Here is a 523,020-nt window from a genome sequence, read left to right on the forward strand (position 1 = left end):
AAACAACACCAGATTGAAATAGTTTTCAAAATATTTTTATTTTTATTTTTATTTTTATTTTTTTCAAAATATTTTTAAATGTTTGATATAGTTATATTTGTGCTTCTTCATTGGCACTTCAGAGTAAAATAACAATTATAATATTTTTTAGGTTCTCGTGAGCATTAACAATATTTTGAGATATCTGTAACCACAGGAAAGTGCTAGGAATATGGCTGTGATTTCCAATGTCAACATAGCCACAGGTATGGCTAGTATGACGGGTCTGTTTGCTATGCAGTATTCATAATTGAAAGGAATGCTAAATTTCAGTTATTGTTTAGTGAAAACAAAAATTTTTCTCATCTAATATTTGTCAGTTGAGTGGACAGTGGATTTTAAGGAGACAAGATTAAGAATAGTGAGACTAGCTAGGGACAATAATCCAGATGTGAGATAGATGACAGGGTCTGGACAAAAACGGTGGCAGTGGACAAGGTGAAAAGTGGTCAGATAACAAAAATATATAGGAAATAAAATCAACATATCTTGTAGATAGATTGAAGTGGAAACTGAAAAAAGGAGCTAACAAGGAAAAAAATACCATATTTCTGGCTTGGATACAATGAACCATGGAGATTGAAAACACTGTCAAGAGAGATTGTGAACCCTTGTGGAGAGAATTTTGATGTGGCTGCACAATGTTGAAATGGTGATGTTGAGAAAGCAGTTGAATTTACTAGTTTGGAATTCATGGAGAGCCCTAGATTGCAGTTACAAATTTGTGAGTCTGCCATAGGTGTTTAGAGCAAGGAGTGTGGTTTAGGCTGCCTAGAGTTAATTTAGTGCTATAGTGTCCAGTATGGTAGCCACTAGCCATATGTGGTTATTGAGCAGTTGAAATGTTGCAAGTCTGAACTAAGAACATACTATAAGTATAAAATACCTATTGGATTTCAAAGACCTAATTTTTAAAACTGTAAATTGCTATAATTTTACCTTTATTACATGTTGAAATTGTAACATTTTTGCATATTGGATTAAATAAAATATTTGGTTAAAATTAATTTCACTGGTTTATTTTTTCTACTTTAAATGTGGCTACTGGAAAGCTTAAAGTGCCATATGTAGCCAGTATTTGTGTGACTTGCGATATATTTCATTATAATGTGGCTTGCATTTAATTTCAAAATATTTTGAAATTAGAAACGTATGCTCTGCTAAAGACACTGGTAAGAGAATGAAAAGTCTGCCTTTCATTTCATATTGCAATATTTGCAAATCATGTATGTATAAAGGATTGTATCTAGAATATATTTTAAGAAATGCTTGAAACTCAACTGTAAGAAAATAAGCCCAATGAAAGAATAGGCAATAGAGGGACACCTGAGTGGCTTAGCAGTTGAGCGTCTCTCCCTGCATGGAGCCTGCTTCCCCTCTGCCTATGTCTCTGCCTCTCTCTCTCTCTCTCTCTCTCTCATGAATAAATAAATAAAATCTTAAAAAGAAAAGAATAGGCAAAAGATATGGACAGACATCTCACCAAAAAGATATACAGATGGCTCATAAGTATATCAAAAGATCCTGAACATAACTGTTATTAGGAAAATGCAAATTAAAACAATAAGCTATTAGACACCTGTCAGAATGGGTAAAATCTAAAACATGACATTACCAAATGTTGACAAGGGTATGGAACAAGGAGAATTCTCAATCATTGCTAGTGAGGATGCTAAATGACACGGCCACTTTGGAAGACAGTTTAGCAGTTCCTTATAAAGGGACACATACAACCCAGCAATTGTGCTCTTGGTGATATTTACCCAACTGTTTGAAAAGTTATGTCAACAAAACCTGCACACAAATACTTACAACAACTTTACTCACAATGGATAAAAAGTGGAAGCAACCAAGATCCCTTGAAATAGGTAAATGAATAGACAAACTGTGGTATAGCCATACAAAAGAGTTACTTAGTGATAAAAAAGAACAAGATATCAATTCACATAACAAAAATGGATAAATCTTAAATACACGCTGCTAAGGGAAAGAACCAGCCTGAAAAACAATACTTTTCAACTCCAGAAGTTGATAAAGATGTGGGACCTGTGCTGTTTCATGAGGTTTTATCAGGGCAGCTGGGACCCCTGACTGAAGATGATGCCTCCTTCCTATACAATTTGGCACAGATGTACCATCTATTAGCTCCTTCAAGGACTCCCAGCTAAGGCATCCAGAGGTTCTGCAGGGGCTGTCTCACTATGTATAGAAGCATGTGACCCTTTTTTCCCATGAATTTTTACTATACATATTCAATCAAATGGTATTAAAGTTTGCTTTTATTTTAATTTTTTTGTAAAGAAGATGTATATATATTAAGTCTTTTTAAAAAGGGAAGAATAAAAATAAAAGTTAACAGTCAAATTGAGGATTCCAGCTCACTACAGGTTTCTGGGAAGTAGTAATAATTTGATCCCTTCTTTTTTGTTAATTTCCTTCGCCTTTTTCACTGATTTTTTAAAATGCTTGTAGGCTCAGAAGAGTCTACATGATTATGACAGATTAGGTCTTGTACCCCCAGTCTTCTGACTTGCATACTGGGCATCCTATTTTGATAAATACTGTATTACCAGTATCTACAATTTGGAACATCTCGGTATTCGAGTCCAGTAATTCAGGGCACAAACTCAATTTTAACGATCCAATCACAAAACAAGAAACAAGTAACTCTATTATAACCTGTAAGAAATTATGAAAAAAAGTTAATTCTGTTACTGTTACTTGTTTGCCAATTGATGCTTTAGCCAGATTATTGGGTTCTAGTGTGAATTATAGTTGACACAGCAAGATCTCCACACACTCTGTGAACCTGTTCTCAACAAATAGCACAGATTAGAAACTGGAATAAATGTTTAGATGAAATCAGACCAAGAAAATCTGGGCCTTGGGCCTCAAATAGTAGCTTATGGGCAGTTAGCCTGACCTACAGGAATTTTTTTCACACACCACAGCCAATGTAAAGAGGAAGCAAAACAGCTCCAACTAATGCTCCCACCCTAGACTGTCCTAAGGGCTGTAAAGTCTTTCCACAGCTCTAGGCTCCTTTCGCTGTCATCTGATACAAAGTACTTATATAGTATAAGGTTTTCTGGAGAAAGGCAAGCCATATGCCTCATGGCCTTCATAGCCCTTGGAAGGACCTCCCGGAGGACACATTTGAACTTGTTCAAATAACTCCCTTCTCTGAATTGCTTCACCTAGATCTCAAGTCCCACTGAAAATGCTGTAGATGCATAAACAAAGCAGTAAGGTATTAAGAACTAAAAGATAGTCATGCAAGCACTGAGACCTTATTTCTCAAACATAGTAGATGGTGTGAGCAAAATAAACCTTGCAATCAGAAGAAATCTCTTTGCTTGTCGGACCAACAGTTTCTAGGTCATTAGACCTACGCACATATATTACAACTAAGAGCCTACAGTCTTTTGGAAAATGTGGGTGGCTCTTAAAAGAACCTTTGGGTTATAACGCTTGTCTGGTAACTTGACTCGTCTTATTTGGAGCTGGTGTACTTGGTGACGGCCTTGGTGCCCTCGGACACGGCGTGCTTGGCCAGCTCCCCGGGCAGCAGCAGGCGCACGGCCGTCTGGATCTCCCTGGACGTGATGGTCGAGCGCTTGTTGTAATGCGCCAGGCGCGACGCCTCGCCCGCGATGCGCTCGAAGATGTCGTTGACGAACGAGTTCATGATGCCCATGGCCTTGGACGAGATGCCCGTGTCGGGGTGCACCTGCTTCAGCACCTTATAGATGTAGATAGAATAGCTCTCTTTCCGGCATCTCCTGCGCTTCTTTCCCTCTTTCTTCTGGGTTTTGGCTACAGCTCTCTTGAAGCCTTTCTTGGAGATGGTAGTGCCCTTCGAAGTCAGCTCCGGCATCACTGATTAAACTCCAGTGAGCCTAACAACTGGCACTCCAGGACGCCAAAGGTGGTATTTATAGGCACAGCGCTCAATGACGTATGGGGCAGCCAACGTCTGATTGGGCTATGGGTAGGGGTGTGCTTGCAAATAAGGTGATTCCAGGAACATTCTGATTGGTAGACTATCCGCCGAATCAAATAGCAACGCACAACCTACCGTCAGACTATAAATAGGCCAGGTACAGCCCTAACGGATTTTTTTTCCCGTTATAATGTATCAGTTCTTAGGCTGGGTTGGGTCGCGGGAAGCACGGCGGCAAGGCTCGCGCCAAGGCCAAGACGCGCTCGTCGCGGGCCGGGCTCCAGTTCCCGGTGGGCCGCGTCCACCGCCTGCTCCGCAAGGGCAACTACGCGGAGCGGGTCGGGGCGGGCGCGCCGGTGTACCTGGCGGCCGTGCTGGAGTACCTGACGGCCGAGATCCTGGAGCTGGCGGGCAACGCGGCCCGCGACAACAAGAAGACGCGCATCATCCCGCGCCACCTGCAGCTGGCCATCCGCAACGACGAGGAGCTCAACAAGCTGCTGGGCCGCGTGACCATCGCGCAGGGCGGCGTCCTGCCCAACATCCAGGCCGTGCTGCTGCCCAAGAAGACCGAGAGCCACCACAAGGCCAAGGGCAAGTAACACCTCACAAGCACTAAAGCCTAGCGGGTGACCCCAGCCTCTGGAGTGGAGGGGAAACAAACCCACACTGAACCACAGGCTCTTTTCTGAGCCACTCACAATTTCTGAGAAAAAAAACTTAGCTTTACCAAAAACTTAGAACAATAACGGATTCAACCCCAACACTTAAGGATCTAATCGACCACAACTCTTTCAAAAGGACTGAAAATTCTCTAGTTACTGGTGACAGAGGCCTCTGAAGTAATTCACTGTAATGTGCAGTACTTTTTACAACAGAACTCGTGATGGAATCTTTTTAGGCCTTCGGAGTAGACCACAGCCATCTAGCAGATCCTGGGGTGAAGTGCCATTCTTCTTGGGAGAAGAGCAAACTTCGTTTAGGGCTGTAGGGACAGCACAATCCCCATGAAAAAGTAAAGATGTAGTCTTATTTTAGGGTTTGCATTTTCATGAGGGTAGAGTTATACTACATGAACAGATTAGAAGCAAAGGAAGGAGATCTGTAAACTCAACTCTTGGATTTGTAGAGCATGCCTACAGGAGGTCAGCCAAGTAGCAAATTAGCATGCATATTTTTTCAAGTGCCTGTATAAGGAAGGATCTCCTTCCAAGAGTTCTAGGATTCTTCCATCTCCTGAAATCTGTAACCATGACTTGTTAATTAGCCAAAAGATAAAAGGCACAAATATCTCACACCTACTATTTATGTGAAAAACAGTAAAAATGGGTATGGGGTATATTTCTTAGTGGGTTAGTTGTATCTCAGAAACGCCCAATGCCATTAAAAAAATATATTTATTTTAGAGAGTAGGTGGGAGGAGCAGAAGGACAAAAACAATCCTGAGGCAGACTCTCTGCTGATGGCAGAGCCTGGCGATGGGCTGAATTCCAGGACCCTGAGATCATGACCTGAGCAGAAACCAAGAGTGGGCCCCTCAACAGACTGAGCCACTCAAGTGCCCCCTAATACTATTTTGATGGTAAAATACTAGTAGCAATATTAGAGTCAGTAATGTGATAAGACAGTTTTCTATCAATTATTCAAGAATACTAGAAACTGATTTCTTCAAAAGGTTTAACCACTGAAAATGAAGCAAATATTTTCTTGATCCTTTAGTACTACGTATGAGTAATAACCCACAGAAACAACTGAAAAACAGGAAAGCAGCCAAATGCAAGTCTTATACAAAAGTGAAATCATTAAAACTCCAAACACAATGCAAAGCATAAAATCTGCACATTTATAACAAACTGCAAAAATTCCTTAAACATTCACAAAGTTAAAAATTATTTTTATTTTTATTTTTTATTTGAGAGAGAGGAAATCTCAAGCAGGCTCCATGCTCAGTGCCAAGCCCAACATGGGGCTTGATCTCACCACCCTGAGATCATGACCAGAGCCAAAACCAAGAGTTGGACACTCAATTGAGCCACCTAGGTGCCCCTATTTTAACAATACTTTTGTCCAAGCCTATAGAACTGAATTGTGTTAGGACACATTTTCATGTTTACTTATTTAAAACTACCGATGATATGTAAAAATTTCTGAAAAAAATCTAAATTGCTAAGTTGAACCTATAAGTGAGAACCAAGATAAGTGGTGAAAATTTGAGGCCTTTGATGAGCTACCAACCTCAAAAATTAGGTTTCCAAGTGTGTATCCTCTTAGACATTTAAGGAAAAGACAAGTCAATAGCTAATGAAATGATTCCAGATTCTGAAAAAGTCTCATGTTTTGAAGAAATATGATAAAATCTAATAAAGAAAGCATGTTCTAGTATATTGCAATGTGTCAATTAATTAATACATCTTCCGTTAAATGTAAACAACTAGCTCTGGCAGCCCTTAAAAAATTACCAAATAATGACAAATTGGGATCTACCTAAGAATGTAAGGTTATTGGAAGGTTGAATAAAATAAAACTTAATTCTATGAAGTTAAAGGAAAAAGGAAATCTTTCATTAAACTCAGGAGATGCTTAAAAGTTATTTGCCAGTATGTTTAGTAGGCTAGTTTTTGTTTCTTAGTGGAACATTATTAGTTACTGTTAGAGGATTTATTCTTCCTACTATTATTTAATATTATTCTGGAGTACTAGACAAATCTTTTTTAAAAGGATATTAAAAGGATTCTACTATACCAGAAGAAGGAAAATAACATGAGGTACAAGTTAACACCTGTAGGGTGATGCCTCACAATTAAAGTGGTAAATAATGATACTGGAAACCAACAATTCTCTTCACAGCCACTGACACTTTCAGAGAAGGAGCGTGGCCAAGTTTCAAAAAACAGTATTTCAGTAATATTCAATTATAGCTACTCAAAGCCTTGGTGTTGATGTCCTTAACTCCAGTTCACACAAACTGTGTTATATGAGAAACTGTAAAAGTAAAATAAATAGGACTTTTTTGGTTAATATTTGCTGTTTTTCATTTACAAAGTCAGAAAACTAGAGCAAACAGTCAAACGTAATATTCCACTGGAATTGGACCATGGAAAATGGGGACCATGGGGGACTAAAGACAAATAATACTTGCAAAGAACTAGGTCAAACAAAACTTGATGATGAAGCCCAGACTTGGAGATTGAAGGGACACATTTGTAGGGATCCAGGGCCATTTGAAGACTTTAGAAAATTAATCCAGAAGTGCCAACGACTGAGTCTTTAGCTCTTAGAGAAAATTAAGAAAATGAAGGTGACATCAGAAAACAGAAATTTCTGCTGTTGAAAGAGAGAGGGAATGCCTGTGTTTCTGAGATTCCATTCTCTGAGAACTCAGACCCTTATTTCTCTTTTAAGGGTTACTACAGCAGAAGATTTTTAATGGCTTCCTCCCTTTGTACTTAATCCATTTCAGCCATGTTTTTCTTTTACTTGCAAGCACATTTTTGTCTGCCTAATTCAAGTGGTCCAACAAAAATCCTACCTCCAGCACCATGGTCAATTAAATGCATTTGGTCTTTAATCCTGGCTCCCCCATCACAGTACTCTTTACAGTGAAATGAAATAGCCTTGTTTTTAGTCATGGCATATCACTGAGAGATCACTGGAGAATAAGGGAGAGAGATGCAGAGAAGCACCATGAAATTTAGCTAAAGAATGGAATTTTTCTTCTTCTTATAAGGCAACTAAAAGACAAACTTAGCACCAAACAAGGAGTATGGCTGGCCCTTTGAGACCCTGGAACAACTGTGACTCTATTCCATGGGGTCAATCCAATCCCATGCTCTGCTGCTAGAATCCATAACGGAGCAGTGAGATAGGCTGATCTGTCACTTAAGGTTTCTTCTCTTGCCCCATGAGTCCTCTGAAATCCTGAAATTTATCAAAACTAGACCACATTTAACTTTCTACCTAGTAGAAATAAAACTGACGTCTGAGTATCTTCCCGTCTTAAAAAATATTTCTTGCACAGCCCAACTAAACTCACCAGTATCTTATCAATAATAAGTGACCATCACGTAAGAATGGCACCCAAATAACACAATGCTGGAAGTAAGACCTAAACCTCTTGCACTCACTGGAATATAATATTATTAGATCACGGACAGTTTCCTCTTTAAATTCTGGCAGCAACATTTGGAATTCCCCCAATGAATCTTCTCTCCCTTTGTTATCATGGAGAAATTAAATTCTATGTGATATAAATAATTTCATTTCTAATACTTTTATTTTGATTCTCCTTAATCCTAGCCATTCAGATTCTGATTAGATTCTAGGTTGCTATCTGTGTTCTTTCTGGGCAATTTAGGATCTTGTATCATCTTAAGCGGCCTGGGTAAGGCCTAAATCCAATAACAAGTGTCCTTATAAGAGACCAAAGAGAAGACACAGAGGAGGGAAGATCATGTGAAAGATGAAAGCAGAGGTGGAAATTATATGACTACAAACCAAAAAACACTGAAGATTCTTGGAAGCTACCAGAAACCAGGAGGGAAGCATGGGACAAATTCTCTCTCAGAGCATCCAGAAAGAACCAGTTGCACTAACACTTGATTTTGACTTCTTCCCATCTGAACTATATAAGAAGGAATTTCTGTGGTTTTAAACCACCAAGTTTGTGATAATTTGTTATGACAGCCATAACAAACTAATACAATCTCTTTTAAGAGGATGAAAAGACAAGCTATAGACTCAAAGAAAATAGCTACAAAGCACATATCTTACAAAGGACTAATATCTATGATATATAAAGAACTCCCAAAACTCAGCAGTAAAACACTGCTCAATAATCCATTTAGAAAGTGGATGAAAAGCATAAATGGTATTTCACTGAAAAGGATATACAGATGGTAAATAAACACATGAAAAGGAGTTCAATATCATATGTCATTAAGTAATTTCGAATTAAAACCTTGACAATGAGGTATCACTACACACCTACTGGAATGACCAAAATCCAAAACACTGACACCACCAAATGCTGGCTAGGAGCTACAGTAACAGAAACTATTGTTCATTGCTGGTTGTAGTGAAAAATGACACACTTTGAAAGACACAGTTGCTTACAAAAGTAAACATTAGCCTACTATTTGATCCAGCAATTGTGAGATACATATATATAAACCTCCGAAATATTTATAGTAGTTTTATTCACATTTCAGTTCAGTAGATGACTGGATGAGTAAACTATGGTACATCCATATAAGGAAGTATTATTCAGTGATAAAAAGAAATGAGATATCAAGCCATGAAAAGGCAGTAGGAATCTTAAAAACATACTGCTAAATGAAAGAATCAAGTCTGAAAAGACAACATACTGCATGAGTCAAATAGCATCCTGAAAAAGACAAAACTATAAAAACAGTTAAAAAAATCAGTGGTTGTCAGACTTTGGTGGTAGGAGGAAGAGAGATGAGGAGATGGAGCACAGATGATTTTTAGGACAAAGCAAATTTTTAGGAAACCATTCTCTATAATACTATACGGTGAGTATCTGACATTATATATTTGCCAAAACCCATAGAACTAACTGCACAACACAGAGTGAACCCTAATGTAAATTATGGACTTTAGTTAATAACAATATACCAATAGTGGTTCATTAATTGTAACAAATGTACCATACTAATGTAGAGACAGAGGAGGCATATGAAGTATATGCACTTTCTGCTCAATTTTTCTGTCAACCTGAAACTACTTTTAAAAATAAACTCCAGGGGTGCCTGGGTGGCTCAGCGGTTGAGCGTCTGTCTTTGGCTCAGGGTGCAATCCCGGGGTTCCAGGATCAAGGCCCACATCAGGCTCTCTGTGAGGAACCTGCTTCTCCTTCTACCTATGTCTATGTCTCTGCCTCTCTCTCTGTCTCTCAGGGATAAATAAATAAAATCTTAAAAAATAAATAAATAAATAAATGTTGGGACACCTGGGTGGCTCAGTGATTGAGCATCTGCCTTTGGCTCAGAGTGTGGTCCCGGGATCCAGGATTGAGTCCCATGTTGGGCTCCTTGCATGGAGCCTGCTTCTCCCTCTGCCTGTGTCTCTGCCTCTCTCTTCTCTCTCTCTCTCTCTCTCTCTGTCTCTTATGAATAAATAAAATATTTTAAAAAATAAAAATAAAGTCTATTTTTTAAGAAACAATCCCCAAAAGATTACCTATTACATAATTCAACTTACATAACATTCTTGAGATGACATAAAGAAACAGAAACTATATTAGTGGCCCTAGAGTCAAAAGGGAGTGTGGGTGGCAGAGAAGTGTCTGTGCTATAAAAAAGGAAATAAGAGGGATCCTTGCAGTGATGGAACTATTCTATACTGATTATAACAATGTCAACATCCTGGTAGTGATATTGTACTTAGTTTTGCAAGATGTACCTTTTGGGGAAACAAAGTTAAACACTACATGGTATCTATAATATTTTCTTACAACTGTATGTGAATCTACAGTTATCTAAAAAAATTGAGTTAAAAAGCATTGTAGGATGCAGTTAAAGTCATGCTGAGAGTGGAATGCAGCAGTAAATACTCATCTCAAAAAAGGAGAAAGTTCTCAAATCATTACTATAAACTTCCACATTAAGATATAGAAGAACAAAATAAGTTCAATGCAAGAAGAAAGAAAGATAAGAAAATAAATTGAGGCAACTGGGTGGCACAATCAGTTAAGTATCTAACCCCTGGTTTTGAGTCAGGTTGTGATCTCAGAGTCATGAGATTCAGCCCTGTGTCAGCCTCCACAGTCGGCACCCAGTCTGCTTGAGTTTGTCTCTCCCTCTCCCTCTGCCCCTCCTGCTTGTGCACTCTCTCTCTCTCTCTCTCTCAAATCAGTAAAAAGATATGAGAACTCAATGAAATTAAAAACAGAAAAACAATAGAAAAACCATGGAAATAAGATATTTCTTATTTTTAAAAAATCAATACAATTGAGAATCTCTATGAAGACTAATAATAAAAGAGAAAAACTACCAATCTCAGAAATAAAATGGGATATAACAGACCATTAAAATGATAATAAGGAAATACTGCAAGCAACCAACTAAAAGAATTCATTTGAGATAAATTAGAAAAATGCAATATTCTTATAACTTTTAAAGAAATGAAAATAGTAACTAAAAACATTCACCAAATAAAAGCTGTAGACCCAGATGGTTTCACTAAAGAATTCTATCAAATGTTTAAAGAAGAAATAGTACTGATTTTACACAATCTCTTCCAGAAAGTGAAAGAAAAAATACTTACCAACTCAATTTATGATTCCAAAATCAGCCCAATACTAAATTCAGATAAAAACAGTACAAAATAAAACTCCAGACCAATAACCCTTATGAACATAGAAAAGAAACAATAGCAAATCAAGTCCAACAATGTATAAAGATCAAGGAATGCAAGACAGGTTCTATATTCAAAATCCATCAATGTGGTCTACCATATTAACAGTATAAAGAAGAAAACTATGATCATAGTAATGAATGCTGAGAAAATGACAAAATTAACTATCTTTTCCTAATTAAAAACTATTAACAGTAGGAATAGAAGAGAACTTCTTGCATCTGATAAAGGATATCTATAAATATCCTACAGATAACATCATACTAATGAAAAGAGTCAATGCTTCCCCATAAGATCAGGAACAAGGCCAAGATATTCATTATCCCCATTACATTCAACTTCTGAAGTCTTTCATATTACAATAAAACAAAAAGAAATGAAAGACATATGGATTTGAACTCCTTCTATTTGAAGATGATGGGATTATCCATGAGAAAAATCACAGGGACTCTACAAAAAAACAAAACAAAACTCCTAAAACTAAGAAATGAAATGTAAAGGAACTAGAATATCAAACAATTTTAAAAAGAAAGAATAAGGTGGGAGAAACCACTCTCCCCAGTTTCAAGACTTACTCTATAACACAGTGTTCAAGACTGTGTAGTAATAGGAAAGGGATAGATAAATAGATCAATGGACCAAAACGGAGAACTCACAAATAGTCCTACACAGGTAGGACCAACTAATTTTTGACACTGGTGAAAAAGAAATTTGAGGGAGGAAGAATAATCTTTTCAACAAATGATGCTAGACCAATAGGCAAAAATAGGAAACTCAACCTAAGCCTCACACCTTTTACAAAAATGTTCTCAAAACTGATGGTAGCTTCATTTATTTATTAAGGATTTTATTTATTTATTCATGAGAGACACAGAGAGAGAGAGAGAGAGAGAGGCAGAGGGAGAAGCAGGCTCCATCTAGGGAGCCCGATGTGGGACTCGATCCCAGGTCTCCAGGATCACACCCTGGGCTGAAGGCAGGCACTAATCCACTGAGCCACCCGGGCTGTCCTGATGGAAAATGTAAAATGTAAAACCACAAACATTTTAGAAAGAAAGAGAAAAATCTTTGGGATCCAGAGCTATGCAAAAAGTTCTTACAAAAAAAAAAAAAAGTTCTTACACACTAAACAAAACTATCCACGAGAGAAAAAAATTGGTAAATCTAACCAAAAGTAAAAACCACCTGTTTTGCAAAAGTCTCATAAAAAAATTAAAAAGACAAGCTATAGACATACAGAAAATATTTGCAAACTATAAATATAACAAAAAATTGTATTTAGAAAATATACTTTTCAAAGCTCAATAGTAAACAAACACACCAAACTATCCCATTAAAAAAGGGGCAAAAGTCACAAAGAGACATTCATGGAAAGTAATAAACATTAACATTAATAACCATTAGGGAAATGCAAATTAAGACTATGACGAGATATCAATATATACCTATTAGGCCACTAAAATAAAAAATAGTGACAACATTGAAAGCAGGCATAAATGTGGGGAAATTCCATGTCTCATACATTGCTGATGAGGAAGTAAAATGGTATAGTCACTTTAGAGTATTTGTTGGCAGTTTCTTAAAAAGCAAAAAAATAAGTTTACCATATAATCCCATACTCCTTCTACTGAGCAATCATCCCAGTGAAATGACATCTAAGGTTTACACTACCAAGACCTCTATGTTCACAGCAGGGTTTTGTTTGTTTATTTTTGTTTTGTTTATTCTATAAGAGTCAAACTTGGAAAAAACTAAAATGCCCTTCAGAAGATGAATGTTAAACTAGCTGTTAATTATCCCTACCATGGAATACTACTGAGTAATAAAAAGGAAAAGCTATGGATACATGCAACCACCTGGATTCACCTCTGCAGAATTATGCAGAATGAAAATAAAACCAATCTTAAAAGTTTACATATGGCATGATTCATTTATATGACATTTCAAAATAAAATTATAGAGTGTATATTAGTGTTCATTTCCAGCTGGTGTCCTTGGTGGTCAGCACACAGGAAGGAAACCACCCACTTGAAAGAATTTCGAGGTCTGAAGAAAGCCTTCGCTTCCAGTGAGATTGCCCAATAATGACCCCAGGACAGCAGAAGCAGCACTGCCTCTGGCAACTGCCCGTGTCCCCAGAGGGACCCACGGCCACGGCTGAACTTTAGGGCAAAGTTGCTCTAGGATCTCACCCAACAAATAAAACTCCTCTTGTAACGTCACTATTTGTGGTCTTCGTATTTCTTTCTAATTGCCTTCGCTGGAGACTCACGAAAACCTCTTGGAGAATCAAAGACGGGAACACAGGATGCCTTCCAAGACTGAGGACTTTCAAGGATTTATGGAAGAGGTTCTCATTAATAGCCTGGGGTATTCAAATAATTTTCTTTTCTTTTCTTTCTTTTCTTTCCTTTCTTTCTTTTCTTTTCTTTCTTTCTTTCTTTCTTTCTTTCTTTCTTTCTTTCTTTCTTTCTTTTTCTTTCTTTCTTTCCTTTCTTCTTTCTTTCTTTCTTCTCTCTCTCTTTCTTTCTTTTTTTGATTTTACTTATTTGACAGAGAGAGAGAGAGAGAGAGAGAGAGCACACAAGTAGGGGAAGCAGCAGGCAGAGGGAGAAGCAAACTCCCCCCTGAGCTCCATCCCAGGACCCTGAGATCATAACCTGAGCTAAAGGCAAACGCTTAACCGACTTAGTCACCCAGGTGCCCCTAATAAAATGTTTTCTTGATAACCTTCCCATAAATTACTCTGTGAGAAGGGGTTTTACCTGAAACTTTGTCATTAGATTTTAATTGTTCTAACCTTTCTCATTAAAAAAAAAAAAAAATAATAATAATAATAATTTTTAAAAAAGCTCTAGGTGCCCACTAAATGGATTTCGGGTGGAGCAGAACACTGTGACTTGAAAAACGTTGGGACAATGGGTGCCAAAACAGAAGTGCCCATTCCTCTAGTGCCTCAGCCTTGCAGTCAGTAGAATTGCTCTCCTGGGACACATTATCCGCCTCCCTGCCCCCCGCCCCCCAAAAGGTGGGAAAAGAGCCTGAGCTGAGCCAATGAAAGAAGTTTCAGAGATTTTTAGCTCTGCCCCTTGAGTACACGTTTTCTTTCTTTTATGAGGGATGTGAATAAGACTTTGGAGCTGCTGAAGAAGGGTCTCTGACCCTTTAAAAATATTGAAAAGTGAAATGAAAGGGAACAAGAAAAATGATTTTTGGACGTTCGGGGTGGGGAAGAGAGGGAGCAGCATTTAAACCCAATCTCAGCCACTGTACTTGTTCCAAAGGCCCTTAACTTTTGAGCTTAAGTGCCCAGTCTACAGAGCACTAAATTTCGCCCCCACTTTTGGCCCATCTTTAAAAATACTATTTCGGTTTGACTTCTGTCACTTGCAAGAGACTGTCTGACAAATCAAAGCCACAACTAACTCTGCCCACGGAAAGTTCCACCTACCATGTGCTAGCATAACAGAAAATTAATGCATTCTGCCCTTAATTTTTGCCCCTCCTTTTTTGTAGCAACAATACTGATGTCTTAGCTCTTAATCCTTGTGTTTCATTCAAAGAGAGATGAAAATCACAGTTGAAGACACAGGAATCCGAGGCATTGAATCCATTCAAAAGCATTAAGTAAATAGGTGAAACAGAAGCACTCATGCAGATTCTGAAGCTATGCCCGATATTCCTAAAAAGAGTATTGAGTACGAAGGAAAAAAGAAAGTACTCTTGCTTTTGTCTCCAAATTAGAATGCTGAGGTGGTTGAACGAAGAGGAAGGAAAATACAGAAAATTTAAGAGAAACACTTATTTTTTAGTACGTGGCGTTATGTCTAAAAAACCCCATGAATGTACCTTAATTAAAAAATACCTTATTTCTAAAAAAAAAAAAATCTAAGCATCACCTGAGCTTCCAGCGAATTGTAATCCCTGGTCACAGATCACCAAAATGAAAGTAATGATAAAGAGGGATCCCTGGGTGGCGCAGCGGTTTGGCGCCTGCCTTTGGCCCAGGGCGCGATCCTGGAGACCCAGGATCAAATCCCACGTCAGGCTCCTGGTGCATGGAGTCTGCTTCTCCCTCTGCCTGTGTCTCTGCCTCTCTCTCTCTCTCTCTCTCTCTCTGTGACTATCATCAATAAATAAAAAAAAAATTAAAAAAAAAAAAAAAGAAAGTAATGATAAAGAAAATGTTTGAAATATTGCAAAAATTACCAAAATGTGACACAGAGACACAAAAAGACAAAAATGGTGCAATAGGCTTGCTCCACAAAGAACCGGTTGCCACAATTCTTCAATTTATAAAAGACATAGTATTTGTGAAGTGCAACAAAGTGAAGCACATTAAAATAATGTGTATGTGCATGTGAAACCTAACTGAAAAAAAAAAACCTTTAAACACTCCTAAAAGACTCAAAAGTAGACTTGAATAAGTAAGATGGAGAGAATGACATAACATCCTAAAGAAGCCAAATTCAGTTTATTCTTATTTAACTAGATGAAAAGAAAGTTTACAGAGGAAACACAAGGCAGATGGCCCTTAAATGGGAAAAAAAAGTTCATTTATAATCAAAATAAAGGGCAAATTAAAACTATACAGGAATATCCATTTTTGTCTATTAGGTGAAAAATCCTACGACTCACCCAGTTGACAATGCTGAGGAGAAATGGGCACACTAACACATTGCTGATGAGTGTAAAACAATTTAATATATGTGGTAATATATTGTGGTATCTCTCTCTCTCTCTGTCTCTCATGAATAAATAAATAAAATCTTTTTTTTTTTTTTAAGATTTATTTATTTATTCAGAGAGAGCGAAAGAGAGGCAGAGACACAGGCAGAGAGAGAAGCAGGCTCCATGCAGGGAGCCCGACGTGGGACTCGATCCTGGGTCTCCAGGATCACATCCTGGACTGCAGGTGGCGCTAAACCGCTGAGCCACCGGGGCTGCCCAATAAATAAAATCTTAAAAAAAATAAAAGTCACAGGATATAGAACTCTGTCCCTGTATTCTAGATATGACATCACCACCACAATCTGCCGAGAATGTTTCCCACTTCCGGGTCCCCAAAGCACAAGGATCAGGCCCCTCTGTTCTTATTCTGAAGCAGAATGACCACCTCAATACGATCACACCAAAACCAGAATGGAAGACACCATAAGGGACAAGATGATCAAGAAAGGAAATATTTCACCTGGCTTAATCCCTAATGAATCAAGACATTGGTCCAAGACTCTGACACCCTTACCCTGAATTTTCACCCTTTACACCTCTCAGCTTGTAAGCCATCAGGCAGTTCACAGCTTTTGAGTGTGAACTCCCTGCTCTCCTGGGTGGCACTACACCAATCAATAAATAGCTTGTCTTCCTTCACTGCAAAAGCTTCATGTCAGTTTTTATTGGCTTGCTGCATACCAGGTGGATGAATTCTCATCTGGTTGGAATACAGTCTTCTTGTGCTGGTAGAGAAAGAGCTCCATGATATATTGTGAAGTGAAGAAAGAAAGAAAGAAAAATTGTGTATCGAGTGCTACTTTTGTTTAAAAAAGAGGGAAATGTGAACCATGTTAATGTTTCACAGGGTAAAATAAAATCTAAAGGAAAATAAGCAAATTCTGAAATGGAAAACAAAATGAAATGAGTAAGACTAATTGTCAATTGTGTAACACAGTCAACAGAGTAGATTATTTCTAATGACTTTTGAATACAGTTCTCTGATGATACATTTTTGATCAGATGCCTTCTATTTCTGTTGGAAACTTTTTTTTAAATCCCAGGTTTTGGATACCGATTGAAAAATATAGTAACCTCTGTGGAGTTCTGTGAGCTAGTATTACTCTAATTAAAATTTGACAAAAGTAGCACAGGAAAACTTGAAATCAATCGCAATTACTAGAGTTCACGCAGAAGTCCTGAACAGAATAATATAAAAATGAACCAAGTGCTACTTTTAAGGAAAAATAAACTGTGGAAGTATACGAGTTAGCCTTGGAGTGCCAATATACTTAAGGACTTAAAATGCCATCCATCCATTCATTAATTGAGGCTTACTGAGCATGCCCATGTGCTAGATACTGCTCCTGGCCCTGAGAAATTTGTGGCAGACTAGACAATCTTTTAGGGAGCTTTATGGATAGGAAAGTGAATAAATGAACCTGATAATTTCAGGAAATCATAAGAGCTTAAAGAAAGCTGTTGCTATAGCAGATTATATATATATAAATGTTTGAGAACTACCAAGTTGAGTTGAGAGCCTGTTCCGACTAGAGGCAGGGAGGGTGAGAAGAGTTCTCCAAGGACAAGACTATTTGAGCCAGGCCTGGATGAGGGAGCCACTAAATGCCCCTGTAAAGAAAAGGGTGAGATCCAGTGAGGGAGACAGAAGAGCATCATCAAAGGCATTGAGGTGTCCTAATCCCTATAAGTTGTCACCACAACACTGGTTGTGCCAGAGCTGGCTCCAGTGAGTGCAAACCTGCTTATAAGGCCCAATCATTACATTTCAGGAAATTTGCAGGTTGGTTTATCCAATGACACCATTATTAAAAAGTTAAATTACATAAAATTGCAATTAAAGAAATTTATAATGGGTGAAAATACTCACCACTTCCCAGTTATTTGCCAACATTTACTATTATCTCTGCTTCTAAAGCTATTTTCACCAATTCTATCTGAATGATAGAGTGCCATTTAATGGCATGCTGTTGCATATCTCTTTCCAACTCTGATTCCAGTAGCTAGTAGCTAGAAATCAGCCTTGTAGCATTTTTTACACCATGGGAATCAATGAATGCTATAAATCAGGACTTTACTTACTGTTTTGTTGACTATCCAACTACAAGATTTTGTTGATTATCTAGAACATCTTGGAGACAGCATGGATTAAACCTAAGAGTGGGATGTATCATAGCTATTATACTATATATAGCTCAAAATATTTTAAAAATATTCTTCCGGGGGGGCCTGGGTGGCTCAGTGTTTGGCATCTGCCTTTGGCTTAGGGCGAGGGCCTGGAGTACTGGGATCAAGTCCCACATTGGGCTCCCCTCGAGGCGCCTGCTTCTCCCTCTGCCTATGTCTCTGCCTCTCTCTGTGTGTCTCTCATGAACAAATAAATTAAATATTAAGAAAAAAAATTCTTCCAGTATTCAAAAACTATCTGACTCAGGAAGCTCATGTCATTGACATCTGAGTAATATTCTGACATACATTTTTCTGATTTGGTGAAATTTTTAAAAAAGAAATAAAAGAAAATATCCAACATTTATGTCAGCACTAAGCTCATTGATCAGTGGTGTGAGTGACTTCTGTGATGAAGTGGATAGTAGTCAAGCAATTATTTGTATTTTGATTTTGTGACACTCTTGTTAGCAATAAAATTATAAAAATGGATAGTAGACTTTGCAAGAAATAGCAACTCATTTGAAGTTATATATCTAACCTGAAAATCAAGGAAGCATTTTAGCTTAAAATTTATTTTTAAAACTATGTAAAGAAGTATTTAATAGACATTTTTTCATCAACCTTCAAGCAGTATCATGAATTTTATTAACACACATATATATATGTGTGGGGCACTTATTTTTCTCGTAAAGCCAGTCATTAAATATTTACCAGCACATCCCTGTCTAAAATATGAAAGGAAACCTCATTTAAAAATGGAGTCTGGAAGCCAGAAGGAGGAACTCTCATGTCTAGCTTTTCTGCTCTGTTGCATTCCCAAAACGAAGAAGCATATTTTACTACACCAGCAGGAGAAAGGAAGACTTTCTCTTCGCCCAGCAACAAGCTCAGCCAATAAGAAAAGACCACAACTCAGCGAATGAAAAACTATCACCACCCTGAACTCTCACTTTCCTCCAATGGGCTTTCCTTTAAAGCAGCCCCTTTCAGCCTCCTCCTTTTCTCTACCCAGTAATGTTCCTCTCCTTTGATCTCTGGACTTGCCTATGGTTTGCCACAGTTTGTGTGTCCCAAACTACAATTCCTCTCTATTCCCAAATTAACCCATTTTTTCTGGTAAAACAGGTGGCTGTTTTACTATTAAAATTGACAAAACCATACATTTGAGAGTGGCCCCTAAATGAAATGCACAGTGACAGAACAAGGAGAGGCAAAAGAATACTTTTAACACTCACTTGTTCTTTGGCTTCAAATCGTAATTTGTTTCCTGAGAGGAGGGAAGAACTCCTTCTCCCTGCACTAAAGAAAATAGATTGGAAATAAAGTCTGCTCATTATTCCCATTATAGACTTTTCTAAATTGAAGGCTTTTCCCAGGCTCCAAATCCTTGTATCTCAGACCTATGGAATAACAATAATTTAAGTAGTGAAAACAGATGATATGGCCCCTTTCCAAAAAGGACTGACTCAGTGCTCACAATACTCTGGTCTTACAGTAGAAAAATCTTAAAGACCGAAATGCATGGGCACCATTGATGTAGGAATGATTTTGGGGCAGATGGGGCTAGGCAGGGAAAGATAAGGGAAAGGCCCAGAGTCAGGCTCCTACCCATCCCAAGAAAACAGAGATTAAGACCTTAAAAACAGAAAAAAATAAACCTAGCTCCCTAGCTCCAAAATGTTAGGGAGTATCCCCTTTTAATGGCTACTAAGTCATCACAAAAATCCCAGATGTAGAGAAATGTTATAGAGGAGATATTAACCTGAGAGAATGGAAAACCTTGTTTATGCTCATGATATTTGCAGAAACATCTTGTTTATTATGATAGTTAAAAGTCCTCCATGTTTGTTCTAAATATCCACCCTGATATTGATAAGAAATTTGCCAAGTTCCCTGGTCAGTTTCCAATAAAAGACAGACCATAAAAGCCCTCAGTGGCAACCCTGCTGGGGATCCCTCTCACTTCTGAGAGCTTTCTCTATATTTCTGCTTAATAAGCTTCTAGCATTTTACTCACTCTCGGTTGTCCACGAGATTCATTCTTTGACTCTGTGAGACAAGGACCAAGCTCTCCTGCATCACCATGGGAGCATTTATAGGTTTTTCTCCTTAGAGCTCCTCCTTTGTTTGAGAAACTGTCTCTCCCATATCCATTCCAGTTAACAAATCCTTAGAGTCTTTCTAGAAACAGTGCCATTGCACAAGGTTGCTTCAGAAGAGCTGAAAGACATGCCTGGAAATAAATTCACATGTTTGACTAAAAGACAGAGGGGAGTACTCATGAGCATATTTTGCAATCCTAAAAATAAGTAGAATTAATTGTAATCAACCTGGTGAATTCGAGTGTTTATCACATCTGTAAATAATAAATTCAACAAGAAGATGCATCAGATCTTATCAAAGGAACTGTGTGATTCAGAGGCATTATAAACAAAGAAGACATAGTTAATCACAGCTTGTATTTTGCAAACTTAGATCTTTTGACAACACTTTAGTTTCTGATGATGTTTAAGTAGTTTATCTGCAGCTAGAGGCCTTGAGGACTGCCTCACATGATTCCGGTTCTGCCCCAGAACACAAAGATGATTCAATACTGGTACATCCATAAAAGTGATTGACCAAATTAGTAAGTCAATATTGCTACAGCACTATATTCATAACAATGGTTACTAAAAACACATCTGAAAATGCTCACTATAGGTACTTTAAACACTCTTAATAAACTGAGGATAATGGGATAAATATTAAAAATTATTACTGAATGGATTAAAAAAGTCTAACATCATATGTTCAATAGTGAAATAATAGTTTTATTGTCATTAATGTCAAGAACCTGTGAAAAACAGTTCTTGTCACCACCTTATGTCTTTGTTGTGGAATATTAGACAAAAATGATTAAGTATGGCATTTAACCATGGCCAACGCTAAGACAATCATACTCTCCCATGATTTAACTGTATACCTAGTGTGGTAGTCAGCTTCTGAGATGGCAACGCTCCTTTGGCAATCAGGTTATAATAGATAATGCAGCTTCTTTTAGTCAGAAAGCATCAGAACATAGCAAATGTCTGATTCTCAGCAGCACTGCCAATATAAAGAGATACTTTCATTTATCACAACTTTTATTTTATATACTCACAGTACTCTAAAAACAATCCTTGATTTGAATGACAAAGGCATCCCAAAGTAGTCCACTGAGAATTATCACCAACAGAGGAACTCCTGATGCCCATGGTTGCAGAGGATGAGAGTAGGAAGTGACCTACCTTGGCACCTCTGGCAGGTAGGGAGAACAGCCCACCCAATGGGGTCTTGAACAGCACTGGCCATGTTTTTTGGTTAGGGCATTTGTGGAGCTATCCTAGGGTAAGAGAGCAAAATACAGTTGTTTTTGGCATCATGATAACAACACAGTGTTTGAGAAAGAAAAATAAATATGTAGCCAATAGTGGCTGGGTGGGGAAACCTTATTTTAGGGCTTTTCTTTCAATGATGTAAGGACCTGGGCTTACATGGTGATGGGATTAGCAAGCAATGGAAGGAAGCATGTAAACTTTTAGTCTTAGCTCAATTGCCTCATGGCAGAGTACCCCACAAGGTGGTACAGGGAAGCCTGTTGCTGGGAATTAGACAGTTGCTATGTTCTGATGCTTTCTGACTAAAAGAAACTGTATTATCTATTACAACCTGATCACCAAAGGAGCATCACTGTCTTAGAAGCTGATTACCACACTAGGTGAGGTAGTACATGACCAGTACTGCCTTACCTCCAAGGCTGTATCATTTCTCCAAGTATATTCTAGTCAGGAGTAACCTTTCAAGGAATTTAGTATATATTAACATGGGGAAATATATAATAGGGGACTTATAATGCCTAACCATAATACTTCCTTTCAATTCATCACCAATAGTATTGAGAACCTAGAGCTGGTCCTTATTCCCATTTTATTCATTATTCTTCACCATAAAAATTAATTTTGCTCTGGCCTATGGCTCTTGAGATAGCAGTCAAGAGAATTATAGGACTGTTTTGTTCTGGGTAAATATTAGAACGTAACGTTATCTTGTAATTTTGATATATTGGTCATCAAGTCTGAGAGAGAATCTTATATTTAAATGGTCTCAGATTTATGTAAATAAAATGTACTTTCTTCCTATTGGAAAAAAAAGTAAAAGATAAGTGATTTGAAGAGAAGCCAAAGCAGAGAAAAAGCAAAACCCTACAAGTGGTTAAGAGGTATAATGAAATCACAGGTGACTAGTGTGATTACAGTTTACTACACTTGGTCCTACGGCTACAGTGAATATAAAATCACATAATATATGCCAAATTTCTGATATTTTTCCTTAATGAGATTTTATTTTTTGCTCTTTCAAAAAGAATCAATTTCATTAAAAATTTAAAATTTTTACTTAAAATACAGTTACATGACAATAGTTTCTCTGACATAATCTCATTTGAGAGGGCAGTGACTAGGGAGCAGAATGGTCGGGGCAAGAGTGATATCTAAGACCAGCAGGTACAAAACTTCTCAATTCTTTCAGAACTAACATTTGGGAAACCTCCATACTGTTTTCCAGAGTGGCTGCACCAGTCGCATTTCCACCAACAGTGTCAGAGTTAAAAACAGAACTACCCCACCATCCAGAAATTGCACTACTAGGTATTTACCCAAAGAAAGTAAAATACTAATTTGAAGAGATACATGCACCCTGAGGCCTATAGCAACATTATTGACAATAGCCAAATTATGTAAAGAGCCCAAATGTCCATTGACTGATGAATGGATAAAGAAGATGTGATAGATATAGATAATGGAATATTACTCAGCCATCAAAAAGAATGAAATCTTTCCGTTTGCAACAACATGTATGGAAGCTAGAGAGTATAATGCTAAGCAAAATAAGTTAGAGAAAGACAAATACCGTGTGATTTCACTCACATGTGGAATTTTAGAAACAAAACAAATGAGCATAGAGAAAAAAAAGAGAGGGCAAATGAAGAAACAGACTCTTAACTCTAGAGAACAAACTAATGGTTACCAGAGGGGAAGTGGGAGGGGGATGGGTGAGATAGGTGATGGGGATAAAGGAGTAAGTGCACCAGCTGTTATATGGAAGTGTTTAATCACTATATTGCATGTAGGTTAACTAACTGGAATTTCAATAAAAACTTGAAAAAAGTTTCTATATTTGGTAGAAGAATATTCATAAATTTTGGAGTTGTTTTACTTTAACATTGTTTCTGAAAGTGTTTGCTCATTGTTTTTCACATGAATGCTACAGTCCCTCAGAATACCCTACTTATCTTCACAAGTCATTTTATATCTTGAGTTGCACACAAATAAATCACTTATTTCATTGCCTTCCAAAACAATGTCATGAAGTCTGCTGTTCAATGAAGGGGGGCTATATTTTTGGATATGACTTTAATATTGACTTGATAAATTAGTCTATTTTTTTCCAGAAAACAAATTGTATATATATGTATAATGTATGAAATTTACATGGAGATTTCAAGTAGTAAACCAAAAAATTATATTTAACCTAAAAATTCATGATCAAATATCTCCTTCCCAGTCCTCTTATTCACTTTTTATATGTTATTTTATTAACTATTTATTGTTAAATTTTAAAAACATAAATTAAAAAACCATAGATTTTAACAGGGCTTTTGCTTTCAAATCAAATGTAACATTTGTAAAAAAAAAAACAACAACCAAAAAACCAAGACCCAAAAAGTGTTAAATTCAAAATTTGCTCAAAGGGCATCTGTGCCTAGTTATTACTTATTTCACTGAAAAAAGCACTTAGTAAAACAAGACTAGTAGTATTCATAACATATGGGCCAAATATATCTCAACCTGAAGTCCAATATGATGTTTGATGACAAAATATCATACTGTTTCCAGGAGAGATGGGCTGCAACACTAAATCTTTATATCACCATCACTATTTGATGACATTTTGTGATTTATTTAGAAACATTAATCAAGGAATTCTCTAGGTAATTTACTTATTGCACAGTATATAAACATCTAAAAACAAAACAAAACAAAAATGACCATTTTAGCAAAGCAGTCAAAGACATTTCTATGAGAAAACAAACACAAAATACTCTTTTTTAACTATGAGGCTATGAGATAAAACAATGGAATCCACATACCCAACAAATTATCACATTTACCCAAAAGTTATGGAGATTTGGGGCACATATAACAAAAATGTGTAGTAATGGGAAAAGTCTACAGCTTCTTAAGAAGATTAACCTAAGATTAGAAGAAATGACATCATTTGATAGCTAAGAATGATCACTTATGAAAGTCACTTGTTCTTTGAAGTAGGTGTTCTCTCTCCCTTTCTGTGTGTATGTGTATGTATTTCTGTGTGTATGTATCTCTGTGTGTGTGTGTGTGTGTGTGTTAGCTGTGGGGGTTTTTCCCTTCAAAAAAAAGGTAGAAAAATTATGGAAAATATGAAAAGAAAATGGAATCACAGATGAATTACACAAAAACATATTTCATTTTTATTTATGTAGAAAACATAATAGTATAGTCAACTTAATGAGGAACATGCTCAAAATTGGTCAATGCTGATCAATGTATTTCCTGCCTTAAAGATTAGATATCCACTCTGGGACTCTGGGATAACAGGAAATAATGAGCAAACTATGATCCAAATGGTTCAATATTCAATAATACAAAAAAAGACAAGTCTACAGCTATATCAGTCCATCCAGTCAGGAGAGAGAAACCACAAAGTAAACTGAATGAGCAAAGTTTAATATGAAGAATTATTAACTCAACAGCCTGGAGAAAGGAGAAGATGGCTAGTGAGAAAGAAGAGAACTCTAAGTCACAGAGCTTCGAGGAGCAGAGGAAAAGGCCCACTGCCACCCTTCAGGCTGAAAGGAAGTACTAGGGATGGAGATCCAGACCTCACCAGTGATGGGGCATGTGGAGCTCAGTGGACTGCAAAGAAGCTTCTGGAGCATTGTACCTGCAGGACTGGCTGGAAATCCAGGCTCTGGGGTGTGAGGGAATGCTCCTCACTGGGAAGGGTCTGCTCGTGGCCTGCAGGCAGCTGTGCCCTGAGGGAGCCAGTTCAGAAGACAGGCAGCTACAGAGGTTCCACACCTCTCTGCAGAAGCCCAAGGTGGTCCTGGAGCTTGGGGAGCGGGTGTGGGCAGCCACACCCACTAAGCAAATGCTTCTCCTCCATAATGTCTCTCCAGTGTCCTTGTCTGATGCGGCTTCTGTGCCAGCTGACAAAGGTCTAACATTTAAGAAGGGCCAAGTCCATTCCCCAGAGCAGGCCAATGGTAACTGCAGCTGAAAGCAATAGAATCAATGACTGGTAGGGCTGGCTGGCCTCTCTGAGGAAAAATGTGAAGCTTCAGAGAGTTCCCGACAGCATCCCCAGGGGTCCCTATCTCCAATTCTTGCCACTGTGGTTCAGAAGGACCTGAGGAGGTGAGACAGGCAGTTCTACCCCAAGGCTTCTTTGTTGTTATTGTCCTGTCATCTTCCTGAGGTTGCACAGAGCTGAATATTAATTCAGTAGCTCAACGAAGCCAGAGGGAAATAGGCTTTTTCTATTTTTCTATTCTACTCCTGTGTAGAATACATGATGGTTCACAGATACTTAGCGGCCTTCCTTGGAGGAAGGATTGTACTTCTCTGCCATATGCTGTCCACCTGGATCATGTGACTTGCCTTGATCAATGTAATTTGAGCAGAAATAACAGGTTTAATTTCCAGCTGTACATTTTTCCACGTACTCTCTTTCTTCTGCCACCAGACTGGCAATATTTCAGATGGAGGCTGCCCATCAGCCTGGCCTCAGCATGAAGATAATGTGGAACAGAGATGCTGCCAGTCTGTGCTACACATGTAACATGGAGAATGAAATAAGACATCATGGACGAAGGTTCCACTTGTTAGCACAGCATAACTGCACCTCTCTTAACCAACACAGAATTTAGTGCAGAGCGTAGCCTAGGATGATTGAAAACAAAAACACACATAACCAGTTTTTGGCATTGGCTTCAGGGATGGGATGGGGAAAAAGAAACTGTTATTAAGGTTTAATAGGACAGTTGTCCCTAATTTGCACTCGTGAAACATTTAGAAATTTTCTCTTATGATAATTTACAGGCAATTTCCCTATCAAGCCTATTATTTCTGGTGAAGTTTTTGGCAAAACAAATGCAAACTATGTGATTTGCTCCTGACTACGTTTGACAGAATTACAAAGAGGACAATCTGAAAAGCCATCAGCCAGTTTGCAAATGGGAATGAAAGAAACTGAGGGAGAAACTAAAAATTCTCAACTGCAACACTGAAAAGGTAAAATAGAGAAATTATTTAGGTAAGAAAGTCCTTTTTAAGCTTGGCCTTCTGCAACTACCAAATCAAGGTGTGACCATTTCAAAAAAATCCCTCAGTGGACCAAGATAATGTCCTGTAAATAACTTTAGTTGGCAAAATGGCCCAAGAAAATGAAACTAAGGTGATGGCTTTCCTATTGAAGTGTAATAGTGTAATATCCAAAATCGGGAGGTAGGAGGAGAAGAGAGGGTTAAAAGAAGGGGGGAGGGAAGGAGAGATTACATTGAGAATCACATGTCAAGAGGAGTTATGGGTATGGCTGTTGGCATGTGTAACTGATAAGTTTTGGAATACAGGTGAGGTTTGGGGGGATGAAGTCTGGGGCCAACAAGCAAGGAAGAATTCTTGAGACATCATAAAACCAATGGTGGTTTTATGAAAGCACAGGGACAGGACCTGCAGGCAGGAAGAGCTGCTGCCCCAAGTTTGTGAGGGGTGGCTGATTATATACCTTGGAGTTGGGGGAGGAAGAGAGGTTTTCTTTATTTTATTTTATTTTTATTTAAATTCGATTTGTCAACATATAGTATAACACCCAGTGCTCATCCCATCAAGTGCCCTCCTCAGTGCCCGTCACTCAGTTACCCCAACACCCCCCACCCTCACCCCCACCTCCCCTTCCACAGCCCTTTGTTTGTTTCCCAGAGTTAGGAGTCTCTCATGGTTTGTCTCCCTCTCTAATTTTTCCCACTCAGTTCCCCTCCGAAAAGAGAGGTTTTCAAGAGGCTCTTTTGTATGCTTAAGAGGACCTACAAGATACTGGGGTCCTTGTCATTGTCAAATTAAGGTTGTTTTTCCCTCTAGTAAAGCATTAACATTAAGATAGTTGGGAGTTTCCTTTTGGAAGTTAGGTTATTGATAAGAATGCTTTTTTTCTTGTAAATCACTAAAACATTTTGTAAACTGAGGGAGACTCATGTCTATAGGACTATAAACTCGATAAATTACCAATTTGTTCTTCCTTTCCCTTAGCTTTAGGGCAGCCAGGAGTGCCTGAGGAATTTCACACACATCCCACCTAGGTGGGGTGGGTCGTTTATGGGGTGTAAGCTTCTGCTTTGTCCTCATCTAGCCTTCTGTTCCCTCATCAGAACTAAATATACAAGAAAACTGATTAACATTCTGAGTGATAGAATATCAAAGAGCTACCAACCTGGATAAAAAAGGCTTTAAAGGGGCTGTGAGTGATCATAGGTTAAAGTGTCACTTGAGAATCACTCATTTTTTTATTGTCAGAGGTGGGCCAAGAAATCTGCTCAGTCTATAAGGACTCTTCAAATATGGCCAAAGAGGATGACAGAAAAGGATGAACCAACCAGAGGGTAAAGCCAAGAGCCATGAAGAAAGATGTTTTGGGAGTACTGCTGTACCTCCCAGGTACAGAAGGATCATTAGGGACTATGTGCCATCTCTTGAAATAGCTACCTATGTGATTTCAGATTTCTTTGAACTAGCTACTACTGTGTGTTCACTCTGTTTGCAGTTGCCTTACCCATGTTCTAGCTTAGACAGTGGGTAGGTGTAGAGCAGAAGGCATCTCGTTAATCTATGGGTTTCTGGAACAAGAAGCCACATTCTGATGGATGAGATAATATCAGAAGAATCTTGAACATCGGGGCAGCCCGGGTGGCTCAGTGGTTTAGCACCGCCTTCGGCCCAGGTTGTGATCCTGGGGACCTGGAATCAAGTCTCATGTCGGGCACCCTGCGTAGAGCCTGCTTCTCCCTCTGCCTGTGTCTCTGCCTCTCTCTCTGTGTGTCTCTCATGAATAAATAAATGAAATTAAAAAAAAAAAAAGAATCTTGAGCATCAGGCCTGGCTGTCTGGTTAAATGAGACTTTTGAGTAGGCTGTCTTAGGAAGGAAGAAAGTATATTTTGTGTGCAGAAAGGAGAGTTCACTGAACACAGTTTAACAGAAGCCTGGACTGTGATAGGCTGTATTAGTTTTCAAAAATATTCCCTGGCCTTCCTTTGGAAAGGATTATATTTCTCTACCTTGGTTCTCCTGGGCTTGGCCACATGACTTGCTTTGTCCCATGAAATGTGAGTAGAACTGACATCCAGGCAAAACCTGTAAAACTTTTTTTAAGCCAGCACCCAGTTCATCATGATTTATTTTTAGTTCTGCCAGAGACAAGCCATGTTCCAGATAAAACCTCGTTCATAAAACTGAGTCCTAGAGTCAGGAAAACATGATGCACAGCTACAGCCAGCATACAATGGACATGAATCACCAACATCACATAAACTTTTGTTGTTATAAGTAACTGAGATTTTGGGGCCATTTCTTACCTCATCCCAATCCTGACTGATAAAATCTATCAGTTTATTGGCTTTATCCATATTCTTGCTATCTTATGGTCTTCCCACAGTGCTACACTTTCAGACCTTACACCTACAGTCAAGACAGAGAAAAAGGAAAAAAAGACAAGGCATAGGCCTACTTTTTTTAATTGGTCAACAGCCAGAAATGTGTAATTCCAAGGAAAGCACAAAAATGAGGTTTTTGTTTTTATAGCCATTAATGGTAGAGAAATCTAGGACATAGAAATTTAGAAACTTTACCTATGGTTTGTAATTTTTATAGTTTATTACAAGTAAAATAACGTAAGTAAAATTCTTTGCTCAAATCTGGTCTTCTTCTCTAACCTGTCTGCTACTATTCACTTTTCAGTGTTCTCAACTAACTGTTCCATGCATCCATCCTACCCAGGTTACAAATTTGCATTCATGTTTTTTGAACCTATTTCTTTAGATTTTTGTTTGGAGTTGCATTCTTCAACCTTTTTTCCCCCTCTTAATAATCTTCTGGGATTACTATCCAAACATCATATTAGAGGTTTCTTGGAAAAAATATTTTCAAGTGTTTTACTTTTTATTTTTATTTATTTATTTTTAAGATTTTTATTTATTTATTCATGAGAGACACAGAAAGAGAGAGGCAGAGACACAGACAGAAGGAGGAGAAGCAGGCCCCATGCAGGGAACTCAACTTGATCCTGGGACTCCAGGGCCAAAGGCAGGAGCTAAACTGCTGAGCCACCTGGGCTGCCCCATGTTTTACTTTTTAAATAACATCATGAGACATTTGAAATCAACTTGGGGATTTGGGCATTTTGGTAGAACTGTAAGTGTAAAGGCCCCAAGGCAGGAACGACTTTCAGGGGGAGGCAAAGGGAGAGTGGATGGAGTAGAGTCAGCAGGGAGCAGGGCCAAGTTGTGAAGTCTGGAAGCACCTTAAAGAGATGAAATTTGGTCCTATTTTGTCCATTTTGTCCTAATTTCACTGAGAAGGCTTTGGAAGACTTTAAACCAGTAAGTAGTGGATTTACATATTTATGTAAATTATAATATATGTATTTACATTTTCAACATTCTACTGTGGGGAGATGAGCTGAAAGAGAGAGGACAAACAGTGGAGCCGGTAAGAGTCTACTTTATTTACCCCAGGGGCAGGTGATTGCATTAGGAATGGAGGAAATGAAAAGCAATGGGACTTGGGAAAAGGTCTGAAGGCAGAGCTGATAGAACATGCTGGTGGATTCAACACTCACTGAGGGAAAGACTAATTAGCAGACTAATTAATGAAGACTCCAAGGTTTGGGGCAATATTAACTGGTGAAATGGTGATGCCATCAGCCAAGATGGGGAGCCTGGGACAAGGGTAGTAATGGAGGGGGTTTAGGAGTCCTTCATGTGAAGACTGAGATGACCCCTGGATACTCAAGGAAAGATGAGGGTGGCTGAAAGGCTGAAGAGCTGAAGTTCTGGCTCAGGAAGAAGTCAGAGGAAGAGCAGGTAAAGAAAAGAGACTGTAGGCTCACCTTGGGAGTGAGTCTGAATAAGGAAGAAATTCAAGGCCACAGTCCTGGGCATACCAACATGAGAAGTTACAGAAAACATGAGGACCTGCTAAAGGGATTCAGAAGGAGGACCCAATAAGGCATGAGGAAAATCAGGCCTGAATCATGGGTGACTATCAAGTGAAACAATCCAGGGAAGGAATGAGTGACAGAAAGCTGTCAGCCTTACCAGATAAAGCCTTGGAACTGGCCACCGGATTTACCAGAATGGGAGTCATTGATGGCTTTGCCAAGGGCCTTCTTGTCTCAAGTAGGCTCAAGAAAGAACTGGAGCCAAGGGGATGGAACACAAGTATATGTGAGTCTTCTGAAATGTTCTGTTACGGAAGGGAGCAGAATCACAGGTTGTGAATTTTCCCAGAAAGCTCAATGGTCTTTGTCCAATAGCTATCATCAGAAAACCACAAAAGTCATTTGAGTCAACCAAAATGGATATTAAGTCTTTGCCCTGTGAAGAACCTACTTCTACTAAATGGTCCTGGTGGAGACAGGACTCAAAGGGGACATGACATACCCTACCCTAATGAGGAACATAGTGAACAGCATTGCAAACAGGGGATATGGGGTATCCGGATCCTACAAGCAGGAACACTGATTCTAGTGGGGAGATTAGGCAAGATGAAAAGTGACCTCAGTTGGCCATGGAACCTGAGGAAGGTCTAATGAGCTTGGTCTACCAGTCAATTAATAAAAGTTACAAATTAAACCACTCACCCAAAACAATCTTCCCATTAAGTAACATAAAGGCTAAAGGTTTTGAGGTAATCATTTACCTCCTGGAGCAATACAGGGCAATGCAGAAAATTCTGAAAAGCTTAAGGGAATCTACTGGAAAGGAATAAGGACCTCGCACTCTAACTCCCTCAGATTAGCTTTCAATCTTTCCCCTTAATATTCTGCTTTTGAGATGATGGAAATTGGTCTTTCTCTCATTTGCTCTCTTGGGATGGAGGTTGTGGGGTAGGGAAAAGAATTCTTCTTTCCTAAGATAATTCTGAAAAGTAAAGGAGGATATCACCTTATTCTAAAAGAAACAAAAGCCCCAGAACTCCAGAGAATAAAACTTCGGGGAATAAATTCATCCAAAAGAACAGTTTCAGAGCCGGAGTCCGAATTATCTGAAGCATGTGGAGGTGAACCAGCAATTTTAAACTATGCTTTTAAGGGTTAACATCACCCAAATATTGGGACCAGACTAGATACCTTTAGTTTAAGATTCTTTATTGGGCTTATTTTTGTGGGATGTAATAATAATAATAATAATAATAATAATAATAAAGCACTGACCACATCTGTGGTGAGACAATGAATACAAAAGCTGAATTCTGGGGCAAAGGAAGATTTTTATCAGGGCTAAAAGATCAAATTAACCAAAACAGATGAGACCTCTCCAGTGAATTTATGCATGGGGAAAAGCAAAACAAAATGCAATCCTGTGACTTTGGGAAGTAGTTACTGGGTGAAGAGTTTGGGGCAAAGGATTTTGATTTTGGAGTTATGAATATGAGCCGCCAGCTGCTTCCTATATGGAGGAAATGTTCAGTGCTGAGACCAGATATAAAAACATGGGAGCTACTAATAGCTCAGCAAGGGAACCTTATAGAAGAGTCTCACTCCAGGGTGAACTAGTGAAGAGCAGAAGAGCAAGACAAGGGTTAATGCAAAGGGAATAAACACAGAATCAGTCTTGGCCAGGGAGTAGGACAGTAAATTGATAGAATGACTCATTCAATATCCTTGCAGGTTTGTTCCTCATTTACTTAGTCTGTAAGTAAATAGATAAAAATGAGGACTTTCAAATTTATATTTCTACCTGAGCCCCCTTGTCTCAAGCTACAGATTCATAGACACAATGCTTACCCGACCATCTTCCCTTCTGGGTCTAACAGTCATCTCAACACCAACTGCAGAATGAAACTCCCAGTTTTCTTCTGGAAACCTGCTTCCCTCCCACTTGCTTTCCCATCTCTGTGGAGTATAACACCATTTAGTCATTTGTACAAGCCATAAATCTAGAAGTCTCCAATAATCTCTCCCATTCTCTCATCCCCTACCCACCTCATTAGCAATTCTTATTGGCTTTCACTCCAAAACAGATCCTCAGTCTGGTCTGCATTCCCTTCTATATATTTGACCAGCATTACCAGATTAATGTATCTTAATCTTAAAACCAGAACTTGGGACAATGTAGATGAGAGCTGTCATTGTCTCAATGTGATTTTTTTTCTTTTCATAATTTTCCATTCACTTATAAATACATAAATTACATAAGGTAATGTTATGCAGATGTATGTTTTACTTATTTATTACCTTGGTACTTACTGTTCTACAACTTGCTTTTTTCTCTTTGTTAGATTTTTATTTTAATTCCAATTAGTTAACACACAGGGTTGTGTTAGTTTCAGGTGTACATTATAGTGATTCATCACTTTTATACAACACCCATTTTCATCACAAGTGCCCTCCTTAAGGCCCATCCCCTACCCATATCCCCTCTGGTGAATATCCTGTGTTCTCTAGAGTTAAAAGTCTGTTTCTTTCTCTCTCTCTGTTTTCCCTTTGTTTGCTTGTTTTGCTTCTTAAATTCCACATACAAATGAAATCATATGGTATTTCTCTTTCTCTGACTTATTTTACTTAACATTATATTCTCTAGCTCTATCCATGTTGTTACAAATGCAGGATTTCATTCTTTTTTATGGCTGAGTAATATTTCATTGATGGACAGGGGGCTGCTTCCATATCTTGGCTCTTGTAAATAATGCTGCTATAAACATAGAGGTGCATGCATCCCTTTGAATTTACAACTTGCTTTTTTCACTTAATATGTCCTTTAAATCTTCAATACGTAGAAAGATTTTATTAGTTCTTTTTGATGACTATATAATATTCCAAAAATATATGTACTTTACTTTATTTAACTACTCAAACATTAATGGCTGCTAGTTAGCTGCTAATTTTTCACTTTTACAAATATTGCTACAAGGATTATCTTGGGACAAGCGTTTGTGTGCCTGTGCATGTTATTCCCTGGCAGATGCCATGAAGCAGCAGTACCAAGTGGAAAGATGCCCTGACTCCCCAAACAATAGCTTATTTCCCCCACATTTTTGTCTAACCTCGGGATAAGTCTTTTAAATATTTATGGAAGCATACTGGTAAGAAATAATAAGATCTTGTTCTTCTAATATCCATGTCTTTGATAGTAAGGCAGGGTGCATTTTGCCATGTCTATTCTTCATCTGTGTTTCTGTATTGTATTGTACTGATAGTTCCTACTCTTCACCTACTTTCTTATACTGTCTTTAAAAAAAAAAAAAAAAAAAAAAAAAAAAAAAAATTATTATTGGGATCCCTGGATGGCGCAGCGGTTTGGCGCCTGCCTTTGGCCCAGGGCACGATCCTGGAGACCCGGGATCGAATCCCACGTCGGGCTCCCGGTGCATGGGGCCTGCTTCTCCCTCTGCCTGTGTCTCTGCCTCTCTCTCTCTCTGTGACTATCATAAATAAATAAATAAATACCTAAAAAAAAAAATTTAAAAAAATTATTATTATCTTGAAGGTTAAAAAAACACTGCTTTCTTATCTGATATCATAATGTATTTACTTTCTATCCCTCCACCCCCGCCAAGTGACCTTTTATGGTATCTATCGTTACAGATAAGTTTCATGTATTTTGTATCCCGGAGGACCCTTATGATATGTCTAGGTATAGCTTTAACTTAATTTCTCTGGCTTCAGACTCACTGTGATTCCTGACTCTGAGAAATACTGTTTCACTTATTCTGGAAAAGTCCTTTTATTTCTTAAAGCATTAGCTCTCCTTGTTTCTATTCATTTTCTTTTCCCAAAAGTCATATTCAACATATACCAGACATTTTCACTCTATTTTCCAAGTCCCCTAACTTTGCTACCATAAGTCATTATCACTCTGAGCTTTACTCTGTATAATTTACTTAGTCTGTAAAACTTATTCTGTATAAATTACTTTATTCTGTGTAATTCTGTTGCAGCTTCTATTGTAATTATTCAGTCATTAGCTAGTTGTCTAATGACTAATGACTTAGTTTCTAATTTCAATGCCTAAATTTGCCTTTTGTATTTCAAGTAGTGACTTTTTTAAAGATTTTATTTATTTATTTATTCATGAAAGACACACAGAGAGAGAGGCAGAGACACAGGCAGAGGGAGAAGCAGGCTCCATGCAGGGAGCCCGATGTGGGATTCGATCCCTGGACTCCAGGATCACGCCCTTGGCCAAAAGCAGGTGCTAAACCACAGAGCTACCCAGGGATTCCCACAAGTAGTGTCTTTCTTAAATTTGCTTGTTCTTTTGGGTATCTTCTTACATTTTAGAGTCTAGCCTTTATTTCTTCTATTATTTTAAGCATGCTTATATAAGGCATTTATCAGTTTATCCTACTCTTGGAAGTTCTCAGAAAGTTGATCCTGCTACGTGTTGAGTCTGAGGACTTGCCTTGGATGGTTGCTTCTGTGAGTGTTTATAATTTTGGATCTGGAAGTCATATGAAGTGGAGCTTCATCTTCAGTAATTTTATGTGATCTGTGTTAAGGAAATTGGCTTGGGCCCAGTTCTTAGTTCAGTTTTTCACCTGAGAGAGAGTTCTCAGACAATGAAAATAGTGTGAACTGCCACCCCCAGGAGAGGCTCTTTCTTTGCAAATCAGAGCTCAGGATGATGTAAACTATCACTGTTTCCCAGTTGCAATGGACAGAGGAAACTCAGTTTTGAACCACTTTGAAGGTTCTGGCTCATAATAAGATCTCCATTATAATTGCCTTCTTAGCAGAGGTCTAAGACTTCATCTCTCATTCCCAGAGACCTAGATCTTAAGACCATGCATCACTGAAACTGATGTCTACTTCCCACCCCAGTCTCAAAGTCAACTGAAGTTTGTTCATACTGCAAAATTTTCATTACATCCATGGGGATAACTCTTACTATCTTTGAAGCTATATATTTAAAAAGATGTTTGCCATATTTTATGTGGTATATCTAGATGTTTTATAATACAGTTTTTCAGGTAATTTAAGAAATTGAAATCTTCCAGATGAAATTTCAAAGGAGATTGTCAAGTTTTAACATCCATCCAGTTGATACACGTATCTGTTGAGAGACATAGGAACACGGAACTGGAAAGGATACTACAGTCCATGAAGGCAATCTAGACCAGACCCTTCATTTCAGAGAAGCAGAGACTAAGACTCAGGGTAACTGTGAGTTACTTCCCCGGGCCACACAACTGGCTAGTGATAGAATCTGCACAACAAATGAGGTCTCCTGAACCCTAATTTAGCACTTTCCCCTTCAAATATTTCCCCCTAATTCTTAGAATTGGGGCAGTGTCATGTGTGATAAAGGACACTTGTCACCCTGTATTTGCTTTGGCATTCTTTTATTTCAGTAGGTGAATAGCAGTCTCTGGGAGAAGAGAACCAAAATGCTTATTAGAGCAGACGCCAAGGCAGTGGGAGATACTTCCAGTGATGGTAATCTAAACGTGGCTCAAGCGCGAATCTCTAGGAAAGGTAAAATCATGTACTGGTTACTTTCCTTTCGGTGATATATAGCATGATACTGCCACCTATTGCCAAGAATTCTATATAGCTATAAAGCATTGTTTTATGGAGAATTATTTCACTTCTTGCAGGAAACCTTGAAGGTATAAAGGACAAGTAGATATCAAGACATTATTTATAGATGAATGAAAAAATTCAGAGCAGATGCTAAGTAGAAAATATGGAAACCAGTCTTGGTTTTTCTGATTCTAAGTCTAGGAGCATCCAATTAGATCTCTCTGCTCATAAAGATCCAGACCTGCCTCAAAGAGGATAGGCTTTTCCTTTCTTTTCCATCATAAAAGTCATTTTTCCTCCTCCATGTTGTCTATATTACAACTTAGTGTTTTTCTATAATATATCATAAGAAAACCCGTTGAACACCTTATTTTCCTCTAAACTCTTAATGGTTCATAATTATGTGATTCATTAATTCTCTTACGGATACAGACTTTTCATAAGATAACACCTTTGAAAAGCAGAGCACTGACCAAGGTGGGTCAACACCTTGGTCAACCGCCTATTAAGAAGAGATCATTTTGGGATGCCTTGGTGGCTCAGTGGTTGAAGGTCTGCATTTGGCTTTGGTCATGATCCCAGGGTCCTGGGATTGAGTCCCGCATCGAGCTCTCCACAGGGAGCCTACTTCTCCCTCTGCCTGTCTCTGCCTCTTTCTGTGTCTCTCATGAATGAATAAATAAAATCTTAAAAAAAAGATCATTTCAAGAATGTAAACACAGTCAAATATTATTCATAAGAATTATAATGAGCCTACATAAACATACTCAATAATCACCACAGCATCTTGAGATGGCTCTATTATTAACCCCATTTTACAGGTGGAAAACTGAGGCTTCAGAGACTCAGTAATTTGCCCAAGAACACACAGCTGTATGTAGAGCAGATCCAGGTGTCTGACTCTATGATTCAAATACATTTCATAAAGCTCATGCATTTATCTCAAAATAATAAGAAACAGGACAGGATAGCTTCATACAATAAAAATGCAAGTCCCACCAACAAACATAAGTCCCAGCAGCACACTTAGTGGTGTGATGCAAGAAACCTGCTCAATGAATTCAGATATGGCAGGAGTGCCTGCTCCCATGGCTCTTATTTAACTGGTTATAGACTGCTAGTGAATAAATTCCCCAAGAGGATGAAATGTTACAAATGACAAGAATAATCATATATTGTTTTCCATTATTAGTACTTAACACCTGTATGTGGGTTTGGTTTTTTGGTCTAAACTCAAAGAAAGGAAATATGAAAATAATAGAGAAAGGACTCAGTTATAGAAACAATACAAAGTCTCTTAAGAAACTTGTGTGGACTCTAACTGAAGAGAACTAACTGTAAAATTCCAGCTTGGGCCAGAGAAAAAGACATGAATCCATAGGCAGCCCCGTATTCTTGGTTGAGAGAAGTCAACACTGTACACGTGGCAATTGCTCGCAATGTCATTTGCCGTATCTATAGGATATTGATCAAAACTCCAACGTAAATTCATGTGGATGGGGGAGGGGATAGTCTCAAGTGAATGCTGCCAGAGTTAAACCAAAGGTGAGGGTCTGTCATAACAACAGGAGACAGTGCTGGCCATTTTATCTGCATGTGCTTCCTTGTAGGAGCCAGGAAACGGGACAACCACATGCCTTGAGGACAGGATCACATATTTTACCGCTAGAATTTCTCTAGAGGGACAGTTGATGGATCCTTCTACCTGCTACCAAACTAATGTACCTGGACTGAGTCCAGGGCTAACCCCAGGCCCCTCATGGATCACGCAAATTTCGTGCGAGCCCAGATTACAGTATTGAGATGAAGTTGAAATGCTTCTGAAGTCTGATCTAGCCTACCTTTCAAGTCTTGTCTCCTCCCAGCCTGCTAATCTGCCGAGTTCCTGGGTAATAGACTGGGGCCCTTTGGAGTCATTTCTAACAACTCCTCTCTCTTATTATCCATTCCCATCAACCACCAGCTCCAGCCATTTCTCTGTCCAATTTTACTTTTTTTTCCACTCCCACTGTCATGAGCTCATCCCAGAGCCCTGCCTGGAAAACTTTCCTAGTACTTGCTCTGGCCAGTTCCACACCTTCTTCAAGTCTTCACTTAAGTAATGATTCTGAGGAAGTTACTGACCCCCTCACCTCCTAGGGGGACAGGTGTCCACTAGATATTTGCAAAGCAACATCTGCTGTCTCTCTATTTCTGCTCCACAGATTGCAGTCTTCTCCCTCTTCCAGACTTAGGAAAGGTGGGAGAAAAGCACCCCAGTTATGAGACTTCCTGTGCCCCTTTATCTCAGGCTTTTGTCTGGTCCGACATGGGCTGGCCCTCATTGTGCATCTCTGCAATTTTTTGATTCTCTCACAACAAATGAATCTGAGCATTGCCATGCCAGCTACGGTGAACAACACAACCCTGCTTGGCCCACTCAATGCCTCCATGGAAAGGCCTTCCACAGACTCCCAGGACAGCTGGAATGAAACTCTATAGGAATTCAAGGGAGTGGTAAGTTTATTTATTTATTTCATTTTTTAAAGATTTTATTTATTCATGAGAGAAACAGAGAGAGAGAGAGAGAGGCAGAGACACAGGCAGAAGCAGAAGCAGGCTCCATGCAGGGAGCCCGACGTGGGACTCGATCCCGGGTCTCCAGGATCAAGGTCCTGGGCTGAAGGTGGCGCTAAACCGCTGAGCCACCCAGGCTGCCCAGCGCTAGAGGCCATTAAGCGTATTTATTTATTTATTTATTTATTTATTTATTTATTTATTTATTTATTCATAGAGACACAGAGAGAGAGAGAGAGAGGCAGAGGCACAGGCAGAGGCAGAAGCAGGCTCCATGCAGGGAGCCCGACGTGGGACTCGATCCCCGGTCTCCAGGATCAGGTCCTGGGCTAAAGGCGGCACTAAACCGCTGAGCTACCTGGGCTGCCCAGCAGTGGTAAGTTTAATGAGACTCCAGACCCCTTCTCTGACTCAGATGGTTTGATCTAAAGGGTTATTAAGAGTCAACTATGTTCAATGAACTATCCTACATGAGATCATTATATGTAGCTAAGATTCTATCTCTATTTAGTGTCTACGAGTATAACCAGGACTAAGTTAGCATGCAAGACACCATTTTAATCTTTAGTGGACATACATTCTTGCCCTACAAGTATGAAAATCACAAAATAAGTTTCACGGTGTTTACTTTTACTGTCTTCCTTCACATATTTTTTTTGAAGTTACCTTGCCTATAATGCTTTCTTCTTTATAGCCCTTCTTTCTTTATGGGATCGTACCTCTTCATTCGTCAGTTAATTGTAGAACCAGGGAAACTGCACAAAAGGAAAGAGTGTGTTGGGCATATGCTGGGGGTTTTTAATGAAATTGGTAGCCTGGAGGAACTGGACAGGAGTAGAAGGAAAGAGAACTTGCCTCTCTAGGTTACATAATAAAAACTGTTAACTCTCTGGCCAAAGATAAACAGTGAGATTCTCTGTCATCCAGGCTCCTACATGTGACTGGAGTCCTGAAGTCCAAGGGATCATTCTCAGCTCCATCAACTATGTCTCAATCTTGGCTCAAATTCCTACTGGGTATATAGCTGGAATTTTTGAAGCTAAGTATTTGGTTGGTGTTGGCCTGCTTCTTTCCTCCATCTTGACCTTCTTCATTCCACTGGCAGCTGATGCAGGAGTGGCCTTGCTCATGGTCCTTCAGATAGTTCAAGGAATAGCTCAGGTACTAAAATGCTTTCTGAGTATGACTTCCAAATGACCTCAGATAACTAAGAATGGAACTCTTTTTTTTTTTTTTCTTTTTTTCCAGGTTATGGTATTGACAAGCCAGTATTAAATTTGGGTCAAATGGGCTCCCCCTACTAGAAAAGAATCAACTCATCCGCATTGCTGTATCAGGTAATTGAAACTAAATTGTTAGCTCATATGTACTGTCCAAGAGTACTCTGCAATGGCCTATCAACAGAAGCAAGAACTTACACTCCTTACCCTGTCTCTTTGCTCTAAAGCACTACCCTGACTCACCCAAAACATCCTTTCTTCTGTTTACGGGATGTGTTGGGATCCTTCAATACTTGGCTTGGCGGCGGTTTCCTCTGCCAGACCAAAGGGTGACCTTCTATCTTCTATATCTCTGGTGAGTTTGGGCTTCTCAAATCTTAGGATTTTATGACAGAAAATGCTGGGTATGATTTTTGTGATGCAGGTCATCTATGGTTAACCAAATCCTACAGATATGAATATTTACATAAAGTTGTTAATGTTCAGAGCTAATCATGTTGTAGATCTTGCAAAATGACATTTAAATCTCAGCAGCCTGAAAGTGTAGCTAGAATAACCTAATAGCTTTAAAGGCATCATAACATGCTGTCCTGCTTCTAAATTGGACACACAATGAGCCCCATAGGGATTTCTTTCTTTCTTAAGATGTTGAAAACACTCATTCAGAGAGGGTGACAAAACATGAGAGACTCCTAACTCTGGAAAATGAACAAGGGGTAATGGAAGGGGAGGTGGGTGGGGGGAATAGGGTGACTGGGTGACAGGCACTGAGGGGGGCACTTGATAGGATGAGCACTGGGTGTTATACTATATGTTGGCAAATCTAACTCCAATAAAAAATACTAAAAAAAATAAAACAAAATCAAATATCCAAGGATGGATATATATTTTTAAAAAGATGTTGAAAACAGTATCTTGGTGGGATGATATTTTTAGTTAGGCTTATTTACTTCATTTTTTAAAATTCTCCTATTATTATTGCAACCAGAAAATTGTGAGACTGTGACCTAATCATAAAATGCTGATCGACGCAGAGGGAATCAACTAGAAGAACCTGCAAGACAGGGCAGATGGTGTGAGGCTCAAGAAGGCCAGAATGCACTGAGAAATGCTGTGGAAGGTCCCAAAGACACATAGAGTGTTCCAGAAGCAATATTCTACTACTTCACAATTTTGCCTTTATCCAGCCCTTGTTGGGATCTGCCCAGTTGCTTGCAGCTAATGTTTATATTAGAAGTTTTTTTTTTAAGATTTTTGTTTGTTTGTTTGTTTGTTTGTTTATCCATGAGAGACACACAGAGAGAGGCAGAGACATATGCAGAGGGGGAAGCAGGCTTCCTCAGGGAAGCCTGATGCAGGACCAAATCCCAAGACCCTGGGATCATGACCTAAGCCCAAGGCAGACGCTCAACCACTTAGCTACCCAGGTGCCCCAGGTATTTGAGTTTTAAAACATTCTCTGAAATCCCATTTGCAAACCATGTGATTTCAGTAGGATCAGGGAGCACCACTGGTGCTTCCATTAGAGGATAATATTCTTGTATCAAGGGTTCCTGTAATATCAGGTCAATATATTTACTAGGAAAAAAAACGTGTGAAGACTGATTGCTTTAGCATGGCAACCTGCGAAGGCTTTGTCAAGGAACCTTCGAAGGGCAGGTTACAAAAGTTATTCAAGCAATGAGAGAGGCTTACTCTGCTCATGGTTTTCAGAAATATAAGCAGTATCTACAAAGAAGGAACTCAGTAAAGTATTTATTGACATACTTTACCCTTGATGTACAACAGTGGTAATTTTCATATTTATTCCTCCCTACTTGATTTTAATTTCCTTGAGGGCAAAATTGTATCTTTGTATTCTTAATGCTCTTAAAATCTATCAAGTTGCCTGGTACACGGTAGTTCTATACTCTATGGTAGCTCTTCACTCTGTTTTTGCGAAGGAATGTATAAAGGACAAGCTAGCAAGTATAAAGAGCTTTTAAGGTTTTCTTAAGATTCTAAAAAAAGACAATTTTAAGATGAATTTTTTTTTTAAGATGAATTTTATTTCTGCTCAATACTGATAACATTGGGTTGTCCAATATAAGTGGCTGGGAAGCACCCCCTGCCAATGATAGGGCCGCAGTATGGATACAGGTAGGAGTGGAATATTAGGGTCAGTCATTCTATCAACCACAGGAATCACCTCAGTGCAGTCAACTAAAACAACTCCTATCAAGGGCTAACTGGATCCTCTTCCTAGGTGGAATTGGCTGTGCCTGTTTTGTTCTCTGGTTTCCTCTTGTTTATAATGACCCCATAGATCATCTATCTATCAGTACCGGTGAGAAGGAATATATCATGTATTCACTGGATCAACAGGTACATTTGATGAACTTATCTGCCATTTCCCTCGTCTGCCCAGGTGTCTCAGGGGTGAAGAGGGCATTAGAGCAAAGCTCTTGTCTTCCTGATGGAGGGATATTGATATCTGCTTTCTTCCAGGACTGTTCACAGGCGGTCTCTTCCCGTAAAGGCTATGATCAAATCCCTACCACTTTGGGGCATTTTAGTCTTTTATTTCAGTGAATATTGGATTTTTTATTTTTTCATAGCATATATGCCAACATACATTAGCTCTGTACTTTAAGCTAACCTCAGAGATGTAAGTATAGAGAAAGTCTATCCTGTCTTTCTGTTTAGATGCTTCATTATATAATCCTCTGTCTCACTTTGGGCCACAAAATCAGGGGATTAGGTCCAGGATCTTCATGCAGGAAATGCAAATTGGTTGCATGAATTCTGATTCATCTCACTGTGACCCACAGCTTATTGGGGAAGACTGGTGTGGTTCTAGGTAAGTGTGACATTCACAGAATGTCCTATTTTTTAAGAGACCTACACAAACTTTTATGTTCAATCCAATCAACATTTGTAAACAAGATATTCTGCTGGCAGCATAAACAATACAGCATTAACAAAACAAGTTCTGCCTTCGAGAGAAGAGAAGCACAAACAACAAGCTGAAAACGAGATGATTAGTAGACATCAAGTCCCAAATAGGACTGCTACCAAAATCTTGCAGATAATGTTCTTCTACATTTTTTTAAAATTCAGGTATGACACATACAGAGAAAAGTGCATGTATGTGTACAGCTCTCTGATTTTTCACAAAATGAACATATGCTCTGACTGGCAGAAAGGACAATGCCCACAAGATGGAGGTCTTAAAAATGGCAACGAGCTTATCAGATTTTGTAGCCTATTAGTAGCAGCTTCCAAGGTTATTGAATTGCTGTTTACATTCTTGTGTTTTGTATTCAAAAAGCAGTGTTATCGTGTTAACTGGGCTCCTCTGGTTGAAAACATGCTAACTGGCCAACAGAGAGCTGACTTTCTGAGCTGAAGTCCCGGTGCATGCATGCAAGCAGGCTGGAGGTACAGAGATCAGAAAGCCCACGGGCTGAGTGGCTAAGGGTCTTCACAAAAGGAGATCCAGAAGCAGGCAATGAAACCAGAAACTCCGGTGAAGCCATCAGGGTACATGAGGCCCAGACGTGCCCGAGGCCAGCTGTTGGGAATGACTGGAAAGATCAGTTGAGACCAGACAGTAGGCTTTCCCAGCCTGGGAAGTCAGACTCCCATTGCTCTCAGGATGGTTTCTCCCTAAGTCACAGAACCTTTTTTTGGTTTATGCATCCATAATATAAACAGTTGGGACAAGGCGACAGTTAAGCCTTTCCGTTTGGGGGTTATACACAATAAAGGACAGCATTCTTTTCCTCACCTTTTCTGTAATAGTACCATAATACAGAAGGTGAAGGGATCAAAACAGGGCTCAATATTTTAAAAAGTATATAGAGAGGTAGGAGTGAAAACATCTTATTCCCATTCCTGTCCTCAGTCTGCTCTGTTCTCTCAGCCCCTCCCAGCCACAGATAACTCTTTCTTATTCATTCCTTATATATTCTTCCACTGTTTCTTTATGAGGATGCAAGCATACATGAATGTATCTTGTTATTTTCTCACTTTTTTTTTTACACAAAACATTATTGTTATTTTCTCACTTGTTTTTTTTTTTTTTTTTTACACAAAACATTATGTGCTGTATATGCTGCTATTCTTTGTATACTACACCATGGTGATCTTTCCAGTCAGCACATGGGAACCTTACTGAGAGACATTTGGGTTGTTTCCCATCTTTGAGTGATGCTGCAGTGAAAACCGTGCTCATTTGCCATACATCTGTGCAACTGTTTCTATATATCTGAGATAAGGGTTAAATGCAGTATAAACTTCTAGATCTATTATCAAATTGCTCTCCACAGGGCACTGATAGTATCTACAAGTACCCAGTTTCTCATAGCATCCCTGCAGATCAGGTCAAAAATCTGTGGGATTTTTGCCAGTTGGAGCCATGAAAAAGTAGGCTTTTTTACTATGAGGTTGGATACCTTTTATATATTCAGGAACCACTTATTTTCCTTTTTTTGTAAATTGTCCATATCTTTTGCCTATTTTTCTACTGAATTTGATCTTTTAAAAATCTATTTCCAGATGATCTTTACATATAAAGAGAACATTAGTCTTTTTTTTTTTTTTGGCAAATTGAACTATATATTGAAAAACTATAGTTTTTCTCAGACACTAAAATTGTGTTGGCTCATTCCAGTAATATGAAATTTGTATTAAAGGAGATAGGTATATAAAGAAAAACTATACACATAGATAAGCCACCCAAGGATCAATCTATGTCGTGATGTGGGCAGTGAGGTATGCACCTTACTAATCTCTGGTCCTCAGAGTAGAATCCTGTCAGCCCTGCTGATAAGTATTGCCTTCATCAGCACTATCCTTGGAGGTCTACTGGCAGATTTTCTTCTCTCCAGAAAAATTCTCAGACTCATGACCATCAGGAAGTTCTCCACTGCCATAGGTAAGCACTGAGGTGTATCCTAGGATGGATGTGGGAAGTTCAGGGAGGTTTTTATTCACTCTGTGTTTGCCCTCCTGCTCTAGGGGTTGTCGTCCCATCTGTGGTTCTCGTGTCCCTGCATTGGGTCAGATCCAACCTCAGCACCAGTATGGTCTCCTTGGCCCTATCTTCTACCACCACTTTCTGCTATGCAGGAGCCCTCATTAACTTCTTGGATATTGTTCCTCGGTAGGATCCCCTTTGCTTCATCCTCACAGAAGCTCAGCTCAAGTCTAACAGCCCTAAACTTGCTCTGATGCACCAGTTACATGTAAAGGATACGTGCCAGGGGTTACAGGACATATCAGCACCAGTCCTATATCCAAATAATTCCTGGAAGGAGCCCAAAACTAGTCTACTACTGTGAACTGAGTTTTTTAGGTGAAAACGAGGATATAGTGGCTATGCTCATAGCTTAACCAGGGACAGGAGACAGCTCACACCAATATCTCTATTGGAGGATGCAGCAGTCACATGGGGCTAGGTCACTGAAAGATCCATAATACCCCATGGTGCCAGCACACAGAAGGCTTTAATAAAGGGAAAGCTTTACTAACAGGATAGCAAGAGAAACGCTGACCTTTGGCAGAGGTAGTATCAAAGATGCCTGGGACTTCCAAACACAGCTCACAGGATCCTTTCAGTCAGTAGAACACATTCTATCTTCAGATAACCAACCACAGTGACCCATGGAAGATGTCTTGGCCTCAGGGGAGCCAACATCTCATCCAGTGAGGAGTCTTGTTTTTGCCCAAAGAAAAGGTTGCAAGAGCAGGTTCCATAGCAGAAACTAAGAGAACATAACCTAGATGCAAACCATCAATTTGTATATTTTGTATAAATGATGTTGACTAGTACAGGTTACCTTTGGGAGTCTCAGACCATCCCACAGGACTATACTAATCACTAGTCAGCACGTTTCACTCAGGCTTAACCAAGGGTCAGCTCCAGGCATTCCTAGAGACAAGCAGAGAGTTGCCACAAGTAAGCTGAGAAGAACAGTTTGCTTCCACTGTAATAATCTTTTGTCTCAGGTACACCGGCTTTCTCAGGGGCATGTCACAAGACTTTGGTCACCTATCGGGAGCCATTTCTTCTGCTGTTGCTGGATTTTTAATTAATCAGGTGAGGTCAAATGCTCTGATAAAAATATTTGTAAGAGAAACCTATAGGGGTCATTCAGGAGAAGTTAGTCTGAAGATGTTTTTTTTTTTTTCCCTCATCAATGTGGCTCAACTTGAAATTCGAGAGTCCTGAGCATCCTTAAGATATCACCCTCAGCTCAGCTCCTGTAGGACAATTACCACATTTAGGGTATGGAACGACGATGAGCACTCAGTTTTATGAGTTTAGGCTTGAAGAGTTTTTATTTTTTATTTTTAAAAATTTTTAAAGATTTTATTTACTTATTCATGAGAGACGCAGAGAGAGGCAGAGGGAGAAGCAGGCTCCATACAGGGAGCCCGACATGGGACTTGATCCTGGGACTCCAGGATCACAGCCTGGATTGAAGCTTGCCCTAAAATGAGTCACCCGGGCTGCCCCATTGAAGAGTTTTTAGAAGAGAAGTTTTTCCTGCTAATCATCAACATTTCTAGCAATATTCATGTCATTTCTTGCGAAGTAAGAGAGGCCAAACATTCTGGTTTGCCGGTGATTGAGGGGTTTCCCTTCCAGCCGCTGACTAGCACACTGTCAGAAAATGGCTTTTAATATCGATATTCTCAAACTGAATTTGTTTCCCTTGTCATTCCTTCCTTCATCCATTCATTAATTCAACATTAGATTGTGCCAGGCACTGTTGAAGTGCATAAAACAAACAGGAGTCCCTGCCCTGGTGAAGTTTATATTGTAGGAAAGAAACTGATGGAAAACTAATGAAATCAGTGAAATATGCAGTAAATGGAATGGTGGCATAGTGCTAAGAAAAGAATAAAGCAGGAAAGAAGAGGGTACATAAGAGGGAGTGGGAGTTCAATTTTAAATAGGGTGGTCCCGGAAGGTCTCAATGGAAACATAACATTTGAGTATGGACTGGAAGCCAACACGGGAGTGAGACAAATGGTTATCAGGCGGAGGACTATTCCAGCAAAAGGAAAGGCCAGGGCACAGGAAATGACCTGCATATTCCAGGGACAACCAGGAAGCGCACAGAGGCTGAGCAGAACAGGGCTGGGGGCAGGACAAACGCCAGGACCTTTCCGAACAGAAGGGCAAGAGCCAGGAGGTCACTAACAATTTGTAATTTCCGGCTTCCAGGATTCAGAGTCAGGCTGGAGGAATGTCTTCTTGACTTCAGCTTCTATTTACGTGTTGGGCCTGGTCTTCTACATCATCTTCGGCAGAGCAGAGGTCCAGGACTGGGCTACAGGGCAGACACTCAGTTCTGAGCAAACCCGATGCCTTCCATTCTCATGCTCAGCCATGCACCGTTTGCCCTCATGGACATTCCCTCTTGGTACCTGCTTCACTGGATAGCCATTTAATTTGAAGACGCTTTGTTTCTAATATCTTCTGAGAGAGCTTGGCTGCATAATCCTGAAGGTTCTGCCTGCAGATTTTGCAATGGTGGGTGGCAGCTGGGGAAGCCTAGTTACTCAACTGAGGGCTCCTGAAAGCACAAGTGTGTCTGAATTTTTATGTGTTCCCCACTCTGCCCACTATTATTGTGACTTCATAAGAAACACATATTTGGTCTCTGCCCCCACTTTCTGGCACAGAGCTCCAGAATTTAAGATAAGTGAAATTTCAGATTTCTTGAGTGAGAGATGATAGGAGCACCTTTTGTCATAATATTTGGACTTGGTCCCTGGTTCCCGACACAAGCGCTTCTAAGACCCTTGGAATTTCTGGAGTGACGAGAGTGCCTTCTGTAGTATTCTATCGGGATGACTGGTGGCTGGGGACCCACCCACAACTTTAGGAGGGGTGCTGGTCAGCAGAAACACCAAGGCATGATTAGAAAGTTGGAACTTCTAGCTCCACCATCCCACCTACAGGGAGGAATGAGGGCTAGAGATTGAGTCATTCATCAATTGCCACTTAACTAAATCATGCCTATGCAATAAAGCCTCTATAAAACTTTAAATGATATGGTTCCAAGAGCTTCTGACTTGATGAGCATCAGGAGGTGCTGGGACAGTGGTGACCTGGAGAGGACAGGGAAGCTCTGTGTTCCTCCCAATATTCCTTGCCCTAGGCATATTTTCCCTTTGCTTATGATGTAGTAACAGTAAGCAAACTGTTTTCTTGAGTTCTGTGAATCATTCTAGCAAATTACCAAATGTGAGGGGGGTGGGGTCATGGGAACCCACAACTTTGAAACTAAGTCAAACAGAAGTAGGGGTACCTCAGGCACCCATGACTTTAATTGGTGTCTGAAGGGGCATCTGGGTGGCTCATTCAGTTGGTCGTCTACCTTCAGCTCAGATCCTGATCTCAGAAGTCCTGGGATTGAGCCCTGTATCGAGCTCACTGCTCAGTGGGGAGTCTGCTTCTCCCTCTCCCTCTGCCCACATGTGCTCTCTTCCTCTCTCTATCTCTCAGAAATAAATAAAATCTTTAAAAAAATAATAATTGGTTTTCTGAATTTGGGGGCAGCCTTGTAGACTGACTCCTCAACCTGTGGGAGCTGCACTAATTCCAGGTAGTTAGTGTCAGAATTGATTTCTATTATAGGTCACACAGCTGGTGCCCACAGAGAATGAGAAAACTGCTTAGTGTGGAAAATCTACACATTTGCCATCAGAAGTGTTGAGTACAGAAAGCATTTTCTTTCAGTTATCCTGGTAAAAGCATCAGGGACCAGAGGACAATTTCTTACCAAAGCAAAAAAAGGAAGCTGGAACCAGAGAATCACAAGAGGAATTGTGTCCAAACATCCAGAAGATGAACCCTGAGAGCTATCTTCAAAAGAAAGCCCCCCAAAATGGAAGTCGTAGTGTATACACAATCCAGTGACCCAGGCCAGGATGTCAGAGCAAGTCAAGGTGCTCTCACATCAAGTGATGCGGGAAAATGAGACCATTCTGAGGTGTGGCAAAAGTAAGATGCCCCAGGGTAAAATACCAAGGAGGAAAAGACAATTAAGACTGAATCCATCATGTGTAGAGAAATGCACAGGCTTGCAGCTAATGCCAGTGGGGTAGGAAACTTCGACCATTTCAGGTAACTTGCTTTCTGTAGATGCTGGCATTGGAACCAGAGCTGCCTCTATCACTGCCTCTATCATGTAGCGCTCGGGCATCCCTGAGACTCCACTTTTCACAACTCCTTCTCTCTGGCCATCTTGACTCTGCCCCGCATCTGGTTTGTGAATCCATTTAGATCCCTTGCACTTTACTGAACAGACATTGTCCAGCATTCTTTCTATGCCCTTGAACATCTGTCCAAGCTGCCACACCTCCCCCGGAAGCCCTTTCTCTGCTTTGACCACTGCAACCCTGCCTGCCTTCAGCAAGGCTCTCTCAGCAGTCACCTCACAAACTTGACTTTGCTTCCTAAAATGTGTGTTGAAGACCTACACTGGCTTGACCCCATTCCAAAGTCTGGAGAGTGTGTACGATGTGTCCGCTTTCCTTAATCCCCCAAATGGGCAGTATTGGCACCACAACAAAAAAGCAAAAGCATTGAGCTCTGAGTATTAATGAACATATAACACAAGGCATGGCAGAAACCAAAGTCAGATACAGCTTCAGGAAGGACAACATCTCAGGAAGGTAGATGACACAAATGTACATGGATGACCACTGTGGGAAATAAAATAAAAAAGGGAGACACCGGTTACAAGCATGGATGTTAAGAGCACCAGCTCCGGTGGGAGAGGGAGAGAGAGCCACCATGCCCACAGGTTCAACTGAGCTGAGACTTGAAGGACCGATGTTAACAGATGCAGGAGGCAGACGGGGAAGAGCACTGCAGGAAGAGGACACAGCACCAGCGAAGGTTTGGTGACAGGAAGAGCAACCCAGTATGGCCAGAGCACAAAGAATGTGCGCTGTGTGGTTGGTGAGGAGGCTGTGAGAGTGGGAGGAGTGAGAACACATGATGGGCCAGGAAGTGTCTTGGTCTTTCATCCCATCCTGAAATCAAGAAGACAAATGTTAGTGGAGGGGTCATAATCAGGGTCCTAGTGTTCCAAGGTTTTTGCACGAAGGAATAAGATGAAGTAGGAGTCCACTATGTAGTCCAGGAGCAAGCACTGGCCCCTGGAGGAGTGGGGGGGGGGAATGTGGTGAGGGGTAAACGGATCACTTGCCGTAGGAGACGCACCTGACAAAACTGGCATACTGAATGGGGAGCAGGTGTCCCGGGGGACTCCTAGGTTTTGGTTTGATACTAGATGGGTGGAGATGCCACTGAGGCAGAGATCACACCCCAGTGAAGATGACAAGAAGGAAAGTAGATGCACGGGAAATCCTGGCTTCACATATAAATCTAGGAAGCGTCTAGATACACCTGGTGATTGAAATGCTTACCATGGTGGATGCTGCCCTGAGTGACAGGAGGGCATAAGGAGGGAAAGCCTGTGAATGAGCCTCACAGAACTCCAACACTGAATGGCCAGACTGGCGGATAATTGTCGTTTTAAGAAAAATTTAAAAAGAAAAAATTAGAAGGAGAGAAGGAAAACCAAGAGAATATGGTGCTAAGAGAGGGAAGAAAAGAGCATGTGTTTCAGAAAGGAGTGGAGTTACCCGTGCCCTCTGCAGGGATCAGGCAAGAGGCGGGGGCAGGTGGTGGCAAGGAGCCAGCTGCTGCTATGTCTGGCTGCCAAGAGTTGGGGAGAGACCAGGGGACAGCCGGAGGAGGATATGGCATCAAGAAAGGATCTCAAGGCAAGCGTGTTTCAAACCTGGGGGAAGAATCTAGTTAGAAAAAAAAAAAAAAATGGACTCTGCTAAAGAACACACCCAAATGCAGGTTCCTGAGTAGGCTGAGGGTAAGGGAGGGACTTGGACCTGAAGCACAGTTGGGTAGATGGTGAGAGATGTGTGAGGGCCACTCCTGTCCTTTTGCAGCTGGCTGAAGACTGTGTCCTGCCCTCGGGGCACCTCCAACACCTCCCCTGGTTCCTCCCCCCATCCCAATTCATTCATGACACTCCCCTCCACCCCCTTTGACTGTAGGCTCCCGAAGTGCAGGAACCATGACACATATTACTTTGTAAGATCTTTAACACACTGAACCTCATCTTGGCCAGTGTCAAGATATTTGTGTGTGTGTGTGTGTGTGTGTGTGTGTATGTGTTCGTTCAATCACTATGTGGCTCAACAAATAGAACAGTCTGTGGTGGTGTGGGGAAGAAATGGGTGCGAAGGTAAGGGATCCAATTTTTCTTTCATTTCCTTTGTTTTCCAGGACACAGAATTATCTAAACCTATGAATTCCCTTCCTCATCCCATCCAGTGTTGAGATCCAGAGACCGAGTCTGTTCTTTCCACTTCTCCAGGAATCACACCGCTAACTCCAGGCTCTCAGCAGCGAAGATCACATCAGGGCACAAAGTCTCTGATTTGTTTCTGAGCCACCCGTGTGGATGTGTATTCCTCTCCTCCTCTCCTTTCCTTCTGTGGACCCTTCTGTTTTTTCCTCATCTGTCACTTCTAATTGCTTCTGAAAATAAGTCTGATTTCTCCCTGGGACTGACTAGTACAGTTTTCCCCAGAATGGGCTTCCTTAAAGTACAGAAATCTCAGATTTTCCATTGAAGCCACACATCTATAACACAGAAGAGTGAAGGCTGAAAGTTGTGGGACAGGTCTTTCGTGAAATCTTAGAATAAGATTTACTTTCTTATGCTTGTTTATTGGTTAACTTTGCAACCATTTATAAAGCCACTGATGAAGAGTGGAAGAGGAATAAACCCACATTTAAAATTCAGAACTGCTACTTGTATGAACAATACATGGTACAAAGGAAATGCGCCCAGGGTGTGTGACAGGATGAGGCTCTGAGGAAGGCACATACCATCTTCTTCCTCGGGACGCTGACTGCCTCTCAGTCTCAGGTACCAGGCTGGCCCCTCTTCCCTTCAATAAGGAGGTCAGTCCCAGGCTCTCTTAGTGTTCTGTTTTACACTAAGTTTTGTAGAAAAAGAAAAAAGTGCATGCAAATGTCACTGATGAGTCCTTATACCAGGCAGATAGAGGAAAGCTTTAACACAGTTCAAAGGAATAGTCTGGCCAAGTTGATTTTTCTCCATCTGTCTTCCTTGTCTTGGTGACAAGGATAAGCATCCTAGGCATCTGCTACACTTCTTTCCTCCCGACATAAAAATAAATATGACTGTCTGGTGAACAATTCCAACACCGTGCTAGGTCCAGGCACACAATATAAAACCATTCATCATTTGCCCTGTGTCTATGCAGTATCCTCCAACATTGCACATCCTGGGGTTTAGAGCACAAGCTGTTTACCACAGCTGCCCTCTCTAATAAGAAGACATTTTATCTACAACAATAACAAGGCACACTTTTTGTACTTCAGCAAATACCTATTTTTTGTAACTAATTTGTTACTAAGAAAGTGAAGCGAAGACTGATCTGTGCTCCTCCCTCCCCCACACTCTGGTCCTGCTGATAACATCCCGGATCCTTTCAAAGAGCACATTGGTGGAACCTATGCTAACTGGCACAGTGCTCTCTGGCAAACCAGACTGAAACCCAGCCTCACCTGGTTATAAAATCCAGAAAGAGTAAATGCCGAGACACATTTTTCCTTTGCCTAACAGATAGCCTAGAGCTGCAGAGCAGGGCAGGGTGAGGAGTGTCAGAGGCCACGCGAGGTAAGGACAGTTGGTACCCAACATCCTGGCATCACATGCTTAAGTCTGACCAGGGTACAGACGGCATCTGTGCTGGGTGACAGCCCAGCTGGGTGAGGCAGGTGAGGAAGGCCAATGTCCATAAGTACAAGTTAACAAATCCAGGGGAGTTTCACATGGGCCAACCTTCCTGCTTTTTGTAATTCGTCACCTTTTTGACTCTACTAAGCTCTCACTTATCCCCCGTCCCTATTCCCTTGTCCTCCCTTTAAAATGTCCCTCACCTCTGATGAATAAAAATTTGAGTTAGGATCCCTCTAGACTCATTTCCCTATTGCAACAGTACATTACTCATTAAAATCTGTCCTTACCACTTTAAATAGCGTCTAGCTTTGTTTATCTTGGATCTTAGTGTAAGATGTCAGCACCCAAGAGAAATGAGGAGGGTTTCCATGATCTAGGAGGGGTGTCTCAGAGTAGGGTGTTGGAGCATGGGTAAGAAAGCAGGGAAAAATATACCATGAGGAAAAAATGGTCACTTCAATAAGTGGTGCTGAGAAAACTGGATAGTTCCAGGCAAAACAATGAAACTGCACCACTTTCTCGTATCATACACAAAATAAATTTAAAATAGATTAAAGACTTAAATATAAGATCCGAAACCATAAAACTCCTAGAAAAAAGAAAAATAGGCAATAAGCTCTCTGATATTGGTCTTAGCAGTATTTTTTTGGATCCATCTCCCCAGGCAAGGGAAACAAAAGCAAAAATAAATAGGATGACATCAAACTAAAAATCTTTTGCACAGTAAAGGAAACCACTGACATAACAAAAAGGCAACCTACTGAATAGGAGAAGATATTCACAAATGACATATCTGATAAGAAGTTAACACCCAAAATACATGATGAACTCCTGCAACTCAACTCAGTAGTTTTTTTTTTTTTTTAAACTACCATTCAGTTAAAAAACAGAGGATTGGAATAGACATTTTTCCAAAGAACACATCCAGATGGCCAACAGACATGTGAAAAGATGCTTAATATCACCATGAAAATACAAATCAAAACTACAGTGAGGTATTACCTCATAACTGTCAAAATGGCTATGATCAAAAAGATAAGGAACAAGTGTTGACAAGAATGTGGATGGGAAAAAACCTTCATGCACTGTTCGTGGGATTGCAGATTGGTGCCACTACTATGGAAAACAGTACAGAAGTTCTTCAGAAAGAACTATCAAATTATGTAAAAAATTTACATGAAAATAAACTACCAACCAACTTATTAGAGTAAAAGTAGAGTGTATGCATTTAAAGCCATAAAGAATAAAGGAATACTAGTGTTATAATGGGTTAACCATTATGTAAGCTTGTTCTGGAAATTCTAAGGGCCATGAGTCAAGAGGGGAAAGAAAGAGATAAGATATCAAAAGAGAGGAAAGAAAATTATTATTATTATTATTTGCAAGTGATACGATTATTTACCTAGAAACCAGAGAATCAATTCCCAAACCACCTTAACAAGATAGGTTGGCCACAGTTACATTTTTCAGTGAAAAAATAAATATATTCAAACAATACCTCCCCTGTATCCCAGCCCAAATGTGTAAGAAAAATACAATAAATGAAAATAATATTCAGGATATATAAGTTAAATTTTATAAGAAATGTATACTAAACACATGAAGCAAATTGGAGCACTGGACTCAAGAAAAACTGAATCCACGTTCAGCATGCAGGGATGGGGTCTTACTATGTTCTCTTAAGGGAGATTGTACTAGTACAGGGATCTTAGTTTCTCCCAAATAGATTTAGTGCAATCTAACGTGATTAAATTACAATGTGGTGCAGTTTAATACTGCAGTTAAATCTTTATTAAAATAGTCCAATGAGGGGTGCCTGGGAGCCTTACTCAGTTTAGCATCTGCTGTTGGCTCAGTTCATGATCTCAGGGTCTTGGGATAGAGCCCTGCCAGGCTTCCCGCTCAGTGGAGAGCCTGCTTCCCCCCTCCCTCTGCCTCTTCCCCCACTTTTGCTCTATCTCTATCTCAAGTAAATAAATAAAATATTTTTTAAAATAGCCAAAAGATTATAAACTTTCCTGGGATAATAAACAGCTGATATTACACACTATCATCTTCAAAAATAAAGATGATAAAGATTGTCTGATTAGCCTGATACATACGTTAAAAATGTAGACCAATCAATATAGTACATAACAGGTCCCAGCAACAATAGATATTAAACTCTATATTAAGCCCAGGAACATAAATATATTGGCGTTTGTTTTACCAAATGGTATTTTATTTGTTTTAAAGATTTTATTTACTTGAGATAGTGAAAGAGCACACACAAGCAGGGGAGTTGCAAAGGGAGAGAGAGGAGCAGACTCCCCACTGAGCAGGGTGCCCTATAGGGAGCTTGATCCCAGGACCCTGAGATCATGACCTGAGCAGAAGGCAGAAGCTTAACCCACTGAGCCACTCAAGTGCCCTGGAAGGTTGGTATTTTAAATCAGAGGAACAAATGTGAAGTATTCAAAAAAAGATGATGTTGGGGCACCTGGGTGGCTGAGTTGTTGAGCATCTGCCTTTGGCTCAGGTGGCGATCCCAGGGTCCTGGGATCTAGCCGCACATCAGGCTCCCCATAGGGAGCCTGTTTCTCCTTCTGCCTCTTTCTCTGTGTCTCTCATGAATGAATGAATGAATGAATGAATGAATGAATGAATAAATAAATAAAATCTTAAAAAAATATGATGTTGGTAAAACTCATTCACTTGGAAAACAAATCCAAATTCCTACTAAGCTGTTCATTAACCATCTGTAAGTGATGTAAAGACAATAAAGATACCATGAATTTTCATGAACTCCTCTCTCTCCTTTTCTGACCCTGTGGGCTCACAGCTTCTTGATGGTGGCAAGACAAAGGACTGCCCTATTTAATTGGCTGACACAGCCTATTTATAAATCTTGCGGGAGTAAGCAAGTAATACATGCAAGTGTGGAATCACTGTATTGTACACCTGAAACTTCTATAACCTCTGTGTTCACGATACTAGAATTAAAATTTAAAAAAATATAAATAAATGTTAAAAATAAAATAACAAGCTTGAAGGAGATTAAACTCTGCCAACAGTCCTTGGTAACCTCCTGGCTAATTGGCCAGGTAGCTGTGATAATTTCAGAGGGAGAAGCCACAGGACCCAGTCCACACCTGGGTGCGATGACCCAGTCCACTCTAGGGTGCGCTGGGGAGGAGAACCTTTTCTGTCACTCCCGTGGTTTCCTTCTGTCTCCAGCTTCAGAGAGAGCTGCAGAACTGGACAGTCTATTTCTCTTTACAGGCCCAAACGCATTCACCTAAATCTATCGGTTCAATAAAATCATTTATATCAACAAAATATAACATGCAAAATTTTTAAAGATTGGAGGCCCACGTAACCATACCTTTTCACTTAAAAACCCTCTATTCAAGTTTTGTATTGTTATGTAAACTACTGGACAGCCTTACTGACTGGTTTACCCACAGTAAAGAGATTACTAGAGGAAGCCCTATAGGAAAAATCTTACGGTAGGAATTCCCCACCCCACACCCACCTCTAAAATAGGCAACTGATCAGATGCAGAAAAGCAGGAAAACGAGGGAACTACCTCACACCAGTACATCCAAGGGCTGTTTGCTAAATTCCAGACAAGGAGGATCCAGAGAAAAGGTGACACTGGGGTCAACTCACAACCTCCTCCGGAGCTCCGCTCCTTCCTGTGGGGAAGCAGGAGGGGCCTGCCGCAGGCGGGGGGCTGCAAGGCGTTGCCAGGCACCTCGGGACCCCACAGTTCCTGGCTCTTCGCAATTATGGGGGCCCAAGCCCTTTAGCTTACCTTGGCTCTGGGCCGGAGGAGAGACATGTGACTATGACTCAGCCCTTTCCAATTCCCACCCTCCACCCCAGCTTCTGCAATCAAGATGCAAAGTTGAGATTGACCCATTTTGCAGCAACAACGTGTCAGTCTGTGCCCGGGAAACGCCGCTGATTGTGCAAACTGGGCGCTGCCTACTGGCCCCAGCTCTGAAGATGCAGGCTGTGGAAGAGGCCTCCCATTCTCTTCTCTACCACGGGAGACAGCTCCAGAGAGGCCCCGACACCTGTGCCAGGTCCCCACACCGGCTGTCGCCTGCGCCGAGGTGCGCACGGCGGGTTTCAAGCTCCCAGCCCTACAGAGCCAATCTGATGGAGGATGTAAGGGCGACCACAGTAAACAGGAGGCAAATTGCATCCGTTCGGTGTATGGGCAGTTAGAAGCTCAGGCAGGCTCCCTCCCAGCAGAAGTTACTAGAAAAGTCCAGTGCATGAGATATTTTGGAAGGGAAAAGAAGGCAGCAAAATATTGCATACTAGGGATGCCTGGGTGGCTCCGTGGTTGAACAGGTGGCTCAGTGGTTGGAACGGCTGCCTTTGCCTCAGGTCGTGATCCCCCGGGATCCTGGGATGGAGTCCCACATCCGGCTCCCCGCAGAGAGCCTGCTTCTCCCTCTGCCTGTGTCTCTGCCTCTCTCTGTGTGTCTCTCATGAATAAATACATAAATAAATAAATAAATCTTTAAAAAAATATTGCATGCTCCTGAAAAGTGGACACATTTTCAAAGAAGATTTAATCGGAACGTAGAAGCATAACCAGCTTTAAAATACACCACAAGCCAGAATTAACTAGTGGGGGGCAAGGGGGCAGAAGCAAGAGGGCCACAAAATAGGGAAGATACTGTTTGAAGGGGATATAAAATCAAATGACAGAAAATGAAGTCAGAAGACAGAAATTGTAAGGGTAACAAATACCGTTGGATTAAACTCCTCTCTACAAAGGAGGCAGGTCTCAGAGTGGGTGAAATATTGGTAAGAAACACATATAAAGTGAAATGACTCAGAAAGGTAGAATTTAAAGGTGATGGAACTCTGTTCCAGAATCAGGAGCACATGCACACACACAGAACTAGGAATCATAAAATGGAAAAGGCCAATTTTGCAAAATAAAAATTAGATTTCCAGTTAAGATATATATATCCAAATCTTTTTGATATTGTATAAGATAACCTCAGGGTGTTTAATAGTAACTGCTTGGTGTAAACAGAAATTAATAGAAATTATAATGGAAAACTTAAGTCTAATTTTTAGATTTTAGAAGGTCAATATATAATCCAAATAAGATTTATAAGGTCCAAATAAAGTAATATGATCACTACCATAGTTCTGCCCAACTCTGAACCTTGGCTATAGAGGCCAAATCTTTGCTAATTCTTGTGGAATATTTCCTAGTGCTGTTAGGTGCTTATTCATAAGGACAACCTCATTAATCTCTACGTTAAAATATTTGTATGCCCTCCCATATTTTTCAGCTGCTGGTTATATTTCATTCACTTACACAAAATTTAGTAACTAAGACACATTTAATTCCAGATCCAGAATTTTGTCATTTCTAATCAGCAATCTTGGGTAAATGCATTTTGATGAATTTTTGTGATGCCCCATTATGGAAATTCCTACTCCTGGCAATACAGAGTCAATTTAATTTTTGATTGATATGATCAGATTTCCCTCCATCCATCACTTGGGTCATTCCTTTCAATAAATTTTCCTAACTAGGTATTATTGTTTAACGTGAAAAAGTTTTTTTTCTGGTGTCAGGAATGGTTGGTCAGGCAACTTACTGCATGTGTTTACTGTATGAGACTTTCCATTCAACCCACTTTGGTTTTCTAGGTAAGTGATCATGTCATTCACCCATAATGCTAATTTTACACTTTTCCAGAGTTGATTTTTTGCTTTTTCTCTCTCTACTCCGTCTTCTTTAGTGAAAATTCCACTGCATCTTGCATGGATAAAATACCAACCCATGCACTGACCCAGCGCATTCACCCATAAATCCCACCTTCTCTTGACTCCAATGAATAAATTCTAGGTTATATTCTAGGTCAACCTCTGCTCTGGGCTTGGGTTTCATCCCCTCTGGATGACTCCAATACCTTCATTCAGCACCCGTGCTATCTCTCCTGCATCAGGAAATTAGTGAATTATACCATCAGCTTACACACTATTGCACCTAATTCTAACACAGGCAACAAACAATCCACATTCCCCTATAGATCCTGTGCCATTTATCTGATCTCTTATTCTTGCCGTCTCCCATCTCCTCAGCTCACACTCCCTCCGTCCCTCCTTCCCTTTGTTCCTTCCTTTCTCCTTCCCTAGAAAACAGAGAGAAAACTGCCCAAAACAAACATGTAACTCAGTGAATTGCTCTTTTAATCACTGCCATGGGCATGAAAAGTAGAATATTTTTAGAACCTCAGAAGTTTTCCATGTGGTCTACCCTAATCATGACATCTTCCAATCTTTGAAAGTAACCACTACTTGGACATTGAGAACCATGTCTTCTCTGCATGGCTCTACAGATTTATCAACCACATATGTGTCCCCCTCCCCCTTCCTGGTGTAGTTTTGCCAGTTTTAAAAAAATTTAGTGTTTTTAAGTCTCTTTTTAATCTAGAGGCTCCTGTTCTGTCCTTTTTCTCCTGCTTAATAACTTACTTGTTGAAAAATTTAGGTCCTTTGACCTGTAAAATTCCCACAGTTTAGATTTGCTGATGACATCCTTAGGATTTAGTTCAGTTCAACGTGTTCTGCATTCTGTAGTCTCTGCATTTCTCACAAAACAGTAGCTATCTCTAAAGGCTTGATTGTACTCAGTTGGTGTGTGTAGCAAGACCTGGGTGGTGGTGTGTTTGTGTTCTTTCATCGGGATGTATAAAATGTGTCTGTATCTCTCTGTGTGATGTTAATAGCTATTGATGCATAAAACCTGGATCCTTTCATTCCCTAGAACTTGCAAACTGAGGATATTCTACGTATATCAATTCTTATTTATGTATTAGCTGAAATATTCTATAAGAGACAGGTCTATTTATTTACTCCTGACAGAGTCTAGAGAAGAAAGGCACAATATCAGATTCTCTTCTGAACTTTAACGGAACTTTTGTCTCAGTCATTCATTCTAGTCAGGGTAAAATCCATTGGTAAATTCTCAGACCTTGTGCACTTTAATCCCTTGGTAGCATTTGCCAGGGGTGCTTGGGCCCACCTTTTTCACTTCTCTTCTGAGATGCCACATGCTTTGGCTGTTCTTCCTGCTCCATCGAGGGCCCTTCCCATCCCCTCGAAAGCTTTCCTGTGTCTTTCCAAAAATCTCTATCCCGGCCCCACTCTCTCCCCAGAATCTCAGAGCAGCACCTCCTCTGGGACGCACCCACCTCCCTGTCAGGATCCCAGAGAGTTTCAGACATTCCGTGGCCCCCTTCATCCCCCAAACACAAACTCCTTAACAGCACCGTGGTTTGCTCAGGGGTCACCCTCAACCCTACCCTCTCTAGCACCCCCAGTTGCAAAATCTGACCTCAGGCTGATCACTTCTTACCTTCAGAGGCGTGTGTGCTCTTGATTGCCTTTAGCCCAGTCCTGAATATCTGCTTTTCCAAATACGAGACAGAAAAGTAGGCATAACACGTCAATGACTGCCATCAGGATGAAAATTTTAAACCAGGCAGATTCCGGATCCTGAGGGATTATAGCGCAAAGTGATTGTAAATTAGCAGTCTTGAGGTACTTTGCAACACTTCCAATATAATATTCAAACTAGTCTAGGCTCACTTAACAGACATGGAAAAATATACTCATAAGGAGAAAAAAAATTGTAATTTCACTCTTCAAGGATAATTACTATTTATCTCTCTACTTTTTAAAAGATTTTATTTATTTATTTATTTATTTATTTATTTATTTATTTATTTATTTATGAGAGAGTGAGCAGGGGAGGAGCAGAGGGAGAGGGACAAGCAGAAGCCCAAGCTGGGATTCAATCTGACCACCCATAGATCATGACCTGAGCCAAAACCAAGTCAGACCTTTAACCGACTGAGTTACCCGGGTGCTCCCTATCTTTCTACTTCTTGATTTATGTCTATGTACATATAACTTTTCTTGTAGAAAAATGATGTAAAACTATGTACTATATACATAGTGCTTAAGCCAAGAATGTATATGCTTTTTATTGAGAAATTTATTATAAACATGTTTGCATATCAAGAAATATTCAACTGGGGATCCCTGGGTGGCGCAGCAGTTTGGCGCCTGCCTTTGGCCCAGGGCACGATCCTGGAGACCCAGGATCGAATCCCACATCGGGCTCCCGGTGCATGGAGTCTGCTTCTCCCTCTGCCTATGTCTCTGCCTCTCTCTCTCTCTCTCTCTCTGTGACTATCATAAATAAATAAAAAATTAAAAAAAAAAAAGAAATATTCAACTGTATCATAACCTTTACTGAGTGATTAGTAATCCAGAGTTTAGATTTATAAAATTTATAAAACATCCCTTATTTCTTTATATTTGTTTTTCACTTTTTGCTGCTATAAATCTGAGTATCTCGGTAATTCATTACATACCCATCAATGCTTTTGTTTGTTTGTTTTCATCATTGCTTTTGAATAAAATTTATCAAATACCTTTTCCTTAATTATAACATTTTTTCTTTAAGCCTATTAATCTGATCAGTTTCATTAATAGATTTTATAATATTGAGCCACTTTTACTTTCATAGAAAATGGCTTAGTTCATTATGGTGTCATAGGCATATATTTTAATATGCTGGTGGATTCTATGTACAGGTAATTTATTTCATTTTTGCATCTATATTCAAAGATGACATTGAATTTTAATTATGTTTGAGATTTGTTTTACTATTTTGCCTTTTACCTTTTTTATCAGCCGAGATTAAATTTTGTATAGTTAAATGTATAATGCATTATGATGGGATTTAGGTGTCTGGTGCCAAGCTTTTGAAGGATGCCCAACCCAAAGTTTATATAATTATTAAGTCCTATTTTACTTTAGTATTTTCATAGTTTCCTTTCTTCATTTACATTTTTAATCATCTAGAATTAATTTTGTTGTCAGATATAAGAACAGACTATAATTGTATTTTTCTATAAGCTGGCTTCCCACTATGTTTTTTTAAAAAAAATAAAGCCATTGTCTTTGGTTTGAAATGAAACTTTATCATTTAGAATGTATTTTTTTCAGGACTTGACCAAATCATTATCAGTCTTATTTAAAATATAATTAAGAGTAGGGTTGCTGGGTGGCTCAGTCAGTTAAGCATCTGACTCTTGATTTCTGCTCAGGTCATGATCTCAGCCTCCCGAATGGCTCTGTGCTGGGTGTGGAGCCTGCCCAAGATTCTCTCTCTCCCTCTCCCTCTGCCCCTTCCCACTCTAACTTGCATGCTCTCTCTCTCTCTTTCACTCAAAAAAAATTTAAATTAAAGTCAGCAAAATAAAATATAATTAAGAGTAGACATTTACAAAAAAAAAACTATTTGTTTCCTTCAGATGAGACATTGAACATATGTAATTATAGTGATTTCTCTAATTAAAGCATGCCAAGCTTGACAGGTCATTGGCAAACAGAAAGTCAGGAAAAGGACCGAGATGTGCCCAGAAATTTAATGATAGATAATAAAGTTTCAATAATTTTCAGTTAATAGAATTCACTGTGATTTGGACCTGAAGTCCAAAATGTGATATGACTCCCTCTTCATGTAGTTTCACTGATTTTGCTTTCATAGGTGTGTGGTTTTCTTCATTTGGTTTTTGCATGATTTTCAGTGTTTTTTTCCCATAGGTACTTTGTAATATTGGTTGATACTGGGCTTTAGGGCAGCCCCGGTGGTGCAGTGGTTTAGCGCCGCCTGCAGCCCAGGGTGTGATCCTGGAGACCCGGTATCGAGTCCCACATTGGGCTCCCTGCATGGGAGCCTGTGTCTTCTCCCTCTGCCTGTGTCTCTGCCTCTCTCTCTCTCTGAATAAATAAATAAAACCTTTAAAAAAAATAGAGTTTCAAAAAAAAAAAAGATACTGGGCTTTAGACTTTTATACAATATAATATCTAACTTTGAATTCTACCCTCTTCCAGGACAGTCTTTTCTTTGCATATAATGTTATTTTGTTCTTCTGCATTTACATCATATATACCTGTGACTTGCTTTTCTTGACCAATTGCATTTGCTAGCATTTCAGAATGCTGCATAATAAGATAGCATTTAGAAGGGTATGCACATAATGTTATAAATAGCTGTTATGGTTGAATACGTGAACATCTGGTACTTGCATGCAGATCTGATTTGGTAAGCCCTCATAAGGTTTTGGTGTCATTTGGCCATTTATAGCTGGATACACCAAGACTTAGAGTAAGAAGTGTTTCCAAGGGGGGAGGAGCAAGATGGCGGAAGAGTAGGGTCCCCAAATCACCTGTCTCCACCAAACTACCTAGAAAACCTTCAAATTATCCTGAAAATCTATGAATTCGGCCTGAGATTTAAAGAGAGACCAGCTGGAATGCTGCAGTGAGAAGAGTTCGCGCTTCTATCAAGGTAGGAAGACGGGGAAAAAGAAGTAAAGAAACAACGGCCTCCAAGGGGGAGGGGCCCCGCGAGGAGCCGGGCTGAGGCCGGGGCGAGTGTCCCCAGGACAGGAGAGCCCCGTCCCGGAGGAGCAGGAGCTGCACCGACCTTCCCGGGCGGAAAGGGGCTCGCGGGGAGTTGGAGCAGGACCCAGAAGGGAGGGGATGCCCTCGGGCTCCCGGGGACAGTAACAGCAACTGCGCGCCCAGGAGAGTGCGCCGAGCTCCCTAAGGGCTGCAGCGCGCACGGCGGGACCCGGCGGGACCCGGAGCAGCTGAAGGGGCTCGGGCGGCGGCTCCGCGGAGGGGGCTGCGGGGCGGGAGCAGCTCGGAGGGGCTCGGGCGGAGGAAGAGGCTCCGTGCGGAGGGGGCTGCGCGGTTCCAGGAGCAGCTCGGAGGGGTTCGGGCGGCGGCTCCGCGGTTGGGGTTGCGCGGCCCGGGAGCGCGAATCCACCAGCGCAGGCTCCGGAGCACAGGGCGCCGGGACACAGCCCAGGATCCCGCCTCCCCCGGGACAGGCAGAGGCCGGGAGGGCCCAGGACAGCGAGGACGCTCCTGCCCCAGCTGAGCAGATCAGCGGCCCCGCCCCGGAGCCTCCAGGCCCTGCAGACGGAGTTCCTGCCGGAGCTGAATCCAGGTTTCCAGAGCTGCCCCGCCACTGGGGTTGTTCCTCCTGCGGCCTCACGGGGTAAACAACCCCCACTGAGCCCTGCACCAGGCAGGGGCACAGCAGCTCCCCCAACTGCTAACACCTGAAAATCAGCACAGCAGGCCCCTCCCCCAGAACACCAGCTAGACGGACAACTTCCAGGAGAAGCCAAGGGACTTAAAGTACACAGAATCAGAAGATACTCCCCGGTGGTTCTTTTTTTGTTTGTTTGTTTTTGTTTTTGTTTTTGTTTCTGTTTTGTTTTGCTTTTTGATTTGTTTCCTTCCCCCACCCCCTTTTTTTTCTCCTTTCTTTTTCTTTCTCTTTTTCTTTTTTTTTTTTTTTTCGTTTTTTTTTTTTTTTCTTTTTCTTCCCCTTTTTTTTTCTCTTTCTCTTTTCTTTCCTTCTTTCTCTCCTCTCTTTTTCTCTTTTTCCCAATACAACTTGCTTTTGGCCACTCTGCACTGAGCAAAATGACTAGAAGGAAAACCTCACCTCAAAAGAAAGAATCAGAAACAGTCCTCTCTCCCACAGAGTTACAAAATCTGGATTACAATTCAATGTCAGAAAGCCAATTCAGAAGCACTATTATACAGCTACTGGTGGCTCTAGAAAAAAGTATAAAGGACTCAAGAGACTTCATGACTGCAGAATTTAGATCTAATCAGGCAGAAATTAAAAATCAATTGAATGAGATGCAATCCAAACTAGAAGTCCTAACGACGAGGGTTAACGAGGTGGAAGAACGAGTGAGTGACCTAGAAGACAAGTTGATAGCAAAGAGGGAAACTGAGGAAAAAAGAGACAAACAATTAAAAGACCATGAAGATAGATTAAGGGAAATAAACGACAGCCTGAGGAAGAAAAACCTACGTTTAATTGGGGTTCCCGAGGGCGCCGAAAGGGACAGAGGGCCAGAATATGTATTTGAACAAATTCTAGCTGAAAACTTTCCTAATCTGGGAAGGGAAACAGGCATTCAGATCCAGGAAATAGAGAGATCCCCCCCTAAAATCAATAAAAACCGTTCAACACCTCGACATTTAATTGTGAAGCTTGCAAATTCCAAAGATAAGGAGAAGATCCTTAAAGCAGCAAGAGACAAGAAATCCCTGACTTTTATGGGGAGGAGTATTAGGGTAACAGCAGACCTCTCCACAGAGACCTGGCAGGCCAGAAAGGGCTGGCAGGATATATTCAGGGTCCTAAATGAGAAGAACATGCAACCAAGAATACTTTATCCAGCAAGGCTCTCATTCAAAATGGAAGGAGAGATAAAGAGCTTCCAAGACAGGCAGCAACTAAAAGAATATGTGACCTCCAAACCAGCTCTGCAAGAAATTTTAAGGGGGCCTCTTAAAATTCCCCTTTAAGAAGAAGTTCAGTGGAACAGTCCACAAAAACAAAGACTGAATAGATATCATGATGACACTAAACTCATATCTGTCAATAGTAACTCTGAATGTGAACAGGCTTAATGACCCCATCAAAAGGCGCAGGGTTTCAGACTGGATAAAAAAGCAGGACCCATCTATTTGCTGTCTACAAGAGACTCATTTTAGACAGAAGGACACCTACAGTCTGAAAATAAAAGGTTGGAGAACCATTTACCATTCGAATGGTCCTCAAAAGAAAGCAGGGGTAGCCATCCTTATATCAGATAAACTAAAATTTACCCCAAAGACTGTAGTGAGAGATGAAGAGGGACACTATATCATACTTAAAGGATCTATTCAACAAGAGGACTTAACAATCCTCAATATATATGCTCCGAATGTGGGAGCTGCCAAATATATAAATCAATTATTAACCAAAGTGAAGAAATACTTAGATAATAATACACTTATACTTGGTGACTTCAATCTAGCTCTTTCTATACTCGATAGGTCTTCTAAGCAAAACATCTCCAAAGAAACGAGAGCTTTAAATGATACACTGGACCAGATGGATTTCACAGATATCTACAGAACTTTACATCCAAACTCAACTGAATACACATTCTTCTCAAGCGCACACGGAACTTTCTCCAGAATAGACCACATATTGGGTCACAAATCGGGTCTGAACCGATACCAAAAGATTGGGATTGTCCCCTGCATATTCTCGGACCATAATGCCTTGAAATTAGAACTAAATCACAACAAGAAGTTTGGAAGGACCTCAAACACATGGAGGTTAAGGACCATCCTGCTAAAAGATAAAAGGGTCAACCAGGAAATTAAGGAAGAATTAAAAAGATTCATGGAAACTAATGAGAATGAAGATACAACCGTTCAAAATCTTTGGGATGCAGCAAAAGCAGTCCTAAGGGGGAAATACATCGCAATACAAGCATCCATTCAAAAACTGGAAAGAACTCAAATACAAAAGCTAACCTTACACATAAAGGAGCTAGAGAAAAAACAGCAAATAGATCCTACACCCAAGAGAAGAAGGGAGTTAATAAAGATTCGAGCAGAACTCAACGAAATCGAGACCAGAAGAACTGTGGAACAGATCAACAGAACCAGGAGTTGGTTCTTTGAAAGAATTAATAAGATAGATAAACCATTAGCCAGCCTTATTAAAAAGAAGAGAGAGAAGACTCAAATTAATAAAATCATGAATGAGAAAGGAGAGATCACTACCAACACCAAGGAAATACAAACGATTTTAAAAACATATTATGAACAGCTATACGCCAATAAATTAGGCAATCTAGAAGAAATGGACGCATTCCTGGAAAGCCACAAACTACCAAAACTGGAACAGGAAGAAATAGAAAACCTGAACAGGCCAATAACCAGGGAGGAAATTGAAGCAGTCATCAAAAACCTCCCAAGACACAAGAGTCCAGGGCCAGATGGCTTCCCAGGGGAATTTTATCAAACGTTTAAAGAAGAAATCATACCTATTCTCCTAAAGCTGTTTGGAAAGATAGAAAGAGATGGAGTACTTCCAAATTCGTTCTATGAAGCCAGCATCACCTTAATTCCAAAGCCAGACAAAGACCCCGCCAAAAAGGAGAATTACAGACCAATATCCCTGATGAACATGGATGCAAAAATTCTCAACAAGATACTGGCCAATAGGATCCAACAGTACATTAAGAAAATTATTCACCATGACCAAGTAGGATTTATCCCTGGGACACAAGGCTGGTTCAACACCCGTAAAACAATCAATGTGATTCATCATATCAGCAAGAGAAAAACCAAGAACCATATGATCCTCTCATTGGATGCAGAGAAAGCATTTGACAAAATACAGCATCCATTCCTGATTAAAACTCTTCAGAGTGTAGGGATAGAGGGAACATTCCTCGACATCTTAAAAGCCATCTACGAAAAGCCCACAGCAAATATCATTCTCAATGGGGAAGCACTGGGAGCCTTTCCCCTAAGATCAGGAACAAGACAGGGATGTCCACTCTCACCACTGCTATTCAACATAGTACTGGAAGTCCTAGCCTCAGCAATCAGACAACAAAAAGACATTAAAGGCATTCAAATTGGCAAAGAAGAAGTCAAACTCTCTCTCTTCGCCGATGACATGATACTCTACATAGAAAACCCAAAAGTCTCCACCCCAAGATTGCTAGAACTCATACAGCAATTCGGTAGCGTGGCAGGATACAAAATCAATGCCCAGAAGTCAGTGGCATTTCTATACACTAACAATGAGACTGAAGAAAGAGAAATTAAGGAGTCAATCCCATTTACAATTGCACCCAAAAGCATAAGATACCTAGGAATAAACCTCACCAAAGATGTAAAGGATCTATACCCTCAAAACTATAGAACACTTCTGAAAGAAATTGAGGAAGACACAAAGAGATGGAAAAATATTCCATGCTCATGGATTGGCAGAATTAATATTGTGAAAATGTCAGTGTTACCCAGGGCAATATACACGTTTAATGCAATCCCTATCAAAATACCATGGACTTTCTTCAGAGAGTTAGAACAAATTATTTTAAGATTTGTGTGGAATCAGAAAAGACCCCGAATAGCCAGGGGAATTTTAAAAAAGAAAACCATATCTGGGGGCATCACAATGCCAGATTTCAGGTTGTACTACAAAGCTGTGGTCATCAAGACAGTGTGGTACTGGCACAAAAACAGACACATAGATCAGTGGAACAGAATAGAGAATCCAGAAGTGGACCCTGAACTTTATGGGCAACTAATATTCGATAAAGGAGGAAAGACTATCCATTGGAAGAAAGACAGTCTCTTCAATAAATGGTGCTGGGAAAATTGGACATCCACATGCAGAAGAATGAAACTAGACCACTCTCTTTCACCATACACAAAGATAAACTCAAAATGGATGAAAGATCTAAATGTGAGACAAGATTCCATCAAAATCCTAGAGAAGAACACAGGCAACACCCTTTTTGAACTCGGCCATAGTAACTTCTTGCAAGATACATCCACGAAGGCAAAAGAAACAAAAGCAAAAATGAACTATTGGGACTTCATCAAGATAAGAAGCTTTTGCACAGCAAAGGATACAGTCAACAAAACTCAAAGACAACCTACAGAATGGGAGAATATATTTGCAAATGACATATCAGATAAAGGGCTAGTTTCCAAGATCTATAAAGAACTTATTAAACTCAACACCAAAGAAACAAACAATCCAATCATGAAATGGGCAAAAGACATGAACAGAAATCTCACAGAGGAAGACATAGACATGGCCAACATGCATATGAGAAAATGCTCTGCATCACTTGCCATCAGGGAAATACAAATCAAAACTACAATGAGATACCACCTCACACCAGTGAGAATGGGGAAAATTAACAAGGCAGGAAACAACAAATGTTGGAGAGGATGCGGAGAAAAGGGAACCCTCTTACACTGTTGGTGGGAATGTGAACTGGTGCAGCCACTCTGGAAAACTGTGTGGAGGTTCCTCAAACAGTTAAAAATATACCTGCCCTACAACCCAGCAATTGCACTGTTGGGGATTTACCCCAAAGATACAAATGCAATGAAACGCCGGGACACCTGCACCCCGATGTTTCTAGCAGCAATGGCCACTATAGCCAAACTGTGGAAGGAGCCTCGGTGTCCAACGAAAGATGAATGGATAAAGAAGATGTGGTTTATGTATACAATGGAATATTACTCAGCTATTAGAAATGACAAATACCCACCATTTGCTTCAACGTGGATGGAACTGGAGGGTATTATGCTGAGTGAAGTAAGTCAGTCAGAAAAGGACAAACATTATATGTTCTCATTCATTTGGGGAATATAAATAATAGTGAAAGGGAAAATAAGGGAAGGGAGAAGAAATGTGTGGGAAATATCAGAAAGGGAGACAGAACGTAAAGACTGCTAACTCTGGGAAACGAACTAGGGGTGGTAGAAGGGGAGGAGGGCGGGGGGTGGAAGTGAATGGGTGACGGGCACTGGGTATTCTGTATGTTAGTAAATTGAACACCAATAAATAAAAAAAAAAAAAAAAAAAAAAAAAAAAAAAGAAGTGTTTCCAAGTGGCATAGCTTTTAAGTAGCTGAGTTGAGATTTGAATACTCACTGTAGATTTTTTTTTTCACTGTAGATATTTTTAGGAATATGAATATCTTTGTTTATCCAGTTTTCTCAAACTTTTAGCATAGAGTTGTTCTTAATATTCTTAGCTTTTAATCTATAGTGTCTCTCCAAAAATTTCTCCTTTCTTATTTGGTATTTCCAACATTTGAATCTGTCTCTTGTATCCCACTCCAGAAAGATTGTCTATCTAATTAATCTTTTCAAATTACCAATTTTTTAAAATGTTTTTTTAAATTTTTACTTATTTATGATAGTCACACAGAGAGAGAGAGAGAGAGAGAGAGAAAGAGAGAGGGGCAGAGACATAGGCAGAGGGAGAAGCAGGCCCCATGCACCGGGAGCCTGACGCGGAATTCGATCCTGGGTCTCCAGGATGGCGCCCTGGGCCAAAGGCAGGCGCTAAACTGCTGCGCCACCCAGGGATCCCCAAATTACCAATTTTAAGTTTTGTGTTTCTTCTCTACTGTTTTATTAACTGTAGAATTTATTTCTTTTACCCTTATTGCTTTAATCTTTTTTATTATTTGGGTTTGCCCTGTTTTTCCCCCTGAGCTCTAGAGTTGAATGCTTAGCTTATTTATTTTTGATTGGCTTTCTTGTGTTTTCTTTTAGAAATATATCAAGTTATAAATTACCCTAAATGTCCAATATATTTCCACATGTAACAATTTCACTGTCCTTTACTTCTAAGTGTTACTGAATTCTCTTTTTGATGTTCTTTTAAAACTAAAAATTACTTACTGTCATGTTGTTCAGTTTATAAACATATGTGATCTTTTTAGAAATCCTATTGGTAGTAGTTTCTAATGTTATTGCACTTTGGTTTTCTATAGAATATTTAACCTTTGAAGTCTGATTTGCCATCTATTCTCAGTGGAAGAACTGAGCCAAATCACTGAGTTTGACAATACAGGCAACTGACAGTCTAAAATGTTATTTCTTACTTTCAAAATATGAGTGGATTTTTCTATTTATCTATTCTATCTTTGATTTCCATCATAATTTAATTGTGATTGGAGGACATATTTTGTCTAATTACAGCCCTGTTACAATTTCTAGGATTTACATAATGGCACAGTATATAGTCAATTTTTGTAAATGTTCAAGGACATTTATATACCTTGAAAGGACTGAGGATTCTGTAGTTGTTCAGTGTGGCATTCCATATATGTCAGTTAGGCCAAGTATGTTAATTGTGTTGTTCAACTCTTTTATATTTTTACAGATTCTTTTTCTCCTTGCTGCAATAATTACTATAAGTGGTATATTAAAATTTCTCACTGTAGCTATCTTTGTATCTTTTAAAGGCAGAGATTTGGTTTTTTGGTTACACTATGGTGCACAGCAGGTTGGCTAGGAGCTATGCTTTACATCTCTTCATCCCCAGATCCAGGATGGTAGAGATACAGCCACCACTCTGATTGTTACCAGTCACTGTGTCAGAGAGAGAGAATGGCCTTCTGATTCTTAACACTTCTTTTCAGAATTAACATACATAACTTCTTCTCATACATCATTGGCCAAAATAACTTGCACAAATACATTTAACTTCATGGAAGTGGGAAAATGCCAAGAGAAGAACCAGAAAAAAAAATTATTGTTGCAATAATTAGCTCCTAGTCTACTCTTTTCATCACCAAATATTTGATTCACTCACTTTACTCCACACAGAACACACTAATCAGAGCAGACCACTCCAAAAGCCTACCAGTCCCTACATTCACTTCAGGACCTGATCAAAGAACACTCAAGCGCACACCGAGAGGTTGCTCTCAAAATGTCCACCTAGCAGAGTGCCAGCGTTACTGTAAACCAGTAGCTACTGTTTGTCTCCTAATCTTATTTTTATGAAAGGAAGTATTTATGACGGCTGATGGATGGTTGTGCTGCACTTTGCACCCGATGCCACAACTAGGTGGGACTCTGGGTTTATCTTGCCTCCTTTCCGGAGAAAGTGAAATTTTTACACTTGTGCAAAGGAGAATGAACTGAATGTTTTGGTGACTGGAAGAGTGAACCCATGTGACATTTTTGGTCCTCCTTCCTGGTACACGATACAACTGTACTTCACAGCCCCCCTGAAGTCAAAGTTAGTCGGGTTTGATTTGGACAATGATGTAAAGCATGTGCTTGGTTATCCTTTGTTGTGTGCAGGAGATTGCACTTGAAGAAAACTATTTCTGGTGATGGTTGGGTGGGTGAGGCCTCTCCTCCCAAGTGGTATTTTTGCTTCCAGATTCATCTGCGACTCTAGCAAATCATAACCCCCTTAAGTAAAGTTGGATATTTTCTGGTCTGCCCAGATGACTCAAAGCAGCCTGTAAGGACTGCTTTATTTCTGTTCACCTTTACTCCTTCCATGCAACACTTGGAAGGTCTCAGACTCAAATAAGAATTAGTTTATCAGGGTCCTCATCCTTGGTACTCAAAAGTAACCAAAAAATCTGTTTTCCTCATCCCAGTACAAAATACCCTGTAGTCCTTGGCTTAATTCTTTCAGTTCCTGACTTCTTCCAGATGTTGCCTGTTAAAGTTTTCCATGTCCCGGGTTCTCTGAGGCTCTTCTCTGAAGACTTTATATTTTCCCAACCTTTTAAATTGCCAGGGGTGGCTCAGCGGTTTGGTGCCTGCCTTGGGCCCAGGGCATGATCCTGGAGTCCCGGGATCGGGTCCTGCATCGGGCTCCTTGCATGTAGCCTGCTTCTCCCTCTGCCTGTGCCTCTGCCTCTCATGAATAAATAAATAAAATCTTTAAAAAAATAAAAATAAATTGCCTTTACTAAGAGAATCAACCCAAATTACTTACTGTCTTTAATGGAATCAGAAATCTCACTAATTAGCTATATTTCATCTGAAATTTTTTATTTCAGTTTTTATATTTTTAATTGCCAGGGGTTAGATTTAGTTCTTTGTCAAATCTTGTGCTTATTTATATTTTCAATGCTCTCTTTTGCTTCTTTATACATATGCATTGATTTCCAGTGTCTCTGAGGGCCTGATTCCAAGGTTATTTTTTATCCTTCTTTCACAAGACACCTTATTTCTTTACATGTTTGGTGATTTTTGATTGATTATAAAATCATTTTCAATAAACCCTAACACATGAGAAAATCATGGAGTATGAATTGAGTGCATTTCTCCAAAAAAATTTTACTTGCTTCCACCAGGCATCTGGGGACTACTTGAAATTCAATGCTTGGCTTATGGCATTTGAAACAGAGTTTGAATTTGGGCCTCAAACCCTTGTGAAAATTAGTTTATTGTTCCAGATGTCCAGAGGAGTCTTTATTCAGTTTTTCCGTTCCCTTTGAAGCTGAGCCTGAGAAACAAGTTTCCTTACTGGACAGAGACATCTGGGCAGACACAACTTTGAACTGTTAAGAAGCCATTGTTTCCTCCCACCTTTTGGAAGTCAGCAGAGAAGTTAAGTTAGCTCACCTAACAACTTTTGGAGGTCCACTCAGCATATCCAAGTGAGTTAAATGGAAGAACAGGCTGAGTGGGCTCTATACTCAGGGAGAAAACAGCTTGGTTTCCTGGAATTCTGTTTTTCTATTGAGACCACTTTTCTGACCAAGGAGTTTCCATAGTGCTATTTCCTGCCTTTCTGATACCATAAGTACATAGATCATGATGGTAGAGAGTTCTTCTTTTTGGGAAATTTGACTATGGTGAATGCAAACCATCTCTCCTTGGTCCATGTCATGGGATAACATGACACCTTAGGATTCTACTACTTCTCACCTTAGGATTTTCCTCCAAATAAACCAAGCTTGTATATAAGCCATATGGTACTAGTAATGTGAAGGTATAGTTCTTTGTGATTATAGATTTATGCCAGTGCTTCCAGTCTGACTTTTTTTTAAAGAATGGTTTTGGGATAGTCTCTCTTATTCTTGGTTCGTTCATCATAGCTGAAGCTACAGATCAACCATCAAGGGTTCCTGAACCAAGGCAACCCAAAGCTTCAGTGGGCATTGACCTCTCTGGGATCAAGTTCTTCCTTCGTTTTTCTTTTTTTTTTTTTAAAGATTTTATTTATTTATTCATGAGACACACACACACACACACACACACAGAGAGAGAGAGAGAGAGAGAGAGGCAGAGACACAGGCAGAAGGAGAAGCAGGCTCCATGCAGGGAGCCTAATGTGGGACTCAATTCTGGGTCTCCAGGATCATGCCCTGGGCTGAAGGCAGCACTGAACTGCTGAGCCAACTGGGTTGCCCCCTTCATTTTTCATCTCTGAAATTTTTTCTCTTACATCTTTTTTTCAAGATCAGGTATGCATTGAAAATGATTATTTAAATTTCATAGAGCATTTTAGCATTCTTAAGAAGATTTCAGGTAACCTTGTCCCCCACACTTATAGAAACACAAGTTGGCCTTTATAGAGGGAATTCTTTTGATCTCTAATTCTATTTGCTCCTGATTTTTCATTCCTTTTCTAACAAAACTGAATCTTGTTATTTATATTGCCATTCACCCAGCCAAATTCCTGTTTGGATACAGCCACACATTCATTGTTAAAAATCACACAGGTCTATTTCTGTTCCCATGACCAATGACTAAGATGTTCCCAGCACAACTAATTGACATCCAATGAGAAAGAAATCATATTATATATAGATTCAGAGGGATGCCTGATCTGACCAAGTTTAATGTGAGAGAAATGTCATTACTCACCTCCTACTGATGTCACTTCCACAATTGTTTGCGTATATATTACCTTCTTTCTCTGTATAAGATATGAGAAAAGTAACCACCCATATCTGGATGCTCCTTACCTGATTAAGGATCACTCCACACAGAGTAGAAGAAATTAGTCTTCCTATCATCCCAATTACAGCTGTAACTCCTTTAAGGAATCCGTAAAAACTATGTAAAAAAGACAGATGTAAAGTCATACAAATGCTACAGGAGAATTTAACCTAATGAAATGAGAAGTAAGAGAGATATATTTTGATTTCCTGAATTTTTCATTCCTGTTTTTCAAATTTCATTAAAATATCAAAAAAACTATGTGGATATAACTAACTTTCTGGTTGCAGTACAAAGTCAGGAAGGTTGGCTTTCACAGTAAAAACTATTAAGAGATTGAGAAAGTGAGCAAGATTAGAAAATCTCTAAATACAATTGAGAAATTCCGAAAGTGATGCTTATTGGTGATGGGAACTGATTTAAGGTTAACACAAAATCAAAGGACTCTGTTCACCTGGTCTATGCCCACGGTCCCAGAGCTACTGGCCCCAGCGATTGCTCCCAATGTTCAGATGAGGAAGCTAGAAGCTTGGTTTCCAAGCAACTGTGCTTGGCTAGTCCTGGGTACCCAAACCCAGTTAAGCAGAAAGTGAACTACAAAAGCAGGGAAGTCACAGAGAATGATTGATAGAGTAGGGGTCAAATCCATCAGTCATCAAGAACGAGGAAGTGCCTTTTGGAGAGCAGAATCAGTTGGTCTTACTAAGAAAGTAGTTCTCTCCAGGGTGGGGAATATTTGCCTTTCCTGTTCAATAAATTTCACCATTAAAAGTTCTATGTTTTCTTTTATTCTGTTTTGTGAGAGTGAGGGTTTTCTGGTTGTTTTGTTCTGTGCATTTTATTTCCTAGGTCTATTTTATTCCTATTCTGCTATTGAACATGGGAGGGAATATACAGTTTATCTATTAGTTTCTCTGTCCCTTAATCAGAGGGGCATGACACATGGGATGAGAGTCCTTGCATGTTGGGCTGTATGCAGTCACTGGATGGAAATTGGATTTGCTTTTTACGGGGAGCTGAAGAGTGTGTTCTAATGTATAAAGAAAAACATTTAAGGTTATGAGCAATCATAGGTGCAGATTGGGATCGAAACCACCAATTGTCCCCAGAATTTAGTTACCTGATTAATTTTAGCAATAGGATCCCTAGGATTTTTGTGGGAATAGGGCCACTTATGCCTTTTCTAAGCCTTTGTCACATTTATCTTCATGACCCCCTCTCCCTATAAAAATATTAAAAATTATATTTTATAACTCTGTGTGTGTGTATGTGTGTGTTGAGGAACTTTTCAGTTTCTTTTTAAAAAATAAATTTATTTTTTATTGGTGTTCAATTTACCAACATACAGAATAACACCCAGTGCTCATCCCGTCAAGTGCCCCCCTCAGTGCCCGTCAGTTTCACCTAAATTGTCAGATTTACTGGCATGAAGTTGTTCATAATATTCTGTTATTTCTTTTTTATATGCTAAGACTTACCATAATGCATGCTTTGTCATTATGGGTATTGATAATTTTTCTCTATTTTTCTTAATCAGTCTTCATTATTTCATTAATTTCATTAATTTCCAAAGACCCAACTTTTGACATTGTTGATTTTACTTGTCCTAATCTTCATAATTTGAGGGGTGGGGTTAATTTGCTGCTTTTTTTTCTGGCTACTTGAGATAAGAAACATAATTATTGACTTTAAGACTTAAATGTTTTTCAATATATATTTCAAAGCTATATATTTCTCTCTAGGCATGATTTTAAAAGCATCCCACATGCTTTGAAATGTCCTATTTCATTGTACTTTATTTTCTAATTCTAATTGTGATTTCTTCTTTAACTTAAACATTACTTTCAAAGCAATGGGGTTATGTATCTTCTGCTTTCAATGGCAACCTTAATTCACTGTGATCAAAGAATATATTCTGAATAATTTCAAGCATTTTAAATCAACTGCAGCTTGCTTTATGACCCAGCATATCATTAATTTCAGTAACTGTCCCATAAGCAACTGAAAATAACTTGAATCCTCTCCTTGTTGATTGTAGCATAGTGTTCCACAGATGTCAATTAAGTCAACTCTGTTAATTTTGTTCTTTATTCCATTATCCTTACTAGCTTTCTGTCTACCTCTATTTTTGCACAAGCCATTGAAAGAGCTTATGAAAGTTTCTTCCTTCATTGTACATTTGTCTAGTTCTTTGAGTTCTCTCAATTCATAATGAATATAATTATATTCATTATGATCTATAATGATCTTATATGATCTATAATCTATAGTATTGGGTTCAAACAGAGACATTCTTTATTTCTAATAGTGTTCTATTTTTTTCTGATACTTCCATAGTTATTTCAGGTTTCTTTTGGTTAATATTTGTTTGGAATACTTCTTTCTATCCTTTAATTGCATCCTTATTGTGTCCTCATGTTTAATGTGTCTCTTATTTGCAGCATAGAGCTGTATTTCCTTTATTATTGAGTTTAACAATCTTGATACTTACTTGAAGTATTTCATATATACTAACATAATTACTAATATACTTGTGATCATCCTTATCTGTTCACTATTTATTTTCTTTTTGACCTCCTCTTTTATATTCCACTTTTTCTTCTAGATTTATCCATTTCATTTTATTTTTCCTTCCATGATATTATTTCACCATTCTTCTCAAGCATTGAAGATATTATGACATGTACTCTTTACTTAAGTTTATTACAAATTACAGTTTTACTATTTTTTGTATGCCAGAGCTTAGAACATGTTTAAGATTTTAGTATTTTGACATTTCTGTTTTATCTCCCTGCTGCTCTTTGCATTATTTCATCCTGTATTTTAACTCCTTAATGTAATTTGTTTCGATACGCATTTCAACTCACAGGTTATTCTCTATTGGTTTTATGGATCAATAGCCTCTGATTACACACATATTTACCCTGCCTAATTGCTCTTCAGTCCTTCTAACATATTCAGATTTCAATAGAAATAATTTCTTTATAGTATATCTTTTAGTGAAGATCCACTGGTGACAATTTCTCTGTCTGAAAACATTTTTATTTTGCTTTGATTTTCGAAGAATATTTTCAGTAGGGATAAAATTTGAGATTGACATTTATTTATTTTTTAGCACTTTATAGAGCTCATATCATTATCTTCTGGTTTTCATGGTTTCTGTTGAAAAGTTAGATGTCAAGGTTATTACTACTACTTGAAAGTGGCATGCCTTCTTGCTCTAGTTCTTTTAAGATCTTTTTCTTAGTCTTTAGTTTTCAGCATTCTTACTATATATAAGTTACAATTTACATTTCATCATGGTTGAAATTCACAGAGCTGTATGTATGTGTGATTTGCTGTCTTTCATTATTGGATTATTTGGGGCTGTTTTCTCTTAAAATATTGCTTATGTCATGTTTTATCTGTCCTTTCCTTCTGAGACTCAAGTACAGATTTGTTAGCCTTTGCATTTTGTTCCACATTTCCATTATGTTTCTTATGATATGTCTTCCTATTTATCAATCCTAATTTGTTGTCAAACCTGTCTATTAAGATCTTAATTTCAGACATTTTATTTTTCAGTTCTAGAACTTTCATTTTTTAAATAGATTCCAGTGTTGATCAAATTCTTTATCTTCTCTTCAGCTTTTCCCCTGGTTTCTTGGGTATATTAATCATAGATATTTCAAAGTTCTTCTTACCTGGTAATTTCAATACCTGTATTGATTGTAGGACAATTTCTAATCCATTTTATGGTTATTTATCACATGGCCCTATCCTTTGTTATGCCTAGTAATTTTTACTAAATTCTGGACATTGTGAGTAAGAACTGTAGGGACTCCAAGAATATGTTATACTTTGCAAGAAAAGATTCACCCTTTTCTCTAATAGATAGATTTGGAAGGGAGGGTGTGATCACTTTAATCTAATTATTGAATGAACTAAGATGAGGTTAGGTTGCAATTGTAATAAGACTCAGTTTACCTGTAGTATCCTACAGTTCCTTAAGTAATACCCTCCATACTATTAAATGGAGAGCTCAGTATATCCAGCCAGGTCCCTCCAGGGCTCGTTAGATCTTGTCTCCTTAGTATAGACAGTATAGGAAATTCTGCCATGCTTCTTTTATGGTTTTGGTTTAGATTTTTGCCACTTGCCCCAATGAACTTCAGAATTCAACAAATATCTCTAGGAAAAGCTGACTTTATGTGTAAATTTCCTTAACTTTCAATATTGTCACTCCAGCCCTTTGCAACCCAAACACTGGACTAACTTCTCTATCCAGAGCAGCAGGCTTGTCCTAGGGCCAAATCTGAATTACCAGCCTTTTGCTAATTGGCAAATAACCTCAAGGAAAAAGTGATGGGAGTTGTCAGCTGACCTTGGAAGTGCTATCCTCTTGTATCTTTGGTCCTATTGGCCTCTGCTGCTGTCTGATGCCTTGGGTATTTTATTTTATTTTTAAAGATATTTAAAAAAATAGTCTCTATACCCAATGTGGGGCTCAAATGGTGATTTTGAACAACCCCGAGACCAAGAGTCACATGCTCCACCAACTGAGCCAGCCAGGTGCCCTTACTTTTGGTATTTAGCGTTTCCAAATTTCCCTCACCTGGAATGTCAATCATCCACAGCTTGCCCAATCCTATGTTAAAGTTGAACAGTTTTCTCAAATTTTGCTTTACAGTTGTAAAATGTTAGGTGCATAGAAATTTAGTGTATTATATCTTCTAGTGAATTAAAGTAATTATTAAAAAATTCTTTATTTCTAGTAATGCATTTTGCCTTAAAGTCTACATTGGCTGATCTGTTTTCCTTTATTTTTCTTTTAATCTGTTACATTTTGTTACTACTTTTATTCCCATCCAGATTAACTCAAAATTTGGAAGATATAGTCCTTTTATATTTTATGTTTTTCTGCTGCATTTAATTTAATATGATCGTTATTCTGTTTTTTCCACCTATTTTATGTTCCTTTTGAAACTTCATTTCTTGGATCCTTTTTCATTGTGTTTTTAAAATATCATCTCCTTTACACTTTTACTATCCTTCAATAGTTACCCTAGAGATTAAAACATATATTTTTGACTGAGTTTGGTTTGATATAAATGAATATTTTTACAAATTCTCATTAATGAAAGCACCTTAGAACAATATTCATTTATACCCTCTCATCTTTTGTCTTTTTTATTGTCTTACATATTAGTCTACATATTTTTTTACTTTATATGGTATTGTTTTCTTTTGTAAATTCAGTAATTATTAGATTTACTCTATTTTTTTTCCTCTCCCTCTTTATTTGTTCCTGTATTTCTATACTTCATCTGTGATTATTTTGCTTCTGCCCAAAGAATTCCCATTTAAAAAGTTTTAATTGGAGGTCTTTGCTGATGAATTCTCACAATTTGCCTGAAAATATTTTTATATTACCTTAATTCTTTGAAGGAACTTTTTGTTGGATATAGACCTCTAATTAATGATGATTTTCTTTTTTTCCATATTAAAGATTGGGTTCTAGCTTCTAGCTTTCATTGTTTCCGTTGAGAAGGGAGTTCCCAGTCTTATTATTTCTTCTTTGAAAGCAATGTGCCTGGGCACCTGGGTGGCTTAGTGGTTGAATGTCTGCCTTTGGCTTGTGTCATGATCCGGGGGTCCTGGGATTGAGTCCCGCATCAGGGTCTCTGCAGAGAGTCTACCTATGTCTCTGCCTCTCTCTGTGTGACTCTCATAAATAAATAAATAAATAAATAAATAAATAAATAAATAAATAAATATTTTTAAAAAAAAGAAAGTAATGTGGCTTTTGCTATGGCTGTGTTTAAGAGATCTCTTTTTCTCTCTCTCTGCCTTTCTAGTCTTAGCAATTTTACTACGACAAGTCTAGGAGTGGTTTTCTTTATATTTATCCTATTATATATCGGTAACTATGACATCTTTTTTTTTTTAGAGACTTTATTTATTCATGAGAGACACACAGAGAGAGGCAGAGACATAGGCATAGAGAGAAGCAGGCTCCATGCAGGGAGCCGGATGTGGGACTTGATCCCAGATCTCCAAGATCACACCCCAGGCTGCAGGCGGCACTAAACCGCTGCACCACCGGAGCTGCCCCCAACTATGACATCTTTAATGACTGTATTCTCCTCCCAGATTCAGAAGTCTTTAGCATGCTATGGCTGTAGGAAAGGACTTGATCTATTTTTACTTAAAAGAGATGCTTTCATTCTGTAGTCAGAGAAACAAACAGAATCCTCAATGCCAAGAATCCAGAGTATTTTGACAATTCCTCTGAAAACCATTACACATCCATAGGATGGAGCAGTTCTTTTGACCTTAGAGTAGGTGACAATGTTTTATGGTCTTATCCTCATGCCACTCAGTCCTCAAACAGTAAGTATGTGATATGGGGGATGCAAACAAAGGTTGTTCTAATGCAGGGTAATTTTCTGGACAACAATCAGCTCTAAATTTGCTCATCCTTCAGCTGCAACAGCCCATGGTAAAGGGCATTTGGAAGTTTAATAGTCATTAAAGTAGACTTTCAATTTTATTAATTTTATATTTTGGCATACTATGATTTAGTAGAGCCTGAATAGGATTCTGATGTCTGAACTATAGTTCAGACCCACATGGAGGGAAATTCAAGGGTGTACAATCCATCCAATCAGTCAAAAATAATTAAAAGCTATAGAAGTCTTTTTGGAGCCTCCATTTAAGAATGTCAAGGCAATGACAATTTCTTCTTAATGCATTACAGAACATCTCTAGAGTTCTCTGTGCTTTTCTATTCTTGCACCAAAGTGATGGAAACTATTACATTCTTAGGTCTTCCCTCTTTCAATCTTATTTCCCAAATGATATTCTCAACAAAATCACATTTGCTTGTTTCTTTTACCTTCCAGACCTTTTTTCCTGCACCTTTGTTTTGCTCCAAACTATATAATCCCTGACTTAGAACTCTTTAGTTCTAACAAAGACTAAATTTCCCTAAAAAGACAAATTAGAACTTTATTCTCTAAGGGAACTCTCTTTAATAGGTGAGGAAGGTATATGATTAGGAACATTCTTGCTTAAGTAAGTTTGGTCTTCATCTAATTAATGAAAGATAGTTTAAGCAATACAAATTGATATGGTTGAGCTGTAACACACATATGCCCCCAAAATTGAGGATGAACTAAGAATTTTTTCCACTTTGTAGATTAGTATATTTATTCTCTCTGGCCCTACAAAATTACCTGGCTTACATGGAATTTGGGTCCATTGGAATGATGCAACTTAGACCAAGTCCTATGTTACTCAAGCCATTGCTGGTTGAGATTATTCCGCATCCTCCTGACCAGATGCTAGCAAATAGCCCTATTGAGGGAGTGACTACAGCTAGTCAGTTGGAAGCAGACATATGTAGGTATGAGCCCTCAGTGCTTATTATGGTGTGACTTTACATAAATTCTTTTTACTGGTCTTTTGTTTCCTCAGCCATACTATAATGGACAGTTTCTTGTCCATGCTGGGTCATAACAGGCACATAAAAAATGCTCAATAAATCCTAGCTATTGGGGATCCCTGGGTGGCTCAGTGGTTTAGCGCCTGCCTTCAGCCCAGGGCATGATCCTGGAGTCCCGAGATCGTGTCCCATGTCAGGCTCCCAGCATGGAGCCTGCTTCTCCCTCTGCCTGTGTCTCTGCCTCTCTCTTTCTCTCTGTGTCTCATGAGTAAATAAAAAAAAAAATCCTAGCTATTTATAATTTCTTCTATTTCTGTATATATTCTCTCTCTCTCTCTTTTTTAAAAAAGATTTATCTACTTATTTAGAGAGAAAGAGAATTAGCAGGAGGGGCAGAAAGAGAGGGAAAGACAATTTCAAGTAGACTCTTCACTGATCATGGAGTTCCATGTAGGGCTCAATCCCAGTACCTTAAGATCATGACCTGAGCTAAAACCAAGAGTCAGGTACTTAACCGACTGAACCACCCAGGTGCCCCTATTTCTATATACATTCTTTTTTTAAAGACACATTCATTTAGTGTCATGATCAGACTCTTACATTTAGCAATCCACAGCATGGGTGGAAAAGAAAATCTACACTAAAAGCCTTTGTTGGAATGCTTTACATTTTCCACAGAACAGAAACTAAAATAACCTGTCATACAATTGGTCACAAATACAGTCCTCGAGTTTTCTGCCCATACACATGAGTATTGTCTAAAACATGTCTTCTTTGTAGCAGCTAGGCCCTGCCACCACTGTGCTTGGCTGAGTTCACAAATCTGTTGTAACTTGTAGCTTCCCTGTCACTTCTCTGGCTCTCTTCTCCTGCTAAGCTTTGTTTCCTGGAAGTAATTGAAACCTTCTGCCACTGGAACTAGCTGCTGCTGCTGGAACTACCATAGCCACCTTAGTTTCATGGTTTGGCAAAGTATTGACCTCCACCACCACAGGGGCAGAGCTTCTGCCTCCAAATTTCCCTCCTTCTATGGGTCCAAAATTTGAGGACGGAGTGTTCTAATTGCCCAAATCATGACAGCTTCCGCCACCTCCAAAGTTGCTTCCATCATGACCAAATCCATTATAGCCATCCCTACCACCACCCTATCCACCACCACCTCGACTACCACCAAAACCACCTAACCCACTGAAGTTTCCTCCACAACCACAGTTGTCATTCCTACTAAAACCACCCTCCACAGTGACCACCAAAGTTTCCAGAACCACTTTGACCTCTTAGGCTGGATGAAGCACTACCCATCTCTTGCTTCAATAAGGCTTTACTTACTTCACAGTTGTGACTTCACAGTGTGGGATTTTTGAATGACAATCTTGTCTACAGAGTCATGGTCATCAAATGTTACAAAAGCAAAACCTTTCTTTCTGCCACTGCCTTGGTCAGTCATGATCTTAATCTCTTCAACTTTCCCATATTGTTCAAAATATCTCTTGGTGGTGTTCTTTAATGCCACCAACAAAAATCTTTCTCACAGTTAAGTGGGCACCAGGGCTTTGAGAATCTTCTCTTGATTCAACCCTCTTTGGTTACACAACTCTTCCATCCACCTTGTGTGTCCTTGCATTTGTGGAGGCATCCCCCTCCTCCACAGCGACATATGTGACAAACCCAAAGCCTCTGGAGCCCTTAGCATTTGGATCTCTCATTACCACACAGTCCATTAGCATTCCCTGTTGCTCAAAATGGCTCCTCAGACTTTCATTGGTCATTTCAAAGCTCAAACCTTCCATGAAGAGCTTCTGCAGCTGTTCAGGCTCTTTGGGAAACGCTGGCTTAGACATGACAGTGGTCGGTGGGGAGACTTTAACAGTGCTTCCTTGGTGGCATCCATGGGCAGAAAGAACCGTATATATTCTTGATTTCAACATGCCTGCGGCTCAGTTGACATTGTGCTTTCTATATCAAATAATCCTTACATGTTTTATATAATTCCAAGTAATCAGAACTCCTGCGAGCATTTTTAAGAAAGGCCTTGGAACTGAATAAAACAAATGGATACCTGTCCTCATTACTCCGGCACTCACATTGTATGGATATCATGGGCAAGATTCATTATAAGAATTGAGACAGAATATGGATTATTCTTTTTCTTGATTCTGCCTCTCTACCCTACAGCCAATATTTTGCTAAATTTCAGAGAATTCTGTTCCTGATGGATGCATGTTCCCCAGGGACTACTAGCCCTATAAAGTACAAGGTAAACAGTGCCCCCCTGGAACTATGCAAATGGCAGGGCTGCTTCCATCAGCCATACTTATGTATCTTTTAAAAAGGTATAACAGTAAAAGCAAAAGATTTTACCAGACAGATCTAGATTAAAATCCTAGATAAGATCCCAAACCAGTGGTGAGATCTTAGGCCGACAAGTATCTGACCCTCAGTTTCCTTAGTTATAAAATAAGTATTACTATCTGTTGGGTTGTCATGAGGATTCATAATATATAAACATGCATACAATAACAATAGCCATGAGGAACAGGTAACCTTTATACAGTGTTCGCTATGTGCCATGGACTATTCTATATACTTGACCTGAATTAACTTATTTAATCCTCTAATGACCCTCTGTGGTAAGTATTCCCTTATTACTCCTATTTTATTTTATTTTATTTTATTGTATTTTATTTTATTTTATTTTTATTTTATTTTATAGGTGTGAAACAGACTCAGAGAAGGTAAATGATTTGCTTGAGGAGAGTGGTCATGCTGCTATTAAAACCTGACCTGGGGAATCCCTGAAGGGCTCAGTGGATTAGCGCCTGCCTTTGGCCCAGGGCGTGATCCTAGAGTCCCAGGATCGAGTCCCACATCGGACTCCCTGCATGGAGCCTGCTTCTCCCTCTGCCTGTGTCTCTGCCTCTCTCTCTCCTCTGTGTCTTTCATGAATAAATAAATGAAATCTTAAAAAATAAAAAAAAATAAAACCTAACCTGACTTGAGAATCTGTGTTCTGAATCACTAGGCTATACTTCATATGTATTTATGAGTTGCAAACATTAATATATCATTAGGCACATAATGATTACACTCATTATATATCTGAACTATATTGATGCTTCTTCAGGAAGCATTTTGGACTGTTGGCCATGAACTCCAAAATAGTTGAAATCTTAAAACACCCTGGAGAGTTTGAATACAAGAAAGAGATTTTTAAAACTCTACCTGGGAGCGATATCCAAGCCATTTATAAGTACTCCACCCATACAAAAGCTTCCTGTTGAACTGGCAAGTATCAGAAAAATGGTCATGCTATAAATGCTGGAACTCAGGTAGAGCAGACACAAACTGAAGAAGGCAGGCAGGAGAAGTCCTGGGGAGAGATTCAGACATGCGGTTAGGTTAGGCGAAGGGCCTCAAGGTGCTTGAATGTCCTGGCTGTTCTTACCTAGAGTGTTGAAGAGTTTCCGGATGGTAATTAAGCGGAGAATATTCCTGGACAGGAAGAAGTCTGTCAGGTGACCTACTAGGATGCCAAAGCTCCAGGCAAACAAATAAGGGAGAGCTGACAGCAGCCCATTCTGGAAAATAAATGTTATTGTGAGGGTGAGTATGATAGAGTCATCCCTAAACTAAAATTCAGTATCTAAAATTTGTACCGCCATACAAGAAACCATCAACATGCAACTTCAGAATTCATACTTGGGGCCACACCACCCAAAAGAAAGAGGAAAATAGTTTGGGGGTCAGAAAGAGTTGTCAGAGCCTGTCTAGTTTTCTGTTCTTAGAGTCACAGGACCTGAAAGTCCTGGAGAATAGAAATTGGAAGACTACATTTGGGAGTGGGGAATGCCTGCCCTGGGGGAAATGGCAGAACTAGCAATAGCAGCAATTACAGACATTCGTACAGTCCTTATGCTGAACCGCTGCTGTTAATCCTTTCAACCTCTCTGTGGTCTCAAGAAGGATAACACTGAATCAGAGAGTGCTTAAGGGACCTCACTGTTTAGGTTGGCCCCCGGGGTGAGTTACTGGAGGTTGATCGATGAATGGCACTTTGGGCATTCTATTCCTATAGGAGTCTTTTCTAGCTATTATGGCATTGAATGTAAGGTTCAGGGAATATTGATTCTCCAAGTCAGACAAGCAATGAGAATGTCCATCCTTTCAAAGCAAGACCTGAGTCATGGGTTCTCCACCCAGGACTCATTACCTTATCCCAAGAGACAGGTTGGGAGTGAGCTGAGCAGGGTGACAGGGAAGGATCCTAGTCTCCGTAGGAAATGGTGGTGCTGAGCCATAAGTACTACTATTTAGGGTGATTGTGCATTGAATGGGAGGTAGGGAACCTGTGGGAACATGAGTGAGTGTGTTCTATTGTGGGAGTGCCAGAAACTGCTTACACCTTTTTTTCCTGGGAAATGTTAACATAAGACTTAGAAACAGTGAATCTCCAGGTACAGAACATCAGCTAAACAGTGTAGGGGCAGTCAAGAGCTAGGATTAGAGTCATAAGAAACAAAGAAATGAGTAGAGTCCTTCATAAAGTTGGAGAACACAGGTAGACTTACCTCTTTTATGTTCACGTGAAGCTTGGCCTTGATAAACGTTGGAGTGTACAAAACCATAATGGTATTTGTCCAGTGAAAAGCAAAAGAACCGAAAGCAATGGCCCAGAATGGAAGAGACTTAATCATAGCTTTGATTGGCAGAGACTGTGTGCTTGAGCTGACCTGGAGAGAAAAAAAATTAACTATTAGCACAGTAGGACAAGCTGGAATACACTTTCATTTGGCACAGAATCTGGGAGATACCACAGTGGAGCATCTGTGTTCTACCTGCTGGTTGAGGCAGGACAAGATGTATTCCTTCTCACTGATGCTTATACATGGGTGGTCCTTTGGGTCATCATAAAAGAGAACGAACCAGAGAAGACTTAGGGCACAGCCACAAGCACCTATCAAAGTAGGACAGGTTAAAATCGAAATGGTTTCTGTCTATAGTAAAGGCTCTTTCCCAAATTGACATTTGTCATTATTACTCACAGAACCTGGACCTCCTTGTTCTTTAGAACATTGCAACAAGGCTTACATTTTTGATGTCCTCTCTGTATCTGTAGCTACTTCTGCCTACAGAATGAATTTTGCAGGAAGGACGGTAAGCCCTTTGGTCTCTCCTGATCCAAACTCTGTATCCCTCTGCTCATGGTAGTGGGACTCCCTGTTCTTAGGCCCTTATCTCTACAAATTGCCAGTGTGTTCCACCGTGAGACTATAGCACAACTAAGCTTTTACAGGGCTTAGCAATCACCTAGCTTTGAGAGCCAGGTCTTGGCTATGCTCCTAAAATATAGCCCAGGCCAGAGGGATTATACATGTCTTCTGTGAGGAATCTTCTGTTAAGACAGGGAGTATGTAGTATTCATCAGTCTTCCAGAATGCATTCATTCATTTGACAAATATTGATTATATGCCCATTATGTACCATTCACTATTCTAAGTACTGGGGATGTAGCAATGAATAAAATACAAAAATGTCTATCATCATAGAGTTTACTGTCTAGTGGATGAAAGAGATGAAGTAAAGTAAATAACTAAAAGGTATTAGATATCAGTGACAAGAGCTATGGAGAGTTGTTACAGGAGGAGGAAGTGAGGAGTGTCATGCTCAGTGAAGGCTGGGGCATTGATGTGGGGCAGAGGGAGCAGAGAGTGCCGAAGGCCGAGGTCATGAGGCCAGTGTGACTGGAGGGGAGGCAGGGGGGTGGGTGGGAAAAGATAAGGACAAGAGTTGATGGGATCAGACCATGTGGAAATTTGGAGCCACTGTAAGATCTGAGACTTTTACAACACTCTTTAAAAAGCATTAAAAGGGTATTTCTACAATATACCATTTCCATATCATTCTATGACCTGAGAACCCAATCCCAAGGTGAAATGTAAGTGGATAGAAGTGAATGCCTAATAAATACATGTGCAATGTGTACCTTCCTATGTATTATTTTTGTCAACTCAGAAACTCATGTGGTGCTATTAGCTCTTTTTCAAAATGAGAACACTGATGTTCAGAAGGGTCCACATCCTTTCCCAGGGACATATGGTTAATAAGTGGTAATTGATACTTAGCATGAATTATATTTTTAGGGTGGGGATACAGTCCTAGAGGAGTAGCCTGGGGCAGAGTTTTGAAGACAAGAGTTAATAACAAATGGAAGAGGATAAGTCTGCAAAAGACTAAAACAGAATGACCAGAAGAACAAAATCCAATGCACAGAGTCAGGCAAAGGCACCATTGATGGTGGTGGATGTGATTAAGAGGTCAGGTCAAATGTGGACTGAAGAACTTCTGCTTCATTTATGGGCATGGAGGTTTGGGCAACTCTAACGTTTGTGAGGCCTGGAAACTCACATGAACATTTAAAAGTTATAAATCAAGTTATGGATTTGTTAAGAAACTTAAATAAAATATGTCTTCTCATACTATGTTGAGAAATGTAACTTCAAAATGACCTGGATAGAGACTTCTGGTTTCTGATTCAGCATGTAAGGAACTTGAAAGTCATTCCTCCCATCCTCGTGACAAGAAAATTAAATAAAGTAAAAATCCGACAACTCCTATTTTATCCATCAGAAAATTGAGGACATAGGGCAAGCTATTTTCCCCCAAATTGGACAAACAGATGAGTGGATACAGAGAATTACAACTTCCTGAAACAGAAGCCCAGAAGCAGAAAACTGCACGGGAACCAGTACCAGGGTAGGAAAACCTGGCAATTGGTTAATTGCAGTAGGCTGTGTGGACAAGTTTGAGAGGTAAAAAATCTGGAGTTGGAGGGAGTCCTGGAGGGACCCTCATACTTTTGTGAGTTTTACCTCCCGGAGACCTAACCAGGTTCTCACAGTGAAGATCAGAGAGGGGAAAGGAAAAGTAGCTGTTTTGAATTATGTCCAGAGCATTCTGTTCTTAACAAAGCCTGCTGTCAAGGGAAACCTTTACCAGAGCCTAACCAGCTTAAGGGAAGGGAAATACCACCTGCATCCCCCGCTGGCCTTCCTATCTTACTTTAATGGGGGGAACACTGGGAAGGACTTTTGAAAGTGAAGCCCAGAGGCACAGGCTCCCAGAAAGACTAAGACTAATCATATGACTATAGAATACTATTTCCCCCCCCAACACACACCTTACCACCACATCAGTAGGTTCCCTGTATATAAATGGGAATACAAATAAAAAAAGTCGCATGTGTCAAACTTTATTTAAGAAGTCTGTAAAAACACAAAAACAGAAACTGTAGTCTCTGAAACTTAGTGCTATAGCAAATAGTAAGCAATGCCTAACCCCTAGCCAAGCCAGATAAACATAAAACCTCACATTGAAAGACTATTTCAGTTCCTATTACCTACTACATCTTGGTGAGCTTTCAACAACAACAAAATCATAAGGCATACTAAAAGACAAAATCATAAGGCATACTAAAAGACAAAAAATATAGTTTGAAGACAGCAAGCATTGGCACCAATTCAAAGATATTGGAATTATCAAATCAAGAATTTAAAACAACTGTGACTAATATTACTAAGAGCTCTTAATGGAAAAAAGTGGACGACATACAAAAATATATTATTCATGTAAGGAGACAGAAAACTCTAATATTAAAGAAAATCAAAAGGGAATGCCAGAAATCAAAAACACTAATCTAGAAGTGAAGAATGCCTTTAATGGGCTAATCAATAGACTAGGCATGGCCAAGGAAGGATCATTGAGCCTGAAGAAATGTCTATAAAAATTTCCAAAACTGAATCGCCAATAGAGATAAAGGATAAAAAAAGACAGTATCCAAGAATTGTGGGACAATTACAAAAGGTGTAATATATACATTATGACACTATCAGAAAGAGAAGAATGAGAAAGGAACAGGAGCAGTATTTGAAGTAATAATTAGAGTCTTCCAAAATGAATGATAGATGCCAAACCAGATATAGGAAGCTCAAGAGAACACCAACAGGGTAAACAAAAAAATTTACACCAAGGTACATTATATTCAAACTACAGAAAATATAAGACAAAGAAAATTTTTGAAAGAAACCAGAGAAAGAATGAGATTTAAAGTTAGAATTCTTAGATTCCACTGGTCACAAATCCCTGGTCTCTGTGGTCAGAGGCTTAATCTCTTGTTCCTACCCAGATCCATTCCCATATCACTAGATGTTTTAATTGGATGTGTATAGAAATTTGTACCTTCCCTATCATGTTCCATTTGCATCTTCTGCAAGCAGTTTTGCCTGCCCCTCCTCAACCAAGTCTAAATTCAATAGATGTGCAGAAGAATCCTGCTAGATTTGAAAAGCCTTGTTTTGAGCAACTAATTCTGGGAGTGATGACTAGGAATATGACCATGGGCTCTGATGAGCATATAATCTCAAACCCACAGACTCTGCTGCATGAAGAGGGTCTGGCTGGAGAGGCGCCAGAATGGGCTCAGTGCGGATGTAGGGCAACTCTGATGGAAGCTGTAAATGATCAAGGGTTGTCTCAATGGCAGAATGGGTCAGACACGAGTCAGATAGAAGTTGCATAGAAATCCGGGAGGTGGGGATCCCTGGGTGGCGCAGCGGTTTGGCGCCTGCCTTTGGCCCAGGGTGCGATCCTAGAGACCCAGGATCGAGTCCCACGTCGGGCTCCCGATGCATGGAGCCTGCTTCTCCCTCTGCCTCTCACTCTCTCTCTCTGTGTGCGACTATCGTAAATAAATAAATTTATAAAAAAAAGAAAGAAATCTGGGAGGTTGAAGCAGTGGGTACAGACAGATTGAGCAATAAATTCTCAAAAGGAGGTAGGTGTTCAAAGGGAGGTGACATGAGAGAAGGCAGAGAAGAAAGGGAGCCATTTCAGAGATTTGAGGAGACTTGAGAAGTTTTGAGTGAAAAGAAACATAGCAGGATGGATGGCTGTTTTAAGCACAAATGTGAGTTTGTAAGCCATTTGCTCTTTTGGGATATTTTCTCCAGCGATTAGAAGCTGCTCAAAGGCAGATGTTATTTTGTTCTTTAAAGCAGTGTGGATCCAGATTTATTTAACTATATCAAGAAAAATATTCAAATGGAACAAAACCTCTTGGTTTTAGTCTTGCCTCTGTCACCAGCAGGGGCAGGCCATCCAGCATCTGGTGGGCACTATGTGACGCCTCAAGGTAAAGATTTGTGGAGGCAGCCACCTGAATCCCTACCCTGCTACTCTCTAAGCCTTTCCCCCCATTCCAGGTGCCTCCATATGAGGCAATTCATGGGAAAGCTGCTATCCTAGTACAATGCATAGTGCTTTTCTCTGAGGCTCCTGGAGCCACCTATGCTAATTGCAAATGACATATGTTGCTGTACACATGCATATGACGTTGGAATAGGAATACAATGTGAATGTCAGAGGTCATCCAACCTTTGATCAGGACTGGTAGGCAGCATTAATTATTGAGCGTGTCATTCCTGGAGCACAAACCTCACCTCCCTGTAATTTCTGCTAATTAGTTTTCATTTTGTAATATAGAGCAGGGGTGCATTTCTCTTCTATGCATGTTCTCTCAAGTTTTCTTTTTGCCAGACTAGACGGTCCCAGTGTTATCAGCCTGTTTCATGGTATAGGGTTTGGATATTGTCACTACTCATTACCTACTACTGATGACTAACTAATTTAGTGATGAAGATCAGTGGCATTTGGAAGACAGAAGGCATGTTTTCACATTATGACTTTGCCATTTGCTCACAGTATGCATTAGTTGTCTTCTGTTTGTCCCTCTAGGCCCTTCATTCTTTACCCTTCTGTATCCTGCCTTGCTCACAGATAGCTGGCTTGAATGAACATCAACAGGCCCCTGTGTCATCTATTTTCTCGATAGACTAGGCAAGCAGCCTGAGAAGAAGGTAAGAAAGAGAAAGTGAGTGGGATTGGGGTGTCTTCCCCTACGTATCTCCTTCCTAGCATTGCTTCAGTTAGTATACTCCTTTTTATGAACAATAATGGGTCATCTCTTTCCCCCAGGGTTTCATATAAGGGGTATGGATCTCCAGTACCTACATTATAGAATTGTGGAGGTTATATACAATGACATATGTATAGTTCTGCTTGTAATGTGGACTTAATGTTGACTTCTCCCTTTCCTTCAATGAAATTCATGATTTTTGATGTCATGTCATTTTTGATGTTAGCTTTATGTAAATTAAATTATTTATAAAACTGACATTATAGTCAGTTTTTATTTTTATTTTTTTTCAATTCTGAATAATGACTGGGATGTTATAGAAGGAGACTTACCAAAAATATAGAAGACCATGGGCCAGCCCAGGGACTGGCAGATGAATCCAGTCACAAGCAGAACAATGAAGGACCCCAGCAGATTTCCTAATCAGAAGACACAAAGAAAACCCCTAAAGAACACAGACACCTGAGAATAGAGATAATGTAGCCTCACAGTAGCAATCAGCAATTTTCAGTGAAATACATTTGTAAAGCATAACACTGAGCAGAAGAAAATAATAAAATATTTGCTTTCCTCTCTTTTTTTTCCTTGCTGTTTGAGATGAAAAAGCCTTTTCTTCATTCTAGACAGTTACTGCATCTTTAAAACAAAGATGCTGGAACAGTTGGTTTCCAAAGCCCTGGACACCTCAAAACACACATCTTTTATAGCTCTAGGAAGAACATGATACAATGAAATGACAATGGGATTCAAACATTCTAGGCCTTAAGTCATTACCTGATAGACTCAAGGTAGTAAGTCGGCCTCGTTCCAAGGGAGGAGCCCACTTGACCCATATCATGTGCTGAGATATTAATGCCGACCCCTGCAATTAGAAGGATTGGGACAGCTGATTTCTGATACTTCCTGTGAATTTAAACCCTATTCAGTTTTTGTGTTATCTTAATACCTGGGCTACTCCCTGGGCTACTCGGCATGCCAGGAGGAAAGCTGCACCACCTTCAGCTGCCATTGGCATTAACAGACTAAGTAGAGAGCTGAGGAATAATGAAAAGCCAATCATTTTCTTGATGGAGTATTTTTCAGACAAGTATCCAACAGGAATTTGGGTGATGAGTACACCATAGAAGATGGAACTGAAGATGATGCCTTGGATTTTAGGACTCCAGTTATACACGGGGTTCTGAAAGAAATAAGGAGACACATGGAACCACTCTGCATCCTAGTGAGTTACTGTAATATTCAGGGATGCAAGGTAACTGGTTTGCCAGCCCACTAAGTTTAAAGGAGCTCCCCCTCTGCCCCTTTCTCTATCATTTCTTTCTCTGGTCAAACTTCTCTAGGGCCCCTAATTCTTGGTTTTCTTCTTCTTCATATAGAAAGATTCACATAACAAAGCCCTTCACAAATATTAAGGCATGCTGTAATCATGGAACATGTTTAAACAGTTAGGTTACTAGCAAAATAGATGAAGATCTGAATTTCTTTTTCTAATAATTACTGTCACATCAATTATGATAACATTCAATCTCTACACAAATTAATTAGCAAGATAAGATTTTAAACTTATGACTATGGATAGTATTTTTCATATACCTTTATGTTATCCAGGTGCTCCTCTGTGGAGGTATTAGGCAAACTGTGTGGACCTGTGCTGTTCACCATGATTACCATTGTGAGGTTCAGACACATGTTCTGTGCCATTAATGCAACGTTACAGAGATGCAAGAGGAGAGATAATCCATAGCGGAAGGAACAAAAACTTCGAACTAAGAAGTAAAACAAAGTGTCCATTGTTAACACAGCTGAGATAAAACCATACAGCAACTTCAGGAAGGGCACTCAGAAATTTGGAACCATATATATATATATATAGGAAGCAGAAATTGGGAAATATATATATTCAAGTATAACTGACATACAATAGTATATATATATATATATATATATATATATATATATATATATATACAAGTGTAGCTGACATACAGTAGTATGTTATGGAACCCTACATATTAATTTAAAATTTCATTGTACTTAATGGCCTTTAAGAAATTATGATATAATAAGAAGCAGTCCCATGCCTCCCTAAAATATAATCCCAACAAGAATGTCCCAGAAAATTAAACCAGTCCTTCAGATAGTTTGGTTCATGCCTATTTTAAAGGAACTACTTACAAATACTCTGGGTTAGTCTTGAAAGCAAGCTCCCTTAATAACAGCAAAGATTTTCTTTCAAGGAAACTGTTTCATTCTCTAATTTGTAGTAGTGGTCTATGAATTGTCATATAAGCACATTGCACAGAAAAATTGCAATAAAAATATAATGTACTTCTTAAGGTAGGGTGAAGCTAGAATAATCAGTGTAATGTTGGTGTAAAGTCAAACAAATTCATCAATGGAAGAGTGTAGGCAGTCCAGAAACAGATGCACAGACATGGCCAAATGCTTTTGTTTTTGTTTGTTTTTTAAAGATTTTATTTATTTATTCATGACAGACACAGAGAGAGAGAGAGAGAGGCAGAAACACAGGCAGAGGGAGAAGCAGGCTCCATGCAGGGAGCCAGGCGTGGGACCTCATCCCTGGTCTCCAGGATCCTGCCCTAGGCTGAAGGTGGCGCTAAACCGCTGAGCCACCAGGGCTGGCCGGTCAAATGCTTTTGAATAAATGCACAAGATGCAATATAGAGGAGGAAAATAAACTCTTTTTCAACAAATGGCATTATCCCAAGAGAAATAACAACATAAGTTTGCAAAAAAACTTCTACCAAAATGCTTATAGCAGCTTTATTCAAAATAGCTGAATGTTTGGAATGGATTAACATACTTTATTTTAATACAATGGACATTACTCAAAAATAAAAAGGAAGGAAATACACACTCAACAATCTGGATGAATGTCAGCAAAAATATACAGCTTAAGAAGCTAGACACCAAAAAGTGCATACTAGAGAGATCTATTTTTATGATTTTAAAAACAGGCAAAATTAATGTGTGTGGTTAGATATCATAATAACAATTCTTTCTGGGTGAAGAGAACCAGAAAGGACCTGATGGGATTTTTAAAGTAATGTAGTGTTCTAAGAGTCTTGTTCACGAGTCTATGCATTTGTCAGAATTCATCTAAAATGCACTTAAGATCTGTGATTTTATTGTGTGTAATTATATTTTGATAAATCTTAAAAACCTATTGAGAAATTATGATCACATATCAGATTGGCATAGATCAACATGCACATTTGTTGGCCAGCCCCAAAGGGAAGAGATAACCTACATCACAACCCAATGGAGGATACTTTGGTGTCTCTTTAGTTACATTTTTTTAATTGCCTGTGGTTGATGTAAAGAACCGAATTAGACTTATATTAAAGATAGCTACTATATCCAGCCAGCTAGCCAAAAGTTACAGTTGTTTCTAAAAATCTGTTTGCTAATTTGGGGAGGTTTTCTATGTAGGGAATACGCTAACAGTAGTGATTTTATATCTTCTTTTGCTAACCTCAGACCTTTAATTTCATATTCTCATTGGGTCAGAACCACCAGTATATTGTGGAGAGCACCACATATCCATGACTTTTATACCATTGTTCCTGATTTACATGGAGTGGTTCTAACATTTCTACATTTCAGATAATGCTTTGTTGAAGGTTCTGTTGTAGATAGGTTTTACAAAGTGTGTTCATTTTCTATTGTGTAAAAAAATTTCCGCAAATGTAATGGCTTAAAACAACATCCCTTTACTAACTCACAAAGTTAATAGTGAGCATAGAGTTTAGCATAGTGTGGTTGGGTTTTCTGGTCATGGTCTCATAGGCTAAAATCAAGGGATCAGCCCAGAGGAGTTCTCAGTGGAAGGTTCTAAGCAAGGAGCAAGTTCCAACCTCATTCAGGTTATTGGAAGAATTCAGTTTTTTTCTATGAATGTAGTAGTGAGGTTGCTGTCTCCCTGCTGGCTATCATCTGGGAGCTGCTTACAGTTCCAAGATGCTGTTCACATGGCCTCCTCCAGTTCCCAAACCAGCCAGAAAGAATCTTTTATCTTGAACCCTCTCACACTTTGAGTATCTCTAACTGCTTGGTCTCTGATCTCTACTCCAGATTTAAGGGCTGGGTAATTGCCTGGATAATTGCCCTATTTTAAGACCAGCTGATTTAGGACCATATTTAAAACTGCTAAAAAAAAAAATAAATAAAATAAAACTGCTAAATCCCTTCAGGCAGCACTTAGCTTAGGGTTTGCTTAAATAACTGGCAGAAGGTGCGTGTACACCAGGGGCCAGAATCTTGGGGGTTATCTTAGGATTCTGACTACCATATCCCCTTTTCCCCCTTCTGGTCCTTAAAGATCCATGTTCATCCCACATACAAAACACACTCATCCTCTTCCAGGGTTCTTTGAAAGTCTCATCTTATAATATCAGCTCAACTCCATTGCCTCCTCAAAATCTCATTAGCTCAAAGTCACAAATCTCTTCATCTAAGTGATCTAAAACTGATGTGAAGGGCGTTCCTAGAAACAATCCATGCTGGGGCACAATATTTCTCTATCTATGGACTTGTGAAAGGAGAGGCAAGCTCTATGGCCCCAGTACTCCTGGTAGTACAGTGGTGGAGCAGGCATTGGGCAATTGCTGTAGACGTTCCAGAAGGGGGAGCAGGAGGGTAAAAGGGCATTGCTGACTCCTAGAGTTTTAAAGTTCAGCTAGACAAATTTTGGATTTACTGCTAAGTGAGGGAAAAAAAGCACTAATACCTGGAAAACTAGTTTTCTGGACTAATTTCCCTTTGTAAATAGATAGAAACATTAGATGAAATATATTTAAAATACATTTCAGGGCATCTGGTTGGTTAAGCATCTGATTCTTGATTTTGTCGTGATCTCAGTGTCATGAAATTGAGCTCTGTGTTGGCTCCATTCTGTGCGTGGAGGCTGCTTGAGATTCTCTCTCCCTCTCCCATAAAAATCAATCAATCAGTCAATCAAATAAAATATTTCTTTTTTTTTTTTCTTTTTTTCTTTTTTTTTTTTCAAATAAAATATTTCATTGAAAGTATGGATGATCTGTCAGAAAGAATGAAATATTCAGGCTAAGGGTATAGTGCAGATAGGCTTTCAAGGCATGAACTGATCATTGAAGGCAGATTTTTTTCTGAAGACATTTGATCTCAGAGATTTTTACTTGTTTTTCTTTTGTTCTGCCTCCCAGGGCGCAGGGACAATAGGAGTCAAGTGCCAAGGCCCGGCAATGGGAGAGTCTATTAAGAGAATCTCTTCCCAGACATTTAGATGCCAAAGACCTACTGGCTTGTTGAGGGCTGAACACATTGACCCCCACTTTGCCGGGGGACCATGGAAACTTGCCCATGGTGAATGAACCGTGGAGCTAGGCAGAGGGGAAAAAAAAAATTCAGTCATCAGCCAGTTCTTCCTTTGGCTTGCAGCCTAAAACTCACTGTTCTTGGGCCATCAGAAAAAAACTTCTCCAACTACACATGTAGGCATATACACTGAGGATGGCTTGTTTCAAAGCTTTCTAAACCTAATCTTTAAAATTAAAAGGAAGGTGAATGGACCTGGAAAACTAACAGAAATGCTTGCAGGGGTGAGGGAATCCTTGGAGGTGAGGGGGAAAAAAAACCCTCTATAGAGCAAAGGGGAAACAGTCCTCACCATGTGCAGAGGAGGCAGACTTGATGTTATGGTTAGGGCACCCTTTCGAGTTTATCCACTTGTCTCCTCCACATTGCTCCAGGAAGAACATGAATTACTTCTAAATAAGCCTTGAGTTAAAAAGTAAACTACAAGGGAAATTCCAAAGGGCTTGGGATGAGCAAAAGTAAATACTGTGTGTCCAACTCATGGATTCTCAAAGCCAAAGATAAAATCCTGAGGATATTTGTCAAAAAAGAAGAGAGAATTTGAAGACCAAAAACTAATAAAGGTACTGAAAGAAATGTTAGCCAAAGAACTGAAAAGAAATGTTAAGCAAAAGGGCAGAAATAAATTTATGTATATGTAAATTGATTATATATAAATTATATATAGATATAAATTGATATATATCAGTTAATATGTTTTATATGCTTGTATGTAAGTTTGACTATAGATTAAACAGAAATAGAAAACTATCAAAATCAATAAATATCAAAAATAATACAAGAAGAAAATTTAAAGATAATAGACCACTCATCTTTAGATAAATCGAAAAAGAATATAATTCATTGCCCACCCCCACCTCTGGGAGGGGTGAGACACATACATAGCTCTAAGACAATAATAATTGCTTATTGTCCTTCCCCTGCCTTGGTCAAAATAAACAGTCTGCCTAAAAAAAGTTTTCAGGATATGCAAGTATTGATGCCCAAGGATAGAATGACTCAAGAACATTCATCCTGCCTAGGCTCTATCCAAGGGTCTGTCTCTTTCTCCTTGAGCTGGAACAAAAATAGAGCACTTCTGTCTCATGTTCTCCACCAAATGATTAAACTAAGTATACAAGAATCACAGTGACTTAAAGTATATGAATTTTTTTATTTGAGGTTTTTCTAATGGGAAACTATAGCAGAATTAATTTTTTCACTTTCTTTCCTAACATTTCTAAGATTCTTTATAAGGTTTTTAAAAAAGATTGTATTTATTTATTTGAGAGAGAGAGCAAGAGTGAGGGAAAGGGCAGAGGGAGAGGGAGAGAAAGAAGCTCAAGCAGACTCTGTGCTGGGCATGGAGCCTTGATATGGGGCTTGATGCCATGACCCTTAGATCATGACTTGAGCAGAAATCAAGAGCTGGATACTCAACTGACTGAGCCACCCAGGCACCCCAACCCTTTATATGTTTTTATGAAAAAAATCTTCTCACCTAGAATCTATGATGTCTCTCTCTCTCTCTCTTTAAGAGAGGGAGTTCACATGCATGTGGGGGGAAGGGGCAGAGGGAGAAAGAGAATGCTAAGCAGGCTCCACGCCCAGTGAAGAACCCTATGTGGGGCTCAATCCCATGACCCTGAGACCATGACCTGAGCTGAAATCAAGAGTCAGAGGGCTTAACCGACTGACCACCCAGGTGCCCCTATGATGTCATATTTAAGACAGAGAAAGCCTATGTAGTGGGATAGCGAATAATTTCTACCTTTCTTGGGAGTGATCTGGTTGTCCATTTGCATAATGGATTCCAGTTTCTCCTCTTCTGACTGAAGGGTTTGGTCTCCACTGTAAGTATAAAACACTTTGGTGTCAGCATAACCCACGGAAGAACTGACCAAAAACCACCCAGTACTCCTTTTAAATCAGAAAGATTTAAAACATGCATCAAAGGGAGGCCTCCTCCGTTCACCAGTACCCATTTAACTCAACCATCTGCTTCCCTTAACATTGCACTTTTATGCTTTTTTAGTTGATTAAAAATATACATGGGCCCCTGAAAATTATTTAAAAAGAAAAAAACTCTGCCCGCCCATAATTCCATGTCCAGTGAAAACATCTCTCAAAAGTGAAATGAACAAAAACTGAGGGAATTCACCGATGGTAAACTTGCCCTGCAAGGAATGCCAAACATGTTTTTAGGCAAGAAGAGATGGCTCAAGGTCAGAAATTTGAATGTACAAAAAGAACATTGGAAAAGGAATAAGTAAAGGTAAAATAAATTAGCTGTCTTATATCTTAATAAGGCTGAAGGTTAACTGTCTACCTATTAATTTTGCCTTCTCAAGGAGAGCCAGGTCATTCCTCACGCACTCTCCCTCTTGGGCACAACCACCACTGCCAACAGGCACTGATCATGTGCTCATCAACACCTTGAGCTTTGGCCACATCAGTTTGTGTGAGCGGATTCTCAAAGGTTGGATTTGCAAAATATTTTTGAATGAGTAGCTGATCAACCACCATTATCACATGCTGAAGCATCTTTTGGGCTGCTGTTTATTTCAAAATACACACACACGAAAACACCCGTACCCACACACCACACACATAATACACATATGTCCTGTACACACATACAAACACAGCTCAACACAACACATATATATATAAACTACACACTCCACACTGCACACATCGCAAACATACTTATGCATATCTTTCACCATGCACACCAGACACCCCACATCACTCACAGATACACAAGCATCATACAACACGCACCACATGCCTCTCTTTCTTTGTCTGCCTCACACTAATCCCTAGAAATATGTTCTTTTTAATTTTCCTTGGGAACAAAAATCTGTGGAAATAGATTCCCCCCCCCCCAATTTCCCCAGCTTGCTAAACATATTTGATAAGATCTTTAACATAGAAGGCTCCCTTATCACTCTGTGGAATTGTTCGTTTCATGTCATGAGTAGCAACTGAAGAGTAAGACTGACCTGATTGAGGAGAAGCAATCCTGTCTTCCCTTGGGAAGCCTTCAAACTTTAAAATGTACTGAATTTCTGGAATTTCCAGTTTTAGTCCATTAATCCTTCACCAAATCCTTTGACTTCACTCTATCAAAAGCTTAATTTTTAACTTCACTTTCATCTTTCCTTGAATCTTCTGGGGAGGAGTGTGGGTCTTACCACCTCCCAATGGACTAGAAACCTCCTAGAAATAGGCAGTCAAACATATAACCATAGTAAACAGACATCACTCATTTCCTCCTGCCAGGAGGGAGAACCAGCCTGTTGTGTCAGTGCTCCCAGAGCAAATGTTTTCTCTTAAGCATGGCTCTGGGTATACAGTACTCTCTGACAGGCATGCCAAGGCTGTTTAAATGCCCCTAAATGCCCTATTAACATTTTGCTTTCCTGCCTGCCTTCTTCTTCCCCTTCCCTTCCATTCCATTCCTTCTCTTCCCTACCTTCCCTCTCTTTCCCTTTTGCAAAGGCTGCATCTGTCTGACATTCAAACTACTCAGAGAGAGGTACATTTTATTAAGGCATATCCTCCAAAGGCAGTGACTTCCCCGGAGGCTTCTGCGGTGACTAAGTTCTCCTGGTTCCTGCCACCTGTCATAGCAATACCCGGGGGTGCTTTTACCCTGTAATTCTTTGAAGGCAATCTACTGATCAAATAGGAACATAGCCCTTAAAGCATAATAATAAATGTTTGGCACATAGCAGATACTCTATTAATTGAACCAGTTATTTTCTCTCTAGAGAAATCTTGAAAACCTTTAGCCTATTTGACCAAAGGACTTTGATGTCTTATATAGTCAGCTGGATTGTTTTGTCAGAAATCCAGGCTCTGGCTATTACAGCATGTTTGTACAGATTGATGCCAAGGCTGACAGTTTCTGGCATTCTCAGGCCTTTTAGTGATTGAGGGCCCCAGATCAGCAGTTGCTCAATGTTCGTATTTTAAATAAACAACATTCCCATCTGATGTCAATGTCTCAGGTCCTAGTTACTAATTACTCAGAGGGAACTGTCTTCCTCTGTTTGGCTCCAAAGCTTTATGTTGCTCTGTGATATACTTTAAAGGCACTTCTGGATTCTACATCTGGATTCATATTAAGTTTTTTTTTCACTTTTTTGTTTGATTTTTTTAAAAATTCAATTAATTAACATATAATGTATTCTTAGTTTCAGAGGTATAGTTCAGTGATTCATCAGTCTTATATAACACACAGTGCTCATCACATCATGTGCTCTCCTTCATGCCCATCGTCCAGTTACCCCATCCCCCATCCCCCCTGCTCTAGCAACCCTCAGTTTGTTTCCTATAATTAAGAGTCTCTTATGGTTCATCTCCTTCTGATTTCATCTTGTTTTTTATTTTTCCCTCTGCTCCCCTATGCTCCTCTGTTTTGTTTCTTAAATTCTACGTATGAGTGAGATCATATGTTAATTGTCTTTCTCCGATTTATTTATTTCTACTAGCATAATACCTTCTAGTTCTATTCACGTTATTGCAAATGGCAAGAGTTCATTTTTTTGATGCCTGAGTAGTATTCCATTGTGTGTGTGTGTATATACCACATCTTCTTTATCCATTCATTTGTTCATGGACATCTGGGCTCTTTCCATAATTTGGCTACTGTGGACATTGCTGCCATAAACATTAGGGTGCAGGTACCCCACTTTTCTAACTAGGTGTTTTTTTTTAAAGATTTTATTTATTTATTCATGACAGAGAGAGAGAGACAGGCAGAGGGAGAAGGAGGCTCTGTGCAGGGAGCCTGACGTGGGGCTCGATCCTGGGTCTCCAGGATCATACCCCGGGCTGAAGGCAGCGCTAAACCACTGGGCCACCAGGGCTGCCCCTAATTAAGTTTTTAAATTTAACATTGTATAGAAATTTTCAAACTTATGAGAAAGACAGAACACTCTAATATAACCATATACCCATTAACCAGCTTCAACGATTATCAATATTTGGCCAATGATAACTTGATTTATATATATATATATATGTGTGTGTATATATCTCCAGGGGTTTTTATGTAGTATTTTATTTTATTTTCAAATAAAATAAATAAGATAATTTTATTTTTAAATAAAATAAATAAGATAAATAAAATAAACAAAAATAAGATTTTATTTAGTTATTTGAGAGAGAATGAGAGCATGAGTAGGTGAGTGTCAGAGGCAGAGAGAGAGGGCAAAGTAAGCTCCCCAGTGAACAGGGGCCCTACGCTAGGCTCGATCCCAGGACCCTGAGATCAGCCAGACACTTAACCAACTGAGCCCCCGAGGTGCCATTTCTGTAGTATTTTAAAGTACATCTCAGATATTATGTTATTTATCCCATAAAAAGTACAGCATGGATATATGACTCATTAGTGCTTAAAAAAACATAACTAGCGTACCATCAGTGCATCTACTAAGCAATAATCTCTTAATATCATCTAATAGCTAATTATTATGAAGGTTTCCAATTGCATCAAAGTTATCTTTTTATACTTTAATACTTGACTTATTTATTTGTTTTAAAGATTTTATTTATTTATTCTTGAGAGACACAGAGAGAGAGCAGAGACACAGACAGAGGGAGAAGCAGGCTCCATGCGGGGAACCTGATGTGGGACTCCATCGGGGTCTCCAGGGTCACACCCTGGGCTGAAGGCAGCGCTCAACCGCTGAGCCAGTGAAACGCCGGGACACCTGCACCCCGATGTTTCTAGCAGCAATGTCCACAATAGCCAAACTGTGGAAGGAGCCTCGGTGTCCATCGAAAGATGAATGGATAAAGAAGATGTGGTTTATGTATACAATGGAATATTACTCAGCCATTAGAAATGACAAATACCCACCATTTGCTTCAATGTGGATGGAACTGGAGGGTATTATGCTGAGTGAAGTAAGTCAATCGGAGAAGGTCAAACATTATATGTTCTCATTCATTTGGGGAATATAAATAATAGTGAAAGGGAATATAAGGGAAGGGAGAAGAAATGTGTGGGAAATATCAGAAACGGAGACAGAACATAAAGACTCCTAACTCTGGGAAGTGAACTAGGGGTGGTGGAAGGGGAGGTGGGCGGGGGTGGGGGTGACTGGATGACAGGTACTGAGGGGGGCACTTGGGATGAGCACTGGGCGTTATGCTATATGTTGGCAAATTGAACTCCAATAAAAAAAATAATAATAAACCGCTGAGCCACCTGGGCTGCCCAATACTTATTTAAATAAGGATCCAAACAAGATCCACATGTGGCGTGTAGTGTTATTATGGCTTTCACCTCTCTTTAACTTTGCAACCATTCCTTCCTTCAGTTTATATTTGCTGTTACTTAGTAACAACAACAACCAAAGGAATAAAATGAGATCATTTGCAGAGTGACTCTCATGGCTGATTTGGCTAATTGCTTCCTTGAGCCTCATTTGATGAATTTTTTATCCCTATGCCCTAGAAACTGCTGGTAAATGGAGTGGCTTGCTTAGATCCAGGATAAGAATACTTTGTGCAGGTGCTGGATACTTCCACAGGGGCAGCTCATCTCACTTAGTAAGATAGGATTGCTTAGTGGGTTCAGATATTCTCAGCTTGATTTGTCCACTAATGAGGTTCTCATTTAGCCTTCACCTATGGCCTTCAATGGTTGTTAGTAAATGCTGCCTAGATCCATTAATTTATTAGAAGTTTTATTAGAAGTTTCTAATTCTATCCTGCCTTCTTCATGTAGGAACTGGAATTTTCTGCAAAATAGGAAATTTGCCTAATTGAATATTTGGTTAGTCTGAAATATAGATTTAATAGGAAAGCCAGGGGTGCCTGGGTGGCTCTGTTGATTAAATATCTGGGTTTGGCTCAGGTCATGATCTCAGGGTCCTGGGACTGAGTCCCACATCATGCTCCCTATTCAGTGGGGAACCTGCTTCTCTCTCTCCCCCTGCTTGTGCTCTCTCTCAAATAAATAATAGTCTTTTTTTAAAAAAATAGGAAAGCCAGGATACTTTATGAAGTTGTAGAATAATAATTTAGTGTCTTAACAAAAATTACCAAGGAAAATTATGATCTCATGGGTTTTACTCGATGTATTTCAGTATGTCAAGTCCCTATTTTTTATGCTTAAATTGTCCCTTCTTTGGCCAGTAGGAAGCTATTCAAGCTCTTTTTAAAAGACACAGAAAGAGAGGCAGAGACCCAGGCAGAGGGAGAAGCAGGCTCCCCGGGGGAGCCTGATACCAGACTGATTCCAGGACCTCAGGATCACGACCTGAGCCAAAGGCAGATGCTCAACCACAGGAGCCCCAAGCCCGTTTCTATTGGCCTTAAGACCTGACCCTAATTGTCTGGGATAGCTTCCGTGTTTTCTAACACACACACACACACACACACACACACGCGCCACATGCATGCATGCACATTCCCTATTCCAGGCTCCTCTAGTGTATTTTCTGTTCTTAGACCTGGGCTTTCTTACAGACTGCTGTTTTCTTTTAGCAAATAACACTCTAGACATAGAGATGGTCCTTGCTCCTAGGTCTCATTGCTTCTAGGCCCTTTCAGTGGAAGAACTTAAAAGAAGTATTTTTTTCAGAAAAAAATTAAGAATTCTGTCTGATATCTCCAATTCAAATTGAATGTTAGAGTGATTTTTAAAACTTCTTGACTTTATGCTTCTGAATTTTTCTCATATGTTAAACATCTGGATTCCTAATAAATAGAATTATCTTTATATGATAATGTACCTATATTAATGCTCACAAGATACTTATTAAGTGTCTACACTGAAGACTCAAAAATGTATGGCACTGCCTCAGAGCCTCAGAGACTTCAGCATATTGGTCAAATCCATTTAGTACTCTCAGCACAACATTAGGAACCTGTCATTAGCGGGGCACCTGGGTGGCTCAGTCAATTGAGTGTCAAACTCTTGATTTTCACTCAGATCATGAACTCAGTGTCATGAGATCCAGCCCTGGGTCAGACTCTGTACTGAGCACAGAGCCTGCTTAAGACTCTCTCTCTCTCTCTCTCTCTCTCTCTCTCCTCCCTCTCCCCTCACATGTACACACTTATTCTCTCTCAAATTAATAAAATCTTTAAACAAACAAACAAACATGGGACATCCTTATAAGAAGGGGAAATTTTGACAAAGAGACAGATATGTGCAGAGGGAAGATGATATGAAGACACAGGGGGAAAGATATCTATAAGCTAAGGAATTCCTGAGGCTTCCAAAAGAGAGGCATAGGACCTATTCTCCTTCAACACTCAGAAGGAACCAACTCTGATGACATGTTCAAACTTCTATAATTGTGAGACAATAAATTACTGCTTTTAAGCCATCTAATTTGTAGCGCTTTGTTATGGCCATCCCAGGAAACTAATACATATGCATACATTTGATTATCTCATTATTAGCATTAACATAACATGGCCCCAAGTCAACTCATTATCTTCCTTTAAAAAGAACTCTTTTCCTGCATTCTCCAGCTTAGGTGTTCAGACACTCTCTGTGTAGTGTCTCAGGTTAGAGATCCAGACTCCCTAACTCCTTTCTTCTCCAGCATCCATCTAGCCAAATGCCAAGACCTTTCAACTTTCCCTCCTAAGCATTATTCATGTGTCTCTTCTCTCCATGCCACTATTACTTGTAGGGTACTCTTCAAGCTCCTTAATGTGGCAAACACAACCTTTGTGCACTGGTCGTACCCACCTCCCTAACCTCATCTTCTGTTCTTTCCTAACTGACCATGCAGGCAGGTAATTCCTTTCAGAACCTATCCTGTTTCTTGCTTTTGTACGCGTTGGGCTCCAGTGCAGGCAATCTTACCATAAAACTGCCCATTTAGCTCAAGAGTTCCTTGTGGAATGAGATCTCCCCACCCTCACCCATGCTCTTCCACTTGGGATCAGAATTGCTTGTGTCATCTCCCCTAATGGCCTGTATGTCCGCTGCTATTGTGCTTAAGACAGTGCTGTGGCAGGCATTCTGTCTGTCCTCCACATTGGACTGGGGAATAGTGACTATGTCTAGCTTGCTTTTGTGTCCCAGTAGCCTAGTTTCTAGACAAGAACAAGACCTCAGTAATTGGTTTTTGCTTTATTCAGATTTGGCCTGTGTCTGCTTGCCCTGGTTTTCCACTCAGAACTGTGCCCATCACATCACCTCTACATGAAATGGCGTGATATCTCTACTGTCTATGTGGTAAGGATCACCAAGAGAACCAATTAAGAAAATAGCCCTGCCTCCCTGCATGTGCTCTGACCTAATGAAACCCATACATTACCATTTGACAAAAATACCAATCCTTTTTATGTTTTGAGCTTTATATATGATTAAACGACTGAAGTAGTTGGATCCCAGAAGGAAAGTATGGCAGATTCACAGTAGGTATTTTGAAGACAGTGTTAAAAGAGACAATTTACACAGGACTGGGAATGTGGCAAAGACAAAAAAAAAAAAAAAAAAAAAAAAGGCCTGAAGGCACAAGTAAAGAGAGAAGTGACCAGAATGTGTGGAGGGATTGGTAACTGTGAATTGTAGGGGAAGAATCAACCACCTACAGATCCCACAGGGAATGACCTTAGAGATAGATATTCCCTGTCCTCACTCTTTGGCCTTCATTGAAAATCCAGCAGAGGCCACTGGACAAAGCAGTGTGGAGGCAAACCATGCAAGTCAGCCTGCTGGGGCCTAAGCAGGATGAAGAGTGGAACACAGAAAGGGAGGGGCATATGGACAATATCCATCCAACAAATAGAAATTAATATTCACTTTTAAAATAGGAAACATGATCATCGTAGTGAGGTTACTGCCCTGGATTAAGAGCTTCCCAAACATTGTTTCCTGTTTTGAGATCTGGAAACTGTGAGTCTGGCCTTTTTTTTTTTTTAATTATTTTATTTTATTATTATTTTTTTTATTTTATTTATGATAGTCACAGAGAGAGAGAGAGAGAGAGAGAGAGTGAGGGGCAGAGACACAGGCAGAGGGAGAAGCAGGCTCCATGCACCGGGAGCCTGACATGGGATTCGATCCCAGGTCTCCAGGATCGCGCCCTGGGCCAAAGGCAGGCGCCAAACCGCTGCGCCACCCAGGGATCCCGAGTCTGGCCTATTGACTCTGATATAGCCATTCCTCCAATTCCACTGGTGATTCTATGAAGATGACAATTTTGTTCTTGGCTATCACTTTATTTGAATTTTCATTTGTCTTATATTTTCCTCAAAAATAAATCTTAGTAACATAAAGAACTGATCTCAGATTTGAAAAGAACTGCAGCAAATGAAATTCTTTGGGTGTGTTCATCACCATAGGCTTCTCATTTGTGAAGAAAGATGTCCGGTGACTTTCCATCATATCAAGATGGAGTAACTAAGGAAGAAAAGTGATGTGGAATTAAAAATTTCAATAGTGCTTCCCTTGTTAAATCCATAGATGAAATCACTATCCTTTACCTTCATAAACGAGTAAGTTTCCTCCCTTTTGCCCAGTCTTGGACAACTGCATCTCCACATATAAGGTAGAAGATCAGTCCTGAGAGGTTAATGGCAAACAACAACAAGAAGACATTTCGCCACCCAAATTCAGAGTCCTGAGGACACAAAACCTCAAGTAAATATTACCTCTTTCATCATCATTTTCTCTATGACATCATATTAATAGTTTAGAAGACCATGTTTGCTAGTGGGTTTCCATGCCCAAATTGACAAAATAATAATTTCAAAGTGCATTTAGAGTATTCTTAATAAATATTCTTAATAAATTTCTAAGTGCATTTAGAATATTCTTAATAAATGGGACCACTACAATTAACCTATAGAACTGCATTGGTCACTGTTTACCGGAGTGTCATACATTTCCTCTTTTGTGCAAATCATCATGACACAAAATATGCTATGAGTGCTTTCTTCTTGCATTGCAACAGCATGGTGGCAACATTGCAGGCTTTGGAGAGAGGACTAAAAAGGAAGAATTCTGATTCTACATCCTCTTAGTGGAGAGACTTATTCTATCAGATTTTCAGTTTAATCATCAGGAAGTCAGGGTAATAATATACCATTCTCATAAGTGGTGTGAGAATCAGTAATTAAATGAGATCACTGCATACAATATACTTATACTCATGCCTGTATATGTCACATACTTCAGCACATCTGCTTTTATTATCTCTTTGCTTTGGGATGGTTGTGCAAATGAAAATTTCAAAATGTTGCAGAAGACGTGACAAGTTGCATCTATGCATGGAATCATCATCTCATGACATCTGTATGGCTGTATGACTTCTGTTTCAAAGACTGAATATTACCAGTAGAGCATTGGGTCCCTGGCTTCAAAATGAGTCAAGACTGAGGTCATGAAAGAAATTGTTCTACATTTTTCTTTGCTAGGCCAATCTTCATGACAAAGTTAACCCACAATTTAATCGTATTTTCTAAGATGCAAATACAATCTTTAGGTACTACCTTTATAAATGGATTTGGCAGAGCATTTTAAGAGTCCGTGACAAGAAAATTCTACCTGATTGAGGAGAAACCCACTGACAGTGGGTGCCAGGAGAGCTGCTATGTTTGCTAATCCCCTTGTGGTTCCCATGAGAAAACTGGAATATCTGTGGGTGACAGGAATGTTCCAGGCTAGATCCAGAGATGCTTCACAGTATTCTTCAGCCTTGCTCTTCTAATTACATCAAAAAGGATTTGCACTGTGTATGTTTAATAAGAGGCACTAAGACAAATCCATAATACCCCTCCCCTCATATACCTGAAAAAATGGCCACAGGACCATCTATGGTTTATTATTTCCCAAAGTTTGTGGCTCCCAGAAAACTTCAGGCTAAACCTTTTTCAGGTGTATATAAGAGTGGAAATTACCATCCTACCTTGGAGCAAGATCTAAGGCATTGATATAGATCCCTGACTGACATAAGGGGCTTAGTCCACAGGAGAGTGTTAGGAAGGTCATTGTCGTGATGTAGCTAGGGGGAAGGTAAGGCAGAGCCACAAGCAGCGCCGAAGATGGGAAATTTCCTAGGGAATGAGGAACAGACAAATTCAACCATGAGATACATCTTTGGCTGTTGTATGCTTTGTGAATCATCCGATCTTCAAGCCCTGTTCTTACCTAGAAATGTGGCAATTTTCCTCACAGTAACGAGCCTAACATTCTTGGTCAGGAGGAAATCTGCCAGGTAGCCTCCCAGGATACCAATGACCCAGGCAATGATAAAAGGAAGGGCAGACAGGAGCCCATTCTGAGGGGAAAAAAATTGAGTAAACCATTATAATAGGGGCAATGAGCCCATACCTCTTGTTGTTAAACCACTGATCATCATACTGAAAACCCTGAAATCTTACTCTTTTAAGAAAGTCAGTAGCCTCTTCAGTCATATCCTTAGAAAAAGTTACTGGCATTAGTGTTAAATATTCGATTGTTTTGTGGTAAGTGTAAAGGATAAACTTTTCTGAATGGAATGGTTCATGAAGACAAAGTGATTGGTGGGTGGTGCATACTGGAGAATGGCACAGAAGGAAAGGCACTCACATCTCTGATGTTAACACTGAACACAGAGCTGATATAAGTTGGTGTGTATGTAATCAGTATGGCAACTAGCCACTGATGGCCGAAAGAGCAGACACAGATGGACCAAAGGGGTAGAGACTTGAGCATGGCCTTGATGGGAAGAGGCTGCTTTTGAGAGCTGACCTGAAAACAAATGTACTGATTAGAACAGTAAGATCCGAAACATGCTCATGTTCATGTGACCCCGAGAAATCCCGAGGCTGCCACAAGATCTCTGGAGATGGTTGGAGTCCTTACATGTATCTGTTGGGCCAAGGAGGATATGATATATTCTTTTTCTGTGACGTTTATCCATGGATGAGAGACGGGGTCATCATAAATCAGAATAAACCAGAAAGGGCAGTAGACACAGCCGATGCCTCCTGCAAGCAGAGGATAAAATTGGTAACTGAGCTGGTTTCTGCTTTTCTTTTGTGTTGGGACATTTTTGAGTACAGGTCCTGGGCAAAGCCCATGCTCATAACATCCTCTTCCCACCCGCCACCCCCCCAAATTAGCAGGAACATAACAGTTTTCTAGAACCCTCTTTTTTTTTTGACATTTCTTAATTATTTGTGTTTATGGAAAGCACAGACCCTAGTGATGGCAGAAAACTTTGTATTTCAATCTTTTTAATATTATCAAAGGAAAACTACTTTTCAACACTGTTCATACCAAATATGTGGGTTTTTCACACTAAGAAATTCTCCAATTCTCTGTGGACACCAGCTCGGCTCAATTTTTTTTTTAAAGATTTATTTATTTATGATAAACATAGAGAGAGGCAGAGACACAGGAGGACGGAGAAACAGGCTCCATGCCAGGAGCCCGATGTGGGACTCAATTCCCGGGACTGCAGGATCGCGCCCTGGGCCAAAGGCAGGCACTAAACCGCTGAGCCACCCAGGGATCCCCCAGCTCGGCTCAATTTTGACACTAACTACTGGTAATTAGTACAGACCTCATAAGGTAAGGACTTATCTTACAAGACTGTTCCACACTTCAGGTGTTAGTCATAAGCATTGGGTCCCCAGATTACCCACACTCTGACTTGACTACCAAGTTGGAGGTTCCTACAGTCCACTCAGTTTTGATAATTTCTTGGAACAGCTCACAAAAGTCAGGGAAACATTTACTTATGTTTACCAGTTTGTTATAAAGGCTATTATACAGGAGAGAGATGAATAGCCAGATGAAGAGAGATACACAGAGCATGGTCTGAAAGGGTTCTGAGCAAAAGAGGGAGGGTCATTCCCTATGGAGTTGGGATGAGTCACCCTCCCAGCACATGGATATGTTCACCAATCTGAAAGGTCTCAGAACCCTAAAGTTTAAGGATCTTTATAGAGGCTACAAAAGGTAGGCATAATCGAGTATTAACTCATTCTGCAGCCTCCTTCCTTCCTGGAGGATGGAGGATGGGCCTAGAGGTTAGGTTCCAAGCGTCCAAGCAAGATTTATTTTTTCTGGTGACCAGCCCTCATCTTGAAGCTCTCTAGGGGGCACCAAGTGTTGCCTCATTAGGACAGAAGATGCTTGTATCACTCAGGAAATTGCAAGGGTTTTAGAAGCTCTGTGTCAGAAACTGGGGGCAGAGACCACATATACATTTCTTATTGCGTCCCACTTAGCCATTGTGAAGAGGTATACAGAGGTATCTTTTTGTTTTCACTTGCATTTCCCTAAGGACTAAGGACGTTGAGCACTTTTCCCTGTGTTTATTTTCCCTCTCTAGATCTTCTTTGGTAAAATTTCTTTGTCGTTTTTTAAATCATTTTTTGTTGTTTTCTTATGATTAAGCTTTGAAATTATTTACTCATTCAGGATAAAAGTCCTAATTGTATATGTATTTTGCAAGTGTTTTCACCCTGTCTTTATTATCCTAATAATGGCTCATAAAGGCAAAGTTTTCACTTCGATGAAATCCAGCCTATCAGTCCATAATTCATGGATCAAGCCTTTGGTGTCCTATCTAAGAAATCTTTGCCTAACTTACAAAGATTTACTCAGGTTTTCTTCTAGAAGGATACCAACTTTCGATTTTAGAATTAGGTACAGGATTTATTTTGAGTTTTTTTTTCCTTTATTTATTTTTAAGATTTATTGAGTTGGGCACCTGGGTGGCTCAGTGGTTGAGCGTCTTTCTTCGGCTCAGGTCGTGATCCCAGGATCCTGGAGTTGAGTCCCATCCGGGACTCTGCTACTCCCTCTGCATGTGTCTCTGCCCCTCTCTCTGAGTCTCTCATGAATAAATAAATAAAATCTTTAAAAATATATAACGATTTATGGATTTATTTGAGAGAGAGCATGTGAGCAGACCTGCACATGTGCACATGTCAGTGAGGGGAGGGGCAGAGGAAGAGAGAGCCAGACAGAAATTCACTGAAGTGGACTTCCTGCTGAGGCCGGAGTCCGAGCCTGCTGATCTCATGACTCTCAAATCACCAATTGAGCAGAAACCAAGAGTCTCTCACCTAACGCTGTGACACCCAGGTGCCCCTGAGTTCATTTTTGTATAGGATACAAGAAAATGGACCAAAGGTCATTTTGTGTGGGGTTTATTTTGGGGGTGGGGGACATATGAATATTTAATTTTTGAGCACCATCTGTTAAAAAATTTATCTTTTCTCCATTAAATTTCCATTGCATCTGTATGGAAAATTAGTCCACCTTCCCTGAGTGAGTCTATTTAGGACTGTATTCTGCTGCAGTGATCTACTTCCTATCTCTATGCCAATACTACCCTGTCTTGGTGACATATCATATATCTTGGCTTCAGGCACTGTTAGTCAGTCCTCCAACTCTGTAAGTCATTTGCAAAATAGTTTGGCTATTCTAGAATTTTTTTTTTTTCATGAGAATTAGGTTTCAGTGTATAGGTCTTTCACATCTTTTGTCCTATTTATCCCTATGTTACATAGTTATTGATGCTACTGAAAATGGAACTACTATCTTTAATTTACATGTCTGATTCTGGGGTGCCTAGATGGCTCAGTCCATGAAGTGTCTGCTTTTGGCTCACATCATCATCTTAGGGTTCTGGGATCAGGCCAGGTGTAGGGCTCCCTGCTCAGGAGGGAATCTGCTTCTCCCTTTTGTGCTGCCCCTCCCCCTTTCCCTGGCTTGTGATCTCTCTCTCTCTCTCTCTCTCAAACAAATAAAAAATAAAATCTTTTAAAAACAAATAAATATGTCTGATTCTTTCAACTTTGGTATGTCTAAAAATGTCTTTATTTTGCCTCTGTCTTTGAATTTTTTTTTGGTCTGGCTCCAGAGTTCTATGTTGACAGATCCCTCTTTTTTTTTCCCCCCTTTCAGGACTTGAAAGATGTTCCACTGCCTTCCTACTTGCGTTGCTTCCTAGGAGAAGGATGCACTCCTTTATTGCCTCTGTTCTCTGTGTGTCATGTAGTTTTTAGCTCTGGATGCTTTTAATATGTTCTCTTTAGCACTGGTTTTGAGCCATCTGATTACCATGTAACTTGGTGTCATTTTCTTCATGTTTCCCGTGCTTGAGGCCAAGAGACCTTCTTGGGTCTGTGAGTTTATAGTTTTCCTCTTTCCCCATGATTTCCTCAAAGACTTTTTCTGTTCCCCCATACCACTCCTCTTCTCTGAGCACACTGCTCCGTCCTGTTTCTTATCCACTATTATTGTTTTTTCCAAGGGTGATCCATTCTGGCTGATTTATGCTGCTCTTTTTAGGTTCCTAATCTTTTCTCATGGTGTGTCTAATCTGTCTTTAACTCCATCCATATATTGCAGTTCTCATCTCTAAAAGTTTGATTTAGGTCTTTTAAAAAAGATTTTCCATGTCTCCACTTATCTTCCAAACAAATTGACTTATGCTATAACACAGTTAGAATAACTGTCTATTTTAATGCCCTTGTCTGCTATTCTAACATTTGTGTTAATTCCAGGTTGGTTTTCATTGATTATTTCTTCTGATTCTGATTCTGATTCTGATTCTGATTCTGATTTGATTTTGATTCTGAGTCTGATTCTGTTTGCCTGTTTCCCTGCCTTCCCCCATGCCTGGTAATCTATGATTGGAACAATCTTGTGAATTATATTTAGTTGGGTGCTGAATATTTTTGTCTTCCTATACATATTTTCAAGCTTTTATCTGGGCTCCAGTTAAATTACATAGAAACAGTTTTATCTTTTAGGTCTTGTGCCCTCATGTTGTCAGAGGGACCAGAGCTTCCTCTGGAGCTAATTATCTCTCACTACCAAGGAAAGTTGATGGTAGTGAACTATAAGTGTTTTCAGTTGTCTTGTGGCAACAGGTACTATCTCTGATTCTCTGTAAGTACTGGATACTGTTCTTTAATCTATACCCGTGATATTTTCCCCCCTCTGGGCTCAGATGATGCCCTGATAAGTGTGCTGTTGCAGATCAAGGAGGGACCCTGTGGAGAACTGAGTTTCCTCTGCACAGTAGTCTCCCATGGGTGCTCTTTCCTGTCTCATGCTCTCTGGGCTTTGAACTTTGTCTCCTCTATTCTTTTTCTGCAGAGTTCCCTTTTCCTGTGCCCTGCCTTAGACCTTACCTCTCACAGGTCATTGTTCCTCACGGTCTTCATCCAGTTGGTGTTTAGTGTTTTCTCTCCTTAGGAAGCTGGCATCTGACCCGGGACCCCAGCATGGATGCACTTACCCTGAGACACAGCCCACAGCAGCGGCTGCGTGTCTCTCTTTCTCAGGACCCACCACTCTGCAAGCCTGTCACCTGCAGCCTGCAGGGGAGGCAGAGCACGCCCAACCACATTGTGCTAATAATGCTTATGATGGGTTAATAGCATCAGAGACTGACACTGGGAAGAAACCCCTGGGATGAGGAGATAGTTGCTTACCAAAGATATAGAAAGCAAAAGGCCACCCAAGGGTTTGACTGATGAGGCCACCCACGAGGGTGATGGTGAAGGTTCCCAGCAGCATTCCTGCAGACAGAGAGTAAGCTGTAGGGCTCTGAACCACCACTGGAGACACCGACAGAATGACAGATGACATGCAGCATCAGCAGCCACAATGAGACAGGCATATTGGAACACGTGAACTTCAGATGTATCACTTCACATGTTCTCCTGAGAATCCATTTTTCTGGCAGTTCCCTAATAACATTGCAGATGACAGCCATGCTTCTTCCTTTCATGCTACTTTAATTTTTAACCACACAAGTCATGTGATGTATGCTTATTATAAGAGTAAATTGCCACAAAGAACCAAAGTTCCCTTCATTTGTCCCCCAAACCATTTCCACTGTCTCTAATGTTAACCATTCCACATTGGCACAGAGTTGCATGCCTTTCCTCTCATTTATAATACACATCTACATGCACACTTACCTCTTTGTAAAGGCATTATGCAACAGGCAGACAGCTAGATTTGTCTGTGAGGGTGCTAATAACACTGTTTTAATTTCTCTGGCTTCACAGAGTATTCTCATACATAGTAGGGCACACTTCCTTTTTACAACTTTTTCAAAATGGGGCTGTTGTTATTTCTGAACATAGATTTAATCATCATTTCTGAACATAAGCATAATTTATTTTGGTATAATAGAATATCAGCAGTGGATATGCTAGATCAAACACTATGTGCATTTTTAATTTTGATAGATACTGTTGAAGTATCTTGCTAAAAGGCTATACCAAACCAAATTGCCAAAAATAATTGTTTTTTTTCTTCTGATCTCCTTGAGACCCTTTGATATCCTCAGAGTTTCTAAAATGTCTTCCAAATATGCATGCAAACAGTTATCTTATTATTTTCTATTTAGGATGAAGTCGAGTGTCTTTTCCTATGTTTATAATTGTTATTTGTTCTGTGAACAAAGAAAGGCAGCATTTGAAAACAGGCTGCCTGACTTTGGAGCACAGTAGATAAAGATGGAAATCAGTACCTTTTCCACCACGAAGTCCACCAAACCTTCATATTCCCCCTGAACTCTCTGCCTTTAATCCTGTTACAGTAGGGGACAGGTTCCTGCATCCTTCCAAGACCATGTCTCCTCCAGTCTGGCCCAGGCCCAGGCCACTGTGAGGATGTGCCCTCACATCTATATCTTCACTAAATTCCTCAGCAACTTGATCAGCACCCATCCATGCACAAACTTTTCTTCGTACAGCCTGGGCTCAAAACAAAATAAAACTTTCCACCTCTTCAGAGCTCCCTCCATATACTTTGACATTTTTTTCTGTTCCTTTTCAGTGTAGAAGAAAACTTCTCCAAACTTTATGCTTACTGCCTCCATTTCCTGCCCTTACATTCTTGTCAGGCCTTTAAAGAACTCCCACTTGCCAGATCCACAGTAATTTTCTCCAGGCCAGCAGCAGGTGGCTCTGTTGAGCCATCACCTCAGATTTTGTCCAAGCACTCCCTGGGAGGCTTCCCAGTCCCTTCTGCCTCTCCTTCTCTGTCTGAGGCCCAGATATTGGAGGGTCATGGAGCTCTTTCCTTGGGTTTCTTTTCTGAGTGGTCACACTCAACCAAGGGCTTCGAATACAATCTGTATCCCGAGAAATTTTGGTATGTCTTGTTACTGTCTTATTTCTACTGAATTGCAGACTATTCCACTCATAGTTCATAGCTAATGGTTCATTTATACATATTGTAAATTAATGCTCAAATATGTCACTGCAATTGTTCTCTTTGTCAATGCAAGTTGTACCATGTATGTAAGTGTATACCTAAAGTCTGTGTTTTTACTTTCTGACCTTTATTAAAGTGATATCATCCTGTATGTTCTCTTCAGGACATTGCAATGTGTATCTTAAATGTGTTAATTTACCCCATTTTCCATCTTACATCTCTGTGTTTTAAAGTATTTTAATTGTACAATGAGAGTACCTAATTTAGCCTGTGAGCCTATCTGTTCCATGACCACTGTGATAGCTTGCCAGGTAGTGTACTTGGGGCTAACATTGCATCAAGGTGATTCTCCACCATGACAGAAGTATTTTGTTCATTCAACATTTGTGTTTCTAACACTTAGCCATGTTGCTGTATGTAATTTCAGGTGGTTTTTTTTTTGTTTTCATTTTCACTTGTGTATGTTGTTGCATCATCTTCAGACTGTGTGCGTGTGTGTGTGTTTCTATCACCTCAATTATGAGCTGCCAGTTCTGTTTTATCTGCTTAGTTTGCTTGCCTTAAGTGGCTACAAAGTTTCTTGCCTATAGACGTGCCTTTGTGGTACCCCCGAGAGGAAGATTTAATATGTTTTGTCCCAGAGGCTGGCAGTACCTGGGCACTTCCACTGTTAAATGTCCTTCTAAGAAGTCTTCCTTCCATCTCATGGGCTGAATGAGTCATCCTGTTCACCAGTGTAGCCTGCTGAGTGAGAATCCCCGGGTCCCTAGAAGTGGCCATTTCTATAAGAACTATGGAGGCAGGTGGGTAGCCTTAGCTGACTCCACCTGCCAGTGGCTTCCTCTTGGCCCCTCAGACAGCCATTGGCTTTGTGTTCTCTGAACCAGAAAAGGTTTCTAGAGGCCAGTAGAGACTACCTGCTTGGGGACACTAAGATATTCCCCTAACACCAAAAACAAGGAAGCCTCTGGAATTTGCAGACTTGTAGATTCCTAATGTCTCCTCGATAGTCAGTTGACCTATTCCAGTAGCTCTATGCCTATTTAACAGGAAATGAGAGGGAAGGGAGTTGCCACTTCTATAAAGTCACTATCTTTCTTCCAAGATTTTTAAACTTGCTTTCCATCTCCTGATTCTTATATTGTATTCTGGGATAATCTCTCAACTTATTTGTCTACCTTGCTAATTTGATAGTCATTTCCCTTCATTTAGGTGTTCAGACCATTCATTGCAGTTAACTATATTAGCAATTGTATTTTTTGGCAACTATATTTATAGCAATCTGTTTTCTAAATTACTTTTTTTACATCTTTAATTGAAGTATAGTTGACATATATTAGTTTCAGGTGTGCACATTGCAAAATACTGCAGTAAATATAGTAGCCATCTATCATCATACAAAATTATTACAATATATTTTGATATATTCCCTACGCTGTTCTTTTCATCCCCATGATTATTTATTTTATAACTGAAGTTTGTATGTCTTAATCTCCTTCACCTGTTTGACCTGTCCTTCCCACCCTCTCACTCCACCTCTGGCAATCACTAGTTTGTTCTCTGTATTTATGAGTCTGTCGCTCTTTCCTGTTGTTATTGTTATTTGGTTGTTTGGTTGGTTGGTTTCTTAGATTCCACATGTAAATGAAATCATAGGTAATTGTCTTTCTCTGTCTGACATATTTCACTTAGCATAATACACTCTAGGTCCATCCATGTTGTTGCAATTGGCAAGATTTCATTCTTTTTTATGACCAAACAATATTTCATGATGTATACACCACATCTTTTGCCATCCATCTATCGATGGACACTTGGGTTGCTTCCATATCTTTTGCTATTGTAAAGATCGCTACAGCAAATATATGAATGCAAATATTTTTTGTATGAGTGTTTTTGTTTTCCTCAGATAAATACCCAGAAAGGGAATTATTGGACTATATGGCACTTCTATTTTTATTTTTTTTTGAGGAAACTCAAAAATGAGTTTATGAAGATAATGAGGAGTGAGGATGCATGGTTGCTACACCAATTTACATTCCCCATAATGGGGCACAAGGATTCTCTTTCCATCCTCACCAACACTTATTATTTCTTGTCTTTTTGAAACTAGCCATTCTGACAGCTTTTTCTTTTTAAATAAATGTTATTATACATATTCCCTTGGATCTCTCCCATGTTATTTGTTAATCATGTAAACTTTTCTTTTAATTTCTTCTTCATTTGGATTCATTCTTGTAGTTTTTAGTTTGGTCTCTCTCTTTCGTACTCTTGCTTTCTTTCAAATGTTTGAGGATTTGAGAGGGGATATTAGTCCTTATTTATACTTAGAAGCTCCATTAGTCAACTGTGATAAGTGATACGAGTTTCTTTTATTCAAATTGGTAGACTAGTCCCCTATCAGTGAATATAAACTCTGATGACAGAAAATAATCCTCCAGGGTTGGAAAGGGCTCTACAGGGGTATGAGGTCAGTCAGGGTGTGTGTGTGTGTGTGTGTGTGTATGTGTGTGTGTGCATGCATTCATTCATGCCTTGTTTTCTGGGCTTGAAGAGTCTCGGGCTCTCTTGGTATCCATAAATTAGCTGAAGAGTTACACTTTTCTTACCCAGTACCTACTTCATCAGTTTTGAGTTTATTAGCCCTATTCTTTCTGTTTTTCATTCTTCCCCAATATAATGTAGACTTCTTTCTTCAGAATGTTCATTCCAGATACACTGTCTAGGGAAATCATGATCAAAAATCAGTTCTCAGAACAACTGAAAACAATTCCGAAAAAGATTAAGTTGGATCCATACCTTATACATAGAATACTAAAATAGAACTCCAATATATCAGAAATTTAACTATAAAAATGAAATTATTCAAGTTCCAGAAAAAAACATAGGTGGCTGCCTTTATAACCTTTCCAAATGTGATTCAAAATCTAGAAGCCAAAAAAGAAAAGGATGATCAATTTAACTACACAAAAAATATATTTTTAAGAATAGGAAAAATCATTATAAGCAAAGTCATATTACAACTGACACTGGGGAGAAACAACTGAAAATAATGCGGCAAAGGATCCATTTCCCTAATTTATAAATACTTAGTCAACACTAAAGAGAAGACAAAGAAGCATTCAACAGAAAAACTGTCAAATAATCCAGGGTGAGAGTGTTGCATTGCAGCGTACTCATTTCAGTTATGTGTTTTTACCTGATAAAGCAATGGTGCAGAGTCGGCTTCGTTCATGTGGAGGACCCCATCTCTCCCAAAGCGCATTCTGACCCCCAAATATTGACCCCTGAAATCAAAATAGTTAGAGCTCTTGATGTGTGTGTGTGGTGCCATTTAGAAATTCCTATCCAGCTCATATTTATAAAATATCTGGATACCTGGACTAGCCCCTGGACCATTCGAGTTGCTATGAGGGAAATTAGTCCAAGCTCAGCTGCCAGAGGACTGAAGATAATGAGGAGTGAGGATGCAAACAAAGAAACACCAACCACTCGCTTTGTTCCTACTCTTCCAGCCAGGTATCCACTAAGAGCCATTGTCAGAGTCATGCCATAGGCAGCAGAAGCAAAGATGATGCCCTGGATTTGAGGACTCCAGTCATACGTAGGAGCCTTGAGGAAACAGAGAATGCTGCAGTAAGCCATTTGCAAGAAGGTGTTCACATAACTGAAAACACATCTTTAAATCTTTCACTTGCTTTCAATCACTATTTTCCCAAATGAAACTTTTTAACACATAAGTTATAAAAAAATAAACATTCAGACAAACAAACAGCAAAAACAAGAGCACAGCTTAAATCTTGCATTGCTACCTCTGCAGGAAGACTGTCTGGGGCATTATTTGGGCCACCAGGCAGCTGCTCAGTGGAGCCATTAAACTGGAACTGATGGTCTGTGGTGTTGACCATGGCTACCATGGTGATGTTTATGACAGTACTCTGTGCCGCTGCTATGAAGTTGCAGACATGTATGATGAGGGCTATCCCATAGCGAGTGGAACATAAGCTCAGACCTGGAAATATAACATGACATTAGTTCTCTCTTTATTAAGCCATTGTTTATTTCTCACAAGTTTTAACATATTTTTTTTTAATTTTTATTTATTTATGATAGTCACAGAGAGAGAGAGAGAGAGAGGCAGAGACACAGGCAGAGGGAGAAGCAGGCTCCATGCACCGGGAGCCCGACGTGGGATTCGATCCCGGGTCTCCAGGATCGCGCCCTGGGCCAAAGGCAGGCGCCAAACCGCTGCGCCACCCAGGGATCCCCCTCACAAGTTTTAATATGGAAGGGTACCATAGACCATCACCTGATGGTTTAAATGGCACTCTACTGGCTTTAGGAAAGGAAGATACAAAAGGAGGAAATCACTGAGTTGAACCAAAGGTGTTTTTATACCACAGCTAGACAGACACTGACTTGCTCTGAGGCATCTGTCTTTCCTATAATTCTGTCTCTCCCATTCCTTATTGTATTCTGTAGTTGATGAAATTATTCAGAGGTAAATATATATACAGTAGAAGTTACATTTTATATACATATAGATAAAATATGTATATGTGCATATTTAAATTATGGAGCTTAATTTATTTATGTAATTTATTTGTACTATGTTATAAATTATATACATAAAATGTGATTTTTTAAACTCTGAAGGAATTTTTCCTTAACGTAAATGATTATTCTTCTCTCATGTCTTAAGGCATTGAGGACAAGCTTTCATTTAAAGTTTAAAATTAAGGGTGCTTGGGTGGCTCAGTCAGTTAACTGTCCAACTCTTGATCTTGGCTCAGGTCATGATCTCAGGGTTGTAGGCTTGAGCCCCATGTTGGGCTCTGCACTCAGTGGGGAATCTGCTTGAAATTCTCTCTGCCTCTCCCTTTGCCCTTCCCTTCCCTGTGCTCTCTCTCTCTTTCAATAAATAAGTAAATCTTTATTTTTTTAAGATTTTATTTATTTATTCATGAGAAACACAGAGAGGAGAGAGAGAGAGGCAGAGACACAGGCAGAGGGAGAAGCAGGCTCCATGCAGGGAGCCTGATGTGGGACTCCATCCCAGGTTTCCAGGATCACTCCCTGGGCTGAAGGCGGTGCTAAGCTGCTGAGCCACCTGGGGTTCCCATAAATAAATCTTTAAAAAGAAAAATTCTCTCTCTCCTCTGTCCATCCCACCCCACTCATGTGCTCTTTCTCTTTCAAAAAAAAATAAAATAAAGTTTGAAATTAAACCCTTAGGAAGAGTTTCTCAGAGAAACTGACAACCACAAACTATGAAAAAATATAGCAAAAAGAGTGGGAAAAGAAATGAGCATAGCATTCAAATCTAGTTTTGTATTTCTAGAAAAGCTGGCTACTGCTGGAAAGAAGCTACTGCAATAATGCAGAAGACAAGTGAGGAATATTGGTTGGGGGTGGTAGCAGTAGAAGAGTGAAAATGTAATCAGATCCCAGATGAATCCCACACTAAATCAAGGTTTCAGTTTTATAGACCAGTGGGGGAAGGGCCTTGTTCTAAGAACTAGAAGAGTGGTTCACTGAGGGAGTTCTGTGGCAAAAGCAGATTTGGGGGAAGTAGGGATGATCAAGATTATTGGTCCCACAGAGATACCTTTTAGGCACCCAAGGGAAGGTGTTGAGAACATTGTTGGATACACAACTCTAGAGTTTAGAACAGATGTAGAGGTTGAGGTATAAGACTGGGAATTAGTAAGCTACATGTGATACTTGAAGCCACGATATTTGGGAAAAGAGAACACAGAGGGGGAAGAACCAAAGACTGACTCTGACTCTCTAATGTTTAGAGAGGCCAAATAAGTGGGGAGAAAGAAAGAAACTGAAAAGGAATTGTCGGTGGGTTTGGAAGAAAACCAGGAGACTGTGGTATCCTGGAAGCCAAGGGGAAAGGGGCTTCAGGGAGGAGGCAGTCAGCAGGTGTGTCAGCTGGTCCTGTTAGCTCATGTAACATAATGACTGAGAATTAATTCACTTAATTCACTTAATTCTCACACCAATTCTTTGAGGAAGCTACTACTACTATCCTCCTTTTTATAGGTGAGAAGAACATAGGTACAGAGAGACCAGCTAACAGTGTAGATCAGGTATCTATGCTCTTGCTCTTGACCATTGTACTGAAAGTATATGACAGCTTTTATTTTGTCCTAGATGACTCCATGAGAATACCTTTGCTGTAACCCAAGTACACCCATCTGTGGGGTTTATATGGCTATATGATGTGGGATTGGAGGTCAACACCCTGTGTCTTCAGGAAGTCCTCAAAGGCACCTTTAAGGAAAGAGGTGCCTTGAGATAACAAAGGCCATACTGTTTTTTCTTTAAATGGAACACAAGCCTTTGTAGTAATGGAATAGGGGGAGCAGAATTTGGAAGAAACTATAAAACATGCTGAAATTAGAGTGAGAAGCTCAAATACAATATTTTGTAAAGGCTTTCCCTCTTGATTCAGGGCTGAGTGGTGACTTCCTTTCTCAATCAAATCAACTAATAATGTATGAATTCTCGTGGTCTCTGATTTCTCCAAGTTGCCCTGGGGGACTAGAGACCAAAGTCTAGTGAAAAGTAGTATAAACAAACCAGGAGCCTAAAGGCTCACAAACAAGAGAGTTGAATATCTGTCTTATTAGATTCCTGAAAGATTAACTAGAGGATGTATTTAAAAGGCTTAGCCTGATGCTCACTGGGTATTAAGTATTCCTTGCTACTACATGTGTCCTTAAAGATTATTTCCATCTTGTGTCAGTTTTGAATGAATAGTTCCAGACATGTCCACCTAATAGATTGGTGCCAGTCTCATGCTGGCTGTAAAATATTTTCAAGGAATACCCTTAGCTACATGAGAATGTGTGAGTTTGTATGTGTGAGAATGTGTGCAAATTAATAAATATCTTGGAGGCATAGTTTTAACCACTGTAAGAGAGCATTGACACCATGAAATCATGGACTTTTGAAACTGGAAGGTTATATCAAATAATTCAACACTACTCTAATCAATCAGAGTCCAGGAGACTTGTTTTTTAATTTGATGTGACAAATAGATGTTAAGGTGACTCCAATGATGCCCACCTCACGGTGTTCACATACTTGTGTAATCCCCTCTACTTGAATGGGGGCAAGACCTATGAGTCTATAACATAAATATCCAACCACAAGAAGATTTTTCAGGTAAACAATGCTTTATCTATTGGATATATTAGAACAATACTATGCATTTTTTGGAAGAATGATTGAGTATTATAAAGCAAATGGAAAAGTATGTGTGTTCAAATTAAAATTTTCTTACTTTACCTAATTGAAAAATACAATTACATTTAAAATATTACATGCAATGACAAGTGGAATACACAATACTAGGTATGTACAAATTTGGTAGCAATTGTGAAAAAAATGTAAATGCATATGGATAAAAGATAATTATCAAAAATAAAAGACATGTTTTTAAGAACAATGGTATTTATTTCCTTCATATATTTGAAAAACACACATTAAGATTACCTGATTTTTAAGAAGAATTAAACAACTTATAAGATGTAAATTCATTTCTTATATTATGATACTGCACATAAAGAACCCACCATAAAAAGCTAAAACCAAGCAGTCACAGTTGAGTTTACCTTTCTTGGGAACAAGCTTCTCATCCACTTGAATATCTTGGGAGTAGTTACTCTCCCCTGCGGTGGGACTCAACTCTGCCATTGTGTTCTTTCCCACTGGTGTTTTCCACCTATCAGGGCAATATGCAATCCACAGGTGTCAGCCAAGGGAAAGAGATTCCTTTAAAACATGTAAACAGTGGGCAACAAGCAAACCAAAGCCAGGCCATTCCATCTGGGTGGGGTATAATGAGGATCATTACTCCCTCTTGGCCTACTACAACAGGTGCACCACCCCTAAGGTATGGAACTGTGTATTATTAGGATCTATAATGGTCACTATGTACCAATTTAAGAGCACTGGATTTGGAGCTAGGCATTGCCAAGTTCAAATCCAGGTTCATGATTTACCTGATGTGGCACGTGCCACCAGGTACAAATTTGTGTGTTTCAGTTTCTTATCTGTTATTAATAATAACCAGTACCACAACAGCAGCAGAACCCACATCAAGGATAACCAAAGTTCAATAGACTGCATGTGCCTGGCACTCAACAAGTGGTTGGCACACGGTTTACTGTCATTGTTGTTGGAGCCACCAGAGATGTGGGTCACCTCAGAGCTATGCTCCTCTGGAATCCTCTACTGCACCTGAGAACCTGGCTTCTAGTGGCCCTGATTCCTATACTGTGTCCCGTTTTGACCCACTGTAAGTGTTGCTGTATGTATGTCACTAATACTTGGGGATCATATTTATAGAATATGATGATACCATTTTAATCTCATATATTTTCTGGCCACAGATGATGAAGTGTCTACAAAGTTTTGGAAAAAACTAACATGGAGATCTTGACTCAGTAGTTGTTTGGGGTCCCTACATGTTGGACCCAAAACTGCCTCAAATGAATAGTGTTTCTGTCCCAAACAGGATCTGTTTGGTTTAAAGTTATAAATATCCTCTAGTTTAATTAACAGGTAGTTGGGGGGCACCTGGGTGGCTTGGTCAGTTAAGCGTCTGCCTTTGGCTCAGTTCATGATCCCAGGGTTCTGGGATTGAGCCCCAGATTGGGCTCCCTGCTCAGTGGGGAGTCTGCTTCTCCCTCTCCTTCTGCCTTTTCCCCCTGCTTGTGCTCTCTCTTGCTCACTCTCTCAAATAAATAAATAAATAAATAAATAAATAAATAAATCTTTAAAAGAGGGGGAAAAGGTAGTTGGGATTGTGAAGTTGGTTTTAACTGACCTGTAGCATAAAAAAGTGAAACCATATATATAATCTGGCAGGGAAAAATGGAGACAAAACTGGATGATCAAAATGTCATTCCTTAGCAATTGGGACTGAAAGCAAAAATAACACCCACATGTTTGAATATATACCATTTTAGCTGCCACAAATGGAGGCTTAAGACTCTGAGTTCTCTTGGTTTTTGATGTTGGATCATGTTCTTAGTTTTCCCTTTCTTTGACTCTGATGAGGGCCATGTGGCATCTGATAATTTCTTACCAAGAAATTCAATAATTTCTGAATGGGAGGGTGGTTGGCTTTTTGTAGAAGCACCTTATATGGAGGTCCTAAAAAGAAAAATATGGCAACCAAATAGGCATCCTCAGGAATGTTAATTTATATAGGGAAAATTTGTGTAAATAGACTAAGGCAGGGGAGAACCTGAATTGAGGTAAGAAAACAAGAGAACCCAAGATGGCTCCCTCAGAGAGGAGAGTAAAGCATAGGGCAGTGGGGTACTGGAGTTAGATCACATGGGCCTGTAAAAGCAGACTTAGATTTTTAGGAATTTTGCAAGCTTGTTTGGAAACAGCCACAGCCATTATTGGCAATTAAATTAAATACATTCAGAATTAAATAAATAATACTTTTAAAAGGTAAGAAATGTTTATAGCTCATGACTCCATAATTATTTCACTACATTTTCTTCTCAGGTATACTCTTGGGATCAGTCATATCTCTTGCATCTATATAGTATAAATACTATAAAAAACATGCAGCTGCATATTTCTTCCTAGTTCTGAATTAAGTGATGTCATGTTGGTAGCTTGAAATTGGCCACAATTGGAGATTTCACACTAAAAAAAATTTTTTTTTAAAGGCAAAAGCTACAGATTTGGGCTTGATTTGTTGATTTCCTGGACTTAAGAAATTTATTAAACAATATTATGTTACAACTAGACTCACTATTGATGATGTGAATGATGTTTTTGTTTATTTAATTATTAATAAAAAATTTACTTGCTGATATTGTGGCCCTATGGTTGATGATAGAATTGCAAAAATCCAGATTGAATTCTGCAAGAAATAGAAAATCATACTGAAGTTTTATTTTTTTTTAAGATTTTATTTATTTATTCATGACAGAGAGAGAGAGAGAGAGAGAGAGACAGGCAGAGGGAGAAGCAGGCTCCAGGCAGGGAGCCCGGCGTGGTACTCGATCCCGAGTCTCCAGGATCCCACCCTGGGCTGAAGGCGGCACTAAACCACTGGGCCACCGGGGCTGCCCCATACAGAAGTTTTAGATGTGACTAGAAAACAATGTAAATATTTTAGCTTAAAACATGTTATTTTAAAAATGACATATTAAGATACTAGTATCAAAAATTTTATGTTAACCTTCAAGTGGCATTGTGAATTTTATTAACATGAAGTTAATTTGAATAATTTATGCATTTTGTAGGTAGTAATGTAGAATCAACCCTGCAACTTTATAAAAAGGTAAAAAATAATTTTAAATTTTTGGACTATTGTAATTCAGAGTGCTGATATTGATAATGGTTTCAGGTTGATAAATATAGTTTGTATGAAAGAGAAATAATTCAACAGTAGATCATCTATGACATTTAATGACAACAAATATATTGGGAAGAATTGGCAGATGAAGATTCAATTTAATTTGTCAAATTGTGGTTGAATTTCAACCATAGGCTGCCTACAGACACAGAGTGTAGCAAAAGTACATGAAAGTTTTACATCTTAAATATGTAAAATGTCTATTTGCTAATTATAGCTCAATAGACCTGGAAAAAAGCACAATATCCTATGAGAATCAATTGACTATATAGGATTTATAATAACAGTATTGTATATCTTATTATTATTCATAAACTGGGTGCCTTAGATTCTATGTATCAGTAAAATTTATAATATACCTGTATGTGTTTGTGCATGCTCTCCCCCGCCCCCGAAAGCCAGTTGTAAAATATTCACCAGCATACTATCAGGGTAAGGAAACACATCGCACATCTTCCCCTTGGGCCTCTGTATTGGTGCAGTCATTTATTGATGAACCCACATTTTTTATTTGGCCACCAGCATTTAAACATCTTCCTAGAGGGTTTTCTATCACTTGACACTCGTGTTTCAGATATTCCAGAGACACAATTAATAGGGAAGTGTCCCTCCCACTCCCTGACCCACCCTAGGAAGCAAAGGCCAGTTTCTCTACAGAAAGAATAGATATGAAATCGGGTGCCTAGGCTCCATGTTCATTTCTATTTTGTATTCTAGCATAAGATACTCAGACCAAACTCCTTTACAAAGATGAGTATATTGGGAGATTCATTAGGTCCTCCAACTTCCCACAGAGGTGGTGGTTCTCACTGACAAGAACAATAAGGAGGGATTCCATCCTACACAAGTACCATAATTAAATTCCAAGTGTTATTCAATTCCACTGACCCATGGCTCCTAGACCAATTCTAGGAAACAAAGATCCTTCCCGGTACCTGTAGCTTGTTGGCATTTCCAGGGCTGATGCTATCTGATCTGTGTAGTTTACTGCCCATCCTTTTGGTTTATGAGCAATCAGGGCATTACCTGCCTGGACAGGGTTCTTCAAACTACCTAGATTTAATGTCCTGCAATCTTCTCTATGTGGCTTCTTTCAACTGTACTCTGCACTGTTTCCTGGGACATCATAAGAATTGTGTCCTTGAGTCTCACGAACTGAAGTCTGTCATAACATCATATCTAGCCAAACTTTGCACATGATGCTGTAATTATTTCACAGACAAGCAAAAGCGTAGAGTAATTCCGGAGTAATCTAGGACCACCTAATAGTAGGCCTTAAGATGGAGATCAATTTCTTATCAGCTGGGTTTGATGCTAAGTTCCACTGAATGAAAATACTATGGGATGCCATATTCCTGGTTTACCACAACTTTGCCTATTCTTGAAGGTATGCCTCTGGGACCTTTCTATCATGGCAGGACTGAGTTCTCAAACTCTCCATCTGAGTCCATTTATCCAAGATGGCAGCCCCAGTGAACCCTCTCTATTCCATAGAAGTCCATTTTCAAGTTACTTTCAACACTTATAAACATGAAATAGAATCTCAGTATTTATTAACAATGTGATCAAAATATCAGCTTTCATAGAAGTAAAAACTTAATAACTTGGATAAAGTAATCCCAGGTACTTTTAGCCTTCTACTATCTCTATTCTAGACAACCAGGACATGCCCTGTCCTAGAAACCTGAAAGTCCAATCCCAGCAGATGTGATCATATCTATGACCATTCTCCCAGGAGATTTTATAAGCATTTACTCACATAGCTAAGCAGATGGTTGTGCAGAGGCAGTGAATAGGAATTCATATAAGGGAAAGTTCTGAGAGCATTTGGCTGCCCATGAAGCATGTGAACTCCAGGAAGGCTTGGTGACCTCAAAAAGATTTTGTGGCTGGATGCCCCAGCTGTGGGGTTGCAATGGTAACACAGTTGGACCCTGGCTAACCTCTAAGGCCTAGGGCTGTACAAAAGAAGCAACTTACAGGTGTCACATATATATCAACGTGTCATATATGTGTGTTGTATGTAAATGTTTTATATATGTACATGTGTATATATCAGTATACACATATACACACATATAGATGTATATATGCAATTTTTAAAAAGGTTTTATTTGAGAGAGAGGAGAACATGCAATGAGAAGGGGGAGGGGAGAAGCAGAGGGAGGAGCAGATTCCATGCTGAGCCCTACTTGAGGATCCATCCAGGACCCTGAGATCATGACCTGAGCTGAAGGCAGACACTTAATCCACTGAGTCACCCAGGCACCCCTATATGCAATTCTTTTTAACATTAAGCTGCCTTGATTTTTCACTACTACTCAGAAGATTTCTGGTTTCCTGGGTCAGAGACTATATACGGCATCCTGAGATGTTTTTGCTTTGAAGCAGTGTTCATAGGGAATCACACTGAAGGTCAGCTTCCTGCAGACCATTAGGTTTAAAGGCTATGGGTTTCCTGCTGACAAAATCCTACTTATACCCTCTGTAAGGTCACAAGTACCATCAGAAGGTTCCAACTTCTATATTCCTGCCTTACGAACTCTCCCTGATTGTCTCCTTTCAGTTACCTTCAGCTCATCCTCCATCTTCTGTTGATCTTAGTGACCTTCATTACCTCATCTCTACATTTCCCGTTCTACCCCCTGCCATCTTGGTTTGGTTAGCTTTCCCTCATTTCCTTGCTTCATGACTCAGCATTCCTCCAGATGCCATTTTGGACCGGAACCACCCCCAGCCCTATCTGTGTCAAAGCCCTGGAACCTACTTGATGTGGGAGGAAAATCAAGAGGACAGACTTGATTACAAAAGGTCAGAGTCCTTTGGGACACCAGGAGTTGTCTGTTGCCACAGTAAGTCTCTCAGATGAAAGGCCCAGTACAGACCTCTTGGTGACAGCGAATCTTCACGTAAGGGATGGAGATGTGGTTTCCCGTTTTTTCTTATCTGAAATATATCTTTGCACATCCTACAGCTCTTCCAGTGTGTCCCACTGGCTATTGGTATAACAAGTTATGCTAGCTGCTGTTGCTAATTACTGTACCTAACAGTTCACATCCACCCTAAATGGAGATTTTGACCTCCTTATCCAGGTCAGCCAGTTGATAAATAGAAGGTCTGATACTTGTTTCCAAGCCCCTGAATGTAATCCCCTAAATTCAGCTTTTATTTATTTATTTTATTTTATTTATTTATTCATGAGAGACACACAGAGAGAATCAGAGACACAGGTAGAGGGAGAAATAAGTTCTTCACTGGGAACCTTATGCAGAATCAATCCCAGAACCCCAGGATCATGACCTGAGCCAAAGGCAGACACTCAACCACTGAGCCATCCAAGTGCCCCTAAATTAACCCTTATACACCTCACTAGAGTGCCTGTTTCTTGGAAGTGTCTTGCACAGTTAACATTTTAAGCATGTTTACAGATGATCAGACACAGAACTTTAGCTCCCAGTTTATACCTCTCTTTTGCCTTGTTAAGGAAATAGGGGTTGTTACATCTTCACTCACCTTTTCAAAAATCAATATGAGAAAGCCTGGGAATCTGGGAGTTTATAAAATTGTTAGTTTGTTACACAGAAAGGACCTTTAGAGAGTTTTCATATCAACACCAGGGCAAGTGACTTACCGACTTAGTATCTGCTGGATGACTTCAACTTAGTACCCGCTCCTTCTTCGCCCTCTGGCCCTTCCTCGCTGGCAGACCCGCTGAGGACTCCTTGTTACCCTGGGGCTGGGACTGCTAATCATTAACAAATTTATCAAATTAGAAGTTGAAGGAAAAGTGGTTCCATGTCAAGCAGCCTCTGAGGAAGTTTTCAGAAATGTGCCTGGAGAAGTTGGAATCTGAAGCCCTTATGCGGCTCTGCCTACTTCTCTGCTGGTGTGAGCATCTTGTGTCTCCTCAAAACCTGAGACATGCAGTTTTTGCTTTGCTTTATGGTATCTTTAATGACTATAGTTCTGTTCTGAAAAGCAGAGAGAGAGAGAGAAAAAGAAGAAAGAAAGAAAGAAAGAAAGAAAGAAAGAAAGAAAGAAAGAAAGAAAGAAAGAAAGAGAAAGAAAGAAAGAGAGAGAGAAAGAAAGAAAAAGAAAGAAAGAAAGTAAAAGAAAGAAAGATTATAATTAAATACAAAAGTTTAGGGATGCATGGGTGGCTCAGTGGTTGAGCATCTGCCTCTGGCTCAGGTCGTGACCCCGGAGCCTGCTTCTCCCTCTGTCTATGTCTCTGCTTCTTTCTCTCTGTGTGTCTCTCATGGATAAATAAATGAATAAAATCTTAAAAAAAATAAATACAAAAGTCTAATACTTTTTTTTCTATTTTGCATATGTTTTTTTCCCTTTGAAATTCTGTTGATTTTTTTCTTTGAAATACAAGAGTTATAATATCACAGATAAACTTGGATTTCATTCTTGCTTTCTTTGGTCCTCTTTTGTGCTCATGGACGTGTGCATGCGCCCACAGACACAATAAAAACATTTCACAAAAATTTGGTGAGATTTCTCCATACTCTTTGATTTTTACTACCTATAGGTGTGTTCCTAAACTATATAAAAGAATGCTTTGTCTTGTTTCTCAATTTGTATACTTGTCATGCGGTATGGATTTTTCTATAACTCACTTTGGACAATAAGCAACATGAATTCGGAACACCCACATGGGCAGAGTGGAAGCCAAGCCCTCTCAATTTCTTTTGCTTGGCTCGTTTTCATCTATACTCCCATGTGGTTGAAAACATCCTCACTGCTTTTCACACTTGTTGGTAGTTTTGCTTATCCTCATCTCAGGGATGAGGCAATTCTTTCAGATTCCCAGCTTTATGTATATAGTTCATTTCCTGCTCCCTGTGAGCTCAGTGCCTGCACACCTTTCTCTGTGAGAACACTCGAGTCCATCTCTAGCCATGGAAAATTAAACCCAGTTCTGCGCTTCTGGGAGCCTGCCTTACTTCAGATCCTGTTCATCACCTTGATTTTAAGTTCCTTCTTAGATCTCCCAGAGGAGATCTCCTTCTGATTTTATACCTTTTGAAGTGTATTGTGGGGAAGTAAACCATCTCCCAGTACCCTGGCGGGGGGGGGGGGGGGGGGGGGGGGGGGGGGGGGAGGGGTGGTGTGTGAGCCTGGCAGAGTCCATCACTGAGCTCAGGAATTCAGAGGGAGGAACCCCAGGTCTTGGGGATTTACAGCTACTGTTTTCCAAGCATTCATTCATTATATGTCATCCTCATACTTCCTTCAGATAAGTTTTTTAATAGTCTTTATAAGATAAGAAGAGAAAGGAAAAATGGATTTGTCCCTTGCACTTTGGGAATTTTAGCACAGAGGTCTAAGTTCATTATGCCAGGGGAGGGGATGTCACTTTCACCTTCCTGTATAAAAGATTTTTCCCTGAGTCATTTTTGAGGGACTCTGGACCCTGCAATAAATGAGTAACAACTTCTGAATTCAAATATCATGTGAAATATTGCAACTCTGAATCAGTATCCAAGTCAGAAAATGTGACTTTGGTTTTGTGATTTAATTTTTAACTTCATTTTAAAATGTCTGTGGGTTGGTTGTTCTTCCATTCTACAAATCGGACTGGGTAGAAGTAGACTCGTGTTGTTGTTGCATGGGAAAAATCCAACTTTGCTAACGCCTATAATTAATTTTTAAAAATTGGAATATAGGTTGAAATATTTCAAGTTATAGATTGTAATATCCACCTCTTTCAAATTTATGTTTTGCTTTTGAAAAAGATTGGTTTTTAAATTACTTTGTTTTAGTCATGCGAATTATTAGAGAAGATAAAGTGCATGTTTCTCCTTTGATATGAATTCACATTATCCTCAGGGTTGTTTTCATAAGACGTAGACAACTATCATTAATAATTAGCAGCATGACAATGCACCATGATATTGGCTCTGATTCTGGATAATATTTCATTAGGACTCCAGTGCACCATCCTTTCATGATCATAAAAAGCCTGTTGTTTCTAGTCTAGAAAGCCGGGAGGGGCCTCAGCAGAGGAAATAACCTCTCCTGTGCACACTCTACCCCAAACCTCTTAATGTCCAGCAGTGACCCTACACCCAGGCGGTGTAGCAGCAGCTGTCAAGCAAACACATCAGATGAGCTTAAATCCTGAAGCAAAAGACTTTACTAAAAATAATAATGGTTATTCCCTGGGGCTTGGCTGCTTTTGCAAATGCGCTTTGAGTTTTTTAAAGATTTTATTTATTTATTTGAGAGAGGGAGCTAGAGAGCACACATGAGCAGGGGGAGGGGCACAGGGAGAAGGAGAAGCAGACTTCCTGCTGAGCAGGGAGCCCCACCTGGGGACCCTGAGGTCATGACCTGAGCTGAAGGCAGATGCTTAACTGACTGAGCCACCCAGGTGCCTCTGAAGCACACTTTAAACCATGAACCCACATGCTTATCGTTATGTCTGCTTAGAACCTTAAGTCCTCATCATGGTTCTGGCAAGTCCTTTTCTCTCCAAGTCAAACTCCTGTTTGGGGTAAATGTGGTCATCAAATGCACAGTGAGACTTCATCTCTATTACTTTGTCTTTTATCAGCTGAGCAGCATGGTGGGTCTGTCAGCTATACAACGAATTCAGTTATGTGCTGGATTGCTACATGGCAAATACTCCTTGCCTTTCCTTAGACATGGCTTTCTTCCAGTCTACTTTCCAGCTTCAATGGCTCCTATGTTAGCAACTCCAGTACCAGGAGTACCTAGCTGAAAGTGCAAAATCATATACTATGAAGGATAGCATCCATAGGAAAAAAAAATACAATTATGACAAATATAATTTTCAAGAGAAGATATGGAAGAAAATTAAGAATGCTAATGGAATGACATGTTATGCGCTTCCAGATAGGAAAGCAAACAAAATAAAATGGCTATTTGTATTGTATTATAACTATCACATTTTCTGACCAGCATGGGTTATAAATTTTTATATATCACACTAAGTTTTTATCTAGGCATCTTTACTTATTGCCTGGGACTTGGAACAAATGTATTTTACCTGTTGACACTCATTTACTTGGAGATTATTGAAAGAAACAAGGATAAATCATACAACTAGGCAAAACCACACAGTGTACCTTACATGTAATAGAAAACCAATAAGGAAAAGTCAATTGCCATCATTGTTATTATCATTATCATTGTTATTATCATTATCATTATTATTAACAACACCTCTGAACTGTCATGTAATGCTACTCATAACTGAAAGGTATTAAAAATCTAACTTATCCAAAAGAATAAAAAATGATTAAATTAAAAAGTTAGAGGTAGTAATCTATGACAAGGAAATATTTCAACAAGATTACTGTGTGCAATTCACCAAAAGGAAAAGGAAAAGCATTCCCTGGAAACTAAGAATAAAACTAAATTCAGATTAAAGAGTATAAAACCTAGAACAAACATTCCACTCAAAGGTGAACCCACTGTTAAAATTAGGTACATAAAAGAGGTGCTCACTACTACATCTATTCACCACCGTGTTGGAAAGCACAACCAATACAATCACACAAGAAAGATATGTGAAATGATTGGAAAAGAAGTAAAACTATAATTATTGATAGATATGATTGTCCACATGGGAAACTAAAATCCTATTCATAAATTATTATAATTCATAAGCATTTAGCAAATTTGACAGATATCAACGTGACATTTATATTGCATTTTTAGTTACCAGCACCCCAAAAAAAGATCTTATAAAAAGTGCTATAATTCACAACTACAATAAAAGTACATAAGGAAAAGCAACAAAAGGAAATAAGGCCTAGGAATAAATCTAACAAAAATATGGCACATCTTTATGTAGAAAATTGTAAAACTTTATTGCAAGCTGTTAAAGTAGAACTAAATACTAAGTATAGAGACATGACATTTCCATGGACAGTAACTTTCAAAAATGTAAAAATCTCAGGTCTCCTCATATAATCCAAAGGTTTAACGCAATTCTGATCACTATTCCAACATGATTTTCCTTAATACTTGCTAGCTAAATGTATTTTCAAATAAAGAGTGGTTGTCTCTTACTTTCCAATTTTTATTTTTCTCCACCCCTCACACCTTTTTCAGTGATTCCTTTAGATGGATTCACTTATTTAATACTAAATATGTACTGGACACTGTTCTGAACACTTTACACATGAGAGCATTTTTCTTGCTCACTCACAACAAATCTCTATGGAAGGTACTGTTACTATGCCCATTTTACAGAGAGGTTAAGTAACTTGCTAGATATAGAATTGGGAATCCAATCCAATCCAATATATATATATTATATATATATAATATATATATATATTTGTATATATATATACAAATATATCTGGGTATATTTGTCATTTCTAAGAAAACTTTGTTTTTCCTACATCCAATTCTTGGTGTAAGAATATTACAACATTCTGGGGGGAATGGGTGAAATAGGTGATGGGGATTAAAGAGTACACACTTCTCATGACGAGCACTGAATAATGTATAGAATTGTTAAATATTGTTGAATATTGTGTACCTGAAACTAATATAACACTGCATATTAACTATACTGGAATTTTTTAAAAAATTAATAAAAGAATATTATTCACCAAATATTTCTGTTGTTACTAATTTATGTAATTTAAATATTTATACTAATACTCATCTATTTGGAGGCGACACTAGTTTTTCCATTAACTTTGTTGCTCTATCTTTAAGGACGTCAAATTGTACTTGCTTAATGATTTCTGTTGATGGTGTTGTTTCCAAATGGAAGAATATATTTCCACAACCTAAGTGTGAATTACTACTTATGTGTGGGTTAATAGGCTTCCTGATTCCTAGAGCCTGTCTTGGGAGAGAAGGGCAGAGATTGGATGTGTCACTCGGCCTGGTGTGTGTGTGAGACACTGGCATTTTAAATATTATCTGAAACATTTTTGTTTATTATCCCTCAGTGACCGTGTTGGTCATTTAATGTGTAGCTAGATTTCAAATCTTGGAGAAAAGTGTGAAGGGTAGTTTCTATCTTCTTTTTGTTGTTGTTACTTTGTCCTCTGCTATCTTTATGAAGATGAGGAGTTTGCTTCAGGCTTGACTTGGCTTCTTTTAGGTTCCAAAGCTTCAGGCTTGACTTGGCTTCTTTTAGGTTCCAAAGCTTTTGAAGCAGTTCAATCCCCCCCTTTTTAAAGGATTTTATTTATTTATTCATGAGAGACACAGAGAGAGGCAAAGACATAGGCAGAAGGAGAAGCAGGCTACCACAGGGAGCCCAATGTGGGGCGTGATCCCAGGACCCCAGGATCACAACCTGAGCCAAAGGCAGATGCTCAGCCACTGAGCCACCCAGGTGCCCCTGGTTCAATCCCTTTTGATCTTTCCCTTTCCCGCTCAGATTCTCACTTCTTTTTCAGTGCTGAGCCAGGATGAGGACCAAGATCATTGACCTTCATTGTTTCTACAAAGGAGGATTAGGGACCAAACTCATTTATTGACCATTGCACTGCAAACTTGAGTTTTGATTGTACTCAATTAGTTGTGGCTTTGGGGCACCTGGGTGGCTCAATTGGCTAAGTGTCTGCCTTCAGCTAACATCGTGCATGATCTTGGGTCCTGGGATCAAGCCCTGCATCCCTGCTGAGCAGGGAGCCTATGTCTCCCTCTCTTTCTGCCCCTCCCCCAACCTCATGCTCTCTCTCACCTGCATGCTCGCTCACTCTCTCAAATAAATAAATAAAATCTTTTAAAAGTTTTTTTTTTAAATTAAAAATGTTATTAAAAAAGTTAGTTGTAGCTTCTAGATGTCAGATACTTGTGCTTCGAAGTGACTGGAATCCAACTAAAATGGTTTTGGAAGAAAGGAAAAAGAGAAGGTGAAGACTGTGACAGGAGGCACAGTAGTAACAAGCACAGTGCTGGATACCACTGACAGTATCTAAATCTCTCCCAACCAAACAAAATGAAACAAAACACGTCAAACTCATTTTTTCTGTCTTCTTCCACTTCCTTTTCCTAATCTTCTCCAAGAGTCAACAGACATTTCTGCAGACAATTCTGGAGTCTCATTCTTCATAACCATAAAAAGAAAGAAAAAGCAGCATGGTTAAGCTGCAGGTCTGAAATCCCAGAAAGAGTGGGATTTGCTAAGCACAAGATACTGTGCCACCATTTCAACCAAAGCATCGAGTACTCTGATTGGCTGTTCCCAACATCCCAAGATTTTTCAAATTACAGGTCACTACTCTGGTAAAATCAATTTAATGCTTCATAAGCAGCATATGTGGGTGTTGTTTTTTTTTTAATAACAAAATAGACTATGATAAAATAGAATGGAATGACTGACAATGCATCCTACTTAATAAGAGTTAAGATTGTTTCATGAAATTTTGGTTCTGAAACACATACACATATCTACATAATGAACCTGTATGTTAGTACTGCATCACAGTGTAAAAACGTATACTATTTACTGTAGGTCAAAAGGGTTGAAATTTTCTTTCTAGTACACATATTTTATAAGCTTTTTAAAATTATAATGCCTCTGCTTTATTAAATCTCTCAGATTCAATGTTTTTCTCTGGCATTTCAAAAAGATTAGCCTGGAATAGATCTTGCAAGTTCTCATCACAAGAAAAATATTTTTTTGTAACTTTGCATGAGGACAAATGGTAACTAGACTTATTGTGATGGTCACTTCACAATATATACAAATATTGAATCATTGTGTTATATACCTTACACCAGTATAATGTTACATGTCAAGTGTACTTAAAAAAAAAAAAAAAAAAAAAAACCCCGTGGGGCACCCCGGGTGGCTCAGCGGTTTGGCGCCGCCTTCAGCCCAGGATCCTGGAGACCGGGGATCGAGTTCCGCATCGGGCTCCCTGCATGGAGCCTGCTTCTCCCTCTACCTGTGTCTTGGCCTCTTTCTGTGTCTCTCATAAATAAATAAAATCTTTAAAATAAAATAAAAAAACCCTGTGAATTCATTAAAATTCAATTTATTCATGTAAAAAATAATAAAACAAAGTTTTAGAAAAGGAAAAGAAAGAAAGAAAGAAAGAAAGAAAGAAAGAAAGAAAGAAAGAAAGAAAGAAAGAAAGAAGAAAGAAAGAAAAAGAATCCTCCAAAAACATTATTGCTTAACAGGGGCACGTGTGTGGCACAGTCACTTAAGCGTTGGACTCATGATTTCAGCTTGGGTCATGATCTCAGGGTGGTGAGATAGAGCCCAGCATCAGGCTCTGCACTGGGCATGGAGACTGCTTACGATTCTCTCTCTCCCTCTGTCTCTCCCCACTCACACTCACTCTCTCAAAAATAAAGAAATAAAAATAATTGCTTAACCATATACATACTTCATTTTATTGTACTTCACTTTATGCACTTCACAGATATTGCATTTCTTACAAATGGAAGGTTTGTGGCAACCCTGCATAGAGCAAATCTGTCACTGCTATTTTTCCAACAGCGTTTGCTCACTTGGTATTTTTGTCATATTTTGATAATTTTTGCAATACTTCAAATTTTTTCATTATATATATATTTGTTATGATGATCTGTGATCAGTGATTATTGCTCACTGAAAGCTCAGATGATGGTTAGCATTATTTACCAATATAGTATTTTTTAAATGAGGTATGTACTTTGTATTTTTAGACATAATGCAATTGTATACCTCATAGACTCTGGTATAGTATAAAAATAGCTTTTTTATGCTCTGGGAAAACAAAAATTAATTTGACTCCTTTTGTTGCAAGTATTCACTTTATTATGGTGGTTTGGAGCAGAACTCACAATATCTCCAAAGTGTGCTTGTAATTGCATTTCAATACTCTGAGGATTAATGGTAAGATATACCCATTTCTCCACTGGACTCCAGTTTTGCATTCCTCACGACAGATCAGGATGTTGAAGCATATACACTAGCATTCTGTCCAAGGCCATGTGCATTATCAATTCCTTTTGCAATGGGTCTTTGAGCGGATGGCTGCTGCCCCTCTCACCTGGCACATCACCACAGGTGACTGCCATTACCTCCAGACCATTCAAAAGACCGTCTGCTTCCTATTGCCTGGAGAATTTGCCAAGCAGGCAGTGTTCAAGGAGATCAATGCCATCAACAAGTATACTGACTACAAATCAGTTGCTTTGACCAGAACTTGAATATCATGAACCAAAGATGTTTTTTAGAGCCATCTTAGTTTTTAAAATTAAAGTTCTAGTTAATGCGTTTTTTGCTAATAATTCATTGGTTTTCATTTACCCAGTCAACTAGTAAATTAACATAAATTTCTCTCAACTTTAATACCTTTTCTTATGAGTAAATAGGTTTTTTGCAGTTTTTTGTTTCCAAGATTGTATTATAAGTACTATGAGCATGTGCTCTAAGGTATCACTTATGAAATGGTAATCTCTATCCTTTACTTTTTATTTACTAATTAATTAATTTATTATCCTTTACTTTTTTTTTTTATGAGAGAGAGAGAGAGAGAGAGTGCTCTCAAAGTGCTCTTGGTAGAGGTCACACTCAGCTGTTTGTGTGTAACTTTCTGGTTGCCTTTTGCTTTCTGGGTTGTGCCTAACAAGTATTAACATAGTAAATTGAACACCAATAAAAAATAAAAAATTAAAAAAAAATTAAAAAAAAAACACTATCCAATCAGAGTGAATTTCAAACAGCTCATTTACATGTTGTCATTCTTGCTTTTCATCCAGAGACTGGGTTGCACCAATACTCATTTGAATACAGCAACTAAATAGATCTCATTTGATATCAAATGTCATCATTCTCTTAAAGTAGTGGTATGAGGCTGGATTTATGATGCCTAGGTCTTTATTTCAGGATTTTAGTATTTCAATAAATGACTCCAAGAGAAATTTTTTGCCATCTCTGAAAAGAAAACTTTCACCAAAACTCAGAAGATTTGCAGGAGAGATATTCTAGAGACAAGTAGATGTCTGTCTAGTTTAGTAACATCTTGAAACGGGTATACCCCACCATGGGCATTTCATCCAATGTTGTGTGTATTGAGAACTATTTTGTAAGAGAAATCTTCGAGTGCACAGTAGCGTATGCTTCCCACTTGGCTCATTGTAACAGGTGCTGGACCAATTTGTCTATGCATCTGCTCTGACCTGAGGAATTCACTAACCAGGCTATATCTGAAGACCTTAAGGCCATTACCAATACTCCAGCTCTATACAAATGAACTGCTGTTAAGAGGACTTGAACAACCTAAGACAAAGGTTCTTTTCAGAGCCATCAACATTTTCAGTTCATAGTTACCAATGTGCTTGTATTTCTAATACAAATATCTCTTGGTATTACCTGTTTGTGGACTGTCCAGGGTCCTGTAAAGTTGAAATAGTTAATAAAACTTTTCTTTTCTACTATTTTAAAGAAAGATTTTTACTTATTTATTCATTTATTTTTAAAGTAATCTCTACACCTAGTGTGAGGCTCAAACTCACAAACCCTGACATCAAGAGTCAGATGCTCTACTGACTGAGCCAGTATTTATATATTTATATTTATATAATATATTTAAATATATTTTAATATATTTTGTCAGAAGGAAGACAATAGCCCAAATGGATGTAAACACCTTATTGCTTATACAGATACCAGAAGCAAGATCAATATGGTGTCACCTTCTTGTTTTCCTAGTTTCACAGGATGAGAGGGACCTGGAACGGGCATATGATAAATGACACAAGTACTGGGTTGGTCTGTCATTGAAAAGCCAACTAAACTATGGCCAAGCAAATTTATAGCCTGTATTTGTGCCCAAAGGGTAGAGATAGAAAGTCCTATGCCTCCCTGGAACCAGAGAGGCAGATAAGAAGAAATTGCCTTATAGAGGCTTCCCTCAACATGTAGCTGGGGAGGCTGATGAGAAAGGACCTGAGACAGTTCCTGGTGAATGCCTCTTCACATGCTCTAAGGAGGACTACAGGGTAGTCTGCCAAGATGGATCACAGTGCAGTTGAGTCCTGCCAAAGCCCTACCTGGTGGCCCACGTGGGGATGTGCGGAGTCACAGGGTGCCAATAGCAGAACCACTCTTGTATACAAACTACAGGATTATTTTGCCTTACTGCTTGCAGTAGTTAAATTTCTTCTCAAAATGTATTGTCTAATAGTTGGACACAATGATTAAAAAAATAATAGTGGATTTGAGTTTCTCAAGGATAATATACAGACTTATTTGACATATGTTACTAACAGATATTAATGAAAATTAAATATAAAATATTAGTAACTATCCACTTAACAACTTCTAAATGACACATAGTTATTTTCTTCTTTAATTAATATCATGAAATACATTTATGATTTTTAGCATTAACAACAATAGGAGCCAAACCAATGGAATAACATCATGAAATTGCTTTTGAAAAAGGCAAAAACACTTTGTTTTCAAAAAAGGCAAAACCCTTCTCAATCTAGAATTCCATATATATCTACACTATAATTTTAGAGGGCAGGTGAGATAAAGACATTTCTAGACAAGGCTGTAATTTTTGATGACTTACAAAAGGATGTTTAACTTAATGTATAGTAAGAGAAAACAGCAAGGCTATTTTTAATGTTCAGATTTCAGAAATCTAAGAGTCGGATAACACACTTCTGGTAAAAATGTAGAGAAATAAGAAGGGCCTTGGAAGTAGTAGTCATGATCAATTTTAGAAAAAGAGTAGGAAAATGAGAAAGACTTGAGGAGCAAATTACCTGTTTCATACCCTTAGATGGACTCAGAGCCACAGAGGCAAATATTAGAGAGCTGTGCCCATAAAAATGAAATTTGGAATGCTCTGATTGTGTCTCCAAGCTCTTTAAGGAGACTGGTCCTGTTTAATCATAAACTTTTATTTTTTTTTATGTTACTTTGACAAAGAGCAAAAATTCATCCTTTCACTGGATTTTAAGCTTCTTCTCTATCTCTCCCTTACTTTCTGTGTATCCTCCAGCAACTGAGTGAGATTAAGAGCAAAATTAATCTCATCATGAGGAGGAGGATCAGGATTGCAGGTTAAGACCACTTCACTGGCTCTTGTGTTAGGGGTGGTTTTCATGGTGTCAAGTGAAAGGTTGGGGCTCACATGTTAGACTTATATGGATCACCATGCAGAAGGCCATGTGAGACCAGCTTCAGGACAGAAAACAGCTAGGGTGGAAGAGCAGACGGAATGGAAAGGACAATGGATGAACTAGCACAGCTTTGCAGACCACATGCCTGGAAGTCAGGATTTGTGCCCCATTGGCACCCATTTCTTTTCACTTCTCTCTGCCTCTCTCTGACCCTCTCTCACTTTCTATCGTTTCCCTCTTTCCTCTACCTCCCCAACCTCTCTTCTTCCCTCACAACCCCAGGCTCTCATTTCTACTGTCTTCTTACATATCACTTTCCTTCTTTTAGTCTTCAAGTGGGAAAAATCCTTTGCCTGGCAGTCTGGAATATTACCCTTACATCTTCACCATAAGACAAGAAAAAGTGTCCTGTCCAGGCTCTAGATCAGAGAGTCTCATGAAGGACTCTTACTGGCCCAGTTCCGGGTGCATGCCCAACTCTTGGACCTAATACCAGGGCTGAGGCATTAGGTAGAGCTCTCTCATTAGCTGAGACTATCTTATATGTGCCTTTGGTCACCTGGAGGGTTCTGGGTAGCTGTTACCATAGATCCAGAGTATTGCAAAGCACAAATCTTGATATACCAGTGAAATCAATTTGCACGGCTATGAAGAACCTTCTTGATAAATGAACTATAATAGGAAAGACCAAGGCTTTATTCAAAAGAATTGAAAATCTCAGAGTATATCTCATGTAATAAAGGTAATTATTTTATAAATATTTTTGTTTCAGGGCATCTGGGTGGCTTAGTTGGTTAAGCATCTGACTTTTGATTTCTGCTCAGGCCATGTTCTCAGGGTGGTAAGATCGAGCCCAATATGGCGCTCAGTGTGGAGTCTGCCTAAGATTCTCTCAATTTCCCTCTGCTCCTCCCTTCCCCCACCCTGCTCATTCACTCTCTCTCTCTCTCTCTCTCTCTCAAAAATAAATAAATAAATACTTAAAAATAAATATTTTTGTTATGGTTACATTTGTGTTTATGAATATTCTTGATAGAAATAAGATACTATGTATTATACTATGCAATATTATCAGAAAAGTTTTTAAAAAATCATCTGCTGCACAGTTTTTATATTTCAGTTATATTAATAGTTTCCCACAATTAATGCACTTTAATGTATTCTTCACAGTAAATGGTGCCATTTCTTAGTCTTTCAAAAAGGTTGTGTTATCGAATGATTGCTCAGTCACATAACATCTTTACTGTTATTGCATACATTGGTGTAGTGAATACATATACTAGTTTCTCCATCTATTTTTAAAATCTAAACTTTGTTTTCATTTTGTTCCTTATGAAATTCACTTGTTTATGTGCCCATTTCTACATTCTATCTCTTTATTCTATCACCCACCTCAATTTCTTTTGCAGTTAAAGTAATATACCTTTCTCATCAATGGACTCATACTTGTTCTCTGAGAAATTCAGCTTCGAGAACTTTAGTTTGACATGACTGCAAGTATAGACAGCCCAAATCACATAAATGTTTCAAAATTGGTCTTTTATTTATTTGTCTTCTTGGAATATGTATAAACAAGCATGTTTCTTTCCTATATTGCTGTTTTTAGGAAATTCTGGGTGTACTAACAAGCTGCATTAAAAGAATATTTAATTGATTCTTAGTCACACATTGAATCGTTTTTTATTACTTCTGAAAACCATGGGCAACTTAAAATTGATAGTGTTTTCGAACTTCCCTTGGCTGTTAGTAGACCTGAAATAGTAACATTATCTATATTTTTCCCTCTTTGAGATATAATTGACATGCAACATTGTGTAAGTTTAAGGTGCACAACAGGACAATTTGATATACAAATATATTGTGAACTTATTACCACAATAAGATTAGTTAACATATTCATCACCTCACATAATTACCATTTTGTGGGTGTGTGGTAAGAACATTTAAGATCTACTCTCTTAGAGACTTCAAGTATATGCAACAGTGTTGTTAACTATAGTCTGTGCATTAGATCTCCAGAACTTATTCATCTTGTAACTGGGAGTTTTTAACCCTCTAACCAATGTCTCCTTTCTTTTTTTAAAAAAATATTTTATTTATTTATTCATGAGAGACACAGGGAGAGACAGAGACATAAGCAGAGGGAGAAGCAGGCTCCCTGCGAGAAGCCTGATGTGAGACTTGATCCCAGACCCTGGGATCATGTCCTGAGCCAAAGGCAGACAGACGTTCAACCACTGAGCCACTCAGGTGTCCCCTAATGTCTCCTTTCCCCCACATTTCCAGCCTCTGGCAACCACCAATCTACTCTCTTTCTATGAATTTGTTTTTTTAAGATTCCATGTATAAGTGAGAATTGCCTTTGCCTTTTGGGATAAATCTCAATTGTAATGATGGATATCCTATAATTGCCACCTCTATGAGGCTTGCAGATATGTGTAATTTTCTGGATATTAAATAATACTTCAACAAAAATTATTTTATTTTTTTTTTTTTTTTTTTTTTTTTTTTTTTTTTTTTTTTTGTTTTTTTTTTTTTTTAAAAATTATTTTAAATGAGATAATTGCTACTGTCTTTCCTCTAAGTACTTGCCAGCTCTAAAATTCAGAATTCTTCAGTACTGACTATTACATATTTTGAAACAAAAGCTCCATTGTAAATACAATTTATTATTTTGCACATGTAACACATTCACAGGGTTTGGAATTCAAATCTACAGAAAAGATAATAAAAAACAAGCAACCAAAATAAAACCAAACAAATTCTGCTTAGCCATCTTCTCTAGTTCTTTAGTTCCTTCTTGAAAAAAACAGAGTCATGCCTCCTTATAACTTTCAGAGACAATTAGAAGTATTTTTTTCTTTCTAAGAGAATGGATGGCATGCTCTTCTTCAGTAAATTAATACACATATATTTTTTCTTTTGTTATTTAAAAAAATTGGAAACAAAAAATACCCAATATTCATCATCCTAACCTACCAAAAACTGTCAACTATATATATTTTTCTTTTTTCTTTTTTTTTTTTATATATATATTTTTCTTGTTGGCTTTTTTACCCTGCTTGTCTTTTTACTTGTTTGGACATCAGTACAGAAAAATTTTAAGGCAAGTACTTTAAGACGTTTCCTTTTCTCTTTTATTACAAAACTTTAAGAGCGCCAGGGATTCTTGAAATAATAATAATTAGCTATCATTCAACACATTGTTATCTCACATCTATTTGGTGTCAGGCTATTTGTTAAGAACCCAGAAGAAAAAAAAAAAAAAAAAAAGAACCCAGAAGAAAAGCATGGCTACCACCTTCTAGGAGATTGCCTTCAGACAGAACAGAGAAAGGTGCAGAACTTTAAAATAAGGTATGACAAGATTATCTAGGCTCACTGATTTGCTTGGAATCCTAGGAGAGGGATTGTTTGCTAAGAGTTTTCCAGGTGGGAAAGCACATGCAATGGGAAATAAATATGAAAGATTGGCTAGCTTGGGAATCAGGGAGTATTTACTGTGATTAGCGGAGAGTCCTGGGGTTTGATGCCTACAAAGGACTAAGGTTTGCAGATGCTTCTACACACATGAGATGATGGTAAGCAAGGAAGTTACAAGCCTAGGGAAAGGAGGATAGTTGGAAGCCAGTAAGAAATGGGGAGAGGGAAAGAGAGCCACAGGATCTCAGGGCATAGATGGCAATGCTGAAATCAGAGTATAAATAAAGAGGACAGCGGCAGATGCTATGAAATCCTTCCATGGAGCAATGGGACGATGACCCTGGAATTGCTGAACCAGCACCAGCGACATATTCAGTGCCAAATTATATAATGGAAAACAAATCAAATGTTGCTGGAGAAAAACCCAGGGAAGAGAGTTTTCAGTAGTAAAGTAGAGAAGAGAACCCACTCAGCTTACTAGGGTGCCAAAGGTGTCTTCCAGATTCCAGGAACTTGGGAGAGAGAGTTGGCCAGGTTGGATCCAGGCATAGAGCCTGTTCACCTCACAGTATAATCAGCAATAGGCAAGTGAGAGCAGGTCCTTACAAATGCGGCAGTATTTAGTTAGAGTTCTTGATAAACTGATATGCTGGGGACTTATTGATTTTAGGATAGAAATGGAGCAATATGCAAGGTAAGTGGGGGTGAACCTCAGGCTGCCTCCCAGTATTCCTCTTGTGCATACCTGGAGAGCATGCCGGTTCTGGTTATATGGTTCCTTGTTGTGTTTTGGAAGCTTTTACTTCATCAGTCTTATTAGCCTTCATTTGAAGTCAAATGCCAGATAATAACCTTCTGTCTTGTAAGTGGAATCATTTTAACTAAAGCATGATTTAGCCTTGGATCAAATTTCTCCTTGCTGTTTGCTATTCTTTTATAAGTTCCCTTAAAACACACGGTAGAAAGGCTCTCAACACCCTGCATGAAAAGCTAGTAACTTCCATAATCGTGTTCATTTATGTGTGCCTCAAAATCATGACTCTTCAATTTCTGAAAAGAACCATATCACATCTTGCAAGATTTCCTGATCATTGAGATCCAGCCAATCTCTCTGTATGCTAAATCTTACTACATATCTTTTCTGTCTCTGTTGCCTCATTTTAAAATGAGGGCAATAATGCTCCCTCACCACTGGGTTGGTTGTCATAAGGATAACTGGCCTATAATAAGCAGGGCACAAATGTTGGTTATGTTATATTATTATCTCTATTATTCACCTTCTTTTTATACATGCTGGTTCTTTTGCCTAGAACACACTCACTGTTTTTCTTTATGTAGTAATTCCTGTTAACTTTCAGAGCTAGGCTCAAGCCAATGTCACTTTCTTGATGGGGTCTTCCATGGCCACCTAGTTCCCTCAAATCTCTCCTGTCGTTTGACATTGTCTTCCATTAGTGCTCATTCTAATTGTAATATGGGATTGATGATGGAGTTTACCACTTAACATCTCAATTGTAATATGGGATTGATGATGGAGTTTACCACTTAACATTTGCTGCTCCCGTAAAACCCATTCCTCCATTTCACTTCCCCTCTTTAGGACTTTACTCAAATGTCTCCTTTCAGTGAGTCTTCCTTTCCTGTTTAATTTTTCTCCTTAACACTTCTTACCATCACTCAACATGTGGTTTGTTTACTGACTGCCTTGCTTCCTTCCATATGGACATGGATGATATCTTTTTGCTCAGTACTCTAGTCTGAGTTCCACAGCAGGCATGGGATATTATATCCTCAGAATGTGGATATGTGGAATGTGGAATGTGTTTCCATTTAGGATGTGGGCTTCCACGGTGAGGAGAATATTGACATCATTTGTCATTGTGCCTCTAGCACCTCACCCAGAGACACAGAGAAATTGCTCAAAGCTTACATAAATGAAGAACAAAAAAGATAAGCTCATCCAGAGGCCAGGCTACAAGATAGCCGATCTTTTTCTGAAAGGACATGGAGAGCCTCAACCTTAAGACCAGAGGCTACTCTTGAGAAGGAACTATTAAATTACTGTTGAAAACTCATAAAGATTGATAATAATTGACTTTGAAGAAATATATGGGGGCACGTCAGGGCTCAGTTAGTTAAGCATCTGCCTTCGGCTCATGATCCCGGGGTCCTGGGATCGAGCCCCACGTGGGCTCAGTGGGGAGCCTGCTTCTCCTTCTGCCCCTGCTCATGCTCTCTCTCTCTCTCTCTCTCACTCACTCTTAAAAAGGATATATATGAATAGTGATGATATCTGCATGGGAAGAAGAGCCTCTCACTTCATTGTATCTTACTTATAATTTTCTAGGCCACTAATCTGAACCTGTTTAACACATTTTAGTTCTTCCCTATATATGTGTGTGAAGCCAAAGACCCATGTACATCCACCCTTGGAGTGACAGCATCTACATGTACCATACAATGGAACAGCTAAAAAATCATTCCTCAGAATTATGTCCAAGAACCCTAGCAAAATTTATAGCTCCAAATGCCAAATTGGCCTTTTCAAGCACCTGGGTGATAACAGATTTGTAAGTAAGGATATTGTGCACCAATTTCAATGATGCTCAGCCTCTCTGCTTCACTGAGACTTCTATGTCTGTGGCACCCAATTTCTATGCTGGGTCCCCTAGAGACCAAGGGTAGAGGTGGATTTGGATCCATAGTGTTAGACCATTGAGGATAATTCACCCTTAAAACTAGGGGGCACTTTCTGGATCTGAAGAGTCACATGTCAACAGGGAGAGGGTACTCCCTTGGTTTAAGAAAAGTAATTAGACATGACCACTCAGAACATGGTTTCAACACAAACCAAAAGCCATTACATTCTGGTTGGTGATGTCCATGCACTCAGCACCCTCTGCATACTTATTAATTTGAAATAATCATTGCATAAACTGATATCACTTGGAGCAAAGCTCAGGTCCTAAGCATTGTAGTGGCACCCAGAGTAGCAAGGGGTGGTTCCAAAGGAGAAACCATCCTCACTTTATTTTGGCAAGCAGCTGGCTCAGATAGAACTCGTTCTATTCTGCAATAATTAAAAAGGAAACAAAATAGATTTCATATAAACTTATTCTCAAGATTCCGTACCCCTTCTTTCTAGTGTTACAATTTTATTTTGAGGAATTGTCTTTCGCATTGTATGAGAACATATTGTGGTGATGAGTCTTGGTGTTCCGATCTCCCTCTGAGCTGAAGGGGTCACTTGAGACTTTGGCCATCAGATCTTCAGGCTCTGTTAAAGCCAAAGATTGAGCATTTCACCTAACTTCCACCAATTAAATTCTCTCCTGAGACCTTAAATATTGAGAAGAGGGATGGGAGAATGGGGAATATAGAAGTTGAAACCATTTATTTCAGCAATGGAGCAAGCTGCTATAGCTACGAGACATTCTGAAGCTACCTTTCTTTGGGTTTCACTTTGATATTTGGAGCAGCCCCACTTCAGTTTCTTTGACTAAATCCATGATGGCATAAATGATCCATTCTGTGTCTATAGCTACAATCCAAAACTCCTTTTAACACAAACTTTTAAAAAAAAATTCTCAATATGAAAAAAAAGGAAATTAATACCATGGACTATAGAGAATGAACACGTTTTTCTTGAGATTTTTCTCAAGGGAATAAGAGTAAAATCCTAAAACTTTGTAAAAGGACTCAAAACAAATAAACATCCTATGAAGCAAGTTATAAAAATCAGAATATAACGTTACACTAAGAAGAAAAGGGGGCAATACTCTTGTCAATAACGTTATCGAATACAAGATACGTTAATACGTTGTTAATAGTGTTATGGAGATTTTTGGAGTGGGATGTCTGGATGGCTCAGCAGTTGAGTGTCTGCCTTCGACCCAGGGTGTGATCTTAGAGTCACGGGATCGAGTCCCACATGGGGCTCCCTGCATAGAGCCTGTTTTTCTCTCGGCCTATGTCTCTGCCTTTCCCTCTGTGTCTCTCACGAATAAATAAGTAAAATATTTTTTTTTAAAAAAGGGAAATTTTTAAAGAAAACCAGAAATGGTAAGCATTAGAATGGATACTGCTTAAAAATAGACCATTTATGGAGAGAAGCAGTCTTCAAGTTTTTTTGATTGTGTACTGCATAAAAGAATTTTGAAAACTTTAGCTACTCCCCTGAACATTTTTAATTTGACATCTAAAACTTTTCATCAAAAATATAAATGAGTTGCTTAATAAATAAAACATTAATCATTTTATATGACAAAGAGGATAAATTATTAAAATTAGAATAAACACTTCATGACAAGTCTGATTTTAATAGAGGTTTGAACCACCTTACTGTAAAATTCATACCAAATCTAGAAGTAATCACATAACTTTCTCATCTGAGGTTTTTGCCAAATATATCTTGAAACTTATTCCAGCTTTAATTCAAATAACTGGTTCTCTAATGTGCTCTCTTGTTCTGAACTCAGAACATTCCAACTCTGGTCAATCTTCACTTATAATAAAAAAACACAAAAAAGGCAACGAAAGGTAAGAAAGCCAAGAGCTAGGTGAATATATTAATCATTAACAGGTAATCCCCAATCTGATACTTGGAATCATCCCTTTGTTGACAACCAAGAGGTGTTTACACTCTAGGCATCGGCTCACAATAAGTTGTGGATGCCTTTCTTTTTTTTTAATGTGAAGAGGAATAGTGTGGACTTAGGCATATTTTCAGGCAATTTAAGAAATAATTTGTAACTTATAGAAGTTGGAGAAGAGCTTGGGAAATGTGTCAGTGTGCTTCCAGCAGGGAGAAATCCAGGGAGAAAGCAAAGTGAAGATCTAAGGATGAAGTCAGCAGAAACTGGGAGATAGATAACAAGGTTCCAGTGTACAGATAAGTAGATGAGGGATTCTTAACAAATAGAGAAGAATCATTAACTTTTTTTTAAATTGAAGGAAATTCCAAGACTACTAGCTGGAAAGCAAATTACTCATGACATGTAAGGCAATGTCAAATTTAAAGTGATTCACAGCTTGGATGACATCTTGGTGAAAGTATAGAGTTTTAGGGAAAAGGGAAAAGAGAGCACCTTTTTGTGGAGAGTAGGTAGGTAAAGAACACCTACCTACACACACCTGTCCTACAAAACTTAGTTGGCTGATCAGACTTCTTTCTTGCATTAGACACCAGAGACTCACAGGAAGTCAATAGGACTTGGAAATTTTTGTGAAACAAAACTTTTCCCAGCTAACTTAATATTTTAATGTATTAAGGCTCCATAATGTTAGTATGGCATATTAAGAAAGGAGTTATCTGCTATTCTGGAGCTCAGAGGTTTTTTTTTTTTTTTAAAAAAAAAGATTTATTTATTCATGAGAGACATAGACATAGACAGAGGGAGAAGCAGGCTGCTCACAAGGAGCCGGATGCAGGACCTGATCCCCAGACCTGGGATCACATCCTGAGCCAAAGGCAGACCCTCAACTGCTAAACCACCCAGGTGTCCCTGGAACTCAGAGGATTATCCAAGTACTTTCCCAAAATAATCTCCATTGAAATATTTTGAGGAGAAGAAGAGAAAGGAGGGTGGTAATAATTATAATTTTAAAAAGTCAGTGGCCAGAACCAGACTAAAGTAAGTGAGAGGTGCCCAGGATGTGACAATGAAGAGGTGCTCACTCTCATGTGCCAATTCTGTGCTTACATGAGCCTGACAAAGAATGTCTTCTTAAATGTTGCTCCTTGGACACCTGGCCTGTCTCACCCTAGGGCCTTTGAATTACATCCAAATCACAGTAACAGGGAGGCCTGGGTGGCTCAGGGGTTGAGTATCTGCCTTTGGCTCAGGTCGTGATCCCAGGGTCCTGGGATTGAGTTCCACATTGGGCTTCCCACAGGGAGCCTGCTTCTCCCTCTGCCTATGTCTCTGCCTCTCTCTCTATGTCTCTCATGAATAAATAAATAAAATCTTTAAGGAAAAAAAACCCCATGGGCAGCCCAGGTGGCTCAGTGGTTTAGCGCCACCTTTAGCCCAGGGCTTGATCCTGGAGACCTGGGATCAAGTCCCACGTCAGGCTCCCTGCATGGAGCCTGCTTCTCCCTCTGCCTGTGTCTCTGCCTATCTCTCTTTCTCCCTGTGTTTCTCATGAATAAATAAATAAAATCTTAAAAAAAGAAAACCCAAAACCCAAATCATAGTAACAAGTAAATGATTCTTAACAGAATGTAATTCTGGTATGGAAAGGAATTAATGAAACAGTATACATTAATTATACATTAATAATTGCAACAAGTCAGAGCACAATTTCAGAGAACATAATGAAATCAGGGGGATTGTACATGAGTGAGATGCCCAGATGTCTCAGGTAGAACTCAACAGATGCTTATTTTACTCCATGAGTTATTGACTTAAATAAAGCAGTAAGAAAATAATGAATCTGGGGGCTCAACACAGCAAAATGTAATCTTCCTACAGAAGATTAGGACTTAGGGCAGAAGTCTTCAGAGTCTCAAATTCTCTCCATAATTAAATAAAAGTGAAAATAAATGAACTAACTATATAAAACAAAATTTATAAGAAGTAAAACTAAAGGAATTGGGAGGTAAGACTGATGAAAGATAAGCTAATAGATTCTAAAATAAAAAGACAACTATCTTGGGGGCACCTGAGTGGCTCAGTCAGTTAAGCATTCTGGTTTTTGGTTCAGGTCATGATCTCAGGGTCATGAGATTGAGCCCTATGTCAGTCTCTGCACTCGCCAGGGGGGCTTGCTTGAGATTCTCTCTCTCTTTCTCTCCCTCTGTCCTTCCCTCACTAAATAATAAATAGATAAATGTTTTTTAATAAAGACAACTATCTTTAAAATAAATAAATCACTAAATGGTCTGATGAAGAAGCAGAAAGAAAGCCCACATCCCTCATGTCCAAGTCCCAAAGATGCTCATAGCTCAGATATAGGAAAAAAATGAAAATATTATTAAAAAGATAAGGTGATAAAATATTTCAATATCTTGCAAAATGTTTTAAATTAGGAATAAAATGAATGATTCTCCAAGATAAAATAAATTGTTAAAATTTATGGAAGAAAATATAGAAAACCCTTTCACTGGCTCATAACCATGAAGGTAATAGAGGGAGTTATTCAGAGTCTCCTCACAATGATTTTTAACCTACATAGTTTTATAAGCAATGCTTTTAAGCCCTCAGATAATAAAATCAATAATACAATTTCCATTCTAATTTTTCTCATTCTTTTCTTGAACTCTGAGTAAGCTTCATATCCAGATTGTGGTTGTGACACTAGCAGTTATTGCTGGAATCGTTGTGCTGGTTATTTCCAGAAAGAACAGAATGGCAAAGTATGAGAAGGCTGAGATAAAAGGAGATGGGTGAGATGCATAGGGAACTCAATGCATAATGATTATAATTTGAGGAGTAACTACAAGAAGGAAAATTAGATTACAAATGTATGAGCATGGGGACAAAGAGATCTTTGAGGACTATTATTTTGTTTGTTAACATCTTCTCTTTGTAGTAGTGAAACCTGTACACTGTATATGAGCAGCTTCAAATTGACTTTACCAATCTTAAAATTTGACCACAGTGTCCTATTTTGCAGATCTGATATAAAAACCAGAACCTGGCATAGTTAAAATTATTTATGAGGTGTGTGCCTTAAGTAGGCTTCCACAGTAGAGTTTGAATGACTCCTGTCTCATCCATTTGTGATTGAGAGCTGCCTTTCTATTTACTTTGAGTCTTGTACATATAAACATTTTTTACAACCTGTGAAATAAAACATTTTAAAACTGAAAAAAAAAATATGTGCATTCAGAACCAATGTCATATATCAATAGGGCAGTCAAAGGCCTAAATAAACTATTAGTGGATGAAATCTGATGGTATATCATAAGAATACTCAAGGTACAGTTTTCTCAGCATTAAGAAATGTATTCATATACTTCATAATATTTAAGTCAAAAGAGAAAAAGCAGATTATATAATTGTTAGATATCAATAAACAATTTGAGAAAAGTGAATTAATTCACATGACTTAATGTTAGAAAAAGCTCTTTAGAGAAGAGGGGATGACTAGAGATGCTTCCGATCAGCTCACAATTGTGCCTATTCTGATGCCCCTGGGAAACATAAATGGTAACCCTTCTTCAAACCACGAAATGGGGAACAGTACAAAGTCCCCGACACAGAGATATTGTCTGCCAGGAATCAATCACAGCAACTGCTCCAAAAGTCCTGGGCATGTACAGCCGTTGTTCTTACCTCCGAGGCACTGGACGCTTCCAGGAAAAAGTCTGATCTCATTTATGTTGCTGTTTGCAAACTTACACTTTGATCCAAAAGCTGACAGCACTGATCATCTGGTTGCCTTCCCTTCTGCTCTGACGCTGGAGGGTCCCATGGAGAAGAATGAGGAGGAAGGCCAGGAAGAACATGAAAGTGGTTCCTTCCTGCCCACTCCATTTATCAAACCTAAGGAGAAGAGAGAAGAGAGGCTTTGAGATGAAGGAAACATTGAAGTTGTTTTAAGTAAATGTTTTACTTTTTATCTACATACATGTACACTTTCCAAAAGGAAAAACACCATGTGATTAGCACCCAAGTAATAGGAGATACCAGCACCCAGGAGCCTCCTTTATGTCCACCCTACCCGAGGGGAAGCCTTAACTTGATTTTTTAAAAAGATTTTATTTATTTATTCATGAGAAATACAGACAGAGAGGCAGAGACACAGGCAGAGGGAGAAGCAGGCTCCATGCAGGGAGCCTGACGTGGGACTCGATCCTGGGACTCCAGGATCAGGCCCTGGACTAAAGGCAGCGCTAAACTGCTGAGCCACCAGGGCTGCCCCTCCTAACTTGATTTTTAAGAGGATAAACTAGTTTTGTCTGTTTTTAAAACCTTGATGCAAGCACTTGAAAGAAGGTATTTTTCAACTTCTTTCACTTAATACTGAATCCATGTGATCCATCCATGGTGTTGTATACTGAGGTCCTTACTCTCCTTGCTGTGGGAATAGGCCATTATGTATTTTCTTGTTCTTCTCTAGGTAGACAATTGAGTTGTTTACTGTTGGGCTACTCCCAACATTGTTGCACTTCTTGTTCTGAATGTGTAGGGACATTTCTAAGTGTCTGCCACTGAAATGTCTATGTCTGGCTTTAGGGGAGGTTGCCAAACAGCTTCCAGAGGTTCTAATTTGCATTCACACACAAGGGGCAAGAGTTTCTGTGGCTCTGCACCCTTGCCAATCTTTGTTTCCCTCTTCTCTCACTTTCTCTGTCCATCCTGTTGAAGTGTGTGGTGCTATCTTGCTGTGGTTTTGATTTTCATTTCTCTATTGCCTAGTGAAGTTGACCACCTTTTATATCTTTAGGCCACTTAGAATTTCTCTCCCATGAAGTCTCTGCTGGAGACATTGGGCCATGTTTCTGTTGGGTTGTCTTCCATTTTTTAAATTATTTTTTCCTGTATTTGATTTATCCATCCATTATATGACTCTTCTCTTTTCCTCTTCTTTTTGTTCTCTGCAAAGTCCCTTCCTCTTTATATTTTAAATACCAGGGAACAGAGCCAGAGTGTTCTCATCTTAGCATCATCCTTAGAGCCTGGCCAGCTGTTTTCTCTGAAACACCTGCTCAAAAATACCTGTTGATTTGCATTAGGAGATTGTCTTCATCCACTAGGTTATCCCAAGGTTAGGTCCCTGTGGTTCTGTGGGGCTTTTAAAGATGGTGGGAATTTCTCTTCTAGAACAGTTGCAGCAAAATTGGCATCAGATCTGTGTATGAGTCAGCTCTCACAGCCTAGAGGATGTGTTTTGAGAGGTAGGAACCACAATTAATTCCTGTTGGAGACAATGATGACTATTTGAGTCCTGGGAAAAGAGGAAGGAGGTCAAATGATTTTTCTCAATCCCAAAAAAGTAACTTCTCTGGTATGGGAGATCAGTCTATGCTTTCATCCATCTTGTTATACTTTCAGTATTCTCCTTATAAATCATCATTTCATTTGAAAGCACCTCTGTTGTCTCCCTTCAGTTTTTATTATATGGTCCAAACTATCTCCTTGTATCTTCTGGAAGTCCCCATCCTGCCCCCCAACCTCCTTGAGCTTTTCAATTCTGCCTTTTCTAGCCTTTGATTTCTAGTTAACCTCATTCATTTAATCTCTGTCTGGTCATTTCCCAGTCTTTAATCCCATGGAAACTAAGGATAAGTAGATATCTGTTTCACCTGATGGAAATAATCCTAATCTAAATAATTTGAAAATTATATATTTAATTTTAGCATGTGAATTTTAATAAGGTTTAACCACATAAATAAACATCCATATTTCACACAATGTATACAAATAATAAAAAAGTGAATTCTGTGGATTACAGCCTCAAATTTCTGTTCCATGCTGGGCTCTATAACATATGACTATAGCTCCTAGCAGATCTTCTCTGTGTCCATAATCACCCCCATGAAGGTATTTATCAGTGATTATTTTCACATAGATTTTTATTCATCTAGTACTTTCCAAAGAGGAAACTTCAAAGGCAACAGGAATTGACGCTTCAACTGTGTGCGGAAGTTGTCGACCGTGGCTGTGTGTTAGAGACCCGGCAGAGTGTCTAACAACTAGTGGCAACAGGGCTCTCCCACAGACCAGTTCATTCAGAGTCTCTGTGAGCAGACCCCATCAACCCTGTGTTCCAGAGACTCCTCAGGGAGATCCTGCACACAGCCAGAGTTGAGAACCGCCGAGCCTATGGCCAAGAATATGAAGAATGATGATACGTAAAAAAAGTTGCAAAAGTTAACAGTCAGTACTGCATTTAAGTTTGCAATTCAGTATCCTCAAAGGCGGGTAAGGGTCTTCTCTTTGGCCCAGTCTTGGATTTCTGCTTGTCCAAATGTGATGTAAAAAAACATGCCAAACATGTTGACAGCAGCAGACAGGAAAAAGACATTCCTCCATCCCGACACAGAATCCTGGAGACAGAAAACACAGAATTATCAATTTCACAGCTTCTTCCCCACCAGCTCTAGAAATCCTCCATTTTGTGCATTGCAACATCGATGTCTAAGCATAGCAGGGGCAATATGAAATAGCCACTTAACATCTTAAGTTATTGAAGAAGATTTTGTGAAATTATTGGAGAAAGAACGACTCAAATGAACATTGGGCTCTAGGTCGAGATAGATTTTTCTTTAAACCAAAATGAATTAACTTATGCTAATGGCTTTCTAGAAATTTGGATCCCAACATTCACAAAAATATCACATTACTCATTTAAAATTATGCCTAAAATGACATTTTTAAAGTCTCATCCTTGTGTTCTCTCTGTTTAGTTTTGTTTTTGGCTGTTGACGTCAGCACCAATGCCCTTTGGATGGGCATCTCAATATAATGTGAGTTGTATTTGGCCAGAATGTTCTTCCTCCCCAGCCCTGGTAAGTCATAGTTCATTTCTGGCATTTTAGTCACAGTGGATTCCTAGCACTTTGGTTGAAAATGAAACTGGAAACTAGATCACATAAAGATGTATTAAAAATGAAATAAAACTTTTTTGTAAGTTGGGGTTCCTAGGTGGCTCAGTTGGTTAAGCATCCAAGTCTTGATTTCAGCTCAGGTTGTGATCTCAGGGTTGTGAAATCAAGCCCTGAGTCAGGCTCAGTGCTGAGTGTGGAGCCTGTTTAAGGTTATCTCTGTCTCTCTCTTCCCTTGCCCTCCCTCCCTGTTCTCTCTCTTAAAAAAAATAAAAATAAAAATTTTTTTTATTGCAACAATTTTTTATTGCAATTTTATTTTTTATTGCAATTTTTTTATTGTCTTTATTGACAAGAGTCAACTAATAAGTTGACTCTTGTCATCTTGCCACCACAGACTGGTTCTGCTTTATCGTCTGTCCTCCCAGCTCACACTTCACACTGAGTGAGCCTCATGGCCCATGCTCACAGCCATGCTCTTGGCATCATGACCTCACATCTCCTTATTTAAACTGGCCTTGGGACCCTTTGTGTTTCCATTTTGTAATTGTTTCTAATTAGCATTAATCTGAGCAGGCTCTTCATAATCTTTCCCTTCTGTTCCTCTGTCTTCATGTCTTACCATTCCTTGCCATGTATCACTCACTCTGGTCATAACCCACAACTGTTTCATGCTTTTGTTCCTCCAGGAGCTCACCTGTGCTGTTCTCTCTACCTAAACTGTTCAGTTTCATCCATGTAACATCCATTCATTTTTAGAAGTTTGGCTTATGTTTTTTTTTTTCCCTGGGAAATCTGACCTAACAGAGTGTCATTTCGAGTCCCCTGTGAATAGAATGATCATGTTGACATCTGTGCTTGCCATCTCTGTCTGACCACACAGTCTTGGAGAGCAGAGGCCCTGCTGTGAGTCCCCAGTGCCTAAAACAATACCTGCCACTTGCAGACGTTCAATAAACTGGCCAACCTGACTGATAAGGAATCCGGTGGCAGTGGAAGAGATGATTCCTGCGATGAGCCCAAATCCCCTTGAGATTCCCATGAGGAAGCTTGCATACCTGTGGGCCAATGATTTTACACGTGATTTTATACAGAAAGCTGCCTGGGGCTTTTCAGCAATTCAACTTTAATGCAGTTCAATGATCATAGGCAAAGGCATTTTGCCTAATGCAGTTTTTCATTTACCTAGAAACATTTGGGGTAATATTTGCTTGCCTACCCTGAAATCACCTCTGCCAAATCAACAACCAGGGGCCACTTCAGTCTCTGGGGAGCCCAGGATCCACCCCCTACCCCCATCCTGAGGCTGCTCAGCAAGGTAAGCCATTTGTGCAGTGCATTCAAAGTGCCTGGGTTTGAACCCAAAGTGCCTGGCTCTGCCTTTGTGTGACCTTAGGCCTGTCCATTAACTTTGTCATGACTCAGTATTCTCCCCTTTAGAGTGAGGATAACAATGGGGCCTACCTCATGCTGTTGTGAGGATTAGACGTGTTGATATATGTCTATCAAATAGTCTTGGCTCATGGCAGGTGCATACATATGTGGTAGCTGATATTATCAACACTTTGGAAGCTTCTCCAAAACACACATGTGTGGACCATTTCCCAGAACACACAGTTCAATCTCTGGTTGGGGGGAAGCTTGGAAAACTTTATATCTAAATGATTCACTGGGCAAGATTAGGAACTGTTGTTCTAAAAATGGCACAGGTCATGGCATGTACTGATATTTCTAGTTATTTGTTATCATTGTACTATCATTTTGTGCATCTCATAACAAGAAGGAGTTGCAAGAAGAAGGATGAGGCCTAACACCTCGGAAGAGTTTGGGTGAGGGGAACAAACAGGTAAAGGCCTTACCTGGGGGCAACATCTAAGGTGTTGATGATGAACCCTGAATCACACAGGTTGCTAGTCCCAGGAATAAGTATCAGTAAAATAATGGTTGTCACGTAACTGGAAGCCACGAAGGGCAGGGCCACGGCACATAGCGATGGAAGGAGGAGGCCTAGACAATGAAACACACCATTAGGACCCCTCTCAGACCATATGTGGAAAAATGGATTAGTTAACCAAGAACCTGCACCTATTCTTACCTAGAGATGAAAAGAGTTTTCGTACAGTGACTAATCTGAGAAGATTTCTGGACAGAAGGAAATCTGCCAACTGGCCTCCTAGAATCGTACAACTTGAAGCAGCAATAAAAGGCAGGGAGGACAGAACCCCACTCTGAAGGGAGGAAACACATACAGTGACTGCAGATGAGCATACAGCACCAATGTTTATCAGTTCCACAGGCAACCATGCTCCCCATGCCCCCTGCACCCCAGGTAGGTTGTTTTTAGGAAATTAGCATCCTTTTCCACAGGAGAAGAACACTGCCTCAGGTAAGAGGGCCAGTTCCATGGTATTACACTGGTCTCTATAGAAAAGTAATATTAATCTCTAAGGGACATTGAAGGATTTGGTTGATGTGGTGATGTTGCTCAGTGTTGTCAGAACATAGATCCTGCAGGACTCTACCACTCAGTGGTTGTGTAATCCAAGGCACATTTACTTACCTGTACATGTCCCAATGTCCATGTCTGGACAATAGGAATCATTACCATGTCTCTCACAAGGTCACTGTGAAGGTTAAATGAGTGGTTATGTGCAAGGCCAGAATGCTCTAGGCAGCATGGAACGATTTCTCCTTATTGCCATTATTGTTTTCATAGAAGTACCAGAAGTATACTCACATCTCTGATGTTAACATGGAGCACAGAGCTGATGTACGTTGGTAGGTATGTTATAATAATGGTGCATAACCAGAAATGGCTGAAAAAACCCGTGAAAATGGCCCAAAGTGGTAGGCATCTGACCATAGCCTTTATGGGGACAGATCGTCTGGGAGAACTGGACTGAAAGGAAATATCTAATCAATGTGGGGTTAGAACAGGCCTGAGAGTGCTTCAGCCCCACCCCCACCCTGGAGATCTCTGCATGGTCCATAGGTAGAAGGGATGCACTGTACCTGTTGAGCCAGTGAGGCCACAATGTATTTCTTTTCCTGGACACTTATGCATGGGTGATGCATGGGGTCATCATAAATCACCGTGAACCACAGGAGACAGCAGACACAGCCAATGCTACCTGGGAAGCCGAGATCCAGTTAAGTTTTGAATAGATTTGTGTGCTGGGAGAAAGGAGTTTCCTCCGAAGTGGCACCTGTTTGTTCCCTTCGAAACACACATATCAACTCATGGTTATGCCACCATAAGGAACTAAACTTTCCCAGTTCTTTATTTCAATTCTTTTACAAATCTCCTTTTTTAAAAAAGATTTATTTATTTATTTGAGAGAGAGATAGCACAGCGGAGGGGCAGAAGGAGAGAGAGAGAGAGAATCTTAATCGAACTCTGCACTCAGTACAGAGCCTGATGCAGTGCTCCATCCTAGGATCCTGAGATCATGACCTAAGCCAAAACCAGGAGTTGGACACTTAACTGACTGAGCCACCCAGGCTACAAATCTCCGTTTAACTAAAAATCTCCAGATACCACCTCTCAGATACAGAGTGCCACTTGTCAATGTCAGAGCCCTCTGGAGAGAACATAAGCATGAACATACCATTGCACAGCTGGTTAACTATTCTTAAGACTCAGTTATAATGTTATGTGACTTTAGCAGCAGTTTCTTATTACATTCATTATTGTCTTATTTTGGAAGATCTGAGTAGGATTGAAGAAGATAGTAGTCATACATACATGAAACAACCTGCCAGAAAATCAATGTGACAAGGCAAAATTTCTAGCACATTTGCAAAAGACAGTATTATTTGTATTCAAACAATACATTCATTATGGATTTCCAGAAGACATATTTCTTGACAGTACCTAATTAACATGTATGGATCAAAATGACCTGGGATTAACATCACTAATGAGAGAGTCATACAAACAAGAACCATATTGAATGACATCATTTGGTTAAACAACAGAACAGAAATGTATCTCATTGCTGAGATCTGTCATTTGAAGAAGTTAAAGACTGAATTTGATGGGATAAGCCCTGGAATTTTCCCTAGGGAAAGATGCATTTATTTTTTTTAAGTAGGCTCCACCACCAGTGTGGAGCCCAATGCAGGACTCAAACTCATGACCATGAGATCAAGACCTGAGCCAAGAACAAAAATCAGACAATTAATTGTCTGAGCCACCAAGGCATCTCAGGAAGGGTATATTTAAATCAAGCTTTGTAGGATTCACCTAGTAGAGAATAGATTAAGAGCATCTTGGCAGAAATAGTAATTACAATAAAATATGAAGACATGTTTAACATGTGTTTCACCAACTTTTGGTGACACTGACATTTTAACCACAGAGCAACTAGATCTAGTATTTTAGAGGTGGTAGATTCTACAGAAGATGCCTGGGGTGGGAGGGGAACACTACACTCCCAAATCCTCAAAAGTCAACACCACACAGAGCTCATCTCTTAGACTGGAGTCAGGGGGCTACCAATCTTCAACGTTCTTTGTCACTTTCTGTTCAGTAATGGCCATTTTCTCTCATATGGTAATGGGTGACAGGTAATGTGGGCATCCAACCAAATGGCTGGCAAACAGAGGGTTTGGGATTATAAGGGAAGTGACTCACCAAAGATGTAGAAGATAAAAGGCCAGCCCAAGGCCTGTGAGATTAGTCCCCCCACGCAGAGAATGATGAAGGACCCAAATGCTGCCCCTGAAGAGAAGAGGGACAAAAAAGCACTTATGAAAACAGGAAAGGGCTGAGACTGAGTGGCCTCCCTGGACATTGTCTCAACAGAGAGGAGGCAAATTACTAAGTGAGGAGAGTCTCTCTTCCTGCTCACAGATCTCTCCCAATAATGTCATGTGAAGTACTTAGAACTGATAAATAATAATAGTATGCCTCCTGACACTTGAGTGGCTCTTTAACACCAATGAGCCCAGTACAAATCCCTTACTTTGTCATAGAAACTCTCTACAATCATAGCCACCAGTATTTCTTTATAATTAGAGTTGCATTCTGGCAGGGTGCGATACAAGGTTGACAGGGAAGGAAAATTACACAGATTAATAAGACATAGTCCCTGACCTCAAGGAGCCTTTAGTCCAGTTGGAGAGAAAAGCATGAGCAAAATTCACTTTTATAAATATAATATAGACCTTGGAGTTTGAACATATTTTATAGAGACCCACAATAAGAAATGCATTTTACACAGCAACACCATATGTATACAAATACATACACATACATAAACCTTAAACAAAGTGTCATGAATTAGTACTTAGACTCACCATGTGCAATGCACTCCAACATTTTCCATTCTATTATGTTCTATTCTACTCTATTCTATTCACTTTTGTTTTTAAATACTGGTTTTGACCTATTACATTGATTTCATGACTCCCTGAATGGGTCTCAATTTACACTCTGCTGGGGGTGGGGAGGATATGGAATACAGCTATAATGATTTATTATAGTATGCTATGGATGTATACATGAGGAGAGTGTTAAAACTGACAATGAGACTTACAAATTGTAAGCAGAGCTACAAATGAGCTAAGCAGTGAAATGAATGTATTTGGGGTAAACGAAGCTGGAAGTAGAGGACCTTCCGGGAAAATGGGCCCATAAAGTAGGGCTGGAGAGAAGTGAAGTGCAGATTGTAGGTGGTGTGACATGAGCCTTGCTTACAGCAGTATGCTAAGTGGAAAAGCAGGCTGGGACCAGATGGCAGTCTGTCTTTGTATCCACACAATAAGGAGACCAGTCTTTATCTGCAATCATGGAGGAATACATGGGAGTCCAAGCAAGTGAGCAAAAATGCCTTAACTGTGCTTTAAGGAGATAACTTAGCTTTGATGGGAAGAGACGTCACCAGGGAACAAAGCTGGAGGAGAGGAAAAACTGGCTGAGAGCATTTATAAACAACGAAGACAGCACAACTGCAATGGAAGGAGCCCGAACGCAGGGCTGCTTTGGAGTAAAAATCTTAGGATGCAGCCGTGCATTGGAGCTCGGAGTGAAAGCCTTAAAGAAACCTGACTTTTGTTCTGCAAGTCTACACTTTCAGTGCTACCAGTTGGGGCAAATGGCAGTGATAAAGTCACTGAGTCCTTGGTGTGATCTGATCACATGCAGTGGAGAGGCAGAAGGCAGGACAACAGAGGGTGTGCACTCTGGGGCCAAGCTGTCTGGGCTGAGATCTCAGCTCTACCACCTACTGCTATTCATATTTGGGCAATCTATTTAATCCCTGCATTATGTTAATTCCCTCTTTTGTAAAATGAGAGTTTAAAAAATAACTAATTATCAGACAGTTGCTGTGAAGATTAGCTTGGAATAGCAAAGAACTCAGGGTCAGGTGGGCTCTTTAAACTCAACTTTTCAGACTGATTTCTCTCCTTACACTGTGAAATCTGATAGTCTTAATTCTCACATGTATAGCTTTGCTAAAATAGTGTTTTTATACACCATCAAGTAAGTATTATATAAGTTTACTTGATCTTTAAAAAGAGACAGCAAGCACAAGGTGGGGGAGGAGCAGAGGAGAGTTCTGGAGAAAGACTCTGCGGATCAGGAAGCCCAACACAGGCTCTATCCTGGGACCCTGAGATCAAGGCCTGAGCTGATGGCAGACGCTTAACCCAGTAAGCCACCCAGGCACCCCTAATTTTATTGAAACTTTTTGCATTTATGCCAATTCAAGGTCTAAATGTTTTCCGACAATGGTTTTCTGACCACCCTAGCTCACAATGGTCTCCTGTTTCTGATCCTCAGTGGCTTTCTCTCACAGGTGTTATGTAATTTTCTCACATTGTTAAATTTCTTGGTACCACTTTCTCCCTACCCCTAAAACATTCCACACAGAGAAGGAAAGATGTGTTGGGGCTAAGCAGATTGCAAAGCTGTAATTCACATGCACATCGTTACCTGAACCCGCAATGCTGGTGAGCTTGCTTCGTTCAAGTGGGGGAGCCCACTTTGCCCAAATTGTAAACTGACCCGTCCATGCCATTCCCTAAAATGAAAATTATCAAGATCTTTGATCTCAAGTAGAATTTAGGCACCTGTATCACACTCAGAATGAGAAAGTTGCTGGATACCTGGGCCATGCCCTGGATTGTCCGAATCACAATAACCAAAATCACTCCGAAGTCGGCAGCCAATGGCGTAAAGAGGGTGAGAAGAGAGGAGATCAGCAAACCAGCACCAAGCATCTGTTTTGCTCCAAATATCCCTGCTAAATATCCACTTGGGATCAGAGTCACTATTATCCCATAGCTGATGGAGCTAAAGATGATACCCTGAGTCTCTGGGCTCCATTCATAGACAGAGGCCTGGGTGGGAGAAAAAAAGAAAATTCTTTGCTGAGAAGTTCTGTTAGGAAAATCTACTTTAAAACCAGTGCTGGTTGGGGTTGGTGGGATTCTAGTATAGAAATCCACCTTTCTGTATTTGTTTGTTTGTTTGTTTGTTTTTAAAGATTTTATTTATTTTCTTTAAAAATTTTTTAAAATTTAAATTCAATTTAATTAACAAATAGTGTATTATTAGTTTCAGAGGTGATTTAGTGGTTCATCAGTTGTATTTTTTTTACCTAACAAATATCCCACTTCTTCCAAACAATCAATTATATCCCTACTCTGCTTCTTTCAGAGTAAAGTAAAAACAAAAGAAATGAAGAAGGAAAGAGTTAAGAAATAAATACATAATAGGAAGACATAAATAATAAAAAGCCATTGGGAGATATTTTGTCTGAGAGTTTCTTTTAACTATTTGCTTCTGGGAGAAGTTAGTAACATGTTAACTCTTGTTTCAAAAATTAGAAAAAGACAACTTTACTAAACTCTCATCAAAATCAGCCTTAAAATCAAGTTTAGGAATTATGGTCTGCCCTGGGAGAGATGACTTCCTAACACATACTGCACATTGATAAAATCACATTCTTCTCATGATGCAAGCCAATAAATAATTTTTGGTAGCCAAGTAGATATGTGGCATCATGCTATAGATTGAACCAAAGAAACAAAAAATATATATATGAAAATGAACTATTTTTATCTACTTATAATAACTATAAATAATGCAAGATATATGCTTCACATCAGAATTCAAGTTTGAGGATAAAACATCAGTAAAACAGGAAGTTTGAGAAGAGGGGGGAACAATTTGCAAAGGTCCCAGGAAGGAAGCAATACTTGAACCATCCTTTGAAGAATGACTATGATTTGTACAAAAAGAAATAGGAAAATTTATTTTTATTGAGGAACAAAAGTTGAACTTGTCACTTTTGAAATGATATCAAATGATGAGAAACTAATCAGGGCTCTGATTTGCTCAAAGACCTTCCTTGGGCCACTGATAGTAGATATGAGTGTGCTGAGAAGAGAGGCCAGATTCTGGAGGAACACAGCACATCAAGAAAGAAGTTTGGCAACTCGAAGGTATACTGGAACATTAAGCATGAGAATTTGAATGCATAGAATGAATGATGGTGAAAAGACTGGAGGGAGAGAGGTCATTATAAATAAGCTGGGTCCAAGGCAATAAAATCGTGAAATACAAGGGTGACATTAGGAATGTACAGTAAATGATAGTTTAAAGGAAAAATTTAAAAATAGGATATAATCATGATTCTCATATGATATTGTGATAAAGATTTTTGTTTATCTCAGTAATCAATGAGGAAATTGGTAAGATGTTACAACTGGTCCAAAGGGAATTCAAAGACAGAGAAGTAGGAATTAATGCTGAATTCGATTTTAAATATATGGCAAAATTGGCTTACTCAACTGAGGGGCAAGTGAGGAGTGTATCAGTTGATTTTCCACAGGACAAAAATCATTTGCAGAGCTATGAGCAAAAGTCTCTTGCATTACTACTTGTTATATAGAACTTAGAGAGTTGCAGAATAGCCCCAAGACAATGAAAGGTGCAGAAGTCTACATAGAATCTGGCAGAAGGCGCGCTCCGTGCCAAGTTTTTCATGGAAGACACCTAATATTCTGTTCCTTTGTAGACGGTTTCACAATTTTTTTCTATAGTCTCCCCACCTTGTAATCATAACAATTTCAATGAAGAATTATTTTTATCACAGAAGTAAGCAATATGTCAAAAACAAAATTCCAGTCTTATTTTAGTTTGTCATTGGTACCTCATGCTCCTCTAACGCATAGAATCAAGATCCTTCCGTTCAAACTGGGTTTTCCCTCTCAACAAAGAGCACCATTCTCCATGATAATTACTTACCTCTGTATTAAACTCCTTCATAGATCTGCTGGGGTTGTTGACGGTGTCTGCAAGAGGTCCTTCTGTGGAGGCATTGGGCAGACCATGCAGCTGAGTGCTGTTCACCATGGCAATAATTGCAATGCTCAGACTCACACGCTGGGTAATCATGGTGAAGTTTGAGAAGTGCATGATGAAAGCCAGTCCATAGCGTAATGAACAGAACTCTGGACCTAGAGGACGATATGAAAGTACACAATGAGCATCCTGACTGAGGCCACCTTTTTTCCACTTCTCCATGGCTAAGCCTGAAAAAGACATCAGAGACCTCACTTAGCTCTACTGCCCTTTTTCACCAAAAAAACCATGACTATAATGCTCCTTTGTCATATTCTTTAGTTGGCTGTAAGAAAAGCAATCTGGGATCTTACAGTCAAGTAAAGCAAATATGACTTTTTCTGGAGGTGTGGGAAGCAGACTGTAACTATAGGAAAATCTAAGAGTCATGTTTTCCCAAAATCAAATGAATGGGGGAGATCATGACAAAGCCAGTGACAAAACCCAAGTCACCCAGCTGCAAGTCAGAGGTCCTATCTGTTTTACATATCTATTCACCGCAAAGCTTGGATGTTTGTATTTGGATAACTGCTTTTGAAGGAAGCTAATCAAATCTCTAATCTGAGAGAGAGTATGCCTAATTGAACACCTCCACTGACTCCTTAGTGTGATATTCACTTAGAAACATTTTTGTTGTGTGTCACTAGACTCTGCCTGCACATGTGTTCAGCTTTTAAAAAACTAATGTGGAGAACCATTTTTACTGAGTTTGTAAGTGATATGGCACTGGATGAGTATTCAATATGCTACAAGAACAACATATTTTTTAAATTTATTTATTTATTTGGGAGAGAGAGAGCAGGGTAAGGGGCAGAGGGAGAGAGAAAATCCTCAAGTAGACTTCCTACTGAGCTCAGAGCCTGATGTGGGTCTTGATCCCAGGACCCTGAGATCCTAACTTGAGCCGAAATCAAGAGTTGGTCCAATGTTACACTGAGTTTACTTTGAGTTTTCATAATGGGTGACATGACTTAAACAAACAAACAAACAAGAAGGGAAAGGAAAAGAACAACCTTGGAGGCAAGTGTCTACTCTTCATTAAAGTAGTCTGCAAACAAGAGGGGAGGGGAGAGTTTACCTTTCTTGGTGGAAGACTTCTCATCCATTTGGCTTCTTTGGGAAGTGGTGGCACACTCTGTGGTGGACTTTCCCTCTGCCCTGAATCTCTTTTACCACAACTGGTTTTTATCTGTGGGAAAAACAACAATCCAAAACATGACACACAAACATATCTAGAATTCTAAGAAAACCATCTATAAAATTACATTGAGTGGGGCTTTCTGCTACAATTACAAATAAATCTAGTTATTTTGACAGGAAAAGAGAATTCATGATCCCCAAGTGGACATGTTTAATTTGATATCTGTACACTGATCAAACTCTCTTTGCAGATACATATACTTACTTCTTTTAGGAGATATCCTTATTCTCAGAATACTGTTAGTTTTGCAGCCATCCCTAAATTGAAGCTTCTATGACTTTATAAGTAATATATCATGCTTATATTTCATCACCCAAAACTCTGCATTCTTTCTGCACATCAATTTAATGAGAAATATCTGCACCCTTAGGTATGTTCATATTCTGTGACTTTAGAATAGAGGCTTATAAGGAATGATAAGATGAAGAGTTTTATCCAAAGTTTCTTTGCAGTATTAGTTATTACAGCTTAATACTGGAGACAAATTAACCTAACAAAAAGGTTTTTAGTGAGTCAATGTTAATTGATCCTTATGATGGACATTATTAAAATAATGTCCCCAACATGTGGATACTCTAGTGTACAAAGCAGTTGCTGTGCTTGTGTTGATACCTGCATATCCACAGAAAAAGAAGCAGATTCATACAAATGCCAGCAGTGGCTAATTCTGCATTATAGAACTTGGTGGTCACATTATTCATTATGATTTTTCAGATCCACCTAGTGATTTGTTTTTTTTAAAACAAATCATAGATACTCATTTTATACCCAGAGGAAGCTAATTTGAAAGAATGATAATTAGCCTTCATTAGCAAAGACAGGATAACCTTCTTTCTGCTTGCCAAATGTCTCTAGAATTCTAAGAATAAGATTTCCCCCTCTAAGTTTTGAAATTTTCTTTTTTTATTTACCTGGACCTAAATAAATGCCCAGCTGCTAAGCAAGAGAAGGTCAGCACCAGGAAACATGTTGACTTTTGTCCTGCTGTGGAAGGCTTTCGAGTCTTGCTAACTTCTGGATGATATCAGGAGCCTGATTCAGTGCTTTTCACTCAGATCCTAGCTGAAGCAAAATGGAATGGACACCTAGTTTACCCAGAGTTTGGACCATTTTCTATCTGATTTCCCTCAATGTGAGTTCCCCAAGACTTACCTGAAGGGAACTTCTTATCTGTACATGCAGCTACTAGTATCCATACTCTACTTACAGCTTTCCCAGCAACTTCTCCAATCAATCTGAACTCTAGAGCTGAAAGATGCTCAGAGATCCTCTGGCCCAGCCATTCAACTTACTGACGAGAAAACTGCTGTGCAGAAATCTGAGGAGTTGACACCAAGTCACACAGTTTACAGAGCCAGCACCCGGTCTCCTAAAGCCCAGACTGGTGCTTATCCTATCTGTGAACACTACTTTCCCTTTATGTTCATATTTTAAGCTCAGCTTAGAACACAATATGGTAGTTTCATTTTGAGGTATTCTACAGGGGGATTTATATGGCTTTAAATGGTTTTAATCATTTATTCCAGAACGAAATTTGATGATGAAAATACTTTCAAGTGGAGCTTTGAATTTTAAGAGAATAAAAATGACTTTTTATTACTTTTTTTTTAGTGGAATTATATCACAAACCTCTCACTTAGTCCTTCCCCTTCCACCTGTTGTCATCATCGTTATCATAGTTTTCATGATTTCACACACTGTTTTGAATTTTGCCTCAGTTGCTGATTTCACTTGTTAATTTCCTACTTCCTTTGCATTAGACAAATAGAGAAATTGAGCAGATATCACAAATCACTCTAAACTAGAGTCTCTAAGTGATGTAGTAATAGAAACTATTTTGCTAACATAATCACAAAAGCATATGAAATGATGGGGTCTGAGTCCTGTTGTGACTAGCACTCAGAGACAGTGGGTTGAGTCTGAGCCCAGTCATAAACACTGTTAAGGACCTGCCCATTCAGGGGTGACACTTCTAAAAATTAGTGAGTCCCAGTGTCAAAGCTGTAAGTAAATGTAGAAAAATTGAATAGACATTCAATGAAAATTCTTTTAAAAATAATTTGATGATACAGTATAGAATTGTATTTTATATAAAATTAATAATGTAGACAATATGGCTTATACACAAGCAAAAGAATAGGGCTTTTTTCCTATTTGCCTCCATCTGGAACTCACTGCTTTGTTATAGTAGTCTTTCTATTGCTCTTAGATTTCTCCTAATCCTCAGCCCATCTTGCATCATCTCTGTTAGCCAAGTCCCCCAGTTTACTCAGAGTAAATGTTACATGTGGTTGAAGAGTATGAACCTGCAGTTCAAAGGGCATCCAGGGACCAAACTTTTCTGTGCCATTCACAATCTGAGTAAACCAGGGCAGGTTTCATCAGCTACCCGAGCTTTAATTGAATAGGAAATAGAAAAAAGCAGCACATATGGAGATGATATTATTTCATGGGACTGTTGTGAGTGGAAAAAAAAAAAAGGTATGATGCATGCCTTCTAAATGTAAAATATGCATCATAAATGTTATTGATACAAACAATAGCAATAATAATCAACAGTCAAGATTGGCACTAAGGCCCTCTCAGGTTAGTAAGTACAGATTTACAAGAAATAAAATACATTCCTGTAGACGTGCTCTTGATTGATTGTTCAATTGGTTTCAAACATTTCCTTTTAAAAGAGAGTTCTTCTGGGATGCCTGGGTGGCTCAACAGTTGAGTGTCACCTTTGGCTCAGGGCATAATCCTAGAGTCTCAGAATCGACTCCCGCATCGGGCTCCCAGCATGGAGCCTTCTTCTCCCTCTGCCTGTGTCTCTGCCTCTCTCTCTGTGTGTGTCTCTCATGAATAAATAAATAAAATCTTTTAAAAAATAAAATAAAATAAGGTTCCTCTGAATGAGACCTTGGGAAATGGGGGAAGAAGGGATGTATCTTGCTACAAACATCAGAGAACTCAGGAAGAAGCAATGTCTTCCATGTTAGTAAAACTGAGGGCCCTTTTTATCACCTGTCTACCTTTCTGAAAGATTAGTAGTGCTGAAATAAGACTGGTTATTCCAGTAGGTCATTTATGTCAGGCTGTCAATTCACTAATGGATTTAATCATGAGAAAAAGAAAAGAAAAAGTGTATCAAGCACCAATAGAGGGTGATCCTAGAAAGCAGGCTAACGCTCAAATCAGTGCAGTTGGGTCACTGCCTCCCGGGACTCACAGCTCAGCTCAGCGGGAGATCTGTAGGAGTGCCTGTGGGCCTTTCCTCCAACCGTAGGCTTCTCTTCCAGGAGAAGAGCCCAGCTGCGCTTTGGACTAGGGACCTTCTCTGGCAGGTTGGGAGAAGGCAACTTCACAACGTTTTCACCTAGGGCTTCCCACCATAGCACCATCATACTAATCTCTCTGGGTACCTCTCCTGAGCTGTCCAATGAGGGCAACAAACGGGGTGAGCAACAAAAGCATACATGTTTTTCTTGCCCTTAATATATTTTTTAAGATTTTATTTATTTATTCATGAGACACAGAGAGAGAGGCAGTGACATAGGCAGAGGGAGAACAGGCTCCCTGCGGGGAGCCCGGTGTGGGACTCTATCCTAGGACCCCAGGATCACGCTCTAAGCTGAAGGCAGATGCTCAACCATGGAGCCACCCAGGTGCCCCTCTTGCCCTTAATCTTAATCATGACTTCATATTCTCCTTTCCTTGAGAGACAATTTCAAATATACGTAGAAATCTGAGAAGACTCATTTGCCACAGCCTCCAACCCCAAACCTTGTTCGTTCTGATCCAGTATTTCATCCCACAGTGAAACCCATCCAACTCATCAAGGTGTCACAGTTAATACAAAATCCTCAGAGAAGGCATCATTGCCCAGTGTCCATTGGCACTGGTGGTCTCTCAAACCTTTCTCTAGAGTATCGATTGAATTGATTGCATGTTTCAGAAAGTCTCTTCATTTTGGAACCAGAAACCGTTTCCAGGTGGGAATCCTTAAACTGCTGTTAATGGTTTTCCTCTGACTCCCCCTCGGACTGTTCCTTCCCTTTAATGGATCTCTGATTGATTAGTAATTATCCTCCAACCCAAAAAGAAGAAAAGCACTTACCTTCACCATTAAACCAGTATTTTAAGCCCTAGACTATAAGGCTACTTGAAGAATTTTCTGTCCCTTCCTCCCTTTCCAATAATTCCACAGAGTTTCACAAGGATAAATAATGAGCCACGTGGCAGTCAGACAGCCTCAGGTCCAGCCCTGCATCCTCAGAGCAGAGCACCCGGGTTTGACTCTGCTGATTAATTTTTAACCTCATTTTCAAGTTTTTACTGATACGAGTATCTCAAAAGGTGACATCATGTTTTTCTGCTTTGAACTGTGCATACAACCAAAAAAAGTCAACAAGCATTTTTCCTGAAAGGAAGGTGGCATGGTATGGATGAAAGACCAAGGCTCTTGGGATTGGAGAGATGATGTGAACCCCACCTTCACTTCCTCATATTTTCTTTCTTTCTTTCTTTCTTTCTTTCTTTCTTTCTTTCTTTCTTTCTTTCTTTCTTTTTCTTTCTTTCTTGATGTTATTTATTTATTTGAGAGAGAGAGAGAGAGTATGAGAGGGAGGAGGGTCAGAGAGAGAAGCAGATTCCCTGCTGAGCCGGGAACCAGATGCCAAGCTTGATCCTGGGACCCTGGGATCTTGACCTGAGCCAAAAGCAGATGCTTAACTGACTGAGCCATCTAGGCGCCCCTTTCTAGAATTTTCTGTGGCTTTGGACAAGTCACTTAACCCCTGTGAATTTCACTAGTAAAGCAAGGGTTATATCACTCAACTCATGTGTTATTATGCAAATTGGATGAAATACTTATGCTATGCTAAATACTTATGCTAACTGGTATGCTAACTCACTGGTAGTCAGTCTTCAATAAATGAGACATTTCCACTAAGAGGTTCTGGTAAGTTGTCTAGACTTTCCTTAAGCTTTTAGTGCCCATGTTCTAATAAACTTTGGCTAAACTGCTATCTTCTCATGATGATGCTACCCTGTGTTGGGGAACATCATCAAAGACATGTGACCCATGAGCTAGGCCTGGGCACTCAGAGGCTCCTCAGCATCTCCTGGGAATGTGGGTCCCATTTGCCTTTTCCACTGCCAGAAGCTGTAAGGACGTAGCCTTGAGATGGTGATGTGGTGTTGAGCCTACCTATAGGATACACGACTGAGCCCAGTTAGGGCCTCTTCATAAACTTCTAAGAATTGGAAGATGGGTGCAGAAATCCATTCATTTTGCTGCCTCCTATGATAAGCATCTTTCCCTTTGCTAATATTAAAACTGCCACCTGGAGTGGCCTGCTTCTGTGTTCAGTCTTTCCTTGTCCTCTGAGTACAGGGGCCAGTTTCAGATAATACTCAGGATGCTCCCAAGAGGGCTACAAACCAACACCCTGCAGTCTTCCTTCCTGTTTTTTATCCGAGCCTTAAGTGCTCCAATCTCTGCTTGACTCTTGATTCTTGGATTACATCTTATTTATGAATTTTATTTTGTGGTCCTTGGTTGTTACTGGATATTTCCAACTTGACTCTTATAAAATGAACTGCCTTAGTTGAGTTGTCCCTGTGGGATATGTCCCACCATACTTCTTGGAATAGTCTACTGGGGCCAGCACCTTAGTTTAGCTACTTTGTTTCTTTGTATTAGCTTCCTGTTGTTGCTGTAATAAATTAACACAAACTTAGTGACTTAAAACAACACATATTTATCCTCACAGTTCTAGAGGTCAAAAGTCCAAAATGAGTTTCACTGGGCCAAAAATCAAGAGGCCTGCAGAACCACCACACTCATTGGAGGCTTTATGGGATAATCCATTTCCTTACCTGTTCCAGCCTCTAGAGGTCACCACTAGCTTTCCTTGGCCCCTTCCTATATCTTCAAAACCTCTTTAAACCTAACTCTGTTCCATTGGACTTCTTAAAGGGGAATTTTAAGAGTCCCCCTTAAAATTTCTTGCAGAGCTGGTTTGGAGGTCACATATTCTTTCAGTTCCTGCCTGTCTTGGAAGCTCTTTATCTCTCCTTCTATTCTGAATTCTTGGTTGCATGTTCTTCTCATTTAGGACCCTGAATATATCCTGCCAGCCCTTTCTGGCCTGCCAGGTCTCTGTGGAGAGCTCTGCTGTTAGCCTAATACTTCTTCCCATAAAAGTCAGGGATTTCTTGTCTCTTGCTGCTTTAAGGATCTTCTCTTTATCTTTGGAATTTGCAAGCTTCACTATTAAGTGTCGAGGTGTTGAATGGTTTTTATTGATTTTAGGGGGGATCTCTCTATTTCCTGGATCTGAATGCCTGTTTCCCTTCCCAGATTAGGAAAGTTTTCAGCTATGATTTGTTCAAATACATATTCTGGACCTCTGTCCCTTTTGGCGCCCTCGGAACCCCAATTAAACATAGATTTTTCTTCCTCAGGCTGTCACTTATTTCCCTTGATCTATCCTCATGATCTTTTGTTTGTCTCTTTTTTCCTCAGTTTCCCTCTTTGCCATCAACTTGTCTTCTATGTCACTCACTCGTTCTTCCACCTCGTTAACCCTTGTCGTTAGGACCTCTAGTTTGGATTGAATCTCATTCAATTGATTTTTAATTTCTGCCTGATTAGATCTAAATTCTGCAGTCATGAAGTATCTTGAGTCCTTTATGTTTTTTTCTAGAGCCACCAGTAGCTTTATAATAATGCTTCTGAATTGGCTTTCTGACATTGAATTGTAATCCAAATTTTGTACCTCTGTGGGAGAGAGGACTGTTTCTGATTCTTTCTTTTGAGGTGAGGTCTCACTAATTTGGGGAATATAAATAATAGTGAAAGGGAATAAAGGGGAAAGGAGAAAAAATAAGTGAGAAATATCAGAAAGGGAGACAGAACATGGAAGACTCCTAACTCTGGGAAACGAACTAGGGGTGGTGGAAGGGGAGGAGGGCGGGGGGTGGGGGTGAATGGGTGACGGGCACTGAGGGGGGCACTTGACGGGATGAGCACTGGGTGTTATTCTGTATGTTGGTAAATTGAACACCAATAAAAAATAAATTTATTATTAAAAAAAAACCTAACTCTGACCCTACTGCCTCTCTCTTTATAAGGACCCTTGTAATTATATTGGACTCACTTGGAATATCCAGGAGAGTCTTCCCATCTCAAAATCCCTAACTTAATCACACATGTAATATGCCCTTTGCCACACAAACTGACATATTGACAGGCTCCAGGGACTAGGACGTGGAAATCTTTGAGTGGAATTATTCAGTCCACTTTTAGGGCAAGGAGGAGTAGCAGGGAGAACTGAAAGGATAGTTCCTTCCTTCCTTTAATGAAAATTTTGGTTATTGACTTATTATAAATACATCAAGTACTTGATGTTTAATGAAAATAGTTAAAAAGAAGACGGATGACTTTTTTTTTTTTTTTTTTTTTGCCTAGTGAAGAAGAAGATGTGAGATTTTCTCATTTGCTCGAAGGCACAACATGACTTGGCAGTAGTTCTAGAAGAAAAAGTAGAAAAGAGCGGATCCCCCAAATAGGGGTAAATGTGCTAAAGAGAAATAGTCCACAGTGTCCAATGCCACAAGTAAGATTCAAACTGTATTCTTCAAGTTGCATATTTTGTTTAAATAGTGTAATTGTGTAGTTGAGTTTTGCAAGCTCTTTGGAGGGATCCTGTGTGTTTCGAAAGCCGCTATATTCACAGCTCCTGGCACAGCATTTGGCTTATAGTATGTATTCATTAAACATTAATTTACTGAGAGGATGAATTCTTGAATCATGCTCCCCATCAAGAATCAAGATTTCTGTAGCTGCTCCAAGCCCTTCACCCTCTTCATGATTTTCACATAACAAAGTATTGTTAAATCAATTCCCTCTGGGAGCTCTGTATAGAAAGAACAAGTATCTGTAAATTACTTATAAATATCAAGTGTAATGTAGCAGAAAAGATCAGATGTCCTTAGAAAGTTAGGTCTCTCTGGCCTGGCATTAACAGCTGTTTCCAATCAGAGCAGATTAATTCCACACTCTTTTTTGAGAATTTACTGTTCCAGATGTGATAACACTGATTTATTTAAGATCTGACCCGTGACTCCACAGAGGTTGTAGTCCACTGAGTGAGACTATACATAGACAGACAATTGGGATGAAAAGTGAAGAAAACAAACAAGACACACAGGAACAGAGATACTGGGAGAAAGCAGCTGAGGACCCTGCCAACAACACAGGGGTGTCAGGGGAAGGCTTCCAAGAGGAGACACGGCTGTGATTAGTCTCCACAGGTGATGTGGGTGAGTCAGTGATGTAGGGGAAGGACCTCCCGGAAAGAGCAAAGGCCCAGAGGTTCAGTGTGGGGAATTGCAATTGTTCAACAGGACCAGAGATTAAAGTGCAAAGGCATGACAGTGATTTGGAGAACTGACTGCAAACATAGGAAAGATTTTTTTTTAATCATTTGCTTTTCCCAGTACTAGAAATAACTAACTAGGAATGGAAATAGAAAGGAGTTTTTAACGTTCTCTAGCAACAAAAATTGCAGGAGTTTTTGGAACAAGAACATCATTCAAATAAGAAAAGTGTGACTCAAGGAAAAGAAAGCAATAAAACTTTACTAAAGCACATAAAGCAAGATCTGGCTAAATGGAACTATGTATTATATTACTGGGTGGGAGCACTTAATATAACAGTATTAATCCTCTCAGAATTAATAGATGTATTCAGTGAAAATCCAATTCAAAAAGGATAACTGCAAGGGCGACCTGGAAAGAGCTTGAAAGCCCATCAGTGGGTGACCAACTGAACAGATTGCAATACACCTTTATATATAAAAGAAGTGGGGTGCCTGGGTGGCTCAATTGTTGAGCATCTGCCTTCAGGTCAGGGCGTGATCCTTGGGTAATGGGATTGAGTCCCACATTGGGCTCCCTGCAGGGATTCTGCCTCTCCCTCTGCCTGTATATCGGCCTCTCTCTGTGTGTCTCTCATGAATAAGTAAATAAAATCTTTAAAAAAAAAAAAGTGAGCAACAGTTTAAAAGAATCAGTTGCACCTAAACCATTGGATTTGGATGCTTTTGTATAATGTCATATAATTTAAGTGAGTAAATCAGATGCAGAGTACATAGGAAGGGAGTCCATTTTCTTTTCTTTTAAAGATTTTTATTTGTTTATTCATGAGAGACGCAGAGAGAGAGAGAGAGAGAGGTAGAGACCTAGACAGAGGGAGGAGAAGCAGGCTCCATGCAGAGAACCCGATATGGGACTCAATCCTGGGATTCCTGGATCATGCCCTGAACCAAAGGCAAGACGCTCAACCACTGAGCCACCCAAGTGTCCCAAGGGAGTCCATGTTTATCTAAATATTTACACATAAAAAACCCAATATCTAAGTATCTTTGTATGAGATTCTATGAGTCAGACCTGGCTGTTAACTTTAGTTATCTGGTTTGGGTAACTAATGTGTTGGTAAAAAAACAAAAAGACAAACTATAAAACTCCACAAAAAGGTGACTACAAAAAAAAAATCAGCATTTATAGCCCATGCCTATAGAATTATGCATGTATATATGCATAAATACACATGTATATATATTTGTTGATGTGTGCATGTACATACACAGGTACAGGAATGTATGTTTATGCATACATGTACACACACATATATTTTTTTAAAATTTTTATTTATTTATGATAGTCACAGAGAGAGAGAGAGAGAGAGGCAGAGACACAGGCAGAGGGAGAAGCAGGCTCCATGCACCGGGAGCCCGATGTGGGATTCGATCCCAGGTCTCCAGGATCACGCCCTGGGCCAAAGGCAGGCGCCAAACCGCTGCGCCACCCAGGGATCCCCACACACACATATATATTGAGAGAAAGCGAGAGAGTTACAGTCTAATATCTAAGATAATTAGTTCTGTGGACAGAGATAAGCCTGACTTTCTTACTTAGGTTTTTCCTATATTGTTTAAAGTTCTATACAAAGGGCATTTATTTGTTTTGTAATCAGAAAAAGAAAAAAAAGCCCATTTTGATTTTAGAAAAACCCAAAGCACCCAGGTCACTCCAAGTCAGGGAATAGTGGGAAATCTGTGGGAGAAGTCAACAAGACCAGGTCACAAAGGCCTTTTATGTAATATTCAAGAGCATGAATTTTACCTCGTGGTTTTTGTACTTCCTCAACACAAAAATCTATGTGGACACAGAAATAGGAATGCATGGGGAGTGTGCTGAGACCACAGGAAAAGCACAAAATATTTTTCTGAAAGGCAGATTTTATGTAATACTTTGAGAAACATGTGTTTATGTGTCTTAAATAGTTTTGGTCAATGCAAAATTTGTATGAATTCTACAAGGAAAAATACAGAGACTTAAAAAAAGAGTCCATGCTGGGCTTTTTTTGTGTTTGTAACCCAGATCCACTCTGTAGTTAAAAATCATCTAGTGAGGGACACCTGGGTGGCTCAGTGGTTGAGCATCTGCCTTCAGCAGGGCGTGATCCCGGAATACCAGGATCAAGTCATCAGGCTCCCTGCATGGAGCCTCCTTCTCCCTCTGCCTGTGTCTCTGCCTCTCTCTCTCTCTCTCTCTCTCTCTCTGTGTGTCTCTCATGAATAAATAAATACAGTCTTTAAAAAAAATCATCTAGTGGAAAAAAAGAAAAAAAAGAAAAATGACTGGGAATTATTAAAATGTTTTAAGCAAGTGTGCGGCATGATCAGGTATATACTTTTAGGAAGTTTGATTTGGTGGTTATGTCTGATGAATGATGGTATGTACATCCCTAACTGAAAAGTACTACAAAGTGAGAAACTCAAAGTGAGAGGAACAGAATGAAACCAGACTTTTGTGTCCAAGCAGGAGGCAGATGGATATAAGCAATGAGGAGGACACACAATGGACCACAGGAACTTCAGATTATGTCATTCTACTTCACTTCCCTAAGTGAACATCATAGAATTTACTCAAAATCTGGCTGCAGGGGCACCTGGGTGGCTCAGTGATTGAGCCTACCTTTGGCTCAGGTCATGATCCTGGGGTCCTGGGATCAAGTCCTGCCTATGTCTCTGCCTCTCTCTGTGTGTGTATCTCATGAATAAATAAATAAAATCTTAAAAAAAAAATCTGGCCGCAAAATAACACTGAGGTGGAAAGAAGTTGATAAATGGAGAGGCCTCCAGATCAAAGTCCCCAAGGATTTAAGCAATGCCCACATTTGCCTTAAGTCCAGAAAGCAAATATCCCCAGGGGCTCTCAGAGTAAGTAAACACATATTATTTCTATAAGGCCATAGGCCTATGGGTGGGGCTTCTACCTCAGGTGTAGTATGCACCATATGGAAAAGGCTGATTTTGCCTCGTTGTTCCAGGTGAAAAGGAGACTATGGAACCTCTTTCTTACCTTTTCCCTAGACCTGCAACCTGATCACACCTTTTGAGACCTAAGGCCCCAGGTGGCAAGAAGAGACAAAGAGGGACCAACCAAGTCCAAGTATACCCAACCAACCAAGTATACCAAGAAAAGAGCAGCTTTTGCTAGAATTTTAAGATAAAGAGAGACTCTTAAAAGTTACCATGGAAAGCTAACAGATTATCTATGAAAGGAACAACTTTTTATCCAATGGAGGAGTACCTCAACAATAAAGTAGAATGCAGCAAGGGAGAGACAGAAATCATCTGTATTTGTCCTGCTCAGGACTTGCAGTGTTCTTATAATTTGAGAAATCCAGGTTCCTGATTCCAAAAAATTCTTACTTGTTATCTCTCCAAATACTTCTGCTTTTGCTTTACTGGATTGACCTATAACAGGCATACAGAATCCTTTATCTATCTTTGACTCTTAACTGCATTTGCATATACATGTTTTTCTTGTCTTTCTCTTCTGTTCTGCATTCTGAGCAAATTCCTCAAAATTTTCTTCCACTGCCTTAAGGCAGCACATCTGAAATTCAATGTGCATATGAATTACCTGGGGAATTTGTGAAAGTGTTGAGTATCTCAGTGGGTGTGGGTTGAGCCTGAAGTTTTTTGTTCTATGAAACTTCTAGAATGATGCTTATCCTGAAGTTATTAGCCCATTGCTACTTTGTGTAGAAATGCTCTTATACTCTCTTCCACTATATTTTGTCTATAATTCAGTCTGGGAATAATATTTAGCCTAAGATTTATTTCAGCAATAAGCTTTCTTCTTTCAAGGTCTATATTTTTTTTCTAGTATTTCTAAATTTTTAGAATAGTCAGTTTTTCTTATTTAACTTTGACCTATTTTAATTTCATAATTTTCTGGTGTCTATGTGGAAGTGAATCTTTCATTTATTTCCTTAAGCATCCTAACCATAGTTATCTTTGTCTGACTTTAAAATTATTTTCATCTGGAATAGATTCATAGGGCATTTGTTGAGTTTGATCACTGTCTTTTTGGTTTATGTTACCTCATGAATTTTGAAATTTTGGTGTGCAAACAAAATTTCAGTGTTTTTACTTGTCTGTCTCCGAATCTCTTTCCTCTTCCTTCTCTCTCTCCCTCAGGGCTTACCCAGCACTTTATTGTGTTGCCTTCACCTGCGTTTTAAGGTTGATATTCTAGAACCATGCCAGGTTTTATACTAACATTCCAGGTCTCCTGTCTTGCAATGATATTCCAGCCATCACAAATCTGGTCTCTGATCCTGTAGGAAGCTTAACTGAGATTCTAGCTGCCAGCCTCAGTCTGTATTTGCCTCTCTACCTCTTCAGGACTATGTCTTGCTAAGGCTTGTAGCCCTAGACATATCAGGCTACAGATTGGCCTGCAGCTTCCTTTGTGATGTGGCAGACAGACTTAAAGATGCCTCCATGATCCCTCATGTCTCCTCAAGTCCATGTCTATGTTTATGTCCTTGAGTATGGACGTGACCTCTGATTTGCTTCTAACCAATGGAATATGACAAAGGTGATGGGATGTCATTTCCACAATTATACTGTGTTATATTAAATTATCCCCTGTCTTGTTAACAGATCTGCCTCTCTGTCTCTCCTTTGCAGGCTCAGAGGAAACAAGTGGTTGTATTTAGGAACCCCCATATAGGAAGAAACTGTGGGCAACCTCTACTAAGAAATTTAAACTTTCAGTTCTGCAGCTGTAAGGAACTGGATTTTGCCAACAGTCTGAGCTTGGAAGTAGCTATTTCCTGAGTTATGTTTTTGATGAGACCTCAGAATAAGTTAACAACTAGATTGCATTAAGGTGAGACCCTGAAGCAGAGAACCCAGCTAAGCCATGCTTCAACTTTGGATTTATGGAAGCTCGGTCAAGAAAAAAAAAAAAAAAAAAAAGCAGCATTGTGGTAAGCCAGCAGGACAATTTTGAATAGCTCTAACGTTTGGTTCATCGGAGCCTTGGAAGTAAAGGAGAAATAGCATAGAGTGGAAAAAAATATTTGAACCAATATGGACTGAAATCATCTCAAATACAATGAAATACAGAGTCAAGATAATCAGAAAACTTTAAACAGGATAAATCAAAAAAAAAAAAAAATCCATGCCCAGGATGGATTAGAAGTACAACATGCTGTTCTGAAAGTTCTCCTCTCAGTTTCAAAAAGAGAAATAGTTTGGGGATTCCTGGGTGGCTCAGCGGTTTAGTGCCTGCCTTTGGCCCAGGGCATGATCCTGGAGTCCCGGGATCGAGTCCCACATCGGGGTCCCTGCATGGAGCCTGTTTCTCCCTCTGCCTGTGTCTCTGCCTCTCTCTCTCTCTCTCTCTCTCTCTCTCTGCGTGTGTGTGTGTGTCTCATAAATAAATACATACATACATACATACAATCTTTTTTTTAAAAAAAAAGAGTGAGAAATAGTTCAAAAATAAGCAAGCAAAAAAAAAAAACAAACAAATAAACAAGGCAACATAAAGCCAAAGAGATATAGACCAGACCATGGGAGTGAGAGTGAGATTTGATATTCAGAGGGGTGTGTGTATGTGTGTGTGTTTGTGTGTTTGAGAAACAGAGACAGAGAGACAGAACTCTAGTCTCAAAGGGAAGAACCGAGCAGCCTATCTCCTTGGGATCCCTTCATCTCACAGCCTAGAAGGCGCAGAGTCCTCACTGAACATGAGCCTGGTCATATAGGTCAAAGGTCAATGGGACTTGGGGGTTTTTTAAAAGACTTATTTTGAAAGATTTCATTTATTTATTTTGAGAGAGACAGGGAGAGCATGAGAGTGGGATGAAGTTTAGAGGAAGAAGCAGACTCCCAGCTGAGCAGGAAGCCCGACGCAGGGCTTGATCCCAGGACTCTGGAATCATGACCAGAGCCAAAGGCAGACATTTAACGAACTGAGCCACCCAGGCACCCCTAAAAACTTATTTTGAAATAATTTCAAATTTACAAAAAAATTGCAAAATAAATATAAAGAATTATCCTATACCTTTTACCTAGGTTTACCGATTGTTAATATCATGCCACGTTAGCTTTCCTTCTACCCATCTATCTATTTATAGATCTGTGTCTCTATATATAATTGCTGAACCATTTGAGGTAAAGTTGCAGATATCATCCTCTATCCTTAAACATTTTATCTCCAAATTTTAATTTCACTAGCTGTTTTCATGATGTTCTCTCTTAACATTTCCCACCCCACTCCTAGTCTGGGATCACACACTGCATTTAGTTGTCATTTTTCTTTAGTCTTTTTTAATCTGGAAAAGCTCTCAGCCCCTTCATCTTTCACAATAGTGAGTTCTTAAAGGGTACGGGGGAGGTGTTTTGAAGATTACTTGAACTTTTAAACATCGTTACAAAGCGGCCCTGGGGTCCAAAGATTTCTTGGCTGTAGAGTTTAAAACAGGTGGAAGATCATAGGAGTCACAGAAAAGGGTCCAATCCAAGGGCTGATGGCCTTCTCGTCCCTGCACTGCTAGTTTGGGCATTGAGCTAAGGACATGGCAGCACCTCCATAACCCTGAATGGTGTTGAAGATGTTGAGGTGTCTTAGGGGTGGGAGATTCCTGGAAAGGGAGGCTGTCTGAGATTGAATTTGGCTATACTAAGAGTCAGGGGATGGTTGTAGTCCATCTTGGGGTAAACTCCACCTCAGAGTAGGCTCTGTATGCAGGTAAGGGGTCTCTAGGACCTGAACTTAGTCTGTCTGGGCCCCCTCAAAGGGAGACGATTTGGTGAGGAAGGGGAAGAGCCTAGCCTGGGATGAGTAAACCAAGCAGAGTCATTCTCCACCTTCCCCCAGTACCCCAACTCAGTGGTGGTTATGAATTTTAGCTACATGTAAACATCCTATAAAGGAAATGTGCAGAGCAGAGGAAGGAGATACAAGTTTTGCTAGATGCCTCACTATGTCAGCCCGGATTTATTTGAAACCAATCCTCCTCATGGACTCCATGCTCTTGGTTCTGGAACTTCACTGAAGACAGCAATTAAGGATGTACTCTCATGTAAGAAAATGCTTTTATTTATTTATTCATGAGAAACACAGAGAGAGAAGCAGAGACATAGGCAGAGGGAGAAGCAGGTTTCCTACAGGGAGCCTGATGCAGGACTCAATCCCAGGATCCCTGGATCACGACCTGAGTCAAAAGCAGATGCTCAACCACTGAGTCACACAGGTGCCCCCAAAACATATAACATAAAAAGAAAAATCAATCTTTTTAGCGTTACAAGTTTATATAATTCATAAAAAGGACTTACCATGGAATTGTTAAAATAATAAACATTCCTACATGGTTAAGCATTTGGATTCTAATCATTCACTTATGCACAGGGGTGGAAAAATTGGGTTACAACAAACTTTAAACTTGTTATAAAAACTATTGCTAATCAGAAAATAAGTTAAAGCATCTAAGTGTACTTCTGGTTAGTATGTAATGATATTTACTTTCCAAAATCCAATTTAACATAGCATTTCAAGAAATTTAAAATGTGTCTGTTTGGGGGTGCCTGGGTGGTTCAGTTGGTAGAGCATCCAACTCTTTTTTTTTAATAAATTAATTTTTTATTGGTGTTCAATTTACCAACATACAGAATAACACCCAGTGCTCATCCCATCAAGTGTCCCCCTCAGTGCCCATCACCCATTCACTACCACCCCCCGCCCTCCTCCCCTTCCACCACCCCTAGTTCGTTTCCCAGAGTTAGGAGTCTTTTATGTTTTGTCTCCCTTTCTGATATTTCCCACATATTTCTTCTCCCTTCCCTTCTATTCCCTTTCACTATTATTTATATTCCCCAAATGAATGAGAACAGACACTGTTTGTCCTTCTCCGACTGACTTACTTCACTCAGCATAATACCCTCCAGTTCCATCCACGTTGAAGCAAATGGTGGGTATTTGTCGTTTCTAATGGCTGAGTAATATTCCATTGTATACATAAACCACAACTTCTTTATCCATTCATCTTTCGATGGACACCGAGGCTCCTTCCACAGTTTGGCTATTGTGGACATTGCTGCTAGAAACATCGAGGTGCAGGTGTCCCGGTGTTTCATTGCATCTGAATCTTTGGGGTAAATCCCCAGCAGTGCAATTGCTGGGTCATATGTAGGGCAGATCTATTTTTAACTCTTTGAGGAACCTCCACACAGTTTTCCAGAGTGGCTGCACCATTTCACATTCCCACCAACAGTGTAAGAGGGTTCCCTTTTCTCCGCATCCTCTCCAACATTTGTGGTTTCCTGCCTTGTTAATTTTCCCCATTCTCACTGGTGTGAGGTGGTATCTCATTGTGGTTTTGATTTGTATTTCCCTGAAAGAATCCAACTCTTGATTCCAGCTCAGATCATCATCTTGGAGTCATGGGATCAAGCCCCGAGTCAGGCTCCACGCTCAGTGGGGAGTCTGCTTGAGATTCTCCCCCTCTCTCTGCCTCTCTCCCTGCCTGGCCTGTGAGCACAGTCTCTTCTCTCTCATATACATAAAATCTTTTAAAAATAATAAGATAGAATGTGCCAGTTTAGTTGTATTTATTGAATAAAATTAATAATAGGTATCTCTTGAAAATAAGAGCTCCAGGAACTAAAAAAATACCATAAAATTTCTGTCCCATTTCCTTATTAGCACAAACAAGTATCACTTTTACTTAGTGAGCATTATTCAGTTAACTCAGAATTTCACCAAAGTACAAACAAAAATTTTATTAGAAATCTGAAACTCAAGAAAAGATAATATAACTGACCTTGGTCAAGTAAGTATCAATGCTGTTATTTGAAGGGCATGAGCTTGAGGTAGGAATCACTACATTTTCTCTTGGAGTAACATTTCTATCCAGCAGTAAACTACTAGTCAGATTTCCAACATAAGGCAGTTCCAAGACGGGTCTCATAGTAAGAGTGCTGTGGAAAGGTCTGTTCTGCTGTTTCTCCACCAGATATTTGGTAGTGATATCTGCCAGCCTCTCACTAGTCCTGTGAAGATTACACAACACAAATGCTTAGTATTTCATTTTTCTCCAAATCATTCCTAAATGACCTGCATTTTTTAAAGTTTCCGTAATAGTAAACAGAATGTGCCATTAAACAGTGTTTTAATGCTGAAAATGTGACAGAGCAGAGCAACTATATATAATCATAGGTTTAAAACTGTTCCAAAGGAGTATATATGATTCTAGGGATTCTTAACTAACAAGAAATTCAAATTAGGGGAGGGAAAGAAATGGCTGTCCATGATGTACATAGATTGACAGGTAATACTTGCTACCTTCTGGAATGGATGTAACTACAAGATTCTGGAGGATGCCATTACACATATTTATATTTAGTAAACCAGTTTAGAGACATAAAAATAACATCCCTCAAAGACATTTTCAAGGATGTGCTTTCACCACTCTTGTACATTTCACTCATTACCTCAGAGAAATTGAGTATTTGGCACCAAGGAATAACTCAGACCAATCATCTCTAGGGGCCAGGTAGATCACAGAGCTGTGATCAGAAAGGACTGAAACAGCTCCAGAGGCAATTAGCTGATAACAGTTACCAAGGCCCTGGAGATAGAATCTGCCCTTTTTATCTTCCACATGCCCCCTCATGCCCACCATGATGCTATTTTTTAGCTACGTTGAGATTTATTTTTATTTATTTATTTATTTTTTAGCATTTTATTTATTTATTCATGAGACACAGAGAGAGGCAGTGACACAGGCAGAGGGAGAAGCAGGCTCCCTGCAGGGAGCCCGATGCGGGACTTGATCCCTGGACCAGGATCATGCCCTGAGCCAAAGGCAGACACCCAACCTCTGAGCCACCCAGGTATCACCACTTTGGGATTTATACTGCCTTTCACCCATATGTGAATCTTTCTGTATTTCACATGTACACCTTTATATAAATTAGAAAAGCTACAAAGGATAGTCCCCCCACCCCAAGGCTCTCTAGTAATAATACCAAAGATACAATCAAGAAAGTTAATTTACCAATCTGCCAGGATGTGCAGTATTGGCACTTGATCTTTTGGGTTAAAGATGTAATCTTCCAAAAACAAACTCACTAATATTTCTATTTAGGGTAATTCTGACAAACAATTTTATAATAATATGCTGTCCAAATTATAAAGCTTTAAACAATTAGTTTGTAAAGATGATGAGACCAGATGAACTGAGAATATTAAGGGGAAAAAATAAAGTCATATACCACCACCCCCCCAAAATGGAGGAAAGAGGCTAACTGTCCTGGATGAACATATAAAGTTAAGTTTATTTACAAACATTATTTTCCAAAATTATACTATTCAACTGGTTTTCACTTCCTTACTTCCTACTCATCTCATAAACCCATCTCCATAAAAATTATGCTTTAGAGACAAATTAATAAGCTAAATCTATTTTCTATGATTCTGTTTTAACTTACTTGCTCAGTTTATTTGTCAATGACATTCGAATTTTTGATTCCCCTACGTAGAGTTGCCTGTATTTTTCCAATTCTGCTTTATCTTCTTGAGAATTTTTGATTTTGGATATTTCAGATTCTAGCTCTTTAATTCTTAGTTCCAGTTGACCTCTTATTGAAGCATTATTACTTTCTCTTAACTGTTCTAAGTTTTCTTGAGATGCTGCTTGTGTCTAAAGCAAATTAAAAACACAGTTTTAAAACAGCTATAACCTGGAAAATTATAGTATATTTCTTTCCTTTAGTTGTGAGTCAATGATTCAGAGAGGAATTTGAGAAAAAAAAAAGGTTAAGTGTAAAATATTTATCATCAATGTCACCTGAATTAAATCTGAATGATAAAAATAAAGTTCAATCATTCTTATATTAGTAGTAGTGTGATCTGATAATTCAAAGAACAAGAGAATCAATTAAAAATTTTAAAAAGTGCATAGTACAACCTAAGAATAACCCGATTCTTGATTTCTTCTCAGAGCATGTTCTCAGGGGTCCTGAGGCCAAGCCCTGTGTCACACCCAGTATGGAATCTGCCCAGGATTCTTTCTCTCCCTCTGCCAATCCCCCTGCTCATGCTCAATAAATAAATAAACAAGTAAATTAAAAAAAAAATAGAATCTTAAAAAAAGAAGAATAACCCAGGAATGGAATATGGAGCCCAGTGCAGGGCTTGATTTCACAAGCATGAGACCAAGACCTGAGCTGAGATCAAGAGTCAGCTGCTTAACCAACTGAGCCACCCAGACACTCCACGGTAAAAGTTTTAAATCACAATTTTTTTTCTTTTCCTCTTAATACTCTTGATTCCTACAAACTGGTCTTAAAAATAAAGTGATTCTCAGGAGATCAATTTAGTGAGAATAATGATGAAAACAGAAATCTTTACAGGAAGGAACGAATGCCTCCAGAAATCTACCAAACAGATTGCTGTAAAGGAAGCAGAGGCAACATACACAATGCATATAACCAAAGTGTAATTTGTAGTGAAATAAATGCAAGCATATCACATACAGATTAATAAATTAACCTGTAAAAATAGATTGACTTCTTTTAAATTTTCTACTATAACCAATCTTGCTCTCTCTTCAATCTCCCGTTTAGACTTTTCTATTTGACTGTTCTACCACATTGACTTCTAAATGACTTCTGAGGTTTACTACTTTTTGTTCCAACTTCTTTTTATTCTTTTCTAGTTTTTCACATTTCCTCTCTGTTGCTTTCATAGATAATAACTCTTGTTGAAGAACTTGATTTTTTGCATCCAGGTGTAGACATCTTGAAGATTCAGTTTCCAGTTTTGCTGTAAGATCATCAATCTGCATGAATAAAACAATACAGTTTGGAAGTGGAGTGAAAATAGTTTAACTAAAAACTATAACCAACATTATTTTTAAATATTTTATTTTTAAGTCTCTGAACTGAACTGTAGGCTCAAATTCTTAATGCCAAGATCAAGAGTCACATGCTCAGGCAGCCCTGGTGGCTCAGTGGTTTAGTGCCACCGTCAGCTTGGGGCGTGATCCTGGAGACCCATGATCAAGTCCCACATCAGCTCCCTGCATGGGGCCTGCTTCTCCCTCTGCCTGTGTCTCTGCCTCTCTCTGTGTCTCTGTGCCTCCCATGAACAAATAAATAAAATCTTAAAAAAAAAAAAAAAAGAGAGAGTCACATGCTCTAAAGCGTAAGTCAGCCAGGGACTCCCATTTTAAAATAAACTCACTTGCAATAAAATATAATCTATATTGTAGTAGAGTCTTAAAATGTGAAACCTTGAAGAACTTAGAAAATCAAGAACAAAGTTAAAACCACTAGGAGTTACTAAAATAGATTTCTGCTATCATTGTCTTTGCCACACAACATTTGTACTTCATTTTATGCTTTTATTTTTCTATGACTGCTTCGGATATTTCCTCCATAAAATACCTGTAAGTCACCTCTTAGTAGAAACTCTCTTATACAGACATTTAATTTAAATAAAATTTTAAAAAAGAAAAGAAAGTCTCTTACCCTTTCCCCCATCCTAACATGCCATAATTTTTTAAAATTTATTTATTCATGAGAGACATAGAGAAAGAGAAAGAGAGGCAGAGATACAGGCAGATGGACAAGCTCCACAGGGAGCCCGATGAAGGACTCGATCCCAAGACCCCAGGATCATGCCCTGAACCAAAGACAGATATTCAAACCACTGAGCCACTTGGTTGTCCCAATACTCCATTAATTTTTAAGAAGTTTTAGTAATATCATATTGACTTATGTAAGTCTGAGAAAATAAATGCTTCCTAAGAGAAGCCTTTGAAAATAAGACTCTAATTATCGAATCTATAAATACTGATTCTAATGCCACAAGCCCTTTTCTGAATTACAAATGATTTACACTAATTTGAATTGCACTCCCAGGAGAAATGATTCTCAGGGTTAAGAAATCACACCTCTCAGTATAAAAATTTAGTGAGATGAATCATATACTTTTGGACAAAAATAAAGAATACCTAACTGAATAGTGTTATCTTATAATCCTCTGTTACTTCCCACAAAACAAGAGAACATACTAAGCAACAAAAACAACCAAAAACCTGACAGATTTTCACTGATGCTGAGTTGTGAAGAACTTCTTTCTTCTGGATATGATTGATAAGACAAGGTGAGTGGATGTGGCGGTTTTATAAATTCTTTGATACTTCGCCCATGATAATCCCTCCCCTTAAAATGTGCGGACCTTAGTAACTGGTTTCCAGTGAATAGAATTCAGCAGAACTGCTGTGTGATTTTTAAGGCTAGGTTAAAAAATGTGATATAGTTTCCATTGACATTCTTTTTCTAGGGAAACTAACCCTTAGAATCTAGCTGCTGTGGGGAAGCCCAGGCCACCTGGTGTGTCTTCATGTAGACATTTCAGCTGAGACTGACCCAGCTAACATCCTAGCCAAAAGCCAGCTTCAACAGCCAAACATTTGTATGAACATGGTTTTAGATGGTTCTAGTCCCCAGCTTCCAGTCATCTCAGCTGATACCAAATGAAGAAGAAATGAGTTGGCCTTATTCAGCTTTGCTTAAACTAAACACTTGTGAACCAAATAAATGCTGTTTTGAGCAACTAGGTTTTGAGGTGGTTTATTATGCAGCAATAAACAACTGGCACAGATAACTGATTAAAAATAGGGTGCTGCCATTAAAAAAAATTAAACCTAAACCTCCTTTGAACCAAGAGATAGGTGGAACTTGAAAAGATGTAGAGAAGAGTAAGAATGAAAACCAAAAGAGCTTCCAAGAGACTGTTAGCGGAAACCTGATGGCCCTTGAAGAGGCTGACAGCAAGGGTTCTAGGTAAGTGAAGAAAATGACACTAGAGGAAAAGGAACTCATGCCACAAACCACTTGAAAGTAAAATTGATATGAAAAATAAACTAAAGAAGGTCTATTCAATATGAAAGAACCAGGACTAACTGGGTTCAAATATTTTTTCCACATTTATGGCCTTTCCATATGCTGAATTGCCAAATAATGCTAAAATAAAGAAATGGATTCTGGGTCAAGAACAAATCCAGGAAAACATGGCCTATGGATGAAGCCAAGACTATAAAATGTTTTTTTAAGACCTCAGAAGGACTTAAGGTATGCCTCAAATTTCTTTAAGGATCTTAAGAGTATGAGCTTCACAGGAGACCTCAGGTGAAAAGTTTATCTCAAAAAGACCTGGGAGAGTGGCTTTTCTACTGACATAAAATCCATTGATAGTCACAGAAAAACTCAAAAAGTTAAGAAAATTACTGCATCAAAAACACTGTTTGCGAGTCTGGACTAAAAGAGATAGCACAGATTGAAAATAGGCCTTTGGGTCTTAGAAGTCCCACAGGGAGGAAGCAGGCTGAAAACACAGCTGCAAACACAAGTCACTTCTTAAGGACAGAACCAAGAGCTCAGAGGGGACAGACAGCAAAGAGCCATGAAGAAAAATTTCCATGGTTAAGACTAAGTCCTCACTGAAGAACTGATAGCATGCATTAGGCTGCATTTCAAACCCGCTATGGACTAGTGTGATTTCCATCTTCTTTCTGAATGTAAGAGTCTTTAGCAAGTTACCAGAATGTTGTGTTTTCAGTAGCAGAGAACTGTCTCTTTAATTCTCAAGTCTTCATTCCTATTGAGAAGACTTGCACTCAAGGGACTACAGAACCCTGGCACCTTATCCCCACTGCACTTGATTAAGATGGCAAGTTCTTGGACTCCATCCTGAACCCGATGCCATGATAACTGAGATTTGTGGGAGGTACTGGGAGGAGATGAGTGTATTTTTCATGTGAAAGGAATAATGAAAATTATGGCCGGTGGGTAAATTACACTAAAAATTTTGTTCTTTAAATGTGTCAATAGGTTTTAAAATATTCCATTAAAAAAAAAAAAAAGACTGTGGGCTAACCTTAGTAACTGGCTACTAACGAACCGAATATGGTCAATGTGATGTGTGTATTCCAAGGCTAGGCTACAAAAGGCAACACGGCTTCTGCCTTGTTCTGTATCTCAGGCTGCTTTCTTGGAATTTAGCTCCTCCTCTTGTGAGGAAGCTCAGGCCACAAAGTGAGTCCATGTGAGCCAGTGTAAGCATTTTGGCTTGCTTGCCCTAACTAAAATTCTAGGCAATAGCCAGCATCAACAATACCAGACGTGAAGTTTTTCTCTTGGTTTTTCCCCATTTATGATATTATTTGTGCATTTTTTTCATATATTCCCTTTATTATTGAGGTATGTTCCCTCTAAACCTACTTTGTGGAGGGTTTTTATCATGAATGGATGTTGTATTTCATCAAATGCTTTTCCTACATCTATTGAGATGATAATGATTCTTATCCTTTCTTTAATTAAGATGGTGTATTACACTGATTGATTTACAGATATTGAATCACCCATGTAACCCAGAATAAGTCCCATTTGATCATGGTGGTGATTTTCTTAATGTATTGTTAGATTCAGTTTGCTACTATTTTTGTTAAGGATTTTTACACTAGAATATTGGCCTGTAATTCTCTTTGTGGTGTCTCTATCTGGTCTTGGTATCAGGGTAATGCTGGCTTCATAACATGAATTTGGAAATTTTCCTTCCTTTTCTGTATTTTGGAATGGATTGAAAAGAATGTGTACTAACTCTTTCTTTAAACGCTTGGTAGAATTTGCCTCTGAATCCATCTGGTCCTAGACTTGTGTTTGTTCTGAGTTTTTGGATTAGTGATTCAAGTCGTCTGCTGGTTATTGGTCTGCTCTAATTTCTTCCTGCTTCAGTTTTCATAATTTATATGTTTCTAGGAATTTATCCATTTCTTCTAGGTTGTCCAATTTGTTGGCATATATTTTTCATAATATTCCCTTATAATTGTTTGCATTTCTGCATTATTGGTATTTCTCCTGTGTCATTTGTGATTCTAATTGGGTCTTTCCCTTTTCTTTTTGATAACTATGGCTAGAGCCTTGTTAATTTTATTAATTTTTCAAAGAACCAGCTACCATTGATCTGTTCTATTTTTATCTTTGTATAGTTTATATATCATTTATTTCTGCTCTAATATTTTTTATAGAAGGTGGGGGGGACCGGGCAAAGGAAAAGGGAGAGAGAGAATCCTCCAGTAGATTCCTTGCTGAGGTTGGAGTCTGAAGCAGGGCTCAACTCCAGGACCCTGAGAACATGACCTGAGCCAAAATCAAGAGTTGGCCGCTTAACCAACTCAGGCACCCAGACACCCCTATTTTTGCTCTAATTTTTATTATTTTCTTCCTCTGCTGGCTTTAGGCTTCGTTTGTTGTTCTTTTTCTAGCTGTTGTTCTTTTTCTAGCTGCTTTACATGTAAGGTCAGGTAGTTTGAGATTTTTCTTGTGTCTTGAGGTAGGCCTGCATTGCTATATACTTCCGTCTTAGAATCACTTCGGCTGCATCTTAAAGGTTTTGGAAAATTGAATTTTCATTTTCACTTGTTTCCATGTGTTTTGAAATTCCTTCTTTTATTTCCTGGTTGGCCCACTCATTGATAGATGGATGTTATTTCACCTCCATGTTTTTGTGGTCTTTCCAGACTGTTTTTTGTAGTTGACTTCTAGTTTCATAGTATTGTGGTCGGGAAAGGTGCATGGTAGGACTTCAATCTTTTTGTACTTATTAAGGCCTGTTTTGTGGCCTAATACATGATATATTCTAGAGAATATTCCAGATCTGTATTCTGCTGTTTAAGGATGGAACATTCTGAATATCTCTTTAGTCCATTGCCCATGGCCCAGTGTGTCATTTAAAGCCACTGTTTCCTTGTTAACTTTCTGCCTATTTATATAAATGGGGTGTTAAAGTACTGAATTAGGGATTTCTATGCCTTCCTAAAATATCCAAATTGTACACTGTGTTCATGGATACTTTTGTGACTAGGAATAAAAGCAACTAATTCCAATTAAAATATACATATAAAATAAAAATAAAGTGCCATACAATTTTCTTGTATTATTACCAACTAGTTCTTTATGTTTGTCATTAATTGTTTTATGTATCTGGGTGCTCCCATGTTAGGTACATAAATATTTACAATTGATAGATCTCCTGTTTGTCCACTTTGTTATAAGGCCCTTCTTTATCTCTTGTTACAGCTTTGTTTTGAAATCTATTTTCTCTGATATAAGTATTGCTATTCTTTCTTTTGACATCTATTGGCACGATAAATGTTTCTTCATCTCACTTTCAATCTGCAGGTATCTTTAAGTCGAAAAGGAGTCTCTTATAGGCAGAATATAGACTTGTTTTTTAATCCATTCTGACATCCTATGTCTTTTGATTGGAGCATTTAGTCCATTTACATCCAAAGCAATTATTGATAGATATGTATGTGTCATTTTGCAACTTGTTTTGTGGTTGTTTCTGGAAATTTTCTCTGATTCTTTTTTGGGTCTTTGATGTTTTGCTGATTTTCTTTAGTGATATATTTGGATTTTGTTCTCTTCTTTGCATGTTTATTAGTGGTTTTGCCTTTGGTTTTGGTGTGTGTGTGTGTGTGTGTGTGTGTGTGTGTGTGTGTTTAATATTTCTTGCAGGGCTAGTTTCACAAACTCCTTTAGTTTTTGTTTATCTGGAAAACTCATCTGTCCTTCTATTCTAGGTAATAGGCTTGCTCGATAGAGTACTCTTGACTGCAGATTTTTCCCACCACATTGAATATATCATGCCACTCTCTTCTGGCTTACAAAGTTTCTGTTGAAAAAACTCCCAGTAACCTTAAGAGATTACTCATGGAAGCTTCTGATTTGTTTTCCTGCTTTTGTTTTCTTGATTGGTGTATTTTGCAAATTTAATTACAATGTGTTTTGATGTGGGCCTGCTTTTGTTGATTTTGATGGGAGTTTTTTCTGTGCCTCTTAGATCTTGGTATCTGTTGCCATCCCCAGATTAGAGAAGTTTTCAGCTATTCTTGCTTCAAATAAATTTTCTTACCCCTTCTCTCTCTCTTCTTTTACTGGGACTCTTATAATATGAATATTACTACATTTGATGGAGTCACTGATTTCCCTAGGTCAAATCTCATTTTGCATAATTCTTTCTCTCTCTTATTCAGCTTCCTTGCTTTCCATTACTTTGTCTTCTAGGTCATTAATTTGTTCCTCTGCTTCCTCCTGTCTGATGTTCACTGCATCAGGTGTGTTTCTTTTTTTTTTTTTTAATTTATTTTTTATTGGTGTTCAATTTACTAACATACAGAATAACCCCCAGTGTCCGTCACCCATTCACTTCCACCCCCCGCCCTCCTCCCCTTCCACCACCCCTAGTTCGTTTCCCAGAGTTAGCAGTCTTTACGTTCTGTCTCCCTTTCTGATATTTCCCACACATTTCTTCCCCCTTCCCTTATATTCCCTTTCACTATTATTTATATTCCCCAAATGAATGAGAACATATAATGTTTGTCCTTCTCCGACTGGCTTACTTCACTTAGCATAATACCCTCCAGTTCCATCCATGTTGAAGCAAATGTGGGTATTTGTCATTTCTAATAGCTGAGTAATATTCCATTGTATACATAAACCACATCTTCTTTATCCATTCATCTTTCGTTGGACACCGAGGCTCCTTCCACAGTTTGGCTATCATGGCCATTGCTGCTATAAACATCGGGGTGCAGGTGTCCCAGCGTTTCATTGCATTTGTATCTTTGGGGTAAATCCCCAACAGTGCAATTGCTGGGTCGTAGGGCAGGTATATTTTTAACTGTTTGAGGAACCTCCACACAGTTTTCCAGAGTGGCTGCACCAGTTCACATTCCCACCAACAGTGTATGAGGGCTCCCTTTTCTCCACATCCTCTCCAACATTTGTTGTTTCCTGCCTTGTTAATTTTCCCCATTCTCACTGGTGTGAGGTGGTTTCTCATTGTGGTTTTGATTTGTATTTCCCTGATGGCAAGTGATGCAGAGCATTTTCTCATGTGTGTGTTGGCCATGTCTATGTCTTCCTCTGTGAGATTTCTGTTCATGTCTTTTGCCCATTTCATGATTGGATTGTTTGTTTCTTTGGTGTTGAGTTTAAGAAGTTCTTTTTAGATCTTGGAAACTAGCCCTTTATCTGATATGTCATTTGCAAATATCTTCTCCCATTCTGTAGGTTGTCTTTGAGTTTTGTTGACTGTATCCTTTGCTGTGCAAAAGCTTCTTATCTTGATGAAGTCCCAATAGTTCATTTTTGCTTTTGTTTCTTTTGCCTTTGTGGATGTATCTTGCAAGAAGTTACTATGGCCGAGTTCAAAAAGGGTGTTGCCTGTGTTCTTCTCTAGGATTTTGATGGAATCTTGTCTCACATTTAGATCTTTCATCCATTTTGAGTTTATCTTTGTGTATGGTGAAAGAGAGTGGTCTAGTTTCATTCTTCTGCATGTGGATGTCCAATTTTCCCAGCACCATTTATTGAAGAGACTGTCTTTTTTCCAGTGGATATTCTTTCCTCCTTTGTCGAATATTAGTTGACCATAAAGTTGAGGGTCCACTTCTGGATTCTCTATTCTGTTCCATTGATCTATGTGTCTGTTTTTTGTGCCAGTACCACACTGTCTTGATGACCACAGCTTTGTAGTACAACCTGAAATCTGGCGTTGTGGTGCTCCCAGCTCTGGTTTTCTTTTTTAAGATTCCCCTGGCTATTTGGGGTCTTTGCTGATTCCACAGAAATCTTAAAATAATTTGTTCTAGCTCTCTGAAGAAAGTCCATGGTATTTTGATAGGGATTGCATTAAACGTGTAAATTGCCCTGGGTAGCATTGACATTTTCACAATATTAATTGTTCCGATTGATGAGCATGGAATATTTTTGCATCTCTTTGTGTCTTCCTCAATTTCTTTCAGAAGAGTTCTGTAGTTTTGAGGGTAGAGATCCTTTACCTCTTTGGTTAGGTTTATTCCTAGGTATCTTATGCTTTTGGGTGCAGTTGTTAATGGGATTGACTCCTTAATTTCTCTTTCTTCAGTCTCATTGTTAGTGTATAGAAATGCCATTGCCATCAGAGAAATACAAATTAAAACCACAATGAGATACCACCTCACACCAGTGAGAGTGGGGGAAATTAACAAGGCAGGAAACGACAAATTTTGGAGAGGATGTGGAGAAAGGGGAAACCCTCCTGCATTGTTGGTGGGAATGTGAACTGGTGCAGCCACTCTGGAAAACTGTGTGGCGGTTCCTCAAAGAGTTAAAAATAGATCTGCCCTGCGACCCAGCAATTGCACTGCTGGGGATTTACCCCAAAGATACAGATGCAATGAAACGCCGGGCCACCCGCACCCCAATATTTATAGCAGCAATGTCCACAATAGCCAAACTATGGAAGGAGCCTTGGTGTCCATCGAAAGATGAATGGATAAAGAAGTGGTTTATGTATCCAATGGAATATTACTCAGCCATTAGAAACGACAAATACTCACTATTTGCTTAGATGTGGATGGAACTGGAGGGTATTATGCTGATTGAAATAAGTCCATCAGAGAAGGACAAACATTATATGGTCTCATTCATTTGGGGAATATAAAATTTTATTTCTTAAATTCTACATAGGAGTGAAATCGTATGGTATTTGTCTTTCTCTGACTTATTTTACTTAACGTAATACCCTCTAGGTCCATCCATGTCATTGCAAATGGCAAAATGTCATTCTTTGTGATGACTGAGTCATGTTCCATTGTGTATAGACCACATGTTTATCCATTCATCAGTTCATGGGCACTTGGGATGCTTCTGTGTCTTGGCTTTTGTGAATAACACTGCAGAAAACCTTGAGGTGCAAGTATCTTTTAAGTTAGTGTTTTGTTTTCTTTGGGTAAATCCCTTTCCTGCCTTATTTCTCTACTCAGCCCCATTTTTTTTTTTTTTTAACTCAGCCCCATTTAAGGTCTAATGAAATGTCATTTCGACTCTTGGTTTCAGCTCAGATCATGATCTCAAGGTCACGAGCCCACATGTGGCACCAGTGCTCAGCACAATCTGCCTGAGATTCTCTCCCTCTCTCTCTCCCTTTGCCCTTCCCCCTACTCTGTCTCTCAAATAAATACATCTTAAAAAAAATTGAGGCTTGAGAGAAAGTCCCAGAAAATCCTGCATCTATCAAATATGAGTTCCAGAGAAAGAGGACTGAAAAAAAAGTAATAAAAGTAATGACAGGAAAACATCAAAAGTGAGTCTCCAGATTTAAGGGGATTATTAAAAATTAAGAAGGATGAAAAACAACCATAGATATTAGAGAGGTTCAAAACAAGTCTCCCCAAAATGTGTCATTTGGGCACATGGACTATTTTAAACTGAAAACAATCAAGACCCAGAAAACTCAGGAAAAATCTTACTGCTCCCTTAACTACCTGAAAGAATTTAGACAGAGACCTAGCCCAGAAAGACAACTATTATCAGGAATAATTTATTATTATTATTATTGGAGTTCAATTTGCCAACATATAGCATAACACCCAGTGCTCATCCCATCAAGTGCCCCCCTCAGTACCCGTCACCCAGTCACCCCCACCCCCCACCCACCTCCCTTTCCACCACCCCTTGTTCATTCCCAGAGTTAGGAGTCTCTCATGTTCTGTCTCCCTTTCTGATATTTCCCACTCATTTTTTCTCCTTTAGGAATAATTTTTTTATCTGAGTGACAGTTCTGTATGGCAGGGCAAACATCTAACTGCCAAGCATCTTTTTTCCTTATTGTCCTGTGAATCATCCTCCTTTCTTTGAAGCCCCAGGTCCCTGTCCCATTCCTTAGCTGAAGATGGCATATAAATAGGAACTGCCCAGCTTGACCTTATGTCTCATATTCTTTTTTTTTCTGACAGCAATAAATTTATTAAGTATTACCCCCAAAAAATATAAACACCAGTAAAAACAAAAAACAAAACAAGCCATAAAACAGGCCTGGAGCTGACAATAAAGCAGACATGATGGAGCTGCCCTATGGTGGGAAAACAGGACTCACATGGGGTGGGGATGCCATAAATACTGGAGGACAAACAGTCGGGAGCCCTAGGGTGCTGTGGACCAGAGCTGGTGGGAGCAAGTCTTGGGGTGGTGTCAATGGCGACATGGCTCTGGGGGACAGGCTTCTGGGCCACAGCAACAGCTTGGCTCTGCCCCTCCAGCTGCTTCACTTGGGGCCCTGAGCCTCAGACTCCTCATCTTCATACATCTCGCCCTCCTCATCAGCCGTGGCATTCTGGTACTGCTGGTACTCGGGCACCAGGTCATTCGTGTTGCTCTCAGCCTCAGTGAACTCCGTCTCGTCCATGCCCTCACCCATGTACCAGTGCAGGAAGGTCTTGCGCTGGAACATGGCTGTGATTTGCTCCGAGATGCGCTTGAACAGCTCCTGGATGGCCATGCTGTTGCCAATAAAAATGGAGGACATCTTGAGCCCCTTGAGTGGGATGTCACACACAGCTACCTTCACCTTGTTGGGGATCCACTTGATGAAGTAGCTGCTGTTCTTGCTCTGGATGGCCAGCATCTATCTGCTCGTCCACCTCCTTCATGGACATGCGCCCGCGGAGGACGGTGGCCACGGTCAGGTAGCGGCCATGGCGGGGGTCACAGGCAGCCATCATGTTCTTGGCATCGAACATCTGCTGAGTGAGCTCGGGCACTGTGAGCGCGCGGTAATGCTGGCTGCCCCTCGCGGTGAGTGGGGCAAAGCTGGGCATGAAGAAGTGCCGGCGGGGGAAGGGCACCATATTCATGGCCAGCTTGAGCAGGTCAGCATTGAGTTGTCCGGGGAAGCCAAGAGAAGTAGTGAGATGATTTATATGCCATCAGCCGACACCAGATGGTTGAGGTCACCGTAGGTGGGCATGGCCACTTGAGAATGCGGAAGCAGTTGTCATACAAAGCTGGTGGGGGGACAGCATGGCGTTGTAGGGCTCCACCACTGTGTCCGACACCTTGGGCAAAGGCATCACACTGAAGGTGTTCATGATGCGGTCGGGGTACTCCTCGGGCACCTTGTTGATGAGCAGTGTGCCCATCCCGGGCCCTGTGCCCCCGCCGAGTGAGTGGGTCAGCTGGAAGCCCTGCAGGCAGTCTCAATTCTCACTCCTTCTGCACCATGTCCAGGACTGAGTCCACCAGCTCTGCACCCTCCGTGTAGTGACCTTTGCCCCAATTGTTGCCATCCCCACTCTGACCAAAGATGAAGTTGTCAGGCCTGAAAAGATGCCCAAAGGCCCCAGACCGGACGCTGTCCAAGGTTCCAGGCTCAAGGTCCACCCGAATGGCCCGAGGCATATACTTATGAGAAGAGGCCTCCTTGTAGTAGACACTGATGCGTTCCAGCTGCAGGTCTGAGTCGCCCACATAGTTGCCACTGGGGTCTATACTGTGCTTATCGCTGATGACCTCCCAGAACTTGGCTCTGATCTGGTTGCCGCACTGGCTGGCCTGGTTGTGCACGATCTCCCTCATGCTCGGTGCGTGTGGCGGGCGGCTGCGGGACACGCGAGGGCAGGTCGGGGCTGGCTGTGGATATGTCTCATATTCTTACAGCCCCTCTCATACATATGTAATCAAATTTGTTTTCTCCTATTAATCTATCATATGTTAATTCAATTATGAAACCAGTCAAATAACCTTGAAGAGTAGAAGGAATTTTTTTCTCCCCAATATGTTCTTATGAGATGAAAAAAAAAAAAAGAATAATATCTTAAAAGCTTTCAAAGAAGAAATATAATTATCTACAAAGAACGGATCCAATTGGTATTAAATTTTACTATAGCAATGCTGGATACAAGAAGTGGATAAATTAAATTTTCGAAGTAGCAAAGGAAAATATAAATTTGAATCCAAACAACAAAATATTCACCAGTAACAGGATGATTAGATGAGATACAGTACATTCATATTATGAGCTATGATTCAGCAGTTAATCATAACACTGCTCTAAGACATATTGTTAGTGAAAAAGTAAGTTGCAGAATCATATATGTCAATCATGGCTCAACCAGAGAAACAGAATTAGTAAGAAATATGAAATAAGAGATGGATCACAAAAACTTGTCTCATGCAATTATCAAGGCTGGCTAGGCAAGCTGGAAAATCACAGGGCATCAGGAAGGGAGTAATCTACAACTGTCAGTTGCAAGCTGAAACTCATGCCCCCAGACAGAATTTTTTCTTATCTGGGATAATACCCCTTCCTAAATCAACTGATTATGTAATCACATCTTCAAAGTACCTTCAAAGCAACACCTAGATAGGTGTTTGATGGAATTATTAGGAACCATATAACCTCACCAAGTTGACACATAAAACCAACCATCATGCATGTGATTTTACATACACATTTGTATTATGATACAGATGCACTGCTGCACGGTGTGTGCATGTGTGTATGTGTGTATGTAGACAGAGTTCAGGAAGGATGCACACCAACTTGATAACAATAAGAGTAAAAATTGGCAAGTTGAAAAGTAGAGTGGTGTAGGGCAAAGAGGAGATTCACTTTTTACTCTTTATAGTTCTGGTGGGGGATGCTGATAATGAGGCAGACATGGATGTGCAGGGGCAGGAGGTAAATAAGAAGGTGCCGAGCCTTTGGTTTAAATTTTCTGTGACTCTAAAATTACTCTAAGAATTAATTTCTATTCTTTTTCTAAGATTTTATTTTTTTATTTTTATTTTATTTTTTTAAAGATATTATTTATTTATTTGAGACAGAGTGAGAGAGAAGAGCATGTGTGCACAAGCAGGGTGAGGAGCAGAAGGAGAAACAGACTCCCCATGGTGCAGGGAGCCCAATGTGGGGCTCAATCCTGGGGCTCTGGGATCATGACCTGAGGCAAAAGCAGACGCTTAACTGAGCCATTCAGGTGTTCCTTTTTAATTTTTATTTATTTATTTTTTAGAAAGAGTGTGCATAAGCGGGGGCGGGGAGAGGCAGAGGGAGCAGGAGAAAGAGAATCTTAAACAGGCTCCATGCCTCAATCTCATGACCCTGAGATCATTACCTAAGACAAAATCAGGAGTCATATGCTTAACTGACTGATCTACCTAGGCACTCAGAAGATTTTATTCTTAAGCAATCTCTACACCCAACAGGGGACCTGAACTCACAACCTTGAAATCAAGTGTTGCATTTCCCACTGACTAAGCCAACCAGGTGACACTCTGTTCTTTTTTTAAATGACAGATTACCAGAAAAAAAGTAGCAATCAAGTTGGTAGCAGAGCTCTCATCAGCAAGAATAAATGCTAAAAGGTAGTAGGAAAATATCTTTTATATACCTAAGGTAAAGAACTCATAACATAGAATTCAATATATAATAAATTATCATTCAAAAGGAAGATAAGTCAATATATATTCAAGTATGAAAGGGGCACCTGGGTGGCTCAGTAGGTTACATGTCTGCCTTCAGCTCAGGTCATGATCTTAGGATCCTGGGATCCTGAGCAGGGAGCCTGCTTCTTCCCCTTCTCACCCAGATCATGTGCGATTTCTTTCTCTCTCTCTCTCTCTCTCTCTCTCTCTCTCTCTCTTTCTCTCTCAAATAAATAAAAAATATCTTTTTTAAAAAGTTTGAAAAACCAAGAGTTTATTCCTCACTGGCATTTGTGAAGAAACTACTAAAGAATATGCATCAGCCATAAAACTGATTCAGAGAAGGAAAGAGGAAATTCAACAAGTGAGCAAATTCATTTGAAAACCATAGCTAAACTAAATGAAGTATTGAGTGTGAAAAAAATAATCACAGTATGAGGTGTCTGGATGGCCCAGTTGGTTAAGTGTCTGACTCTTTCTTTTGGCTCAGGTCATTATCTCAGGGTCCTAGGATCAGGCTCCACACTCAGTGAGTAGTCTGCTTGAGGATTTTTCTCTCCTTCTCCCTCTGCCCCTTCCTCCATTCTCTCTCTCTCTCTCAAATAAAAATAAGTACATCTTAAAAGAAAAAAAATAACAATAGTAATTTTCACAGATGTTTAAAAATTGGAAAATTCTAGATAACAATACTCAGAAAGCTGATGGCAGGGTAGTTCAAATTGAAATAAAAATTAAAAATATTTTTGTTGCTTTTGGAAAAGAATAGTTAATACTTACCTTAGAACTTGTTGGAAAGGGGTGCCTGAGTGGCTCTATTGGTTAAGAGCCTAACTCTTGATTTTGACTCAGGTCATCATCTCAGGGTTGTGAAACTGAGCTCCAAGTCAGGTTCCCCACTCATTAGGGAGTCTGCCTCTCTCCCTCTTCCTCTCCTTCTACCCCTCCCCCTGTATGTGCACTCACTCTCGCTCTTTCTAAAATAAATAAATAAATAAATCTTAAAAAAAGAAAAGAATTTGTTGGAGAAATGTAAAACCAAGAGTAATTTTTAAAACAAGCCATGAGAATTAAGAAAAAATGTAGTACTCCAACAATAAGAGCAGGAATAAAAGTAGAAAAAGCAAGTGAGAATAAAAGCTTGACAAAAGGATGACATAAAATAGGGTACATTCTAAGGAAATTAATAAACTCTTGAAAATTTCTCTGTAGAACACTATCCATCAAAACCTACAGTCGTTAATCCAGTACATAAGTGAAAATTCATAGTTTTAAATGCACTTATTATAAAATAGGAAGCAGTCAACTTAAGTTAGAAAAAGAATTTAAAAAGTTGGAAGAAGGAAATAAAGGCAAAGGTAGAAATTTAAAAAAACAATGTCAAAGAATTTTAAGAGAGTTAAACTGCAGAATCAAAACCTGCTTCTCTTAAAATAGTAATTTAAAAAAAAAACAACTGCTTTAAAAGCCTTCCTAAGGAAAAAAGAGAGTAAACACAAATTAATAATAGGAATGGAAAAGGGTCATAAGTACAGATAAAAAATAGGTTTTTTTAAATTTTAAAAAATACATGAAAATGTTCTGGCAATTTAAAAATTAGTGACATAAACACATTTTTAGAAAAATTATCAAGTTGGCTTAAGAAGAAATTCAACAGCTAATTCACCTTATACTACCAAAGAAATTTAATTGGTTGGTAAAAATTTCCATCTCTTAAAGGAACTAGACCCAGATAAGTCACAGGAGAGATTCAGCAATCTTTCAAGAAACAGGTTATTTCTGGTTGGCTGGAAAGATGGCAGAGTTGGAGGATCCTAAACTCTCCTCCTCCTCCCATGGATACAAGAAGGTAACACTCACAGCAGTGGAAATAACCCAGAAAATGACCCAAGACTGGCAGAACAAAGAAAAGTCACACTGAAGGAGGTAGGAAGGGCAAAGCAAAATGGACCATGAACATCCTTGGTGGAGAGCAACCTGGTGATGCAGAGAAGGGTAAAAAACAGACTTTCACACTGGGGATCCCACTAATGGAGAGGACAAATCCCCATAATGTTCGCCTTTGAAAGAGAAAGGGGCCAAATTTCATGAGTTCGTACATCCAGCGGACTTGACGCCTTGAATCTTAAAAATTGGCAGGCTCAGTTCTGGGAGAGCCTGGAGGGTGTTAGAAAGCCGAGTCTCCACTCTTAAAGAAATAGCACGACAAACAGCCCATGCAGACACAGTGCTAGAACCAACAATTTGAAAAACAGAGTGGGCAGGAAAGAGGGAGAGTGATTTCCTCATATCAGAGTGTAGCTGGGAAAGACAAGGATCATGGGAGACCCCTCCGGAGACAAAGGAACTGGCAGGTGCCATTCCCCTTGCCCCTGCCTCCCAGCATAAGCAACAGCCATCTCTGGGAACAAGCACTGTGCTGAAACTCACTACCTACTTTGCACCAAGCCCTTAACCCTTGCTTGGAGAGATCCAGCCTTTCCAGGGCTGCAGGGTTCCCTCCCCCAGAAGACGGGCCCAAACCCTGTCCACCACATCTCCAGACCCACATGTTTTGTCAGACCTCAGTTCCTGCAGCAGCAGAGGCAGATCTCATTTTGCAAAGAGACCTCCTCACACCTTGTTAAAATGTACCACACCACTGCTTGGGACCTAACATTGCCCACAATAGGCAAAAAGAGCCTCTGGATACAACTGGATGGAAGGAAAAAGAGGTCAAGACTCAATAGCAGACCACATGCAACACATATAGGAGACACTCTCTGAAGCCACAGGAAACAGGGGACACTACACTGCAAGGCACTACAGGACCTCTTCTTCATAAGGCTATTATTGTTAAGAGCAAGAGATGCAGCTAATTATCCTAACACACAGAAATCAACAAGAGTTAGACAAAATGAGGAGACAAAGAAATAGCTCCCAGATGAAAGGATAGCACGAAACCACACAATAAGAGACTTAAGTGAAATGGACATAAGTAATATGTGATAGTTTAATGATCATAAAGATCTTTACTGGACTTGAGAAAGAGTAGAGGACATCAGTGAGACCCCTTAACACAGAAATAAAAAAAGAACAATCAGAGATCAAGAACACAACAAATGAAATTCAAAATATATTTAATAGAAAAAATAGCAGGCTAGATGAAGCAGAGGAATGAATTAATGACCTGGAAGACAGAGGAATGGAAAGTAGGGAGAAAAGAAGAAAGGAGAGAAAAGAAAATTATGCAAATTGAGAATAGTCTTAAGGAAGTCAGTGACTATATCAAGCATAATAACATTTGCATTGTAGGGATCTCAGAAGAAGAGAAAAAGGGGCAGAAATTTTATTTGAAGAAATAAAAGGTAAAAACGTCCCTAATCTGGGGAAGCCTCCTACTCTTGATCTCAGCTCAGGTCTTGATCTTAGGGTTGTGAATTCAAGCCCCACATTGGACTCCATGCTGGGTGTGGAGCCTGTGAAGAAAAGAAAAGAAGAGAAGAGAAAGAAGAGAAGAGGAAGAAAAGTTTCCCAGACAAATGAAAACTAAAGGAGGTCATGACCACTAAACCAGCCCTGCACGAAATATAAAAGGGGACTCTTTGAGTGGAAAAAAAAGACCATAAGGGAGAATATGAAAAGTAAAAAACACAAAATCTGTAAAAATAAGTATTTCTGTAAAAAATTAGTCAAGGGAGTTTTGATAAAATAAAAGGATGTAAAATATGACACCACACACCTAAAATGGGAGGAGACAGAAAAGAATGGGTTTTAACTTAAGCTACCATCAACGTAATATAGATTGCTATATACAAAAGATGTTATATACAAACCTAATCAAAAACCTATATATACACACCAAAAACCATGAAAGATATGCAAAGAATAAAGAGAAAAGATCCAAGAATATCACTAAAGAAAGCCAACAAACCATGAAATATAGCAAGAGAGGAAAACATCAAAGAAAATCTATAGAAACAATCACAAAACAAGTAACAAAATGGCAATCAATACATATCTATCAATACTTACTTTGAATGTAAATGAATTAGATTTTTTAATTTATTATTTGTTTATTCATGATAGAGGCAGGAGAATTTTAAGATAGAGTTAAACTGCAGAATCAAAACCTTCTCTTAAAATAGTAAAATTTTTTTAAAGTGCTTTAAAAGCCTTCCTAAGGAAAAAAGAGAGTAAACACAAATTAATAATAGGAATGGAAAAGGGTCATAAGTACAGATAAAAAATAGGTTTTTTTTTTAATTTAAAAAAATACATGAAAATGTTCTGGCAATTTAAAAATTAGTGACATAAACACATTTTTAGAAAAATTATCAAGTTGGCTTAAGAAGAAATTTAACAGCTGATTCACCTTATACTACCAAAGAAATTTAATTGGTTGGCAAAAATTTCCATCTCTTAAAGGAACTAGACCCAGATAAGTCACAGGAGAGAACTCCCAAAAAACAAAAGCCCAGGACCAGACAGCTTCACAGGCAAATTCTACCAAACATTTAGGGAAGACTTAATGCCTATTCTTCTCAAACTATTCCCAAAAATAGAAAGGGAAGGAAAACATCCAAATTCATTACTATGATCTAGTAATTACACTACTGAATATTCACCCAAAAAATACAAAAGCACTAATTCAAACGGATACGTGCACCCCTATGCTTATTGCAGTATTATTTACAATAGCGAAAATACAGAAGCAGACCAAGTGTCCATATATTACATGAAATGAAATATTGTATATAATGGAATACTATTTATAATGGAATATGATTCAGTTGTAAAAAGAATGAAATCTTGCCATTTGCAATGACATGGATGGATCTAGAGAGTACAATGCTAGGCAAAGCAAAATAAGTCAGCCAGAGAAAGACAAATACTATATGACTTCACTTATATGTAGAATTTTAGAAAGAAAACAGACCAGCAAAGTAATAAAAAAGAGAGAGAGTAATCAAGAAACAGACTTTTAACTATAAGAACAAACTGATGATTACCAGGTTGGTACCTGGTGTCTCAGAATACAGGCATCTGAGCAGACCCTACAAGATGCATGGAATATATTTCAGCCATTATGTCTGCCATATTTGAGTGATATAATTCCTAGAGCTGTGGAAAGACAAGCAGGACCACCTAAATTATGACTAACATTAGAGTGTCCTCTGAGTATCAAATGCAGGGATGAATACGATTCAGTCCTTGTCTCTAAGAAGCACATAGTCAAGTGTTGGAAACAGATTATCATGTAATAGCTAAAAGAGAAACATCTTGTAAATAAAAATGGGCAAAAAAAATTAATAAAACATTTAAAATAATGGGCAATTGCCCTTAATTTATGCCAAACTGACTTTGGCTAACCTGAGAGAATGGGACTTAGAAAAGAAGAAACGGGGGCAAGAGAAAAAAATGGGTCATGGGGGCTGCCAAAGAAGAGCTGGGGAATAGAAGGAAATGGAATCTATATAGTGATGAGAGATGAAGAAAAGTTAATGTTTTGTCGGATTCGTTTTATCTAGACTGAAGGTGGATAAGAAGCAGACTAGATAAAATTTTAAGTTTTACACTATATTCTTGAATTCCCAATACCCACCACCCCCTTCTCATCCAGAAGGCATTTTCTAGAGTATGGAGAATCCTATCCTGACAAAGTAGACATCATTCTCAGATTAAAGGCCATAGGTTGTCTGCATTGAAAGGACTTAAGAGACATATCACTTAGGACAGACAAGTCACTTCTCGGCCATGTTACAGCTGCACGGAGTAGTCTGGAGTTCTGAAACAAATATGAAAGGGTTTCACAACTCAAAAATAGCAGATGAGCTCATTTTAAAAATGCCAAATTCCTTTTATGGAAACTGGTGGAAAATACTTAATAGTGGTATTTTTGATTGACATTCTAAACCCATACAAACATTAGTAATCTAGATAACTAGAATAGTAAAATAAAATAATCTAGAATCAATCACCTAGAATGAAGAAACTAGATAAAATCAAATCCCGAGGCACATATTTTTCTATAGAGTTTAGTACTTCACAGTGGCTGATTTATGAGCAATTGTAGAAATTTAGTGGCTGTATTTTGAGATTAAAAAAAAAATGCTGATGCTGTGCTAAAGAAATACCATAAAGATGGGCACTAAGAGGTCCTGTGTTTGGTTTTGAACATTACAGAGTATTTGTGATCACCCTCCCTCTAACATCTCATCCTAAAATCTTTAGGAGGCCAGCTGAGCCCTTCTTTTCATAAGGTAGATACAGTTTGGCAAATGGAATTCCCAAATCAGTTCCTCCATTTAAATGTGCTACAGATGCCACTAGATTTATAGCACACCAACACAATAAACGCAGCATGTAACTAGAACTTGCAACATGCAGATAAAGGAGAAAAGGAATCCTCAGGCCCACTGACCATAACTTTTAAAATAGAAAACGGGTGCCACCTTGTGGTTATTAAGGCCACTCTTAAACAATGACTTTCTGGAAAGCCAACTTAACGAAATCACCTATTTGTTTCTCCTGTAAAATGCTGTTGAAGATACCTCCCTTATTCTCTTGGACTTGGTACTCTTGCAGTCTGGAGATTTCATTAACATTCTCTATCTACCCACATAAAAACACAATCACTATTCATGTTAAGTAACTGCCAACCATGGCAAACATGGCAAACAATTTTCATAACTCTAGGAACCTCTCTCCACCTGCCTTTCAGTTACCTGCATGTTAAAAGGTAGGCGAGGGTTTCCATTAAAATGGTGACATGAACCCAGGGGTCCCTCCATCCTGGGAGCTGTGGAACAGACCAAAGATAAACTTATCCTCACTTTTCCTTCTACACACTTACTTCTGACTTTCTACAAGGAGAATGTATCTGTTACGTTTGTAGTTAATAAAATATAATAGGCCAGTCGCCGGGGCTCGAGGAGGAAGTTGTTCTTCCTCCCCGCTCCCTGGGCCTGGGCCTGGGCCTGGGCCTGGGCCTGGGCCTGGGCCTGGGCGGCCGGTGGTGGGGAAAAAAAAAAAAATTAAAAAAAATAAAATAAAATATAATAAAGTGTATCAGGTTCACCTTACCCAAGAAGTGTGTTACTGGATTAGCATGTGTGTGTCGGGGGCGGGGAGTGGGGTGACAAGTCGAATTTCCCCCAATAAAATATGTAAGTCTTGTAGAACGGGCACACATCTCACGCAGCATTAAGAAGTGTTTCTGGGGATCCCTGGGTGGCTCAGCGGTTCAGCGCCCGCCTTTGTCCCAGGGTGTGATCCTGGAGCCCTGGGATCGAGTCTCACATCGGGCTCCCTCCATGGAGCCTGCTTCTCCATCTGCCTGTGTCTCTGCCTCTCTCTCTCTCTCTCTCTCTATCATGAATAAATACATAAAATCTTAAAAAAAAAAAAAAGTGTTTCTGTTTGAAACTAAACTTCAGAGAGGAAAGGCACGCCACAGACAAGTTGGGCTGCTTGGGCTGTGGGTCAAAACGCGTGCTCCCCAACGGCCCCCTGGCCTCGCGCGGGCAGCCGCAGCCTTGGAATTCTCCAGCCAAGGGTCCGGGGGAGGAGTCGGGCGCTCCAGGCAGTGGCTGCTTCCCGACCTTGCCTTTCCCTCCCGGAAATGAGCCTCAGTCTCTCCAAGGTTGCGCCCGACGCCTGGCGGGAGATGGAGGCGAAGGGGGAGCCCGAGGCCAGGGCCGAGAAGCAGGAGCCGCAGCCGGAGCCGCAGCCTGAGGCCAGGCGGGAAGCCGAGGCCCATCCCGGGCCGACACCCGGCACAGCCGCCGCGGGACGTGGGCGCGGGGTCCCGGGTAGAGCCGCTCCCCGCCTCCAAGCCAAGTCAGGGACAGGAACCCAAGCTTGACTGGGCTTCGGGAGAGCGCACAGGGCCCCTCGAGGCGTCTCCTCCACAGTCGGGGACAGTGCGGAGCGTCCAAGTCTGCGGCCTCCCCTAGGCAGCCGTCCGCGAGACCCCCTGCCACACCGCCTGCCCGGAGGCGCCCGTCAGCCGCGCCCTCGGAGGGCTGGGGCGGGAGGTGGGCTCGCAGCCCTGCATCTCCCTGCTGGTGCCCATGCTGCTGAGGGCCGCTCTGGGCACAGGCTTGCGTTACTTGCCCAGCGATACCGAAGGAAACCTCGAGGAGCAGTGCACCCCCATGGGGAGCCCGGCCAAGGCTGAGCGGCGCTTTGTGCAGGGGCATTTCACCGCCAACGACTCTCACGGATTCTCCAACTCCAGGAAGAGCACCGGGGTCAATTTTGTCTCCATCCTAGTGGTTTCCAGCACTGCCTCGCTGCTGCAACAAGAAATCTTAGAAGAAATTAGTCATTGGACACCGTGGTGCAGTATCTTTATGTGGCCAAGGAAAACGGGACCCAGATTGGCTACAATGGGGTGTGCGCTAAATACCAGGGGGCCTGCGTGCCCTCCAACCCCCTCCTGTCCGCCTGGCGCATGAACAAGGACCTCGACCTGACAAACATCACTTTCCCGGTCTTCAACCTATCGGGTCAGCTCAACTACCTGGCGGGCACCATTGGAGGAACCTTTCTAGGCAAGAGGACGGGAAGGAACCAATTACTCGTGAAAGCCAAAGCCATGTGGCTACTGTACTACCTGAAAACTGAGGATGTGAAGGACAATGAGCTTAGCAAGATGTGGTTGATCCATTTCCTGAACCAATCTACCAACATTGAAAAGAGTTTGGCCTCAAAGAAGATCCAGGTATCTGGTGGCTGGGTTTTATAGGGAGGCCAGGGAAACGTGGGAGGGATAATAACACTTTTTCTGAGGACCATAGCAGTGGCACTCCCTGATAATTCAGTGGAGCCCTTGACCTGAAGCACGGAGTGCTCTATTCCATACGGTACTTAATCCAACTTCCTTAATCTCACACATCAAAGGATGCCACAAATCTTAACTCCTTAGTAATAATCTGGTGGAAAACACGAATCCCATATCCTCAAGGTCGGTGTGTTCGGTACAGGCATCGACTATCAGGTTTTCGAGTCAAATTATGTTGAAATTCCTACTCTTTGTTAAAGTCTTTGCTGTTTGGGGGAGCCTCTTAAAACTAGTTTGAAGTTCACTAAGATGCAAAAACATAGACACCTGAGTGGCTCAGTGGTTGAGCATCTGCCTTTGGCTCAGATCATGATCCCAGGGTCCCTGGATGGAGTCCACACCAGGCTCCCCACAGGGAGCCTGCTTCTCCCTCTGCCTATGTCTCTGCCTCTCTCCCTGTGTTTCTCATGAATAAATAAATATTTTTTTTAAAAAAATTCAGAAACTAACCTTTAAGCAGAAGCTCCATGGTGTCTTTGAAAAAATAACTAGCTCAGCATTTTCCAAGTAAGTTATAGCATAGTGCCAGGTACACGCTAGCTACTCTGTAATTGTTGGGCCAGCAAGCCTACTAATACTTGTGAGTAAGCCTGATCAAAGTGAGACAACTACTAGGAAAAAAAGATCTGAATACCAGATCTTTCTGAAATATCAATGCAATTAGATAGACAACAGCCTAATAAAAACTTAGAAAAAGTGACAATTTCTGTAGTTATTAATGATTCATAGTCTTATATAGAACTCAGATTTTGAGTTCGGAGGAACTGAGAACTCAGGAGTTTTCAACTTTGGGTTTTTGCAAGAAACTGGAAAGCAGGCCAGATTTGTGGGAAGAAGCAAATCCATATTGTCTTTATTCTAAAGTCATAATTCACTTTCTTTGATCTTTTACTAAATTTTAACATTTCAATCAATAAGTGATAGCATTTCAATAGTGTTTGTAACTCACACATATTGGAATTAAAAGTTATTGGAGTATATTTTTTGGCAGATGGTCTACTTTACATCACTTTCTAGACAACTGGAGTTTGAAGCAACCTCTATGACAGTGATCCCCTTGTTTCATGCGGCATACCTTCTAATCATATTATTTGCAATCACATAATGCTACAGATAAACAGTTTTATTACTGGTTTTTAACTCTTTTTAAAAAATCTTTGTGTGTGGGAAAATACATAAAAAAGATATAGAATATGCCATTTCAATCATTTTTAAGTGTACAATTCGGTGGTATCAATTACATTCACGCTGTTGTGCAGCCATCACAACTATCTGTTTCTAAGTATTTTCCATCACCCCAAACAGAATTTGTGTGAGCATTAGGCAGTAACCCTCCATGGCATCCGCCTCCCAGTCCCAGTTAATCTTTCTCTACCTTTTATCCCTATGAATTTGCCTATTCTAGAGATTTCTATAAATGGAATCATACAATATTTGTTCTTTAGTGACTGGCTTATTTCACTTAGCCTAATGTTTTCAAGGTTCAACTATGATGTAGCATGTATAAAAACATTCCTTTTTATGACTAATAATTCATCATATATATGTATATACACATATATATACATACAGCACTGTTTATCCACTTATCTGTTGATGGGCACTTGGAATGTTTCCTCCTTTTGGCTATTGTGAATAATGTTGTAATGAATACTGGTGTACAAATATTTGTTTGAGCTCCTATTTTAAATTATTTTTAATATATACATAGGAGTTGAATTGGTGAGTTATATGATAATTCTGTTTTTAGTTCTTTGAAGAACCGCCACACTGCTTTCCATGAAGGCTACCTCATTTTATATCTTACCAAGCAATGTATAAGGGTTCCAGTTTCTCCACATCCTCACCAACACTTGTTACTTTTTGTTTTATTGATTAAAGCCATCTTAGCAATGGCAAAGTAGTGGCAAAGTACTCAAGTAATAATGTTGAGGGTCTTCCTGTGCTTATTGGCCATTTGCCCATCTTCTTTGGAGAGAAGTCTATGTAAGTCCTTTGCCCATTTTTAATTGGGTTGTCTTTTTGTTGTTGAGTCCTGTTATTGATGAGTAGTTTGTGTGTTTTGAATATTAAACCCTTATCAAATATATGATTTGTAGGGGTGCCTGGGTGGATCAGTTGGTTGAGTGTCCAGCACTTAGTTTCAGCTCAGGTCACGGTCATTCTCAGGGTCGTAGATCAAGCACCAAATTGGGCTCAGTGCTAGGCATGGCACTTGCTTAAGATTCTCTCTCTCCCTCTCTCTCTCTCCCCGCCCCCCCCATGCTCTTTTTTCTCTCTCTCTCTCAAATAGAGAAATAAACCTTTTTTTTAAAAAAAAAGTCTTTCACCTCTTTGGTTTATTAAATTTATTTCTAAGTATTTTATTCTTTTAGACACTATTTAAGTGGAATTGCTTTCTTTCATTTTTTAATTGTTTATTGCACATAGAAACACAACTGATTTTTCTGTGTTGATCTTGAGCAGCTTTGCTCAATTTGTTTATTAACTCTATTAGTTTTATTGTGGATTCTTTGGAACATTCATGGATAGAATCATATAATCTGTAAAAAGGAATTGAATTCCTTTTATTTCTATTTCTTATATAATTTATCTGGCTAGCACTTCTACTTCAGTGTTGAATGCCATTGGTGAAGGTGGGCATCTTTATCTTGTTCCCAATTTTAGAGGGAAATCTTTGTCTTTCACTATTGAGTATAACATTAGCCATGCAGTTTTCATAAATGCCCCTATCATTTTGAGGAAGTTACCTTCTATTCCTTGTTTTTTTAGTGTTTTTATCATATGGGTATTGGATCTTGTCAAATGCCTTTTCTGCATCTATGGAGATGATCGTGTGGTTTTTAAACTTTTGTTCTATTAGGGTGCTATATTACATTGATTTTCCCATGTTGACTCATTCTCGCATTCCTGGAATAAATCCCACTTGTTCATGATCCCTTTGATGTGCTATTGAATTGGCTTTGCTAGAATTTTATTAAGGATATTTGCATCCATATTCAAAAGAGATATTGATTTGTAGTTTCTTTTAGTGTTTGTCTGGAATTGGTATTACTGTAATGCTGGCCTCATAGAATGAGTTAGGAAGTATTCCTTCATTTTCAATTTTTTGGAAGGATTGGTGATAATTCTCCTTTTGTGTTTAGTAAAATTTACCAGTGAAGTCATCTGGTCTTGGACTTTTCTTTGTTGGGAGGTTTCTGATTACTGATTCAATCTTTTCACTTGTTACATGTCAAGATTTTCTGTTTTATCTTGAGTCAGTTTAGGTCATTTGTATTTCTAGAAATTTGTGCATTTCATCTAGGTTATCTAATTTGTTGGTGTAAGTTGTCTATAGTATTTTTTATAATCCTTTCAAGTTCTCTAAGGTCAGTAATGTCTCACTTTCATATCTGATTTAGTTATTTGTATCTTCTTCTTTCTTTGTCACTCTATATGAAGGTTTGTCAATTTGCTGATTTTTTAAAATAACCAACTTTTAGTTTTACTGGTTCTCCATTGTTTTTTATTCTCAATTTTATTTTTCTCTATTCTGATCTTTTCATTTATTTCCTTCTGTTAGCTTTGGGTTTTGTTTTGTTTCTATTTCTACAAGATGTCTAGTAGCATAAGGTGATTTAAGAACTTTTTTCTTTTTCAATGTGTGAATTTATCTGTGAGCACTGGTGTTGCTACATCCCATAAGTTAGGGTATGCTGTGTATTTGTTTTCATCTGTAGCTAAGTATTTTCTAATTCCCTATGTGATTTATTCTTTGGCCCATTAGTTTTTAATAGTGAGTTGTTTAATTTCCATATATTTTGAATTATCCAGTTTTCCCTCTATTTGAAGCTTCATTCCATTGTTGGTTGAAAAGATACTTGTAATTTCAATATTTTTACATTTTCAGACTTGTTTTGTAACCTAACACATGATCTATTCCACAGAATGTTTCATGTGCACTTGAGAATAATGTATATTCTGCTATTGTTGGGTTGAGTGTTCTATATAACTCTGCAAGGTCTAACTGATCTATAGTGTTGTCCATTTCTTTTCTTTCTTTATAGATTATCTGCCTAAATATTTTATCCATTATTGAAAGTAGTATATTGAATTCTCCAGCCAATATTGTAGAGCTACCTATTTCTCTCTACAAGTGTGTCAATATTTGCTTCATGTATTTTGGGTCTCTATTGGCAGTGCATGTGTGTTTGTGGTTTTTATATATTCTTGATGAATTAGTCTTCTTATCAATATATAATATCCTTACTTGTCTCTTTTTTTAAAAAGTTTTTATTTATTTGAGAGAACAGCACAAGCCCAGGGGAAGGGGAGAGGCAGAGGAAGACAGCAGGGAGTCTGACATGGGGTTCAATCCCAGGACCCCAGGATCCTGACCTGAGTCAAAGGCAGGTGCTTAACTGACTGAGCCACCCAGGGACCCCCTTCTTTGTCTCTTTTACACATTTTAAGAATAAAGTCTATTTTGTCCTATATCAATATATCCACCCTTGCTGTCTTTTGGTTACTATTCATGTGGAACATCTTTCTCCATCCTTAACTTTTCAATCTGTTTAGATCTAAAGTGAGTCTCTTGGAGACACCATATAGTTGAATCATGTATTTTAACCATTCTGTCAATCTCTATATTTTTATTGGAGAGTTCAATCCATTTACATCTAAAAAAAAAAAAAAAACTGCCAAGGAAGGACTTCTGCTATTTTGCTATTTGTATTCTGTATATCTTACAGCTTTTTGTCCCTCGTTTCATCCATTATGCCTCTTGAATGTTTAATTTCTATTTTCCTAGTGAGCTGTTTGATTCTCTTCTCATTTCCTTTTGTCATGATTCTGTGAGATTTTCTTTGTGGTTACCATGGAGATTCATATAATTCTAAATTTATAAGTCTATTTTAAATGGATACCAAGTTAACTTAAAAAACACACAAATGGTGGGGGGCACCTGGGTGGCTCAGTTGATTAAGTGTCTGACTCAGGTCATGATCTCATGGGTATTGAGACTGAGCTCCATATTGGGCTCTGTGTTCAGTGTGGAGTCTTCTTGAAGATTCTCTCCCTCTCCCCCTCTCACCCATTCAGATAAAATAAATCTTAAAAACACACATGCGTGCACACACACACACACGCGCACACACACAAACACTGCTTCTATGCATCTCTGTCCCTCTCTTATGTTGTCATAAATTACATTTTTATATACTATATGCCCATAATATAAGTTTATAATTTTTTTATGTTCTGAATTCCGTAGGCTATAAAATAAGGGCTATAAACAAAAAATGTAATAATACTTTGCTGTTATATTTGACTAAGACCTATATTTCCTCATATAACTTAGAATTACTTTTTATTGTTCTTTCACTTCAATCTGAAGGACTCCCTCTACCATTTAATATAGGGCAGATTGAATGGTAACAAGCCCCCTCACCTCTTGTTTATCTGGGAGTGCCTTAATTTCTCCTTCATTTTTTGAAGGACAGTTTTTATGGGTATAGAATTTTCAAGTTGATAGATTTTTTTTTTCTTTTAACACTTTAAATCTTCCCCTGTCCCTTTGCCTCCATGGTTTCTATTGTCAGTGCATGTGTATTTGTGGTTTTCATATATTCCAGCAATCAGCTCTTACTTTTACTAAAGATCCCTTATTGTGCTGAGTTGCTCCTCTCTTACTGCTTCCAAGAACTCTCTTTGCCTTTGGCTCTCAACAGTTTGATTATAATGTGTCTCAGTCTGGGTCTTTTTGAGTTTCTCCTATTTGGGGTTCATTAAGCTTCTTGTATTTATAGCTTCATGTCCTCTATCAAATTTGAGAAGTTTTTCATTGTTATTTCTTCAAATATTCTTCCTGCCCCCTTTCCTCTCTCTTCTTCTGGAACTCTCATAATGTGTATGTTTATCTACTGGCTGGTATCCCACAGGTCTCTGAGGCTCTTTTCACTTTTTTTTTAACTTTTTATTTTTTTTATTAATATTTTTTTTCTTTTCACTTTCCTTCAACTTTTTTTCTTTCTGCCTCTTAGGCTCTCTAATTTTTCTTGTCCTATCTTCAAGTTCACTGATTCTTCTGCCTATTAGATATGCTGTTGATCACCTCTAGGGTTTTGTTTTTGTTTTTTGTAATTTTAGTTATTGTACTTTTCAGTTCCAGAGTTTCTGTTCAGTTCCTTTAAAAATTTCCCTTCTCTTTATTTATCATTCTCCTCAAATGTTATTTTTCTTATTACCTTATTAAGAACAGTGTTTATAGTCTTTATCTAGTAGGTCCTATCTCTGTCTTTCCTCAAGGATGATTTCTATTGATTTATTTTGTTTCATACATATTTTGACTCATACTTTTCTTTCTTCATATACCTTGTGATTTTTGTTGTTGAAAACTGAACATTTAGCTATCATAATGTAGTAACTAGAAATTAGATCCCCCTTTCCTTAGAGTTTTCTGTTGTTTTTCAGTGTGTTTATTTAAGGCTGTAATAATCCATTTTCTTTTTTTTTAATATTTATTCATGAGAGACACAGAGATGCAGAGAGAGAGAGGCAGAGACACAGGCAGATGGAGAAGCAGGCTCCACACAGGGAGCCTGATGTGGGACTCAATCCCAGGTCTCTAGGATCAGGCCCTGGGCCAAAGGCGGCACTAAACCGCTGAGCCACGGACTGCCCTATAATAATCCATTTTCTTAGTGATTTTCCCAAACTATTATCACAAAGACTGTAATTCTTGTTTTTGAAGTCACTGGTATTTCTGTACCTTAGCTCATATTTAGCTAGTGTCTTGACACAGATTTCCCTGGATGCCAGGAGCTCTCCCAGTTTCTGCAAAGTGTTTCTGTGCCTTGACCCTCCTTCAACATTTAGCAAGGCTTACAGTATGCCTCAGAATCAGTCCTAGGTGGAAGCCTGGGATCTTCCCAGATTTTTTCTGAGCATACACCTTTCCCTGGATAACTTTATGAATTCCCCGGTATACTTGAGTGCTTTTGGATATCCTAAATCCCCAGAGAAATGCTACTCATCTTTAGTCATAGGCAGTCTTTTATATTTTTGAGCTATAATTTCTTTATGACTTGAGGTTTGTTCATTCAACTTGTGGTATTTCCAGGTTTCTAAACCTGAGCATTCGACAAAACAGAGTGTTTTTGCATCAGTCCTTCAAGTAACCTCCAGATATGTTAGAACAGACATATAAAATATTTTAGGAATACGATTTTTTCTGCTTCCTCCAGAAACAGGGCATTGGTTCCATACTGGTAACATGAGCTGTTACCACTTTAAGACTGCTGCTGCCTCAATGCTATTGCCACCCTGAGACTGTAGCCACTTTAACACATTTGCCACGTTATGGTCGCTACGACTTTAAGACTTCTACCACAATGGAGAGGGAGAGAGATGGGCATGTAAAATCACTATAAAACCTTCTTACTATGTTGAAGTGCTCCCCCACCACCTTTTCTTTTATTTGACACTCACTTAGCTGTTGTAAGCTTTTCACTATTTTCCAGAGTTCACAGAATTCTGAAAAATATAGGCTTGCTTTTCTATATTTCTGGGGGTGGGGCAGGGTGATGAGACTTGGGAAATTTCTACTATAGGTTTTGTTGATGTCCAGCACTAAACTCTTATTTTTTTTACTTTTTTCCCCATTAGCAATAGTGTGCAGATAGAATAGCAAAAAGAAATAAATTGTGGCCAGTTTTGTTTTATTTGGCATATGTTTTTTACCTTACATGTGCCAATTATGACTAGTTATCCCATTTGGAGGCAGATTTTGAGATAGAACTAAGCAAGAAGTCCTTATTTCTATTATAAGTTTGAACTGGTACTTTTAACTATATAAAAAAAATTAATCTCTAATTTATTTAAGTATCTCCATTGTTCTGGAGTGGGGTTTACCTTGCAAGGCACTTAAAAATTGTTATCTAAGCATTAGGGTTAGTTCAGGTTCTTGTGATCAGAAAGCTAGAATATGAAAAATATCAGCAAAGTCCCATAGATTGTATCACTACAGTGATTCTCACAGGAAAGTCACTTTAAACCCATATATTCCAAGGCGCTGACCTACTGAATCAAGTCTCTGGGGGTTTAATTTGAAAATTAACATTTCAAAAACTTCTCTAGTTCATTATCATGTGTAGGTTGGTTTAGGAACAAATGATGTCATTCAACTCTAGATTTTAAGGGAAAAATGAGGCTTCTGTTGGTGAAGGGAATTAAACACAATGGGTACCTCTTAAGAGTCAATAAACTACCTCACAACTTTGTTTTTCTGGAACAATAGCCCACATCCTGTAGAAAACAAACAAACTAAAAAACTAGAAGTAAGGGTAGGAGGGAAGGAGGAAAGAACTATGGGGAGGGGAAAAGACAAAATTCAATCTTGTTAAAGTCAGTAGAGGAAAAAATAAAGTTAACCTAGCATGGAATCTATAAGGCACCAACAACTGGCTTGTCAAAAATTTTTCTACTAGCTAGTTGGTTCTGAAGATATAAATTTCAATTCCTGCTTATCTTTACACATGATTATGGACAGTAATACAGAAAATCTTGTACCAAAGGCAATTATAAAATGATTTATATTTCTTTCTCTTTGAAGGCTTTATGTTTATCTAACCAACATACTGAACACTAGAACTCATGAGGTATAAGCATAAAGCAACTTTATTTTTGTCTCCCTTTGTTCCCGTTGAGTCTTGTAGGTAAAGCAAGCTCTTCCTCTGCCCCATAAAAACTCAGGTAGGCCCTGTGACTTTTGTGATCATTCTTAGATAAGACTAAATCCTCCAGTCAAAATTAAAATGTCCTGTATCCATGTCCATGTAATAAACAAAAGTGATAAATTGATTTGAAGCTAAGGATTCCCCCCCCCACCCCCACCCCAGCACTCTTAGCTGGAGCATGCTGCTTAGGATAGTCCTTTATGGAGAAAAAAAGGGACTCACCAGCCCTCTTCTATCATTTCTCTTCCTACTTCCCATCTTGCTAAGCTGACTTCTGGGTTGGAGCATGCCCAAGGAGAAGAGGAAAGGGAGCAGGAAATTTCTTAAAACACAGATGCTGCCATGATGCTTCAATATGTGCCTTCTCTGGGCTCAAAAATAAAACTGATTCTTCTGTGAGTGTGTTAAGTTTCTTGGACATCTCGCACTCCTACCTACCTCTCTGTTATCACTGAAAATCTCTTGTCTGTGTTCTGGGCAGGACCTCCTAGACAGTCCCAAAGACACTGGCCATTCTACTTGTCTCATATACCTGTATATGAAGGTTATTCCTTGCATACACTCATTTGCCTCCCATAGAGCCTTTATTTGAACACATTTTAGGGTTTATTTTTTTTAAAGATTTTATTTATTCATCACACACACACACACACACACACACACACAGGGGAAGAGACACAGGCAGAGGGAGAAGCAGGCCCCATGCAGGGAGCCTGATGTGGGTCTCCATCCTGGGTCTCCAGGATCAGGCCCTGGGCCGAAGGCAGCACTACACCACTGAGCCACCGGAGCTGCCCATTTTTCTTTTAATAAATTTATTTTTTATTGGTGTTCAATTTACCAACATACAGAATAACACCCAGTGCTCATCCCGTCAAGTGCCCCCCTCAGTGCCCGTCACCCATTCACCCCCACCCCCCGCCTTCCTCCCCTTCCACCACCCCTAGTTCGTTTCCCAGAGTTAGGAGTCTTTATGTTCTGTCTCCCTTTCTGATATTTCCCACACATTTCTTCTCCCTTCCCTTATATTCCCTTTCACTATTATTTATATTCCCCAAATGAATGAGAACATACACTGTCCTTCTCCAATTGCGGGGCTGCCCATTTTTAGGGTTTATACTTATTGTCTTCATAATGAAGTTATATGAACAATAGTAAGACTTCATCAAATTTATGCTCTAATGTGAACCTCATTCTATAGTAAGTAGTGGTCTATTGAGCTTCTAGACTGTTTCAAAATTGTGTAGCATTTTGGAAATTATAAAACTTATACCAAATATTTCTGAAACAATCTGGAAAATCTTTCCCTGCTCAAATAAACTGTAAACTATTGTTTACTCATGGGAGACATCATTAACTTTCAAGGAAGATGTGGATCTCTCACCAAACATACAGGTTGTTTTCTAAGAGCAATAATTTCTAATTTACCCCTTCCCTGCTCAGTGAATAAGAATTTCAGAAGATCAGCCATTTTTCTGCCGGTAGTCCCCAAATTGGCCTGAGCACTGGAATCATATGAGGAAAGTTTTAGACATACAGATTCTGCAGCTTCACTATAAACCTACTGAATCAGGATCTGCATGGCTGGATTCCAGGAATTCCAAAGTTCTAAAACTCTTCCAAGTCATTTTGATAAACTGCTTAAAACAAAATCCTTCTTGGGGAGTAGAATACAGTGTTCCACTTCCAAATCTTTTCTTCCATTGTCTATTGAACATTAAAATAAAGGTCACTGAGAGAAAGTCAACTCAGCAACTAATCAAAGTAAAGTCATACTTCCCTATCCTCTGAAAAATTTACACCAAAAAACCCAGAAACTTGAAAAACCAGAAACTTAAATGTGTTATATGTAACATTTATCCTCATTAATCTTTCTGATTTCGAAGTTCATCTTTGTTATTTCATATTTTAAACTGCTATAAACCAGTATTTTTTTAAAAAGTATTCATTATCAAATTTTATTCTAACAAAGCAATTTACTTTTTGAAGATTTTATTTATTTGACAGAGAGCAAAGCAGGGAGTAGGGTCAAAGGGAGAAGGAATTTCTGCACAAAGCAGGGAGCCCAATGTGGGGCTCAATCCCAGGACCCCAGGATCATGACCTGAAATGAAGGTAGACACCCAACTGACTGAGCCACCCAGGCACCCCAAAAGCAATTTACTTTTGCTGGAATTTTGTCTGTATGGTTTATTTGGGGCCCTGAATTTAACTCCTAGCACTAGTGTGTTGAAAAAAGGTGAACCATGATTATGGTGTAGAAAATCTTTTCATAATAAGAAAGTTTCATTATTTTACTGTTACTATAGTAAAAGGTCTTTGGTCATGTTCTTGCTGTATTAGAATCAGTGCTTCCGGGATCCCTGGGTGGCGCAGCGGTTTAGCGCCTGCCTTTGGCCCAGGGCGCGATCCTGGAGACCCGGGATCGAATCCCACGTCAGGCTCCCAGTGCATGGAGCCTGCTTCTCCCTCTGCCTGTGTCTCTGCCCCCCCCTCTCTCTCTCTCTCTGACTATCATAAATAAATTTTAAAAAAATTAAAAAAAAAAAAAAGAATCAGTGCTTCCATTTCCATAGTTGACTCTCCTAGTTTTCAATCCAAACTTACTTTCTCTTCCTAACAATGTCTAGAGACAAGGATCAGTGATTTGTTTTAAAGCAGTTAAGAAACAAGTGAAATATAAAAGCAGAGATTGTTGTCAATATTTTAATATGTAATGTTGTGGTTTTGGGGTACCTCTCTCTGCTTTGGCTTGTCCTCTCTGCTGTTGTGTTCCATTTACACCTTTTGAAGAGCAGTGAGGAATTAACCATCTGAAGTGATTTCATATATCTTTGTGGTTCTGCACTGCCAGTCAGTGGAGTAGTGCTTGCTCAGTCGCAGAAGAATCACCCAGGAAGTTTGGTAAAAGTATAGACAACTTTTCTGTTCCCTCTCTGCTTTTTCCCACGTGGTCTGGGATAGTGCCCAGGAATTAAAGGTCTCCATTAGACAATTATGGGAATTATTGCCCAAGGGCTTTATGAAGAGGTGTCCAAGTCGAGAATGTTATAAACTGATGGAATTTCAGTATGGAAGCTACCACCACAAATCCCATGATTTTTCCCTCCAAATTTACAGGTGTAACTGTGTACAAAACAAAATGTGGGCTGCAGCCTTTGGGGTGATTTCTGCTGCCTTGGCAGTGGTGAGCGGCTTTGGCCTGATGTTGTATATTGGGGTGTCATTTGTAACCATAGTTGCAAATTCACCATTTCTTATTCTAGGTGAGTAAAACAAAACATGACGCTACACATTGTGTATGTGAGGGTGTGGGGTAGATAAGGGAAGGAGTTAATGTTAGATTAAGCAAAATAATTACATTTAGGTGGCTCTATGGATCCAAAATGAGGTGACAGGAAAGAAGAAAATCAAATTGAATTATGTATCTTTAGAGGTGGCAAAATCTAGTACCCCAAATGGGAATATACAGACAAGGGACATGAACAGGCAGTTCACACACACACACACACACACACACACACACCAAAAATCCAAAATATTATTTTGGGGGATTTTTGGTCACTCACTATTCCCCACAGCCATTAAAAACTATAGTTAAAGTGTATATAATTGATTTAATGTAAACCAGTATCCTATAGTCTGTGTATTCATAGGAGTGTGAATGACTCTGTGTGTGTGTGTGTGTGTGTGTGTGTGTGTGTGATTTAAGCAACTCAAGCAAGGAATGTGCGAGGACAATTTCTGAATAAGGTTCTATAATAAAACTAATTTTTAAATACCTAATAAATACCATGAGTTCATTCTTGGTCCTTAGTGCTTCTGATTCTTCCCTTTGGTCCAGCTAAGTACAAATGAAATCCTCGAAGCCAGTAGCTGTGGAATGTCAGGATGCAGTTTATGACACACTATATAGACTTGTGTTACTTTAGATCCTTCTACTTTCTTGATCATACCTATAGAACATCTGATCAAAGGCAAAGTTGCAATTCCTAGTACCCTCCCATGGAGAGAAGATCCCTCCAAACTGAAATTAAGATCAGGATTTTATTCCACTTTATATATTAACTTGTCTATTTTATTGAGTTTGTATCAATATACATGAGTGAAAGTAGTGTCAACTCCAGTAGAAAGCTTGAGGAGGTGAAATTTATCTGTGACATCTCATGCTGTCCTTGCTAATCCCCTTCCTTCTTTCTAGTTTTCCTTTCCTGGTTTTCAGTGCTGATTTCAAAGTCCTCAAATGTTCTGTCCTCTATTCCAAACCAGTCATGAAACATCCTTGTGGAAAAGAATTACCTAGTAGGCATTAGTACGTAAAGGATTCTTAAGATGTATTTTTGGTGCATATGTCTGATCTCAAGAGTACTTGCATTTTAATAACAATACCTTAACCTGGGAAAGTAAGTTTGAATGATAACAATTCTGGGTATCAAAAACAGGCTAGTGGGAAAACGATGTGTGTGTGTGTGTGTGTGTGTGTGAACTACGTGGCGTCTCTCAGATCATTCCATATTGATACTTAGATGCTAACGGTAGAACAGTTGAGTCCAGCTTCTGTCTCAAGCAACAGAATGTTGGCTTGATGTGTTTGTGCATTTGTGTAAAACGGTTTATGAGAGAAAATGGTCCCTCAAGTATTCCAGGTGGAATCAAAATCCATTGCTAATACCGCTTTGCTCTGTCTGCCACTCTGCTGCTTGTGGCTGGCTCTCTCTCTCTCTCTCTCTCTCTCTCTGTGTGTCAAATCAGTAAAATAAAATCTTTTTAAAAAACTAAAATAAAACACCCTAAATGAAGACTCAGAGTAGAGTATCCGGGCTATGTACAGATAATGGGAGTGTGTTCAAAGCACAGAGTTATCACAGAGGAAGGGATGAATTCTGTTGTGGATTCAGAGGCAATCAGAGAAAGCAACGGAGAAAGTAGTACCAAAGCACAGACTGGGCAAGATAAATAAGACCTTAAGAGATGGACAGAGAGGAAGGTTTGAGCTTATGTGTCTAATTTTTAACAGATATTAATACATATAAAGATTGTTGTTTTTTTAAACAGGTGTTGGGGTTGATGATATGTTTATTATGATTTCTGCTTGGCAGAAGACCAACGCCAAGGACAGCGTGAGCCAGAGGCTGTCCACTGTCTATTCCAAGGTGGCAGTGTCTATAACAATTACCACCATTTCCAACGTCTTGGCCTTCTATACAGGGATTATGACCTCTTTCAGGTCTGTACAGTACTTTTGCATCTATACAGGAACAACCTTGCTCTTTTGTTATTTTTATAACATCACCTGTTTTGGAGCATTTATGGCCCTGGATGGTAAAAGAGAAATAGTCTGTCTACACTGGTTGAAAAAGCCAGAAACTCCTGACCAAAAATGTTTTTCATTAAAAAGATACTGCTGTCTCCCATGTGATTCTCTCCCACATGAACAAGAAACTGATACCCATCCAATGAATTTGTTCTTTCAAGACTATTTTGGCCCTTTTCTCACACGCACTGAGTCCAAATTTTTTGTAGTGCTTATATACATTTTGTACATCATATTTAGTATTTATGGTTGTTTCCAAGTACAGGAAGGTTTAGACCTTTGAAATTTGGCAAGTGATGATTCCTACATCACACCATATTTTAATGTAGAAGAAGATTATTTTTCAGAGTTTGGTCCAAGGGTTATGGTTATTGTTACTGAAACTTTTGACTACTGGGATGAAGATGCTAGGCAAAAGCTGGAAAAATGTCTGGCAGATTTGGAAAGCAGTGACTATGTAGATAAAAATCTTACAGAATTTTGGTTACGAGAGTATGTGCAATATATGGAAAACAGACAAAATGTAAATGATAAGGATACATTTATGAACAGTTTGCCTCCTTTTTAAACAAATTTTCCACTTTTTATGTATGATATTAATGTTTCATCATCAAATGAAATCATTTCTTCCCGGGGCTTCATTCAGACTGTGGATGTTTGTTCTTCAACCAATAAAAAGAAGATGTTATTCCAATTACGAAGCAGAGCTGAAAAATGTGAAATTCCACTAATGGTGTATAACCAGGCATTCATATATTTTGATCAGTACACTGCAATATTAGAAAACACTGTTCGAAATGTTATTGTTGCATCAGCTGCTATCTATGTTCATTGTTTCCTTGTTAATTCCTCATCCACTGTGTTGCTTGTGGGTAACTTTTGCTATTGCTTCTGTGATTGTGGGAGTAACAGGTTTCATAGCATTCTGGAATGTCAATCTTGATTCCATATCCATGATTAATCTTGTTATTTGTATAGGGTTTTCTTTCCATTTTTCTGCACACATTTCTTACGCATTTGTTTCCAGTTCTAAGCCCTCAGTAAACAAAAAAACAATTGAGGCATTGTATCTGCTAGGCTACCCAGTGTTACAAAGTGCACTTTCAACAGTAATAGGGGTGTGTGTGTTATCTGTAGCTAAAGCATACATCTTCAGGACATTTTTTAAGATTATGTTTCTTGTTATGCTATTTGGGGCTGCTCATGGCCTTATTTTTATCCCAGTATTCTTAACCTTTTTTTGAAGGTTTGTTTGAATATACACTAACAAATCAAACACCAATTATAAAATTCCTGATTGCCACAATACAATCTGATAAAAATGCACTATTAGAAATAGTCAATAAACTAAAAAAAAGGCATGTTTCCTTGGCTTGGAAATCCCATTTTAAAATGTTATTTAAAATATCCTGAGAAAAGTCAGTCTTACATTAAAATATCTTTACTAAATTAGGAAGTGTTGTCATCTTTATTATACTCTGTACAATCAAGCATAAGGTATGACTTTCCAATTATTTTTTTCCTTTTGTTTCATTGGTAGATATTTTTGCCTGGAGTTCAAGTATTTTATATATTATAATATAAATGGAATATTATTTTCATTGTACTTCCTATTTCATTACTATGTAAAAGTACAACTTATTCTTTATTCTCCAAGACTGGAGGTTCATATGCATTTTTTAATGGTGTATTTTGATAAGTTGAAGTTTTTAAAGGTTTTTTTTTTTTTGGGTGTATATTTTTTATTGTAGTTCGATTTGCCAACATAGAGCAAAACACCCAGTGCTCATGGGAACATATAATGTTTGTCCTTCTCCGATTGACTTAGTTCACTCAGCATAATACCCTCCAGTTCCATCCACGTTGAAGCAAATGGTGGGTATTTGTCATTTCTAATAGCTGAGTAATATTCCATTGTATACATAAACCACATCTTCTTTATCCATTCATCTTTCGATGGACACCGAGGCTCCTTCCACAGTTTGGCTATTGTGGACATTGCTGCTAGAAACATCAGGGTGCAGGTGTCCCGGAGTTTCATTGCATCTGAATCTTTGGGGTAAATCCCCAACAGTGCAATTGCTGGGTCGTAGGGCAGGTCTATTTTTAACTCTTTGAGGAACCTCCACACAGTTTTCCAGAGTGGCTGCACCAGTTCCCATTCCCTTTTCTCTGCATCCTCTCCAACATTTGTGGTTTCCTGCCTTGTTAATGTTCCCCATTCTGACTGGTGTGAGGTGGTATCTCATTGTGGTTTTTATTTCTTTATTTTTTCCGTCTTCCTACCTTGATAGAAGCGCGAACTCTTCTCACTATAGCATTCCAGCCTGTTCTCTCTTTAAATCTCAGGCCGAATTCGTAGGTTTTCAGGATGATTTGAAAGTTATCTAGGTAAGTTTGTGGGGACAGGTGACTTGGGGACCCTACTCTTCCACCATCTTGCCCCTCCTCCCTTAGACAAATATTTTATAACACAAAATTCATCAAATAAGTTCTCACTATATCTGATTATCTTGAATATTTGGCAAACCAACCTGAGATGCTGAAAAATAATAGGTCTTTTCACTTTCATTCCATTCATTACAGAATGTAAGTTTATCCCCCAAATGGAAGCTCATTAAAAAATTCTTCTCTCAGGTTAAGAAACTACAAAGCACAATTGTAAAATTGCAAAATTAAATCAGGTACACTGTCTGAGCTCTTCTTGTTTGATTTGTCCATTTCCTTCCTCACTTTTGTAGTGACAAATTCAATGGCTTCCTATTCACACACTTTGTTTTCAATAATTCCAATTTACTAAAGGTTTCAAAACTTTAAGTTTCTGTGGTCTTTCCTTCATTGAACACTTGATTAAGGATTCACATCTGATTTTGAATAAATTGCAATAAGAACAAATAGAGGATTCATTCACAAACTAGTCCAATACCATTGTAGGACCTAGATTGATTTTCAAAGTAGTTTTTCAAAGAGTCAAGCATTTGAAAAATCTGGCTGATGTTGGACAGCACATACTGTCATCCTTGAATATTTTTAAATTCAACTTCAGCTTAATCACCAAATATTTGTTGTTCACTTATGTTTGGTATTTTATTAGCTCATCTGTTCCTTCTGCAGGTATTCCTCAGATATAATCTTTGATCATCCATTAATATTTAGAAATGAGGGCAGCCCCGGTGGCTCAGCGGTTTAGCACTGCCTTGGGTCCAGGGCCTGATCCTGGAGACCCGGGATCGAGTCCCACGTCAGGCTCCCAGCATGGAGCCTGCTTCTCCCTATGTCTGTGCCTTCTCTCTCTCTCTCTCTCTTATAAATAAATAAAATCTTTTAAAAAATATTTAGAAATGAAGCCTATTTTGCTTAGTATAGGTCATTAAGTTTTCTATGTGATTGTTAACTCTATCTCCAGCAGCCAAAACTCATTTTCCACTGTTGTCCTGGTATACCACCTAATTTAAATTTGGATGTCTTATTTTAAATGAAGTATTATTAACAGTTGAATTAAATAAGCCTGGATTGGTTTGATATACCTCTGCTTTTTACTTTCAGATTCTGCCACGGTCTGGTCTAGTGTTGTGGATGACACAGGTGCACTGAATAGAATACTCACTTTAACGTGTGTTTGACTCTGAAAGTCACCCACTGATAAACCACCTTTCTTCCAGATACTCTACAGACACTATGGAACTAACACTTCATTTTTACTTACAGTTGGCGTATTGCTCACTGAATAAAATGACAGACATGAGTGGTTAGGGACAGCTATTTCTTCATTGGATGCTTTATGGGTAAAGCCTTACTAGCCACTTTAATAATAAAGCCCAACATTTTAGTGGCTTATTCCAATGCAAGTATATTTCTCATTCATGAAAGAATCACAGTAGATGTTCCTGCTCAGTGTTAGGCATCTTGACTACAATAGTTCAAGGACCCAGATTCCTGGCAACTTATAGTATTAAATGGGTTCCTGTGTTGCATATGTCTTGATGGCAGACAGAACAGAGAACTTCTTAAGGTCTTGGCCAATAAGGTAACACACATCACTTCTTGCTATATTCTGTACTTGATTACAGGCCAAATGACTATGCATGTAGGGCAAAGGGACTAGAATATGTAGTCCTTGAGTGGATAGCCATGTTTCAATTGCCATACCATGTTAGCACCATTTTTGCACCATTTTTGGTTGACAGCAAGCACTCAGTGTCATTGATTCTTAACCTCTTATATTACACAAAAATAAACTCCAGATGATTAATTTTTTATGAAGTAGATAATTATCATCACAGAAAGGGAAAAGTCTGTCTATTATGACACAAAATCCAAAACTTATAAAAGCAAAGCATTATAGCATTATTTAATTCACCTACAAACATGTGCCATGGTAACCAGCAAAGGTGGCAGGGGTGAGTGGGTGGAGGGAAGAGCTCATGACTCAAAACATAGGTAAAGGTAATCATTTCCTTAATATATGAATGGTGCTTTTAAATCAAGGGGAAAAAAATCCCAACAGTCCAAAAGGTAAACCAGAAAAACACATAAGATGATGGTTCACCCAAAGAAGAAATATGATGATTCTAAGCAATAATTTGAATATAAAACCAAAATAAGATACCACTGGCACAAATCAAATGATTTACTGACATTCTGGGATAGGCTATGGCAAAACAAAACCTCATACTCTCCTTTTGAGGGTGTAAATCGATAAACTTCTAAGAATATTTATCAATAGCTCTAGAGATTTAAAAGGAGCTATCCTTTAGCTCAGTAAATCTACTTCTAAAAAATTATCTCACTGATACAGTTCTTGCACTCTGAATAAAAAAAAATCCATTACTTAGCATTGTTTATAGCAGAAAAGACTCAAAACAACCCACAGATCTATCAATAGGGTTATGATTAACTTATGTTTCACTCATACACTGGAAAATTATAGAGCAGTTCAAAATACTAAGATATCTATATGCACGGACATGTTAAGATCCTTTGATGTATTAGATGAAAAATGTAATTTGCATGCACGAATAGTATATAACAGTTATGAAAACCATACACTTGCACATATTTTCAAATGTGTAAATGCATAGAAAGGGTTTGTAAGGATGAACACCCTCTTTTTCCAAGGAGAATGTATGCACCAATTACTTTTGTAATTAGAGAATAAAAATAACTAAATAAGGTGTACCAGGTTCACAACAGCCTTATGTGAGAACTGTGCTACTCGATGGTCCCTTGAAATGCAAAAACTGCCAGTTAGAACTTGTGCATGTCTGTGAACAAGCCAAATTCTGCCAGCAAACTGTGAGTCCTGGGGGGGTCCCTGGGTGGCTCAGCGTTTTAGCACCTGCCTTTGGCCCAAGGCGTGATCCTGTCGATCCGGGATTGAGTCCCACGTCACGCTCCCTTCATGAAGCCTGCTTCTCCCTCTGCCTGTCTCTCTGCCTCTCTCTCTCTCTCTCTTGTGAATAAATAAAATCTTAAAAAAAAAAAACCTGTGAGTCCTGTAGAATACATATGTATTTTATGCATCCTTAAGAAGCGTTTATTGTATTAACTGAACTCCTGAAAGGACAGGCACACTACAAACAAATTTTGCTCAAACCACCGGATCTCCACGGAAGCTGCTAGGATCCAGTCATGAGCAAGCTGAGCTCAAACTGACATCCTTAGAATTTCTCCAGAAAGCCGTCAGGTGGGGTGGAGATGGGCACTCCTACAAGTATCTGCTTTCTAACCTATGCTTGAGTTTGAGAACATCCTTACCTTCTGGGAAATGAGCCTTATTCTAAGGTTGCTCCTGAGAAGAATGTGATTACTACCCAGGATGAAGCCTGGAACCAAGAGCCAGGCTGGCATTGAGAGCCATACTGGAGCTGGAAGGGGAGTTGGAGGCGAGGGCAGGACTGCTTGTCAACTTGAGAGGGGTTGTCAGCAGTAATCAGCACAGCTGGGATCCTCAAGTGAAGGGTTGGATGAGCTCCAGAAGAAAAGGTAGTGTGGAGGCCAGGGCCAGATCCAAACCAAACATCCAGACCTAGTTCACAAGTATTCTGGACATCAGATCAGGGGTCCCAAACCAAGTGGAGACCAGCATCAGGGGAGTTTCTGGAAGTGCTCTGGGTGTCAGGGCACAGGCTGAACACAAGAGCCAAGCAGGAAGTCAGCCCTGTTCCTTGAGACTATTAGATCTGGGCATAGATTGGAAGAGGACAAAGATGACCCCGGGAGGTAAAGGGACTTGAACACTAATGAGTGAGTAACTCTAATAAATTATCTCTAAATTCCATTATTCTGGAGGCCAAACCACATCTCTTAAACAAAAAGGAAGGGGGGGAGGAGGAATGAAAGAATTGTGTTGCAAAATTAGTGGAATATAACATTAAAAAAATGTCTAGCCCTCTCCAATCACATATCCTCCTCATCTCCAGTGAGCTAAGCTGGCTCCTGGGTTAGCGCATGTAGTGCATGGGCTATGCAGCTCCTCGGGTTCCCTGATCGGGCTTCCGGGCTGGGCCGGGGTACTATGGGCTCTCTTCTGCATTACACTGTCTGTGAATTCACTTTCCTGCCTTGGACGTAGTGGGAGAACAGGCTCCAAGCTGGTATGACGAGCTGGATGGGTATGTGAATCTGGCAGAACTTCCCACCAAGCTCCCTGGCCCAACAGGCCACCGGCTCGGCTCTGTAGATCTGCAGAGCACTGGCTGGGCTCTCTGTGCAGCTGCTCCCATAGATGGGGCTGTAGGATTGTCTGTGCAGCTCCCCAGGCACTCTGGTTAGGCCTTCTGTCCTGCAAGACAGAGGGGGCTATAGGCAGCATTCGCCAGGGCTTTGAGCTTGCTTCCCTGCCAAGGCAGAAGGACTGAACAAGCTCCAAGGTGTGTATGGCTCATTTGCTGTGGACTTAAATCAAGCTGAGCTGCTCCCTGGCCACACAGAGCCACCAACTCAGCTCTGCAGATGGGCAGAGCCACTGGCTCTAGTATCTACTTGGTTGCTCCTGCAAGGAAGAAAGAATGCTGTCACCCAAGATCTGGGCACTAGTTGCTATAAACCCTACCCCAACTCCTCCATCTCAATCTGATTCCCAGGGATTGAAACCCCCAGATTTCCCCTATGATCCTTGTGAGGCAAGACCCAAGTGGGTCTCCCAGGAAGCATCCCACAATGCTCGATGAGCTAGATGTTCACCCTGAGCTCTCTCCTTTTTCCCACTGGAGAAACCATAGGCCTGGGGGGGAGGGGGGAGCTCTCAGTGCATCGTTGTGCTGGTCTGGGGAGTGTGATGCAATCAGTATAACTGCTCCTCTTGCCCTTCTAATGCAATCCTTTTTAGTCTCTGTGTTCGAGGGGGTTTTTTCAGCCCTACTCCCATTCTAGGATTTTCAAATGGTGTCTTGCCGATGGATAGTTGCTAGCTGTCCTTGTGAGGAGGACTGATGTTGGCAACCACCTGCATTGCCATCTTGATGACATCAATCCCCTCCATGCCTGGTTTCATCTTTAGACCATGCTTTCCTAAAAGTTCCTGACATTTGATCTTTTCCTAGAGCCATTTCTAAAATTTAGCATTGTTTGAAGAGTCTGGGAACTTTCAGACCTAGCAGTTCCTCGTGTTCAACTTTTTCTTTAACTTCTCTCTCTCCCTCTCTCCTTTCCATCATGCAATAAACTGCAAAAAGAAGCTAGATTGCACATTCCATATCCTGCCTGAAAAGATTCTTTAGTTTAACCATCCCGCTGATTCAGTGCCTTTTCTAGTTCCTATGACACCACATGAAACAGTGCCTCTCAATTTTTTGCAACCATGTACAAGGGATTCTCTTTTTACAGTCTCCAGGCATATTCTCACCTACCTGACAGCCTCCATGGCAGCCTCCTCAAGGGCCACAAGGTTGTTAATAGCAACTCCAAGGCTTTTTGCCTTTCTCTAAAAATCTCAAGATGTTCTAGCTTTTCTCTACTTACTCAGTCCCAAAGCTACTCCTGCATGTTTTGGATTTTGTTATAGTAGCAGTACCAAAGTCTATGTTAATACTCTATTTTTCCCCAACAGATTATCTCAAAACTCAGCAGCAGAAAACATCAAAGTTATTGTCTTTCATATTTTCTGTGGTTAAGGAATTGGGGCTTTGATGGGATGTGCTATCTTGTAGTATTGTGAGATTTAGATGTCAGCTGGGGATGCATCTATCTGAAGGCTTGAGAGGGAAGAAGATCCACTTAAAAGGTGGTTAATTCACAGGACTGGCAAGCTGAGTTGCCTATTTTTTTTGAAGGCCTCCGTTCCTCTCCATCTGGGCCTCATCACAGGGCTGCTCATCATGTAGCTGCTGGCTTCTCCCAGAACAAGGAGTCCAATTGTCCTTTATGTCCCAGCCTAGAATGTCACTCAGGAGCACCTCTAATGCTAACTCTACTGGTCATACCAACTAATTTCCAACTCCATATGCAAGGAGACTAATGGGTATAAATATCAGGAGGTGATGACAATTGAGAGCCATCGTCAAGTCCGGCTACTATTTACTGTTTGTTGTTTTCTACCATAGCTATGGGTCAGATTTTTCTTCTTTGCATGCCTAGTGATTTTGTATTAGATGCTGGACGTTGTAGAGTATGCATATTTAATACTAGATTTCTTTGCTTCCCTTAAATGCTATTGGACTTTGATTTGATAGGAAGTTATTTATATATCAGGTCAATACATAAGACTTGTTTTTAAGCCTTGTTAGGTCAAGTCTAGCATAGTCTTTAGTTCAGGGCTAGTTTTGCCACAGTATGAGACAAAACTCTCCCGAGTTTCTACTGAAAGCCCCAATGAGGACTCTGCATTCTGTCTGGTCAAAACTTAAACATCCCCCAGCTCTGTATGAGCTTGGGGAACTTTTTAGCATCTATTTCTCTAATTATGTTTTGCCTCAGCCCATGGGGTTTTATCCCATGCATGTGTGGTTAAGTATTTAGTAACAGACTCTGGCCATGCTTTGCCTGACTTCAATGAAGTTCATCGTCCATATCCATAACTGAGGATTTGAAGACAAACTTCAAGGGAACCCTTTGCACATTTCTGAGGCATTTTATCTCTTGAGTTGCCTCCTCCCTGGCACTCAGCCTCCCATATTCCAGCCACCGCATTCCCCCTAAACTCTGCTTGTTCTCCTCAACTTAGAGAAAATGCTGTGTTTTGCCTAGATTCTCCTTCCTGGGCTGCAGTCTGGAAAATGTCTCTGAGGAGGTCAGAGAGATTCTATGGTTCACCTCATTTATTTCTTCTTTTCCAGGGATTGTAGTCCTCCACTGTTTGTTGCCAAGTTTCTGAAAACAGTTGTTCAATACATTTTGTCCCATTATTTACAGTAAGAGGGCAGTCTTTCAATTATCAGAGCTGGAAACAGAAATCTCCTTTTTTCCTACTTATGTCATTCATTTTGCTATCTGAGTTTACCGTTTGGGTTCACTCTAGTTCATCTCCTTGAAGTAGGCTTTGAAGTAAATTAATTATAGGGGACTTCAGTATATCTGGAAAATCCCCTTTCTCTTTCAATAAGTTAGTAGCCATGTAATACAAAAAATGATCTCATTTAGTTCAGGGCTAGTTTTGCCACAGTTTGAGGCAAAACTCTCCCAAGTTTCTACTGAAAGCCCCAGTGAGGACTCTGCATTCTGGCTGGTCAAAACTTAAACACCCCCAGCTCTGTATGAGCTTGGGTAACTTTTTAGCATCTATTTCTCTAATTATGTTTTGCCTCAGCTGGGTGGCTCAGTGGTTGAGCACCTTCCACTCAGGGCATGATCCTAGAGTTCCTTAATCGAGTCCCACATCGAGCTCCCTCCAGGGAGCCTGCTTCTTCCTCTGTGTCTCTGCCTCTCTTTCTGTGTCTCTCATGAATAAATAAATAAAATGTTTTAAAATAAAAATAAATAAAAATTTAAAGATGTCAGCTGAGAGTAACTTTAAGAAAAAGATAATCAAGTTATAACATGGCTATACAAAAAAAAAAAATAACATGGCTATACTTATAAAGAAGAATATGCAGGCACTTATAATTACCATTTTGATTTGACACTCAGTCAACAACTGATATCTGTTATTGTATTATATGTACGTACATATGTATATATGTGTACATATAGATATGCATATATGTATGTATATATGTGTATATATACACACATACTTTGTACATAATACATAATAAAATACTTACTATCTTATGCTGTGCAGAGGAAAACTGATATTCCTAGCAATTGTACATTTAAAATGATCTGTCTGTTTTTCTAGCGTCAATAGAGAATATCAGCATTTATTTTCTATTTTTGCATAGATAATTGAATATATTCTTTTCTTTGAAAAGAAAAGGCCCTAAGAATTCTAAAGTTCAAGATTTTCTTAGAGGGTATCTGACCTGAATCATACAGTGGAACTGCTGCGGACTTCATAATCTTTAGTCTGCACGGATGATGCCCTGAGACATAATCCTTCTGCTCAGATTTTCTTCAAGACATAGAGCAGGAATTGCAAATGGAATCAGAATCCAGGAAGAGCCATTATGACCACATTTCCTGTTAGGCATTTCGGTCCTGATAGGAAGAATAGACTCAGAGAATATCCTACTACAAGAGAGAAGGTAGAAGAGAGGTAGTTGTTAACACTTCTTTCTTTTTGGCAACAGCTATCTAAACCTCTTTTCTAGCGTCAAAAGCATGCAATTTGATCATTTCACAAATATTTTTTCAAAAATATTTGCATCGTGGTAGACACTCTTCTAGATACAAACCATAAAGCAATGAACAAGATAAACAGAAGTCCCTGCCCCTGTGGAATTTACACTCTAGTGGCTGAGGAAGAAAACAGACAAGATAAATAATGAAATACACAGTAAATTAGGAGGTTGTAACTGTTACAGAGCAACCTAATAGTGATTACTATGAAGTCCAGCAAGATAATGTGAGACCTCATCACTAAATAGGAATGTGTGTGTACCTGTATACACAAGTTAGTGTCTGTGTGTGTGTACACGTGTGTTAGTAAGCAGGGCAGGAAATTGCCACATTGGTATATGACCGAACTGGGAAGAAATGAAAGCTTATAAGTATGTTAACATACATTAACCTGGAAAATAAATTTAGCTAAAGGAAATTCAATACTCCTACATATTATCACTCATGACTATTATTTTATTCTCTTTTCTAAAATGGCTTGGGAACAGCATCAACTTTCTGGGTACCAACGTGGAAATTGATTTTGAATAATAAATTATGTACTTTATTTTAGCAGAATGTATTAGATTTAAGGGTTCACTGTAAAGTTTTAGTTTTTAGTAAGTAGAAAACATTTTTTAAAAACAAACCTGACATTCCAGGGGGACTTCATAATAAAAAGCCCACACCTCGTTATTTTGCCATAACAGAAGTCTTCACTCACTGGACACTCCAGCCAAGCCCTCCAGATCTTTAGCACATTCTGGTGTGTGGAAGGATACTCTTAAAAATGCAGGAATCATTAAATTTGTTTTACGGAGGACCACCTCTTTGAAAGTAGAAGAGACAAAGGAATCCCATAACGTAACACAACAAAATCCCACCAAAGGGACATTTTTTCTCGAGTCCAACGTGATATTTGTGCCCTAAACAATTGTGAGGAATCAGCAAAGCAGACACTATAAAGCACTTGGAGGCAGTGTGACTTTAGGGATACACAAAATCCAGTATCTACCAACAGAGAACTATAGCAAAAGTCATTGGCATATGCTTTCGGGCAAAATAAGTGATTATGTTTTGTATAGGCATGTCAGATGTTCAGAGCCTTTCTTAAGGGATTCAGAATGGTACGATATTTTTCATCCTGTTATAATATGGTTCAACAAAATAAAACTCGCACACTTAAAAGCTTCAGGCTGACTAAGCCCATATGACAGCCAATTCATTCAAATAATAACTATCATCAACAACACAAAGAAAAAAATCAGCAAGATCATGATGTTAAAAGACCTTGAAAAAAATTAATAAAATGAAATAAATAGGTTTTCTTCCTCCAAAATAAAAACTATATTCCAGGTGTTAAACTGCTATGGAAATTATAAAAGAAATGTTAATAGGAAAAACACACAACTCATCAATAAAAACCCAAAGCCAACTATATCTTGAGCCAAGAATCAATTGCAAGCCATGATAGAGCTATTGAAGTTTTTAAAAAGTCATTTATTGAAGAAACAGATATTTGGCATAGAGATGGCTGAGCCAGAACACCCTTTGTAGGAATGTGTAGTTTTTGAATAGATGTTACCAATAGAGGTAGCAGTCATTATTCCCTCTTACTCTCTCTCTCTACCATTCTCTACCTCTCTGTCTCTGTCTCTGTCTCTGTCTCTCTCTCTCTCACACACACATACACACACACACACAATTGCAAAGTAGATTCCCAAATATATTAACCCTTTACGGTTTTACTTTCCATTTTTCTCTTTTTACTGAGTTATTTTCCCCACAATTATTTTCTCAGTAAGTATTCTCCAAACTAGGCAACTAATGAAATCATACAAATGTACACCCATGTCAGCAAACACGGACCTTTTTTTCCTTGGTTTTTGTCTTCTACCCATACTGGTTACATCTCTAAAGCAGTCTTTTACAATGTTATTCAAATAACAGGCCACCAGATATTGTTCCCTCTAAAAGCGCACCTGTGACTTTCATCAAGTCTAAAGGAAATTCTGTGAACACACTACTGCTGCTAGGTTCAAGAGTCAAAGAGGGGACAGGGTTTTATGAATTTTTCAGATTGCTGACCAAGAAATATAGTTCATTTCCTACATTATACCATTTAAAAGTGAAGGTCATAATATTTCTGGAACAGAAATTTGGTAAATTTAAAAACAAACAATAGCTTGCTTTTATTTCAATACTTTCTCTGGTGTTTAAAAGGAAATACATTATCGAGGCCTTTTGCCAACAATTTGTTAATAATAAAATGAATAAAAGCTAGTGTGTTGCACAATTCCTTTGCCAGTAAGCAATGAATAAGTATAATCTATAATGTCAATAACTTTTGCAATAATATTTACAGATTTTCCACATAACTGATGGTTTATTTCATCCTCACACAGACAAATATGTATAAGACAAGCCATTGTCCCCACCGCATGCTTTTGTTATCTTGCTGAAATGTGGTGAAATGCATTGCAGTTTCAGGTGACTTCAGGAATGTTGAGAAATACTTTGTCCATTCCCTGAGAAAAAGCTTCATAATTTTCTTCATATGAATTCCATTCCCAGTTGATTCACTCCTGTATTAGCATTTTGAGACCAAAAACTTTTCAGCAGACTGTTTTTCTGGGGTGAAACTCTATTTAATCACATGCTGTGTTTTCTTCACTTTGTCTCCATTGTCGTTGGTTAGAAGGAATAGGTGATTTTGAAAATTTATAATCAACAATGGCTACTTGCCTCAATTTGACTAAGGGATCGTCACCTGATCAAAGGAAGAATCTTCAAGTCACTGATGGTTGCCAGCACCAAAGGATGCATATATGAAGATCCAAGATCAATTTAGGTTATATTGTACTGTGTATTACTTTACCAGCTTTATTTGAGGGTCAGCTGTGCTGGGAAGCAGTTGGGTGTACTTACAAATCAAGTTTGCAAGTATCTAGGTTTCCCTGTACATGTTCAGAAATGCAAAGATGATAACCCTGTCTGTACATTTTGAAAAGAGCAGAGGTAGTTATCCTATATAAGGAGGAACATAAGGGATTTCCTTCCTTCCAGTCACCTACTGTCCTGGCCAGCTCTAGCCATGGACCCACACAGACCAGAGCCACTGTATACAGAGACAGTGCCCATCACCAAGACAAGAAATTGTTTTATCTGCTACCACAGTGACCCCATTTCATTTCCTAAAGTTCAGAGACCACCTCCACTTTGGGCCTGTGCAAAAAATCCCAAGGACAAAATGGCAAAACCCAAAGTGAAGGTTCTTACTATGTTTACTCACAATTATGAGACACAAATCTTGACATACTCCTGCCTGTGCATGTGGTATTTATTTTGACAAGAGTCTCCTCAAGTCAAGGTTATTTATTTTATTTTTTATTTTTTTAAAGATTTTATTTATTTATTCATGAGACACACACACACACACACACACACACACACACAGAGGCAGAGAATGAGAGAGAGAGGCAGAGACACAGGCAGAGGGAGAAGCAGGCTCCATGCAGGGAGCCTGATGTCCTGGGCCAAAGGCAGGCGCTAAACTACTGAGCCACCCAGGGTTCCCCAAGGTTATTTATTTTAAACTATAAAACATGAAGTCTTATAGATTTTTCAATGTCAATGAATATAGCTTTCTAAATACAAATTATTATACTGAGGGAACATTGTGAAAAAAATAAATAACCAAGTCTCTAAGTCAGGAACCTGATCTCCAAGACATAACTTGAGCCTTTAGACTCAGAAACTCACAGAAACTTAGAAACCCAAATTGGAGAAACACTGTGTTTAAAATTAAAAGTTGTCCTTTAGAGAGCCATTTAGCACAAAGTTGTTGGCGAGGACAGAAGAATATGCAGGCACTGAAATCAGGGAGGGGAATGGGGTGGAGGGCTGTGTGTGTTCTTTCCTTTCTCTCTCCTTCTTTCCTCCTCTCCTCCTCTCCATCCTGCTGCTGGCTCAGAGAAAGGGCACGGTCACAGTAACTGTCATTCTTGAGAAATAGCTGTTGTTCACCTGTTAAGGCATGCTTTCTCTTGGATCTCACTGGTAGGATTTTGCATCCCCTGATGCAGATACTCTTCCAGCTGACTTCTTTTAAAATCCCTTGTGGGGTTCATGCCACACAAGCCCCTGCTGAGGTTCCCTGCCCTCCAGAGAGGGACCTGTCTGTTCACTCGGGCATAGCTCCTCTGTGCAATAGCCACTGATCCACGAAATCACATATCCAAACATCCCCCAAACTGGCATGTTTTTCTGCTACCCTTTCTCCTTGCCGTGCTAATGGGTAACTCTGGCCAAGGCCCCGCCTTTAGAATTCTTTAGGCAGTAGTCATGGAAGTGTCTCTCAACCAGGATGAGGAAGGAGGAAAAGCCACTCATATACTCACAGGCACTCACATACATATATATTCTCGATGTATTTCAAAGAAAACTTCAATAAGTCTTTATCGTCTTTAGACTGTTGGCGAGGACAGTCACTGAACTTCACAGATTCAGTGAGGATCTGTCACCCACCATTCTCAGCTGAAATTCTGTGAAAACAGGAAAAGCCCTGCTCGTATTTTGTTTTACATGTCTGTAAGTCATTATAAAACAAAAACAAGACCCGGATTCTTCATGCATAAAGCATTCACTGATATGGAGGAAAAACCATTGGACAAGCAAGAAAATCACAATTCACTAGTTTTCCCAGCTGCGCACCTGGGTAAGAGTAGCTTTGCCTCAGTAAACTTTCAGTTAGTCAGCTGTAAAATGAAAAACATGCACATACACATCTGGAATATCTGCAACAGGTTATTTAGACTATTTAGAATGACATCTCCCTTATTATTGAATAGAATGCTGCATATTATAACATTTTGTAAGGAAGACATTACTAAATCATTACTTCCTTGAGGTGCAGGGCCTATGTCTCATTTACATTTCCATAGCAAGTGCTCAAATGTTTACCAAATGGATAAATTTTTGAATCAACCTAAAATGGAAGAAAGATTAAGATGGCAAGGATCTGAGTCTTTGCCCTAATACCCGGAACTTTTGACTATGCTTTGTTACATACAGAAAGAGAATTAAGGTCACAGATGAATTAAGATGGCTAATCAGCTCATCTTGAAACAGGCAGAGTGTCCAGGATTATCCAAGTGGACCCAATGTAATCTCCAAGTTCTTAAAAGTGGAAGCGACCATGACAGGCTGGGAAATTTTTCAGTGTTGCCATTGCACAATTTTCCTTTCACTTGTAAATGAAAGTGATAAAAGTGGTTAATTTTCACTTTCATTTCTGAAACCCAGCACTACAAGATTCTGTCCCATGAGGGAGATAATTTATACATACATGCAACAGTAGAAGAAAACTGAAGAACATGATGTTTTGCCAAATTCTTTGCTGCACATATATAAACGTGTGCTTGTATGTGTGCGTGTCCAGCAAACTGTGCATGCCTACCCAGCCATGTCGCCCAATGCAGATACCCTTCCAGCTGACTTCTTTAAAATTTCCTTTTGCGGTTCACGCCACACAAGCCTCTGCCTGTGGCCCAGAGCTTTCTCTTTCCTCTCTGCCATGCTTGGCATGTCTCTCATCTGCAGATTAGTTCTCATGTCATAAGCTGCCCGCAGCCTTCTCAGGACCCCATTCAGACACAACAGCATTGAGCAGAAGGAGAGGGACTGTTCATCTATGTGCCTCTGATAACAAGAGAAGAGCCTTTTCTCCAAGAACCTGAAGGTTTCTCATATCCCCCTGGGCAGAAATGCAGTGGCATGCCCACTTCAGACACGATAACTGACAAGCAAACTGGATCACAATGTCTGACTGGCTTAAATCAATTAGAATTTCTTGCTGGGGCATGGGTAATGTATCTTTCTCAAGTCACATGAGTCGGGGCTACCCCCTGGAATGCAAATAAAGGCTCTACATCAGGAGAAAAGGTAGGAACAGCTTTTGAGATAGGCAAACAAGATTTTTTCTGGTAGCACTTCTTGAAATTTTGACATGGTTCCCAATGTGTAGGGGAGAGTACCAACTGCAATTGTCCACAGCCAATCTTAGATGATCTTGACTATCCTATTCTGCTATCCTATCCCAGGAATAGTGGGAGACTTCACCTGAAACTGTATTAAATTAACTTATGCCATTCAGTCTGCTTTTTATGTGGCCAGAGAGGAAATAATATGGAAGCAAAAATCTATTTCTTCTGAGAAAATGAGTTATTATATCCACAACAATATCTTTCCTCTGAAAGAACATACACAGTAGCCCCAGTTACCCCAGGGTTACTTCCAGTCACAAAGAAATCGTTCTGGTACTCGTTATTCTTGGTGTTCATTAGAGTAGGAAAGAGTTTCACACACCCTCACAGAGTTCTCTCTTGCTACCACTTTGAGGAGGAAGCCTTTCCTGTTCTCTGTCAGTGCTTGTTCTAAGAAAACTTTCTGCAACCCTGGAGTGTTGTGTAGCACCTATCATGCAGCCACCAGTCTCTATCACTGCATTTGGTATATGGCTATGGAATTGAGAAACTGAATTTTAAGTTTTATTTAATTTTAATTCGTTTAAATAGAAGTGCCCTCATGTGCTCATCACTACCATTTCCCACAACACAGCCTCATTTTATGTACCATCTAAATTCCAATCCATTTCTTCTCTCTAGAGAGAAGACTCCAAGATCCATGGAGGCCAGTGGCAGCCAGTAAGTATAATTCCATTCCTGTGGATTTTCACCTCTGCCTCTAGATCCAGTATTAGAACTTATCAGGAAAAGCCATGGCTTCTGCCCCAATCACCAAGAGGATGAAGGGGGAAGCCACATGTGCTATCTGCCTGCAACTAATGTCTGAGCCTATGAGCATCAGCTGTGGACATAGCTACTGTACACTGTGCATCATCAGCTTCCTTGAGAACCTAGGCCACGCAGAACCATCGCCAAATATGTTCCCCTGTCCCCACTGCCGGGCTTCATTTCAGTTGTCCAGCCTCCGGCCAGTAAGCAACTGGGAAGTCTCATTGAAGCCATCAAGGAGATGGAACATGAAATGTCATGTGAGGAACACGGAGAGCACCTCCATCTCTTCTGCGAAGACGAGAGCCAGCTCATATGCTGGCGCTGTGAGCGGTCACCGCGGCACAAGGGGCACCACATAGCTCTCATCGAAGACGTATCCCAAGACTACAAGGTGAGTGAATGGGTTGGAGGGCTTTGGCAAGTACTGCTCCGAGTATCAAAGAGTAAAGTTCAGATTATACCTATAAAAAGGAGGAAAGGGACAGTTTCAGGCAAGATGGAAGCTTGGGGAGCTAAAGGATTTGGAAATGATTTTTCATGGAAGATGAAATGGAGGGAGAGGTTTGGAGCAACTCCTGTTTCTCACTCAGAAGCAGTAAAGGAAGGCTGGCCTTTGCTATAGGGAATGAAGAAAGGGCACAGTCCTGCTACCTTATTCTCCCTCTGACCTGCCTATATTTGAGGAAAAGGTTCCTAGTGTGGGGCTCCTTGTTCCCTCCCCTATGAGGTGGAGGTGGGCTTGTAGTAAGGTTCTGAGTTCCCTGGGTAGTCATGGCAATACTGTCTTTGACAAGTTTCAGAGGGCCCTTTCTTGAGAGGACTCAAGAATAGATGAGTATACTTATTGGGTTTACAGAAGACAGGATTTGATTCTTTTAGTATTGAACACAATCAGCAATTCGGGTCATTTTAAAATTGCTTTCCATGAAAATGTGAGAAACTATTTTGAAAAATAACCCAGGGATCCCTGGGTGGCGCAGCGGTTTGGCGCCTGCCTTTGGCCCAGGGCGCGATCCTGGAGACCCGGGATCGAGTCCCACATCGGGCTCCCGGTGCATGGAGCCTGCTTCTCCCTCTGCCTGTGTCTCTGCCTCTCTCTCTCTCTGTGACTATCATAAATAAAAAAAAAATAAATAAATAACCCAAAAGCTTGATATACATACAAAATCATTTTAGATTGGCTTCATGAATTAGCACTCTTCAAAGATATCAGAACCTCCCTCCTCCATTAAGTGTTTCCAGTTACTTTAGCTGACATCTTGGGCTTTCCTTACCTACTCACCATAACACAAAGTTCTGTGTGTATTAGACACTCTGGCATTGGTTGTTTGGCTCAACATATTACTTTATAAAATCTTCTTTTAGAAGATGATTAGCTTGTTGCGTGTGAAGCGTTTCCCTGGGAAGACTATAGTGGTGGATGTAGCTCAGGCTTTGGGTTAGCAGACAAGGTTGGAATCACAGCTCAGCCATCGACCAGTTGTAGCATCTTGGGCAAATTATTTAACCCCTTCCTAAGCCTCAGTGTCTACTGCACAGAAATGACGTTAAAATCCTACCAATCACTCAGTGCTGCCAAGAGAATCAAATATTTGATTGCACATATAGTCCTTAGTGTGCTTCCTAGACTATTGTAACAACTCAATGTATATTCAGTGTTATTCTGATAGTCTGGAGGGCTGGGGTTCCCTTTATGTGCTTACTGAAGAGTTATCAAATTGAATTGACTTTATTCACTGAATTTTTCCTTCAGGAAAAGCTTCAGAACGCTGTGACAAATTTGAAGCAACTAGAAGAGGAATGTATGAAACGGAAGGTGTTCACAACAAAGCAAATAAGTGAATGGAATGTAAGAATTTGGATTTATTGATCTCAAGCCATTTTCTATCCTGGAGTGTAAAAATAGGACAGGATTGACAGAACACAATGATAATTTATTTTCACTAAACCAGACCACAGGGAACCAGATGAAACCCAAAAAAGGAACTCTCCTTTGTTTTTATGTCCCTCATTGTCTACATCTGTAAGAATTTATGTCTAATATCTTCAACTTCTCAGTTGTAATTGACTGGGATTCTTGATACCTTAGGAGAAGCAGAATTGGGATATCTATTTAAGTTAGAGCCATCCTTGACTAGGTCTCATATTTTAAATACCTCAAAGTTCCTTCCTGGTTTGAAGGACTCAACTTTAATACTTTACCACACTTAGCACACAGAGTGCAGGCTGTGGCTCCCAGCCTCACAGGTTCACAAATTAATCTTTGTGAACATTAAGGAAACAGAAAAACTCCAAGTTGAGATTCATATTACTCAGCTGGTGAGGCTGATAAAAGGAGTCTATTTGATTTATAAGAGGGGTCATAACTGTTGCAGGAACTTGTACATTTAAACTGCAGACTAGGAGTCTTTAAGATGATTTCCATGGCTGACCAGCTCCCCATGATCAGAGGGGCATTCCTTAATGGAAATATTTATGTAATCCATCAATTTGTAGCCAAATGCCTTAGGCTTGTGAGCCATTTAGCCTCTCTCAGGGGTCTCTTCCATCCTCTGCCCTTTGGTTGCTAAACTCTGAGGATGCTCTCACTTCCCTTTCTGGCTCTTGGACAGTGGGGAGGATCTTGATTTTAACTAATATATACAGAAACCGCATCCATGAGTCTTCTAGAACATCATCTCAGTCATCAAAACACTGTCTGAATTGGGGAAGCACTGGCAGAAATTGCAATTCTGTATCTCCCAAAATGAAAGCCAAGTCCCAAGAGATGTATCACTTGGCCTCTGTAAGTCTTACACATAAAGATAATTACTTAGACCCTGGGCTGGTGGTGACTATTTCTCAGTTAACTATGATAAAAGCCTGCCACTCAGACCTCCCCCTGCTGAGACCATGGATTTCCCTACTAGCCTGGTTGTCTTAGACTCCAGTCACAGTGATGTTTATTACAAGCTTTCACTTCAAGAAATTTCCTCAGGCTCAGAAATACCTCCTTACATCCCAAATAAAAACTCAGATTTTTTTTTTTCCTCTGTAACTGATAAAGTGTTTGACCTCAGCCCTAATTCCATGATTAAATTATCTGGCACCACTGACCCTCCTTCCTCTTGTACCTTGGTTGAAGAAGAAGGAAATCAATCAGGCAACTGTAGAGAATCATGACAACTCTCCAACATCTGAGTGCCTACTTCTTAGGCATGACTCTGTTGTTATTTGTGACATTCTTCCAGCTCCAATGACTAAGTAGCTGAGAAAACTTTCTTCTCTGTATGTGTATGTTAACATGCACATAACATAAAATTTACCATCTTAATCATTTGTAAGGGTACACAGCTCATTGGCATTAAGTATTGTTTTGTTGTACAATCATCACTGCCATCTATTGGTGGGAACTAATAGTGGAAACTAATGTCCAGAACTTTTTCATCACCCCAAACTGAAACTGCCCATTAAACACTAACTCCCCATTTCTTTCTCCTCTCAACCTCCAGTTAGTATAATGTCTTCAAGATTCATCCATGTCATAGCATACATCAGCATTTCATTCCCTTTTAAGTCTTAGCAGTATTCCATTATCAAAGTACCACATTTTATCAATTCATTCATTGGTGGACATTTGGCTTGTTTCTACCGTCTGAGCATACTTTCTTGACTCTAGGAGAAGATAGAGATTCAGAAACAAAAAATTCAGTCTGACTTTAAGAATCTTCAGAGCTTCCTGCTAGAAGAGGAGAAGTCTTATCTCTGGAGACTGGAGAAAGAGAGAGAGCAGACTCTAAGGAGACTGAGATAATGAGGCCACTCTGGAACAGAAGAATCAAGAGCGCAAGAGTCACATCCTGGAACTAGAGGAGAAATGTCAGGGGTCACCCCAGAAGTTGCTACAGGTGGGGTTGTGTACTTGGGGGAAAGAACTCTTGAACTGTTAAGAGAAGAAGGGTGAGGGAATATGGGCTGATTCATGAGGCCTGCCTGCCTCACATAAAAGTGGCACACTGGTATGGGGAATTTAAAGAAATGTTTATTTTATGTATACCTCAGTATTTCTAGGGTAGCCTTCACTTGTCTGTAGTGAATCAGAAAAATCTATGTGAATCAGGAAAATATAGCCCTTCTGGATGGATGTGGTGGGGTCCTTGGCTAAATGGAATCATAGGGTAACTTTTGCTACCATTAGTCTCTGTTCCATGTGCACAGAACCCTGACTGTCAAACTGCCTCCTGAAATATTCCGCCAGGTGACTGGTGGGTGATAAAGTGGGGCAGCCAACATGAGTGACAGTCTTTTCCCTAATTTGCTTGTAGAGCCCTTCACAGCCCTTAAGGGGCCTTCTTTCTGCTATATGAAAGATCCAGCCCATTAAGATAACTGTGCCCGGAGCTATTAATTCTAGTTCCCACTGGTAGATCTTGAGGTTATACTGTAAGCATGAGACCATAGCATGACTGTTGCACCACCACATGATACCTGCTCCCATCATCTTAGTGGCACATTCTCAGAGGCTATGTATATATTCACCACTAAGGACACTTAATGATAAGTGGTCTTTAATATGGGCTCACTCTGAAAGAAATTAGGTCACTGGAAGCAAGTCTTAGCAAAGGAAGCATGGGGAAACCTCCTAGGCCTCTTCCCTAAGCCTCCCACAGGCTGTGATTGTAGACACCACAGGTTCCCACAGATCTCAGCAAGAAAGATAACAGACTCAGAGGTTGATAAACATCCTGCCATTCTGAATACCCAGGGAGCTGGGATGGGAATCATTCTATCTGAGTATTCATCAATAGCTAAAGCTGGAGTCCCTCTATTTACTTTTTTGGAAGGAACATTTATAGAGACCAGCTGCATGTGCAAAGCCTCATGAAATACTGATGTTTCCACATTCACTTTTTGTCTTTGTTTCTCTGTAGGATGTGAAAGACACTTTGCGCAGGTAAGTCCTATATGAATGCATGAGGGAAGAGGTATGGGTATATAGAGTTGAGTGTATCACTGAAGAAGCCCTTGGGCCTTTGCTTATTCTAGGAGTTGGGCTGTGACGCTGGAAATACCAGAGGCCCACTCTTTGGAACCTCATACTGTGTGCAGTGTTTCTGAGCTATATTTTGATGTGAAGAAAATGTTACGGAGCTATCAAGGTATGTGAAGAATCCCTAAATGCTAAGGGTGGAAGGGACCTTATGTTGTGATCACATTCACCACCTGTCCCTGGGCAGGCTCACAGCAGAGAGGTTGTTTAGTGATTTTTAGTGTAACTGTCTTACTCTCCCTTGTTAGCATACTCCAGTGCTTAGATAAGGACATAGCGTACTGGTTATCTGTGCAGACCCTTCACATTCCTGATCTCCCATATAATAACTGTGTCACCCAGGCAAATAACTTCCTTAGTTTCCCCAGCTGAAAAAATGAAGATATGAACTATTCCCACTTCATTGGGTTGTCATGAAAAGTAAATATGTCAACAAGTACAAAGTGCTTAGTGCAGTGACTGGGACATAGTGTTTGTGGTTAATATTTTAATCAATTTTCAGAGCAAGGTAAGAAAGATAAGTGAATATTATGGACTTTGGTTCAAAAGATTTTAGGCTCTTAACCCAGACAACACAGATGGTAAATATTAGAACCATGATGAAAACCAAATTTTACCAATTCCAAATTGGTAATTCCAATTCCAATTTCAATTGGTAAATTTTGCTCCATTGATTCTCCTAATCAGTGCTTACTATATTTCCACAATCTCTTATTTATAATTACAACATTTTAAAAGCTCTGAAAACTCAAAGTTTTTAAAAACTTGTTTGGCTACAAAAGCAGACCTAACCTAAAATGATCTGGTGACTCTATTATCTCTTCCAGTAAACAAATTTAGCAGCTTAAAACAACACATACATAGTATCTCACAAGTTCTGTGGGTCAGAAATCTGGGTACAGCTTAGTTGGTCCTTTGCTTAGGGCCTCACAAAGCTGCATATGAAGGGGTTGGGCAGGCTGGGTTCTCATCTGGAGACTAGATTGGGGAAGAATTCTCTTGTAAGCTCACTCAGGTTGTTGGCAGAATTCATTTCTTTAGCACATGGGCCTCTCAACATGGCCAATTACTTCTTCAAAGTGAGCTCAGAAGAGTCTCTAGTGCATGTCTCTTAGTAAGATGGAGTCACATATAATGAAATATAATCATAGGAGTCACATCCCATTTGCCATATTCTGTTATTCAGAGGCAATTCACAGGTCCTGCTCACACTCTATGGGAAGGAATTGTATAAGAGCAGGAATATCAGAAGGCAGGGACTCTGAAAGGCTATCATTGTGTCTGTCTTCCACAGTGGCCAAAACTGAGCTGTACTGATATGAGACTGTTTGAAGTCTTTATTTATCCCACTTAGTTTGAATATATATTTTACTGCAGAAATATTAATGCATTTGATCACAAGGTACTGCTTAAGACCTGGTAGAGGTAGGCACATAATTTAGAATATACATATATACTTCATAACATCAAAAGTATTCTGAATTCCTATGCACTTAACATGGGAGCACCCAAATACAGAAGCAGTTAATAACCTAAAGAAAATAATCAATACTAACATACTCCCCAGTGGTGAAAAACAGAACTTTACCCTTAAAGTAAGGAACATGACAAGAATGTCCACTCTCACCACTGTTATTCAACATAGTACTGGAAGTCCTAGCTACAGTAATCAAACAAGAGAAGTAAAAGGCATACAAATTGATAAGGAAGAAGTAAGATTTTCACTATTTGTAGATGGCATGATATCTTATATAGAAAACCCTAAAGACACCACCAAAAAACTACTAGAACTAAATTTAGTAAAGGTGTAAGATACAAAAACAATATGCAGAAATCTGTTGCATTTCTATACACTAATAATGCAATAGCAGAAAGAGAAAATAAGGAAACAATCCTATTTAGAATTGCATAAAAATTATTAAGATACCTAGGAATAAACTTAACCAAGGAGGTGACAAACCTGTACTCTGAAAACTATAAAACATCGGTGAAAGAATTTGAAGACAACACTAATAAATGGTAAGATATTCCAGGTTCATGAATTGGGAGACCAAATATTGTCAAAATGTCTATACTACCCAAAGCAGTCTACAGATTTAATGCAATCCTTATCAAAATATCAGCTGCATTTATTACATAGTAGAACAACATCGATAAAAAATTCTGAATCCAAAAACCATTTGGCCCCAGGGAATTGAGATAAGGATTATGGACCTGTATTTGTTTTTCCCTCAAGTTAAAAACAACAAACAACAAGAACAACTATAAAGCAAAGCAACTCTGTGTTTGATCCTATAAAGATTCAGGAAAAGAAAAAATAGGACTCTGTACAAATCATACTCAGATGTCACTGAGCTGATTTGTCTACCCTTGGCTTTTACAGAAGATTACAACATTGTGCAAGTCAATCTCTTTCTTAAATTGTCTCATCTTTTAACTAGATAATTTCCTTTCTTTTTTAGAGCCCTTATTATTAAAACTTTTATTTTTTTAAATTTTTATGATAGGCACACAGTGAGAGAGAGAGAGAGAGAGAGAGAGAGAGAGGCAGAGACACAGGCAGAGGGAGAAGCAGGCTCCATGCACCAGGAGCCCGATGTGGGATTCGATCCAGGGTCTCCAGGATCACGCCCTGGGCCAAAGGCAGGCACCAAACCGCTGCGCCACCCAGGATCCCTAAAACTTTTCTTATTTCAAAAGTAACACAAATATATTGTAATCGAACAACATAGATAAGTATGAAGAAAAATTCAAGGTTTCTCCTACCCCTCTCCAATCTTACTTTTCTGGATAACAAGATCTATGTTTTTCTCTATGTTTGTTTTTTTTGTTTTGTTTACAAACATTTGCTATATAGAATGTCTCTCATTGCTTTTTTTAAAGCAAATATTAATAAGTATATCATAATTATTTGTAACCATATCCCTACCATTGGAGCTTCAGGCTGCTTCCAGCACTCGTGTATTACAACATTGCTGTAATAACTGCCTGGGCCATGCAACCTTACATCCTTGTGTTTTCATACTTGTGGGCATATACCTAGCATTGGGGTTCCTGGGATTTTTGTTAATCTTAATGCATATTACTTGTTCCAGTGTAGCAACATACAGTCTCAGCAGCACCAAGAAATATACCAAGCACTCTTTCCATGGCAGATGAGAAAAGCTTCGCATGTGTTAACCTGTTTTATACAACAGTCCTTTCTGTAGGAAGCATTTTTCACTTTATAGATGAGGAAACGAAGACACAGATAAGCAATGATTGGTAACTTAAGTAGTATCTCTCTGAACTCACTCTCTTAATCACTTTGCACTGTGGCAAAAAAAAAAAAAAAAAAAAGGAATATGTTGTTTTTTAATCCACGTTGTGGAGGGGACTTTGAAGTTTATGTATAGTTGGTTTTGTTTGTTGCTGGTGTACACCTACTATTGTGGACATTCTTACTGATGTGTCCCTGTGTTCTGTGAATGGTTTCCTCTGAGCATATGCCTTGAATTGAAAATGCTGCTGTGTAGGGATGCATATCTTAATTTGACTAGTATAGCATATCTTGAAATTGTATCAGTTTTTATCCTGCCAACAACATCAGAGCTCTCACCGTTCCACATCTTCCTGAGTTTTTGCTTATAATTTATAATTTTTGGCAATCTGATGGATCTGAAATGATACCTGATTGTGGACTTAATTTGTGTTCTATGATTTCACCAGTGAGGTCAAGCCTCTTGTAAGTCCATTAGCTCTTTAGACTTCTGTGATTTACCAATGATTTGCTCTCAATCATTAGGCATTTTTCTGTTGGATTCTTTCTCTTATTGACTCAAGGGAACCCATTATAGCTAGTATCTCTGGCATATGTATGGAATTTTATGTTTTCATTCTATCTTTTGATATATAGGGTTTCAAGATGCATTTTTATTCAAGGTCTGTGACTCCTTGATTCCAAAGAGTGCCATCATCATCAATGGGCATTGAATTTTCTCAATGAGTTAGTTGCATTAATTAATAGGATCATGTGGCTTTTCTCCTCTAATCTGTTAATTTTGTGATTATGATAATTTATTTTCTAACGTTAAACCATAGTTGCAGCCTCAGAAAAAGCTAAATTTTGATATTTTTGTTTTATAGTATATATAACATAGGTCTGATGCCCAAATATTAATTTGTCGTGAAGACCATTATTGTGCCTCACTTAGATTGCTAGATAAGGGTTAGTTGCATAAAGCAGTTAACAAACAAATAGTCCATTAGGTAAATAGGAATCCTGACATTAGTAAGTAAAGTTTAGCTGTCACCCAAACTCTGATAGTATTATGATTATGATGGAGTGATGATGGAGACAGTTATTAAGTGTGTCGGGATAGGCTGCTTACACATCAGACCTCCTCACATATAAAGTGAGTCATATGTTTTCCTGGTAAGTGTCCCTCTCCAGACATCTTCTTTTCTCATTACTATAACTGATACTGTACCAGCTCTGTTGATAATAATATTGTAAGATGGCTCTTCACCTTGACTGCTTGACTCTGTCTAGTTGGTAATAAAAACAGCTCAGTCTTTTCATACAATTATACACACACACAGAATATTATATATCTAATAATATATTAAAACATTTGATATATAATATATAGATTATATTTTTGATGTAAAATATATTCTGTGTGACTTATAGTATATATTGATACATATTAGATGACTTGAATTATATAATGAGATTATATAATTTACATATAAATAATGCTATCACATAATTACATGATATATTGTAAAAATATATAATATGTATAATAAACACATTAAATACACAAAGTATATACATATATAAAATGTAAATTAAATGTCTATATAAAATATAATTTTATATGTATATGTAAAATTTGATTTCTTATTAATTACACTATTTTTAGGATTTTTACATCTGTGTAAGTTACAGGGCTCTGTAATTCTCTATTCTTTGGAAGATTTGATATAAGATTGCCATTATCTATCCCTCGACTGGTAGAATTTCTTTAAAAATTGACAAGGTCCCTTGATGTTATGTGCATGTTTTATTATCTGTGTGTAAATTTTAAATTCCTTATTATATTTCTTTATGTTAAGTCTGTTCACATTTTTCTTTTGAATGGGTTTTCCTAAGAACTGTTTTTCTAGAAAGTTATTCATTAGGTTGATTTTTTTCAATTTTATTTATAGCATAAAGTTTATCATAGATTATCTTAATTTTTAAATTTCTATATTCATTCAAATTTTGTCCTCTCTCTTTTTTCTCCTTTAATAAATCTTTTTAGAGCTGTGCCTATTATATTAGTCTTTTTGTGAAAGCTACTGTTGGCTTTTCTCTCTTCACTGAATTCTTATTTCCTTTCATTTCATTGGTTTATTGTTTAGACTTTATTTTCCTTTTTTTAAGAAAAAGTCTTGTTGGGTTTCTATGTTCTTTTACTTTTTTTAAAAGATTATTTATTTAGAAAGAATGTGTGAGTGGGGGAGGGGCAGAAGGAGAGGGAGAGAGTATCTCAAGTGCTGAGACCTACATGGGGCTCCATCTCATGACCCTCAGATCATAACCTGAGCCTAAGCTGATTTGGGCGTCCAGTGTACTGAGCCACCCAAGCACCCCATTCTCTGTTCTTTTCCTATTTTAAGCTAGTTAGCATCCTAATTTCCAGCTTTTTTCTTTTTCTAAAATAAGCACTTAAAGGTATAAATTTTCCCAAAAATTCCACCTTAGCTTCATTGTATAATTTTTAAATGTAGTATTTATTATTGCTCAAGTGTGTATATCATCATATTATGATTTAGAAACATTTACATTTCCTTATAATTAAAATATTTTTTACTGTTTTTTTTTTAATTGGTTTCTAACCTAATTGTATTGAGGTCAGAGAATGTGGTTTATGCAGTATGGATTCATTGGAATTTGTTCAGATTTGCTTTCTGACTAGTCTTTACTCAATTAGTACATATTCCATCTGTACTGGAAAATAGTGCCTATTCTCTATTAGTTGCTGAACTTTACATATATTTGTTAGATTGGGCTTGTTGGATTGTTCAGATCTTCCATATCTTCCTTTTGCCTGCTTGATCTATTAATTATGGGAAAAAAGAATGTTAAAATATCTCATGGTGACTGTAGAGTTGTGAGTTTCTCCTTGTAATTCTGTAATTTTCACTTCATATATTTTGAGACTTACCGCATGCTTGTTTGGAATTAGGATATCTTCCCAGTGAATTATATATTTTTCTCTTTTAGGTAATCCTTTTCATCCTTGATAATACTTTGACTTAATACCTTTTGATGCAATTATATAACTGTAACATCTATATAACTGTATTATCCATCCTTTAACTATCAGCCTTTTTTTTTTTTTTTTTTTTTTTTTTTGCGGGTGTTAGTTCTCTCTTTATAGACTCTGGTTCTGGGAAGGGGGTGTCTATCAGCCTTTCTATGTCTTTTTGTTATGTCACTTATAAGCAACATGAGGTAGAATTTTAAAAATCCAATTTGATATCTTCTCCTTCAAGTGGTATTGCCAACCTGTAAGCATTTTAATTTCTTAACTTGGGTTTTCCTGAATCATTAAGATAATATAAATTGAAGCTCCAAGCTTTTTTGAGTCAGGCTCATAATAAGGACTGATTGGACAGCATTTAATAAAGGGGTTATCTACAAAGATGACGACTGGGGTTATTAATAAGGAAGAGTGAAGCAGCCAGAGCTAGGAGTAGGTAGGGAGCCTCATCACCTCCCTGGGGCCTCAGTAGCAGGTGGAGGGCACTAATTGTAGGAGAGGGTAGCCAAAGGCAGAGGAAGGCAGACCATCCAAACAATAGCCAGTGGGGAGGGTCTTGGGATACTAAATACTCTGAACTCTGCTTCTTTTTGCCCTGTGGTCTCCTCTGGTCCTTCCCATTGCCTTTGGAGAGGATAGTAACCATGTCAGCTCTGGTTAGTTCCGGGCCTTGGCTCCTCTGAATGACTAAGATGGTGATGATGAGGAGGATGATATTATTATTACTACCACTTATGGGGCACTTATTGGGCACTTACCATATTCCAGGAATTTTTCTGAGCACTGAGCATACATTAGCTCATTCAATTCCCCCACCATTCTTTGTGGCATATATGATAATTTCTACTTCATATTTAACAAACCGAGTCTTGGAGGATGACTTGCCTAAGCTCTTACTGGCTAGTCACAGAGGATGCTTGGGTTTGAGCACAGGCTGGTTTTATTTAAATTAAACTGTGCTCTTGCCAACAGCAACAAAGCGTGTCTTATTTATTTATTTATTTATTTATTTATTTATTTATTTACTTACTTACTTATTTTTTTTCAGTCAGTGTGACCCTGGATCCAGATACAGCTCATCATGAGCTAATTCTGTCTGAGGATCGGAGACAAGTGACTCGTGGATACCTCCAGGACAATCTGAAAAATTCTTCTAAGAGATTTAGTGTCTTACCCTGTATTCTGGGCTGTGAAGGCTTCACCTCAGGAAGACATTACTTTGAAGTGGACGTGGGAGAAGGAACTGGATGGGACTTAGGAGTCTGTTTGGATAGTGTTCAGAGGGACGTTGGTGTGATACAAAAGCCTCAGTCTGGATTCTGGGCCATTAGACTATGCAAAAAGAAAGGCTACGTAGCACTTACCTCTCCCGTAACTTCCCTTTATCTGAGGGAGCAGCCCCTGGTTGTGGGGATTTTTTCGGACTGTGATATTGGAGTTGTATCCTTTTACAACATGACACCTGGATCCCACATCTTTACCTTCCCAAAGACCTCCTCCTCGGATACTGTGTGGCCCTATTTCTGGGTTTATCAACATTCTCCTTTGTTTCTGCCTCCCCCAGACGAGTAAGGAAAGAAGTAAAATCTCTTTCTTGGCTTAACACCATAGAAAATATAATGAAAATCCTGTGAGGGCAGAAATGTGGTCTGTCTTCTTCACTGCTCTTGTACTGGGCTTTTAGAGTGGCTACTTAATACATCTGCTTTGAGTGAATAGATAGAACAACTGCAAAAATGCTGCAGATTGTCAGCCTGAGCTGGGGGAAAGCAAGAGAATATCAACGATCACGCACTGTCTTTTCCATCTCCCCTCAATGGGTTCAGAGCTTTGATTTCCAAGAGTCTTTGGGTGACCTGCAGGGTGACCCAGAGGTCAAGAGGTCTGAGTTCTCCCAGTTTGTTTGATGCCATATGAACTCATGGGTAGGCGGTGAGGAAAAGTTGCGATTGTCTCTGCCAACTGCAAGAAAGAGGAGGAAAACCAATGTAGTGACTCTTATAACCACTGACATTTGCCTTATTCATCTGAGCCATAACCCTGGATGATGCAATGAGTGCAGATGCCTGCCATACCTAGTGAGCTCCACCTGGGCAATAACTCGTAAAGTATGAAAGAAGGGTTAAAATTGCCTTACGGTGATATGCTTCAAATGGGAAGGAGATTAAAAGTAAAAACAAATTTTCTTGGGGGACTCAGTACTGGGAAAGAAGTTGATATTTTCCAGATTCTGTGTGCTAAGCCAGCTATCTTGACATAGTTTAAGATCTCAACACATAGTTACTGCTGGCATGATTTTGGCAGAATCACCTTCCCCATATATATGTTAGAGCTTGCATGTTTTTCTCAGTGTGGGTGCTTCCCCATGGCATTAAAAATTACTCTAATATGTGGTTTTAAGTTACTGTAGCAGTCTCATACTCTCATTTGGATTGTTTCTTGCAATTATAAGTAATGTTCAAGTGAACATCATTGTATGTAATTAGGTCTTCACCTCTCTTGTTTTCCCTAGCCTGAATCATAGAATATGAACGTTTGTTTAAAAGACTGTTGATATATTCTTGCCCCCTTTTTCCCCTTCCCCCACTCCCTCTATCCCTTCTGTTCCTGTAGCTCTGGCTGTCATTGGCTAACCCCTCTAGGAGCTGGATCCTTGGTAGGCTTTGATAATGTGGTAACTATCAAAGTTTCGTGGCAGCTGGAGGTCAGATGGGAGAATCATTCCCAGGAGATGGGGGTTGAGAATGTTGCTATTTGGAGGTGAAAACATCACTGGAATGGAGATCATCTCATTAATCCCCACTTGTGTTTCCTCATGTGAGAAAGGGAGGGGTACAGAATTTTAAAAATTAGGAGGCTGAAGGAGCAGGGAACAAGGAGCTGGATGCATCTGGGATTTTCCTCCAGAAGCAACACTTGCTTCTCCTGAAGGAATGACACAACTGTCACAGTTGTAAAAGACTCATTCAGGGCCATTCACTGAATGTGTATTAATTTCTGCATCAAACCACTCCAAAATTTTGTTGCTTAAAACTACTATCAGTTTTACTCACAGTGCTGTAGGTCAGGGCTGTATGTGGCTGAACCCTGTTGTGCCTTCTCATGTGTCTGTAACAACTGGAGTCACTGGTGTTTGGTGATCAGGCCTGGCCTCACCCATAAGTCTGGGGGTTGGCAGGTGGTTTCTTAGGGTGCCCTCTCCTGCTAACAGGCAAGCTTACCTCTTTCACATGGTTGTTTCAGGGCTACAAGAGAACCAAAAGGGGAAGACGTTGCAAAGCACCTCTTTTCAAGCATCTGCTTAGGTGACATTTGCTAAATCACTTGGCCAAGTCTAGATCCAAGGGATAGAGAAATACATTCCACTTCTTGATGGGAGAAGCTGCAAAATCACAAAAGCAAAAGCATGCAGACAGAACAGGATGAAATGAAGCCAGGGCAATTTTTGCAATCTATCATTAGAAACTTATTGTTTAGGGGGATCCCTGGGTGGCTCCGCGGTTTAGCGCCTGCCTTTGGCCCAGGGCGCCATCCTGGAGTCCCGGGATCGAGTCCCACGTTGGGCTCCTGGCATGGAGCCTGCTTCTCCCTCTCCCTGTGTCTCTGCCTCTCTCTCTCTCTCTATCATAAATGAATAAATAAATCTTTAAAAAAAAAGAAACTTATTGTTTAAAGTCTCTACATCTAACTCAGGGAGGGATAGAGATTCAGAGACACCCTGAATGGCCTTGGCCCATAGCAGATTGTTCCAATTTCTCCCCTAGAAACTCTTGGCAACATCAGTAACTCCACTCTTTGCCCACACAGACAGCCTCAGCCCCTGGAACTCTGTGAGAACTGATCTTCACACCCACCTCTCAGCCCTGCCCCTCACGCATCTATATGGATAAATGTTTCTGTGATTTGTTCCCCATAACTGACCACCTGGACCTGTATAGACAAGAAGTGTTTGTCAGACTTGTGGTGTGTGAATACCCTTGGAAGCCTGGTTATTTAAAATCCATCATCTTCCAGGTCAGAACTGGCTGTTCTGTTCTGAACACCAGGAGCTACAAATCTCACATCCCTTCCTGCTCCAGGCAGGGCTGACCCCCTGATGGAATCCAAGAGGGGAGGAAGACACACAGCCCAGTCTCCTTGAAAATGCAGAAACAGGTAACATGGAAATTCAGCTTGCTCCAAACTGTATGTAGGGGAACATGTGTTTAGATTCAGACCCCATCATTTGCCCTGTGAATAGGGCCCTTCTGGGGATGGTTAGTTGGAAGTCTCACCGGAGGCAGGAGCTGCATCCAGGCCTCTCCATCTGGCTACCAGCTGGCTATTCCCACCCGCATCCCCAGATGATGAGGTTGGATGTTCTAAGTATTTGATTTAATGTAACTTTGCCTTATTCTCATGTATTGCTTTCTGTTGCCTTATCTGTTTCTATCAGGTTTCTGTAATAATAATAATAAAGTTATCTTTCTTTTTTGAAACTGAAACATGGCTGTCGTGAATCTTTTGTTCAGAACACATGCCCACCCATAACACCAGCCTGAAGTGGAGTCTGTGCACTGGTTCTCTGGGACTCCCAGGGAAGGAAAAGTATTCCAAGCAGCTGGAATTGGAAATGCAGCAAACTCCTCTGACCTTCACTGTAATGTTCTTCTTCACCAGGAATAAGGAGGACAGAGATCATTATTCAGAAAGGCGTTTGGTTAGCATGTTAATGAGCATGTGGCCAAGAGCAGGTGCTACACTCCTTGAGCTTATATTGAATTTCTCTGGAAAGGAAAAATGATGCAACCTGTCATCCTGTAGGAATCAGGTGTCTCATCACTCCAATGCAAAGGCAGGGTCTTCAGTCCAGAGCTCATCTCCTTCCATCCACTCCAATGCAAAGGCAGGGTCTTCAGTCCAGAGCTCATCCGGTCTTGCATCTCAGCCATCTGATCCTCTGGGTTTCTCCAATGCCTAATCTGAGGACGGGACTGGGTTTTGTTTGTTTTATATCTTGGTGTCAATCCTAAGTGCCTGCTTGAGTTTGTTAGACACCTGCATCCATTAAAGTTATTAAGTGAAGTTTAAAAATTTTCACCTTTCTGTGGTAGCAGCAGATCTATGTCTGATTTTTTTTTAAGATTTGATTTATTCATGAGAGAGACAGAGACATAGGCAGAGGAGAATCAGGCCCCCCTCCCCCCCCAGGGAGCCTGATGCAGAACTTGATCCCAGGACCCCAGGATCACCACCGGAGCCAAAAGCGGACTTCAACACTGAGCCACCCAGGCGCCCCTATGTCTGACTTCTCATTTTATTTACAAATGGGTAAGTGACACTACCCTCCCGGGCCTGTTTCCTCAAGTGTAATACTGGGTCCATAATCCCAGACTCAGGTACAAAGCGTCAGGTATGTAACACAATAAATAGGCTTTCTCTGTTAATTTATGTAACATTGCAAAGCACTTTCATAGGCATGACCTGCTAAAGAGGACTTCTTGAGCCACCATCATGAAATCTTTGTGGGATCCTGGGTAATTCAATCTCTTCTCTGGGCCTTCATTACTCCAGAAAAATATTAACCCATTTTAGTGATGACAAAAGATACTCACTACTGTGTGGGACTCGGCCCAGATCAGCGCTTCTCAGCCCATCGTGGTTATCTGCGGAGAGTTTTTTGTTTTGTTTTGTTTTAAGGATTTTATTTTATTCATGAGAGACACAGAGACAGGCAGAGACACAGGCAGAGGGAGAAGCAGGCTCCATGCAGTGACCCTGGCGCAGGACTAGATCCCAGGACCGGCGGATCACGTCCTGAGCCAAAGGCAGACACTCAACCCCTGAGCCACCCAGGTGTCCCTGGAGAGAACTTTTTAATAACACACCGAGGCCGGCCTGCCCCAGACAAATTAAAAGGAGAGCCCACGCAGAGGGGTGACATCTTGAGCTGCTGCAGGGACACTGAAGGGACCTCTCCCCCAGGGGTGTCACTTCCTCGGCCTTACCCAGGTCCCCCCACCCCATCAGCCTCAAGGATGACCCTTCTCTCCTGAGGCGGGTCCCGGGGGCGCTCAAGGTCCCACCTCTACCGGAGCCTCTCCATCGCCCGCGGGCGCCGGGGCGCGAGAGCAGCGCGCGCACCTACCCGCCGCAGCACCCCTCCCACGCCGGCGGCCTTCTGCGCAGACTCCACCGGTGGGGGGCGTGGGGGGAGACCTCCCGAGGGGGGCACACGGGATCCGGAGTCCGCGCCCACCAAGCAGCACCCGCCCCTCCGAGCCCAGACCCCGCCCCCGAGGGCGTCCGGAGACTCGGGCCGCAGGAACCCCGCCCCCACGCTGGCCCCGCCCCACGCTGGCCCCGCCCCCACGCTGGGCCCGCCCCCAGGCTGGCCCCGCCCCACGCCGGTCCCGCCCACGCTGGCCCCGCCCCACGCCGGCCCCGCCCCCACGCTGGCCCCGCCCCCACCGGCTGCCCACGCCGCGCAGGCGCCGCCCGGGGCCTGTTTCCCCGCATCTCGGGTTCACCCGCAGCCCCCTCCGTGCACACCTGGCGCCCTTGCACCTGGCGTGGTCGCTGCTCGCCCGGCCAAAGCTGGCGTCCCCGGCCGGCTTGCAGCGCGCTCAGGAGCCCGACTGCGGCTGCTCCCCGCGGAGGTTTTCCTCGTTTCCTTCTCAGAGCGAGAGCTCTAGCAGAGGAGCTGACCCTGGTGGGATCGTCAGGTAAAGGAGATGGAGACCCTAGGCCTGAGTCGGGCCAAAAGGAAAGAGGTGAGTCTGAGTACAGAACCCCGACCCCTCCCAGCTTTGTACTTTTGGGGTGAAGCTCCTGGGGTTTCCTGAGAGGGGCTTTAAATGGAAAAATACAAAAAATAATGTGATGGAAACCTGCATCTCCAGCCCCTAGATGTTTGAAAGTGAACATTAGACCGTGTCTGCTCCAGATTGTGTTTAGAGAAATAAACGGTGACAAGCTGAAGGAAGGACTCACCGCCTAGCCCTCTGAGTGTCAGCAGTGCCTTTGCAGGTGGGGTGGAAACTCCCAGCACCCGTTTTTATTAAAAATATGAAAAGGTACTTTCCGAAATATTAGCTGCAGTACATCATTTAAATGAATGTTTAAGGACAGGCAAAATAGCATCAAGTGCTGTGTTGTTGCACTGACCATTTATATCCAAGCTTTGGTCACTTGCCACGGGGTATTGATTTTGTTCATCTTGGTAAATACATGCAGTGGAGTCCATTCCATTGAAAGATTAGGTCATAATGAATTCCCGTGTTAGTGAACATTTAGTTGGTGTATTTCCACAGTGAGGATATTGGTGGGGAGTGGCAGGCTCTGACGCTGTGATGTGTTTTGGTTTTTTTGTTTGTTTGTTTGTTTGTTTGTTTGTTTGTTTTTAAGATTTTATTTATTTGAGAGAGAGAACCAGAGAAAGAGGGAGAAGCAGGCTCGAGCTGAGCAGGGAGCCCAGGACCCTGGGATCATGATCTGAGCCAAAGGCAGAAAGAGGCTTAACCAACTGAGCCACCCTGGGGGTCCCGCTGTGATGTTTTTAAGACCCCTCTATGCTGCTGTGTTTCTAATTTACCTGAATCCTAATGACTCCAGAGCATTCCTCTGCAGTGTGTGCACACTTTTTCACCCTCCCAGTGAGACTCCCATGTTCCAGCAGTTACTAAGTGCTGCCAGATACTTCTGGTGGCTTCAGGATCTTAGAATCCAGTATTGGCAGGTGAGCGTTTTTATGTCCCAATTTTTATGTCCCATGAACTCCTCAGTGCTTGCTTTTATCTAGCTTTCTAATTTGTGCCAGGCAAATAGGGAGTGAGGTGACATCTCATTGTTTTATCTGTCCAGTTTGGGAACTGAGTTATAAATCTCTTTAAATGATTGTTAGCATTGCAGTTTTCTCATCTGAATACTGCCCGATGATATCCTTTGTTCATTTTTCCACTGAGTCACTTACATTTTTTTTTGTTGATTTTTCAGATCTTGATATAGTTTGGCTATTAATATTTTGTTGTTTTTTGATATTTAAAAAGTATCTCCTCACATGCAGGGTAACTTTGTCATAGATCCTTAATTGAACAGAAAACCTGAATTCTAACATAATTGAAATTACTGATTTGATTTTGATTTGTGCCTATGGGATTGACTTCAAGTTCTTGTTTGTTTATTTATTTATTTAAAACTTTAGAATTTACTTTATACTCATAGGCATTTAATTCATTTGGATTCCATTTTTGTAGGCGATGTAGTGTTAGGATTGTTTAATTTTTGTCACTCAGTGAGCTAGTTTTCAGGGCTCCATATACAAACTATCCGTTCTTTTCTGGTGATCGTGATCAGCACCTGTAACCACCCAAGTCAGTGTGTGAGCTCTTCATGACCTTCTTGTGTCTTATTTTTAACTCTCTTGCAAACACTGCTGCACCTTATGTTCTAGTACAGATCTCTGTGTAGATGTACAAGATTTTTTCCAGGGTATATACCAAGAAGGGAAGCTGTTGAGTGTTAGGGAATACACACTTTCAACTGGACTCCAGACCACCAAGTTGGCATCCTTGTTTTCCTACATTCCTGGCACTGAGGATGTGAAATGGTATCTCACTATTATTTAATTTGCATTTCCTTGCTTTTTGCAAGTTATTGGTCATTTTGTAGTTCCCTCTTTTACCAATTGTCTGTTCAGTATTCTTCTGGGTTGTTTTTCTTTACTGATTGATATTTAAGAGGTCTTTATGAACTTTGGATTCTGATTCTTTTCTGATTCTTAGTGATGTAACAAATAATGTCTACAAATATATTGTTTGTCCCTTAATTGTGATTAGAATGGATCTTGTTACATTGAAAATGTTAATTTTCAGGGCAGCCCGGTGGCTCATCGGTTTAGCACCACCTTCACCCCGGGCGTGATCCTGGAGTCCCGGGATCAAGTCCCACGTGGGGCTCCCTGCATGGAGCCTGCTTCTCCCTCTGCCTGTGTCTCTGCCTCTCTCTCTCTCTCTCTCTCTCTCTCTCTCTACCTCTCTCTCTGTGTGTCTCTCACGAATAAATAAAGAAAATGTTAATTTTCAATTGTTCAACTTGAATACCATATTCCTTAATCATTTTTGGTTTTGTATCTGATAATAAGGGATTCTGCACTTCCCTGAGGTCATAAATATTCTCCAATTTTCTTCTAAAATCTTAAAATACTTTCTTTTCTAGTCTATTTCTTTACTAGATCTGGAACTTTTTGTGTGGGGTAGAACTATAATTTTCTATTGATTCTGTATGAAAGCCAATTACTCAGCCTGAGTTCTCTGCCTTTCTCCACCAAATTTTAGAACTGTTGCTATTGTATGGTATGTATTGGCGCTGTCTCTAGGCTTTCTCTTTTATCGTACTGATTTCCTCATTTATTTCTGAATCAGAGCTCTCTTCTGTTGGGGAAATAAGAGTTCTGCCAACAAAGGACCTGCTGGGTCCTCAGAACCACACCATCAACAGGGAAGGCTGATGTGGCATAGTCAGAGATCGTCCATATCACTGTGACATAACCCAGGATTCAGCTAGAAAAGTACTTATACCCCAGTTGTTCAGCTACTTCAGTAGCTGAGCCCAATATATGTGTTCAGTGGGGAGAGCAAAAGAGTGAAGGGGGAATCCTGATCTCCAGATCTTCCCATTCGCTTGGTCTAGTATGTGGAATCTTACCATTAAGTGTTGATGTTTTTATTTGTTTTTATTTTTTATTTTTTCTTATTTCATTTAACTCAATTAAGTAGGGACACCTGAGTGGCTCAGTGGTTGAGCATTTGCCTTTGGCTCTCAGGTCATGATCCCAAGGTCCTGGGATCGAGTTCCACATCAGGCTTACCACGAGGAGCCTGCTTCTCCCTCTGCCTGTATCTCTGCCTTTCTCTGGGTCTCTCATAAACAAACAAACAAACAAAATCTTTAAAAACAATTCAGTTAAGTAATATAGGGTATTATTAGTTTCAGGGGTAGAATTCAGTGATTCATCAGTTGCACCTAAGACCCAATGTTTTTTTTTTTTACATCACCCAGTTACTCTATCCCCTTAACCCTCTCCCTTCTAACAACCCTCAATTTGTTTCCTATGATTAAGAGCCTCTTATGTTTTGTCTCCTTCTGATTTTGTCTTGTTTTATTTTTCCCTTCCTTCCCCTATGATTCTCTGTTTTATTTCCTAAATTCCACATGAGTGAAATCATGATAATTATCTTTCTCTGACTTATTTCACTTAGCAAAATACCCTCTAGTTACATCAGTATTGTTGAAAATGGCAAGATTTCTCTTTTTGATGGCTGAGTAGTATTCCATTATGTGTGTGTGTGTATATATATATATATATATCACATCTTCTTTATCCATTCATCAGTTGATGGACATCTGGGCTCTTTCCATAGTTTGACTCTTGTGGATATTGCTGCTGTGAACATTGGGGTTCAGGTGCCCTTCAGATGACTATGTTTGTATCCTTTGGGTGTATTACCCTAGCTGGGTTGTAGGGTAGCTCTATTTTTAACTTTTTGAGGAACCTCCATACTGTTTTCCAGAGTGGCTGTACCAGCTTGCATTCCCACCAGCAGTGTAAGAGGGCACTACTTTTCCCTTTTCTCCACATCCTCACCCAACATCTGTTGTTTCCTGATTTGCTGAGCCATTCTGACTGGTGTGAGGTGGTATCTCATTGTGGTTTTGATTTATATCTCCCCGATGCCGAGAGATACTGAGCATTTTTTCAGGTGTCTGTTTGCCATCTGTATGTCTTCTTGGGAGAAATGTCTGTTCATGTCTTCTGCCCATTTCTTGACTAGATTTATTATTTTTTGGGTGTTGCATTTGATAAGTTCTTCATAGATTTGGATACTAGCCCTTTATCTGATAAGACATTTGCAAATATCTCCTCCCATTCTGTCAGTTGTCTTTTGGTTTTATCGACTGTTTCCATTGCTGTGCAAAAGATTTTTATCTTGATGAAGTCCCAATAGTTCAGTTTTGCCTTTGTTTCTCTTTAGAGGTTTTTTAATTAATTACACCATAATTTCTCCTCTTTAATTTCCATATATAATTATGAGTTGGTAAATAGTACTTTTTAAGTTCTTACTGTGCTTAATTAACCTGATAATAATTGTCGCCTGCCCTTTTTCCAGCCGGTAATATTCTTTTTTTTTTTTTTCGGTAATATTCTTGATAAAAAATAAAGTTTATTGAAGAATAATTTGTAAAAAATGCACTTATATTAATTGTATGATATAATGAATTTTATATACCAATGTTTCACCATAATTCAGATACAGAACATTTCATCAACATAGTTTCCCTATGCCACTTTATACATGTCCCCCACCTCTCAGACCCGCACCTGGGGGCCTAATGACCCACTGATATGCTTTCTGCTATTATACCTTAGTTTTCCCATTCCCAGGGCTTCATATGAATGGAATTTATATCACATATTCTTGTATCTGGTCTCTTTTTCTCAATATGCTTTTGGGATTCATCCATGTCATTGCATGTGTTCCCTTTTATTGCCATCTTTTGTATTATGGATATAATACAATTGTTTATCCAGTCCACCTGTTGATGGACATTTGGGTTGTGTCTAATATACGGCATTGTGAAAAAAAACTGATAGAGACGTTTGTATGCAAGTCATGGTGTAGACGTGTTTTCATTTCTGTTGGGTGGCATTCCTGGGATGTATCAGTGTTTGTTTAATTTTATAAGAAACAGCCAAACTCTTTTTTCCAGCATGGTGTGAGAGTACTGGTTCTTCCAGACCCTTGCTAACATCAATCAGTGTTGTTCATTTTAAGCATTCTATTAGGTGTGAAATGGTATCTCATTGTGGTTTTGATTTGTATTTCCACAATACTAATAATGTTTAACATGTTTTGGCCATTTGTACATTTTTTGTGACATGTCTGTTGAAAACTTACACTTTCTTTTTGCTTGTCTTCTTATTTTTTGAGTGGTAAGGTTCTTTATATTTTCTGGGTACCAGTCCTTTGTCAGATATATGTATTATAAACACTTGTGATTTATCTTTTCATTGTCTTAACTGCTTTTTGAAGGACAGGGATTTTTACTTTTGATGAGGTAAATTTGTCATTTTATCATTCATGGTTATGGTTTTTGTGTATTTTTAAGAAATCTCTGCCTATTTTGAGGTATTAAGGATTTTCTTCTGTGTTTTCTTTTAGAAGTTTTGTGATTTTGGTTTTTACATTTAAATCTGTGATCCACTTGGTGTTAATTTTTGCGTAAGGCTTGATGTTATTTCCCCCACCCCCCACCCCACAAAGGCTATCTAGTTGTTTGAGAACCATTGGTTGAAAAGATTGTTCTTTCCCTCTTGACTAGCTAGCCCTGGCACCTTTGTCAAAATCAGTTGACTGTGGATGTTTGGATCTGTGGTACTCTGTGCTGGGTACTCAGTGCTGTTCCATTGATCTGTCTATCCTTATGCCAGCACATACTGACTTACGGTATTGATAACTACAGCTTTTCAATGAAATGTTAAAATTCGATGGTAGTAAGTCCTTGGACTGTTTTCCTTGTTTTATTTTATTTTATTTATTTTAAAATTTTTTTTAAATTTTTTATTTATGATAGTCACAGAGAGAGAGAGAGAGAGAGAGGTAGAGACACAGGCAGAGGGAGAAGCAGGCTCCATGCACCGGGAGCCTGACGTGGGATTCGATCCCGGGTCTCCAGGATCGCGCCCTGGGCCAAAGGCAGGCACTAAACCGCTGCGCCACCCAGGGATCCCTGTTTTCCTTGTTTTAAAGATTGATTTGGTTCTCTCTGGCCTTTGGCATTTCCATGTAAATTTAGAATCAGATTGCCAGTTGTGATAACCGCCCCTCTCCCCCAACAAAAGCACCAGCTGTATTTTTTACTAGGGATTATATTAAAGTTATTATATCAATCTGGAGAGAATTGACATCTTGACAGTTTAACTTATTTATTTTTAATTTAAATTCAAGTTAGCTGGGATGCCTGGATGGCTCAGTGGTTGAGCATCTGCCTTTGGTTCAGGGCATGGTCCTGGGGTCCTGGGATTGAGTCCCAAATCGGGCTCCCTGTGAGGAGCCTGCTTCTCCCTCTGTCTGTGTCTCTGCCTCTCTCTGTCTCTCATGAATAAATAAACAAATCTTTAAAAAAATAAATTCAAGTGAGCTAACATATAGTATATTTCTAGTTTCAGAGGTAGAATTTAGTGATTCATCAGTTGCATATAACACTCAGTGCTCATTACATCACATGCCCTTCTTAATGCCCATCACCCAGTTACCTATCTCCTCCAGCAACCCTTTTTTTTCCTAGAGTTTAGCATCTCCTATGGTTTGCCTTCTTCTGTCTGTATCTTTTTTTTCCTTCCCTTGCCAGCCCCCTATGTTCATCTGTTTTGTTTCTTAAATTCCACATGTGAGTGAAATCATATGGTATTTGTCTTTCTCTGACTGATTTTTTGCCTAGCATAAGGTTCCATCTATGTCATTGCAAGTGGCAAGATTCATTCTTTTTGATGGCTGAGTAATATTCCATTGTGTATATATAGACCACATCTTCTTTATATTCAGCTATTGATGGACATCTGAGCTCTTTCCATAGCTCTGTCCATGGCTCTTGTGCACATTGCTGCTATGAACATTGGGGTGCAGATCCCTTTAGGATTACTATGTTTGTATCCTCTGGATAAATACCTAGTTGTGTGATTGCTAGGGTAGCTCTATTTTTAACTTTTTGAGGAACCTCCATACTGTTTTCCAGAGTGGCTGTATCCACTTGCATTCCCACCAGCAGTGTAAGAGGACACTACTTTTTCCCTTTCTCCACATCCTAACCCAACATCTATTGTTTCCTGAGTTGTTAAGTTGAGCCTTTCTGACTGGTGTGAGGTGGCATCTCATTTGGTTTTGATTTGTATTTCCCTGATGCTGAGTGATACTGAGCATTTTTCCAGGTGTCTGTTTGCCATCTGTATGTCTTCTTGGGAGAAATGTCTGTTCTTCTGCCCATTTCTTGACTGGATTTTTTATTTTTGGGGTGTTACGTTTGATAAGTTCTTTATAGATTTTGGATACTAGCCCTTTATCTGATACATCATTTGCAAATATCTTCTCCCATTCCATAGGTTGCCTTTTAGCTTTGTTGATTGTTTCCTTTGCTGTGCAAAAGCTTTTTGCCCTGATGAAGTCCTAGTAGTTCATTTTTGCATTTTTTTCCCCTTGACTCTGAAGACGTGTCTAACAAGAAGCTGCTGGAGCTGAAGTCAGGGAGGTTGCTGTCTATGTTCTTCTCCAGGGTTTTGATGGATTCCTGTCTCACATTTAGGTCTTTCATCCATTTTGAATTAATTTTTGTGTTTGATGTAAGGGACCTATCCAGTTTCATGCTTCTGCACGTGGCTGTCCGATTTTCCCAGCACCATTCGTTGAAAAGACTGTCTTTTTTTTTCACTGGATATTATTCTTTCCTGCTTTGTGGAAGATTAGTTGACCACGACATTGAGGGTCCATTTCTGGTTCTCTATTCTGTTCCATTGATCTATGTGCCTGTTTTTGTGCCAGTACCATACTGTCTTGATGATCACAGCTTTGTAGTAGAGCTTGAATTTGGAATTGTGATGCCTCCGGGTTTTCTTTTCAATATTACTTTGGCTGTTTGATGTCTTTTTCTGGTTCCAAACAAATTTTAGAATTGTTCTAAAACAACACCAGCTCTGTGAAAAATGCTGCTGTAGTTTTGCTTGGGATTGCATTGAATATGTAGATTGTTTTGGGTAGTATAGATATTTTAATAGTATCTGTTCTTCCAGTCCATGGGCATGGGATGTTTTTCCATTCCTTTGTGTCTTCCTCAATTTCTTTTTTTTTTTTTTTAATAGTTTTCAGAGTACAGATCTTTTACCTCTTTTGTTAGGTTTATTCCTAGGTATCTTATGATTTTTGGTGCAATTGTAAATAGGATCAATTCCTTGAATTTCTCTTTCTGGTGCTTCATTGTTTGTGTATAGAAACACATCAACCTTCTGTGAGTTTTTATATCCTGCAACTTTGCTGAATTCTTGTATCAGTTCTAGCAGCTTTTTTGTGGCATCTTTTGGGCTTTCTATGTAGAGGATCATGTCATCTGTGAAGAGTGAAAGTTGGACTTCTTTACAGATTTGGATTTCTTTGCCTGTTATTTTTTGTTATTTCTTGTCTGATTTGCTGAGTCTAGGACTTCCAGTACTATGTTAAATAACAGTTGTGAGAGTAGACACCCTTGTCATATGTCTGACCTTAGGGGGAAAGCTCTCTTTCCCTATTGATATTAGCTGTGGGTATTTTACATGTGGCCTTAATGATGTTCCCTCTACCCCTACTTTGTTGAAAGTTTTTATTAAGAAAGGATGCTATAGTTTGTCAAATGCTTTTTATGCATCTATTGAGAGGATCATATGGTTTTTATTCTTTCTTTTAGTAATGTGGTATATATCATGTTGATTGATTTGTGGATGTCGAACTACCCCTGTAGCCCAGGAATTAAATCCCACTTGGTTGTTGGATCCTACTGATTAGTATTGTGGTGAGTATTTTGACATCCATGTTCATCAGGGATCTTGGTCTGTAATTCTCCTTTTTAGTGGGCTCTTTGGTTTGGAGATCAAGGTAATGCTAGCCTCATAGAATGAGTTAGGAAGTTTTCTTTGCATTTCTATTTTTTGGCACAATTTCAGAAGAAAAGGTATTAGGTCTTCTTTAAATGTTTGGTAGAATTCCTCTGGGAAACTATCCATCCTTGGGCTCTTATTTATTGGGAGATTTTAAATTCCTGATTCAGTTTTTTGCTGGTTATGGGTCTGTTCAGATTTTGTTTCTTTCTGTTTCAATTTTGGTAGTTTATGTGTTTCTAGGAATTTATCCATTTCTTTCAGATTGCTTTATTTGTTGGCATATTATTGCTCATAATCTCTTAAAATTGTATTTTTTTTGGTAGTTGTGATCTCTCCTCTTTCATTCATGATTTTATTTATTTGGGTTCTTTCTCTTTCCTCTTTGATAAGTCTGGATAGGAATTTATCAATCGTTTAAATTCTTTCAAAGCACTAACTCCTAGTTTTGTTGATCTGTTCTACTGTTTGTTTGATTTCTGTATCATTTATTTCTGCTCTGATCTTTATTATTTCTCATCTTCTGCTGGATTTAGACTTTATTTGCTGCTCTTTTTCCCGGTCCTTTAGGTGTAAGCTTAGGTTGTGTATTTGAGACTTTTGCTTCTTGAGGAAGATCTGTATTGCTATGTACTTCCTTCTTAGCACTGCCTCTGCTGCATACGAAAGATTTTGAATTTCCTGTTTTCCTTTTCATTTGCTTCCATGAATTTTAAAAATTCTTCTTTAATTTCCTGGCTGACCGACCCATTAATTCTTTAGTAGGATGCTCTTTAGCCTCCATGCATTTGTGGTCCTTCCACATTTTTTCTTATGCTTGACTTCAAGTTTTATCGCATTGTGGTCTGAAAATATGCATGGTATATTCTCAGTCTTTTTGTACTGGCTCAGGGCTGATTTGTGCCCCGGTGTGTGATCTTTTCTGGAGAATGTTCCATGTGCACTGGAAAAGAATCTGTATCTGCTGCCTTATGATGAAATGTTCTGAATATATCTGTGAGGTTGATCTGGTCCACTGTGTTATTCAAAGCCCTTGTTTGCTTGTTGATCTTCTACTTAGATTATCTGTCCATTGCTGCGAGTGGGGTATTAAAGTCTATTTTTTAAAAGATTTTATTTTTTTTAGAGAGAGAGACCACAAGCATGTGCCAGCCAGGGTTGGGGATGGGAGAAGGGGCAGAGTGGGAGAGAAAGACAGTGAGAGTGAGAGTGAGAGAAAATCTTAAGCAGACTCTTCACTGAGCATGGAGCTGGATGCAGAGGTTTATCTCACAACCCTGAGATCATGACCTGAGTCAAAAATCAAGAGTCAGATGCTCACCCAACTAAACTACCCAGATGCCCTTGAAGTCCCCTACTATTACTGTATTATTACCAATGAGTTTCTTTAAGTTTGTTATTAGTTGATTTATATACTTGGCTGCTCCCAAGTTAGGACCATAAATATTTACAGCTGTTAGATCTTCTTTTCCTTTCTTTACAGATTTTATTTATTTGTTTATTTGACAGAGAGAGACCACAAGCAGGGAGAGTGGCAGAGGGAGACAGAGAGAGAGAAACTTAAGGAGGCTTTAAGCCCAGATCGGAGTCTGTCATGACCGTGAGATCATGACCTGAGCCTAAATCGAGAGTCAGATGCTCAGCCGACCACCTAGGTGCCGTGACATCTTGACAGTCTTAAGCATTCCAATCCATGAATACAGTGTCTCCCATTTGTTTAGGTCTTACTAAATTGGACTTCAGAGGAGCATAAGGGAACTTCTTGAATTGATAGAAATATTTTGTGTCTCGGTTAGGGTGGGAGCAACATGGGAACATAGACAGTTGCCAAAACTCACCAAATTGTATGTTTAAATTCTGTGTCGTTGGCTGTATGTATATAAGGGACTACAGTGAAGTTCGTCCAAAAAGTAGTAACAAAAATTACCTCAGTTACTACATTCCTTTCATTGTCATGATTCTAATCATCAGAAGCATTTGACTTGCACGTCATTTTAACAGTCTGCTTAATGCCACAGGTGTTTGGCATTGGTTTGTTAGTGTCTTAATGATGCTGCTGGCCCCGCCACCATGGCATGAGAGGGAAATGGGCCAGGCATAGTAATAGCCAGGCGTCTGTGGCAGAGACTATTACATATCTACAGTCTCTTTCCTGTTTTCCCTGGACTCAAGATCAGACTCCTGGTAAGGTCTTCCAGTCAGTTTGTACGGCTGACAGACTGAGTTCTGGCTTGTAGGTGAGCAAAGGTGATGTGTGCCTTTCCAGACTCAACCTGTAACCATCTCACTTTATAGTACTCTGCACCCTTGTTCTCTTCTGACTCGTGATTGGAGACCAACTGCAGGGCATTGTTAGGAACCATAAGCTGAAGATGGATGAGCCATGGATGGAAGGGGCTACGTCTCCCAGACACCACTGGACGGTGGTCACCCCCACTGGATTCACAGAGAAGTCGTCTCTGATATCTTTTTCAGACCCAGTTGCAATCTGCTTCTTTGGTTCTCTCAGCAGCTCAGTGCTCTGGGGGAAATTTTAGATTCTCCTATCTTGGTGGTGGATAACAAGGTCAAGGCCTTTATGTACATATATGGCAGGCAAAGCGGATGGAGATAAACAGAGCAGACTGAGAGCAGGCTCCACAGGGGAGGGAAGGCAGGCAGCTGGGGGAGCTGGGCCCTGGAGTCAGGATCAGGATGGGTCCTCGGGTCATGGCAGCACCCACCAGAGCCTGGAGGAACTGGTTAGAGAAATTGAGGAGAGGCTCTACTGACCACAGGCACAGAGGATTGGCTGAGGATGATGCGTTAAATCAGAGGTTGACATCTCCATTTTATTGATGAAGAAATTAAGTTCTGTAGAGATTAAGACATTTGTGTTTGTATCCAGTACAGTACTTAGTTCATAGTAGATGCACAGTAAATATTTTTTGCCTGAATGGATAATTTACTAGTGTAACACCTTTAATGCTGAAGCCTTCTACCAGGGATTGAGACCTTGTCTATTTGGTGGTGTGTAGAGGGGTATGGTGCTGGTACCCGGGACAGACACCCTGTGTGTGGATATGGTGTCTGCAACAATTTGCATGTTAGTGTGCTCCATGACTCCCCGAGGCCCTACCACTCCCTGTTGCCCTATAGCTCACCCAGTTTCCATGTCAATGTCATACATCAGTCTCCTGTGGGACTTCCAATATATGCAACCCCTTCTTCCACTTTCCTGTTCTAGATGGAGTTCATCCCTGACCTCTTGTTTTGCCTTCTCCCTTCTCTTTCCTGCCATTTCCTTGCCATCCTCTTTCTATCCCCTTCTCTGTCCACATATGTCCTCTGTTTTTCCTCATGCTTTTTAATGTTATAAGCAGAAATTCTTAGGCCACTATGCCTAATATGATGACCTAGGAAACTAAGCAGAGAACAGAGTTATACCAGGTGTACCATCTAAAAGTTGGTGTTACACGTGTTTAAAGATATGTAAATATTTTATGGTACTGTGTAGTTAGTAGGCAAAGAAAGCACTGCTTATAAATTATATTTAACACAACCTCTGTCAACGTGTCATATTTTAAGTTACTCTGCTTTTACTGACTGCAGTTGACTACCTGGGCATCGAATCATTTTATCATATTGTTTTCTTTCCACTGCGTGAGGAGTTAGAAGGTGTTGTGTCTGTTCTGAACAAAAGATTCACCGTAGCTATAATCTCAGTTTCAAAGGGGAAAAACCTTTATTGACACTATAAAAATATAATAGAAACAGAAGATAAAGGGAAATCTGTGCATAGATGAGAGCAATAGTAAGTAGTAAAGGAGAATAAGGCAAAGTTACATCAAATCACGTACTTAGAATATCCAACCTCTTCAGCTGGGGAAGCAGATGGGAGCAGCCAGGCTGGTGGCCAGATGGAGAGGCCTGGATGCAGCTCCTCCCTCTGGTGAGACTTTCAACTGACCATCCCCAGAAGGGCCCTATTCACAGGGCAAATGACGGGGTCTGAATCTAAACATGTGTTCCCTAACACGTAATTTGGAGAAAGCTGTATTTTCAAGGAGACTGGGCTGTGTGTGTCTGCCTCCCCTCTCTGATTTCATCCCGGGAGGTCAGCCCTGCCTTGGAGCAGGAGGGGATGTGAGATAAGATTTGTAGCTCCTGGTGTTCAGAACAGAATGGGCAGTTCTGACCTGGAGGCCAGATAATGTCAACTAACCAGGCTCCTGAGGTCAGTTATGCAGCCCGAGTCTCACAAACAATATTCTTCAGCTGCCTGCATCCATGCAGGGGTGCAGGGCAGTGTGGTCAGTCACACAGGACATACCACACAAGCCTCCATCCATACAGTACGTGTGAGGAGCTTTCGGGCCTGTATCCAGGGCCCTAGGACTGTATAATTGCTGTCTGGACAAGTCCATTGCAAAGCAGGGGAACGGGGAGAATGATGTAGTGTCGGGTTCCAGGTTGCCTGGTGCCGACTAGGCAAAGTTGTCCCAGAAATGTCTTCTGCAAAAGAAGCTTAAGAACTCACATCCCCAGGAGACCAGTGGAACTGGCTTCTCTGGAAGTCCTGAGACCAGATAATCGCATAAAGCTTTACATCCTCATCCTGTTCCTTTCTGGTCACTCCAAACCATCACCTTCTGGCAGTCCTCTCCACACTTGCTGGGTGCCTCCACCTCTGGGGCCCTGGGTACTGAGCATCACACCCTTCACCAGCCACACACCTGCGGTGCCTGTGGGGGCCCTCAGGGCGGGGGGTATGGGAAGGAAATGCCCTCTGCCTGACTGGGCCCCAGCCCTCACCCATTTGGAACCCTCCCAGAGTGTTGCTTCTTGAGGGCGTGTCTCCTGGCATTGTGGCTGGGGTTTGTCCTCCATCTTCTCCCTGCCCCTCACACTGGCTGTGACAGACTCCTCCCACCCCTCATTTCTGTTTGGTCACTGTATCAGACATTCCTTTGACTACAGGACCTTTGATGGAGAAAATCCAAGCCATTGGTAGGAACTCCACCAATGTGGAATTAGATTTATTTGCCATTATATCCTGCTGGAATATGGGACACAAGGTGGTGAGAGTTTTGTCTTAACCACTGGGAGGGTTTTGTTTGTTTTAGGAGCTGGAAGACAGAAACATCAGCTTAATAAGCTTTCTGAGTTCAGCTGAAGTGTGAGTTCTCAGACTAGCTATTGCCTTTGTGAGTTATGTAAGAATCCAAATAATATCTCACAAACCTTGATCTCACTTAAAAGCTAAATTGGTTAACAAGAGCAAAATTTCATTTATGACATGGGAGGCCCTTATATTTTCTTTGGATGACAGTAGGGCATAAGGGGAAAATGCATTTGCTTGGGGAATTTTTAATATTTAGCCTAGCAAATCTAGCCAACAGAGAAATCTGATTAAATATTAGTTCTATTAAAGACATGGGGGAAAAAAGGGGGTTTGCTGTTTTTTTTGTTTTACATACCTGTATAAAATAACACTTGTATATAACAAATATACTTGTGTATAATAAAATTTAAACAAGCTTGAGGGGAGCATTTCATATCTGATAACCGATTTTTTTTTTTTTAGATTTTATTTATTTGTTTATGAGATAACACAGTGAGAGGGAGGGAGAGGCAGAGACACAGGCAGAGGGAGAAGCAGGCTCCATGCAGGGAACCCGACATGGGACTCGATCCCGGGACTCCAGGATCACGCCCTGGGCCAAAGGCAGGCGCCTAAACCTCTGAGCCACCCACAGATCCCCCTGGTAACCATTTTAAAGATACGTGGTAATCTAAGTCATATGTACCTAATGGCTTCATAAATGAGGAAATTCTGATAGAATCAGTATAGTCATATGATGAAAGTTTCATAAAAGTCCATAACCATACATATTCTGAAACCAATTTGAAAGGAGACAGTATCAGGAATATATTAATTATGAAATTAGTTAGGGTGGCCAAAATATTCTGTTATTTCCTTCTGACAAAACAGGAATGACTGTAAGTTTATTCAGACCAACAAATTTGGGGAATTGTGCAGCAGAATCAGTGATTATTATGAATACACAGTCATCTAATAAGAATATTTGGTTAAGTGAAACAAGCCAAAAACAAAAGTGGTGATGTAGCCTGACAGACGATGGAAAATATAGTCACAGCTTTAGTCTAAACAAATGTATAAATTAGAATTTAATGTAGAAAAGTACATATAGTTCTTCATTTTGTCCTGAATATATATATAAAATATATAAATATATAATAATAAAATATAAGTATAGTAATGTAAATATAAAAATATAATTTATATATAAATATAAAAATATAAATATATAACATATATATTTTTTGTTTGTTTGTTTGTTTGTTTTTAGAGTGCGTATCATTTTTTCCTGTACATTTAGGAACAGGGAACAGGAGGGATGTTCTCAAAAGCCTGCTGCCCAGCAGCCTCTAGTTTCTGGTCAGCTTGCCCACAGCCTGAGGCTGCCCTCTGGTGGGCAAGTTTGGGAACACACTGAGAATTCATCCCATCATTTCTTCCCTATGTTCCAGGTGAGTACTTGCCTTGGGGTTTCCAGACATTGCCCTCTTGAAGCCCTGCACCTTAACGCTCATTAAGGTGTCACTCATTTCACCTCCAGTCTAGAAAAATGAGCTTATTGTCTCTAAGAAGGGGCCCTTTGGCTGCAGATCTCATTCTGAGTTTTACCTTTTAAAATGTGCCCCTTCGTGCCTCCTGGAGTGGGTTGTAGATGTTCTAGGTGCTGTTGGGAAGGCCTTTGATACATCAGTGAAGATGTTGGATGAGATACAAAGGTGGGCTAGAGGAAGGGGAGTGCCAGGGTGGATGGAAACTGCTGGAAGCTCAGGATGGAGATGGAGCACCATGTACTGAATATATATATGGGTTCAAACGATCCTGTACTGTGTAAAGATGAGCTCCTGCAGGCAGTGACCGTGTCTGTCCCTAGGATAGCCTTCTTATATTATGAGCTGAGGAGCAATTCTAAAGGTATTACTGAGCTCCACAGCCTGGAGGAAGGATCTGCCTTCACAACCGCAGGCAGGCTGTGTGGACCACCAAGCAACCCCATGAAGAGCTTAGATTACTGGGCCCACTTTTAAAAAAGATTTATTTATTTATTTGAGTGGGGGAGGTAAAGAAGGAGAGGGAGAGGTGGAGAATCTCCAACAGACTACTGCTGAGCAAGGAGCCCCACATAGAGCTTGATCCCACGAACCTGAGATCATGACTTGAGCTGATATCAAGAGTCAGCTGCTTAACCGACTGAGCCACCCAGGTGCCCTAAGTCTGGGCCCTTTTAAAAACAAAAATGTTTATTCACATTCATTCTCTTTTTCTCATTTTCTTTATCTATCCATGAAAAAGCTCAAGAAGGATTCACACCAAATATTTAGCGGTAATCCTTCAGCATGGGAATAGAGAGTCTTTAGACATAAATTTCATCATCTTTTCTTTTTGAAATAGCTTTGTTTTAAAAAGGAAGAGGAAGAGACAGAAAAAAAGACCACTTGTGATGATGTGAAAAAGTGAGGAATTTTTTTTTTTTTTAATTTTTATTTATTTATGATAGTCACACAGAGAGAGAGAGAGGCAGAGACACAGGCAGAGGGAGAAGCAGGCTCCATGCACTGGGAGCCCGACGTGGGATTCGATCCCGGGTCTCCAGGATCATGCCCTGGGCCAAAGGCAGGCGCCAAACCACTGCGCCACCGTGCCACCCAGGGATCCCCAAAAGTGAGGATTTTTTTTTTTTTTTTTTTTTAAGTGAGGAATTTTAATGTAAATTCCCAACACAAGCCTGAGCACTGAATAGCTACTCAGAATTGGTCATAATAGTACCTGCAAATAATATATGAAAAACATATAATTTTCACTCATTCATCGAATTTTTCTCTTTTAAAAACATTTTATTTATTTATTTATTTGAGAGAGAAAGAAAGAGAGTGAGAAAGGAAGAGAGAGAGAGAATGAGCCAGGGGAGAAGAAGAGGGAGAAGAAGAAGCAGACTCCCTGTTGAGCAGGGATCCAAATGTGGGGCTCAAGCCTAGGACCCTGGATCATGACTTGAGTGGAAGGAAGATATTTAACCCATTGAGCCAACCCAGTTCCCCTTTCATTCATTTAATCTTTCAATCGTTAGTTCATTGCTTTGTTTTACTTACATCAGATTTGCCTCTAGTTTCTGTTTCTGCAGCCGATGCAGGCTGATTGCCACCATGGTCTCTCTGTGTGCTTTCTTCTAATTGGGGAGTTTATAGCTGGGGCCTAAGGGATCAATACTGGCTCCCTCAGGAATCTGAGGTTCCAGGGGCTGAGTTGGAATTGGAATGAACAATGGTGGGGATCCCTGGGTGGCTCAGCAGTTTGGCGCCTGTCTTTGGTCCAGGGCCTGATCCTGGGTCCTGGGATTGAGTCCTGCGTCGGGCTCCTGGCATGGAGCCTGCTTCTCCCTCCTCCTGTGTCTCTGCCTCTCTCTCTCTCATGTCTATCATGAATGAATGAATAAATGAATAAAAATAAATCTTTAAAAAAATGAGGAAAGTCTTTAAAAAAAAAGGAATGAACAATGGTTAGTATTTTATGCTGAAGAACATTTAAGCTTTCTAGAAAGAATACATTTAATTCCAGTTACTGACATTAAGGATATGTATGCATGTTGCCTTGTTATAAAACATTTTTTTTCTTGTTATAAATCAGGTTGAACAATTTTTTTTTTTAAAGCAAAAGAGCTTAGATTACTGACAAGCAATAATATGGAAACATCATGAACATTTCAGGAGGGACACAGATGGCTCCGTTTTGAGGAATGTATTGGCCAGCTTCCCTGGTTCTCAGACCGTCCCAAGGGGAGGAATGAGTCCTGAGATCTCAGTGAGACCAACACTGCTCCCCAGTTCCAGAGCAAGGAGCAATCTCTGTAATGAGGTAGTGAGGTTTCCAGCTTCAGGACTGTTGCCTCTCAGTGTCTTGCATCACCTGGAAAATCAAAGACCCTTTATATCTTATGATGTTACCAAGGTGCAGACTGGAATCCCAGGCAAGGATACTGGCAGTTCTAGGTGGCAGTCATGGATCCTTCAGTCTTTGTTACTTGCATACTCACTTATAAGAAGTAATCAAAGTTTAGTGTAAGTACAGAAAAAATGGCCATAAAATGAGGAGCAAAATTGTATTGCTGGTTGAAAAGTGAGTTGTGATTTAGTTGAACTAACTGCCTCCCACTTTCTCTTCTGTCTGGAGCTCTTAACTCTGTGGATGGCGGATATTTCCTTTCTCTAGGGAGCTTCGGGCCTCCCTGATGCTCACGTATAAATATGCCCTGTTATCTTCCAGAGTTGCAACTTGTACTGAAATTTCCAGGCCTGTGGGGAAGAGAGGGCACAAAGATGTTTCTGCACCATCCCCTCTTCCCAGCCCCCTGTCAAACTGTTTTTTGAGCCTTTGTTCATATTTTTGAATGGAGTTAAAATCAACACATGTAGAGAAAGGGATTCCAGCCCTTGACCTTCACGACAACATGAAAACCACTGTGGATTTGAAGTTAGGGAGACTAACCAAGTGACAAGCCTTATAGAACCGCAGGTCACAGTGAACCATAAGAAAACTTCTTATGCCAATAAGAAGATGCCACATAATGTTCCAGTGACATTACTACTCATTAAACACTCATTCCCACTTTGGGAAACTGATCCCACTTTGGGATTTTTACCCAGTAAAGTTCAGTGTGGAACTCTGGACATGGAGGGAATGAGCCAACAAACACTCCTGCCCTGATAGGATCTGCCCTGACTTGGGTGAGGGAAAGCCCAGAGAAAGGCATTTATTGAGAACATTCTCTGAAAGTAATCACATGTTGATAAATGTTTAATAGGCAGCTTTCAGGAAAATCAACACACACACACACACACACAGAGAAATGAAACCCTTTTAATTTGTAGTGATGGCTTATTTCTGTGGTGAAACCATTCCCACCATGGTGGATTCCAAACTACCTGTGACCAAATGTGGAGTCAGTTGCAAAGGAATGCACAGTAGCACACAATGTAGTATCACCACCACACAAGAGATGTTAACAACCCCGTGAGTAAGGATACTAGTAAAATAATCAGGAGACATGGGATATCTATTAACTTTGGTTTTTAAATAAGGTATTTAGTTGTAAATGTATATAATTTAATTTTTAATAATCATTGAGTTTAAATAAGCAGCTCACAAAATGCCTGAAAGCTTAGCAGTTGGCCCTGGCGAGTGGTATGAGCTGCCCCCAGTGTACTGCTGTCTGTAGCCACCACTCTCCTGGGAGCCATCTTCTTGTTTCTCATTCTGTGTAAATGATCTTCTCCTGTGAGATAGGAGATGCTATGAAATTCCAGTTTGTAGCCAAGAAACCCAGACCTCTGAGACATTAAGCAGATTGTCAAAGCTCAGTGGCCAGGAAGTGCTATAGTAGGCATCCGAGCCTCAATCTCCCTCCCTTTGAGTCCTGGGCAGTTTTTCTCCCCTGCATCTTGTTGGCTGGACAGCAGGTTATCCTTTGGGGCATCTGGTTCTGTAGGTAGCTGTCCTCTGGTGGTTTGGTCTTGCAACCCCAGCTCTGTGCTGGAGGAGGATGGCCAGAAAAGTCAGGGTGACGAGCCATGCAAAGCCAGTCATCTCTCCAGGACCTAATACTGAGGGCATTTTTTAAGGTCTGATCAGTTTTAGGGAGGATGAATGGTGTTTCAGCCTTGGTGAAACCTGAGAGGCTGGACAGTGATGTACGAGGTAGAGGGAGTTGCTTCATTGAGGCCACTGGAGTTAGATCTGAAAGAGAATGAGAGGATGAGCCCTTGTGATATCTGCGGAAAACATCCCAGGTAGGTGGAATGATAGATGCAAAAGCCCCATGACAGGTGTGTGCTCTCTGAGGGCCTGGGAACTGCGAGGCCTGTTACTTCTGTGTGGAGTAAGTAAGGGGCTGCCCCAGGAGGAAGTCAGGGTGATAATGGGAGATGCTGGGGGTGGGGGTGCAAAGATATCCGATTGTATAGAACAGTAGATTTTGCACTGCTAGGTGTGACCTGTACATATTCATGAAGTTGATTTTTTTTTAAGATTTTATTATTTATGAGAGACACACAGAGAGGCAGAGTCACAGAGGGAGAAGCAGGCTTCCTGCGGAAAGCCCGATGCGGGGACATGATCATAAGATGCCAGGATCACAGCCTGAGCTGAAGGCAGACATTCAGCCACTAAGCCATCCAAGTGCCCCCATGAAATCAATTTAATGGGCTGCTGCCAACTGTTTTCTTTATGGTAGAACAGAACATAGAGAAAATAGCACATAAAAAGTGCAGTTAGGGTAAGTATTGTTTAATGAAATACTTGTTTTGCTTCTGTGTGTCTTTGCTGTGATAAATAGTTCCTACCAAGTTGAATTTTAAAAATAAGTGTTTGAAAGCCCTCGGCTGTCAGACCCTGTAGGAACACTGGGTTTTATACTGAGTGCGAGAGGAAGCTGTCGGCAGGATTTGAGCCGGGGGACATAAAAGAACACCCTGCCCACTGTGTTGGGAGCAGACTGAAGGCTTTGATGGTGGAAATAGGAAGACCAGTTGGGAGGCTATTGCAGCAGGTCCAGGTGCGAATTAAGGAGGGTATATGACCATCTGAGGACAGGCAAGAGGACTTCAGGAGGATTGAATAGTTGGTGTTGGACATGCCAGGCTTGGGTTGCCTCCTGGACATCCAAGTGGCAATGTAAGTTGGAAGTTTCTAGAAGGATGTAGTAGAAAATTAACCTTCTCCAAAGAGAGGTCTGGCCTTTGCTCTTGGCTTCTAGGAGGTGATCTCTAGGTCCTTGGAGTTCCTGCCTGATAAGAGTGTCTTTACCTGGTGGTCTTCGCCACTGGACAGTCCAACAGTATAATTCATAATCGGGAGCTTTGGGCCACCCAGGATCTGCTCTTCCTCCAGAGGGGCTGCAGGCTGCAGGTCAGCCATGCGAACAATCAGTTGTGGAGTTCCAGAAGTGTAAGACTATATATTTCTGTGTGAGCCACCCAGACTGTGGTGTTTTGTTATGGCAGCCCAAGCAGATGAGCACACAATGTAATATAAAAATGGACAAGAGGTGCGAAATAAAGTCACAATGAGGTACCACTACACATCTGCCACAATTTATAGCATTTATAAAAACCAACAATTATTTTTTTTAAGATTTATTTATTTATGATAGACATAGAGAGAGAGAGAGAGAGAGAGGCAGAGACACAGGCAGAGGGAGAAGCAGGCTCCATGCCAGGAGCCCAACACGGGACTCGATCCCGGGACTCCAGGATCGCGCCCTGGGCCAAAGGCAGGTGCAAAACCGCTGAGCCACCCAGGGATCCCCTAAAAACTAACAATTAAAAAAAAATCTAGAAAGATGTGGAACAGGAGTTTCCATCTAAATTTTACTCAATATTAAGTTTGTGAGGTTCACCCATACCTGTTTATAACTATGGTTTTAATTTTCATTTTTGATTCCAGTGTATGTAAACTGGTACAACCACTTTCAAAAAGTTTTGGATTTGACCCAGTGATTTCTAATTCTAGATATATAAATAACACATGTGTGTCCACATATGTACTTAAACACACATGCAAGAATGTTCATGAAAAAGAAACAAATGTCTATCAGTGGTGGAACAGATACCTAAATTGTGTTATATCATAAAATGGAATATTATACAATAAAAATTAATCAGTTATATACAGCAACACAGATGAATCTGTTAAACCTAATTTCCTGAGTAAGATACCAGGCACAAAAGACTACCTTTTGTTTGATTTCCATTTTTTAGAGGATTCAAAAACAAGCAAACTGTGTTAGAGATCGGGATAGTGGGTCTATTTAGGGGAGGGGGAGGGGTTAGTAACCAGAAGCAGGTATAAGCAGACTGGGAGAGTTGGGGGACGTTCTTGTTTTTTGACTTGTATGGTGGTACAGCTGTATTCACTCTGGCTTTTTTTTTTTTTTAAGATTTTATTTTATTTATTCATGAGAGACACAGAGAGACAGAGAGGCAGAGACATAGACAGAGGGAGAGGCAGGCCCCATGCAGGGAGCCTGACGGGGGACTCGATTCCGGGTCTCCAGGTCATGCCCTAGGCGGAAAGCGGCGCTAAACCACTGAGCCACCAGGGCTGCCCCCATGTTCACTTTGTGATCATTCAGTGAGCTTTTTATTTCTATTTTGTCATGTTTTGTTATGATTTTCTCTTTATAGGTTATATCTCCTGATTTAAAAAGTTTAAAGAAGGTTGGAATCTTTTAAGGAATATGTTGTCAATGAGAAGAGTTTTAAACATCCAGAATAAACTTTAAAATCTCTGGTTTGCTTTCAAGGTAGGCTTAGGAGTAGCTTAACTGCTACTCACTTTGTGATAATACTGAATGAATATTTGCTGTATATAAAGCTGGTACTATGCAAGGATCATTTGCATAGTACCAGCTTTATAAATAAAAGAGTAAAACCAACCCATAAGATTTGGGGGGTGGGGGCAGTAGCTACTGCCATTGACCGAATCCTGTGCGCCAGAGGTACCTTTTCTACATGGGACATATGCTAGTGCAAATTTCTGGGTCACTTTCCACATCTCTGGGCTTTATTTTAGAGCATGGCAGTATCACTAAGTTCTATAGGGGCAGGGTCCAGGCTTGCACGCTCGGACCTTGTGCACACTCGAAGAGTTAGAAAATAGTGATCCTTTAAAAACACAGAACCAACATTGACGTCTACCTTCCAAATCAAAATCATTCGGTTCAAACAGACTGTCGTTTAAGAAAATACACAAAACCCATGTTTCTGAAATAATGCTGATTCCTGAGTAAGAAGGGGGACTTGCATTTGATTCCCAGTCTAACTGCTTAGTAGAATAAATCCTGCACCAGCAACACTTGTAAATTTGTGAAAATGAATTTTATCTTTCCTTAAAAAATAAATTTTTTAATCCATCACACTTTCCTTCCCACCCTTTAGTTTTTGATAATGATAAAAATGAGCCAGTTATCAAAGAAGAAATAGTTCTTACTTCAAAAGAAACATAAATACAAAAAATAAGTTGCTGGTTCCTAACAGGAAAAATACATTTTAATAATTGTGCGATGAGAAGCTGCTTACATACACATTGCAGATCAGATATTTGGAGTTAAGATGTTAGTCCACATAGACGGGTGATTGTAAACTTTATTGCCATTAAAAGATTTCAAATTGCATTCATGCTTCTGTGTACATGTAATGAAAAATGGGCAAAATAATGAAGATTGATTTTTCCCTAAGTCGCTCTGTTTAATTCTGCTGTCTACTCTTCTATAATGCTGCGTCTCTAATTGTACACAGTTTAGTGATCTCTAGGAGTACAGAAGTTGTCGCCCATCAATAAAAATCACAAAGTTGGTTTAAAAATAAAATAAAATAAAAACACAGAACCAATGTAAGTGTGGAAGAGAGTGGATGCTTACAAAACAGACTTTGTCTTCTTCCTGGGCACAGAAATGAGAATACTTTACCTGCCACCTTTTCTGTTTCCTTTGTAGTTAGCATCCCCCATGTGGAAAGGGAAGCATGGTGCCCCTCTAAAGCATTGAGAGGAAAGAGTCAAATTAGTTCAAAGAGAAAACCCACGGATTCCAAGATCATAAAAGTTATTCTAGTTTCTTCTCACTTAATCTGCATGGAACATGGCTTACATAAATTTCAGGTGAAAGCAGCACACTGCCCTAAAGATAAAATTGGCCCTTCTTAGTTGAGAGGGGATGCCGTGGCGTGAATTCAGAACATCCTCCAGAACTCTCCCAGACAAAACAAACAGTGACTTCCAAAGCTTGTCTAGCTCTAAGCATTTCACAGTTCTTTGAGAAGCTAGAAATGTCTTATGATCACCCTAAAAGTGAAAATAAGAGCAGGAAGGATGGATGATCTTTAGCATATTTTATAACATGATCATTAATGCTCAATTAAAACGATGTGGTACTAGTGCTTGGCCAGGCAAACTGATTCAGAATAGAAAATCCAGAAATAGACAACATGGGAATTTTGTATACCATAAAGACAGCATTTTTTTTTTTTTTAAATAGGCTCCATGCCCAGTGCAGAGCTCAAGGTGGGGCCCAAACCCAGGACCCTGAGATAAAGACCTGAGCTGAAATCAAGAGTTGGATGCTCAACCGAGTGAGCCACTCAGGTGCCCCAAAGACAGCATTTCTAACCATTGGGAGTAAAGATGGACTTCATTAGTATTGAGACAATGGGATAGTCATTTGTAAAACAGCATATACTAGGATAAACTCCAAATAGATTAAAGATTGATATGTTAAGCCAAACAAATCCAGGAGAAAATACAGGTGAATTCCTTTGATTCTTGTCATGGGAAAGACCCATCTTAATATTGCCCAAAATCCAAAAGCCATGAAAGAAAATACTGACACACACATTCAGTTACATAAAGATAAGCCCAGGTAGCAAAACTTATCATCTTACAACTCTTGTACAAAGGGCTCAACTCTCTGATGTATACACAGAGCTCCTGGAACCAGAGTAAACCATTGTTCCTTTACACATTGTATATCACGTATCTGTGGAAAGAGATGAAGGAGAGCTCTGTCCTGTTACAGTCACAGATCCAGGGCAGACTGCTAAGTGAACAGTTGTATGTGTTATCCTGTGAAAGGGTAAGAAAGAGTATATACATATATATATGTATGTATGTTTCTGTTTGCATAAAGAAACATTGGAAGGAGAACAGAGTGGCTAGGGTCAGTGATGTGGAACCTGACTTCTCAGTGTGTTTCTTTTCATGTCATTTTGATTTTTGTATCAAACTATTTATTAGAAAATAAAATGAAATAAAAGATGGTGACCAGTGATAGTCGAAGTCCAGTAATATTTCTGTCTTTAGGCATTTGTATTTGTTTTTAAGATTCCATGATTATTTTACTATAGCCTGCAACTTACAATGTTGATTTTTACCCTTTGATAGAGGAATCCCGCTCCTGGAAACCCATTTGAAAATGACTATGTAATTTTTGTTAAATTTTTCAAATCCAGCAGATGACTGGTGAAATAAACAACGGAGCATATGCAGGGTAGAATGCTGTGGATAGTTGTTAGGCCACCATTTTAGTGAACAACCATTTAGTAGTTAATACTTCGATTTTAACCCAGTTCTATTTTTGTACATGGAATCATTTTTCCCCTTAGATTTGCATGTACACATTGTCAAAGATCTGACAAAGAACAAATTCACCCCCTGCAAATTCCCCCTTTTCCTTTGGGCACATAGGACATGATAAAACCTGCAGCATCAAGATACGAGATTTCGCCCTCCTCTCTTTTTCCCATTTATGTGCAATTGTATGTATGACTTACAGAGCAAAGCTCATTATTTGTCCTCTGTACTTTAAAGGACCAGCACTGATCTTTAATCGGTCCTGGAAATCCTAGAACTCCTATGCCTCTCTTGTCTTTCAAAAATCCCCACAGGTATGGACACTCAAATCAATTAGTTAAATAATAGAATTTGTATGTCATCTTTTAACCACTTGTCTCTGGAAGATCTCTGGGACAATCAATGAGTTGGATTTCAAGTCTCTATTGTCTTATATAGATGTTAGATCTAATTCTGTGGTTAGAATGTCAAAACAGTAGATTCTTGGAATTGTGAAAAACCATAAGGGAGCACCTTAACCACTGGTTTTAAGACTTGATTGTGACCCCAATAAGATATACATTCTTCTTCATGACCCAGAAGATATGCCTAACCTAGAATATACATACATACATACATACACCTACCAATGGAAGTGCCCCAAACCTAAATTCCAGGAAGCCATATATATACCTCTACAATGTGGCACGCTCTAATATGTTCTAATTTATCCCTGACAGGCCATGAGAAACACTGCACTAATGCAACTTTTTCATCAGCAAGTGGAAGCACAAAGAGGTAGAATAGTTGATGATAAATAGTCAGGACTAGGTCTCCTCTGCCCCTGATGCTCCAAGCCTTAGGACTCCATACTTTCTCCCTTTATATTCTTTTTTACCTGAGTCATCCCCTGGGTGACCTCACCCAGGTTCATGGCTTTAAATGCCATCCATATACCAATGATTCCCAATTGTATAGTTCCACCTTAATTCAACACCATCTACCCCAAAACTATTCTTCTCAAAGCTACCAGTCACCTCCATACTACCTACCCAAGAGGCTACTCTCAGGTCTGTACTCCATTCCGTCAATCTGCAGCGTTTGGACCCAGTCGCTAACACCCTCATCTACTTGGTAATCTCATGGATTCAATTTCTGACTCACTCTCTTCCAGCAATACCACAGCACACCTGGTTCTCTTAAGATGATTGGCTTAGAAAAACGTCTTTTTCTAGTTCATTCTTTCAGCCACATTGAGTTTTATAGAAGATCATATGATCATATCAATATATTAAAATCTAAAAGCTGAAAAATTTTCTGAAAATAAAAGAAAATTTGAAAGTATTTAAAATTATGGAGATACCAAAAATTAACAGATATCCTAAAGGACAAACCATAGCTTAATTAAAACCAAGAACTAAAAAGAGATTCCTGCTAAAGTATTTACTTTGGAAAGTCTCAGCAAATACATACAAAAAGGAAACAAAATGCTTTATGTTCACATTGAGGAAGATGAAGCAATAAAGTTAGTTTGCTAATGACTAGGAAAAACTCAAGGGGCTCTATTTTAAAAAGTAACAAGTGGAATTATAGAAATTTGATAAGTTCACTGGATACAACATATCAATACCTTTCCTTCTTCCTAGCAGTAAGACCTAAAGGAGTCTTCCAGTTCACAGTAGAAACAGGCATACAAATTAATAAAGGTATATGACTTATATGGAGAGATCAATAGAAAAGGACACAGAAATAGATCCTATTATTTAAGACTTTAATAACAGAGGACATACTTCAGTGGGAGAAATGGATGGATTATTTAATAAATTGTGTTAGGACAACTGGCCACCTGGGCGAATATAAACTTGGTTTCTAAAAGTGCATAAAATTAGAGACTAAAAATTTTTTAGGAAGCAACATTTTTTAGAAGAAAACCTAGGCTGCTGAATGAATAATGGAGGCATTGGGTTCAGCTTCTTAACCAAGAATGGAAATCTAGAAGCTTTAAAAGAAAAGTTTCTAACATTTAATATTTGGGACTTTATATAGATCTCACTTTATATAATACTTATAACTGGAAAACACAGCATAAACAAAATCTAGTAAAAAAATGCCAAAATCAGAAAACTGTCTGAAATACAGGCGACAAGTAGTTCATTCTCATATGTATATGTATGTGTATGTGTATGTGTATATATATATATATACAACCCAACACAATGGGACAAGAAAAACTGCCTGATGAAAAAAATGAGCAAAAGTATAAAGCCTGCATTCTCTGAAGGGCATAATCAAATGACCAATAAACCTAAAGAAAGGATGTATTAGTGGCCATGATGATGCCAATCAAAGGGACAATGTGAAATAATTTTATATCCTTTTACACTGGCAGAAATTGAGACCACACCTTGGTGGTTGAAATGGATGAGGGGAAACTATTTCCAGAATATGTCAGCACCAATTGAAATATAAAATACACTCTAATCTAGCAATTTCAGTGTGGAACTCTTGTATCCTGGTCAGCAATAATAAATGGAAACAATGTCAATGGTTATCAGTAGGAAATGTGTGAATAATTTGTTACTGCAGGTGAAGGACATGAAAAAGATTGGACTTGAACAGATTTTCAAAAGGTTTCAAGAGAAAAGATTCAGGGTGTATGAAGTCACTGTTTTGTTAATAACCCTAACCAAAAACTAAAATGGACAATGATGCTTGTATAGGATAGGTGGTCATAAAGGACTGAGTTCATAGCATGAAAACCAGTTTAAGGGAGAGGAAGTAGAGATGTTAAGTGCCTATCTGGCAGATGTTATGGGATAGGAGGCCAGCAAGACAATGGAAAAAAGATCCATTTTTAAAATAGAACAAAGAATTTGTAAGACCATGATGTAAAAATAAGGCCTTACAACCAATTGAGCGATGTTAAGTAGTACCACTGGCTTGCCACATCATTTTCTCCTCGAAGGTGAAAAGACATTAAAATCTGTATCCCAGAATTACATTTCAAAAACCTAGAAGGACACTTCTGTAAAAGTGTTCTTCCCTACTTAATAGCGCCAGTTTCCAGAATGGAAACCCCTGCACCCGATGAAATACACTCGTTAGGCACAGTGGTCTTTCAATATCCAATCAGGGCAGCTTTGTTCCGTTATATGCAGAGAAGCCCGGTTAAGGGCTTTTGGGCTTCGGCTCTTAACTTCACTGCAGCCAAACTCCTTTGTCATCACCATCGCCAGAAACTTGCAGGCAGCCTGCGACTCGACCCACGCGGAGGCGCCGCACCAGCAAAACCGACCTGCAGCTGCCAGAGCGCAGCCCAAGGAACTCAGGCCTGCCTGATAGGGCTCAAGGACACCAACCTGCGCGCCATCCAAGCCAGGCGCGTCCTCATTAAGGCCAAGGACATCCAGCTGGAGCGCCGCGTTTGTGGGTGTGGCCAAACAGGCCACACTCGGGGCGCCCGGGAACACCGGGTCCATGGCCTCGAACCCAACGCCCGCCCAAGAGAATCCTAGTGGCCAGGTGTGCACCGGGCCCAGGCTTCCAGCTGAGGCTGGGAGGAGGCTTCGGTCAAGGTTAACGGATTAGCGCTGATGGCGAACTAGCCTGGGGTGTGGGACCTATGGGGTAGGCGGGGGTGTCCAAGTCCTCCCATAAAGGTTCTGGACTCCGACAAAACCTGGCAGGAACGTAACCAGGTCGGGGGTTCCCAAGTCCCCGAACGCGCACTCGGCCTAGGACCCAAGACACCATGGAGTTTCCTTAGATACCGAAGGGACGGTGGCCAGGGAGTGGGGCGGGTGGACCGAGCACAGCTGTCGCAAGGGGGCAGAAACTGACGCCAGAGCCAGAACACCCTGGATATCAAAGCTCTTTCCCTGAAGTATGTTGGTGGCTCTTAAAAGAGCCGTTGGGTTATTGGAAGTCAAGTTCCAACTGCAACGCTTACTTCTTCTTGGGTGCCGCCTTCTTGGGCTTGGCAGCCGCCTTGGGCTTGGTCACTTTGGCCTTGGCCGCCTTGGGCTTCACGGCCTTGGCTTTGGCGGGGCTCTTGGCGACCTTCTTCGCCTTCACCACCTTGGGCTTCTTGGGGCTCTTGGAAGCCTTCTTGGTCACAGCCGGCTTCTTGGCCTTTTTCGGGGTCTTGACCGCCTTTTTGACAGCCGCCGTAACCTTCTTGGGTTTCTTTGAAGCGCCCGCAACCTTGGCCTTCGTTACCTTTGCGGGGTTGGCCTTGGCCTCTCCAGATGCAGCTTTTTTGTTGAGCTTGAAGGAGCCCGAGGCGCCGGTGCCCTTGGTCTGCACCAGGGTCCCCTTGCTCACCAGGCTCTTGAGGCCCAGCTTGATGCGGCTGTTGTTCTTCTCCACGTCGTAGCCGGCGGCCGCCAGCGCCTTCTTGAGCGCGGCCAGGGACACGCCGCTGCGCTCCTTGGACGACGACACGGCCTGGACGATCAGCTCCGACACGGAAGGGCCCGTAGACTTCTTCTTGGCAGCGGCCGCGGACTTGGCCGGCCTCTTGGCCTTCTTGCCGGCCGCAGGCTTCTCAGGGGGAGTGGAAGCGGCGGGAGCGGGCGGCGCGGTCTCAGACATGGCGAAAGGAGCGCGAGGAGAGGCGACTGCCAGAACCTGACGGAGCAGAAAGACGCCGGAGGCCCCCGAGCGGCGTATTTATAGGGCGGGGCCGTGCTGTGATTGGTGCTCTCAGGCGCCCGCCCCTCGCCCCCGAGCGCCCCCTGCCGCCCCCTGCGTCGCCGCCCCGGGCGCCGCACCTGAAGGGCCTGGGCGGCAGCTCCCCGCGATCGCCGACTGCCTTGTTCCGACCGCAGATCCGGGCGGGATGGGCTCGGGCTCGGAGCGCGGGAGCGGCGGCGGGGCCCCCCCGCTCTCTACAGCAGGCCTTCTCCCCGGGGGGCGGGGGGGACAGCGGCCTGTGAGGGAGGCGTCGTCAGGGCCGTGCTTTTCCAGCCCGCGGTGAACGGGAAAGGTCGGATGTGGGGCGGCGCGGGAGGGGGACAGGAAAGCGGGCCGTGTGTGTGTGTGAGTGTGTGTGTGTGTGTGTGTGTGTGTGTGTGTGCGCGCGCGAGCGAGCCGGGGCGGCGTGGAGGAGGCGCGGCCTTGTCCGCGGGGCTGGGATCGTCCCTCATCAACGCCGCCACCCTTCCCGGCGACGCCCAGGACGCGGGCGCGGGGTCCATAGCTCTGACCGACCCTCACAGGCGCGGCCGGGCGAACGCCGGAGCTCGCTGACGCCGTCCTTCACGCGCGGGCGGCACGTGTGGAAAACGCAGCGCGCACGGAAACATCCCTGGGGGCGGAGAACGACTCGCTTTCACGGGGCGGTGCGCCTCACGGCCTCCTGGTGCCCTCCGCGGCCTCCCAGCGCAGCCACAGCAGGGGCTGAGTCCTCGCCGTTGCGTGTCGCCGTGCGGTTCTTCAGCGGCGGAGCTGCCAGGAGGGCAGAGGAGGGCGGGCTGGACTCCACGCGCCCCTCCCCCACGCCGTGAGGGGCTGGGAGAGCCGCTGTCCTGGCGCCCCCACCCCCGACTTTCTAGGACAATCGTCCTCTAGTTGCCTTGGGCTTTCGGAAGCATTTCAGGCACCGGCAACACTCCGGTGACTAAACGGGGAAACCGGACACATGAGAAAACGCGTCTCGCGGCGCGGAGGAGACTGGCCCTGTCCCCGGGCTCTGCGCAGCCGCTTGCGGCCAGGCGGGGTCGGTGCGGTCGCTCTCAGCGCTGCGAGCCTCAGGTTCTCAAACGAGTCCGCGCGGCCTTAGTGCCGCGAGTTTCCCGGAGTGTCACACGCCCGACAATCTTGTCACCCGCTTGCGGCCGACTTCCCGCTAACACCTTCGCCACCACAGTCAATTGCTTCCCATTTTCCTGTTGTTTTCACAACACGTGAATTACTACCACTTTGGGAGAGAACAATCGGAGATAGACGTTTGAAGGACAATGATAATAACAAGTGTAATGTTACATGTAAATGCATACAGCATGACATACGTCCAGTCCTCCAAGACGGTAAGGTTGCGTAGGTGAACATCATTCAGAAGTCAAAACTTTCTTACTCTAATAACCGAGGACTCTAATTAAACGTAGCTTTTTAAAAGGAAATACAGGATTCAGGAATTTCTAAGGTTCCGGCCTCCTGTGTAAACCATTGGGTTAGATGGGCTTCACATAAAATACGAACGTTCCACCTAAATTTAAGGACGGCTGAATCTCTTAAAGGCTGATCGGTATACACTCAACCAACGAAAAGGTAGAATCTGGTCTACCTACTCTTGCTACAAAAGGGTTATATTTGATGTTTTTAATTTTGAAAAACATTTTAAGGACTATAAAATTAGGTCTGGGCGGTGAGAAGTTGGCCCTTCTTGTGGCTCAGAATCCAGGTGATTGACCGCGTACACGCCTGCTCCGCAAGGCTCGAGAGGTTGGTACTGGAGAATTGAGTCATTGATATTTTACACCTGACAAAATGTACTCTAAGCTTAAAATATGAGTTGCAGAAAGCTCCAAGTTTGGAAGACATGATTAACTTTTTTTTTTTTTTTAACATTTAACAAACTGGTGCCTGATTACTGGAAATATTTCTGTAAACGCCAGTATAATTTAACTATGGTTGAGATGGTCTTCAAAGGAGCTCCTTCATTTAAGCATTGTAAAGGGGTGCCATTTTTGAAAAAGGTTTCAGAAGTTTGTAATCCGATATCGTGCTATTGAGCAGGGAGTATAAAGAGTACATTATTGGGGGGCAATATTTCTCAAATTTCTCCCCAAGAAATGAAGAACTATAGAGTTTTGGAGTACAATATGAACAAAGTCAATGACTACTTTTTTGAAAACCTTCAAGTCACTGCGCTCAGACTGAAAATCAGATGTGGAAGGAACAAAAAGCTTGAAAAGATGAGGATTACGTGGTAGCCAATGAAACTGCGCTATTGTTGGAAAGTTAAAAGATAGACCAATCAGGGCTTGTAACATAATATCGTCATGTTTTTATCGTCCAATCACTACACTTTATGTACTATAAATATAAGCAAGTAGCCAAAGCGAGGTATTCGTGTCAGTGCTTTGAACATTCTTGTCCTTATTGTTCACTTCGTTATGGCTCGCACGAAGCAGACGGCGCGCAAGTCGACGGGCGGCAAGGCCCCGCGCAAGCAGCTGGCCACCAAGGCGGCCCGCAAGAGCGCGCCGGCCACCGGCGGCGTCAAGAAGCCGCACCGCTACCGGCCCGGCACGGTGGCCCTGCGCGAGATCCGGCGCTACCAGAAGTCCACGGAGCTGCTGATCCGCAAGCTGCCGTTCCAGCGCCTGGTGCGCGAGATCGCGCAGGACTTCAAGACCGACCTGCGCTTCCAGAGCTCGGCCGTCATGGCGCTGCAGGAGGCGTGCGAGGCCTACCTGGTGGGGCTCTTCGAGGACACCAACCTCTGCGCCATCCACGCCAAGCGCGTCACCATCATGCCCAAGGACATCCAGCTGGCGCGCCGCATCCGCGGGGAGAGGGCGTAAGTGTTTGGTCAAGGAGCGCCAACTTGAAACCCAAAGGCTCTTTTCAGAGCCACCACGTTTTCAAGTAAATTGGCTGTAAAAAACTGAGACAACCGTTCTGTTTATCCGTGTACTTCTAACAAAGGGTATGGGTTTACAGAGGTCTACATTAGTCTAAATACATGGGAATAAAACTGGCCCTTTTTAAGAAAATGCATTCTATCCACTTATGAGGTAGACCGAAGGAGAATATGCCCCCCCCCCCCAACGGGGAGCCCGATGCCGGACTCGATCCCAGGACTCCGGATCACCCCCTGAACCGAAGGCAGACGCCCAACCGCTGAGCCCCCCAGGCGTCCCCAAACTGGTCTTTTAAAGGTGGAAAAGTACCTGTTCACTTAGGTCTGAATGAGCCAGTAAGTTTCAAGAGCGACACGAAACAACCGGCATTTTAAAAGCATCAAATATGGCCTCCTGAGCGTGGGTTATGAAACGAACAGGAATAGTAGAGTTTCATAGGCCGTGTAAAAATGTCTAAAAAACATGGTTTGTCATGAACTATAAGCTCAAGTTGTATTTCTCTGGTCTTAGTATTTTTGCCATTACTGAAATCGCTGCGAAACAAACCTTTAGCGTTAAGTATTCTACTTAAAACACTTGGAATCCTACGAGTTTACTACAAGCTCCTTCATTGGAACAATGCAGTTCAGCTAAAGTGAAGACCAACGGTTAAGCCGGGTTCTGACCCCCGCCCGCCCCGAGTTCCCCGGGCTTGGAGGAGGGCTTAAGGGAGGGGACTGCTGGCGTCACATTTCCCGCCTGCGCACTTTCCGTCTCTACAGCTGCAGGGGTGGGGCTGGGGTCATCGTTATAAAAAGACCCGCTCTGGCTTGAATTCCCACTTGCTGTTCGTTTGCTTCTCAGAGAGCTATGTCTGGTCGCGGCAAGGGCGGGAAGGGGCTGGGCAAGGGCGGCGCCAAGCGCCACCGCAAGGTGCTGCGCGACAACATCCAGGGCATCACCAAGCCCGCCATCCGGCGGCTGGCCCGGCGCGGCGGCGTCAAGCGCATCTCGGGCCTCATCTACGAGGAGACCCGCGGGGTGCTCAAGGTGTTCCTGGAGAACGTGATCCGGGACGCCGTCACCTACACGGAGCACGCCAAGCGCAAGACGGTCACGGCCATGGACGTGGTCTACGCGCTCAAGCGCCAGGGCCGCACCCTCTACGGCTTCGGCGGCTGAGTTGTGAGTTCAGCTCCAGGAAATCCTAGTTGGCAACCAAAGGCCCTTTTCAGGGCCACCCAACTGTTCAAAAAAAGGGCTGTCTTGATAAACCTCCGCCGTAGTAAAATCCTCCACTGAATCTGGGAGGATTGCAGGGTTTTTAAAGGTAAAACTCGGGATCCCTGGGTGGCGCAGCGGTTTAGCGCCTGCCTTTGGCCCAGGGCGCGATCCTGGAGACCCGGGATCGAATCTTCCACGTCGGGCTCCCGGTGCATGGACCCTGCTTCTCCCTCTCCCTATGTCTCTGCCTCTCTCTCTCTCTCTCACTGTGCCTATCATAAATAAAAAATTAAAGGTAAAACTCGGCCCTGTAGACCCCTCCACCCAAGGCTCTCCCGTAGCTGAGCAGTATTTTTGTCTTGGGTCCCCATTCACTGCGCGCGAGCACGAGGGAATTCTAAATTCTAAAGTGGGAAAGAATCCAAGAGCCTGAGGAACTTGAGTGATTTCTAGGAACAAAGAGGAACACTGTCCAATCAGCAAGGCCTATCCGTGCTTGTCGACCAATCAGAATAGGTGATCTACACTTATACCCCTCCCCCCGCCCCCCCAGGCGAGCCAGACGGGAATGGGAAGGAAGGCTGGCCAGAAATCCCAAAGCCCTCCTTTAGGGATTTTTAAAATGTATCATTCTTCGGATTATGAGATAGACTCAGAGATAGACTCAGAGGCCTACCAGTGGCCCCCAATCAGGTCCTGAGAACGGTACTGAAGTTTCCGCTACATACAATGATTTGTCTCGAAAAAACAGTCTGGAAGTGGGCAGGAGAGAAACCAGATTCAGGCTGCCAAAAAACCCAAGGCACTGATTTCAGGGGGAAAGTAACATCAGGTTTATGGCGCATAAATGCCTTTTTCATTAGTCAGGACAGCCCGTGTATCAGTCATACTTTTCCTTCTCGGAGAAAGGGAAGTTAGGGAGATGGAAATGTTCTAAATTAGATTGTGGGGGTGGTTGTACAATAAATGTACTAAAATGAATTGTACACTTAACGTAGATGAGTTTTATGGTCTATAAACTGTCTCAGTAAAATACAGTGAGTCTGACAGAGCCCGCAGGCTGACTGCAGGCTCAGTATGTCAGCTTCAGCCGATGTCTGCCTAGATTTTTGGGTCCCCCTTTCCACCTGATAACTGTCCTCCAAGATTTCTTGGGGAATGAGAAAAGTACCTAGTCTGGCTTAATGTAAATTGACAATGGGGAGAAGTCAGAGCTGTATTCTGGATGGCCAGAGGAGCAAAAGGGCCTGGTTGAGAAAGTGGCCATGTTATGTTCTCCTTAGCTGGTGTTCCTTCAAGAGATATTACTGACCTCATGTAAAGTGCAAGATATTCTTGTAGGCCTTGGGGTACATCTGTAAGCAAACCACTAACAATTCCCTGTTCTGGATCCAGAGTATATGTAGAGAGGTGTTAGGATACAAATTTTCTCTGTAGGAGGGGAGAGGTAGTTGCTACAACAAATATGATTAGCTTCTATTATGGTCGGCCTGGTTTCTTTATTCATGGCCTTGTAGATAGTACCATACCCATTTGAGACATGCTTGCTGCCCTGGGAGAAAATCTCTGAGCCTTCCTCAATCCTAGCACTCATGAAGGCCTTGTTCAGAATAAAGATAATGCTCCCTGACTTGCCACTCTGCATCATTCCTCAGATCTAGAGGAAAAACTGCCATACATTCAGGCAGTGATAAGTCAAGGAACAGTAGATAATCAATTGTGGCAGAACTCTGGTGGGTGGGCCTAGGGTCTTGTATAGAAAATTCATGCATGTATTCATTCAACTAATGGGGTTCAGGACATATTGTCCCTTAATATGCCACCTTGGCATATTAAACACGTTAAACTCCAGGAGTTTAAGCTTCAGAAGCAGGAAAATCACCCTGACACCCCCTCCACCCCACATCCCGCCCTCCCCACACACACTTCTTTTTTTTTTCCCTGAAAGCAGAAGATAAATCTTTTATGTGAAAGATAGCCTCCTTCACCAGGAGGAAGAGAAACATCCTTATCACCAGAGATGAGAAATTCAGGGCTGAGAAGGTATATGAACAAACCTTATTACTTCTTTACCATTTACTACTTCTAGCCCAAGCTCTTTGTCTTTTCATTCTTTAGAAATGTATTCTTTCTTTGCCTAACAGATATAAAAGCTTCCTTTTATGCTCACTTTTTTGAACCTCCTATCTTTGTGGGGTTCCTGTAATACACACATAGTTAAATTTGGTTTTCTCCTGTTAATCTGTCTTTTTATTATAGGGAAGTCTCAGTCAAGATTTTAAAAGAGTAGAAGGAAAACTATTTATTTCTCTTTTCCCCCACACAATAAACCTTCATAGATAACCTATTAGCTGTCAGTGCTATTCTGGGTGCTAGGAACACTTCAGGGACAAAACAAAGGCCCTGCTCTCAAAGAATCAATTATATTCCAGTTGGGGGAGACAGAACAACAAACAAACATATCGATATGGGGGGGGGGGATGCATAGGCTATTTTAAAGAATGAGCAGGAAGGGCTATTATTTTACACAGGATGGTCAGGAAAGTTCTCTTTCATAAGAGAGTGTTTGAGCAGAGGTCTGAATGAAATGAAGTCTGCAGCCCTCCAGTGGCAGGTGGCAGAATATGCCACAAAGAAAACTGACATAAAGATTAAAGGCCCTTGAAAAACAACAGGTACCAGAAGGGACTCTGACCTCTCCTTTTTCTTCCTGAAAGCAGTAGAATAATTCCCCATATGGAAGATGTCATCTTTATATGAGAAGGAAAGTAACATTTTTTTTTTTTAACCTTGAATGAGGAGTTGGTGCCAGGAGAAATCAGTACAAACAAACCTTGTAAACTAACACTTATCTTCCTGTTACTTTGCCACAATTCAATACCCTAGTCCAAGCCCCCTTGCCTTGTCATGTTTTCACAGTTAACTACTCTTCATCCAACTCAGTATATAACTGTTCAAGCCTTAACTACTTCTTTGGGCCTTTTCCTTACAAGGGCGCCTTTGTCATGGAAAACACATTGGTGTATCCAATGACTATATATGTGACTATATAAATGAATCGTATGTTTTTCTCCTGTTAACCTGTTTTATGTCAATTTAATTCTTAAGCCCACCAAAAACCAAGAGGATAGAAGTCAAATCCTTCTCCCCTATACCAGGATAAGTGACTTCTATGAAGACAGAAAAGTAAGTACAAAGGCTCTGAGACTGGAACATGCTTGGTCTGTTCCACGAATAGCAAAAAGGTCAGTGAAGACAAAGAAATGCAATAGCAAATGAGATCAGAGGGTGGCCAGAGCCCAGATCATGTAAAGCCATTAGGCTTTAGCCAGCCTCCTGTTTGCCTGGGACTTTCTAAGTTTTAGCACTGAAAGTCTCACATCCCCAGAAACCCCTCAAACTCGGGCAAAATGGAATTACTGGCTACCTTCCTTGTAGACTGGGATAAAGACACTGGTTTTTATTATGAAGATGGAAAACCACTGGAATGTTCTGAGGGTGGACATGACATCTTTTGAAATAATCACTCCTATTGCTGGGTTGAGGAAAAAACTGGCTATAAAGTGGAAATAGAAAGACTAGTTAGGAGTCATGGTCGTCTGGACAAAAGGTTTTTGTGGCTTGTCCAGGAGTAGCAGCATAAGATGTATTTGAAAGGTGCTCTGATTCATTTGTAACATGGAGCTGACTGGATTGGACTAAAGTTATAAGAGAAAAAGCTCAAACAGAACTTCAAGGTTTCTCACCTAAGCCCCTGGAAGAATGGAGTTCCATTTATTGAGGTGCAGAATACTGGAGGAAGAACAGATTTCATGTTTAGGTGTTAAGATACTTAATTTGGACAAGGCAAGTTTGAGATGTCCGTTAGATATTCAAGTAGATATGTCAAATATGCAGGTGGACACGTGGCAAGCTTCATTATGAAGCTAGAAGTGGATGTAAGGAAACTGATAAAAGTTGAGAGGTGATTAAAGCCTCCCTCCTAAAAACAGCCATTGGAGTTTGAGAAATATACAGAAGCAGACACATCATAGGCTTTAGTGTCACCACCAGCAGACCTGACACTTAGAGCTAGGCCGTAGAGTTTTCCTGTGGAGTGTGAACTATTTCACAGAACATAGGACACATCAATAGTGAGACCAAGAAAAGAGAAGGGGCCCAAGAAATGAGCCATAGGTACTCTAGAGCACATACTGGAATAGTTTCTCTATTCCCTACTAAAAGTAGGGCTGTATAGCATTCAATTTGTTAGGGACTGTGCATATCCCTCATAAATCCATGTTGACATTTTGATACCCCGTATGATGGTATCAGGAGGTTGAGCCCTGGGGCACCTGGGTGGCTCAGTGGTTGAGCGTCTCCCTTTGCTCAGGTTGTGATCCCCGGGTCCTGGGATTGAGTCCCTCATCAGGCTCCCAGCAGGGAGCCTGCTGCTCCCTCTAGGTCTCTGCCTCAGTCTCCCATGAATAAGCAAAATCTTTCCAAAAAAAAGGGGTGGGGAAGAGGTTGGGCCCTTGGGTAGTGATTAGATCATGAGCATGCAACATTCAGGAATGGAATTTCTGCCCTTTATAAATAACACTTCAGCAAGCTCTCTGGCCTTTCCCTCTGCCATGTGCTCTTTTCCCTCTGCCATGTGAGAGCACGGCAGGACAAGTCTATGAAACAGGAACTGGGTTCTCACCAGACCACAAATCTTGTCTGAAAGTGTCCTGTCCGTCCTGCCGGCACCTTGATCTTGGACTTCCAGCATCCAGAACGGTTGAGAAAGCAGTTTGTTACTTAACGCCAGTCTATGGCATGTTTGTTATAGCAGCCTGAGCTAAGACACCATTGCCTGGATATAGGTAATACTTACCCAGCTTCCTTCCACTGACAATTGACATTTCTACTCATTTACTATTACGATATACTGCAATAAAAAGTGTTTAAATTCTTATTGACCTTATCCAGTCTTACTATTTATATGTTGGCAATTTCCACATTTTTCTCTAAACCCGACCTCAAGAATCTTTTCCAACAGCCTACTCAGTATCTTCCTGCCAGAGGTAAGGGTTAGCGGACTACCTTATTTCCATAGCAGCCATCAATATATTTCTGATGCATTAAATCAAAGATGCTGACTATTCAGTTGTCTGGTTTATCAATTTGAGGGCATACTTCAAAACACTTTTTGACGATGTCTGAGGGGTTCATTAAAAACTATTACAGGAGGCAGAAGAGAGAGAAGACCTGGCAAAGGGTCGAAGGGGAAGGTGCAGGACAGTCTGAGCCAGTCCCAGAGGGAGCCCTTCCCTGGAGCCCTCGTGTTGCCACCTACCAGAGGCCTTAGGAACTCGAGCAGTCGGGAGACCGGATCTCCTAAGTGGGAACTCCCAGATCCTGCTTAGCCAAGGACTTGTGGGTGCCCGGGGCCGGAGACTAAAAATGCCGGGATACCTCAAAATCTAAGGCTACCGGCTGCAGAGCGGGGAGGACACTTGGCCTCACAGGCGGACTCCAAGCGGAGCGGTGGCGGCCAAGGACTGCTCCTGTCCTGACGTCGCTGGGTGGCAAACACGCTGGGAACAAACACGTAGCTTCTCTCTGGCAACCAATGGATCCTCATGTGAACTTCCTGTGAGGTGGGACGGGCATCCTCCCGCAACCTTGCATTTACCGAACGTCCCCAGACTAAGGAGCTCAGGGGCGACTGGAATACCACCTCCTGCCACAGCACGGGTTGTGGTTCTGTTCCTTCCGGACAAGGGCAGGCGTGACCGCTTCCCGGAGTAAGTGGGCGGCTCCGGTCCGGCCGTTTCCCGCCCGGCCCAGGCGCCTCTAGCCGGCTCCCCATTGGCCGCCCCAAGCCAGGGCCGGTCCCGACTGGCGCGAAACCCGGCCACGCACTAGGTGGCTACCGGATTGGTTGGGCGGGCACCCAGCGGCCCGTCGCGCTCAGACTTGTACTTAGAAGCTCTTAACCAGTAATCGGAAAAATTAACACTTGGCTCCCAACAAAAGCCCCGAAACAATACGCGTACAGCCCGGTTTAAGAAAATGTGGGCGGCCCTAAAAAGGGCCTTTGAGTAGTAAGTAAAGGATGAAATTCTTAACCCCCGAAGCCGTAGAGGGTGCGGCCCTGGCGCTTGAGCGCGTAGACCACGTCCATGGCCGTGACCGTCTTGCGCTTGGCGTGCTCCGTGTAGGTGACGGCGTCCCGGATCACGTTCTCCAGGAACACCTTGAGCACCCCGCGGGTCTCCTCGTAGATGAGGCCCGAGATGCGCTTGACGCCGCCGCGCCGGGCCAGCCGCCGGATGGCGGGCTTGGTGATGCCCTGGATGTTGTCGCGCAGCACCTTGCGGTGGCGCTTGGCGCCGCCCTTGCCCAGCCCCTTCCCGCCCTTGCCGCGACCAGACATGGCACAAGCGCTCTGTGCGACGACCTCCCGGCGCTGGGCCTGCGCCTCCGCCGGGAGTAATTATAAGCAGGCGTCGGACCTCGTTGAGAACTGAGGGCGCGGGCGGGAAGCGGGGCTTCGGCCCCTCCTCGGGCTCCGCCCCCTCGGGCCGCGCTCCCGGGACCGTCCCGTGAGAGACGGAGCCGGGCGCTCGCCGCCGAGCTCGGCGGGTTCCGCAGCCCAGGGCTGTTCGCTTCTGCAGCCTCCCCTCCTTACTCAGCGGAATGCGATTAGGGGCTTCCCGTGTCCAACAGTCCTGCACGTCCTCGTCTCCATCGGAGTAATTGTTAGCTGGGAAGGGTACCCCCAGATGCCACCCCAAGATAAGACCTGCCGCCGCAAAATGGGCCACTTTGGTAGGAAGGGGAGCAGAGTATGGCACCCCAAAATAGGCCTCGGACATAAGGGCTGTTAGAACAGATTATTTTTAGGAAACAGACGCAGGAGAGTCTAAAACCAGAAAAGTCACTCTTCTTTAACTCCCAACAATACAGACAACACAGATACGTATATAATAGTGAACGTTGGTCTTAAATAACACCATGTAATAAAGTACAAGACGTTGATGAATTCTGGGTTTTTTAGTTTTGTCTTCAATTGAAGTATAGCTGACATACATTATGCTAGTTTTAGGTGTGCGGCAGTAAATTGAGGTTATATACATTATGAAATGCTCATCATGATAAGTGTTTTTGCCACCTGTTACCAAAATCATTATGATTATATTCCCTATGCTATACTTTGCATCCTTGTGACTTATTTGTCGGATAACTGGAAGTTTGTACCTTTTAATCACCTTCACCTATTTAGCCTCTTACCCCCCACCCCCACAACTACCAATTTGTTCTCTTTATTTGTCTCTTCGTTATGTTTTTTTAGATTCCACACGTAAGTTAAATCATATGGCATTTGACTTTCTCTACCTTATTTCATTTAGCATATGCCCTGTCAGTCCATCCATATGAATAGCAAGATTTCATCCTCTTTTTATGCTAATATTCCCCTGTATATACAATTGACCCTTGAATTATGCAGGGGTTCGGGCGCTGACCCCTGCACACTTGAAAATCCGAATATAACTTTTGACGGACCCTAAACTACCAAAACCATAGTTGAATAGAAGCCTTACCCTAATAAAGTCTATTAACATAGTTTATATATGTATTCTATGCTGCATTCTTACATAAAGTAAACCAGAGAAAAGAAAATGTTACCGAAAGAATCATAAGGAAGAAACGTTTACAGCAGCATGTCGTATTTATTGGAAAAAACTCTGCAAATAAGTGGGCTCAGCCAGTTTAAAACCTGATTGTTCAAGGATCAATTCTATATACCACATTTTCTTTATTTTTTTCAAAAGATTTTATTTATTCATGAGAGAGACATAAGCAGAGGGAGAAACAGGCTCCCTCTAGGGAGCCTAATGTGGGACTTGATCCCAGGACCCCTGGATCACTGCCTGAGCCAAAGGCAGATGCTCAACCACTGGGCCACCTAGGTGCCCCTTTATCCATTCACCTATTAATTGACAGACTGTTTTGTTTTTCATACATGACATGTCAAATATGGTTGTCTGAAAATACTCCCGTGCCCTGACCAAGGGAGCATTGACCATGTCAGCTTTCTGGCTGCTCTGAAGCCACTGCTGGAATGCAGTTCAGTCTCTCAACTGACTTCCCACTGTTAAGTCTCCCTAAAACACTCATTGCTTAGTAAGTCACTTCTCTTGGGATGACTGGAAGGGTTACTGCTGAATTTTTAACTCTGAAAAATGCACCCTGATTTTGGTTTCCTCCTCTCTTCTTAAAGTCTGTAACAAACCAAACGTGGTTCTAAACACCAACAGCATTAGCTGCAAACTTCAGCCTGTGTTGTAATATCACTCTATGGTGCCTGGGAGAGAAAAATCCTATGTGACTGAAGACCTTGCAACAGCTATTTCAAAGATACAGTTTGTACATTAAACACTCCTTTTTTTCCTCCAGCGTTACCTTAGCCACTCTGCTAATAAAAAGTAATAAATGTTTAATGCAATGATATTAAAATGTTAGAAAAACCTCCAGTTCAGTAAATTTTTTTTCGCAAATGCGAATTTCTTCCATTCTTTGATTTTACAATTCCTGCTGAAGTTTTATTTCCAAACTGAGTGACAATGTCATGCCAAATGAAAAGGAAATTTAGAAGCTAAATTTTGCATTTGTATTTTAATTTAAAAAATCTTAGATTTTTTTTTTAGGGGGGAAAATAATAGCTCAGAGAAATTGATAGTATTCATACAATGCTATGTGTCCAAAAATCAACTCATGTTATTGCAATAACAGTTCTGAGGTAGGTAGTATTCCCATTTTTCTGATGGAGAAATCACTGTAGGTAGAAGGGCACAGTAACTCGTACAACTGGGATTTGAATGCTGGCAATCTACCATCTAAATGCTGCTCTGTGCTGCCATCTTCCAGAGTACTCCTGGAGAACAAAGTTATAAATTCTAAGAGGGTGCTAAATTTACCTTCCTAGACACTGGGCATTTATTCTGTTGAGGGGCTCAAGTAAATGAAGATGTAAAGCCTTGATTCTTGACCCTTGGCTGGGAAAGGGGTGGCAGGTGTGGGGTGAGGAACAGCCCTTCTGAGCCACTGTCCCCAAGCCATCTAACCCTCAGACCCTCAGACACCAATGAGTACTTTTACTTTTTTAAAGCTATTCTCTCAGGGCCTGTACCTAAAATACCCTTTTCCTAACAGATACAGAAAATATTAGGGGAAAAAGCCAAACAAGGTACGTAAGAGCCAGCACAGATATAAGAAAATCCTAGAGAATTGGACTTCAGCTGGTACCCAGAGCTGGAGAGCAGTCACCCTACTTCAAGCCAAGGTCCCTGGAGTCTCTGACAGACCCTTTATAGGGGTCGCAGGGGTCTGTGCCAGGGTTCCATGTACAAGAGTCTGGAAAAATGGAATGTCAAAAATATAACACAGTGACACACACAAACACACAGAAATGTCCAATCTTATTTTTTTAAATGCAAGTATGTTGTAAAGGAAAAGTTGCTTTATTAGAATCATGGAATGTAAATAAATCCAAGGAAACTACATAATTCAAGTTTAATCTTCTGTGTTTTGTGTTTCTTGTTGAGTTGTCCACGATTTAATATGGTGCATCAACTGACATCTCAGACAGGCCCCAAACTTTGAGGTGTTTAAGAGCTAAGGTGTAGAGAGCCAAACAAGCAAAACCTTTGGAATTTGGGGTCTGTCATATTCTACAGCATTCTGTACTTTCGTAAGGCAATTTTGAAAATAATTGTTTTCCAAAACAATAAGGTGAAATATGGAAATTAAATTTCAAAAGAAGTTATTTTTTTCAACACTCAGCCACTGTTCTTAGGTGGGTCATCTTCCTTCCAATACTGAATCCCCAACTCCAAAAAAGAGCAAATAAAAGAAAATTGGGTTACAACTCCTAAACCTGAATGGAAACTACAGCTGAGAACCATGAAAAAATAATGTAGCATGGCCCTGTAAGAAATAAAGCCATACAACCAACCTGTAGCAGGGCCACAAATAATGTATTAAATACAGGGACTTGATACAATTATGCTTCATCAACTGATCAACACTTACGAATGGGTAGGTAGCTATAAATAAATATGCAAGAAGTTGGAGCCTTACCAGTCGTGAGACCACTTCAGGCTAACCAGAAAATAAAAACGTAAAACTTACTGAGGTGAGGAGTCGTTATCTGATAAATACTAAAAATATGTAAATATGTTATAATTTCAAACTTGGATTCAGAATCTGAGCACTTTCCAGACCTCATGGACACCAATGAGCAAAGAAGTTCTTAGAGGCTATATTCTAGAATCTGCGGTTTTAAAAAGATCCTAGGAAGATCCAAACCTCTTAAGTGGACAGCCCACGTACTATACTGGTGTTTTAAACAGCTGTTTCAGTCAACCTGCATTCATTTACTTAAAAAAATCGTAAATGCGTTTTGCCCTTTTCGTTGTGGACAATAAATGATCCTTCAGCGGGGGGTGGGGGGATGCCAACGACCAGGTAAGCGCTGGTTCCTAATACACTTAGTGCGGTCCTGGTTAATTAGGTATCACAGCACTTCTGTGGAGTTAAGTGGGTGGCTCTGAAAAGAGCCTTTGGGTTTCAAGTTGGCGCTCCTTGACCAAACACTTACGCCCTCTCCCCGCGGATGCGGCGCGCCAGCTGGATGTCCTTGGGCATGATGGTGACGCGCTTGGCGTGGATGGCGCAGAGGTTGGTGTCCTCGAAGAGCCCCACCAGGTAGGCCTCGCACGCCTCCTGCAGCGCCATGACGGCCGAGCTCTGGAAGCGCAGGTCGGTCTTGAAGTCCTGCGCGATCTCGCGCACCAGGCGCTGGAACGGCAGCTTGCGGATCAGCAGCTCCGTGGACTTCTGGTAGCGCCGGATCTCGCGCAGGGCCACCGTGCCGGGCCGGTAGCGGTGCGGCTTCTTGACGCCGCCGGTGGCCGGCGCGCTCTTGCGGGCCGCCTTGGTGGCCAGCTGCTTGCGCGGGGCCTTGCCGCCCGTCGACTTGCGCGCCGTCTGCTTCGTGCGAGCCATTTCGAGAGCGGAAAAAGAGCCTTCCCAAAAACCGGTGAAAACCGAATAGCCCTCCTTCTTTTATACAGCCAGGCCGACAACTATTGGGCCCCAAAACATTCAAAAGTACCCGCGCCCTCCCCGATTGGTCCAGCTCCGTGCCGGGTGCCCGGATTAAGACTTGCTTTCGGGTTGGTGAAGAGATCCTAAACCCTGCCCCTCACTCTAGCTATTCTGACGTCATTTATTTACCGTTTCCCCTTCTTCTATCCACCGAGTACAAAAATCTTGCATGCATAGAGAGCTTCAGGTTATTTTGAAATGTAAGGTAGTCGTGCAAAGCAATATAGTAATTTCCAATGATTTTTTTTTAAAAAGAAGACATTAAGGTAATTTGCAGGTGCTTAGGGCAAAATACAAATGGGCTGCATCTAAAATGAAATTATTTTCTTGGGTGTGGCACAAATATTGTGGAGTTGGGAAAATGCCCCTTATTTACAAGCGCGAATTATCAAGGGTCTGGGACTTGTTATGTGCAACGTTCCCATCCAACTTTAGACCTATAGACCTAGAGAACTTGGGTTCCCAACATCTTAAAACTACAAATGTCCAAATGGAGATTCCGCTTTTTATTAGTGTTTTATAAAACGGGAGCTATGATGCTTGCGAATAACTTTCATTTCAAACTTCTGTCGAATAGAGCAAATACCTTTTCTGCTGGACTTGGAAACTAGCCCACCTAGCTAGCATGGCTAAACACGGTCAGTACGGTTAGCCACTAAATTCCTGTGTGTCGCTTCTCCCTCGAAACGAACGTCATGGGCTTTTTTTCGGGAACTAAAGGTTTCTGAGGGGAACTGTTGACAGTTCACCTTCGATTTTCAAAGATAATACTTAAAAGCGAACCAGCTCTTTTCATGGAAAGTGTGGGTGGCTCTTAAAAGAGCCTTTTTAGGTTGTTAACTCTTTCTTGGTTAGGAAAAAGCCCGTCTGGGGGAAAAAAGTTTTACTTCCCCTTGGCCTTGTGGTGACTCTCGGTCTTCTTGGGCAGCAGCACGGCCTGGATGTTGGGCAGGACGCCGCCCTGCGCGATGGTCACGCGGCCCAGCAGCTTGTTGAGCTCCTCGTCGTTGCGGATGGCCAGCTGCAGGTGGCGCGGGATGATGCGCGTCTTCTTGTTGTCGCGGGCCGCGTTGCCCGCCAGCTCCAGGATCTCGGCCGTCAGGTACTCCAGCACGGCCGCCAGGTACACCGGCGCGCCCGCCCCGACCCGCTCCGAGTAGTTGCCCTTGCGGAGCAGGCGGTGGACGCGGCCCACCGGGAACTGGAGCCCGGCGCGCGACGAGCGCGTCTTGGCCTTGGCGCGAGCCTTGCCGCCCTGCTTCCCGCGTCCCGACATGGCAAACTTAAGAGTAAGGAAACACGTTCCGAGAAAAACACGAGCGATCTAGAGCTAGGCTGAGAGCGAGAGAAGTATTTATACTAACGGGAGGTAGGCTGTTTGCCGGTCTCCCATTGGCTACATTCAATTACCAATGGAAAATCAGAGTCAGCATCCTTCATTTGCATACAAGCCCTCTGTCTAGCGGGAGGTTTTTAAATGCTCCAATGTAACCCGCTACAAAAGGCTTTTATTTTAATGTTAATAACTGAGTCGGTTTAATTCTTTCAATAATACTTTTTAAAAAAGCAATCAGAAGCGGAAGTGATGTTCCCCATTGCTCTGTCTTTTGGCTGTCGTTTTTCTAGGATTGTGACCAATTGTGGAAAAGAATAAGCAAAAATTGCAAAATAAATAACATTTAAGCAGTATATCTATGCCAGCAGTTGCTTTAACTTTTTGAAAGTCACAACAGAAAAGAAAGGAACAATTCTTCCGGGGCTCCTGGGTACCGCAGTTGGTTAAGCATGGGATTCTTGGTGTAGGCTCTGGTCCTGATTTTAGGGTTGTGGGACTGGGCCCCAGGAGCTCCGGGGTGGGGGGGGGGGGGCGCCTCTGCTCTCCGTGTGAAGTTGGCTTGAGATTTTGTCTCCCTCTGCTCTCCTTGCCCCATCTGCCCTCCTCCTTTCCTCCATGCTTGCTCTCAGATAAATAAGCAAATCTAAAACAAACAAACAAACAAAAAACTCCACACTATTCTTTGTCAGAGCCCATGTCTCAAAATATCTGAACAATGAAAACTGAAGGCAGGAACTGGACTGTCCAGCCCCTGACCTACGACATCAAGTTTTCTGTTTTGACCTTTATCTTACAGTTGTGGCCTTATGGGACCACCCTGAGGTATATAAAGCACTGTTTTCATTTTAGAGATTGAAAAATTTATAGAGACTGAGATCCATTGTTTTACCTTGTGCAGGCTCATGCTGAGTTAATGAGACCAAGGACTGCAAACTCCTGACTGGGAAACTCATCATTCCCAGTGCCATTCCCAATTCTACCTTCTCTTTTCCCGCTTGGCAGAAAGGATTCTAGTTGGGTCAGGAAATTCCTCTGTTGTCAAGAGAGATTGCCAGGAGAAATGCTGCTGTTTTTCCTTTTACAGTCCATGAGATAGAACTAGATGGGGCCCAGATGGAGGGGAATAATTCTTTCAGGCATCTTTGCAGGCTCAAGCCTAAAGATCTTCTGAAAGCAATATATCTTCTGAAAGCAAACAGGATGGTGAAAGGAACAAGAGCCTATGTGTAAGAAAATCTGTACATAAGCCAACTCTGTCTGAAAACCATCTTTTGATCCAGGGAACCTGGCAGGAGTGTCAAGGTGCTCATCTTCTGTTTCTTTTTTGCCTCCCAAGTCTTTTCACTCTTATGATTTTTTCTTGTAACAATATTCAACCTCCTTTTAATTTTTTTATCATTATTTTCACTATCAACAGCAGTGATAAACAATAACCACTGGCTCAGTGTCTTTGCAAGACCCCAGGTGGAGATATAAAAAGATATCTCAAATTCTGCCTTGAAATCTTGATACTCTTTTGAAAAGGGAAGGCTTGTATGCCTGGATTCTAAAGAGTAGTGCATTCTGCATCCCAAAATGAAGGCTTTAATAATAGTAATATAATAATAATAATAATAATAAGAAGAAGAAGAAGAAGAAGAAGAAGAAGAAAGAAGTAATGTGGAGGAGAAGAGTAATCCCTGTGAATTAGAAGGGACAGGAGAATTCACAAGGGAGATAAACATTGAACATTCAGTCAGTGTATATATACATGCCAGTGTTGCAGGTACTTGGAGCACAGCAGTGAAAAAAGCAGATAGCATCCTGTGTGTACCCTTGTGGTGATGCTCTTCTAGTGTAGAGAGGCCCACAATAAGCTAAATATGTAGTAGAAGTGTATGATGCATTTTTTGGTGATGAGTGGTACAAACAGAAAGTAAGAAATGGGCATACATGAGACATACAGGGATAATCAGGGCAAGTGTCACTAAGAGGGTAACATTTGAGCTCGAACCTGAAAGAGGTGAAAAAGCTAGCCGAACAAGAAGAATAAATGCTTCAGTAAAAGGCCAAATGCATCCAAGGCCAAGGGAATATCAGCAGCCAAGGGCCAGGAGATAGAACTGATTCAATTTCCTGAATACATTGTAGGTCGCTTTGGATGGAGCAGTGGGTATGTACAGCACTAGGTAAAATAGAAGGCAGGAATAAGGGCTGTTCAAAAACCCAGACTAGAAGCTGAACTGCGAACAGTCATAGCATCAAGATTCTATATCCACTGAATCATGAATGAGAATAAACCTAGTTATCTAGGTAGCCCTGTGTCACACAAATCAACAAACACTGGACCTCTGCTATGAGTAGAACAACTTGATGAGATCCTAATAGCAAGTTATCAAAATCAGCAAATTCTAGGCATTTGCCTCTGAAAAATAATATGGAGGGCAGATATGAGGAGGGAGATGATGGTGTAAATTCTTCCAAAAATATGAGAAAAAAAGTAGTTGTCCCCAGTAACACCTCTTCTGCCAGGTGCAGGACACTTTGACGCATATGGGTTTGTATAAATAAGGAAAGAAAATACTTGTTCTTTGTTGAATATAAATAAAAAAGTATGATGTTACTTGAACACACTTGAAAAAAATCAGCTGGCATTAAGGTTATTGGTGAAAGAGTCCAGAACATGCCCTCCCCAAGTATGCTACTATGGCATATAGACTAGTTTGAGTTACAAGAATTTGAAAAAGAACAGCTGTGAGGACAATCTCATTTTCTCCTTTTTTTTTCCCCTTAAAAGCAGGAGTTGAAATTCCTATGTGAAAGAAGTCCTCCCTACACCAGAAAGAGTCATCTTTCTCACCATGGACAGGAAGTTGAGGCTGAGAGAAATCTGTGCAAATATTGTTAAACTCCTATCTTCCTGTCTCTTCACACAATGAACTACCCTAGCCCCAGCCCCTTTGCCTGTCACCTTATCATAATTTACTGTACTTTGTCCAACACACTAGGTAAGCATTAAATTCTAACTGCTTCTTTGGATTTTCTTTTTTTTTTTTTTTTTGCAAAAACTCCCATGTGCATATAAAGAAAAATAATTAAAACTTGTATATTTTTTTCTTATTTTAAAGATTGACTTGAGAGTGAGAAAACAAGCAGTGTGGAGAGGCAGAGGGAGAAGGAGAGAAGCAGATGCTGAGCAGGAAGCTTGATGCAGGGCTCAATCCTAGGACCCAGAGAACATGACCTGAGCTAAAGGTAGACACATAATCAACTGAGCCACCCAGGTGCCCTGTAAAACTTATTCACTTTTATCCCATTAATCTATGTCAGTTGAATTCTTAGACTCAGTTGGAAACACAGTGAATTCTTAGACCCAGTATAGAGAAAAGTTGTTCCTCCCCTATAAATAGAACCATTTGGAAGACCCTGGGTTTGAAGATGTTCAAGCCTAGACTCACTCACATGAACACTGCAAGAGTTACAGTTATAAATGCTTTTGACTCATTAATTTATTCTGAGAGCCACCTGTTGTTTACCTCTTAAAAATATATATTATTTTTTTAAAAAATAGACTCCACATCCAAGTATTTGAAGAAAAAGTGACCAAGAATTCTGAAATTTGACAAAAGACCTAAACCTATAAATTTCGGAAGCTACACAAACACCCACATAGAATAAACCAAAACATTTTTGCTATAAAATGCATCATAATCAAACCTATGCAAACTAAACACACACACATAAATCTTGAAAGCAGCAAGACAAAACCTATGTATAAAAGGGAAAAATAAATTCAAGTGACAGCAGATGTCTCATCAGAAACAACATATCATAAGGAAATGTGACATTTTTTAAGAGCTAAAAGAACTGGCACTGCCACTCTGAATTCCTTGTCCTTTAGGAATTGATGGAGAAATAAAGACATTCTCAAATGAGGTAGGGTGGAATTTGTTGCTGGCATATTTATCCATAGAAGAATGGCAAAAGGAAATTCTTAAAAAAGAAAGGAAATGATATAAGTTTTTTGGAGCATTAGGAAGGAAGAAAGAAAAAAAAAGAAATATGGGTAAATACAATCCTATTGAGTTTTCTAAATTATGTTTAGAAGCTAAATTTCTAACATCTGATGTGGTTCTCAATGTATATAGAGGAAATATTTCAGATAATTATAAACAAGAGAGGGTAAAAAATTTTAAAAGGGAATAAGCTTTGTACAGTTGAACTGGTAACATGTAGATACCAGTGTACCATGTTGTTATGTGTATCTAATACCTAGAACAACCACTAAAAAACTCTCCAAAGACAATAGATGAGTCAAATTCAAATTGTCTCAAGAAAATATTCAAATAGCCCACAGGAAAGCAAGAACTAAAATAAAAAAAAAAAAAGAAATGAACAACAGTGAAGGAAAAATTAAAAACAAACAAATTCACCAGTAAATAAAAAGTAAAATGGGCAAAGTTAAGGCCTAACATGTATGGGAGAAAAATTTCTCTTAAAGCCTTTTAGAGTCCCTGGCTGGGTCTGATAATTAAACTGAGAAAGATAAGCTAGCAGGAGAAAAACATACAAATGTTATTGGAACTTTTACATTTTTTAGGAAGCCTTCCTAAAAAAAATGAAGGCCTACAGAAGTGACCAAAGTAGGAAGCTTTTATATCTTTACACAAGGAAATACATTTCTTTTTTTTTTTTTTAAGATTTTATTTATTTATTTGAGAGAGAGAGTGAGCGAGCATGAACAGAGGAAAAGGGAGAAGCAGACTCTCCACTGAGCAGGGAGCCTGATGTGGGACTCGATTCCAGGACCCATGGATCATGACTTGAGCCAAAGGCAGATGCTTAACCAATTGAGCCACGCAGGTGCCCCTGAAATCCATTTCTAAAGAAATGAAAAGGCAGGGGTTTTGGGCAGTAGGTAGTAAATGGTGAAGAAGTAACAAGGTTTGTTCATATAGTCTTCTCAGCCCTAAATTCCCTGTTTCTGGTAATGTTTTTCTAACCCTGCCTTTAAGGAAGAGGGATGAGGGAGAGGAGGTCAAAGTAACCTTCCTGCTTTACCGTTTTCCCAAACTCCTCTTATCTTAAGATATTCAGTACATCAAAGTGCCATCTTTTGGGGTAGTATGTTCTGAACCCCATCGATGTCAATAATTGAATTAAATGTATGTGGTCTAAATACATACATTAAAAAACAGAGGTCACCTGAGTGAAGATTAAAGTATATGCTCCAAATGTATGCTGTGGTAGGGGAGGAAAAATAATTTTCCCTCTACTCTTCTAGATTATTAGCTGAGACCCCTCCAATAATATAAAACAGATTAACAGGAGAAAAGAGCAGCTTTAAAACACACACACACATACACAATAACTTGTGTACCTCCTGTATATGTGGGTGAGACCCAGTACTCAGTAATACCTCAAATGGCCCAAGCCACCACCTTAAATACCATCTCCAGCTAAAGGCAAAAAATGTTCCAGGTGGAGGGTGGGGAGGACAGTTTGGGGATGTTATCAGGCAAAGCACAGAAAACAAGGCTATGGTTGTTAGATTTAAGTCTTTGCCTTCTCCGGTGGGTTCTCAGTTTTAGTCATCCTTTTCCTGGCACAGAGAGAGAAACTGTTGCAAATGCAGATTTCCCTTGTAATGTAAATTTCTCTTATAAAAGACTAACTTCTACTACTTTTTCAAAGCTTTTTTAAATGTCTGCTATTAAAAAAAAAAAGTTGAAGGTAATCCTTATGCCTGAGAGTCATATTTTAGGGTGGCAAATAATGTTCCTCTGCATTGTCTACAGGAACTCACTTCATTCAGGTTGAAATGACAGGGTAGAAGAGAAACTGCAAATATCGACACAAGGAATCAGGGTGCCTATATTAATATCAGGTAACTAAACCACGGCAAAGAAAATTACTAGAGACAGAAAGGGGAATTATAGAATGATAAAAGGGTCGACCGGATAAGAAAACTGAGCAATTCTAAATGTGTAAGCACCCAATAACAGCCTTGTAAAATACATGAGGCAAAAAGTGGTACACCTGCAAGGAGTAATAGGCAAATCCACAATTACAGGTAGACAGATCAACAATCCTCTCAAAAATTGATAGAACAACTAGACAAAAAGTTAGCAAATATATAGAAGTCAACAAATGGCTCGTTTTCATCTGTAAATTAGCAATGGTAATATAGACAGAGAAAAATGTTCCCTTCTTCTCTTCTAGGCTCTTTGGCTGGTTTAGTAATCACATTGACACAGGGGCACCTGGGTGGCTTAGCACGGTGGGTATCTGCTTTTGGCTTTGGTCATGATTCCAAGGTCCTGGGATTGAGCTCTGCAACACATTGGGCTGCCTGCTCAGCAAGCACCCTGCTACTCCCTCTCCCTCTGCCTCTTCTCCTGTTTGTGTGCTCCCCCCCCCTCAAATAAATAAATGAAATATGTAAAAAAAAAAGTTACATTGACACAGGGCAGATTAACAGCAGAAAAACAAATATAATTTCTTATGTATGAAAGCCTCTCAAAGACATGAGACCCAAAGGCAGTAAGGCAATTGGGGCTTGTGTGCCATCTTGAGCTAAGGAATGGGGTAGGGACCTGGAGCTTCAAAGGAGACGTTGGCGAATCACAGGAAGATAAGACTAGATGTTTGGTTATTCAGCTGTTTGCCCTGCCTTTCAGATCAATCAGATCAAAAGAAAAATATCAGTTGTTGAGAGGATTGTTGCCCTGTCAATAGCTCTCTTTTTAGTACTGTTAGAATAGGCAGGCAGTGAGGCTCTAAGGGGATGCCCAGAGGCCAGCAAGCGGGAGGCCATGGCCAGCCATGGCAAAGGTCCAAGCCTGTCCTGACAGCACTCCACTAGGAGCTGTATCGCACCAGATAGGCCCCAGATGGCGGTGCCACAACAAGAAGCCCCTGAGTAGGTTAGGAAGAAAGAGTGGGAAACCCTTCTTCCCCCTCCAATAATAGATATCCCGCCCCGTAGTTAACAACTGTTGATAATAGAAACCCCCATCTGGGGGAAGCAGCTCTTTTCTCCCTCTCTCAGAGCTCAAGAGTATACTTTTAACATCAATAAACTTTCCTACTTGTGTCCCTCATCCTCTGTGTTGTGAGTCTGTTCTTGAATTTTTCCTGGTGACAAGACCAAGAAACTTTGGTGACCTTGTTGGGAAGGCCCAAGTGGAGGCTCCAGGGCCCATTGTTTCCCTGTCTACCTGGCACCAAGATCTCTATTAATTTTACAGGATAAGAGAAAGTATGATCTCATATGACATTTACGTATCTATATGTATAGACTTGCACAAAGTAAAATTTCTGTAAGATGGATGGCAAAAAATTCCTGGATATTGGAATTACAGTTGATTTTTATTTGTTTATTTGAAAGTGTTGTTGGTGCTTATTATTTTAAAATAAGGGGCGATCTTGTTTTGCAAGGAAGTCAAAAAGAATTCACTTAAATGTGTATGTTATGTAATGGAAATGAAAAGCCAAGAAGAAAGACATTAAATGTTGCTGAGCAATGCTAAAGACAGACCTGAGAAGTTTATCCTATCACCTGCCACAAAGCAGGGTCAGGGCATTCCACTTCTAATGGTGTCCTCCCAAATCATGAACACTTTCTGGCCCCCCTGCTGTCTGCCTGTGGATCTCTCTTCTCTTTTCCAAATTCTCAATTTCCAAATTAAAAGTCTTCCCCAATGACCTGTCCTGTTCCTGGCACCCAGAACTTAGCCCTGGGCAGCTTCCCCTTTCCCTGCCCCACAGATTCAGCTGTTCCTGCCTGCAGGTCATCCTTGCTGGATAGGAAGGCAGGCAAAACTTCCCGGGGCTGCAAGGAGAATCAGCGAAGTAATAGAGGTTATTTTTTTCCTCAATTGCTTTTTTACTGTGGAGAAAACGTGGGTGGTTTATTAGGGTGTATAAACCCCTGTAGAATTTCACTTTGATGGCTTACTTTCTGGCTCAGCTGAGTCCAAAGTTGGTGCCTCATTAGATGTAACCAGAGAGATTTTATGCATTTTTTTTCTGCTTTCTCACCACTACCCCCTATAGCTCTGGGGTCTACCACAGAGTCCAGGCATCTGATTTTTTATTTTATTTATTTATTTAAATTCTCAGTTCACTTGTTAAAGATCAGCCAGGTATTCAGCAGAGGTGGCAAAAAGGCCTAGGTTTGAGTTTACGAACCTAGTTTACAAGTTTAGTTTGAACTTGTCGATTAAGGGTGGAGTTGTTAGGTAAAGCCTCAAATATTAGGAATGAAGGGGAGCAGGGAGGGAGAGAGAGAAGAGAGGAAGAAAAAAGAAAGCAAGCAGACAGACCAAAGTCTGTCTGTTGAAGGAAAAGATGGGGAGAAAATAATCCCCAAATCAGATCATTTTAAAGAAGATAAATAATATTACCACCCAGATCTCAGCTCTCCACGGGAAGAACATAAGGGTCAGTGATTCTTAAATTGTACCCTGAAGTCAATAATTTAAAGAAAGGGTGGGGGGAGGAGGTCTTTTCATAATTATTAATTTTTAAGGCTGGGCTCTCTCTCTCTCTCTCTCTCTTTTTAAGATTTTATTTATTCATGAGACACACAGAGAGAGGCAGAGACACAGGCAGAGGGAGAAAGACTCTCCGCAGGGATCCCGAGATTCCAGGATCAAGGCCTGAGTCAAAGGCAGACGCTCAACCGCAGAGGCACCCAGGCGTCCCTCTCTTTCACAACTATATTTGTCGTTATTGAGACTGGAAGTACTTCTCATACAGCGGTTGGCTGACCTGTAGAATCTGGGAAAAGATCATTTACATTTTTTTCATAAAGGGATCTTTTTAAAGAAATTCTATGGATTTCATTTCTTCATCCAAAGACATACTGTTGCTTGTCACCTCCATAAAGCGCTCATAAGCCAATGAAAAACATTGTTTCCCTCATTTTCATAGGCATTTAGCAGCTGAGTCCTACCCATCCGCCTCTCCGCCCCCAACCCCGGACCTAGACCTGTCCCATTAGCTCCTCTACCTCAAACAACGTCATTTTCGGTCTTTTAGGTATTATCTTTGGAGTCTCCCTTTATTGAAAAAGGTTTGGTAAGAAAAGCCAGCACCTCTTCCTCTCCAACCCTGCCAGCCAATGAAGTGGCGCGATAGGAAGAGCGGGAAATTCAAACTTTTTGTCCTTCCCAGAGCGAGAGAGCCATCCTCCCCGCCCTTCTACTGGCACTCCAGAGAAGCCAGGGACACTCAGAACAGGAAATGGGAGCTCGGATTCCTGGGACCCAAACAAAACTGAAACGGCTCTAGATTGAATGTTGCCATCGATAAACAATTCTAATGTGAAACTAGAGTAAATTCATTTTATCTGTGCGCAAAGAGCTTGAGGAATACCCGATAGAGGTGCCCACAGGAACCACGGGCGACTATGTCTAGTTTACCCAGTGCTTTAGGCTAGGGTATTTAGGGCCAGGTATCTATGGCCCTTCCTGCTCTTTTACCGCCCAGATCTTGCCTCCTCCCAATAAGGCAATGTCTGGATTATCCCTATTCAGAAAACCTCTAACCACTTCTGTACCCAGCAGGGAAATCCCGATGTTTTAGAAGCGTGCAGACACGGGGAAGGGATGGACCCTAAGTATCCTGAAGCTTAGGGCAAGCCCGCAGCGGATGGGTGTTCCCTGCTGGGCGTTACACTCCGTGCTGTATTTCGCTTTAAAGACCATGGGACTTTCAAAATCCATTCTCGGGTCTACAATTGCCTCAACGATCACCTATTTTATAGACTCTCTAGGACGCAAATATATGGTAGCAGAGTTGAATTACACCGCTATGAAATAGCGGTTATAGCTCTTCTTGGGAGAGAGTGGGTGGCTCTGAAAAGAGCCTTTGGGTTGGATGGTGCCTCGGAGAGCGCTCACTTGGAGCTGGTGTACTTGGTGACGGCCTTGGTGCCCTCGGACACGGCGTGCTTGGCCAGCTCCCCGGGCAGCAGCAGGCGCACGGCCGTCTGGATCTCCCTGGACGTGATGGTCGAGCGCTTGTTGTAATGCGCCAGGCGCGACGCCTCGCCCGCGATGCGCTCGAAGATGTCGTTGACGAACGAGTTCATGATGCCCATGGCCTTGGACGAGATGCCCGTGTCGGGGTGCACCTGCTTCAGCACCTTGTACACGTAGATGGAATAGCTCTCCTTGCGGCTGCGCTTGCGCTTCTTGCCGTCCTTCTTCTGCGCCTTAGTGATAGCTTTCTTGGAGCCCTTCTTCGGGGCCGGAGCAGATTTAGAAGGCTCAGGCATGGTTCTTTCCTAAGAGTTGAAGAAACGTTAATTGCAATCACAACAAGTTAGTGCTGTGAAGGGTCGAGAGCTCATTCTTTTATAGTTCCTCAATGCAAATGAGGTATCAAAAATTGTCACTTCTCGTTGGGTAAAATCAGAACTCTTTCGCTAAGGGGAGGGTTTATGCAAATTAAGGGTTCACGTTTTCTTTTCCTATTGGATTCAGAGACAAACATATTTTGACCAATGGGATAGATTGTTGGCTCATCCCTGCGCTGCGTATAAAAATTTTTTTCCTCCCCCTCCCCCCCCCCAAGCAAAGCATTTGTGTGGAAACCCGCACCGCTGTTTGTTTGAAATGTCGGGTCGGGGAAAGCAGGGCGGCAAGGCTCGCGCCAAGGCCAAGACGCGCTCGTCGCGGGCCGGGCTCCAGTTCCCGGTGGGCCGCGTCCACCGCCTGCTCCGCAAGGGCAACTACGCGGAGCGGGTCGGGGCGGGCGCGCCGGTGTACCTGGCGGCCGTGCTGGAGTACCTGACGGCCGAGATCCTGGAGCTGGCGGGCAACGCGGCCCGCGACAACAAGAAGACGCGCATCATCCCGCGCCACCTGCAGCTGGCCATCCGCAACGACGAGGAGCTCAACAAGCTGCTGGGCCGCGTGACCATCGCGCAGGGCGGCGTCCTGCCCAACATCCAGGCCGTGCTGCTGCCCAAGAAGACCGAGAGCCACCACAAGGCCAAAGGGAAGTAAAATCTAGTACAGAGGACACTTGCCTACAGTTTTACTACAGCAAATTCAAGGCTCTTTTCAGAGCCATCCATATTTCCACAAGAAAGGCTGGTAGCCCAATTTATGTTACGTTGATAGTTCTTAACATTTTGTGTAACAGATAAGGTTAAGTTAACGCTACGATCCAAATAAACAGGCATAGCCGACGTCGTTTCGCTGTAAGAAGGTAGAGTGAAATGTACAAACAAAGGAAATTTGCTTTTTGACCAATACAACCTCGTAAGGTTTTTCCAATTTTTAGTTTTAGGAAAAATCATTTTATCTCGGGTCATTGTGTGTATCTAGCATTACCAAACCAGGTGCTTTACGTGTGATGTTCCAGATACACCCAGGGTCCCTGTCATGTAGTCCACGGGAAAAACTCGGTATTAAAGGGAGCTATAATGACCAAAGACGTAGGAAGTGGCAATCTAGGCGACCCGATATTTACTTCAAAATAACTAACGTAAGGGAAAAGAGGACAAATTTGTACTCAATGAAGGGTGCAGACCAGCAGGATTGATAACCTTCGAGTCTAAGAAATTTGGAGAATTTCAGGCCCGACCTAGACTTACAGAACAACAAATTCCATTTTACATGTTTATTTCTTAATTGGCTGGTTAAGCATACTGTACTTAGTGAAAGTATAAAACATACCGAAAAGAGAGAGAGAGGTGGCATAATTTATCCAATCAGATTCTCCGGTAATTAATCAATGTGCTTACCGTTTGACCAATGGTTTTAGCGCCCAGATCTTTTGAAAAATTACAAGGCCAATCAGAATGCTTCTTACTGTATATAATGGAATCTTTCGCCCTTTACCCGCTAGGCTGTCGGTGTGTCTTTAGTTTCGTCTTATGGCTCGCACGAAGCAGACGGCGCGCAAGTCGACGGGCGGCAAGGCCCCGCGCAAGCAGCTGGCCACCAAGGCGGCCCGCAAGAGCGCGCCGGCCACCGGCGGCGTCAAGAAGCCGCACCGCTACCGGCCCGGCACGGTGGCCCTGCGCGAGATCCGGCGCTACCAGAAGTCCACGGAGCTGCTGATCCGCAAGCTGCCGTTCCAGCGCCTGGTGCGCGAGATCGCGCAGGACTTCAAGACCGACCTGCGCTTCCAGAGCTCGGCCGTCATGGCGCTGCAGGAGGCGTGCGAGGCCTACCTGGTGGGGCTCTTCGAGGACACCAACCTCTGCGCCATCCACGCCAAGCGCGTCACCATCATGCCCAAGGACATCCAGCTGGCGCGCCGCATCCGCGGGGAGAGGGCGTAAAGCAAACTTTAGTTGAAAAAGGCTCTTTTCAGAGCCACCCACAATCTCTTGAAAGCAGTTGTAACTGGGGTTCCTACTATTGAAGTAGAATGGGTACGAGAACCGTTTGAGAATGGATGTTTTTGGTACTGTCTCTTAAATGTTTGCCCGAAGTCCTTTCTCAGGCTTCAGTGCCCGTTAAAAGTGCCTTTTTAGGCACATTTGTAAGTAATGTGCCTTGAATGCAGTTCTGATTCCTTAAAAAGTTAAAACAAAAGCTAACAGCATTATTGAATCCATAAAATTTTCAGTAATTCACAAAACATGTCATGTCTCCTGACTCCAGAATCCTGTATTGGTCTGAAGAGGGATTGACGCTCAGGTGATAGAAGCTAACTCCGTTAGTCACTAGCAAAGACCCACTAAATATATCTGCAATAAGAAAAAGACTTGGGGTTTGGCGCCTGCCTTTGGCCCAGGGCACGATCCTGGAGACCCGGGATCGAATCCCACGTCGGGCTCCCTGCATGGAGCCTGCCCCCTCTCTCTCTCTCTCTCTCTCTCTCTATCATAAATAAATAAGTAAAAAAAAAAAAAAAAAAAAGACTTGCCTATCATCCAAAGTTTCTTTGCCTATACATCTTAAAAGCAATGGGATTTGAAATAACTGACAGGTAGCAACACTAGAGCATCTCTTTTAGTCATGTCCCCTCTTAATAAATACAAATTCATTGACTAAAATGTTAATTTCTTTAATTTTCTAAGTATAAAATTATAATAAGCTGATAGTTCACGGTTTTCCGAGGCCTAAAATGTACACAACTTGGCAACTGTTAATAATTACAATTCAAAATTTTAAATACAAAACTAGATAGCAGGTATTAATTTATAATTGAAAGATGAGCCAAATTCCAATTATACACAAATAAAACCATAGCCATTACAAAGTTAAGAAAAATAGCAGTTTATTAACTCTTGAATATAATACTACGATGTTTATTTTCTTATATTTTTGTGTATATACTCTGATTCCATTTTTACCTGAAAATTATTTTGGAATATTTTCTATATAAACAGAAGAGAATGCAGTATTTCCACCCCATAAGGGTGATGGATCACAGCTTATTTTGTTCTCTTGATAACTTAGAACTAAGTTCAGCTTCAAAACACATTATTGGTAGTGTCATTTTTTTTTTTTAAGTATTTTACTTATTTATTTGAGAGAGAGAGAGAGAGAGCAGGAGCAGGGAGGAGGCCTAGAGAGGGAAAAGTAGACTCTGCTAATCAGAGAGCCTAACATGGAGCTAAATTCCAAGGCCACTGGAATCATGACCTGAGCTGAAGGCAGATGTTTAAACTGACTGAGCCACCCAGGCACCCCAGTAGTGTCATTTTTAAGATGGTTTTCAAATTTGGGAAATCCTTTGTCAAAGTTCTTCATATGTGAGTTGTAAACTTTGGAAGGATTTTTAACGGACTAGCTTTCAGCTCTATACATTTCCAATCTGGATTCATCTGTACTATATACTTACTGCCAGTGTGTGGCTGCTACAAATACGTAGATGTCATTATATGACATTTAGCCCTACAACTTCCTGCCTGAAATCCAGGTAAATTTGTCAGTGAGCAGTAGGAGTTTATTTCTTGAAACCATTTTTACATCCAATTGGCTAGAACAACTGAATGAACTCTGTATCAAGTACATCTGCAAATTTGATATCTCATTATCCCTAAACTAAACAGATATTAAGTAAATTTCTTCTTACCTAAATCCAAGTGTGTTCATTAGTACCCAACAGAATCAGGCAAAAGGTGAATTGTAATGAAAGGGAAGATTTAGTGGCAAAAAAACAACAGGTTTAATCAGCTGTAAATATCTTCACAATGAAATTTTTTTTTAAAAGAGAGACCAAGTGAACACATTCCACAGAGCCCCTCTCTCAGGGCTTTGGAAGTACTGGGCCTAACTTTTGAGTTTCATTAGCTTCAGAGTAAATGTGCTTCTGAGCACCAACTATGCTTTTCTAAATTACACGTGACTTCCCCTGCCCTCCTACCACCCTGTTCTAACATACCTCAGCAGAGAGCCCTAGGAGTTGAGAATCACTGGTTTGGGATGATTTTTTTTTTTTTTTTAAGATTTTTATTTATTTCTTCATAGAGACACACACACACACACACACACACAGAGGCAGAGAAACAGGCAGAAGGAGAAGCAGGCTCCATGCAGGGAGCCCGACGTGGGACTTGATTCCGGGTATCCAGGATCACACCCCCGGCTGCAGGCGGCGCCAAACTGCTGTGCCACCTGGGCTGCCCTGGGATGACTTTTAGGCTCTGGGACAATCTGAGTTTTGCTTTGCATGATGCTTTGGATCATCAGAGATACCAGGAGGACAAAGCTTAGTGGGAAGAATAAAAATTCAACTCTGAGAAGTTTGAACCCTTTCAATGTAAATGTGAGTTCCCTGGAACAATCTGCAGGGTTTATAGATCTATTCTGGACTATCATCCTCCCTCAAAGAGGTCCTCATGGGAGGAACAATAAAACCGTGTTTTCATTGGAGTCAGTCTAATAGCTAACATTCAGAGTTCTCCTTGGGTCAAGTACCACATGAGCTGATTGTCCTGAATTATTATTATTATTTTTATTTTTATTTTTATTTTTTTTTAAAGTAGGCTCCAAGCCCAGCACGGGGTCCAATGGAGGGCTCAAACTCAGGATGCCAAGATCAAGACTGAAGCTGAAATCAAGTAAGACTCTCAATGGACTGAGCTACCTAGGTGCCCCTATATGATTCTTAAAACAACACTGAAATTCAGGTTTTCTCACTGTCTCCATTTTACAGAGAAAGAACTTGAGTCTAAGAGATTTTAGTTGATTGGCCAAGTTCATACTCCTAATTAATATCATTGTCAGGCAATCTCACACCAAGCCCACACTCAAATATCTTCTGATCAGTAAGATTGCCCGGAAAAGGATTCTTAGATCTAGTTGCTCCTCAAGGGAAATTGTCTCACAGATTAGGCTGAATGATTAAGAGTTGCAGTGGCCTGGCTTGGGCTAATTTCTGTTGTCAGAGTCCTCTGGTCAGTGGCCTGGTATGAGATGAAGTGGGTAGGATGAGTATAAGGAACATCACATCTTAGGGATGCTCTCTGAGCTTCACGACCAGCTCAGAACACTCATCTCCTTGGAAACTCTGGATTCTGCTACAGAGTAAGTATTTGCTTGTGCCTTCCCCACGGTATCTACTATAGAGCTATATTGTCCAAGATATCAGTATCTTGTATGACCATTAAGCCATGTATGACCATTAAGCAACCAACATACAGAGGATAATTATACTGGCTTACTTATTGGAAACTACCTAGCTACATTCTTAATATCACCAATCCCTAGTATTAATGACACCTACCTCAAAGTGCTGTGACAGGGTGTTTGGTAATAAGTGGAGAGAGCTGAATACATTGTAAATTAGAGCTCAGAAAATGCTAGCTCTCAATATCCATGTTCCTACTGAGACCTAAATCCCTGCTCCACTATGAAATCCTCTAATGATATAATCTTGCTTCTTGAAACCTGTTCATCTCTGGCATGAATTTCAACCCAAAGTTACTTTTTACACTTCCCTAGGCATAGAATGGCACCTAGAACTTTGCCTATGAGAAGTAATAGGATATTTAATTTTTTGGCCACGGGAGCACTGTGTATGTGCAGGAAAAAAAAAAAAAGTTTGGTATACTGCATTACAAGTAGCCTTTAATTTCTGTGTTACTAGCACTTTTGTCATACATATCACATGAGATCATGAATTATCATGTCATTGCTGAATTATCACTCAGCAGTTTATGCAGTGTTCATTGCCAGTTTTAGCTAACCAGCCATGTTCAGGCAATTATTTGAATATATTATTGCTGTATCAATATTATAAGTAGAATATTATAAATAAGATTATTAATAATGTCAAAATAAATTATAGAAATCATAAACTAAAAGTCAAGATAAGGACCTTTACAAAAAAAGCAAATTAGATTCTCTCTCTTTTTTTAAGATTGTATTTATTCATGAGAGACCGAGAGAGGCAGAGACAAAGGTAGAGGGAGAGGGAGAATGGGGATCCTGATGCAGAATTTGATCCCAGGACCCCGGGATCATGGCCTGAGCCAAAGGCAGACAGACACTAAACCACTGAGCCACCCAGGTGCCCCCAGCCAAATTAGATTCTAATGAATGGCTTACAGTATCAGACCTAAGCCAGCCAAGTTTGTGAATGCTTGTGAGGGAATGGAACAAAATCAGAGAAACATTGCTGAAGACTGACTGTATCTAAGGTCTAGGCAAAATTAGAGATTTTTCTTGACAACTTTTAGCTTTCTGTGAATGAATTCTCCCCTTTACCTTTACTAGAGAAGGGCGATTCTATTTGTTTTTGAGGAAGTTTCATTTGAAAGTAAAGGGCACTCGTCACCTATGCAGATATGTTTGCGGAAGACATTTGATGTTAGGATCAGTTGCAAGTATACACACTCCAATAGAGTGTGGACTTGAAAGTCTTTGAATGGGGAAGGGAACACAGATGTCATTACCATTGCAGGATGACATTACTGTAAGCTCAAACTGTGATTATATTTGGAGTATCTTAATTAAGTCTCCTGGTTGCTACAACTCAACCCACCCTGAGCCAAGTGAGGTGGTGGCCCCAGTGGCAGGAGGTCAAGATGGCTCAGGGGAACCAAGAACTCTGATGTCAGGAACCCAGAGAACACATCTCCATGCATCACTCCTCTCTGCTCTTGCTTATTCTGGGCTCCATTCTGCTCTGTTTATTCACCAGACCTCTTTGTTTCTCCAGGAGTGTCTAAGAAGACAGTTCCCCAGACATCAGGTCCCCTTAGTTTCTGTAACTCAGTTTCAGTTTATAAACAAAATTTTGGGTGGTTCATATCAGCCCAATGACCTTCGGACTAGTCAACCATTCTTAAAGGTCAAGATGTTTTACCAAAGTTTAGGCCACAGAAGACGGTATATATTAAGACACAGTGACATGCAAGCTTTAGGTCGAAATAAGGTTAGAGAAGACCAGAATATTTGGGACCAGAGAGTGTTCTAGAGTTTTGTTGTCCACGTGGTTGCCATGAGCCACATGCACAATACTGACCTCTTGAAACAGGACAGTAGGAACATAGAGGTGCTGCATGCAAAGAGTTTCCAAAGACATACTATAAGAAATAAGAAAGAATGTAAAATATCTCAAATATTTTTACATTGATTTTATGTTGAACAAGAATATTTTGGATATATTAGGTTAAATAACTTATTAAAATTGATTTCACCTGTTTCTCTTTTCCTAACTTATGTTATGGCTATAGACAGTACTACTCTAGAGGTGGTTAATTCACGAAATATAGATTCTTTCCATAGCTGGGTATCTTCAGTGTGTACTTAATGGGATGCTGGTCAAGGAAGCTAAAATCTCAGAGGTTGCGATTTCGACAGTAACAAAGACAAAATACCCGGGAATAAAAGTAATTAGAAATAGGAAGATATGGTCGGAGAAAATTTGAAACATTCTCCACAGGTATGAAAATTGAGGGCTTTTTATGTCTAATGGAGGGAGGGGTGAAGAGGTGAGAGGGAGGAAGTGTCTTAAATTACATTTGGAAAACAAAATAAATAGAATAACTGGGAAATCCTGAAAAAGAAGAGCAACGCGAGGGAATGAGCTCTATCAGCTATAAGTCATGTTTTAACACGTTTATTAAACATTCGATTCTTATATAATAAATACTATAGGTCATGTATTCTCAGCATTTAAACCAGTCCCGTGAACAGTCCTTAAGAGTGTGATCACACCTGAGGAATGGCCAAGAAAGATCAAAAGAACAAAGTAGAAAATCAAGAATTACTTCACCTACCCATGTAATTTAGCCTAGGATAAAAAGGTGGCATCTCAAAATGAGGGTGAGGTAGGGAGGCAAAAATGTTAGGGTCGGGTACATTTATTAAACTTACAATAAAATAGAGAGAGCTGGGTTGTTTTAAATGTGAAATTAACGGCACAGAAAACACTGGAAGAAGCCATGGGAAAATTGCGCGCGCGCGCTGCGCTCTCAAAAAAGTGGAGGTCTTTCAAATGTACGAAAACGGACATTAAAGTATCCGAATTCTTTTGGGAGGGGCTGAAACCCGTGGCCACCACCGGTAACGGGAGACCTTATCTAGATTAACAACCAGATCCGTCACTGTGGCGATGGACGAACTGAGCTGCCAATCTCCAGAAGCCCCTGTTCCTTGAACTCGTCTCAAAGGAAAAATCGTGTTCACCGGAGTAAAACCAGGACGAGGAAGAAACGCTTTTGTCCGGAAGAAACGCCGGACGCTGTAAAAGAACCCACAGGTAACACCGGGAATATAAACCCGAGCCCTTCATTAGAGACAACACCCCGCACCCCCATATATGTACACGTTTCCAAGTCTCCCCTACGTGGTTCCTCGCGTGGAAACTGGGGACTTGGGGCCGCACAGACGCGCAATCGGGACGCCTCGGTATCCAGAGGCTGACGTCTGCCTGAGATGAAGCTCCGCGGCCCGCCACCAGGACAAAATGGCCGACAGAAAGTGGTTTGTGCTGCGCTGCGACCCGTCACGCCTTGGTCCCAAGACACGGGACGCGAGGCACAAAGGGACCTGACCTGGCCCAGCGGTGCGCGGTGGCCGGGTGCCTGCGGGCAGCTGCGCACCGGCTGGAGCACGACCGCGCGGGGCTCCGGCGTCCGAGCCTCCCCTCCCCTCCCCTCCCCGCGGCCGACTACCGTCCCCAGACCGGACCCGCCGGCAGGACTCCAAACGTGGCACGGGTCCCAAGTACCGGATTCACGTCTTTATCAAGTGAAAAGGACAAGAGTCGGCCCGCTAGAAACAACAAACCGAGTACCCAGGAGACCGGACACCACCCAATAACAAACTCACGAGGAGAATCCGGGGCGGCGAGATGGGCCAACCCGCGAGCAGGGCGGGACTTTCAAATGACTTTCCGACCCAATCGGGGGATCCGTGAAGGCAGGGACTGGCAGGCGGGACGGACGGTGGTTCTCGGTGCTCGCAGCGCGGGGCGGGCGGGGCCTCCGGACGGCGCTTCCGCACCCCTCCTGCGAGGAGGCCCGGGGCACCGCGGAGCCCGGGACGCGCTCCCCGGCCCCGTTCCCGCTGGCGTAGGGGCTCCGGGCCGACCACCCACCGCGTCTTGGAACTTAAGGGTAAAGAGGCCGGAGTACAGAATGTTCAGCTCTTTCTCGGGGAGGAGTGGTGGCTCTGAAAAGAGCCTTTTTTGGGTTTTAGAAGCAAACGGTCAACAACCTACTTCTTTTTGGGCGCAGCCTTCTTGGGTTTGGTAACCTTGGGCTTGGCCGACTTGGGCTTCACGGCCTTAGCCGCGCTCTTGGCCGCCTTCTTGGGCTTGGCCGCCTTCGCCTTCTTGGGGCTCTTGGCCACCTTCTTGGCGACGGTGGCCGCGGCGGGCTTCTTGGCCTTCTTCGGGGTCTTCTTGGCGCTCTTCTTGGGGGTGCCGGTCCCCGCTGCCTTCTTGGGCTTCTTGGCCGTCCCCGCCGCCCGCTTGGGCTTGGCCGCGCCCGCCTTCTTGGCCTTGGGCTTGGCCTCCCCGGAGGCCGCCTTCTTGTTGAGCTTGAAGGAGCCCGAGGCGCCGGTGCCCTTGGTCTGCACCAGGGTCCCCTTGCTCACCAGGCTCTTGAGGCCCAGCTTGATGCGGCTGTTGTTCTTCTCCACGTCGTAGCCGGCGGCCGCCAGCGCCTTCTTGAGCGCGGCCAGGGACACGCCGCTGCGCTCCTTGGACGCGGCCACGGCCTTGGTGATGAGCTCGGACACCGGGGGCCCGGACGCCTTGCGGCGCGCCCCCGCAGGCTTCTTGGCAGCCTTCTTCTTTACGGGGGCCTTCTCCGCCGGGGGGGCGGCGGCGGGCGCGGCGGGCGCGGTCTCCGACATGCTGAGGATCCGGGGCTGGGGCCGAGTGGCAAAGCGCGGTAGGTGCGCCGGGCCCGGGCCGCCATATATATAGAGCGCAGGCGCGCGCTGATTGGTGCTCCGCTCGCCCCCTGGCTGGCAGGCTCCGAGCCGCCGCCGTGCGCCTAAGTTGTGTTTGTTCCACTTCACAAAAGGGGGAATATGTGAAAATGCCCCGCTCCAAATTCCCCGGCTTTGGTCGGGAAAGGATCCGAGAAGCCTCAGGCTTCGTGCTCTCGGTTTATTTTTCCCGCAGGCCCCAAGACGACGCGCCCAGGCGCCCCCAAGTCCCCTAACTCCGAGGGAAGTCCAGGACGGTCGGAGACCACTTTCTGTTTTTCTTCTAAATTACCTGTTCGCTCCTTTGCCCCCGAAAGTTCTTTTTCTCAGGGGTGGTTGGGCTCATGCTTCCCTTCTCTGGGAGACAAAAATGAAATGGTTTCCACTTCAGTTTTCACGATAATTCTGTTTCTTCGCGAGGGAAGTAACACAGGTCCTCTGTGAATTCTGCGCACAGATCCACAGGAACCGTGGACCGGGACAAGGATACCCGGGCCAGCCCAAAGCAGTTAGGGTCGGGCGAAAGGGGGTTCGGAAGCCTTGGGGGGCGGCCTGGATCCTGGTGGTGGTGGGGGGGTTAGAGACTTAAATCCTAGACTTGAAGACACTGAAATTCTTGATCAAATCCGTCTCTTCACAGATGGGGGCGGGGCACTTTTCACTTTTCCAAAGGGGAGAAATTGAGCAGTTTTTAACAAGGTCTCCGGTTCCCCTCTGGGTTGTGCAAGGCAGGGGGTCTGACCCTCGAGAATAGACATAATGAGGGAGAAGGGAGACCCCCTAAGGCTGCAAATAAATAAATAAATAAATAATTTAATTCCTCAATAGACTTGGCAGCTACAGACATTGAGATGATCTGTTTTCAAAGAAAACAGGCATTTATGTATTATAATTTTTATATGCTTCAATAAAGGGACACATTTCGGCACCGGAAAATTCTAGGTAGTAACCCAGGAACAATATCTGACCTGTGTTATGGTGTAGATGGACACTCTGGGAATTCAAAGATCTCGATAGAAGTAAAGCAGCTGACTTTAATGTGATACACTTTTATAAGATGAACTATAGGTTTGAAGTAAAGCAAAACGGATGGCAAAATTTTAAATAGAAATAGAGGGAAAGTACTAGAATATAGAAGTTATCAGGCCATTTCTCTGTTGTTGATAAGAATGCCTCTTCTCATCCCCTATAAAGCTGGTCTTACATATTCTTTTCGTTGTTGTTTTGGTCTTACTTATTCTATTCTTGTTTGCTTTACTTCTTTAAGGTTTGGTACTTCAGATTTCAGCCTTTGGTTGCCACAATTGCAATTTTTTCTTGAGAGAAAAAAATTGAATATACCCCACTAGTCATGTATTTAGTATAATTACATGTTTATATTTAGTGACAAAGGGAGTATTACAACTTACCAGAAATTCTCATTCAAATATACAGCTACATGAAAATATGTATTAAAGATGTCTTCCTTAGATTGTAATCAACATGTTGTAGAACTTAAGTTCAGTGATAATAAATGAGGCATCTTTTAGACTAAGGATAACTCTATGGTTTTATTGAATAACACTTGTTCAACATTTAGAAATTGTGTCTACTCCTGATCATGTCCTCTGGGAATTAACAGCCTAATAAGATTAGTGATGGATGAATTAGCAGCCATAGAAAACCACTTTAGACCTGCCATCCCTCACTGTGACTTTGGGTGTAAGAATTGTAAGAAGTTATTGAAAGTGTTTGAATAACTAAAGCACTTTTACCATGCTAATATACTTTGGTAACAATATAATAAAATAAAATAAGAACATGCCACTTTGTTCTGCTTCTCTGTGCAATGAGTCCTACCCAGCACCCTCCACCCCAGGCATCTGAAATTCAGTTAAGTGTACTTTACCATCAGGAAAATAGCAGTGTAGAGTCTCGATTGCCAGGTCACTGGACTTCCCTTCACTATAAATTGGTGTCCTGATTTACAAATCAGCAGCTTGTAAATTTGATTACTGTGGTTTAGTTCTCTAATATGATCACTCAAGTTGAATCAATCAAAACACATCTCCCTACATGCAAATCTGATGTCCAGATCTCAAGTCATTAGATAGGGGTCAGTTCTCAGTCTTTCTCCCAACCTCCTGGCCTCATGGTAGAGGCCAGAAGGCAGAGAAACAAGCAACCCTTCCCCAGATCCCTGTAACTTGTGATGAGAAAAGTTACCTAAAATTTAAAAACAAGGGAAAAATATTTCTTCATGTCATTCTAAGCTGTGTTAGGAAATTTTCTAGGTTCATTTGTGGGTCAGTTGATGCTCTAAGAATGCTCTACAATAAAATAGAATGTGAGTCACATATGTAATATGTGAGTTTTCTAGTAGTCACAATGGCAAAAAGAAAAAGAAAAAGATGAATTTAGTTTTAATAATATATTCTACTTTGGGGGGCGGGCAGGGGAGGGTTATTTTTCTAAATAAATTTCTTAAAAGAAAAAAATATATACATATTCTACTTCACTCAATATATCCAAACAATGACTGTTCCAACATGTAATCAATATTTTAAAAAATAAGATAGTTTAAGTTTCTTTTTTTCAAATGGCAAGTCTTCCAAATCTCCTGTATTTCATATTTGTAAAACATTTCATTTCAGACTAGCCACCTTACAGGTGCTCACTGGCCACCTGTGACTTTTAGCTATCGTCTGGACAGCCTAGCTTTCGAGAAGGTAACTGACTTCATAGGTACTCTTTGATTAGGTCCATAGTATGTAAAATTAGACATTCACTTGTAGAAGATTGATACACTTAATAAGGGTTTTATACAGTAGAGAGGCAAATGAACTCTTTCCAGTAGAGAAGATAACCCTAAGAGTGATGATTGCATTGCCCAGTAGTAGATCATTAACCAGTTTGTATCTGAGTTTTTCAGCCTCCCAGTATTTTTTCTTTCCCTAACTAAATACATCTTTCATTCTCCTATATCCTGCTTTGAGCCAACTTTATCATCCTGCTTACTTGCCCCTCATTAATGACTTACATCATTCTTTGTCACACACATGAGCCTTCTGTAAACAGTACTTGTATGAGACACATGTTTTTAACTTCTTGAAGATTATACTTTGGCACCTGGTTAGTCAGTTTGTTCTAAGTGCTCTAAATCAGAATCTTTAGAAACCATTCAAAAAATCAGAAGACACAAAACTTTTTGGCCATCAACTTTAAAGTAACCTTAGATTCTGGTAGGTGTGTCATGGAATCTCAGGCTTTGAAATAAGATTGAACAAGCCTATGAGCAACAAAAAGCCTATTAAAATTAGCTCTAAGGGAAAATTCAAGTCAAGAGTGTGTGGTCTTTCCACTCAAAACTGATGGCCTCAAGGTAGCCAGCAATAACCTGAGGACACAAATATTGCAGTGCAATAAATTGTGTGTTCTTGTATTTACACACATTCAAAATATTGTGGATTGGCTAATGTTCTCTCATGTTCTTAAATCTGGAAAGCTGGTGAATGAAATTAAGTATCTGGAGCTGAATGTCAAGTCCAAAAGGCAGCAATGGCAGCTGGACAGAGCATGTAGGGGAGAGAGACTTGAAGAGCGAGAAATATGCAAGAACAATGAGAGATGTTGCTGGAGCAGGTGCATGGATCCTCCTTTTACTGAGCCAGAATAGGGTTCTGTCTGCTTCTGAAGGCAGCTAAACTGATTTAAGTGAAACTTCTTACAGGCCCCAACGGGGAATGATTAAAACCAGATTCTTCCTGACTTACCACCAGGTGAGGCTAATAATAGCAGCCACTCCAATGGCTTGCCTGCTCAAGAATGCAAATGGTTAATGCTTCGGTTGCCTGCGGGGTTGATAATATGGGACAGCCTGAGAAAAAATATGCAGGAAAGAGCTTTGGGAAATTCACAGCCTAAAGAAGATTGTAAGTTCTTCGTCTGTTAGCAGGCTTCAGCCCCACAAACCACTCTGACAAATAACCCAGTCTCTGTAGGCAAATAGCCAACAATTAGGCAATCGGACCTGATCCGAAAGGTTTCCCACACCAGCCTATGGGCAGCATAAGAGCGGAGACCACTGCTCTGTACGTTTATTGCCTGACACATCCTTAAAAGACATGGAGGAGGGGCACCTGGGTGGCTCAGTGGTTGAGCATCTGCCTTTGGCTCAGGTGATAATCTCAGGGTCCTAGGATCAAGTCCAGCATTGGGCTCCCTGTGAAGAGCCTGCTTCTCCCTCTGACTATGTCTCTCTCTCTCTATGTCTCTCATGAACAAATAAATAAAATCTTAAAAAAAAAAAAAAAAAAGACAGGGACGCCTGGGTGACTCAGCGGTTGAGCGTCTGCCTTAGGCTCAGGGCATGGTCCTGAGGTCCCAGGTTGGAATCCAACATCGGGGTCCCTGCATGGAACCTGCTTCTCCCTCTGTCTGTGTCTCTGCCTCTCTCTCTCTTTCTCTGTGTGTCTCTCATGAATAAATAAATAGAATCTTAAAAAAAAAAAAAAAACATAGGGGAAAAAGAACATAGTGGTGAAGCACACAGTAGAAGCTTAATAAATGCATAGAGAATATCACAAATGCAGCTATACATTCCAATATATTTGCCTAACATTTTGGAATTGCTACGAGAACCACATAAGTGACATAGGAAACTAGGTCATCCATAGCCTTCCTTATTCTTTAAGCTTGTTTTCAAATGACTTTAAACGGTTTCAAAAGTCAAATCCACCCTCAAAAGAAAAGGATTTGTCAATAGTGAGAATATTTACATTTTAATAGGTTTCCAGTCTAGGCCTGTAATAAAGGTAATTATAATGGACAAGATGCAGACATATTTTAGGCAATAGCCTTAATTGGAATAAGCATAGAGCCTTACAGAGTGACTATTTTGGAGGAAACGAGGACATACCAGTTTTGATAGATTTGTTAGGATGTATTACTATGTTTTTATTCCTAGCCCATCGTAATGCCACAGTGAGCTTTACATACACAGGGTACCTGTTAAGCAAAAGACACCAGAAAAGATAATAAAAACAAAGATTAGCCCAGCAAAGTGCCTTCTCTCAAGGAATTATAATGGGTTCAGGAGACACAGATAAGCATAATTATCATACTGTGCAATAGAAAATCTGAAAAGACACAAAACAATGGGGGAAGAGAAGAATAAAAAAGTTAAAATGTTCCTGTGCTGATTACATCTTTGCCTTCAAGTCCTTACCAATCCAGTCGGGAAAATAAGACATCAGAGTTCAGCCTAGAGCAGTGGTTCTCAAACTTCTAGATTTTGGGATCCCTTTACAGTCTTAAAAATCAGTAAGGCCCCCAGAATTTTGTTATTAAGATTACACATATAGACATATTAACTGCTTTAGGAATTACAGCTGGTGTTAAACTAATTTGATAATGTAGATCTATATTTTCTTGGTAGTATTCATTGAGTACAAAATTATATTTGTAATTATATATAATTAATGTATGGCATATATCATATTCATTTAAGTTGTATATTATGGATTTGTATGTATAGTGTATATTATAGAATACCACATATAATATCATAGTACATTATATTTTATATATTATATTGCATATATAAATGATGGAAGGACAACTCATAAACCTTCTGCATTCCCTAACCTGTTGGAAATCCTGGTAGCCCCAGGTTAACCCGAAACTTGTCAGGCTCCTGCAAGTAGAGAACAGGGCTGAGCTCATAGTGCAAAAGGGTGGGACGATAGTAGTTTTGGAGCAAGCGTGTTGTTTCCGATATCAATTCCCCCACATAGGAGCGGGGTGACTCTGCTATGTTCTCAGACTTTCCCAACTTCCATATCCTCCTTTGTGATAGGGCAATAGCACCTCCCACTAGGACTATAGTGAGAATTAAATTAGATAACACACACATAGTTCTTGAGACTGGGCTGAACGCACAGTTGCTTCCAATTTGAGATTTCTTTCCGTTACATACACGGGATTCTGCTGTTTGGGTGTGACCCTGAGAAAGTTGGTACTCTCTTTAATTTGGAGGAGGATGAGAATAGGCCATCCAGCAAGCTTTTTCACTTTTTTCCAATTATGGATGTTGTTCCTGGAAGCCTCTGAAACATAACATGGCTAGGTGCTATCTTGAGGAAGAATTTAGGAAGAGATTCTAACAAGAGATGAAGCCAGAACATGGGAGAAGGGAGATGTGTGTGTGTGTGTGTGTGTGTGTGCATGAGTGTGTATCCATGCATGCAATTGTGTGTTGGGGAGTGGTAGGTGAGCATAGAACCCAGGACTATCACTGTCGCTAAGAATTAAGCCCCGTACTGCTGTTCTTGGAGTTCACACCTTGCCTAAAAGTCTATGGGAAGAGATGATAATGACACTCACATAGTCACCTGGTCTCTGCCCTCTGCATCCTAGGTGTGTGCATACTTTCAATGCAGGCAGGTATGGCTATCAGGGAAAACTGTGTGTTACCAGTATGTAAGAGGGACCAAGGCAGTACTCCATCACCCCTGATTTTTTTTTTACTAAATGCATCTAAACCTGCTTAAGTTAAACAGAAATCCTTGTTGCGACCAAATTCTTATTACATTAGCTTAGCTATGGATTTGTAGCTTGTAGCTATGCTTCAGTTAATACATAGATTCTTATACTTTCCATGGTTAATGGTAGTGGCATTTATATTTCCTCTTGTGTTTTTAAGATTTTGTTTATTTATTTGAGAGAGAGAGAGTAAGTGAGACAGAGAGAGCATGAGCAGGGGCAGAGGGAGAATGAAAAGCTTAATCCCAGGACCCCAAGATCATGACCTGAGTCAAAGGTAGACGCTTAACCACCCACACACCCCATATATTTCCTCTTAATTTTATAAAATAATCCAAGAAAATAGAGAGGTGGCATAATATATTTATCAAAATGACTGCCTCAGAAGCTGGAATGCCTGGGTTCAAGTTCAAATTTACCATTGGACAAGTTAATTAATGTCTCTATGTTTCACTCTTCTTATCTATAAATGTCACTATTAGTACCTGATTCATACGTTGTCAGGAGAATTAACAAGTTAATATTTATATAGCTCTTAGAATAGTATCCGCCATAAGTACAAAATTTGATATGTACCTATTAAATACATACATACATACATACTATTTTTAAAAGAATACATATATTACTATCACCACGACACAGCACCATCCTGAAATGGTTGGCTTAAGAGTGTCAATTACACTAATAAAGATAATAGGTAACTGAACACTCTGTATGGACCAAGCATTGCATACACTAATTTCATTCCTTCTTTACCAACACCCTATACATCCTTTACATTCGTTATCATTTCATCAGTAAGAAAATGGAGATTGGGAATTCGGATTTCTCCTGGGAGAGACCAGAAGACTGAGTACAATTCATGTCCCTAAACACACGCACACACAAATATCAACTGAACTACAGTCGGAGATAAGACTTGTTTTTTGGTATATAAAGTGTATACAATTAAAAGACAGCCCAACTATCAATTACTTACTACTCTGTTTAGTGAATTTTAGGTAGAAGTCTTTTTCACACACACAAGCACATCTATTTGGACCTTACACCTTCCGGACAGAAACAATTTACAATACACGGTGCTGTTTGTTCTAATTGACACTAGGTGGCGCTCCTAACCAACCAATGCTTATCTTAGCGGCAGGTATGTTCCTTGTCTCCAGGCCTTTATGTAATTATTAGCATCTCATTACACACGTAACAGTTTTCTGTCCCTTTTGGTGAACAGAAATTACTATCCCCAGTCGATGGATAGTGATCCGGGAGCTCCTGGTAGCCCTAACACTGCAGGAAGTCTACAGGGAGAACAGTGACTTGGACTCTGGTCTAAGTGGTGCAGAGAAATCATGCTGGATGATGCTTTCATTTGGGAAGAATTCATCAACGCCTTCAGAAGGCCAACACTGGACTGGGCTCAGGGAATAAGAGAGTAAGGAGGACAGGCTCTTTTCCTTATGGTGGAAAGATTTGGTCAAATTAACTATGAAAACATGGGTCATGGTGGTGGTGCAAAAGAGGTGAGAATGGTCCTTAAAGAGGTGAATAGTCGATTTTCGCCAGGGGAGGGAGGAGGATGTTAGGAATCTTACAAGGGCAACTTTTAAAATATTCAAATACTTCTTTTTATCTTCAAAGTTCAGTAACCCCAGAGAGAAGGAAGACAACTCTTGTGCAGAGATGCAAACACTGGAATTGGCTCTTCTCCCTAGTAGGGAAGAAAATTACGAGATTCCTGGTTAAGTATATCAGTTATGACCATGATGATAGTCCTAATAAGAGTAATAATAAATTTATTAAGCACTGTGTATTGAAAGGATTAGTGACTTTGCCGATGCGCCTAAGATTAACCCAGCACCTGGACTGTACTACAAGAACCTCACGTAAAGCCCCCAAAGGACCCCGCACCGAAGTGTGGGTTCATCAAAGTCTGACAGAAGACGCCCTCGAGATGCAGAACATTAATTGATTTTAAAGCACCCGATTACTAACTAATAATTTTAAAGCGTGTTAAAGTATTGGCTATAAAAGTTATTTTTTTAACCTTTGAAGTGTTCAGGGCTGGTTGAATTGTTGCAGGATAACCGTGTGATATAAATAAACAGGCTAGGCTGGCTTTGGCCTCCACCCTTTTACGCCCAAGGGAATTTTCGATACAGCTGTTTGCACAACTGACACTAGATGGCGCCCCAGATTAAAACGACGCCCGGCAGGACTGTGGACTCTCCGGCCACCTGCCCAGCAAAGCCATCAATCATTAACCTTGGGTTGACATTGTGTTATCCAGATTTCAAACCTCAGTCCTATGCAGTCTTCTGATAGTTAGAACTGATTATTACTTACAAGTGACGATGACAGTATTGAGAAGCAGTGAGACGGAGTAAGGGCCCAGAACATTCGAGTAGGGATGCCATCTGCCAGGACCTCTGGGGTCAGTACTCCTTTATAAAGAGACATACAATGTCCTGGACAAGAAACCTATTGCCCCCAGACAATTACTAAGGGGGAGAAATACAGATAACTAGGCTCCCAGTACCTACAGTATAGAATAAAGAAGAAAACACATAGGAAGAGAATGGGCAGGAGTGCTTTAGGGCTCATGGCCCAGTGCAGAGCAGAGGCTCAGGGAGGAACAACCAGTGTAGCCAAACAAAGGCAAGGAAACAGTCTCAGAGAAGCCAGTCAACTGTGCCTTAAATGTGAGCAGCAAATCAGGCATAAGAACCCCAGCAACCCGGAGACACTGCATATGATTTACGTTTTACAAATTATTATTTTTGATAGTGAGATAACCACAGTATAGGCAATCTGTAGGAAAATATTGACCGGTTACCTGGTGGGAAATAGCATCCTCAAATCAGCAATATCATTGACAATATTATTATTATTATATGTTATATAATAATATTATTTTAGAATATATAATAATATAGTATATGGTATTTATTATATAATATTAAATTAGAATATATAATAGTATATTATATAATATATATTTTAAAGTATATCATCATTATCATCATCATAGTATAGCCTTGATTATATGCTAGACACTGTGGCGAGGGCTTCATTTATACATTTGCTTTTTGAAATTTAATTCTCAATATCATTTTATGAAATAGCTGCTGTTATTATCTTTTTACGAAAGAGAAAGTTAAGACCTAGAGAGTTGAAGTGGCTTTACAATATAACTTTGCCTTGTAGACTAATTATAATTCACGTGACTTTAAAGCCCACTCAGATGCTCATCAAGAATGATATATGATGGGGAAGTTTACAAAATTTCAGGTTGTACACCAAAGTGAACAAGCATGGACTCTGTCGCTTTTCTTATCAGTCATGAAAAAATATATGGACAGTTTCTGTTGGAAGATATTAAATATCAAGGACACTTCCTCACTCAAAGTTTTTAGGGCTGCCAAAGGATAACAATTAACAGAAATAATCACTGCATTGACCTCCAGCTCTTCCCAGCTGAACTGGACCTTTACACTGTAGTCTGTCACTAGTTCTGATGGCATTCGAAACCAAAATGTATTGCATACAGTTCATGCCTAATCTGCTGGGTAATTATTACCTTTACTGGTGTCTATATCTGTTAATAGCTCTAAGAGGTCATTCACATAAGTAATCAACTGGTGATCAGAAATTATTACCCACATATAACAGATGTGGTTTCACATTGAGATTCAGAGAGGCTAGAAGTGAGGCCGTACCGTAGTACAATAAAAATACCAGTAAACAGTATAGTAAAAGGACAGGAACAAGCAGCCAGGTCCTTGGACTCACAGTTAGATAACATTTGCACTAAGAAATTGAATTGTCATTCCAGTTGTGGACCTTTACACCTTCACCTATTTCTCCTACTGATTATAATCCAGTGGAACTCCAGGACACTGCTACTTGGCTGTTTAATTTAATAGGGCATACCTTTTCAACTCCTTGATAGAGGAAAAGATAACTTTGAAAATGAAATGAGATCAGGTATACAGAAGGCTCATACAAGGTTCCTAGCAAATTCAGTTCATTCTACCACTATTACATTGCATTTTTTTTATTTAAAGGAACCATGATGCCTGGACACCTGTCAGTCTCTGATCCTTCTTCAAACCCTACCCTTTTACAGTTAAGGATTTTATAAAGAAAGCATAAACCCTCAAAGATGAAGAGAATGGGAGACGAAACAACCCATGAGAGATGTAAACAGAATTTTGGAAGTCAGAGAGCAGATGGATGAATGCCTTGCCAGACCAGAGAAAGCTGTGTTCACCACCTGCAAGGTGACTAAACCAATAAGAAACAAATAAATTCCCCACAATAGAAGCCTAGAAAAACATAAGTCTTTGAGACACCAAGTATCTCTGTAGTCAGGGTGGTGAGCTAGACCGGAAATAGGTAGATTGGCTAGAACCTGCGAAAGAGGCACTTGGATGCCCACATTACCTCCCTGCACCAACAGCCAGGCAACTGCTGGAACCCAGCTGGGCAGGAGACTGAGGGTTTTCCTTTGTTGATTTTCAGTCAGGGAGAGTCTGGACTCAGAGGCATCAGGCACAGCTGACTACAAAGGTGAACACAAAACTAAAAATAGGGCTTTGGAAGAGAATCTGCATCCTCAACATTCTCCCAACTCCTTCCTCTTTTGTCTCCTAGAATACCCAGGCTTGTGTCTCCTACTATATATGTCAACCAATTTTTTTAATCTAGTATCTACTGTGTGTAAAGCACTGAGTCAAGTGCCATAAATATTTAAGCTAATAGCTTTAGCTCGTTTTAGTTTGTTGGTGTAACAAAGTACTGTGAGCTGGGTGATTGAGCAAACAGAAGCGTATTGTCCCTGATTCTGGAGGCTCGATATCTAGAACCAAGTTGTTGAAAGGGTTGGTTCTTTCTGAGGACTGAGAAACAGAATCTGCCCCTGGAGTCCCTCTTCTGGCAGCCTCAAGCATTCCTCGACTTGTAGATGGTCTTCTTCTCTCCAGACATGGACCGATTTCCCTTGTTTTATAAGGACACCAGTCATATTGGTTTAGGGCCCAACCTAATGACCTCATTTTAACCTGATGACCTCTGTGAAGACCCTATCTCTGAGTAAGATTGCATTCACAGGTGCTAAGAATTAGGACTCAAACATAACTTTTTAAAAATGTTTTTAATTTTTTGGACTGGGCATGATTCAACCCATAATAATATCTATATCTATGAATCAAAGGCTTGGTAGAGCTTATATTCCAGTGGAAGAGACACTGAAAGTAATGTGAGTTATTTCGGCCTTAGCCATGGAATGAAAGGCAGAGACATTTCCTGAAATGGGAAATGCAAATTTGATCAGAGGAGAAGAAATTAAGAATTAAGAACTCTAGATAGATAGATAAAGGTAAGAACTCTAGTGTTTTTTAGCCACTCTGCCAATTTCTGTTTTTAATTTAGGTATTCAGACCATTTCTATTTAAGGTGATTTTTGACCTGTGATGGTTTAGGTTTGTGTTTATTATTTGTTTCCTCTGGTTTTTTTTTTTTTTTTTCCTACCGTTCTGTGGGTTATTTTATTTTATTTTTTTTTTACGGTAGTTAATTTTATTTGTTCAAGGCTCATATTGCAAGCATTAAACCAAGCATGGGCTTTGATTCTGTGAGCCCAGATTCACATATTTAGGAAGATAAAAGCAAACCGTGATCCATGTATATGGATGAAAAACTAAAGACTCACAGTTAATCACATCATGGTTTTAAATTTCTACAGCCTAGAAGCCAGAAGTCACAGATCTTTTAGGTCTTTCTGGATATCCCACAAGGTATCTGCACTTTTCTTGAGCTGGGCAACCTCATCATCCTTCAGCTTCTGATTGATCACACTGGTTAAACCCCGAGCGTTCAGGATACACGGAAGACTCAGGAAGAGACTTCGTTCTCAATACCATATATCCCCTTCACCATTGTTGACACAGGATGAATCCTGGAGAGATTTTTCAACATAGATTCAATGAGATCAGCCACACTTAATCCAATAGCCCAGTTGTGTAAAGCACTTGATGACTTGATGACTAGCTTGATGACTTCATAGGCACTTTTCAACCACCATCTTAGGCACTTCCTTCCAATTTTCACTGTTGTTGTCTGTTCCCATTTCTGGATTCAGTTCCTGAAGAGAAACACCTGCCACATTCACTCCACTCCACACAGCCACACTTGAGTCGCCATGTTCTCCCAAAATCCATCCATGGCAGCTGCTGGGATGAATGCCAAGTTTTTCAGCCATAAGATAGCGAAATCTAGCAGAATCCAGATTACACCCACTTCCAATCACACGGTGCTTGGGTAGTCCACTTAGTTTCCAGGTAACATATGTAAGAATATCCACTGGGTTGGAAACGCTTTTGTTTTGTTCTTTTTTTAAAAAAAATTATATCTTGACTTATTTATAATATATTTGAGTGTATGTTTTATACAGTTTTGTCAGTGGTTACTCTTGTGGGTTTTTTTGTTTTTTTTTTTTTTTTAATTTATGATAGTCACACAGAGAGAGAGAGAGAGAGAGAGAGGGAGAGACAGAAGCAGGCTCCATGCACCAGGAGCCCGACGTGGGATTTGATCCTGGGTCTCCAGGATCGCGCCCTGGGCCAAAGGCAGGCGCCAAACTGCTGTGCCACCCAGGGATCCCTACTCTTGGGTCTTACGATGTATATGACTTTTCATAGTCTACTAGGAACTATTACCTCATGTTAATCACGGACCCTTCATTTTTATATTTGCTATTTAAAAATATTGTCTTGAGTATCAAACTGTGTTACGATTTTTGTATCAATCACCAAATATGATTTAGAAAACTCACGAGAAATACAATCTATTGTGTTTACCCATACTTCTGGCCTTCCCATTCTTGGTTCTTTCTTCCTGGTACTCTAAGATTCCTTCTTTTTTCTTTTCTTCTTTTCTTTTCTTTTCTTTTCTTTTCTTTTCTTTTCTTCTTTTCTTTTTTCTTTTTTTAAGATTTCATTTATTTATTCATGAAAGATACAGAGAGAGAGGCAGAGACACAGACAGAGGGAGAAGCAGGCTTACTGTGGGGAACCTGATGAGGACTTGACCCCAGGATCCTGGGATCACAAACTGAGCCAAAGGCAGATGCTCAACCACTGAGCCACCCAAGTGCCCTATCATTTCTTTTCTGTGTCACGAACTTTCTCTAGTCATTCTCAGTCATTTTTGTTAGCAAAAAATTCTTTTAGTTTTCCTACATCTGAGAATGTCTTTATTTTTCCTTCATTCCTGAAGGTAGTTCTACCTAAAGGATTTGGATTTGAGGTTAATATTTTTTTTCTTTCAATACCCCAAAAGTGTGTGTCATTCGCTTCTGACCTCTGTTCTTTCAGATGAGCAACCCACCATCATCATTGTTCCCACATTGCTTGTTTCTTTCTGGCTGCTTCTAAGATTCTTCAATTTATCTTTAGTATCTAGAATTTTAATTACAAAGTGATTGGCATGAGTTTCTTTGGTTATTTTACTTGGGTTTTATGCAGTGTATGTCTTTTCACCAAATTTTGAAATTTTTAGACATTATTTCTTCACAGATTCTGTCAGCCCCGCACTCTTCCTCTTGTCCTGGGATGCTAGGCATATGAATGTTGGGTCATTTCTGTAGAGCTCCTCCAAGTGGAAAATGTAAACATGTTCCTTAACAGACCAAAAAATACAGTCTCTCTAGGGCATATAAAAGAAAAAGCAAAAGCATATGAACTTAAAATACTGCTTAAAAGGTATCTCAGTATTCTATCTTACTTAGAAAAGTATTTAAGTAAGGGTATCTGGGTGGCTCTGTCTGTTAATTAAGCATCTGCCTTTGGCTCAGGTCATGATCCCAGGACCCTGGGATTGAGTCCTGCATTGAGCTCCCTGCTCAGTGGGGAGTCTGCTTCTCCTTCTGTGTTCCTGAGCTCATTCATTCCTTCTTTTAGTTTTTTGAAAAATGTATTTATTTGAGAGAGAGAGAGAGAGCAAGCTTGAGCGGGAGAGGGGTAGGGGAAAGAGGTGGAGGGAGAGGGAAAAGCAGGCTCACCACTGAGCAGGGAGCCCTGATGTGGGGTTCCATCCCAGGACTCCTGGTATCATGACCTGAACTGAAGGCAGATGATTCACCTACTGAGCCACCCAGGCATGCCTCCCCTCACACAAGCTCCTTGCTCTCTCTTTCAAATAAATAAATAAATAAATAAATAAATAAATAAATAAATAAATAAATAAGTAAAATCTTAGCAAAAATAAAAGGAAATGTATCTAATTGTCTATTTAATGATCATCCATCAATTAATTCAACTGAGTATCAGTGCAAGGTTCTGAGTTAACGAATGATCCACTCTGAGCATATGGGGGAAAGCAGTTAGTCCTGCCTTTTGCACCCCTGTTAAAGAGTTTTGAATTGTCTGCCCCCTCCTAGCTTACCATGAACCCTGTTGAAAGTGAGTGTAATTTTTTTTCAGACTATGAAGTTTTACAGGAATGTATACACTGGGTTATGATAGAAGCAACTGTGTAGCTCTGTGCTGGTTACTCCACAAAGCAATAGGATTATCAAGAAGAAAAGAGTCTCAGGCAGTGATGAATCTACTGCAAGAGGTAACATATTAATATATACTTGTAAATCTATGCAATGTATTCTGTAGTGTTCACATGTACCAGGTGCCCTGAGAATATAGACAGCCAGGAAGTCTTTCCAAGTGGATTTCAGTTGGCTTCACAGTCTGACCTTGGACATTCATTCATTGCTCATTTACTCCATCCACACATATTCATGGAGTACTTAATACGAGGCAACAGTGCTACACCATATAGAGCAAGCTCACTGTGTTCACTGTTTAGCAGGAGTTTAAAGGAAAGAGAAGAGAGAGGAACAAACATTCTTGGCCTGGAAAGTGACCATCCTGTGGACCCTGCTTGAAGGACTGGGGGCAGGGAGAGCAGCCAGGGGAGCCACCAGGTGAAAGGGCACCAGAAAAGGGCCCAATAAATGTTTCCTTGTGTGAACATACAGATGAAGACAGAAAAACAAGTTATCCTAACAAATCCCAGCCTTCCTAGGAATTCACCCTAGCTTGAGACCACTTGCTTCAGAAGGTGGCAAAGGAACAACTAGGAGTGAGGTGGAATAAAATACAGCTTCTGTCCAACCTGGTATAGTTCCTCTCTAAGGGTTCTATTGTAGTTATTAAGGCAAAAAAAATTATTCATTTCTGTGAGTTCACAGAGTTTTTTGCCTCTGTAAATTTGGGCAAGACCCTCAACTCCCCATTTGCAAATAGCGATAGTATTTGTGTGTATATATATATATATGATTTTATTTATTCATTTATTTGAGAGAGAGAGTGGGGGGCAGTAGAGGGAGGAGGAGAAGGAGAAGCAGGCTCCCTGATGTGGGGCTCCATCCCAGGACTCTGAGATCATGAGCTGAAATCAAGAATCGGACATTTAACTGACTGAGCCACCCAGGTGCCCCAGGATAATATATTTTTTTAAGATATTGAGAGTAAGTTTCTCCTATATAGTCTAGCATGATCCTTACTACGGGGTTAGCATTCTGCAAATTGTATTTCCTTTTTCTTTTCTCTCCTCAGGTGATAAGCAGGACTTAGACAATTTGAAATTTACTGTTCTGGGGATTTAATTCTGGATTGAAAGTGTCAGCAGGATTGGTTCCTTCTGCATAATGTGAGGGAAAATCTGTCCCTCTCCTAGCATCTAGCCTGTGCTCAGGTGTATCCTGTGTCTTCACAGTTTCCCTCTGTGAACTTCTCTGGGTCAATGTCAGTCCTATTGGATTAGATCCCATCCTAATGGCCTTATCTTAGTTTGGTCATTTATAAAAAGTCTTATTTTCTAAAGATTTTATTTATTTATTCACGAGAGGCACAGAGAGAGAGAGAGAGAGAGGCGCAGAAGGAGAAGCAGGGTCCATGCAGGGAGCCTGATGCAGGACTTGGTCCCAGGTCTCCAGGATCACACCCCGGGCTGAAAGTGGCACTAAACCGCTGAGCCACCCAGGCTGCCCAAAAGTCTTATTTTCAAAGAAGGTCACATTTACAGGTATTGGAAGTTAGGACTTCAACCATTTTAGTGGGCCATTTCAACCCATAATGTCTGCCATCCACAAGGGTTTCTCCTGAGATGTGAGGGGCTGAAGCCAGCCTACAAGTGGTTGCTGGTCTTGGGGAGCATGCTAATACCTCAGAAGGGAGGGCCCAGGGCCCATTCTTCCTCCCACCCCTGCTCCTCCGAACCCCCTTCAGTATATGTGACCTACCACAGGACCTCTTGGCAGGAAACAGTGGTATGGTGCCCTGTGGTTCTTCCTCTGTGCTACCACACTGATACCATTCCTTGCTAGGGGACCAGGAAGGCCTGCACTCAGACAAGAGAGAGTGCTGGCCCAATAAGAATAGAACCTGTCGGTGCTGGATGAATGTGACTGTCCCTCGGGGAGAAGAAGCCACATACCCCTGGCACACTGAGCACTGAGGCCCGAATGGGGCCACCACTAGCACATGCTGTGAAGGTCTAGGCTGTCAGGGTCAGTAGCCCAGGGTGGCTCTGGCATATTATTCACCTGAGCAGATGGTTGAGACAAAGGATCCAGAATCTCACACCCTGGTGAGGTGCGAAAAGAAGCCAAATTCAGTACCATGGAACCTCAAACAAAGCTTTCATCAGACTCCATGAACATAATTGCTCCAATGCCCATTTTAGCAAGCATCTTGGCCATGGCTGGAATTAGCGTTCTCTGGAAAAGCTATTCCAGTCAGATAGGAAAGCTAAGAAGGCTCACAGCAGCACTTGCTGTCAATCTCTTCTGCACGGCCAGCTGCTGGGGACCCAGGCGACACAGCATTTATGGTCTCCAATATCCCTTCACCCCTGGCCGCTTGCTGTCCAGAAAGTGTAGACGGCCCTGGCCCCCAATCCTCCAGGACCCCCTATTTCTTCCCGAGAACACATACACAAAGGAGTGTGCGTATGTGTATGCTTAACCTATTTATGTATCCCTCTCTGCCACTGTATCCCACTCCTGACCCCACCTTTGCAGATTGCCTTTGTTAAATGAGTAATTTTGGTTGGAACTGTCCTTGTCTGGAGAATGTCCTTGTTTTGCATTGCATGCATTTTTAATTTACTAAACTAATGTCTTTGGTTTCTTCCAATACCATATGGTACTGGTCCCCATTTTACCCATTTTCCTCTCTCAGTGAAGGATACTCTGTCTGCCTGCACTTTCCGGTCACACACAGACATATCCCTTTACGGGATACACTTGAGGAAATCTTTAGAAAGGGTTGGAATGGAGTTGAAGCCTCAGTCTGCACACCCACATCCACACAACAACTGAGCAGTATTCAACTTTCTAATTTGGTAACACCCTAAGAGACAAAATGATATATTCCTTTTCATTACCTTGTTTTACGAAGTGCTTTGGATTTTTCTGTATGTAAATTTCTTGTTCATTTTTTTTCACTCATTTCTGATCTGGGATTTCTGTCTTGGTCCTTTTTTTTTTTTTTTTTTTTTAAGATTTTATTTATTTATTCATGAGAGACAAAGAGGCAGAGGGTGAAGCAGGCTCCATGCAGGGAGCCTGACATGCGACTTGATCCCAGATCTCCAGGATCACACCTTGGGCCAAAGGCAGATGCTTAATCGCTAAGCCACCCAGGGATCCCCTGCCTTGGTCTTCTTGATTTAGAGGAGTTCCTTTTCTCTTCTAATTACTAATCCTCTGTTTCCAACATCATATATAACTTTCTGCCATTCTATCAGCTGTTAATTAACTTTACCCATGGTAACCTTCATTGAACAAGAATCCTTAATTGTGATATATGTACTTTCAGGAATATAGATCAATGAAATAAAACTGAGAGTCCAGAAAGAAATCCTCATGCTTACAGTTAATTGATTTCGGGCAAGGTGCCAAAGCAATTCAGTAAAGAAAGAGCAATCTTTTCAACACATGGTGCTGGGACAACTGAATATCCACACTATGAGATAAGAGAAAATATATGTTGGACTCTCAATCAGTTCCTGACATTGGGCTCCTGAAATCCTCGTAATTTCCTGGGTGGTAGGAGTGTCTTTTGTTCTAATGAGGCGACTCTGGGTGTGTTCCTGGTGGTCCCTAGATGAGGGTCACCATCAAACCAAGACATGAATAGAAGCCTGGAATGTTTGACCGCCCGCCCCCCCCCCCCCCATCCCCAACTATCCTCAAGAGATGGTAGAGGGTCTGGAAATAAAATTTTTATTGTGCATGAAAAAGAAACGTGACAATAATATGTTAAATAAGCCAATCGTGAAGAACCACATATTCTATGATTCCATGTGTATGAAATATTCAGAGGAAGTAATTCTATTGAGATGGTAGATTAGTGATTGCCTGGGGTAGGGTGGGAGAGGTAGAGGGATTTGGAGGTGATGTCTAAAAGGCACAAGATTTCTCTGTGGAGAGGATGAAAAAATTTCTAAAACTGCGGTAATAGTTATGTGCCTTTGTGAAAATACTAAAACTTACTGAATTTTACACCTTAGGTGGATGAATCATACGGTATGTGAATTAAATCTTGATAATAAAGCTGTTACCAAGAAAAAAGAATATTACAATCAACCCCAACCGCTCGTCAACTGTATTGGACATTTCCCCAATTAGCATTTCATATGCCCCTACAGATAGGCTCCAATTTCCAAGTTTGAATCTTTTCCTCAGATGGCCAAAATTGGCATACATGCTTACAAAGATATTGCTCATTGGATTTATTAGGTATTTAAAGGTTTTAGGAAAATCAGATGTATTAAATTTGTTAACATGTTTGGAAATATCTAAACAGTAGTTCCCAAACTGTGTGTGCCCATGGGGTGGGAGGGGTTAAAATTCCAATCCCCAGGTAGCAGTACACACCAATTAAATCAGTAGCTGAGGGTAAAAGTAAGGGTAATGATTTTCTAGGTGATTCCAATGTGTTGTTGAGTCTGTGAGATTTAATTTAACCTTGTGAATTGTGAAAGATGTTTCGAGAGGTTCTACTTTGTTAAACTTAGGAGTTTAATTATTTCTAATGTGGGAATAAAATGAAAGGTTTACCCAGAAATCATATTTTAAATTGAATAACAAGACTGGCAAGTTGAACTTCAGATAAAACTTTTGAAAACGTATCATTGAATTTTTAAAGTACCTACTTTCTAGATATTGAATATCAGAAATGGGACTATTTAGATCAGACAAGGTGCAGTCTACTTTCCTCCACCAGGGACGTCGTCCCCGTAGGACTGACACTTCCCAGGGACAGCGGGGTCCCGGAAGGTTTCACCAGCAAGTGCTTGGGATCGAGGAGAGCTCGAGTTCTGGAGTCTCTTTTCCCCCCACGGCCCGGAAAAGGATCGCACTGGCCAGGAAGTTTTGCCTGGCATCCCCGCAGCCCGGGCGGCGGCTCCAGGGTGACTTGCCGGCCGGGCCCGCGCCGCCGCCACACGCAGGCGGGGGCAGCTCGGGACGCGCGGCCGCAGCGGAGATGAGCCCCGGGGCGCGGCGCGCGCGGCTCCTGCTGCTGCTGCTGCTCCTGCTCCTGTTCCTGCTGCTCCAGCTGCCGACCGTGGCCGCGCAGCGGCGGCCTCCGCGTGAGTCCGGGCGGCGGCGGGGACCGGAGCGAAATCCGCCTGGCGGAGCCCCCGGGGTCGCCCAGGGCGCGAGGAGCGCGCGGCCGCGAGCGCGGCCTCTGCCGGACTCTCCCGGGGGGGCTCCGCCGAGGGGTGCAAGACGGGCCGTGGGTCCCCTGTCCCCGGAGCGCGCCCCTCCGCGGCCCCGCCCCCACCCGCCGACTGTGACGCTGTTAACTACGCATCTGTGCGCTGCTCCTGCAGGCTGAGCTCGGATTGCTGGGTCCTCGGCCTCGGATCTGGGCGCTCTTGCTCTGCTGTTGGCCTTGCCTCGCTTCCCCGGTCGGGTCGTCCCCAAACGGGAAGTTCTTCTCCGCAAAGACGATTTAGGCCCGGCCGGGGGTTGGGGCTCGGGGCTGGCGGAGGGCCTTGCCTGTCGACCTCGGGGTGGGGTTGATCTCCCCACAACCCTGGCCTCACCGACTCCTGGCGGTTGTTCTTTTCTCTGAGAAAAGTAACATATCTGTGATTTCTGGACTTTTGAACTGAACGCAACGGTTCTCCTTTTCAGCGGGGGAGGGGTGTGGGTTTGCTATGTTTATTTATCGTACCACGTATAGTTAGCAGGCCCTTGCTAGAGGATGCAGCGTGATGATAAGGAGCACTTCACTCAGAGTTAAATCACCTTCCTATCTGTGATCTGGTTCAAATCGACTAAACATTTGGGAGGCAGGAGCCAGTCCTGGCCTGATTTTACTAGTGCTGTCTGGCCCTCGGGTTAGGTTCCTTCCCCAGGGTAGAAAGAATCTAGGCGATCTGGTTCTCTGATGTAAAATGAAGTACCACCAACTGTTCCTAATCTCTGTTGACAGCGACTCCTTACATACCTTTTTACACAGGAGGGTAGATGGAATGTGTATTCACATTTTCTAGATGACAAGAATGAGGCATGACCTGCTCTTCGGTGATTTTGTTCAAGGTTACCCTGGGCTTTGGAGGCAGAACCGGGGGTCTCCCTAGCTGTGGTTCTTAAATGTCACACCACAGTAGAGGCTGACACATACACTGGATGTGGAACAGAAATATTCTTTGTTCGCACGTATAAAGGGAATACAGAGCCTGTGTGGCATTGTTCCAGGCCCTGGGGAGATAGCAGGGAGCCAAGTCCTTGCCCTCTAATATTTTGCATTCTAGTCAGGGGATGACAATAAACGAACAAAAGGAATCAGAGCACCAGGTAGCAGTAGGAGCTGTAAGGACAGGTGAGGTAGGGAGCTAGGGCAGGCTTCTCTCAGGCTGGCAATAGAACAGAGATCTGAAGGAAGCAGGGGTGGTGCCAACTGGAAGCAGTGTTCCCTAGGCCAGCTGAGTGGACCCGGCAAGTTGAGTTGAAGCAGAGACTGCCACCTCGGGGCCACTGATACTTTTCTCTTGTGGGGACCAATAGCACATTCCTCTGGACTTGGATCTAATTTGCCCTGAGCATCAACTCCTGAGCTCAGCTGCCCCACTGGAGACCCTCTAGGATCTTATGGAGTTTGTTGGCTGCAGGGGAGATTGCCCTAAATGTGCAAAGCAGGGCAGAGGCTGGAAGTTCTGAGGGGGTGACAACAGCTGCACAGGGCAAGGGCACCCAGGCCTGTGGTGGAGAGAAGAGAGGCACTGCACCTCTGGTTACATGGGGTGGGCCCAGACACAGCAGGTGCAGCGAGTTGATCTCAGGGCTGTGGTCCCTTGGCCTCCCAGCCCTGCGTGTGGTGCATAGAGATGTCCTCTTGCCTTCTCCCCAGGATCCCATTCTCTGCGCTACCTCTTCATGGGTGCCTCAGTGCCAGACCTTGGGCTGCCCCTGTTTGAGGCCCGGGGCTATGTGGATGACCAGCTGTTCGTGTCCTACAGTCACGAGAGTCGCCGTGCAGAGCCTCGTGCCCAGTGGGTCCGGACAGGGGCTGCCAGCCAGCTGTGGTTACAGCTGAGTCAGAGCCTGAAGGGGTGGGATCACATGTTCATCGTCGACTTCTGGACCATTATGGACAATCACAACCACAGCAAGGGTACGGGGAGACGGTCCTCACCTTTCTGACATGGGCAGAGTATTTCTCTACCTTGAGGCATCTGGGGGAGTAAGCAGGCAGTCTGTGGTCCTTTGGGCCCTGGGCATGCTGAGACAGGGGCTTCCTCCTTTGGTTTCAGTAACGAAGCTCGGGGTATCGTCGGAGTCCCACACCCTGCAAGTGATCCTGGGCTGTGAGGTGCAAGAGGACAACAGCACCACAGGGTTCTGGAAGTATGGGTATGACGGACAGAACCATCTGGAATTCTGCCCTGAGACGCTGGACTGGAGAGCAGCGGAGCCCAAGGCCCAGGCCACCAAGCTGGAGTGGGAAGTGAACAAGATTCGGGCCAAACAGAACAGGGCCTACCTGCAGAGGGATTGTCCTGAGCAGCTGCGGCAGCTGCTGGAGCTGGGAAGAGGGGTTCTAGACCGGCAAGGTATGAAGTGCCCTTCTGCCCTCCCCACCCTGTACTTTCCTGATGTGGTGAAGGGGGCGCGGGGCGAGGTCCCAGGCAGGGGTTGCCGAGGGGGTGCCGAGGGGGGGACTCTCTGGGCAGGACCTGAGGTCTGAGGATACAGCCGAGAGCCATGGTTTTCATTTTATTTCCTCCCTACGTGTGGCTGAGGAAGAAGTATCTGTGATCTTTTGATTTAAATATACTGTGCATATTTACACCTTTTAGAAATTCAGAGACGTCAATTATCACATTAATGCCAAGTCAAGAAATTACCCAGGGAGACAACCAGTCAGAGTAGGAGAATCCTTTGGTGGTTAAAGAAGAGATGGTCCCTGAAGGCTGCCAATCTTCCGGGGGCCCCTTCTCACCTGAATACTTATTGGGTTGAAACCAATAAGTAGAATTTGCCAATAGGGCTTATTCAGCCCAATCCACATACAGGGTGATTTTATCTGATTCAATTTCCTGTACTGACAAAGAGCAGAAGCCATGAGCTACATGTCCACACATTTGTATAGGGGATGGGAGGATGGGCTTGGCTTTTGTCCCTGTAGCACCACATCAGAGCTGGTTCCTGCCACATGGTTTAGGCACAAAATGGTGACTCTCCTACAGCTTTGTCTGAATAAGGTTGTCTTCTTCCTTTAACCCAGAGAGGAGGGGAAGTGAAAGTTTGAGGCTTCCTGGAAAGGGTAGAAAGCTCCCCTCTCTAGAGCCTTCCTCCTTCCTGTCCAGTGCCCCCTCTGGTGAAGATGACTCATCATGTGACCTCGGCAGTGACCACCCTCCGGTGTCAGGCTCTGAGCTTCTACCCCCAGAACATCACCATGAAGTGGCTGAAGGACAGGCAGCCACTGGATGCCGAGGATGTTGAGCCTAAGGATGTGCTGCCCAACGGGGATGGGACCTACCAGAGATGGGTAGCCTTGGCTGTGGCCCCTGGGGAAGAGCAGAGATACACCTGCCAGGTGGAGCACCCAGGCCTGGATCAGCCCCTCACTGCCAGTTGGGGTATGGATGGGAGCCAGGTGCTAAGGAAATCTGTTGTGGGTGGAACCAGAGGGGTTAGCGTGGCAGTGAGGGGGTTCTGCATGAGGCTGGGGCCATGGTTACAGCTTGAACTAGCTTTTGCTCTTTCAGAGGCCCCGATGTCCGGCACCCTGGTCGTTGGCATCATCAGTGGGATTGCTGTTTGCATCATCGTCCTTTTTACTGGAATTCTGTTCAGAATCTTAAGAAAGAGGCAGGCTTCAAGTGAGTAGGGAGGAGGAGGAAGTCTCCTGGTCCCTCAGAATCCAGGACACACTAATTCATCAGGAAGTGGGGCCACGGGGGAGGGCAAAGTGGCTTTGGCAGGCATCCGTGGGAGGCCTCTTCCCCTTTTTCTCTTTGGGAACACTGGTTCCACTGCCACCCCAGGAGTGGGAATTCATGCTTTTCCCCAGAATGAAAGCTCCAAGGTGGACAAACTTCTTGTGAGCACCTGCTGTTTTGTAAGATGCTATATAAAGTAGTGCTCAGGCTCCAAGGTTGAATTCATCATCGTTGCTATTCTCAGAACTCACATCTAGAGAGCAACAAGATCCGTAGCACAAGTAAACACAAAGAATATTCTCTGGGGTGTCAAAGGAAGGAATGGCCATGTTCTGCTGGGGATTGGCAAGGTGTTCTGGGCCGTGAGGTGGATTGCTCCAGAAGGGGTGGGGAACAGGGGGAGGAGGTCTACACAGTTGGAGCCACCATGCAAATGGCCAAGCATGAGGCGTAGAGGGAAGTGAGAAATGACTGTGCCTCATCCTGTCAGTCACCAGGGCGCCTTCCTGCCCCTTGACCATCTGTGGTGTGGGGGAAAGAGGGACAGATGGAAGCCAGCCATGCAGAGCTCTGGGGGCCTCCAGGATGGCAGCTGAGGGGCCCTGGGAAGCCAGGACAGGGACAGTCAGGTGTACAGAGTCAGCAGTTGGAGCAGGAGTGTCAGGAGGTGAGATTGGGAGGCAAGGAAGCCTGGGAGAAGCTAATAAGCAAGGTGAGAGGTGAGGCTGTGGGAGCCCTGGGAGCTGTCCAGGCAGCAGTGGTCCCAGTGGGGGTGAAAGGGTGAGGGGGGCGAAGGCCAGGGATGAGGCAGCAGGTGCTCGGCCTGTGATGCCCCTTCCTGTCTCTTGTCTCTACAGGAGGAGCCATGGGTGACTACGTGCTGGCCGAATGTAAGTGAGGGGCAGCCTGCAGGCCCCTGGGGGAGACTCAGAGAGGGAATGCCCCTGTGACATTCCTCCAGCTCCAGGGCAGAAGCGTGCCCAACAAATGGGAGCTGCCCCAGGAACTCTCTGCTTACTGCCTTCCTTGTTCATCTTTCAGAAGTTTCTCCCACTTAGGTTTTTGAGTTCCTACAGGCCAGTGAGTCCCAGCGCTGGCTCAGGGCAGAACTGCCTCTCTTGAATCTCGAGCTGCCTCTAGAGTCTGCCTTCATTTCTGCATGACTGCAGGCTCCATAGGCCCATGTCATCTCATCTCCTACCTCTGGAATGGGGGCTCCTGAAATTTTGGGGACTCACAAGTTCCTTTCAACATTTGAGAAAAGCGATGAACTTTCTCCTCAGGACATAACTCTCATATCCTTACCAGAATTTTGCACACACATCCAGGCATTTCCTAGGCCCATTTGTTTCCTTTTGATTCTTTCTCTTTCTCTCTTTCTCTGTCTCATTCTCTCTGTTTTCCAGTAATTCACCTGTCACCAAGCCCTGTGGTCTCTTCCATCAGAGGGTGAAAAGGGTCATTGTACAGCAATGAAGGCCGTGCACTGCACAACCCAAGAAGGCGCCTTTCCCAGAAGAGCCATTGTGGATGCCTGTGTTTATTTATAATAGTTTTCCAGAAAGTGGGTGGGAAGAGTCTTGAGGAGGGCTATCTTTTTCTAATTGGTGGAAAAGCATCACATAGACTCCCTCAGATTCATGATTTACATTAATGCATTCACAATTCCTCTCTGGTATGCCAGGCTTGAAATAACACAGTAATTTCCTACTTGCTCTCTGCTAAAGAAATGATAATGAAAATGATCACGAGGATGATGGTGGTGATGATAAGGTGGCTGACAATTATTTAAAAAATAGTAAATAAATAAATAAATAAATAAATAAATAATAAAATAGACTTACCTTCTGCCAGACTGAGTTCTGAGCACCTACATGCATTATAATTCTTACAATAATTCTCTGATGTCAGTACTATTATCCTATTTTTATTTATTTATTTATTTATTTTTTTTAGATGAAGAAAATGAAGCACGGAGTGTCTCACAGCCTGCCAGGGCTAGAGGCAGATTTCCAGCTCATCAGTCTGACTCTGATCCATCTCACACGCCACTGCATCCAGACGGTTGAACTGTGCCCAGGAAATGGAAAAAGGAGGGACATGGCTCTTCTGTGGTCCCAGTGTTTTACTGCTCAGTGAGCTTGACCAAGATGGAGGGCAACAGCAGAAAATAAGCTCAGTCATTTCCTTTCAAAGTCTCTGGTGAGAGAACTCCAGGATGTGGATCTCACTGGTCTGCCACCACCCGTCTGCTCTGTCTGGCATCTGTCCTAGGCCCCAGGGTCAGGACGGTGATCGGTGGTGCCAGTTAGTGGTTATGGTGGACCTTGAACTATTTTCGCTCTGCTGGTGCCTCCAGAGTCAGAACCCTGGTGGCATTTCCCTCCATGAAACAGAGCAACCTCTGTCATATTAAAGATGGCAAAATGGAAGCCACTGAGTGGCCTGGAGATACCCTGGCATCTTCCTGGGGTTCCCAGGAGTCTGGTTCTCTTCCCCAATTGTGCATATTAAAAAAAGAAACCTATAGGGATGTCTGGGTGGCTCAGTCGGTTAAGTGCTTAAGCGTCTGCCTTTCAGCTCAGACTGTGATCTCAGGGTCTTTGGTTTGAGCCCCATCAGGCTCCCGCTCAGCAGTGAGTTGGCTTCTCCCTCTACCCCTACACCAATCAAACTTCCTGCTAGTGCTCTTTTTCTCTCAAATAAATAAATAAAATCTAAAAAAAGAAACTGCTTTAACCAGGCTGCTCAGGAATTACTGGATTCTGGAAAAGTAATTCATCTGACCATGTTCAAAAGCATACTAACATAGACACCCAGATGGCATGTGATTATTTTATGCTGCTCTGTACATTTGTCTGCATAACTCTGGAACAAGGCATTCTGTCTTGGAGGGTAGGTGCCTCAAAAGATCAAATAAAGCTCAACAGTTTGGTGGGTATTGAATTTGGGCAAAGAGACCTCAACCATTTTTTTTTTTAACTTTTTTTTTCTAAAAAAAGAAAACATTGGTTAAGTTCTGCTGGGAGATACAGGCAAAAATTCTTGGCTATGTTTTAGCAATGTAGTCTTACAGGGTTGAGTGTGCTTAACAGAAGGTTACTAAGTTGAATGGAGAAAAGTACATGTAATTTGTGCTTATTGTAGAAAAACTGAAAATGAGTTAAATTGAAACTATCATTCCATTAGTTAGTGATAAACCCTATTAACTATTTGTGTATTTCCTCTCAGTACTGCTATATTAAAATCAACAAATACATATAAAATCAAGAAATATATTTTAATAAACATACAATTAATTCTGTTGTGTAACTGCATATTTTTTTAGAGGGGGAGATGGGTAGAGGGAGAGAGAGAGAGAACTTAAGCAGGCTCCATGTCCAGCACAGAGCCCAGAGGGCCCCTGCATGATTTTTCTCATGTACTTATCAATGTTACGGACTAATCAATCTAATCATTGGGTCATTGGTGGGACATTGATACTGTTTCCAATTTTTTTACATTTTGCTTTATGGAATGTCTTCATTAAACTCTGGTAGCTAAATTAATTGTTTTTCCTTACTCTAGAAACATTATCATCGGAGCTGTAATATGTTGGTTATTTTACCTGCAAACACACTGACAAATTCTTTCTCTTTATTTTATTTTTTTTAAAGATTTATTTGAGAGAGAGTGAGTGGGGAAGAGAACACAAGCAAGGGAGGAGAGGAAGAGGGAGATGCAGGCTCCCTGCTGAGCAAGGATCCTGGGATCATGACCTGAGCCAGAAGCAGACACTCAACTGACAGAGTCACCCAGGTGCCCAAATTCTTTCTCTTTATATATCATTCTGTACTCAGAACAGATTGCCAAAAAGCTTCCCTTGCTCTTCTAGCTCATTAAGATATGTTACAATTAATTAGGCGGTGGTGTGTTTTATATTGGTTTTCTCTCACACAGGCTGAGATTTCCAGAAACGTGCTAGTCTTCACAGTGGCAGATTTGCTAACCATTGGCAACTGTAGCCTGTTACCTTTCTTTTTATAATGGGAGTTATAAAGCTCTATTTTCTTTGAGTGTTTCTTAGCCTAATTTTTCTGCCCTTGTTCATCAATGCTTAAGGTCAACTACATTTAAAAAGTCAGGGACACCTGGATGGCTCAGTGGTTGAATCTCTGCCTTTGGCTCAGGTTGTGATCCTGGGGTCCTGGGGTCAGTTCTGCATTGGGCTCCTCAGGGGGACTGCTTCTCCCTCTGCCTATGCCTCTGCCTCTCTCTCTCTCTCTCTCTCTCTCTCTCTCTCTCTCATGAATAAATAAATAAAATCTTAAAAAAAAAAAAAATCAAAGACCTGTATTTTAAATTCCTGATCCTATTTTGCCTCTGGCAAAACCACCCACAAACAAAACGCGGTAGAGAAGGGTTCCACCTGGTGGCTATGGTGGAAAGTGTCACGGAGGTCATGTGACTGAATAGAGCTGGGGCGAGTTTTTGGCAGGGATAGGGGTAGATGGAGAAGAGGTGTGCACTGGAGATCCTTTGTGGGGGAAAAACCCCTGAGAATTTGAAGAAATAAGAAACAAGTCACCAGCTAGTTCGATCACAGGGCACCGTTGAGCTACCTGAGCTGAGAACAGAACAGAAGAAAACCTTTGTTAATGTTTGAAGTTCAGGTGCAGTCATTGGTTAAGATCTGCTGGGAGATACAAGCAAAAATTCTTGGCTATGTTTTAACAATATAGTCTTACAGGGCTGAGTGTGCTTGATGCACCACAAAACATTCTTCACATACACACACATACGCATTTGAAAAACATAAGGCCTTCTCTAAAATGCTGGAAAATTCTTATAAGCTACCATTTTTAAACTATCAGTTTTTTCTAATCACTCTCTAATCTAATAATGACCAGAACTCAAGAACATGTGACTCTAAACATTTAAGATATTCAAATCGATGGACAGGTATTTGAGGCTTTGATTCCTTCTGTAGACTTTGGGACATTATATTTTTGTTTCTCTTTTGGAATCAGTGTTAATGATTCATTATTAATAAATTTGTGTGACAGTTTTGTTACAAAGTCTGGGTTGACTTGACATCCTGCATGCATGCCTTCCATGGCATGAATATTTTCTAAAACTATTTTATTTATTTTTTTTCAGCAAATAAGGATTACCACTTACTAGATACCAGGCCTTTGTTTGGTATGTTGTTTCTGAAGAATCCAGTGAAGTAAGAACCATGGTTATTTCATTACCCTTATTTTGTAGTGTGGAAATGAAAGCACAGAGAGGTTGCATAACTTGCTGAAAGTTACATAGCTAGAAAATTATTGTGCTCAATTTTTATTCTAGCTCATCTGGCTCAGAGTCAAGGCCATTTTGAAACAGTATCAATGTCCCACCAATGACCCAATCAAGGCCATAACCACTCTGTAATACCTGTTTCTGTGTCAAGAAAACATGTTGTGTAGCATTGTTACCATGTCTTTGAAATGCTCCTGGTGGCAACACCTCTGATATTTGCTGTGGTGAGGAGAAAATCTGTTTTAACATTTCAGAATTTGCCATATCCCTATAACTTTTTCATAAATATGTGGAAATGTTTTCTTTAGGTGTATTTTTTTAATCTAAGGATTTTTTTTCCTAATGAACAAATTTTTAATGAATAAATTCAAATTTCTATTTATTCTCTTTACCATTAAGGCAGAAATTTGGGTATGAATAGCCTTGAAACACCTATGATCATTTTATTCACCAGATTTGGGTAGAAACTATTGTTGTTGTTGTTGTTTAAGTATTGTTATTTTTTAAATATGAAAGTCTAGGTTGATCCTAAGAGTCTAAAAAAGATTTTTGGAGTCTTCTGTGTACTCTTGGTGGGACGGGGTAAGGGTGGGGTGGGTAAGTCCCTGTATCTGTATAAACCCCAGTGTAAGTCTCCTTGGTTAACCTTACTTTATGGGTTGAATAAGCATCCTGAACTTTATTCCTTAAACAGTTACCACAATGGCATTTTCAAAAAGCAGTCAATAACCAACTTTGATACTGCCACCTTTGGTCTTGACAATATGTACAAGAGAGAGCATCTGTTTTAAATACAGATGTAACACTTAATGGTCTTTCCTTTGGGTATGTGTGGAATCACAGTAATTAATTAATCACATTTAATTTCACCATTAAAACAAGTGTAAAATACTTTTTGTGCTTTGTGTATGTGATTAAGAAAGCATTCCAGAGAATGTTGAAAATGAAATTTAATTAGACACATAAATATTTTGAAACAAATAAATGTATAAGTAAAGATATTGACCGAAATTCTCTGTCCAAGGAACTTTCTTTTGATAGGTCAAAATAAACTGAGAATAGGAGCAAGGCCACACCACACAAAGACGGCAGGGAGTGGAAGGGATAAAAACTTACAGTAAAATGTTTGGACTGAAAGGAAAAAGTAGACCATTTTCTAGAACAGGAAGGAGAGCAAGTAGGGAAAGATATGGTATATGTTATGGACACAGATATGCCAATGGGAATGAAAATTAAATTTAAGGAAAGTGAATAAGGCAATGGGTATTCATACCAAGAAAAAGGTTAGGTGGCTGGAAAAGAGAAATGCATTGAGGCCTTAAATTGCAATAAGATCCATCAGCCGGTGGCTGGAAAAGCCATCTGTCCCAGACCAGGAGTGATATCCCCAAATGCTTGAAAATAATGTTTTTATAAAGCCCTAGAAACTAAGTTGGGTCAGGTTGAACTTACACCTTTCTTTGACTGTAATATAAATAAAAAATATTTCTTCCCTAGGATTTCTTCTCACAATTATACATGTAAAAGTGATGATGTAGAGGCACCTGGGTGGCTCAGTGGTTGAGCGTCTGTCTGCCTTTGGCTCAGGTCATGATCCCAGCATCCTGAGATCCAGTCCCTCATCAGGTCCTCCCAGAGAGTCTGCTTCTCCCTCTGCCTCTCTCATGAATAAATAAATGAAATATTTTTTTAAAAAAGTGATGATGTATATTGGGAATTCTCAACACTGAGCAAGTATCAGAATTATTTGTTGACCATATATATATAGGAATATAGGGATCCCTGGGTGGCGCAGCGGTTTGGCGCCTGCCTTTGGCCCAGGGCGCGATCCTGGAGACCCGGGATCAAATCCCACGTCGGGCTCCCGGTGCATGGAGCCTGCTTCTCCCTCTGCCTGTCTCTACCTCTCTCTCTCTCTCTCTCTGTGACTATCATAAATTAAAAAAAAAAAAAAAAAAAAAGAATATATACATATACCATTCTATATATACCATACTATACATACATACATACATACATCATATCATATATACATATACCATTCCTCAGCTCTGATACTTTGAGTTAGTCTGCTGCAGAGGGTGTTGTGGGCATTCCATATTTTTATAAGACTTTTGATTAACATCATGGTTTTATTCGTTCAAATGTATGATGTGACCTATTAGCCACAATTTGTAGGGTTTCTAGCTGAAAGGCTTACCTCACATGTTGAATGAATGGGGTTCTTTTAAGCCAGGTTCTCTCTGAGGGTGAGAGGGAGGTAAAAAGAAAACCAGATCTACAGGTTCCAGAGAGAGCACCAGCTTTGCCAAGCCTTATGACCAAGTAAGACCTGTACTCTTCCCAGAGTGGAAGGATCCATTTTTAATATACATCTGCATGTGTATGCCTTTTAAATATTTCTATCCTGACATTTGTGATTTTTGAGTCAATGTCATTGAAAAAATTTATAAAAGAGGACATCAGGAGAAGGGAATAGAAAAAGGAATAAGGTGTCAAAATAAAAGTGAAGTTTTATTAATGACAGAGTGGACAAAATAAAATTGAGGGAAAGCTGGCCTAAACCTCTGGTTGAATTGCAGAGGGCATTTGCTGGGATGCCTAACAAGGGTGGCTCACACCACAGATTTTTGCATGAGGTTATCATATTATATACGTGGTATTTTTATATCTTCCCATGAATTAAAAATCATGTTGAGATTTCAGTTTTACTTATAACCTCAGACCCAGCACCTTTTCTCTATAATGTTTGACATTTCTTCCTAGCTAAGTCCCCTTATAAAGTATCTGTTTGCAGTGGGGAGAGGGTTAAGTCAGGAACCTAAAAACCCTCAATCTGGAAAAGAGTATAACTACTTAATAATTCCAGAAGTGTTACAAATCATATGCCATTCAGAGCTTTTCTACCCTCTCCTGGGACTCCTCTCTTTTCACCTGAAAGATTAGGAGGTTATATATAATATGTGATCTGTCTCAGTCCATAGAATCATTTTAAGTATCCATAATAGGCATTTATTCATTAACCAGGATGGGCAGAGGTTAAACCTCGTTTCAACTAGAGTAAATCTGATCATGGACATTTTCAAAAGCTGTGAGAGGAGGCTAAGGAGAAAATTTTGATTTGACAGGGCTTCTCCCAATCACATTCAGATCCAATTCTGATCTATTCTTTTTTTTTTTTTTTTTTTTTAACTTAATGGGATTAGCCTTGTTTAAAACACCAATAATCTTATCAAAGGCCCTCCAGGGGAGGGCCCTGTAGGCTTTGTAATGACCTTAATCAAGTATTAGCCCTGCCCTACAATTAAGCCCCAACTCAACAAAACGTTTGTTCTCATCTCTAAACCCAGAGAAGTTTTGAAAAGGCATCAGTTGAGGAGGAAAGGGGAGCTTATTAGGAATTGCAGGCAGATCCGGCAGGCCCGGCAGGCCTGGAAGAGGGTCCAGGGGAGGGATGTCCAAGCTTATCTTTCGGTTCCCAGGTTCTCTCCCAGACTTGTAGAAACAGGAGTCACCCAATAAATGTCTGAAAGAGAACAAGAAGTTTTAATTTGCAATTATTCTTTTTTTGTTTGTTTCCAAACGTGGAGCCAGAGCTTTTAGATGGCCAAGCTTACGCTTTGTCCAGAATAAAGAAGGCCTTCTACATGCGACAGTTAAATAGGAATATTAAAAGAACGAGAGGGAAGGTCCCTTGACCTATAAATGCTCCATCCTTCGCATATTACCTCTACATCCTTTCCCCTAAGGAATTACGTAATTTATTAGTTATTGGACGGGAATAAAAAGAAACGATGAGTGGTTCTCTTTTCTTCAGCGGCTTTACCTGGTAGAAACATATTAAATTTGCAAACGCGCGAGGAAGAAACAACGCAGGAAAGAAAATTTTCAGCCGAAGAAGAGCCATAACCTGCGCGTCCGCGAAGACGCTCCGACGAAGAGCGAGGTTGCACCGGCCAATCAAAACGTCGAGATGGTGACGAGGTCTTCTTGCCCCGCCCCCAGGCTGACCTAATTTGGAAAACCATCAGGGGTGCTGTTCTCAATCAGGTCCGCAAATATCCTATTTAAAGGGCTGCGTGCCGGCGGAGGAGTCACTTCCTCGGCAACCATGTCTGGTCGCGGCAAGGGCGGGAAGGGGCTGGGCAAGGGCGGCGCCAAGCGCCACCGCAAGGTGCTGCGCGACAACATCCAGGGCATCACCAAGCCCGCCATCCGGCGGCTGGCCCGGCGCGGCGGCGTCAAGCGCATCTCGGGCCTCATCTACGAGGAGACCCGCGGGGTGCTCAAGGTGTTCCTGGAGAACGTGATCCGGGACGCCGTCACCTACACGGAGCACGCCAAGCGCAAGACGGTCACGGCCATGGACGTGGTCTATGCGCTCAAGCGCCAGGGCCGCACCCTCTACGGCTTCGGCGGCTGAGTGCGCCGCATCCGCCATTCTCGTAAACACCAAGGCCCTTTTCAGGGCCGCCCACGAAGTTATTTAAGGGGCTGTTGTGCTTGGTGTAAATTGTTAGGGTTACGGAGGTTCCCTCCGTATTACGTACGGGACTTCTGCATAGTATGATCATTAACGTTTATGCAGGGGTTTGCTCATGATGGGATAGCGCCACAGGAAAGTAATTTTTTGCAAAATGTTTTAAAGTCCATTACGTAAAGTGAAGTGGCTTTGGGGGAGTTTTACCGACTAATTGGTAGGTCACCGAAGGTACTTTGGAGGATCCTCGGTGTCCGCGGGAGGTAAACTGAAGGGGCGGGAGTTTCAGGGCAATATTTCCGTTGGCTAAAAAGGGTTGAATAGCTGTCCCCGGAACTGTAGGAAAAACCTTAACTTTTTTTTTTTTAGCCTGCTGAATGCCAGGCGCTCGGGATCGCAGGGCCAGTTCTGGACCGATTCGAGCAGAGCTCGGGACCTGCGGGCGGCCTGGCGGAGTCGGGTCAGCCCTCTCGTGGGCGTGGCCGCTGCACTCGGGACTTGAGGCCTTGCCAGGCCAGTGAGGCGTTTCCCGGCGCTGCAGCTCCAGCCTGAAAGCAAACTGGCCTCCATACCCAAGCAAGCACGGGCTGTGGTTGATTTCTATACAACTTTAAACCACTATGTTTATTCATTTCCCATTGTTGTCAGAGGCCCAATTACGTAAATGAGTTTAGAAAGGCTAGGCCCTAGTGAGTTATCTGTAGTACAAACTTGTATATTAAAGATTATCTATGCAAGATTGCATATACAAGTTTTGTACTGGGCTTTGTTCAAGGTTGCCCCAAACACCCAAGGCCCAAAATAAGATTAACACCATGAATTTAATATAGTAATCTTTAGGAGTGCTAAATCCCCAATTAAGTGAAAGCAGAAAAACTAATTTTGCTTAAAATGAGAAATGCTTTAACTTGGACCTTGGAGAACCTAATAATAGTTTTTGTGATTTAGTTCAGTTTGGACCTTAACTTGGCAGCTGCAATATTTCCATAAAGGTTTAATATCTCTCAGCTTGTGGAACACAATTTGGACAAGCCTACACACTCCCTTCATAAAATACATAGAATTAGGGGCACCTGGGTGACTCAGTGGTTGAATGTCTGACTTGGGCTCAGGTCATGATCCCTCAGTTCTGGGATGGAGTCCCACATGGGGTTTCCACAGGGAGCTTGCCTGTGTCTCTCATGATAAATAAAATCTTAAAAAAAAAAAAAAATTAAAATTGTATTCGACTAAAGCTATTATCAAACCAATTTCTTAAATGTGACTACAGTATTTTGGGAATGAGAATGTTATTTCAGTATGCTTTCAACTGTAAACTTAATATTACTTTTTACCAAATGAAAAACTCCCTCAATGACTTAAAATCCCCCAGTCCAAATCGTTATTGGATTCCCAGGTACTGACCCCCAGAAAGTTGTAGACAGTTAGGAAACCCTACTTAGTACAACACCGAATAAAAGATCAAACTGCAACGTAACCACTCAGAAAGAAGTCTGGTTTGTGCAGAGCTACCTCCATGCATTCCTCGACCTTAAGCATTAGTCTGCCCGGAGAAGTATGGAGGTTACCCAAGGCCATGTGCCCTACTCTAACTATAGTGTGCAGCAACCCACTTTTCGACGAGGCAAAGGACTTTGAAATAGATCCTTTCTACTTCTAAGAGACCTCATGAGCGACCGTATAGAAGCTTCTACAAGTTCAGTGCCATGCCGCTTTTAAAGCACTTGGAGTGGCTCTTAAAAGAGCCTTTGGGTTCGTTGAGGGGACTTGCTCTGGCTCACTTCTTGGACACCGCCTTCCGCGGGTTGACCTTCTGCTGGTTGAGCCTGGGCTTGGCCGCCTTGGGTTTCCCAGTGGGGGCCTTGCCTGGGCTCTTCCGGGGCTGTTTGTCTTTGGCGCCTTTGGCCTTCCTGCCACTACAAGCAGCCTTCTGTGCGCCTGCCCCCCCGGGCTTCTTGGCTTTGTTGGTCTTGGCAGCCTTCGGAGACTTGGAATCCCTGGACAAGACCAGCCTCTTGGTCTTGGTGGAAGGCGGCCTCTTGACCCTGCTCTTGGCAGGTGTAGGAAGAAGAGCCTTCTTGCTGAGCTTGAAGGAGCCCGAGGCGCCGGTGCCCTTGGTCTGCACCAGGGTCCCCTTGCTCACCAGGCTCTTGAGGCACAGCTTGATGCGGCTGTTGTTCTTCTCCACGTCGTAGCCGGCGGCCGCCAGCGCCTTCTTGAGCGCGGCCAGGGACATACCTGCTCGCTCCTGGGACACGGAGAGGGCTTCCATGATCAACTTGGACACAGAGAGGCCTGGGGCCTTGGGGGCGGCCTCTGGTATGCCCCCTGGTTTCCTCCCTCTCTTCTTGGCTGAAGGATTCTCCATAGAAGCCAAAGCAGTGCCAGCTGCGACCGCTGGAACCGTCTCAGACATCACAAGAAGACAAGCTAACGGCACCGGCCTTGAAAAGCGTGAAACGTCTCAGGACCTCAAGCCCTTATATAGGGCAGGGCGTGCTGTGATTGGTTCATCCCCCAGCCTCGCCCCGCCCCCCGGGGAAGGAGCGTTTGTGTTTGTTTCACCCCCCAAAATGGGATCCCACACAAATCCTCTGGGCAGCATCGCCCAGGCTTTGCTGCTGGATGATCCGTGGAGACTCGGGTTTCCCAGGCCTGTTCACTTTTTCATGAGAAATGATCCCCAAGGCCAAAACAATTACAATAAGGCTCCCAATTTTCAGCCAACCTTAAGGAGAAGAAGAAAATATCCTCTTTTCCTTGTGAATTTAAAAGTAATTTTGAGGACGAGGCTTACCTTAGCTCTTCTGAGTGGTTTTCCAAACAGCTGGCTTGCAATCGGTGGAGAAAATAAATTATTCACACACTGATTTTTTATTGAAAATTATTTATGTATGTGAAGCAAGTAACACAGACCTCTTAAATGTCTCACTGTGTGCTTAAAAGATACTTGTAGAATTGCCAGAAAACTGCAGAGTACGACTTTACTTGGGCAAACACAATCTAATAAGCCATAATCTCCAGGCATGTGGGTTGTGATTAAACCAGGTCCCCCATCCCCGTGGCTTGATAAAACACCCTCAAGAATGCAGTAAGTAACGTGGATCTAACACACAATACCTCTGTAGCCCAAATCAGGTCACCTCTGTGGCTGGTGTCCTCAACTGATTTTTGCTTCCGATTTCATTAAGTCAAACCCCACCCCCACCTCAACCCCCTCCACCTCCTGAATGCCAAGCACACACACAGAGTAACTCTAAGAAGGGGGTCGGGAAGTGCTCAGTGAGAACTAGAGATCCAGATCTCTAGGAGGACTGGGCTGGCAGATGTGCCTCCGAAGCAGGAGAAGAATTATTGGAACAGGATCCAGGATACTTCTTTGGGCTTGTCCTAGAACTTGCCTTTGTAAGGGATCCAGATGGCAGTTTATTCATCATGGCCAGACCTTCCAGGAGGATATTGAGAGAGCAATGCAAAGTGGCCAAAGCTCAGGCTTCAGCAGAGGAAAATCCCAAAAGGACCATCTTGTGGAGACCCCCAAATGTTTGCATGAGAAATTTGTTATTCTACAGGCGGGGGAAGTTTTTAAGAAGAGGATCTGTGTATTTTTTTTTTTCTTGTGGTTGTCTTGTTTTTTAGATTTTTCACATAAAAACTAATTATTGGAAAGGAGCCAATGTCAGAGGTTATAGTCTGTTGTAATAGTCTCAAAAGAAAGACAAGGGCTTCACCTAAGGAGACAGTGTGAGGAAGGAGAGTAGGTTTGAAATATTTGTGAGGCAGATATCAAATGAGACTTTCCAACTTCTGGTTGCAAAGTGAGGTAGCAAAGTCTCTGCCTCTCTTTGTCTCACGGGCACATGCTTATATACACACCTGAAACAAAAATTCAGAAAACAATACCAACTTAAGTGCTTGCATTCTGATGTATTATAATCTATTTTTTAAAATGCTGGTTGCAAACTGTGGGATTGATTTCCCAACTAACGCACTAATGTGACCCTAAGTTTGAAAAATCTTTCTTCAAAGGCAGGTTACAGGTGCGTCTTACTGAGGACCCTATGTTTTAACATGTGTTTGGTTTTTCTAATCCTCTGTGACCCCTGAGTACTTGTACTTAGGAGCCAGGTTGTGAAGTGGATTGATCCTTATAATTATAGGCTTACAGAATATAGCATTCCATTGCTTTAAAAGTAACAAAGAATTGAAGAATTAAAAAAGTTATTACATTCCATAATTTAAGAGCCAGAGAAAGAACCATGATTCATATTTTGCATTAGAAGTCTTAGAGCTTCCATACACATACACACATAGTGCTTATTACTCTTTGTCAGTCATCATCCCAAGTTTTTCCCCTTCAAAAAATGAAAAAATATAGAAACTAACTTTATAGTTAAGAAATTGAGTAACAGAAAAGTCAGAAAACTTGCCAAAGTTCTTAGAGTTAAGATGCAGGATGCTTTCACTTCAAAAGGCTCTGGCTATGTATATCACCCCTGCTGGGTCTTTTTTCTTTTTTCCTTCCTCTTAATATGTCAGAACTATTGTTCATGTAATCACATTTTTATAGCATTTGTGTGTGTGTGTAGCAATTCTGTGATTTTATTTTGGAAAGTTTTCTATTGTGGGAATGTCAACCTTCTTGAACTTTCATTACTAAAATAATACTGCTGTAAACATTTCCTTAGATCAACTTTCACTAGCCTAACTTCTGAACTTCTGAATAATGAAGTAAGGAAAACAGTCACAAAATAAAAGAACTGTTTTCTTTTTAAAATATAATAAATTTATTCTCTCATGATATGGAAACTGTACAGCCCATTTTTAATATTAATTTAACATTCTAGTGCATTGTTTTAAAAAATGTTTACTCTAGGGGCCTCTGGGTAGCTCAGTCAATTAAATGTCTATCTTCAGCTCAGGTCATGATCTCAGGGATCTGGGATGGAGCCTGGAGTCAGGTTCCCTACTCAGCAGGGAGTCTGCTTCTCCCTCTCCCTCTGCCACTACCCTCACTCGTGTGTGTGTGTGTGTGTGTGTGTGTGTGTGTGTGTATTCTCTCTCTCTCTGTCAAATAAATAAAATCTTTTAAAAATGTTTACTCTATATTTCTCTATGTATATGTGTGTGTAACTAATATAAAAGTACCTATAGATTTTCACTCTGTTCAGTGAGATTAGCAGACATTCACCTACCAACCTTGTCTACCCTACCCTACAGGCTTCTTGGATTTTCCTGGTATCTAAGATTTAGGCCTACCTTTTAAAACTTATCCCTTTTTCATATGTTTCCTCTTTTTGCAATAGCTATTTTTGAACTTTGTATTTGGTTTTCATTTATGTTTAATAAACATTATTTCACACTAAACCTTATCTCTTTTTCAAATGATCTCTTCATTTTTGAATCATTCTATTTTGATTATTTGTTCAGGTATTGAGTAATTATTTTGTTTGTTTTGTAAAAAGGGCATGTGTACAATTCCATGGTTTGTAAAAGTTGTCTCTACAATCATTAGGTATTAAATATCAAATGCAGAGATGATGCTGTTCCACAAAATTGACATTTTTTAAATAAAGAAATAAATATTACTTGGTCTGTAAACTAAAGAAATTACCATTTTCCTTATTTGGGAGATAAGAGTTAAATATACACAATGACAACAATTATTTGGTGCCAAAATCAGTGCCCAAAACAATAATCTGCCCAAGGTTTCAAGACGGAGAAATCCCTCCCTTTGAGAGGGGGCAGGGAAAATGTCCTCTGTTGAGTCACAGGGACCTGACTGTGACTGGTCCTGGTTCAGGACCAGGTTCAGTCTGTTTCCACTTCTCCTTATGAAACAGCACACCTTCAGAAGGAGCTCTGGAAACTTCTCAGAAGACAGAGGAACTAACCCAGTGCCATCTAATTAGAAAGCACAGGAAGAGCCAGACCTCCAAGAAAAGCTATTTGCATAACTGGAAAACCCCTGGAGGAGCCATTGAGGTCATCTTATTTTTGTTCTTCCTGACATTCGGGCCTCTCTTACTAGCTATTTATGTGTAAACAAAGACAGGTACTCATTTCATGCTGTTTCTTAATTTGTGACCCATATGTATAATGCAAACACCATAAACTTATATCTAAAACCTTTCTGTGAACAGGTCATCGCTAGGTGACTGAAATGATTTTCCCAAGCTACATGGATGCTAACAAGCCAGTCTTTGAAAGTAGGGAGACACAAGCATTATCACTTGGAGTGAATTTTTTGTTGCACTTTAATACAGAATATGGAATCACCAGAAAAAAAGCAGGAAGTCTTTTTTTTAAATTTCCCAATAATGATCTGGTAGACTCAGATGGCACATGCCTATTTCCCCTTGATCCTTTACCCCTTCTTCCAACCTGGGGTGTAGATTTGCCCTCCCAAGGAGTTAAAGAGAACCATGAAGTTGAAAACTACACAGAGGATGAAAACTGCATGATTGAGAGCAAGGATACTAGAAGAAACCTGAATGCTTGGGTAGAATTGGCAGTTCCCCACGGAGCTTGACAAACCAGCTGAGCTCTCCTGCTAATTGGGAAAAACAAATCTCTTTCTGGTTAACGCACTATTACATGGATTTCTGTGAAAGGTAGCCCAATACATTCAAAATTGATTCAGTGGATGGTACCTTTCCATGAGCAGGCAAATTTCATGGGACTGGGATTTTGGTCTACCATGCATATTACTGAATACTTCTAGAACAATGCCTAGTATGTGGGAGGGGCTCATCTATGCAGACCTATTGGGTGGATGGATGGACATATAGTCAATTCAATTTCCATCTTTATCTCCTATGTTTCTTCTATTTTTAAAAGAATATACATTTTAGGGGTGCCTTAGGCAGTTAAGCTCCCAACTCTTGGTTTCAGCTCAGGTTGGTATCTTAGGGTCATGAGATCAAGCCCAGGGTGAGGCTCCATGCTCAATGCGAAATCTGCTTGAGATTCTCTGCCTTCCTCTGCCCTCCACCCACCCTCCCTCTCTCCCAAATAAATAAATACATCTTTTAAAAATATAGTAAAAAGGAACACCTTGGTGGCTCAGTGAGCATCTGCCTTTGGCTCAGGTCATGATCTAGGGGTACTGAGATTGAGTCCCACATTAAGCTCCCCGCAGGGAGCTTGCTTCTCCCTCTGCCTATATCTCTACCTCTCTCTGTGTGTCTCACATGACTAAATAAATAAAATCTTTAAAAATATATAGAGTAAAAAAAAAACATTTTCTATATATCTTTCCAGTTTATTTGCCTGTCTGATGCACTACTCTAGGACCAGTTTGAGAGCCTATCTACCACACATACAAACCCCAATGCTGTAAGAATATCTTTAGGCTTTGTATCATTTTCCACTGGGTAGGCAAAAGTGGTTTTGCACATAATTTTCATTTGAGTTTTGCATGAAGTTCAATGTTTTTCAAACATGAGCAGCCATAGCATATTTATTTAAGATTAAACATCCATCTTCTGATGATGAGTCTTAGTTTACTGCTGGCTCTGGAAACATGTGGCTCTTGGCCCTCAGACGCTGTTGTCTGCATGCTGGAGCCCTGGCCTTGGAATAAGAACTGGGTAAGCTTCCAACCTTGCCTGTTTCTGACTCTTGTGATCGTAGCCAAATATAATTTTATTTCTCTGAGTTTTCTTCCTTTCCTTTCCTTGTCTGTGAGTCACAGCAAATGCCACTGTCTTAGTCTGTTGAGGCTACTAGAATAAAATATTATAGATTGGGTGGCTTAAACAGTAGACACTTATTTTCTCATAACTCTGGAGACTTGAAATCTGGAATCAGGGTGCTAGAATGGTCAAATTCTAGTGAGAGCTCTTAGCCTAGCCTATATGGCTGCCTTCTCGCTCTGTACTCAAATGGGTTTTCTCTGCTACATGCATGCCGGAACTATCTTCCCCTCTTCCTCTTAAGGCCATCAATCTTATTTGACTAGGACCTCACTTTTATAACTTCTTAAACTCAAATACTTGCTAAAGCCTATCCCCAGATAGAATCACATTGGAATTAGGGCTTCAACATATGAATTCTGGGGGGACATATTTCAATCAACACTAGACACCTTTCTCATGGAGTCATTAGGAGGCTTGTAAGAGACAATGCAGATAAAAGTAGGTTCAGTTACACACACAACCAAATGTAGCTTATTATTCCAGTATAGTCCTGAACAGAGGAGGCACCTGCTAAATACCAATTTTTGGTCTTAACTTCAGAGCCTGCTTACTCTACATATGGTGTCTTTCCATGGAATGATTGTGATCATGAGCAGCAGTTCATTTCTTATGGGATCATGGCTAATGAAAACATGGGGGGAAAGTACCCTCACTAATAATGAAGGAAATGACACTTAAAAAAAAATTTTTTTTTACCCTGTCAAGCTATTGATGCTTAAAAAAAAATTATCAGTGTAAATACATGTGCTGTAAAATAGAGATTTTCATAATATGTTGAGTTTATAATTGGCATGGTCCTTCTGGATGGCAATTTGGTAATGTTTATATTAAGAGTCTTAAAAAATGTTGTGACCTTGTGATTTAGTGTTTCTATTTCTAAAAGTCTATCTTAAAGAGATAATCACATATTTTTAAAAAGATATGTGATCTGTTTGATCTATAATGCATAAAAATGAAACTCAGAGGGTGTCTGGTTGGCTTGATCAGAGGGGTATGTAACTCTTGATCTCAGGATCATGAGTTCAAGCCCCACACTGGGTGTAGAGATTACTTTAAAAAACTTTGAAAAACTGGGACACCAGAGTGGCTTAGCAGTTGAGCATCTGCCTATGGCTCGGGGTGTGATCCCAGGTCTGGGGATCAAGTCCTGCATTGGGCTCCCTGCTGGGAGCCTGCTTCTCCCTCTGTCTGTGTTTCTGCCTCTCTCTGTGTGTCTCTCATGAATAAATAAATAAAATCTTAAAAAAAACTTTGAAAAAAAATTTTTAAAAACTGAAACTCAATCTAAATAGCTAATAACAGAGGACTGTTTATGTAATTAATGATATATCCATTAAAAATTGTGTTTCTAAGTAAATTACCTAGAAAATCATATATGTGCATATACGGCATGATACTGAATATACTTTATGCACTATAGGTGTATCATATGTATTCACATTCACCTATACGTATTTGTCATTTATATATTAAAAGGAGATACTAAGTTATTTTAATTTTCTTTATATATTTCTCTTTTTACAAAATTCTACAATAAACATTCAACATTTTTATACTTGGAAAAAAATATTTTAGCCAGGTTCTTACTGATCCTTCCATGATTGTTAAAAATATTTCCATTTATCTTCTTATAGCATCACTTGTTGTTGTATGGGTGAGATGCAATGATGTTTAGCAATGAGCAGTGGTTGGTAAAGATGTCTAAAATCTGTCTGCTCCTCCTATGAAAAGAGAAAGACTGAATGATCAATTGAATTCTATAATTCATCAGTTACCTAATATCGTACTTGACTCTGAGAACAACAGCAATAATGAGGATGGCTAATTTCACAGGGAGTTTGTTCTATGCTAGGCAGTGTCCTAAGCACTTTATAGATACCAATGCATTTAATCTTGCAGCAACCTTAGGAGGTACCTAGTAGGTCATTCTCTCTGCTGTGTAGATGAGAAAATTAAGGTTGCATTTCTCAGATGATACAGCTGTTGGATGGTGACTCTCAGTAGTAAACTCATACCATTTGGTGCTGGAGTCTTATGTATACTCTTAAGTAAAGGATGAATATGGTCTAGCTAGTGTCCTTTAAGTTACATTTGAGCTAAGTCTTTTTATTTTTTTTAAGATTTTATTTATTTATTTATTTGAGAGAGAGAGAGGGAAAAAGAAAGAGTCCACACAAAGCAGAGGGAGGGGCAAAAGGAGGGACAAGCAGAGTCCCTGCTGAGCAGGGAACCCTCCTGGGGCCTCAATCCCAGAACCCTGGGATCATGACCTGAGCAAAAGGCAGATGCTTAACGAACTGAGCCACGCCGGCGCCCCTGAGCTAAGTCTTGCATGGAGAATAGAAATTTGTCAGGTTAGGGCTTTTCACAAAGACGACATGGTGACAAAGGCCAGGTGGATGGAGATTGTCTAAGGTGGGGTGCTTGAGGGTGAGCACTCAGCTTGAACTGCCTGTGAGGGATGAGGAAGGTCCTTATAGGACCACAGGTTACAGTTCAAGCTTGTTATTCCCACACGGAGCCATTGAAACTGTTCCCAGAAGCCACCCTTCTCTCAGCTGCTCATCCCTCTGGGCTGCTAACAGATGAGGTCATCCCCAATAGCTGTTAAATAAGTTAAATGAAACATATCTGATGGAAATGTACCCAAATAACTGCTTAGTCTGTTTCTTGGATGTTATAAAATGCACTTTTCCTCCTCCTCTTGACAAGCAAACAAAGGCAAACCTGATTTATCCTCTACAGGTGGCCAAATCCCATGCAAGAAAATGTATGCAGGGTTTGCTCAGTAGAGAATCCCATTTTATACTTGTGGACTGATACGTTACTTGGGCCGGGAGATAGGGGTTTCTGTGGCAAGTGTTTGCATGCCTGGCAAATCTAAGGACTCCTAATTATAACCCATGCTTGACAAAGTTAGCACCAAGGTGATCATTTCATTTACAAAGACAAAGATTTTTTGCTGCCTGTTTTGTATGCACTTATAAAAGTGCGATGGGAGTCACATTTCAGTAGAGTTTAAGAAGCAGAAGCTGGTGGCAGTGGTGGGGTGGGCAAGGGGAAGGCAGGCTTCTGCTTAGCTAGTAAGGGGCAGTCTCCCCCCACAAACCACTGACCAACTAACTCTGCAGACTCCAGATGTGACTCCTGATGTTCCCATAGTACATAGCAGAATTATTGTGGCTTCAAGTACAGTGATCTCAACAATGCTGAGTGCCACATGTTGTCTTAAACACTGTTGAAAAAGCCCCAGATTTAAAGCCTGTGCTAGAGGGAACCACAGCCCTCCGTGTCCTCACACTCACACACAACCTCACAAGCTCACACTAAAATGAAGACACTGACCTGAGTACCAGAAAAGGAGGGATAGGCACTCAGAGCACTCCAAAGGTAGAAGAACAGGGCTTCGATTTCACCTCCTCCCTCCATTACTGGTTCTTCTTGCAAGGGCTTCATCCCTATATGCTTTCTGGCTAACGTGTTATTTTTGGGGAATTCATTGAGCTCATAGAGTAAACATTTGGAATGGTGCCTGGGACACACTAAGTGCTACCCCAGGGCCCGCATCTATGGTTAGAGTAAGCGTGTTTGTTAGTGAAAATATAAAAATTGCATTTACTGCCATGCCTGAGCCACTTTTCCCTGCTCTCTCCCGTCCCTCCCCATCCTGTTTACTCCTTTCTCACATGCTGTATAATGACGTATCATAACAATTGTTTGTTGTTTGTCTTCTGCAGCCGAGATGTCAGCTCCCCGATAGCAGTGACTTTCCAAGGAGACAGTCACTGAGAATGGAGGAAGAGGCAGAGGATGGATGGTCCTTCAGGGCAGGGGGGCGGGGGGAGAAAAGGAAGAATTTCCCTACTTATGTCCTCCCAACTCTGTCCTCATTCTCTCTGTGCTGGCCCTTGGCACTGGCTGATGAAAAGCCACTGTGGGCCCCCCAAAGGGACAGAAGGGTGAGAGGAATAGGGAAGGGGAGGAGAGGGTACCAAAAGGGAACTGGACCTTATGATTCCTGAGCTTGCTTGCTCCGCATCAATCAGCTACTTTTCTGCCGGTCCACATAGCTCATCTACAGTCAGTCCCCTGTTTCTCTGGCAAGTCTGTGCTGCTGTCACTGAGTTCTGGGCAAACTAATGTGGACACTTCCAGGCCCGGCCCCCAAAACCCTCGTTCTGTCTGCTGGCTGGATGTCAAGGCTCCAGCAAGGACCCCTAAGACCCGAGAATATCTGAGACACAAGCTGGAAGGAAACCGTCTCTGAGAGCCATGGAGCCAAGCCCCATCACCTTTGTGACAGGATATTATATGATATCATGTAAATGGTTGACAACTGTTACCACAGTTCACCACTGAGCACTAGGAATCTGTTTCTTACAACAGAAAGTATCACATACCTTGTTTTGACCTGAGGGTCGTCTAATGAAGCATACTCAACATTGCCATTTGTAGTAGTAGCACCTTGATCCTAGATCTGGTCTCCTAGTCAATGATGAGCAAATATTATCCCCCAACAAACACTGGGCATAACAGCTTCCACCCTACATGCAGGTGCCTTCAAGCCCCACATACACTGGGGCCTCCTGCCTGGAGTCATTATGTCTTTCAGTTTTATCATCCCAGAGTCCCACCTCCCAGGGCGAAGGGATTTTGTGATTTTATTCATGATATACACATGTGAACTTGGTACACAGTTGGCATTCAAAAAGTTTATTCAATGAATTCATTCATTCAGTCATATATGTCTACTGACCCTGTGCTGAGCCCGGTTACAGATCCTGGGATGCTGTGGTGATCAAATCAAAACTCAGAGCCTATTGGACCTGACAACTAGTTAAGTAGTAACAAATAATTGCAAACTGAGCAATGATCACACTGAACCCTTGAGAGGGGACGGTCAGAGAAACCTCCCCGGGGGGCATTGGTGAGCTAGAAGATATATGCAAGATGATGATAAGTTGGAGTTTGCTAGGCAGGAAGGGGAGAAAAAAATAAAAAGATGGAGGTCCAGTACAAGTGGGAGGCGGGGAACCAGGAAAGCAGGGTGTGTGCAAATCTGCTGCAATCTGGAATACAAAAAGAGAGAGGGAGAAGGAGGTCCCAGACACTGGGCAGGGAAAGCCCCTGTTCAAATTGTGTTTCTTGGCGTTGGGAGGATCCTGAAGGCAAGAGAGCCAGGTCCTTCAGGCCCATTCCAGACCAGCACGTGAACTGAGTTCAGTTCATGGAAGCCCAGATGTGTGTATGTGTGTTTAAACCTAGCACTCAATATCTATCACCCCAACTATTTAAGCAAGTCCAACAGTAAAAGGGGCACATTTTAATCTTTAATCCTTATAAATTAAAAAAAAAATTTTAAAGTATGCTCCACACCCAGTGTGGAGCCCAGCATGGGGCTTGCACTCACAACCCAAAGATCAACAGCTGAGCTGAGATCAAGAGTCAGACGCTTAACCAACTGAGCTCCCAGGTGCCCCAATTTTTATATTTTTATAAGCTGTCCCTCACCTGAGTTTGCACCAATAATAAATGGTAGAGGGGCAAAAAGTGAAAAGAAAAATAAAGGCGAAAAAGAGGGGAGGGGGGAGAAAAGAGAAACAAGAACAAAGTTTTATCCTTGTTGCTTTTGAATCCAATTCATTTACTTGGATAACTTGATATAGTCTGGAAACAAGTTGAGGCCTGTAAGTGTTGAGATCAAGGTTTTACCCCAACACGTCATTGTCTAGGCATATGGAAGGAGATAAGCCCCATCAGATTATTCCTTCTTCTGGCCAAAGCCTACAGCTGGGAGATCTAATACCATGAAAACCCATAAGAAGATGATGAAACAGGCCTTGTAGTAAGTACCATACACATTGCTCATGGGATGATAAAGCCACATAAGTCTTCAACTTAGCCAACCAAAGTCTTACTTTTCCCCTCTCAGAACTGAGGGTAAGAGAGCAAGAAAGTATCTCCTTTCCCAGATTTACTCTCTTTCCTAAATTGTAATGAATCCAGAACACCTGAAAATACGTCAAGTTTATTGTCAGAGGCCAGAAAATTTCATCAGAGCCTGCAATGTCTTGGCCTAGAAATGTCACCAGCAGATGTGTATTCGGCCCAGTTTATTTTTATGCTTAGTCATCCAGGATGGCACAGGGTGAAAATTTGGAAAAGCTAATATTTAATGCCTTTTAACTGAGGACTGCTGGGAGAGCTAGCAAATCGCTGAGTCCATGCACCCTTCCAAATCTGGAAGACTTTATGTCTTTAGGAATATGCCTAGAGAGGTAATTAAGTATGCATGGGGAAAAAAATCATTTTCTTTCAACCTGTTGGACCAAGGTAAACACAGTGGAATCAGTTAACATTCTTTTTTTCTTTTTTTTTTTTTAAGATTTATTTATTTGTTTGTTTATTTATTTATTTTAGAGAAACACATACACACACACAAATGGGGGTTGGGGCAGAGAGAGAGACAGAGAGAGAGAGGACCTCAAGCAGACTCCCTGTGGAGCATGAGGTAGGGCTGGATCCCACGACTCATGAGATCATGACCCAAGTTAAAACCAACCCCTTAACCAACTGAGCCATCCAGGCGCCCCAGTTGACAATCCTTTTATATCAAATATCTTGTGAAATTCCCATGATTTATGAAAAACTGGCTTTGACCAGGGTCTTCGGTCACCAGCTGCCTTAGGGGCTATAGGTAGAAATGTGGTTATAAATTAAACTTGTTAAATAGCAGACACTGAGTGTCTACATTGTGCCAGTCACTCTCCAAAATGCCTTCTATGCATTCAAGATCTTTAATATTTACAAACGTCTAGAAGGTGGGTGCTATTACCATCATCCTCAAGAACACAAATGAGAACACAGACATGAAACATGGACTTGCCTCAGTCTCACAGCTAATAAGTAGTGAGGTGGGGGTCAAATTTAGAAGGTCCATCCTCTAGAGACGACACTTTTTTCATCATGGAGCCATTTTAGTGTCATGATACCATTTCTGGGACAAGTATTTTATATCTGCTGTTTCATTTAATCCTCACCCCATTTTCCTTAGTAAGTAATTATTACCACTCTACTGGTTCAGAGTGAGGTTTTTCAAACAGTAACTCAAAAACATTTAGTTAATTATTAACACACTGTTTTCTTGGGTACAAGGATATCAAACAATAGATTGATTTCATCCAATAAAGTTAAAAAAAAAAGTGATTATATAACAGAGGGGAGAAAAAGCCTGCAGAATAAGAATAGAATATCATATTTCTGCATCATTTTTAGTATAGACAATCTATTCTAACCTAAAGAGGATTCTCAAAGAAAATAGTTAGTGATTCTTTAAAACACTCAAGGTTGTCTATGGAGCATGTGACAGATTGCCTTTGCAAAATATATTCATCCAACCCTTAGCATTTCCACTGTGGGTAGGCCATATCTGCACTATTTCTCACATTGGAATTGCTCAACTCCCCACTTTGGTCAAAAAAGTTATGAGGACAATCACAAATATATTAAGAAGTATTTGAAATCCATATAGTCTCCAAGTATTTAATTTACTCGTCTTATTTATTTATTTTTAAAGATTTTATTTATTTATTTATTTATTTATTTATTTGACAGAGAGAGGGCACAAGCAGAGGGAGCAGCAGGCAGAGGGAAAAGCAGACACCCCACTGAGTAGGGAGCCAGCTGTGGGACTTGATCCCAGGACAGATGCTTAATTGACTGAGTGAAGAGGCACCCCTGGTGTGTCTTATTTAGAAGAATAGTTCTCGAAGGTCATTTTGATCTACTTCACTTAAACAAATATCATTTTTCCTAATTATTGTTTCAATTGTAACTTGAGCCATAGTCAGAAATAAATCATGTAGCATCTATTGTTTAGGAAATTCTAGTCAAGGTGTAGAGGTCTAGGCTCTGAGGAATTTACTTTATTTAATACTGGGGAAGACCAAATTCAAAATCTAATCCTTAGAAAGACTGATAATGGAGAAAAAGACAAAACAATAACACAAGAGGACAAAGAAGGAAGATGTGGTCTACTCTAGATCTCATCTTGACCTGTAGAACTTAGGAAAGAGCTTCCTACTTCCAGACTTCTGGAGAGGTTTTAAGGAGTCTCAGGATTGTGTTTTCAATGGGAATGTATATCCAAGTGGTGAGATTCTAAAGTGTTTGCAGTGGGAATTAAATATCCATCTGTCCTAGAGCATTAAAGCAATATTTTTAGTTAAAAGTACTGATAATGTCCCTTTCCACCACTGCTATAAAGTTGACTTTTTTAATATTTTATTTTATCTAACTTTTTAGAAAGGCAAACTGCCACATGCAGAGCCTCATTTGGAGGTGTCTGGAATCTTGGAAGCTTGGACCTTGAGAGCTTGTTTAGAAGTTCTAGCAGGGAAGCACAGCTACACCTGTACCCTTGACAAAAGAGCAGTCCTCCTCCATCAGAGTTGTCCTCCTTCACTGAATGTGCAGATCCAGGATTGACACACATGGAGTAGTGAGGGAGGAAGAGAACACCTCCCTGCCCAGCCACATCAGCCAAATTAACCCTGGTGATCAATGGGGTGATAGATGTCGCAGTCAAATCACCCTCACATCCTAAAGTTGACACTTCTTGAAGTCTCCTTTAATATAGTCTTTAATGATATATTATATAGAAGTGTATCTGGGGACATCTTCTTCCATTTGTTCAATTATGAGAGTGTAGTTAACATTAGTCATTGGTAATATCTGACAATATCAGAATGCCCCAAGCAAAACATGTCAAAAGAGAAGAAAAATCAAGTCACATGGATCTTTTCGTACAATTTCAAATGATAAGGGTTTATGAGAATATTTAGGCATGGACACATTATCATGATTAGACAAAAATACTGGCATGCTAAGTTAAAGTTATTTTGAGCACATTTTACTTTAAATTCTCTTGTATTACCTGATGAGTGGACTGATGTGATCTATCCAATAAGAATATTTTTATACAGATTTTTGAAACTATTTTATTCTCAGTTTTATCATTTACAAGTAGTAAAGGCAATACCAGGTGGGGAAAAAAAATCCCTATATTTTAACAATAACATGAAAGTGATTTGTTAACATGGTTCTTGAGGTTTGGTTTGAAGCATTGATCCAACTTTATACTTTTGCAATTTCTATTAATTATAGATAAGGCAAGATTCAATCATTTGTCCAGTCTTTGGGCTAATCAACAGATTTGTAAAATCTGGAACTGGTTTATCACTGGAGTTATTTTTTGTTACATGATTAGAAAGTCTGAAAATGGTGGGGCTACACAAAACAGTATGGGAGATTTGTGATAGCCAATTCTTAATGAAGGGCTGGTTATATTTGATTTTAATTTTAGAAATCAGACTAGACAATTGTTGTTATAGTACTGATGGTAATGAAACCTTGAAAGGCTGTTTCTCGCATTGTATGTGAGGTATTTTCTTAAGTGTCATGTTAATTTTAACCACTCAGATTTTCTTTAGTTGCTCCTCTTCCTCTTCTGAGTTATTCTTCTTCCCTGACTCCTGCCCCTATATTGACTGAGACATCTGAAGAAAACCCCTTTGTTTTTATACAAGGGAAAGCAAAAGAACAACCCCCAGGCATATCTACTATAAGTAAATATGTCAACTCTTGAGCCTTGAGCAAAGGGACGTTCTCATCTCTGACCTATTATGTAGATTGAGTTACTGGTTATAGAGAATAAAGTTAAAACATAACAGCAGGAACATTCTAAACTGTGTAAAAATATGAGACTTGCATAGATCAAATTGTTTTTAGGGATGTATATTTTGTATCCTCTAATTTAGAAATTGTCCAGGTATCCAAAGATTGGGCACTCAATTCTTAGAGTTATCTATGGATTATGAATTCAGCATTAAAGATGACACATTGAGTTTTTATGATTTGCATGCAACTTTATAAATGTTAGCTGTTTTAAAAATGACATTATTGTGATTTAATTTAACTCAATGCATAATATACAGAAGTATAATTTTAAATAAAATTATTTTTAAGCATTCTAACTAGTAAACCTAGTGAAAGGAATTTAGTAAATTCGAGTTAGTGAGTTTTTTTTTTTTTTTTTTTAAGAAAATAAACCCCAGACTGGTGTGAACCAGAATATCGTACTAACATTATTCTTACTTCATGACAATAACAAAGAAAAAGGCATAAGACCATTTTTAAAGCAAAATTAGTAATCTTAATTTAAAATGTGATTTTTCCCTATGAAATTATCCACGATGAACTAAAAAATTTAAGTTGTTCCAAAATAGAGAAGTTCTGTTTTGTGTCTTATTACTATAACCTGTCAACTAAAACCACTAATTAAACTCAGTTAAACTTTCCTGTTTTCTCTAAGCTACAATTTAAAGAGGTAGCACATGTAAAGCATCAGGAGAATTTTTATTTTGATTTGAATTTCTCTTTTTTTAAAGTTTTTATTGAATTCCAGTTAATTAACATACAGTGTAATATTAGTTTCAGGGACACAATATGGTGATTCAGCAGTTCAATATAACAGCCTGTGGTCATCATGACAAGTGCCCTCCTTCATCCCCATCACCTATTTCCCCCATCCTCCACCTCCCTTCTGGTGGCCATCAGTTTGTTCTCTAGTTAAGAGGTTTTCCTCTCTTTTTTTCACCTTATGATCCTATGTTTTGTTTCTTAAATCGCACATAAGAGTGACATTATATGGTATTTGTCTTTCTCTGACTTATCTCGATTAGTTAGCATAATACCCTCTAGCTCCTAATTTCTCTTTAAATCATGTTTTTAGTGTTTATGTAAAGCCATTTAAAACGAGTTTGCATTACAATTTACTAATTTCCTGCTGAGATAGACGACTTGCTCAAACTGACTTGTATTCATAAAACAAAAATATTCTCAATCTTTGTGGAAGTTAGAGGAGCTAATGGCGAAACCAGAATAAAACTTAAAGTTAGGAAAAACAGAGCCATAGATTTAAGTGTGTTAATCAGATTTTAAAAAACACAAAGGTATCATTGAGAAACAGATGTAATTAAGAGCAGAGATCTCTCAGCCAACACGGAGAATATGAGTAAACTGCTGATATCTTTCTAAGTTTTGTAGGAAATTCTACTTTCCAGTGCCATAGCTCTCACAATAAACACATTAAGATTTAGAAACCATTAAGTGTTTATTTTATAAGAGTATTGGAAGCCTTCTCTTTTTGTCTGACTCAGTAATCTGATTTATAATACCATGTTTCTTCTCTCTTTTCTCTAACCTTACTTAAAGAGCCTGAAGGGATAATAATTTGGAATTACTGAATCATAAACTTTAGAGGCTTCCGCAGAGCAAAAGACAGGCCCCTGCATGCTGGAGATTTGTTTAACTTTTCTTTCCTGTCATCAGTCTCCTGTAAGGCCTAGCCACTTTATGAAAGTCAAAAGTTATTACAGATTGCCATTTTATATTTGCTTTTTTTTTGATGCAGAAACTGTTTTTCCAGATATTGACAACTATTTGGATACATAATGAGTAAACATGGAAAAGATCGTTTTGAAAGGAGGAAAGAGACAGGTATCTTCAGTTTCCGGAATCTACACACAGTATACAAACACAAAACACCAAACTCAGTGGATCACATTAAAGGCCAGAAGGAAAAACACCGACTTCCTGCTCATGTGTTCTCAAATGCTAAAGAATATCAGAATCCCCAAAGACAATCAACCTAAAAAAGATTAACACAAGAATTCAGATTGCCTATCCTCTGCCACCAACTAAATCGCTTAATGATCTGACATAAAAGCGCTAATGTGTAACCAATTGGCAGAGTGCCATCAGAATAAGAGCCAAAATAAGAAACAAATTTGGGCAAGAATACATTTCAGCATGCAAGAGCCAAAGGCAGATAAGCATAAAATTCAAACTGCCCAGGACTGTGCAAGGCACTTCACCAGGTCACACATTTCTATTGAGTCCTATGGCAGGACTTCAGTAAACGTCTTAGTGATTCTTCAGAAATAAATGGTCATGTAGTTAATGATTAGCCTGCCCATTGCTTGTATAAAAGGGAGAACAAGCTATAGAATTATCTCATCCAACAAATGGCAAACCAGAATTTTTATAAAAGAGAAGGAAACAAACAAACAAAAAACAAAACATTGTAGTCAGGCTGGTAATAGTGAACCTGCAGTTTTTGGATAACCTGATTAGCTGGCAGTTAGGTCAGGGTCAGCCTGAACTGGAGCATCACTCCTTGAGCAGGTTCGCTAGGCACACAGGGAAAAAAAAAATCCAATTTCAGTTATTGAAGGACTCTGGAAACCTTACAGTTGGGCTGGGGAGCTAGTGACACACCTCTCCAACGGTCTGTCCTGCATTATCATGTCCACCTTAACTAGTCCAGGGCTATACCATTTCTCAACTCTTCCAAGTTAGGCAACCAGAGCTGTGTTCCAATGGAAGCCTGTCTAGTACTGGGCAAGCCCTTAGGATTCTTCCCAAATACTAATGAAAATTGCTGGTTTAAGATCATGAGGTCTTTATGTTAAGTAACCTGCTAATCTAAGCCACACATTTACTTTGTGTTCTTTTGTAACAAAACATTCCCTTTATATTCCCGTTTCTAATAGAAAAAGCAAATTTCACTCAGAAGTATTAAAATGTGTTCCAGACTTGGATAATACAAACGTTGGGAAAGGGCTTCGTTCACCTCAAAATCTTTACCTGGAGCGAAGTTCTCAAGTGCTTAAGTAGGATTTCCCAGCCTGCAGACTGCCGGCGAGATCTGTTAAGTGAAAGCGCTTTTGGGAGACTCAGTGTGCCCAGTTCAAAGGCGTCCTTCCTGTCGTCCCACCTCGTTCCTCCGCCATTTCAGCTCCCTGGGAGACAAGTTACCCAGCAATTTTGAGCTGGAGCCTTCCAAAGGAGGTCGATCCTGACTATAAGCCACCAGACACCTATAAAGATCGTAAATTTGTATGGTCAGATTAAACAAAACTACGACAAACTGAGCAAACTCTTAACAAGAGTTCTAATGGAGATCAACCCCAGGAGCAAAGAGTAAGTAACAGGACCTAACATTTGGCCTCTGGCAGTTATTAACATCAACTTCAGCGCTGTACTGCCCCGTACCAGGAAGAGAAAAAGCTACAAATTTCCTCAAGTGTTAAGGACTTTCTAATGAGAGCTGGACACTTTGCCCCAACTCTCATCATGCAAAACTTCTCTTAAGTGTAAATTACAGCTCTCTTGAGAAGACCGGTGGGTGGCTCTGAAAAGAGCCTTTGGGTTTGGGGAAGGAGACGCTTACTTGGCACGTTTACTTGGAGCTGGTGTACTTGGTGACGGCCTTGGTGCCCTCGGACACGGCGTGCTTGGCCAGCTCCCCGGGCAGCAGCAGGCGCACGGCCGTCTGGATCTCCCTGGACGTGATGGTCGAGCGCTTGTTGTAATGCGCCAGGCGCGACGCCTCGCCCGCGATGCGCTCGAAGATGTCGTTGACGAACGAGTTCATGATGCCCATGGCCTTGGACGAGATGCCCGTGTCGGGGTGCACCTGCTTCAGCACCTTGTACACGTACACCGAGTAGCTCTCCTTGCGGCTGCGCTTGCGCTTCTTGCCGTCCTTCTTCTGCGCCTTGGTCACCGCCTTCTTGGAGCCCTTCTTCGGGGCCGGCGCGGACTTGGCGGGCTCGGGCATATTTAAACCGCAATGTCCGAAGCGAAGTGAAAGTAGGAAGCGAATCTCTGCTACTTATAGGGCTTTTATGCTAATGAAGGATGCAGAAGAGTCTTAGTTCATTGGAAGACAAGCAGCGAGGCTGTCATCCATGGGCTGAACTATGCAAATAAGGTATGGAAATAGAGCTTTTCTATTGGTTACTTGACTGAGTCTAGTTATTAGCCAATCAGACACCCGGACTTACTCCCCAGGAAATGCCTATAAAAGCAGCCATATTTCTACCTACTTCACTGCTAGGTTTGTTTTGGCAAGTAAATAGCTTTCTTGTGTTGGCGTCTCTTCTAGTCTACGATGTCTGGACGTGGCAAGCAGGGTGGCAAGGCTCGGGCCAAAGCGAAGTCTCGTTCCTCTCGTGCTGGGCTGCAATTTCCCGTTGGCCGCGTCCACCGCCTGCTCCGCAAGGGCAACTACGCGGAGCGGGTCGGGGCGGGCGCGCCGGTGTACCTGGCGGCCGTGCTGGAGTACCTGACGGCCGAGATCCTGGAGCTGGCGGGCAACGCGGCCCGCGACAACAAGAAGACGCGCATCATCCCGCGCCACCTGCAGCTGGCCATCCGCAACGACGAGGAGCTCAACAAGCTGCTGGGCCGCGTGACCATCGCGCAGGGCGGCGTCCTGCCCAACATCCAGGCCGTGCTGCTGCCCAAGAAGACTGAGAGCCACCATAAGGCCAAGGGCAAGTGATTTGGTAAACCTCGGAGTTTTCGGAAACGCTTTCAAACCCAAAGGCTCTTTTCAGAGCCCCCCACCAATTCAAAGGAAGAGCTAATGCCGCACTTTAAGGGAAGGAAATGGGAAAAGGTAAGTTGCCTTTTCCCAAAGTAGGATATAGAGGGTTTTCCGATTTCGAGAAAAAGTTCCAAGATGCTGGTCTATCAATAATGGGAAATGGCAAATTGATTAGCACCTGATCATTGAATGTACTTGACCTCCCTAATGCACGCCTATCAGACGGAGTGGCTTAACCGCAGAACTCTAACTGCGGTCTCTTAAATTTTGTCTTGCAAACTTGCAAACTAACCGAGTAGCACGATAATGTCCCTACGCCAACCCTCTTAGACGCCTCGTCTTCGGCTCCAAGCAACCCTTCTTAACTAAATTGTAAAAGAGTTAGATTCTGCTAATGTAAGTTGTAAAACAATTCCTGAAGCCTAAGGCAGTGAAAGTCCTCTGAAAAATGACTTCTCGGCGTTAATATAAGGTGGGTCACAACACTGAGTGGATCCAGATTCGAATTGCAGCTTCTCCCTGTTCACAAGGTAATTGTATTTGGGGCTAGTTTCTCGGGTGTGTCATCTCTAAATCGGCGTAAGTTGGTGATGTCATAATTGCATTTTTTGTGCCAACTAAACCACGTAAAGCCCCTAGCCTAGATCAGTGCCTAACAGTCAACGAACTGGAGTGAATTACATTTCGAAGCTCAAATGCCTAGATTTATAAGGCAGCCCAAGGATGTGGTACTTTAGCTACTCCAGCTCCAAAAGTGGCAATCTGGGGGCTGTGCAAAAGTTCTTACGGTTTTATTCTGTAGGGTCGAATTTCACTAAGTGTTTCTTCAGGATGACTTGATTCATGCTTTGGAGAATGAGTCGGCCGCAGTTTAGACCTCCCTCTGCGCGCAGAGACTCGGACAGCCCAAGCAAAAACCATGTCTTTTTCAAACACTGTTTGAGCCTGGAAGATAATCTAAACCTAAACTCCCCCCCGGACGCGCCTCCCACTTTCTAAATATTGCAGTTCGTAAAGTGGTCTGGAGGCAGCCCCCACCCTCCCCCGCCCTCCTCCTCCTCCCCCTCCCGCATGCCACCTGTCCACAGCCCCGCCTCCCCTTCCTTGGCCTTGCTGTCACCAGGGGAAAAAAGTGGCTAGTGTCTGTGAGTCTGGGGAAGGAAAAGTGGCAGGAAATGGCCACAGTTTAGAATTTCCCTAGGAGCTAGCTGTTAACGATTCTAATATGTAGCCCGACTGCAAATCTTCACTCCGGGGATGTCGCCTCACAGCATTCTAGGCTAGGGGTCCACTCAGGGCGACTGGGTTATTCCACTCAGAATTTCTTGTATGCTGGAGAACATGGCTCCTTAGGTCAGATCGCTTTGTATAAGCCTAGCAATGCTCTTCATTAACCTTCCAGATTGCTTTTGAAGCCCGCTCCAGCACTGACCAGGTGCGTGACCTTGGGCTTGATGCCTCCACCTCCCCGGTTTACATTCCTTCCTTCCTGCTCACCTTCGCTCACCTCATGATGAAATGAGTAGGCTCAGCAGGCACTCAGGAGTAATGGCCAACACTTACTAAGCATTACTGTGTCCCGCACAGTTCATGCTTCCAGAAAATTCACGCAACCCAACCCTCCAGCAGTCGGTGCTATCCCTACCTGGATGTTAAGGAAGAGGAAACAGGAACAGAGCATAAAAAATTTGTCTAAGTCCCAAGGTCAGGAAGCCAAGCACTTTAACGCTGGCTCTCCTGTGAACACTGCTCCCTAAGAGATTATTGTCAAAAGAATGAAACCAATAAAAACTCAATACATGATGCGTTAACTGTGTCCACATACCAGAATGTTACCGGTTGCATACTAAACTGAAGAATTTAAGGGAAGGAGGAGCGGGGTTCCCCCTGGAATCTACAGAAAGGAAGGTGAATCTTGGCGGTGGGTTAGCACTGTAATCCTGGGGAAAGCAAATACACTTTTGAATCAAGGGGACAAATCTGGAGGTGGTTTGGTAAAGAGCTACAGGACTTGATAAACTAATTTTCTGTGATGAATGAGGAAGGAGTTAGATTTGACTTTGAATTCTTCCTTCTGGGCTCCAGCAACAAAACTTTGTATTTGATTGATGAATAATACATTGTGTTAATTTTGTTTGTTTCATCTTTGACAAGACCTCCTTAAAGTCAAAGACCCCATCTTTTTAACTTATTAAGTCAATATAGACCCTGGCATACCATAAACACTTGAAAATTAGGCATTGTGTAAATTTTGAGCTGAGTCAATGGCTGGGCCATTAGGAAACACTTTGTTCTAGAGGAGACAGTAATTAGACACCAGACTAATAGGTTGCTAATAACATCTCTTTCCAGTAGAAAATCTCTTCTGAAAATCTAATTTGCACTGGTACCTTATTTGGGGAGCTTCAAAGAAACACAGAAGGTGCCAATTGACCAGCTCTTACCTAAGAGCTACAGCCAAAAGGCTCTCCAAAGGACACACCTCAGAGATCTAGCTCCCCTTCTCAAGCATGCTTCTTTCCCTTCTACTTTGAAACATCACTGTTTATATCCAAAAGCCCTAGTTATGTCTTTGGAAAATTCCCAGTGAGCAATAAACTCTCAGTAGTTTCAGTTGGTTTCCAGCTATTGGGCGGGTCTCTACCCGCCATGCCTCAAGGGTCCTGGGGAGGACCATCTCAACTGGGACAAATTCCTGAGAATGATAAACCCAGGCCTCCCAATTACTGAAGACACCTGGACACCAGGGACAAAAAGTTGATCTAGGGATTTACTGAGACGTGAGGCTAAGACAGAATCATTATCTGGTGATATAGGACATTCCCAACAAAGCAGATCAGTATGATACAGTATTACCAATTAGAAAATCCCATTTTACATTTCCAAATCATCTAGGCAGATTTCCTTTCCTCTGTCCACTGCACAGTCACTAACAATTTTTCTGTGATCATTGGAATTGGTTGGTTGGTTGTTTTTTTTAGGAGTATGATATATTTTATAATTAGTTATAAAAAATTATATATGTATTTTCAGGTCAATGACATTACCAGGTCAATGACATTACCATCTAAGGGTTTGTCGTCTTTTGATCCTAAGTTGTAATTATCAATGCAAATATTCCTGTTAAATATAATGTGTGTGTATAATTAGAGATTATTAGGAATTTCACTGAGGATTCCCCAGGCATATACTGAAATCGGAAATAAGGCCTCATATGTAGAATATGGCATGCAACCTTGAAAATAAAGTGAAGTTGCAGGCATGAAATTAGTGTAGACCTCCTTAAAAAAAAAAATCAGAACTTCATTGGACTACATTATATTGCAGTTGTTTGCTTGAACTGTAGTCTGGGCAGGGCCGACAGAACCAGCATCCCTTAGGGCTTAGGAGTAATGTACCTCATTATAGTTGAGGTTCCTTCTGAAAGAAGCAAGTGTGCTAAGCTTCAGACTCGTTGCCATATGTGGTTTGTCTGCCAGTTGGAGCTTCAACCTTGAACACATTCCTCATTGTCAGGGACACCAGGTGGTGGCAGGTGAGCATGTCCATTCCCTCCAACATTTGGAGATAGCCAGAGCTGGAAGTACTGGGCTTGACTTGGCACTACAACAAATTGTTCTTGTATTAAAGGCCGATCTCAAAGGGTCAGACAATGATGTGCTCTAAATTTTAGAACCTTGGATTTTGGTACTAGTTCCTTTTTTTTAAAAGATTTTATCTATTCAGTTGAGGGAAGGCGAGAGGGAGAGAGAGAGAGAGAGAGAGAGAGAGAGAGAGAGAAGGAGCAAGGGGAGGGGCAGAAGAAGAGGAGAAGCAGACTTCCTGCTCAGCTGGGAACCTGACTTGGTGCTCCATCCCGGGATTCCATCTCAGGACTTGATCTCAGGACCCTGGGATCATGACCAGAGCCGAAAGCAGGCGCTCAACAAACTGAACCACCCAGGTGTCCCACTAGTTCCTATTCTTGATGATTTCATCAGTAGTGCATTTCAAAGGCTAGCTAGATGCCGTAAAGTTCCAAGTTTACATCTCCAGCTCCGACCTCTCCTTCGAACAGCAAATGTGTGTATACACATTTCTACTTAACACCTTCACTTGGAACTCTCTTCTCAGCCTGAATACATCTAAGATACAGAAGTTGACATTGTGGTCTCTAAGCCTGTTATTTCCTCCTATCTTTCCAGCTCAGGAAGTGACACAGCCTTAAAGCCATTTGATTGAGCCAAAATTTTAAAAGTGAGCCTCACCCCCTTCCCTTCATCTCCACAAATGTAGACTATCTTAGGTCATGTCACCTACACCCCAACATATGTCTTGATCTATTCTCCACATTCCTTTATCATGACCTGAGAAGCCACCCAAGACCACCTCTGGCCTCTGCCCATGTCCTGGACTTCATCTCCATCTCACTGTTCCAGCCACACTAGTCTCTTCCCTCCTGTCAAGCTTTTTGCTGCTTCAAGACACTTTCATTGGCACTCTTATTCTCTGAAATACCTGTGCTCCAATGTGTCTTCCAGCAAGCTCCTTCTCTGCCTTCAGGCCTGTCTGAAATAGACCTACCCAGACAGATTACAGATCTGAATACAAAAGGCAAACATTAGATGAAATTTCAGGAAACACTTTAACCTCAGTTTTGTACGAGTGTGTGTGTGTGTGTGTGTGTGTGTGTGTGTGTGTGTTTTGAGGGGGAGATGTTGCTATCAAGGAAGGCAGGAAACACAAAACCATGTAAGAAAGGACATGAGCTGCATAGGCTAAAAGGAAATTTAAGACACAATATAATAGAAAAAAAGACCAAACAGGATATTTGGTGTCTATTATTAAATTCAAATGGCCAGTGCATCTGAGGGAAAAAAAAGTTAACCTTTCTGGTAGTTCAGTTTTGTGTATAACAGCAACAAAGTGATACCGAAACTAATAATACTTAGGCCTGCTGAGGATGATGAATTGCCACTGCCTTTAATCTTTAGAAAAATTCTCCTGGTGATGTGTATTTAAATGTATTATTAGACACTTGGCCTTTGTACAACAAATTAGTACTAAATAAATAATGAAATAAACCAAACAGGAAAAAAAAATTAGACACTTGGGAAAAAAAAAGGGTACCTGCCATCTAGAAACAAAAGCCCCACCATCTAAGGTCATATGAGGTGAGATTGTTAACTTTTATAAGCATTTGAGTGTAAAGTGTAAAAATGAGCATGTAGTAAGCTTGTAACTGAAAGTATAAAAAGTAAAATAAAAAAAGTAACCTCTCTGTTCAATTCTCACCTCAGATCACATTCTACTATCACTGTTTAGATTCTTTAAAAAATAGCCCATGATTTATTTCTTGGATCCCTCGCCCTTTGCCTTTTCTGATTACATCCTCTGCTCCACAAGTTAGGGACCTGTTCTGTCTACAGCAGAGGGCCTGGCACGAGGAGACCACTCAACTCGGCCGAATGAACAAGGGATGGATATTGTAGCCCAGAGAGGCCTTCTCTGAGCTCAGCACACAGTGATCTGAATTTCTATGGAAAGCTGTCTGCCCACTAACCACTGTCCACACCTTGCCTGCTAGCCCTCTGCAGTCTCCAGGCATGCAGTGAAACGGGGAAACATGCCCACTTGCTTTCCACACTTAACCTCTTCCCAGCTTTGCACTAACCTCTCCAGACTTAATGTCTCATGATAACCCTCTGGAAGCCCTCCATTCTTCTAAGGGCCTGTTCTCTGCTGGCTGTTATCATGCATAAAAGAATCCTCTTGAATACGCTACTGCTAACTGGTCTGTGGTAACTAAATGTTTGCTTTGAATCGTGGAAAGAAAAGAGTCATACAGCTGGTGTGTGTGACAAAATCAATGCTTTTCATCCACTCACAATGTCTGCTCTGCGCAGAAGGGCACCTCGCTGGCTTTTACATTCTAATGCTGAGATTATCCAGTTAACACTCTCTTTTCCCGGGTGTTTTTGAAGAATTCTATCCTCTGTGTCTCTGTACCCCAGCACTTCACCTCCTCCCCATATAATAGATCTTCAGTAAATACCCAGAATGAATGTGCTGACAACAAAACTTGTATCTGCACAGAAAGGGAATAATCACTAAGCTGCAGGGACTTGGTTTATTCCTGGGTTGTGTACCATGTTAACCACCACTCTGCCTTAAATTCCAGTTGCTCATTTTGGAGGGAGATATGTAACTGGTATGTAACTGGTCCTAAAGCTGCTCTGTCCAATACAGTAGCCACTAGCCACATGTGACATTTTCAATTTAAATAAAACAAAAACTCAGGCTTCAGTTGCACTAAGTACATTTCAAGTTGCTGATGGCTCCTTACTGGACAGCAAAGATATAGAACACTTCTACTCTTCCAGAAAGTTCTATCAATAGCATTGGGAGTACCTATCCTTGTCCTTCTGGGCTAACGTGTTCAAGAGCACTTAATCAACTTCCTCCAGGTGGCTCCGAGGATATACAGTTGCCAGATAAAATACAGGATGCTTGGGGCGCCTGGTGGCTCAGTCAGTGGAGTGTCCAACTCTTGATTTCAGCTCAAGTCATGATCTCAGGGTCAGCACTCAGCACAGTGATTTTCTACCCCTCTTTCACCTTCTGCCCCTCTCCCCACTCACTCACTCTCTAAAATAAATACTCTTTGGGCACCTAAATGTCTGAGTGGTTGAGCATCTGCCTTTGGCTCAGGTCGTGATCCTGGGGTCCTGGTACTGAGTCCCATATTGCGCTCCCCACAGGTAGCCTGCTTTTCCCTCTACCTATGTCTCTGCCTCTCTGTGTGTCTCTCATGAATAAATAAATAAAATCTTTAAAAAAATTAAATACTCTTTTAAAAAGAATAAAATGTTGGGTGATCAGTTAAATTTAAATGGCAAATAAGCAACAAATAATTGTTTTAGACTAAATGTGCTCCAAAAGATTGCATGAAACATACTATAGTAAAACAAAAATTATTTATCTGGAACTCAGATTTAACCAAGCATCTTGCATTTGTATTTGCCAAGCAGGCAACCCTGCCTGAAAGCAAAATGAGAGTATCTTCCCTGGGAACCTGGGTCCTCTTACCCTGGGGAGTTTCTCTGTGAGGAACTGAGAAGGGCTGATACCAGAAACGAGTCTGTAAATTTTGCTGCATGTGTTGAGGATGGCTGAGAAAGAAGTTCCTAACTACATTTACTTTGGTTTCTACTCTTTCCTTAGGTTTCAAGAGCTTCTCACTACAGAGATCTCTGGGTCAAGCGAGTCTGTGAAACTCATCGGTTCTCAGCAATAAATGAATGGATGGTGCCAGTGTTCTGACATCACTGATTGCTTCTGCACCTGCAAATTTTTTCCTATTGAAAACTTTTCTGGGTTTATGTCTCTGTGTGTACACATACATATGCCTTGGGGATAAAGAGAGGACGGGGAGAGAAACATGATTAAAGGGAAGCTCTCTTTAGTACAAAATATGTCTGATGTTTTGAGTAAGTAATATATTCAGAGAATTCAAACAAATCAAGATCACAATATATTTAATGAAAATCCACTCCTCCACTGGTTTACTCCACTAGGTAGCCATTCGTTTTCTTATTTATCCGCCATTGTTAATTCATGCAGATGTGAGTCAAGCCCCATACCCCCTCGCCTTCATTGCTAAAAGATAGCAGACCATAGACACCATTCTGCACTTGCTCTTGTCCATAACAATTATCTTGGAGAACTTTCCAGATGTGAAAGCAGGGAGCTTTCTGTATGCTGTCCTATGGTATTGCACTGTGTCAATGCATCTTAGTTTATGTGACCTGTCCCCTGTTGGTGGGCACATAAAACAATGCTAGAGTGATAAGCCCTGATTTATGACACAACTGAAATTGTCTTCCTATTCTGCTGGGGTTGTGGAAAGTGAACAGCCACCAGTCACGTTCGGGTTGGACTCAGGTTCTTTGCCTTAGAAATGAAATTGTCTTAACCAAGTTAGTAATTTTGAGCCTCAATTTCTTCATCTGTAGTATGGAGGTAATACTTACCTTAAGAGACTATGACAATGAAAAAAAAACACATGTATGAATTGTTTGAAGCTCAAAAGAACAGCACAAATAAGATTATTTAACTTTCCACACCATTTCTTTAGTAAGAATCATAGATAATATATTGCAATAATAACAGATTCCCCAAATTCCAGCCAGTTATGAGGAAGTAAAAGGTGGTACATGGAAGCAGGAAGGCAGTTTCATCAATTACCTGCTTAAGACATCTCCCGAGTGAGATGGCCATTTCCTGCCCTCCTCACAGGAGTCAGAAAACACAACTCTTCCAATTTCCCTGCGTCTGTCTCCTTATTGCTCTTTTTTCTTCAATCAAGGTCAAGTTTTGTTTATTTGTGTATTTGTTTGTTTCTAAGGTCAAGCTTTGAGAATGTCTGTGCTACACTGTAAAGTCTGCTTGTGCTGTGGGCCGGGGGGCTGCCTGGTGCATTGCCATATGGCCAGCTGTCCCCATGGTGCCTGACTTTGCTGGCATACACTGGTCAGTCAAGAAACAGCTGATGACTTCATAAGGTGGGGTTGTAAGAAGGAGGCTTCTATATAACAAATCCATATACCAAGTGGTTCATGCAGCTGCACACACACAGATACATCTACACACAGCAGACATGCAGGGATACCTTCTGGAAAGGCATGGGAATCTGGAGCTGAATTACTTGGGTTCATGTTCCAGCTGTGCCAATAACTGGGAGTAAGTGACCTGCCATACCTGAGGGTTAAACTTTTTTTGGGGGGGAGGGGTTAAACTTTTCATCTGTGGAATGGGACAACACCTCTCAGAGTTTTAAGAATGAATCAAATGAGGTGGCATACGAGAAAACACAGGGTTCAGGGGCGCCTGAGTGGTGCAGTTGGTTAAGCAGCTGAGTCTTGATGTCGGCTCAGGTCATGATCTCAGGGTGGTGGGATGGAACCCTAGGTCAGGCTCCGCTCTCATGGGGGAACCTGCTGGAAGTTCTCCCTCTCCCTCTGCCCCTCCCCACCACTTGTCTGCACATACACATGTGAGCCCGAGCTCTCTCTCTTAAATATGTAAATCTTTTTTTTAAAAGCATATTGTTCCTTGTAAAGCCTAATATAAACATGTGCAAAACTATGTCGATGGAGATCTATTTATCTACCTATCATGGATGGATCCATCTGTCTATCTCTGAAAGCAGGAAAGCAAAAGTAGAGAGGATGCTGGGACTTCCCCAAGGATTCGCTGGTTCTGCTAAGGACTGACAGAGCGGGAACACTACCTGTTTCTGGTGGCAGCTGGGCCTCTGCTGGGAAGAGGCTCCCAGAAGGGAGTCTGGCAGACATGCAGTGTGGAGGTGACAGGAGATGCTCCCACTCACCTCCCACCAGGACTCTCCCGTGGACTGAAGCAGCAGCCCCGGCTACCTGGGTGGGCCTTTTAAACTCAGCTGAGCTGCCTTCCAAGAACAGAGCCTCCCAAGACAGGGATGCCCCACACACTGCCCACTCTTGTCTGCACTCCCCTTGGTCCCTCGATAGGGAGAATTCATCCCGACTGGGTATCTGAGCAACCTTGACAGAGAAAAGGAAAACTCAGGAGGCTATTAGAAAGAAAGGTGCAGGGTGCCTGGGTGGCTCAGTCGGTTGGACATCTACCTTCGACTCAGGTCATGATCCCGGGGACCTGGAATCAAGCCCCACATCAGGTTCTCTGCTCAGCAGCAGGGTCTGCTTCTGCCTCTCCCTCTGCCCCTCCCTCAGCTCACTCTCGCTTTCTCTCTCTGTTTCAAATAAATAAACAAAATCTTTAAAGAAAAAAAAAAGGGTTCTGGGTGGCTCAATCAGTTAAGCCAATTACTCTTGGTTTCCGCTCAGTTCATGATCTCGGGTAGGGTCCTGAGATCGAGCCTTGTGTCCAGCTCTGTGCCTAGCATGGAGTCTGCTTTTCCCTTTCCCTCTGCTCCTCTCCCTACTTGCTCTCCCTCTCTCTCTCAAATAAATAAATAAATAAAATCTTAAAAAAAAAAAAAAGAAAAGAAAAACGAAGGGTCTTGAGCAGGTGGGCCTATGGGAAGACAGAGTACACGAGGGTAGCCCACAGAGGAAATTTCTGTTTCCTGTAGCTCAGTCCATTCAGGTTGAGAATGGAGAGACCAGGGCTCTGAAACAGTTGGTCTTGTGAGTGGTCACTAAAGAACTCAGTGCTCTGTACGTGTCCACACACTGAGTTATATTTCGGCCCTGACGTCTTCACTTTCTCAAGCCTCCCATGGCCCATCTACCTGCCATCTGGAATCTTTCCTTCCTTTCTTTCTTCTCTGCATTGAGTGTATCCTCAGTAGCCCAAAGGTGGCCAGAGTGGCACTATTTACTAATGGGAATTAGTACATGCTCCACATCAGGGTGTTTTGCTTCCTTCTGGAGAGCCACCTGTGAGATGCCAACTGGCACACCTCTGCCGGGAATGCTCACTGCTCATACCCAGGAAGGACACACTTGTTGGCCTACACTAGTTTCCTACCTGGAAGGGTCCTGCCTCAGCTGCCATGCTTCTGGGCTGATTTCAACCCCACACTCCCACAATCTATGCCTGCCATGTCTATTTCTGCATTGTTACTCATCAGCTGGGTTTTCATATCTACCTTCCAAGTTCTATGAGGAAATCTAGAACATTCTTCAGATGGATACTCACCTGCCTCACCCCTCACTTCCTTTTTGCTCCCACATCATTCTAGTTCCAGAGCGGGAGAGTGGCCATAGTCTGGCAGGTAGTGACTCTGGGAGCATGGACTGTCACCACAGTGTTAGGAATGCCATGAGCAACGCACGGCCAGGACACAACAGGGCTGTTTAGCCAGTGACCCCAGGGACCTCCTGCGGGTTGCTTGGCAATGAACCCAGAACAATGGCTGCTTCTCTCCCTGTGGGAGGATCAGCCAGTGTTCCTAAGTGCTGGGAGGCTGCTGTTCCCAGCTGACACCCACACAGAAAATGTTTCTTCTATTCAAGTCTGCTTTCATGCTTTCTCTGCGGAGGGAACAGCACAGACAGTGGGTGCCCTTCTGGAGCACAGCCCCTTTGGGCACAGGGCCTCCTTCCCCGGGAATGAGCCCCCTGAACGTGGCATGAGAACAGACACTGAACTAGCAGCCTTCTGGCCCCCAGTGCCAGTGGACACAGGACCAAATAGGAAGACCTGGTAGGGGTCACATGACCTTTAGGGGTGGTAGTCAGTGGACAGGAGTGGATAGCTTTCACTAAGGGGTTGGGATCTAACTTTTAAAACATTATTTAAATCTCCTTGTGTCTATCTTCCCAAATGTCCTTCATGAAAGCTAGGATCCAACTGCTGTTTCTGTAAATTTCCATTTATTTCTGTAGACTTCCCTTCTACTGCCCACCTCTGCCCTCAATCTCTCTTTCCTTGCCACTTAGCATCATATGTTTTTCAAGGAGCACCTTTGAAAAGCACCTTTTTGGTTTTACCCTAGGTGGCCTGTGTTGAAATATGCATAGACCCAACCACTCCTGGGCTCCGTGGATGCTCCAGTGGGACCCAGTCTCCAAGGAGCACAGCTTGGGCTTCGGTTGCAGGCATCTGTGTTGTGAAAAGGTGGTGCAGAGCAGTCCTCTGGCTCCATCATCAGGAACCATGCTGCTGGGATCTACTCAGACGCTGTGCCTCAGGACCAGACAAATGTTCCTGTACCCAAATTTAAATTTACTGCTCTCCAAACTAGAGTTGGGTTGTGAAGAATGGAACTCCTATCTTGTTTCATTAATTAGCTTATAATGTTCAGGATAGGCCAAGCACTAACTTATTTTTATTTTTATAAGGAGTTTATGATAGAGGTGCTATCTTTATCCCATTTTGTAGGAGACCGAGACACCGAGACATAAATAACTTGCCCAAGTCATATTATTTTATGACACAATGATACCAGTGGTCTAATATTGCAAGGAGCTAAGAATTCTCTGTCTCTTTGGAGGTTTGTTTGATTTGCCTCAGTCATTACACCAATTTCATAATGTCTTCCATGGCTTTGTCTTTAACTAAGGCATGCCAGAAATAAAACTCTACTAATTTTTTATTTTTTTGGTGATTTATGCCATTCTAAGAGAGAGAATTTCTGAGAGAAACGTTCAATTTTAAGAAAGCAAGAAGATATTTGATTTTATTTTTTTAAAGATTTATTTATTTATTCATACAGATACAGAGAGACACAGACAGAGAAAGAGGTAGAGACATAGGCAGAGGGAGAAGCAGGCTCTTCGCAGGAACCTGATGTGGAACTCGATCCCAGATCCTGAGATCATGACCTGAGATAACCCAGGAGTATGAACCTTCAGAGTCAAGGATCTTTGAGGGTCAACTTAGAGAATGCCCATCACAAGGAATATATCACCACCTGTTTAAAACAAGGGGAAACTGTCTTCATGGCTCAACATCTTGAAAAATGGAAATGCATCTCTGTTTTCACACACAGGGGACCTGGTTGGGTGCAGATTGGGTCATATGTTCAGGCATCAAAAATTGCAGAACTATTTGTTTGCATTTCTGCCTGTGTACTCTGCTGCAGCTGAGTGTCACTGGAAACTGCATTTCCCAGGCTCCTTTGCTCTCTGGTTTCCAGTAGATTTGAGTAATGGGAGACACTGGTGCTACACAATGGTGGGACCAGGGCACTTTCCCGCTCCTTCCCTCTTCAATTCCTGGGGTTTCTCCAGCCTCATTGGTACACTGGCTCAGTCTCATCAGATGGCCCTTCTTTTGGTGGTCTCAGCTTCTGCCACCCCAGCCTGTGCTGTTCCAGCCCCAACTCCTACCCAGTGATAGTTATCCCCTCTTCTTCCTTTTGTCCCTGGAAGCCCTTGGAGAGGTGGCAACTTCCTGCCGCTGCTTATCTTCGGGTTACTCCTCACCCTTCTTTTGGTTTCTCGACTCTTTCATCATCTGTATATATACTTATCTCAAGTAAATCCCTTCTATATGAAATCCCTAGAGTGGTTTTTCTCTTTTTTAACTGAACTGATCAAACACAGCTGATGAACATTGCTCTTTCTTGAACGACTGATGTACAGAGCAGTGTTTACAGCATTTTCTAGTGCTAAATACCTGCCCTGGTCCTCATGCTGCTGGAAGTCCAGAGGATGGATGCTTCTTCAGGATAGAGTTTTACTACTCAGGGCTCATGTTTTCTATTTGAGAACATGGTAGGCTTTGTGACATCTGTGATCTCTTACATCTCTGAATATTGGAGGCTCCAGAATTTCACCATAGAGAAAGCTTAGGAATCATATTCTAATCGGGAAATGAATTGGGAGCACTTTATATGAAACCAAAGTGTGTATTTTGTCGTGGGGGGAGGGAGGAGAAGAAAATAAACAAAATTGAAAACCCTGAGTTGTCCATGTCAGAGAAGGGAATGTTACTGGTGGTGACCATGGGTGAAGCTGACAAGGATTATGCTAGGGCTTCATAAACTAAGTATATAGTCCTACAAATTGCTTTCCATTTCCTACTGCACCCCCTGCTTTCTTCCCTACCCCTAAATCAAAGAAGAAGGCTTAAGAATAAAGTTTAAAAATATAAAAGTAACATTTCACTGTACTAGGAATAATAATAAATTACAAATGGTCAAGGAGCTGATCATTGGAATAATTTTACCAGGAAGAGAGAAAGGACAAGTAAACTCTTGTAGCTTAACACCTTGGGTTACTATAAGTTATATAAGTTACTTATGTGGTTACTAGCAGTCCAGAAAGTTCATGTGAGAGAAAATATGAGAAAAGGAAAGTTTGTGGTCAGCTAGAAAAAGAAGAGTTCAAGAATGATGACTTGTGCAACACATCTTTCCCACAAATGAGAACACAGTACACAAGTGTCCCTGGACTGGAGATGCTGATTGATTCAGAGACCATTGTATGATAAAAACATCCCTTGTTATAATTTGATGCTCAAAAAATATCCTCTAATCTGTATCTTGGTCTTCTGACCAGAAAGTAAGCACACGTCTGATATTTATTTTTAATATCAAGTGTATCTCATTATAAATTAATTAATGGCATGATAACCTACAGCCCATAACCCTCAAATACTTGAGAAAGGCAGAGTGTAAGGACATTTAATCTTATCTACATTTCCTTCTGCCTTTGTTTCCTCAATTAGCATGGCTTATAAACTCAGTTCATGTGAATTAAGGATTGTATAATCATAGTCATAAGTAACACGTATGGCTACTTACTATGTGTGAAACAGTGTTAAAGCACTTCAAAAAAATGACCTCATCTAATCCTAGCAATACTCCTACTGAGTAGATAATAGTTATATCAATTAGATTTTTGCCATATTATACAACAAATAATGAATCTCAGTTCATAACAATAACAAAGGTTATTTCAAACTCACATTGTGTTTCTTTGTGGATCAGTCATGGTTCCATTCCACGTTTTCTTCATATAGGGACCCAGGTTGAACATGACATAAAGGGATCTTATCACTGTTAATAATTGTGCTGGAAAGTGGGCACATGTCACTTTTCATAGTTTATCAAGCAAAGCAACTCATGTGGTAATGACCGATGTTGATGCGGTGGGGAAGTATACTCCTCACATGGGGAGGTGTATTATAAATCCATATTGATGGGCAGAGATGTATAATTCTCCAAAATGTGCAGCAAAAATTTGGGAATAATAGTACAATCTACCATGCTACTGTCATCCCAAATTTAAACCTGAGAAAATTGAGAAATAGAGTTTAATAAATTTCTTTAAGTCATAAACCTAGTAAGTGATAGGATTGGGATTTGAAATGGATTCATCTGTCTCCAGAACTATGATAGCCAGATTCTAAGATGGCCCTCATAATCTCACCTTCTGGTGTGCACACACTTGGATAGTTCCCTTCCCAAACTGGAAAGACTGACCTATGTAACTAATATTGTGACTACTAAAGTTAGGTCATAAAAGATATTGTAATTTCAGTTTTTCTCCCTTGGATCACTCATTCTTGGGGAGATCGGAGCAATATAGAGAGTCCTAGAGTAGCCTTACAGAGAGGCCAAGGAACTGAGGACTTTGCACTGACTTGACACCCATGGGAACTATATGAACCATCTGGGAATTGAGTCTTCCAGCCCCTAGTCAAGTCTTCAGATGACTCCACTCCCCAGTAATATCTTGACTCCCATCTCACCAGATATCCCAAATCTAAACTATCTAGTTGTCAATCCCAAATTCCTGACCCATGGAAACTATGTGAGATAATAAATGCTTATTATTATTTTAAGCCACTAAATGTTGGGATAATTTGTTATGCAGCAGTAGACAACTATATAAGATTCTGTTTCACCATTATGCCAAACTGCCACCATGTAGGAATTAACCATCTGCGTAAATGCATAGATCTCACATTTACAGACAGCCAATGCATATAATTCAGGGGGAGTGAAGAAGGGAAGTAAAGGGATGCCGAGAAAATAGTAATCAGAAGTATCATGGATAAAGACTTTAGGGAAAGTGAGGAAATGCAATCTATTCTTGTTCATTAAGCCATCCATTCTGAAGACACCAGTAACATAATGGAATAAAGAGATGCTGAAGAGATTGATTAGGAAAATGATCATGAGTTCAATATCAAGGTTAATGAAGAGGTAGTTAATATTTCTGAAGTCATTGTTTCTCCAGGATCTTTCTTTCCAGACAGAAGAGAGTATTTGCTGGGATCTTGCCAGGATTAAGGAATCTGTGTTTTGACTCTTAAGAGCATATATATAGATATTTATGTTTTATATTCTTAAGCTCTTCTAGGCCAAGAAAGGGCATTCCAATCCATCTTATCCCCAGATCCAAAATGCTCTCTACCTGTACCTTTTACAAGGATCCTTCTCTCACTCAGATACCATAGGTTTTCCTTGCTGGCAACCCAGAGGGAAAATCATTAACCTCTCTCAGGCTTTCATCTTGAAACAAGTGGATTCTTTTTTTTTTTTTTCAAGTGGATTCTTAAAGTCTCAATATGCTTCCACATCCAAATTAAGTTTAGATTAATTAGATTTACTCTTTCCCTATTTTTTGTTTTTATTTTATTGATTTATTTAGCCTTGAGCCAATGTAGGACAATTTGAGTTTAGAACTTATTAATGTAAATACATAATATAGAGAAATATATACATGATATATAAATACTTAATAAGGTATAAAAATAGTTTAAGGTCACCTCTTAAACTACAGCTGTCTAACACAGGCTTCCTTCAGTCTGTTGAATGAGACACATTCTTGATAAAATCAGTTCAGCTGGTTGTGATCAGCCTTGTTGAAATTGAATAGAGAAGATAAAGGAAGAAGAGAAGGTAGCAGAGCAAATTTCATCAAAAAGGCATACCTACTACTTTGTTTTGCTTTGCAATTAGGGCATGCATGCATGCAGTTAAGTGAGTGTGAGCATAATGATATAAAATGTATTTCTTAATGCAGATTATGGCCAAAAATAGTTTTTTTTACAAAACCTGATCCACTAATAAACATATGAACATAAACCAAAACCTAATTACTATTTAAGTTATAAAGAACCTCAAACTTACTTTATTTTTATTTTTTAAGATTTTATTTATTTATTTATTCATGAGAGAGAGAGAGGCAGAGACACAGGCAGAAGGAGAAGCAGGCTCCGTGCAGGGAGCCCGACGTGGGACTCGATCCCAGATCTCCAGATCACACTCTGGGCTGAATATGGCACTAAACCACTGAGCCACCCGGGCTGCCCAAACTTAATTTGCTAAAAACAACCACCATTGTATTATATCTCCAGATTCTTTGGATCAGGATTTTAGGTAGAGCAGAATGGAGTTGGCCTGTTGCCATGATGTTTGGGACTTCAGCTGAAAAGATTTGACCACTGCCAGTTGGAATAACTGGGACTGGGACTCCTCTCATATTTCTGGCTCTTGAACTAGGATGTTTCCAATATTAGGACAGCAGACCAAAGCACCCAGACACGGTCTCCAACACAACTGGGCTTTCTCATGGCCCGGCAGCTCCAAAATCACCAACATTCTCACGGAGGTAGCTCGAGATGGAAGTCTGAGGGTTCCAGAAAATAAGGCACAACCAGTGTTGCTCAAGAGCAAGGCCTTACTTTCTCCACGCTCTCTTGATGCAAGCTGTCACAAGCTCAGATTCAATGGACCAAGAATTAGATTTGATGAGAGCACAAGAGGCAAGACATGCTGGAAAAGGGAATGTGGGTCAGGAGAAACTGTTGCAATCATCTTTGGAAAATTAAATTTTCCTCATCTTACAACCATGAAAATGTTCATGAGCAACAAGCTACATAAGTAAATAGATTGGGCCACATTTATCAATGAAATATAAAACAGTGCAAATCAACAAACTCAAGCTCTCTGTCCCAATGTAATTCAGATGGATGGTTCCTATCAAGGGGGGAAAAAAGACACAAAAGAGTAAATACACTATGATTTCACATATATACTTTTCAAAACCAGAACAAACTAAACCATAAAGTTCATGGATACACACACACACACACACACACACACACACACATATAATCTATGCATATTATCTATTATCATATGATTAATCTTAGATAAAAAAGAAATAATTTCAATGAAAGTCCAGAAAAAGTGTAGAAAGAGGGTACAGACTATATCACTTGGATGTCTGGGAAACTTAGCACACATTAAAAAGAAAAATTTATTATATTTTTGAGAGAAACATATTGTTTGCTAATAATAAAGTAATCTATGCTTATGGTAGAAACTTTGAAAAAACATAAAAGCTTGAGCACAAGAATAAAAATCATCTACATTTCCAATGCTATAGATAATCTCTGTCATATTTAGCCATATTTTCCCTTTCTATGAAAAAATGTTATATCATGATGAAATGTGAAGAGAAACTTGTTTAGAAAACTTTTTATTTTTTTATTTTTTTATTTTTTTTTTTTAAAGATTTTATTTATTTATTCATAGAGACACAGCTAGAGAGAGAGAGAGGCAGAGACACAGGCAGAGGGAGAAGCAGGCACCATGCAGGGAGCCTGATGTGGGACTCGATCCCGGGTCTCCAGGATCACACCCCGGGCTGCAGGCGGCGCCAAACCGCTGCGCCACTGGGGCTGCCCAACTTTTTATTTTGAACTAATTTTAGATTTACAAGAAAGTTGCAAAACTAGTACAAAAATTCCCTTATATCCCTCAACTGACTTCCCCTAGGGTTAATGACTTCCATAACCATTGTACAAAAAATTCAGGAAATGCAAGAAAACAAAATAAAACAAAAGAACAGGAAGTAGACATTGGAACAATATTATTTACTAAACTTTAGACTTTTTTTCAAATTGACAAACTTTTCCACCCCAGTCCTTTTTCTGTTCCAGGATCTTATTCAGCATCCTACACTGATTTAAATTACTGCTTTCCTCAGTATTTGCAAATCTAATAACAGTTCTGTAGTCTGTCCTTGTCTTTCATGACCTTCACACTGGAGGAGGATTTATAGTTATTTTAAAGAATGCCACTCGGTTTGAGTTTGTCTGATGTTTTATCATTGGAGTGAGTTTGTGCATTTCAGCCAGGAACTATCACAAAAATGAGGAAGTGTCTTCTCAACTCAAGGATTTCACAATGTCAATATGTCCTATTACTTGTCGTGTTTACCTGGCTCACTTCGTGAAGGTGATGCCTGCTGAGGTTAGCCACTGTACACTTTCTACCTTTGCTTCATAGCTGAAAGGTGTCTTAGGGAAGACACTCTTGAGACTGAAGATCCTATTGCTCCTTAAATGCTCACCAAGTGATGTTAGAATCCACTTGCGGACTGCATCTGCAACAGGGCAGAGTTATCCCCTCTCTTTATGTCTGTATTTATTGATGGATACATATTTTATTTGAGGAATTAAAAAGTTCAATATTATCCATTTTTATTTTGTTGCTCAAATGGCACCAGTTTTGGTCATTGGTTGCTCCTTAAGACTGGCTGGCATGACGTTTCCATCTTTTAAAAACATTTCCTTATCTTCTGGTACCATAAGATGTTCCAGGCCCATCCTGTATTTTCCCTGCTCCATCCTTGGAATCAATCAGTTATCCAAGAAGCCCTGGTTCTATTGGAGAATAATGCTTAAAAGTCAAAGATTGTGTATCAGGTGTGCTGATTGCTGCAAGGGTGTCACTACTTATGGGCCCTGTCAGCTGACAGAGCAAGGAAATACATGTGTATATTAATCCAGCACACACACTATGTCTCTGTACCTATATAACTGTAGATACACCTCTGGTTCTAATCCAGGCCCATAAGATTCATTTCTACCAAATATTTGTCTTTCCACCAGTAAGAACACTACATGTCATTTTCTACAACATACTTACTTTGTTGGTCAACTCTAGTAGACACATCGGTAGTTTCAGAATGATTAATCCATATCCCTGAAACACTTTTATTAGATTACACCCTTTCAGTGTTATTATGTTATTGAGTTAATACAGCTTGGCTCATTTGTTAGTGCTTACATTCCGTGTTGGGTTCCTTTCCCAATCCTATCACTTTTAATAGTTTATTTTGCTAGTATGTGAAACCTTACTATAGTTGTAAGAGTCAGAGTTGCACAAGCAGACATACTCAATAAACCGTTCTTCCCTCCTCATCCTTGCTACTCTGTTTGCCATTCTCCCTTCTTTTACTCCTTTCTAACTCTCCCCCCATAAATAACCCATCTCCTTTGTTTTTGGTTTATCCTTCCTGTCTATCTTCTGCATAACTAAGCAGAAAATGTGAACTCTTATATCCTCTTCTTTCGCTTATGGAGGGTATCATACTGTGGATACTCGTGCACTTGGCTTCTTCATTTAGTCATACATCCTGGAATTTACTCCTTATTACTTCATAGGGATCTTTCTCACTCATTTTTGTAGCTGCATATTCCTCAATTCTGCAAGTATGCCCTAGTTCATTCAACTGCCCTCTTATATGTGGATATTAAAGTTCTTCCAAATATTTCATAGTTGCCAAGCTGGCAACCTATAGCATAGGATATGCAACCACACTTTTGATGGCTGGAATAAGATAAAAAGAATAACAAGATTGATTTATTTATTTATTTATTTATTTATTTATTTATTTATTTATTCATGAGAGACACAGAGAAAGAGGCAGAGACATAGAGGGAGAAGCAGGCTCCTCACAGGGAGCCCAATGTGGGATTCAATATCTGGACCTGGGATCATTCTCTGAACCAAAGGCAGACCACTGAGCCACCCAGGCATCCCAAAAATAACAAGTTTAAAAGTAACATATCACTCCTTTAAAGAAAAATCCTCCAGAAATGTTCTACACCAAAAGCTGAGATAGAGGACTTGTTAAAAGTCCACAAAGGGGAAGTCTGTCCCAACACACAGAGTTCTACAGGTGGTCTTCATATGGTACACATAACACACCTCCTATGAGAAAGCCAGGGAGGGAAGACAACACACTCATTTGTTGTACAACAACAACAAAAAAACCTGTTGGGGTACCTTGATGGCTCAGTGGTTGAGCATCTGCCTTTGGCTCAGGTCATGATCCCAGGGTTCCGGGATCGAGTGCTGCAGTGGGCTCCCCATGCTGAGCCTGCTTCTCTCTCTGCCTCTGTTTCTGACTCTGTGTGTGTGTGTCTCATGAATAAATAAAATCTTTAAAGAAAAAAAAAAAAAAACCTCTTCCTCAAACTGTCTTCAATAAAGTGATTGTGATAATATTAGAATAGCCAAGTCCAGAATCAAGTGCTTGGAACCCAGAATTGTGGAGTAAAGGGAACTAAGTAGAAGCCTCCCTTTCCTTTCAACTTTTCTGCAAATCATATTGCTGTTCCTCTTAGCACAATTGCTATCGTGTCCAAAATGGAAATGTTCGATGAGTACATCCCACTTTCCCTCACTGAAGGTTTTTCTTAGAGGCTTAAAAAAAGTCAATATTAGGAAATTACTTTTTTTTAGCTCATTAGAGAATACTTGAGAATATGTCATGAGTTCAAGAAGTTGCATGAGGAAGACTCCTCCCAATCTCATTGTATGGTCATGCACAGAAGAGCCACATTTCACACGGAGGGCATCACCGCACAAAGAGCTAAGTGGATAACTGAAACCATATGAATAGGGCTCTAGTGTTTGATATCTTATCCTAGATCATTAAAAAAAGAAACATTTGGCCTGTGCTACTAAATTGATTTCACAATCTCTAATGATTATTCAGATCTGCAGTCTGGAGCACACTTTCAGAACACATACTTTGGAGCCAGAGAGGTGAGAGCTGGAATCCTAGATGTACCTCACAGCCGATTCAGAAGCCCTTAGCCTGTGTAAGCCCATATCCCCCTATGTAAAATAGTGACAATATCCAAACCTAGGGATTTTTGCACTAAGTAAGAATGTAGGTAGCACAGTGTATAATAACCAGTAAACAGAAAAGGGTAGTTTTTATTAAGAATGATAAAATGGAATGAGAAGTAGAGATACTGTACTAGGTGATTCTGGGAATCCACCTTAGGTAGATGGAAACTCATGAAGCACAGAAGCCTTTGTCATCACTGTCCTTTCTCCTTCTAGAGCCCACTCTAGTGCTCAGTCAGGTGGGAATCCAGGGAAGTCAGGACTGGACTGCTGCTGGTTCCATCCTCTCAACATGGGGTCACATCCAACATGGACTTGTCTCACAGACAAGTCCAGAAATCCATAGGAACTCTCGCATGTGGGAAAACACCTTTGTCGTGTCGCTCATGTCCACTAAAAGTGGTAGTTGCCAAACTCAGCTGGGCATCAAAGGGAACAGAGGATTTCTTAAATATTCAGATTTTGAGACTCATTGGAGTTATCAATTCAGAATCATCTGGAGCAAGACTTTGGAATCTATATTTTAAATACAGGCACACATGCTCAACACACTAGGTGGTTGAGATACAGCCAGTCAAGTAGACAAATCAATAGTAAAGTAGAGCATTTTGGTGTTACTCCTATTTCATTGCAGAAGAGTATCAAATAAATATTTGCTTTAATAGTGGGAGATCCTCTACATATTCTTTGAATCCATCACTTAACTTTATTTATTTATAGGAAAACACACCATACCATAGGACACAAGCATAGGTGAGTTGAAAGATCACCTATGATTTGGAGAGTTTATGTCCCTCCAAGTCAGAAATAGGAAGGGATACATCGAATCAAGTTAGACATTTAAGAGAAAACTTCAATGAGTTGTGTAAAATTCAGCCATTTACAGGAGATATTGTCATTGAAAATGAGTATAACACACTGTTCTGGGACTGAGTCCCTGTGAATCAGTTTCCCTAGTTATTACAACTGGTCTGTTTTGGAACCTTATCCTCTCCCTTTTTGTTTTAATATATACCAAAGGGCATATTTTTGACTAACACACACTAATTACATTGAAATGTTTATACATTAAGGCTTTAAATAATGATAATATAAATGTAATAATTTACAAGACCTTTATATCAGCATTAATTTAAATAACACTAATTTGAAACATTTAATTAATGCTGTATCAAAGATATGTATCCTTTTTTACTTCAGTAGCAGGATCTGTTGTGTGTGGAGAAGATTTGCGGCAACAAAACTAAAAATTAATGTGATGTCCAGGGCTGTGTTACAACCAGCTGCACCCAAGGGATAGTGTCACATCACTTTATAGCACTGGCCAAAATTGTACTTTGTCTCTCACGGCTCGCAAATTTTTAAAGACAATTCCATCCAGACCATTTTCTAGGAATAATTCCTTTAATTAGGTGTCCATTGCCAATGTGTACTCTTTGCTGATTGGGCAGCTAACTAAATAAATCATCTTTCAGAGATCTTGCAAAGGAGTCCTCAGAGGGTAATGACTTAACTTGCATCATCCCTCAAAGATCTGTCTCTGAGATGGGAATCTAAACTTCTAATTCAATCCTACATGTAACTTGTTTTCTTTGTTATGGAACTCTGGGAAGCACAGAGTTACGATCTTCATGACTAAAGCCATATTTGGTGTGTGGACTAGCCATTCATCAACTATTAAGTAATAACAGGGTCTGCGTTTCTCTAATAATGAGGAGTAAATATCTTATAATTTACACTTCTCATTTCTTTCTCCTTATGATCAAGACTTATATTTCAGTCCTAACTCGTTTATTAGTTTAATCCTGAGGAATGTGCCAAAAGAACTCAACAACACTGCAAATACTTCAAAGTCCCCCTCCATTTCCCGTGATTTTAGGGACATCGTCTCTGGGTCATGTGAAAAATAATCCTTTTCCATCTGTATACCCTGTGTTTTGGGATCCCCTTACCCTCTCAAATATCCTGAATTCAAGGTATCTAAACTCATGGAGCAGTTGTCCAGGGAAAAGAGAAGCAACAGCCCCGCCCCCAACCATTGGGAGCAGAAAGGAAAAGAATTATCCTAAAGAATTATTTTAAAACCCAGGTGCAGCAGATAGAAATAAAACCATGACTGCATAGATTGATGTACCAAGGGTTCAAAATCTAACCCCAAATGGGTAGCAATTTGTTTGGCATTAAACTAAACCAGGTTGATGAACTCAAATGCCCTCGGCTCAATAGGCAGGACTCTCCTAGGAGCCTGTGTTACTTCCCTCACTTAAGCGCAGATTTATAATAAAAATCTTAGTGCCAGTGGCATAGTTTTTGGACATATAAGAAGCTAACCACTTGGAGAATCCTATTTGAGAGGTCAGAAAACTCCACAGTTAAAGATCGGTTTATAATTTACGAAGAAAATAGAAAGTTTTGTTGCTCTGAGTTGAAATTTGAAGAGCACGGCGGGAAATATGGCAAGTTTTTGGCATAAAGCGTGGTGCTTTCTTCATCATTTGAGACCAGCGTGAAGCCCGAGGCTTCGGGGATCATTTTCGGAGAAAAACCGGTCGATTCGATGCAGAGAATTTTGATATTTTTGGCATTTTTTGAGGTGTAACAAACACAACTCCGGATCCGAGAGGACACTCTGAGGCTGCCAGCGAGGCGGGCTGGACAGCGCACCAATCACGGCGCAGCTCCGCCCTATATAAACGGGAGGGCGCAGCGGCGCGGCCCGAGTCCCGGCCAGTGCCTCCGCTTCCGGCTCGAGTTCTCTCCCCGCGCCCGCTTTCGACATGTCTGAAACCGCGCCCGCCGCGCCCGCCGCCCCGGCCCCCGCGGAGAAGACGCCGGTGAAGAAGAAGGCCCGCAAGTCCGCCGGCGCAGCCAAGCGCAAGGCGTCCGGGCCCCCGGTGTCCGAGCTCATCACCAAGGCCGTGGCCGCGTCCAAGGAGCGCAGCGGCGTGTCCCTGGCCGCGCTCAAGAAGGCGCTGGCGGCCGCCGGCTACGACGTGGAGAAGAACAACAGCCGCATCAAGCTGGGCCTCAAGAGCCTGGTGAGCAAGGGGACCCTGGTGCAGACCAAGGGCACCGGCGCCTCGGGCTCCTTCAAGCTCAACAAGAAGGCGGCCTCGGGGGAGGCCAAGCCCAAGGCAAAGAAGGCGGGCGCGGCCAAGCCCAAGCGGGCGGCGGGGACGGCCAAGAAGCCCAAGAAGGCGGGGGGGGCCGGCACCCCCAAGAAGAGCGCTAAGAAGACCCCCAAGAAGGCGAAGAAGCCCGCCGCAGCCGCAGGAGCCAAAAAGGCCAAAAGCCCCAAGAAGGCGAAGGCGGCCAAGCCCAAGAAGGCGCCTAAGAGCCCTGCGAAGGCCAAAGCTGTGAAACCCAAGGCGGCCAAGCCAAAGACCGCCAAGCCCAAGGCAGCCAAGCCAAAGAAGGCAGCCGCTAAGAAGAAATAAGTTTCTTCGGCCAACTACTTAGCTCCATACAACCCAAAGGCTCTTTTCAGAGCCACCCCCAGACCTCAGTAAAAGAGCTGTTGCACTGTGCGTGCGCAGGGGGCGTGACGGGAAGGACGCCGCGACAGCGAATGGGCGGGACTTGGGCGAAAGGACGGGATTCTCGTAGCGACGCCAGTCACGCACACAATCCTTTAGCAACTTTCAGGTTCCGGGGTTTAATGGTGCATAAAACTGAGCAGATAATGCGGTCTCCCCAATCATCCTCTGCCTCCTAAAAATGGGGACACTGCTACGGGGCGATGGGAACAAATTGGAGGGACCCTTTTTTTTCTAATTTTTTACAAACTAGCAACACCACATTCCCTTAAAGACTAACAATTACGCACGTCCTGCTATTCTAAGTCGATTAGGCTAGCTGGCAAGGAATATAATGTACTTGTGAGTATAATTACACTTGCTCAGAACTCCGCATCTAGGACGTCCGCATGGCCACCAGGTGTCCCCCGTGCAAGCCTCAGACTCAACGCAGGAAACTCTACTAGCCAGCAGAGAGCAATCTATATCAAAATTCCCAAAGCTAACCTATTAGCAAAACTTCACTAGCTCTCACTGAAACAAGCGCAATTGCTTTAGAGGCTTATTTATAGTAGCTTTCGGCACCCTACTCTGAACCTTCTGATTGGAAGGAAGCAAAGAAACGAGGCAGCCAATGACAAGCTAGATTTGCAAGTATCTTTTACAATTCGCATTTGTGACGACACAGTAAAATTAATCCAATCACAAGCGAAATGTGACTAACCACATTTGAATACCGCATCTATAAATAAACGAGGCTTTGGGACTTTACCCAAGTTTTAGGTACAGTGTTCTAACTAAACGCTACGATGCCAGAACCCGCCAAGTCCGCGCCGGCCCCGAAGAAGGGCTCCAAGAAGGCGGTGACCAAGGCGCAGAAGAAGGACGGCAAGAAGCGCAAGCGCAGCCGCAAGGAGAGCTACTCGGTGTACGTGTACAAGGTGCTGAAGCAGGTGCACCCCGACACGGGCATCTCGTCCAAGGCCATGGGCATCATGAACTCGTTCGTCAACGACATCTTCGAGCGCATCGCGGGCGAGGCGTCGCGCCTGGCGCATTACAACAAGCGCTCGACCATCACGTCCAGGGAGATCCAGACGGCCGTGCGCCTGCTGCTGCCCGGGGAGCTGGCCAAGCACGCCGTGTCCGAGGGCACCAAGGCCGTCACCAAGTACACCAGCTCCAAGTAAACGTGCCAAGTAAGCGTCTCCTTCCCAAACCCAAAGGCTCTTTTCAGAGCCACGCATGCTTTCAACAAATGAGCTATAATGCTTTCTAAAAACTATTCTCAAATGCACCCTAATCAAGTTTACTCTAAGATCGATACATCGCTACAGGCTCTATAATTTTCTCTTAGGATTGCGTAGCAAGGATGCCACATTTCCCGGTCGATAGCCATACCCATCATAAATTGAGCGCTCGCTATGCCCAAAACCGGTTCTGTACAACCATTATTCCTTAGTTTCGCAACACTAAACCTCAATTTTAAATGAAAATGCCACTTCAAGTGTACAGCTCTCCTTCCTGTGCGCAGGCTCCAAATTCATCGTGACATTCAAGGACTTGGGTAAGAACGGTTTCCCCAGAGCACAAAGCATGCTGTAAAAACTTTGTTTTGCTCAGAGCTTTTCTTTTCCTTTTCAGCATATAGATATGCAATAATGAAAACAAGCTTAAGACAGCATGAGTTTTCATGGAAATCTTACACAGGCTTTGCTGGCTTGCTAGCTTTGCAATAGCGCCCATTTCTGCTGGTGGGGGAGGTAGGGTGGGGATCAGAGAGGAGGAGTCTTGTGCTGTATCCTAAAGGCGCAGACAGACAGGAAAGGGAACCTGTCCTGACTTGGAAGGGCTTTCAAATCCTGTCAGCTACTATAGCTTCTCTCCTACAAAGTCCTATTGCATTGCCGGTCTTCTTCCAGCATCCTTAGCTGGGAAGACCCCAGGGTCACAAGAGAGAAGCCCACTACTCAATCCCATAAAGTGTCTGACTGGAGAGGCAAAAGTTACCCCAGGACTGAGGCCCCCTTTCCTCCCCTGGCCCCTTGCCCCGTGTCCCTGAGAGGCGAGGACTGAGAGGAGATAGAAAGGGAAAGAAAGCCCTTCCCGGGAGGATGTGGCTTCTGCTGCACAAGGTCAGATGGCATAAAGGGTTTCTGCTGCTGCTGGGAATGGATTATTGTGGGGAAAAGAAATCTGGGGGGAAAAGCTGGGGAGCTGGGAGGAACTGGCCAGGGGGTAAGCAGTCAACAGTTGAGAGTTCCCCCAAGAAAACGGATGAGATTATCTTTCCAGGTGTAGCTGACACACTCACCGGTTCCATCCTCAGGGTAGAAGGATGAACTAGAAATGAGCACACGACCAGATAGCACATGGGCACCCCCACACACCCACTCGCCCAGAAGATGGCAACAGTGTGTGCTCACCCTCCGTGCTGAGCAAGGTAGATTGTGCCACCCACAATTCCGACCACCACTCACTTGCTTCTGGCACTGACATCACAGGGATTCAGAACACCCGGGCTGAGGATTAACTCCGAGATCTCCCAAGCTGGCTTTGTACCCCTGAGCACCCGCTCAAGGCAAATACAAATCCTCTCTGAAGGAATAAGCTTCATTTTTGGTCTCAGCAAATCCTCCACACAGAAGATAGCAAAGAAAATGAAAGAGCAGCTTCACAACCAAAATCAACACAGGATTCAACAAGACAATGTAACCAACAAGAAGAGAAGCACACAGTGGAAACAAAAGGAGTAAAAAGAAAATGAACTGATACAAACTTCAAGTTGCTAACTTGAATATCTTTAAAAAGGAAAAGGAAAACACTAAGTGAAATATGCTGAGGGATTAAGAATACAAAGAATTTACCAAAAAGAGTCGAAAGAACCAAATATGACTTCCAGAAATGAAGGTGTGGATATACACGTTAATATACATTAATCATATGAAAATTAAAATTAAAGGCTTGCTAAACGGACCAAAAAAATCAATAGGCTCCAGATGAAGAATTTTCATGAATTCTGTAAGCAGACCTTATTTATCCAAAATGCAGGGAGAGAAATGTAAAAGTGAGTTTAAGAGATCTGGAATTAGTAGTAAAATTGTCTGCCATGTATCTAATCATGGCACCACAAGAACAACCAGAGAGATTGATGCTGGTGTGAGCTTCCAATGATCATGGCTGAGAATTTTTCAGAGTTAATGGATTACTCATGTACCTCAAAATCAATAAAATAGGGTAAAACTCATACACCAAAACGGACGTCACTCTGTCACACTGTGAACCAAACCCCATAAATTCTCCCAACAAACGTAAAGCTAGTTTTCTAATCTGTTCTGCTAGATGGCAATAGACTGAAGCACTGTTATAAATTCCTGAGAGTGGGAGGATAATTGACAAATAGATTATTTACATGCACTTGATATCTATCTGATTACCAAATTTTGCAAAACCTAATCAATATGTGATGATTTAATGGACTGTTACATATAGTACTATCATTAGCAGACCAGAAACTTTGATATTTTTTCCAATAACTATTTCTGTAACTATTTTTATCATGGTATTGTGTTAGTTAATGTCACACGCTATATGCCATGTTAGGGCATCACCGTCATTTTCTTCCTTTTCACTAAAGTGGCTTTAGTAGTTCCTGACTTGTTAAAAACCTGTTTGCTTGCATGCATGGATATGTATATAATCTGTGTGTGTTGGTTAGTTTCCTTCTAAATATATTTTTAAAGGTTTATTATGAATGATGTGTGAATTTTCGGTATTTGATGAAATCAAGGGCTTTTCCTCCTCTAGCCTGCTACAATAAATTATGAGTAGATTCCCTAATGCTACCCTATACTTGTATTCCAAGGCCAAATCTTCTTTGGTCATTTTCTATTAGTATCTTAAATACTGGCTGCGCACATTTTAGATTTCCGGGGGATTTTTCCTCCTCTCTACACACATAAAATCATTCTGTGATTTTCCCTTTTCGGTTACCTGTATCAGATTTGGTCAATAAGACTATGGTAACTTTGAACGCTTAATTGTGAGCCTCTCCTCCATCTGCTGCTAGGTAACAAACTACCCCAAAACTCAACAGCTTAAATCAATGAACATTTATTATTTATTTTTTGTGGGGGGCGGGGAGGGATCAGGAACCTAGAAGTGATTTCCTGGGAGGTTCTGGCCAGGATCTCTCATGAGGCTGAAGTCAAGATGCAAACACGCACAGCAGTCACCTGAAGCTTAACTGTGGGTTCCCTTCCAAGGTGGCTCACTCCCATGCCACCCAAGTTCCTGTGGGCTCTCAGCAGGAGGACCTCCAATTCTAGCCACATAGACCTGTCAGGACGGCTAACTGGCTCTCTTCCACAAAGACAAATCATAGAGAGAAGGGAGGAGGAATTTGTCACAGAGTCTCTATGACCTAGTTTCAAATGTCACACGCTGTCACTTCTACCACTTTCTATTAATTAGAAACAAGTCACTTAAAAAATGGCGTATACTCAGAAGGGCAACTAGGCTCTACCTTTCAAGGGAAAGATAGCACATTTGTGAACATACTGCGAAACCAACACATCGTCTTCTTTATGCTTTAAATACTTGATTGTATAAAAGTATTTGTGCTTTAGACAGTAGACAGAAGTCAACTGTATAATCACTTGGACCTAATACTTTTCTAAGTGGTAGCTCTTTAAGAATTCCAGGAAATTGGGGGCATCTGGATTGCTCAGTTAAGCGACTGCCTTCAGCTCAGGTCATGATCCCAGGGTCCTGGGATGGAGCCCTGCATTGGGCTGCCTGCTCAGTGGGGGAGTCTGCTTCTCCCTCGGCCACTTCCCACTGCTGGTGCTCTCTCTGTCTCTGGTAAATAAATAAGTAAAATCTTAAAAAAAAAAAAAAAAAGGATTCCAGGAAATTAGACCATAATTGACCACTATCCATAAACACAAAATCCACTGAAACTCCCACATGATGCCCAGGTCGACTTTTCCCTAAGATTGTAAGGGACCAAACAGTGTCTCTGCATTACATATAGCAGCACATTGCAGGTACTTAGAGAAAATATTGAATGAATTCATCTGAAAACTCCTAAACAGCCATCTGTACAACAAGACTCTGGTTCATGAGGGTTATAAGAATGTCCAACAAAACTAATGGGTGTGGAGAAAACAAGTTAAAAGAGAAAACAAAATAAAAAGATAAAACCCCAGAAAATACTTTAACTTATGAAAATATAAGAAATTAACAATCTGGAAGGACCAATTAATAAATTTTGCAATTGGACAAGTTAAAGCTACATTAATAGACTTCAAAGGCAAAATTTGAGTTAATGATTGAGTCAGACTTAAAAATGACCTACAATGCTTCAAGTGTAAAGTAACAGATTAGGAGGTAGCAGAGGGACATGAAAGAAGAAACTAAAAGCATAGTTTAGTCATGAAGGCTTATAAGGAGACCCTTGACATGTGTCAAAATTCCCTACTAAATTGTACCATGGCAATCATTCCAAGTATTTCTTATAAATCCAGAGATAGTCATGGAAGATCTTTGGGCATTAGAGATACAAAGAGAGATGAGGTTGTTCTTGTCCTTCTGGAGCGCTCAGGTTTGTAGGCGATCAAGGAAACCCACAGCTCATTGCTTGCTTCTTATTTATTTATTTTAATAATCATTTACTCACACCTAAAATGTTTATCACTCTTTAGAAATCTGATGGCCGGTTTATGGCAACTACAGAACTCATTAATTGATGCAAAATATTCATCCAAATATTTTAGTCATATTTAGAATAGAGTATACTAATATCTTTGTGCTATAGTCCGAAGTCAAGGTATAGTCCCATAAGATTGCCCTCATGTCTGACATCAGCTGCAAACTTGATGGGTTTACCAAAACCATCCTCAGATTTAGTTATTCTTTAGATGATTCACAGAATTCACTAAAAGTTATTATACTCAAAGTTGGGGATTATTATAACAAAAGAATAGGTTAAGCCAAAGTAAGAAGCAGAAGAGCAGGGTCTCTGAGGGTTCCTAACTCGGAGCTTCTGTAGTCCTTGCCCTTTGGGGGAATAGGGAGAGTTACTGCCTCCCTGCAACACAACAATATTTTAACAACACAATACACATTGCCAACCAAGGGGCTTCATCACATACACATGGTTTACTGTCCACGTGGCTGATCTCTTACTCTGCAGTCCCTCTGGAGGTAGTCCAGACACCACACGGCCCAAAGCCCCCAACATAAAGGACATTATGTACAGTGTCCTGAACAGCCCAAGGCCTCTTTGTAAACAAAGGTATTCTTATCCTGCAGGACATTCCAAGGGCCTACACATCACCTCTCAGCAAAGGGCAAAGGCCACACCTCCCTTCGCTTAATATTAGCTCTTTACTATGCACATCGTCTTAAGAAAAACTATGTTTTTACAGTTTTGATCAGATATCTGTCATTGACCAGAACTTGAATTCTCCAACTATTTGCCTTTTGATGGTTCTGTCAAATAGTTTGGATTATTCAGGTCGAGTGTGAACTCAAAAGTTATAAGGAGATTTCTTACGGAAGGCTATTTTTTGTACTTTGTTCAGATGAACAACTTCAGCTGTCTCCCGCCTGATTTATACTCCCAGTGGTCCTCCAAGCCCTGGCGCTGGAAGGAAGACTGAGGAGCGGTGGAGATCACCCAGGGGATGCCCACAGTTCTCAAGTTTCGTTTTGGTGTCGTGGACATGCAGTGCTGCACAGAACAGAAGGCTCCCTTTGCTTTACATGAACAGCAGCATTTGAATGGCTTTTCCTTCCATAACCATGACCTTTGCTACCATGGATAGGGACTGGGAATTGTGGAAGAAGTGAAGGACTAAAGTTTTAGAATTTTGTCTAAAAGTTTAACCATGAAGGTTAGGCTGTATTTCATAGTACAATACAATAACAAGTATCACAGCCAAATTACGACGATTTTTTAAGGAGAAACATGGAGCATAGGGAAAGAAGGTGAGAGATATTGAGAGGGACTCAGAAAAAGAATGGAAGCAGCAAATGGCTAAAGAGCCTGAAGACCGAAGAGAAGCCACAGAGCACACTAGCCAGAGAGAGCAGAAAGGGAAAAGAGGGAGATGAGGGGATAGACCTTGTCATCTTTTGGGCACTTCACCTGGGCATAGCACCTGTTACATATTGAAATACTCCCCACGTTTCGTGGGTCTTGGGGCGAGTGGATGGGTTACAATGTTACCATGTCTGGGAGGTACTCTCTGACCTGCAAAAGTAAAATGGCACCCTTCTATCTCCTTCATAACTTGCTCTGTTTATTCTTCTTCATTACACTTAGCACTAACTGACATGAATCTGTGTATTATTTGTTTCCTCTTCCCATTCTCCAGACTGTAAGCTCCACTGGGTTGGGTTAGGTTTCTTTTTGCAGCTGACCTCCAAATGCCCAAAGCTGTTCTGCCCATACAGTAGGCTGTCAATGCACATCAATCTATAACAATAAGGAGAGAGGCCAGAGCTGAGTTATTGCAATGGTCCCATTGATTTAGTGACTCAGCGTTTTGATACTTATTTCCACATCTGTACAGCAACAATAATAATTCTAGGAAGTAGTGTACTTTGAAGGATTAAATGAGATATGTCATGTAAAGGTTTAACAACACTGATGGACATTTAGTAAGCAACAATCGCTAGCAAATCCATTTTCTTTAGTCACTGAATTAAAAGGACAATTGGAGTAGCCAATTCTTCTCAGAAGAAAAACTAACAAGAAAACAGGAGCCTTTGGACGACTAGAATCCCACCTCAAGAACTATATTTGGGGGATTTGGAAGAAAGATAATATTATTCAAGAATATCTCGACTAAGCATGGTTTGACTCATTAACTGTTTGTGCTAACAATGACTAAAACATAAACGTAACACGGGAGTAAAGATATCTCATAGCACATTATACAAACACATTAAAAGAACTCTCTTCCTTGTATAAGAAATATTAATACTGATGGCAAAATGGGACTGAAGAAGAACCCTTTTTTCTTCTTCTGACATAGGAGAGGTATGAATGCAGAGAAGAAATGAATGCAAACCATAACTGAAAATGTGGATGACCTCATGGAATTTATGAAGTATGAAAGTCTGATCTGCCTGAGAATAATTAGTGTGTATATCCCGCTCAAATCTAACCTGTCCTGGTTTGCTGTACACTGGTTCATTAGAGCGAGAGCATTACCTCAGTAAGAGCCTACATCAGGTGTCTTAGCATTTTCATTGTAGTTTTTGCTCTAATTATAAAAGCAGAATTTACTTCTGTTACAGGCCCAGTGACTGGGAATTCATTATTTACCACGGACTACCTTTGCTGGGAAGTCTAAATGAGTGCAAAACGTCTGTAAATGAAAAGGGAGGACTCATAAAATCTGGAGAAATGGAATTCTGCATTGATTGTAGATAACAATCCTTCGAGATCTCGCCTTTCCAGACATACAATTTGTTTTTCACTTTATGGCCTGGCATGGATGTCTGAGTGGGTAAGACCTAAGCACTGGTTTGGCTTTGGTGACGATCTTGAAGGTCAACAGCTTGGTTGAGCTCAGCTGACATTTGAGGGGTCACCTCCAGCATCTGAATTAAGGGAATCACAATACTTGGAAGCAGTCTCAAACTTCAGCGTGCACCAAAATCACCTGCACTGTTTTTGTAAAACAGATGGCTGGGCCCACTTCACAGATCCTGATTCCCTGGATCTCTAGCAGGATCCCATTATTTGCATTTCCATGTTATCCAAGTGCTGCTGCGATGCTCCGGGTGCAGGACTCACACCACAGACCTGTGCTTTCAACCAGAAGAGGGGATTTCCTCGCAATACTAATACGAAACAGCCACACAACAATCACACTCCCCTTTCAACGGGAACTGGAAAGTCCTAAGAAGTGGCAGCGGCCGTCCTCCGCCCCCTGCGTCCACTCGGGAGTGGAAATGACCCCCAGGCCCGACAAGCCCCGCCCCCACGTCCCCGGGCTCCTAGCCACGCCCCCACGCCGGCTCCCTCAGCGGCCCCTCCTTCCACGCCGTCCACGCTGCCCTCTCATTGGTCCGCTTCCGCGCACACGGCCCGCCCAGTGCCCCAAGGAGCCTCCAGTTCCGCGTGCGCCACGCTACGTTCTTCCGGGTCTCCCCCTCCCCCGCCCCCGTGGGGTCGCGCGTCGCCTCCGCCTTGGCGGTTTCCCGCGGCGCCCCCTGCTGGAGCCGGCCTCGCACAGCTGCCTCTGGACCTTCGCAGCAACGCTGGGCGGTGCGCAGAGAAGGACGCAGAGCCGAGCAGTGTGCAGCCTGAGCAGCGGGACCGCGGTGTCCCTCGGTGGCCTCCTGTGCGGCTGCGTGAGCTGGCCCTGCTCCTCGTCTGCAGTGGCCGAGGGACCCTCACGGAGCATGCGCAGGGCAGCTGGCTTTCACAGCCCCAAGGACTGTCCCAAATTTATAGGACCCTTCCTGCAAATATTCGAGTATTAGTTTCTTTCATGATAGTCATTCTCATCCATGTATCTAGAACTGCTTTTACTTGGCAAGCATGTGAGAAGATTTTTTTTCTTTTCTATCTTAGAAAAGTCCCTTCTATTACAGTTTAGCTAAATGATGATGAGTTCAGTATATGTGAAACTGTTTTTTTGGGTATCTATTGTTATTTTTCTGAAGCCAGAGTTGAAGTTTGAAATTATTAAATGTATACCTTGTAATAAATCAGATATTTGTATGCGTTAGGTGCAGGAATCACAGATGAAGTATGTTCATTGTTTGTTCAGTCTTCTATAACCGTAAGCGTTTTCCTTGGGTATATGAGATTCCAAGAGTACCATGCTGAAAACTGGCCTACAGTTAAAAACATGAAGTTCTAATTCTGGCAGTTCCCGCCATACATAGTGGCTGTGTGGTCAGGTGCATCAAGACCCTGAATGTTGCATCTTACCAGGGGATTTTTATTTTGTCATTAGGGAGTATAGTTCTTTCTCATGACCGGAAGTTCTGTCATTAGTTTTAAAAATGGGCCTTGTTCTGAATGTCCCTTGCTTCTTACCTACATTATTGCATTTTTACTTCGTTAAACTTTAAGTATAATTTCAATATCTGAAATTATTTGTCTGAGGGACAGGAGGTGATCTCTTTATTTGGAAGCCTAACTTGTCACAGTGTGGTTTCTTCCTCCATTAGGTCACATTAATTTGAGTTTATATTTGTACACCCAGACTGCTCGGAGAGGGCTTGGTGTTTAACATGCGCTCAGCAAATAATACGTGAATACTTAGATAGATGATCGATAGATAAATAGGTAGGTAGGTGGATGGATGGATAGATAGATGGATGGATGGATAGATAGGTAGGTAGATAGATGATAGATACATAGATGATAGATAGATAGATAGATAGATAGATAGATAGATAGATAGATAGATAGTAAATAATGCATACCTACCTAGACAACTTGGGTTAAAGATGCTTCCTTCCTGGAAAAGGTTTAAGTTTGAGTCCCTGAGACACTAGAGGGCGCCCACCACTCCTTAATTTCAGGTAACTTCCTCTGAAAGTCTAGACTCTAGGCCTTTGGAGAAATCCTTATGGTAAAATTCCTCTGCCTTTCTCCACAGTGCCACTTCTGAGACAAACAGGTTTCCTTCTTAGAAATCTTTGATAGATATTGTTTCCTCAAGCCCAAGCTTTCTCAAGAGCCGTGGCCCCATGCTAGCTGTCTCCAGTTCAGTTGAAAAGCCTAGAATCCTCTTTTTCCGAAGAGGCTGGCATTAATTGACAAAGTGCAGAATCTGATCATGGTATTTGCCCCCAGGGAACCCAATCAGCTGTGTTTATGAGGCTTCAGCTCCTAGATGTGTATTGTTCTTGGAGATTTGGGGAGTTTTCCTTGGTTTCTTCTTCTCTGGGCCATGATGTGTTACAGTGTTTTTGCAGTTTATCTAGTCCTTAGCTATTTTGCTTCAGGGTGGCTTTCCAGAATATTTTCTTGTCCACACTGGAACCAAAAGTCCTTACAGTGTACCTCTCTATCGAATACTTTGAGCCTTCAAATTTGTTTAATATTATTATTGCTGTACTTGCTGTCTCTTGGTAACATTTTCCAGGCATATTTTCCCCCATCCTTATTTTTTCTTTATTAGTATTTTACAAATCCATGCATGATTTGTTTTCAGACTCAAGAGGAGCACGTTTTTATGCATTTTGTATCATACATACTTTCTTGGTTTATAGAAAAATATAAGCAGCATAAAAAGATAAAATATTGTGCACATTCCAGAACTCTAATGTTGGGGAGGAAGAATTTCTCTGCAATTCAAGGTCCTTTTAGCTGGACTAAGAATCAATTTGATATGGGAAGATGAAGACTTGAAAATCAAATTTAATACTGTCTGTATGGGGAAGCCACATAGATATGGGAATTTCAAAGACAGGCAAAATAAGGTATATTTGTTGTTCTGAACGAAGGAGACAGGGCAGGGGTCTGGGTCTTCATAGAGAGGGAAGGTAATTCACAGAGGGATAAGAAGAGCAGATGTTTGGTAATTAGATGTTTGCCCTACCGTACAAATGGGTCACTCAGAGGAATGCCTGGGTGGCTCAGTGGTTGAGCGTCGGCCTTCAGCTCAGATCCTGATCTCAGGGTCCTGGGATCAAGTCCTTCATCAGTCTCCCCAGAGGGAGCCTGCTTCTGCCTATGTCTCTGCCTCTCTCTCTCTCTCTCTCTCTCTCTCTCTGTGTCTCTCGTGAATAAATAAATAATCTTTTAAAAAATGAAAAATGAGTCACTCAGATAAAATTTATCTCTGTTAATAACTCTTTTTCTAGGAAAGACCACCAATTTAGAATCTTCTGTTTGGTTAAGAGAGGGACAAAAGTTCTTCTGAGACTGTGGGGTATCAAGTGCCTTTAACTCAAAATAATCGACATGCCAAAGTGGCACATTTGGAGTGGAATGGTCGTGACTGTTTTTCAGTTTCCCCATCTAAAAATTCCTTGGGAGTTTTACATATTAAAAGTTGAGCTGGTAGGTTGTTTCATCTCATTGATCTAGTCTCCTAGTCCTGACAATGGGGCAGTTTAGTCAAACTCATTTCAGGAGGCAGTGATCCAGTTGTATTCTCCAGTTTAGGCCTAATCAGGCACTAAATAAGAGAAATTTCTATGGAAACAAAAGAGAAGCAATGGTTAATGTTTGGATCAAATGTTAACCCAGTTTTTTTGTTTTATTTTTCTTAATTTATGATGGACATACAGAGAGAGAGAGAGAAAGAGAGAGGTAGAGACACAGGAGGAGGGAGAAGCAGGCTCCATGCCAGGAGCCAGACACAGGACTCGATCCCGGGACTCCAGGATCGTGCCCTGGGCCAAAGGCAAGCGCTAAGCTGCTGAGCCACCCAGGGTTCCCCTTAACCCAGTTTTTGAGTCTCAGGATAGCCAGTTGAGAAAACTTCTGAAGTCAAACGTGAAGCATCTTCAATTAGAATGAGGTCACGTATTGGCAATCTGACGGATCTTCCTAGATTACACTTCAGATGTCTCTGGGGATCTCTTGAGTGGCCCATAGAGCAACAGGACAAAGACTGTCTATGCATGAGCTATTATGGCACTTTCTTCACATCAAGTCATTTATACTTAGTTTGCCAGGGCTCCAGGAGAAAGGGAAGTCTTAGATCTCAAAGGATTTGAAGTCAGAGAGATGGGAGAAGAATCAAAAGGTTAGTTTGGAGACTTGAAGCCACGCATTGGAGGACACTAAGAAGAAATTACGATCTAGTTCAGTTTGTAATGGATAGTATTGAAATAGTGTATCTACAAAGATATGTTATTGAAACATATTTTCTCTCTATACTCCCCCCATTTTTACCAAAGATAGCCACATTAACAGTATTTTGTTTCCAAAATGAGTCTAGTATCAGAAAAATCTTGGCCTGATTATTTATATAAGTGCAGCAAGAACAGTGGTTAACCCTATAGACTTTTTAAAATCTGTAATGCTGGAGGTTTCACAAAGAGTCTCCAGATCAAACCTTTTTTTAAATAATTTTTTAGATTTTTAAAATTTAAATTCAGTTAATTAACATATATTATTACTGGTTTCAGGAGTAGTGGTCAGTATTTTATCAATGGCATATAACACCCAGTGCCCATTACATCACGTGTCTTCCCTTTTTTTAAGATTTTATTTATTTGAGAGAGAGAGAGAGAGGAGGGAGAGAGTACAAGGATGAGCAGGGGGAGGGGTAGAGGACCAAGCAGACCCCCTGCTGAGCAGGGAGCCTGGGATCACCACCTGAGCCAAAGGGAAACACTTACCCAACTGAACCACCTAGATGCTCCAATCATATGCCCTTCTTAATGGCCATCACCAAGTTACCCCGTCCCCTCACACCCCTTCCCTCCAGCAACCCTCCGTTTGTTTCCTATGATTAAGTCTCTTACAGTTTGTCTCCCTCCCTGATTTCATCTTATTTTTTTCCCTCTGTTCCACTATGACCCTCTGTTTTGATTCTTAAATTCCACAATGAGTGAGGTTATATGATATTTGTCTTTCTCTGATTGACTCATTTCACTTAGCATAATACCCTCACTTCCATCCATGTCGTTGCAAATGGCCCGATTTCATTTTTCAAAGGCTGAGTAATATTCCATTGGAATATTCCATAATATTCCACATCTTCTTTTTCTGTTCATCTGTTGATGGACATCTGGGCTCTTTCCATAATTTGGTTATTGTGGACATTGCTGCTATAAGCATTGGGGTACAGGTGCCCCTTCGGATTACTACATTTCTATCTTTGGAGTAAATATCCAAGACTGCAATTGCTAGGTCATAGGGCAGCTCTATTTTCAACTTTTGGGGGAACCTCTAAATCGAACTTTAAATTCTCTTAAGGCCAGAAGCCAAGCCAAATCCTTGCCATCAGACCTAATCTGCAATACCCATATGTTTGGGTGAATTCCACTCTTCTCGAGGTCCCCAATATATCCTGGGGTTCCTGCACATGCCAGGAAGTAACCTCTACTCACCTAGTAAGGTTGTTTGGAATTCGGAAACCAAGGTATCAGGGTAACATTTCCAAGGGTCTTTATTGGCTCCATAAAATCAGCTTTAGTTCCTTAAACCTGCCTAATTATATCTGAGTCTATGCCATTCTCTCAAATATGACATCCAGTCAAAGCCCCTGTAATATAACTACTGTTTCCAATTATGTCTTGTCATAAGGAGAACACATGTTTATTGCACTTATGCAAATAAATATATTGCCATAAAAATATAAGAATTCTCACTGAGATTTTCCAGAGCATTCAGGTAAGGCGAGAAGATAAATTTTTCAATTGGTTCACAAAGGCGTATTTTGTCAAATTGTTGTAAATTAGGTAACCTGAGAGATTCTTAAATCTGGGGTGGGGGTGGGGAAGAGGCATTTTTTTAAAAATCAGTAATGTTTTGAGGCGCCTGAGTGGCTCAGTTGTTCAGCCTCTGCCTTTGGCTCAGGTCCTGATCCCAGAGTCCCAGGACCTAATCCTGCATGAGGCCCTGGGTGGGGAGCCTGCCTGTCCCTCTGCCTCTGTCTCTGCCTCTCTCCCTGTGTCTCTCATGAATAAATAAAGTCTTTAAAAAAAAAAAAAAAAGCCAGTAATGTTTGAAACGAAAAGTCATAAAAAGTATAATTATTTTCCTCAAGTCATTCAATCCCATGTTATTAATTCTTGTTCTGTTTGAATACAATCTTTCCACTAGTCCTGGAAATCTTTACATAGTTCAGTATTTTGGTTTTGGTTTTAGTTTTTTAGAGAGAGCGACTAAGGGGAGAGGAGCAGAGGAAGAGAGAGAATCTGAAGCAGGCTCCAAGCCCAGTGCAGAGCCCAAAGTGAGGCTCCTCTCATGACCCCAAGATCATGAACCGAAATCAAGAGTTGGACGCTTAGCCAATTAAGCCACCCAGGCAGGCTCCCCAACGTAATTCAGTTTTCTGATCTTAAGGATACCAGACACCTATACGTGGAATTTTTTCCATAACTGTCACTAAAGATGTAGCACGTTTGCAGGAAACTTTTATAGTGGCATCTAAGTAAAAGTATAACTGTCTGTAAATGATAAAGACTTAAAAATGGCCATAGTTAAGGATCTGATTAGAGTTCATTAAAATGTGATTGACAAGGAATTTGATTTTTTTTTGTGACATACTTTAAAATAATAACATACCAAGACATCATATTTCTAGGAGTTTCACATAATTTTAGATAACAGGTCTACATAAATATAACCTAACAGGGTTTAATATCACCTTGTTGGCAATGGTTCTCATGTAATTTCACATACTAAATAAGCCTAATTAGTTTTATTTCTAAAAAAAAAAAATTTTTTTTTTTGTTTAATCTACCTGGGGTCTGGTGGGAAATTGCACTTAGATTCTGCGCAAGAGACTTCATTTTAGAATTTGATTGTGGGAAGTATGTCCAAAAAAAGTAACACAAGGTTTGAGCATTTGATTAAATAGGATCACAATCATTATGAAACAATATATAATTGTTCCATTTAATGAAACCAACAAGAAAAGGTAGCAGAGGCAAATACAGACGGTTACATAGTTGTGAGTAAAATTTAATTCTTTCAATATTAAGACTGTTTTCTTAAGTAATCAAAGACCCGATAGGCATAGACATTATTTTGGGAAACTTAGAATCATTGGTTTTTCTAGGCAGATAATTTAAAAAGTAAAGAACAACTATTGTTTACAATTTCTCATAAAGGGCAAAGCAACAGTTTAAGAAAACTTTGTTCTTCCAACAAAGAGAAAACAGAAACTTTGCACCCTTGTACTTTTGATATTAAACTTGTTTACTGGGATGCCTGGGTGGCTCAGCGATTGAGCACCTGCCTTCGGCCCAGGGTATGATCCTGGAGTCCCACATCTGGCTCCCTGCCAGGAGCCTGCTTCTCCCTCTGCCTATGTCTCTGCCTCTCTCTGTCTCTCTCTGTCTCTCTCTGGGTCTTTCATGAATAAAGACATAAATACATAAATACATAAATAAATCTTATTTACTTATTTAAATTTATCCTAATCTTAGCCACTACTGACCACACATAAAGTTTCTTCCCAAAGAGTTTTTCCTCCTAAATGTACAACTTTCTTTATTTAGCACTCAAATTGTGACCTAAATTTTCCCTCTATAATAACCAGTCTTGCTGTAATACTTCCTTTTCAGTCTCAACAATTATGTACTTTTATTTTTCATGCTGCTTCTTAGCAAAAACACTATCTTACTTTCCTCACATAGAATTGTCATTTCCAGTAGCCTTAATTACATTTCTTAATATTCTTAATGCTTAATGAAACCTTAATTTCTAGTGAAAACTAGTTGTGAACCGTTATATCAGAACTCTTCAGGTTGCCAAATTTATGAATATGTTTCATTATTTTTAGAAACATGTATTTTTATAATATAATCTTTCAATAAAGCATAAAATGTGTTTACTAACAGACCCAAATTTATCTTTAGTTTCTCTATAATAAGACAGAAGTAGATAGACATGTTCAGTACTTAATGGTTCATTATTTTCTCTGACTCGGAAGAGATCTAGATTACTAACAAACCTCGCTTTACTCATCATTTAACTTAGCAAAACTTTGAAATTTTTAGCTTTCCAAAGATTTTGGAAGCTAGTTAGAAGTTACCTACAAAGCTTTTCATTTTATTTTTATCTATTTCATTTACTTCTTTTAACAATTATGCATAGACTACTTGATGTAGGAAAGAGTGAGGGCTCGAAGCCGATGGCCAAGAAAGAATTCTTGAGACATCTCTGGTGCAAAAAAGGTGATTTTACTAAAGCCCAGGGCAGTACCAAAGGGCAGGAAGAGCTGCCCTGAGCTCATGAGAAATGGCCTATTACATGCACTTAAGTTGGAAGGGGGTTAGGGAGAGCACAGTCTAAGGAATTTTCTTTCTTTTTTTTTTTTTTCTAAGGAATTTTCACACAAGGTTGCCAGGACCTTGAGGGGCTAGCTGTTGTAGACAAAGGTCATTTATTACTGTCTAATAAAACCCGAGTCATGAGATACTTCAGACTTCTATCCATATGCTTAGAGGATCATTGCTAATAGATACCTTGGTGGGTAGAGATAAAGGAAATTTCTAAAGAAGTTTTTATATGTTAACATAGACTTATAGGGCAGGCCCGGTGGCTCATTGGTTTAGTGCCGCCTTCAGCCCAGGGCCTGATCCTGGAGACCCCGGATTGAGTCCCATGCCAGGCTCCCTGCATGGAGCCTGCTTCTCCCTATGCCTGTGTCTCTACCTCCCTCTCTCTGTGTGTCTCTCATGAATAAATAAATAAAATCTTAAAAATAAATAAATAAATAAATAAATAAATAAAGTAGACTTACAAGATCCTGGGGTTGGGCTAAGATTGCCTTCTGCCCTTAGCAAAGTATGAACACCAGGCAGCTGAGTCCCTAGAGGAAGGTCACTCTGCCTGTTTCAAGGACGTGTCAGTGGGCTATAAGTTGTAAGGAAATTTAGATATTTTTCTTCTTCCTTTCTTTCCCACATCACTGTCCACAAAAACTTCATGAGGCATTAGACAGACTCAACATTAGTCTAAGCTTTTTTCTTTCAGACAAATTTTGCAACAGAAATACCATGAACTTATTTGACTTTTACTAAACAGAAGCAGAATAAAAATTTTATATTTAATGGTGATAACTCTAAAAACATAACTATTTCAATTAAGCCAACAAACTTAATTTAGCTTAATACCAAATATTTTCTCAGATTACATGAGTTTAAATTTATTTTTAACTTTCTGAATGTTGGAATGCCCAATCTCTACAAACATGTACCTTCAAACTAAATAGAGTACTTGTATGTGTTAACTATACCAATAGCATCCAGAGATAGAGCAAATATCTCACATTAAAACATACATGGACACACACACACACACCACAAAATACAGACAAGATACAAACAAAATTTTGATATTTGTGGAGAGGATATTGTAGGCCCAATTTTTTTTTTTAAATTTATCCTTTTATATGAGGAAGGGGGAGAGAGAGAGAGAGTGAGAGAGAGAAAGCAGGGGGAGGGGCAGAGGGACAGAGAAGGAGAGAATCTCAGACTCCACACCAAGCACAGAGCCCAAAGCAGGACTTGAATTCACCACTCTGAGATCATGACTTGAGCTGAAATCAAGAGTCAGACATGTAACCAACTGAGCAATCCAGGCACTACTAGGCCTAATTTTTAAATAGTTCCATCTATCTATCTATCTATCTATCTATCTATCTATCTATCTATTTTTATGAAAAACTTCTCCCTAAAGTTTGCATGTTAAAAAGACTGCCTCTGGGTCTTAGAGAAAATGGAGGTAGAAAATGTATATCAAAAGCAGAGAGAGAGTATATAAGTTTTCTTGAAAGTGGATATTGGAGCATCTCTGCCTGTTATCATAGGTACTGTATACTCTGGCCATAAAAGCGCTTTTCAGAAGTTTGCATTTAATTTTATTTATTTTTTCTTAAAGATTTTATTTATTTATTTCTGTGAGACACACAGAGAGAGAGAGAGAGGCAGAGGGAGAAGCAGGCTCCATGCAGGGAGCCGGATGTGGGACTCCATCCCGGGGTTGTGGGATCAGGACATGAGCTAAAGGCCAGTGCTCAACCGCAGAGCCACTCAGGCATCCCCTGCATTTTAAAAAGGCCTCTTTCCCTCCACTCTACCCTCTCTTCTTTTTAAATATAGTCTCAAAAAATAAATAAATTAATTAATTAATTAATTAAAAATAAATTCAGTCTCAGGAAACTGTGGAATGTGTTTATATTTCTTACATGGTAAGATTTATAATCTCAAGGGACTGAGAATGCAAAAGAAATTTTTGTCTAGAGTTTCAGGGTAATTCCTATTAAAAACTTACTCCTCTTTTTAAAGTACAAAACAATTTTGTTCCAATATGCTGATTTTTAAAATAATATCCACAAACATTTTGAAAGGAATATGCAAGGTTTGGAGAGTGGTAAAGACAGGTGGTCTTTAACTTGTTTCTAGAGTTGTAGAGATTCTGTAGAGATTTGTAAAATAAGGAGAGTTATTCCTAATTCCCAAAAGACTGGATTATATCAAAGGATTGGCCCATCTTTTTAAATGAATTTACTTCTTCATATTGCAGAGAATTTTAACCGAATTAGGAGCCCAAAATTTATGCCTTTGTAAAGTCTATCTAAAGCATTTAAACAACAGCCTTGTTTTTCTGGATACACAATTTAAACTGGGCTTCTATTAGCCCCTGAATATTGGCCTTTTGTAAATCATTTATGGGAGGGCCTAAGGGATATTTTGGTTATATATTTCCTCAGAAGCCAAAGTCGTGAATACAGTCAAGTAATCTTTCAAATCACTCCCAAAATGTGGTAGAATCTCTTCAGAGTAGAAGTAAAGGGGCTTTATAATTGAAAAGCTCTGCTGTGATCCAGGGGAACAGGATTTTGCTGTTGTGTAGTTGTGGGGCTGGGTGGAGACAGGAGGGCAGTCAATCTAGCATACTCCTGCAAAGGGCATTGATTGTATAGGCATGCCTGAGGCTTGCAGAACTTGATTACAGAGCTAAGGCAGGTAGGACCAAAGCAACCTTTATTGCTAATCTCCTGCTGCTTTTGTGAAACTCATTTTCTGGCTTTCAGCATTTACCTGAGCAACATGTATATTTTGAATCTAGAGATTAAGCCAGAGTGATCTCTGTAAATCTTGTAGGAAAGGGGAATTAAAACAGGCAGTTGCAGCCAAACTTTAAGAAGGAGAATTCACATTGCCTGTGGACATTTCCTTTTGTCTTGCGTCTGATTTCGGGTCTTTATCTTGTCAATGGAGTCCCTAAGGTGAGCCACTATAAGGCAAGCCAGGGCTCCTTAATATATATTTTTTAATACAGTCAATTTAAAGGATCCATTGTAAAAATAAATGAATGATACATTGTGTGGCCATTGATGCATAGGATCTATTAATAGTGACTTCTCTTGCTTTTTTTTAAGACTTTATTTATTTCTTCATGAAATGACACAGAGAGAGAAGCAGAGACATAGGCAGGGGGAGAAGCAGGCTCCTCTCAGGGAACCTGATGTGGGACTCGATCCCAGACCCTGGGATCAGGCCCAGAGCCAAAGGCAGATGCTCAACCGCTGAGCCACCCAGGCGTCCCCTGTTAATAGTCACTTAAACCAATGAGCTTTCTAATGGCTTAACCAAAGACACAATAGGTGTCTAGAGAGGATGCAGACGATGCAGCCCCCCTGATCCAAAAGTGTACTTATGAAATTAGTCTAAGAGAGCAAAGACCTTCATTGCGCAGGCAGTAAGGATGGTATAATGAATGAGATGTGCCTGGTCTCTCATGACAATGTGATACATCTCCAGTCTCAGATCCACTAATTCATGATATCAGGTAGGCGCTTCTGGAAAGAGACTTTCCTGCACTAACGAGGAAGGAATGCTGAGATGACAAAGATGCCTATGAACTGGAACCTCTCATGACACAGCTGAACAGAGAAATTCTGATCCCCAGTGGATTCGATTGCCCACCAAGGTGCACCCTGGTAAGTGCACCCTCCCGATGGTGACAGGGGAGACCAAAGAGAATTTTCGCGTTGGGCAAAAGCCAAGCTCTTAGGACATAGAACAAGACAAAAGGAAAATAGTAACAGATCAAAGCCTTCGGTCTCCTGGAGCCACACTAATACCTGGGAAGTATGTGCTGTGGAGTTGGGACTCCATGTTCTTTTCCAGTGTACTTACTTCCCGAAGTTTACTTGAGTTTGGGGGTGACCTAGTGTCAACATAACCCTTTCCAGACCAACTTATCCTATCATGAGTGTCTTCTTCTTGCACCTGCCAGCATTCAAATAGCTTTAGAGTGCTCAACCCATACCCACAAATTATGATGCCTTGGCTCCCAAGAAGTCCCTTAGCAAGAGACCACAAACAGTATAAAAGACACAGACAAAACAAAAACAACAACAACAAAAAAAAAGCAAAGACCATCTCTGGGAGGAAAAGGATCAGTTAGTTACCAAAGAGTACTCTGTCAGATTAAGCAGAGTCATTTAGTCCAAGAAACTAGTTCCACAAATATTCTCTGTTCCTAATCTAAACGTAGAAAGAGAGAAAAAGAATTCTTACCATTCTGGCTCCATCACTACCCTCGCACTCCACAGAGACTAAAAGAGGCAGACATGATAAATCTTACCTGATGCCAGCAATGTGGCAGATCTCCTAAGTTTCTAAGCTGCAGCAGAGTCTGGGTCAAGAAGTATCCGAGGAGTTAAAGTATCCTGGCATTTAGGACAGCTGTAGGGGAGCAAATAACCCTGTCCCTTCAAAGCTCCCTGAGGCTAGACTCAAATTGGTATGAAAAGACTTAAAAAGAGAAAACCAACCATACACTGTACATATGGGGAATTCACAAAGACACGGATATTCCAAAGACAGGGAAAATGAAGCAGATATATATATATATAGATATAGATATAGATATAGATATAGATATAGATAGATAGATATTTATATATATACTATACAGGATATATATATCACAGTAAACTAAGGAAACTAGTATATATATACACCATACACATATATACTATACAGTAGGTGAGATATATATATATCTTGGAGCCCTTCTTCGGGGCCGGCGCGGACTTGGCTGGCTCGGGCATATCGACCAGGCTTTCTCCTGAGAGAAGAGAAATGGAGTCCGCTTCGCCGAAGGAGTTTGAGAGGAACCCAACGCACTCCCTAGAGCAGATGTTTGATAGATGTTTGACCTACCATAGGTGTGTGTCACTGATATAAAATTGATCTCTGTTAATAATACTTATTCGAGAAAGGTACCCTTTAGCCAATTTAGATTCTCCTCTATCGTTAAGAGAAGAAGAAAAATATCTCAAGCATGCGGGGTCTCAAGTGCCTTCAACTCAAAATAACCCACACTCCAAAGACTCACAACTGCAGGGCAGTGGCCCCTCCTGAACAACTACACTATAAAAACTCTGAATATGTTATACACTAGATTGCCTACCTGGCATTCGAAAATACAAGAGTGTGATTTCTAATATTGAATATTAATCCATAAGTTAATCGGCATTCCTATTAATAATCAGATCTTACTGTAATAAAACACCTTTCACTAAAGCAGCCAGGCTGACCCGCTGCATCAAGATCTGACCAATGGGAGAGCAGAACTCCAGCCAATCACTAGACGGCAGGCCGTACACAAGCCGACGAATCAGCGGTGGCAGAGCCTATCCTTCATTTGCATAACGTTGGCTACAAATAGACAGGCTCCCGAGGCGGACTCCATTTTCTCTTCTCCGGAGAAAGCCGAGTCGGTATGCCCGAGCCCGCCAAGTCCGCGCCGGCCCCGAAGAAGGGCTCCAAGAAGGCGGTGACCAAGGCGCAGAAGAAGGACGGCAAGAAGCGCAAGCGCAGCCGCAAGGAGAGCTACTCGGTGTACGTGTACAAGGTGCTGAAGCAGGTGCACCCCGACACGGGCATCTCGTCCAAGGCCATGGGCATCATGAACTCGTTCGTCAACGACATCTTCGAGCGCATCGCGGGCGAGGCGTCGCGCCTGGCGCATTACAACAAGCGCTCGACCATCACGTCCAGGGAGATCCAGACGGCCGTGCGCCTGCTGCTGCCCGGGGAGCTGGCCAAGCACGCCGTGTCCGAGGGCACCAAGGCCGTCACCAAGTACACCAGCTCCAAGTGAGCGTTCTCCGAGGCACCATCCAACCCAAAGGCTCTTTTCAGAGCCACACGGTTTCACCAGCAGAGTTGTGCGACTGGCACTCGCTGTACTCGTAGCTTGGGGTCCGGTCAGGTTAGTAGGGACCTCCGGGACGCCACCGCCCGTAGCCGAGGTCGGGTGGCGGGCTCCCCGCCCGTGACTCTGACAGCCGTGGTGTGCACACGCGTCCCCAGCAGCGGGAACGAACGCGCACTGGAATGGTCCCCACTCGCAGCCCTCGCCCTTGGAGCCCCGGATCGCCTTCCTGACAGGTGTTCGGGCGCGGGCAGTGCTGGAGGGATCTCTAAGCTCCGAGGACTGACCTGGAGGCCCCGGGCTCCCGCCTTCTGTTCAGTGTCGCCCCACAGGGTGGGGACGGCCACAGGGACCTTTGAAAAGCGCGCTCTTTACAGGCGAGGGTTCCTCTTCGGTGCCACAGGGCTCGCCACCCCGGGTTCTTTGTGTGGCTCGGATTCCTCCCCGCCTCCCCCCGCCCACGCCCGCCTCCCTCTGCCCCACTCGCTTGCTCCGGGCTGTCCGGGACCTGGCTGGACACCTGCTGCGGGTCTGTAAGTGTGTTGGGCGGCTGAACGCTCCAGTCCGGACACCGGTCCCTAGAGTTAGCGGGCGTGGCTGTACCCTTCCCTTCCTCAGCTGCTCTGAAAAGGCGTTCGTTACATTTGATGCTTAGGGGTTACGGGGAAGACTGCGTTCCCCTCGCGCTCTCCTCCCTGACTCCTACATGAGCTGCGAAGACCTTTCTGGGCCTTCAGCCGCCTCCGTCTCCTCCCTAGCGCAGCCACAGGAGGAGAAGGCTGGCTCAGCACCCCGAGTCCAGCCTTTTCTGTCACGGGCGAGTCCCCTCCGAGCCGTCCACCTGTCCTGTCTCCAGCCCCGGCCCCCCAGCTCAGTGATCCCGGAGAGAAGCCCCGACACCCGGGCTCAGAGAGCGGAGAAGAGCAGGACGTGCGTTTTAACATTGTGATGCTGGACACCAAGGTCTGGAAGGTTTGTGGTTTGTGAGCACCTGATGCCCAAGAGCCTACACCCCGAAAGTCAAAAGTAGAATCGGTCTCCTTGCCTCATTTCTCCGCACGCTGCCATGTGGAGGCTTCCTTTTCGAAGTTAGGTGAGAAAGATTGGGTCCAGAACACCTCACCTGTGAACGGAAAGACCTAATGCACCCAGGAATAGCTAACTCTGTCCTCCTCTATCCCTTATTCTCCCAAAAAGGCAAACAATCACAAGGAAACAAGTATTTTCTGGTTGCCAGAATTAAAACTGCACTTCAAATTCTGATCCTCTTGTTCCAGTCTGAGATAATACCAAACTCTCCTGTGCGTAGAGAATCTACTTTCCATACCAGAGGGAGCCCAGTTCTGGAATAAAGCACCTGCTCATGTATTATTCCTCTCAGGGCCTTTCAGGGACCCCTCCCCTACTGCACAACATCAGAAATCGAGCCCATAGCCTGCCCCTCACCTAAAACTCAAACCAAATCTCAGAGGATTCTTTCCCTCTTGCTATTTACCTAATTTTTTTATTATTAGTATTCTTTTTTTTCTTGGTTTGATTTTTTACACTGTCAGGAGTTCCCTGTGACGACTCCAGCCTCCAGGATTTTAAAATGTTCTCTGCCTGAAATGTCCTTAATTCCGCTGCATCCCTAACAAACACACGCACACACAGTTTTTTAAATCAACAACTCACCTTTCCACTCAATCTAAACGCTATTGGAGAAGCTGAGCCACACTAATAAAGTCTCTCAGAGCCAGCCACAAAGGACTGGCTGTATTCCCAGCCCCAGACTAATCATTACTAAGTGGCTGGGACCCTCAGGACTACTGCGGTTGAATCAGGACCTGATCCCTGAGACTAGTGAGAAACTCTGCCTTCCCTGGAGCACAGGACAACACTGAAAAACGTTAGAGAAAATGGGTGGGGGGAGGTCATGGCACTGCCTGATACAAAGCCTTCTAGGCAGAAAGAAAGAGCATCCATTTGGTCATTCCTATCCAGGTGCCAAACAATTATGTCCTGAGGATTCAGAGCAGGGCTTCTAACCTTATGAGTGCATCAAAATCACCTGGAGGCTTGCTGGAGGACAGATTACTGGCCCCACTCCCAGAGATTCTGTTCCTTGGCTCTGGGCAAAATCTGGGAACTTGGCTTCCTAACAAGTTTCCACAGATACAAATGTTGCTTGTAGCTACTCTGCTTTGAGAACATCTGATACATGGAGAACAAGCCAAACAAAACCCTTCCTGGGAGGGGGGGTGGGGTTCTGATGGTAAAGTTGAGCTTATGACATATGAGGAAAGGAAAATCAGGAGTGCCTGGGTGGCTCTGTCAGTTCAGCATCTGCCATTACCTCCGGTTATGATCCCAGGGACCTGGGTTCAAGCCCCACATTTGGGCTCCCTGCTCTGAGGGGAACCTGCTTCTCCCTCTACACCCACCCCACTCTTGTGCTCTCGATTTCTCTCAAATAAAATCTTGTTTAAAAATGAGGAAAGAAAAATCAGAGGAGAGTTGAAGCAATTCCTTTATTTGGTCAGATATTGATTTCCTCTGTGTGAGGTATTAAGCTACAGCAGGAAGTGTTGGACAAGAGACCAAGAGAGGAGAGATCATCATCACACTGATGCCTCAGCTCAATCATTTCAAATAGCAGTTCTCACCGCTATGAAATCATTTGAGATAAAACAGGTGCCGTGCCCTGATACTGATGAGATGATGCTTCCAATGAGGAAACCAATGACCTAGGGGCTAGGTAGTCCAGGGCAAGGGACTGTTGGTACAATAAAGTCCTAGGGCAGGGATGACTTTGTGCTCAGGGGTGGAAGGGATCCAGGGTGGCTCAGAGGCTGGGAGACTTGTAAGCAAAGGTCAGGTGTTAGGACATAAGGCCGAGGGTTAAACGGGTGCCTGAAAATGTTGGGCTTTGTGGGCCAAAGAAGGCACCCAGGTAATTATTGTGTCAAGAGAAACTATTAGAATTTGAAAGCACTCAGGGTGCTGTGTGGAAAATGGTATTTGTGGGTTTAGAGGTAGAAACAAGCAGAAGAAAGAATGGAAGAGTTATTGCAATAACCCTGGTGAAATTATTACAGGTGCTATGGACGAGAAAGTCCCAAGAATTCATTGATGAACACAGTCTCATGGGTAAAGAAAAGTGTGGATGACAATGATGGAGCACTTTCCAGGTGTTGAAGACACTGTGCCAGACTCTCTCCTTAAAGGGCAGCTCACATCATCCTTCTCAACATCCACAGTATCCACATACAACCATTCTCTCTGTCTAGTTGACTAGGGATGAGCCAGGTGTGGGGATGGAGTTGGGACCAGATGGTGCACCTCCAGGTTGTGTGCTTGCCCACAGCCTACGATGAGGCTGAAGTTCTTGGATGAATGATCACCAACCATGGGACAGGCCTGAGGTTTCAGAAACTGGGACAGGACCATTTATAAATCCCCATCAACATTCCATTGGAGGGTCAAGTAAGTAGTTGTAGATATGAACCTGATATTCAGAGGCAACTTTGGGACTGTACAAAGAAATGTTTAAATATTTGGAGTGGCAATTTTACTGTGCTTGGCACACATTAACGCTGGTATTTACCCATGGAGAAAGAATAAGGAATGACTCAAACTTCAGAGAAAAAGAAGGGAGCCAAAGATTCTAAATGCTGAGGAAGAGAATGAAGAGAATAGACTCACAAAAGTCAAGAAAAGAGTATGTCAGGAAAGAGGACATGGCCAACCTATGGTGATGTGTATCAGATGAGGAAAATGACCTTTGCATATGATAAATGGATCTCACTGGAAATTCGGATTATAGGTAACAGAGAGTTACCCCCAGATTTCGGGGGGACAGCTTCAGGAGTATTCCCTCTTACCTAGGCTTTAAGTGTCCGCACTATGTTGTTCCTCTCTGTCTTGGGTCATCATGGATGACTGATGCTGGCACCTCTCCAGCTGGATCAGTTAGATTTGCTTTCCTAGAAACTAGAAAACAGGACAGAACAGAAAGTCCTGCCTGCTCAGCACTTTTGTCAGGGTGGTAGGAGAACATCTCCTTCAAAAGTTTTTTACATTGCTTAAATAAACTGGAATTGAGTTTTTATGGTTGCATCCACAAATCGTTCATCGTTTCACTCACAACTTCTCAGGAAAACATGTAAAGTCCAATATGGTCATGTTAATCATCCTCCACTATCCTGCTCAGTGTCACAGAAGTATTAACTTACCCTCACGTTACTTATGATGGAGAGTGGTTAGTGATTTGCTGCAGACCACAAAGACAGAAGGAGACAGGTCAGGACTTTAAGAGCATGTATTCATAATTTATAGGTCCCCTTCTTTTTCTCTGGGCCTAATTTCATGAGCAATAATGATAATAGTAATAGCAATAATAATCAAAGAGAAAACATAGAGCACTTACCGTGCACCATGCACTGGACAAAATGGTTTGGTTTTATTCACCCCAAACCTATAAGGTCGATACTACTGTTTTCCCCATTTTACAGATGGGGCAACGGAGACACAGAGAGGTTAAGTGACTCAACCAAAGACAACACAAGCACAAATCTCTCTCTGTACAAGGCTTCCAGTTTCATAGATTTTATATATACCTGAGATGATATTGGGAACTTGTAAACTTAACCTATGATTTGCTCAAAAAGTAGACTACTACGTACTGAGGCCTTGTTAGTGTTATTTACCCAGATGGGTGATGGAAGACATTTCAGTGGGCCTTAGGAAAAATTCATGACTTCTTCCTGAATCAGGGTGAAAATAAATTCCTCATTGCTTGTATTTACTCCCAAATCATGTGAGATTCAGTTCGTACTTTCAAGCTTTAACTTTAAGGAGTTATTCATGTCACACAGGACAGATCCACCGTGATCAGTTCCCCTCTGAAGGGCAACTCTGCTCCTCCTGATAAATCCCAGGACCCTTTTCCCTTCAAGTCATTGCTCTGCTATCCCCTGGGACCTGATGTCCCTGCCAAGGGACTGTTGGATCACCTTCTTACCTGGTGGAAAGGGGAAAGCCCAGACCTGGGAGTGACTTCTGACTTTTGCAGCTCTTAGCCACATTCTTACCTGTGTTCCAGGAAAGCGGGGACATGTTGCCTAAGGCTACAAGGCCACCCGCCCAGCTATGTAGTTTATTCTGTTCAAGTGAACAATCTTAATGGGGGGGGGGGGGGGGGGGGGGGGGGGAGCCAGCCTACACAGCAAGGAACCTCTAAGACTCTCCACAAAACCAAACACACTGGGATCACACCAAAGGATACAGGGGTAAGTGGCAGTCTGTGGCATTGCTTAAAGAACCTAAGAACAAGAAAGCGGGAACTCACTAGAAAACCAACGTAATTTTTCCCCTAATCTGCTGATACTAGGGCAAGGTGGGATTTAAACCCTAAAAACCTGGGCTCGCACAGTCAGGATAGGCCTGCATGCAGACCATAGAACCATCATCAACCTGTTAACTGAAGGGACCTCGGAAAGTCTAAGATTCTGTCCGATAATAAACGAAGGCACTTGATTAAAGCACCTTTTAAGTTGGACCTATAGCACGTGTACGTTAGGGTGGTCTTGGAGGAAGATCAGAACCTCTGGAGCAATTCAGTGAGAGGCGTACAGGGTCCTCCCCCCCACCCCCCAGGATATGCCTCACGGACGGACAGGCATGAAGGGGTCAAAATTTAGCATGGAGCCACAGTTGCCTGGGCGAATGAGACCCAACTAGGTGTAGTCTGCCGAAGTAAGAAATTCACAGCGATAGTACAAAGTGAGCACCCTCTTCTGTAGGACTAGATAGGTGGCCCTGAAAAGGGCCTTTGGTTGCAAACTGGGATTTCCTGGAGCTGAACTCACAACTCAGCCGCCGAAGCCGTAGTAGAGGGTGCGGCCCTGGCGCTTGAGCGCGTAGACCACGTCCATGGCCGTGACCGTCTTGCGCTTGGCGTGCTCCGTGTAGGTGACGGCCGTCCCGGATCACGTTCTCCAGGAACCACCTTGAGCACCCGCGGGTCTCCTCGTAGATGAGGCCCGAGATGCGCTTGACGGCCGCCGCGCCGGGCCCAGCCGCCGGATGGCGGGCTTGGTGATGCCCTGGATGTTGTCGCGCAGCACCTTGCGGTGTGGCGCTTGGCGCCGCCCTTGCCCCAGCCCCTTCCCGCCCTTGCCGCGACCAGAATGACCACACCAGAACCTCCCGAGCTGCACGGCCACTACCGGCTGCCGACACGCCGCACTTTTATAACAATGTGACGGACCTGTTTGAAAACCCCAAGCGCAGGGGCGGATCCCACACTCCGTTCCCGCCCATCGCCCTTCTAGCCTTTGCTCAGACTGTGCAGACCCGGAAGGCCGGGCGCCCCAAGCGGAGTCTGTGCCGGGGGAAGGGGAATTCCGTAAATCCTCTCGAGTATGTGATCCGTTGCAATGGCCCTCTGCAGCACTTGCAGCCTCTATGCCGGCCCACCCGCTGTGCGGGCACCAATGCATACGCTTTCCACAAAGACCTCGTCTTCACATTTCCCAAACAAGGGCAGAAATATTTAGATCCTCCTCGCTGTTGTCCCTAGGAGAGGTTTTCAATAAAATTTGAAGCTAATCCTATCTGTATTGCTAAGATTCTGTTCGTGTTATCGACCGATGGGTGTCCGGTCCCTACGGAGGGCGGCTGGCTGGGATGCAGGCTGTCCGGTCCCTGCGGAGGGAACGGACAGAATCGCCTTAAACATTTCAAAGTCAAGTCAGGTTCCACACTGAAGGCTGCGCTGAGCATATGCCACAGTGAGGAGAGCCTGGTTCTGCTGTGAGTCTCCACTCTGCGACTTCAGTGTATACTTAGTTATGCACAGCTTACAGGTAGCGCGGTGTCCGCCTCCACGTTCTGGTGCTCCGGCCTTTGGCATGACCTAGAACGCGGCTCTGGACACAGCCTGCCGCCGTGCTACCTACAGGACCTCGGGCGGGCTATACTCGCTTCTTTTCCTTCCCAAATGTATAAGAAAGTCTAAGTCATAGAGCATTGAATTTTCAAAGGGAAAACCCATGTAAAGCGTTTACTATCCGCAAATATGCACTCACAAAATGATTATGATATATTATTGTGGATGTTTCTCTGCTCCTTCACTCACTATTCGCTCCTCGGAATAATGAGCCTAACAGAGCATCCTAGTTTCCTACAACTTTCTTTCCAGAACTCCTTAAAAATAATAAGCACTGAAAAATTGAATTCAGCACTAATCCGTTTGTGGAGTTCTAGTTGACTTTGTGGGGATTTGGTTTCTCCCCAAGGGTCTGTGAGGAGGACATAGTTCATTAAAGCTGATTTCTGAGTTTGTGGGCGGTGCATGGGAAAAATGCCCGACTTGTGTTCTTACTCTCTGATACAATGACAGGATTTAAGACATCTAGGAACTTGTATAGAACATAAGTCCATCTTTATCTGTACTATCCCTCAATTGAAGCTTAGCATTTCTTCCATTTACGAATATAGGCAGCAAACTTCGATGGGCGGGACCTGTCCTGTGTGCATGTCACCTAAACTGAAGCTCTCAGTGTTTTCAAGACCATTTAGACACTTTATTCCTTCTACACTGTGTTCATTCTTGCTCACAAGAGCTATCTTGTGACTCTAACGGATTAATAAAAAAACACATCTGTTAGGATGCCTAAGTGGTTGAGCATCTGCCTTTGGCTCATGGCCTGATGCCTGGGTCCTGGGATCTAGTCCCACATTGGGTTCCCGGCAGGGAGCCTGCTTCTCCCTCTGAATATGTATCTGCCTCTCTCTGTGTGTCTTTCACAAATAAATAAATAAAATCTTTAAAAAGAAACCACACACATCTGTTAACACTTTACAGTTTGGGGATTTGATAAAGGTATTGTAATATTAATTCTTTCCCATTATAATCCAATGTATATTCTCTTAAACTCTTAAAAACATTGTCCTGGCAAGGGGCCCATAAGCCTTATCAGATATATAAAGAAGCCCTTGACATGAACAAAGAAGGGTCAAAGGGATCTTCAGAGCCTTGAAAGACTCTGGGTTTTGAAAATGTGCACAGAGAAGCATTAGGAAATGACATGAATGTTGGCATGAAATGAATACGTAATAGTAACCTGATGGAGGTGTGTAAGGGTAAATGGCAATAATTTTCTCCTCTTAGCAACAGGAAAGAGATTATAGGGAGAGTGTAGTACAGTGGAGACAGGTGCAAAGGCAAATACCCACCAAGTGCCCAGAAATACAAGTTTGATATTTAGGCAAAAGGACCGATTTGAAGAGACAGTCTTCGAAGTTACTCACATTGAGGTGACTCATAAGCCCATCCATGAAGGTGATAGGGGTAGTACCTTGGAGAGACTCCCTACACTGACATGTCCAAGAAACAGCTCTTCCTTGGTGGCACTGCGTCTCTTTGGGTATAATCTTGACTCTCCTATTTCTTGTATGGACTAAATACTGTCACAGCCTTATGACTCAATGTCTCTGCAATTCCTGGAGTATTAATTATCAAAGAATAATTATCAGATTATCAAAGAATAATCTTCAAATGAGTTTCAAAACCAACTATAATGAATCAAAACCACTTTTTTTCAAAACCACTTTAAAAGAATTAAGAATATGTAAGCTCTATAAAAAGTGAATACACAAAGTAAAAATTATTTATACTAAGCTGATATCTCACCCCTCTTTATCATGTTAATATTTAACCTATAGTGACATTAATTTTCATGTTTCACTTGGATTGACTGAAAGGAATAATCAGTCATTTCTTGATTTTGAGGGGATAATAAAGGAAAGTGAAACCTCCCCCTCTTGAGCTTTGCTGTGTTTCCTTCTTTCACTGTCATAGTGGAACACAGATTGGTTCATGTTTCAAAATAAATATAATATGTTAAAGAGAAAAAAGGAATTTGTGAAGAAAATCACATTAAATCACTTCCTACCATAAACCTATTTCCCATTCAACAGTAAGCATAAGTTGTAATGTGATGCTTTCCATAAATGAAAAATATACTAGTGAATATAAAACACACTTTTAAAAAAGGTCCCCCTCTCAAGGGAATGCCATAAGTGTGTGCATGTCTGTGTGTGTTGTGCATGTATATAATCTTTGTTACTTTAATACCTTCCAAATTTCTCTTTCTCAAGAATGGCAGATTTCTATACCCAAACTTGTACACATTTTAGTAACTGATCTCTACCAAGAAAATCAATATAAGATAATATTTTCAACTAATAAAGGTACCCAACTTCTCTTATGCCACTTCTAAATCTCCTATCATCATCTAAAACAAACATAAGCCAAACAACCAGGTCAGCAGCATCATACTTGCTGCATTTCCCATTTTTCTAGACAAATATTGAATGCAGAAACCCCAACTAACTCTTTTGCAAAAATTTTGGTACTAGACAGCTATGATAAGGTTTTACAGACAAATAATGACCGATTCTTGTCAGAATTAGCAGTTCTTCACCAAGAATCCTTTACTATCATTCTTTGTAGAGAAATGGGGAGAGAGCCTTGTTATTATTTCCCGTCTATGATGAAACAGGTTTTCTGGGCTAAATCTCGATGAGAACTAAGCAGCAGTGTTGACAGATGAGAAGCCAAGATGTATAGACTAGACCCTAGAGAGCAAAGTTATTGAAAGCACAAAGCGAAGAGAATTATATTTTAAAGGAAAATCAAGAGTTGCTCTCTTCTGACCTTGTGAATCTCTCAGGGTGTCAGGGGCTTTTGAAAAGAGCTGAAACCCAGATGATGAAAACTGGAAGAAGAAAACACGAAGATGTCAAAGCATGAGGGGTCCCGCTTCGCTATAGAGTGTAATCAGCGTGTGATTCCTCCCCAGGAAATTTTAATTTTTTTGCTTTCCCCAACTGTAACAAACACAATTCCGGGACAGAGCTGACACCAGGCTGCTGTCAAGTTGGAAGGACTGAGCTCGGAGCCAATCAGCGCGCGGCGTCCTGTTGTATATATACACACGCCACACACGCACGCCGAACCAAGCAGCTCAACTCCGAGACTCGATTTAATATTATTTTTTTCCTTTCATCTTCAGGAACCAAAAACCCACTATGTCCGAGACCGCTCCTGCCGCGCCTCCAGCCCGGCCCCGCGGAGAAGACGCCGGTGAAGAAGAAGGCCCGCAAGTCCGCCGGCGCAGCCAAGCGCAAGGCGTCCGGGCCCCCGGTGTCCGAGCTCATCACCAAGGCGGTGGCCGCGTCCAAGGAGCGCAACGGCCTCTCCTTGGCCGCGCTCAAGAAGGCGCTGGCGGCCGCCGGATCGACGTGGAGAAGAACAACAGCCGCATCAAGCTGGGCCTCAAGAGCCTGGTGAGCAAGGGGACCCTGGTGCAGACCAAGGGCACCGGCGCCTCGGGCTCCTTCAAGCTCAACAAGAAGGCGGCCTCCGGGGAGGCCAAGGCCAGGAAGGCGGGCGCGGCCAAGCCCAAGCGGGCGGCGGGGACGGCCAAGAAGCCCAAGAAGGCAGCGGGGACCGGCACCCCCAAGAAGAGCGCCAAGAAGACCCCGAAGAAGGCCAAGAAGCCCGCCGCGGCCACCGTCGCCAAGAAGGTGGCCAAGAGCCCCAAGAAGGCGAAGGCGGCCAAGCCCAAGAAGGCGGCCAAGAGTCCGGCCAAGACCAAAGCCCCGAAGCCCAAGGCAGCCAAGCCCAAGGCGGCCAAACCCAAGAAAGTGGCCGCCAAGAAGAAATAAGAATACAGAGTAGTTTAGGATCTTTTTAAAGGCTCTTTTCAGAGCCACCCAAACCTCTGAAAAGAGCTGCGGCACTCTGCGGGGAAGGGGGCGTGGCGGGAGGGGAGACTGGCGAGCCCGGAGCGGCACCTACAGGGGCGCCTGTTAAGTGCACACGGGCCTGGGGAGATTTCAAATGGGACAATGATTTCTCCTCTAGTCTGGTAAGTGCGCTGGTTCAACCTAAATTGGCCCGTAGTCCACACGGCGCAATAGGACTAATATACATAGGGGAGAAGTTACTTGCAAAACGAACTTTGAAACCGATTTGCCACTTAATAGAAAGTTCTCCAGCCACCGGGGATCTTTATACTGTATTGGTAGAAAACTATGAAGTATCTCGATGGTCTTTCCATTATCTTAATCATGGAATTGCGCCATCTCCTCAACAAGCACTTGCCCACCAGCTCCAATACCTAGGACGTCAGTTTGGCCACCAGTGGCCACCAGGCTTCCGCTGCGCAACACCCATCCTAGTGGAGGAAGTTTTCTAACAAAAGCTGTCCACACACACTTCTCCGTTACACTACCTCAAAGTTAAAATACATATTGGCGTTGAAGAAGACTTTATAGTAACCTTTGGTAGCCAAGTCTAGACCTTCTGATTGGGTCGAAGCACAGTAACGAGGCAGCCAATGAAACGCTAGAATTGCAAGTACCTTTTACATTCGTATTTGTGACGACACAGTAAAATTAATCCAATCGTAAATGATCTTACTAACCTCATTCGAATGCCTCCTCTATAAATAAACGGGGTCTTACGGTGGCTTATATTTTCCTCCCGCTTACTGAACGTGTGGTATTCAAGGTCACTATGCCAGAACCCACCAAGTCCGCGCCGGCCCCGAAGAAGGGCTCCAAGAAGGCGGTGACCAAGGCGCAGAAGAAGGACGGCAAGAAGCGCAAGCGCAGCCGCAAGGAGAGCTACTCGGTGTACGTGTACAAGGTGCTGAAGCAGGTGCACCCCGACACGGGCATCTCGTCCAAGGCAATGGGCATCATGAACTCGTTCGTCAACGACATCTTCGAGCGCATCGCGGGCGAGGCGTCGCGCCTGGCGCATTACAACAAGCGCTCGACCATCACGTCCAGGGAGATCCAGACGGCCGTGCGCCTGCTGCTGCCCGGGGAGCTGGCCAAGCACGCCGTGTCCGAGGGCACCAAGGCCGTCACCAAGTACACCAGCTCCAAGTAAACGTGCCAAGTAAGCGTCTCCTTCCCAACCCAAAGGCTCTTTTCAGAGCCACGCATGCTTTCAACAAATGAGCTATAATGCTTTTCTAAAAACTATTCTCAAAGCACCCTAAATCAAGTTTACTCTAAGATCGATACATCGCTACGACCTCTATAATTTTCTCTTAGGATTGCGTAGCAAGGATGCCACAATTTCCCCGGTCGATAACCATACCCATCATAAATTGAGCGCTCGCTATGCCCAAAACCGGTCTGTACAACCATTATTCCTTAGTTTCACAACACTAAACCTCAATTTTAAATGAAATGCCATTTCAAGTGTACAGCTCTCCTTCCTGTGCGCAAGGCTCCAAATTCATCGTGACATTCAAGGACTTGGGTAAGAACGGTTTCCCCAGAGCACAAAGCATGCTGTAAAAACTTGTTTTGCTCAGAGCTTTTCTTTTTCCTTTTCCAGCATATAGATACTGCAATAATGAAAACGAGCTTAAGACAACATGAGTTTTCATGGAAATCTTACACAGGCTTTTCTGGCTTGCTAGCGTTGCAATAGCGCCCATTTCTGCTGGTGGGGGAGGTAGGGTGGGGATCAGGAGAGGAGGAGTCTGTGCTGTATCCTAAAGGCGCAGACAGACAGGAAAGGGAACCTGTCCTGACTTGGAAGGGCTTTCAAATCCTGTCAGCTACTATAGCTTCTCTCCTACAAAGTCCTATTGCATTGCCGGTCTTCTTCCAGCATCCTTAGCTGGGAAGACCCCAGGGTCACAAGAGAGAAGCCCACTACTCAATCCCATAAAGTGTCTGACTGGAGAGGCAAAAGTTACCCCAGGACTGAGGCCCCCTTTCCTCCCCTGGCCCCTTGCCCCGTGTCCCTGAGAGGCAAGGACTGAGAGGAGGTAGAAAGGGAAAGAAAGCCCTTCCCGGGAGGATGTGGCTTCTGCTGCACAAGGTCAGATGGCATAAAGGGTTTCTGCTGCTGCTGGGAATGGATTATTGTGGGGAAAAGAAATCTGGGGAAAAAGCTGGGGAGCTGGGAGGAACTGGCCAGGGGGTAAGCAGTCAACAGTTGAGAGTTCCCCCAAGAAAACGGATGAGATTATCTTTCCAGGTGTAGCTGACACACTCACCGGTTCCATCCTCAGGGTAGAAGGATGAACTAGAAATGAGCACACGACCAGACAGCACATGGGCACCCCCACACACCCACTCGCCCAGAAGATGGCAACAGTGTGTGCTCACCCTCCGTGCTGAGCAAGGTAGATTGTGCCACCCACAATTCCGACCACCACTCACTTGCTTCTGGCACTGACATCACAGGGATTCGGAACACCCGGGCTGAGGATTAACTCCAAGATCTCCCAAGCTGGCTTTGTACCCCTGAGCACCCGCTCAAGGCAAATACAAATCCTCTCTGAAGGAATAAGCTTCATTTTTGGTCTCAGCAAATCCTCCACACATAAGATAGCAAAGAAAATGAAAGAGCAGCTTCACAACCAAAATCAACACAGGATTCAACAAGACAATGTAACCAACAAGAAGAGAAGCACACAGTGGAAACAAAAGGAGTAAAAAGAAAATGAACAGATACAAACTTCAAGTTGCTAACTTGAATATCTTTAAAAAGGACAAGGAAAACACTAAGTGAAATATGCTGAGGGATTAAGAATACAAAGAATTTTCCAAAAAGAGTCAAAAGAACCAAATACGACTTCCAGAAATGAAGGTGTGGATATACACGTTAATATACATTAATCATATGAAAATTAAAATTAAAGGCTTGCTAAACGGACCAAAAAAATCAATAGGCTCCAGATGAAGAATTTTCATGAATTCTGTAAGCAGACCTTATTTATCCAAAATGCAGGGAGAGAAATGTAAAAGTGAGTTTAAGAGATCTGGAATTAGTAGTAAAATTGTCTGCCATGTATCTAATCATGGCACCACAAGACAACCAGAGAGATTGATGCTGGTGTGAGCTTCCAATGATCATGGCTGAGAATTTTTCAGAGTTAATGGATTACTCATGTAACTCAAAATCAATAAAATAGGGTAAAACTCATACACCAAAACGGAGGTCACTCTGTCACACTGTGAACCAAACCCCATAAATTCTCCCAACAAACGTAAAGCTAGTTTTCTAATCTGTTCTGCTAGATGGCAATAGACTGAAGCACTGTTATAAATTCCTGAGAGTGGGAGGATAATTGGCAAATAGATTATTTACATGCACTTGATATCTATCTGATTACCAAATTTTGCAAAACCTAATCAATATGTGATGATTTAATGGACTGTTACATATAGTACTATCATTAGCAGACCAGAAACTTTGATATTTTTTCCAATAACTATTTCTGTAACTATTTTATCATGGTATTGTGTTAGTTAATGTCACACGCTATATGCCATGTTAAGGCATCACCGTCATTTTCTTCCTTTTCACTAAAGTGGCTTTAGTAGTTCCTGACTTGTTAAAAACCTGTTTGCTTGCATGCATGGATATGTATATAATCTGTGTGTGTTGGTTAGTTTCCTTCTAAATATATTTTTAAAGGTTTATTATGAATGATGTATGAATTTTCGGTATTTGATGAAATCAAGGGCTTTTCCTCCTCTAGCCTGCTACAATAAATTACGAGTAGATTCCCTAATGCTACCCTATACTTGTATTCCAAGGCCAAATCTTCTTTGGTCATTTTCTATTAGTATCTTAAATACTGGCTGCGCACATTTTAGATTTCCGGGGGATTTTTCCTCCTCTCTACACACATAAAATCATTCTGTGATTTTCCCTTTTCGGTTAACCTGTATCAGATTTGGTCAATAAGACTATGGTAACTTTGAACGCTTAATTGTGAGCCTCTCCTCCATCTGCTGCTAGGTAACAAACTACGCCAAAACTCAACAGCTTAAATCAATGAACATTTATTATTTATTTTTTGTGGGGGGCGGGGAGGGATCAGGAACCTAGAAGTGATTTCCTGGGAGGTTCTGGCCAGGATCTCTCATGAGGCTGAAGTCAAGATGCAAACACGCACAGCAGTCACCTGAAGCTTAACTGTGGGTTCCCTTCCAAGGTGGCTCACTCCCATGCCACCCAAGTTCCTGTGGGCTCTCAGCAGGAGGCCCTCCAATTCTAGCCACATAGACCTGTCAGGACGGCTAACTGGCTCTCTTCCACAAAGACAAATCATAGAGAGAAGGGAGGAGGAATTTGTCACAGAGTCTCTATGACCTAGTTCCAAATGTCACACGCTGTCACTTCTACCACTTTCTATTAATTAGAAACAAGTCACTTAAAAAATGGCGTATACTCAGAAGGGCAACTAGGCTCTACCTTTCAAGGGAAGGATAGCACATTTGTGAACATACTGCGAAACCAACACATCGTCTTCTTTATGCTTTAAATACTTGATTGTATAAAAGTATTTGTGCTTTAGACAGTAGACAGAAGAACTGTATAATCACTTGGACCTAATACTTTTCTAAGTGGTAGCTCTTTAAGAATTCCAGGAAATTGGGGGCATCTGGATTGCTCAGTTAAGCGACTGCCTTCAGCTCAGGTCATGATCCTAGGGTCCTGGGATGGAGCCCTGCATTGGGCTGCCTGCTCAGTGGGGGAGTCTGCTTTCTCCCTCGGCCACTTCCCACTGCTGGTGCTCTCTCTGTCTCTGGTAAATAAATAAGTAAAATCTTAAAAACAAAAAAAAAAAAAAAGGATTCCAGGAAATTAGACCATAATTGACCACTATCCATAAACACAAAATCCAATGAAACTCCCACATGATGCCCAGGTCGACTTTTCCCTAAGATTGTAAGGGACCAAACAGTGTCTCTGCATTACATATAGCAGCACGTTGCAGGTACTTAGAGAAAATATTGAATGAATTCATCTGAAAACTCCTAAACAGCCATCTGTACAACAAGACTCTGGTTCATGAGGGTTATAAGAATGTCCAACAAAACTAATGGGTGTGGAGAAAACAAGTTAAAAGAGAAAACAAAATAAAAAGATAAAACCCCAGAAAATACTTTAACTTATAAAAATATAAGAAATTAACAATCTGGAAGGACCAATTAATAAATTTTGCAATTGGACAAGTTAAAGCTACATAAATAGACTTCAAAGGCAAAATTTGAGTTAATGATTGAGTCAGACTTAAAAATGACCTACAATGCTTCAAGTGTAAAGTAACAGATTAGGAGGTAGCAGAGGGACATGAAAGAAGAAACTAAAAGCATAGTTTAGTCATGAAGGCTTATAAGGAGACCCTTGACATGTGTCAAAATTCCCTACTAAATTGTACCATGGCAATCATTCCAAGTATTTCTTATAAATCCAGAGATAGTCATGGAAGATCTTTGGGCACTAGAGATACAAAGAGAGATGAGGTTGTTCTTGTCCTACTGGAGCGCTCAGGTTTGTAGGCGATCAAGGAAACCCACAGCTCATTGCTTGCTTCTTATTTATTTATTTTAATAATCATTTACTCACACCTAAAATGTTTATCACTCTTTAGAAATCTGATGGCCGGTTTATGGCAACTACAGAACTCATTAATTGATGCAAAATATTCATCCAAATATTTTAGTCATATTTAGAATAGAGTATACTAATATCTTTGTGCTATAGTCCGAAGTCAAGGTATAGTCCCATAAGATTGCCCTCATGTCTGACATCAGCTGCAAACTTGATGGGTTTACCAAAACCATCCTCAGATTTAGTTATTCTTTAGATGATTCACAGAATTCACTAAAAGTTATTATACTCAAAGTTGGGGATTATTATAACAAAAGAATAGGTTAAGCCAAAGTAAGAAGCAGAAGAGCAGGGTCTCTGAGGGTTCCTAACTCGGAGCTTCTGTAGTCCTTGCCCTTTGGGGGAATAGGGAGAGTTACTGCCTCCCTGCAACACAACAATATTTTAACAACACAATACACATTGCCAACCAAGGGGCTTCATCACATACACATGGTTTACTGTCCACGTGGCTGATCTCTTACTCTGCAGTCCCTCTGGAGGTAGTCCAGACACCACACGGCCCAAAGCCCCCAACATAAAGGACATTATGTACAGTGTCCTGAACAGCCCAAGGCCTCTTTGTAACCAAAGGTATTCTTATCCTGCAGGACATTCCAAGGGCCTACACATCACCTCTCAGCAAAGGGCAAAGGCCACACCTCCCTTCGCTTAATATTAGCTCTTTACTATGCACATCGTCTTAAGAAAAACTATGTTTTTACAGTTTTGATCAGATATCTGTCATTGACCAGAACTTGAATTCTCCAACTATTTGCCTTTTGATGGTTCTGTCAAATAGTTTGGATTATTCAGGTCGAGTGTGAACTCAAAAGTTATAAGGAGATTTCTTACTGAAGGCTATTTTTTGTACTTTGTTCAGATGAACAACTTCAGCTGTCTCCCGCCTGATTTATACTCCCAGTGGTCCTCCAAGCCCTGGCGCTGGAAGGAAGACTGAGGAGCGGTGGAGATCACCCAGGGGATGCCCACAGTTCTCAAGTTTCATTTTGCTGTCGTGGACATGCAGTGCTGCACAGAACAGAAGGCTCCCTTTGCTTTACATGAACAGCAGCATTTGAATGGCTTTTCCTTCCATAACCATGACCTTTGCTACCATGGATAGGGACTGGGAATTGTGGAAGAAGTGAAGGACTAAAGTTTTAGAATTTTGTCGAAAAGTTTAACCATGAAGGTTAGGCTGTATTTCATAGTACAATACAATAACAAGTATCACAGCCAAATTACGACGATTTTTTAAGGAGAAACATGGAGCATAGGGAAAGAAGGTGAGAGATATTGAGAGGGACTCAGAAAAAGAATGGAAGCAGCAAATGGCTAAAGAGCCTGAAGACCGAAGAGAAGCCACAGAGCACACTAGCCAGAGAGAGCAGAAAGGGAAAAGAGGGAGATGAGGGGATAGACCTTGTCATCTTTTGGGCACTTCACCTGGGCATAGCACCTGTTACATATTGAAATACTCCCCACGTTTCGTGGGTCTTGGGGCGAGTGGATGGGTTACAATGTTACCATGTCTGGGAGGTACTCTCTGACCTGCAAAAGTAAAATGGCACCCTTCTATCTCCTTCATAACTTGCTCTGTTTATTCTTCTTCATTACACTTAGCACTAACTGACATGAATCTGTGTATTATTTGTTTCCTCGTCCCATTCTCCAGACTGTAAGCTCCACTGGGTTGGGTTAGGTTTCTTTTTGCAGCTGACCTCCAAATGCCCAAAGCTGTTCTGCCCATACAGTAGGCTGTCAATGCACATCAATCTATAACAATAAGGAGAGAGGCCAGAGCTGAGTTATTGCAATGGTCCCATTGATTTAGTGACTCAGCGTTTTGATACTTATTTCCACATCTGTACAGCAACAATAATAATTCTAGGAAGTAGTGTACTTTGAAGGATTAAATGAGCTATGTCATGTAAAGGTTTAACAACACTGATGGACATTTAGTAAGCAACAATCGCTAGCAAATCCATTTTCTTTAGTCACTGAATTAAAAGGACAATCGGAGTAGCCAATTCTTCTCAGAAGAAAAACTAACAAGAAAACAGGAGCCTTTGGACGACTAGAATCCCACCTCAAGGACTATATTTGGGGGATTTGGAAGAAAGATAATATTATTCAAGAATATCTCGACTAAGCATGGTTTGACTCATTAACTGTTTGTGCTAACAATGACTAAAACATAAACGTAACACGGGAGTAAAGATATCTCATAGCACATTATACAAACACATTAAAAGAACTCTCTTCCTTGTATAAGAAATATTAATACTGATGGCAATGGGACTGAAGAAGAACCCTTTTTTCTTCTTCTGACATAGGAGAGGTATGAATGCAAACAAGAAATGAATGCAAACCGTAACTGAAAATGTGGATGACCTCATGGAATTTATGAAGTATGAAAGTCTGATCTGCCTGAGAATAATTAGTGTGTATCTCCCGCTCAAATCTAACCTGTCCTGGTTTGCTGTACACTGGTTCATTAGAGCGAGAGCATTACCTCAGTAAGAGCCTACATCAGGTGTCTTAGCATTTTCATTGTAGTTTTTGCTCTAATTATAAAAGCAGAATTTACTTCTGTTACAGGCCCAGTGACTGGGAATTCATTATTTACCACGGACTACCTTTGCTGGGAAGTCTAAATGAGTGCAAAACGTCTGTAAATGAAAAGGGAGGACTCATAAAATCTGGAGAAATGGAATTCTGCATTGATTGTAGATAACAATCCTTCGAGATCTCGCCTTTCCAGACATACAATTTGTTTTTCACTTTATGGCCTGGCATGGATGTCTGAGTGGGTAAGACCTAAGCACTGGTTTGGCTTTGGTGACGATCTTGAAGGTCAACAGCTTGGTTGAGCTCAGCTGACATTTGAGGGTCACCTCCAGCATCTGAATTAAGGGAATCACAATACTTGGAAGCAGTCTCAAACTTCAGCGTGCACCAAAATCACCTGCACTGTTTTTGTAAAACAGATGGCTGGGCCCACCTCACAGATCCTGATTCCCTGGATCTCTAGCAGGATCCCATTATTTGCATTTCCATGTTATCCAAGTGCTGCTGCGATGCTCCGGGCGCAGGACTCACACCACAGACCTGTGCTTTCAACCAGAAGAGGGGATTTCCTCGCAATACTAATACGAAACAGCCACACAACAATCACACTCCCCTTTCAACGGGAACTGGAAAGTCCTAAGAAGTGGCAGCGGCCGTCCTCCGCCCCCTGCGTCCACTCGGGAGTGGAAATGACCCCCAGGCCCGACAAGCCCCGCCCCCACGTCCCCGGGCTCCTAGCCACGCCCCCACGCCGGCTCCCTCAGCGGCCCCTCCTTCCACGCCGTCCACGCTGCCCTCTCATTGGTCCGCTTCCGCGCACACGGCCCGCCCAGTGCCCCAAGGAGCCTCCAGTTCCGCGTGCGCCACGCTACGTTCTTCCGGGTCTCCCCCTCCCCCGCCCCCGTGGGGTCGCGCGTCGCCTCCGCTTTGGCGGTTTCCCGCGGCGCCCCCTGCTGGAGCCGGCCTCGCACAGCTGCCTCTGGACCTTCGCAGCAACGCTGGGCGGTGCGCAGAGAAGGACGCAGAGCCGAGCAGTGTGCAGCCTGAGCAGCGGGACCGCGGTGTCCCTCGGTGGCCTCCTGTGCGGCTGCGTGAGCTGGCCCTGCTCCTCGTCTGCAGTGGCCGAGGGACCCTCACGGAGCATGCGCAGGGCAGCTGGCTTTCACAGCCCCAAGGACTGTCCCAAATTTATAGGACCCTTCCTGCAAATATTCGAGTATTAGTTTCTTTCATGATAGTCATTCTCATCCATGTATCTAGAACTGCTTTTACTTGGCAAGCATGTGAGAAGATTTTTTTTCTTTTCTATCTTAGAGAAGTCCTTTCTATTACAGTTTAGCTAAATGATGATGAGTTCAGTATATGTGAAACTGTTTTTTGGGGTATCTATTGTTATTTTTCTGACCAGAGTTGAAGTTTGAAATTATTAAATGTATACCTTGTAATAAATCAGATATTTGTATGCGTTAGGTGCAGGAATCACAGATGAAGTATGTTCATTGTTTGTTCAGTCTTCTATAACCGTAAGCGTTTTCCTTGGTTATATGAGATTCCAAGAGTACCATGCTGAAAACTGGCCTACAGTTAAAAACATGAAGTTCTAATTCTGGCAGTTCCCGCCATACATAGTGGCTGTGTGGTCAGGTGCATCAAGACCCTGAATGTTGCATCTTACCAGGGGATTTTTATTTTGTCATTAGGGAGTATAGTTCTTTCTCATGACCGGAAGTTCTGTCATTAGTTTTAAAAATGGGCCTTGTTCTGAATGTCCCTTGCTTCTTACCTACATTATTGCATTTTTACTTCGTTAAACTTTAAGTATAATTTCAATATCTGAAATTATTTGTCTTGGAGAGGAGGTGATCTCTTTATTTGGAAGCCTAACTTGTCACAGTGTGGTCTCTTCCTCCATTAGGTCACATTAATTTGCGTTTATATTTGTACACCCCAGACTGCTCGGAGAGGGCTTGGTGTTTAACATGCGCTCAGCAAATAATACGTGAATACTTAGATAGATGATCGATAGATAAATAGGTAGGTAGGTGGATGGATGGATAGATAGATGGATGGATGGATAGATAGGTAGATAGATGATAGATAGATAGATAGATAGATAGATAGATAGATAGATAGATAGTAAATAATGCATACCTACCTAGACAACTTGGGTTAAAGATGCTTCCTTCCTGGAAAAGGTTTAAGTTTGAGTCCCTGAGACACTAGAGGGCGCCCACCACTCCTTAATTTCAGGTAACTTCCTCTGAAAGTCTAGACTCTAGGCCTTTGGAGAAATCCTTATGGTAAAATTCCTCTGCCTTTTCCACAGTGCCACTTCTGAGACAAACAGGTTTCCTTCTTAGAAATCTTTAATAGATATTGTTTCCTCAAGCCCAAGCTTTCTCAAGAGCCGTGGCCCCATGCTAGCTGTCTCCAGTTCAGTTGAAAAGCCTAGAATCCTCTTTTTCCAAAGAGGCTGGCATTAATTGACAAAGTGCAGAATCTGATCATGGTATTTGCCCCCAGGGAACCCAATCAGCTGTGTTTATGAGGCTTCAGCTCCTAGATGTGTATTGTTCTTGGAGATTTGGGGAGTTTTCCTTGGTTTCTTCTTCCCTGGGCCATGATGTGTTACAGTGTTTTTGCAGTTTATCTAGTTCTTAGCTATTTTGCTTCAGGGTGGCTTTCCAGAATATTTTCTTGTCCACACTGGAACCAAAAGTCCTTACAGTGTACCTCTCATCGAATACTTTGAGCCTTCAAATTTGTTTAATATTATTATTGCTGTACTTGCTGTCTCTTGGTAACATTTTCCAGGCATATTTTCCCCCATCCTTATTTTTTCTTTATTAGTATTTTACAAATCCATGCATGATTTGTTTTCAGACTCAAGAGGAGCACGTTTTTATGCATTTTGTATCATACATACTTTCTTGGTTTATAGAAAAATATAAGCAGCATAAAAAGATAAAATATTGTGCACATTCCAGAACTCTAATGTTGGGGAGGAAGAATTTCTCTACAATTCAAGGTCCTTTTAGCTGGACTAAGAATCAAATTGATATGGGAAGATAAAGACTTGAAAATCAAATTTAATACTGTCTGTATGGGGAAGCCACATAGATATGGGAATTTCAAAGACAGGCAAAATAAGGTATATTTGTTGTTCTGAACGAAGGAGACAGGGCAGGGGTCTGGGTCTTCATAGAGAGGGAAGGTAATTCACAGAGGGATAAGAAGAGCAGATGTTTGGTAATTAGATGTTTGCCCTACCGTACAAATGGGTCACTCAGAGGAATGCCTGGGTGGCTCAGTGGTTGAGCGTCGGCCTTCAGCTCAGATCCTGATCTCAGGGTCCTGGGATCAAGTCCTTCATCAGTCTCCCCAGAGGGAGCCTGCTTCTGCCTATGTCTCTGTCTCTCTCTCTCTCTCTCTCTCTCTCGTGAATAAATAAATAATCTTTTAAAAAATGAAAAATGAGTCACTCAGATAAAATTTATCTCTGTTAATAACTCTTTTTCTAGGAAAGACCACCAATTTAGAATCTTCTGTTTGGTTAAGAGAGGGACAAAAGTTCTCCTGAGACTGTGGGGTATCAAGTGCCTTTAACTCAAAATAATCGACATGCCAAAGTGGTACATTTGGAGTGGAATGGTCGTGACTGTTCTTCAGTTTCCCCATCTAAAAATTCCTTGGGAGTTTTACATATTAAAAGTTGAGCTGGTAGGTTGTTTCATCTCATTGATCTAGTCTCCTAGTCCTGACAATGGGGCAGTTTAGTCAAACTCATTTCAGGAGGTAGTGATCCAGTTGTATTCTCCAGTTTAGGCCTAATCAGGCACTAAATAAGAGAAATTTCTATGGAAACAAAAGAGAAGCAATGGTTAATGTTTGGATCAAATGTTAACCCAGTTTTTTTTGTTTTGTTTTTCTTAATTTATGATGGACATACAGAGAGAGAGAGAGAGAGAGAGAGAGAGGTAGAGACACAGGAGGAGGAAGAAGCAGGCTCCATGCCAGGAGCCAGACATGGGACTCAATCCCGGGACTCCAGGATCATGCCCTGGGCCAAAGGCAAGTGCTAAACCGCTGAGCCACCCAGGGTTCCCCTTAACCCAGTTTTTGAGTCTCAGGATAGCCAGTTGAGAAAACTTCTGAAGTCAAACTTGAAGCATCTTTAATTAGAATGAGGTCACACATTGGCAATCTGATGGATCTTCCTATATTACACTTCAGATGTCTCTGGGGATCTCTTGAGTGGCCCATAGAGCAACAGGACAAAGACTGTCTATGCATGAGCTATTATGGCACTTTCTTCACATCAAGTCATTTATACTTAGTTTGCCAGGGCTCCAGGAGAAAGGGAAGTCTTAGATCTCAAAGGATTTGAAGTCAGAGAGATGGGAGAAGAATCAAAAGGTTAGTTTGGAGACTTGAAGCCACGCGTTGGAGGACACTAAGAAGAAATTACGATCTAGTCCAGTTTGTAATGGATAGTATTGAAATAGTGTATCTACAAAGATATGTTATTGAAACATATTTTCTCTCTATACTCCCCCCATTTTTACCAAAGATAGCCACATTAACAGTATTTTGTTTCCAAAATGAGTCTAGTATCAGAAAAATCTTGGCCTGATTATTTATATAAGTGCAGCAAGAACAGTGGTTAACCCTATAGACTTTTTAAAATCTGTAATGCTGGAGGTTTCACAAAGAGTCTCCAGATCAAACCTTTTTTTAAATAATTTTTTAGATTTTTAAAATTTAAATTCAGTTAATTAACATATATTATTACTGGTTTCAGGAGTAATGGTCAGTATTTTATCAATGGCATATAACACCCAGTGCCCATTACATCACGTGTCTTCCCTTTTTTTAAGATTTTATTTATTTATTTGAGAGAGAGAGAGGAGGGAGAGAGTACAAGGATGAGCAGGGGGAGGGGTAGAGGACCAAGCAGACCCCCTGCTGAGCAGGGAGCCTGGGATCACCACCTGAGCCAAAGGGAAACACTTACCCAACTGAACCACCTAGATGCTCCAATCCTATGCCCTCCTTAATGGCCATCACCAAGTTACCCCGTCCCCTCACACCCCTTCCCTCCAGCAACCCTCCGTTTGTTTCCTATGATTAAGTCTCTTACAGTTTGTCTCCCTCCCTGATTTCATCTTATTTTTTTCCCTCTGTTCCCCTATGACCCTCTGTTTTGATTCTTAAATTCCACAATGAGTGAGGTTATATGATATTTGTCTTTCTCTGATTGACTCATTTCACTTAGCATAATACCCTCACTTCCATCCATGTTGTTGCAAATGGCCCGATTTCATTTTTCAAAGGCTGAGTAATATTCCATTGGAATATTCCATAGTATTCCACATCTTCTTTTTCTGTTCATCTGTTGATGGACATCTGGGCTCTTTCCATGATTTGGTTATTGTGGACATTGCTGCTATAAGCATTGGGGTACAGGTGCCCCTTCGGATTACTACATTTCTATCTTTGGAGTAAATATCCAAGACTGCAATTGCTAGGTCATAGGGCAGCTCTATTTTCAACTTTTGGGGGAATCTCTAAATCGAACTTTAAATTCTCTTAAGGCCAGAAGCCAAGCCAAATCCTTGCCATCAGACCTAATCTGCAATACCCATACGTTTGGGTGAATTCCACTCTTCTCGAGGTCCCCAATATATCCTGGGGTTCCTGCACATGCCAGGAAGTAACCTCTACTCACCTAGTAAGGTTGTTTGGAATTCAGAAACCAAGGTATCAGGGTAACATTTCCAGGGGTCTTTATTGGCTCCATAAAATCAGCTTTAGTTCCTTAAACCTGCCTAATTATATCTGAGTCTATGCCATTCTCTCAAATATGACATCCAGTCAAAGCCCCTGTAATATAACTACTGTTTCCAATTATGTCTTGTCATAAGGAGAACACATGTTTATTGCACTTATGCAAATAAATATATTGCCATAAAAATATAAGAATTCTCACTGAGATTTTCCAGAGCATTCAGGTAAGGCGAGAAGATAAATTTTTCAATTGGTTCACAAAGGCGTATTTTGTCAAATTGTTGTAAGTTAGGTAACCTGAGAGATTCTTAAATCTGGGGTGGGGGTGGGGAAGAGGCATTTTTTTAAAAATCAGTAATGTTTTGAGGCGCCTGAGTGGCTCAGTTGTTCAGCCTCTGCCTTTGGCTCAGGTCTTGATCCCAGAGTCCCAGGACCTAATCCTGCATGAGGCCCTGGGTGGGGAGCCTGCCTGTCCCTCTGCCTCTGTCTCTGCCTCTCTCCCTGTGTCTCTCATGAATGAATAAAGTCTTAAAAAAAAAAAAAAAAAGCCAGTAATGTTTGAAACAAAAAGTCATAAAAAGTATAATTATTTTCCTCAAGTCATTCAATCCCATGTTATTAATTCTTGTTCTGTTTGAATACAATCTTTCCACTAGTCCTGGAAATCTTTACATAGTTCAGTATTTTGGTTTTGGTTTTAGTTTTTTAGAGAGAGCGACTAAGGGGAGAGGAGCAGAGGAAGAGAGAGAATCTGAAGCAGGCTCCAAGCCCAGTGCAGAGCCCAAAGTGAGGCTCCTCTCATGACCCCAAGATCATGAACCGAAATCAAGAGTTGGACGCTTAGCCAATTAAGCCACCCAGGCAGGCTCCCCAACGTAATTCAGTTTTATGATGTTAAGGTTACCAGACACCTATACGTGGAATTTTTTCCATAACTGTCACTAAAGATGTAGCACGTTTGCAGGAAACTTTTATAGTGGCATCTAAGTAAAAGTATAACTGTCTGTAAATGATAAAGACTTAAAAATGGCCATAGTTAAGGATCTGATTAGAGTTCATTACAATGTGATTGACAAGGAAATTTGATTTTTTTTTGTGACATACAATACTTTAAAATAATAACATACCAAGACATCATATTTCTAGGAGTTTCACATAATTTTAGATAACAGGTGTACATAAATATAACCTAACAGGGTTTAATATCACCTTGTTGGCAATGCTTCTCATGTAATTTCACATACTAAATAAGCCTAATTAGTTTTATTTCTAAAAAAAAAAATTTTTTTTTTGTTTAATCTACCTGGGGTCTGGTGGGAAATTGCACTTAGATTCTGCGCAAGAGACTTCATTTTAGAATTTGATTGTGGGAAGTATGTCCAAAAAAAGTAACACAAGGTTTGAGCATTTGATTAAATAGGATCACAATCATTATGAAACAATATATAATTGTTCCATTTAATGAAACCAACAAGAAAAGGTAGCAGAGGCAAATACAGACGGTTACATAGTTGTGAGTAAAATTTAGTTCTTTCAATATTAAGACTGTTTTCTTAAGTAATCAAAGACCCGATAGGCATGGACATTATTTTGGGAAACTTAGAATCATTGGTTTTTCTAGGCAGATAATTTAAAAAGTAAAGAACAACTATTGTTTACAATTTCTCATAAAGGGCAAAGCAACAGTTTAAGAAAACTTTGTTCTTCCAACAAAGAGAAAACAGAAACTTTGCACCCTTGTACTTTTGATATTAAACTTGTTTACTGGGATGCCTGGGTGGCTCAGCGATTGAGCACCTGCCTTCGGCCCAGGGTATGATCCTGGAGTCCCACTTCTGGCTCCCTGCCAGGAGCCTGCTTCTCCCTCTGCCTATGTCTCTGCCTCTCTCTGTCTCTCTCTGTCTCTCTCTGGGTCTTTCATGAATAAATACATAAATACATAAATACATAAATAAATCTTATTTACTTATTTAAATTTATCCTAATCTTAGCCACTACTGACCACACATAAAGTTTCTTCCCAAAGACTTTTTCCCCCTAAATGTACAACTTTCTTTATTTAGCACTCAAATTGTGACCTAAATTTTCCCTCTATAATAACCAGTCTTGCTGTAATACTTCCTTTTCAGTCTCAACAATTATGTACTTTTATTTTTCATGCTGCTTCTTAGCAAAAACACTATCTTACTTTCCTCACATAGAATTGTCATTTCCAGTAGCCTTAATTACATTTCTTAATATTCTTAATGCTTAATGAAACCTTAATTTCTAGTGAAAACTAGTTGTGAACCGTTATATCAGAACTCTTCAGGTTGCCAAATTTATTAATATGTTTCATTATTTTTAGAAACATGTATTTTTATAATATAATCTTTCAATAAAGCATAAAATGTGTTTACTAACAGACCCAAATTTATCTTTAGTTTCTCTATAATAAGACAGAAGTAGATAGACATGTTCAGTACTTAATGGTTCATTATTTTCTCTGACTCGGAAGAGATCTAGATTACTAACAAACCTCGCTTTACTCATCATTTAACTTAGCAAAACTTTGAAATTTTTAGCTTTCCAAAGATTTTGGAAGCTAGTTAGAAGTTACCTACAAAGCTTTTCATTTTATTTTTATCTATTTCATTTACTTCTTTTAACAATTATGCATAGACTACTTGATGTAAGAAAGAGTGAGGGCTCGAAGCCGATGGCCAAGAAAGAATTCTTGAGACATCTCTGGTGCAAAACAAGGTGATTTTACTAAAGCCCAGGGACAGTACCCAAGGGCAGGAAGAGCTGCCCTGAGCTCATGAGAAATGGCCTATTACATGCACTTAAGTTGGAAGGGGGTTAGGGAGAGCACAGTCTAAGGAATTTTCTTTTTTTTTTTTTCTAAGGAATTTTCACACAAGGTTGTCAGGACCTTGAGGGGCTAGCTGTTGTAGACAAAGGTCATTTATTACTGCCTAATAAAACCCGAGTCATGAGATACTTCAGACCTATATCGGTGGGCCATATGCTTAGAGGATGATTGCTAATAGATACCTTGGTGGATAGAGATAAAGGAAATTTCTAAAGAAGTTTTTATACATTAACATAGACTTATAGGGCAGGCCCGGTGGCTCACTGGTTTAGTGCCGCCTTCAGCCCAGGGCCTGATCCTGGAGACCCCGGATTGAGTCCCATGCCAGGCTCCCTGCATGGAGCCTGCTTCTCCCTATGCCTGTGTCTCTACCTCCCTCTCTCTGTGTGTCTCTCATGAATAAATAAATAAAATCTTAAAAATAAATAAATAAATAAATAAATAAATAAATAAATAAATAAAGTAGACTTACAGGATCCTGGGGTTGGGCTAAGATTGCCTTCTGCCCTTAGCAAAGTATGAACACCAGGCAGCTGAGTCCCTAGAGGAAGGTCACTCTGCCTGTTTCAAGGACGTGTCAGTGGGCTATAAGTTGTAAGGAAATTTAGATATTTTTCTTCTTCCTTTCTTTCCCACATCACTGTCCACAAAAACTTCATGAGGCATTAGACAGACCCAACATTAGTCTAAGCTTTTTTCTTTCAGACAAATTTTGCAACAGAAATACCATGAACTTATTTGACTTTTACTAAACAGAAGCAGAATAAAAATTTTATATTTAATGGTGATAACTCTAAAAACATAACTATTTTAATTAAGCCAACAAACTTAATTTAGCTTAATACCAAATATTTTCTCAGATTACATGAGTTTAAATTTATTTTTAACTTTCTGAATGTTGGAATGCCCAATCTCTACAAACATGTACCTTCAAACTAAATAGAGTTCTTGTATGTATTAACTATACCAATACCATCCAGAGATAGAGCAAATATCTCACATTAAAACATACATGGACACACACACACACACACACACACACACACCACAAAATACAGACAAGATACAAACAAAATTTTGATATTTGTGGAGAGGATATTGTAGGCCCAATTTTTTTTAAAAAAATTTATCTATTTATATGAGGAAGGGGGAGAGAGAGAGAGAGAAAGCAGGGGGAGGGGCAGAGGGACAGAGAAGGAGAGAATCTCAGACTCCACACCAAGCACAGAGCCCAAAGCAGGACTTGAATTCACCACTCTGAGATCATGACTTGAGCTGAAATCAAGAGTCAGACATGTAACCAACTGAGCAATCCAGGCGCTACTAGGCCTAATTTTTAAATAGTTCCATCTATCTATCTATCTATCTATCTATCTATCTATCTATCTATCTATCTATTTTTATGAAAAACTTCTCCCTAAAGTTTGCATGTTAAAAAGACTGCCTCTGGGTCTTAGAGAAAATGGAGGTAGAAAATGTATATCAAAAGCAGAGAGAGAGTATATAAGTTTTCTTGAAGGTGGATATTGGAGCATCTCTGCCTGTTATCGTAGGTACTGTATACTCTGGCCATAAAAGCGCTTTTCAGAAGTTTGCATTTAATTTTATTTATTTTTTCTTAAAGATTTTATTTATTTATTTCTGTGAGACACACAGAGAGAGAGAGAGGCAGAGGGAGAAGCAGGCTGCATGCAGGGAGCCGGATGTGGGACTCGATCCCGGGGTTGTGGGATCAGGACATGAGCTAAAGGCCAGGGCTCAACCGCAGAGCCACTCAGGCATCCCCTGCATTTTAAAAAGGCCTCTTTCCCTCCACTCTACCCTCTCTTCTTTTTAAATATAGTCTCAAAAAATTAATTAATTAATTAATTAAAAATAAATTCAGTCTCAGGAAACTGTGGAATGTGTTTATATTTCTTACATGGTAAGATTTATAGTCTCAAGGGACTGAGAATGCAAAAGAAATTTTTGTCTAGAGTTTCAGGGTAATTCCTATTAAAAACTTACTCCTCTTTTTAAAGTACAAAACAATTTTGTTCCAATATGCTGATTTTTAAAATAATATCCACAAACATTTTGAAAGGAATATGCAAGGTTTGGAGAGTGGTAAAGACAGGTGGTCTTTAACTTGTTTCTAGAGTTGTAGAGATTCTGTAGAGATTTATAAAATAAGGAGAGTTATTCCTAATTCCCAAAAGACTGGATTATATCAAAGGATTGGCCCATCTTTTTAAATGAATTTACTTCTTCATATTGCAGAGAATTTTAACCGAATTAGGAGCCCAAAATTTATGCCTTTGTAAAGTCTATCTAAAGCATTTAAACAACAGCCTTGTTTTTCTGGATACACAATTTAAACTGGGCTTCTATTAGCCCCTGAATATTGGCCTTTTGTAAATCATTTATGGGAGGGCCTAAGGGATATTTTGGTTATATATTTCCTCAGAAGCCAAAGTCGTGAATACAGTCAAGTAATCTTTCAAATCACTCCCAAAATGTGGTAGAATCTCTTCAGAGTAGAAGTAAAGGGGCTTTATAATTGAAAAGCTCTGCTGTGATCCAGGGGAACGGGATTTTGCTGTTGTGTAGTTGTGGGGCTGGGTGGAGACAGGAGGGCAGTCAATCTAGCATACTCCTGCAAAGGGCATTGATTGTATAGGCATGCTTGAGGCTTGCAGAACTTGATTACAGAGCTAAGGCAGGTAGGACCAAAGCAACCTTTATTGCTAATCTCCTGCTGCTTTTGTGAAACTCATTTTCTGGCTTTCAGCATTTACCTGAGCAACATGTATATTTTGAACCTAGAGATTAAGCCAGAGTGATCTCTGTAAATCTTGTAGGAAAGGGGAATTAAAACAGGCAGTTGCAGCCAAACTTTAAGAAGGAGAATTCACATTGCCTGTGGACATTTCCTTTTGTCTTGCGTCTGATTTCGGGTCTTTATCTTGTCAATGGAGTCCCTAAGGTGAGCCACTATAAGGCAAGCCAGGGCTCCTTAATATATATTTTTTAATACAGTCAATTTAAAGGATCCATTGTAAAAATAAATGAATGATACATTGTGTGGCCATTGATGCGTAGGATCTATTAATAGTGACTTCTCTTGCTTTTTTTTAAGACTTTATTTATTTCTTCATGAAATGACACAGAGAGAGAAGCAGAGACATAGGCAGGGGGAGAAGCAGGCTCCTCTCAGGGAACCTGATGTGGGACTCGATCCCAGACCCTGGGATCAGGCCCAGAGCCAAAGGCAGATGCTCAACCGCTGAGCCACCCAGGCGTCCCCTGTTAATAGTCACTTAAACCAATGAGCTTTCTAATGGCTTAACCAAAGACACAATAGGTGTCTAGAGAGGATGCAGACGATGCAGCCCCCCTGATCCAAAAGTGTACTTATGAAATTAGTCTAAGAGAGCAAAGACCTTCATTGCACAGGCAGTAAGGATGGTATAATGAATAAGATGTGCCTGGTCTCTCATGACAATGTGATACATCTCCAGTCTCAGATCCACTAATTCATGATATCAGGTAGGCGCTTCTGGAAAGAGACTTTCCAGCACTAACGAGGAAGGAATGCTGAGATGACAAAGATGCCTATGAACTGGAACCTCTCATGACACAGCTGAACAGAGAAATTCTGATCCCCAGTGGATTCGATTGCCCACCAAGGTGCACCCTGGTAAGTGCACCCTCCCGATGGTGACAGGGGAGACCAAAGAGAATTTTCGCGTTGGGCAAAAGCCAAGCTCTTAGGACATAGAACAAGACAAAAGGAAAATAGTAACAGATCAAAGCCTTCGGTCTCCTGGAGCCACACTAATACCTGGGAAGTATGTGCTGTGGAGTTGGGACTCCATGTTCTTTTCCAGTGTACTTACTTCCCGAAGTTTACTTGAGTTTGGGGGTGACCTAGTGTCAACATAACCCTTTCCAGACCAACTTATCCTATCATGAGTGTCTTCTTCTTGCGCCTGCCAGCATTCAAATAGCTTTAGAGTGCTCAATCCATACCCACAAATTATGATGCCTTGGCTCCCAAGAAGTCCCTTAGCAAGAGACCACAAACAGCATAAAAGACACAGACAAAACAAAAACAAACAAACAAACAAAAAGCAAAGACCATCTCTGGGAGGAAAAGGATCAGTTAATTACCAAAGAGTACTCTGTCAAATTAAGCAGAGTCATTTAGTCCAACAAACTAGTTCCACAAATATTCTCTGTTCCTAATCTAAACGTAGAAAGAGAGAAAAAGAATTCTTACCATTCTGGCTCCATCACTACCCTCGCACTCCACAGAGACTAAAAGAGGCAGACATGATAAATCTTACCTGATGCCAGCAATGTGGCAGATCTCCTAAGTTTCTAAGCTGCAGCAGAGTCTGGGGCAAGAAGTATCCAAGGAGTTAAAGTATCCTGGCATTTAGGACAGCTGTAGGGGAGCAAATAACCCTGTCCCTTCAAAGCTCCCTGAGGCTAGACTCAAATTGGTATGAAAACACTTAAAAAGAGAAAACCAACCATATACTGTACATATGGGGAATTCACAAAGACACGGATATTCCAAAGACAGGGAAAATGAAAGCAGATATATATAGATATAGATATAGATATAGATATAGATATAGATATAGATAGATAGATATAGATAGATATTTATATATATACTATACAGGATATATATATCACAGTAAACTAAGGAAACTAGTATATATATACACCATACACATACATACTATACAGTAGGTGAGATATATATATATCTTGGAGCCCTTCTTCGGGGCCGGCGCGGACTTGGCTGGCTCGGGCATATCGACCAGGCTTTCTCCTGAGAGAAGAGAAATGGAGTCCGCTTCGCCGAAGGAGTTTGAGAGGAACCCAACGCACTCCCTAGAGCAGATGTTTGATAGATGTTTGACCTACCATAGGTGTGTGTCACTGATATAAAATTGATCTCTGTTAATAATACTTATTCGAGAAAGGTACCCTTTAGCCAATTTAGATTCTCCTCTATCGTTAAGAGAAGAAGAAAAATATCTCAAGCATGTGGGGTCTCAAGTGCCTTCAACTCAACCCACACTCCAAAGACTCACAACTGCAGGGCAGTGGCCCCTCCTGAACAACTACACTATAAAAACTCTGAATATGTTATACACTAGATTGCCTACCTGGCATTCGAAAATACAAGAGTGTGATTTCTAATATTGAATATTAATCCATAAGTTAATCGGCATTCCTATTAATAATCAGATCTTACTGTAATAAAACACCTTTCACTAAAGCAGCCAGGCTGACCCGCTGCATCAAGATCTGACCAATGGGAGAGCAGAACTCCAGCCAATCACTAGACGGCAGGCCGTACACAAGCCGACGAATCAGCGGTGGCAGAGCCTATCCTTCATTTGCATAACGTTGGCTACAAATAGACAGGCTCCCGAGGCGGACTCCATTTTCTCTTCTCCGGAGAAAGCCGAGTCGGTATGCCCGAGCCCGCCAAGTCCGCGCCGGCCCCGAAGAAGGGCTCCAAGAAGGCGGTGACCAAGGCGCAGAAGAAGGACGGCAAGAAGCGCAAGCGCAGCCGCAAGGAGAGCTACTCGGTGTACGTGTACAAGGTGCTGAAGCAGGTGCACCCCGACACGGGCATCTCGTCCAAGGCCATGGGCATCATGAACTCGTTCGTCAACGACATCTTCGAGCGCATCGCGGGCGAGGCGTCGCGCCTGGCGCATTACAACAAGCGCTCGACCATCACGTCCAGGGAGATCCAGACGGCCGTGCGCCTGCTGCTGCCCGGGGAGCTGGCCAAGCACGCCGTGTCCGAGGGCACCAAGGCCGTCACCAAGTACACCAGCTCCAAGTAAACGTGCCAAGTAAGCGTCTCCTTCCCAACCCCAAAGGCTCTTTTCAGAGCCACACGGTTTCACCAGCAGAGCTGTGCGACTGGCACTCGCTGTACTCGTAGCTTGGGGTCCGGTCAGGTTAGTAGGGACCTCCGGGACGCCACCGCCCGTAGCCGAGGTCGGGTGGCGGGCTCCCCGCCCGTGACTCTGACAGCCGTGGTGCGCACACGCGTCCCCAGCAGCGGGAACGAACGCGCACTGGAATGGTCCCCACTCGCAGCCCTCGCCCTTGGAGCCCCGGATCGCCTTCCTGACAGGTGTTCGGGCGCGGGCAGTGCTGGAGGGATCTCTAAGCTCCGAGGACTGACCTGGAGGCCCCGGGCTCCCGCCTTCTGTTCAGTGTCGCCCCACAGGGTGGGGACGGCCACAGGGACCTTTGAAAAGCGCGCCTCCTACAGGCGAGGGTTCCTCTTCGGTGCCACAGGGCTCGCCACCCCGGGTTCTTTGTGTGGCTCGGATTCCTCCCCGCCTCCCCCCGCCCACGCCCGCCTCCCTCTGCCCCACTCGCTTGCTCCGGGCTGTCCGGGACCTGGCTGGACACCTGCTGCGGGTCTGTAAGTGTGTTGGGCGGCTGAACGCTCCAGTCCGGACACAGGTCCCTAGAGTTAGCGGGCGTGGCTGTACCCTTCCCTTCCTCAGCTGCTCTGAAAAGGCGTTCGTTACATTTGATGCTTAGGGGTTACGGGGAAGACTGCGTTCCCCTCGCGCTCTCCTCCCTGACTCCCACATGAGCTGCGAAGACCTTTCTGGGCCTTCAGCCGCCTCCGTCTCCTCCCTAGCGCAGCCACAGGAGGAGAAGGCTGGCTCAGCACCCCGAGTCCAGCCTTTTCTGTCACGGGCGAGTCCCCTCCGAGCCGTCCACCTGTCCTGTCTCCAGCCCCGGCCCCCCAGCTCAGTGATCCCGGAGAGAAGCCCCGACACCCGGGCTCAGAGAGCGGAGAAGAGCAGGACGTGCGTTTTAACATTGTGATGCTGGACACCAAGGTCTGGAAGGTTTGTGGTTTGTGAGCACCTGATGCCCAAGAGCCTACACCCCGAAAGTCAAAAGTAGAATCGGTCTCCTTGCCTCATTTCTCCGCACGCTGCCATGTGGAGGCTTCCGTTTCGAAGTTAGGTGAGAAAGATTGGGTCCAGAACACCTCACCTGTGAACGGAAAGACCTAATGCACCCAGGAATAGCTAACTCTGTCCTCCTCTATCCCTTATTCTCCCAAAAAGGCAAACAATCACAAGGAAACAAGTATTTTCTGGTTGCCAGATTAAAACTGCACTTCAAATTCTGATCCTCTTGTTCCAGTCTGAGATAATACCAAAACTCTCCTGTGCGTAGAGAATCTACTTTCCATACCAGAGGGAGCCCAGTTCTGGAATAAAGCACCTGCTCATGTATTATTCCTCTCAGGGCCTTTCAGGGACCCCTCCCCTACTGCACAACATCAGAAATCGAGCCCATAGCCTGCCCCTCACCTAAAACTCAAACCACATCTCAGAGGATTCTTTCCCTCTTGCTATTTCCCTAATTTTTTTATTATTAGTATTCTTTTTTTTTTTCTTGGTTTGCTTTTTTTCACTGTCAGGAGTTCCCTGTGACGACTCCAGCCTCCAGGATTTTAAAATGTTCTCTGCCTGAAATGTCCTTAATTCCGCTGCATCCCTAACAAACACACGCACGCACAGTTTTTTAAATCAACAACTCACCTTTCCGCTCAATCTAAACGCTATTGGAGAAGCTGAGCCACACTAATAAAGTCTCTCACAGCCAGCCACAAAGGACTGGCTGTATTCCCAGCCCCAGACTAATCATTACTAAGTGGCTGGGACCCTCAGGACTACTGCGGTTGAATCAGGACCTGATCCCTGAGACTAGTGATAAACTCTGCCTTCCCTGGAGCACAGGACAACACTGAAAAACGTTAGAGAAAATGGGTGGGGGGAGGTCATGGCACTGCCTGATACAAAGCCTTCTAGGCAGAAAGAAAGAGCATCCATTTGGTCATTCCTATCCAGGTGCCAAACAATTATGTCCTGAGGATTCAGAGCAGGGCTTCTAACCTTATGAGTGCATCAAAATCACCTGGAGGCTTGCTGGAGGACAGATTACTGGCCCCACTCCCAGAGATTCTGTTCCTTGGCTCTGGGCAAAATCTGGGAACTTGGCTTCCTAACAAGTTTCCACAGATACAAATGTTGCTTGTAGCTACTCTGCTTTGAGAACATCTGATACATGGAGAACAAGCCAAACAAAAGCCCTTCCTGGGAGGGGGGGTGGTGGTTCTGATGGTAAAGTTGAGCTTATGACATATGAGGAAAGGAAAATCAGGAGTGCCTGGGTGGCTCTGTCAGTTCAGCATCTGCCTTTACCTCCGGTTATGATCCCAGGGACCTGGGTTCAAGCCCCACATTTGGGCTCCCTGCTCTGAGGGGAATCTGCTTCTCCCTCTACACCCACCCCACTCTTACGCTCTCGATTTCTCTCAAATAAAATCTTGTTTAAAAATGAGGAAAGAAAAATCAGAGGAGAGTTGAAGCAATTCCTTTATTTGGTCAGATATTGATTTCCTCTGTGTGAGGTATTAAGCTACAGCAGGAAGTGTTGGACAAGAGACCAAGAGAGGAGAGATCATCATCACACTGATGCCTCAGCTCAATCATTTCAAATAGCAGTTCTCACCGCTATGAAATCATTTGAGATAAAACAGGTGCCGTGCCCTGATACTGATGAGATGATGCTTCCAATGAGGAAACCAATGACCTAGGGGGCTAGGTAGTCCAGGGCAAGGGACTGTTGGTACAATAAAGTCCTAGGGCAGGGATGACTTTGTGCTCAGGGGTGGAAGGGATCCAGGGTGGCTCAGAGGCTGGGAGACTTGTAAGCAAAGGTCAGGTGTTAGGACATAAGGCCGAGGGTTAAACGGGTGCCTGAAAATGTTGGGCTTTGTGGGCCAAAGAAGGCACCCAGGTAATTATTGTGTCAAGAGAAACTATTAGAATTTGAAAGCACTCAGGGTGCTGTGTGGAAAATGGTATTTGTGGGTTTAGAGGTAGAAACAAGCAGAAGAAAGAATGGAAGAGTTATTGCAATAACCCTGGTGAAATTATTACAGGTGCTATGGACGAGAAAGTCCCAAGAATTCATTGATGAACACAGTCTCATGGGTAAAGAAAAGTGTGGATGACATTGATGGAGCACTTTCCAGGTGTTGAAGACACTGTGCCAGACTCTCTCCTTAAAGGGCAGCTCACATCATCCTTCTCAACATCCACAGTATCCACATACAACCATTCTCTCTGTCTAGTTGACTAGGGATGAGCCAGGCGTGGGGATGGAGTTGGGACCAGATGGTGCACCTCCAGGTTGTGTGCTTGCCCACAGCCTACGATGAGGCTGAAGTTCTTGGATGAATGATCACCAACCATGGGACAGGCTGAGGTTTCAGAAACTGGGACAGGACCATTTATAAATCCCCATCAACATTCCATTGGAGGGTCAAGTAAGTAGTTGTAGATATGAACCTGATATTCAGAGGCAACTTTGGGACTGTACAAAGAAATGTTTAAATATTTGGAGTGGCAATTTTACTGTGCTTGGCACACATTAACGCTGGTATTTACCCATGGAGAAAGAATAAGGGATGACTCAAACTTCAGAGAAAAAGAAGGGAGCCAAAGATTCTAAATGCTGAGGAAGAGAATGAAGAGAATAGACTCACAAAAGTCAAGAAAAGAGTATGTCAGGAAAGAGGACATGGCCAACCTATGGTGATGTGTATGAGATGAGGAAAATGACCTTTGCATATGATAAATGGATCTCACTGGAAATTAGGATTCTAGGTAACAGAGAGTTGCCCCCAGATTTCGGGGGGACAGCTTCAGGAGTATTCCCTCTTACCTAGGCTTTAAGTGTCCGCACTATGTTGTTCCTCTCTGTCTTGGGTCATCATGGATGACTGATGCTGGCACCTCTCCAGCTGGATCAGTTAGATTTGCTTTCCTAGAAACTAGAAAACAGGACAGAACAGAAAGTCCTGCCTGCTCAGCACTTTTGTCAGGGTGGTAGGAGAACATCTCCTTCAAAAGTTTTTTACATTGCTTAAATAAACTGGAATTGAGTTTTTATGGTTGCATCCACAAATCGTTCATCGTTTCACTCACAACTTCTCAGGAAAACATGTAAAGTCCAATATGGTCATGTTAATCATCCTCCACTATCCTGCTCAGTGTCACAGAAGTATTAACTTACCCTCACGTTACTTATGATGGAGAGTGGTTAATGATTTGCTGCAGACCACAAAGACAGAAGGAGACAGGTCAGGACTTTAAGAGCATGTATTCATAATTTATAGGTCCCCTTCTTTTTCTCTGGGCCTAATTTCATGAGCAATAATGATAATAGTAATAGCAATAATAATCAAAGAGAAAACATAGAGCACTTACCGTGCACCATGCACTGGACAAAATGGTTTGGTTTTATTCACCCCAAACCTATAAGGTCGATACTACTGTTTTCCCCATTTTACAGATGGGGCAACGGAGACACAGAGAGGTTAAGTGACTCAACCAAAGACAACACAAGCACAAATCTCTCTCTGTACAAGGCTTCCAGTTTCATAGATTTTATATATACCTGAGATGATATTGGGAACTTGTAAACTTAACCTATGATTTGCTCAAAAAGTAGACTACTACATACTGAGGCCTTGTTAGTGTTATTTACCCAGATGGGTGAATGGAAGACATTTCAGTGGGCCTTAGGAAAAATTCATGACTTCTTCCTGAATCAGGGTGAAAATAAATTCCTCATTGCTTGTATTTACTCCCAAATCATGTGAGATTCAGTTCGTACTTTCAAGCTTTAACTTTAAGGAGTTATTCATGTCACACAGGACAGATCCACCGTGATCAGTTCCCCTCTGAAGGGCAACTCTGCTCCTCCTGATAAATCCAGGACCTTTTCCCTTCAAGTCATTGCTCTGCTATCCCCTGGGACCTGATGTCCCTGCCAAGGGACTGTTGGATCACCTTCTTACCTGGTGGGAAAGGGGAAAGCCCAGACCTGGGAGTGACTTCTGACTTTTGCAGCTCTTAGCCACATTCTTACCTGTGTTCCAGGAAAGCGGGGACATGTTGCCTAAGGCTACAAGGCCACCGGCCCAGCTATATGGTTTATTCTGTTCAAGTGAACAATCTTAATGCCGGGGGTGGGGGGGTGGAGGAAGCCAGCCTACACAGCTAAGACTCTCCACAAAACCAAACACACTGGGATCACACCAAAGGATACAGGGGTAAAGTGGCAGTCTGTGGCATGCTTAAAGAACCTAAGAACAAGAAAGCGGGAACTCACTAGAAAACCAACGTAATTTTTCCCTAATCTGCTGATACTAGGCAAGGTGGGATTTAAACCCTAAAAACCTGGGCTCGCAGTCAGGATAGGCTGCATGCAGACCATAGAACCATCATCACCTGTTAACTGAAGGGACCTCGGAAGTCTAAGATTCTGTCCGATAATAAACGAAGGCACTTGATTAAAGCACCTTTTAAGTGGACCTATAGCACGTGTACGTTAGGTGGTCTTGGAGGAAGATCAGAACCTCTGGATGCAATTCAGTGGAGAGGCGGACAGGTCCTCCCCCCCACCCCCCCAGGATGCCTCACGACGGACAGGCATGAAGGGGTCAAATTTAGAATGGGAGCACAGTTGCCTGGGCGAATGGAGACCCAACTAGGTGTAGTCTGCCGAAGTAAGAAATTCACAGCGATAGTACAAAGTGAGCACCTCTTTCTGTAGACTAGATAGGTGGCCCTGAAAAGGGCCTTTGGTTGCAAACTGGGATTTCCTGGAGCTGAACTCACAACTCAGCCGCCGAAGCCGTAGAGGGTGCGGCCCTGGCGCTTGAGCGCGTAGACCACGTCCATGGCCGTGACCGTCTTGCGCTTGGCGTGCTCCGTGTAGGTGACGGCGTCCCGGATCACGTTCTCCAGGAACACCTTGAGCACCCCGCGGGTCTCCTCGTAGATGAGGCCCGAGATGCGCTTGACGCCGCCGCGCCGGGCCAGCCGCCGGATGGCGGGCTTGGTGATGCCCTGGATGTTGTCGCGCAGCACCTTGCGGTGGCGCTTGGCGCCGCCCTTGCCCAGCCCCTTCCCGCCCTTGCCGCGACCAGACATGACCACACCAGAACCTCCCGAGCCTGCACGGCACTACCGGCTGCCGCCACGCCGCACTTTTATAACAATGTGACGGACCTGTTTGAAAACCGCAAGCGCAGGGGCGGATCCACACTCCGTTCCCGCCCATCGCCCTTCTAGCCTTTGCTCAGACTGTGCAGACCCGGAAGGCCGGGCGCCCCAAGCGGAGTCTGTGCCGGGGGAAGGGGATTCCGTAAATCCTCTCGAGTATGTGATCCGTGCAATGGCCTTGCAGCACTTGCAGCCTCTATGCCGGCCACCCGCTATGCCGGGCACCAATGCATACGCTTTCCACAAAGACCTCGTCCTTCACATTTCCCAAACAAGGGCAGAAATATTTAGATCCTCCTCGCTGTTGTCCCTAGGAGAGGTTTTCAATAAAATTTGAAGCTAATCCTATCTGTATTGCTAAGATTCTGTTCGTGTTATCGACCGATGGGTGTCCGGTCCCTACGGAGGGCGGCTGGCTGGGATGCAGGCTGTCCGGTCCCTGCGGAGGGAACGGACAGAATCGCCTTAAACATTTCAAAGTCAAGTCAGGTTCCACACTGAAGGCTGCGCTGAGCATATGCCACAGTGAGGAGAGCCTGGTTCTGCTGTGAGTCTCCACTCTGCGACTTCAGTGTATACTTAGTTATGCACAGCTTACAGGTAGCGCGGTGTCCGCCTCCACGTTCTGGTGCTCCGGCCTTTGGCATGACCTAGAACGCGGCTCTGGACACAGCCTGCCGCCGTGCTACCTACAGGACCTCGGGCGGGCTATACTCGCTTCTTTTCCTTTCCAAATGTATAAGAAAGTCTAAGTCATAGAGCATTGAATTTTCAAAGGGAAAACCCATGTAAAGCGTTTACTATCCGCAAATATGCACTCACAAAATGATTATGATATATTATTGTGGATGTTTCTCTGCTCCTTCACTCACTATTCGCTCCTCGGAATAATGAGCCTAACAGAGCATCCTAGTTTCCTACAACTTTCTTTCCAGAACTCCTTAAAAATAATAAGCACTGAAAGATTGAATTCAGCACTAATCCGTTTGTGGAGTTCTAGTTGACTTTGTGGGGATTTGGCTTCTCCCCAAGGGTCTGTGAGGAGGACATAGTTCATTAAAGCTGATTTCTGAGTTTGTGGGCGGTGCATGGGAAAAATGCCCGACTTGTGTTCTTACTCTCTGATACAATGACAGGATTTAAGACATCTAGGAACTTGTATAGAACATAAGTCCATCTTTATCTGTACTATCCCTCAATTGAAGCTTAGCATTTCTTCCATTTACGAATATAGGCAGCAAACTTCGATGGGCGGGACCTGTCCTGTGTGCATGTCACCTAAACTGAAGCTCTCAGTGTTTTCAAGACCATTTAGACACTTTATTCCTTCTACACTGTGTTCATTCTTGCTCACAAGAGCTATCTTGTGACTCTAACGGATTAATAAAAAAACACATCTGTTAGGATGCCTAAGTGGTTGAGCATCTGCCTTTGGCTCATGGCCTGATGCCTGGGTCCTGGGATCTAGTCCCACATTGGGTTCCCGGCAGGGAGCCTGCTTCTCCCTCTGAATATGTATCTGCCTCTCTCTGTGTGTCTTTCACAAATAAATAAATAAAATCTTTAAAAAGAAACCACACACATCTGTTAACACTTTACAGTTTGGGGATTTGATAAAGGTATTGTAATATTAATTCTTTCCCATTATAATCCAATGTATATTCTCTTAAACTCTTAAAAACATTGTCCTGGCAAGGGGCCCATAAGCCTTATCAGATATATAAAGAAGCCCTTGACATGAACAAAGAAGGGTCAAAGGGATCTTCAGAGCCTTGAAAGACTCTGGGTTTTGAAAATGTGCACAGAGAAGCATTAGGAAATGACATGAATGTTGGCATGAAATGAATACGTAATAGTAACCTGATGGAGGTGTGTAAGGGTAAATGGCAATAATTTTCTCCTCTTAGCAACAGGAAAGAGATTATAGGGAGAGTGTAGTACAGTGGAGACAGGTGCAAAGGCAAATACCCACCAAGTGCCCAGAAATACAAGTTTGATATTTAGGCAAAAGGACCAATTTGAAGAGACAGTCTTCGAAGTTACTCACATTGACGTGACTCATAAGCCCATCCATGAAGGTGATAGGGGTAGTACCTTGGAGAGACTCCCTACACTGACATGTCCAAGAAACAGCTCTTCCTTGGTGGCACTGCGTCTCTTTGGGTATAATCTTGACTCTCCTATTTCTTGTATGGACTAAATACTGTCACAGCCTTATGACTCAATGTCTCTGCAATTCCTGGAGTATTAATTATCAAAGAATAATTATCAGATTATCAAAGAATAATCTTCAAATGAGTTTCAAAACCAACTATAATGAATCAAAACCACTTTTTTTCAAAACCACTTTAAAAGAATTAAGAATATGTAAGCTCTATAAAAAGTGAATACACAAAGTAAAAATTATTTATACTAAGCTGATATCTCACCCCTCTTTATCATGTTAATATTTAACCTATAGTGACATTAATTTTCATGTTTCACTTGGATTGACTGAAAGGAATAATCAGTCATTTCTTGATTTTGAGGGGATAATAAAGGAAAGTGAAACCTTCCCCCTCTTGAGCTTTGCTGTGTTTCCTTCTTTCACTGTCATAGTGGAACACAGATTGGTTCATGTTTCAAAATAAATATAATATGTTAAAGAGAAAAAAGGAATTTGTGAAGAAAATCACATTAAATCACTTCCTACCATAAACCTATTTCCCATTCAACAGTAAGCATAAGTTGTAATGTGATGCCTTCCATAAATGAAAAATATACTAGTGAATATAAAACACACTTTTAAAAAAGGTCCCCCTCTCAAGGGAATGCCATAAGTGTGTGCATGTCTGTGTGTGTTGTGCATGTATATAATCTTTGTTACTTTAATACCTTCCAAATTTCTCTTTCTCAAGAATGGCAGATTTCTATACCCAAACTTGTACACATTTTAGTAACTGATCTCTACCAAGAAAATCAATATAAGATAATATTTTCAACTAATAAAGGTACCCAACTTCTCTTATGCCACTTCTAAATCTCCTATCATCATCTAAAACAAACATAAGCCAAACAACCAGGTCAGCAGCATCATACTTGCTGCATTTCCCATTTTTCTAGACAAATATTGAATGCAGAAACCCCAAACTAACTCTGCAAATTGTTACTAGAAGCTATGATAAAGGTTTTACAGACAAAATAATGACCGTTCTTGTCAGAATTAGCAGTTCTTCCAAGAATCCTTTACTATCATTCTTGTAGAGAAATGGGGAGAGAGCCTGTGTTATTTCCCTTCATATGAAACAGGTTTTCTGGCTAAATCTCGATGAGAACTAAGCAGCTGTTGAACATATGAGAAGCCAAGAATGTATAGAATAACCCTAGAGAGCAAGTTATTGAAAGCACAAAGCGAAGAATTTATATTTTAAAGGAAAATCAAGAAGTTGTCTCTCTGACCTGTGAATCTCTCAGGGTGTCAGGGGCTTTTGAAAAGAGCTGAAACCCAGATGATGAAAACTGGAAGAAGAAAACACGAAGATGTCAAAGCATGAGGGGTCCCGCTTCGCTATAGAGTGTAATCAGCGTGATTCCTCCCCAGGAAATTTTAATTTTTTTGCTTTCCCCAACTGTAACAAACACAATTCCGGGACAGAGCTGACACCAGGCTGCTGTCAAGTTGGAGGACTGAGCTCGGAGCCAATCAGCGCGCGGCGTCCTTGTTGTATATATACACACGCACACACGCACGCCGAACCAAGCAGCTCAACTCCGAGACTCGATTAATATTATTTTTTCCTTTCATCTTCAGGAACCAAAACCCACTATGTCCGAGACCGCTCCTGCCGCGCCTCCAGCCCCGGCCCCCGCGGAGAAGACGCCGGTGAAGAAGAAGGCCCGCAAGTCCGCCGGCGCAGCCAAGCGCAAGGCGTCCGGGCCCCCGGTGTCCGAGCTCATCACCAAGGCGGTGGCCGCGTCCAAGGAGCGCAACGGCCTCTCCTTGGCCGCGCTCAAGAAGGCGCTGGCGGCCGCCGGCTACGACGTGGAGAAGAACAACAGCCGCATCAAGCTGGGCCTCAAGAGCCTGGTGAGCAAGGGGACCCTGGTGCAGACCAAGGGCACCGGCGCCTCGGGCTCCTTCAAGCTCAACAAGAAGGCGGCCTCCGGGGAGGCCAAGCCCAAGGCCAAGAAGGCGGGCGCGGCCAAGCCCAAGCGGGCGGCGGGGACGGCCAAGAAGCCCAAGAAGGCAGCGGGGACCGGCACCCCCAAGAAGAGCGCCAAGAAGACTCCGAAGAAGGCTAAGAAGCCCGCCGCGGCCACCGTCGCCAAGAAGGTGGCCAAGAGCCCCAAGAAGGCGAAGGCGGCCAAGCCCAAGAAGGCGGCCAAGAGTCCGGCCAAGACCAAAGCCCCGAAGCCCAAGGCAGCCAAGCCCAAGGCGGCCAAACCCAAGAAAGTGGCCGCCAAGAAGAAATAAGAATACAGAGTAGTTTAGGATCTTTTTAAAGGCTCTTTTCAGAGCCACCCAAACCTCTGAAAAGAGCTGCGGCACTCTGCGGGGAAGGGGGCGTGGCGGGAGGGGAGACTGGCGAGCCCGGAGCGGCACCTACAGGGGCGCCTGTTAAGTGCACACGGGCCTGGGGAGATTTCAAATGGGACAATGATTTCTCCTCTAGTCTGGTAAGTGCGCTGGTTCAACCTAAATTGGCCCGTAGTCCACACGGCGCAATAGGACTAATATACATAGGGGAGAAGTTACTTGCAAAACGAACTTTGAAACCGATTTGCCACTTAATAGAAAGTTCTCCAGCCACCGGGGATCTTTATACTGTATTGGTAGAAAACTATGAAGTATCTCGATGGTCTTTCCATTATCTTAATCATGGAATTGCGCCATCTCCTCAACAAGCACTTGCCCACCAGCTCCAATACCTAGGACGTCAGTTTGGCCACCAGTGGCCACCAGGCTTCCGCTGCGCAACACCCATCCTAGTGGAGGAAGTTTTCTAACAAAAGCTGTCCACACACACTTCTCCGTTACACTACCTCAAAGTTAAAATACATATTGGCGTTGAAGAAGACTTTATAGTAACCTTTGGTAGCCAAGTCTAGACCTTCTGATTGGGTCGAAGCACAGTAACGAGGCAGCCAATGAAACGCTAGAATTGCAAGTACCTTTTACATTCGTATTTGTGACGACACAGTAAAATTAATCCAATCGTAAATGATCTTACTAACCTCATTCGAATGCCTCCTCTATAAATAAACGGGGTCTTACGGTGGCTTATATTTTCCTCCCGCTTTACTGAACGTGTGGTATTCAAGGTCACTATGCCAGAACCCACCAAGTCCGCGCCGGCCCCGAAGAAGGGCTCCAAGAAGGCGGTGACCAAGGCGCAGAAGAAGGACGGCAAGAAGCGCAAGCGCAGCCGCAAGGAGAGCTACTCGGTGTACGTGTACAAGGTGCTGAAGCAGGTGCACCCCGACACGGGCATCTCGTCCAAGGCCATGGGCATCATGAACTCGTTCGTCAACGACATCTTCGAGCGCATCGCGGGCGAGGCGTCGCGCCTGGCGCATTACAACAAGCGCTCGACCATCACGTCCAGGGAGATCCAGACGGCCGTGCGCCTGCTGCTGCCCGGGGAGCTGGCCAAGCACGCCGTGTCCGAGGGCACCAAGGCCGTCACCAAGTACACCAGCTCCAAGTAAACGTGCCAAGTAAGCGTCTCCTTCCCAACCCCAAAGGCTCTTTTCAGAGCCACGCATGCTTTCAACAAATGAGCTATAATGCTTTCTAAAAACTATTCTCAAATGCACCCTAATCAAGTTTACTCTAAGATCGATACATCGCTACGGCTCTATAATTTTCTCTTAGGATTGCGTAGCAAGGATGCCACAATTCCCGGTCGATAACCATACCCATCATAAATTGAGCGCTCGCTATGCCCAAAACCGGTTCTGTACAACCATTATTCCTTAGTTTCACAACACTAAACCTCAATTTTAAATGAAAATGCCATTTCAAGTGTACAGCTCTCCTTCCTGTGCGCAGGCTCCAAATTCATCGTGACATTCAAGGACTTGGGTAAGAACGGTTTCCCCAGAGCACAAAGCATGCTGTAAAAACTGTTTTGCTCAGAGCTTTTCTTTTCCTTTTCAGCATATAGATATGCAATAATGAAAACGAGCTTAAGACAACATGAGTTTTCATGGAAATCTTACACAGGCTTTTCTGGCTTGCTAGCTTTGCAATAATGCCCATTTCTGCTGGTGGGGGAGGTAGGGTGGGGATCAGGGAGGAGGAGTCTGTGCTGTATCCTAAAGGCGCAGACAGACAGGAAAGGGAACCTGTCCTGACTTGGAAGGGCTTTCAAATCCTGTCAGCTACTATAGCTTCTCTCCTACAAAGTCCTATTGCATTGCCGGTCTTCTTCCAGCATCCTTAGCTGGGAAGACCCCAGGGTCACAAGAGAGAAGCCCACTACTCAATCCCATAAAGTGTCTGACTGGAGAGGCAAAAGTTACCCCAGGACTGAGGCCCCCTTTCCTCCCCTGGCCCCTTGCCCCGTGTCCCTGAGAGGCGAGGACTGAGAGGAGGTAGAAAGGGAAAGAAAGCCCTTCCCGGGAGGATGTGGCTTCTGCTGCACAAGGTCAGATGGCATAAAGGGTTTCTGCTGCTGCTGGGAATGGATTATTGTGGGGAAAAGAAATCTGGGGGAAAAAGCTGGGGAGCTGGGAGGAACTGGCCAGGGGGTAAGCAGTCAACAGTTGAGAGTTCACCCAAGAAAACGGATGAGATTATCTTTCCAGGTGTAGCTGACACACTCACCGGTTCCATCCTCAGGGTAGAAGGATGAACTAGAAATGAGCACACGACCAGACAGCACATGGGCACCCCCACACACCCACTCGCCCAGAAGATGGCAACAGTGTGTGCTCACCCTCCGTGCTGAGCAAGGTAGATTGTGCCACCCACAATTCCGACCACCACTCACTTGCTTCTGGCACTGACATCACAGGGATTCGGAATACCCAGGCTGAGGATTAACTCTGAGATCTCCCAAGCTGGCTTTGTACCCCTGAGCACCCGCTCAAGGCAAATACAAATCCTCTCTGAAGGAATAAGCTTCATTTTTGGTCTCAGCAAATCCTCCACACATAAGATAGCAAAGAAAATGAAAGAGCAGCTTCACAACCAAAATCAACACAGGATTCAACAAGACAATGTAACCAACAAGAAGAGAAGCACACAGTGGAAACAAAAGGAGTAAAAAGAAAATGAACAGATACAAACTTCAAGTTGCTAACTTGAATATCTTTAAAAAGGAAAAGGAAAACACTAAGTGAAATATGCTGAGGGATTAAGAATACAAAGAATTTTCCAAAAAGAGTCGAAAGAACCAAATACGACTTCCAGAAATGAAGGTGTGGATATACACGTTAATTTACATTAATCATATGAAAATTAAAATTAAAGGCTTGCTAAATGGACCAAAAAAATCAATAGGCTCCAGATGAAGAATTTTCATGAATTCTGTAAGCAGACCTTATTTATCCAAAATGCAGGGAGAGAAATGTAAAAGTGAGTTTAAGAGATCTGGAATTAGTAGTAAAATTGTCTGCCATGTATCTAATCATGGCACCACAAGAACAACCAGAGAGATTGATGCTGGTGTGAGCTTCCAATGATCATGGCTGAGAATTTTTCAGAGTTAATGGATTACTCATGTAACTCAAAATCAATAAAATAGGGTAAAACTCATACACCAAAACGGACGTCACTCTGTCACACTGTGAACCAAACCCCATAAATTCTCCCAACAAATGTAAAGCTAGTTTTCTAATCTGTTCTGCTAGATGGCAATAGACTGAAGCACTGTTATAAATTCCTGAGAGTGGGAGGATAATTGGCAAATAGATTATTTACATGCACTTGATATCTATCTGATTACCAAATTTTGCAAAACCTAATCAATATGTGATGATTTAATGGACTGTTACATATAGTACTATCATTAGCAGACCAGAAACTTTGATATTTTTTCCAATAACTATTTCTGTAACTATTTTTATCATGGTATTGTGTTAGTTAATGTCACACGCTATATGCCATGTTAAGGCATCACCGTCATTTTCTTCCTTTTCACTAAAGTGGCTTTAGTAGTTCCTGACTTGTTAAAAACCTGTTTGCTTGCATGCATGGATATGTATATAATCTGTGTGTGTTGGTTAGTTTCCTTCTAAATATATTTTTAAAGGTTTATTATGAATGATGTGTGAATTTTCGGTATTTGATGAAATCAAGGGCTTTTCCTCCTCTAGCCTGCTACAATAAATTACGAGTAGATTCCCTAATGCTACCCTATACTCGTATTCCAAGGCCAAATCTTCTTTGGTCATTTTCTATTAGTATCTTAAATACTGGCTGCGCACATTTTAGATTTCCGGGGGATTTTTCCTCCTCTCTACACACAAAAAATCATTCTGTGATTTTCCCTTTTCGGTTAACCTGTATCAGATTTGGTCAATAAGACTATGGTAACTTTGAACGCTTAATTGTGAGCCTCTCCTCCATCTGCTGCTAGGTAACAAACTACCCCAAAACTCAACAGCTTAAATCAATGAAATTTATTATTTATTTTTTGTGGGGGGCAGGGAGGGATCAGGAACCTAGAAGTGATTTCCTGGGAGGTTCTGGCCAGGATCTCTCATAAGGCTGAAGTCAAGATGCAAACACGCACAGCAGTCACCTGAAGCTTAACTGTGGGTTCCCTTCCAAGGTGGCTCACTCCCATGCCACCCAAGTTCCTGTGGGCTCTCAGCAGGAGGACCTCCGATTCTAGCCACATAGACCTGTCAGGACGGCTAACTGGCTCTCTTCCACAAAGACAAATCATAGAGAGAAGGGAGGAGGAATTTGTCACAGAGTCTCTATGACCTAGTTCCAAATGTTACACGCTGTCACTTCTGCCACTTTCTATTAATTAGAAACAAGTCACTTAAAAAATGGCGTATACCCAGAAGGGCAACTAGGCTCCACCTTTCAAGGGAAGGATAGCACATTTGTGAACATACTGCGAAACCAACACATTGTCTTCTTTATGCTTTAAATACTTGATTGTATAAAAGTATTTGTGCTTTAGACAGTAGACAGAAGTCAACTGTATAATCACTTGGACCTAATACTTTTCTAAGTGGTAGCTCTTTAAGAATTCCAGGAAATTGGGGGCATCTGGATTGCTCAGTTAAGCGACTGCCTTCAGCTCAGGTCATGATCCTAGGGTCCTGGGATGGAGCCCTGCATTGGGCTGCCTGCTCAGTGGGGGAGTCTGCTTCTCCCTCGGCCACTTCCCACTGCTGGTGCTCTCTCTGTCTCTGGTAAATAAATAAGTAAAATCTTAAAAAAAAAAAAAAAAAAAAAGGATTCCAGGAAATTAGACCATAATTGACCACTATCCATAAACACAAAATCCAATGAAACTCCCACATGATGCCCAGGTCGACTTTTCCCTAAGATTGTAAGGAACCAAACAGTGGTCTCTGCATTACATATAGTAGCACGTAGCAGGTACTTAGAGAAAATATTGAATGAATTCATCTGAAAACTCCTAAACAGCCATCTGTACAACAAGACTCTGGTTCATGAGGGTTATAAGAATGTCCAACAAAACTAATGGGTGTGGAGAAAACAAGTTAAAAGAGAAAACAAAATAAAAAGATAAAACCCCAGAAAATACTTTAACTTATGAAAATATAAGCAATTAACAATCTGGTAGGACCAATTAATAAATTTTGCAATTGGACAAGTTAAAGCTACATTAATAGACTTCAAAGGCAAAATTTGAGTTAATGATTGAGTCAGACTTAAAAATGACCTACAATGCTTCAAGTGTAAAGTAACAGATTAGGAGGTAGCAGAGGGACATGAAAGAAGAAACTAAAAGCATAGTTTAGTCAAGGCTTATAAGGAGACCCTTGACATGTGTCAAAATTCCCTACTAAATTGTACCATGGCAATCATTCCAAGTATTTCTTATAAATCCAGAGATAGTCATGGAAGCTCTTTGGGCACTAGAGATACAAAGAGAGATGAGGTTGTTCTTGTCCTTCTGGAGCGCTCAGGTTTGTAGGCGATCAAGGAAACCCACAGCTCATTGCTTGCTTCTTATTTATTTATTTTAATAATCATTTACTCACACCTAAAATGTTTATCACTCTTTAGAAATCTGCTGGCAGGTTTATGGCAACTACAGAACTCATTAAATTGATGCAAAATATTCATCCAAATATTTTAGTCATATTTAGAATAGAGTAATACTAATATCTTTGTGCTATAGTCCGAAGTCAAGGTATAGTCCCATAAGATTGCCCTCATGTCTGACATCAGCTGCAAACTTGATGGGTTTACCAAAACCATCCTCAGATTTAGTTATTCTTTAGATGATTCACAGAATTCACTAAAAGTTATTATACTCAAAGTTGGGGATTATTATAACAAAAGAATAGGTTAAGCCAAAGTAAGAAGCAGAAGAGCAGGGTCTCTGAGGGTTCCTAACTCGGAGCTTCTGTAGTCCTTGCCCTTTGGGGGAATAGGGAGAGTTACTGCCTCCCTGCAACACAACAATATTTTAACAACACAATACACATTGCCAACCAAGGGGCTTCATCACATACACATGGTTTACTGTCCACGTGGCTGATCTCTTACTCTGCAGTCCCTCTGGAAGTAGTCCAGACACCACATGGCCCAAAGCCCCCAACATAAAGGACATTATGTACAGTGTCCTGAACAGCCCAAGGCCTCTTTGTAAACAAAGGTATTCTTATCCTGCAGGACATTCCAAGGGCCTACACATCACCTCTCAGCAAAGGGCAAAGGCCACACCTCCCTTCGCTTAATATTAGCTCTTTACTATGCACATCGTCTTAAGAAAAACTATGTTTTTACAGTTTTGATCAGATATCTGTCATTGACCAGAACTTGAATTCTCCAACTATTTGCCTTTTGATGGTTCTGTCAAATAGTTTGGATTATTTAGGTCGAGTGTGAACTCAAAAGTTATAAGGAGATTTCTTACTGAAGGCTATTTTTTGTACTTTGTTCAGATGAACAACTTCAGCTGTCTCCCGCCTGATTTATACTCCCAGTGGTCCTCCAAGCCCTGGCGCTGGAAGGAAGACTGAGGAGCGGTGGAGATCACCCAGGGGATGCCCACAGTTCTCAAGTTTCGTTTTGCTGTCGTGGACATGCAGTGCTGCACAGAACAGAAGGCTCCCTTTGCTTTACATGAACAGCAGCATTTGAATGGCTTTTCCTTCCATAACCATGACCTTTGCTACCATGGATAGGGACTGGGAATTGTGGAAGAAGTGAAGGACTAAAGTTTTAGAATTTTGTCGAAAAGTTTAACCATGAAGGTTAGGCTGTATTTCATAGTACAATACAATAACAAGTATCACAGCCAAATTACGACGATTTTTTAAGGAGAAACATGGAGCATAGGGAAAGAAGGTGAGAGATATTGAGAGGGACTCAGAAAAAGAATGGAAGCAGCAAATGGCTAAAGAGCCTGAAGACCGAAGAGAAGCCACAGAGCACACTAGCCAGAGAGAGCAGAAAGGGAAAAGAGGGAGATGAGGGGATAGACCTTGTCATCTTTTGGGCACTTCACCTGGGCATAGCACCTGTTACATATTGAAATACTCCCCACGTTTCGTGGGTCTTGGGGCGAGTGGATGGGTTACAATGTTACCATGTCTGGGAGGTACTCTCTGACCTGCAAAAGTAAAATGGCACCCTTCTATCTCCTTCATAACTTGCTCTGTTTATTCTTCTTCATTACACTTAGCACTAACTGACATGAATCTGTGTATTATTTGTTTCCTCGTCCCATTCTCCAGACTGTAAGCTCCACTGGGTTGGGTTAGGTTTCTTTTTGCAGCTGACCTCCAAATGCCCAAAGCTGTTCTGCCCATACAGTAGGCTGTCAATGCACATCAATCTATAACAATAAGGAGAGAGGCCAGAGCTGAGTTATTGCAATGGTCCCATTGATTTAGTGACTCAGCGTTTTGATACTTATTTCCACATCTGTACAGCAACAATAATAATTCTAGGAAGTAGTGTACTTTGAAGGATTAAATGAGCTATGTCATGTAAAGGTTTAACAACACTGATGGACATTTAGTAAGCAACAATCGCTAGCAAATCCATTTTCTTTAGTCACTGAATTAAAAGGACAATCGGAGTAGCCAATTCTTGTCAGAAGAAAAACTAACAAGAAAACTGGAGCCAGGGATCCCTGGGTGGCGCAGTGGTTTGGCGCCTGCCTTTGGCCCAGGGCGTGATCCTGGAGACCCGGGATCAAATCCCACATCAGGCTCCCGGTGCATGGAGCCTGCTTCTCCCTCTGCCTGTGTCTCTGCCTCTCTCTCTCTCTCTCTCTCTCTCTCTCTTTCTGTGACTATCATAAATAAATAAAAAAAAAAAAAAAACAGGAGCCTTTGGACGACTAGTATCCCACCTCAAGGACTATATTTGGGGGATTTGGAAGAAAGATAATATTATTCAAGAATATCTCGACTAAGCATGGTTTGACTCATTAACTGTTTGCGCTAACAATGACTAAAACATAAACGTAACACGGGAGTAAAGATATCTCATAGCACATCATACAAACACATTAAAAGAACTCTCTTCCTTGTATAACAAATATTAATACTGATGGCAATGGGACTGAAGAAGAACCCTTTTTTCTTCTTCTGACATAGGAGAGGTATGAATGCAGAGAAGAAATGAATGCAAACCGTAACTGAAAATGTGGATGACCTCATGGAATTTATGAAGTATGAAAGTCTGATCTGCCTGAGAATAATTAGTGTGTATCTCCCGCTCACATCTAACCTGTCCTGGTTTGCTGTACACTGGTTCATTAGAGTGAGAGCATTACCTCAGTAAGAGCCTACATCAGGTGTCTTAGCATTTTCATTGTAGTTTTTGCTCTAATTATAAAAGCAGAATTTACTTCTGTTACAGGCCCAGTGACTGGGAATTCATTATTTACCACGGACTACCTTTGCTGGGAAGTCTAAATGAGTGCAAAACGTCTGTAAATGAAAAGGGAGGACCCATAAAATCTGGAGAAATGGAATTCTGCATTGATCGTAGATAACAATCCTTCGAGATCTCGCCTTTCCAGACATACAATTTGTTTTTCACTTTATGGCCTGGCATGGATGTCTGAGTGGGTAAGACCTAAGCACTGGTTTGGCTTTGGTGACGATCTTGAAGGTCAACAGCTTGGTTGAGCTCAGCTGACATTTGAGGGGTCACCTCCAGCATCTGAATTAAGGGAATCACAATACTTGGAAGCAGTCTCAAACTTCAGCGTGCACCAAAATCACCTGCACTGTTTTTGTAAAACAGATGGCTGGGCCCACCTCACAGATCCTGATTCCCTGGATCTCTAGCAGGATCCCATTATTTGCATTTCCATGTTATCCAAGTGCTGCTGCGATGCTCCCGGCGCAGGACTCACACCACAGACCTGTGCTTTCAACCAGAAGAGGGGATTTCCTCGCAATACTAATACGAAACAGCCACACAACAATCACACTCCCCTTTCAACGGGAACTGGAAAGTCCTAAGAAGTGGCAGCGGCCGTCCTCCGCCCCCCGCGTCCACTGGGGAGTGGAAATGACCCCCAGGCCCGACAAGCCCCGCCCCCACGTCCCCGGGCTCCTAGCCACGCCCCCACGCCGGCTCCCTCAGCGGCCCCTCCTTCCACGCCGTCCACGCTGCCCTCTCATTGGTCCGCTTCCGCGCACACGGCCCGCCCAGTGCCCCAAGGAGCCTCCAGTTCCGCGTGCGCCACGCTACGTCCTTCCGGGTCTCCCCCTCCCCCGCCCCCGTGGGGTCGCGCATCGCCCCCGCCTTGGCGGTTTCCCGCGGCGCCCCCTGCTGGAGCCGGCCTCGCACAGCTGCCTCTGGACCTTCGCAGCAACGCTGGGCGGTGCGCAGAGAAGGACGCAGAGCCGAGCAGTGTGCAGCCTGAGCAGCGGGACCGCGGTGTCCCTCGGTGGCCTCCTGTGCGGCTGCGTGAGCTGGCCCTGCTCCTCGTCTGCAGTGGCCGAGGGACCCTCACGGAGCATGCGCAGGGCAGCTGGCTTTCACAGCCCCAAGGACTGTCCCAAATTTATAGGACCCTTCCTGCAAATATTCGAGTATTAGTTTCTTTCATGATAGTCATTCTCATCCATGTATCTAGAACTGCTTTTACTTGGCAAGCATGTGAGAAGATTTTTTTTCTTTTCTATCTTAGAAAAGTCCCTTCTATTACAGTTTAGCTAAATGATGATGAGTTCAGTATATGTGAAACTGTTTTTTGGGGTATCTATTGTTATTTTTCTGAAGCCAGAGTTGAAGTTTGAAATTATTAAATGTATACCTTGTAATAAATCATATATTTGTATGCGTTAGGTGCAGAAATCACAGATGAAGTATGTTCATTGTTTGTTCAGTCTTCTATAACCGTAAGCGTTTTCCTTGGTTATAAGAGATTCCAAGAGTACCATGCTGAAAACTGGCCTACAGTTAAAAACATGAAGTTCTAATTCTGGCAGTTCCCGCCATACATAGTGGCTGTGTGGTCAGGTGCATCAAGACCCTGAATGTTGCATCTTACCAGGGGATTTTTATTTTGTCATTAGGGAGTATAGTTCTTTCTCATGACCGGAAGTTCTGTCATTAGTTTTAAAAATGGGCCTTGTTCTGAATGTCCCTTGCTTCTTACCTACATTATTGCATTTTTACTTCGTTAAACTTTAAGTATAATTTCAATATCTGAAATTATTTGTCTGAGGGAGAGGAGGTGATCTCTTTATTTGGAAGCCTAACTTGTCACAGTGTGGTCTCTTCCTCCATTAGGTCACATTAATTTGAGTTTATATTTGTACACCCAGACTGCTCGGAGAGGGCTTGGTGTTTAACATGCGCTCAGCAAATAATACGTGAATACTTAGATAGATGATTGATAGATAAATAGGTAGGTAGGTGGATGGATGGATAGATAGATGGATGGATGGATAGATAGGTAGATAGATGATAGATAGATAGATAGATAGATAGATAGATAGATAGATAGATAGTAAATAATGCATACCTACCTAGACAACTTGGGTTAAAGATGCTTCCTTCCTGGAAAAGGTTTAAGTTTGAGTCCCTGAGACACTAGAGGGCGCCCACCACTCCTTAATTAAAGGTAACTTCCTCTGAAAGTCTAGACTCTAGGCCTTTGGAGAAATCCTTATGGTAAAATTCCTCTGCCTTTCTCCACAGTGCCACTTCTGAGACAAACAGGTTTCCTTCTTAGAAATCTTTGATAGATATTGTTTCCTCAAGCCCAAGCTTTCTCAAGAGCCGTGGCCCCATGCCAGCTGTCTCCAGTTCAGTTGAAAAGCCTAGAATCCTCTTTTTCCGAAGAGGCTGGCATTAATTGACAAAGTGCAGAATCTGATCATGGTATTTGCCCCAGGGAACACAATCAGCTGTGTTTATGAGGCTTCAGCTCCTAGATGTGTATTGTTCTTGGAGATTGGGGAGTTTTCCTTGGTTTCTTCTTCTCTGGGCCATGATGTGTTACAGTGTTTTTGCAGTTTATCTAGTCCTTAGCTCTTTTGCTTCAGGGTGGCTTTCCAGAATATTTTCTTGTCCACACTGGAACCAAAAGTCCTTACAGTGTACCTCTCTATCGAATACTTTGAGCCTTCAAGTTTGTTTAATATTATTATTGCTGTACTTGCTGTCTCTTGGTAACATTTTCCAGGCATATTTTCCCCCATCCTTATTTTTTCTTTATTAGTATTTTACAAATCCATGCATGATTTGTTTTCAGACTCAAGAGGAGCACGTTTTTATGCATTTTGTATCATACATACTTTCTTGGTTTATAGAAAAATATAAGCAGCATAAAAAGATAAAATATTGTGCACATTCCAGAACTCTAATGTTGGGGAGGAAGAATTTCTCTGCAATTCAAGGTCCTTTTAGCTGGACTAAGAATCAATTTGATATGGGAAGATGAAGACTTGAAAATCAAATTTAATACTGTCTGTATGGGGAAGCCACATAGATATGGGAATTTCAAAGACAGGCAAAATAAGGTATATTTGTTGTTCTGAACGAAGGAGACAGGGCAGGGGTCTGGGTCTTCATAGAGAGGGAAGGTAATTCACAGAGGGATAAGAAGAGCAGATGTTTGGTAATTAGATGTTTGCCCTACCGTACAAATGGGTCACTCAGAGGAATGCCTGGGTGGCTCAGTGGTTGAGCGTCGGCCTTCAGCTCAGATCCTGATCTCAGGGTCCTGGGATCAAGTCCTTCATCAGTCTCCCCAGAGGGAGCCTGCTTCTGCCTATGTCTCTCTCTCTCTCTCTCTCTCTGTGTCTCTCGTGAATAAATAAATAATCTTTTAAAAAATGAAAAATGAGTCATTCAGATAAAATTTATCTCTGTTAATAACTCTTTTTCTAGGAAAGACCACCAATTTAGAATCTTCTGTTTGGTTAAGAGAGGGACAAAAGTTCTCCTGAGACTGGGGTATCAAGTGGGATATCAAGTGCCTTTAACTCAAAATAATCGACATGCCAAAGTGGTACATTTGGAGTGGAATGGTCGTGACTGTTTTTCAGTTTCCCCATCTAAAAATTCCTTGGGAGTTTTACATATTAAAAGTTGAGCTGGTAGGTTGTTTCATCTCATTGATCTAGTCTCCTAGTCCTGACAATGGGGCAGTTTAGTCAAACTCATTTCAGGAGGCAGTGATCCAGTTGTATTCTCCAGTTTAGGCCTAATCAGGCACTAAATAAGAGAAATTTCTATGGAAACAAAAGAGAAGCAATGGTTAATGTTTGGATCAAATGTTAACCCAGTTTTTCTTGTTTTGTTTTTCTTAATTTATGATGGACATACAGAGAGAGAGAGAGAATGAGAGAGAGAGAGGTAGAGACACAGGAGGAGGGAGAAGCAGGCTCCATGCCAGGAGCCAGACATGGGACTCAATCCCGGGACTCCCGGATAATGCCCTGGGCCAAAGGCAAGTGCTAAACCACTGAGCCACCCAGGGTTCCCCTTAACCCAGTTTTTGAGTCTCAGGATAGCCAGTTGAGAAAACTTCTGAAGTCAAACGTGAAGCATCTTCAATTAGAATGAGGTCACGTATTGGCAATCTGACGGATCTTCCTAGATTACACTTCAGATGTCTCTGGGGATCTCTTGAGTGGCCCATAGAGCAACAGGACAAAGACTGTCTATGCATGAGCTATTATGGCACTTTCTTCACATCAAGTCATTTATACTTAGTTTGCCAGGGCTCCAGGAGAAAGGGAAGTCTTAGATCTCAAAGGATTTGAAGTCAGAGAGATGGGAGAAGAATCAAAAGGTTAGTATGGAGACTTGAAGCCACGCATTGGAGGACACTAAGAAGAAATTACGATCTAGTTCAGTTTGTAATGGATAGTATTGAAATAGTGTATCTACAAAGATATGTTATTGAAACATATTTTCTCTCTATACTCCCCCTCATTTTTACCAAAGATAGCCACATTAACAGTATTTTGTTTCCAAAATGAGTCTAGTATCAGAAAAATCTTGGCCTGATTATTTATATAAGTGCAGCAAGAACAGTGGTTAACCCTATAGACTTTTTAAAATCTGTAATGCTGGAGGTTTCACAAAGACTCTCCGGATCAAACCTTTTTTTAAATATTTTTTTAGATTTTTAAAATTTAAATTGAGTTAACATATATTATTACTGGTTTCAGGAGTAGTGGTCAGTATTTTATCAATAGCATATAACACCCAGTGCCCATTACATCATGTGTCTTCCCTTTTTTTAAGATTTTATTTATTTGAGAGAGAGAGAGGAGAGAGAGAGTACAAGGATGAGCAGGGGGAGGGGTAGAGGGACAAGCAGACCCCCTGCTGAGCAGGGAGCCTGGGATCACCACCTGAGCCAAAGGGAAACACTTACCCAACTGAACCACCTACTTGCCCCAATCATATGCCCTCCTTAATGGCCATCACCAAGTTACCCCGTCCCCTCACACCCCTTCCCTCCAGCAACCCTCCGTTTGTTTCCTATGATTAAGTCTCTTACAGTTTGTCTCCCTCCCTGATTTCATCTTATTTTTTTTCCTCTGTTCCCCTATGACCCTCTGTTTTGATTCTTAAATTCCACAATGAGTGAGGTTATATATTTGTCTTTCTCTGATTGACTCATTTCACTTAGCATAATACCCTCACTTCCATCCATGTCGTTGCAAATGGCCCGATTTCATTTTTCAAAGGCTGAGTAATATTTCATTGGAATATTCCATAATATTCCACATCTTCTTTTTCCGTTCATCTGTTGATGGACATCTGGGCTCTTTCCATAATTTGGTTATTGTGGACATTGCTGCTCTAAGCATTGGGGTACAGGTACCCCTTCGGATTACTACATTTCTATCTTTGGAGTAAATATCCAAGACTGCAATTGCTAGGTCATAGGGCAGCTCTATTTTCAACTTTTGGGGGAACCTCTAAATCGAACTTTAAATTCTCTTAAGGCCAGAAGCCAAGCCAAATCCTTGCCATCACACCTAATCTGCAATACCCATATGTTTGGGTGAATTCCACTCTTCTCGAGGTCCCCAATATATCCTGGGGTTCCTGCACATGCCAGGAAGTAACCTCTACTCACCTAGTAAGGTTGTTTGGAATTCGGAAACCAAGGTATCAGGGTAACATTTCCAGGGGTCTTTATTGGCTCCATAAAATCAGCTTTAGTTCCTTAAACCTGCCTAATTATATCTGAGTCTATGCCATTCTCTCAAATATGACATCCAGTCAAAGCCCCTGTAATATAACTACTGTTTCCAATTATGTCTTGTCATAAGGAGAACACATGTTTATTGCACTTATGCAAATAAATATATTGCCATAAAAATATAAGAATTCTCACTGAGATTTTCCAGAGCATTCAGGTAAGGCGAGAAGATAAATTTTTCAATTGGTTCACAAAGGCGTATTTTGTCAAATTGTTGTAAGTTAGGTAACCTGAGAGATTCTTAAATCTGGGGTGGGGGTGGGGAAGAGGCATTTTTTTTAAAAATCAGTAATGTTTTGAGGCGCCTGAGTGGCTCAGTTGTTCAGCCTCTGCCTTTGGCTCAGGTCCTGATCCCAGAGTCCCAGGACCTAATCCTGCATGAGGCCCTGGGTGGGGAGCCTGCCTGTCCCTCTGCCTTTGTCTCTGCCTCTCTCCCTGTGTCTCTCATGAATAAATAAAGTCTTTAAAAAAAAAAAAAAAAGCCAGTAATGTTTGAAACAAAAAGTCATAAAAAGTATAATTATTTTCCTCAAGTCATTCAATCCCATGTTATTAATTCTTGTTCTGTTTGAATACAATCTTTCCACTAGTCCTGGAAATCTTTACATAGTTCAGTATTTTGGTTTTGGTTTTAGTTTTTTAGAGAGAGCGACTAAGGGGAGAGGAGCAGAGGAAGAGAGAGAATCTGAAGCAGGCTCCAAGCCCAGTGCAGAGCCCAAAGTGAGGCTCCTCTCATGACCCCAAGATCATGAACCGAAATCAAGAGTTGGACGCTTAGCCAATTAAGCCACCCAGGCAGGCTCCCCAACGTAATTCAGTTTTATGATCTTAAGGTTACCAGACACCTATACGTGGAATTTTTTCCATAACTGTCACTAAAGATGTAGCACGTTTGCAGGAAACTTTTATAGTGGCATCTAAGTAAAAGTATAACTGTCTGTAAATGATAAAGACTTAAAAATGGCCATAGTTAAGGATCTGATTAGAGTTCATTAAAATGTGATTGACAAGGAATTTGATTTTTTTTGTGACATACAATACTTTAAAATAATAACATACCAAGACGTCATATTTCTAGGAGTTTCACATAATTTTAGATAACAGGTCTACATAAATATAACCTAACAGGGTTTAATATCACCTTGTTGGCAATGCTTCTCATGTAATTTCACATACTAAATAAGCCTAATTAGTTTTATTTCTAAAAAAAAAAAAATTTTTTTTTGTTTAATCTACCTGGGGTCTGGTGGGAAATTGCACTTAGATTCTGCGCAAGAGACTTCATTTTAGAATTTGATTGTGGGAAGTATGTCCAAAAAAAGTAACACAAGGTTTGAGCATTTGATTAAATAGGATCACAATCATTATGAAACAATATATAATTGTTCCATTTAATGAAACCAACAAGAAAAGGTAGCAGAGGCAAATACAGACGGTTACATAGTTGTGAGTAAAATTTAGTTCTTTCAATATTAAGACTGTTTTCTTAAGTAATCAAAGACCCGATAGGCATGGACATTATTTTGGGAAACTTAGAATCATTGGTTTTTGGTTTTTCTAGGCAGATAATTTAAAAAGTAAAGAACAACTATTGTTTACAATTTCTCATAAAGGGCAAAGCAACAGTTTAAGAAAACTTTGTTCTTCCAACAAAGAGAAAACAGAAACTTTGCACCTTTGTACTTTTGATATTAAACTTGTTTACTGGGATGCCTGGGTGGCTCAGCGATTGAGCACCTGCCTTCGGCCCAGGGTATGATCCTGGAGTCCCACATCTGGCTCCCTGCCAGGAGCCTGCTTCTCCCTCTGCCTATGTCTCTGCCTCTCTCTGTCTCTCTCTGTCTCTCTCTGGGTCTTTCATGAATAAATACATAAATACATAAATAAATCTTATTTACTTATTTAAATTTATCCTAATCTTAGCCACTACTGACCACACATAAAGTTTCTTCCCAAAGACTTTTTCCCCCTAAATGTACAACTTTCTTTATTTAGCACTCAAATTGTGACCTAAATTTTCCCTCTATAATAACCAGTCTTGCTGTAATACTTCCTTTTCAATCTCAACAATTATGTACTTTTATTTTTCATGCTGCTTCTTAGCAAAAACACTATCTTACTTTCCTCACATAGAATTGTCATTTCCAGTAGCCTTAATTACATTTCTTAATATTCTTAATGCTTAATGAAACCTTAATTTCTAGTGAAAACTAGTTGTGAACCGTTATATCAGAACTCTTCAGGTTGCCAAATTTATGAATATGTTTCATTATTTTTAGAAACATGTATTTTTATAATATAATCTTTCAATAAAGCATAAAATGTGTTTACTAACAGACCCAAATTTATCTTTAGTTTCTCTATAATAAGACAGAAGTAGATAGACATGTTCAGTACTTAATGGTTCATTATTTTCTCTGACTCGGAAGAGATCTAGATTACTAACAAACCTCGCTTTACTCATCATTTAACTTAGCAAAACTTTGAAATTTTTAGCTTTCCAAAGATTTTGGAAGCTAGTTAGAAGTTACCTACAAAGCTTTTCATTTTATTTTTATCTATTTCATTTCTATCTATCTATCTATTTTTATGAAAAACTTCTCCCTAAAGTTTGCATGTTAAAAAGACTGCCTCTGGGTCTTAGAGAAAATGGAGGTAGAAAATGTATATCAAAAGCAGAGAGAGAGTATATAAGTTTTCTTGAAAGTGGATATTGGAGCATCTCTGCCTGTTATCATAGGTACTGTATACTCTGGCCATAAAAGCGCTTTTCAGAAGTTTGCATTTAATTTTATTTATTTTTTCTTAAAGATTTTATTTATTTATTTCTGTGAGACACACAGAGAGAGAGAGAGGCAGAGGGAGAAGCAGGCTCCATGCAGGGAGCCGGATGTGGGACTCCATCCCGGGGTTGTGGGATCAGGACATGAGCTAAAGGCCAGTGCTCAACCGCAGAGCCACTCAGGCATCCCCTGCATTTTAAAAAGGCCTCTTTCCCTCCACTCTACCCTCTCTTCTTTTTAAATATAGTCTCAAAAAATAAATAAATTAATTAATTAATTAATTAAAAATAAATTCAGTCTCAGGAAACTGTGGAATGTGTTTATATTTCTTACATGGTAAGATTTATAATCTCAAGGGACTGAGAATGCAAAAGAAATTTTTGTCTAGAGTTTCAGGGTAATTCCTATTAAAAACTTACTCCTCTTTTTAAAGTACAAAACAATTTTGTTCCAATATGCTGATTTTTAAAATAATATCCACAAACATTTTGAAAGGAATATGCAAGGTTTGGAGAGTGGTAAAGACAGGTGGTCTTTAACTTGTTTCTAGAGTTGTAGAGATTCTGTAGAGATTTGTAAAATAAGGAGAGTTATTCCTAATTCCCAAAAGACTGGATTATATCAAAGGATTGGCCCATCTTTTTAAATGAATTTACTTCTTCATATTGCAGAGAATTTTAACCGAATTAGGAGCCCAAAATTTATGCCTTTGTAAAGTCTATCTAAAGCATTTAAACAACAGCCTTGTTTTTCTGGATACACAATTTAAACTGGGCTTCTATTAGCCCCTGAATATTGGCCTTTTGTAAATCATTTATGGGAGGGCCTAAGGGATATTTTGGTTATATATTTCCTCAGAAGCCAAAGTCGTGAATACAGTCAAGTAATCTTTCAAATCACTCCCAAAATGTGGTAGAATCTCTTCAGAGTAGAAGTAAAGGGGCTTTATAATTGAAAAGCTCTGCTGTGATCCAGGGGAACGGGATTTTGCTGTTGTGTAGTTGTGGGGCTGGGTGGAGACAGGAGGGCAGTCAATCTAGCATACTCCTGCAAAGGGCATTGATTGTATAGGCATGCCTGAGGCTTGCAGAACTTGATTACAGAGCTAAGGCAGGTAGGACCAAAGCAACCTTTATTGCTAATCTCCTGCTGCTTTTGTGAAACTCATTTTCTGGCTTTCAGCATTTACCTGAGCAACATGTATATTTTGAACCTAGAGATTAAGCCAGAGTGATCTCTGTAAATCTTGTAGGAAAGGGGAATTAAAACAGGCAGTTGCAGCCAAACTTTAAGAAGGAGAATTCACATTGCCTGTGGACATTTCCTTTTGTCTTGCGTCTGATTTCGGGTCTTTATCTTGTCAATGGAGTCCCTAAGGTGAGCCACTATAAGGCAAGCCAGGGCTCCTTAATATATATTTTTTAATACAGTCAATTTAAAGGATCCATTGTAAAAATAAATGAATGATACATTGTGTGGCCATTGATGCATAGGATCTATTAATAGTGACTTCTCTTGCTTTTTTTTAAGACTTTATTTATTTCTTCATGAAATGACACAGAGAGAGAAGCAGAGACATAGGCAGGGGGAGAAGCAGGCTCCTCTCAGGGAACCTGATGTGGGACTCGATCCCAGACCCTGGGATCAGGCCCAGAGCCAAAGGCAGATGCTCAACCGCTGAGCCACCCAGGCGTCCCCTGTTAATAGTCACTTAAACCAATGAGCTTTCTAATGGCTTAACCAAAGACACAATAGGTGTCTAGAGAGGATGCAGACGATGCAGCCCCCCTGATCCAAAAGTGTACTTATGAAATTAGTCTAAGAGAGCAAAGACCTTCATTGCGCAGGCAGTAAGGATGGTATAATGAATGAGATGTGCCTGGTCTCTCATGACAATGTGATACATCTCCAGTCTCAGATCCACTAATTCATGATATCAGGTAGGCGCTTCTGGAAAGAGACTTTCCTGCACTAACGAGGAAGGAATGCTGAGATGACAAAGATGCCTATGAACTGGAACCTCTCATGACACAGCTGAACAGAGAAATTCTGATCCCCAGTGGATTCGATTGCCCACCAAGGTGCACCCTGGTAAGTGCACCCTCCCGATGGTGACAGGGGAGACCAAAGAAAATTTTCGCGTTGGGCAAAAGCCAAGCTCTTAGGACATAGAACAAGACAAAAGGAAAATAGTAACAGATCAAAGCCTTCGGTCTCCTGGAGCCACACTAATACCTGGGAAATATGTGCTGTGGAGTTGGGACTCCATGTTCTTTTCCAGTGTACTTACTTCACGAAGTTTACTTGAGTTTGGGGGTGACCTAGTGTCAACATAACCCTTTCCAGACCAACTTATCCTATCATGAGTGTCTTCTTCTTGCGCCTGCCAGCATTCAAATAGCTTTAGAGTGCTCAATCCATACCCACAAATTATAATGCCTTGGCTCCCAAGAAGTCCCTTAGCAAGAGACCACAAACAGTATAAAAGACACAGACAAAACAAAAACAACAACAAAAAAAAGCAAAGACCATCTCTGGGAGGAAAAGGATCAGTTAGTTACCAAAGAGTACTCTGTCAAATTAAGCAGAGTCATTTAGTCCAAGAAACTAGTTCCACAAATATTCTCTGTTCCTAATCTAAACGTAGAAAGAGAGAAAAAGAATTCTTACCATTCTGGCTCCATCACTACCCTCGCACTCCACAGAGACTAAAAGAGGCAGACATGATAAATCTTACCTGATGCCAGCAATGTGGCAGATCTCCTAAGTTTCTAAGCTGCAGCAGAGTCTGGGTCAAGAAGTATCCGAGGAGTTAAAGTATCCTGGCATTTAGGACAGCTGTAGGGGAGCAAATAACCCTGTCCCTTCAAAGCTCCCTGAGGCTAGACTCAAATTGGTATGAAAAGACTTAAAAAGAGAAAACCAACCATACACTGTACATATGGGGAATTCACAAAGACACGGATATTCCAAAGACAGGGAAAATGAAGCAGATAGATATAGATATAGATATAGATATAGATATAGATAGATAGATATAGATATTTATATATATACTATACAGGATATATATATCACATTAAACTAAGGAAACTAGTATATATATACACCATACACATATATACTATACAGTAGGTGAGATATATATATATCTTGGAGCCCTTCTTCGGGGCCGGCGCGGACTTGGCTGGCTCGGGCATATCGACCAGGCTTTCTCCTGAGAGAAGAGAAATGGAGTCCGCTTCGCCGAAGGAGTTTGAGAGGAACCCAACGCACTCCCTAGAGCAGATGTTTGATAGATGTTTGACCTACCATAGGTGTGTGTCACTGATATAAAATTGATCTCTGTTAATAATACTTATTCGAGAAAGGTACCCTTTAGCCAATTTAGATTCTCCTCTATCGTTAAGAGAAGAAGAAAAATATCTCAAGCATGCGGGCTCTCAAGTGCCTTCAACTCAAAATAACCCACACTCCAAAGACTCACAACTGCAGGGCAGTGGCCCCTCCTGAACAACTACACTATAAAAACTCTGAATATGTTATACACTAGATTGCCTACCTGGCATTCGAAAATACAAGAGTGTGATTTCTAATATTGAATATTAATCCATAAGTTAATCGGCATTCCTATTAATAATCAGATCTTACTGTAATAAAACACCTTTCACTAAAGCAGCCAGGCTGACCCGCTGCATCAAGATCTGACCAATGGGAGAGCAGAACTCCAGCCAATCACTAGACGGCAGGCCGTACACAAGCCGACGAATCAGCGGTGGCAGAGCCTATCCTTCATTTGCATAACGTTGGCTACAAATAGACAGGCTCCCGAGGCGGACTCCATTTTCTCTTCTCCGGAGAAAGCCGAGTCGGTATGCCCGAGCCCGCCAAGTCCGCGCCGGCCCCGAAGAAGGGCTCCAAGAAGGCGGTGACCAAGGCGCAGAAGAAGGACGGCAAGAAGCGCAAGCGCAGCCGCAAGGAGAGCTACTCGGTGTACGTGTACAAGGTGCTGAAGCAGGTGCACCCCGACACGGGCATCTCGTCCAAGGCCATGGGCATCATGAACTCGTTCGTCAACGACATCTTCGAGCGCATCGCGGGCGAGGCGTCGCGCCTGGCGCATTACAACAAGCGCTCGACCATCACGTCCAGGGAGATCCAGACGGCCGTGCGCCTGCTGCTGCCCGGGGAGCTGGCCAAGCACGCCGTGTCCGAGGGCACCAAGGCCGTCACCAAGTACACCAGCTCCAAGTGAGCGTTCTCCGAGGCACCATCCAACCCAAAGGCTCTTTTCAGAGCCACACGGTTTCACCAGCAGAGCTGTGCGACTGGCACTCGCTGTACTCGTAGCTTGGGGTCCGGTCAGGTTAGTAGGGACCTCCGGGACGCCACCGCCCGTAGCCGAGGTCGGGTGGCGGGCTCCCCGCCCGTGACTCTGACAGCCGTGGTGTGCACACGCGTCCCCAGCAGCGGGAACGAACGCGCACTGGAATGGTCCCCACTCGCAGCCCTCGCCCTTGGAGCCCCGGATCGCCTTCCTGACAGGTGTTCGGGCGCGGGCAGTGCTGGAGGGATCTCTAAGCTCCGAGGACTGACCTGGAGGCCCCGGGCTCCCGCCTTCTGTTCAGTGTCGCCCCACAGGGTGGGGACGGCCACAGGGACCTTTGAAAAGCGCGTCTTTACAGGCGAGGGTTCCTCTTCGGTGCCACAGGGCTCGCCACCCCGGGTTCTTTGTGTGGCTCGGATTCCTCCCCGCCTCCCCCCGCCCACGCCCGCCTCCCTCTGCCCCACTCGCTTGCTCCGGGCTGTCCGGGACCTGGCTGGACACCTGCTGCGGGTCTGTAAGTGTGTTGGGCGGCTGAACGCTCCAGTCCGGACACCGGTCCCTAGAGTTAGCGGGCGTGGCTGTACCCTTCCCTTCCTCAGCTGCTCTGAAAAGGCGTTCGTTACATTTGATGCTTAGGGGTTACGGGGAAGACTGCGTTCCCCTCGCGCTCTCCTCCCTGACTCCCACATGAGCTGCGAAGACCTTTCTGGGCCTTCAGCCGCCTCCGTCTCCTCCCTAGCGCAGCCACAGGAGGAGAAGGCTGGCTCAGCACCCCGAGTCCAGCCTTTTCTGTCACGGGCGAGTCCCCTCCGAGCCGTCCACCTGTCCTGTCTCCAGCCCCGGCCCCCCAGCTCAGTGATCCCGGAGAGAAGCCCCGACACCCGGGCTCAGAGAGCGGAGAAGAGCAGGACGTGCGTTTTAACATTGTGATGCTGGACACCAAGGTCTGGAAGGTTTGTGGTTTGTGAGCACCTGATGCCCAAGAGCCTACACCCCGAAAGTCAAAAGTAGAATCGGTCTCCTTGCCTCATTTCTCCGCACGCTGCCATGTGGAGGCTTCCTTTTCGAAGTTAGGTGAGAAAGATTGGGTCCAGAACACCTCACCTGTGAACGGAAAGACCTAATGCACCCAGGAATAGCTAACTCTGTCCTCCTCTATCCCTTATTCTCCCAAAAAGGCAAACAATCACAAGGAAACAAGTATTTTCTGGTTGCCAAATTAAAACTGCACTTCAAATTCTGATCCTCTTGTTCCAGTCTGAGATAATACCAAACTCTCCTGTGCGTAGAGAATCTACTTTCCATACCAGAGGGAGCCCAGTTCTGGAATAAAGCACCTGCTCATGGATTATTCCTCTCAGGGCCTTACAGGGACCCCTCCCCTACTGCACAACATCAGAAATCGAGCCCATAGCCTGCCCCTCACCTAAAACTCAAACCAAATCTCAGAGGCTCCAGCCTCCAGGATTTTAAAATGTTCTCTGCCTGAAATGTCCTTAATTCCGCTGCATCCCTAACAAACACACGCACGCACAGTTTTTTAAATCAACAACTCACCTTTCCGCTCAATCTAAACGCTATTGGAGAAGCTGAGCCACACTAATAAAGTCTCTCACAGCCAGCCACAAAGGACTGGCTGTATTCCCAGCCCCAGACTAATCATTACTAAGTGGCTGGGACCCTCAGGACTACTGCGGTTGAATCAGGACCTGATCCCTGAGACTAGTGAGAAACTCTGCCTTCTCTGGAGCACAGAACAACCAGCAAGGGGAGACCTGACAACACTGAAAAACGTTAGAGAAAAGGGGGGGGGGGCGGTCATGGCACTGCCTGATACAAAGCCTTCTAGGCAGAAATAAAGAGCATCCATTTGGTCATTCCTATCCAGATGCCAAACAATTATGTCCTGAGGATTCAGAGCAGGGCTTCTAACCTTATGAGTGCATCAAAATCACCTGGAGGCTTGCTGGAGGACAGATTACTGGCCCCACTCCCAGAGATTCTGTTCCTTGGCTCTGGGCAAAATCTGGGAACTTGGCTTCCTAACAAGTTTCCACAGATACAAATGTTGCTTGTAGCTACTCTGCTTTGAGAACATCTGATACATGGAGAACAAGCCAAACAAAAGCCCTTCCTGGGAGGGGGGGGGGTGGTTCTGATGGTAAAGTTGAGCTTATGACATATGAGGAAAGGAAAATCAGGAGTGCCTGGGTGGCTCTGTCAGTTCAGCATCTGCCTTTACCTCCGGTTATGATCCCAGGGACCTGGGTTCAAGCCCCACATTTGGGCTCCCTGCTCTGAGGGGAACCTGCTTCTCCCTCTACACCCACCCCACTCTTGTGCTCTCGATTTCTCTCAAATAAAATCTTGTTTAAAAATGAGGAAAGAAAAATCAGAGGAGAGTTGAAGCAATTCCTTTATTTGGTCAGATATTGATTTCCTCTGTGTGAGGTATTAAGCTACAGCAGGAAGTGTTGGACAAGAGACCAAGAGAGGAGAGATCATCATCACACTGATGCCTCAGCTCAATCATTTCAAATAGCAGTTCTCACCGCTATGAAATCATTTGAGATAAAACAGGTGCCGTGCCCTGATACTGATGAGATGATGCTTCCAATGAGGAAACCAATGACCTAGGGGGTAGGTAGTCCAGGGCAAGGGACTGTTGGTACAATAAAGTCCTAGGGCAGGGATGACTTTGTGCTCAGGGGTGGAAGGGATCCAGGGTGGCTCAGAGGCTGGGAGACTTGTAAGCAAAGGTCAGGTGTTAGGACATAAGGCCGAGGGTTAAACGGGTGCCTGAAAATGTTGGGCTTTGTTGGCCAAAGAAGGCACCCAGGTAATTATTGTGTCAAGAGAAACTATTAGAATTTGAAAGCACTCAGGGTGCTGTGTGGAAAATGGTATTTGTGGGTTTAGAGGTAGAAACAAGCAGAAGAAAGAACGGAAGAGTTATTGCAATAACCCTGGTGAAATTATTACAGGTGCTATGGACGAAAAAGTCCCAAGAATTCATTGATGAACACAGTTTCATGGGTAAAGAAAAGTGTGGATGACATTGATGGAGCACTTTCCAGGTGTTGAAGACACTGTGCCAGACTCTCTCCTTAAAGGGCAGCTCACATCATCCTTCTCAACATCCACAGTATCCACATACAACCATTCTCTCTGTCTAGTTGACTAGGGATGAGCCAGGTGTGGGGATGGAGTTGGGACCAGATGGTGCACCTCCAGGTTGTGTGCTTGCCCACAGCCTACGATGAGGCTGAAGTTCTTGGATGAATGATCACCAACCATGGGACAGGCTGAGGTTTCAGAAACTGGGACAGGACCATTTATAAATCCCCATCAACATTCCATTGGAGGGTCAAGTAAGTAGTTGTAGATATGAACCTGATATTCAGAGGCAACTTTGGGACTGTATAAAGAAATGTTTAAATATTTGGAGTGGCAATTTTACTGTGCTTGGCACACATTAATGCTGGTATTTACCCATGGAGAAAGAATAAGGAATGACTCAAACTTCAGAGAAAAAGAAGGGAGCCAAAGATTCTAAATGCTGAGGAAGAGAATGAAGAGAATAGACTCACAAAAGTCAAGAAAAGAGTATGTCAGGAAAGAGGACATGGCCAACCTATGGTGATGTGTATGAGATGAGGAAAATGACCTTTGCATATGATAAATGGATCTCACTGGAAATTCGGATTATAGGTAACAGAGAGTTACCCAGATTTCGGGGGGACAGCTTCAGGAGTATTCCCTCTTACCTAGGCTTTAAGTGTCCGCACTATGTTGTTCCTCTCTGTCTTGGGTCATCATGGATGACTGATGCTGGCACCTCTCCAGCTGGATCAGTTAGATTTGCTTTCCTAGAAACTAGAAAACAGGACAGAACAGAAAGTCCTGCCTGCTCAGCACTTTTGTCAGGGTGGTAGGAGAACATCTCCTTCAAAAGTTTTTTACATTGCTTAAATAAACTGGAATTGAGTTTTTATGGTTGCATCCACAAATCATTCATCGTTTCACTCACAACTTCTCAGGAAAACATGTAAAGTCAAATATGGTCATGTTAATCATCCTCCACTATCCTGCTCAGTGTCACAGAAGTATTAACTTACCCTCACGTTACTTAGGATGGAGAGTGGTTAGTGATTTGCTGCAGACCACAAAGACAGAAGGAGACAGGTCAGGACTTTAAGAGCATGTATTCATAATTTATAGGTCCCCTTCTTTTTCTCTGGGCCTAATTTCATGAGCAATAATGATAATAGTAATAGCAATAATAATCAAAGAGAAAACATAGAGCACTTACCGTGCACCATGCACTGGACAAAATGGTTTGGTTTTATTCACCCCAAACCTATAAGGTCGATACTACTGTTTTCCCCATTTTACAGATGGGGCAACGGAGACACAGAGAGGTTAAGTGACTCAACCAAAGACAACACAAGCACAAATCTCTCTCTGTACAAGGCTTCCAGTTTCATAGATTTTATATATACCTGAGATGATATTGGGAACTTGTAAACTTAACCTATGATTTGCTCAAAAACGTAGACTCCTACATACTGAGGCCTTGTTAGTGTTATTTACCCAGATGGGTGAATGGAAGACATTTCAGTGGGCCTTAGGAAAAATTCATGACTTCTTCCTGAATCAGGGTGAAAATAAATTCCTCATTGCTTGTATTTACTCCCAAATCATGTGAGATTCAGTTCGTACTTTCAAGCTTTAACTTTAAGGAGTTATTCATGTCACACAGGACAGATCCACCGTGATCAGTTCCCCTCTGAAGGGCAACTCTGCTCCTCCTGATAAATCCAGGACCTTTTCCCTTCAAGTCATTGCTCTGCTATCCCCTGGGACCTGATGTCCCTGCCAAGGGACTGTTGGATCACCTTCTTACCTGGTGGGAAAGGGGAAAGCCCAGACCTGGGAGTGACTTCTGACTTTTGCAGCTCTTAGCCACATTCTTACCTGTGTTCCAGGAAAGCGGGGACATGTTGCCTAAGGCTACAAGGCCACCCGCCCAGCTATGTAGTTTATTCTGTTCAAGTGAACAATCTTAATGGGGGGGGGGGGGGGGGGGGGGAGCCAGCCTACACAGCAAGGAACCTCTAAGACTCTCCACAAAACCACACTGGGATCACACCAAAGGATACAGGGGTAAAGTGGCAGTCTGTGGCATGCTTAAAGAACCTAAGAACAAGAAAGCGGGAACTCACTAGAAAACCAACGTAATTTTTCCCTTATCTGCTGATACTAGGCAAGGTGGGATTTAAACCCTAAAAACCTGGGCTCGCACAGTCAGGATAGGCTGCATGCAGACCATAGAACCATCATCACCTGTTAACTGAAGGGACCTCGGAAGTCTAAGATTCTGTCCGATAATAAACGAAGGCACTTGATTAAAGCACCTTTTAAGTGGACCTATAGCACGTGTACATTAGGTGGTCTTGGAGGAAGATCAGAACCTCTGGATGCAATTCAGTGGAGAGGCGGACAGGTCCTCCCCCCCCCCCCCCCCAGGATGCCTCACGACGGACAGGCATGAAGGGGTCAAATTTAGAATGGGAGCAGTTGCCTGGGCGAATGGAGACCCAACTAGGTGTAGTCTGCCGAAGTAAGAAACTCACAGCGATAGTACAAAGTGAGCACCTCTTTCTGTAGACTAGATAGGTGGCCCTGAAAAGGGCCTTTGGTTGCAAACTGGGATTTCCTGGAGCTGAACTCACAACTCAGCCGCCGAAGCCGTAGAGGGTGCGGCCCTGGCGCTTGAGCGCGTAGACCACGTCCATGGCCGTGACCGTCTTGCGCTTGGCGTGCTCCGTGTAGGTGACGGCGTCCCGGATCACGTTCTCCAGGAACACCTTGAGCACCCCGCGGGTCTCCTCGTAGATGAGGCCCGAGATGCGCTTGACGCCGCCGCGCCGGGCCAGCCGCCGGATGGCGGGCTTGGTGATGCCCTGGATGTTGTCGCGCAGCACCTTGCGGTGGCGCTTGGCGCCGCCCTTGCCCAGCCCCTTCCCGCCCTTGCCGCGACCAGACATGACCACACCAGAACCTCCCGAGGCTGCACGGCACTACCGGCTGCCACCACGCCGCACTTTTATAACAATGTGACGGACCTGTTTGAAAACCGCAAGCGCAGGGGCGGATCCACACTCCGTTCCCGCCCATCGCCCTTCTAGCCTTTGCTCAGACTGTGCAGACCCGGAAGGCCGGGCGCCCCAAGCGGAGTCTGTGCCGGGGGAAGGGGATTCCGTAAATCCTCTCGAGTATGTGATCCGTGCAATGGCCTTGCAGCACTTGCAGCCTCTATGCCGGCCACCCGCTATGCCGGGCACCAATGCATACGCTTTCCACAAAGACCTCGTCCTTCACATTTCCCAAACAAGGGCAGAAATATTTAGATCCTCCTCGCTGTTGTCCCTAGGAGAGGTTTTCAATAAAATTTGAAGCTAATCCTATCTGTATTGCTAAGATTCTGTTCGTGTTATCGACCGATGGGTGTCCGGTCCCTACGGAGGGCGGCTGGCTGGGATGCAGGCTGTCCGGTCCCTGCGGAGGGAACGGACAGAATCGCCTTAAACATTTCAAAGTCAAGTCAGGTTCCACACTGAAGGCTGCGCTGAGCATATGCCACAGTGAGGAGAGCCTGGTTCTGCTGTGAGTCTCCACTCTGCGACTTCAGTGTATACTTAGTTATGCACAGCTTACAGGTAGCGCGGTGTCCGCCTCCACGTTCTGGTGCTCCGGCCTTTGGCATGACCTAGAACGCGGCTCTGGACACAGCCTGCCGCCGTGCTACCTACAGGACCTCGGGCGGGCTATACTCGCTTCTTTTCCTTCCCAAATGTATAAGAAAGTCTAAGTCATAGAGCATTGAATTTTTTTTTTTAATTTATTTATGATAGTCACACAGAGAGTGAGAGAAAGAGAGGCAGAGACATAGCAGAGGGAGAACCAGGCTCCATACACCGGGAGCCCGACGTGGGATTCAATCCCAGGGCTCCAGGATCGCGCCCTGGGCCAAAGGCAGGCGCCAAACCGCTGCGCCACCCAAGGATCCCGAGCATTGAATTTTCAAAGGGAAAACTTATGTAAAGCGTTTACTATCCGCAAATAAGCACTCACAAAATGATTATGATATATTATTGTGGATGTTTCTCTGCTCCTTCACTCACTATTCGCTCCTCGGAATGATGAGCCTAACAGAGCATCCTAGTTTCCTACAACTTTCTTTCCAGAACTCCTTAAAAATAATAAGCACTGAAAGATTGAATTCAGCACTAATCCGTTTGTGGAGTTCTAGTAGACTTTGTGGGGATTTGGCTTCTCCTCCAGGGAGAAGCTGAATTACAGGAGTATAAATTTGATAATGCTTATTTAGAACTCTGTTTAGGTTTTTCTCTCTCCTTTCTATTACTACAGATAAATCATTTTTTTGACTGGATTCTTTTGCTCACCACCATGTAAAGGGACCAAAACCCCATAATTTTCACAATAATTTACCATATTTAATAGGAATATGGTTGCTGAAACATGCATCCTGTATATTGATAAAAGGATCAAGTCTCTCTAAGGAGAGACATAGTTGGACTACTCAGAACCCACTGGTGTTTATTGGAGCTGGCTACATTGATAGTTCCTTTGAACCCTTACTAAGCAGCTGTTGAACGTATGAGAAGCCAAGAATGTATAGAATAACCCTAGAGAGCAAGTTATCAAAAGCACAAAGCGATGAATTTGTATTTTAAATGAAAATCAAGAAGTTGTCTCTCTAACCTGTGAATCTCTCAGGGTGTCAGGGGCTTTTGAAAAGAGCTGAAACCCAGATGATGAAAACCGGAAAATGTCAAAGCGTTTGGGGTCCCGCTTCGCTATAGAATGTAATCAGCGTGATTCCTCCCCAGGAAATTTTAATTATTTTTGCTTTCCCCAACTGTAGCAAACACAATTCCAGGACAGAGCTGACACCAGGCTGCTATCATGTTGGAGGACTGAGCTCGGAGCCAATCAGCGCGCAGCGTCTTTGTTGTCTATACACATACACACACACACGCACACATGCACACACGCACGCACACTGGGCCAGGAGCTCAAATCCTAGACTCGATTAATATTATTTTCTTTCAGCTTTAGGACCCCAAACCCACCGTGTCCAAGACCGCTCCTGCCGCGCCCCCCCCCGCCCCGCCCCAACCCCACTCAGAAAACGCCGGTGAAGAAGGCCCACAAGACCACCGGCGCAGCCAAGCGCAAGGCGTCCGGGCCCCCGGTGTCCGAGCTCATCACCAAGGCCGTGGCCGCGTCCAAGGAGCGCAGCGGCGTGTCCCTGGCCGCGCTCAAGAAGGCGCTGGCGGCCGCCGGCTACGACGTGGAGAAGAACAACAGCCGCATCAAGCTGGGCCTCAAGAGCCTGGTGAGCAAGGGGACCCTGGTGCAGACCAAGGGCACCGGCGCCTCGGGCTCCTTCAAGCTCAACAAGAAGGCGGCCTCGGGGGAGGCCAAGCCCAAGGCCAGGAAGGCGGGCGCGTCCAAGCCCAAGCGGGCGGCGGGGACGGCCAAGAAGCCCAAGAAGGCAGCCGGGACCGGCACCCCCAAGAAGAGCGCCAAGAAGACCCCGAAGAAGGCCAAGAAGCCCGCCACGGCCACCGTCACCAAAAAGGTGGCCAAGAGCCCAAAAAAGGAGAAAGCGGCCAAGGCCAAAGCAGCCAAACCCAATACGGTAGCCGCCAAGAAGTAAGAATTCAGGCTACAGAAGAATGCTTTAACGACTCTTTTCAGAGCCACACAACTAATCTTATGAAAGAATTGTATCACTTGCTTCCTCCAGCATCTTTCACAATTCAACCAAGTACACAGCAACCTTTCATTAGAAAAGGGATGGACCTTAGCTCTAAAAACAGCCTTTGAGCTTAAGGCTAGATGCTATCACCGGCTTAAAAGAATTTACGCCCTCTCCCCGCGGATGCGGCGCGCCAGCTGGATGTCCTTGGGCATGATGGTGACGCGCTTGGCGTGGATGGCGCAGAGGTTGGTGTCCTCGAAGAGCCCCACCAGGTAGGCCTCGCACGCCTCCTGCAGCGCCATGACGGCCGAGCTCTGGAAGCGCAGGTCGGTCTTGAAGTCCTGCGCGATCTCGCGCACCAGGCGCTGGAACGGCAGCTTGCGGATCAGCAGCTCCGTGGACTTCTGGTAGCGCCGGATCTCGCGCAGGGCCACCGTGCCGGGCCGGTAGCGGTGCGGCTTCTTGACGCCGCCGGTGGCCGGCGCGCTCTTGCGGGCCGCCTTGGTGGCCAGCTGCTTGCGCGGGGCCTTGCCGCCCATCCACTTCCATGGTGACAGCTGTTTGCGCAAGGCCTGATGGACAAGCAAGCAGTTGCCTTCCTGCAAGGCATCCTAAAATTAACCACAACACTTCAACACTTACATGAAGGAAAGAGGAAACCATACCACACTCTCTCTCTCTCTCTGATTGGACAGACATTTAATTCCAAGGCTCCAAGGGAATCAAACCAATATAGGTTAGTAACCTTCACTCCCTGAATCACATGATCTCCAGTGCATTTAATCCAAAAATTAATGTCTTCAAAGAAAAAAATCAATATCTTCCTCCAATCTATTAACCTAACTGCTTATGTTGTCAACTTTCTCATCTCTACCTTATTTATAGTGATCTATTATCTACCTTAACTGTTTATTTACAATGTTCTCTAGCTTTTGAAAGCAGAATTTGATGCAAATTATTACAATGATACTTCTTGTGAGCTGAATAAAAATTTAAAGTATGGCCTCTCAAACTGGCTTTCTTTACATAATTTTGAAAAGACACCCTCTAGATGCGATTGTCCACGTAATTTTTTACCTTCGATCGAGTTTAGGAAGGCTAATTTAAGGTCTATTTCTTGATGCCTCTGTTCAAAGTCAGATTTTTTATTTTATTTTATTGTTTTTAAGATTTTATTTATTTATTCATGAGAGGCAGAGGGAGACATGGGGGGGAGCCTGACATGGGACTGGATTCCTGGTTTCCAGGATCAGGGCCTGGGCTAAAGGCTGCGCTAAACCAGTGAGCCACCAGGGCCGCCCTCAAAGTCAGATATTTTTTTTAAGACTTATTTATTTATTATTATTCATGATAGACACAGAGAGAAAGAGAGAGAGTCAGAGACACAGAAGGAGGGAAAAGCAGGCTCCATGCCTGGAGCGCGATGTGGGACTTGATCCCATGACTCCAGGATCACAAACTGGGCCAAAGGCAGGCGCCAAACCACTGAGCCACGCAGGGATCCCCCAAAGTCAGATTTTTAAATATATTTTATACAGCTGAATGTATACTTATTACTATAATTTCATCAAACATATTTGCACTAAGCAAAATTTGTGAAAATGTTAAAAGACACCCAAAGTGGTAAATGGTACAGATATCATTGTCTTTTTAAAGTCATGTTGAACCCAGAGAAGAAGCTCTGTCTAAAGGACAACTGATTCCAGGGCATATAGCATTGTATTCCAGATTACAACAGAATGGCCGTAGCCCAGTAGTCGGGTTTATTGGTTTACTTAATGGTTTATTGTTTTTTAAAGTCTGAATTGCAGATGCTTTTGCCTACCAAGGTGCAAAACAACAGCTTTCAATAATGTATCAATAAAGGTATAGTTTTGGGACGCCTGCATAGCTCAGTATTTGAGCATGGGCCTTTGGCTCAGGGCATGATCCCAGGGTCTGGGGATCTAATACCACACCTGGCTCCCTGCAAAGAACCTGCTTCTCCCTCTGCCTGTCTCTGCCTCTCTCTCATTTTGTCTCATAAATAAATAAAATCCTTAATAAAAAATTAAAATGAAGGCATAGTTTTATCACTAATTGGATTTGAATCTAAACTTCCAACATAAACCAAGCGTTATGCTTCACATTATCTGATGGTTTACAATGCCGAGACTGCAGTATATAAACACGTGTAGCACAATCTCTCTATATCATTTTAATTTGCCAGTGACAACTTTTTTATGGTAACTCTAAACTGATTAGTTTCATCTTTCTGTGTAGTTGGAAGCACAAACATCTACTCCCGGGTGATGAACTACCCTGCAAGGGTTTTTCAACTAGTTACAATTAATTAAAAAAAAAAAAAATGTAAGCCCTTTTCAATGAGTATGGGGGTGGCTCTGAAAAGAGCCTTTGGTTAAAAGTAACACCTCGATGAATTAAGATTGTTATTTTTTTACCACTTTACTTTCCCTTGGCCTTGTGGTGGCTCTCGGTCTTCTTGGGCAGCAGCACGGCCTGGATGTTGGGCAGGACGCCGCCCTGCGCGATGGTCACGCGGCCCAGCAGCTTGTTGAGCTCCTCGTCGTTGCGGATGGCCAGCTGCAGGTGGCGCGGGATGATGCGCGTCTTCTTGTTGTCGCGGGCCGCGTTGCCCGCCAGCTCCAGGATCTCGGCCGTCAGGTACTCCAGCACGGCCGCCAGGTACACCGGCGCGCCCGCCCCGACCCGCTCCGCGTAGTTGCCCTTGCGGAGCAGGCGGTGGACGCGGCCCACCGGGAACTGGAGCCCGGCCCGCGACGAGCGCGTCTTGGCCTTGGCGCGAGCCTTGCCGCCCTGCTTCCCGCGTCCCGACATCTTAACAACCTCTAAACCCTTGGGTTACAAAGGAAAAAGAAATGGAAGCACGAGTCCTTTCCGCAAATGAGAAACAATTATACTTGCAAGCCGAATTGTAAATTAGGCGGTTTCATTGGCTAAAACAATCTTGACGTCTGCACCAATTACAAATCAGAATTAAAGACACGTAATTTCCGTACTAACTTCAGTTTATTCAATCAGTCTGACTCTTAAAACTTCACTCCCATAGGAGTCATACAAATATTATGAGCGTTGTAAGGAGGGCACATATCTGTAACCTCCGAAGCATAGTTCTTCTGCGTCATGCCCGAGCCCGCCAAGTCCGCGCCGGCCCCGAAGAAGGGCTCCAAGAAGGCGGTGACCAAGGCGCAGAAGAAGGACGGCAAGAAGCGCAAGCGCAGCCGCAAGGAGAGCTACTCGGTGTACGTGTACAAGGTGCTGAAGCAGGTGCACCCCGACACGGGCATCTCGTCCAAGGCCATGGGCATCATGAACTCGTTCGTCAACGACATCTTCGAGCGCATCGCGGGCGAGGCGTCGCGCCTGGCGCATTACAACAAGCGCTCGACCATCACGTCCAGGGAGATCCAGACGGCCGTGCGCCCGCTGTTTCCCTTGGGAGCTGGACCTCCAAATAAGCCTGACAAAATGTCTTCATATATGTCCCCTAAGACACTTAAGAGCCAGCCAGCTTTTCAGCGTAAGTTGTAATGGCTTTAAGAGTTAATGTAACAGCTGAAGGTGTTTTGCTTTGCTTTGCTGAAAATGTTAGGCTTGCGGTTGTGTGGTACTAGCAGTTCAAAATACATACTTCTTCACTGGTTGTAAGAGAAAGGTAGGAATATAGTTAATGGCAGGATGGATTTCTCTTGTCTCTACTTCCCATTTTGACTACACGCCTGGCTCAGGTGGTACAGAGATGTTTCACTGAAACTCCTTCCATGTAGTGTCCTTTACACATTGGTTCTATGAAAAGCCAAGAGGGCTTAAGAAATTTGCAGTGCTATTTTTGTTACTGGTATGTTAGGTTAAAAAGAAACTCGTTTATTTCCAGATTCCTGGACTTATGCTTAAGGCAATACAATTTGCAAATACTAATGGGATCAAGGCAATGCATGAAAATTGAAAAACAAATATCGCTGACTACAAGATGGGCTTATTTAATTGTAATGAGAATTTTCCCAAGACTTGTTTAATGATTAGGGAGACCATTGGCAAAATCCCACATTGCAGTAATGATGCTGGCAGTGTGGGAAAGAAATACCTTTTAGAGATATTTTGGTGCCTCTCCCTTAAAATTATTTTCCTCCAGAGTGGATTTTAAATCAGCTTCTTTCTATCTTGGTCAACAAAAATTCTTTTTAAACTAAAAAAAAAACAAAAACAAAACAACAACAACAAAAAAACATGTTATTCTGGTAACCTACCACTGCCCTGGCATATGCAGACATATATAACAGTAAGGGAAACTTAAACTTTTTTCCTTGTAATTAGAAACCTACTTAAAGTTATAAACTGCCATGAATGGTATCCCACTTGAATTAAATGCTAAGAATGTACATATAAGAAATTTGTACAGATTCAACCCAAATAGGAAAACTACTCTATTCTTGTATAATTTCCTTCATGAATAACAAACTCTCTACTCCCTACACGACACAAATGTGCACGCGCACACACACACGCACACACACAAATGACACAAATGACACACACAAAGAATATATGCATCTTAAAACAAAACAAAAGCAACAAGGAGAGAAATGTAAAAGAATGAAAAACAATCTAATTGGTTTTCAAATACCAGATTGCTGTATATTAGAGCTTTTATTGTTATAGTCAATTTTTGCTTTATGTAGTCCCAGAAGTAAATAAATATCTGAACAAGGTATATATGACCTTTCCCGGAGTCCATAAACACCCTGAAAGTACCTATGGTAGTTTGTCCATATGTCTTCCCCCTCATAGAGCAGAAAGTATATCGTTTTCTATCAAATTCTAAAAACACTATGACCCATTGTGCTGGGCAGAAAACTGCCATCCCGATTATATCTAACTCCTAATTTATAAGGGTCTGAATATGTTAGGTTCCATAACAGAGGGCAATAAACGTTGCAGATGGCACTAAGATTGCCGATTACCTGATTTTTTAAAGGGAGATTATCCTGAATTATCCACGTGAGCCCTATGTAATCACATGGATACTTAAAATTGGAAGAGGTCAACTGAATACAGAACCAGAGATGTAACAGCCCGAGGATTTGGCCAGAGGTCACTGGCATTGAAAATTGAGAAAGAAAGAAAAAAAAAAAAAAAAAGAAAATTGAGAAAGGCAGCCCTGTGCCAAGGAAAGATGATAGCCTCTAGGAGCTGGAAAAGGCAAGCGAACAAATTTTCTTTGAAAGACCCCCGAAAAGGCCAAATTCCTGACCCCTTGATTTTAGCTCAGTGAAATCCATACCCAAATGCTGATCTACAGAACTATGAAATTATAAATTTGTACTGATTTAAGCCACTAAATCTGTGATAATCTGTCAGACCAACAATAAGAAATTAATGCACCCACATAATTTAGGAATTAGTGATTCTGTATTCAGTGACATTAAGATTACAACTACATGTATGTGTAAATATAAATGTATAAATAGAATTATTATACATGTAAATTCTTCCTAAATAGTGTAGGCTCCCATGATGTTGAAGTATCTATAATTTCGAGAACAGCATTTTATATTTCCTTTTTTTCCTGGTGTTTAAAATGTCTGGATTTAAAAGCAGCAACTCTTATTTCATGGAGTAACATTTGCCCCACTCATTGTAGTATTATTACTTCTAATTATAATTCTACTTCAAAATGCCTCCATTTATTATATATAAAGTATGGGAGAAATGGAAAATTATACTCACAATGTTCATTAAAAAATGTGTCAAATGTAATTCCCTCTAAATTGTATATTTGTATTACAAACTGTTGCATTTGTGCATTTTTTCACAAAAGTACCCATAGTTTATTTTAGAACTTTATTGTTTAATAATATTTAAGAATAGTCTTATTTTATAAAGTGAGGCACAGTGAGCATGAGAACCAAAGTTCATTTACATGGCAGAACATTCCCACCAAAGTTTTCTTTCAAAGATGTCTGGATAGAATTCAAAGACACTTCACATCAGATAGATTTCTCAACACTTTGGTAAGTACTTTTACATAAATTATCTGCTCTCCAGCACTAGGCTATATATCTCATCTCTTTTCTTGGTGCATTCTTTGTTCACTTTCCTGGAGGGTCTTGAGTCAGCCACAAAGAAAGGCTTGGTAAGGCTAGAAGAAACTCCATATCCCATAGGACTGCCGCTGCCCTCAAATTCAATCACTTCTGTATTCTGGAATAAACACATATTTTATATGGTTATCAAAGTGCCTGATGGAAAAAGGAGGTGCAATAAGCAAATGCTTTCAAATGTAGTCAAGACCCTTTTTAAAATCAGCGGAGGCTTGGAGCAACGCATTACTCAAGAAAATGGAAAACTACGTATTTTTTCAATATAGTTAAACTAAAAAATATACAGGTTTTCAGACACTTCAAAGACAAAACCGATGCATCCCAGAGTGAAATAAGTTAATTTTTAAAGATGCCAAGTGGAACTCAGGCTTGTTGGTGAGGTGGAGGGAGGAAGGAGTGAAAAACCTGGGACTGTGTGTATTTCATAAAGGGTGGAGGGGGCGGTGAGATTAACCGCTAGGACCAGGACACACGACGAAGTGAAGAATGAGAAAGCAAGAACACCTAATTCCTTTCAAGCCTCCTTACCATTCCCTGGAAAGTCAGGTGGAAAAGGAGTGCCTCGGGAAAGGCTGTTATCATTGACAATAGAAGAACTGCACAAACTCCTAAACCGAGGGCATGCTTCACTAAGGACGTGGAGACCGTTTGCTTTAATCGATAGTCTCCCAGCAATTTCAGTGCCAAAATGACGCCTAAATGTTAATACTTGTGTTACAACTCCTTGGGTGAGAATGGAGTGGCTCTGAAAAGAGCCTTTGGGGTTGGGAAGGAGACGCTTACTTGGCACGTTTACTTGGAGCTGGTGTACTTGGTGACAGCCTTGGTGCCCTCGGACACGGCGTGCTTGGCCAGCTCCCCGGGCAGCAGCAGGCGCACGGCCGTCTGGATCTCCCTGGACGTGATGGTCGAGCGCTTGTTGTAATGCGCCAGGCGCGACGCCTCGCCCGCGATGCGCTCGAAGATGTCGTTGACGAACGAGTTCATGATGCCCATGGCCTTGGACGAGATGCCCGTGTCGGGGTGCACCTGCTTCAGCACCTTGTACACGTACACCGAGTAGCTCTCCTTGCGGCTGCGCTTGCGCTTCTTGCCGTCCTTCTTCTGCGCCTTGGTCACCGCCTTCTTGGAGCCCTTCTTCGGGGCCGGCGCGGACTTGGCGGGCTCGGGCATCTCGATGACGAAGAAATCTAGCAACGGACAAGAAAAAGTCCTAAAATGTCCGCCTACAAAGACAGTGTCTTCTTTTATAGGCCATCTATGCAAATAAGGTATGCAAGAATAGCCAGATCTGATTTGACAAAGAATTAGTGACGGGAAATATGTAAATTTGAGTGCGTCACATCTCCTTCCTTATTGGTTGGACAGCCAAACGGGACTTTAACCAATCCTAACTCGAGGTTTACACTTCCATCCAGCACTATAACTGGTGTCTTTTGGTTGTCTTAGGGACATTTCTTTAATCTCTCAGTGATCTCGTTTTCTCAGGTGCTAGAAGCTATGTCGGGACGCGGGAAGCAGGGCGGCAAGGCTCGCGCCAAGGCCAAGACGCGCTCGTCGCGGGCCGGGCTCCAGTTCCCGGTGGGCCGCGTCCACCGCCTGCTCCGCAAGGGCAACTACGCGGAGCGGGTCGGGGCGGGCGCGCCGGTGTACCTGGCGGCCGTGCTGGAGTACCTGACGGCCGAGATCCTGGAGCTGGCGGGCAACGCGGCCCGCGACAACAAGAAGACGCGCATCATCCCGCGCCACCTGCAGCTGGCCATCCGCAACGACGAGGAGCTCAACAAGCTGCTGGGCCGCGTGACCATCGCGCAGGGCGGCGTCCTGCCCAACATCCAGGCCGTGCTGCTGCCCAAGAAGACCGAGAGCCACCACAAGGCCAAGGGGAAGTGAAACTTTACTAACCCAGCAGCCCGTATCCCGTAAATGAAAGGCTCTTTTCAGAGCCACCCATATTTTGTGGAAAGCGCTGGGATACTTTAAAAACCTTAGGTGATGTGATTTTTAAAATTTCTCGGTTTAAGAAGTGCGTAACTCTTGATTCAGTTCTTGTTACGTAGTGCTCATTTCAAGTGTTGAAGGACCTAACGTAGTGGCGTAAGATAGGTAAATGACAAAGATGGCAATCGAAACCATGTTGAACTTGTTTAGCTTACATATAAAAACGTACGTGATTGTGTATGTGGTATATTCAAGTTACGGTCCGAAAGTCTAAAACGTAACAACTGGGGAGGAAAAGAGCCATTACCTTCCCAATCACATATCAGGGCGGGCTTTTTGAGTTTTACGGCCGACTGTATTCTTACTAGATATTTTGTGTTCGTTTCTGGCTTTTCACAAAAAGAGCAATGAAGTACATTCAAATCAACTCTTAAGTGAAACCTCGCTTTTATGACCTCAATTTCAAGTAAACTAGGAATAAATGTAACGAAATAATGTTTCTATAGTCCATCCTTAATGGCAATCCAATCATGTCTCAGGAAAGCAACCTGAGAACCAATTAGATAACAGCGCGGGACCTACGAACCCGACTGATCTATGAATAAGGTCAGAACCAGCAGCTGACTGCTTCCGTCAGTTTACTTTTCTGTATCTTTGTCTTGGCTCGCACGAAGCAGACGGCGCGCAAGTCGACGGGCGGCAAGGCCCCGCGCAAGCAGCTGGCCACCAAGGCGGCCCGCAAGAGCGCGCCGGCCACCGGCGGCGTCAAGAAGCCGCACCGCTACCGGCCCGGCACGGTGGCCCTGCGCGAGATCCGGCGCTACCAGAAGTCCACGGAGCTGCTGATCCGCAAGCTGCCGTTCCAGCGCCTGGTGCGCGAGATCGCGCAGGACTTCAAGACCGACCTGCGCTTCCAGAGCTCGGCCGTCATGGCGCTGCAGGAGGCGTGCGAGGCCTACCTGGTGGGGCTCTTCGAGGACACCAACCTCTGCGCCATCCACGCCAAGCGCGTCACCATCATGCCCAAGGACATCCAGCTGGCGCGCCGCATCCGCGGGGAGAGGGCATAAACCCCCGCACTTTGAATAAGGCTCTTTTCAGAGCCACCTACTTTGTCAAAAACTGTTGTAGTACTTTTCTTAAAGCTTCCTTGGTGAAAGGAGTTTGTCTTTCAAAAATACTCTGGAACCGTTATTAGATGCATGCACTGATTTGGTAACGGCCCTACTTGTGTTCATAGTAATTGTGTGTAAGGTTATATAATCCATTGTTTAATTGTAGGAAAACGCTTTACTACTGCCCAGATGTCTTTCAAACTGCTTGATAACCGCACAGAATGGCTTCTAGGTACTAAAGGCCAAAAAGCACACTGTTGTGAACTCCCTGTTTAGATGCAGCCTTCTATCCTTTTGGAGTGAAAGAAAAGGATAACATTTACAATTACTATTATCAGTGGAGTAAAACTCTAGGGGAGTCAAGTCATGCTTTTTTAATGGATCTCCAATCCACTAGGTAGGCCTCAGCCTAAAAAAGCAAATACAGATCTGATCATTTTTCACATGGAGAAATTGGTCTTTGTGCCATTATGTTATGCATTATCAAAGTATAAAACTCAAAATAATAAGCTGAGTCTCATATAGTGAGTTTTCCTAATACATAGCTCATTAATAAGGGACTATCAGGAAGATAAACTTCATTCAAAGGAGGAATAGGACATTAAGACTGGATAGTTCAAGGAAGTGAGGGAAACCGGAATAATTACCCCACAGTATTCCTCTTTGACAGAGATTGGGGGTTAAAGGCAGTTAAGCAACAACCACAAGAAAAGCTCCATTTTACACTTTCCATTTTCTGCCTTAAGGCAGGATATGAATTCTATAAGGGAGACCTCTAGAATCAACAACCCAGAGAGACACCAGAGGAATCTGCAAACCCTACTCTGTTTCCTCCCACATATTTACCTTCCCAGGGTTTTCATCCTTTAAAGCTTAGACCTGCCTTCCTTTGTGCCTGTCACTTTATGTATTTATTGTCATTTTGAAGATATTGTATGACACCTCTTTGCGGTTCTAAGGCACCTCCCAGGGTTTCTCCCATGTATATATGAAATATACATGTTAATAAACTTGATTGCTTTTCTCCTGCTAATCTGTATTTTGTAACAGAGGCCCCAGCCAAGAACCAAAAGGGATGGAGGGAAAATTTCCCTCCCCTCCAAAGATTGGAATAAAACAAAAAGAGCAAATTTAGATCAAAAAGGGTTATGGTCCTATGGCATAATTGTAATCTCTAGACAATCTTTTCTGCTGACAGAATTTCTATCTGCAATGGACAAAAATCACTGGAATTATCAACATGCTACAAATTATCTAAATTCAGATTTTTCAGATACTAGACCCTAATAAACAGTCAAACAGAAACACATTCTCGTAAAATAAATTCAAAACACTTGGGCAGGCCCTTTAGGCTTTGCTGTATGTGGCGATGTGTGCAGTCTATCCCTTTAATATGGGTATTTCTTAGCAAGTTTCAGAGCTGCCCTAGTCTGGGACCTTGTCCTCGGTGTCTGCATGCCTGATGGAGACTCGGCTTTCCCATCTGCACTTTCAACCTTCCTGCTCACCAATGATTTGCCATGCCACAGTGGGCCTAATGTTGAATTTCCCAGGCCTACAGAAGTAGAGAGGATCAGCAGCTCTATGACACTCTGTTCATGTCCAATCAAGTCAAAGTCCCATAACATCACTAGTTCATCTTTTCTCAAAAAGGTGAAATTACAATTCAGAAAATACAAAATAAACATGTTGACAAAGAGTTTACTTAAACCATCATTGACAGAAAAAGATAAAATACTCTGATAGGTTCAAAGAATATTTAAGAAATTAGGGCACTTATAAATAACTTAACACAGAGATATTGGAATAGGATTGTTGAATGAGGTTGAAACAAAATTAGTAATGTCCAAGAGACCATAAACCTTTAGAGATAGAGCTGTTACACCTGACAAAAATTATTTGCATCTCTACCAAATTAACCCCTGCTAAATTTGCTACATTCATTCAATAGCAAACAGTGAGATGATTAAAGTTCATTGTCCTTTGTGTGGTCTTTAACCTTTTATGATATTAAGCATTATGGCTTATTCTTTTTTCCTTACTTCCAAATCTCAGAAACTGTGTCTCATACTGTGAATCCTGCTGGAAAAAAATTAAACGATAGAACCTGCAAGATAAATATTTATGAAACTTCATGATGTGCTTCCTTGACATTCTTCCTGTACTCATTGACCAAATAGTAGACACTGTAACTGAATTGACCTGATTTTCTTATCTGTCTCTTTCGGTCTTTACCTGGACTCCAGAAACAGCAAACCATTCCCTTCCTATCCATGAAATGCTTTTGCACTTCATCAGCGATTAACTTTGCTTAAAAATAAAAAAAAAAAATAAAAATAAATAAAAAAAAAAAACACAGAATATACATTCTCTGGACAAAAGTTCAAGCAATTTTTGACTATCATTGGGTTATAAACATTTTTGGATGCCCTCTCTTAACAAAATATACTTTCAAGAAAAAAAAAAAAGAATGTTAGCCCAGATCTTCAAGATGTCTCCAGCTCCTGATACCCTGCCCTTGAAGAATTCTAAGGACAATTTTTCTAGCTAGCTATCTTTTCTTGCTTTGATGAGTAATGTTTTCTTTGACAAGCCTCCCTTTGTTCCTTAATGTCATTTCCTTTTGTTCTTTTTAAAATTTTTTATACAATGTTTCATTTTAGTTTGGAGCCAGTCTCTGTCACTGGGTTTGTTAGAAATATAGATGGTCCTTGAACAAAGGTTAAGGGCGCTGATTCCCCGCACAGTTGAAAATCTGGGTGGAACTTTTGACTCCCCCAAACCTAACTGCTAATACCCTACAATTGAGCAGAATCCTTACAGATGACAGAAACACTTGATAAACACATATTTTGTATATGCTATGTATTATATACTGTATTCTTATAATAATATTATAATAATATAATAATAATATTATAATAATATATATAATAATAATATTATAATAATAATATTTTAATAATATATTTTATATAATCCAAAGAATCCAAAATATCTTTGTTTCAATATGTAATCAATATAAAGACATTAGTAATGCAATATTTACATTCTTTTTTTCATCCTAAATCCTCTAAATGGGGTGTCTATTTCATTCAATCTGATACTAAATTTTTATTGTAGAAAACTTGATTTGCATTTCAATATCATAAAATGTACTGTGGAAAAATTAGGTTAACATGCCCAAGCTCTTCAAACACATCCCAACTTTTCCAATAACTGAACAGAGTAATTGCTTTTAAATTTAAGTTGTTTTACAAGAAAATTAAAAATGCAGCCCCTCCCAACATCAACCTCTCTCCCAGTGCTCAAAAGTGGGTCCAGATCACTTTATCAGACAATGCAATTCTTTTTTTTTTTTTTTTTTTGGAGGAAGGCGCTCTCCAGGTTTATTACTGTTGGGTCAGCACCTTAAGAGTCTACATGGGTGCATACATTACAGACTAGAATCTGTTCCCCAAAGAGGCTATTTATATCAATCCCGTTTTTTACTTAGAAAGGAAAAAAAAAAAAAACCAAAACCCTAGCAACACATACATTCTAGAAATTAAGCAATGGACAATGAGCTAGCTGGACATGAACTGGATGAGGGCCTTCAAGTAGGTCTGTAGAGACGGAGGGGGCACCCATCGGTCTACAGGTTCAGGCCCCATGGTGGCCACCAAGCCCAGCCCTCAGGTTCACACAGGAGACATGTTTCCTCTCCTCCCCAGACAGAGGCCAGGTCTGGAAGGGGGCATGGGACAGGCATAGGAGCTCAGGCAGCTACCCCACAGATATAAGTGGCCCTGTCTCCTAATGTGGAACCTGCTCCAGGACAAAGGCCAGACCCCAGAGAGGAGTCCAGTCTTCCCATCTGGGGGCGAGGATAGTGCAACAAGGCCATCCTTGGCCACTCCCTGAGCTGCAGCCATGACACTGACTCAGGACACTAGCCGGCCTGCCCTGAGGAGACACTGACCCAGGGGACAACATGGGAGGAGGCAACAGTGGGCCACCTCCTGGCCTGGGCCTTGCCCAATGGTAAGGGGTGGCGTGACCTGAGTCCTAGTTCCATCTGGTCACCCAATGGGCTGAGAACCCTTGCTCTGAGGGGCCTGCTTCTGCCTGAGACCCACCTAACTCACACCCCCACGCCACCCTCCACACGCTGGCAGCTGCATCGGCTCAGCCACCGATGGGTTTTCAGTCTGCATCATCTTCCTTGGAGGAAGTGCTTTTACATGGATCCTCAGAACAGCTCCATGAGGTAGGCAGGGAAAATGTGTCCGTTCTTGGTTGGCCATTGGGGAAACTGAGGCACAGGGATGAGCTCAGACCAGGTGTCTGAGGGAGTCATGGTGGCTGGGGCTATGTGCATGACTCATGGGCCTGGGGATGGTGTGGCGGGTGAGCCCTTGTGGCTCTTAGGAACAGGACAGACTGCGGCTGGGGTCTCTGCACGTTCTCCCCGGGAAGGTATGAGGACATAGCTATGGAAGTGGATGGGAGGGAAGAGGTGGGATCGTCCCAGGAGACGGGCCACCCACAGCCAGGGTAGACTTGACTGTTTCCCTTTGGTCTCTTCCTATAAGTCAGTTCTGCAGCTACAAAGCTACTTTAAGAGCCTCCATCCTGCTGAGTATGACTCTGGAAAGAGCCTTGTGGAGTAGTGACCAAGGCCCTGAGGCCCAGCAGTGGTCAGACAATGCAATTCCAGAAGGAATTATGTTTGTGACGTGAAGGTGGTGATGGAGATTGCTGGTTAAATTGGGAAAGTGTACAAATTTAAATGTAACCAAGTAAATTTAGAATTGACCCCTAAACTCAAAGATTTTCACTTTCAAAGATACAGAGGTCATAAAAAATAATAAAAATTGAATATAAATCCATATTGCAAAATACAACATTGAGAGATTTAAGGAAGGAAGCCAATTCCTGGGCATGAAGACAGAATTTCCACAGGCAAGGTAGTTGTCACACATTCCACACCAGGCCAAAGAGTTATCTTTTGATTTTCAAACTGCTTTTCTGATGTCGGGATTCACATTTCCATTCTACAGAAGAACAAACTAAAGCATAAATGAGAGATTCTCAAGGCACAGTACAGGTCATAGCCCCTAGAAGGTGAAGCATAGGGAGAGTACAGCACTCAAGCCCCAGGGCCAGTCCTCCACAGAAACAGCTCCCATCCGGGTGTCCCTGTGCCGCTGGGGACTTGAGTTCTTTTCTCACTCTAGGAGACCATCATGCCAACAACCCTATCATACTTTGATTTAAAGTGTACAAACAGGGGCTGTCTCAGTTGATGGTCAGGAATTAAGCTACCACTTACCTGTGTCACTCACAATGGAAGAAATGGAGAAGACTGATATCCAGCTACAGAGACCTATAAAGACAGAGTAGAACACCCAGTGTGTCCTGTTCACCTATTTCCAAGGAGACATGGGCAGCGTAGTGGACAAACATTTCTCCAGAGCTCTGAGCAATGTCAAGAGCCCTCAAGGATTGAGCACCTTGAGCCAGGGCACAGATGTTGATCCTGAGGAATGATAGTGACATGCCTCCAAACCAGTGGTGTTTCTCATCTCAGTGGACAAAGCCAGAGCCAGAGCCAGAAGCATCTTTTGCATATGGTGCCATCAACTGCAGCTTGAGTGGGCCCAGTTCAAGAGGCCATACTGACTATGGATCAGTACCCAGCGTCCCTGACCGGGAGCGCCCCCCCCCCCCCCCCCCCCCGTTTGAATCTGACTAGCCGTGGCACTACCCCTCCCTAGCCAGCCCCAGCACTTCAGAGCCTGTCTACTCTCAGGTCTACTCCAGTGGGCACGTGATCTCAGAGCCCCAGCCCAATGGGAATGATAAGCCCTTCCTAAGTCTTCTCCAGCAAGATTGACACCTAGCCCATCCTCAGGAGTCTGCAGTGTGGGAGAATTACAACTCTGCCCAGATAGCCAGAAGCACAGGATTGCCTCCCAGCTCAGCCCACTATAAGAAAATATATTTCCCCACAGATGGTGGACCTGCCAGTGCCAACCTTGCAAGTGAAAAAAGTCAGTCTCCAGAGAGAAGAGATGTGTTCTTTTATTGAACCTCAGTCCAAAGAAGAGAATTTTTTTTCCAAACCTGCTCATGATTTTCTGTGAATCTAGAGGGTCTAGAGACTGCACCACCTTTTTCTCTTTCTGGCTCTAAAGAGCATTGTGTCAGGAACAAGCTGCTGTTCTCCCTAAAATTCTACACATTTCTTCCCTGGCACCTGTGCCCTGTGGCAGGAGTTTTTCAAACATCAGTGACCCCTCAGCATATGAAATGGTTTAAAAGAGCAGTTCAGTGATGGGAACTCTTAGAGGGCCTCCTGCTTGCTTATCCCGCCTTCCCTGTACCCGCTGCCTCCCTACTTATAAATCAACCCCCTTACCCCCTACCAGCAGAGTCTTTCAGACCCAGACTGATGATGTGGTGTCTTATGGGCTTGTCCCACTTTGCCAACTGAATGGAGGACATACCAGCAACAGCCTGAAGCTTTCTAGCCTGAACCCAGACTGTGGCAGGCTGCACCCCTGCCTCTACCAAAGGCAAAATGAGAATAGGGGTGGACAAGACCCACTGAGGAAATTGAGGCTGGGCATTTCCTTCCAACATCCTCAGAGTCTGGAAGGAAGCTGAAAAGGTTCTCATGAAGCACTTTCACTAGGAATGTTTGATTCTTCAGTTCTGAAAAAGAGATTCCAAATAGAGTTGCTGAGAAACCTGAAAACTGACACTGGAAGTTAGGGAACAGACTGCCCCGTCCCAAGCTGGGCCTAGACAGTTCTGTGCAAAGAACATCTCTTAGCTGCGGATCCAACTGCTTTCTGCCCTCCCTATGAGGATGAGGACTCTGGCATCTGACCCCCCCACAGGTGTTTATCTGGACCTTGGTGACATGTTACTGGCTTCTACAGACAATGAAGCCTGCCCCTTAGCTCTTTCACTGTTAGTGACATCTGTGAGCCATTAGCTCTCTTTTCGGCACAGAGCCATTGGGGCCACCCGAGTGGGTACCCACAGCATCTAACTGAAGGTGAAAGAAAGGCTTAGTCCAAGACGTGGTGGCAGGACCTCCCTACAGATTGTTCCAGATCAAATGACAAATTTCTTCAAATTCCCTCATGTCTCTAATCTAGTCGATAGCCTTGTGGCCAGCGTGAGCTTGGCCCGGAAGCCCCTGCCGGCAGTGTTGGCTGTCCACACAGCACCCCCTACTTGTTCCTGTGAAATAGCTCGGAGAGTGAATAAACAATAAAACTACTTTTTTGGATTAAAATAAATAAATAAATAAATAAATAAATAAATAAATAAATAAATAAATGGAAAGAAGCCTGACACTCAACTACATTTCAGGCACGCGTTTAGAATTCAAAGCGAGATAGAATATGGTACACGCCAAGTCCACCGTCGAGGCCACGGCGCACTAGGATCCTAACAGTTCAAACCTCAGAAGCAGATGCCAGCTTGAGAGGTGCCATTATTTCAGTCCCGTAATAAACTGGATTTTCCTTACACGCCCTTAAAGAGAGCTTGTTTCGGAGAATTTAGGGGAGGAACAGGGACTCAAGGCAGGATTCCCTCCGCCCAGAAGGGTGGACCAACTTGCGCGCAATGTGGGCGGAGCCAACTCCCGGCCCGCGGGCCGGGCCCCGCCTCCTTGGTAGTTCTCAATTAGGTCCGCCACCGGGCTATAAATGAGAAGGTCGCTCGTCAGCCCGCACGTTCTCTCCTTTGGTTCCATTTCGACTCCGCTGGGATGTCTGGCAGAGGCAAGGGCGGGAAGGGGCTGGGCAAGGGCGGCGCCAAGCGCCACCGCAAGGTGCTGCGCGACAACATCCAGGGCATCACCAAGCCCGCCATCCGGCGGCTGGCCCGGCGCGGCGGCGTCAAGCGCATCTCGGGCCTCATCTACGAGGAGACCCGCGGGGTGCTCAAGGTGTTCCTGGAGAACGTGATCCGGGACGCCGTCACCTACACGGAGCACGCCAAGCGCAAGACGGTCACGGCCATGGACGTGGTCTACGCGCTCAAGCGCCAGGGCCGCACCCTCTACGGCTTCGGCGGCTAAGACCTTTCCCACAATCTCGACTTCTGCGAAAATTCTAAAGGCCCTTCTCAGGGCCACACAATCTGCTCCTTTGAAAGAGCTGGTGACATTGGTGTATTTGTATTCTGCTTACTTAACACTCTCTCAAAAAAGGAATGGAAGGTTTTCTGGTTGTATTCAATGTGTTTTTAAAGTTTCATTTGAGAGGCAGAGACCTAGGAAGACGGAGAAGGTTCCTCCCTAAAAGGAGCGTGATGCGCGACTCTATCCCATGACCTCGGGATCACAACAACCCTAAGCCAAAGAAAGGCAAGATTTTCAGTATAATCGGTTTCCTACTACCGGAATGCATTAAATGTTAATGTAGCAATTCAAATGAGTTTCACACCAATGGGATGTTTTAAACCCGTTCCTGGTTTGGTAATGCTTTACTAGCCTACAGAACTCAAAAAATTTGTTAAATTTGGACTGATCAGCCAGTAGTTGTGTAACTAGAGAAGGCTCAATGAAAAGCCGATTGAACTCAGTTTTTAAAACTGAACGCACCGATAAGCAGGCCTAGGTGGTACATGGGGACTTCTCTCCCCCATAAAGTATTTGTTTGGATCATGTAAACTGATTACCAATGACGTATATTTAAGCCACAAAGATTTGGGGGTTTGCTATACCGTGTTACATATTCCCGGATATCCTATAATAAAAACAATGTCTCACAAACCCTCTGGTTTCTCAGCTTTAAAGCCAGAGGGGCATACAACGGCACCAAGCGTTCAACCACACAATGTTTTCTCATGTGTCAGTACTTGCAAAGGAAAGGGGGGAGAAGGATCCTCCAAAGTAATAACCAGGCAAATTATTTTCTGCTTCCTGGCTTCACAGGAACGTCACTGGCAGGAGCCTATTTAAAAGCATTTGAACATGTTTGTAGCCTTTCTCCTTACTTCTAAGAAACAGTTCTTGCCTGAAAGCAAATTGAACCAGAGTAATGTAGCCTGGGGAAGGAGGGAACCGTTATTTTAACTTTCTTTGGGTTCTTAGGTGCCTTTTATTTTTCCTGATGGGTCCCTGTGCTTATGGTGACCAGCGTTCCCCCACCTGGTATTCACCCTTCTGTGAAATAGCTCCCTTGAGCGTGGACATGACCTCTGACTTGTTTCTAGTCTGAGAGTACTCCAGAGGCGACAGGATGTAATTTTCTTTCTTTTTTTTTTTTTTTTTTAGATTTTATTTATTTATTCATAGAGATGCAGAGAGAGAGAGAGAGAGGCAGAGACACAGGCAGAGGGAGAAGCAGGCTCCATGCAGAGAGCCTGACGTGGGACTCGATCCTGAGACTCCAGGATCATGCCCTGGGCTGCAGGCGGCGCTAAACCGCTGAGCCACCGGGGCTGCCCAGGATGTAATTTTCTGCATATGATTAGGTTATCTGACCTGTTAAGTCTATTAAGTAACGTGTCTTCCTCAACTCTTGCATGCGAACTTTGATACACCAAATATCCATGCTGGCAGGCCCAAAGGACAAGAAACTGCGGGGGGGGGGGGGGGGGGGGGGACTCTTTAGGAAGTGAAGGAGGCCTCCATCTAACTGCCTACAAGCCTTGAAGCCAACAGCCAGGAAGAAAGTGGAAATGGAAGTTCCAAGAACTGTCTGCCTAGATGCTACAGGACTCAAAATGTCCCAACCCAGTGCTCCTCATGTATTACTTTTATAACCAGAAAAATAAACACTAGAAAAACCACCGAAAGAAAGAAAAGTGGAACCCTCAGCGCTACAACCACAAGGAAAATTCAACCACCCAGTGGGTTTATATTTCCCCAGTCGAGCATCTAAGAAAACT

The 523,020-nt window shown here is 41.5% G+C and overlaps 34 protein-coding genes, 2 long non-coding RNA genes and 3 pseudogenes across 79 annotated transcripts; 21 read left to right on the forward strand and 18 right to left on the reverse strand.

The window, feature by feature from the left end:
• Positions 1–3,405: 3,405 nt before the first annotated feature.
• H2BC2 (H2B clustered histone 2) lies at positions 3,406–3,947 on the reverse strand. The gene has a single exon (XM_038584316.1). The coding sequence runs from the start codon at positions 3,914–3,916 to the stop codon at positions 3,533–3,535; it is 384 nt and encodes a 127-aa protein (XP_038440244.1). The 5' UTR covers positions 3,917–3,947; the 3' UTR covers positions 3,406–3,532.
• A 45-nt stretch (positions 3,948–3,992) lies between these two features.
• Positions 3,993–38,536, forward strand: LOC119877864 (histone H2A type 1-H-like). The gene is made up of 7 exons (XM_038583973.1): positions 3,993–4,013; positions 4,189–4,576; positions 26,413–26,604; positions 35,583–35,748; positions 35,937–36,060; positions 37,719–37,997; positions 38,399–38,536. The coding sequence occupies exons 1-3, from the start codon at positions 3,993–3,995 to the stop codon at positions 26,487–26,489; spliced, it is 486 nt and encodes a 161-aa protein (XP_038439901.1). The 3' UTR covers positions 26,490–26,604; positions 35,583–35,748; positions 35,937–36,060; positions 37,719–37,997; positions 38,399–38,536.
• SLC17A1 (solute carrier family 17 member 1) lies at positions 21,118–99,962 on the reverse strand. 9 transcript variants are annotated; one of them, XR_005384408.1, is made up of 15 exons: positions 99,825–99,957; positions 98,591–98,670; positions 93,058–93,230; positions 92,411–92,644; positions 92,239–92,326; positions 91,797–91,883; positions 86,330–86,448; positions 86,063–86,224; positions 84,940–85,072; positions 84,717–84,864; positions 74,095–74,185; positions 60,072–60,211; positions 51,811–51,920; positions 45,422–45,798; positions 41,918–43,437 (listed from the first exon to the last, which is right to left on the reverse strand). XR_005384408.1 is itself a non-coding variant. In XM_038584312.1 (13 exons), the coding sequence occupies exons 2-12, from the start codon at positions 98,622–98,624 to the stop codon at positions 60,074–60,076; spliced, it is 1,407 nt and encodes a 468-aa protein (XP_038440240.1). In that variant the 5' UTR covers positions 98,625–98,670; positions 99,825–99,958; the 3' UTR covers positions 41,917–45,798; positions 60,072–60,073. The 9 variants fall into 9 exon arrangements, 5 of the variants coding, with proteins under 5 accessions (XP_038440240.1, XP_038440239.1, XP_038440241.1 ...); XR_005384409.1 differs by lacking the exons at positions 41,918–43,437; positions 45,422–45,798; positions 51,811–51,920 and adding exons at positions 21,118–21,340; positions 21,523–21,617 and having other exon boundaries at positions 99,825–99,958; XR_005384407.1 differs by having other exon boundaries at positions 41,917–45,798.
• SLC17A4 (solute carrier family 17 member 4) lies at positions 38,399–48,345 on the forward strand. The gene is given in 12 exon segments (XM_038584317.1): positions 38,399–38,604; positions 39,592–39,825; positions 39,913–39,963; positions 39,965–40,007; positions 40,159–40,239; positions 42,130–42,248; positions 42,372–42,385; positions 42,387–42,531; positions 44,670–44,802; positions 44,886–45,030; positions 45,876–45,966; positions 47,101–48,345. Coding segments are annotated over 12 exon segments (1,410 nt in total). The 5' UTR covers positions 38,399–38,469; the 3' UTR covers positions 47,320–48,345.
• Positions 99,963–106,831: 6,869 nt separating the features above from the next.
• On the reverse strand, positions 106,832–146,676 carry SLC17A3 (solute carrier family 17 member 3). 3 transcript variants are annotated; one of them, XM_038584327.1, is made up of 14 exons: positions 146,568–146,673; positions 130,021–130,134; positions 123,616–123,725; positions 119,800–119,999; positions 119,366–119,599; positions 119,187–119,274; positions 114,250–114,336; positions 109,652–109,776; positions 109,376–109,537; positions 108,956–109,085; positions 108,714–108,861; positions 108,353–108,443; positions 107,290–107,426; positions 106,834–107,206 (listed from the first exon to the last, which is right to left on the reverse strand). In XM_038584327.1, the coding sequence occupies exons 3-13, from the start codon at positions 123,695–123,697 to the stop codon at positions 107,292–107,294; spliced, it is 1,482 nt and encodes a 493-aa protein (XP_038440255.1). In that variant the 5' UTR covers positions 123,698–123,725; positions 130,021–130,134; positions 146,568–146,673; the 3' UTR covers positions 106,834–107,206; positions 107,290–107,291. The 3 variants fall into 3 exon arrangements, with proteins under 3 accessions (XP_038440257.1, XP_038440255.1, XP_038440256.1); XM_038584329.1 differs by lacking the exon at positions 109,376–109,537 and having other exon boundaries at positions 106,832–107,206; positions 146,568–146,676; XM_038584328.1 differs by lacking the exon at positions 114,250–114,336 and having other exon boundaries at positions 146,568–146,674.
• Positions 146,677–155,191: 8,515 nt separating this feature from the next.
• SLC17A2 (solute carrier family 17 member 2) lies at positions 155,192–234,089 on the reverse strand. Of its 9 annotated transcripts, XM_038584319.1 has the most exons (17): positions 233,885–234,089; positions 186,861–187,149; positions 185,798–186,009; positions 184,129–184,357; positions 168,099–168,264; positions 167,858–168,008; positions 166,824–166,934; positions 165,650–165,861; positions 163,504–163,737; positions 163,331–163,418; positions 161,027–161,113; positions 159,403–159,521; positions 159,128–159,289; positions 158,486–158,618; positions 158,250–158,397; positions 157,324–157,448; positions 155,192–155,892 (listed from the first exon to the last, which is right to left on the reverse strand). In XM_038584319.1, exons 7-17 carry the CDS (start codon positions 166,849–166,851, stop codon positions 155,717–155,719), a joined length of 1,512 nt encoding a protein of 503 aa, XP_038440247.1. In that variant the 5' UTR covers positions 166,852–166,934; positions 167,858–168,008; positions 168,099–168,264; positions 184,129–184,357; positions 185,798–186,009; positions 186,861–187,149; positions 233,885–234,089; the 3' UTR covers positions 155,192–155,716. The 9 variants fall into 9 exon arrangements, with proteins under 9 accessions (XP_038440247.1, XP_038440250.1, XP_038440246.1 ...); XM_038584322.1 differs by lacking the exon at positions 168,099–168,264 and having other exon boundaries at positions 167,858–168,004; positions 233,885–234,087; XM_038584318.1 differs by lacking the exon at positions 168,099–168,264 and having other exon boundaries at positions 233,885–234,086.
• Positions 196,912–200,065, reverse strand: LOC488256 (annotated as a pseudogene).
• TRIM38 (tripartite motif containing 38) lies at positions 209,214–253,946 on the forward strand. The gene is given in 9 exon segments (XM_038584330.1): positions 209,214–209,333; positions 240,845–241,174; positions 241,177–241,367; positions 242,730–242,825; positions 244,635–244,762; positions 244,764–244,863; positions 245,887–245,909; positions 246,002–246,114; positions 253,347–253,946. Coding segments are annotated over 8 exon segments (1,392 nt in total). The 5' UTR covers positions 209,214–209,333; positions 240,845–240,957; the 3' UTR covers positions 253,871–253,946.
• On the reverse strand, positions 237,666–258,546 carry LOC119867682. 2 transcript variants are annotated; one of them, XR_005384411.1, is made up of 4 exons: positions 258,426–258,546; positions 257,893–257,943; positions 255,520–255,680; positions 237,666–241,437 (listed from the first exon to the last, which is right to left on the reverse strand). It is a non-coding gene; the product is annotated as an uncharacterized LOC119867682 (long non-coding RNA). The 2 variants fall into 2 exon arrangements; XR_005384410.1 differs by lacking the exon at positions 258,426–258,546 and adding an exon at positions 258,364–258,400.
• Positions 258,547–277,874: 19,328 nt separating this feature from the next.
• On the reverse strand, positions 277,875–325,715 carry H1-2 (H1.2 linker histone, cluster member). The gene is made up of 2 exons (XM_038584341.1): positions 324,636–325,715; positions 277,875–278,766 (listed from the first exon to the last, which is right to left on the reverse strand). The coding sequence occupies exon 1, from the start codon at positions 325,662–325,664 to the stop codon at positions 325,023–325,025; it is 642 nt and encodes a 213-aa protein (XP_038440269.1). The 5' UTR covers positions 325,665–325,715; the 3' UTR covers positions 277,875–278,766; positions 324,636–325,022.
• Positions 280,274–288,793, reverse strand: H1-1 (H1.1 linker histone, cluster member). Its single transcript, XM_038584340.1, has one exon. It carries the CDS (start codon positions 288,724–288,726, stop codon positions 288,079–288,081), a length of 648 nt encoding a protein of 215 aa, XP_038440268.1. The 5' UTR covers positions 288,727–288,793; the 3' UTR covers positions 280,274–288,078.
• Positions 289,730–291,694, forward strand: H3C1 (H3 clustered histone 1). The gene has a single exon (XM_038584343.1). The coding sequence runs from the start codon at positions 291,252–291,254 to the stop codon at positions 291,660–291,662; it is 411 nt and encodes a 136-aa protein (XP_038440271.1). The 5' UTR covers positions 289,730–291,251; the 3' UTR covers positions 291,663–291,694.
• Positions 294,872–299,351, reverse strand: LOC119867697 (histone H4). Its single transcript, XM_038584378.1, has one exon. The coding sequence runs from the start codon at positions 299,326–299,328 to the stop codon at positions 299,017–299,019; it is 312 nt and encodes a 103-aa protein (XP_038440306.1). The 5' UTR covers positions 299,329–299,351; the 3' UTR covers positions 294,872–299,016.
• On the reverse strand, positions 302,396–303,977 carry LOC119867688 (histone H3.1). Its single transcript, XM_038584344.1, has one exon. It carries the CDS (start codon positions 303,960–303,962, stop codon positions 303,552–303,554), a length of 411 nt encoding a protein of 136 aa, XP_038440272.1. The 5' UTR covers positions 303,963–303,977; the 3' UTR covers positions 302,396–303,551.
• On the reverse strand, positions 304,871–305,380 carry H2AC4 (H2A clustered histone 4). Its single transcript, XM_038584349.1, has one exon. The coding sequence runs from the start codon at positions 305,338–305,340 to the stop codon at positions 304,948–304,950; it is 393 nt and encodes a 130-aa protein (XP_038440277.1). The 5' UTR covers positions 305,341–305,380; the 3' UTR covers positions 304,871–304,947.
• Positions 313,468–315,679, reverse strand: H2BC3 (H2B clustered histone 3). Its single transcript, XM_038584377.1, has one exon. It carries the CDS (start codon positions 315,662–315,664, stop codon positions 315,284–315,286), a length of 381 nt encoding a protein of 126 aa, XP_038440305.1. The 5' UTR covers positions 315,665–315,679; the 3' UTR covers positions 313,468–315,283.
• Positions 315,971–317,271, forward strand: H2AC5 (H2A clustered histone 5). The gene has a single exon (XM_038584348.1). The coding sequence runs from the start codon at positions 316,005–316,007 to the stop codon at positions 316,395–316,397; it is 393 nt and encodes a 130-aa protein (XP_038440276.1). The 5' UTR covers positions 315,971–316,004; the 3' UTR covers positions 316,398–317,271.
• Positions 325,716–345,487: 19,772 nt separating the features above from the next.
• On the forward strand, positions 345,488–353,028 carry HFE (homeostatic iron regulator). 8 transcript variants are annotated; one of them, XR_005384413.1, is made up of 7 exons: positions 345,488–345,917; positions 347,687–347,950; positions 348,090–348,389; positions 349,146–349,438; positions 349,551–349,664; positions 350,582–350,614; positions 351,681–351,790. XR_005384413.1 is itself a non-coding variant. In XM_038584331.1 (7 exons), exons 1-7 carry the CDS (start codon positions 345,503–345,505, stop codon positions 351,791–351,793), a joined length of 1,515 nt encoding a protein of 504 aa, XP_038440259.1. In that variant the 5' UTR covers positions 345,488–345,502; the 3' UTR covers positions 351,794–353,028. The 8 variants fall into 8 exon arrangements, 6 of the variants coding, with proteins under 6 accessions (XP_038440259.1, XP_038440260.1, XP_038440262.1 ...); XR_005384414.1 differs by having other exon boundaries at positions 349,146–349,378; XM_038584331.1 differs by having other exon boundaries at positions 349,146–349,421; positions 351,681–353,028.
• A 435-nt stretch (positions 353,029–353,463) lies between these two features.
• On the forward strand, positions 353,464–356,736 carry LOC111093991. The gene is made up of 3 exons (XR_005384416.1): positions 353,464–353,522; positions 354,864–354,933; positions 356,505–356,736. It is a non-coding gene; the product is annotated as an uncharacterized LOC111093991 (long non-coding RNA).
• Positions 356,737–358,391: 1,655 nt separating this feature from the next.
• Positions 358,392–380,030, reverse strand: H1-6 (H1.6 linker histone, cluster member). Its single transcript, XM_038584342.1, has 3 exons — positions 379,896–380,030; positions 358,834–363,363; positions 358,392–358,533 (listed from the first exon to the last, which is right to left on the reverse strand). The coding sequence occupies exon 2, from the start codon at positions 361,901–361,903 to the stop codon at positions 361,265–361,267; it is 639 nt and encodes a 212-aa protein (XP_038440270.1). The 5' UTR covers positions 361,904–363,363; positions 379,896–380,030; the 3' UTR covers positions 358,392–358,533; positions 358,834–361,264.
• Positions 375,790–380,919, reverse strand: H2BC4 (H2B clustered histone 4). 2 transcript variants are annotated; one of them, XR_005384415.1, is made up of 3 exons: positions 380,482–380,919; positions 379,896–380,128; positions 375,790–379,438 (listed from the first exon to the last, which is right to left on the reverse strand). XR_005384415.1 is itself a non-coding variant. In XM_038584351.1 (2 exons), the coding sequence occupies exon 1, from the start codon at positions 380,869–380,871 to the stop codon at positions 380,491–380,493; it is 381 nt and encodes a 126-aa protein (XP_038440279.1). In that variant the 5' UTR covers positions 380,872–380,919; the 3' UTR covers positions 375,790–380,128; positions 380,482–380,490. The 2 variants fall into 2 exon arrangements, 1 of the variants encoding a protein (XP_038440279.1); XM_038584351.1 differs by having other exon boundaries at positions 375,790–380,128.
• H2AC6 (H2A clustered histone 6) lies at positions 380,779–389,094 on the forward strand. The gene is made up of 2 exons (XM_038584347.1): positions 380,779–381,714; positions 388,846–389,094. Exon 1 carries the CDS (start codon positions 381,205–381,207, stop codon positions 381,595–381,597), a length of 393 nt encoding a protein of 130 aa, XP_038440275.1. The 5' UTR covers positions 380,779–381,204; the 3' UTR covers positions 381,598–381,714; positions 388,846–389,094.
• Positions 389,095–405,748: 16,654 nt separating this feature from the next.
• On the forward strand, positions 405,749–406,512 carry H1-4 (H1.4 linker histone, cluster member). The gene has a single exon (XM_038584337.1). It carries the CDS (start codon positions 405,796–405,798, stop codon positions 406,453–406,455), a length of 660 nt encoding a protein of 219 aa, XP_038440265.1. The 5' UTR covers positions 405,749–405,795; the 3' UTR covers positions 406,456–406,512.
• A 731-nt stretch (positions 406,513–407,243) lies between these two features.
• LOC119867690 (histone H2B type 1-C/E/F/G/I) lies at positions 407,244–417,614 on the forward strand. 5 transcript variants are annotated; one of them, XM_038584364.1, is made up of 3 exons: positions 407,244–407,732; positions 408,068–408,100; positions 413,121–413,827. In XM_038584364.1, exon 1 carries the CDS (start codon positions 407,343–407,345, stop codon positions 407,721–407,723), a length of 381 nt encoding a protein of 126 aa, XP_038440292.1. In that variant the 5' UTR covers positions 407,244–407,342; the 3' UTR covers positions 407,724–407,732; positions 408,068–408,100; positions 413,121–413,827. The 5 variants fall into 5 exon arrangements, with proteins under 5 accessions (XP_038440292.1, XP_038440294.1, XP_038440293.1 ...); XM_038584366.1 differs by lacking the exons at positions 408,068–408,100; positions 413,121–413,827 and adding an exon at positions 414,844–417,614; XM_038584365.1 differs by lacking the exons at positions 408,068–408,100; positions 413,121–413,827 and adding an exon at positions 408,829–410,288.
• Positions 417,615–428,912: 11,298 nt separating this feature from the next.
• LOC119867694 (histone H2B type 1-C/E/F/G/I) lies at positions 428,913–429,377 on the forward strand. Its single transcript, XM_038584368.1, has one exon. It carries the CDS (start codon positions 428,942–428,944, stop codon positions 429,320–429,322), a length of 381 nt encoding a protein of 126 aa, XP_038440296.1. The 5' UTR covers positions 428,913–428,941; the 3' UTR covers positions 429,323–429,377.
• A 5,851-nt stretch (positions 429,378–435,228) lies between these two features.
• Positions 435,229–435,679, reverse strand: LOC119867698 (annotated as a pseudogene).
• Positions 435,680–439,453: 3,774 nt separating this feature from the next.
• LOC119867685 lies at positions 439,454–440,902 on the forward strand (annotated as a pseudogene).
• Positions 440,903–440,911: 9 nt separating this feature from the next.
• Positions 440,912–448,472, forward strand: LOC119877877 (histone H2B type 1-M). Of its 6 annotated transcripts, none has more exons than XM_038584373.1 (3): positions 440,912–441,335; positions 441,672–441,704; positions 442,434–443,891. In XM_038584373.1, the coding sequence occupies exon 1, from the start codon at positions 440,946–440,948 to the stop codon at positions 441,324–441,326; it is 381 nt and encodes a 126-aa protein (XP_038440301.1). In that variant the 5' UTR covers positions 440,912–440,945; the 3' UTR covers positions 441,327–441,335; positions 441,672–441,704; positions 442,434–443,891. The 6 variants fall into 6 exon arrangements, with proteins under 6 accessions (XP_038440301.1, XP_038440302.1, XP_038440304.1 ...); XM_038584374.1 differs by having other exon boundaries at positions 442,468–443,891; XM_038584376.1 differs by lacking the exons at positions 441,672–441,704; positions 442,434–443,891 and adding an exon at positions 448,449–448,472.
• Positions 448,473–462,508: 14,036 nt separating this feature from the next.
• LOC119867696 (histone H2B type 1-C/E/F/G/I) lies at positions 462,509–477,433 on the forward strand. Its single transcript, XM_038584369.1, has 2 exons — positions 462,509–462,953; positions 474,918–477,433. Exon 1 carries the CDS (start codon positions 462,537–462,539, stop codon positions 462,915–462,917), a length of 381 nt encoding a protein of 126 aa, XP_038440297.1. The 5' UTR covers positions 462,509–462,536; the 3' UTR covers positions 462,918–462,953; positions 474,918–477,433.
• H4C4 (H4 clustered histone 4) lies at positions 468,769–469,131 on the reverse strand. Its single transcript, NM_001374588.1, has one exon. It carries the CDS (start codon positions 469,119–469,121, stop codon positions 468,810–468,812), a length of 312 nt encoding a protein of 103 aa, NP_001361517.1. The 5' UTR covers positions 469,122–469,131; the 3' UTR covers positions 468,769–468,809.
• LOC119867686 (histone H1.4-like) lies at positions 472,942–474,456 on the forward strand. The gene has a single exon (XM_038584339.1). The coding sequence runs from the start codon at positions 472,999–473,001 to the stop codon at positions 473,644–473,646; it is 648 nt and encodes a 215-aa protein (XP_038440267.1). The 5' UTR covers positions 472,942–472,998; the 3' UTR covers positions 473,647–474,456.
• On the forward strand, positions 474,361–482,224 carry LOC119867692 (histone H2B type 1-M). 8 transcript variants are annotated; one of them, XM_038584359.1, is made up of 3 exons: positions 474,361–474,890; positions 475,225–475,257; positions 480,279–480,985. In XM_038584359.1, exon 1 carries the CDS (start codon positions 474,501–474,503, stop codon positions 474,879–474,881), a length of 381 nt encoding a protein of 126 aa, XP_038440287.1. In that variant the 5' UTR covers positions 474,361–474,500; the 3' UTR covers positions 474,882–474,890; positions 475,225–475,257; positions 480,279–480,985. The 8 variants fall into 8 exon arrangements, with proteins under 8 accessions (XP_038440287.1, XP_038440283.1, XP_038440284.1 ...); XM_038584355.1 differs by lacking the exon at positions 480,279–480,985 and adding an exon at positions 475,983–477,435; XM_038584356.1 differs by lacking the exon at positions 480,279–480,985 and adding an exon at positions 476,017–477,435.
• Positions 482,225–494,666: 12,442 nt separating this feature from the next.
• LOC119867693 (histone H2B type 1-C/E/F/G/I) lies at positions 494,667–495,155 on the forward strand. Its single transcript, XM_038584367.1, has one exon. It carries the CDS (start codon positions 494,696–494,698, stop codon positions 495,074–495,076), a length of 381 nt encoding a protein of 126 aa, XP_038440295.1. The 5' UTR covers positions 494,667–494,695; the 3' UTR covers positions 495,077–495,155.
• A 6,499-nt stretch (positions 495,156–501,654) lies between these two features.
• Positions 501,655–505,012, forward strand: LOC119867744 (histone H1.2-like). Its single transcript, XM_038584487.1, is given in 3 exon segments — positions 501,655–501,759; positions 503,294–503,347; positions 503,349–505,012. Coding segments are annotated over 3 exon segments (708 nt in total). The 3' UTR covers positions 503,898–505,012.
• On the reverse strand, positions 504,104–504,481 carry H3C4 (H3 clustered histone 4). Its single transcript, NM_001376928.1, is given in 1 exon segment — positions 504,104–504,481. A coding segment is annotated over 1 exon segment (378 nt).
• A 1,975-nt stretch (positions 505,013–506,987) lies between the features above and the next one.
• On the forward strand, positions 506,988–509,720 carry H2BC7 (H2B clustered histone 7). The gene has a single exon (XM_038584345.1). It carries the CDS (start codon positions 507,087–507,089, stop codon positions 507,492–507,494), a length of 408 nt encoding a protein of 135 aa, XP_038440273.1. The 5' UTR covers positions 506,988–507,086; the 3' UTR covers positions 507,495–509,720.
• A 65-nt stretch (positions 509,721–509,785) lies between these two features.
• On the reverse strand, positions 509,786–511,306 carry H2BC8 (H2B clustered histone 8). The gene is made up of 2 exons (XM_038584350.1): positions 510,848–511,306; positions 509,786–510,164 (listed from the first exon to the last, which is right to left on the reverse strand). The coding sequence occupies exon 1, from the start codon at positions 511,235–511,237 to the stop codon at positions 510,857–510,859; it is 381 nt and encodes a 126-aa protein (XP_038440278.1). The 5' UTR covers positions 511,238–511,306; the 3' UTR covers positions 509,786–510,164; positions 510,848–510,856.
• Positions 511,145–512,504, forward strand: H2AC8 (H2A clustered histone 8). Its single transcript, XM_038584346.1, is given in 3 exon segments — positions 511,145–511,335; positions 511,553–511,933; positions 511,936–512,504. Coding segments are annotated over 2 exon segments (402 nt in total). The 5' UTR covers positions 511,145–511,335; positions 511,553–511,564; the 3' UTR covers positions 511,969–512,504.
• Positions 512,505–512,665: 161 nt separating this feature from the next.
• On the forward strand, positions 512,666–513,086 carry LOC106558262 (histone H3.1; the record flags this gene model as incomplete). Its single annotated transcript, NM_001374526.1, is given in 1 exon segment — positions 512,666–513,086. A coding segment is annotated over 1 exon segment (410 nt), but the record flags the coding sequence as incomplete, so codon positions are not given.
• Between the last annotated feature and the right edge of the window lie 9,934 nt (positions 513,087–523,020).

This window comes from Canis lupus, chromosome 35 (genome assembly GCF_011100685.1).
Source record: "Canis lupus familiaris isolate Mischka breed German Shepherd chromosome 35, alternate assembly UU_Cfam_GSD_1.0, whole genome shotgun sequence".
Taxonomy (NCBI): domain Eukaryota; kingdom Metazoa; phylum Chordata; class Mammalia; order Carnivora; family Canidae; genus Canis; species Canis lupus.

Bases quoted from the DNA above. Each gene is read 5' to 3' on its own strand.
- H2BC2 (XM_038584316.1), bottom strand. From the start codon at position 3,916: ATGCCGGAGCTGACTTCGAAGGGCACTACCATCTCCAAGAAAGGCTTC.
- LOC119877864 (XM_038583973.1), top strand. From the start codon at position 3,993: ATGACGTATGGGGCAGCCAAC. The intron at 4,014-4,188 runs GTCTGATTGGGC...ATCAGTTCTTAG, and splicing joins TGACGTATGGGGCAGCCAAC to GCTGGGTTGGGTCGCGGGAA. The intron at 4,577-26,412 runs GCAAGTAACACC...GATAATTTACAG, and splicing joins GAGCCACCACAAGGCCAAGG to GCAATTTCCCTATCAAGCCT.
- SLC17A1 (XM_038584312.1), bottom strand. From the start codon at position 98,624: ATGCAAATGGACAACCAGATCACTCCCAAGAAAG. The intron at 85,073-86,062 runs GTAAGTCTACCT...TTTATTTTCCAG, and splicing joins TTCACGTGAACATAAAAGAG to AATGGGCTGCTGTCAGCTCT. The intron at 60,212-74,094 runs GTAAGGAGCATC...ATAATCCCTCAG, and splicing joins GTGGAGTGATCCTTAATCAG to GATCCGGAATCTGCCTGGTT.
- SLC17A3 (XM_038584327.1), bottom strand. From the start codon at position 123,697: ATGGCAGAGTTGAGTCCCACCGCAGGGGAGAGTAACTACTCCCAAGAT. The intron at 109,777-114,249 runs GTAAGCAACTAT...CTCTGCTTGCAG, and splicing joins TTTTGCTTTCTATATCTTTG to GAGGCATCGGCTGTGTCTAC. The intron at 107,427-108,352 runs GTAGAATTTTCT...TTGTGTCCTCAG, and splicing joins GTGGGTTTCTCCTCAATCAG to GACTCTGAATTTGGGTGGCG.
- SLC17A2 (XM_038584319.1), bottom strand. From the start codon at position 166,851: ATGGATGAGAAGTCTTCCACCAAGAAAG. The intron at 163,419-163,503 runs GTATCCAGCAAC...TTTTCATTTTAG, and splicing joins CAATCCAGGGCATGGCCCAG to GGAATGGCATGGACGGGTCA. The intron at 159,522-161,026 runs GTGAGTCACTTC...TCGGCTTCCCAG, and splicing joins TTTTATCTTCTACATCTTTG to GTAGCATTGGCTGTGTCTGC.
- H1-1 (XM_038584340.1), bottom strand. From the start codon at position 288,726: ATGTCTGAGACCGCGCCGCCCGCTCCCGCCGCTTCCACTCCCCCTGAG.
- H3C1 (XM_038584343.1), top strand. From the start codon at position 291,252: ATGGCTCGCACGAAGCAGACGGCGCGCAAGTCGACGGGCGGCAAGGCC.
- LOC119867697 (XM_038584378.1), bottom strand. From the start codon at position 299,328: ATGTCTGGTCGCGGCAAGGGCGGGAAGGGGCTGGGCAAGGGCGGCGCC.
- LOC119867688 (XM_038584344.1), bottom strand. From the start codon at position 303,962: ATGGCTCGCACGAAGCAGACGGCGCGCAAGTCGACGGGCGGCAAGGCC.
- H2AC4 (XM_038584349.1), bottom strand. From the start codon at position 305,340: ATGTCGGGACGCGGGAAGCAGGGCGGCAAGGCTCGCGCCAAGGCCAAG.
- H2BC3 (XM_038584377.1), bottom strand. From the start codon at position 315,664: ATGCCTGAGCCTTCTAAATCTGCTCCGGCCCCGAAGAAGGGCTCCAAG.
- H2AC5 (XM_038584348.1), top strand. From the start codon at position 316,005: ATGTCGGGTCGGGGAAAGCAGGGCGGCAAGGCTCGCGCCAAGGCCAAG.
- H1-2 (XM_038584341.1), bottom strand. From the start codon at position 325,664: ATGTCGGAGACCGCGCCCGCCGCGCCCGCCGCCGCCCCCCCGGCGGAG.
- HFE (XM_038584331.1), top strand. From the start codon at position 345,503: ATGGGACTATTTAGATCAGACAAGGTGCAGTCTACTTTCCTCCACCAG. The intron at 347,951-348,089 runs GTACGGGGAGAC...CTTTGGTTTCAG, and splicing joins CAATCACAACCACAGCAAGG to TAACGAAGCTCGGGGTATCG. The intron at 349,665-350,581 runs GTGAGTAGGGAG...TTGTCTCTACAG, and splicing joins AAGAAAGAGGCAGGCTTCAA to GAGGAGCCATGGGTGACTAC.
- H1-6 (XM_038584342.1), bottom strand. From the start codon at position 361,903: ATGTCTGAGACGGTTCCAGCGGTCGCAGCTGGCACTGCTTTGGCTTCT.
- H2BC4 (XM_038584351.1), bottom strand. From the start codon at position 380,871: ATGCCCGAGCCCGCCAAGTCCGCGCCGGCCCCGAAGAAGGGCTCCAAG.
- H2AC6 (XM_038584347.1), top strand. From the start codon at position 381,205: ATGTCTGGACGTGGCAAGCAGGGTGGCAAGGCTCGGGCCAAAGCGAAG.
- H1-4 (XM_038584337.1), top strand. From the start codon at position 405,796: ATGTCTGAAACCGCGCCCGCCGCGCCCGCCGCCCCGGCCCCCGCGGAG.
- LOC119867690 (XM_038584366.1), top strand. From the start codon at position 407,343: ATGCCAGAACCCGCCAAGTCCGCGCCGGCCCCGAAGAAGGGCTCCAAG.
- LOC119867694 (XM_038584368.1), top strand. From the start codon at position 428,942: ATGCCCGAGCCCGCCAAGTCCGCGCCGGCCCCGAAGAAGGGCTCCAAG.
- LOC119877877 (XM_038584376.1), top strand. From the start codon at position 440,946: ATGCCAGAACCCACCAAGTCCGCGCCGGCCCCGAAGAAGGGCTCCAAG.
- LOC119867696 (XM_038584369.1), top strand. From the start codon at position 462,537: ATGCCCGAGCCCGCCAAGTCCGCGCCGGCCCCGAAGAAGGGCTCCAAG.
- H4C4 (NM_001374588.1), bottom strand. From the start codon at position 469,121: ATGTCTGGTCGCGGCAAGGGCGGGAAGGGGCTGGGCAAGGGCGGCGCC.
- LOC119867686 (XM_038584339.1), top strand. From the start codon at position 472,999: ATGTCCGAGACCGCTCCTGCCGCGCCTCCAGCCCCGGCCCCCGCGGAG.
- LOC119867692 (XM_038584360.1), top strand. From the start codon at position 474,501: ATGCCAGAACCCACCAAGTCCGCGCCGGCCCCGAAGAAGGGCTCCAAG.
- LOC119867693 (XM_038584367.1), top strand. From the start codon at position 494,696: ATGCCCGAGCCCGCCAAGTCCGCGCCGGCCCCGAAGAAGGGCTCCAAG.
- H2BC7 (XM_038584345.1), top strand. From the start codon at position 507,087: ATGCCCGAGCCCGCCAAGTCCGCGCCGGCCCCGAAGAAGGGCTCCAAG.
- H2BC8 (XM_038584350.1), bottom strand. From the start codon at position 511,237: ATGCCCGAGCCCGCCAAGTCCGCGCCGGCCCCGAAGAAGGGCTCCAAG.